The sequence below is a fragment of the Desmodus rotundus genome, chromosome 11 (genome assembly GCF_022682495.2).
Source record: "Desmodus rotundus isolate HL8 chromosome 11, HLdesRot8A.1, whole genome shotgun sequence".
NCBI lineage: Eukaryota > Metazoa > Chordata > Mammalia > Chiroptera > Phyllostomidae > Desmodus > Desmodus rotundus.
In genome coordinates this window covers 50,950,246-51,500,056 of record NC_071397.1, presented here as the reverse complement: position 1 = coordinate 51,500,056, position 549,811 = coordinate 50,950,246, and the positions used below count along the sequence as shown (strand labels likewise).

Sequence of the window (549,811 nt, the reverse complement as noted above, 5' to 3'; positions counted from 1 at the left end):
GGTGATATCCTAAGGTACCTGAAACTCTCAGTTGTGGTGCTAACAGTGTTGCCTTTTAGAGATAATTGAAATGGAAAATACCTCACTTTTATCCTGAAGTCTGTTAGCTTTGTCTTGAATGACCGAAACTGTAAAATTTATCACTGAGAACATTGTCAACTACTTGGATTGAAAACAAACTCAGCTATCTTCAAAATGGTGACCTCCAAGTAGAAAATTGGTATTCTCGTATTACCTTCTTAAGCCAGGATTGTTTTTTAAACCAGGCTTATTTTTAATGTGTCTCACATGTTTAAAACCCTTATCAAACTTAACTCTAAATTATGATGTATATAGTCTAAATATTGTCTCAACCAAGGAACTTTGGATAAAAGTAGCAAAAAATTTATTGCTTAATTCAACACGAGGAAGCAGGTGTTTCTGAACCCCAGCGGCTAATCCCATGTAGCAATAGCCCTTGAGCACTGTAGATCCCTTCACTTCTATTTCTGAAGAAAAGTCAAAACAACTGAAAACAACAGAAACCTACTCCCTTAAAATGTAGTTTAAAATGATTTTGAAAATATGTCAGAGTACCATTACTTTTATGTGTTATAATCAGAGATGTGCCAATGGATAATCTATTCACTTAGAGTAAAATAGCTAAGCATAAAATATATTGATTAAAAAGCCCAAACTCCGGAGCCAAACTAAGGTGCTTAAACCCCGGCTACATTACTTAGCAGCTGTGTGACTTTAGTAATACTTAATTTTTCCAGGCTTCATATTCTTCATCTGTAAAATGGTGGTAATAATATTACCTATTTAACACGGTTATTGGAAAGATCAAATGAGTTAATATAAAGTTCATAAAGGTGCTTTGATTAGTGCTAGATAAGTGTTTGGTCTCCTATCCTTTCTAAAAAGTAACACAGAACTTTATTTTTTTTTAAGATTTTTATTTATTTATTTACTTTCAGAGAGGGGAGAAGGGAGGGAGAAAGAGACGGAGAGAAACGTCAATGTGTGGTTGCCTTTTGTACTGCCTGCTGGGGACTTGGTCTGCAATCCAGGCATGTACCCTGACTGGGAATTGAACCGGTGACCCTTTGGTTCTCAGGTTGGCACTCAATCCATTGAGTCACACCAGCCAGTGCATAACATAGAACTTTAACCATCCTTTGGAGGAACTTGCATGACAGAAAGAATGGCTCATATCAGCACTAATTCTGTCAACACCTTGGCTGCATTCTCTGTGCAATTGGGCAATCATTTTTCTACTGGTCCTGTCATAAGTGGACCTGGAAGAAATTTAATGTTGCCTCCTTCAACACCCACAATAGTTTAGTGGATCCCTTGACGACCAAACTTTTTGGTCTGGCTCTCTTTTGGCTTAGACTAAATACTGTATTTGAGCAGTCACACTCTCAAACAAAAGTCCACATCTAGGAGTTTAGCTGTCCATCTCCAAATTTTCCTCTGCTGAGGTCTGTTTTTCCTCTCACATGACATTTTTGATCAGGACCTAAGATAGCTCGTAAGCTTGATCTTTCTAATATGTGGTCACATCTTTCCACAAAGAACAAACACGCATCTTTATGATGCTAACCCTGAAGCAATAGCATCTCTCCTTCTTGCCATTCACCTGTCAATGTACTCTGACCCTCCAGAGTTCCTGGGCAGGAGTAGGTCAGTCACTAGTCCTCTGGGCCCTCCTAACTCTGGGGCAGAGGTCAGGTTTTCTTATGCTCCTACTGAAGATCCAATTCTAATAATTGCAGAGAACTCAATTGACCCTTCCACAATTGTAATACATAAGTGTGTGCATGCATTTGTGTGTGTATGCAGAGGTACATCAGTATTTCATTCATTTGTTCCAATGAGTGATGAGCAAGGGATGATTGATGACACGTTTTCTCTTGAGGGGTGGCATCGTGACTCATACAGGTTCTAGCAAGTGTAGTGAGTGGCAAGTAAGCACCAAGTACTGAAACATTCTTTCTTGTTTAAATGCAACAAATACCAGGTTTGAACAGTTCTGAAGCTCACTAGTATGGAGGTACCACTGTAATTGAAAGCATTGAAGAGTGGCTAGAAGCAGACAGAACTTAGAGAGGATTTAACCATTAAAAGAAGATGCCCACTCACTGGTTGAGGTTCACATTTATACGACTTTTTTCTAAAAAAACACAAGTCACTCTGCTGTCTGTGTGATATAAAATATCCGAACCTAAACAGAAAGCCAGAATCTTTTGGTTTGAGAAATGAGAGGATGGAGTTGAAGAACACCAGAATGAAAATTTAGCAGTTCACCTGGTAAAGGAGAATTCATAGAAAAGGAGATGAAAACCAAGACTCAAAATATGAAGATGAATTTTCTTCAAATCCTTGGCTAATTTTTTATTATGCTTGAAGGAAATTCTGAAAACTCCCCTAAAAAGTAAAAACTGAAAGGAAAGGAAACCAAATAATGATTTTAGATGCTTCTCAAGGAAGAGAAGACAATTTGAAGTTTGAGTCCTTTTAAACTTGGGAGCTTGGTAAAATCCATAGATCTTCTACTCTTTTACCCTACCAAGCCTCTGCAAGTTCTAGGTGATTTAATTCCTTTCCAGAACAAAAATCATCACTTTTATGGGGAAAATAATACATTCCAGCTTTTCTACAATAAAACACAGTATCTGATATACAATACAAATTTCTAGACATGCAAAAACAAGAGAATGTGGCCAATAATCAGGACAAAAAAGATGAATAAGATGTGAAAATAGCATATAAAGATTTAAAACTTAATTTTCTAAATATGTTAGTGGATTAAGAAAAACATGTTTATAAAGAGTAAACAGATAAGAAATCTTAGTAAATGCTGGTTCTCAACCTAGCAGGTTCTCCAAGTAAATTGAAACCTGGCTCCCATATGTGGAAGGCAAGGAGAGATGAAAGAAGGAGGCAGATCATTCCAGATCACTCCAGATTGATGGCAGTTTTAATAAGTAAAGAAACTTAACCATGAATTGGTAAATGTTGGTGGCTATAACACAGGGAGATCTACACATCTACTTCCCAGAATTTTAAAGTTTATGTGGAATCCTTAACAGAATTCTGTCACATATACAGTCCAGATGCTCTCAACAACACATTACTCTCTGAAGGCTTCATCCGTGAACGGGCTCCTAGAGCAGAATGGTGAGTGGAACATATATCCCAAGGGCAGGGAAGGGAGTAAGAAGCCACTGATTGGCTGGGCCCAGCTCACAGATCAACTGGCAATCCTGTCCTTTTGGTGGACTCCTACAATAGTAGTGAAAGGAAATCTCTAAAAAACCAGACATTTTAGAATTGAAAAGTTCAGCTTTCGGATGATTAAAAGAAAAAAAATCACTGCATCACTGGCTTAACAGCAGATTAAATGAAGCAGAAGAAAGAGTCAATACCTAAATGACAGGTCAAGAAAAAATGGTCCATTCTGAAGAAGAGAAGGAAAACCAAGACTGGGAAAAAATTAACACAGCTTCAATGGCCTATGGGATAATATCAAGTGTTCTAACATATGTGTAATTTAAATTCCAGAAGAAGAGAAAACAGAATGGTAAAGAACTATATTTGAAGAAACGATGGCCTAAATTAAGTGCAAAACATCAGTTTACAGATCCAGGGTGCTCAGTATATTCTAAACAGAATAAACACAAAGAGAACCATACCATAGGACATCATAGTCCAAGTGTTGGAATGCAAACATAAGTTTAAATTTTGAAAGTCATCAGACAGATAAGACATATTCCATACAAAGGAACAGTGATATGAAAGGTAGCTGCCTTCTCTTAGGAAGTATTGGGGGACTGAAGAGAGTAGAATGACATCTTCAGTTATTGAAAAAAAATCCCAAATAATCATCAATCTAGGCTTTTATATTCACTGAAAATATTCTTCAAAAATTAGGGCAAAATAAAGTTATTTTCAGAAAAATGAAAGCTCAGAGTTTTAGTTATTATCAACATGTGTTTTCAAGAAGTACTAAAGGGTGTTCTGCATGCCAGACAGAAATAACACCTGATGGAAATTGGAGCTACTGTAAAAAATAAGAGTGCAAGAAATGGCAAAAAATGTACATAAACATAAAAGATTACTTTTCTCTTGTCTTTTTTTTTTACAAAGTAACTGACTGAGGATTATAGAACATTTATAACACAAGTAAAATATATGAAAACCATAGCAAAAATCTAGGAGGTAGTTAAGTGAAATTTTACTATTGCAAGATTCTTAATTTTACATGAATCAATACACTATTAAGTCTAAGTAGGCTGTGATAAATTAATTCCTAGGATGACCACAAAAATAATACAAACAATTATAGCTAAAGAATAAACATATGAATTATAATGAAATACTAAAATATATTTGATTAACCTTCTCCCCATCCCACCCTGGAAAAACAGCTGGGAAGGAGGAACTAAGAGTCAAAAAACAGGACAAATAAAAACGAAGTAGCAAACTGGTGGTCTTAAACCAACCATATCAATAATCACTTTAAATTTAAATGATCTAGCTCACCAATCAAAAGGCAGTGTTGATGACAGTAGAGATACACTTAAAAGGGTGAAACAGAGAGATGCAGTGATAGTAGATTCTGACTAATGTTCAATGGCAGCTACATATTGTAAAAACCATTTGGTATTGCTACACTGTGCATTCTAGAACTTTCACAGATTCATCAAGCTTAACTTTAGAATCACAAACAGGACTCACTGCCAATGATATACTTCATCTTCCCCATCCACTGGAGACTGAAGCAGCCATCAAGGTACTAAATTACCTCTTTTGTATGTTTACAGTCTGGAAGACATTGAAATAACTGAAGAATAATGAAACAATAGAACTGGGACCGATATACCCCTGGTTATTCGTTTCAAGTTATTACTTTCTTTTATGTCATCTAGCACAATATAGTGTGTATCTATTTTTAATGACACCCAAGGGATACGATTTCTCTTGGCAACTTAGAGCAATGTTTAGCAGGTTTCTCTGGAAAGTAATGTTTTTTATGTAGCATGTATCCTTGTGTTGCTGTTAGTGTTTATCTGAATAAATTCAGAATTTGTTGAACACCTGCTATGTTCATTACACTGAGGGAGGATAATTAAAGGCAAAAGCAATATTTAAAAACTGTCTCTATCTTTATTAAATTTAAATGTGTGGAGAGAGATGTATAAATATTCAAGTAGTTAGTTAAAAACACAAGGAATATGATGAATACTAATTAGTCAGCAAAGACAATAAATGCAACACAAGTTCCTAGGAAGTATAGATAACTCTGAGATGGGCTGATTGGGAAAAACTTCATAGAGAACATGAGACTTTCCCTGACCCTGAAATCATGGGTAAGCTTCAGATTGGTAGGGAAAAGGATAAGAGCTCATTCCAAGTGAAGAACATTGGGGAGCATCGCTACGCCATAGAAAATCTACACTTTGTGCTTGCAAACAAAGGGCTGACAAGTCTAACTAGAGGGAGCAGAGGATTTGCGTGGCCATGTACCAGTGACTGAGAGAGAAAAAGCAGGAGGGGCCAAGCCTATGGGGGCAGTGAACACAGGGTTGTTTCAGCTGTAATCAGGATACCCTGATGTGGTCGAAGAGAAAAAGTAGCATGGTGAGAATGTTATAAAAGTAATCTGGTTGTGAAGAGATCCCTGGATTGAAAGAGATGAGTTCTTTCACTTGGCCTTTAGTATAGACAGGGAAAGACTTGAGTAAAGCAGAGTTAAATGTGAGAAAAAAAATAAGTATATTTATTTTAGTTTACCTTTATAAAGCGGATAAAGAAATGTTAATGTTATTAGTCATGAAACTGTTTTAAGGAGAACATTACACATTGTATGTTCTGTGAATTGTATGAGTATCTGTGAATTTTCACTAAAAAAATTTATGTGACTTTAGTTGTGAATGTTATGTTGCATAATCATATAGTTATGTCTTCTAATAGTCTATAACTCAATTTGGATGAACAGCTCTGGGTTTTCAGGAGAAGGAGCTCAGAATTTAAAAGTCTCTATATTGACATGACTTTATTAGCTCTCCTTCGTTCTTGGGATAGAAGCTTTCTATAAAACTTAAATTTTTTATTAATGAAAATGAATTAATAATGCTTGCATAGAGGCTTTCATTCTGCATTTTATTTCAGCTTCAGGCTTATTTCAACCTTTTTTGTGATAAAGTAGAAGCACATTTTTATCTTTACTTATTTGATGTAAAATATGCCTGTAACTCGGGCACTAAAATACTTAGACGACCTGCATGAATCTAGAAACTTTATAGTACTGATTGGCAACATGTACACCACCAGATACGCCCAGGAGATGCAACTCCTGAAGACAAGTATCAAAAGTTCTTTTCTTCTACTTTTCTTTATAACAGTTTTATTATTATGAAATGCTAGGTAGGGATTGAGTTAGGGGCTGAATTGGGAGGGAATAGGGAAGATATTTTAACATCGAAAAAACTTTAGAGAAAAATTTATTCTTTTTAGGTTTTTCTGAAATATTAGCATCTGTACCCACGTTGCTGGTGGGCAGCATAGTCCGTGAAATTTCCTATGAACTCTACTCTGCCTTGCTTATGTCACCCTGGTATATCAAGGAAGCTACACTCATCAAAGAAGGTCCCAGGGGCGGGAGGGAGCAGAACTTCACAATCTGATGACATAATGACACTACACGTTCAGTCAGTTCAGGAAAAATTTGGTGATAATTAGGCTGGATAGGATTTGTTGTACTCTTATGATGAAAATGCTAGGAAACCATTGAATTCTGATTTAATTTTTAGCATTTATGTACTCTTTTGACTCACATGTGCCATTAGGATTTGTTGAATGTCAAGGTCATTTGATATTTGATATTATCCAGAATTCTACAAACCCAATACATTTTGGACACATTGTAGATGGTCAGAATTCCTGAATGTTAAAGGAACGAATCATTGTATGTTTCAAAGAACTTTTATATGCAGAACATCTAATGATTTTGAAGGCATAGCTTTTGAATTATTTTCCTGCTCTTAAGACCTAGCTTTACAAGAACCGTTAAAAGAAATCAGAAAAAAATTCTCTTGCAAAGGGTATCCTGCTTGCTAGAATGTGGACAAATACTTGGCCAGGCCAGTCTCACTATTAACAAATTCTGGGATAATTATTCTCTACTAATCTTTAAGGAATGTAGAGAGGAAATTTTTTTTTACTCTGTCTTCCATACTCTTCTTGTTTTGAGATTTCACATCAGTGAATTTTTAATTTCCATGAAATAGAAGCTTCCTCTTAGGAATATAAGGAATGAAAGTACAAGTATCACATGTTGGCTTTTATCTGCATTTCTCAATGGCTTAGAGATGTCTTACTTTGTCATGCCTCTCTTAACTCTATTTTCACTTGCATTTATGGGTGAGTGTGAAAATGAGAGCAATAGCAAGAGTGAGAGAGCAAGACAGAGAGAGAGAGAGAGAGAGAAAGAACTGGCAAGACTGAATTTCTGATCTTAGGAATGCTTTGCTTACGAATCCTTTCCTGACATATTTTGTCTATGTATTAGAACTAGAATTAACAAAAGGCATTCAAAATCATTATTATAAAATAGCTTCAAATACTCTATTCAGCATGAAATTTGCACAGGAACTAAAACTTAATCTGTATTCTCTTCAAAAGAGTGGAATAGTTTCAAGACTGACTGTAACAGAGCAAAATCATAAGATAGGGAGAAAAAAAGATTGGCCAAACTTCTCATCACATACATTTAAAAAAAAATCTTTGATCTAGGATTCCAGAAAAAATGTGACACAACTTTATATAATTTTATTGTGATTGCATTTAGATACATAATCAAATCCTATCCTGTTGTGGATAGTGAGATCTAAGTGTACATCTCATGCCTAAATGCATTCGGTACTATACAAGATTTCGGCCACTAAATGGTGGGGCTGTGGTCACTTTGCCACTCCGTGAGGATAATTGGAAAGTTAGGTTGCCACTGGGCCAAATGTTTAATGAAAGGCATGCTGGCTTTTATTCTTTCATTGTCCATTGGACCATACCTAGAATTGTTTGGGAGTTAAAATTATTCGCTTATTTTCCTAAAGGTGACACTTTTCCATCAAATGGTGTAAAAGTAGTTCTGATGTCTCCATGACTCTGTTTTATTCTATTCTTATTATAGGCTGGACCATTGTGGGTGCTTGTGGCTGATTCTCCTTTTGGAGTTTGTAGATGAGTGCAAAGTGGACCAGAATAGGAGGAGAGGTTAATGGTAAAAACAATAAAAAGTGATGTTTGCTTAATAATGATCAAAGCAGCAATACTTTACAAAAGCAACATGTTAGCAAGAGAAATTTGAAGGCTAGAATGGAAGCACTAATGTAGAAAACTTTGATATATTTATGGTTGTGCTTTTCCTTTTGTGTAGTGGAAATTTGTAATTGCAACCAAAGAACTTAACTAGCTACTTAGGTCCTATCCTCCACTGTGTAGTTTCAATCCCGGGCAGGAGAAAGTGGTGGTGGGAAAATGGAGACAACTGTATTCGAACATTAATAGAAAAATTATTTTAAAAATCCCGGGAGACTGAAAGTGATTTACTCAAAGGTGTGTGCACACAGAGAAAGACTTGTAGAGAGATGCAGAAAGCCTGTAAATGAGTTTCTAGGAAATATACTATGCACACACCATCTGGTCCCTATTCCCCTGAAAAAGTATACGATTTACCTGAGCATAGCAGGTGGGACTTCGATACCCAGGCGTGGGTGGCTGGCTAGAAGGGAAAATGTTCTAACTCCCATATATTCCATTCTGCTCTGAGTGAGGGATTATTCCAGTCATAAAAACAAAAGCAGTATACTGCTGGTGAGACAACTGGTTTAGATACATTAATTATGAAGGATGTTATTTATTTCTACTTTAAATTACTTTCAAATTTTAAATGTAATCTTATTTATTTATTAAAAAATGTATTTATTTATTTCACATATTCACTATGTTGTACACCTGTAACTAAGACAATATTGTATATCAAGTATAATTAAAAATAAATTTATTTTTTATAGTGATTACCACAATAGGTATGATAACAATCTCATCTGATTGGATCCTACTTAGTTTATATAAAACAGGTAAATTTTCAGTTTACAATTATAACATTTTAAAATGACATTTAGTATACATGCCCAGGTTTTAGTTTCATGGTCTTTCAAGGCCTTGGTTTTCTTTTTGAAATAGTTGTCTGTAGGTGGCAGCATTTCAAACCTTTATAATGTGCACAAAACTGCATGAACCAAGATGTTCTACAAAATACACAAAACGAGGTGTTCGAAACACATCTAGTGACCATCTGGGGGAAGCTTGGTAAGACTCCCTAACTTGCTAAGAAAAATCAAGAACTTGTTGAATTTTCAAGACATATTTAGCATTAGACGAAACCGTACTGGAAGAGAACTAACTGCCCACAAAATAAAATAAGGCTATGTTTTTTCCATAGCCGGGCTTTCCAAGGGCCATCAGTGTGATCTCCATCTATCACGCTATCTAGAGCTCCAGTGGAGATAAAATCCTCTCTAGCCATCCTTCTCAGAGTGCGTGAGAGCTAAGAGCTCTCTCTGCTCCAGCTTCTGTGTGGCTCCCTAACCAGTTTAGCAAAGGAGAGGAATTAGAGCCAATACCAAATTGGATGCCTATCATTACAACTAACATTTATTTATTGTTTATGTGCCAGTTTCAAAGTATTTACTTTATTTACATGTGCTTATAGGTTTATTCTTCACAATAACCCTAACAGGTAGGTATTGCTATTCTCCATTTTGCATATAAGGTACTAAGACACAGAGAGAGTAATTGATATGGTCCAAGGTAAGACAGCTTGAAAAGTGGCAGAACTGGGATTTGAACTCACCCATCGTGCTCCAGCAATTTTTCACTTCTCTACTGTGCTATACTGTATAGTCTTAGCTGGAGAGAAGGCCTGGAGCGAGTGAGATAAGTCCAGTCCAGGTATAGTGCAGCTTTATTGGGCTTAGGGAAGAAACATCACTTCCTTATGCCCAGGGCTCTTTAGGGTATTCTTCTGAAGGTTTTGAGTCTACTTTCTGCCTGGTACTTAAATTCAGTGCAGCAACATTTATTCAGTGCTTCTTATGATATAGAAATCATATAAGGTGCCAGGCACAGACAGCCAAGTAAGATACAGTAAGACTCTACACTAAATCTTAGAAAGTGGTTCTTTATTTTATAAACGTCCCCAGACAGCAAGTCCTTGATGATAGCCTTGAAGTAGCAGATGACACAGTGAGAATGCAAAGCTCCAACTGCATTCTTACTAGAGGACAACCCCGCTTTTTATTCATGTCTCAAGCCGTTCAGTGAAGTGCAACAGAAGATGTCCACATCAGATGAATTTGATTCACAGTGTCCTCCCTGGCTGTCATTGCAAGTGTACTGAATATTTTTCAAAGTCTATACCTTTAGCACTCGTGTGAAGGGATGCACAGTTGAAGAGAACATATATTAGTGTCATGGTTAACGATACAGTGAAGATAATTAGGTGTTCTTGAGTTCAAAAGTTCTATCAACATCTCTGACTATGGTGCCTTACTTAAAAACGGGGTCCTGAATTGGTGAAAAACTGTGTTGAGTGGTGCCTGAGCACCACCCCACTATACCTATATGCTCTGTGTTTGGGGGGAACTTTCTGTACATATGTGACTACCCCAAGAGAATTCACAGAAATTAACCGATAATGTGACTTCTATTGTGTTAGAGCAAGAAGTTCCAGCTATAGACATTACAACTGGCTGTCCTATATTCATTCTTTCCACCTCATTGAAAACAAAACTCTGAGTTTGTTTAGGTATATGATTGAATGTGAGCAGGTAAGGTGAAATTTCACTCATGCCTGCTAGCTCCAGGGGATAAATTATGATATGAAGTCCACAATCTTCTTTTTTTTTTTAAGATTTTATTTATTTATTTATTTAGAGAGAGGGGAAGGGAGGGAGAAAGTGAGGGAGAGGAACATCAATGTGTGGTTGCCTCTCACGTGGCCCCCCACTGGGGACCTGGCCTGCAACCCAGGCATGTGCCCTGACTGGGAATCAAACCGGTGACCCTTTGGTTTGCAGCCCGAGCTCAATCCACGGAGCTACACTAGCCAGGGCGAAGTCCATAATCTTCTTTCATGCTTTGGGAGATATGGTGTGAGGGCAAGAGGCTTGGAGGTGCTGCACTATGAGGGAAGTGCCAACCCAGAGCCCTGACCTACTTGAGCAGTTGAAGTAACCAACTGTGAAACTCCCACTTCAAAGGCTCTTAATACGTGAGATACTAAAATGGCCTTATGTACAAGTCACATTAGTTCACATATTTTGTTAGTAAAGCAGAACTTTTCCTAGATGACAAATTCCTGTGAAAAGGAAAAAATCATATTTATTCCTATTGGCAACAAAACAAAAGTATACAACTACTCCCTAATAGTAGAGCAATACACTAAATTAATCTTAAGTTTATTAGAATTTATAGTTGTTCTTTTGGAAAGTTAGTGTCAGTAACAGTGTTTGGATCTTCTAGGCACATGAGCCTATGATGAATGTATGTTAAATATTAAATTAAGATAAAACTAAAAATGGTTTAGTCAAGTTTTGCACTTTTTGTTTTAAGATATTAGAGGAGTTAGGGAGAAAGCTCTGAAGATACGAGCAAACGAGTTAGCCAATAGGAACTTGGGCATGGACACTATAAAACATCTCTATGGGAGAGGCACAGACTGCTGGATGAGTGATCATCTCATACTACTGAGTTATGTGCGGGACTCCAACCGGAGTCGATCAGAGTTATGCGGGAAATCAATGTCAGGATCATTCCCTGAAACTGTAAGTAAGGAAAGCTGAAAATATGAGTTATTTCTTGAGAAATGACTGGGGGAGTATACCAGCCCTTCAGGGAGGTTGGGTGTTTGATGAGAATGAATGTGCTCAAGACTAATGTTGCTGGAATAATTAACAAGAAACCAGAATCCCATTTACTGTCTTTCTTTAAACTTGAAATAATTTTTTTAAATAGCCCTTAGAACTTCTTCAATTATTATTTTTCCAGATGGTTGAGTATTTTAATGAATAATACTCCTTGAAAAAATGGTATAGAATTGGACTCTTTTTCATTCCAATAACCTTAGAGAAAAATTTTTGCTGGTCAGGGTTACATTTAACCTGTGGGTCAGAGATTAACTTCTGTGACCTCTTATTTCTGAAGCATGCAGCGTGAGTTTGCCAAGCACTGCACCAACCACTGGACTCCGTCTCCTGGACACTTAGAAAGGGGGTGAGGAAGTGAGACATTTGGCAATGTCAAGTCTTTGAAAACCTTTTGTGAAGTATTTTTTCATGAAGAGACAAGGGAATAATTAAAATCATCTTCTAAGTCTTGATATAGCTGTATAATTTAAGCAGAAGTTATGATTTTAAAAAGTGCTTTAATTGACTGGGGATTTGAAGAACCAATATATAGAATTTTGCTTGAAGTCAGTGTTGATTTAGAAGCCTTTCTTATCAGTTATAATTACAGAGAAAATTAATTTTTTATTTTTAATCTTTAGTTATAAAAATTTTCATAGGCTTTATCAGGCTAGTTCTATAATTTATAAGCTCATCATTCATGGGAATAAGTGGTTATTGCATTTTTGTTGCTGTGTCTTTTTTTGTGGTACATACTTTATCACTTTAATTAGAATTTTAACACTATAGTATTTAAGTCGATGTCAGATATTTGCACTATGTATCATTTTATGATCTGTTATATGAGATCAAGGCAATTTGAATAAAAAGCACTGTCCTATTGATTGATCTAAGTTTTTTTTTGTTTATATGGGAGTCATAAGAGCTTCTTATTGGCTGGGGTGGGGAGGAGTAGTGGGGGAGAAATAGAGGCAACTGTACTTGAACGACAATACAAAAAAGAAGTTAAAAAAAAAGGGCTTCTTATTGGATAAAGCCAAAGGTGTATAGACAATATAGTATTTCTCAACAGTGTCTTAATGAAATTTTCTGAAGGTGTGATTTTCATAGTATTGTGTGGAATTTGGGCTTAATAGATCACATGTTCCTCCCTTTCTCTTATACTTGAGTGACGGAGCGGGCCCTAAGAAGTCCATTATCTTGTCGAGAACCATACAGTGATAGTGGAATAGAAGAGAGCCCACATCTTCTGATCTCTGTCCAGAATGTATCATAATATCTTTAGACTGTATCATAATATCAATCTCAGCACCAAAGTTTCCTAATAATCTTCTGGGGGTCTGTTATTTTAAAAGTTACCTAAACTCTTGTTTTTCAAAGGCATTTGCATGATTACAGGTTCAATTAAATTAATGTACCACTACAGTAAATTTGCATTCATTCTTTTTGCATTAGAATAATCTCTTTAAAATTTCAAGATTACCGTATTTTTTGGACCATAAGACACACTTTTCCCCCCAAATTTAGGAGGAAAATGGGGGTGCATCTTATAGTCTGAATGTAGCTTACCTGGCTCGCTGTGGGGTGGGGGTGGGGGTGGAGCGTGTTTTTTTTTCCCCCTATTTTCCTCCTCTAAAAACGAGGTGCGTCTTATGGTCCGGTGCGTCCTATAGTCCGAAAAATATGGTATTTCTTGTTTGAGTGGTTTGGGATTTTCTAAATTATTGTGCAATCTATTTATTCTATTCATAGAATAGAATAAATATAACTTTCCTGGATTTCAGTGGGCTCATTATAAAATGAAGACATTGCTATAATTGATCGCTAAGGTCCAGCCCTAGAATTCTATTAATCTGCATACAATTTCCACTAACTGTTCTGATGAACTTTTCTTTTTTTTAATATATTTATTGATTATGCTATTACAGTTGTCCCATTTCCCCCCCTCCTCACTCCACTCCATCCTGCCCACCCCCTCCCTCCCACATTCCCCCCTATAGTTCATGTCCATGGGTCATACTTATAAGTTCTTTGGCTTCTACATTTCCTACACTATTCTCACCCTCCCCCTGTCTATTTTCCACCTATCATCTATGCTACTTATTCTCTGTACCTTTCCCCCCCCTCCGCCTCCCATTCCCCTACTGACAACCCTCCATGTGATCTCCATCTCTATGGTTCTGTTCCTGTTCTAGTTGTTTGCCTAGTTTGCTCTTTGTTTTAGGTGTGGTCGTTAATAACTGTGAGTTTGCTGTCATTTTTACTGTTCCTATTTTTGATTTTCTTTTACTTAGGTAACTCCCTTTAACATTTCATATAATAAGGGCTTGGTGATGATGCACTCCTTTAACTTGACCTTATCTGAGAAGCACTTTATCTGCCCTTCCATTCTAAATGATAGCTTTGCTGGATACAGTAATCTTGGATGTAGGCCCTTGCCTTTCATGACTTGGAATACTTCTTGCCAGTCCCTTCTTGCCTGGAAGGTCTCTTTGGAGAAATCAGCTGACAGTCTTATGGGAACCCCTTTGTAGGTAACTGTCTCCTTTTCTCTTGTTGCTTCTAAGATTCTCTCCTGTTTAATCTTAGGTAATGTAATTATGATGTGCCTTGGTGTGTTCCTCCTTGGGTCCAGCTTCTTTGGGACTCTCTGAGCTTCCTGGACTTCCTGGAAGTCTATTTCCTTTGCCAGATGAGGGAAGTTCTCCTTCATTATTTGTTCAAATAAGTTTTCCATTTTTTGTTCTTCCTCTTCTCCTTCTGGCACCCCTATAATTCGGATGTTGGAACTTTTCAAGATGTCCTGGAGGTTCCTAAGCCTCTCCTCATTTTTCCGAGTTCTTGTTTCTTCATTCTTTTCTGGTTGCATGTTTCTTTCTTCCTTCTGGTCCACACCGTTGATTTGAGTCCCAGTTTCCTTCGCATCACTATTGGTTCCCTGTACATTTTCCTTTGTTTCTCTTAGCATAGGCTTCACTTTTTCATCTGGTTTTCGAACAGATTCAACCAATTCTGTGAGCGTCTTAATAACCAGTGTTTTGAACTTTGCATCCGATAGGTTGGCTGTCTCTTCCTGGCTTAGTTGTATTTTTTCTGGAGCTTTGAAGTGTTCTGTCATTTGGGCCATTTTTTTTTTTTTTTTTTGTCTTGGCGCATCTGTTACTTTAAGGGGCGGAGCCTTAGGTGTTCCCTGGGGTGGGGTAACGCTGGTCGCTGAGCTGTGAAGCTGTATGTGGGGGAGGGGCCGAGAGGGAGCAATGGCGTCTGCTCCACTCTCCACCAGACCTCTCTCCTCCACTCTGCTACCCACAATCAAACTGGACCCCTCTGGTGCTGGTTCCTGAGTGGGTGGGCTTGTGCACGCCCTAGGCCCCTGTGGGTCTCTCCAACGACCTCTCCTGTGAGGCTGGGAGTCTCTCCCGCTGCCGCCCCAACCCCCACGGGCATTTTCAATCAGAGGTTTGAGGCTTTATTTCCCTGAGTTGGAGCCCTGGGTTGCTTGGTCTGCTTTGCTCCCCACCATTTGTCCAGTTTATCTATGCACGAATGTGGGGCTACGGGGTCTGCTACCCGCTGCTCTGCCTGCCCCTTTCTCCGCCACTCTGAATCCGGCCCTCTCGGTTTATCTGTGCGCGAATGTGGGGCCGCAGGGTCTGCCAGTGGTCAGACTGCCTGCCCTGTTGGTCCCACACTCTGCCAGTCTCGGTCCTGCCATGGCAACGCGAGTCCTCTCTGCCCCGGCTGCCCGTCTCCGCCCCTCCTACCAGTCTGGATGAATGTTTATTTTTCATTTCCTTGGTGTGGACTTCCTTGCCCTTTGATTTTCTGTCAGTTCTGGTTGTGCGAGGAGGCGCAGTGTGTCTACCTACGCCGCCGTCTTGGTTCTCTGATGAACTTTTCTTGGTATCAGTATTTCATTGTGTTTCTCTCATTGGAAAATAAAGGCTTTCTTTGTATATTTTAGGCACGAAGGGCTAGAAATATTTTTTAGCAAGTGGCCTCTTTATCCTTGAATTAAATTGGGTTTAAGATTGACCCTGAAGGTCAAACCTCTGTTGTCGTTTAGAATGCCCTGGAGTATGGGTCAGAAACGAGATTCCTGGACTAGCATCTGTCTTTCATGTTCTTTAATGCAAATTTCTTTCTTTTTTCTCTTATATTTTTTTTTATTGTTGTTCAAGCACAGTTGTCTCCATTTTCCCACCACCACTTTCCCCTGCCCCACCCACCCCTACCTCCCACCCTCAGTCCTACCTCCCTTTGACTTTGTCCATGGGTCCTTTATCCATGTTCCTTGATGACCCTTCCTCCCCTTCTTTCCCCTATTATCCCCTCTCCCCTCCCCTCTGGTTACGGTCAGTCTGTTCTTTATTTCAATGTTTCTGGTTGTTTTTTACTTGCTTGTTTGTTTTGTTAATGCAAGTTTCTTATTTCTCATTCTTTAAATTCTCAGGTGCCAGGGATGCAGAGCTATTCCTCATTCTACCTTCTCCCACCACCCATACCTGTTGTACTCATTGAACTAACACTCTGGATAAGCTATGGGCTTCTTCTCCAAAGACCCTAAGGCCTTAATGTCCTGTGTTGTTCTTGGGTACATCAGGTGTGGTCCAGTTACGAGCTGGTCAAAAGCTCAGATTGTGGTGGTGAGGCTGGGAATGCACTCACGAATATGAACATATCAATGCCAGGGTTTGAGGTGGCAGTGTGTGGTGCTGGAACTCCAGGTCCCGGCTCTTCTAGTATGTCATATTAGTGTAGTATGAGGGTAATTATGCTGATAATGTAAATGCCATTGGGGAAAACTAGAAATCTGTGCTCATAATGGAGACAAAAACAGGAAAATTTCCAATTTTACTTTTGCTATGAAAAAAAAATACTGATTACAGTATCTTTGTGATCTAATTTTAACTTAGGTTTATTTGTTGAGCAGTAAAATAACAATTATGTATGTGGTGAAATACATCACAGAAATTGTGTTCCAAGTTTTCCTGATTCCAGTGTTTAATTTTACTCAAGTACTCATCAGTGTTCATGTAATGTAGTCCTGGACTCGTGCAATGGGATTGTTGCTTCAGATCTTAAACAAAAAATAGATTGCATCCTGGCCAAGGTAATTTTGAGCTTAAAGGATCTGTGCGACTGCTAACGAATGCCCACTTGAGAAACACCAGGTGTATACAGGCAGATCTTCAGAAGCAATTTGGAACAGTGGGCTTTTGATCACACAGTAATTCTTTGAACACATTTTTAAAAATAAGATTTCTTATTTGTTCCTGCATGTTCATCTCAGAATAATAGAAATAGAGGAAAACTCAACATATGAAATAATTATTTACCTAACTTAACACCTCAGGTAGGTAAGTACCAGTAACATTTTTGGCATATACTTATATAATTCTTCTGTACCCACACTTTTTTCCCCAGATTCAAAATTGATCTAGTCTATTTCTTTTGTTTCTATTTTAAAATATTAACTTTTCTGGGTTTCAGTAAAAATGTTCATCAAAAATGAGAGTGTTACTATAATTGATCTCTGAGGTCTGGATCCAATAATTCTTTGAATATTGAATTTTCACTTATCTTTGGATAAAAACTCTTATACAACAATATAAAATTCTTTTGAAACCTCTGTTTCATAGTTAATGTTTTGTGAATATTTTTATGTCATTTGAATTTATTCAATAATATGATTTTAATGGCATTAATCTATTACATGATTACTTCAAGGTTTTTAACAATTTTTGAACATTAAGGATATTTTTTCTAATTTTTCTGTTGTATTTTATGCTCAATTATTGCCTTTGTAAATTAACCCTTATTCACACATACAGTGATTTGTGTATAATGAATTCCTAAGTGTATAACTTAGAGGTCAAAAGATTCCCCTAATTTAACTGTTTCATAAATATGGTAAAAATTACCTTCAGACATGATGTGTCAGCATGTATGCTCCTGAATTTTAGCTCAGCATATTATTATTTTAAAGTATTTATTATTCAAGTTTAATGATAACACATTGTTATGTTTACTCAATTTTCATATATTTATTAATCACCTCTATTCCTTTGCACATTTTTGCATGAACATTCATCTACTTTATTATTTCCTTCTGTATAATAAAATTTTGTCACAAATATTGCAAGTACATTTTCCTGAGTTTATTCCTTGACACTAGATGTGTGATCTTAGGCAAGATGTTTATATTGCCTGTGCCTCCGTTTGTTTAAATTAAAGTTGAACTGACCCAGTCCATCTCTTTAGTTAATGTATTCTGGATCTGAAAAATGGCTCATATTTGGGGACTGAATGGGACTATGACTTCTTATTAGAGTGACAACCCTCACCTTCCTACTGTTCTGGTCTCGAGTTTATTTTTCCTGGTGGTAGAGGTTAAGTAGCACCATTGTTGGCTGCAGGTCTGTCTGACCCCTAGAGGTATCACACTCTTTTAACAACTCCTGGCAAGTCAGAGCCCCTGGGTTGCCTCTCTGGCCTCGCCAGTTTTTCAGGTGATTTTGGTTCTTGGCATCTGGTGTTAAGTACCACCATCAGCACACTCATCCCCACTGATGTCAGCAAACTCAGCTCTGTGGTCACCTTTCCCGTAGTCAGCCCTGGCCTGCAAAGAAGGCTACCACAGAACTGAGTGGTGTAGTGCTCCTCTCTCGTGACCATACTGAATGGAACCTTAACTGGTGTCCTGTTCTTCCAGAGGAATATAATCTTCCGATGGGGATCCCAGCCTTAACAAATGTTTCCAGCATGCCCACTTCTATCAGTACCTTTATTCTTTACCACCTGTCAGGAAAGCCAAGCATTACCACCTCATTCAACATGGGCCATCAACTTTTCTCAGACCTCCAGGAGCTGCTCTGGCAATAAATGTACCCACCTCCTGAGGTTCCTGCCAGGTTTTTAAATCTTGTGCCCTGAGAAACTGACCCAATTCAATAAATCCTTATTCATCAAATCATATATTCCTGTCCCTTTGATGAAGTTGTCTCTGAATCCAATGCAGTTTCCCAACTCCTACTGGTACAAGGTAGCTATTTCTGCAGCTCCTGGGGCATTTAGTCTCGTTCTTCCTTTGTTGGGCCCAGTATATCACTGTGTAGGTTTTGCTGGGATTTAATCCACCTTAGTCATCAGGCTGGCAACCAGCAGAGGAATTGCAGTAGCTTCTGAGAGGGGTAGGCTTTGCATAGGAGAGGCCTCTGTAGCATCTTCCAGTGGGGGAATTTATGCATCAGGGTCCCATGGTTTTCCACCCAGGGCTCTGACCTTAGGACAACAGACCTTCCTTGACTGAGTAATCATCTGTAACTCTGTGACTTTAACTTTTAGATCTTTCATTCGCTGCTCAGCTGTGTCTTTTCTTCCACTTTGTAAGCTATTAAACTGGCCAATGGCTCTCACACTGAGCCTCTAATGGCTTTTTTAGTAGCACTCAGTTTCTTGTTATTCCTTTGTTGTTAGCAATACAATCGATCAGTAACCAGCCAACTCTGCCGTCTTTGTAGGTATTGTTCCCTTTTATCTTCCAAATGCTTTCCAGATCACCACTGATGACCTTAGCAAGTGGGCTGCCTTGTGCCAAGGACTATCCATGCCCCATACAACACTCAGAATGAGACCATCTTAGCCTGCTGGAGTGAACTCATCCCCCAAACCTATCTTATTGCCTCTTTTCTTGGATATAGTAGCTCCATTTGTATTAGTTCAGGTCCTCAAGAAGCAGGCACCAAGACAGAATCAGACATGTGTAATGGTTTCCTATGTGGCTTTAACAGATCACCCCAAATTCAATAGTGTACGACAGCAGCACACATTTATTCTCTTTAAGTCCTAGAGGCCAGAGATTCCAAACTCAGCTTCACTGGGCCAAAGTCAAGCTGTTAGCAGAACCTCATTCCCTCCAGAGGCTTTAGGGTAGAATCTGTTATTTGCCTTTTCTAGCTTCTGGGGGCTCTGGCATACCTTCACATTCCCATCTTCAAATGTCTCTTTCACTGCTAGTTTTCCCATTACCCTCTCCTCTGCTCATGTCAAATCTTGCTCGGCCTCTGTCTCAAAGTGCATTAATGATAGCAATTAGGGCAAACCTGGGTAGTCCAGGATAATCTCCTCATCCCTGTATCCTTAATTAATTACAGCTGAAAATACCGTTTTTTCCAAATAAGGTACATATACAGATTTTAGGGATTATGACCTGATATATGTATATATTAAAATATAGCCTCCCACAACATGTAAGAGATTTATTGGGGAAATAACTGTGAAGAAAAATGAGGCAGAAACTAGAGACGGTGAGGTTCTGACATCTCTGGAAGGGAGTGGGAGAGAAGGGACAATGTGTATGAAGTGTTTCAGACTGCAATGAAACTGCAGGCAAGTTGGCCCGGCTGATGGGAAGTCCTTGAGCCAAAGTACTCCACTGAGAACGTTTTGGTCTGCAGGAATGGGTCTGCACCTATAAATTCATTGCAAAGTCACTGGCTTGGGGAAGCAGCTATTGGAAGTGTGACCTGGACAAAAATATGATTGTGGAGCCAGAAGACTAATAGCCTGCATTCTCAGTCAGCTATGGTCCCTAAAGCAGGAGAGCTGAGCAATGCATTTCCATGGCCACCGCATCCAGCCATGTGCCCTTCCTTCAGAACTTGGCAATTTTCACATTTCTAAAGGTCCCTGACCAGCTAGGCCACCCAATTTGCCACTAACCAGTAATACATTTAGACTTGTACCAGTCTCTCCTTTTACAAAAAGTGGAAGAAATACCATTGCCTAAATTTCTGCTTGGAGGGAGGATTTCCTTTCACTGCTGTGTTTCACCCTAAGTGGGCTGTAATAAAGCAGTGGACTACTCTTGGCTGATGACATGACACCTTGTAGATTTAGCCCTAAAATCCTCGGCTTTTCCTCCTCTATAACTTATTATAACTTATTATAAGCACTGCTTATGAGTTCATATGTGTTGGTGAGGGAGAGGCCTCAAGGCAGGGAGTAGGGCCCAGGCAATCTGATTTACCAACACATGAGATTTACTTACGTTGTTTAGATCATCTTGAGCCTGACCTTGAGTGTACCATTTAATTTAAGAGTGGAATGCAGCTGCACACGTCCAACCTCATAATTTGACATACAGAAAAAAGCCTCATTCATGATGGACAGCTGTGATCACACAGTCACATGGTGTCTTAGCGTCAGCCAGTCTTAGTTCCAAGCTAAGACTTGGTTTTTCAAATGAAGGCTGGTTGTTGGGAAGTGATAGCCTCATCTTAGTTCCCAAATCCTAAAACCTGTGTTGTGATTCTTCTATTGAGCCCCCTGTTTGCTCAAGTCACTTCAAGTATCATGGACTCTGCTTGGTCATGATGTGTGAAGGGTAGGGCCACTCACACCGCGCCTTGTGCCCATGATGAGGTTTCTTTCATTCTGGAACCCACTGAAAACTGGCAGCTTTATATATTACCTTGCAAATGAAGTAGGGCAACACATTGAAACATGGTTTACATTCTTTCCAAAATTAAAAAAAAATCTACCAAGCACTATAGCCCTTTCTTCATGGCAGGAATGCTAAGTTTGGGCAATTTGTCTCATTTTAGAGAGGCTATCTTGACCTGTCATAGGCCACCACTCTTCTAGAAGCTTCATCTATGTAGCAAGTCTTTGAACTTTCAAAGGGTTTATCTCACCTCCATCTGGCACGCATGCACCTTTCAAAAAGCATCTTCTTTTACTACTTCCTGATCACCTGGTCCAATGAACGCATTGCCTTCAATGTAGTGAACCAGCATAACATTTTGTGGAATATCAAGGGAATCGAGGTCCCTCTAGTATATTACTGAAACTCAGAGCTGACATAGCCTTGAAGTGAAAGAGTGGAGGTTAATCACTTCTAATTTTCTCTGTTACCTGGTATAGAAAAGAAAAAGTCTGCTGGGTCAGTGATTGCATAAAAGATGCTAAGGGCTGTGATAATCTGTTCCAGTGCTGGTACCACGTTGGGAATAGCAGCTGCAGTTGATATCACAACCCGATTCATTTTAGCATAATATATATCAGGCTTTTGCACCAGCTAAATAGGGGAGTGACAAGAGGATATGATAGGCATTATCACCTCTGCATCTTTCATGTCTTCGATGGTGGACCTGATCTCTGCAACATGGAGGGATATTCTATTACTTTTGGTAATGGGGTAGAGAGTAAAGGGGCTTCTTACATAATAACCCTTGCACCATGGGTTACAGAACCATGTGCACACACCCCAGTTTTGGAGGGAGATAGCCAAAAAATGGGTCTGTAGTCCCAGTGGATCAACTGTGGGATAGGCTTGGTTCAAGACTCTATCTATCCCCTCACCTCTGCCAGCCCCTCTAACAGTCTGACCACAGTGGCATTTCAGCTCTTGGAGGGTGAGCACAAGTTCAGTGTAGTATCCGTTAACTTCTGAATGTCTAGTGTTTTGCTTTCCTCAGTGCACTGTCGTCCTGATGCATGGCCACATGTGCCTCTGGGGAAGGTCTGCAGGAAGGGTTTTAGTAAACATCTGTGGCCACATGAAGGGTCTTCTCTAGCCCCTAATCGAGGGTCTGGGAACTGGCTTAAGTTAAGGAGCCAGATAAGTGCTCTTGTATCCCCACAATGACTTATATCAAGTTTCTGCCACCAGACCTAGACTTTTTTCACTTTTTTTGTGTCAAGGACTATTTTAATGGCTGCCCATTTTTTCATTCCTCAGCATCTTCATACTCAATTAACCACCACCAGAGATCATTTTAAGTTAAAAGACTTTGATTACTGCTCCACCCCATTGAGTTATTAGGGTAATTGCACACAGCAAGTCTCTAATGATTACACAGTGCCACCTGGTCTCTATCCATCTGGAAATGAAGCCAGGAAGCCCAATTTTCTATGGTGTCTGCAACCATCATTTCTAGCCTTTAGGGACCAGCTACCATAGAGCTCTGTGTGTGTGTGTGTGTGTGTGTGTCTTCCCCAAACCAATGCGTTTGTTAATACCTCGGTGAAGGAGATGTCCTCTGGGCCCTCCCAAGAAGACTTGCTAGAGGTGGTCAAGCAGATTGCACATAGTAGTTATATTCCAATGTTATCTCCCTATATTCTTTTTTAAAATTTTTTATTGTTATTCAATTACAGTTGTCTGCATTTTCTCCCCATCCCTCCACCCCACCCCAGACAAACCCACCTCCCTCCCCCACCTCCACTCTCCCCCTTGATTTTGTCCATGTGTCCTTTATAGTAGTTCCTGAAAACACCTCTCCCCACTATCCTCTCCCCACTCCCCTCTGGCTATGTTAGATTGTTCTTAACTTCAATGTCTCTGGTTATATTTTGTTTGCTTTTTTCTTTTGTTGATTATGTTCCAGTTAAAGGTGAGATCACATGGTATTTGTCTCTCACAGCCTGGCTTATTTCACTTAGCATAATGCTCTCCAGTTCCATCCATGCTGTTGTAAAGGTATAAGCTCCTTCTTTCTCTCTGCTGTGTAGAATTCCGTTGTGTAAATGTACCATAGTTTTTGGTTGGGTACTTAGGTTGCTTCCAGTACTTGGCTATTGTAAATTGTGCTGCTATGAACATTGGGGTACATAGGTTCTTTTGAATTGGTGTTTCAGAGCTCTTAGGGTATAATCCCAGCAGTGGAATTGCTGGGTCAAAGGGCAGTTCCATTTTTAGTTTTCTGGGGAAATTCCATACTGTTTTCCACAGTGGCCTCACCAGTCTGCATTCCCACCAACAATGTACTAGGGTTCCCTTTTCTCTGCATCCTCTCCAACATTTGTCTGTTATCTCCCTATATTCTAATGTCATACCTTTTCCATGTGATGCCAGGGTCTGACATCTTATCCTCATTGTCTTTAGGTCACTGATGACCTCATACTTTAAATTTTATTCATCATTTCTAGTTGTTTTGTATTTGTTTTTTGTTTTTTTTTGGTTATCTTGTCTGCCAGGTTGCAAGAAGTGTGTTAATCTATGGTTTAAGATTAATGTTTAAATTAGTTAGAATGTCATCTACATTTATTCATTATTTTATATTTCTCTTGACTACAAAATCTTGTTACACTTTAATTATCAGTTAAATACTTCTCACCATATTATTAATATTGTTTAACATTTTTTAGTATAACCCTCTATTATCAACTCACAACTATGTTTTAATCTGTTTCTTTCATGTTTAATTGTTGTTCAAGTACAGTTTTCTGCCTTTTCTCCCCACCCCTCCTTACCACCCCTGCCCTCCCCACCTCCCTTCTCCATTTCCACTCCCCGTTCTTATTGTCCATATGTCCTTTATAATTGTTCCTGTCAACCCTTCACCCTTTCCCCCATTATCCCCTCCCTGCTCCCTTCTGATCACTGTCAGCCTGTCCTCAGTTTCAATGTCTTTGGCTATACTTCACTTGTTTGTTTGTTTTGTTGATTAAGTTCCTGTTAATGGTGAGATCATATGGTATTTGTCCCTCACTACCTGGCTTATTTCACTTAGCATAATGGTCTCCAGTTCCATCCATGCTGTCCCAAAAGGTAGGAGCTCCTTCTTTCTTTCTGCTGCATAGAATTCCATTGTGTGAATGTACCATAGTTTTTTGATCCACTCATTTGCTGATGGGCACTTGGGTTGCTTCCAGCACTTGGCTATTGTAAATTGTGCTGCTATGAACACTGGGGTGCACAGGTTCTTTTGGATTGGTGTTCCAGGGTTCTTAGGGTTTAATCACAGCAGTGGAATTGCTGGGTCAAAAAGCAGTTCCATTTTTAGTTTTTTGAGGAAATTCCATACTGTTTTCCATAGTGACTGCACCAGTCTGCATTCCCACCAACAGTGCGCTAGGGTTCTCTTGTCTCCACATCCTCTCCAACACTTGTGGTTTGTTGCTTTGTTTATGATGGTCATTCTCACCGGTGTGAAGTGGTATCTCATTGTGGTTTTAATTTGCATCTCTCTGATGGCTAGCAATACTGAGCGTTCTTTCATGTTTTTATGAATCTCTCTGATTATCCTCTGCATTCTAGTGAGTATCTTACTACTGTCTTTTTACTTATTAATTCTCAATTTAACTGTGTATACTACACAGTTTATCTGCTCCATTGCATTTCTCATTCTAATTGCTCTATTTTATATTTCCTACATCTTAAATAATTTACATTTTTACTACTGCTCATTCTTTCCTTTTACATTTTTCTGATTGAAGTGATATCTTTGTTTTTCTCACTGGAAATTTGCAATACATTTATTTTAATGTTTTTGTTAGATATTTTTATTAGATGGATTTCATCTGGTGTGAATTCCTGTACCAATTATTAATTTTGTTGGTTGCCTTTCCTAGCATTGGGACTTCTAATAGTATTTTGTTTTTGCTGTATTACAAATCACCACAAATTTAGTGGCTAAAAACAACATTGATTTACTATCTCACACTTTCCATGTTTCAGAAGCCTAGAGTCAGCTTAGATGAGTCCTGTGATGGAGGTCTCACAGGCTGCAATTGAAGTGTCGCCAGGACTGAGGCCTCATCGCCAGGACTGAGGCCTCATCGGAGGCTTGAAGTCTTCGCTCAGGTGAAGGGGTTGTGGGCATGATCCATTTCCTTGCAGGTGTGGAACTCAGGGTGGTTTGCCCCTTCGAGGCCTATGGGAGAAAAGATCTCTGACCTCTTCTCTGGTGCTCGCTTAATTAAGTTAGACCCATCTAGGTACGATAAGCTTACTTTTGATGATGTCAAAGTCAGTTGATTAGGGACCTTAATTACAGCTCCAAAAATCCCTTCACTTTTGCCATTTAATGTAGCAAAATCCCTGGAGTGCCATTCAGCACATTCACAGATTCTGCCTAGTCTCAAGGGGAGATGATTACACAGGGTGTGTACACCAGCAGGTGGAAATCCTGAGGGTCATCTTAGAATTCTGCCCATCACACGTTTTATAGATTAGTTGGCCGTGGGGATGCATTCATTTTCAGTGAGATGTTTTATCTGCTACTTGCTTTCTTTACCCCTCTCTCAGGAGTGGTTTTGCTGTCTCCCTTAGTCCCATGGTCCCCAATTCAGAACCAGGGTTTTTTGTTTGTTTGTTTGTTTTTAAATGCTGGTTTCCTACAATGCTGTTGAGGACACTGAATGTAGAGTCTGGCTGGCAGTGGGGAGAAATGTCACTGGCCTTGGGTCCTGGTCTAGATGCTCTTTTAAGTCTTCTGCTTCCCCAATGTAGACTATAAACCCAGGCAACATTCTATAAGAATATATTTATTATTTTTAAGTTTCATGTTAGGACTTGGAAAAAGCAAAATATAGATAGACTCTGACTTGGAGAAGTGAACACGGCACTGGTTTTATGGGCACCTGTTTGAATTTTCCTTTGTCCCCACTGTCAGCATTTGGCCAGAAACCTGGCTGTTTCACGGATCTAGTCCCCACAGATCATTTTGCATTTCTGTCCATCTCTAGTCCATCAAACATCTATCTGTTAAGTTCTCTGGTGTTCTAATTTTGTATTACTTTTCTGTCATTTGTTTATCTCCAAAATAGAGACATTTTTCAAGTATGAATTGATTATGCCATTTTCATCTAGAACTCCCCCTCAGTGTGGGTTTTTCCTTATAAAATATATGTAGTTTGTTATTGTTTCTGATTTCAAGTTAAGGGTTTTTGTGATTTAATGAGAGCACTTAACCCATTTACATTTATTGCTTTGCAAATAGAGTTAGTCTTTCTGTTATATTGGCCATGCCTGAGAGTCCTGTCAGTGGACGTGAAGTGACACTGAGAAAGTCCATTCATGACCAGAATCTGGCGAACAGATTCTGTCCCTCTGGATCCCTGGGTTCCAGCCATTAGAGATATTTGAATGTATAAAAATATCTCATCACAGTCTCTATTTCTAGAAGAAATTGATTGATCTAATAAAACAGAGTCATTACTTAATAAAACATCTGCATGAGATTTAAATTCAGACTAAGTCTTGGTTTTCCTCATGGGAGCTTGTCAACAGAGCAGCTCCTGCTTTTGGCTACAGTCCTTCCCCCGGAGACTTGGTGTACAGGAGGCAGTGGCTTATTTTAGATGTTTTCTCCAGTTTCTAAGAAGGGCTTCAAATGCCTATGTCTTGGACCTCATGAGTATAGATGATTTTTAAAAATAAACTTTTAACCTAAAGTAATTTTAATTTTACAGAAAAATTCAATATAGGATGATACAGAGAGTTCCTGTACTCCCCTCACCCAATTCCCCCTAAGGTCAACACCTTGTATAAAATATACTCCATTTATCAAAAGACTAATGGTACTTCATTTTAACTAATTCTAGACTTCATTCAGATTTTACCAACTTTTCACTGTCCTTTGTCTATTTCAGGATCCACTCCAGAATAACAGCTTGCATTTAGTCATGATAAATAGATATTTTTAAACTAAATAACACAGATTTAAAAACATTTGATTTGACAATTCTAGAGCAAAACTGTAGCTGTGTCTAGGCTATACGAGATTTGAAGCTAAGATTCATAGAGACTATTGATATTATCTTCTGTGAAGAGCCTTACTTTTAGGGCCAAAGATAGCATCACACGTAGGAAATATTTTTTATTGGTTGCCTTGACAATGTGGAGTCCAATGAAAGTGCAGAAAAGTAAAAGCATCAAGGCATTGGTGTCATGCTTAGTTGTGTCTTCTTATGGATAGATATTTGTCACCAATACAAAAAAGAAGTGTCAGGAATTCAGAACAGGTCACGCTGAATCAAAGGAGAGTCTCAAACTGGAGAGGCAACCATTTAACACCCCGGAGAGCGGGACTCTCTGAGTTGTTTCCCTGGGCCCCGGAAGGCTTCCTACCCAGTGGAGTTGAATGATCAATTGTTGAACATTTGAATAAGTCTTCAGGGAATGTAGTATGTGTTCATATTGGGGTGTGTAGCTACTAAGAAGGCAAACTATCTATAGAGGCCTGTAAGTAAGTGAAAGAAAATATTCTTTACAGAGATACAGTGTAATTATCAGGAAAATCTCACCTTTGTGTACTTTTGATAATTTTGTACTCTTACCCATAGCTAGGAGAGATGAAACTTTAAAATATTAAATGCCCTAATCTTGACTATATTATTGGCTATATTCAATTAAAAAATAATAATAATAATGTGTGCTGCCAGGTAGGTATATGAACTGATAAGAACAGATACTACACATGATCTTAGCCAAAAGGCCGAGAAGCGATAACCAGGTAGGTATATGAAATATTGGGAGGATCACTTTGTAAATTATAGGATTGTCCAGCCACTATGCTGTACACATGAAACTAATAAAAAATACTATTGAATGCAAAGTGTGATTGAAAAATAAAATAAAACAATAAAAGAATAAATGCTCTACTCTCAGCTGACCAAATGCTTGCAGGATTCAGAGGAATGCATAAAGTACCACTTCAGTCTTGAGTCAGATGCTCCAGCCCACACAGAGTCCAGTGGGGTTTAGGAGCAGCTTCTCTGCCCTATTCATCTCATTCTTCCAGCTCTTCAGGCTCAGCTCTGGAGCTGCCTCTTGAGGCTTTCCCTCTCAGAGCTACTAAGAAATTCAAAACCTCTGCTTCTTTTGACTTCTCTGCTTTCTTTCCACACCTCTCTGCTACTATGGGCCCCAGTTTCTCCTCAGCCTCTAGGGAATTATTATTCACTTCCACTGTTTCTATTTTAGATGGGGTTGGAATTGTGTGGGGGTGGCTGCATTATGGATTGTGTGGGAGGGGAAGCTGCAAAGCAATCAGACATATTACTCAGATATATTACAGTGCAGATGTCCTGTTATGCTCAGAGCATCCTGGTTTCTTTATCTAGCTTTACTTGCAGTGACAAATGTCTATTTTTCTTCTTGCTTAGGTATGTAACAGAAAGCCTGAAGGGAGTTGGTATTTTCAGGAATCAGGAAGAGAAGGTGGGGGAGTGCGACAAGGATGAGGAAAAAAACTGTTCTGCTTAACTTTTCATGTGCTTTTTAGTTCTTTAGTTTTGCCAACTGCTGCCAACCACTCGCTTTCTCTCTCTCTCTCTCTCTCCCCTGTATTATTTGGAAGCAGTTTATGGGCTTGTTTTTCTCCTCTGGTGCATTGGGAAGTCTACATTCTATTTTTATTGTACTAGTGGTTATTTTTTACTTCTAATATCAGATTTGAAGCTTTCTCTCTCTACTGGTCAGTGTCAAAATGAAAGAATTTTTATTGCATAGTTGAAATTCACACCGAAGCAGTTTTATTCCAGCAGTGTTAGCATTGTTATTCTTAATTATTCAGCTCTTAAGCTACCCAATGATGTTTCATTCATCTTCTCATTTAGTCTTTATTTTCCCATTATTTCCTAGCCTTTTTAACAAAAATTATCTAGAGCAAAATTACTTGTTGAATTAGGGTTACATATTTCTGGTTTATTCCTTGCCTAAGTTTATTGCAGCCAGTAAAGAACGGGTTATTTTACTGGAATGCCATTTATCTGAAGAGTTGGAAAAGTGTTGCTGAATCTTTATTGTTACATATATTTATAACAGATTCAGCAGAATTCTAGTTTTGAATGTATCCTCTGTGTCCACTGAGAGAGAAGGAGAGAGATTACTTAGAAAAAAGAAACTATGAAAAGAGTATATGGAAAATTTGGTATATTATATACTCTAGGAAGCAATTAGTATCAGATTAGTGTGGCGGATGAAACCAAGTGGCTATGCCATGGAGTTAAAAACATGTGCTCACGTGATCCGCCCAGTGGCTTTTGCAAGCCTGTCAGATAGAGGAGCATGGCTGTGCATTTACTAAGTCTGTGGGGGTTCATGTACTTTTCTTTGTAAATAAAATTTACCCTTTATAAATCATTGCTTTGTTTCCCCACTTTAATTATCAACCAACCACACTAAGCTGTATTGGTCCAGTCAAATCAAATTTGTGCCAAAATCATGCTTTATTAAATGATAATTTATAGACATATGCATTTGTTGCCTTCCATTTCCAACCAAAGTGAGTTCTCTTTTCACAAAAATATCCTCAAATGTTATTTTTTATATTTACTTGTCTTCTTTTACTTTACTTAAATATCCTCATTTACCTTTTACAACGTTTAAAAATTACATTTCTCTTCGGAACCTGAATCTGTGAAGCGCAATCGTTGAACAAAGTGAACGTACAGAGTATGAGAAGGAAATTGAGAACAATATGAAATCATCATAGATGGCTGTAGATGAAGGCATTGTCCCTAAGCTTCTCACAACGAACTTGACAACAAAGAAGATGATAGCTCTTTCTGACCACAACCACTAAACTGATACTAAGCAGTAGTTACCAATGTAAAGAAACTTTGAGTGTGCTTAAATGCTAATTTAAAAATATAGACTTTTGTTATTGTAGGGATGCAAATGAACCTAAATTTTGGTTTCTTTTATGTAAGAAACAATGAGTAATAACTTCATGAAATAATCATTCTTTCCATAAAATTTATAAAGAACTGTATTCAGTCTCTTTGTACATGTAAGGTTTTTTTTTTCTTTTTTTCCTATCCCCAAGTTCATACATTTCTCAGATTTTTCTTCAGTGAAGAAAAACTTTTCTTGGTTAGCTTTTAGCTTTTTAACTCTTTAGCTCTTTCACTCTTTGGCTTTTTAACTCTTTCAGTCATCTTATCTTGGAATTCCTATTACATATCAGTAGAATATTTCATATTTGTCATTTAGGTATCTTTATACATCTCTTAAACTTCTCCTCCTTTTATAGGTGATTTTCCTAACTTTTTGTCTTCTCCTTAATATATTTAGGTCTTTTTAAAGAACACTCTGCTATTTGGGGGGTTCCAATAAAATTCTTTCTATTACTTGTGAACAATGTCCTATTCAAAAAAGTAGTGAGCTAGCTTACTTGAACGACTGAAGAGCGACTGAAGATCAACTGAAATATAATTTTAAGGCAGAAGATTTGTAAAAATATAACCCCCCAATCTGATTGAAGACATTACAGAGCAGCTAGGTAGAGAAGTCTCGCAGGACTCAGGTGTGATCAGAAAAGAAGACTAGGGACATGTGAGTCAGATATTTGGTCCTGTTTTGTTCTTTTTTGCACCAGAAATTACAATAAGTACTGATAAATGAAGTCATCTCCCACTAGCCAGAATTTCTCACATTTTTGGATGCTATGACTTAGCCCGTGGGAATCTGGGAAGGGAGCACTTGATTTCTGTGATAGCATCAGCAATTTGCCTCTGTAGATGGTTGTGGGGCACACGGTGTGAAGAGGGCACAGAAGACAAGACATGATTACCTCTGACTTCCAGGAGCTTATAATAGTTGTGTCTGAAAAGTAGATTATTAATATTTGATGTGTGAAACATTGGATGAAGAGTAGAAACATATTTAATAACACATTCTTTATCTTTAAGGATTTTAGAGTCTAGGTATGTGGGGTGTCAAGTGGCCAATAAGAATGCTTGAATTCTCCTAGTAGCAGGCCTGAGACAGGATTTTAACAACTCATTTATATGTATTTTTAAATTTATAAATTTTCATCTTTAAGGAGTAGAAAGTTTAGTTTCACTGATATTCAATCCTCTAATTTTATACTTGAGGATAGATAATTTAAATATAAATTTTAATATTCTGTCAGATCTGGGTAGTGAGTGAGTGTGTGTGTGTGTGTGTGTGTGTGTGTGTAAAAGGTGGATGTATTGCTATCACATGTCACTTCTGCTAGAATAAACCTTTGGTAGATTTAGCCTGAGGAATATCACTGGCTATTATCATCTTCTTTTCATTAGTAGGGACCAAAATAGGAATGCATAATATTAGATTGTATCCTTGTGGAAAAGGACTAAAAGATGTTTTGAATCAGAGTAGGGAGATTTGCACCATTCTATTATAATCATTGCTTTTTCTGGTCTTTAAATAAAGATACATTTATTGCCCTCTGCCTTTAGTTGGCATCCCCTATGATGAGTTCACTTTGAACTGTAAAACAAAGAGATATTTAAAGTATAGATTATAAAGGGAATTTTAAAGTATAGATTCTAAGAGGGTTACCAGTATGATGAAAGAAATATTTCCATTCATCATTTAGATTTATATTTCACCCTTTGGGATTAAGAAAGAGAAAGGCACTCTTTTTGAACAAGGATCAGTGAAATAAATCTCAGTAATAAATGCAAAGTTTAGTTTTATAATTCCAAGTTATTTAATGCTGAAGTAATAAAAAGTAGTTCAAAGTCAATATTGACCAAACATGTAAAGCAATTTAAAACCATTAGTAACAGCAACAGCATCATGTGGATAGTGCCTGAAGTATTTAAGAGACCCTGGGGGGGCCAAGGAACAGGTAGATCAGGAAATCCATCAGGTATTTGTAGGAGATAACAACCCAATAGAAACTGTGCCCAAGGACTGGTCATTATGGGCTGCCTCAGTCGGATGGTTTCATCTAGTCAGTTTCAGCATCTTTACTTGTCACTACCTAAAGAAATCTCTTTAGCTTGAAACTTTTGAAAGGCACTGAGTCCCCAGTATGGCATACAGCATATAGAGTTCACCAAAAGTTAAAGGAAATTTCAAACACCATTGTATTCAAGGCTTAGCCAGAAAACCTTTCTCTTACTGATGTACCTATCCTGGCATGGGGCATAAAAATTCTGAAATCAAGGAAATGGAAGGAAGACTGAGAAGGCAGTATAGAGTAGGATATACAGTAGTACTAGAGGCCTAGGGTAAGCATGTGTGGGAAGGAGCCAAGGCTGACTTCCAGGAATAAACGTTTAGCAGAGAGCTGAGCCAGGGCAGTGTTGAAGATTGTGCCAAAACAGAAACCTGGAAAGCAGGTATGAGAGTAGGAGGCAGGCTCACGGAATCATCTGAGTTCATCGGGTAAGCTGCATCTCTTCCTGGCCTGGGACTGTTTGCGACAGTCTGGCAGGATGCGTGTCAGGGAAAGTGCTGATGAGTACCTGAGTACTGGAATGCTGCCGAGACCGCGCACACGGCTGAGTCCAATAGTATTTCTGAGGCAAGTCTTATCTTCTGATTTACCTTGCTCTCTGCCGGTGCCTCTACTTCAAAGGTCCATATGTTACACTTATCTGTTGCTACTGATATCTGCATGAACTGCTGAACTTTTTTTATTACAGAGTTTGCGGCTGGCTTTAGAATGGAAAAGTTTGAAGGGGGTGAAGAATAAGTGGAGCTCAAGAGAGAACATTCAGCATGTGGAATCCTGTGAGTGTCTTGTGGGAGAAATAGCATTCTGATTGAGTGAGGGCATAAAAACAGGGAGGCCCTGAAAGCTGGATGGAGTGAATGCCAAGGCAAGCTCTCTGTTCCTTAGTGTTTCTCGGGACACAGTGTTCAATAGTCCTTGGATTTACATTACAGAGTGTGTGAAAAAGTGTATCAAAGATGCATTATGGCCTAGAAATGTTTCCCATTGCTAGGATTTGCAAGTTTATGATTTCAATTTTATGAGATGTGTGGAGAGGGCTTTCCAAAGAGAGGGGAAAGCCTGCAGATGAGAAAGTGGGAGACATTAAAGGAACTGCAAATAGCTTTATCTGGTGCAAGTGGGAGGAGAAGGATGGTGAGAGATGAAGTGGGAGGCATAAGAAGGATGAGATCATGAAGAGCCTTTTTTGCCATCCTAGGGAATTTGGACTTTACCCTAATGACCATGGGGAGCCCTGAGAGATTTTAGGTGGTAAAGTGTCACGATCAGCCCTGACTAGTGCACTCAGTGGGTTGGGTGTTAGTCCGCAAAGCAAAAGGCTGCGGATCAATTCCTGGTTTGGGCACCTGCGTGGGTTGTGGGCTCAGCAGGGGATTTACAAGAGGCAACTGATCATTGTTTCTCTCTCACAGCCATGTTTCTTTCTCTCTTTCTCATCTCTTCCCCTTTCTCTAAAAAAATGTCTGTCACGATCAGACTTGTATCTAGAAGTCCTTCTGATAGTACTGTTGAAGGACTGATTGGAGGTAGGTAAAACTGGAGAGAGAAAAGCCATTTAAGAGACAGTTGAAGTAGTCAGGAGAGATATGGGTGTGATCTCAAGTGCGGTAGTCAGAGCAGAACTCGAGTGCGTGGAGTGGAGAGGTATTAGAAAGGTACAATCAGCTTTACAGCTGCTCTGCTTATTACCTCTTTTAAAATTTTTTCACATTAAAAATTTGGCTTTACTGAGGTATAAAATTATAAGATATTTGAAATGCACAGGGTGATGAATTGGTATACATATACATTGTGAAAATGTTCCTCCTGTCAACTGAATGAGTTAATTCGCACATCCACCATCTCACATGTGCACATGAAAACATTTAAGTTCCACTCCCTCAGCAAATTTCAATTACATAATACAGTGTTATCAATTATAGTCACCGTGTTATACATTATTAGATCCTCAGACCTCATTCATTTTATAACTGAAAGTTGTACCCTTTTACCAAACTCTCTCTCTTTCCTCTACTTCCCAGCCCCTGTTGACCACTTTTCTACTCTCTGTTTCTATGCGTTAGATGTTTTTTTGAAGAAGCCACACCACAAATAAGTGGTACCATGAATGAAATATTTGCCTTTCTCTGTCTGGTTTATTTCACCCAGCATAATACTCTACAGATTCACCCATGTTATTGCAAATGTCAGAGTTTCCTTATTTTTTAAGACTGAACTATATTCCATTTGGTATACATTTGGTACACATATTCAGTATATATGTATATATACATATATGTATACATACGTGTGTATATACATATATGTATACATGTGTATATACATACATATATACACACATGTGTGTGCACACATTACATCTTCTTTATTCATCTATTGACAGGCACTTACATTGTTCTTATACCTTGGCTGTTTTGAAGAATGCTGTAGAGAACACGGAAGTACAGATATCTCTTTAAGATAATTATTTTGTTTCCTTTGGTTATATACTCAGAAGTAGGCTTGCAGGGTCATATGGTAGTTCCTTTTATAACTTTGTGAGGAACCTCCATACTGTTTCCCGTAGTGGCTGTACCAACATTCCCACCAAGGACGCACATAGGTTTGTTCTCTTTTCTCCACTTCTTGACATTTGTTGTCTTTTGTCTTTCTGATAATAGACAACCTAATGGGTGTGAGGTGGTATCTCATTGTGGTTTTGATTGGCATTTCTCTGGTGACCAGTGATGCTGAACACCTATTCAGTACATTTTGGCCATTTGTATTCTTATTTCTTAACTATATGCTACTACTTAGGTTTCTGCAATGATGAAAATAAAAGGGGTATGGCTTTATCTGCTTTCTCCTCAATACGAATATCTTTGCTAGTGCCTTCTGCAAAAAGCTTCCTATAAAACAATGCCCTTTGTGACTGGATGGGTGGATTTTATATACTTGCCAGAATTTGGGTGAGAAGAACGTCTTTCAAACAGTGTTCAATAGACAGATTCCATTATTTAGATGATTTTCTTCTGGCAGTTGCTTTCTGTCTCATGCCATTAACTCCTACCTGGTAACTACCAGTGGGTTTCAAGCTTTTTGTCAGCAGTATCAAAGAGGTCATTTTGGCCGTCTGTTTCATGCTCAGTCATGCTAAAAAATATCCTCCTGCATCTGAGCTAGTATCTCTGATGACACTTCAACAAGAATATCAACAATTAGCAAATATTTAGGTTCATAAGGATCCCCTGGGGAGCCTGTTAAACAATGGGATTCCCACGCCATGCCTTCAGTTACTCTGATTCAATTTGTGTAGGATGAGACCCAGACTCTCCATTTTTAATAAGTACTTTAGGCAAGTCTGAAACAAATAATCAGATAATTATACACACACACACATAAACACCCCTTTTCTATAATTTAGTTGTCTATATTTTACCTGATTTCTGAAGTGGAACTTAAATTGATTACAATAAATTATAAAAAACATGATTCTGTATTACATTCATTTCAGTTTTTATAAGCTGTAATCACTTAAAAATAATAGTGTGAAGCTTGCTATGTGAATGCTAAGGTGTTCAGGGATGTTAAAGGTGGCCTTGCATGACATTTAGAAATTAGGATATCTTGGTGATAGGACGAGGGCAGTTGAGCCCCGCTGTGGGACTTACAGATCATGCACGTGTTAGAAGGGGAAGGGTATCCTGGGGAGTTGTTTCAGTAGTCAGGCAGCGTCAGCACCGCTTGGGAGGCTATTAGAAACGAAAATTCTCAGCTCCACTGTGACCTGCTGAATCAGGTATTTTCGGGGTGGGGTCCAGCAATCTGCATTTTAACATGCCCTTGGGTGGTTCTGATGTACATAAAAGTTGAGAATAATTGGTCTAGTGCATTTATGTCTTTCGAGGGAGATTGTACATTTGGGATTTTAGAGTTTAGTAGTTTCTCTTAAATTGTAGAGATGTTGCTTTTCTTGTTTCTCTGAATAAATTCACATCTTAGAGAGTATACTTAATTGGGATTCGGTTTACCCTAAAGTGACAACAAAACAAAACAAAATAGCAGCAGACTTTTTAAAAGGTAGAAATTGCTTTCTCTGTTCAAGCGCAAGCTAGGTAGAACAATGCAGGATTGCTTTGACCCTCCACAATACTAGAGACCCAGGCTCCTTTCATTCCATTGCTCAGCCTCACAGGCACTGCATCCTCCAGTTCCCTCATTCCCTCAGAAGGCTGCTCAGCCCTGAGCACGCCCACCCACATTCCCGTCAGCAGAAAGGAGAAAGGAGAGAATGCACGCTTGACAAGAGATGTGGGCACCCCTGCCACTGACATTCCACTGCCAAGACCAACCTACCAGCCAGTTTTAGCTTTGTGGAAGGTGGGATATGTACTCTTGGTGCTAAAAGATGATATGCCCCGCTAAAATTCAAGGGTTGTATTATTGAGGAAAAGGAAAAAATGATAAGTTGGGTACGGCATTGGAAGATGAATTGGTTGTTTTTATCACGATGGGAGGAGTATATACTTATTTGGGAGGTATGCATTTCTGATCTGTTCCTTTTTTAAAAACATTTACTTCCCTTACATATAGCTATTTATTCAGGTTTTCCACTTTTCCATTTCAGACTTTAAATCTAGTTTTTATTCATTCTCAATGAATTGGGGAAAATAGTAGTTAATTCTACTGAAGTTAAAATGATGAAGTGATTCTTATGTCTACCTATTGCTCTATCTCTCTAGTTCCATATCTTTCTGAATGTGTATAGAATGTTCCCATGACCAATTTTTCTTTTCTTAAACATCATTATTTGCCAGCATATGTTATGTATGTGAATACATAAGAAAATTATCATTTTATGATAATGCTTCTTTTGGTCCTCTTTTACAGAGATTATGAGTGATGCCATGTCAGAGAATGATTCCAGCAACTTAGGAGAAATATCAAATTTATATGATAATATCAGTGACTTATTTTAGACAGCTTTAAATAATTTGCTCCTCACTTTTTCCAACTTAATATTTCTTGACATTTGAACCAGACAATGGCTGAGCACAAATGTTTTATGTGCTCTTTAATGGTGGACACCTACTGTAAAGTGAATATTGAGAAGCCTATGAATCATTCTTTCCTCTAAAATATTTAGTTCTTTAAGCTGATTGCTATTAGCTGTTCATATTATTTTAATTAGAAGAAAACATGGCTGCTTAAAATCAGTGGAAGGTTCTATAAATAAAAGTATCCATCCTGCAGAGTCAAATTTTAATTAACCTTTTACCATGCCAACCTTTTCACTAGAATTTTCCAGGGCTTGCAGCCATTCATTTTGTTCAAAAGTCATATGGGCTATTTTTCATCTGTATGTAATACAGATCTATGAGAAAGTGCTCATAAAATACAAACACACTATTCATCAACTGTCAGTTAAATACCTTTATCTGAATGAAAAGACACTCAAATGGGATGTCACGGATGGGGGAGTAAACAAGATAGAGTAAACTATCTCTTCTTTTTCCCATTTGTCTACTTATTTGAGCCACAGTTTGTATCCTGACCTGCTTTGGGCATGTTCGATTTCTTAACAATAGACTACCTACTGGTGATTAAAGCAGCACCCGGCTGTAATGAGTGGGAGTCAGCCCATTTTTTTCCTTCTAGTGATTATCCACACGAAAGGTGTGTTCATAAGCTATTTGTTGGAAAATCCATATTCGACATAAATCAGCATTTTGCTGTGGATTGATTTTTGGGTGTTATGACTGTGTCTGTGAGAGAAATGCCAGATCAAAGCAGAGAATCTGGCTGGACCCGAGTTCACTTTAATCCCTGGTTACCAGAAAAATCAGTTTTCAGGAAAATGTTTCTAGTTGTTATGCAGTCAGTGAGAGCCGTCAAACACAGCCATAGCAACCACTGTCGGGACCTGACCTTAGTAAGCAGAGAGGCCTGGTATTAATTCAGTTTCTATGGTTATATTCAAAATTATGTGATTTTTTCTATTTAAAATTCACAACTCTCACACCTTGATGTGTTTATTACAGTAATCCAACATCAACTATATCAAATTTATGAAACCTTCTAAAATAACCAAGTGATAGAACTCTGTAGTTTGCAAATAACACCCTAGATCCACACTGGTGATTCAGGGAATCCAGCTTTAAGGGGGAAACACAAGCCTCCTAATGGCTGACCATTGAATGCTTGAAACTACTCATTGCTATGATCCTCCTCTACCTGGCTGTTTCTACTTATCTGACCACTGCGTTCTGCATTTTCACTATATTTTTTCCTGTAACTCAATTTTAATAGGAAAATGATTTGTAATCTGTATGTATGTTAGTATATAAATGTTAGTTATTGCTATCTGGCAGGACAGAATATTAGGCAATCAGGCAAATGGTTAAAGCCAATGGTTCAGAGAGTATAGAACTTCCTGGTAAGGACAATGTGAAGTGAGTGTTGGGTCAAAAGAGAAAGAAAAGGACAGGTGTGCATCTGGAGTGGGCGAACCATCGGGGTAAGGTGGTAGGCAGCTCTGACATGGCTGCCATACTTGGGCCCTCTCCTCTCCCTGTACAAACACTCCCCAACTCAACTCTACTCAAACTTGGGAGGCAGTCTCTGCAATGGCCCCCAGTGGTCCCCACCTCTTGGTATTCTCAACCCTCAGATAATCCCTCATCCTTGAATGGATTTAGTGACTTGCATTTGATGAATTAAATACAGCAAAACTAATTGGATATAACTTCTGTGATTTCATTACGAGAGACAATGACTTCCACCTTGCTGGCACTCTCTGTTGCTTTAAAGCCTTTTCACTCTCATAGAGCAAGTTCCAAAGTTGTGAGCTGCTCTCTAGACAGATCCACATAGCTGGGCTGGGAGTGAAGCTATGTCTGGGATCCAGATCTACAACAACTGTGAGATAATTGCTGTTGTTGCTTCAAGCCACCAAGTTTGGGATAACTTGTTACACAGTAATAGAAAAATGATGGGGTCAGGCTGTCAAACAGCTGCACAGAGGGCAGGGGAAAAGGATTGGAGTGTGGGAGGGAAGGATCTTCTCAGCACGTGGGCAGGGATCAGCATCTAGAAGCACAAATCAGGAAGAGTAGAAGGGAGAGTGAGGGAGAGAAAGAGAAACATAAAACATCATTTCACCCAAGGTTAATGTTTAAGCTGGAAAACAGACAAGAGCAACAGGAACGTTTAAAAACAGGGCAGAAGGTTGTATCACAGCACAACCAGAGAAAAGCTTGTCTCTCAGAGTGGAGCCTATTGCATGATCCCCTGCTCTCCCTCACAGGTCACTCCACACCCAGTAAATTACAATTAAAGAAGTAAATCCATAATGTTCACAGTACCTCTTAACAAAATCCTTGGTTAAAGTACTTGCAATATTTATGTGGTCTGTCCAGAAAAAGTCCAGCTATTGTTAATATAATGAGAACAGTTTGTGTGACATCAGTGTAACCTGGCAGCCGAGGAGAATGGACTGGAATGCACATACGTGAACAGTGACGACTTCACTGTACTGGTCAGTGGTGGAGGTAGACCCTGTTGAGTGAGCATGAGTGTTGTGTGGCCATGGTGTCCACAGTGACTGAGCAAGTAGAGCAATGAATTTTGCGTTAAGCTTGAACATTCCTCCACAGAAACTATTTGGATGATTCAGAAAAGGCCGCAGCTATGGGCAACTGGTGATTGGCAGCTTTATCAGGACAATGTGCTGTCTCATGCATCACGTTTCATATAGAGTTGTTTGGAGAAACATCAAATCACCCAGGTGACTCAGTCCCCCTACAGCCCAGATTTGGTGCCTTGGGAATTCTGGCTTTTCCCCAAATTAAAATCACCTTTGAAAGGGAAGAGATTTCAGACCATCAATGAGATTCAGGAAAATACAGTGGAGCAGCTGATGGTGACTGGGAGAACTGTGTGAGGTCCCAAGGTGCCTGCTTTGAAGGGGACTAAGGCATCATTGTCCTGTGTACAATGTTTCTTGTATCTTGTTCAATAAATGTCTCTATTTTTTATAGTGCATGGCTGGGTACTTTCTGGACAGGACACGAATGCCTTTCAAGATAAACAAAACTTAGATTTATGAATTGCAAATTATGTATCTTTCATCTCATGCCCTGTCATGACTTATATTTTATATTTGATTACCAAGTGGCCTTTTTCCTCTGATTCACGCAGATGCCATGGAATGATGTGAGTGGAGTGTGTGTGTGTATAATATAATCTGAGGGAAGTACACTTGATGTGCTATCTGAAACCACTTACTGTAGCCATATCTGTTGATATGCCTCTCACTCACAATGCTTGGTGTTTGCAGGATTTGTCACTGAGGGAAAAAAGCACATTTCTGCAGACATCTGTGGCTGGGCTGATAATAGCGCAGAACTTTCTGCAGTTGTCATCCAACTTGGGGTGCAGAGAATTGTCACAATTCCATCAGGGACTGCTGAGAGAACTGCTTCAGGAATGTTGTGAGTGATAATCCTAGATCTCAGATGTAAAAATTCCCCTTAGGTCTTTTGAACTGGAAGTTTTCCCAGGAAGACTTCCTTTAGCAGCTTGTGCTTACTGAATGGGGAGCGTCATTTCACCGACTGGCGGACTCTCAGCACATCCCACTTTTTGTGCTTTTTTCATATGTTCTAAAAGAGATTTGGTGGCAGTGTAGGTGGAAACACCACCTATAATCAGAATCGGTGTGCAGCTACTGATGTGTGCTTTCTGAAGAGAAACAGATGGCTGATGTGTCCCTGATGATGCACCATGGAGCCTACTCATGGCGTGGGGCTGAACCATACTTGGTGTCATGCTCTAAGTGTTAGCACTTGCCTCAATATTTACTGTAATTCTGCTCTGCTCACGAATCTCTATAGCCAAGAGGTAAGCTGTATTTTCTTCCCCATCCTGCTTGAGGGAGTTCACTGGCAGCCATGGACCCTTGTGCTCCACCCCAAGTGCGGGCTTCCACTGCGTTTGGGGCCACAAGTTGCCCCCAGGGTGAAAGTCATGGTCCTGAGTGGGCACCCTCTCACAACACGCCGCATTTACAACAATTCTCTGGACCTGCTCGTTTTAGAATTTGGCTTCCACGGGAAGGTGGGGAATGGGTAGTACTTTTAGGTATGTCATTACAGATCCAAACCCCAATTATAGGCATATGAAGACATGTTTATAAAACTTGAGTATCAATTTGTAATAAAAGGTGGTCCCCCCTTTTATTATCTTTTCAATATAATTTTATCACTTTTAACTTTCTATATTGGTTACCTTATAATTTTTAAAAATATGCTCAAAACTTTGTCTTAATTCATCATTTGTAGATAGTCCCTCTTTTTCCCTTATTATCATAAATTAGCTATTATTTAAGTTACCAAAAAACCCCCAAACAAACCTCAGTTTAATTGTCAAACTCTGGCCTGTGTAGAACTTTTTTCCATTCTGTACTTCTTTCCAACAGCTGCCTAAGAAAGGAAAGAAAATTTAGTGAATATTTACATGTCTGAAAATATCTTCATTCTACTCATCCTTGAATGAAAAAATTCTAGGTTGAAAATTATTTTCTCTCTGAAGCATCAGGTGCTGTTTTTGAAAAGCTTGTTGTAATTCTGATTCTCTTCTTTGGATGTGACCTTCTCCTTCTCCACTTCCTCCTCCTCCACCTCCTTCTCCTCCTTCTTCTTACACTTCTTCTTCTTCTTATTATTATCAATTTCTTTAAGATTGTCTATCATGGTATTCTGAAATATTATGGCAATATTCTTTCTTTTAATATTAAAAAATACTTGTGCTGGTATTTTGTTGAGTTCTTTCAATCCAGAAGTGTGCACTTTTTAGTTTTAGAAAAATCTCTTAAAAATATTTTTATCACCGTGACCTTTCTTCTTTATTCTTTATGAAATTCAAATTAATTGCTTATTTGAGCTCTTAGTTCGATGCTCTCAATTCTTAGCTTTTTCTCTCACACTTTTCATTTTCTTGTCATTTTATTTACTTACAAACTTGTTGAAACTTTTGTTTCAGCCATGTTATTTTCACTAGGAGTTCTTCTAAATATCCATTTTTATTGGTGCAAAAGCTTGTATCTATCTGATGTATTAATTTGCATTTTGGTTTTAATATTGTAATGCTTTTGCATTTCTTGCATTATCCTTCCTCTGAATTTCTCTTCTTGGTTTGCTTACTTGGCTTCTCTGTCAAATTCTGGAGGGTTTCTGCATATATTTCATAATCCTTGGTGACCACTCTTGTTTAACAAGGCTCTCAAATTTTTATTGGAAACTCTATGATCTTTAGTGTTTACAGTATGTAGTCCTCACTCTTGTGAAATCGGTTGTAATGATGGCCAGCCACGCAGGACACCAAATATCAATGCAGAGAGGTCTATCTCAGTAATCTTTTAGTTTCTACAGAAAAATATTCTTTCATTTTCTACCTAGGGCTTTACCATTGGTGTCCAGTAATCTACACAGAACAAGACAGGTTTTGGGAATCTGTCCATTATATAAAAAGTGGGACAATAATTACTCTTATTTTCAACTTTGTGCCTCCTCCTTGTTCTGCTTAATGTTCCCAGTAACTAAACCTCCAGTTTTGGGGCTGGTTTTGGGTACCTGACTACTTGTACTCAGTGTGTAGAAGTGGAGGAAGAAAATTGAGGGTGCTGAACACAGACTTTCATCTGATCCTACTTTCCATCTCCTTTTTCCACCCACACCACCACACACTCGTTTCCTTCTAACTTTCTACTCTCTTCTGTATCAACTGCTTCAAAATTCTGTGTTCTTCTGGGATACTAGAAAGGCTGATGATAAAAACCAGCTAAGTTTTTTAAATCAACATCCCCTTGTGCCTGCCACCAGCCCGAGAGTTTATCTACCAATATGTTTTTGCTGCTCTATCTGCTAACATTTTCCTGAGATCTCTTGTTTCTTGGTCTCAGAGGTGATAACTATGTCTTTAGTATGGTATTTTTAACTTGATGCTGTCTAACAGAAAGTAATCTGTAGATAGGGATACCATTTATTGAGCACTTAATATGTTCCAGACATTGTATTAATCACTTTGAGATTTTATTCAACATTCTTAACTTCCATCTCACACAGGAGGAAGCTGAGGGTCAGAGAGATAATAAAGGATAATATAATTACAAGATATCCAATACAAGCAAAATTTTATTCCAATGAGAATTAATTGCTTTACTTCAAAACATTTTGATCAACAATCAGAAAATAGACATTAGTAGGGGACCTTTCATAGCACCAGGTACTATCCTGAGCTCACGGAAAGGCTGTGTGTGTATCTCCCTATGGTAAGTTTACACATTAAACATTTCACAGCTGGTAAATGGCAGAAATGTCACTTCTAATAAATATTACAAATTTGGAAAGGAAAGGATAATTTATTATTATGGATTTTTTCCAAAGTTCAGAGGGCATATCTGAAAGATATATATCCTTTCCTATGTGACCTTGTCATAAAGATTACCTTTTAGGGTTGAATTGTAGTCTGAGTTAATTAGTGGGTGAAAAAATATGCTATAATATCACATAAAGACTATGGACCACATGATATTAATGAATAGGAGAAAAATATTTCATCAAGGAAATGATGCAACTGTCTTGGGATCTTACTCCCAGCAAATTCAGTTCTTTTTCTTCTCAAGCAAGAAGAATTTTTTGATCTCACTAAACAGAATGCTTAAACCTCATTCAGTTAATGACAGACAATACTCACACGGCTGTGTACATTTCAAGTCTTCAGGATCGCCGTAGGCTTACAAATATCTAGCTACCTTAGAAAAAGTTTGCTTTATCATTCATAAAAAATTCATCAACAATCTTCCGCCAAGAATAAAAGATTTTCCCCCTAAGGCAAAAGAATAATCAGCCTGATTCTTACTTCTTTACTTCTTCCTATTCTTGCAATCAAACATGATAGAACCAGTCTTGAGATGAAGTATTATTTTCAGGCACTTTTCCTACTAGGGTGAAAGTGGAGTTTCCTTCCCTCCTGTGTTTAAAAACCATCTTCCATTGGCCCTGAAGCTAGAAGCACTGGGATTTTTTACTATTCTTTTTTGATTTACTAATCTTCTGTGCACAACTTTTATTTTTGGGAGGAGGGAGAGGGTCTGTATTTATTTGTAAACTTTTATTCTGATATACTTTCAATCTTACAGAAATGTTTCAGGACTTGTACAAGGAGCTAGGGATACCCATGTAACCTATTCCCTGATTCAGACTGCACTAATATTAGTGACACTGATTTTGATCACTTGGGTAAAGTGATGTCCATCAGGTTTTACCAGGGTAAAGTCAATATTTTCCATTTGTAATTAATAGGTAACTCGTAAAGAGGTACTTTGAGACTATGTAAAATTTCCAGTTCATCAAACATTTGTCTACCAGATTTGACATCCACTCATGGTTTTCTACCTCCATCATTCCTTCTTCACTTACTGGTCAGCATTATGCCATAAAAATTACATTTTTTCCCCTCATTTGTTTCTGTATTCATCTATTTATTTATGTTGGTATGGAGTCACAGATTCCTATTACTATCAATATTTGTTTCCGTGGTTCAATTGTCCCAGACTTAGCCAGCGGGACTCTTTTTGAACAGACTGATGTGTTTGTTTGACGTGTCCCCTTATTCTTCATTTCTTCACTTTTGGTCACAACAAGAGATTCCAGGCTTATCTTGTGCGTTCTATGTGTAGCACTGACAAAAATAACTTAGCTTTTTTGTGTTTTTCTATGAAGTAACGTGTGTTTACCTGAAGTTGCACAGTTGCAGGACAGCTGGAACGGCCTGCTGCTGCCGAAGGGGGACCTGGCTGTGTGCTAACAGTGAGAGCTGACATTTCCTCTACTACTTATGCTTCTACATAATTTACAATATTTGTATTAATGTTAATTAACTCTTCAACTTTTTTAGGAAATTAATATTAAGATACATCTTTAGAATGGAAGGGTATACAAGCACATGTAGAGAGAGACACAGGTGTTGGGAAAAGCAATTAGGCATAAATAATCTTAAATGCTGTGCTCATTTTTCTGCAATATTGTAACTAGGGTCCTAAAGTCTATCTTCCAGGAAATAAGACAGTTTTTAAAATTTTTAAATCTAAATTAACAGTATACATTGATGCTGTTTCATACAGATTTGACTCATATGTGAAATCAATATCACAGCCTTGATGGTGAGGGGTTTGGACTAGGAAATAAAAATGTTCCTCAGGTGATTTGAACATGTAGCCAAGGTCAAAAACTCATGTCTTCCTATGGCCTTGGGGGTCCCACCTTCTAACATAAATTACTTTTCCTCAAAGAAATTATGGAGCTATTTTTTAAAAATAAAGGAAAAACATCATCCTCCATTCTGTTTAAATGAAGACTATTTTTTTTAAAGCTATTTAATAGTAGATTATTATAGAAACAGTCTAACTGTCCTGGAAGAGAAAAATACTATGCTTAAGCATTTAATTACTGAAGAATCACTAGGTGACCAAAATATGGTGTTTTGTCACATAACATTTTCTGGGAATTTTTACTTTTAAGATAAGGGTAGGTGAATAATGATGTCAGTGAATGTTCCCAAGAAGGTGAAAGCCATAACCTTCAGGTCGGATGTGTCTTCAACTCCGAGCAAAACAACACTCCTCTTCTGTACTTTCGCCCAAGTCTTTAGTAATCAATTTGACCTCTGGGAGAAGTTTTAGGAATGCTGACAAGCTGTTCACTGTTTTTTATTTTTTTGCCTACTTGACACCTCTTTCCCTTCATTGACCAAAGTTTTCTGAATGATTGCATAGCTCCCATCAACTGCAGAAGGCTGCCCTGGAAAACTCATGTGGAGAATGAAAATGCATTCCTCCTCAACTCTGGAGGTGGAGTGGTGAGACTGATTATTTTGAACATAAAAAGCACATTTTAGTAAAGCACAAGAAAATAAAGGAATAAGAGTGAACAATCCCATAAAAAGTATAAAAAGGTAGTTATGCTTACTGGTTGTGAATAAAATTGAAATAAATATATATAATTTGAATAACCTGAAAAGTTTAACATAAGTATATGTATATTTTTATGTTCGGAATGTTACCTGATGGGAAAATCCCAGGGAAAGCTCAGTACATCAGTTATGTATGTCTGTGCTAATGAAGTTAAGATTCCAGGGCTGTGTTGAGTGATAGGAGTGAGGACCAGAATCCACTGGTCTAAGTCCCTTCTCCAGTGTTTTGTTTCTGACTTCTTTGCTTAAGAGAGCGAGACTAATTGAGAATTACTCATTAAGCTTCCACTAAAAATCTACTTTCTAGCATTGGTTAAAATTTCCACAGACAAAAATGTATTAGAATACTTTCCATTTCAGAAATGGGTTGTCTGAATTCTTTTGGAAAGAACTAACTACTCTTCTTACTAATCATCTCTAGGCACTTTTCACATTTTCACTATAATAGCCAGCCAAGTAAATTTTCTAAAATAAATTCAATCACCAGGCTTTTATGTAAAAACAGAATATTTGAATAGTTATTTCTAAGTCCCTTTTCCTCATAAATGTACTCTATTACTCCTAGTATTGTCAGAAAGCAAATCCAATGAAAAAATGGGGAGATGTGTACAGAAGGTCATTGCTGAAAGGTTTACAAGCATTTTTCCTGATTTTCAGCATTTATCAGTTCTCTGCAAAAAGTTTAAAGTGAGTTCCTTTCCCTTGAGGGCACCAAACTTGCAGTCATGGTGGTACCCAGTGGTGGGGAAGGGAAGAGCAAAAGCATCTCCAATGACCAAGGCATTAGAAACCCCCCTTTAAGCAAATCCCCAACAAAGAGAAGCCAGAGGAGAGTTTCTTAAGTCTCTGATTTCAAAGTGGAGCTTTGGCCCTTGCAAGATAACTCTTTTTTTTTAATTTTAATTTTAATATTTTTGAGACAATTTCTTTTTTAATAGTCATCTGTATATTGTGTTGTATGTTCGCTATCCCAAGTCAGGTCTCTCTCCATCACTGTTCATTCCCTTTACCGTCTTCTACCTTCCCACCCCTTTTCCTCTGACAATCACCATGTTGTTGTCTATGTCTAAGAGGTTTTCTTTTTTTCTTTGCTTAATCCCTTCACCTTTTTCATCCAGCCCCACAATCCTCCTCCCCTCTGACAGCTGTCAGTCTGTTCTCACAATCTATGAATCTGTTTCTATTTTGGTTGTTAGGTTTTTTTTGTTCATTAAATTCCATATATAAGTGAAATCGTATGGTATTTGCCTTTCTCTGACTGATCTATTTCACTTAGCATAATGCTGTCCAGTCCATCCATGCTGTATGCTGTACCAAAAGGTATGATTTTCTCTTTCTTCTTCTTTCCTCCTTCCCCTCCTTCCTCCTCCTCCTCCCTTTTTTTTTTTTTTTACGGCCAAGTAGCAATTCATTGTGTAAATGTGCTACTGTATTTTTTTATCCATTCATCTACTGATGGCACTTGGACTGCTTCCGAATCTTGGCTGTTGTAAATAATGCTACAATGAACATAGGGGTGTATATATCCTATTGAATTAGTGTTTTCTTTTTACTTGGATATATTTCCAAAAGTGAACTCACTGGGTTATGAGGCAGTCACAAGGCCATTTTTAGTTTTTTGAGGAAACTCCATACTGTTTTCCATAGTGGCTGCCCCAGTCTGCATTCCCACCAACAGTGCAGAAGGGTTTCATTTTCTCTACATCTTCACCAGCACTTGTTGTTTGTTGATTTATTGATGATAGCCATTCTGACTGGTGTGAAGTGATATCTTTTTGTGGCTTTAATTTGCATTTCTCTGATGATTAGTGACATTGAGCATCTTGTCCTATGTCTACTGGCAAGGTAACTTCCACTGATTTCCCTTTAATGAAGCAGGTGAAAGGCCATTTGGCATCAGCAGGTTCCTTTTACTCCAGCTGCCTGTGAAGAGAGCAGTTGCCAGGCAACCAAGTCTCTTGCTCTCCTTGTGCCTACATCAGGCTAGGAAATTTGGAGGTTTTTAAAGCTGTTGTCTATTGCAGACAACTCACCCTGCAAAGCCTTTAGGTTTTTGGTACTATTTTTTAATTCCTTACAGTAAAACTACATTTTATTCTCTTTTGGGGAACAGGCTATTTAGGGAGTATATGACTATTTCCACAGGAAAATAGCAAGACCTTGATTTCAAAATCAGAAGTCATTTACATTTTAGTAGAAGAACAAATGAGCATCAGCTGCATTTTATATGTGCCTTCCTGTCAGCCTAATTTCTTTCTTTTCCCCTTCTTTCCCTTTTTACACCTCTATTTGTGTTTCTCTCTTTAAAATTTATTCTATCCCATTTAGGATGGGTGGCTCTCTTGTCACATTCCATTTTCCTTGCACTCACAGAGTTCTCAAAGATATTTTGGTCCTACATTAACATAGGACATTCTGTTACATACGTAGTGTTATGAAGATATTTAATTGAGTGGCATTCAATTTAAAAAGACATGAAAAGGGTATGCTTCCTTTTGTTTTTTATCTGTAAGGCCAGCAATGACTCATAAAATAAATGAGAGCAAATTGATCTCGCTTTGCTTTTATTATCAGTGCTTGACTCTGGTGCTGGTAATGAGCAAAGAAAGCCAGCTGAAGTTCTAGAAAGATGGACACATGAGACAGCAATGTATTTCAAACTTCGACACCTTCTGGTGGCCCCCCACGATGTCCCTGATATTCATCACTGTGAGGTAACAAGTAGTATATTGATTTTGATTTATTTGCTAAGAATTCATTAAGATATGGAAGTGGAACTATTCAACATTATTGCCTTAAAATCCACTGTTGCAGATAAATTCTTTTGTTAAAAGTGTTCACATGAAAAATGGGTTCAATTGTTAATACACTTACTGTTGTGATTTCGAAGGAGGTATGCAAGCAGTCACGTGTACTTTTGGAATTTATGAGCAAAAACTACTCTCCCTTTATGATGTGGTTGAAGATATTTGCTAGTAAAAACATAACAGAAGAGTTATAGCCTTTTTCATATGATAAAATCAGAGTACTGTACTATAGCAGACCGGGAAACAGAAGGAATGGATTTAATGAGTTTGATTTCTGGTTAGCTTTTTTACTTTGGACAGTTCCCTTAATCTTGGTCTCTAGTCTGTCTTCTGTAAAGTTGTGAGGTAGGAGGAGATGTATTTGGCCTTAAAATTTTATTATAGAATTTAGATATCACTAAATCCATGAGTCTGGTTTAGAAAAGGGATCATATGCCTTTTTTTTAGCTGATAAAGTGTTCAAGTGAAAAATGTATTTAAGCATACTTGTATTTGTTAATTGAGCTATTTTTTAACTCAGACATGCAAGTTCAAAATTTATATCTGTTTTTAACTCTATAGTTAGTGGTCAAAAGCACAATTTCTGGAGACTGCCTTATCACCTATGCTTTATCCACCTTCGTCACTTGCTAGTTGGGGAACTTGGGTACGGTCCTTAATGTCTCTGTGCTCAGTTTACTCATCTGCCAGTAGGGAATAATACAGTGCCCATAACTAGGGAAGGTGTGAGGATGAGGTGAGAAGATTCTTTCATGCCCTCAGCCAATGACTAGAGCATTAACACATTCCTGATATGTGTGAGCTTTTACCATCACTCTGGGTCACTAGCTATCTCAGGCCATTACCACTCCATGCTTTATTAGTGTAATAATATCCTCCTAGTTTAAAAGTCTCTTCTTTAAAAATCAATTTTATCCTTTTTTCCCAGCTCAGACTGCTTAAAACACAATTCTCATAACTTCCCGCTCCTGCTAAAATCTATAGCAACAGATTTCAATGAACCACATACCCAGTAGAATTGCATATAAATTAGCCTGGCATTTAAGATGCTCATTAATATAGTGGAGCAATTTATCTTCCAGCTTTATTCTACTGCTTCCTCATATATAAATGTACTGGCTGAATAGAACTCCCAAAAGTCCCTGAAAACAAGTGGTCTGCTCACCTGTGGTGATTAAGGTCAGAGGCTGTGATAACCTATGAGTATAACCCAGTATCAACCCAGGACCTGGCATACAGTGTACATGAAATATTTGTTGAAGTAAACTGTCTCTGATCATACTATTTTCCTCCCAGAAGTCCTCTCTTCTTATCTTTACCTATATAACATATATCTTTCAAGGTCTCATCCACATATCAGTTACCACCATTCATAACCTACCTACTCCCTCTCATGTGGCTATCTTGTAGCATTTATATTCTGTGATTATACTTATTTTTGTCCTTATCTGATGCCCTACTTTTTAAATGACGTTGAGAGTATAATACTATGTCTTATTCAATTTTACTTCCTACATTGCCTGGCATTTTGTTTTTTTTAAAGATATTATTTATTTGTGGATAGAGAGAAAGGGAGGGAGAAAGAGTAGGAGAGTAACTTCGATGTGTGGTTGCCTCTCATGCCCCCTACTGGGGACCTCGCCAGCAATCCAAGCTTGGGCCCTGACTAGGAATCGCACTGGTGACCCTTTGGTTCACAGGCTGGCACTCAGTCCACTAGCCACACCAGCCAGGGCATCCTACGTTGCCTAACATTTTGTTTTAACTATGTTAACTACCACTGGCTAGTTATTGATTGAATGAGTATGGCTAACAGAATAATATAATCCATTGTTTGGTCATCATTAAAAACAAACAAGCAAACCCTACCGTATTTCCACAGAAGCAAATCTCCATTCCTACCAGTATCCCATGTCTAATTACATCCTCTCTATTTCACGCGACTTTTGGAAGCTGCTGAAGTCACACCGACCTTCTCATTATTCCACGAACGTGCCCTATTTAGTCTGACCCCTTTCCCTTTACTGGTGCTTTCTTTGTCTGAGTGTAATCATGTCTGATTTTCAGCTATTTAAGCATTACTTCAGGTCCCATCTCAGTTCTCAAAATCTCAGTGGAGTACTCCATGGTGACTTTTGCAATGTTCTCTTTCACTGATGAAAAGAGAAATGAATGCACTTAATTTAGCACTTAATCATTCAATTTAATCATACAAACACTCCAGAACAATGAAACAGGAAGAGAATTTTAAAATGCTGTATGGAAATGTGAGAGGGATTATTTTCGTATTAACCTACTCTCTGAAATTCCTTTTTCTGTTCCTTCTTGGGTTACCCTTGTATTATTGTATCTATATGGATATTATTTTTGACTGCTTGTTTGTAAGATATTTAAACAATTGAACTTCCTGTAGCAAATTGTATGATTTTACACAAGTTAAGTGCTGACTATATTTTAATTTGATAGAAAAGTATGGCTTAAGTTTGTGTATAAATTTTTCATGTATTTGAACCCAATTAAATATTAGATCCTTGGGGACAGAGGTCAAATCTGAAGCTCCTTTTGGATTTCTCATATCGGCAAGCAGAATACTGGTCACACTAGATATTTTCAACACATGACCAATATTCATTTCGGATGGGACCGCCTGCCAGAATGGCCTGCTTTACTTTATATTTATTTCCTAATACACAACACTCTAACTTCATTCCATTTTTCCTGGTCTATTGGTTCTAAGTTACTGTCATACTTACAGTTTTTTCTTGGTCCGTTGCCTTTAATTTACTGTCACACTTCCTGGAATTCTTAGTAACTAAAGCAACTATAGCTCTATCTTTGAAGAAGACTTACACAGATACATCTTGGGGTAAGTACCCAGGGTGGGATAGGATTTGCTCTCTATACTACTTCATACTGTTTTTACCTTTTGATTAAGATGAAAATCAGATGTGGTATAAATATTTGTTGAGTGGCCTATATAAACAACAGTGTGCTAGACGCTTTATTTTATACCATCTAATTTTGTCTTCTTAAGGAGCCTAGGTAGCTGATGGAATAAGCTATTTTCATAGACATGAAAAATAAAGCTAAGAAAGAAGTAACTTACTCAAGTCTTTATTCCTAACGTACTCTCAAGTCTATCTGATTACAAGGTCCCTGCCCATGGTGGGGGCTATGGCAGTGGCTCTCCAATTTCAATGTGCAGAAGAGTCCCCTGAGTGCTCCTTGACATACATATTACTGGGATCAATTGTGAAGATTCTAATCTGTTAGGTTTGCAGTGGGGCCCAGTAATCTATATTTTAACAAAGACAAACATTAAAACTTCAATTGGAAAAATTTTTAAATAAGGAAGAGTTAAGATAATAATAGTACTAGCGATAACAACAACATTAACAACTATACAAAACATGGATCAATATCACCCCGTCCACTGGTGACTGCACAAACTTACCATTTGTCAGACACTGTTTTGTTAACATTTGTAATGTATTTTGTCAAATTCTCACAACCACCTTATGAAGTCTATGTTATTATCATTTCCCTTTTCTGTGAGGAGGGAAATAAGGTCAGAGAGGTCACACAGTTGTTAAGTGGCAGGAATAGTCTGACTCTGGAGTCCATCCCCAGAGCTCTGGGAAAGAGGCAGGCAAATGAAAGGAAAGCCAAGGCGACTGCTGGGATAGGGCCCAAAGAGAGCACAGCAAGAGCAGCTGATATCAGTGGCACAGAGGTAAAGTAGGACAGGGAATAAGAAGGGCTCCCAGGATTGGTAAAGCATAAGGTCATTGCTGACCTTAGCAAAATCACCTTGAATAAAAAGATGGTATAGTAGGGCAGATTTAGAGAGTTAAACAGTGAATGGAAGATATAAAGAATAGAGAGCTTAAATCCTCATTTTATAAGTCTCCATCAAAACGTAAGGGAAAAATGAAGTGTTGTTTTAGGCATCATGCAAATTTGGCAAGGATTTTTAAAAAAATATGGAATTGTCATGAAAATTTTGAGGGGAAGGAACAATGAAGAAAGAAGTGGATAAAGATGAGAAAAAGTAAAAATAATAAGACAGTCTTGAAGATTGTGTGTGTGTATACACACACACACAGACACATATATATGTTTTATATAAGAAAATATTTAGCCCAATGATGGATAAAGATATAGATACTTGGCTAGACAGGGGCATTTATGTGTAGGGAGATGCAAAGTTAAAGTAGCTCATGTGTTATGGATTCTATTTTTGTATGTTAGGAGGATTTAAAGTAGCTACTGTGAGAAAAGAGAAAAATAATTGACTAGAAATATATAAAGGAATCACCGTGGGGTTAAAAGCCCAGCTGAGGAGAAAGCCCACATATTGTAGCAGGTTCAGTACATATGGTTGTGTGGCTTTGTTCTGTGGAAGCAGAGAGGTAAACACCAGGGTTGGGTTCATCTTAGTTTACAGGTTTAGTAAAACACATGGTGTGGGGCAACAGTGAAATGCACTTGAGGGTGTTGACAGTGGTCTTGGTGAAAGGAGTCTGGGGCTGGAAGCTCAGGGAAGGCAATGAGGCTAGTAGAGGCTCATAGACATGGAGAAAAAGGGTGACTGAGGAGTTAGGTTTGAAAAAGACAGTAATGTAATAAATGGTGATAATAGTGAAAGAACTGGGAAAGTAGGCCATTGTGTGCTGAACACAGGAATGAGGGGGACTGAATGTATTTTAGCATACTTGGCAGCAACCTAAAGGAAATGTGACATTTTTAGCTCCTTTAATCCAATCTATTTTTCCTCTTTCTCTTTGGAAGTTCGAGGCTCTAATGTTTAAACGAGAGGTCTGACTTTGCCCTTGGGTTCTCTCTCAGATACTGTGAGCTTTGTGGTTACTTGGGTCATTATTCCCCCAGTCTTCATCACTATCAATTCTGCTATCTGTTACTCTATTAGTTAAATCAGAACAGAAAGGTACAGAAATTTATTCCTCTAATTTCTGCAATGATGATCTCAATGGTTAGGCCAGACATCAGGATCACCTGAGGAGCATGTTAAAAATTTAGATTTCTGGCCTTTTGGACAGACCTGCTTTATCAGAATCTCTGTTGGAAGTGGATTATAAAAAAAATCTGTGTTGTTACATAAGTTCCACAGGAGAGTCTGACTCACATGACTTTTAGCAGATGACAGTTTCAATAAGGCAGAGTTTATTAGATTTTTTCATCTTTATTTACCAATTCATACTCAGTATGTTTTTGCTGTTGACTTCTCTTTGCGGAGCAATAATGCTGCTGCTGGTGGGCTTTGAGACTGAGGCTGAGAGGCAAGAAAACAACAATTTCATCTGGAAATTGGTACATTTCCTAAGGTTCTCTGTTACAACCCCTCTTAAATACATGCCATATAAGCATCCATTGTTAACACTAACACCTAATGCATTTGCAAAAATAAAACCAAATGAGGGGGTGGGGTGGAGGGAAGGGGAGAAAATGCAGACAATTGTAACTGAATAAAAATAAATAAATAAATATTTTTTAAAAAGAAACATTTGGCAATTTTCCATCACAACAACATCTCACCTTCAGTTTATACCTGAAGGAATAAAATGTTTCCATGTAGTTTATGAATTCTAATAGTCTCTTAGAAAGTCATATACAATAAAGCAATGAAGCTGGAAAAAAAAACAAATGAGAGATCGACGTGGAAAACAATTATAGGGTTAAGACACTCGACAGAACAACTCCAAACAGTAGTAACGATTACAAGTAGGAGGATTGGGTAGGTGTAGAGAATGAGTGGGGAAGTAGGAATTTCAGTTCAGAAGGACACAGAGTTGTGTCGATGGCGACCACAGATGCACTGCTTTTCTTTCAGCCGATACCTGGTAGATGGCCACATGTCTGACACCTACTGCCACTATTTACATTTTGCTTTTTTGGCATTCCTGACATCAATTAATAATCAATGGTTTCTCTTGCCCTTGAACTCTTGTGTTGTTAGATCTCCTGCACTGAAATTTTTTAGTTTACAAATAGGAAGAAATCTTATTTTTTGTATCCTGACACCAAAAAGCAAGCAGAGCATATATTATTTTATTTAGTAGCTGCTGACAGGCTTCAAGGAACAAAGGTGCAGTGCTGATCTAAACTCTTCCCTCAGTGTCACAGAAGACAGGCGTCGGTATTCTGGAGTTATAAATCATATGACAGATGAACACACTCATGGATGAAAGAATTCATCACTTGGTAATACTCTGCATGGCGATATCCTAATCCATAAGTAATGAAAATATTTTAGAAGTATCTTTTTTTTGAGGAAATGTATCTTAGATATATTTTCTTCATACTAGCAAATTATGCCTTTATTATATCTTTATTAATGCTTTCAATTTAACCTAATACAGAGGCTCTCTCTGTCCCCCTCTCTCTTCTTTACCCCCCACCAACACTTTTCTCTGTTCCTCTATATATCTAAGCTCATCAGCATATTTGTTTTTTCACATTAGAAATCTTACCACAGAAATAAATTAGAGTAAGACTGGAAGTACTCAAAAGTACAACCTGATTAATATTTAAAATATGGAACATGCCTTTTTTGATGAAGAATAAATATCTGGCTATCAAAGATCATGTAGTTATCCTTCACTTAATAGGAATTCATGAATTCAGTTTCAACATGGACTGTATAACTCTCTCGCTGCAGAAGTGAATCACCATTGTCTTGTCCCCTCAGCTTCTAGTCCTAGGGCTCAGGCGCATGCCCTGCCTATGTCAGGCTCTTCTGAAAGGAAACAGCACACATGACCATTCCACTGCTTCTACAAATACCATCTTGATTGTTCCTACTCCCCAATGAAAAACATTTTCTTAGATTGGGACCAGAATAGGGAACATTTGTTTAATTTATTCACATAATAAATTCTGTCCAGTGTTAGATGATTTTTAAAAAATGAACCTACAGCCCCTGTCTTCTATAATTCACAGTCTACATGCCCTATTTATTTTGGACTCTGGCTAATGATACTCATGTGCTGCTGCCTCTGAGCTGTGACCTTGAATTTGTTCATACTTTAGGAATCATGCCAATCTCCATGAGAGAATGAATATTAATTTTTAAGGTAACAATAATCATCCTTAAAGAATGAGTTGAAGTTTACTAATGTGTAAGACCATTTCCATGGTGCCCATATCATCGCAGCGAGATATATCTGCCTTCAAAACATATTTCCAATGAGCATACCACAGATGTGAATAGACTCCACAGATGAAGGCAATTACTTCCCTGATGGATAGGGAAAACAATTCCTGAATGCCTTAGGAGTCACCACTTACTAGATATCCACTTTATGTTTATGGCATGACTTACCCTGGAATCATGCTTTACCAAACTCAGCTAAATCCAGATGGGTGAAGCTATAGTGAACTTGAAATCATGAAGAATAAACAGATCTTTTTGTTCTAAGATTCTAAGTTCAGTTTTTGTTACTACAACAAAAACTGGTAACACAGCAGTTAATGAGATACAGTGTTTAGTGGAGAAGAAAGACTTTGCTAAGATTGTCCTCAATTTAAATGTTAAGGGTCCAAGCACAAAATAAGTTTTTTTTTAACATGTTATAGCCGATTGGCATCACATTGTGTACCAGACCCTGACTCAAAGTGACCCCCATGACCCCAGAAATGTTATCTGTAAACCATACCTTCTTTCTTTCATATGTATCCCTATGCAAGCTAAACTCAATAAAAGCCCATTAAGAGAGAGACTTAACACCTTTATCCTCTGAGAGACTGGCCAGGCTTCCTCCCCAAGGAGATCATATCTTGGTAGAATTATTCTCATCCACGGCAGCCCAGGGGAGCTCTGCAGGCAGAGCCACCCCCAGTGGCCTCTCTAGGTGCAATTTACTCTGTAGGAATAGCCAGTATTTATCTTAAGCCATAGAATCAGAGACTGTTTAGATAGGTGTGGTCCTTGAGATGATCCAGTCCAACAACATCATTTTGTAAGCAAAGCAACTGGGGGCTACAGAAGCAAAACTACTTTCCTTAAGGCTCCCACTATAGTTTCAGAAGGATCAGGGATGGAGGTTAGATATACCGATTTCTAGATCACAATGCCTACAACATTGAAAAACATGTTTCCCCCATATAATTTTATGGAAAGAGTTGATTATAATGTTGTAAATTCCTGTGCTGATTTATCTTAAAGTTAAAAGGTAAATCTTGGAGGCTGGAAATTTTTTTTAATAAAGGGATTAATAAAGTATCTACCAAATATTCTTACATTTTCCTACCAATGTTGGTCATGTTATATTATCCATGTATAATTATATTTTTCACAGTTTATAATTATGTAATTATTTTTTAATTATTCAGTTGATGTATATGTTTTTTATACCTTTCCTTTTAGACTTCATTACAGCAAAGACAATGTATTCCCCAGTAACTAGCACAGTACTTGACCCATGGCAAGTACTCAGTACATTTTTGTAGGATTAATGAACAATCCTTCATCCCTCCAGACAAGTAGAATCATCATGCTTTGTCATATGGTGTCATGATATCCTACGCTAATTGATCTCTTGTTGCCAAATTGTCAACAGAATATGTTGCCTTCATGGAATCTGAAGGCAATGGATTAATAACTCACTTTCAGCAGATTTACATTACAGATCAGAAATTTAATATAATATTAATATACAGTATTAATAACACTAAAATATAAATAGATAAAATTACTACATTAAGTTATTTCAGACCCTGACCAGATAGCTCATCTGGCTAGAGCATCATCCTGATACACCAATGTTATGGGTTCGATCCCCAGTCAGGGCACATACAGGAATCTAAGTGGAACAAGTCATTCTATCTCTTTCTCTCCCTTCCTCCCTCTCTATAAAAAAAATCAATATATAAAAAATAAAAATTACTTTAAAAATAAAATTATTTCACTTAAGAAGGAAATAAGGTGCACAATGACTCAGGAAATGAAGATCTATTCAAGAGGAATTGATAAAAATTTCTAATAAAAGATTTCAAAATTCTTTGAATGACTAATGCTTAATATATGGAAAACTAAAAACCAGCAGTGCCTCTAGTTTACCTTGCTATGTAGAAGAAATACCTATTAGATTAGTGTGGTCCAACTCTTAAACAGTGCCTTGTTAGGTCAAATGAAAGATAAAGTTTTCAGGAGAATAATATAGGTCCCAAATATTTATTTTATCAACCATTTATGGACTCAGGTGAAAAAGATAAGAGGAAAGGGAACACCTATATGCAGCTCAATGCCTGCATTCATAGTTCTGATACGTGGGAGTCGCCAGCTTCCCAAATAATCTCTATTTTATTTGTTATTTGACCTGCTGCATTGTCTAAAAAATTACCCTGGACTGTATAATAATGGTGTGAGGCCCTCCAGCATCCAAAATTATCAAAATACGTAGCAAAACCCCAACCAAGCAGGACGCCTTATAATTAAGTAAAAACTATACATGTATACCTATGCTTGTCTAGTGGAGTTTCTGACAATGCCACCAACATAAAATGTCCTTTTATTTCACCCAGTTGCTAAACGATATGAGAAGTAAAACAGAAGAGTAAGTATGTGAGCCAAAATATCACCTTCATCACTGCTAGAGGCTAGGAGGCAGATTGTGGCTTTAGGTCCGTGAGCCAGATGTGCTAGCTGGACCCCAGAATGAGGAAGACTTCACTGATTTGCACAAAGCACTGGGCTTGGGGCAAGTCTCCGTTTATCGCGCGCTCACCAGAATTGGCTGCTGCATGACTTCCTGCACGAAAGAGCAAAGGAAGACGAATGTCCTCATAGCAGGAGGCTGGCTTCAAGAGAAAACAGGAGGGTGGAGGGTGTCTAGTTATTCTTTCTATGTTTCCCGTCAGAAAAATCATTCTTCTTCCTGGGAAGAAAGTGACTAACAACAAAAAGATGCCAGAAGTGCATTAACTGAGTTTCTAAACACAAAGAAAATGAAGAGTAGACAGAAGCTTGCTTAGCTATACATGTTGAAATATCTTTAGTGGCAATATACCATCACCCAAAAAGCAGGGACAAAAATTAGATCTTACAGCTTCTGCTTTCAGGAATAAAAAGACCTTTGTCAGAAGTGAACAGTAAGAAAAATTTCTGGCAAGGTATTTATTTTCGTGTGGACAATAGGAGGACTAGGGGTAGTTCTGTAAAAGAACATTAAACTATTGAAAATCAATTGAGGGTCACAAAAGAAGTGACTTAAGTCCCTTTTGAAAAGAAGAGGTATATTTAAAACCTGTTCTTCTAATTTAGAGTTGTTACTTTATTATAAAAGGCTTATGTGTTCATTGTAAAAAGTTTATAAAGTAGAAAACAGATGAAGGATAAGAAGAACTTTCCTATCCATGCTCCTTAGAAGCAATTTCTCTTCACGCGTTCACCTATTTCTTTATTTGTGTTTTTATAAGTATTTCACATTTAGATCGTGCAAACTATACAGTGTCATGATGTAAGACATGTACCTGTGTCTCAGTCTGGATGTGGAATTTACTAAGAAGGCCTAAATGAAGAAACCTTCACGACGGCACTCCATGGCGAAGCGCGGCGAGGGTTGAAGGATGAACGAGCAATTGCTGGCAGCAGAGGCCAGTAATGACGGGGCACTCAAGGCCCAAGGGGCAACAGAAAGACAGCGCTTTTCTAGAGCTCGGTGGGAACTGAACTGGCAAAGAATCTGTGCGATGCAGTCTGCAGCAGTCAGCCTTTCAGAGAGCAGATCAGAGAAGGGAATGGGACAGAATACATCTGGCAGGGTGAAGAGCAAACGGAAAACGATCAGCACACTAGTTACTAAAAATTGCTTTTAATGGAATTTTAGGGCCACATTACATTTCAATGTATGTATTTCATACTATGTATAACAACTACTGCCTTTTGATCAACTACTTAGACTCTGTCCAATGCTTTTGCCATTATAAATAACACCAAAATGTATACTTTTCATCATTTCTATAATTTCCTTAGAGAAAATTCATGGGAGTTGCATTGTTACATTAAAAAAAGTATAAATGTTCTTAGGCCTTTTAAAACTTGCTGACAAAGTTTTAAAGCTATGTACCTGAACACAAGTCTGGCTGCCTGCCTCAGTGAGAGCCCAACTGTGAGACAGGTGCTGGTGAGAAGGAATGTGGCTTATTCAAGAGCTCGCAGCCTGAGAAGATGGAGTACTCATATCCCAAAGCCCATCTTAACATCTCAGTGCAGGCAGAGGTTTTTATAAGAAGGAAGAGGGAGAGTAGAACAAAGGGATTAAGTGGAGGGGATTGAAGAGTTCTCTATCCACATACCGGAAAAGTCTATTCTGATAAGGATCTCAAAACTGGTCAAGCGATGGCTGGTGTGGCTCAGTGGATTGAGTGCCAGACTATGAACTGAAAGGTCACTGGTTCAATTCCCAGTCAGGGCACATGCATGGGTTGCAGGCCAGGTCCCCAGTTTCAGGTGTGCAAGAGGCAGCCAATCAATGTATCTCACACATCGATGTTTCTCTCCCTCTCTTTCTCCCTCCCTTCCCCTCAAATAAATAAATAGATACATAATTCTTATTTTGATGAGCATTTTCCCACAGAATCACATTTTCTGCAAAATCACATCTGCATATTTTTTCATAGAATATTTAAAACTGCATCTCTTTAATTTTATTACAAATGTTTTTCCATGTGCACTTTGAATTTTTAAAATTATGTCAGCATTGTGAGTTGATAATAGTGTGTTGTTCTTTGAGGCTGCTGCTGTGCCAGCATCATTGATTTAGTAATCCTGTCTCTCCAGTGCTGATTTGGGTTGCTTCCTTAATCATTTAGTACATTATTACATACAGTGGTGTCTATTTGCTGAGCTATCTGGGTTGTTTCATATTCAGTCAGTCTATTTTTTTTTTATTGTGACTGAAACAGGGCGGCTCTGTAGTGCTAACCTGTCCTGTGAAATATTTTGACAACAGAAAGCAAAAAATAGGCTCCATGTTCCCTAACATGAGGCGGCTCATCATCAGCGCCTTCTTTACCTGGCAGCTGTTGCTGGTCAGCCTTAACGATAACAATAATAATGTAACAATAACCGCACGAGGAAACAACAACAGCATCTATGGCGTGCCTACCATGGGCCAGGCATTCTAAAAAAGCTACCACAGCCTATCAGCCCAAACCTTAGCCACCATGCCTCTCTTCTAAGTTGGAAATGAAATTGCTTGGAGGCTTAAAATAGTCTTCACGAAATCTTGTTTATTTTACTTTCTAAATACGTATCAAATATCTCCACTTCTTTGTACTCTCCTTACCTATTCAAGTAGTCATCTCTTTTACTGCATAATGTAAGTTTTTCAATCCACATTTGGTTTGACCTCTTAGTAGCCTGCTGTTTAACACATCTATTAACATTTTTATTTAATTTCAATGACTACTTTCATTTCTAGAATCTCCATTTGGTTCCTTTTCAAATATATTGAGGGGTTTTTTTTTTTTTTGCTCATAAAAGTTTTATTCTTCATGATTCTCTTGCTGCCTTGATCTGAGTACTTTTAATGTACTTATTTTACAACCTCTTTCCAATCTATTTGATCTCTGTTCCTTCAATGTGAATGATCCTGTTATGACTTTCTTTGAGCCTGTGTCCAATGGGAATTTTTTTTCTAAAAGGCGTAGATATTCCTTGGATTTTTCAAGAGTCATTATGTTGCAGTTCCCGTGTTACCAGGACCCCACTGAGTCACAATCTGAGACTGTTTATACTAGTTTCACGCTCAAGGTGTCCGTATTTTGTGGATATTGTCAGTTTGGATGTGATCCCTATACAATATAAAGGCTTGGGCTCTGTTTTGTTGAGAACCAGTTCCTTCTACCTATGGCCCAGGCAAGGTGTCTGTCTGCAAACCAGTTTGGAGTTTTTGTAGTCTCTACATGAACTTAGTTTTCAAATCACTTATGTAAATACTCTGGGCGGGGTGGGGGGCAATTGAGGCATTGTGTGGTAAGACTCCATTTAGCTTTGTAAGAAACCTCCAAACTATCTTCCAAAGTGTCTGTAGCATTTTGAATTCCCACCAGCAAGGAATAAGAGATCCTGTTGCTCTACAGCAGGGGTCCCCAACCCCTTGGGCCATGGAAGTTACCAGCACAGCAGGAGATGAGCATGCAAAGCTTCACTTGTATTTACAGCTTCTCCCCATTGCTGTGCCTCCTGTCAGATAAGCAGCAGCTTTAGATTCTCATAGGAGCATGGACCCTACTGTGAACGGTGTAGCAAGGGATCTAGGTTGCTGCTCCTTAGAAGAATCGAATGCCTGAAGATTCGAGGTGGAGCTGAGGCAGTGATGCTAGTGCTGGGGAGCAGCTGCAAATAGGTTATCATGAGCAGAGAGGTTTGCAAAGATGATAATAAATCAATTACTTGACAACTCATATCAAAACTCTATCAGTGAGTGACAAGTGGCAATTAAGCTGCATCTGGTGGCAGGCTATAAAACCATCCCCCCCCATTCATGTAAAAATTGTCTTCCACAAAACTGGTCCCTGGGACCAAAAAGGTTGGGGACCACTGCTCTACAGCCTTGACAGGAATTGTTATTTCAAGTTCTTTGGATTTTATCCCTTCTAATATTATATAGTAGCTTCCCATTGTTTTATTTGCATTTCCTTAATGACATAAGACAGAGAGATTCTTTTCAAATACATATTTACCATCTGTATATCTTCTTTGGTGAGGTATCTGTTCATATATTTTGGCCTTTTTAAAATTGGGTTATTCAATATTTTCGTATTGTTGAGTTTTCTTTGTATATTTTGGTTGTAAGTTCTTTATATGATATGTGTTTTGCAAATATTTTCTCTGCGTCTGTGGCTTGTATTTTAATTCTTGTAACAATTTCTTTCACAGGACAGAATTTTTAAATTTTTAAAATTATTTTAATTGTGGTAAAATACATATGACATAAAATTTACCATTTCATCCATTTTTAAGTATACAGTTTAGTGATATTAAGTACATTTACATTGTTGCATGACTATCACCACCACCCATCTTCAAAACTCTTTCCATCTAATAAAACTGAATCTGCACGTATCAAACAGGACTTCCCATTCTCCCCTCCCCCACCCCCTGACAACCACCATTCTACTTTCCATCTCTATGACTTTGACTGCTCTACATACTTATGTAAGTGTGACTGGCTTCTTTCACTTAACATACTGTCTTTAAGATTTATCCATGCTGTAGGATGTGGCAGAATTTCTTTCTTTTTTGATGCTGAATAATACGCCATTGTATACATATACCACATTTTGTTTAATCATTCATGTGTGATGAATATTTGGGTTGCTTTCCTTTTTAGCTGTTGTGCATAATGCTGCTATGAATATGGATGTATAAATGTCTCTTTGAGTCCTTGTTTTGAATTGTTTTGGGTATGTACCTTGTAGCAGAATTTACCTATGATGTTATAATTATATTTTTAATTTTATGAGGAACCTTCATATGTTCTCCATAGAGGCTGCACATTTTGCATTCCCATCAATAGTGTACCGATGCTCCAATTTCTCCACATCCTCACTAACATTCGTTATTTTCTGATTTTGGTTTTGTCTTCTTTTGTTTTATATTCTTGATAGCAGCCACCTTAATGTGTGTGAGGTAGTATCTCATTGTGGACTTTGATTGTATTTTCCTAGTGATTAGCAATGTTGAGGGCCTCTTCATGTGCTTATTGGCCAAATGTATATCTTCTACAGAGAAATGTCTTTTCAAATCCTTGTGAATTTTAAAATAGGATTGTTTGTTTTTTTGTTATTGTATTGTAGGAATGTTTTTATACATAGTGGTTACTAATCCTTTATCAAATAAATAATTTACACATATTTTCTCCCATTACATGGGTTGCTTTTGCACTGTGTTTCTGTGTCCTCTAATGCACAGAAGTTTTCAATTTTATTAAAGTCCAATTATCAATTTTTTAATTTCATGGATCATACTTTTAAAGGTGTATTAAAAACTCATCACCACCGAACACAAGGTTGTGTTCATTTCTTCCTGTTTTCCTCAAGAAGTTTTATAATTTTGTATTTTCTGCTTAGATGTATGATATATTTTGAGTTAATTTTTGTGAAATTTCTGTGTCTAGGTTCACTGTTTTGCATATGAATATCCAAATATTACAGCACTATTTGTTGAAAGACTATTTTTTTCTCCATTAAATTACCTTAGTACCATTGTTGAAAATCAATTTACTGTGCTATAGATATATTTCTTATCTCTGTTACTTTGATCTAAGTGCTTATTCTTTAGCTAAGACCATATCTTGATTACTGTAGATTCATAGTAAATTTTGAAATAAGGAGATGCAAGTCTACAATTTTTTTCTGTTTCTTCAGTATTATGTTAGATATTCTAGGCCTTAGTCTTTCTATGTGAACTTTAGACTCAGTTTGTCTATGTCTACAAAACATTTGCTAGGACTTTGGGAGTATACTTAATCTACACATCAAGTTGGGAAGAATTGACATCTGGACAATATTGAAGCTTCCAATTTATGAATACAAAATATCTCTCCATCTATTATTACCTATGCAATAAGGAGGAAATTCTTGTCTAGCTCTAAGGTTTTCCTTTCCTTTCCTTCCCTTCCCTTCCCTTCCCTTCCCTTCCCTTCCCTTCCCTTCCCTTCCCTTTCTCCTCCCTCCCTCCCTCCCTCTCTCCCTCTCTTCCTTCCTTCCTTCCTTCCTTCCTTCCTTCCTTCCTTCCTTCTGTTTCTTTCTTCTAGAAAGCCAGTTCTAGGTCCCTTTCTAGGCCTGAGCTTAAGGCTTCAAGTCTGAAAGGGTAAGGCCAGTTTCCAACCTTCTAAACTACCTATGACTCAGTTGTCCCACTTGCTTGGTAGCCTGAGGCTTAATCAAAACTCTCTCCCACCACACACAATAGACACCTGGCACCAGCCTCCTGTGCCTGGGAACAGCCTGTCCTTTGCCTAACCTATTGTACTGGCTCACATCCTGGAACCCTGAGGCACCTGCCTGGAAGAACAAGAGACTAACCTCCCCCCCATCCCCTCACAAATCCTGCCATTTTTCTTTAAAAAACTCCATTCCCGTCTCCCTTTGCTGCTGCAGTCAACCTGACTCAGCCCCCATAAGCACGACATCAAATAAAGGCACTTGGATGAGATCATCTGGTTCTTCCTGCCTCTAATTCTCGCGCATTTCTAATAAAGTCTAATTCATATGCTGTGTAAAAATCCATGTCTTGAAGGTGTATATCTTATCCTGCCCAGTTTCTAAACCATGGTTTACCTTCAACTGGAACTTGATATATTTCTGAATGCTTCAGCAGACTAGATTTACTTTATTTGATTTAAAGTACTTTACAGAGAGAGAGGACCATGCAGTTCTGAACGAGAGGACAGAGGACCACGTGGTTCCAGAGGAAAGGAGAGAGGACCAGGAGGTTTTGAAGGAGAAAGGACTCTTGCTGGTGGACCATGAGAAGGTGCCACATGGCTTTGGATTAACTGGAGATTACAGCAGCCACACAGCTGATGGTGCCGAGAGCCTGAATCACGGACTTCTACTTCTTTTCCTGAGATACGGTACCACGGACTGGGCAGAGGGAGAGGGAAGGACTGTGCATCTGTGGGTATTCTAGAGGACTTTAGTATCTTAATGAAGACATTAAGTCATTACTCTTAAGTCTGTGTAACTTTTAAATAAATAATTTCTTTCCTTGTCACCAAAAAAAAAAGTACTTTACAGTACTTGTGAGCGTAAAAGCCCACAAGACCTATCTTGTGGGCCTTTAAAATGCTGATTTTTACCGCTTGGATCTCTGCTTTCTTCTCTACACTAATAATCTTTTAGGCTGAGTTTAAGCATGATAATCTCAGTGAGGTGGCTTTTGACTCCCTGACTAGGTTGAGGTTCCTCAGTTGTGCTCTCCATGGACCTTGTATCAATATACTCTAGTGCTTATAAACCAAACTAGAAAAGAGTATAAACCCTTTCTTTGCATTTATTAAACATTTTAAAAGGCACACAAACTCACCAACATTTCTTTTTAAAATCCTTTTTTATTCCTCCCATCCTCTGTCCACACCAACCCCAGTTTTAAAAAAAAATATGCCTCCTTTCTCAAAACCATGAAAAAACTCCTTTGAGTCCTAGTAACTATTACTTCTGTAACCAACACCTGGTCTTAGGTCTTCAGTATGTAAATGGTAAAGTAAATGAATTTACTTACCATTTCTTAAGCACTCCCCATTTCCTCCTCTGTCCATTCTCTCAATCGAAGAGCTAAAAAACATGTCTTGTAATATTCAACATCTGCATGGGGTTGGAGAGGACAAGAGCCTGCTTGCATGGGCATACTCACACTGCCTCCCAAGTAGTGACTCTCTGTCTGCTTGCTCCTTTGCCGTATTTCCAGTACCCAGAAAAATATCTGTAACAAAGCCAGCGTTCAATATTTGTTCAATAAATAAATAAATGACTCTTTATGTCAAAATTAAATGTTGGCATTTTCTCAAATATAAATTTCTTGGTTAAGACTTTTAAACATGACTTGTTTTATTATTCATTTAAAAATACATTACATGCATTATATGCAATTAACAAAAATTAGCAATATCTTGTAAGTTAGTTTTTCCCTCCATCATTATCAAGTTTTGGATATTTTATTACATCAATAAGAAAACACACTACCCACTTATTTTAATAACTACATATATAACAATTCTTTATTCCACTTTAACAATTTGTTATTTTTTGAAAGGTGGTGGTGATTTTCAATATTATAAACTGTGCTATTTTAAATAAACTTTATTTGCATCTTTCTACTTCTTTGAGAATTTGTGAGGATAAATTTGTAGATTTAAAATGCTGTGCTAAAAATTATGCACAGTTTAAATTGCAATACATTGACTGTTCTCCAGAAACTTTATATAACTTTGTCCTTCCACTAACAGTAACCTGAGCTACCTTTCCCTCACATTCTTGATAACTAGAGGTATCTTCTAATTTTATATCTTTGCCAATCTGATGGGAAAAAAAGGTATCTCTTTTTATTTTCATTTTTTTACACATCAAGGAAGTTGAATACTTTTTCATGCACTCAGCAGATATTTGTAATTTTTCTTTTTCTTTTTAAAGTACTTTAGTTTCTATTTGCTGTTCATCACTTTTCCACTAATTTTAAAGAATTTTTTAAAATTATGCATTACTTTTTCTCTTTCATATATGCTGAATATTGTAAACCCTTTATCATTTTAATTGTTCTTTAAATCTTTCATTCCATCAAAATGGCAAGTAAGAAAGCACAAGCACCCACAGGGAGAGGGCACATGTGCATGTTATGACTGGCAGTCCCAGCTGAGGCCCCACCACAATGCAAACATCAACAGGTCACAGGCGCGAGAAGCCTTCAGGTGGTTCTAGCCCCCGGCCATTAAGTCATCCTCAGCCACAGAGTCTTCCCAGCTGAGACTTCATACATTATGTGATAGAAACAAGCCATTCTGAAAGTCCCAAATCCAAATTCCTAATTCACAGGGCATGTGAGCATAAATAAAATTTGTTGTTTTACACTACTATGTTTGGGGTGGTTTATATACAGCAATAGTGACTGCAATAAGAGTTTTTATATTCTCACCCATATCTAAATTTCCAGTCTCATCGCCTGTCACTATCCTCCCTCTATGGAGCATGTCAGCCGGTCATACCTGTCCCCCAGCCATCTTACCTTCAAAGAAAATCCTCCTACTCAGATTCTCTTCAAAGCACACAGCACAGCACCATTTTCGGGACCTCCAACAGCTGAAGGAATTAAGAAAAGGCTCACTTTTCCTCACACTGAATTAATTAGATTATTCACCAGGGAATTTAGAATTAGGGTGGTAAGAGACTGAATTAATTAGCATTAGTATAGAAAATAAGAAATATATAGAAATATAGTTTAGTTATAAATAACAGAGGTTCCAAAACTTCTTTATTTGCCACAATTTTTGTATTCCAGATGTTTAGGTATTCCTTGGATTAAATAGCATATGTATAATTAAAATAACATAGCTCACTTGCACTAACTTAAGACATTTTTATTTTCTTGCTACTTTGTTGTAAAACAGTCAGGATTTAAGTTCATGAAGTTTTCTGATGACAGCCAACTATCTTATATTCTTCACAGAAAGGAGAGGAAAAAGCTAGTCTCATATGAATGAACAAGCAAAGTATATAAAATATGTAACGTAATAAAATATCCATGGAGAGCTAAACATCTAGGAAGAGAAAGACATGTATTAATATTAAATAGAAAGGAAAATTATATTTCAGGAAGCATAAAAATAAGCAAGATTCATAGTTAAGGGGAAATTAGGAGAGTAAGCATAAAGTGAAATAGAAACATAAAGAAAATTGTAAGTTAGGGTTGGTTTTCTGAAGCATCCAACTGTGAACTAGCTAGGTGACAATTTCTTTCCATTCTTCAGTGCAAAAAGGACACAATAAGAGATATGACTTTTCAGTTTCCTTAGAATATTTACCAGTTAAAAATGGAATATGTAAGGGAATTTATTCTATTTAAAAGAAAAACAGAATTTTGAATATGGCATCATGAAACTAGATTTGAAATATTAATAACCTGATTTACATTCTACCTCTCTGGAAAAATGTAAGCAACAAAATTTCCGTGAAGCTCCAGGGGTTTGAAATTAGCTTAGAAAGCTACTAGCACATGTCACAGTACCACAACATCTCTGAACACTGCTGGCACTGAGATGGGGAGAAGGCTGTCTGGTCTTAAAGGGACTAATGAAATGAAATTGGAGGAAATTAAGCAAAGGGAACTTTATCCTACCATGCAAAAACCTGCTCAACAGTGACAAAGAAACAGAGCCCCAAGGAAGTGCTAAAATCTTGATAACATGAATAATTTTAACCAGTCTGAATCTCACTGAATAATCTCTTTAAAAATCACACCAAAAAAATAATGCCTAAACTTAGTGAGAAAGGCACTACATAGTCAGTATTATTATTCTCTGATTTGTGGCATCCGTAATAGATTAGGTTCACATATGAGGTCTGTCCAGAAGGTATCTAGCCATGTGCTATGAAAAATAGAGACATTTATTGAAGAAGACGCAAGATACAAGAAACACCATACATAGGACAATAATACCTCAGTCCCCTTCAAAGTAGGAACCTTGGGACCTCACACAGTTCTCCCAATTGCCATCAGCTGCCCTGTTGTATTTTCCTGAATCTCACTGATAGTCTGAAATCTATTCTCTTTCAAAGGTGATTTAGTTTTGGGAAAAGCCAGAAGTTATAGGGCGCCAAATCTGGGCTCTAGAGGGGTTGAGTCACCTGGGTGATTGGATTCGCTAAAAAACTCTGCACAAGATATGAGTGGGCTTGTTGTCGGGATGAAGCTGCCAATTACCAGTTGCCCATAGCTGTGGCCTTCTGAATCATCTGAATAGTTTCCACAGAGGAATGTTCAAGCTTAATGCAAAATTTGATGCAGATTTGTTGCTTTAGTCACTCAGTCACTTTGAATGCGACAGCCACACAGTACACATGCTCACTCAATGGCATCTACTGCCCTCACTGACTAGTACAGTGAAGTCATCTTTGTTCATACATGCACATTCCAGTCCGCTCTTCTTGGCTGCCAGGTTATATTGATGTCATGCAAACTGTTCTCGTTACATTAACAATGGCTGGACTTTTTCTGGACAGACCTCATGTATTGTTTACTTACTACCATTGTACCTTGAAAATATGACTGTGTATCATTTGGGGAAAAATAGAAGAGAATCAATCATTTAAAAATTGTAGAGCTGAAAGACAACTACATGACCCAACTTTCTCATTTCAGATTAAATAACAAAATCCAAAGACAAAAACCAAAAAAAACTCCAAAAAGAAAAAAGAAATTAAAAAGCCTAATTCCTGAGAATAAGTGACTCACTGAAGGTCATATAACTAAATTGTGGTGAAGCCAAGACTAGGACTCATGTTTCTGGCTGAAAATCTAGTTCTCTTTTTAACTATACCCTTTTGGTTAATTAAGAGTTTCCATTAACTGCTTATAAACTGGATGCCAGACACAGTTTAGGCTTTTTTCTTCCTGAAGTTAGTCTACTTAATGCAGCGAGTTTCCATAGACTGAGCTTCTTAGCATGGCTTAGAATAGGGGCTGAAAATTCAAATGGGACCAGGCTGGTAATATAAATTAATAAAGCATATAGATGTTTCTATAGTAAATGAATATAAATAATGATCATTTCCACAAAGAAATATATGCATGTCATTTTGTGAAACATGTCACCATCATGATTATCTTTTACTCTATTTTTTATTAGATTCATGAAAACAAATATTTAAGGCAGAAACAGGACCGATATCTTTGATATCGCAGCAGAAGGCCAGTGCAGCAGAGTAGGGTAGGCAAAGCACAGCAACTGACAGACACAAGATCATGTAGTTGACCTTGGATGGTAAGGATGTTTATTTAATCTGATTTTATTTTATCCTGTGTATGGTATTCTGTACATAGGTAAGGTGTCCAGCTATTTCAGTGTGCCTGGGATGGAGGGAGTTCCTGGAACAAGACACTTTCATGTTAATCTAGACAAGTCCCAGGTAAATTGAGATGAGCGGGTCAAACTAGAGATGGAGGCCATCTGATGATTTTAAGCAAAGGGCATAACAGGGTACGGTTTAACTTTTATAGAGGCCACTGTGGTGAACTAAGAGGGTGAGAGTAGAAGCGGTAAGACTCGTTAGGGAGCCATTATTGCTGTACTCTAAGTGGAACGTAATGGCAATCTCTCCTAAAGTTCTAGTGATGATCCACAGTGAGATGTGGTCAGATTCAGAAAAATACCTTGAAAGATGTGTCAGAAGACTTATTGAGAGCTTATATATCAGGTATGATGAAAAGAGAAAGTTAAGAATGAGCAACCATGGATAATCATGGTGCCTTTTACTGAGATGGAGAAAGCTAGGACAAAACCAGTTCTGAGGAAGAAATCCAAGATTTTGGATTCAAACATGTATGCTTGAAACCTAATGTGTATTCAAGTGGGGATATTGAATTGGACTGGGTCATATGAGTGCAGAGTTCAGGGTAATGTCTGAGGCTATAGAGTTCGGAGAATCATCAGTATTTAGAGGGATATTTAAAGTCTATGGCAGAGTATGGTCAAAGGAGAGAAGAGACATGAGGAATGAGATAAAGGACATCAAATATAAATGAGAAATGAAGTGATAGGATGTAGATAAAATGGGGAGAACCCTTCAAAGAAGGTTGAAAAGGGTTAAGGAGTTAGGAAGAAAAACTTAAGTGTGGTATCAGGGAAACCAACAGAAGAAAGCATTACAAACAAAGATTATTAAATCGCTTCTCAAATGCTGATGAGGTGTCTAGTTAAGGTAACAACAGAGAACTGATTTTTTAATTTACCAACATGGAAGTTATCAGTGACTTTGACAAGAGCGGTTTCAGTGGAGTAGAGGGAATAATAAACCTAATTGAAGGGACTTTGAAAAGGGAATAAAAAGAGAAGGATAAGCAACTTATGTATCAACTAGATGAAACTTCCTTATGAAAGAGAAATGAGGCAATCGTTTGATGTCGGATGTGAAAACAATGGAGATTTTATAGAAGAAATATATTACTGCATGTTTTCATGCTAATAAGAATAAGCTGGGAGAGAGGAGAAACTGATAGTGCAGGAGAGTGCAGAGTCTTTCAGTATGCAAAAGAAGAAAATGGCATTCAGAACACAAGTGGGGAGCTGACCATAGATAAAAACCTGACATTTTATCTATTTTAGCATTAAGGAAAACAGAGGAGAGGTGGGTATGGTGCCGGTAGGTTGAGTAGAGGAAATTTATCTGTACCAGAAGAAAGAACAAAGCCACAGATATACACAGCAGGAGCCACTAGACCTTTTGGTGGGGAGTCCAAGAGCAGTGGAAGAACTAGGACGAATCAGAGAACGCACAGAAAGGGACAGCTGCTATTTGTTTCTTTTCATTTGTTGCCTGAACTTGTGATATTTCAAGAGAAACCTGAAATATGGGCTTTAATAGAAGGTCTCCCAAGTTTTAAATGTTGACAAATTATATCAAACAAAGCAAACCATAGCAATGACAACAGCACTATGTGGGATAAGCAATTACTTCTGACATCTAAATCTAAGCAAGGGGCCATGTTTGGGAGCTTGTGTTTTGGAGGCATAAAACCTGGTCTCACACCTGTAAGGGAAATCGGTATCTGTTCATTGTTTCAGAGGAGCTGGGAGTTGGGCAAAGAGCAGCATATACCAGCCCACACTCTTCCTTCCAAGCTCAGAGTGGACATTTGCTCTCCTAGTGAATCCCTGTTTGCCTGGGGACTTGCCTAGGCAGTCTGAGAGGGGTTTGCATGGAAGATGTGGGTAATCCACATATCCTGATGTTGGGAGCCGCCCTGCCTGGTTTCAGAAGCTGTAACCCTCATGGATAAGGCTGAGTCAGAGACCTTGGGACCATAAGCCATTAAGGAGACAAAGCTTATCTCCCTGGCAGGGGTGCTGCCTCTGCCCACTTTACTTTACCCTGCTTGGCCCTGACCTAACCAGTTAACCAATGACAGGTAAGATTCCTCAAGAGAGGGCTGACCTAGGACAGGCATGGTCATGAAAAAGGTCCACAGAGAAGGACTTGGGGGGCTATAGAAAAAGGGGGTGATGGGCCCTCGCCCCTTGGCTTTGACATGGCCTGAGTCCTCGTTCTGTCTGCAAGAAGTCTCCTAATCTCTAGGCTGCCTTACTTCCGCTGCCTGATTTAAGCCTGAAACAATGACAGAGGGCACTGCAGTCCTGTGCTGGGAAGGGCAGATTCCCCAGGGCAATCAGGCCTAAGAAAGAATGCATAAAATCCTGTGAAACCTGCTTTGCTAATACCCTCAATTTAAATGATAAGGGCCCAAGCCTGAAATGAGTTTGTTTCCCAAAGTCTTATAGTCCTTTAGCTATCTGACCCTGACTCAGAATAAGCCCTCAGAATTCTTTGTATGTTATCTATTGTTTGATCCCTACTGCCTGATAATTGTTTGATCCTTACTGCCTGACAATACTTTACCTGTATTCCTGTGCAAACTGAACCCAATAAAAGCCCATTGAGGAAAAGGCTCTTGGTCCTTCTCCTTTGAGGTCAGCCACCTTTCCTCCCCAAGCAGATCATGTCTTGATAGACTTATTCTCATCTGTGGTGGATGGGAGTTGGGGGGCGCTCTGTGGGCAGAGCTCCCCCCCACATCCTGACTATACTCACTAGGAGATTTCATTTTATTCATCAATGGGCAAATAAGAAAAACAAAGCAAACAAAAAATATTAAGTGATGAAAGAGAGAAGAAGAGGAACACTGAGAACTTGGAGGAAAATAATGTCCAAAACACCTATAACCTACAACCAAATAATTTTTAAAAAATCTGCTCATATTCTTAAAAAGCAGGAATAATTATGAAATGAGAATAATATTATAATAGTAGCAGATGCCAATATTTATTTGGTATAGGCTGTTCTCAGTGCTTAATAGGTAGGTATTAAGCTATTTAAAACTCACACCAACTCTGTAAAGTAATTACTATTGTTATCCTGTTTTTATAGACATAAACTGAGCACAGAGAGGCTAAGTTAATATTTCCTGGATACAAAGCCCTTAATATAAAATGATCTACCAAATGTATTACATTGTTTTAAATTACTTTAAAATATTTCAGCATGGAAAATGCTGGTTTTGAAGTTTTAATTCAGTGCACCCTGCGCAGGGTGGTTAACATGAGTGGGTGAATAATCAGAATTTGAAAGACCTTATTCAAAGTCTTCATTCAAAACTCCAAAGTCAGTAGCAACAAGCAACTCAATTCTATTTCTGGTTAGAATTAGATAGTTTACTAGTCAGTATAAAGTCACGTGAGAAATCACACTTTCACCCACGAATTTACTGATGTTTAAGATTGGTGGGCTGGCTGGAGATATTAATCAAGCACCAGTGTATTTGCACAAACAAGTTTTAAAATCAAGGAGCTCATTTCCTTTGGAGTAGTACCCAGAGAAGTAGATCCCTGCTGGCCCTGACACGAATCACCAAACAGAGGATTCTTTAGTTTGGCTGCGATTAAAACCTGACTGTATTCTGCCAGTAGAAAATTGTTACATCTGTTTCAACTGGGTCTTCTTGCAACATGCCAGGACAGGGAGCTGAGACTTCACCAAGCTTCCTATGAAAAGACTACATGACTGTTCTTAGGTCACTTGCTTTAGCCGGGGCAGATTGAGCAGGACGGAGACCAACCATACCTTCACCGACATCCTGCCTGATACTGGGGAGTGAGGTAGGGCCTTATTCCTCTTGGTCTTTAAGTATTTCGGGCCACCTGAAATAGTGCCAGTTGAAGACTCTAATAATTGTGAGAGACCAAATTGACTTAGTTCACAGCAAATAAATAAATTGAACAAAAGAGAAATCAACTTTCAGAATATTTTCTAGAGAAATATATTTTAAGCACAAACAAAACATAATGTTAGCTAGAGCAGATCATTTTATATTAATGAACAATACAGTTAGGGTTGAGGTATAATACTAACCTGTCCAATAATAACCTCCAAATTTTCTTCACAGCACATTGTGTCCTGGATGCTGGCAGCTGTGTGGAGCCCTTCAGGCTTGTGATTCCACTTCAGCTTCCCAACCATTCTGTGAGGATGGAGACTTTTGTTAGATCCCTTTTCGAAATGAGGAAGCCAAGTCTTAGAAAGGTGAAGTAACTTTCTTGGAGGAAACATCTATACCAAATGGCAGAGAGAGACTCAAAATCAAAATTTTCTCCCTCCAAATTCTAAACTATTAAGCACATATTTAGTGTGAGCTGAGCAACAGCACTTCTTCACGCATTCCTTTTACAAAGCATCTGTTGAGTGTCTACCAGGTCTCAGATTTTGAATCTGGTAGTGGAGATAAGACAAGTAGATAAGACAGACCCAATTCATGTGCTTAAGGAGCCCGTATTCTGACTCTACACTAGTAATTCCACCAGTAACTACCCATGGACAATCGAGGAGCTAACGAAATGTTCAAGGACAAAAACAGAGCTCTGAGAACACGAAACACAGAGCCCCAGCCCACAGTGGCAGAGGGTAGAAGGCTGTTGAGTAAAACCTCCTTCAGGAAGAGATTGGAGATTAAGTAAACTCATGTCCAAAAAAATACAGATGTGGAGAATCTAGGAGGTATCCTGTTGTATTGTTAAACAGAATGCTTAAGACAACTTAAATACTTTCCTATTAAACATAAATTAGCATGTGAAATTATTTACATGGACAGTGAATTCTTCACGCCACAAAAATATCATAGGGTCCGCCTATCCTATGCAGTACCTTATCAAGTGTTAGTTTACAGGTCATTAAATCCTTAAAAAGAGAGAACCAAAAAGCTGAAGCATTTCACAGCACCTGTTGTACAAACACCAACCAGAAATTTAAATAAAACAAATCTCAACTGTCCCCCAAAATGACTATCCCTTGTTGAATGGTTTTATTTTCATGTTAGCTGACAGGAAGTTGAAATGCTGAACACTTTATGTCAATTCCAAGTAAACTTTATCCATGTCAAATCATTCAGGGCCACCCAAAGAGATGTGTACTATCCCTCACCCGGTCTTACTGTTGGCGCATAAAAATTGATTCATAATGATGTAAATTCACTTGTCTGATCTCTCATGTTTAGTAAGTGGTACAACTGGAATTAAAGTCCTGGGGTTCAAACCCAGGGATTATGACTTGAGTCAAACATCAAGCTACATTGTGTAAGCTCTTACGTTGTGTGCTAATATATTTAGAAAGTATCCATATAGTTTAATACACTTATGATTTTATATACCTATGAAATACATATAGGTGGTTACAAAATTTTCTTATATAGAAAGTAGAAAATAAGAGGAAAACATGAGAAAGTCATCAAAAATTTCTGCTGAATGTTCTGGGAACAAAATATCTTATCGGTAAATTCTCTTGAACATTTTATGCATAGATAACTGGTATGCCACATCCCACACTCTATCTATAGTCTGCGGCGTAGGTGGGGTTGGCGCTCATCTTACAGCACAGAGCAAACACAGCTCTGAAACCCAAACTGGTAAAGAGAGTGCAAAGTAATAACTCATCTCATCTTACCTATGAATACAGATGTAAAAATTTCAAAAAGCATTTTAGGGAATATAGTTTAAATATCTAACGCATATATAGTATACCAGAAATGTATATATGTATATGTATACTATATAAATGTATATATAAATGTATACTATATATGCTTTATCCTAGATTAAAAAACAGTTAAACATTACCATATTAATTAATCAAGACATCAGTATCATATAATTACATTAGTAGTTGAAAAAAGAGAAAAAAATTATGTCCATAGACTTTAAAATGCATTCGCTCATTCATTCAGAATACATTAAGTCCCTACTATGGTAATTCCTATGTATTTGGGATACATTAGTGCATAAAGCAAAGATCCTTGCTATTTGGAGCTTACCTACTAGAGACAGAGATACACCCTAAAAGCTGAATCCAATAAATAATTAAATAATATTATATGATTTAGTTAATTTTCTTCTGTAAATATCATGGAAGAAAAGAGAAGAAAAAGGGGCAGGATAATGCAGACTGTTAGTGTTGGGTGGGACATAGAGCCAATTGTAACTTCAAATGAGGTGGTCTCAGTAGATGTCATTAAGAAGGTGACATTTCAGCAAAGACATGATAAAGGTGAAAATCAGCTCTGCAGTTATCCTGAGCATGCCCATTCTAGGCACAGGGAACGGCCAGTATCACAGCTCAAGGCAGGGGTTTACTTGGCTTAGCTCAGAAAGAGCAGAAGTGCTAGCGTGCCTAGAGTGGAGTTAGCTAAGGCAAGGGAACTGAAGATGAGGTCAGAGTGGTGCCTGGTCAGAGGGGGAAGAACATGGAAAGATATGTAAGACTTTGTAAAAACCTACCTTTTACCTTGGATAAAATGAGGGGCCGTCGTTGCTTTTTTGACCAGAGCAATCATTATCCGAAGCAAGATCTAAAGAATCCCCTGGCTTTTCTACTTTAAATTACAGGGTCCTGCAGAAGTAAGGCCTGCTTGAGTGTGGTTGGTAGGGTATGTGAATGTCTGGTATGGACAGCAATTTGAACATGTCACCTAAAATGTCATATGGTGTGCTTGAGTGTGATATTGTTATGTTACAGAATTCCACGCACATGATTTTGTAATGAAAGAGTTTGTAATAAAAAGTGGTGTTATTTGTGCCAGACCCTCTATCCTGCAGGGAGGCCCTGGCCGGGTAGCTCGGTTGTGTAGAGCATCATCTGGATGTGTCAAGGTTGTGGGTTAGATCCCCAGTCAGGGCACATATAAGAAGCAACCAATGAATGCATAAATAAGTGGGAAACAAATCGATGTTTCCCTCTCTGTCTCTCTCTGTGTGTCTCTGTCTCTGTCTCTCTCCCGCCTTTCCTCTTTCCCTCCTTCCTTCCTTCTATTTCTTTTTCTGTTTAAAATTAATTTAAAAATAAATAAAATATACTACAGGGGAGCACAGAGATCGGGTAAGGACCAAGCAAGTAATTTTCAACGGAAGTGAAAGTAGACATAATGAAAGTGGGTCAGATTCTGGGTCAACTTTAAGGGAAAACCTAAGGGGATGCTGTTGCAACGGGTGTAGGGTGAAAGAGACATAATGGAGTCGGGAATGCCTGAAAAGTTTTTGCATGAGAAACAGGAAGGGGAGACCTCTGGTAGCACAGGATCAGGGCAAGGAGGTGGGGGAGGATTGGAAGGCCAGTTTGAAATAAGGTAGATTTGAGAAGTCTCCTACACACTGAAGCAGACATGCCAAATAGGCAATTCTGAGTGCAGATGAAACTTGTGGGCTAGTGTTAAAAATGTGAAATTCATCTGCACGAGAATGGCACCTGAAGCCCTGAGAATGAGAGGGCCCGAGATTATCGAGGAGTGTGTGTGGATGGAGGAGTGAAGAGGCCTCTTATTCATTGAGACTTGGGACTTCCCACTCGAAGAAATAACGGCATACTGGACAAACCAGCAAAAAAAGATTAAGAAAGGAGAGTCAAAGAGGGGCTATGTAAAACAAGTAAGTTAACTGTGGTCTCTGACTTTGCTACCCTCACATTTTCCAGGCTTGTTTTTCTTGGTACTCTGTTTCACAGGATGTTACCAGGAAGTCAGAAATGTGCTGTGAAAGAACAGATCCTGCTCTCTGACACAGTTCTCTTACCTTTCAAGGTCCACTTCAAATGCCACCTCCCTCTGGGCATTCTTACCTGACTGTTCCTCTGCTCTGCCATAGCTATTCATAGACACCCAATTTATGGGTGCTTTTAACTTTCATGTTGTGTCAGAGTTATTTGAGGAAATGTCTTACCCTTCCTCTTACATTCTAGGTTCCCTGATGTCAGTGTCTGGGTACCACCCACCTACATTACAGCACTAATCCTAGCTCTCAGTACAAAATATATAGGGTTGTGTGAAAGCTAGAGATGAAAGACGCTAGTCATCTAATCCTATCTTGTTGTTATTTTCCATTCCAGAACAAATTCAACCCTGAAAGCAGTTGCAGGTGTCACTTAGATCTATGTAAATGTTTTAAAAAACATTATTATTAAGACTAGTTCAGGCATTGCAAATCTTATGCAATACCTTATTGATGGATTCTAATTGACTTTAAAAGCCTGCCATGATACATAGTGAATATATGTTTTCCAATACACAAAATATGATTTAGAACAGATTTTCTTTCCTTTGAAATTACCCAATAAAACATAGAAGTGAAGGTTTATAGAGATATAATGCAATAAGTATAAAATATTATAAATGTGTTATCTGAGATATAAGCTACCATCAGTTTTCTATTAGCAAGGGTATAAAGTAGTTTCATTTGTTTTAGAAAAATGTATTATATAAGAGACTGAAATCCCAAACACAGAAGGGAATGTGCATTAATTTCTTTAAAAATGATTTATGATTTAGGCTCTGGTGGGAATTTTTTTTCCACTTTATATCTCACTTGAAAACATTCACCTAATTTGATCCTGAAGAGTTATTTTTTTCTCCTAAAAAATACTGCAGTTAAATGAAATTTTCTATAAAAATTTTACATTTCCTTTGTCTTAGAGTTCAGAGTTTTAAAAAATAACATGGACCTTGAGTCTGTCTGTAATTGTGTTAAAGACATTGATGAATTACAGCTGAGGGACCTTCTTGCTAATAGTCTATGTGATGGGGAGATGGATTTAGTTCAAGTTGGTTTTGCATATGGACAGAAAACTGTTCTAAAGTGGTTCATAAAAAGAAATCTGATTTATCCATATAATTTCTTAAGAAAAGATTTTACTCTACAGGCTTTAATTGTATAATTTTTCTTTAAGAATGATCTAAACTTCTTTCCAATGGCATGATATTTAATATGTCATTATTAAGGAGAAAGTAGTGATCTTTTATATATGTAATAATAAAGAGAATATATTTGAAACCTGCAAACTTTCTTGAAAGTTTTAGGAAGCATATGTAACTTCATGCCTGTAAAAGAGCACATGAAACCTATGTAAGCCAATAATTAAAGTAAAATATTGGTGATTAAATGTACAATCTGATTTGTTTGTGGCAAATTAGGACAATGACATATTTGCAATGCTGATCTTGTTTAAAATATTAACATAGGGTTATTTCTACTTAGTAGGAATGATTGGGTATTGATTTATGAAAGATTCATAAGCAACCATTGTATGATAGTTTAATTTTAGCCAAATGGATAATTATTATAGAAGGCCTTACCGTACAAAAATTTCCCAATTATTCAGATATGTACTTGTGAAACAAGTTAAGCAATTAGATTCAATTGCTAATTTGGGGTTCTTGTAAAATGAAATAGATAACAAAACCTAAACTAGAACCTTAAGAAGTTGATTTGAATACTCTAATCTGTTTACAGTGATTTCAACCTCATGTGATCACATTCTACACTAATATTTCTATACTGAAACTGAGCTTTTCTAATCTTTCTCTGGAGTTTCAACACTGCAAAATACCATTTTTTTTTTCCATTACACTTAGTGAAAAAATATGCCATTCTTCATTAAAATCATGTTGAATTTTATGGTTTTGTTTGCTTGTACTACTTGTACTGCTTAGCACTTTGTGAAAACTAGTGTGGAATGAGCTACATAAATGGTATTATTCATCACAGCCTTTCATGAAGATGTAGCTCATGACGATGTCCACTCAAGCCCACATACAAGGACACAGTTTTTAATGGCCAAGTCATGAAAGGAATCATAGTATTGTGCAGTAAAGATAAAATTTCCACAAATGTTTGTGGTTTACAGTAGAAACTGCTATTGATGTGTATGCAATCAGAGCAATGTTCAGGTAAAACACTGCAGTGCTTTTTGATACATCAGTTTTAGCCTCACTGGAAATGTTTTTCTTTTCTAAATTAATCTTTTAAAATTATAGTTTACTACTTTCATACTTCCCTTTCTCCTCACTTTTGCTTATACATATTTAAAGAATTCTGCATTCTTGAATGTCACCTCATACCAACACATCACCTCAACCCTGCCAACCAAAATTCAGAATAAAAATTGCAGAGTAAATCATTACATTTTGCTGTGTTTCTAGATTATGAATTAAATGTGAAACTAAGTTTTCACCTGTACAAATCTGAATTACAACATGTTCATTAGACTCCAACTACTATCTGGCATAAGTCTGGTAGACTTACATAAGTGACAGAAAAAAACCCCCAAAAGTTAGTAGAAGATACTCAAAGATTAAAAAAATGTATCCAATATAATGAAATTTGTGATGAAATTTTGAATTTTTAAGCTTTGATTTTATTTAATGAATAGAGAGAAATCAGCAAGAAAACATAATTGACTTCATTTACATTCATTGCTACTGAGAAAATTATTTACAACCTTGTGACTGATTCTACAGAGAATAGCCAAAAGACTAAATGAGTATTCTGATTAAACTTTGAGCCTTACTGCAAATGTATTTATAAGAGTGTTAAGGGAGGCATTCATTATGCTGTTATTATATAAAACTTTAAATTGTATATAATTATAGTTGGATGACAGCTCTAGAATTTCCCTTTGTTTCATCCATCGTGTTAACTGATATTTCAGCTTCATGCTAATTTCTTAGTGCTTAAAAGACAGCTTGATGAATGTCATAGGTTAAAGGGGGAATATGCAACATCAGTTTGATTAATATTTTGAGCCAAAGGGAATTGATTTTAATCTCCTTCACTACAACAACCATACCAGTGCAAGATAATCTGCAGATTACCAAGAAGAGAATTGATGTACTACTTGTAGAGGCAGTTCCATCACAGAGATCAAGAGCTTGGATTCTGCAGTCTGGCTGGTCAAATTCTAATGCTGAAGACATTTGTTAGCACCCCTGTTCCCATGTAATTTTATTAGGGATTAAATCAATATTACCAACAAAGCACCTAAAGTTGCACCATCTTGGACCACAATGTTTTGCTGCTACAGACCCAACAAAATGACTATAATGAAAAATTTAAACAATTTTAAGCATGGGGTAAAGAATGTGGATGACCTAGAATTTATACCTTGCTGAGTGCAAATAACAGAACCTCAATAAATAAATTAGGAAAACATTAGAAAATCTGTTACATTCATAACTCATAAAGGTTAATTGGTCATACCAGAGCATGCTCAAATTCACATTAGAATGACTTATTTTATTATTGTCATTCTTACTGTTGATGCTTAATCAGGACAGTATATCTCACTATTGCTAACCTACTTCTAAGAAATTGTGATTCTTTAGAGTGAGTTTTCTATATTTGGTAAAAACAATGAAGATCTGGAGCAAAAAATATATGGCTTTAACATTTCTTTTAATAATAAAGAGATGGGATATCTCAACAGGTAAAATGGCTTACCTGAAGAAGGCAGGAGTGATATACGAGCGTATTCAATATGATCTCTCTCCCAAAAATCCTGTATTTCCCAAATGAATATTATAACAAATATAAAGGGAACAACAGACAAATTCTCTCTGCATTTCATACTAATCCAGTACTACCTTTAGTCTATCATGTTTCCCTCCATTGCTTGGAGATATATCTATCTATCTATCTATCTATCTATATATATATATAGATATATATATATATATGAATATATATGTGCATATATGCATGCATATTCTGAACTTAGATTATATTTTCTACTCTGTATTTTTACCTAAAATGGTATGCTAAACTGTCATTATTATTTTTTTTATCTTTTTATTTTCAGTCCCCATAGAGACCGTCAAAAATTGCCAGTGCTGACTATATTTCAAGTCATCACAGCGGGGTATTGGGAAATGTTTTCAATTAGCAATAATCGTGCCTCGGATAAACCTCATTGCCTATGATACTGCCACTGTGCAAAGCTAAAACTGTCATTATTTTTAATATTTAAAATTGTTGTACAGCAGGTTATCAATGTTTCATAATTTACCTCTTCGTCCTTATTTTTTAAATGTTCAGGATAGTTTCCCCCCAGTTTTGTTGAGAAATAATTGACATACACCATTATATAAGTTTAAGGAGTACAGTCTGATGATTGATTTACATATATTATGATGATTACCACAGTAGATTCAGCTAACATCTATCTGCTCATATAGCTACAATAAAAAGTAAGGAAAGAAACTAAAAAAGTATCTTTGTGATGAAAACTCAGGATTTACACTCTTAATGGCTTTCCTATGTATCATACAGCAGTGCTAGCTATAGTCATCATGCTGTACATCACATCCTTAATACTTTATGAAAGACCACAAGGAATTTTGTAGTAAACATGTAGGCTATATGCCTGTGGTAAGGTAAAAATCATGGACTGGACTAAGGGAAGGAAGACCAAAGTTCTGTTTCTGGCCATCTCTCTCACTCCAGAATTTTAGCAAAGTAATTTTGCCTCCCAATGCTATTTTTCTCACTTGTAAAATGAAGCAATTTGACTACCTGATCTCTTTCTAAAGTAATGATTTTAGCCTATTTACAAGATCCTGTTTTAAAATACACAGACTTGTGTTTCCAGGTTGTGACCTTTCTGGTTTGTCTGAGATGGTATACCTCTCTACATATTCATAGATTCATGGCTATTTTTAAATAGTATTTCATTTTTTAAATTTTAGAACAGTTAAGCTAAATTGGAGGAAAAACTCTTCTAACTATAGAATATCGATATCTACCACAAAGAACCTAATTGTGGAACAACCAACTTTCCTTATTTAGTTTACAGGTTACGTTTATGCATTCTGGAAAAACTGGAAAATACCAAAGAAAGATTTATGAAGTGAAAATTTAGATAAACCACCATGGAGAGATAACATTAAAATATTATTACACATTTTTAATACATTTTGTTTTGTTCCAAAATATTTCTAGGGAATTGTTAACACAGTCCTCTACTTCATATATAATTAGAGTAAATGTGAAATTTAATACTTAATAGAAAGTTAATTGTCCCTCTGTATCCATAAGTATTTCAGTATGGAATACATGCCTTTGGCTGTTATGAAAAAGGCACGTGACAGAGTGGCAGGTAAGGACTAATCCCGGCATTGTACAGATTACTTTGTCAATAATACCACAAACATTGTTCACAGTCCCTACTTTCAGGGTCTAGGCAATTAGCTAAACACTTCATGCTTAAGGAAAAGGGTTCTTTCTTTCTCAAGAAACTTAATTTTTGTCTATACAACGAATGAGAAGGTTGACAATATACCAATACTCACGTCTGAGGATTTTGTGTGCTTGTAAGTGGGCAGTCTTGGGTGAGGTGATAAGGTGCGGGGGAGGCAGGTGTAGTTAACAGATAGCACTTTGGACATAGCAGTGCGCCTCTCTCTAAGTTATGTTTAGCGAAAACCTTGCAAGGTACGATGTACTGTGAACAATGTCAGCAATCAGCACGAGTAGATTGATGACTTTCATGAATCATTTTGTTTTGTAGAGGCATCATGTGTTTTGGGGGTGCATGGATAAAAGTGGAAGCAGGTTCTGTTTTTCAATTGTACAATTCTAAATACAAACACCAAGTATCTTCTACTGATTTCCCAAAGGACTGATATGCATACTCCATGAACAAGTGAGTGGTGAGGCTTAAATTGTTAGAGAGAATTAACACAAAGGTAGACAGCCGCCGACAAACACAGGAGACATGGAGATTGTCTCATTTCCTGAACAGTGCAAATCTAAAAGCCCTTTCAAGTCTTCGCTCATTTCTGTGCCATGGAATGAGGGAGGAAAGAAGTGAAGGGACTTTCATTCTCGTCTCTTTTGACTAATTCTTGCTTCCAGATAAAGTCCTTCATTTATGCCCTGTGGGTTGACCCAAATGTAGAAACAGCTTCTACTGTGGAATCATAACACTTCAAAGAAAGTTACATGAAACAGCTTTTTCACTAAAGTTTTACTAAACAATCAGCTTGCTCGACTCACAATAACTCAAAATCACACAGCTCATTTCCCACCAGAAGGCTATTCCCATATAGCACCCTGACCTACTGCCAACTTCTTGCTCTCCTTCTGACCTTCCCATCACTTCTGCTAACTCTCCCCGCATGATTGTGTAGAGCAATATTTATCTCTAGTTTCTCTCTCAGGCTTGCAAATCTACATCCATAAAAATGCTCAGAGTACAAATTAATGATATCCATGCTCCTGTGAAAGTGCTTGTGTTTATATAACATAATCATTATTTTTCTGTTAGATGTATGCAGTATTTTCTATCTGTAAGCATTGTTGTAAAAAATAGCATGCATTGGCTTACACAATGCTAAAAATATAAACTACTGTTGGGATCGCTTCCTAAACATAAGAGCATTCAGATTTTCTGCGGAAGTGACAATTAGAGTGAGATTCTTGTCTTGAAGAATAGTTCTCTTGAAGAATAGCCTTGAAGGGTAGTTTGCAGGTTGCTATTTGAACTGCCTTTACATTCTGCTGGGGTTTCTTAGTCATTTTTTTTCCTGAGTGCCATGCCCACACTCTGGATTTTAATTCTTGTCAACTTGCATGGTGATGCTACTTATAAATGCCATGCTATAGTTTGTCTTTCTTAGAGACTGTCGATGTTAGTCTAATGAAATTCATTCCTTGTGTTGTTGATTCTTAGTTTTACAAACCACAATTTAGCATTAGAACAGCTGACCATTCACATTTGCACAACATGTGTTGTAATGTTTGTGACTAGATTTTGAATGATTTTTAAAAATCATCCTATGCATGGATATCATAGTTGTAGCCAATCTATGTGCTGGTAACATAAGGCCTCACCTATTTCCATACGTGAGGCATCACTGCAAATAATGATGATCTTTGAGCTGAGTAATGGCAGCCTAATTTTAGCAATAACCTTGAGTATATGTAAGGGATCTTTTGTTTTATCTTATTTTATTTTTTAAAGATTTATTTATTTTTAGAGAGGGGAAAAAGAGTAGGAAAGAGAGGAAGAGAAACACAAGTGTGTGGTTGCCTCTTGCATGCCCCTTACTGGGGACCTGGCCTACAACCTAGGCATGTGCCCTGATTAGGAATTGAACCAGTGACCCCTTGCTTCTCAGGCCGGCACTCAATTCACTGAGCCACACCAGCCAGGGCAGGATCTTTTAAAATGTCAGCTGAGAGCTGAGAGGTAGAGAGCTGGAAAGGACACTGCTCTCACCTTTACAACCAGAAAAAATCTAGACAAACTGCCAAGTAAGGAATTTTCAGAGCAAACAACTGACCCTAAAAATGGGGAGAAACGTGCACCCGAAGGAAAAACAGGACTTTGGTATTGGGTACTTGGCCAGATACTGCCCCAAATAGTATCAACCAGTAAGAAGTTGTAGCTAGCAAATTTCTAAATCAATTGCTAAAGACCAAACATAGGCTAGTGTGAAGCCTGCGAGGGCCACAGAGATAGAGGGTTTATACCCCATTATAAGCTTTTTCTCCATCAAAGCCAACAAATGCTCACAGGGAAGATTATGGAGAATCCTAGAGAGAGTCATCTGTGGTTATGCCTGGGCAAGGGGGCAGCGGTCACTGCCATAACTCTCCCCAGATCCACGTTTTCCCTCTCCCTTATGGAAAAAAAGCCCAGATATGCACGGGGAAGTGCAACAAAAAGTGTTGTGTTGAGGACTGATGAAAACCCTTTGCAGAAATAGAAAATCTCAGTAGCTCTACAAAGAAATAAACCATGGTTAAAACCATGGTTCAAAAAAATAAAATTTTAGGCTCAGATATTTCATTGGCAAATACTATTGAACATTTAAGAAGGAAATAATACCAATCCCACATATTCTGTTCCTGAAAACAGAGAGGAAGGAACACTTCAATACTCATTCTATAAGGCCAGCATTGCACTAATACCAAAACCTGAGACAGACAGTACACAAAGATAAAACTACAAACCAATATCCCTCATGAGCATAGACTTACATGTTGTATATATGTAAATAAAATCCTGCAAAATATATAAAATAAGAACAGTATATACCAATCCAATGGGATTCATCCAAGGAATAAAAATTTTGAAAAGTCAACATAATTCACTGTATTAAATGACAATACAGAAAAACATATTCAAATCAGTAGTTGCAGAAAAATATTCAACAAAATTCAATTTCACATTATGCTAGCAAACAAACAAAAAACAGTCAGCAAACTAGGAATAAAGGAAACTTCTTTATGTGGTAAAGGACATCTGCAGAAAACTTACAGCAAAGCTCATATTCAATGTTGAGAGTCTGAATGAGTTTTTCTTAAGATTGTGAACAAAGCAAGGGAATTATCTCTCACCAGTCCTATTTAATAATGTACTGGAAATCCTAACCAGTATAGTAAGACAAGAATAAGAGATAAAAGACATAAGGATTAGATGGGTCAAAATAATATGATCTTTATTTGCAGACAATAGAATTGTCCACTTAGAAAATCCCACAGACCCTATACAAGCTCCTAAATAAGTGAGTTTAGCAGGCTTGTTTTGCATACATGATCAATATGCGAAAGCAATCATTCCTCTATCCTAGCAATGAATGCTTAGAATTTGAAATTTAAAAATACCATTCATAATTTCTGAAAAATTAAATAGGTGTAAATTAAACAAAAATGTGCAGGTTCTGAATGCGAAAAACTACAAAGCTGATAAAATGAGTCAAAGAATATCTAAGAGAAGAGATATACCACATGTATTGATTAGAAGACTTCATATTGTTGAGATGTCAATTATCACCAACTCAGTTAATGCCATCCCAGCCAAAGCCCCAACAAGCTTATCTATTTAGACATCAATAAGATGATTATATGATTTATATATGGAAAAGCAAAGAAACTAGGATAACCAAACCAATTTGGAAAAAGGGTAGATAAGCTTAGATGTGCTATCTGATTTCAAGACTTACCATAGAGATGCAGTAATAATTCAGTAACACTTTGGGTATCAGCGAAAGGAGAAGTATATAGACCAGTAAAACCAAACAGAGAACACAGCAGTAGACCCACCCAGATATAGAACACTATATTAATCAATTCATTTTGAATAAGGTGTAAAAGCAAATCAATGGAGAAAGGATAGTCTTTTCAAATAATGGTGCTGGAATATTTGGACAATCATGTGCAGTAAAACCAAAAAAAAAAAAAAAAAAGAATAAACCTCAACAATCATCTCAAATCTTATTTAAAATTAATTAAACATGGATCATAATGTTGAATATAATATGCAGAACTATAAAACTTTTAGAAGAATACGAAAGAGAAAATCTGAGTCAACTTGCCTTTGGCAATGAGTTTCTAGGTATAATATCAGAAACATGATCTATAATAAGATATTGGTAAGTACTGTACTTTATTAAAATTAAACTTTTAACCTGCAAAAGACAAGGTTTAAGGAAATGAAAAAGACAAACCACAGATTAAGAAAAAATATTTGAAGTAATATCCAATAAAGGAGTTGTTTTTTGGAATAAATAACTTAAAATTCAATACAAAAAATTAAATAAGTGCACAATGAATGTGAAGAGATAATTCACCAAAGAAGTTATGGGAAATGGTGTACCATACCAATGGCAAATAAGCATGGAGGAAGATGTTCACCATGACTCATTAAGGAAATGCAAAAATTTTTTAAAATTTTTACTGTTATTCAATTACAGTTGTATGCCTTTTCTCCCCATCCCTCCACCCCACCCGGAAATGCAAATTAAAACAAGTGATGGCACTGCACATCTATCAGAATGGCAAAAACCGTAACCAAATGCTGACCGTGGTGCAGAACGATGAGAGGCCTTCTTGCCCACAAACTTAACATATGTACTATCTGACCCTTTATAGAAGAAGTCTGGAGACCTCTGGTGTATGGGAACATCATTGTACTTTTTTTGTCAGTCTTCCATAAGTCTAAAATAATTTCAGTACAAAATAATTTAAAATGCCCTTCGATTGAAATCACTAGTACATTTTTACTATTGTTTGAGAACTATTTGTGAAACACTTTGCTCTATGTTTCTCATGCATCACCCTAATTAGTCCTCCCAGCAACCCTTTATAGCTCATCTGATTATTTCCCACATTTTAGACCTAAAGAAAGTAAGGTTAGTTAAGTCAAGTAACTGGCTGAAAAGCACAGAATTTACATGGTTAAAAATGTGGAACTGGAATCTTAAACCAAAGTCAGCCTGAGACAAACGTCTAGTATCCCATTCTGTCATCCATATACGTGGGTGAGCCCCAGATATGCAGTGTCATCTTCATAAAAGGTTCAGAATTCATGTACTGAATGCATTCAGTACCTACCATGAGCCAGCTTTTCTACATGTGTGGGATCAACATGCCCAATGCAGTTTTCTGAGATCCATGGGATGGCAATTCTGTTTAGTCCCCTGACCTGGCCCTGACTCCCTCAAAGCTCTGATTAGTTTTACAATTATGTGTATGTCCCTTCCTGCGCTAGTTTCTTCTGTTACTTTTCCAGTTGCACAGATACACATTTTTTCAAAGAATACATTCATCCCTCCTTTCCCTTACCCTCGGAACACAGTGTTCTACTCCTCAGTGGCCTCTCTGTCCCTTGTTTGCTGCTGTCGTGTCAGCAGCAGTTGTCTTTGATTGTCTTTTCCTTTTTTGTTGAATAAATATCAGGCTTGAAGCTTATTTATAGTCCTTTTGTTGTGCTAAATTTTTGAAAGGTCAGGTTAACTTTTTTTTAGACCTTTAAAAATTTGTCTAAAACACCAGTTACCTTGAGTTTGGTGGTTATTTGTATTGCCAATTAATGGGAGTTTACTATGCTTCTTGTCCTAATTATTAAGTATAACACATAAGTTATAAACACACCCTTTAAAAACTAACCCTGGAAAAACAAATCTATTACATACTTACTCATATTGAGGAGGATTTCTGAAGAGAGTTTCCACTAGTTAAAACAAGAGAAGAAAACAGTCACTTTGGGCCCAGTGGATACTTTGTGATTGGGAAAGGGGAACTTTTCCTCTGGAGGCCTGTAATTCATTCTAGTGGAAATTTAACTCTGGTTAACAGTATATTTTCAATGTGAAGATAAATGACTGACAAAACATTAAGCCCCATTGAACAAAGTTAAGTATTCTTGCTATCTGAGCCCTGGTTTGACACAGGCAGAGAATGATTTTATTTGAGCCACACATAGAATTCATGACAGATTCACTTTCAAACACCGGATGTCTGATGGCACTGCTGTCTCTACACGATGCTTCGATTCCCTTTTAAGAGGATGCACAACCTGTCTGGGCTTGACAAGTAAAGCTAAGGTTTTAATCACTCCAAAGGTGTGCCATCACTGGAAAAGAACTGATGAAAGGTTTAAAAGAATTATTTGAAAGAATTATTTGAAGGGTGCCTTATTACTTTAGTATCATCACACACTTAAATAAAAAGCCAATAATTTTATTACCGTCAAGAAGCACTTTTTCATTTCTATAGCGACATCTCCATAGTAACACCAGTTTAATTGGAGATATAGACTACATGAGGAACACATTTCATTGCTTATTCTCCAGGCCATTCCTGCACCTGCTTAGGAGTGATATCACTACGCACACTGTGAAGAAACTCCGAGCGCATTTTATTGGGTGGAGGAGAAATAATTCTGATTCCAAAAGTGACTTTAAGTGTTACTACTACACAGTAACCCTAAATTTAGTATTTGCCTCCTCCTTAATGATGTTTATTCATAAATGATTGTCTCAAATTCCTTGGGCTGCCTTGTTTTCAGTGTCTCTCTAATTCTCAAAATCCGCTTTCTCCACTTTGAAGGTTATGATGTCTTTTACTGATATTTTTGTGACTTTTGAACAGTCATATGCTTTCTTTTTGTCCTCTAGTTTTGATTATTGCTTTGTTGTTTTTAAAGGTTGTTTTCCCACCTTTGTTGTGTGATCTTTGGTTCATATTATGTTGATTTCAATGTGAAACTCGGTATCTCTTCTTAAATTTTGCCAAACAAACCACTCATAGAAAGGCATTTGAGACGATGGATTTGACAAAGGTTTAGGAAGATGAAAGAACATGGCAGCAACACAGTTTCAATATCAAAGATATTTTTGGTTTTAAGTCTCTCGACTATTTTAGTAATGAATAACATTTTCCAGTTACATTACTTGAACTCTTTTCCTTTCCACTTCTCTACGTCCCACGTGACTCCCCTCTACTCCGAGCCCACTTGAATTCTGTCATCTACAGCCTTGTTCCAGCTGAGCCTCAGGTCCTTCTTCTCCCTACATGGTCACTTAACTTCTGTTTTTAAACAAAAGCATATTCCTTAGTGGGAAAAACTTTAATATTAACATTTTCTTAGAGTAATTGCCCAATCATGCTTGGATATCAGGACAGTTTCATCTAAGGCCAGAGTGATCATCAACATCTTGGGCTCAATCATCATAAAATCGGTGGCAGCCTGGCTCAAACTCTAGGTTATCTAATTATTATTTTGCCATTTCTGGTCTGTGTTGAATGGAGATAGTACTTTCCATAGCATGATTTTGAAAATTAAAAGGCAAATGCTTGATACATGCTAAGTTCCTTTCCATCCTTTCTTTAAACACCTCATGAACTCAAAATCTGATAATCAGAGATTTATCTCCTCTGAGCCAATGCCATCTGCTGTTGGCTTCCACAGCATTGATTACAGTCTTCCTGTCTACACGGGCACGCCTGATGGGCAATATTGCTACTTTTTCTTCCCATTCCCAATCTTGTTTTTACCACTCTCTCTGTCTCTTGCATTTGGTTTGGATTGAATAACTTACCTGCCTTATATTAAATTATTTATTTGCTGTTGTTTCTTTCTTAGCACTGCTATAATTTTACATTTTGTAGAAGCCCGAGGAGTTGGGCTACACAGCTAGAAGGGCCAGTAGTGTCAGTGGACAACTCTAGGACAGGTCAGAAGTACAAACCAAGCTGGTCTTGTGGGCATTGCTGAATGCAGCTTCCTACTGCCCTTGCTGCTTGTCTATCTAGCCTTATGCTTCTTGAGTTCATGCCTTCTTGTATCTCTACAGTAGTCTTTCTTGTCATAGCTTTCCTGATTATGTTATTGATTATATGTTGTCATGAGCTTCCTTTTTATTCACTCTTTTATGTGTACCTCATGGTGTCATAAAGTCGCCTAACAAAACACAGCCAAATTAGTATTACTGGAGCACAGTTTCAAAATCTGATAAAGCACGAGGAACTTGCTGGCAGGTATTTACTGGACATGTAGACTACTTAAGTAGCAGACACGACCAGAGTGGAAACTGGTTACATCGTTGGTGTAAGAAACACATGAAACCCAATGTTAGAAGCCATTGCTGTGGTTTTAGTGCCTTGTAGTGGAAGGGGAAGGCTTGAGTATGCTTGAGGTAACTTGTGTGAAAATTTACAACTGTGATAAACCAACTCTTAAACTTAACTTACAAATCTTATTTTTTAAAAAATTTATCTCCTGCTTAAATTAAAATACTCATTTTATTTTTTATTACTGCTCAATTAGCTTATAGATTTACCAAACTAAATCCCTCGATCTTAATACAACTTAGTTATTTGATTAATGAACATCTTTATTTCACACTAAAATCTTAAATCTAATATATCTAATTCTCTTAAAAATATTAAATACAGAATAAGATAGACCTATAATTCAATTGAAAGGGACTTCATAAACTCTCAAATATGTCTTAGAAACCTAAAAATCTATACACATAAATTTAATAAATTATATTTTTCTTGGCTGTAAATATCATTTTGAATAAAAATATGTATATTTTACATTAATATAAGTATAAGAAAACAAACTATCTTAAAATATTTAAAGTAAAAAAGAAAGTCTAATGCTGTAACAGTCGCGATTCAGCTGTTCTCAGTATGTTACACAGAAACACACAATACTGTGTAGGGAAAATCTTTGAAAGGCTCCAAAAAACAGGGCATGACTGGAATTATTGAATTTCGAGACAAACCACGAAGTCTGCCATCCAAGAACCTGAAAGTTCCTACATTCACAGGCATCTCTGCTGCCCCAACTTTGTCTCAACACTTACAAAACTGATGACTAGACTTCGGAATGCCAAGTTCGGCTGCCTCACTTTCCTTCTGCCCTTCTGTTTCCATGATGCCGCTTATCAGGCGGGTACAGTAGCAGATGGTGTCCTTTGTTTCACTTCCACCTTCCAAGTGCCCTGAGAGTATATCGAACTAGCAGAAATAATTTCGTATACAGAGTCCTGGCTGCCCAGGAGCCCGAGTGATGTGGTTTTTATGCCTTGGCCTTCAGAACAGGAGGCATGTGGAAAGATAGAGCACAGCCCAGTGAACCAGATCCATCAGCTCCACCATAGAGGCCCATCAGGTCTTTAAAGTTACACATTCGGGTTAGAGATTTTGACAATTGGTCCAGGATTCTGGGCCACGATATTCAGAAAAATTATCCTCAAATACACTTGTTTGTTACTTGGATCCATTCTGGTAGTTTGTCAACCAATTTGTCAACCAATCTGCTGTATCAACCAGGGACCCCAAATTCAAGCCTTTCAGCTAGGATTTAATGTAAGTTTTACAAGCAAGGCATTAAAAATTCCCAATCCAATTTTATCATAAACTCATAGTAATTCCTTTCTCAGCTTTTTGTCAACTGACTTAACATGTTTGAACTTTAACCTCTCATGTAGATTGCAAACAATCCTTTTGTTGTCTGATATAGAGAACATAATTTCATCAGTAGTGGAACTAAATTTCTGTTATAGTAAAACACTTTACAGCATAGTTTTGCTGAATAATTTTCCCTCTATTTTTGCTGAGATAATTATTCTCTTTAGGAATGTGAGATTTAACCCTTGATAATTTTTTCTATTAAGATAATAGACTTCCTGCAAATCCTCTTCATCTGGTTCACAGTGGGACACGCATGCTATCCTGGCAAACCGAGACTGGATTTTAAAGGCCTAATAGCATCCTTAGATTCTGGCCTAAGCAATAATTGCTCTCTTGGCAGTTGTATTTGATCTTTTATTAAAATAACTGATCACTTTCAGGTTTTTAAAAAATCATTCATTTATATATCTGTATATATATGTATGTGTATATATATATATATATATATATATATATATATATATATATATATAACTTATTTATTTGTGTACTCACATAGCTACTGAATTCTCAGTGCCTTCAGGACAAACCCGCACTCTGTAGCCCGCCACCCCCAGCACGGGTACTGTGCACATTGTAGGTGACTGCTTTTCAAACCATTTTAAAAACGATTCCATTTCCATTGACATAATCATCTCTTTCTTTCTTAGAAAGTTCTTTAAAATTTCAAAACAACCTAAATGTATGACTCAAAAACTAATTTAAAATAGTGGCAATTTTAGAAGAAAAACATTTTGATCCTTAAAGCTATTCATCTCTTATTTTCTGTAATATGAAGATGTGTGTTGAGACTGATTGCCTGCCACCATGAGCCTTTCTATGCCAGCAAGTCGGGAGACACACGAGACACACGTTTTTCAACAGCAAACCTGTTACATGCATTGTTTGCAATCCACTTAATGATACCAGATATTTATGTTGTACTTAGTACACATCAAGCATTATTTTAAATCCTTTGGATGTGCTATTTAATTAGTCTCACAGCACCCGTAGGAGGTTGGTACCTTTATTATCCCTACTTTATAGATGAGGAAACTGAGGCCCTGAGAAGTAAAGTCACTAGCACAGGTAACACAACTAGAAATGTTGGAACTAGGATTCAAATCCAGGCAGCCAACCCCAGAGTCCACATCATCATCTGTCAGGCAGTGCTGTCAATGTGTCTTTAACCCCACCTGAGATTCTTTAAACATATTTTCTAAAGGTATATGCCCCTCTGCACAGATATGCTCTGTGCTTAATAGGAAGTAAATTAAAGACACAAATTAAATTTACTATTTATTCAATAAATTTTGAATTTATTTGAATACTTTATTTACTTATTTACTGAACACCAAACCTGTAACAATATATATTATCCTTCAGGTTAGATATATTTTAATATGTATTAATATTTTGTTATCTATTTTTTATTTAAATAATTTATTAAATAGATCTAAGCATTTGCTTTCAGTTTTGTTTTTCTCCACCAAAGGACTTGAAGGGGAAGCAGACTGATTTTTATTCCGGGCACTTTCCTTGCTTAATGTAAGTTTTACAACCAAGACATTAAAAATTCCCAATCCAATTTTATCATAAACTCATAGTAATTCCTTTCTCAGCTTTTTATCAAGTTCGACTGGGCAGAACCTGGTGTCTAGTGACGGGTAGCCAGCAGAGTTGGGTATCATTCTTTTCCAAAGTATATGTATTTACATTTAGGTTTGAGATAATTGAATTGATCAGGGTAGGCTACTTCATATACTGATTTTTAATAAACTTTTTATTTTATAATGGATTTATATTTACATAGAAATTGCAAATATATTATTTAGAGTTCTCATGTACCTCACCCCTAGTTTTTCCTATTATTAACATCTTAAATCAGGTTTATTTGTCACAATTAAGAAACCATTATTGATACATTATTATAAAGTCCATACATTACTCATATTCCCTTAGTTTTTATCTAACGTCCTTTATCCAACCCAGGATCTCATCCATGATACCTTATTACATTTGGTCATTATGTCTCCTTGGGCTCCCCTGGGTTGTGAAAGTTTCTCTGATTTTTCTTCATTTTGATGACTTCCACAGTTTTGAGGAGTACTGGTCAGATATTTTGTAGAATGTCCCTCAGTTGGCATTCATCTGATGTTTTTCTCATGAATAGGTTGTGGTTATGGATTGGGAGGAAGAATATCACAGAGGTAAAGTACTGTTCTCACCACAACATATCAAGGTTACATACTATGAACATGACTTAAAACTGTTGCTGTTAATCAAGGTCATGGCTGAGGTAGTGTTGGGGTTTATCCACAGTAAAGTTACTCTTTTTTCCTGGGAAGTTGTGTGTAGCCACACCTAAGGATTTGGGAGTTATGTTCCACCTCCTTGATAGTGGGGTGTATTCATAAATTATTTGGAATTCTGCATAAGATTCCTGTCTACTCTCTCTCACTTATTTATTCTGTCATTTGTTTATATCATCACGGGTCATTTTATTCTTTTGGTTATAATCCAGTATTATTTTTGTTTATTTTCTTGTAGGGCAGTAAAACTGCCTGTCCTTGGGTTTGCTTTCTAGAACTGTTATGTTCCAATTTCGGACATCAGGGCCTCTTTCATTTGGCTGCCGTGTTCCTTTGACACACTCCCTCCTCGTGCATTTTTTTTTACATTTCTGTACTTTCTGGTACTACACGATGCTCCTCCAGGATCATTTTATACATTTCCCGCCCCAGTCCTAGAACTGGCGTCTTCTCCAAGGAGCTCTGTTTCTGCTGGCACTGCAAGGCCCGAACGCCAGGTGCACTCCTTGCTGCGGAGTGCAACTGCTCTTAGGCCATCTCAGATGACAGAGCAAGAAAGTACGTGCATAGTAACCCACATATATGCACGTATCTATAACACCTACATATATATTTACATTCATTTCCTAGGGTTGCATTAACAAAGTACCACCAATGAGATGACTTAAAACAAAGAAATTTATTGTTTCATTACTCTGGAGGCCAGAAGCTTGAGATAATCAGAGTGTCATCAGAATCATGCTTCCTCTGAAGGCTCTAGGGACGAAATTGTTCTATGCCTTTTTCCTAGGGTCTTGTAGCCTCAGGAATTCTTTGGCTTCTAGATGCACTATTTCAATCTTCCCCTTCTTATGGCATTCTGTTTGTGTGTCTACATGTCATCATCCCTCTCTGGGTGTCCCATCTCCTCTCTGTATCCATTCCCCACTTTTGTAAGGACACCCATTATATTGGATTAAGGGCCAATCCTGATGACCTCATTTTAAATTGATCACCTCTGTAATGACCTTATTTTCAAATAAGGTCACATTATGAAATAATGGTAATTAGGACTTTAATATATGTCTTTTGGGGGAAACAGTTCAATTTGCAATATCTGTCTGTATTTATGTAACGCTCAGCATGAGTTCACACTGACATCTCCTACTCTAATCTGTTACTGTGTGGATAATGAAATCCCCATCCTCTTGCTAGTCTGTAACTTCCCAATCCAATAATAAAAATGACTCCCATTGTGTAAATGAATCATAGCTGATTTATCCACTCATCAACTGACGGACAAGGGCTGCTTCCAAGTGAATACTACTCAGCCGTAAAAAGAAAAAAATTTTACTCTTTGGGTGGACCTGGAGAACATTATGGTAAGTGAAATAAGCAAGTCAGAGAACGACAAATACCATGTGATTTCACTCATATGTGCAATCCATGAGCAAACTGAACCAACAAGCAAAATAGAGACAGAGCTACAGAGCAGGCTGACAGCTCTGGGGAGGATTGAGGGGCAGAGGGATCGAGCAAAAAGGAAAAAGAACAAAAAGGAGACAAAGAACTCATGGGCATGGACAACAGTGCGATAATTGGGGGAGAAAGGGAGGGTGGAGGTACAAAAGGGTATAGGAGGGATGAATGGTAATGGAAATTTTTTTTAATTTTAAAAACTAACTCCTACCTTCCACCATCCATATTCTTACTTCTTCAATTACAGTATACAGATATAGTGGTTTCCGAATTATTAACCCTTAACCCATGAGAAACAACTTTATCAGCTAAAGTACTATGTTTAGGCTGCCATTTGTTTTCGGCTTAATCTTACAGATTCCACTTAGCTCCAGAGTTACTTAGGTTAACACCGTTCCCCCCACCCTCTTTAGAGAAGTTGTCTCATATGCTTGTAATACTTTTGGATTCTTTTGTGACAGTTTGTGCTCCATATCAGGATGCCCCAACTGCCTAAATTATTTTTTGAATTTGCATATATTAAGGCTCACTCTTAGCTGTTGTGAAGCTCTGTGAGTTTTGACAAGTGCATAGTGTCATGTATCCGTCATTATAGCATCATACAGAGTAGTTTCACTGCCCTGCAAGTCCCCGCTCCTTGTGTTTGTTTTCTAGAGCTGCCGTAACAAAATTCCACAGATTGGGTGTTTAATTAACAGAAATTTATTTTATTAGTTCTGGAAGCCAGTAGTCCATGATTTAGCTGTTAGCAAATTTGGTTCTTCCGAGGTCTCTCTCCCGGCTTGCAGATGGCCACACCCTCATGGCCTCACGTAGTCTTTCTTCTGTGCACAAGCATCTCTGGTGGCCCTTCCTCTTCTTATAAGGACACCAGTCACCCTGGATTAGAGGCCCCAGTCAAACTGTGTTATTTTGACTCAATCATCTCTTTATAGGCCTTATCTTCAATATAATTACATCCTGAGGTAATGGGGACTGAAACGTCAAGTATGGGTTTAGCAGATCACAATTTCACCCAACCAGTCCTTCTACTATTCAACCCTCCTCCCCTGATGCCCAAACCCTGCCAGTTTCTTGTTTGTTTACCATCCCTTTGGGCTTTTCCAAAGTGTCATGTAAGAGAAATCCGTATTAGAAGTCTTTCAGACTGTCTTTTTTCATTTAGCACTATGAATTAAATTTTCGTTAATGTAATTCTATTAACCAAATCAACCATCATCAGTTAAATTAATCAATTTAAGTAAGCTGATTAATTTAGTTAATTAATATATTTCTTTTTATGAATTTTAGATTCATCCATGTCTTCACACAGCTTGATATCTAATTATTTATGTTAGTGAATAGTATTTCATTTATGGCTGTAACATGGTTTGTTAACCCGTTCATGTCTTATTTTTGGCAATTATGAATAAATCTATAAAATTTGTGTGCAGATATGTTTGTGGACCTACGATTTTAAATCATTTTTACAAGTACCGTGGAACACAATTGCTGCATTGTATGTTAGTCAAAACTACATTTCACATTTAAGAATCTGCCAAACTTAGTCTTACAAAGTGGTTGCACCATTTTGTATTCCCACCAGCAATAAATGAAAGCTTCTGTTGCTCCTCCGTTTTCCCCAGTATCTGGTATTGTCAAGTTTTTGGATATTAAGCATTCTAACAGATGAGTAATGGTATCTCGTTGCTTTAATTTGCATTTCCTTACAGACGCAATATGTTGAGCAAGTTAAAACCACAAGGAAAGTTTCTGCTTCTCCACCTGAGACAGTTCCTGTCAGATATGAGAATATTAGCTATTCTAATGTATGTGGAGTGGTTCCTAACTACCAATGGCAAATATTAGTATATCTTCCCTGGTGAGGTATTTTCAAATCTTTAGCACATTTCTAAAATTGAGTTTCTTTTCCTAGTGCTGAGATTTAAGCATTCTTTCTATATTTTGGATAAAAGTCTTTTATTAAACATATGTTTCATAAACATTTTTTCCAGATTTGATTTGTTAATATTTTGTTATAGATTACAATGACGAATGCACATAAAAAATGAGATTCTTAGGATTATTGGACCAAAAATTTTTTTGAAAATGCTCATCTTCTAAGTTTGAAAAAATGCTGGTGGAAGCTATTAGAATTAGAGAATTATCAAAAATGTGATTTTACTTTATATCAATGTCTGGCAAACATATAATGAGGTTGGTATAATTTTTGTTATTTCTTAGTTTAGGAAGGTAACCATTCGCACTTAAGAAGGATATAACTAGTCCTGGCCAGGTTGCTCAGTGGTTGTAGCATCTACCTGTACACAAAAGTGTACAGGTTTGATCCGGTCAGGGCATATACTTAGGTTGCCGTTTCAATCCCCAGTCAGGATGCATATGGGAGGCAACAGATCGATGTCCCTCTCTCATATTGATGTTTGTCTCTCCTTCTCTCTCTAAAAATCAATAAACGTGTCCTTAGGTGAGGCTTCAATAAAAAAAGGATATAAGTAAATTACTTAGGCTCACATAACTGATAAGTGGTGGAGTTTTGTTTTAGGTCCAGTTTTTCATGCCTTAAAAGTTTATGTATTTCCCACCACAACAGACAGCCTTGCTAAGAATAGGGAAGGGGGAAAATTGTTTCATCAAAAACCACACAGCAAGTCAGTAGTGAAGTTTCAAAACTATATATAAAGATATCTGTACTATCTATGTAGATTAACATACATAGTCTAAGGCATGTAGTCAAGATTATATGTATGTGTGTGTGTGTGTGTGTACGTGTTGAAAATAAACTTCTTAAGCCATATGCTAGTGAGGAAGATTGGGGCTGGCACGTCCTCATTTACTGCGAGAAAATAATGCAGAGTCTGGACGACCCAATACGATACTTTTTTTAAAGCTATAAAAAATGGAATGTATACTGTGTGTTTCTTTAATATATAGTTCTCATTATATTTGTAAATTTAGTACTATGAGAACAACATGTGACATTCTTTTGATGAAGGAGAAAAGGGAAGGTAAAGAAAAACTGATCTTTCAGTGCTCTTGAGGTGGTTCATTTTTTATCAATTAATAATGCAAGATAACAGTGAAATATTCAACTGAGTTTTACCAAAGGAACTGTTCATTCTATAAATATCCCTATAAACTAAAATGTTTCATAATGTGTAAGATGTGCCTGTGAATTTATGAATATAAAATTGGCATAATTAAATTATATTTTAGTATCCCGAGATACTATGTTTATTGTGTGGTCAAAGCATATAAGCTAGCTGGGACTTTTAATATAACAATAAAACTATTCATAATATGAAAAAAGACACACTTTCAAGAATTCATTAAATTATGAATGCTTATATTTAGAAAAAATGAGCTTACATGTGAAAAAACTTGGCATATTTTTGATGGTATTAAACAGAGGATAAACATTTGAGGTAATTGATAATTTCATATTAATTGCCCTAAAATAACAGTTTTCTGAATATCAAAGTCAAATTATTGACTCAATCCAGTTTTTAAAATGTTGAACTTTAAAATATCAAAAATCGATCTGGTTGATGTAATGACACACAAATTCAGGAATTGTCCTTTTCCACCCAGTCCTCTCACATGTGCAAAGTGCCTTAATCAATAAGACAAGGTTCTGTCACTTCGGTAATTCTCTAGCAGTCAATGCCATGCTGGTGGCCATCCTTTGTTCCAGGTGGGCACCGGAATTATCAGAGGGGACACTTCGTAAATTATATGCATGTCTATTGACTGTGCTGTACACCCAAAACCAATACAAATAGTGTTGAATGCAAGCTGTAATAAAAATAAAATATTAATATAAACATTAAAGCAATAATAATTCTCCCAACAAGTAGCCTAAATCTTGAAGGATTACTTCAGGTGTTCAGAAAACCTGGAAGCCACAACTGTTGCTGTCGGAGCAAGGAGGGCTAAAGCCAGAGGGGTAAGGGATCAGCCAATGTCTGTGGCATCACATTGGGCTGTGGTTTGTGACAGCCTAAAGCCACAGGGTCACCATTTAAAAGTGTAAGTCCTTGAAAAGAAGTGGTGCCAAAGAGCAACTAAAAAGCCTGGAGTCACCCTGGCCAGGTGGCTCAGTTAGTTGGAGTGTCGTCCTGTACACCGAAAGATTGGGAGTTCGATTCTCAGTCAGGGCCCATACCGTGTGTTTGATCCCCAGTTGGGGTGTGTATGGGAGGCAACCAGTTGATGTTTCTTTCTCTTATCTATGTTTATATCTCTCTTTCTCTCTCTCCTCTCCATCTAAAATCAACAAACACATTAACAAAAAAGTCTGGGCTGGAATTCTGGGCTCCACCTTTCACCAGCTGGCTGACCTGGAGCAAGCTACTAGTATCTCTGTGCCTACTTCCCTCCTCTCTGAGTGGGAGTGGAAGTAGTTCCTATCCATGCTGCCGTTGTGAGGCTTCAATGATGTTGCCCTGTTTAGCTCCTAGCTGGCACTTGTGTAGTAGGAGTAGCCAAGAAGCGCCCTATTACAGGGCATACATTCATATATTTGTTGTTCACATCCTCTCCACATTGACTTTGCTGTATCTTTACCTGCTTCAAAAATGGAAGATGATGGTTCGCTCTGTGTGACATAAATTTGAAAACACGTTGTGCATTTTCCAAGTTAAAAAAAACTTTATAAAATTCCAATTGACCAATAAACCTTTATATTTAAATAAAATTTAGATTTGTTCCCCCACGTACCTTAATAATCTGCTAAGCTTGGAAAACATTGGGAAAGAGAGAGCTCCTAAGTAATGAAAAAACTGCGACCTCCTTAGATTTCATTTGCATTGTTAAAAGAAATTTCAAATCTCATATTTAATTGTGTTTTATCTTCTTTTATAAGATGAAGCATCAGAACTCAACAAGTTTCACTGTAAAACATGAGGAGTTGTTAAGAACTCTGTTCTCTGGCCAGCCCCTGAGGCCCTGAGTGTATCTCAGCCAGCAAAAACCATAAGGATGATCTGCACTAAAATTTTTTTCAGATTTAAGCAAGTAAGGAATCTGCTTTGGAGGTCATCCTGACAGTGTACATGTGTATGAGGCAGGGTGGCCAGTGAATCCAATTTGATTATAATTATCCTTTAAAATATTGGTGTATAAACCTTGATAGTTTTAGAGAAAGAATTCAGCAACTTTGCATAAGGACAGAAACCTTAAACTCCCCCAAGATTCAGAGTTACTAAAACCTGTTTAATGGACAGAGTAGTCTTTACCGAGGGATAGAAACAGGAAAGGCATCACCAGGTATTAGAAAATGGGTGGAATCAGCAGGCTGGTCTCTGCATGCGGCCAGTGGTCCTGAAGTAAACATTCGTCTGACAGCAAACCTAGTCATCATCTAGCCATCTTACAGCAAAGGAAGAAGAAACACGAACAAATCTGTGTCATACTTTTGGTAACCCCAAACTGGCCATGGTCCTTCAGAAGAAGGCAGCCACTGAGGGAGCCGTCCTCCTTTGAAACTTGAAGAATGACGGCACCCAAGACAGGCAGCTGCTGCTCTGAAACTGGGGCAGGAGTTCTGGTCTCAGTTACATGCTTTCAGCAGGGCTGGAGGAGCCTGCTGGCCTCGGTGATGAGTCAAGGTTTGTGTGTCCTAGATGTCACACAGGTGACTAGTGTCTACAAAGGCCAGGTTAGGAGCACACTAAACTTTTCATGTTTAGTTGTGCTATCTGCAAGCTTTATGGGGTTAATGCCATCTTGTAAGTCAACAACTTAAGTCACTACCTGTAAGAACAAGTAGGTCTGACAAATTAGGAATAAAAACACTTTGAGAATTCTGAGGATTATCATAGGATTTTGGTGACTCTGTGGAAATAGTCTTTATGCATTAAAAAGTGATGGTGTAGTAGGTAAATCCTACATTGGCAAGGAGTGAGAACCCTTATGCATACCGGATGGAGGAATTCTTTCCATTTGAACTAAGCAGCCTCAACCAGGGAGTGCATTTGTATTCCATTGTTGCTATAACAAACTATTGCAAAGTTATCATCTTAAAACAATACACATTTATTATCTTATAGTTCAAAAGAAAAACTTATCAAATTGTTGAAGATATATTCCATCTGGTAGCTTTAAAGAATAATCCATTTCCTTGCCTTTTCCAATTGTTACCAGCCACATCCATTCCTTGGTTTATGGTCCTGCATCACTGTCACCTCTGCCTCTGTCATCACATCCCTGTCTCCAATTCATCTGTCCTTGTATGCAAACTCTTTGAAGAAAAATGAAGCTCAGAGTAGGGGCATTAGGTTCAGGTAACCATGGGTTGAAATCCAAGCTATGCTATGTAATATTTGAAAATCATATCCTTACATGATTAAATCATTTTAATGGTTGATAAGAGTAGTTAGAGAAATGAAATGTAAAAGCGTGTAAAATTTATGATAAACATTAAAACAATTAAACTTAGATTGTTAACTTTTTAAGAGGTGGTTAAGAATAATAAAAAACACAAAAGTTATGAAAATGTAAAATATTCTAGCCCTGGCTGGTGTGGCTCAGTGGATTGAGCACGGCCTAAGAACAAAAGGGTCGCCGGTTAGATTCCCAGTCAGGGCACATGCCTGGGTTGCAGGACAGTTCCCCATAGAGGGTGCATGAGAGGCAACCACACATTGATGTTTCTCTCCCTCTCTTTCTCCTCCCCTTCCCCTCTCTCTAAAAATAAATAAATAAAATATTTTAAAAATAAAATAAATAAAAAAATTCTAGAAACAGAAAGTTAAAAATCAGTTCTTCCAAAAGAGAAAACATTTAAACAAGTAACGGAAGTAAGCTAACACATGTGAATTTTGTCAATAAATGTAATTAGGTTAAGCATTTTATGGAAGTTAAGACTGTCAGTTTGGGTATAAAAAATTATCTAAGACAGACACCTGAAACTACATGAATTGAATTGTTGAAAGGAAATGAATGGGCCTTATTTCTGAAATAAAAAGAGTAAGCTCCAGCCAGAAGTTTACTTTCAGACATATTAAGAAAGAGAAAATTAAGTGGGCTGAAACCTGTCATATATATTTAAATAAGAACATAATATTCATGTGTTCTTTCTGGTGAAGTAGCACAATATGTAACTCTAAGGCCAATGGTTTGGGGAGAAAATAGAAACACAAATGCACTACATACAATAACTGTCTTTGTTCCTGACAGATGAAGTGGAAAAATGCAGAAAATGAAAATTACATAATTAATAAAAATTAGTTATTGTTTTATGTGTAAAACTTTTTAACCTAAAAGAGACAGCAAACATATTTTCCCATTTCCACCAAAAATTAGGTTACACTGTAAATTCAGAACATCGCGAGCAGCAGAAATTATTCAGAGATAGATGTTTTCCTGACCAAAATGTTATAAAATTTGAAATTTACAATTACAATATTGTTCATTAGGTTTATTGGAGTAACACTGGTTGATAAAATTATATAGGTTTCAAGTGTACACTGTATAACACATCATCGGTATATTGCATTGAGTGCCCACCACCCAAAGTCAAGGGTTCTTTCATCAACATATAATTGACCCCCATTACGCTTTACTCCCTGACCCCCTTTCCTCTGGTAACCACCATACCATGAAAACTTAAAAGTAAACAAAACACCTAGCATTTGTTAGTTGAGACAACAACAAATCTTGGCAACAAAAAGGCCAAAGATCACTATTTACAGAGAGTGTTGGGGTTTCTTAAAGTGGTGAAAGAATCAACTTCATAGTCAAATGTTTTTATTGTAAACAGTGACTTAAAGTAAAAATTCATTTGTAACCAAATCAAACAATCACACATTTACATGGATGTCTGCACATACTTTCTTTAAATAGGAATCTAGACATGGAATTTTTAGATTAAATGTCATGTGATTTTATATGCATTTGATTTGTACTACAATTTTATTTTCCAGAATTGTTGAAAAAGTAAAAATAACAATTATTGTCTCTGTTACAATATAATGAAATTTGACTGAATAGACATCAATCCAATACATACAACCTCAAACTTTATGAGTATTTTATAATATCTAATATCAGCTCTATCATTGAACTTGCATTATGCAACACAGTCAGCAACGTGATTTCATCGTAGTAAACATGGACAAATAATTTTGAAGTCAGAGTCAGTCTTTATTATCAAGCATTTTGAGATAACTCACATAGGCCTGCAGGTTCCAGCTGCTCCTGTCCTTCCCTGACTGGTCTGTGGTGCAATGCACCCCATAGTTGGTTTGGACACGTGGCCCACTTTGGGACCCAGCTAGGCACTTGCCTTACTGCTTGACATGAGGGATTCTAAAGAAGCAGTCTATGGAACATGACCCCTAAAGTCCTAATGATACACCCTTTGTTCTCTGCCAAGCTGTTCTTGAAGGTGGAGAGCCAGTCCCTTCCTTCCCCTGCCCTTTCCCACTACTTTCCAAACTGGATCAGGGCTCATTTCCATAAGAAAACACATGCATCCTTGCACATTGTGGGGGTCTTTCAGTATTCTCTTCCTTTCTCTTAATTGCACCTCTATAGGAATGTTGTGTTTTAGATGTGTGTGTGCACACATGTGTATTTGTGTGTTACATGCATACTGGCACTTGCTCATTTTGGTTTGTTTTTCTTTTGCACAAGTTGGCTGAGCACCAGTCTCCACGAGAACTTCAGATGAGAAGCACTCATCAGCCTATGTCCCAAACTAAAAGGGAAATTCTTCTGCGGATGGGGACGATCAGGGTGGGATCAGAGTGGAGGCACAAGTCACATTCTGTATACACAGCTATCAATTGCATCCCACTTCCTTCCCCAATATTTGCCCTTTTTCCTTCAGTTTTATTTATATGCTCACTTCTGGTAGCTGAGGGATGACAAAGATAGCTTTTTGGTGTTTTTCATTGTTTTAGTCACATCTTGCAGTATATTATGGAGTTTAAGCCATTCATAATTTGGGATTATCTTCCACAAAGATGCAGGTGTTTCCAAGGGAAGGCATGATGACATAGAACTGGTAGTCGACAACTTTAGATATTGTGATGGAGTAACCCCATCTGTCATTTCATTACAGCTCTGACGATTGACAGTGTGGTACTGACAAAAATTATTCATGTGCAGAAAAATGGAATGGAATATGCATTTATGCAGTTCTGAATTATGTATATGCTAATGGAAGTATTACAAATAGATGCAGAAGGGATACCTTTATTGCATAAAGGATATGGAGGAAATTTATTTCCAGATGGACTGAAGAATTCAATGGGAGAAAAGTATGAAGGAAAAAGAACTTTGAATATAGGTACTTTCAAATAAATAATATTTAGCTATGAAAGTGAAATGTCTTTATTTCAGAGGATTAGATAAATGAATCTTAGAAACTTTACCCCAGAAAGATGACTTTTGCAATTACTCTTGGAGAAAGAACTCCAGCAAAAAGAGAAATGAATATTGGAGGGAATGGTTACGGGGTCATGTAGCTCAGCAAGTGTTACTATTGCCTTAACAAGCAACAGCAATAAACAAAAAGATAAAACAAGACTGTATAACAAGCTAGAATTAAATTTCCAGGTGATTCCAATATGACTTGAAATATAAGGGATATTGGTGACCAGAGAGGGCTGAGAAGAGCTTAAGGAAAATACATAGATATCAATACATTTAGGAAACTGATAGCTAAAAATAAACTTTGGGCTTTAATTAGACATAATTACACAGAAACAAAAATAGTATGCTTGCTTTTTAAATAAAATTCAAGATACCATCTTGTTAAAATTGCACTTTTTCCATTTACCACTATGAAAGAAAAAATGCTGCCAACCGAGTAGAAGGGCTGCCAATCAAGACATCACATTTTCTCATCAGTTAGAATTACAATTCATATGGGAGAGAGTCTTCTAGCCACTATCATTCTCTAAGAACATAGAGAGGAAAACCCAAAATAAAACTAACTAACATATTTGCAAACCTTCCTCACACTTTTAATGACTTTTTAACTTGGCATCACTGATATTTGTATTTTTCTGTGCAAAATAATCTTCTGTGATATAAAGAGTGGTAAGGCAATATATTTCAAGAATTTATAGAAGTGAGACTACTATGCATTGCCCATTGAGCAGGCCTACTTTAGACTTCTGCTGGTTAATGTTGTTAAGCATATCCAATTTACCATCTCCATCAACCTATTCCCATGCAATTTGGATTCTAAGGGTTAAAATAATTCTATTTTCCACTATTAACTATAGAATTTTCCTCCAAACTGCCGCCATCCATTCTGCTGGTTATGACACTGACGTTTTTGATATCCTAGCGTGCTCAGGGAATGACAACTATGTTACAACTGCTGCCTGGCTTACAGGGATCATACAACATGTAGACTACGCACTGAGGAAGACCAAAGTTTTGCCGCCCCAAACATGTCTTTTAGGGTATTGATCTTACACTGGTTCTTAAGAAACAAAAAACTCAGAAAGAACCTTGACCCTCCTTCTTTAGCTGCCTAATGGGATTCGGATAGAAAAACCTGCTTAAAGGAAGGTAGCATTACCTTTGCATCATAATATAAACTAAATGTGGCAGAAAGGGAGAAATCTAGCAAAGCCTGTTTCTTGGATTACCCTCGGTGTCCATTGTTGCTGGGTGGCCCACCAAGAACTTGAAATCCCAGACCCTTGCTTCCTTCTTTTTAGCTCCAGAATGGCACATAAGCCTCAATTTGTCCTTGTCCTCAGGTCTCACATTTTTGAGGCACTCACACATGTAATAAATTTTGGACATTTTCTCTTTTATTAATCTGTCTCATGTTAATTTGATTTAGCCCAGCCACAAGAATTTAGAAAGGTGGGAAGAAAGCTATTTTTTTTGCACCCTCCTCTAAGACCCATCCTGATTTTCAAGATATTTTATATAAAATACATGCATTTTATAAACCATGAAATACAACTTTTTACCAACTAACAATATTAACTTCCTTAATATAAAGTAGGAAAGCAGAAGTAAAAAACGATAAAGAAGATATCCTAATATATAACACTAAGCATTACACAGAAGAAAATCCCATTATAAGAGTAATTTCAATAGGTGTGAGTTTTACTAAAAAAAACCCCCTAAAGATAGAAACACATATTGGATTGAGGATAAGATTTTACAGTGTGTTGTTGTTTTAGTCAAGAGACCTTCAAGAAATAAAATTATAAGTATTCAATGGGGATTTAATACAGGGAATTGGTTAAATTGATATATGTGTTGGATGAGCAGCAGAGGAAAACAGAATAAGGGGTGATATCCAGAGACCAGAAGTTTGCTGACACTGTTGCACTGGAGCCCAACAGTCCACACCTGCCAATACACTGCCAACGTTGTCATATCCTGTTCAGGATGCAAAGGGCTGGCCTCAGGCCAGAGCTGGAACCCCGGCCTGCACTTCACTGGGGCTGCTCCAGATGCTGCCCTGTGTGGCTGTACTGCAGCCACTCCTGCTCTGTCACTGCTGGTGCTGCTGCCGCCTCTGAAGAATGGCTGCTAGGTGCAGGAAGCAGGATGAGATGTATCCCGTCTTCCAGTTGACAAATTCCTATCAGGGCTCCTATAAGCAGAACTCAACAGGAAAGCAGCTGGCAAGAGATCCTGGGAAATTTTATTTGCAGACATTCAGTCTCATTCAACACATAGCAGAATACAGAAGGGGTTTCAAACAAGCATGCAAATAATTGACTTGCATTAAAAATGGAAGGATATGGAAGTGTCATTTATTAATTTAGTAAACAAATATTTATGGAAGGATTCAGAGTGTCAGCTCCTCTTCCAGGTGTGGTGATACAGCAGGGAACGAAATAGACAAAATACCTGCTCAGTAAGTTTTTGACCTTTAAACTCAAGGAAGACTGGTAACAAACAGAGTGAGTAGAAAAATCCTATAGTATAGTGGAATGGGAAAAATGCTACGTGAAAATTAAAGTGGGGAGGACAGGAAGGAGATTGCAAATTGTTAAAGCATGAGCCTGGAAAGACCATGTTGAAAAGGGACATTTGAACAAAGATATGACGAGGAGAAGCAGGAAGTCTGAATGAAATTGGGAATATTTATTTTAGTAATACTCTAAGTAAGGATTAGGGTGTAAATGCAGTAGGAATAAAGAAGGGAACTACTTATTGGCAAAAGGACTCTTAGATCAAGCAGATACAGTCATTACATACATTATTTGCACAATACCAGTGCAGCCGAAAACATGTACAGCAATAATGGCTAGATATTCAGAAATAGGTATATCAAAATGATAGTTGAAATTGAGATATCTCACAGACAAAAACTCTTAGTAGAGATTTGGCTAAGAAAATAAGAAAGTATTAGTTCTATGTAAAAATGTATACACGAGAAACATAGATTCTCTTCATTCAATCATAGGCCACTCTACATATACAGCTGCAAAAAATGATGGGCTCTTTATACTACCTGGGGAATTAAATGTGTGTGTCTTTTGGAACTTGGGAAAATATTTTAAAGATGAGAGAATGATGGGAATAGACCGTGGTGGCAGAACTAACATTACATAACAATCTATAGAGTTTGAGGGCACAGGGGTGAGTACACGTTTCCTCTAAGCTTCCTGGTTCTAAGAGGAAGTCTGAGCAATGAGAGAGCTCCAATGGTGGAATTTGTGTGAGGTGCACACCAGAAGACAAGAGTTGAGTAGAGAGTCATAACTTGCTGGCCAGGCAGAATGTCCCATATTCGAAAACTAGGTGATGGGGCCTCAGGAATGGATCCTTGCAATTGGGTCCTGAGTGAACCCCTTAAATAAGTTATTCACAAACTCACAGCATTAACTATTAACCACACTCAAAGGCCATCAAGAACAGTCTACAATGGTACTCATTAAGGTAGATCTTTTTGCCTTTACCTCTCTCCTTCTATTTTCTTCCCTTCAGAGTCAGCAAAGTGATTTTAAGAGGACAAAGTAGAAGATACAAGACCCTTGATATAAAGTATAATAATACAAAATAAAACACATTTCTCAATGAAAGTAAACATAAGCAGAATTCACATAGAACTCAGTCAATAACATCTAAAATTTTTAATTATTTTAATTATAGATGCAAATATGATTTAATACATTAATTTGACTATCAAAAGGACAAAGACAGAAAAGAAATATCAATAATATTAAATTCAACTGAGAACATATTGCATTGTCTTTTTTTTTAAAGTGAAGCAATTGTTTTGACCGTTCTGGAATGAAATTATTTATCTACTCATCGATCTGTCTCTTTCTCTCTAACATATATAGCACATATATTTTACTTTAAATTTACTAGAAAAATATTTAACATTTTTAAATAAATACACAATAAAATACAATCACAAAGAAAAATGGATAAATTTAACTACATTAAAATAGAAAATTAAAAGGGCCATTATCAAAATTAAAAGACAAGTGGTACATTGTAGAAGTTATTTGCAACTGAGGTCACAAATGATAACTATCCAAGAAAAACAACTTCTGTAAAATAATATAAGGAAGACAAACCAACCTAAAGAAAGTAGGCAAAGGCTTTCAATGGTTAGTAAACATATGTGAAAGATTTCTAGATTTACTAATAATAAGAGCTTACAAAATAAACTACAATGAAATATATTTCTGTTGCTTTGGATAGGTAAGGACTGTATAACTAGCAGGTGCTGGTAAGGAGGAAGGAGAATGGGAATTCTCATTTGCTTATGACCAGAGTATAAATAAGACAAAGCAAAGCTTTAAGACTACTTTTGTAGTATCTGCCACATTTGAATATGTACATAAACTAGTGTCAAAAATTCCATTTTCAGGTATATTTTGTCATGAGAAAAGGCCAAAGATAAGGAACTGTACTTAAAAAAAAACCCTGCTTTGTTAAAGAATTTTAATGCAGGAAGGAGAATGCGTAGGAGTTGTGCTGGAAATGATGCCTAATTTTCTTAAACATCAAAATTAGAGGCTTTTAAAAAGGACTCTGAGTAAATTAAAGATCTGTACTTCCCTATTCCCTACATACTCACACATTGATTCAAGAATTTCTTGGTGATCCACAGAGTTGGAAGTATGTAAACAAACTTTCAAAGAGAAAACTTATTACATAGTTGAAAAGAGGTCAACCATATATACTCGTCAACAAACCAACTCAATATTTATTCAGGACACATATTTTAAGATGCTGATATTATAGATCTGTAAAGGGGTTAGAGGTAGATGTTTAAGATGATAAAACATTTATGTTAGCTGAGTATTTAACTAACTAGCTGACACGAACTTTTTTTGATTGTTGAGACTGATTTTGTTATCACATCACCAAATCATTATTTACAGAAAGACAAGAGCAATAGTTTTCAGTGCAGTATTATTTGTAATAGTAATAAGAAAAAAGATGGCAACAACCCCAAATACCCATGAGTAGGTAAATAGAGAAATAAATTTTGGAAAGATTTATTCAAAGGAATAATATACAGCATGCAGAATAAAATAGACCTGGAAAATAAAACTCAAAAGCCAAAGCTTGAGTGCTGAGTAGAAGTTATTTTTATTGCAAGGAAGGGCCCAATTCAACACAGCATATAAACTTTGATGAACGGGTTCAAGGGAAGAAAAATGTGGCAGGGCTTTTAAAGCTGAAAAATCTAAATCACTTCCGTCGCACGCTAGGAAAGCAGAGTCTCCGAGGGCAGCTGATGAGTGGCAGTATCTGCAATGGCTGGGGAGGGCTTCCACGGAATGTCTCACTTTGACCTTACCTCGGGAATTTGGCTGTCTGGGTACCTGTGTCGTGTAATTGAGTTTCTTGGTTTGGAGTTATGACACCCAATTATATTTTAATAAAGTAAGGGCTGCATCACTGTCAGCAAACTAGACAGCCAGGTCAGGCCAAGAATCAACACAGGCCAACCTCATAAAAACAATATTTAATGCAAAAAGCATTTTGCAGAACCATTAACCAGTGGGAGTCATTAATGTAAATTAAACAACGTGTAAAAATGCAGCATATTGTGTTATTTGAGCATATTTAAGAAGAATATTCTTGGGATGATTATAAGCTACTTGTAGATCATGCTTGCTTAATCCTCCTAAGCACTGAAATCAGAAAAGAAAAATCTAAGCATATTTGGCTAACTGAATTTATTTACTATTCCATCAAAACAAAAATAAATGAGGAGCTGCTTCTGTGTTATAGCAGTTAAGTGCCAGAACCACCAGGCAGAAGCTCTTTGTGTGATTTGTGGAGCCAGGGGTTGAAATTTCCGTCTAGCACAATGTTGTGCTTACATGCCCCACCCGCAGCTCGTGAATTGTCAATGTAGGAATGAAGGCCTATCCTCCTTCGCCCGTTTTCACATTCTGCTTTCGCTGCTGAAAAATGCAGACACAAAGCTCTATGTCAGAGCCAGACAGCCTTCTCCAGAGGAGCCATTGCCTTTCAGGGATTTCTGGGGAGAGCTCTACTCATCAGTATTTCTTTTTCACCAAGTGGCAACAATTCAAGGACCAGGGGAATCGTTCAAATATTTATAGGAGCTACCAGCCCTGCCAATGCCTAGGCTCTCATCAGACTTAAAGAAAGGCGGAGACCTTGTCCACAAAAGAAGGTACTTTCAAAAGACAAACAACATACACTCTCACATTTCTTTAATGCAAAAGCAAATCTTCATATTTCTTCTAAAGGTGTGGGTATCCATGCGACAATGATGTTTCTGTATCCCGAGAAATTATGTTGAAATTTATTCTTCAATTGTAAAAATTTTTCCACTCCAGGAAAAATGAACCCAGGGTTGACCAAGCTTCACATTACATCCCTGTCTCTAATTAGACTTTCCCGCTTGCAAGCTACTGGAACAGGGTCCTCAATCGGCTGCTGCAGCTGCTGGAGCCCCACTGGGTGGTCAGATCCCAAGGCGGTAATTTTCTCTGCCCTAATCCCAAGGCTGCAAACCGCTGGTGCAGCAATTCACAGGCAGAATGTTGCCCTTTGCTCTTTGGGAAGAACTATCTCTTTGCCGTCTAATAATGTAAGCTGCATTTTCCTGTGTTATCTTTTTTTGGATTTAGTCAGGACTGCCAAACATTTTCACATTCACAGCCAGACCTCAGGTGTTCTGCGACAAGTTCCTCAACGGACCAGTTCAGTTTACGCGACCTGCTTTCTTTTTTATTTTCATCTCCCTGACTTTTAATAACTCAACCCATTTCCTCCTCTCAACTGTGTTAACAGTGTTATGTAGAACAGGATTCAACACACTTCCCGACTGTTTGTCAGTAGGCTTTTAAACTGGGCATTTTAAAATTTTCTTTTGAGCCAGAGTTTTAATAGGATGCAATAAATATTCTTTCATCCTTGCTGTGTTCTATCAGTTAAGTAAAGCAGGAACTATACAGAATGTTTAGTAGTGATGTAATTACTACTTGTTGTCAGTAGCCAAACACCTGCTGCAAGCCACAAATTCCCCTAAAGTTATGTTAATTTGCTTAATAGATGTACGAAGGCACAAATACATTCAATAAATATCTGATCTTTGGTTATTTCTGACTATATTCGTACCCACACAAATTTGCTTAAAAAGTTTTCAAGCAATTAGGTCATTTTAGGCAAAATTACCGAACTGATATGACTGCATATTTTTACTGAATATATTGTCAAATTCATGACATTAAAACATAGTCTGTTTATCTTGTAATCGTGGTCCCTGTCATTCAAATAGCTTCCCGCCATCTGAGTCTGGGCCAGAGTCCTTGCAGCCCGCTAGCTATTCGGCCTTACCTCCAGGTTGACCCTGAGCAATGGAAAACTGATCGTTATACTTAATTCTAAATCCCACTTTTATTTCACCATCTCCTACTTCATTCATATTGTTTCCCTCCTAGTGCCATTGTTTCTGTATCTGCTTTATGGAGTTGAATATTTTCATGCCCTGATTCAGTCCTCACCGATCTCCTGCAGAGGATTTAGGAATTTTAAGCTTCATTTGGCCCTTTGAATTTTTTCACAAACCAAATCCTTTTGTTACTGTGGACAGATTTTCATACTTCTGATGCCCAGCTTCATCTTGATTTCTCCACTTAGCATTCTTTCCTCTTCCCCTTCATTCAGTAACTTCAATTACTTAATTCAGGTACAATATGTGGGGGACCAAAAAAACCCAGAATTTATTTATAAAAAATTGTATATTTATTCTTACATGTTTAAACTTAAATCGCCTTCAAAGTACTCTCCATTTGACCCAATACACCTATTGAAACATTGTTTCTATTGATTAAAATAGCTTTTGAACGAATCAGTTTTGATGTCTTTTAGTGGTTCTGCTGTTTTTTGTTTCACCTCTTCCGTATGGCAAGATGTTTCCCTTTGAGAACTTTTTTCATTGGTGGGGGGGAAACAGTTGCTTGGGGCAAGATCTGGTGAATAGGAAGGGTGGTGCTAGAGGGTCATGTGTTTTCTGGTCAAAAACTGCTCAACACTCAGCACAGTGTGGGCAGGTGCACTCAAATCACCCATCACGGCAAATGGGAAAATATGTTGAAAGAGTCTTCAAAAAAGAAAATTCACTGAAGCCTAATAATGCAGCCTCTCACAACAATGTCAGCTGGTACACTGATGTCAGTGGGTTCCTAGAACACTCGCCTAGAGGGGGAAACCTGTACTATAAGGGGCCTGCCCTCCAGAAGATAATTCATGTTTTTTGGGTTACCCCTTTTAATTATGACTCCTTCCTTATGTCCAACGTCATGTCAGACACATGTTAAAAAATGAAAAAGACAAATCTTAGCCTTCAGGAGTTAATACTCAAGTGAGAGAGATAGAAGTGACTGCACACACATGAGATTTCGACACAGAGCAATAAGAACCACGTGAGCAGAAGTCAGGAGGGCAGGCAGAGGGGCGGTGCAAGGTGGCAGTTAAGGACACTGGTTCTAGCAGCATTCCTGTACTGACCCCACCACTTAGAAATCATGTAACTTTGGTAAATGTCTCAGTTTCCTTACATTTTAAATGAAGATGCTACCACTTTCCTTACATTTTAAATTGAGATGCTGCCTATGGCCATACCTTGAATGAGCCCAATCTTGTCTAAATTGAGAGATCTACAGGCTTCCTTCCTGGGGTTATTATGAGAAGGAGGGAAATGACAGCGGATACTTAGCTAACTCCTGGCACATAGTGTGTAGTCAGTCAACACATGTTGTTGTTATTAAGATTATGACTATTATTAGTACCTACCCAACCTTGGTATGTAGAAAGAAGAGGGAATTTGGCACAACTGGCCGGTTGCTTTTTGGGTGATTGAGAAGGAGGTTTGAGCTGTGAGATTTGGTTTGGCTTCTGGATCTGCCACTAGAAAGCCATGGTTCTTCTACCTTTCGGAACTCGATGTTTTTTTGTATGTTACATACATTGATTTTAATAGTTCATTGTTTTTATTTTCCTCTAACCTTGGGTTATGTATAGACCCTTAAAGTATGTTCTTACAGATCTCAGTATTTAAAATTAATTTCATTATGTTACTAATGTTATTTAAATAAGTAGGTCCACAAAAATAAATAAGATATAAATTTTAATATTTTAAAACTGTCAATTAAAACCAAAACAAATATGTCTTGGTTTTGGATTGGATTGCTTTGATATGCCTTGATTTGTTTTGGTTTGATTATACAGAGTACGAATAGATAATGCTTTTATTCTAGCTTTCACTATTGCCTTAAACAGACTCTATGAGATTTTCTTCCTTAATCCTTGATGGCACATTGGAAAACTTTCTTTCTGTCACTCTGATACTAGAATGATACCATTTTCGGGCACTAGAAAGTCCAATGCAACTTTAATCAGATGGCCATAGATCATATCACAGTAACGGGACAGGTTGTGGTTATGTACCACACGATTGGGTGTACTGTGAAGACAAGAATATCACTTCTGTGATATTCCTGCCTGGCACACATAACCTGAATCTTATCACGAGGAGTCCTGAGAGAAAGCTAAATTGTAAAGTATTCTGTAGAATATGTCATCTATCATTTTCATAAGTGTCAAGGTCAGGAAAGTCAAGGAGAACTTCTCCCAGAGTGAAGGACAGGGTTTGGAGGCTGGGTGGGGGCAGGCAAAGGTGGGCAGGAGGGAATGGGGATATCTCTAATAATGTCGACAGTAAAAATAAAGAAAAAAAAGAGACACAACAGCTAAATGCAATGTGTGTTCCTGGATTACATCTATTTGCAAAGAGGGCAATATTGGGACAAATGGAAAAATTAAGTGGAGTCTGAGGATTTGATGCTAGCTATATTATCTATCAGTATTGATTTTTAATTTTGATTGCTATATTACAGTTATGAGGGGGGACCCCAAAAAACCTGGAATTATCTTATTGAGGTCGGGCCCCTTGTGGTACAGGCTTACCCCTCTAGGTGAGTGTTCTAGGAACCCATCCGTATTACTGAACCACCTGACTTTGTTGTGAGAGGCTGCATTCAGCTTCAGTGAAATTTTTTTGAGACTCTTTCAATGGATTTGCCCATTTCATGATGGGTGATTTGCGAGCACATCTGCCCACACGGTGCTGAGTGTTCAGCAGTTTTTGACCAAAACCAGCATAAGCCTTTAGCCCCACCCTCTTTATTCACCTGATCTTGCCCCAACCAACTTTTTTTGTTTGTTTGTTTGTTTTATTCCCCAGATTAAAAAAAAAGTCCTCAAAGGGAAACTTTTGCCATGTGAAAGAGGTGAAACAAAAAATGGCAGATGCACTGAAAGGCATCAAAATTGATGAGTTCAAAAACTGTTCTGAGCAGTGGAAAATTGTCTCCATAGGTGTATCAACTGGAGAGTACTTTGAAGGTGACTGGAGTTTAAACATGTAAGTGTAAATACACATTTTTTTTTGCCCTGGCTGGTGTGGCTCAGTGGACTGAGTGTTAGCCTGCAGACCAAAATGTTGTGGGTTTGATTCCTGGTCAGGGCACATGCCTTGATTGCGGGCCAGGTCCCCGGTTGGGGGCATGCAAGAGGCAACCGATCAATGTTTCTCTCATGCATCTATATCTCTCTCCCTCTTTCTTCCTCTCCCCTTTCTAAAAATAATAAAATATTTTTCAAAAAGGAATAAACACACAATTTTTTAATAAAATAAATTCCATTTTTTGGGTTCCTCCCTGTGTGTAAAAAAATTCCTTGTTTAGAGAAATTTCATGCTAAGGTATTTGAGGATGATGAGACATTACATCAGCAGCTTATTTTCAATGCTTGTACTTGCAATTTTGTTGTAATTTTAATATTATTTAAAAGTTACTTAAAATGTTCTTCAATGGACTTGAAAGGAAATACAGATATGTATATGTTTAAGGCAAAGCTAAATAAAAATTTCAGCCTATTATTTAATTCCATATTGATTAAATACATAGATATTAATTAAGTCAGTTGATGTTATTTAATGTTTAAGATTGATTAAATATTAATTGATGTTAATTGGATTAATTATTTTTGCATCCTGTCCAGTGCAATCCTGAACTGCAATACTGTAGACCTCTTGAGAAGGGAGTGTGCTCTGTTCTGTCTTTCCCTGCTTTGTGGCCTATTCCTAAACTCTGCTGCTCTCTTTCTTCTCAGTCCAGGATATAGAAAAGGTGTGTAGAAGAAAAAGACAAAATCCTACCTGCCTGCTACACACTGTACCACTCCCTGACCCTGATATCGTGTGCTCCAAAGAACTTCCAACTCCTCCTCCCATGGACAACACTCCTGCTGTAAGGCTCTTTCTGTACCATCCTAGCCCTAGCGGCTTCTGTGTGTGCATTTTGTGCAAGGGAGAACTCTCTACTTCACTCTGTCGAACTCTGCATTTTCAGGCTTTTCTCAGACATGCTGTCTATCCCCATCTGGCTATCAAGGACACGCTGACCCATCTCTAGCCTTGGGATTCATCCTAACTGGTGCCAAGCACCTATCACCCTCCTGAACTTTAAAGAAATCTCCGGTGCTCTGCTCTAATCTTAAGTAGAGTAGGCTTTTTGCAGTTCATCAAACATCTAACAGGAAATAAGAGGCCAGTCTTGCGCTCTGGAAGTATTGACCCCAAATACCACAACGGGGCACTCTTATTCCCCTTCTTCCTTGGGCTGGGAGCATGGGACAGAGTGGAAAATGCACACCAAGGCATTCTCTACTAGACATTTCCTTCAAACAATCTACTTTATCTTCTCAAAAATTCTCAGATGTGTGATGGGATCACTTAAAGGTTTTGTGGGTTTTGTCACCTTTTAGCAAGTCAACCTCAGATTAATTTAAATAGTTTCATATTATGATAAATGCTGTAATTTTTGCTGCAACCAAATTGAATAAGCAACAAGTACAAGTATGGTACTGATGATAAACAGAAATTCTTTGTTTTTTTCTCATTTATACTGTGTAGTAACTCATTTCTCCTATTTCCTTCCTTTATTCAAACTGTCAGGCACCTTGATGCATTGGTCATTGTGCAGAATAACGTGGCTCTCTTATTGGCTTAAAATTATAGTTTTTGACACTTACATGATTGTAAGCACATTGTAAATTAATATTTTCCAACTGCATGGCACTTACAAGGTGCTCATTCAGGTGGTTAAGAATATCCTTTTTAAAAAATTATCATTGAATTGCATACCTGCAATATGCAGATGAATCCTAATTTATAAAGCACTGACATGGAGCAAATCATGTTTTGCTCTCTTCCAAATATAGAATCACTATGATTCGAACAGCATAAAACATTCCCTCGCAATTAGTCTTTTATATGGTTGAGGACACTCTGGTGCTGTCAAAATCAAGTTCGACCTTTAAAAACATCTGACCTACTTGCTTTTTATAGAATGTCACCTTTTCTCAGTATTTTTTCTTTAAAAATGGTACAGAAAACTTGCCTGCAGACACAGGAGAGACATTTTTTTTATGTCTATCGGACATATTTAAATAAAGGGTATACAGTATGAACCCCACAATCATGTCAGAAACAGAATGACCAATTTATTTTAAATTTCCTGAAATATTTTTCTATGATGTGACAGCCATTAGGGTTCCTACTCCTCTGCGTGTATCTTTGTAACTCCCAAATTTGGAGAAGAAAGGGGGAAAAAGGGTAAAAACCGCCTTCGTGTCTCCTGACCATAGCTAATTTGCCAAATGTTGCTCCCAATTATTGCTTTAGCACCAGCCAAAGTTTACTGACCACATCAAAGTTTCAAGGACTATATTTTCCATTTTACTATATTCTTTTCATTCCTTTTTGATTCTAGAGAGGAGTCGGGGGATGGAGGAAAAGAGGAACAGAAACATCGACAGACTGCCGTCCACATGCGCCCCGACCTGGGACTGAACCCGGATCCCAGGCATGTTCTCCAACCAGGAATCGAACCACTAACCTCTTTGTTTGCAGGATGATGCCCAACCAAGTGAGTCACAGCAGCTGGGGCCCATTTTACAACATTCTTCACAGTTTCACATGTTGCTGTATATGTAGAAGTCTCTACATATGAGTAGCAGACTCATGATGCTCATTCAGATACATCATTCAGATAAATATTGAATATGGATCAGCTAGTTGCTGAGATTTTCTGTGAAATCTGGTTCAAGTATTTTGTAATAAATAAATAACAAGACTACTGTATGGCTTTAACTGAATTTGACTGTTTTTCTGAGCCCCACATGAAAGAGCTTTGTACAGAATAGATCATTTTAAAAACCTATTGAAAAACAATATGAAATCACAGTTTTCCCTCTGAGCAACATAACTCAGGGTGTAGCGGTTTCTGATCTTAATCTCTCGGGCCGCGCTCCCCGATACTCCTGCGGCATACTCGCAGCCCGCAGTCTTGTTTTTACAGTCAAGGGTTTGTCAGCATGCTGTTCAGGACACAGTAACATTGGTGCCTCTTATTCTCAAGGGTGCAAACACAGAGGAAAATAATTGTTTTCCAATAGGTTGATCTCAAGAATTTGCAAATATTCTAATAATAATGGCACCAGAAATGTTTCCAGAAAATGTCTTTTATTTTTGCTGTAGTGTATTTCCTGTTTTTCTAACTGAAAATTTAGTAATGGCTTTTATCTGAAACAGAGGCATAGGCTTTACTTGTATTTTTATCTACCTATTTCTTTTTAAAATTAAAGTGCATTTGTACTATTTTCTTTCTTACTTTAATCTTTTTTGTATTTTTTCCCATTACATTTAGTCCCCTTATACTCCCCACTCCCCAGCAATCACCACACTGTTGCCTATGTCCATGAATCTTTTTTCCTTTTTATTAAGTCCCTCCACCCCTTAAACCTCCCACACCCCTGACTAGCTGTCATCTGCTCTCCATCTATGAGTCTGTTTTGTTTTGCTTGTTAGTTCAGTTTGTGCATTAGAGTCCACTTATGAGTGAATCATATGGTATTTGTCTTTCTCTTACTGGCTTATTTCACTTAGCATAATGTTCTCCAGTTCCATCCACACCATTGCAAAGTGTAAATTTTCTTCTTTTTATGGTTGAGGAGTGTTCCACTGTGTTAGTGTCCCATAGTTGTTTTATCCACTCACCTACCGATGGACACTTGAATAGACACTTCTCCAAAGAGGACATGCAGATGCCGATAGACATATGAAAAGATGCTCAATGTCACTAATCACCAGAGAAAGGCAAATTAAAACCACAATGAAATACCATTTCACACCTGTCAAAATGGCTATTGTCTATAAATCAATAAATAGCAAGTGCTGGCAAGGATGCAGAGAAAGGAGAACCTTTTGCACTGTTGGTGGGAATGCAGATTGGTGTAGCCATTGTGGAAAGTAACAGGGAGATAGCTGAAAAAATTAAAAATGGATCTGCCTTTGACCCAGTGATCCCACATCTGGGACTATACCCGAAAACCCAAAACACTAATTTGGAAGAACATAAACATCCCTATATTCATTGCAGTGTTATTTACAATTGCCAAGATATGGAAGCAGCATTAGTACTATATTCAATGAGAAATTGTTTTCAAATAGTTGTTTATTAAGGTTACCATTTGGAAATTCACTTTTATCTATATTTGCACTAGAAGGTAATAACCAAGAAATGTTTAGCTACAACCGGCAATTAAAAAAATTATATAGTAGCTGGGCCAATAAAGCTCATTAGCTTCCAAAATAATGTTCATGCTAGTTATACAAAAGGTGGGAATTCTATTTGTTTCTTAAAATCCTCATTTTGATCAATAATAGGGCAGTTTTGTTACAGAACAGGTGGGGGTGGTTAACAATATATTTTTATAGGAAGGATGCCCCCTTTCTCTCTCTGGGGGTCCCTCCCACACCTACTAGGTTCGCATAGCCCGCTGCCAGAGGAAAGTGTCTCAATGCCAGAGGCTGGTGAAAAGTAAAGAAATTATTTATTTAAAAGTTACACAGACTCAGAGTAACAACTTAATGTCTTCATTAAAATACTAAAGTTCTCTAGAATACCCACAGATGCACAGTCCTTCCCTCTCCCTCTGCCCAGTCGGGGATACAGTATCTCAGGAAAAGGAGTAGCAGTCCGTGATTCAGGCTCCTGGCACCATCAGCTGTGTGGCTGCCACAATTTCCAGTTAATCCAAATCCATGTGGCACCTTCTCACAGCCCACCACCAAGAGTCCTTTCTCCCCTTTTCTTCCCAGCAAAGTCTCTCCTGCTGCCTAAGCTGTGTGTCAAAAAGGAGCACCCCAAAACTAAGTGGTTCTCTCTCTTCTCCCCAAAACCATATGGTCCTCTCCTATTCACTCCGCCAAAGCTGCGTGATCCTCTTTCTTCTCCCTCAAAACCACATGGTTCTCTCTCCTCTCCTTTAGAACAGCGTGATCCTTCTCTTCTGCTTCAGAACCCTGGCAGTCCTCTCTCTGGTATGGCTGCCGTGCCTGGGTTTAAATCCCAGCGCCAATCTTCCTCTGCAGCCCCATTTCTGACTCCTTCTACAATCAGTTCCAGCTTTCAATCAGTTGCCAGCATTCCCTATTCTTCCAGCTTTACTGGGCTGCCATAGTAAGTCTGGGCAGGTGTGGCCTCATGGCATGGAGCCAATCTTCTCCAAGCTCTTATGCAGGCTCTGTAACCAGGGGGAGTTGCCTTCCAGTTACATCTTGGGTGGAAGTCACTCCCATCTCCCTGGCTCAAAGCATGTCCACAGCTATTTAACATATCTATGAAACCAGTTAAAGGTTATAGATGTGTTAAATGACCATGCCAGGGGTTAGCTGCAAAGGTGTTGCTATGCAAAACAGCTCTTAATGGCCTTCTCCATGTGTCCCTTCCCCCAGCTCAGGCTTGTGCGGGTGAGGGCATCCTATATATATTTTTCTAATATTTCCTGGACACCTTGAGTTCTGGACCCCATTACAAATCCCTATTTGGGGCCCTCCTCTTGGCTGCACCCTGTTTCAGTTTTAAGAATGAACTGACTCATAAAATAAGGCATTGTTATTTTGTATTTTAAATCACCAAGTGTAATTCAGTTACTGATATTTTTTGGCTAATTTGAGCTTGCTTATTTTACATATAAAATCAATATTCACTATTATATTAATTACCCAAAGTAACTATCCAAGTATATATCATATACTATGTTTAAAGCTCTGTAAATAAAAAGGAAAAATGCATTCAATGAGAATTATGTAAGTGAAGGCATCATCTTTCAATCAATAGCTAAAAATAACTGAGTCACATAATACCACTAATCAAATCAAAGGAGAAAAACATTCTTAGCACCATTCTCATTTTCTCTTGGTAATTGGTTTTCTTTCTTCCCACTTTTGAAATTAGAAAAAAGACTTAACAGTGGAAGTAAAAAGGCACAAGGAGAAAATGAGAACATGACAGACCCACAAAATTAACACTGGTTCTCCTCAGATTTGTTAATGACAGACTTGCTCATAATGTCTGCAACTCCAGGAAGTCTCGTTCCCTGGCAAACAACTTTTGTCTTTGTATTAGTGACAAAATCAGGTGTATTTGACTCAGGTTTCTTCCTTGCCTTTTCCTATTTTTACAGGTCTGGAAGATTTGTGTTGGATGGCAAATGTTGAAATAAAAATGGTCTTTCCTTGGATTAGCCTTTTAAAAACTAGAGGATGTTTAAATGAGAGTAAAGCTGTATCTTTCCTTAACATCCTGCTGTTACTTCTTTTCAAGCAACCATGGACTAAGTACTTCATAATGGATGTCAGTAGATTCCTTTAGAGATGAATCGCCACCAAAGGAAAAGTTCTCAGCTCAGAGCAGTGGAGTGGAAATGTCTTTGTTCAAGGAATCTGGTCAGTTCCCTTGGCTCTAGTTTAAAGCTATTTCTCAATTACTGCTGAAAGCTAGCAGTCAAACTTTTACCTATGAATTGGCAGAGGAAATATCACAATTCTCTCAAATATTATAATTAAATTTTCTCCCTGTTTCACTTTTTTAATCTAATCCCTTATTATTATTATTACACTTACCGTGATACCTGATAAGTCATATACCTTTTTTTGGAGAAAATGTGATATAAAGAAATATAGGTGGAGTATATTCTCCCATTCAAAGATGAAACAGTGTTAATATTTTTGATATATATTTTGCAAGATTTATTTCTATGAAAACACACACTTGACAAATTTGATAATTTCTTTGAAATTTGGATGCATATTCTGGTTGCATAATTTATCATCATCAAACAGCACATTATTGATATTTTCATCTTAAACATGATATTTAATTGCTTCCATAATGTGCCTGATCAGTTTTGTTAGACCTTTTGCTTACTTCGTATATTTATTGTGAATAATATTGCAGGAAATATCATTTTAGCTGAATTTGTAGATATCTCAAATTATTAATATAAATAAAATTTCTAGAAATTAAATTGCTATGTTAAATGGCATACATTTAAATTTTGATGTATGCTGCATAGTTGTGTTTAAAAATGCAGAAATATAATTCATGATTTCAACAGTAGAATGAGATTATGTTTTTCCTAGCCCTCTTGTCTGTGGTATTCACTGCACAGATAGATTTTAAAACTATCTTTGACTATATAACAGATAAATTTTAATCTCATTTTAATTTTAATGTAGTTGATAATAAGGCTGAACATATCCCTAATATTAATTTCTATTCCCTCTTCTTGACACTTTTGATACTGCCCAATCATTGCATTTACTGTTTTTATTTTGATGTGTAAACACTTCTACATATTCACCATGTTTGTCTCATATGTTCATCAAACATTGTCTCCAGTTTAATTTTTGTGTATTAACTGTGTGAGTGGTGTTTCTGAGATATTTTCACTTCACTTCTTGTAGTCAACTATCACATTTTGTCTTTGTGTTTTCTGTTACTGCTTTATATTTAGTTCTTTTTCATATCAAGGCTACATTCATCTATATGTGAATTGGGAATCATTCCCATTTTTTTTTTGTTCCCTGAAACGTTTTGCTTAATGGGGGAATGATCTCTTCCAAACAAGATAAAATATTGGCCATTTGAACTGATTGATTATGATGATATTCATGGAATTCTACTCCTAACAGCTTTTTCAAAATTTCCCAATATTATTGGTAGGATTGGAATTCACCTATTTTCAGCAAATTTTCTTCTCCAGAAAATTATTTATTTTATTGAAAATTTGTAATTTATTGACATAGAATTGTGCCTAATATATCTTTTAACTTCATTTGTTTGATAATTTTATTTTTGTTTCTAAATTTGAGTTTTCTGTGTTCTCTTTTATAAATAAAATACAGTAGCTAGTGATTTGTTTGGTTTATAAAATTCTTCAAAAAATTTTATTACAATCAAACATGAGTTTCTTCATTTCTTATATTCTTTAGCATAGCTGCCTTGAATAACAGCATTTTAGATAACAGAAAACATCTTCTTTTCCGTCCTTTCGAGTTTTTAACATCTTCAAGCCATAGATGTGTAGTATGTACTCCATAATTGTTCATTGAATGGGCTATTGAAAACTGGAGGTCAGCCTTACTGGTGTGGCTCAGCTGGCTTGGCATCGTCTTGCAAAGCAAAAGGTCACCAGTTCAATCACTAGTCAGGGAACATGTCTGGGTTGCGGATTCAGTCCCTGTTCCAGGCATGTAAAAAAGGCAATGGATAAATGTTTTTCACATTGATGTTTCTCTCTCTCCCTCCCTTCCCTTCTCTCTAAGAATAAATAAATAAAATCTTTTGAAAAAAGAAAAGAAATCTAGAGGCTAGGGGAAGGAGGAGACCAAAACCAGAGTGATGTAGAAAGCATAGATTTCAGGAAAATGAACAAAGAGAGAAGGGAGCAAGTATTATATCCATAAGAATCCCTTCTTTACATCCTACATTAAACAACATTTAGCTTTAGAGCATACAGATACTCAGTTCTAATCTAGTGCCTAAGTCCTGGAAACGCAGGAAAGTATACCAGGATTATTTGTGCCAGGGGTTGTCTTATCTTTTTTGCACTGTGATCATTTTGTCTGGGGGCAAGATACCCACATTCCCTGTCCCCATCATATATATGTTTTCTTCCTTTCCTCCCCTCTAAGCATCTGATGTGAGGGAGTTTGGGGTTGCTTCAAACAATTCTATCACTTTGAAGAATAACAGTAAGGTCTCTGGGGATACTTTTCAGACAGAAATGATCAGTTTTAATCCAAAGCATGAAACATTTGAATAAAAGTTGATGTTTGAGTAAGTGTGTGAAGGAAAATTTGTAAATATTTTAGTATTTTTTAAACTTACTCTGAAGACATTAATCTCATTTCATATTCTTCACTGATCCACATAAATTTCCTCTGCACATAACAAGACCTTTATCAGAAACATTAGAAAATGTGGCTCTCTCTTTTCCCTTGGCCGTATGTTTTCTTATCTTCTAGGTTGTTAGCTCTGTGCAATGAGTAAGGGAGAAAAGAGAGGTGCATTTAATTAATGTCTTTGCTCAAAGCCATTCATCTGAAGTTTCTTACATCCGCTAAGTATGTTGGCAGCACTTTTTATGAGGACTGACAGCTATTTCTGAGGCAGCACAAATTTAAGCTGAGTGTATAGACAGGCTTTCCTGATGACACGGTTGATTTCTACGAGGGTTCTATTTCAAACAAGAGCATGATTTTGAGAAATGGTAGAAGTACTGTGGTACAGACTTATTTTACAAACTCTTTTAAAATCCCCTTTTATTAAGGCCTGTGCTTCAAAGCAAGTGACACTTAAGTTTACATGATAACACAGCTCTTCAAATATTGCAAAAACTTTTTGTGATTAATTCTTTATAGACCATTTTTTAGAGCAGCTTTAGGATCACAGCAAAATTGAGCATAATGTACAAAGATGTTCCATATGCCTGCTGCTACCACATGTGCATGGCCTCCCCCATTACCAACATCCCCCGCAGGCTGGCACATCTTTTACAACTGATGAACCTATAGTGGCACAACGTTATCACCCAGAGTCCACAGTTTATGTTAGTGTTCGCTTTTGGTGCTGTACATTTTGTGGGTTTGGACAAATTTACAATGACATAATTTTTAAAATCATGATTAATTTAACATACATTGTTGTTTACATACTGCATGCCAGATACTATAGTGGATGTTGAAGTTTCAAAATAAAATGTGGTTTTTGCCTCAGAGAAGAGGACCGTCCTAGTGGGGAGACTGATGTCAAACCTAACAAAATAAACTGTATATTTACATGTTGCAATGAGCATGTATGTGAAGAGCAATGAAAAGAGAACTAATGGAGGAGATTGTAATAGAGGGTTGTGTTCTTTTGTTTTGGAAGAAGAAAAATGTAAGCAATGGCTAGAATTAGTGAGATAGAAAACAACTGTGAAATGGGATAGGTGTTACCATTATGTGGAAAATTGAATGATGATTAGCATTCAATTTATAAAATGACTTTATACCTTCACAGTAAATAATCTACTTTCATCCAAACTCAGGCCATGGCCACTTAGAAAAGGAAAAAAGACCCCAGCAAAGTGAAATTCATCAAAAGTATGTGGGTATCCTGCAAGACACATCATAATTAAAATGGCAAATCTCCAAGACAAAGAGAGGATCTTAAAGGCAGCAAGGGAGAAAAAGGAAGTAACATACAAGGGAGCCCCAATAAGGTTAGCAACTGACTTCTCAATGGAAACGTTCCAAGCCAGAAGAGAATGGCAAAAAATATTCCAAGTAATGAGAAACAGAGGCCTGCAACCAAGGCTACTTTGCCCAGCAAGGCTCTCAATCAAGACAGAAGGCCAAATAAAGAGTTTCCCAGACAAAAGAAGTCTAAAAGAATACAGCTCCACCAAACCAGCTCTGCAAGAGTTGCTAAAGGGACTGCTTTAAGGAAAGGAAGGAAAAGAGAAAGAGAGAGGAACACAGGTAGGAAAAAAAGGCAATGAATAACTACCTATCGATAATAACCTTAAATGTAAATGGATTAAATGCTCCAATCAAAAGACATAGAATAGCTGAATGGATAAGAAAACATGACCCACACATATGCTGCCTACAAGAGACCCATCTCAGGACAAAAGACTTACACAGACTGAAAGTGAAGGGCTGGAAACAAATTTTCCAAGCAAACGGACAGGAAAAAAAGCAGGGGTAGCAATACTCATATCAGACAAAATAGACTTCCAAAGAAGGTCCATAAAGAGAGACCCAGAAGGTCACTTCATAATACTCAAAGGAAGAATCCACCAACAAGACATAAACATTGTAAATATATATGCACCCAACATAGGAGCACCCAAATACAGAAAGAAAATCTTGGAGGATTTCAAGAAAGATATTGACAGTAACACAATTATAGTAGGGGACTTTAATACCCCACTGTCAAAAATGGACAGGTCTTCCAAACAAAATATCAAGAAGGATATTGTGTCACTTAACAATACCCTAGAGGAAATGGACTTAACTGATATATATAGAGCTTTTCATCCCAAAGAAGCAAAATACACATTCTTTTCAAGTGTACATGGAACTTTTTCAAAGATAGATCACATGATAGGACACAAAGCAAGCCTCAACAAATTCAAGAAAATTGAAAACATATCAAGCATTTTCTCTGACCACAAGGGACTGAAACTAGAAACGAACCCCAAAGGAAAAAACCCACAACACTCAAAATCATGGAGACTGAATAGTATGCTATTAAACAGTGAATGGGTCAAGAACGAGATTAGGGAAGAAATAAAAAACTTTCTGGAAACAAATGAAAATGAACTCACAACAACCCAAAACCTATGGGACACAGCAAAGGCAGTCCTGAAAGGGAAGTTCATAGCAATACAGGCCTACATTAAAAAGATAGAAACATTTCAAACAAACAACCTAACCCTATGCCTACAAGAACTGGAGGAATAACAACAAAGACAGCCCAGAGCAAGCAGAAGGAAGGAAATAACCAAGATCAGAGCAGAGTTAAATGACATAGAGACTAAAAGTAGAATTCTAAGGATCAATGAATCCAGGAGCTGGTTCTTTGAAAAGATAAACAAAATCAACAAGCCTTTAAGTAGGCTCATCAAGACAAAAAGAGGGAGGATCCAAATCAACACAATTAAAAATGAAAGAGGAGAGATTACAACTGATGCCATAGAAATACAAAGGATTGTAAGAAATTACTATGAAGAACTGTATGCTAAGAAATTTGAAAACCTAGATGAAATGGACACATTTCTAGAAAAATATAATCTTCCAAAACTGAATGAAGAAGAAGCAGAAAACCTGAACAGACCAATAACAGCAAACGAAATTGAAACAGTCATTAAAAAACTCCCAACACACAAAAGCCCTGGACCAGATGGTTTCAGAGGAGAATTCTACAAAGCATTTAAGGAAGAGCTAACCCCTATCCTTCACAGACTATTTGAAAAAATCCAAACTGATGGAAGACTCCCAAACTCTTTTTATGAAGCCAGCATCATCCTAATCCCAAAACCAGATAAAGACACAGCAAAGAAAGAAAACTTCAGACTAATATCACTGATGAACATAGATGCAAAAATTCTCAACAAAATATTGGCAAACTGCATCCAGCAATACATTAAAAAGATCATGCACCATGACCAAGTGGGATTCATCCCAGGGATGCAAGGATGGTACAATATTTGCAAATCAATAAACATAATACATCACATCAATAACTGCAAAGACAAAAATCACATGATCATATCAATAGATGCAGAAAAAGCATTTGATAAGATACAGCACCCATTTCTGATAAAAACACTCAGCAAAGTGGGAATAAAGGAAGCATTCCTCAACATAATAAAGGCCATATATGAGAGACCTACAGCCAACATCACACTCAATGGACAAAAACTTAGAGCTTTCCCACTAAGATCAGGAACAAGACAAGGATGCCCTCTCTCACCACTCCTAGTCAACATAGTATTGGAAGTCCTAGCCACAGCAATCAGACAAGAAAAAGCAGTAAAAGGCATCCAAATTGGAAAGGAGGAAATGAAACTGTCACTGTTTGCAGATGACATGATAGTGTACATGGAAAATCCTATAGACTCCACCAAAAAACTACTCGACCTAATAAATGAATTTGGCAAAACAGCTGGATACAAAGTCAATACTCAGAAATCAAAGGCATTCCTGTACACCAACAATGGAACTGCAGAAACAGAAATCAGGAAGAAAATCCCATTTGACATAGAAACAAGATAAATAAAGTACCTAGGAATAAACCTAACCAAGGAGGTAAAAGACCTGTACTCAGAGAACTACACAACACTGAAGAAAGAAATTAAGGAAGACACAAACAAATGGAAGCATGCACCATGCTCATGCATTGGAAGAATTAGCATCATCAAAATGGCCATAATACCTAAAGCAATTTATAGATTCAATGCAATCCCTATTAGAGTACCCATGACATATTTCACAGATATAGAACAAACATTTCAGAAATTTATATGGAACCATAAACGACCCCGAATAGCTGCAGCAATTCTGAGAAAGAAGAACAAAGCAGGAGGGATCACAATACCTGATATCAAACTGTATTACAAGGCCACTGTAATCAAAACAGCCTGGTACTTGCATAAAAACAGGCACATAGACCAATGGAACAGAACAGAGAGCCCAGAAATAAACTCAAGTCTATATGATCAATTAATATTTGACAAAGGAGGCAGGATCATAAAATGGAGCAAAAACAGCCTCTTCAACAGATGGCGTTGGGAGATCTGGACAGCTACGTGAAAAAAATGAAACTCGATCACCAACTTATGCCATACACAAAAATAAACTCAAGATGGATAAAAGACTTAAATATAAGTTGTAACACCATAAAAGTCCTTGAGGAAAACATTGGCAGGAAAATCTCAGACATTCCACACAGCAACATCCTCACAGACACATCCCCTAAAGCAAGGGACATAAAGGAAAGAATAAACAAGTGGGACCTCATCAAAATAAAAAGCTTCTGCATGGCTAAAGAAAACAGCACCAAATTACAAAGAGAACCAACAGTATGGGAAAACATATTTGCTAATGACACCTCAGACAAGGGCCTGATCTCCAAAATATATGAGGAACTCATAGGACTCCACTCCAGGAAGACAAACAACCCAATTAAAAAATGGGCAAAGGACTTGAACAGACACTTCTCCAAGGAAGACATACAGAGGGCACAAAGACATATGAAAAGATGCTCAGCATCACTAGCCATCAGGGAGATGCAAATTAAAACCACAATGAGGTACCATCTCACACCAGTCAGAGTGGCCAACATAAACAAATCCACAAACAAATGTTGGAGAGGATGCAGAGAAAAGAGAACCCTAGTGCACTGTTGGTGGGAATGCAGACTGGTGAGGCCACTGTGGAAAACAGGATGGACTTTCCTCAGAAAACTAAAAATAGAACTGCCTTTTGATCCAGCAATTCCGCTGCTGGGATTATACCCTAAGAACCCTGAAACACCAATCCAAAAGAACCCATGCACCCCAATGTTCATAGCAGCACAATTTACAATAGCCAAGTACTGGAAGCAACCTAAGTGCCCATCAGCAAACGAGTGGATCCCAAAACTATGGTATATTTACACAATGGAATTCTACGCAGCAGAGAGAAAGAAGGAGCTTATACCCTTTGCAACAGCATGGATGGAACTGGAGAGCATTATGTTAAGTGAAACAAGCCAGGTGGTGAGGGACAAATACCATATGATCTCACCTTTAACTGGAACATAAGCAATAGAAGAAAAAAGCAAACAAAATATAACCAGAGAGATTGAAGTTAAGAACAATCTAACAATAGCCAGGGGGGATTGGGGTGGGGACAGTGGGAAGAGGGGATTATAGGAACTACTATAAAGGACACACGGACAAAATAAGGGGGAGGGTGGAGGTGGGGGAGGGAGGTGGATTCAGCTGGGGTGGGGTGGAGGGATGGGGAGAAAAGGCATACAACTGTACTTGAATAACAATAAACATTTTTTTAAAAAGTATGTGGGTATTATCTGTATTAACTGTTTTTATTTTCTGGTAGCTGATAAATATCCATATATGTCAAATACATTACTCTTGACTTATTAGGGAGTTTTTGTTTGTTTGTTTTGTTTTTCCAGAAGAGTAAAACTGCCTAAATATGGAATAAGGAGAACACTGACTTCTGTACATTTTAAACCTCACAAATAGGGCTTGTAGTCTTACTGCCATCATTTTTACAGGAAAGAAGGTTATAATAGAAGGGATCATCCAAAATTATTAGGATCTTGTTGAGAAGAGTCGACACATCAGGCTTTTGCAGGTCTCCTGGGGACCCTAGAACCATGGTTGACTCCTGAGAATGGGACCATAGGAAAGTTTATTTTTTATGTTAATGATTGATGCTTTTGCCATGTACACAGGAAGTAAATGGGCTGTGATATACCAGCATGTTCAGAGTGTTTTGCACAAACATCATGGCTGAAGATGTGCACTTGATATCATTGTTGGGGTCTTGAGTTTCAGTTGTCATGGCTCGTTACACAGCAGGATGTGTTTGTGACCAGCTCTTCATAAGAGTCTTGGACCTTGTGGCTCCAACAAGGTTTCCTTGAGTAGAGACATTTTGCACATGTCTCTCGGGTTTGACGTTAGAGAGAACGCAAGTCCTGTGTGGCTCTGGGTGGGGAAGAAAGCAGAAGTCTTAAACTGACCTCTCAGGACTCTGCTTAGTAAATATCTTCTCCTGCTGCTTTCGCTGCCCACTCTTAATCCCTAATCTTTTATCTCTAATGTCCTAGTCCCTACCTTTTGTTTCTCTGTAAGTTTTGTTGAAGTATAACAGACACATAGAAAAGTGCAAAAGTGGAGAACCAAGATGGCAGCGTAGGTAGACACACTGGGCCTCCTCGCACAACCAGAACTGACAGAAAATCGAACGGCAAGGGGGTCCAACACCAAGGAAATACAAAATAGACATTCATCCAGACGGGTAGGAGGGGCGGAGATGGGCACCGGGGTGGAGAGAACTCACGTGGCCATGGCGGGACCGAGACTGGCAGAGTGTGGGACGAACGGGGCAGGCAGTCCGAGCACTAGCAGACCCTGCAACCCTACATTTGTGCAGATAAACCTAGAGGGCCGGACTCAGAGTGGCGGAGACCGGGGCAGGCAGAACAGTGGGTAGCACCCCGGGGCCCCACATTCGCACACAGATAAACCGGGTGAACGGCGGGGAGTGAAGGAGACTGTGCAACCCAGGGCTCCAGCTCCGGGAAATAAAGCCTCAAACCTCTGATTGAAAACGCCCGTGGGGGTTGGGGCAGCAGCAGGAGAGACTCCCAGCCTCACAGGAGAGGTCCTTGGAGAGACCCACAGGGGCCTAGAGTGTGCACGGGCCCACCCACTCGGGAACCAGCACCAGAGGGGCCCAGTTTGATTGTGGGTATCAGAGTGAAAGATTGAGATCCGGAGGAGAGTGAAGTGGGCGCCATTGCTCCCTCTCGGCCCCTCCCCCACGTACAGCGTCACAGCACAGCGACCAGTGTTACCCTGCCTAGGTGAACACCTAAGGCTCTGCCCCTTAAAGTAAGAGAAGCTCCAAGACAAAAAAAAAAAAAAGGCCCAAATGACAGAACACTTCAAAGCTCCTGAAAAAATACAACTAAGCGACGAAGAGATAGCCAACCTATCGGATGCACAGTTCAAAACACTGGTTATCAATATGCTCACAGAATTGGTTGAATCTGTTTGAAAAGTAGATGAAAAAATGAAGCCTATGCAAATAGAAACAAAGGAAAATGTACAGGGAACCAATAGTGATGCGAAGGAAACTGGGACTCAAATCAACAGTGTGGACCAGAAGGAAGAAACAAACATCCAACGAGAAAAGAATGAAGAAACAAGAACTCGGAAAAATGAGGAGAGGCATAGGAACCTCCAGGACATCTCGAAACGTTCCAACATCCGTATTATAGGGGTGCCAGAAGGAGAAGAGGAAGAACAAAAAATTGAAAACTTATTTGAACAAATAATGAAGGAGAACTTCCCTCATCTGGCAAAGGGAATAGACTTCCAGGAAGTCCAGGAAGCTCAGAGAGTCCCAAAGAAGCTGGACCCAAGGAGGAACACACCAAGGCACGTCATAATTACATTACCCAAGATTAAACGCAAGGACCTACATCCAAGATTACTGTATCCAGCAAAGCTATCATTTAGAATGGAAGGGAAGATAAAGTGCTTCTCAGATAAGGTCAAGTTAAAGAAGTTCATCATCACCAAGCCCTTATTATATGAAATGTTAAAGGGAGTTACCTAAAAAAAAGAAGATCAAAAATAGGAACAGTAAAAATGACAGCAAACTCACAGTTATTAACGACCACACCTAAAACAAAAACAAGAGCAAACTAGGCAAACAACTAGAACAGGAACAGAACCATAGAGATGGAGATCACATGGAGGGGTGTCAATAGGGGAGTGGGAGGGGGAGAGGGGGGAAAGGTACATGGAATAAGTAGCATAGATGATAGGTGGAAAATAGACAGGGGGAGGGTAAGAATAGTGTAGGAAATGTAGAAGCCAAAGAACTTATAAGTATGACCCATGGACATGAACTACAGGGGGGAATGTGGGAGGGAGGGGGTGGGCAGGATGGATTGGAGTGGAGGGGGGAAATGGGACAACTGTAATAGCATAATCAATAAATATATATAAAAAAAGAAAAAAAGAAAAGTGTAAAAGTTATGAGTATACACTCAATTAATTTTCACAAAGTGAACACACCTTTTAACAAACCCCTATTTCAAGAAACATTATTACTGGAATTCCAGAAGCTCCCTTGAACCCCCTTCTACTCACCATTCCTCCCGAAGTTAAGCACTATCCTGACTTCTGCCATGATAGTTGAGTGTGTTTATAAGTGTTTTAGAAATAGATTGTTGTTGTATGTACTCTTTTAGTGTATGCTGCCTTTGACCAGTGTTGGGTTTATGAGATTCATTCATATTCTCATCACTCAAAGTATTCTGTTGTATAAATATATACCACAACCTATCCATTTTATTATAGATGGACATTTAGGTTTTTCCTTCTTTTTGGCAAATAGTACAGCTATGAACATTCTTATATATGCCACTTGGTAAACATTTCTTAGTACCTGGGAGGTACTGGTTCCAGGACCCCTGCAGAAACCCAAATCTACAATGCTCAAGTCTCTTATATATTGGGCTGGCCAAAAAGTCCATATGGATTTTTCTGTAAAGTAAAAGACACATTTTGCATTTTCATCAAGAACTTTATTGATTTGGATATTTTGAGTATGTTGGCTATCTCCTGCTATTGGCTACTTATAGGTAGAGGCCAGGGTCGCTGCTAAACATCTTCGAATGTGTAAGACGGCCCCACAGCAAAGAATTATTTGACCAAAATGTTAATAGTACCAAGAAACTTCGCAAACCACTTTTGACACATTCAATCAGTCACTGTACCTTCTCCATACACGGTGCAAATCATTTTTGCATTTGTGCTTTTGCCTTTCTTGAAATAATAAAGCATAATACGCCAAAAATGTTAGTCATTTTCTTCTATCTTCAATATTAAAATGGCTGCATGAAAATTCACCAGTTTTGATGTTTTCTTTTTTAAATGCACACTGATATGACAGCTGTCACAATATAACCTAACCAAATTGTTTCAAATGAAGTTAAAGACAACTAAGCAATTCTAGAGCCATCATACGGAAAACAAAACAAAATAAAACAAAAAACAATGCAAAAGACTTTTTGGCCAACCCAGTAAAATTGTATACTGTTTGCATACAACCTATGTTTGCATAGAGGCTACAACAGAATCCACCTCCAAGGCATTTCAAGCATGTGGGTTCAGCCTGGTGTTTGGTATGTGGCGAATTCAAGTCTGGCTTTTGAAAGTACCTGGGATTTTTGTTTTTCCTAATACTTTTGATTCATGGGTGATTGAGTTGGAAGTCTGATTGTATAACATGGAAGTAAAATTGCTGCATCATGAGGATTACATATGTTAAGCTTGAGATGATACTGACACGCAGTTATTACCAATTTACATTCTAACAAGCAGATTGAGTGTAATAGTTACTCTCCACATCCTCACAGCACTTGATATCGTCCGCTCACTTTTTCATCATTCTAGTAATTTTGGAAGCTGTGTACAGAAGCATGTATTATGAAGGATTTAAAAAGTTAACGGTAGATGTTTATTGCACGATGTATAGATATATCAAGATATCATCAAACATCATAAATATGCAGTTTTTAATTTGTTAATTATACCTCAAAAAAGATGGAAAAAATAAAAAGTTAAATGCAGTGTGCATAATTTTACCAATAAAAAATTATGCGTGCCAAATATAGCTTTCCTTAAAAAAAAAAAAAAGCTGATTTCTTACTTCCTTCAAGCTCCACTTCTGCCTAAGTAGAAAAAGAGATTAAGCCTGCTTATTCAAATTAACTTAGCCTCAACCATTTTAAGCATTTCAGGTCAATTCAAGGTTTAAATTTATTTCAGAAATTTCTGACGTCTCAAAATGTCTCCTCTCCCCATGACGGTGTCTGGGTAGAAGAATGTAGCCTCAGGGTAGCAGCAGACCTCCCTCCAGGTGTCTCCTCCAGCGGTGCTCTTCTTCTGTGGTCTCTGGTTGAGGTGTGGGTCCCCTTGCCTTGTTCGAACCTCCACCACTCTCATGGTTTCCTTCAGGATGAAGTGCCTCAGGCTGGTGTGACGGGTGGCCTATTCTTTCTGTGTGAGCCAAAGCTAGGGAGTTTCTTCTGTCCCTCCGTTACCTCCCTCACCCTCCCTCCTTCCCTGTCTCTCCTCTTTCTTTCTCTCTCTCTCCCTTCCTTCCCTCCCTCCTTCCTTCCTTCCTTCCTTCTTTTTTTCTTTATTTTTGCTGTCTTTCTTCCATATTCCATTTGCAATATATGACATTGTTTTTTAATGTTCACATTGTTCCATCAATATTTATTAAATAAATAACTTTTTTCTCTGACTCAGTAATTCCACACTGAATATTTATGACAGCGAAAAAAAATTTTCTACAAAGACACATTATAAGTGAAAAGCTGAAACAGCAGAAGAGTTAAACAAAGTGAATGGTAAATTCATTTTGGTACATTTTTATGTGCAATACTATGTGGCAAGTAAAAGTGATTTCTCCCATGAATATTTACAATTTGGTTAAATGTTCATAAAAAATTGGGTTAAAACAGTTGAACACAAACTCTGCACAACACTGTGCATACACTATATACATACGCAGCCTGAGTAATTTCCTTAGCTCGTCTTTTACATCTTTCAGTAGATCTTTTACAAACACATGCTGTTTGAGTCTCTAAATGCTGTATTCTTTTACTTTACAGTATCTTTTCCTTGTATGTTCCATGGCTACCTTCCTTCCTGTTGAATATTGTAAGATTTACTAAAACTCAGATTGTTAGAATGCAGAGTGAATGAACTGTCTTTTGTCTTGCTCCTATTTATAAGTGGTGGTTAAATCTTTTTCTCAGATTGACAAAGCACAGGTTTGTTTAATGCATTTTTTTCTAATTTATATTCCAAAACTTGCTAAGCTCTCACAGGTGCACCTCTGCTTTATTGCAGGTTTGTCTTCCTCCAACCTGTATCTCCTGGTTATCTGCCCCTCTCAGCAGTCGCTGGGCCCTGAAAAACTGTGCAATTTGATATGCACAGCTACCAGGGTTCTTCCTGCGACGCCTTCCACTGTAGTAATTTTGTCTTCTGATTTATATGAGACTTGAGTCTTTGAGTTAGAAGAGAGATCGAAGAGGTTGTAAGAAATATATTGCTAATAAGCTTAGGCATTTTTTTCAAAGAGGCAGAACTGGGGACAAGTGCAACCTTCCTTTATTATCAAGCCCTGTTTTTTGTTTTTTTAAATACATTGCAAATTTGGAGAGGAAATGGTAAGAGATTACTTAGGCTGCTAAGGAAGCTCTCATAAACTTGAGAGAATAGTGGGGTTTAGTAAGTGGAGGGCATTCCACGCAGAACAACTAAAAGTCTGATCAAGACCGTGACCCCAAAATGTACACAGTGTGTTCAGGGGAAGACTGTCATTTGGTAGAATGAGGCGGAGATGTGGGAGAGGGCACTTGTAAATAAGCGGCAAAAGAGGAATTTGAGGCCAGATTCTAGAATACAGTAAGTGTTTTGTCTCTTTTTGTTAGCTTTTTTCTCTTAATTGAAACTACATCATATTTTATTATTACCATGACTAGACAGGTTGAGTTTTGCACTTCTTTGCATTTCTAATGGTTGTTAGCTTGTCCTTCAATAGATACCAGATCCGAGGACTTTTCAACTCTACCACCTCAACCAGTTAGCTGAGCCCACGATCATGTCTCACTTAGATTGTTATCTTGGAACTCTTCTAACTGGTGTAACCAGATTTTATGTCTCACAGAAACAACGAGAAGATTTGAGGAGCCTGGGCCAGAAGTAAGCGGGGGCTAAGTAGTAGCGACCCTGTAAATGGGGCACATTCTACAGCAGGCTCTCAAATGATGTTTCATTCAACATCGTTTTGTTAAAACATTGATAATTAAAAAAATTACTCCTGGCCAGGCCCACTGTCAGTGTGCAGTTTGCATGGCCTCCCCATGTGTGCGTGGGTTTTCTTTGAGTATTCCTGGTTTCTCTCACATCTCTCACAAAGATGTGCGTGTGAGGTGAACTGGCGTGCCTGAAGGGCCCCAGTCTGACTGAGTGATTGTGTGTGTGTGTGAGAGTGCATAGCCCTGTGGTGGAAGAGCATCCTGCCCAGGATGGGTCCTGCCTTGTGCCCTGAGCTGCTAGGAGAGGCTCTGGCCACTCTCAACCCTAAACTGGAATAAACTATTTTTCTTCATCTTTTTCAAATGTATGTATAGCTCACATTTATTTAGATGTTTAATATTAGATGTGTTTTTGGTCTTAGAAGTTTGGTGATGTTTTTGTGACCGGAAATATGTGACCATAGAAACGTAACTCTTGTTTATATCAGTTAGCCTATGGTAAATTGGTTTCATTATATACATCATTTCACCCATTCCAAGAGCCGATGGGTGTCATTACGTGAGAATTTTATGTGGTTTCATTTCCCATCTCACTCTAGTGTCTTCAGTCTACTTGTTTTTCTCACTGATGTTACTGCCCAACGAGAAGAAATTGGTTGTACACACATCCCTAGTTCCACTTTTTTTTTTTTTAAAAAAAAAGGTAAGGCCTTTATGTGAATATTCTTTCAAAACGCTTCTGTGAAAATTTTCTCATAAATGGCATATGGAATTTTGGAAACAAAGCTAAATGACAGTGCAGAAGTTTTCATGATTCATTAGAAGTTCCTGATGAAAATAATATTAAGAAAAGACTATTTTATGAGTTATCCTCTGTCCAAAAGCTTCTCATCTGAGAGTTAGGAATGTATGCTTTACTGGAAATAATCTGACTTTTAGCTGTCAAAATTCTGGGTTATAGCACTGTTAATATTTTATTAGTTACCCATATTTTTCAGACTGTAAGATGCACTTCCCACCCCCACCCATAAATTTGGGAGGAAAATGGGGGTGTGTCTTATAGTTTGAATGTAGGTTACCTGGATTGCTGGGGGTAGAGGGGGCAGCAGTGGGGCGGGTCTTTTTTCCTATTTTCCTCCTCTAAAACCTAGGTACGTCTTATGGTCCAGTGTGTATTATAGTCCGAAAAATATGGTATATTTCACCAAAGGCAAACACAGACTCTTATGCTGTAATTTCATTTTCCTCTTCAAGAGATCATACGGCGAAGTTGTTGCGGAATTTCCTCGTCTGGCACTGTGGAGAGGACCTTAGGAAGGGCACTCATTGCCCATTCTAACTATCTGATATCTAAGGTGCCAACTTCCTCAGGCTTTCCAACAATTGGGTTAAATTAAACTTGTCTCTCTCTAGCCCTTTTAAATGCTATTTGGCTACAGGGGCACAAGAGCAAGTGATAGGAGAGCCTGCCCTATTTCTTCATCCCTATGAATCCAATCTAATTGCATGTGCCTGTGATGTTGCAGGTGCTTGGATATCTTTGTGAAGTAATTCTTTTATTTTTTCTGCTCACATAAGGTGACCAGTATGATAGTGTAACTGAATGAATGAGTAATTAGGCTTTTGATTTTCAATAAATGTTATATTAAAGCAGAACTCCCAGCTGACTAACCCTGAGATAGGAACACCTGTGCGGGTTTGGGCGCCAGCACTTTACCTGAGTGTGAAGCTTTATTTTAGGTGTAATTAGACTAATTACACTGCAGGTTTCCTAGAGGAGATAGACTTCTCTGCAGCATTCACATAAAAGCCTTTGTAATGTTGCATTTTCTGTTTATACATATCAATTTACTAGGAGATGGATGTAAATTTTAATACATTTGAGAAACATTTTCATGATGTATTTGAAATAACAAATGAAATATAGTTTCTCTTAGGTCTACAGAAAGTAGCCTTGGGTTTTTAACCCTTTAAGTATAAAAGTAATAATACACTCTTTTGTCAACTACCATGATAAAGGTATATGATAAAGGTAAAAAAACATTCAGTTGCATTTTATTTTGGATCAGAGTCTGTTACTTCAAATGAAAAACAAAAACCATGGCCAGTTGTAACATTCAATTATTTAAGTTGATTCGTAATGCGAAAGAAAATGGGAGGAAAGTATAATAAAAGTAGGTGTTCACTGTGGAAGTAATTTTCTTACTAATGTATATGATTCTGATATTGTTCTCCCAAAATTTGGAGCTGTTCCTCTTATATACAAAACATCTTTTATTAACAATGAAAATACATTGGTAATTTGTGTACTCTGTTCAAAATACTGGATTTATGTTTATGTACACACAAAATCTTAACTTGCAGATCACTTAGTGACCGATAAAACTCCTTGTGGTTAGAAGAGGTTTTTTTAAAGGCACTGGGTCTTAGTCAAACCTTGGCTGTAGGTGAGCCATTGTTACATGCTTGCACATGCAGTTGCTAAAGGCGAGCCTGTGGTAACTCACCTATCAGGAGTTATCCTGAGGGAAGTGTCAAAACAAATTGCTGACCCAGAGTCCTTTCTCCATTCATTTGAGTTTAGCACATTACAATGATTGTAATTTATTTGTGCCTGCTCTTTGGTGGATTTGCAGGTTATATTAATTAGTTTTGATAAAACCAAACCTCTCAAAGTTAAATAATGGTTTTAAAAAATCCTGGAAAGACATCATAGTTTGACTATATTACTAATAATAGAAATGCGAATAAACAATAAGAAAATGATGGAGCTCACACTTTTAAAACTAATAGTGGCTGTTTTTCAGCCACATTATGAGCTAAAGACTATAACATAATAATATTTGAGAGTTGATACAAATATTTAAAATGATAAAGAAGACTGTTTGAAATTTATACATGTAGTGTCATTGAGAATGAAAACTTGTCCTACCTTTATTTAACCTTGGGTGTTAGCTAATCATGGTATTACAAAGCCATCGTGAGTAGCAGGACGGTGAAAAACTGCACATTTGGAACACGATGACCATTTATTCAGTAGTACTTAGTGTCATATAATAATTCATTACTTTATAAAACTGAATACAATACAATAAATGCTTATGAAAATTTTGAGGTTTCTTAGTAGTGAAGGGCAAAATGCCATGGACCATTAAGGAAACATTTGTTCTTGCCCTGGTTAAAAAGCAAATAAACAAACAAAAAACAGAGTTGAAATACTATATTGAAATTAATATGAGGACAAACTGAAACATATTCCTTGTTCAAAAATTCTATTGGAACATACATGGCTAACACTGATTAAAAATAAAAAATCTATTAAATATATTTTAGGTAGTTGGGAATTTTGCTATATAGATGGATCAATTTTTAGGTTTTTCAACATTTAGACTATGGCACTCGCTCAATTATGTATATTTTTTTGAGTAACCAAAACAAGATGTCCCATAGGGGATATATTCCCAATATAAATAATTTGACTAAAAAAACTAACTATTTTTGTTTTATGGACAAAAAACCCTACTTTTTTTGGTGAACAAAGTATATACATATAACCACTGGTAAAACTGCTGATTTATTTAAAATTATAAACAAGGTTTCTGGTTGTGGTTAGAGAGATCTTCACAATTGAAATTCATTTATTATTTATAGACTTTGAAAATGAAATTGCAACATTTTCAAATATGAATGCAGTTTTGTAAAAACAAGACTTTGAAATAGCTGACTTCTTTGATTTTTTTAGCATAATAGATGTGACCATAGAAGTCTTTTTTAACCGCAGCAATTTTCTGATTGTCTTCTGGCAAGTGTTTAAAGGAGCTGACAACTTAAAAAAAGAGATATATTAAAAAAAGATAAATGTATCAAAATTATCTTTTTGGGGATAAGGAAGTATATCACTACCTGGAAGATACTTAAAAAATAAATAAACATAATCTGTCTCTCCAAGTTAAAGGTGACACTTGAACAATTAGTAAGAAAATAAATGCTCTTGCAAAGAACCTTATATTTTGACAAGATAATTTTGAAAATGGTTTCTTGGAAATATTCCCATCCTTATGTAGCTTTGTTAACAAAAAGCATCATATGCGTATTACCTATGCATATCTGGAAAGAGAATTTTCTAATCTCTTTAAAATCTCCCAAAGGAAAAGCTTTTGTTTTAAATATAAGTTTTTGGTTTTTTAAAATTATTTTATTGTTGTTCAATTACAGTTGTCTGCATTTTCTCCCCACCCCTCTACTCTACCCCAGCCACACCTCCACCCTCCCCCTTGGTTTTGTCTATGTGTCCTTTTTAAATCTAAGTTGTTAATATAACATTATGTTTGTTGTTTTGTAAGATCTGATTGATATCAGGTAAGGTAAAATTTACTAGCTCAATTTCATAATTATCTTTTCTTAAGGCCAAGATAGAGAAAAGGTATTATGATTTAGTAGAAGCCGCCAGTGAAATGTTTTTTTTCTATTTAGATTTATATATTTTTATAGAGTGTCTTTTCTAGGTTTCTGAGCAACCCAGTCAAGTATGTAATTGAACTGAATTTATAACCAGACCTGGAAATTAGTAAATCACAGAGTTTCATGCAGCTATTAATAAAAATAAGTTCTAAATATTATACACTGGGGTATATGTTCATTTTTGTTTTTTTGCCATTGAGTTAGTGCACGATGAAAATGATACCAAACCCAGATTCCACTGCCTGCTGCTACAAAGCCAATAATTGAGAGACAAGGGTTGGTGAAAGTATGTTTATTCGAGAACCAGGAACCTGAGAAGATGGTGGACTATTGCCTCAAAAACCATCTTAACAATTGGACGCAGGCAGAAGTTTTTAGAAGAAAAAAAAGAACAAATGAATCAGAAGGAAGAGATTTGAGAGTTCTTTGTTGACTCTGGGGACCACGTGCAAGGCAACAGTCTGTTCAGATACTGCTTCCCTTTGTCCATGTCTCTAAGGTACCAACTGTTAAGTGCCAGTGTTAAACACCATCTAGTTCCTGCGCCTGTGGGTCAAAGAGGAATCTTATATTTTCTTTATAGGAACACCTCCCCCCAAACCAAGAAATTTTTCCATCTGACTCAGTCTTATAACTGTCAGAAAACTAAACTTACCACCAGATTATTCAGATGAAGAGTTTTAAATGATTACACAGGTGAGAGCAGAGTTAAGGGAAAGAAAGAAAGATGGATGGATGGTGTGATAACCAGAGAAAATGGCACTGGAAAATTACCTCCATTTCAAGGGCTGAAGAAAAAGGGGGACGGTAACTTTGAAGAGCCTAGTGAGGCCTGAAACCGGGTGGGAGGTAACTGCTAATGTGAACTGTAATCACAGAGGGACACAGCTGTTGTTGGAAGCAGGGAAGAAATGCCTTGGCCACTTCCTGCTCCTATCACCCCTGTAATTCCCTGCCCCTGACTCCTCTGGGCCAAACCCAACCTTCAACCATGTGGTAAGCTGGACTGGGTGAGCAGTGTGTGGAGAACAGCCTGCTGAGGGGCCGTGTGGGCAGACAAGGGGAGGGGCAAAGATAGCACATCGTCCCTGTGCCAACGACTACAGTGTTTTTTCCACTTGGATTGCTCACCCAAATCCAATTTCCAGGTCAACTGTCTACCAGCTATTGCCGCATGATTTATTTATTTATTTATTTATTTATTTATTTATTTATTTATTTTGCTATCCTTTCACATAGAACATGACTAGAAGCAAATTCCATTTCCTTTTAATGAACCTGCCCATGAACTGGCTTTATATTTCTGGTCATGTCACGCTTGCTTTATAATTTCCTCTGACCTCTGTCCTAGTTCCATTATTCTAATCCCAGGCCCATATTCCCCTTCCACCTTAATGCTGGGATGCAATCTGTACTCTGAATCATTACACTTCTGGAAATTTAACGCCTCACTGTTTCCAATGCCACTCTCATTTTGTTCTTTGTATTACCCATTTCCTTGGGGGCTGACGTTCTGTCCTCGCGGCTGGAAGGTGGGAACCTGCTGGTGGCCTTCTGAGCAGCTGTTGTCCGTTTAGCCTGCACGGTCTCTGAAGAGATGCAGGTCCCTCCTGCTCTGCCCATCTCTGGGGCATTTCTGGGTGGGTCTTTCCCAAAGCGGACTGTTTTTACGGGCGCCCTCTTGTGGCTAGTGTTCAGTCTCTAGATACAGTGTTGTTCCCTTTGCTGACTAGTTTCGTCTGGACCTCTGTCCAAATCCATACTCCCTAGTGCCTGCTTCATTCATTCCCACGAGCTAATCTGGTTCTGGGTGTTAGATTTTCTCAGATGGAGGATTTAACTGGGTTGTACAAAGTTATGGAACTATTATGACAGACTATGAGAGATACTGACTTAACTCTAGTTTACTAAACCAGATGGTTTACCTTTCTAATCTAAAAAATGGCAACCTAAATATAAAAACATTAGATGATACAAAAAGATGAAGAAGCAAGCACAATCCACCTATATTTATAATGCTAATATCCATAAATAAAAGTTAATAATCTTTGGGGATATTTCTAACTACCTCAAATATAAGTAGACATATATAATATATTGCAATGGATACATCATTTAATGTGCATACATATATAGGTAATTGTTTATATCAATTAGTTTCACAAATCTTTTGAAAATATTAAATGCATATATACAGATACGTATGGGAATATACTATATACATAGCCATGTGGTACATAGTCTTGTATTCCATCTTTTTAACTTAATATTTTTTATGCATACAACAGAGTCCTTAATTTTGGAAAGTGTTATTTTATTGGCTATACAACATTTTATGTAAGAAGGCTGTATGATGCATTTGGTCACTCGGTTGAATGCTTATGTTGCTGCCAGCTTTTTTTATAACATGTCTTTGTTGAACATCAGATTTTTTTCCCTCCTTAGGACAGAGTCTTCACAGTGTAATTACTGAGTCAAAGACAATTAAAAGTACGAAGAGGCTCTGGATTCGTACAGCAGAGCTGCTCTCAGGACAAAACGGACTGGCTGGCTCCTCTACCAGCCTGGTTGGGCGTCTGTTCCGATGACCCTCTCCTGCCACACTCACTCTACAGTCAATATTTCCTCAACTTGTGAGGCCGAAATGTCCTCATTGTTTAAACGGTGCCGCTTTTGACTCCTCACAATCAGCACAGATTTTTGCAGACGCTACACTCATTGTTCTGTGTCACAGTCAGAACAAAATGGACACCTTACAGTCTCACGCTCGTTTTCCAAGGAGTGTGTTTCAAGTGTTACTTTGCTGACCGGAAGCCAGGGAGGTGCGGCCCAGCCCGAGCGAGGCCGGAAACGACAGAGCGCGCAGCCCGGAGGGACGGCGCCGCCCTGCCGGAGCCCGCGGGCCTGTGCCGGCGCCGCCCGGGAGGGGGCGCTAGGCCCCGGCTGCCCAGTGGGGACCGCGCGCTGCGCAGGCTGTAGCTGCGGGGAAGGGGGCTTGGGGCCTGTGGGCCCAGCGCAGAGCCGCTTACCTTTCGGCGTTAGGTGATAAAATGTCTGGAGGAACAGAAGAGTTTTAATTCCCTTGCATAGCCTTTTAAGAGCTAAGACGATCCCCACTTCCCATCCCCATTTGATAAATGGCATCCTGGTTGATTGAAATGTAAAGAAAATGAAGCACTATAAAGTTCTGAGCTACTTTTATTAATTTTGAGAACTGAACCATAAAATTCTTTAAAGTGTGCCACTGTAGGCACATAATGCTATCCTGTTTGGGGAATTAGCTCACTAAACCTATTTCTAATGCTGCCTGTAAAATAGTAAAGCCATTCTCCTCAGTTTGGTCCAGGAAGCTTTGCTTCTGTTTACCAGCCATTCCCTCAATGAGCACAAGAGGATCTTGAAGATACGTAAGTATGAATGCTATCTCACTTTATTAAAGACAATAAATCCTTCATGTGAGAGTTTACAGTACAAGTTGCAGAATCCCTGTGACAAATGAAGGCTAAGACAACAGTAGTAAATATTTATCTTAGTCAAAACAAAAGCTCAAAAATACTCTTCGCATGTTGTTAACTTCCCTCTTTCCCTGTCGGTAGCTTTCTACTACTTCTTTTCAAGTTCACACCAGGGAACAGTGCGAAACAAACGGAGGAGAGTTTCTGGCGTCTTCACTCCCTTAAAAAACAGAAGAAGAAAAAGAAAAGAAAGGGAAAAAAAGCTCAACTGAAAATAACTGAAAATAAGCTTAATTTAAATCAAGCTTATCGTTATGACTTTGATATTAAAAGTATGTTTTCTGAGCTGGAGACTGAAAACATGGATTTAACAAAAAGCTTTTTTCAACCATATTTTTTTCTTTTAGGAGAATTTTCTATTTTTCAGAGGTAAGTTAATAATTCCCCTGATTGGTATTTAAGTCTGAAATCTGTGTCATCTTGAAAAGAAACATTTTAGGGACAATATGTACATAATACTTAAATCCCTTTCATTTTTATGTCATGTGTAGCCTTTTATATCATTTATAGTCAATTATGTCCTTCTTGAATTCATAATTAGTGAAGGGAGCAGATGGCTGGGATTTATTATTAGAGTTATGTACCCATTAAATAGTTACTTATGTATTTCTGATGATTGCTTTCTGTAGAGGGATAACCGGAATATTTAAGGTGAATTTAAAAAAAATACAAAGTAAGTATATTTTCTCTGTTAGGTTAACTACCTATATACATCAGAATCACTTCACAGTTAAGTTTCAAGTTGTTATACGATAACTCTGTGGGATTTTTGTTTCAGATCTTTTTCACAGCTATTACAATACAGACATTTTCTAAGAGTCCTACAATACAACCAGCAATTTTATCCTTTTCCACTTTATTTTAAAATCCTTCCTCTATGTTTATTTTCAAAGGCATTTGACCTGATTCATAGTAATCTTACTGCCAAAGAAGATACATTTGGGCATGTGCCTCATTCCACTGTTGATAGAGACCGGCCACCTATATTCTATAGGGTAGATACATGGTTATTTGTTACATTATTCTTCCCACTTTTCTGCATTTTTCATAATTTTTTGGAACTACTTTTTTCAAATACAGTTGACATTCAACATTTTTATATTAATTTCAGGTATGCAGCATAATGGTTAGACACTTACATAATTTATGGAGAGACCCCCCAATAATCTGGTATCCACCTGGCCCCACTCACAGTTATTACAGTGTGAGGGACTACATTCCCTATCCTGTACTTCATATCACCACGGGGATCATTTTCTGATTCTGTTCTAATTCTCCCCCAGAAGACGCTGAGGATAACCAAGTGCCAGGGCTGCATCTCTGTCTCCTAGTGGTTTCTACACATTCCCAGCCTCTCCGTTACAGTCAGGTCATTCATTCTTACATTTGAACACTTACACACATGTTGGACACCTGCGTTTACCCAGCATGGTTACTTTCTCTTTGCGTACATTTTGGGATTACTTCCTGATAGCTGTTGGTAAAAAGAACATTAATTTTATGAGACATGAGATCGGGGGTGGGGGTAGTCAAGTGCAATGCTTTTGAAGACAACATTATTATACCTTTAACACCCAACTTTCAGTTGGCAGAATTGTTAGACTTAAAATATGGCTATGGAATTACAAAGGCTATATCCCTTGACATTCTTGGAATGAGTTCTACTCTTTCTACACACCCAGATTTTTGTTGGTGTTGTACCTCTACCTTTTCTCTGCTTAAAATGTTCTTTTAGAGAAAAATGTGGACCAGATCTGGTGACTGAGTTAGGCAAGAATTAAAATCACGGATTCAACTTTCCACCTTGCTCTGTGTTTTCATGTTAGTTAGTGTGTAATTGTTAGTCTTTGTTTAAAAGAAAATGGTATTTGTATCATGTAACAACATTTTCTTGAAAATTCCAAAAATTTCTGCTTTGACATTTAGAGAAATAAATATATAGATGCATAATTCTATAGTAGAATATTATGTTTTCTTGACTGGGAAACAAGATAGTCTTTGCAAATATTTTTCAAAAATATTACATCTTTCGTTGAGAGAAAAATATTTCTGGGTTACTTTCACACATACAATGAAAGCAATACAAAGAAAGGAGTGATGTTGTGTTTGCAATAAACTCTGGCTGGGCCTCATTGGTATTCGTAGTTGTAACAAGCCTAACATTTTTAGCACCGACTGTTTAATGAATCAGCTCTGAAAGCGCAGAGATACCTGGAAGACTTCCAAACTGGCCTCACTCCAGACTCATTACCTTCAAGGATTCCACTGCTTAAAAAACAACCAGAAGTTTAGGGGATGTGGATATAAGCAGGATTAAGACTCTGATGGGTGTGCCTGTGTGCCTTTTAGGTTCAGAATCTTAATTTTGGCCTAGAGCTTTTCTTTCACAGTCCTAGACATCTGGGGTGAACATACCATCCATCCAGGATTTGAACTGATCCAGGAAGCATGTTAAAATATTAGGTCAGGGTTCTCTCCCCACAGACTTCTGGGTGCACCCTTCTTCATAATGTATTCAACGAAGATATTCTTAGTGGAAGTATATCCATCTGTTCCTTTTCCCAGTTGGTCACTGTTTTCATATGAAATATACCCCTTTCAAAGATATGGCTTTTGCGTTTGATACTTAGGACTTGACCCATGAGTTTAAAAGATCCTTGGAAGGTGCTCAGGCATGAATAATGGGGGTGGCAGAGACTAACAGCAATGACTGGTGTCCAGATGAACTCATGAATTGGCAAAAAAACAAAAACAGTTGCTACTGATACTGTGCTGGCTCTGTAGAGGCAAAACCTTTTAGTTAAATGTTTTCGTATGTGAGAGTATTGCATGTGTATATAATATATATAAGTATATATATATTGTGTTACATATATGCATGTTACATATGCATATTATATACAAATAATATATAAATATAGCACATATATGTAGTAGCCTCTTTTATTCCAATCACCCTCCCCTCTCATTTACTGTAAGCAGAATATTGTATGCCTTGTCATGCGGTTTTGGACATTTCTAACTGGGCCTATTAACCACCCTCCATTAGATTCTGTGGTTTTTCTTTTTTGGTTTTCCATTTTTATGGTTCTTTTATGTATTTATATATTTATAGCTATATCTATACATATATATTATGTATACCATGTGCAATATGTAAATTACTGCAGATAAAAACTACATTTTTTATCTCTAGATGTCTCTCTTTAATTACATGGAAATTGATACTATCTTTTTCTCACATTAATTGCTTCCAGTCAACTACAACTATATACAGTAAATTAACCAACATGAAATTGGATTTTGTCTTTCCCTTTTAAATTTTGAAAAAATTGCTCTGGGATCTCATAAAAATTTTAATTTAGGAAAGACATTGTATTGTTAAAAATACCCTATATATTAATTATATTATTGATAATTTTTCCCCCAATATCTAAAAGATTAAATTCTTCTGAAATATTGTTGAATACTGGAGGGAAACTTCATAGCAGTCTCAGGAAAAACAAAGAAAAACATATTTCTAGTCACAAAAACACCATCAAAGTTAAAAGTAAAGACCCAAAACACTTAGAATATTAAACATTGAAATAAATGTGAGCATTACTACTTGTCAGTTCTTCATCCTCTGTTTGAGGCTACATTATAGGTGTTTGTATAAACACACAACAGGTGTTTATGATAAATCTGTGATTATTGTTTGAGAGCAGAGGTTTTCTAGTACATCATGGCTCTATATAGGTCAAGGTAAGGGTTATTGATTTTAGAAAATATGGATTTCTTGGAATATGTTCACTGTGAAAACCCAACAATAGTTTCTATTAGAAGCAGACTTCTAAAAATAGCTGACTGAACTGGGACTTGACTTTCTCCCTGGGAATTCTCGACTGGCTGACTTTCCGAGAATTCAGCAGAATTCATTTATGCCTTTCCTTCTTGCGCTAGACACCACTTCAGCAAATAACCTTAAGCATCCTCCAAAATTCAGATCAAAAGCAGGAACCAAAGCCTGCCTTCTCCATGAGCGATTCAGTTTCAGGACCTGTCTCTTTAGAAGATCGGTGTTTACTCAAGGGCTAATCACTATTAGTGATGATCAGTGGCACTCAGGGTACATATCACTAGTAAAATTTCTTTTTAAAAAACTAAATATAAATAAAATCCAAAGGATAACTGTATACTTTTATGTGCATGTGAGGATTTCTACAAACTAGTGTATAATGAGGACTTGTGTATCCACCACATAGCTTGAGGTGTTCCTCTCTGAGTCCTTGTTCCACTGCCTTCACCCCACATATGTGACCGCCATCTTCAATTTGGATTTATTATTTCCTTGTTTTTCTGTGTAATTTAATTTTATGTTTTTATCCCAAACAATCTGTTGTTTAGATTAATGATAGTTTGAAGCATTTTAATCCCATTGAATCATACTCTCTCTCCTCTAAGGGAGAGAGAGTATGATATATACTCTCCATATATATGTTTATATGTACACACAGAATTTTTTGCCACTCTAAATTATATGTATATGTATATATGTGTATGTATACATATACACATATACATACATGTATATATGTATCTATACATATATATGGAGAGAATGATATATACTCTCCATATATATGTGTGTGTATATATACACACACACACAGTTTTTTGCCACTCAGAATTATTTTCCTGAGACCCAATTGTGTTGCTGTATTTAGCTGCAATTCATTTATTTTCTCTGCTGTATCAGAATCCATTTGCAACCACTTGCAACAGTTATTTACAGATTCTACTGTAGATGAATGCGTAGCATTTGACAAGGTAATTTTTTGTGACCTCTTTCATACTCAGGACATTTTTTCATTTTCATTTCCACAAATACTAAGTTATTGAATTTTGAGCATTTTTAAATTGCTGTAGAATTGCCCATCTAATATTACACCGGCCCTGATTCTCTCTGTGCTGGGCATCCATCCATTCCAAGCGTACATGTTCCACACCTACTGTGCCCTGCTGGGTGCAGTGATGTGTAAGAAGACTGAGGCTAAGGAACAGGATGATAGTCAGGAATGAGTTTGAGCAATCTGTTAATGTTAACATTTACTTGCTTCCTTTTTCTTCTACTTTTATTTTCAACTTGCTTAGCCCTAGTTCAACTTCAGCATAAGGCAAAACCCTCTGAAGTAATACATTTAAAACAAACCTAGAGAATAAACAAAACTAACCTTCATGCAAAGACACACAATTTTAAAACTTATTACCAGAAGTCAGAGTTCTTTTATTCCAGAGGTCACTGAGGAAAGTGCCGCCTGTAAAATTCTCTTTCAGCATAGTTTCCATCATTTCCTGGAGGTAAAATTTTGGAAACAGGAAGTGTAACAAAAGTAGGTGTGGCTGCCTGCCCCTACAAAAGCCAATACTGGAGAGGCAGGTGCTGATGTAAAGGAAAGTGGTTTTTTTCAGGTATTGGCCAGGCTGGAAGATGGGGACCTCATGTCTCAAAGCCCATCTCCACATCTCAGTGGAGGCAGAGGTTTTTATAAGGAGGGAGGGGGGGACAGAACAAAAAGATCAAGGGAGAGGATTGAAAAGTTCTTTACATGTAGATGAGAACAGTCCATTCCAATATTAGGCAGGTGATGGTCCAGTGTGCATCATCCTGGTTTAGTCATCTTGGCTTCACGCTATCTTGGCTCCATGGGCGAAAGTCAGCAAATCTTCTGTAGCTGAGATGCCTGAAGGTCAGTGTCTGTATCTTTTGAAGTTAGTTCCTAGGATTTTCCCCATTGCTCTCCCTTCCCCCATCCCTCCCACTTCCACAGTCAATCCCCCACATTGTCCATGCCCATGAGTCCTCTATTTGTGTGCCTTTGTTTGCCCCTCCCCCCTTTCCCTCCCACTAACCCCCACCCCCACCCCCTATGGTCACTGTCAGTTTGTTCCTTACTTTCATGTCTCTGGTTCTATTTTGCTCATTTTTTCGTTTTGTTTTGTTGACTAAGTTCCATTTATAAGTGAGATCATATGGCATCTGTCTTTGACTGCCTGGCTTATTTCACTTAGTATAGTGCTCTCCAGTTCCATCCATGCTGTCATGAAGGGTAGGAGCTCCTTCTTTCTGGTGAGTAGTATTTCATTGTGTAAATGTACCACAGTCTTTTGATCCACTCAGTTACTGATGGACACTTAGGCTGTTTCCAGCACTTGGCTATTATAAGTAATGCTGCAATGAGCATTGGGGTGCATAGATTCTTTTGAACTGGTGATTCAGGATTCTTAAGGTATGCTCCCAGCAGTGGGATTGATGGATTGAAAAGCAGTTTCATTTTTAGTTTTTTTAGGAAATTCCATACTGGTTTCCACAGTGGCTGCACCAGTCTGCATTCCTACCAACAGTGCACTAGGGTTCCCTTTTCTCCACATCCTCTCCAACACTTGTTGTTTGTTGATTTGTTTATGATGACCATTCTGATTAGTATATCACTGTGGTTTTAATTTGCATCTCTCTAATAGCTAGTGATGCTGAGCATTTTTTCATGTGTCTATGGGCCCTCTGTATGTCCTCCTTGGAGAAGTGTCTGTTCCTACGATTTTTATGCAAACATGCTTTTCGTCTACAAACTACATATTAGAGTCAGCACTTACAGAAACAATGTCAAAAGAATGGTGAGTGGGTTACAATTTCCCACTACTAATAATTTTCCACTGTTAAGACAGAGTGACAGTGTAGAAATGAACACTATTCTTCCCCATCCAATATTTCAACATTTCCAGAAAGAAACTGAGGTGAAATCCCCATCAATAAAATGAAAGACACTGAAAATAGCAATTTCTGTTGCATTGCTAAGTTTAAACATGTATTGAACTTTAAATCTGGTCATAATGTGATTTTCATAAAAAGTTATCAACTAAGCTGATCTTGCATAAAAAAGTGTGAGCCGAAAGTGAAGCACCCGCTAATCTCATTCCATAACAATTGCTCATGTTAACTAAGAAAAAAAAATTGTTTATGCCATGAAAGAGTGAAATTTTATCTTTATGAAATATTCTGCTGTTTTCAGTTTCAGCAAATAGTATTTTTAAATAAATAAAATGTCTCGGTGATCACCTATTTGAACTCACTTAGTCTGTTGCCTTTTTCATATACAGACTCACAAAGCTTAGATGCTAACATAATTTACTGTAGAGTTTCCTGTGGGTTTATTTGCCTGGCTGGGAGTACCTGCATTTTGTTCTTTTTATCACTTGTATTTCATAGGGATAATTGCTATTGCCAACAAAAGGACAATGGGCAGCCTTTTCCTGCTCTGTTCTCAATGATTTTCTGAGAAAAGAGTTAAGTCCTTGGGATGATAGTACCTTATAAAATGTGTAAGAGCTTATTGTGAATCAGGGAAGTGCAGTGCTATCTTGGGGAGAAAGTGAAGGAGATTTATATGGGAGATTAGAAAAGGCGCCAAGTGGCTGAGTGGCTGTGCTAGTCTGCACTCCCACCAAGAGTGCATGAGGGTCCCCTTCTCTCCACATCCTCGCCAGCACTTGTTGTTTGTTGCCTTATTGATAATGGCCATTCTGTCAGGTGTGAGGTGAGATCCCACTGTGGTTTTACTTTGCATTTCTCTGATGATCAGTGGCATTGAGCATCTTTTCATATGTCTATTGGCCATTTGTATATCCTGCTGGGAGAAGTGTCGATTCAGGTCCTTTGCCTATTTTTTAATTGGGTTGTTTGTTTTCTTGCTTTTGAGTTGTATAAATTCGTTATAAATTTTGGACATTAACCCTTATTAGATGTATCATTGGTGAAAATATCCTCCCATTCCATGTATTGTCTCTTCATTTTGTTGACGGTTTCCTTTGCTGGGCAAAAACCTTTTAGTTTGATATAGTTCCATTTGTTTATCTTTTTTGTTTGTTTGTTTCCTTTGCCTGAGGACATATACCAGAAAAAAATATTGCTTTGAGCAATGTCCAAGATTTTAGTGCCTATGTTTTCTTCTAGGATTTTTATGGTTTTAAGTCTAACATTTAAGTCATTAATCCATTTTAAGTTTATTCCTATGTATAGTGTAAGAAGGTGGTCTAGTTTCATTTTTTTCATGTATCTGTTCAATTTTACCAGCACCATTTATTGAATAGACTATCGAGTTACTTTAAACAATTAAAAATGGAACTGCCTTATGATCCAGTGATTCCACTTCTGGGAATTTATCCAAAGAAATCTAAAACACTAATTCGAAAGAATATATGCAACCCTGTGTTCATTGCAGCATTATTTACAATGGCCAAGATTTGGAAGCAGCCTGAGTGCCACATGCTCTCACTCATACGTAGACTCTAATGAACAAAGTGAACTAAAAAGTAACATAGAGACAGGTTCATAGATAGAGAGTAAGCTGACAGGTGTCAGGGGAGGGGAGCTTTGGGAGGTGCTGCGGGTGGGGTGAAAGGATTGTGAAAAAAAGAAAAACACGAGCCCTGGCTGGTGTGGCTCAGTGAGTTGAGCTCCAGCCTGTGAACCAAAGGGTCATTGGTTTGATTTGCAGTCAGAGCACTTGTCTGGGTTGTGGGCCAGGTCCTTGGTAGGGGACGCGAGAGAGGCAACCATACGTTGACGTTTCTCTCCCTCGCTCCCTCCCTTCCCCTCTGACTAAAAATAAAATAAAGTAAAAAAAATCATTAAAAAATAAAAAATAAAAAAACCTCATGGACATGAACAACAATGTGGTGGTTGCCAAGGGAGGGTGGGTGAAGGGAGATGGAGAAGGGTATGGGGGGGACAAATGGTGGTGGAAGAAGATTTGACTTGGGGCAGTGAACACACAATACAGTGTATAGATGGTGTGTTTGGAATTGTGCACCTGACACCTTTGTGATCTTGTAAACCAGTGTCACTTCAATAAGTTCAATAAAAAAATAAAAAATAAAAGGGGCTGAGATTTTAACAACAACAACAACAGCAACAAAAAACCCAGAGGAAATAATTAACCTTACAGGAGGGATAACATGGCTCATATTTTAAGTCATCGCTGGGAATTTATGATTTTTTTTATTGGTTGATTTACTGCATTATGCTTGTCAGAAATAAATGCAATAAAGCTAAAATGAAAGTGCCTTACATTGCACACTGAGTAATTTAAATTCATATTTATGTGCTATTTATTTTTAAAAAGCACACACACAAGCTTGTGTTTTGGTGTGAAAGGCTGTGACATCCTGTCTAGGAATCTGTCATACTGTCCTCTTGTGGTCAGTATGGGTTTCAGTTCTGCGGATAGTCGTGTCTCTTATAAGAAAATGAACAAGGAAAGAGTCTAATTATTTTCAGGAGAACAGCAGTTTTCCTTCTCCACCCACTTTGATATCTAGCTATTAGGGCATTACTTTTGTTAAATTATAACCTTACGATAAAAAGCAAAAATAATTATTTTTCTTGTCCTGTGTCTGTGACACACTGGCAAGTTTCTCTTTCTTTGTCCATATAAATAGAATGCTCTATTGGGGAAGTATAGCCTTCAAAATGTAGCTAGTGTATCAATTTCTTATAAATGAAGGCTTTAAAATTAATGAGTATTCAGACTGTAGTAAAACCCATGTTTGTTAAGCTTGCACAGAAGTAGACAATAAGGCTTAGTCACCTTCTTCAGAGAGAGCTAATGGCGAAATGGGAGTAGGGCATTTGTTATGGTTGAAATGCCCCAGCAAGCCTGAGCAGGTGTGCAGGGGGACAATATGGTACAGACTGGACTGATAAGGTGGGTGGCTATGAGAATGCCCTGGCTCTGCAGCTGTGCCACTCTACTGGAGGGGCTACATTGACCTTGGGGTAATAACAACCTTTCCACTTCCACTTTCTCATCTGAACAATGCTGTAAGCTATACGTCACATATCTACTTTACAGGATTATTATAATCACTGAAAATATTATTGAAAGATTTATAAATTTTTAAAGTTATATTCATTCAAAAAATAGTAAAATTCTTTGTATTTATTTGATCTTTACAATGGTAGAAGTATGGTCCAGACGTTTTTTAGGTGGTAATGATGCTCAGAAGGTCTGTGACTTATCAAATGTCACATTTAATGGTTTTGTAATTTCACTCTAGAGTACTCCCTATGGCCTCTATTTTAAAGATGTTTAAAAATAGAGCTAATTTTTGGGGGTTTGGTATTTGCTGATGGTTATATATTAGGCAGAACTCTATTGTGGTTGTCAGTGATGGAAACCCAAAAGAGCTTAGAGGAAAAAAAATATCAAAGGAATGTAGAAATGTTTGCACAGCTGGGTATTCAGCCTTGACGATGGCATCAGCGATCCCCAACTCCTGGTATTTAAACCACTGTGTGCGCCCTCTCACTTCACGTCAGGTTTGGTCTGTGTGACCCATAGATGACAGCCGAAGCGATGGTGTGTGACTTCTCAGGATATATTCAAGAGGGTACTGCCGCTTCGACTTTGCTCTCCCTTGGGTTGCTCACTGCAAGGGAAGCGATCTGCCATGCCATGAGGATGCCCGAGTGGCTCTATGGAGACACCCATGTGAGGAGGAACTGAGGCCTCTAGCCTGCGGCCATGTGGGTGAATGAGCACCCTTGGAAAGAGCCCTGCAACCTCAGATAAGTGCTCAGATAACAGTCCCCCCACTGACATCTTGCCTGCAACCTCATGGGAGATCCCATGTCAGGCCACCCATCTCATCCTCTTCTGGATTCTTGACTCCCAGGACTGTGTGAGATCATACATGTTTGTCATTTTTAGCTGCCAAACTTATGATAGAGAAATACATTCCTAATAAAACAACTGACAAGTCCTATAGTAGAATTGGCTGAGGTTCATATGGATTCATACATTTTCAAAACTCTGATCCGAGCTACATCTCATTTTATCTCTTGACTCTATTTCTCCATGTTCTTTTATTCTCAGATTCTCTCCCACTGGGGTAAAATGGATGACCACTGAGAGAGTCAAATTCTCATTACATTTACAGCTTTTAATTTTAGATAAAAACCACATCATTTTTTTGTTACCCATTGGTAAATAAAATCATATATAGGATTGTAAATAATAGCACTATTTGGGACGCATATCCCCAGACCAATTTGGCTATCTCCTAATTAGTTAAAGAAATATTTTTATTATTGTATAGTTCTAATTATTTTCTAACTTTGATTATAGTTTCTTCTTTCACCCGTTAATTATTAAGAAATTTATTTAAAACAGGTGCCACAGTAGAGCATATGGAGGACAAACTAATTTTGAGTAAGGCACTGGGGAAACTCTCGAAAATACTATTTGTACTGGATGTCGAGGAATAAAGGCGTTCAGAAATGACTCAGTAGAAAGGTTATTTTGGCAAGAGCACTAATCCAGAGACTGGACGGCCTGTTGGGGAGGCTCCAGAGGGGCTCAGACAACGAGTTTGAAGCGGCATAGACCATGATCTCAACACTCCTGTGCATGGTTTACAAGATGTTTGTGCAAACACAGGGTTTCTGACAAGGAATCATTTATATGAGTTTCGGATATGAGTCTTATAGAAACCCTTTTATTTTGGTTTTAGCTTATACTGAAAATTTCCATAAAAGTCAGCCATGTTTTCTAATTCAAACTTCTTTATGTTGCAAAGAGAAATGAATTTATTTCAGCAGCTACACAGTTGCACCACCTCATTTGGAAACATTTGAAGCTGATATTCATCCTATTGACACAATTACTTTCTATGTGTTTAGGTTTCCAGTCTGCAGCAATTGGGGAGAACTTTGTCAGCGAAACTGTCAGCATTCCTCGAGACTGAGGTGATTAGAATGAATCCTTTCAAAGGTGTGCATTGAAGTTCAGAATGAAAAGGGGGGGGCAAGGATTTATATTTTTGTTGGAATTTTCATTCAAGCACATTATTTTGTGTCAGTGAAAATGTTTTAAAAAACATTTTCATTTTTGGTAGATTCCCTCATCTTTGGCTCCTGTCATTTTGAAAGGGTTTTTTGTTTGTTTTATTTTTTTTTCCAGCTCTGTCATGAAGCAGTTCTTAAGCAACAGTAAAGCTTTAGCTGAAGGTCACCTGTGTGTGTTTTTCCGAATCAGCCTGCCTATGGGCCATCCCTAGGCAGGGCGACATGGTGACACGTGCCTGCTTTCCACTGAGGCACACCTTTCTGCTCTCTGGTTCCGGGACTGAAAAGTCATATAATTTTCATTAGCACATGGGTAAGACGGGGCTAATAATTCGTCCTTCTACACACAGTTGTGAGAGCTAATCCTGCGGGTTGATGTGAGCAATCTAGCGGAGTTCTGACTCCTGGCAGAACTCCATTTCCTACCCATGGCTATGTCCTCTCTACATCTTCACACAAATCTTCCACTCAGCCTTACAGCGCCCTGGTCTAGTCTCAGTCACTGAGGCTTTTTCCATTCTTTGAAATGCCTTTTACATCCACCCCCACCCCTCCACCTTCTCACTCCCCGAGAGGTTGCAAATACCTATCTTTCCTGCAACTCTATTCTTTCTTTATGGCACTTGGCACTGTCGGCAATTTTTATTCATTGGGGTGATTATGGGTTTATTATCTCCATGAGGGTAGAAATCAGGTCTGTTTTTCTCTCCATTGTTTCATAAGTCTCTCCACTTTATCTGGCACTTAGGAGTCTCAGAAAAATACTTATTGAAGCTATAACTGAATGAAGTGGAGAAGCAGGGCTCTTAAATCCTAATACAAGACACTTCCACACCTGTGTGCAGATCCTCACAGCTGGACATTGAGAATACTGGGGTCAGATAAGCTGAGATCTGCTCTGCCAGTTAATTAGCCACGTGCTGTTTAGACAATTTAATCTCTTTGAAGCTTAGTTTCTATGTCTTAAAAATGGGACAATACAGTCACCATAGGGTTTTTTGTATTAGGGAGGGAGGGCAGTGTAAATGAAAGGACTGGCAAAGACTGACATGTGGTATGTGTGCCATAAATGATAGTGTTAAATATAGGCAATAATAATGTTGATAGTAGTAGTAATGACAATAATACTATACTTAAAAATAATCTAGATTGAATATAAGAGCTCTGTTCTTTGTTAAAGTTAAAGAAATTTTCTAACAATATCTAAAATTTAACATAAGGCAATGATATTTTTATATAATTTAAAAAAATGCAGCACAAGATTGTGCTTTGAAGAAAGTTACCGGTAGAAGCAGCAGTCAAAATGCTTTGGTAGCGGACAGAGTATGTTATCTTAAACATTTTGAGGGAAAGTGTGTTTGAGGAGCAGTCTGAGTTATTAGTTTTTGGTGAAAGACATGGGCATTAACTCCAGTTTGCTAACGGTAGTGCTGAGGAATGGCAAGTCAGATTGCAAACATCTGAGAACTGAAGACAGGGCATCTCATTTTCTCTACGACCCGGCTTTTTTGCAGGTTTATGAAGCTTCATGTGCTTAGAAAGGATTAATTTATGGGATACTTTTGTCTCTATATTGGGCAGCTCTTGGACAAGAAGGAGCCATTGATCGATCTTCTCCTTCTGCCAACTTCTACCATTATCTCTGTCAGGTGGACTGATGTGGCTGACAAAGAAGCCCTTTGAGAGGCTTGTGAATAAGACCATGAGAATTTTTAATAACAGAAAGACCTGCAGACTGGGAAAAATGTTAGCAGCAGAAGGCATAACTCAAAGTCCACGTGAGAAATACTTGGTTATGCTGGGACCTGGGGTTACCCATGCAAGAGGGAGAATACACGTGTAACTCGAGTTAGTTACTAACTTCCTAATGAGAAAAAATGTTCATTGCAGAAAATCTGCAGAACAGAGAGGCCTTTCATACAACTTGGTATGCAGCACACCTTATAATCTTCCAACTGAAGAGGAATCACTTTACAATTTATTGTATACATTAATTTGATTACACAGTGATATATTTGTTAGACAAATTACCACAAGTCTAATTAAAAGGCAAACTTAAAGCCACCTGACTACTGATTTACATTTCATTTATTTGATTCCGATGTATTTGTGGAGATAAATTAGATGTAATTTCCAGGTAATAAAACTTAAGTGGTATAAAATATTAAGGTTACTAAATCAAAAGTGAATGGATAAACTCAAGCACAGACTGGGTAGTGTAAGCCATTGAATGAGGTGCTGTGTAACAGTTCAAAAGCAATGTAGGGTACTTCATCTTTTTTGTTACTGACTTGTGAGGTCTACATACATTTCCAGTTATTGGCCTCAGTTTCTTCATCTGAAAACAAATTGTTTGGATTTACTTTCCAGGGTTGTTTTGTGAAAATTGATAAAGTAAGAAAGTGCTCTGCATTTCCAAGGAGAAGTAATGGCAGTTCCTAATGAGGTTGTGCACCCTAAGCCGTCCTGAAGCTCTTGTTTCCATATTCTAGAAAAATCCATGACTGTAGAATGTGTGTGCATCTGGGTTGTTTATCCTGTTGCCTGCATTTGAAGACAGTCTATAAACACATGAATTTTAATTTGCCATAATATCAATGAACATCTGGCATTATATATATTTATCTGGCATATATATGTATATATATAAATTAAAAGCTAATGATTAACTTAGTTAGAAAATAACCCTCTATTTATATAACTGAAAACTTGTTACTTTTCAGTTATTCCAAATTCAGTAATCTTTGAATTATGATATCACTTTTTTTGAAGTTAGAAAGACTGGCAGACGGACGGATATCTGTCAGTGCTGATATTGCTCCTTCATTCTAACTCATTAACGAGGTTTACTGCTTAATTTTTAAAAAAATGTCGTGGCACTGGTAGGTTTGAACTAATCTACCTGAACATGGGCAAATTTTTTAAATTTAAACTAGTTCGTCGGGGGGTGGACAGAAGTGGAGCGAGGAAGGGAACAGGGTGAGAAGATGAACAGTGACTGGAACAAGGAGCCATTCTGGGCAAGGGCCTTCTATTCGTAAGGAGGTAAGTGTACTCACAGTTGTTGATCTAGCTCCCTTCTTGTGTGTGTGTATGTGTGTGTGTGTGTGTACAAGTTAAGGCATTTAGAAGATGTTTCTTTTTCTCATCCTGGTCTTCCTGTGTTGCTGGGAATCCTAGACGTATAGCAAGCCACGTGCTTACCGATTTTGTCATCTGGTGTTTGGATAAATGTGACTTTCCATATCTCTTATAAAAGATGTCTTTTTATCCTCATTTCTCTGTCCCACCAGAACCTCCAGGCTAATTATATGCGTGAAAACAGATTCTCTCTCTGTCTGTGGTTAATTTTTTCTTTGCCTTTTTGTTTTTAGTAAATTATGCTCCTTGAGTTTCTCTTTAATCTGTTGTAACCACCCGCTTTCATAATATATTTATTCCTTCAAAAAGCTGGCACTTTTCTATTTTTTTACACATCAAGCTTTTATTTAATAGAATTACTTCCACTTATCATCACATTTTTATTATCACTCCTTGTTTTATTTCAATCATCATGCTTGTTCTTTCTTCTAGGATGAGACCTGGCTGGTACATGCATTAGCAAGTTCAGTAAATGTAGCGTAAGGTGGGAAGCTGAGATAAGCTGCACTGCGAGTGTCTTGGAGATCCTTTTTTTATTTGTTACACTTTCTAAAGTTAGATTAAAGTGTTTTCCTTTAGAAAACCTCTTCAGTAAAATCGTTCAGGAAGAATAGTTACACGGTTATCAACTTGAGCACTGAGCCCTGGGGCTCTAAATTCTCGGATACATATGCTAAAATATATTGAACAATCTCTGGGAAGAATAAGTAAGACCTAAGAATTGTATTTCTGTTCTTGCCATAATAGCCCTACAGCTGTGAGAAATCTCCAGGTTATAGTTTGTTTATCAATAAATTAAGATGCTAAGACTCAATCTCCAATGTCTGTTCTAGCTCTGAAAGAAAATATAAAATGGACTGATGTTCTGAATTTATCACTTTAATTTTTTAGTTCCTACAGATTTTTTGTAGTAAAGAACTAAATAAGATTGTAATTTTGCCCACACTTTCATATATAATATGAATATAAGACCTAATGCTGATTACTGACAAAAACATGGAAGGTGAATAAAGTAATTAGTTGTTTTGATTGAAATAACATGGTTTAAAAATAATTACATAAGGTATTATTCTTTCATCACAATTATATTCACATGGAAATTTTGGCTGAGCTGGGCTTGAATTAAAAGATGAATAATAATAGTCAATATATAATACATGAGGTATTTTAACTTCCTATAATCTACCTGAGAATTTAACTGATTTCTTAACTAATGAAAAAGAAAAAAAAATCCCTTTGACTTACAGCTTACATTTGACCTTGATCGTGGTATATGTTTTATAGCCTGCTGCTCCATTTTGTGCCTCCTCTTATTGGACATGGTATAAAAGCATAGAGGGGAATATGAACGAGCACAACACTAGAAATTAAGAGACCAGTACTTATGATGTCAAACATGGACTATGTAACCTTGAGAAAGTCACTTGACTTTTCTGAACTCTAACTTATTTGTAAAATGAAAGAATTGTACTAAATGGCTTATTCTTGGCTTTATGAAGCAGTCGGTGTCCATTTTAATGTGACCATTTGCTCTTTTATGTTACTTGTTAATTCTCCCCTTTGCTTGAATGCTTGTTCCCTGTGAGGGAGAATACTTTGTGAAATATATTTGACATCAAAGTGTGCTGTGTCAGTATTCTCCTCACATTCCGCTTGTAAGAAAATTTTTGTTTTTGACTCTAAATAAAAATGATCCCTGTTTTCTAAGTTATTTGTATTACTCAGTTATGTGCTCAGTTTAGTTTCATAGTAATTTGTGAATAATTTTGCACATTAGTAAATAAGAGTAAATGTTAATATTAGTTTAGAATCTATACATTCCCCTCAAAAGTCAACTTCTTCCAAATACTGGAACGAACTGTGTTTGTTTAACGTCAGATTTCCAAAGGCACGTTTACTAATGTTAATAACGAAAACTTCGATTTCATGATGTAATATAAAAACAATCCACATCCAATATGGTAGTGTTTAAAAGAGCTAGTTAGCTCTGATCCATTTGGTTTACCTAGAAACCTGTCTTTCATCTGCAGAAGTTAATGGTAATGATAATAAATATTTTACTATGCTAAATACTGTAAACACATTCTTATTTAGTTTTCATAGCCATCATATTAAGTAAGGGATAAATTTATAGATTTGTAAATTTACAGGTGAGGAGATTTAAGGAACTTGCATGAAATCAAGAAAAGAATTCATGCATTGTGGTGTTGCATGTTGAGAAGAATAACCTATTAGAATAGCTTAAGTGATTGGAATTAATCTTTTTGTAATGCAAATTAGTTTACTGGGGATTGGTCAGGAAATTATGTCAATATAAAATAGGTAAGTGAAGTTGGCTCCTGAGTAATTTTTTCTAGTGTATAAACATGTTTGAAGCATATGAAAACCGGCATTTATGCAGTTAAAGAGAAAATTTTAGTAATATGCAGAACTAGTGAATGGGCTAGTGGTTTCCAGAAGCACGAAGTTATTTCGTGAAGCTTCTGTGAGTGAGTGAAAAAGCTGTGAAGATATTTCTCTTACCTCAAGAAAAACAGAAAGAAAACAGACACTGAGAGAGAAATAAAAATGATGCAGCTTCTTGAAACCCATTTTCACTTTTAATCAAATGAGATTCTGTTGAAAGCAAATATATTCAAAGATCTATATCTCTAAGCAGGATCAACTAAGATGCTGGATATAAATTTCTGTGGATATTTAACTGTGCAAAGATGTTTTAAAGTTATTTTTTGTTGTTTTTATTGATGACAGAGAGAGCGAGCGAGCGAGAGAGAGTGAGCAAATGAATGCACTTACTCGTGCATTCAGTGGTTGGTTCTTGTATGTGACCTGACTGGTGATCGAACCGGCAACCTTGGTGTATCAGGACAATGCTCTATCCAACTGAGCTATGTGGCCAAGGCCTAACTATGCAAAGGTTTTTGTTACTGAATGTTATTACTTTTGCTACTTTTTCCCAATGGCTTTATTTATTAATTATTTATTTATGCACAGTGAAGAATACAACCACTGCAGCAGCAGCAGCAGCAACTTTCTCAGTCACAGTCTCTGTCACATTCATATTCATGGCCGCTGAGCTCAGCTGATAAATGTCATGTTCATGAGACTATTTCCTACCTCAGGGCTTCACACCGTTCTATGGCCACAGTCTGTACTTCAGATCCCTGGTGAAATTAGGAGAAAATATTATGTACATGAATTAGTGCATATTAGTTATCAGTAATAGCTATTTTAAAGAATGAATAATTTTAAGAGAGAAAGTCTACATTGTAAGAAACAGATCAAGTGAAATACTCTCTTTTTCCTATTAAAACAAATGTAGCAGAGCTTTAACAAATTTTATTTTTTTTATTTTTTTTTTAAAATATATTTATTGATTATGCTATTACAGTTGTCCCATTCCCCTCCCCCCCCACTCCACTCCATCCTAAATCACCATTATTGCCCTGGTCGGTGTGGCTCAGTGGATTGAGCCCCAGTCTGCAAACCAAAGGGTCGCCCATTCGCTTCCCAGTCAGGGCACGTGCCTGGGCTGTGGGCAGGGTCCCTTTTGCTCACCTCCTCCCAGCCCTGCACTCCATTCCCTCTGTATTTTTCCTTTCATGTATGAATTCCAGATTTCATTGTTTCTCTTATTAATGAATATACATTTGAAAATAGTTGCAATTATTGCATGCCTAATATTGACATCTGTGTTTGTCCTTGTTCAATCATTTATTTTTTATTTTTTTAACTTAGGGGTTTTATAATGTATTAGCGATGTGAGTTATAAAACCCTTATGTGCTGTTTGGTATTTGAATTGTTTACATTTTTGTCACTCATAATGAAGAAAACATAAAACCATTTTGGTCCAGATAGCTCTCTCCCAATTGTTAAATTATTTTCTTAGAACATATGATAAAAGTGTTTATTGCATAAATAAATATTAAACTATTTATGGTACCTGACATATTTTATATTGTTTATCATACTGGGTATTAGGTTTAGAACTCCAGCAGTATGTAAATATACTTTACCACAATTTGTCAGCATTCATTTGATATTTTTCTTTTCAAAACTGGTGAGAGGTACAAAACAATATTTCAATATTGCTTTTATTAGCTATATGCTGGATTTACTAACCTCTGGACATTTTCCTGTGGAAATTGTCTATTACCTATTCATGAGGAACATCCATTTTTATTTATTTATTTTTATTTTTTTATTATTGTTTATGCTGCTACAGTGGTCCCAGTTTTTCCCCTTTGCTCCTCCTCTGCCCAGCCTGCTCCCGCATCATCAGTCAATCTACACAACGTTTATTTCAAATTTTTAAGGGTACAATTAGACAGAATTATTTATCTCTTCTCTGTACTTCCCCTTCTCTCTGCTGAAGTCATTACGTTCCTTTTACCTGGCAGTCTTTCCCTTCACTTCCTAATACCTGTCCTGTTCAGTTCAAATGCAGTGTCCTTCCTTCGGCTTCTCACGGGCACCTCTCCCTGCTGCTGCTGTGATTTCTCCCCTGACTGCATGAGTTCTCTATCTTGCAATAAATCATGAAAGATATGAAGACAGAATTTGCATCTTACTCATCTATAATCTTCTAAAAACAAAGGACAGTTTCCGGAATCTAGTAGGCACTAAGTAACTGTTAGTTGAATGAATAAATCACTGTTCTGTGAGAGGGGAAAGTGATTGTCTTTCACACAATAATTCCACAATAGCAAGAAATTGCTTCATTATAAATGTATCACCAAAGAATTAAGTAAATTATACCCTCCCTAAGTTTCTGTTTCTTTGAACATTTGATTTCTTGGAGCATTATATCTCATACATGGGTGACTTGCTAGGTGACATTTTGCTTCCTTTTTTTTTTTTTTTTTGTCTGAAAATGAGCTGATTTCTGTTAGAGATTCTAAGGCAGTCTAAGGTGGTCTCACATTTGGTTTCCATTCTGCTCACTGACCCTTTGAGTCTTTCATTGGTCTGTCTCCTTCTGAGTCCCTGATGTCATATGAGCCCTGATCTCCAAAAAACCCAAGTCTGCTCTCATGAGCCTGCCTGGACTCTCTTCTTCCAGCCTTCTATGCTGTATTTGGGTACTTCGTTCCACATATATACATGTATTTGCTCTCTATGCCCTGTTCTAATCACTTATTGTTGTCCTAATCATTTGTCTGTTGCCTTAATCCATGAATATCACATAATGCTGTATTTAAAGATAAGCTTACCTATATCATCTAAAACTTGGGTTTACATCTTAGTACCTACCCTACTTCAGTTGGCAGCACTATTTTTGGGTCTTAGCTTCTCCCAGTTCACCCTCTCTTGCTGTACTTAAGAAGATAGTGTCTGGAAGAAATTTGAGCATGGAAGTGCTTAAAGTGGGAGGTGGGAAACAGGATCAAGGACTTTGCTTAAGAGAACTCATTGTCCGCGTGTGCTTTGTGCTGACTTCAGGGTTAGTGTATTCTTTTAACATTCACAAATTCCAAGATAGAATGTGAGCTTTTAATTTTTTTGGTCATTTCATATAATGCACCAGGGATAATTTTATCAGTCTAATGAGAGAATTGAATGTGCTCAGTTCTGGAGAGGACTTTTGATTTCCAGGATGTGAATACAGAGCCACTCTGATTTGTTGGGTCCAGTCCAGACAACAGCAGGCATCAAGGACTGCTCAGGTTGCATCAGAGCCAAAAACAACTGGCCTTTGAGCAGCATTTTTCAGAGTGTTACTTGGACAACTATTTTTATGGGATGCAAATTAGCACTTCAGGAACATAGAATGTCTACAATAAAATGGATTTGAGAAATGCTAGGTTAAATAAAAGTAAAAACACTTCTTTATTGGAGAATGTCTTAGGGACTTTAATATATGAAAGTGCAGCATGAACCTCTGAAAAGGAATATTTTGCAAAGCATTTTTCAAGTGTTTTTGACCATTGACCCAATTTTTATTCAATGAGTATCACAAAGAACGAGTGTTTAATACTAGCCGAATTTGGGACATAGATTTAAGGGACCCATTTGATGCAGTGTTCAGAGGCAGAGGAATCATTTGCAAACATGGTTATTAACTAAAATAAATAACATATGTCAACAAACTTAATGAATGTCCTAATAGTCATGCAAATGTTTTCTTCAGCTTCTAAGTTCATAATCTCTAAAAACAGTGTTTTTACTGAAGTAATTATAGTTTGCATAATTAAAATCTCAAGTTTTAGGTCTGGTGATAGCTTTTGTGCTAAATATTTCATATTATGGCACAATCTTCATAATATCCAGAGGGATGTTAAGACTTCAAGAATAATCTATTTGCTCTTTTATACATTAACTGTGTATTGTAGGGATTAATGTCCTTGCTAGCTTCTGGGAATTGAGTTTTATGGCAACATGAAGTTAGAGGTATCCTGAAGTTTTTAAGTTCTCTTTAAGAATACAATGGAGGGGGAGACGACAAGGACGGCAGAACTGAACTGAAGTTTTCCGTTTTCTCCAAACCAGTTGTACGCCCCAGGAGGTTTGTCAGACTGCTTGCAATGTGGTACAGTCTGAGTTACCATATCACCAGCTTACTGTAGGTGTGGTAATTCCCAAAACAGAGCCTGGTCTATATGGTATTTTTTGTTCCAGAGCCTCTGACTACTGACAGTAAATTACCTAAAATCCAGTGTTCTTCCTGTCTCTAGTATATATACCCAGTCATGTTCTGTAACTCTTCTCTGTGATAAAAAGGACTTTCTCTGACTATTCAACAACAGAGGAGTAATTTGGAGATATAAGGTTTTAATAAAAGCAATATATCTTTTGGATAAGATGGCTTAATAGAGACTGGAGTAACTTAAGAAAAAGAGGTTTAGGAAAATGTGTTGCTTTTAAAATAATAGCTAGGAGTAATTGAGTGCTGTGTCAGGTACTACTGCAAATCTTTCATGTGTATTAACTCATCTAATCTTCACAATGCCATAAGTAAGGTGTTGTTATTGTTCCTGTCTTCTAAGGGAGGCAAATGAGGTGATAAGAGTTGAAATAACCTTCCCGATGCCACGTGGCTAGCAGTGGGAATGCCAAAAGTTGGACGTGAGCAGTCTTCATCCAGACCCGACACATCAGGCCTCCAACCCACAGTGCCTCTCTCCATCTAAAGTAAAATACTATTTATTAAAACACAGTGGAATTGAACATGAGGATGGATAAGATGTATGATGCTAGTTTTCATTTTTAATGAATTAGTTTTACAAAGACATTTTGTGGCTTTGTTCACACTCTATATCTGCTTACAAATTTTCAATGACTTTGTATCACCCTGCAATATAAATCATTTCAAATCAGTCAGCCTAGTCAACATTTATCAGTTCGAGTGTCAAGCTCTCCACATTCTAATCTTTTCATTTTGAATGCCCTAATGCCTTATTTAACATTACTCCTCGTGATCGTACCACTAAAATCATCCAGGTTCATTCCATGGATCCTGCCTCTGTGACGTTGTTCATATCCCCATTGGAAGGTCTACCCACACATCCTCTCATCTTGTTTAATTGCATTCTTTCTTCAGGGACTATTTCAGAATTCACTTCTTCCACAGAAATACTCATCACCTTACCCGCTGCCTTTCCCTTTGAACCCTCTGAAAACTATTTGACATACAGAATATAGTTGTGTCCTAGTGGATGTGACCCTTGAACATAGTCTTAAAAAGGCTGAAAGTTCACTGGGCAAAGAAACTGCCTGGGAACTGGGTGGGTGTGGGGGCTATCACAGAAGAGCGAATGTGTCATAGCATTACAAAGGAGGAGCAAACAGGAGCTTAGAAATACTGGTAGAAGCCAAATTTAAAGAAATATATATATGACTTCCTACTAATCTAGTAAATAACCTTTAAAAAGCCATTGCTTTAGTCCAGGTAAAAAATGTTGGAGGCCCCATTGACTAAATGCAGCAATGACAGTAGATTGGAAGGAAGAGGACATATTTAGGAGACATTTCATGGGCAAGTGGATGTGCAGAAGAGGAACAGAAAGAATCAAGAATGATTTCTAAGCTCTTAGGCAACATAATTTGTAACAGTGCCAGTAAGTGAATACAAAACTAGTGGGGAACTACGTGTTGAAATCCCCTCATGGTGAGCTATCCAAGGCAAGGGGTCTACAGGATGTTAGATGACAGTAGGCACTTGGAAATTCAAGGTGTGCAGAGGTAGAAGTCCGTAATAGATACATGCACTGGGGATCTCAGTCTCTAGGTGACTGTTGTGCATAGCCCTGAATAAAAACAATCTGGAGAGTAAGAAGTGCACTATGAATTGAGGGTGCATGACGAGGCATCTTCCCAGCTGGGGGAAAGGCTGGATGAAGGCAGTTGGCTAGATTCTCCTGTCTACCTCACCACACAAAAATTGAAATCATTAATAGATCTAAGCGGCTCCAAGCCCATTACAATAATGCCCGATTGAGGAAGCAAACTCCTGTAGAACTGTTTACATATGTACACTGTCATTTTTTACTTGGTGTTTGTACTAAATGTATAATCTGTAAAATCTATGTATTTGGTTTTTACATTTTAACTCATATACAGGAAATCTAGATTTGCGTGTAGATGAAAATGGATCTTCTCGAGTGAATGATTTTGAATATAAGCATTATAAACAACCAGCACCAACTATTTTGCACATTGAAATTGAATTCTTTTATTTTAAATATTCACAGTACAGGAATTCATTAAGCCCGAATAGAACATCATTATTTACACTTCCAAGGAATTACTTGAGTGGTAAATCGGTGAAGTACTTACACTAAATATAGGAATATGATTGAAGAGATTTCTTCTTAAACATATAGACTCAAGTCCTTTACACATTTATTTCTGCCTTGGGATCTTAGCACAGATTGCTGAAGTACTATTACTTGTTGAACAAAATTTCACAAAATTATAACTATAACAATTATACCATATATTAATAAACCCCGAAAGACATCAATGGACAGGAATCTACATTGTGATGGCATTTTTATGGGAAGGAAATTTCAAATAACTCTATAAATTGTAATTTGTGGAAAACACAAGTTTCCCAAATAGCTGAATTTACAGACACCTATGACATTTTGCCTTTCTTCGTTTATTAAAATATTTGCTTAGCTGCCATAATTTTGTGTTATTTACAGGTTGAATCTCTGGAGGTACAACAAAAAATACAGTAGCAAACTCAGAGCCCAGATCAGTACTCGCTGAATGTCAGACACATCAACATCCCGGTTGGTAAAGTTGAACTGACCGCTCATCATCTGGACTCATGCTTTACTCCAGGATGTGGCAAGGCTCTGTTTCATGATTTTTCACTTGGGGTAGCAGTTACAGTCAACTTTTTGTACCATTATATTAACTTCACTGAGCCATTAAAATTGAACTTGAATGAAGCAAACTTCTGTAAATAAATAAACACATAAACAGGATCCCTGCTGGTTTAATAACATGGCAATGAAATTACCTTCCCAAAGTGTAAATGTTTATATTGGTGTTTGAAGTCACTGAGTGCTATGTCCTAGCCTTACCATAATATGATGAATGACTTATTTCATTGGGGTGGTGGTCATTGGTCCACAATATTACCTGTTTGGAATTAAGCCCTTTCAAAAGCACAAGTAATTTTCTGAAAAAGAACACAAAACAAACAGAGAAAGGAAGCTTCACTGAATAATTTCTGTTCCTAAAGACTACTGCAAATTGTCAGCGTGTAGAGGCTTGGTCTCTGCAGCCAAAATTCATATTTTCTATGTAATCATTTTTTTCTTAATTACCCAAGTTACTGAGAAAAAAGACTGGGATTACTTTTCCTTTTCCCCTCTACCTGTGACACTGATTGGCTGTCCACACTGTGTGGATGCTCTATGCTATTACCCGATTTATGGCAGACCTGGCCTCAAGTTACCCCCACTCTGGCAGTAGTATTGATTTTGGCAGTGTAAAAAAAAAGACATATCATTTTTGACTGTAGAAAAAGCTGCCAGAATATTGTGTTATAGTATAGAACTATTAAGATGATTTTCCCCACATCTTCATGCTTTATAATACGAAGTTGCTATGCAGTAATTTGTATCCTTTGCCAACAAATGATTTTATTTGTTGTATTTTATTGCCAACAAGCAACTGCAAGAAGAAAATTAAGGGGGTGGGGACAGCAAATTTACCACAATATGTTGCAGTATTAGAAAAAAGACAAAGCAACTTTGTCTATTGGCTCATCAGTACTAAGAATAACATTTTCACGTTATCAAAGTTTAAAAATGAGTTTTGAAAGGATGTGAATCATGCACATGGATTGCGACGTGCCTGTGTGTGAATTGGCAGTATAAATTCCCCCAGAGTTGCATGATTCACCAACAGCATGCATTTTTGCCCTAATATAACACCTTAATATTTAATTTCTAACACATTTTATTTCAAACATGCATTGGCTACTAAAATAAAATTTTAAAGAAAAGCTGATGTTTGATATAAAATAATCATGTTTTTTCAAGTGTGGAAAAATACTCTACAAAAAAATAAGTAGAAAAGTGATTTCTGATCAATGTGTGATTTTATCTATAAAAATCCGGATGATCAATCAGTGTGCTTACAATAACCTTATAGGTCTGCATCACAATAATAACACATACAGGAAGTTAACAGCATTAAACAACTATTAGCACAATGCAATTAAATCCTTATCGGAAATAACATGAACCTATAAACTGTACATTTGGCCTTTAGGTTTTAGGGTCTACTTAAATATGACAATACAATAGTGCAAAATCACATTACATTAATAAAACATACAATTACCATCCAAATAGTTTATGGATTTCTGACCCTTACGGTTCACAATATTGGCTAGAATTGGCACATTTTGTTTATTTTGTTTCACCACGTTCGCTTTTAGCTTCCTCCATTGAGCACATCATCTTATTCAAAGTTATACTTAAACTGCATAAAAAAGGTATGGGCATATACCTTGTATTCTTGAGGAAATGAAATAAGAGGAAGCATGTAACGTGCCCACTCATTTGCAAGACTCCATTGCAGCTTCCTTCTTTAGCAACCCTTTAATTAGAGCTCCTAAAGGAATTGAGTGGTAACTTCTTCCTCCCTCTCTGTGGCTCGCAGAACAGTGGCATAGCCACATGTTAGAGAGAAGGAGAAAAGAAAAAACATTCTAGAAGAATATATGGCAGGCATGCCCTGTGCCAGGATAATTAAACCAGAATGTCTAACCAAGCAATTAAAATTTATGAAGAGTTTCTCGGGTAATTCTTAATGTGAAGTCCACCACATCCCGTTGACAGAAACTTGTGGCTCAGAAAAGCTAGAGAACTATACAAGAGATTGTGCAGACCAGAATTTGGGTTCTGCTCCTTAGTTTACTGCTCCCTTTCTTGTTTCTTGTCAGCACTTTTCTCCTTTCTGCAGTTTGTGTACTTGAATCTACCTTTAGACTTGTCAGCTCTTTACTTTGGCCCTTACAAGCCTCTATGATACGTTTGTGTTGTGCGGTTTCAGAATAAACCATAATTATTTCAGTGAGGATGATTAAGCTCATTAATTTATTCAGAATAGTTTTGACCAACTGCATTTCCTCCAGCAAGCATTCCTTCTTTCTTTTGTCTTATATATGATATGAAAATGTTTTTACATTGTCATAATTACTTTACTAACCCTGACTCCTACCGACCAAACCTTTTCAAAGAAAATGAGAAAGGAACAAACAACCCCACATGAATGAAAATAATGTTTTTGAAGGTTGCCATTGTGGTGATAGTTCTAGAGATTAAAATTTCTAGTGAAGAGTAAAAAAGGTACTACTATTTTTCAATGCTTTTTTTCTATTTCCATTTCCAATGCCACCTAGCCTGTCAATCTTTAGGGCGAGAGCTCTTACTGATCTGAATGTAAAACATCGAAAAGCTGAAAGTTTCTCTTTGTAAATAAACTCCTGGTTTCAAGTGTGGTAGTCTTTGTCCTTTAATTTACTATTGTAAAGAAATATATAAAATACTTGAGAGAGGTCACCTGTGTTCTAAAAGTGTGAACTGGTCCTAGTTTTACAGAGCCGACCAGACATGCTCAGTTTGTTCGAGGGCTCTTAAAGAAGAAAATTAGTATGTGAAAGGCCTGCTCTAATTATTGTCTCTGGAGACACATATTCTACCCTACATGACAGTGAGCTTTCTTTTGGCAATCTCACCTTAGACAAGGATGGCATCTTCAGGATCGTCTCATCTAAGGGACTGAAGGTGGATAAGGAGGCCAATGTAAGATCTGGCTACACACTTGGATTGCTGGCATGTAGTTCTTGCATAATGAGTAGTACTGAGTTGCTAATTTACACTGTGTACCACTTCTGCCAAGCCTGCTCTTCTGTCTCCTACACCCTTACTGATCAAAATGGAATGCAGGCACGTGTATAAAGAGTCACTGTAGTTAACATACCTCTTTGCAAAAGTCACACTTAAAATTTTTCAGATAAATCTTATATTTGCTTTTCAGAAAGCTCTAATTTAACATACTTTACACACACACACACACACACACACACAACTAATTTAACCATTTGCTTGCCAGATAATTAAAAAAGCCCTCAACTTTTGAAGTTTTCTAATGTATCTGAAATAAACATTCCTAATTTCCTTAAAGCAAGAGAAGTAGGAACTAACAAAAATTGCTATGTTTAATATTATTTTTCCACACATAAATTTAAAAAAAATTTTAAGTTTGCTTTTTATGTTTTATTACAGTACAATTTAGAACTTGTACACATGAATAATTGAGATTATTCATGTCAAAAATTCTATTTATTATGCAATTAACAATTAGGGTAGACTTAATCACAGTCTGGCTAAGAGTTTTTTTTATTGCTGCACCACTAAACAAATGTATTCCTCTTTATTGAATTTATACATTATCATTTAAAAAGTAACTTTTAGCATTTTTTAAAAAACTTAGGAAAATATTAATAGATGGAGATTTCATTCTGTTTTCTAACTTACGTCATTAAGTGGCTTTGGGGCTAAGCTAGTGGACCAGTTGAAATGATGGATTAAGTCAAGTTGTTGAATATTTTTAGATCAATTTCCTTAGCAGAAAATGATCTCTGAGAATATTCCTGCTATTGCATTCTGTGATTTGAGCTACACAACTGACAATACACTAAGTTGACTGTTAATTTACTGATTGCTCATAACAGTGAGGAAAAAATTAGGGACTATTTTAAGAAAAGGTGTATATGTTTAGTGATGCTTATGCACCACTACTCACTGCCAGCTCCCAACCCTTTGCATTGCGTAGTAATTTAAAAAGACATAAATGCATGCTTCCACACTGTATTTACTTGTTTCCCTTCTCCTGAAGATTATTCCTTTGGGTTAAATTGGAAATGATTCTTATGAACTATCTGCTTACTTAACATTTTCAGAGTTTTAGAACTGAAATTGTGGAAATAAATTTGGACTCCTCACAGTGATTTTTATTATAATAAATGATTTGACTTAAACACATTATATAGTCACTTAAATATCATTTCATTTGTCCTCACCAAAAAAAAAGTCAGGAAGATGTTAACTCTATTTTATAGATGCAAAATCTGAGGCTAAGAGAAGTTGAGTAATTTAAACACAGTTAGTGGCAGAGCTAGGGTTTAATTCTAAATCTGTGGTCCTCAGACTCAGGCGCTGTATCTTGTTGTCACATCCCAATTGCAAATTACTTTTCAACCCACCAAACAAGGAGTTTGGGACATGGGAAAGAGATCTCTTAAACACACAGAGAAAAAGCAAATCACAGAAGCATGAAAGTTTATGGTTGTAAAGGATCCTAGTAATTGAATAGTCCAATCTTTCATGTTATAAAATACAAACATGAATTTAGAGCCTAAAAAGACAACGAGAGATATTCTTTCAAGGTATATAACCATTTCTATTCCTAATAATTTTTCCAGGACAAGTATTGCTCAAGCCTTTTATGCAGACTGGTGATCGACAGGGGTAGCCTCACATTAGTATTATCTGTGGAGCCTTTACAACTGTCCTCCTCTGAGTCCTATCTCAAACCAGTTGGATCAGATCTCTGGAGGTGGGGTATGGCATCAACAATTTTAAATCATCTCCAGGTGATTTCAGATGTGTAGCCAAGCTTGAGCTGTACTGCTATATATACACCATTTAAATTTAGAGGACGTAGAGACTATAAATAACCTGAGCCACATCAAGAGACTTGTCAGTACCATCCTTGTGCACAAAATTAGTAGGCATAGAGAATATCTAGGTTCTTGAATTAGAGAAATACTTTAGTGACATATTCAGAAAGATGCTACATAAACTGAAGACAGGTCATAGCTCATATCAATTGAGCAATTGAATACTTTCCGTTTAACTGGTGGCTAAGATGCAGACCTCAACCCTGACAGCAGATCAGAACTATTTGGGGAGATTTTTAAAATACAGATCTCGGCTCTGATCTCAGACCCAGAGAATGAGAAGCTGTGTATTATTAACATTCTTTCAGACGATTCTTATGCAGCTTATAAAGGAAGTCCCAAAGAGACGTGTGTTTGAGAACTGCTGGCTGCCAGTGGTTCACAAACTATACCATGGAACAGAAAAACTTAGGAAATGCATTAAAACCATGTTTGTTAGACCTGTTTGAAGGGTTCAAATTGCAGGAGCAGGGCCCAGAAATCAGTGTTGTTTGTAAACTCCTCTGGTAATTCTCGGTCAGGTGGCCTAGGAACCAGGTAGTTCTTTCCACAGCTAGGTTTAAATGATCAGTTTTATACTTTAAATCTCTCTTCAGAGAAATAAGAGGAAAATCTACTTGGAGTATTACCTCTAAAAATTGAGATGGTCATTGGAATTTCCTTTGCAAATACATGCATGTATTAGTTTAGATTTTAGATGAGAGAGGTAGTGCTGGAAGGAACCTTAAAAACAACAAAGTCTGGAGAGGTTCATTGGTTTTCTCAAAATTGTATTTTGTTGAACCAATAACCCAGCCTATTATTATTCATACATCTGGATATCAGGCTATCATTTATGTCTGTTAACTGTTCTACCTAATGCTTATGAATATGGATGCATTCAATATGAATTACTGAGAAGGAGAGCACTTTGGATAGTAGCAGAGCTTACCTATTTGCAAAATGCTACAAAATCTCTAGATAAGACACATCAAGAAAAAAGTCAGTGTAATTGACCGATGTTTGCAATACAAAAGAGTGCATTTAGGGAGAAAAGAAACTATTTTCTCTCTGTGCATAGTTGGGTAATAAATATATGCCCTTCACAGTGCCTGCATTTTATATTCACCTTAAATACTAATTGTCTTTCCTATTTGAAACAGTTGGTATGTTAACATTTGAATAAAGTGTTAACAGATACCAAGTCCTTTATAGTCTTTCCTGAAATGTTACTTCTTTGGGGGACTTAGAATGCAGTAAGACTGGAAGGACATAAAATGCCTTCCTTTGCATCCAGGCAGCAAACTGACCAATGAAAAAATGTAAAATATCATCTCTAACTGGTACCAATAAGTGGAACTATTATCACATTTAAAAAAATATTGTGCATGAATGCAATTTTTAAAATTCATTCAACAATATTTGTCGAGCTCTTCCTCTATGTGAAGCACTGAGCTTATTATCTTTCAGATCCTGAAATGTATTATATTTAATAGCTTGATTATAATTAATTTGTTAAGAAGCTCCCCTAAGTGAGATCAGTGTGCAAGGGGATTCAAAGATATATTCAAGAACAGAGTCATAATGTAAGGATCTAAACCTTGTTTGGTAATATTAATTCATACAAAGACACTTTCTAGGTGATTACCTTAAGACTCATGGACTCTAGTTTGAAAACAGGCAAACAAAAGGTTTCAATAGTATTGTTTCTTATTCTTTTCATATTTAACCCCCAAGTGGAGGCAAGACTTTAAAGGCTCAGCAAATAATTCCTAAATATTCTGTCACTTTACATCTGAGCTTTCTAAGCCCACACAACAGAAAACATTTCTGGACATTCTAGGATTATCAGGATTTTTGCAGTAAATATAAAAATTTCTAGTCGATATTAGTTTTTACCAGTTTCTACTTGATATTTTCAAAGTTATGGCTGTCATAAAATGTGATTGTCATGTCTCTTTTTAGGGCATACTACTGCTAGATATAGAGAATTCAGTATATATTCTTATTAGTAAGGCCTGTAATAATTAACATTTATATGTTCTTACTAGTAAGGCCTACAATAATTAATACTGAAATAATCAGAACAAAGAAGGTAATAGATTTTTGATATTTTGAAATAAAACTTTTTAAATGGTCCATTCCCTTTTTATATCCACAATTTATCCCCTGGCATAACTGTTTTTATAAGCATCAGCAGCAAGCCAGTTTTGTCACATCAACATCATTCACCATGAGAAATCATTAAACAGAATTTTGCAGTCTACAGGATTTATTAAGGGAGAGGCTGAAAACCACACACCATCTTAAGGGTTTCATTTTACTTACAATGTAGTGAAAGCCCATTTCCTTCTGCTAAAGCTCAACTTCTAAAATATTTAAACCAGAAAGAATGCTAACAAGTTCAGTGTTTTACTAACGGTGTACTTTTTTCAAAAGTCAACGTGCTTCCATGTAGCATGTATCACTCAAAAGGCCCTAATAACCAACTAGGCATTAACATTTTTAGGAATTGAGACATACTTCTATGATAAGATGAAAATACTCTGAAAAAGAACATAAGGATTAGGAAATACAGGCCTTTACATTCTGATCTTGGCTACGTCACTAGCCGTGGGGTATGCGGATGACTTTGTGTGTGTGCACACACATGTCTTGAGTAATTATCTCTGGATCTAGTTAACTCATAAGTAGAATAAAGACATTGGTTTGTAAACATGAATATAATCCCTTCCAGCCCTAAAATTTACAGATTATTGGATCTAGAACTGAAGGGTCCAGTTGACTCATTTATTTTGGCACCTCAAATTCAGAAAACTTATTCTTGGACTTGGCAATGAGTTTTCAATATATAGATGTGCCATTTATTTAATCACCTGGTATTATTGCCATAGCTTTGGTCATATGATCAGCATGTGATTATAATCATAGTCTAAGAATGAATCCAAATTGACAGTTAACAATAGAAACAATGTGGTCAGGTTTCTCAGGTCACTGAACTCATGAGCTTCCAACACAGCAAAGAGGGGTTGTTGTGGCTTTTCCGCTTTTGAAGAAAACAGGTACTTTCTAAACTTGTGGTAAATTCTCTTTCTGTTTCTATATTTTTTATAGGTCAAAAAGATAAAGTAAATGTAAATGAATGAATGTGACTGTTTGAACATGATAAAATAAATGTGGGAGGAGACCTTTATTTAAGAGGGTATCCACAGAGACATACTATTTCTTGAGTCAGTGTGGTTAGAAAAGATAATACAAGGGAAGCTACATTGGGTTAAATGAGTAAACAAAGTTTGCAGCTCAGAAACAGTTGGGGAAATTTGGTTTCTTAGTTTCATTAAATCAGCAGTGATGTATATAAACTCCATTGAGAGTAAGATATGCATAAACATAGACTCAGAGGAAGCTTTTCTGTATCTCTCTTACTTAATTGTAAGCTACTTCAAGGCAGTGATATGTCCTTGTTCATCTTTATCTCTGCTTAAGGCATTGCCTGACACAGCATGCCTGTTCAATCATGGGTAAAGAAATGATTTTGAATATCAAAACTATCCTCCACCCAAGACAGGAATCTCCCTCTGCTCAAAGTCTTCTAGGGCTCGAGAGGACACATTCCCTCATATGGCTGTCCTGTTAGAAACAGTTAGCACTTTCTTCTTACTGATTTGAAATCTGCCTCTCTTTTATTTGATGTAGAAGATTGTGGATTTGAGTTCTACTGATGTTGACATGTACAAGGACTATTAGAATAAGTCACAAATAGACCCAAATAGATCTTATCAGAACACTCTAATTATTTTGAGAGATTTTGCCCTGAATGACATAAAGTAATTACAGGTTCTTTTTGGGAAACTCCTGTCTCGAAGAACCCTCAGCATCCCATCATTTCTCGCCTGCTGTTCTTTGCCTATATCTAGCTCTTAACCTTAGGGAGGGGAAATGCAGTTCAGCAACTAAGTTCATGGGTGAATTCTCAAAAAAACTCAATATAATGACAAACATTTTGGTTCTGTAAAGCCCTGAAGGCTACAGTCAAACGTGTTACAATATGAGTAATTACTGAAGTGGAATATAAAACACCATCTCCAGTGAGTACCTATGGACTAGAACTGTCACTTCATTGAAATAAAAAAAAATTTTTCCATGATGTTTAATGCCATTCACTTATTCATTCAACACATATGAATTGAGAGCTTATAAGATCTCATTTTATTATGTTTTACATCTTATATTTAACTCCTTGATGATAACTTTATTTAGGTTCTTTTAAATAAAAGGACAGACTTTTCCAAATGCTATGTCTATTTATTTGTCTATATGGTAAAATAAAACTTTTAACAATTAGGGCTAGAGAAAATATTTTAAATTGATATGTGATTAAAAATTGTACATCTACGTGCCATTTATAAATGTGATTTAATGTATACATATCATTTTGTTATATGAAGAAATTATTTTTATTATAATAATAAGTGTTACCAGGATCAAAAATAGAAGTGTTTTTGATTTTCTTAAGTGTTATTAGGATTATATCCTAGGTACTAAAATTCCAACAAACTGGATATTTAAAATATTTTAATAATTTAACTTAAGATCATGAGAACAAATGGCTACACTTGCAAGTCAGCTTAATGAAAATAAATGGGAAATCTAATAGTTTCCTGAATAGAACAGTTCTACTCCACTATCTTTCTTATTTACATGACTATTTCTGCCTTCACAAACATGGCAAACAGGTAAAAATAGGTCAAATAGAGACAGTTACACACTTTGTTCAACTTTGATGTCAGAGAGGTTAGAATTCAATTATGAATACTTTTCATTTGTTACATTATGCAAACTTGGAACTAGAGATTACAATATTTAGTGAAAATGTTTCATATTTTAAGATGTATATCTTCATTTCCCAAGTAGATGGAACAGATGATCAATGTACAAACAGTAATTGTATCACAATCTTACATTAAGGACAACTACAAAAATGTGTACTATGTTTAAAAATGATAACAAAGAATAAATTATTTTTCAGTGCAAATAATTAGGTATATACAGGATAATTTAAGACCAAATGGAGTGATTGCTAATGCTGATCTCTTAAAAATCTTCAAGATATATGTTACCCGAGAGAGCGATCAAAATAATTATGACAGAAAAGCAGACTGTTGTCTCTCCTTTCATTCTCAGAACTTGAATGATATTTCATCAAAATAATTTGCCAGGTGTGCAAATGTTGGAAAACTAATTCCAAAACCATTTTTCTAAATTACCAACAGACTTATATTCTTGATGCCTTTTCACATGATCACAAGCCAAGCATGCATGTGATTCCCAAAATCGGGGAAGATTTACTGTGAAATCTTTCCTCCAGTTAAAGTAACTAAGGTATAACTTATTGTTTTTGTCAACTTCCTTCAGATACTTTGCTAGCTCACTGGGAGAGTTAAAATCTTCCACGTGAATGAACGAATCTGCTGGAATATAATTTTCATAGTTTTCCCTAGGTGGCCCCAGAACAACAGGTACAGAGCTGGCTAGGAGAGCATTGTACAGCTTTTCTGTTATGTAGTCTTTGTGGATTGAGTTTTCAAAGGACAGGTAAAATTTACAGGTAGATATGGTAGGAATCAAATTTTTATCATTCACATACTCTCCAAATGCTTGCCCATAAGTATGGATTTCAATGCTTTTGCTTAGCTCATTGTAGTACTTGACCCTGGCATGCTCAGGGTTCCAGTTACTTACAACCCAGCACACTAACTTCTCTTTGCTTGGCACTTCAAACACAAAGGGGTTTGTGCTCACCGTCAAGAAGCCATAAGGCACTTGGATATCTGAATCGCGGCGATAAGTCAGAGTGAGATTGAATAGGTGCTCAATGCCGCTCTTTTGGGGCGTGTGCGTTGGTGATTCCAAATTCATCCAAATCCATTTCTGGAAAGGTGGCCTACCCTGTTGAGGTAAATTAGTCAGATCCCAACTGATGTCTCGGTGGTGGATCAGAACTGCATGAGATTTGTTGTACAGAGAGCGGTCTGTTGTGAGATGGCATCCTTGGATGTTGAACATTGCTTGGCAGGAGGTAAGGTCAAAGGTCTGTCCAAACGGCCACACCCAAATCAGAATAGTAGTTTCATTAAAATAATCCGTTTTGGTAGAGAAGAAATTTTTCATTTTCAGCACTGAGCTGGTTGACTCCATTGGGCTGATGATCCAGCTGTTGGTGGGCTTGATGTAAATGAAAAGACATGCCATAAAGCAGCCCAGGATAATGCAGACAATTAGAAATGGGCGGAGAATTCCTTTGGATGCCGATGTCATAATTTTTTCTATGAAACAGAAAAAGAAAAATAGAGGGGTAGTTAGGGGTAGGGATGAAGAATTAATCAAAAATATAATTTGAGATATATAGGTAGTAAATCCTGAAATACACTTATTCACAAAATCAACAGAATTTTCTCCATTTAAGTGTTATCAAACCACTGAGAAAAATACAGCTTTCATTTTAGCCAACAAAACTGCTTTTAAAATGAATTTCCCCCTAAGTGCTACAAATGAGTCAGAATTTGTTATACAGTGACTGGCACACTTCTTTATTACAAAATCCTAAGCATGTAATTCTGTAACACAACAATATCACACTCAAGCACACCATATGACATTTTAAGTGAAATGTTCAAATTAAAACTGTAAATTATTGCACCCATATTGTTACCCTGCTAACCACACTCAAGCAGGCCTTACTTTGGCTGGACCCTGTATATATGCACCAGCGATCTTCAAGCCAAGTTAGATTTTTTTCAATGCTATCCTTACATTTTATACTTTAATTTGTTGAAGAAAACAGCACAATAAAAACCATCATCACCAAAGCTATGGCTAAAATTTTACTGGTTTGAAATCACACCAGGCCTGTAAACATTTTCCAGTTGATATAATATCTTGTTTGCAAGGGTATTTTTAAGATTCGAATATAACTTTGCAGTTCAGATGAAATTTAATAAAAATCCAGCCTCTAAAAGGAAAATGCTATGTGTTTATTTTCAGTATAAGATTGTAGTCACTGTTAAAAATGCAACAGAATAGTCATCTTGTAGAAAATGGTAACTCTTGATTTGATGTGTTTTTGTTTGCTTTGACTTCGTTTTTTTAGTAAGTGCACTAATGCAAAAACTGATTAAATTAAAACTGTTCATTGTTTAATTTAAATTTTTTTGTTTACATTTATTAAGTTCTACCTGTTATCTAATAGGATGTGATAATCAAATGCCCTATTGACATTAGAACAATATTCTCACTTAGGTGGTACTGGGTCACTAAAAATAATTTTTCCTAGCATTAAAATATTAGTATACAATAACAGTAAGTAGATTCTCAAACAATAATTAAATTTCAAGGAGAACAATATTCATCTTATGAATTTTAGCAGATTGTAGCTACAAAAATGAGTCAAGGTTTAAAATATTTTTAAAAATATTTTATTAATATTTTTAGTTAGGGGAAAGGAAGGAGAAAGAGAGGGAAAGAAACATCAATGTGTGGTTGCCTCTCACGTGCCCCTCTCTGGGGACCTGGCCTGCCACCCAGGCATGTGCCCTGACTGGGAATTCAACCAGCAACCTTTTGGCTCTCAGGCCAGTGCTCAATCCACTGAGCCACACCAGCCAGGGTTAATTTTTTTTTTTTAATGGAAGTATCATCAAGGTTTTTTCTTTGTCATTCATGCCTCCTTATGATTATAAACACAAAGATAAAATATGTAATATATTTGCAGAACTGTCTCAGTCAAATTCTTATGAACCCACTGAAACACATTATTTTCCTTGTAATGGGGTGCTAAGCTAAAGGTCCCCCAAAATGGGGAAGCTCCCCCACTAACCTGGCTTAGGGGAAGGGGAAGCAAGTGGAGCAGGGTCATTGAGAGCTACTCTGCATATCTAAAGAACTCGACCAAGGTTTTAGTAATGTTAAGTAGCTGTGCCTGCTGCGTTTAGAGCCAGGGAGATGGGTGTGACTCTAATTCATAAGGGTTTTACTGTGCCTGCAAGAGATGCTTGGAGGCAATTCCTACATGGTTCCTACATGGCTCCCACATCACAGTGCCACACCTGCCCAGAATAACAATAGCAGCCAAGAAGGGCAGGAGATATGGGGAAGGGCAGATGTAACTCAGTGTGGAAGGAGTTGAAAATGGAGTTACAGAGGAAGATCTATGCTGGGATTTAAACCCAAGTGCAGAGCAGCTGTTGCTTTTTTACCATGTGGCTTGTGAGGAAGAAGGCTGTCTTGGCTACATGGTTTGAAAGGATGCAGAAGGACCCCCACTGGTCCACCATGAGGAGCGGCCATACAGTTCTGGATTAAGAGCAGGTGCCTAGCTGAGCATGGAGGACTGGAAGAAGCCAGAATACAGATGGGAATCTGCCCAGCTAAGCTACAGACTTCTAGTTCTTTTCCTGAGAATCGGTACCCTTGACTGGCCTGGTTTGGCAAGGGGAGGCAAGACTGTGTGTTTATGGCTGTTTTTTTTTTTTTGCTTGTTTGTTTCTAAAGGAATTGGAATTTAATGGCAGAATTCTACCATATTCTAAACCTGTATAACTTTTGAATAATTAGTTCCTTTCCTTTTCATAAGACTCTGGCATTGGAAGTCATAGTTTTTTGGTGGCGGGCAATATAACCCAGAGAGGTAGAAACCAAAGTGGTTCTGCTACATTCTAACAAAATAATATGGTCTTTCAATTTCAGATTCATTAAAATGTTTTGAAGTCTTGATCAAACTAGTATAGAAACATTACAAGGAAATAACATTACAGAAAAAGGGAGAAATTGTTCTTTATTTAAATATCTAAATTTATGTGAACATTTAAAAATCCTATTTTTGTTATATAGTTTTTCTTAAAACCTATGATATTTTCTGTGTAGTAAAGCTTGATTTTGTGAGTCCAAAGATTCTGGACGTTTTATCCTGGACACAATGCTAGATGAGAATTATTGGAATCAAAGACTGAGACTTATTTTCAGAGTTGGCTTCAGAACTGTGAAGTCAATAACAAAAGAAAAACTGTGCATACTAACTATGCAGGAAGTATTAATGAACTCTTGAACAATAGAGAAAATCAAAATGGAATATGAAGGAAACCTCAACTATTTAGAACTAGATAACATTGATGGTACTACTTGTCCCATTTTGTAATATGTGGTTAAAATAGTACTTACAAGGGAATTTATAGGTTTGCACAGTTTTCAGAAAATTAACAAATAGGTCACTCAACAAGCTGGACAAAGAACAATGGTGCAAAGAATTGAGGTATGGATAAAAATCAATGAAATACAGAGCAGAAATTTGAGATAATTAATATCACATATAATTGTGCGAGGTGATGGATGTTAACTGAACTTACTGTGGTAATCATTTTACAACATACACATACATCAAATTATTTGTTGAACACTTTAAAATAATAACATATGTCAATTATAACTCAATAAAACTGGAAAAAACACTATGGTAAATATTAGGCAAGGATAGTCAAGAAGAGAAAATCAAATTAAACAGCAAAAAAAGAGAAATTTATTGACTTACCATAGAAACAAACTAGAAATGAGTATTTAAAATAATTTTATGGCGATAAATTTGAAAACCTAATGAGATAAATGATTGTATTTCTGCACAAATAGACAAATGACAATTTTAATCAGAAACTGTGATTAAGCAAATAACAGTTAAAGAAATGGAATTTATAAATGGTAACTAAAAGCAAACTCTAGACCTAATAGTTTTGCTTGGAGTGATATCACGAATTCAATGAATAGAGAATGCTATTGTTACTTAAAAATCATTCTAGAAAACAGAAAATAAGTAAAGAAGCTTAACTTATATGAAGTCAATTATTATCTTACCAAAAGAAGATATGAAAAACTAAAAAGGTTTTATTTCACTTATGAACACAAATGCAAAAATACAAAAATTTAGCAATAAAGGGTATTGAAAATTTGTAATGATGCAATTCAAGAACAGATTTATGGAAGTTTAGTTACATTTGACCCTACTTTATAAATTTAACTAGTCTGAGAACTGTTTTTTTCCAGACCCTGGAATCTACAGACTGAGAAAATTTAGTGGAAGGATCTCCTTTTTAAATGGAGTAACATTAACCTTTACTGAACATGATTGGACTTAGTAAAGGCTCTGTACGTTGCTTGAATGAATGGTGAGTCCCTAACTACATGCAAGGTAAAATGCGTGGTAACTAAATAAGACAAACTGAACCAAATATGAATGAATGAATATATGCTTAGTAGCTTTCTTGGTGCATTTAACATATATCTCTCTCTAGAACAACTACTATTAAAATTGATATACAGGTATTCCTATCACTAGATGAGCAAAATCTCCCATATTTGTCTTTCGGTAAATGTCTCAGAGGTGGCATCTATCTAATATATTTTAATTCCATTACCCTTTTTTAGCCAAATGAGAAAGAATTGGTGACCAGGCAGAAATAATATTCTGTCTACTGTGCACCTGGGCATTTTGTATTAGTTGAGGTGTTTTTTTGTTTTGTTTTGTTTTGTTTTTATGGTTACCTCTCTGCACACCTTCTCTACTCAAATTTTCACTATTGTCAGGGTCAATTACTAAACAGTAGGGGCAGTTACTTAGTAACCCCTGCTTTGTTCAGTAACTGTCAGAAAAGTTTGCCTCTTGTAGCTAAATTGACATCTGCTTCACAGAAACCTTTTCACCTATCCTCGTAACTAAAATTCAGTTGGATGCCCGGTACGTCTTTTTTCCCCCATCACCATTTATCCTCCCTATACCCTCTTCCACCTCCATGCACTCCCCTTGCCAGTGCAATCACCATGCTGTTATCTGTTTTCTTAAGTTCTTACTCTTTTGTTCTTTTTTGCTCAATCCCTCCACTGCCTCAGCCCCCAGCCCTCTGACCTGTGGTGAGAGCTGTTGGTCTGTTCTCTACCTAGGAGTCTGTCTCTACTTTGCTTATTAGTTCATTCTGTTCATTGGATTCCACATATGACTGAAATCATATGGCATTTGTCTTTCTCTGGCTGGCTTTTTTCACTTAGCATAATGCTCTCCAGGTCCATCCATGCTATCACAAAGTATAAAATTTTCCTTTTTTTAGCCAAAATAGTATTCCATTGTGTAAATGTACCATAGCTTTTTTAGCCACTTATGTACTGACGGACACTTGGGCTTCTTCTAAATCTTGGCAGCTATAAATATCACCACAGTGAAAATAGGGCTACATCTATTCTTTTGAATTAGTGATTTGGGTTTCTTTGGATAAATTCCCGGAGGTGGAATCACTGGGTCATAGAGCAATGCCATTTTTAATTTTTTGTAGTAACTTCATACACTTTTCCAGTCTCTGCACCAATCTGCATTCCTACCAACAGTGCACAAGAGGTCCCCTTTCTCCACATATTGCCAACGCTTATTTGTTGGTTTACTGATGATGGCCATTCTGACAGGTGTGAGGTGATACCTCATTGCGGTTTTAATTTGAATTTCTCTGATGATTAGTGACGTTGGGCATCTTATCATATGTCTATTGGCCCTCTGTATTTCTCTTTGGAAAAGTGCTTATTCAGGTTCTTTGCCCATTAAAAAAATTGGATTGTTTTTTGGGTGTTGAGGTTATAAATTCTTTATAAATTATGGATATTAACACTTTACAGATGTATCATTGGTGAATATGTTCTCCCATTCTGTGGTAGAACATATTGTTGATGGTTTCCTTTGTTGTGCAAAACCTTTTTATTTTGATGTAGTCCCATTTGTTTATTTTTTCTTTTGTTTCCCTTGCCCAAGTAGATATATCAGAAAAAACATTGCTATGAGAATTGTCCAGGATTTTGCTGAGTATGATTTTTTCTAGGATTTTTATGGTTTCAAGTCTAACATTTACGTCTTTAATCCATTTTGGCTTTATTCTTGTGTGTGGTGTAAGAAGGTGGTTAAGTTTCACTTTTTTTTCATGTATCCATCCAATTGTCCCCACACCATTATTGAAAGACTATCTTTAGCCCATTGTATGTGCTTGCTTCCTCTGTCAAATGTTAATTGACAATAAAGGCATCAGTTTATTTCTGGGTTCTCTATTTTGTTCTGTTGTTCTATATGTCTGTTTATATGCTAGTACCATGTTGTTCTGATTACTGTGGCCTTGTAGTATACTTTGATATTAGGTATTGTGAGTCCTACAACTTTATTCTTCTCAAGATCAATGTTGTAACTCAGGGACTTTTCTGGTTTCATATAAATTTTTGAAATATTTGTTTTAGCTCTGTGAAATATGCCATTGTTATCTTGATAGGGATTGGTTCACTCTGTAGATTTTCTTGAGTCGTATGAACATTTTAATGATGTTAATTCTTCCTATCCGTTAACATGGTACATGATTCCACTTATTTGTATCATGTTCAATTTCTTCAGAGTCTTAGAATTTTCTGAGTATAGATCTTTTACACTCTTTTTAAAAAATATTTTTATTTATTTTTAGACAGAGGGGAAGGGAGGGGGAAAAAGAGAGAAAGAAACATCAATATGTGGTTGTGGTTGCCTCTCACAGCCTCCTACTGGGTACCTGGCCTGCAACCCAGGCATGAGCGATGGCTTGGAATCAAACCAGCAACCCTTTGGTCCCCAAGCTGGCACTCAATCCACTGAGCCACACCAGCCTGGGTGGTTTTTTACATTCTTGGTTAAATTTATTTGTAGGTATTTTATTATTTTTGAAGCAATTGTAAGTGGGGTTGTTTTCTTAGTTCCTCTTTCTGGTAGTTCATTATTGGCATATAAAAAAGCAACTAATTGCTGGATATTTATTTTGTATCCTGCTACTTAACTGAATTCATTGATCAGTTCTAGTAGATTTTTGGTGGAATTTTTAGGGCTCTCTACATATAGCATCTTGCTGCAAATAATGAGAGTTTTACTTCTATCTTCCCAATTTGGATGCCTTTTATGTCTTCTTCTTGTCTGATTGCTGTGGCTAGGACTTTTAGTACTATGTTGAGTAAGAGAAGTGAAAGGAGACATCTCTGTCTTGTTCTCAATCTTAAGGGAATCACTTGTAGTTTTTGACCATGAGTATGATGCTGGCAATGAATTTGTCATATATGACCTTTATTACTTTGAGGTATGTACCCTCTATTTGCACATTGCTGAGAGTTTTTATCTTAAATGGATAAAAAGTGCTGGATTTTATCACATGCTTTTTCTGCATCTATTGATATGATCATGTGATTTTTATCCTTCATTTTGTTTATGTGATGCATTACATTTATTGATTGGCAGATACTGTACCAATCTTTCATACCCAGAATAAATCCTTCTTGATCATGGTGTATGATCTTTTTAATGCATTGCTATACCTGGGTTTGCTAATATTTTGAGGATTTTAGCATTTATGTTCATCATGGATATTGGCTTATAATTTTCTTTTTTTGTAATGTTTTTATCTGGTTTTTGAATTAGGATAATGCTAGCTTTTTCTTGTCTGGGAAACTTTATTTCTCCTTCATTATTAAATGATAGGCTTGCTCGATAAACCTTGTGACTTGGTTGTTGGTCCTTCCTTTTCATGACTTTGAATATTTCATGCCAGTCCCTTCTGGCCTGAAATGTTTCTGTTGAGAAATCAGCTGACAGTCTTATGGGAGCTACCTTGTAGGTACTAACTCCCTTTCTCTTGTGGCTTTTAAGATTTTCTTTGTTTTTAACCTTTGTTTTTTTAATTATGATGTGTCTTGCTGTGGCATCTTTGGGGCTATCTTGTTTGGGATTCTGCACTTTCTGGACTTGTGTGTCCTTTTTCTTAACCAGGTTAGGGAAACTTTTGGTCATTATTTATTCAAACATGTTCTTGATCCCTTGCTCTCTGTATTCTCCTTCTGTAGCTGTATGATGTGGATGTTGTTATGCTTCATTTTGTCCCAAAGCTTCCTTAAACTATCGTTTTTTAAGAATTCTTTTTTTTTCTTTTTATTGCTCTAACAGGGTGTTGTTGTTTTTTTTCTGCCTTGTTTTCTAAATCGCTAATTCAGTCCTCTGCTTTATCTAACCTGTTTTTCCTGCCGGTGTATTATTTATTTCAGATATTGCATTCTTTGTTTTTGACTGGTCCCTCTTTATGGTTTCTATGTCCTTTTTTATGCTGTTGAGCATCCTTATTATCATTACTTTGAACTCTGTATCTGTTAAATTCTTTGTCTTTATTTCATTTAGCTCTTCTCTGGGGATTTCTCTTGTTCTTTAATTTGGGGCCTATTTCTTTGTCTTCCCATTTTGACTGCCACTTTGTGTTTGTTTCTATGTATTAGGCAGATCTCCTATGACTCCCAGTCTTCATAGGGTTGCCTTATGCAGTGGTGCTGGCACCCTGATCACCTGAACTGGGTGCTCTAGCAATATCTCTCGTGTACGTTATGTGGAGTCTCCTGTTGTAATTGAGTCTTGATTGCTATTTGCCTGTTCATGCATGAGATCAGCCTTCAGTCTGGCTGATTGTGAGGCTCGACTCCCAATACAGAGTGCACAATGCTGTGCTAGTGCTGATCACACAAAGCAGACTTCACCTTAGCAGCATTTGGTGCCAGCTAAGATTTCCCTGTGGACATGTTGCTTGTGAAGCAGGTCACTGGGTGTTGGGTCTGAGCCTGTTCAGAGGGACTCTGGTGCAATCCTATGTCAGAGGCTGCCTATGACTGGCCCTGGATACCCTGTTTGGAGCTGTCACTGATCCACAGATTGTAGGTCCCTCTGCTGGGCCTGGGTGCATGTAGAAAGGACCAAGCTGTGTGTCAAGGCCAGCTTTTACTAGCTCCAGGTCCAGGGCATGTCAGCAAATGTCTCAAAGCACCCAGAGATCTGGCACCACCTCTAGGCTCCCAGTTGGGCTTACTGAAATAGCCTCCAGCTGTACTCCTCAGCAGGGCACAAGCTCCTCAGGGTAGGGCGAGAGGGAATCTAGTGGGTAGGGCTATTGTTTCCCTTCAGGCTGATGCTGCATGGAAAGGAGAGTTCTGCCCAAGAAGGATGGCTTCTGAAGTATGGGGAATGACTCAGCATGTGGTGGCTACCCTTCAGCACTCTCTCCAGAGGCATCAAATGGTTCTAGTTCACTTTCCTCATGTGGTTCTAGTTTGCTTTGTCCTCCCTCCTCCAGAGCCCCGGGTAAGTGGCTGTGAGAAAGATTTTGTGTGTTGGCCCTTTAAGAGGATACCCTCATCCCAGCCATCTCTCCCTGGCAGACAGAAACCCTGCTGCTTTTCACAGCCAGACATTATTTGGGTGCCTTTCCCAGGTCTGGTGCTCTGGGTTGGGGAGCCCTGCCTGGGGTTTAGACCCCACACCTCTTGGGGGAGCACCTCCCCGCCCCCGGCTGAGATTCCTTCCGGAACTTGAGCTGCCACTCTTTGGAGTCTGCCCAGCCCTCTCATGCCTCCATACTTCCTACCAGTCTCCATGGCTTCTTTGGTGAGTCCTTGGTTATAAGGCTTCTGTCCAGCTAATCTTCAATTGGCTATTCAGGGCAACCTTTCTATAATTTAGTTGTAATTCCAGTTTGGTGCTGGGAGGAGGTTAGCACAGCTGCCGACCCCGCCGCCACCATCTTGGATCCCAGCCGGTCTGGGGCGGCTCCTCTTAAAGCGCCCGCAGCCGTCCCTGCAGCACTTGCCCAGGATGAAAACTTTACCACATATAGACACATTGTGACTTTTTCCTACTTCAATAAATTGGTATTTGTAAAATGCTTCTGATAGTGCCTGGCCCATTGAGTACACGATGTGTTTGCAATTATGTTATTATTCCCTGGTCAAGGGAATTGTTCAAGAATCAGAGCTCTCATCATAGCTGAAACTCTCTTGAAATAATAGATCCCTTCTGATTTCTATGCAAATTGTTACCATTTCTAACCACACACACACAATCTCTTCTATATTCAAAACATAATTCATTATGAATAGTTATGAAAATTTCTGTTGAATATAAGGATCAGGGTCTTTCAGTTCTTCATGGAATCAGTGTTTTAATAAAAGGTTACTCCATAAGCATATTATACTGAAAGGATTCTGTAGCAGGTATTTGCTGGGTTTTACTGCCTGGCAATTGCTTTCTCTTCTGATAATAGCACCCCAATTTCCTATTAGAACACTGCCTTTCCTCTCTAGTGTGCAATCTTTGGGACGGCAGACAATGCTACTACCCCTCTCCTAATCAGGTGCTAAGCAGGGGAGCCAGGTCATTCAAACTCTCGTTCTCTGGGCCTTTGAACTTTGAATGGAAGGGTGAAAAGGAAATAATGTTGAAGCTAATTAATCACAGTGAGATTTGCTAAGAAGGCAATTTTGTAAACCCTGCTATCTGGGTCCGAAGAGCTACTCAGGACCCTGGCTTCCTGGCCTCGGTTTTTCAGGTATTCCTTCACTTCCACGAGCTACTCCATAAGCTGGCAAGCATTTCCATTTGGTTTACATTAGTTCTAATGACTTTATTGCTTAAAACAAACAAATAAAAAACCCCAATTAAGTAAAAGAATAATAATTTTAATAAAAAAATCTGATTATCTCTCCACTCCTTTTTTTCTTTCTGCAGGATATGAAGTGTATACTTTGAGTCTTTCAAAATATGCCCATAACTTGGATTAAAAATAAACTATATGTAAATTATCAAAGCAGCAAAAAACTATTTTCACTTTATGGTAAGCCACAGACTGCACTCAGAGCTCAGGTGTTTGTTGGTAGGTGGCACCTAACTGAACAGTTAGTGCTCTGTTTAGGCAGGCTCAGAACCCAGTTTGTTCTCTATGTCATCATTACGGTGTTTAGCGCATGGTATCAGTATGGGATTCTGCAAACTTCTGGACACTATGATTTAGATTTGTTGGTTTTATTTTTTTGGGGGGGTTGTTTGTTTTTATTATCATTTTGCTTTTACTTTTCCCTAAAATTTTTATGCTAAGATCCTTTAAGAATAAATACAGGGCCTGGCACAAATAACACCCTGTTTTTATTACAAAATCTTTTATTACAAAATCATAAGCATGTAATTCTGTAACATAACAATATCACACTCAAGCACACCATATGACATTTTAGGTGAAATGTTCAAAATAAAACTATGTTATTATCCTACCAACCACACTCAAGCAGGCATTACTTCTGCCGGACCCTGTATATTACACTATATTTTCTATACTATATACCAAGGTATATTCTGCCTCAAAGTATCATAAAATTTTATATAGTCATTGCTTCACTTTCAAAGATTCCCTTGACACCTCACATTCCACTGAACCTCTCTCCTGTGCATTCCTGCTCCAAGTTCCCACAGTTCTCCCATTAGATCCTAAACCAAATGCCCGCTGCCTTTGGGAGAGATAGCATTTACTCTTTGGCAAGAAGACACGGGTTGATCTCTGGAATGCTATCTGATTCGTGTTTGTGAACTGTTCACAAAAACCTTTGGATATATCCCTGGTACTTCCAGGGGCAAGCCTCTGTTTTACTTTCTCCAAACGCTGGAGAAGCTGCCACCAAGATATGCCAGTTTTAGTCGCCAATCCTTTGCCCGAATATTCCTTAGAACACACTCTGGCTTCATCTTTAAGGATATTATCTTTAAAGTTCTCAAAAATGTCTCTCTCTTTGTTTATTCCCACTTTCATTTTTGTCTCAGACATTTGTTTTCTTTGGTGTGCAAGCCGTCAACTGCCAGTTTTTCTGCTCAGTAAACTTCTTCATCTTGGGCAGTTCTGACATTCACTGTCTTTGAAATTCCCTTTTGAATTCAAGGATTAACCTTTTTTAGTTTGATCCTTTATCTGCTCTCTGCTCTCTTCTCTGCTCATAATCACTAGTTCTTAATCGTTGTCTTTATTCAAATTAGAAGCTCTATTTATGGCTTCAGTTGAGAAGGAACAATCAGATCTGACACTGAGCCCAAGAGTGACTTGGCCCATGTGCCGCCTGCCCATAGGGAATACGACAAAGAGAGCCAGGTGCTGCCTTTTTGGCAGTTTCCCAGAACACGCTTTCTGGCTTCTCTGAAGGCTAACATAACAGTCTTTCATAATTTGGCTGTCAGCTCCAGTGCTTTCTATGATTATTATCACGTTTTAGCCCATAGTACGCAGCCAGCGAAAGTCAATGAAAGCCTTTAAAAAAAAAAAAAAAAAAAAAAAAAAAACTCTGATTTTGGCCTGATATATTACTTTGCACCCCTGACTCTGAAGACAAGGCTTCCTTCCTCCCATATACAAAGTAACACAATTAACCCAGTGTATTCTCCTTGAAATGTCTGTCCTTCCAATTTTATACCTGACCCAGCACCAAATCCAGCCAATTTTGCCTCCTAACCATTCCTTAGATTAGTTGATTTGTCTCCATTTCCATAGTTTAAATGTCTATCATCTCTTGTATAGACCACTAACACTGCTTTTTAAGTCGTGTACCAGGCACTCACTTTTAACCCTTTCATTTCATTCACAGTGCAGAGGACCAGTGGTTCTCAAAGTGTGGTCCCCAGACTGACAGCATCATGAGCAGCATCAACAGGGATCTTGTTAGTAATGCAAATTCTCCCACCCAAACCCAGACAAATGGAATCAGAAACTCTGGGATAAGGCAATCCAGTTTAAAGGGTCCTTCCAGTGATTCTGACATGCACTAAAGTTGGAGAGTCCCAGAAGTAGAGTGATCTTTTCAAACCAGAGATCACATGTTATGCTTCTGTTCAGGGACCTTCAGTGAATTCCAGTTGCTTTCAAGATAAAGTCAAATAGTCTTAATGTGGTTTAAACACCCTGCATGTTGGAGACTGTGCCCCTGTCCCCAGCCTGAGTGCATGCCGAACTCCCTTTTGCATTCTCTGCATTGCCATGCTGGGACCTCCTGCACGGTCACCATACCAGCTCTTCCCTCTGTGTTCCCTGGAAAATCTATGTTGATTTGCCACTTTTTACTTTTCAGCTCTCAGCTCCACTGAGAATTGCTTATCCAGGGATTCCTGACAACCTCCGAACACTCCCACCCCACTAAACCAAAGCCCCCGGTACGCATCTCATAGTACGATGTGTCATTTTGCATAGCAGTTACCACAGTAGCAAGTTTACCTGTATTTGTGTGATTATTTAATTGATATTGCCACCTTTGTTTAACTGTAACTGGGCCTATATGGTATATATCAGGTATTCTTCCTCAGGATTTAATCCCTAGTGCCTAGTTAGGCTTGGCATACCCTTGTGATAAACAATTGATTTTTAGCAATCCAGCAGCTAACAATTATTGAGCATTCACTCAGTGTGCACCAGGCTAAGACTTTTATATAGATTTTATCATTTAATTTTTGGACAAAATTTTTTTCTGTTCATTTAACAAATAAATGTATATCACATTCTATGTCCCAAACATGGTTCTAAGTACTTAAATATTAATTAGTTAATTAATTTTATCACCTAAGAATCTGCTTAGAGAGAGAGAAAGAGAGAAAAGTATTGATGTGAGAGAGAAACAGATCGGTTGCCCCCCATATGCACCCCGACCGGGAATCCAACACCTTGACTTTCGGTGTATGGGATGATGCTGTGACCAAACTGAGCCACTTGGGCCGGGCGAATATCAGTTCCTTTTAGACCCCATATTGACCAGGTTAAATATATACAACAATTTTGTTCATTTTTACAAATGAGGAAACTGACGTACATATCACAAAGTGGTCAAACAAGATGTGGACACTGGCGGCTAGACTCCAAAACATGTTGCTTTAAAAATACATGTTGAGAATTGAGATTCCGGCTTACAATTCAAAGAAATCTATAAATTACAGGAATGAAAATTTCTTTTAAAATACCTATTCCTCTGGAGTCATTTACTGTCCACTAGAAGAAACTAGATTCACCAATACATCCTCCTTGCTCTTTTTCTGGAAACCAGTGGCAAAGAATGTTGGGTCCAGAATAGTAGCAGTTTTAGATAATTCTCCTCCTGTCCTCAAGAGAGTATGAGGGGGTGAATGAGAACAGAGAGAAGTCTGGCTTTGTTATATTCTTGGGGTGTTTATAATGCAAATAAAGAAATACTAAAGATTGTTGATACATTCACAATTGATAATCCAAAGACTCTTCGAGAGCTGTGCTCCTGCTTGTCACACTCTCTTTCAGATGAATTCCTTATAGGCTGCTTTGTTGAGTCAGCCTTAAAAATTAACTTCCTTCAAAGAGCCAGGTTGCCCAAAAGCAATAAAGGTAGAGAAAAGGGCTAATTTAATTAAAATTTCAGTCATACCTTACAGTGTGTTCACATAGTAATCAGTTAATATTTCTAAAGTATTTACAAGTTTTTATTCTAACAATTACTTAAAGCGGAAAAAAGAATGCCTTCTTTATAAATTTGATGTGCCAAATCCCCTGGATCTCACCAAACTACTACATAAAGTCATAGGCTTTTAATGAGCACATCACGATGGTTTGCTCTCCATTGGTCTTACTACTGGAAACTTCTCTTCTTTAAGGTGTTTCTCAGTCGTGTCTGTAAAAGGTGGTGGGAGTTTCGTTTGCACCCTGACCTGTCTGTCAGTGCAGCCCCATCCACTGTGTGTGCTTCGTCTTTGTCTACTACAAGGCTGAGAACCACTTGGTGCAGCCTCATCTCTGCTACTACACACCGAATGTGTGGGCCTTACATCCCAAAGCCAGCTCTCCCTGACTGCTACCCCTCAGGGTGCCAGAGTTTGGGGTTCACACTGCAGTTGGAAAACTGGCTGTTTGAATCAAACTTTGTCTCTCCAGCAGCTTTGACTGTGCTGAGACACTGCATCTCTCCCAGAATATTGCCCTTAATTTCTGGTTCTCTGTCAACAGCTGAGGGTTTAGTCCAGTTCGCAGGGCAAGAGAGTGAATCTGTGAGAAACAAAATACTTTCCTTGGCTCCTTCCTTCACCCTTTACAACATAAAATTCTTGCTCTTACAGTTATGAAAACAGAAACAAAACATCACACATACCAAAGGACATTGACAGATACTAAGAAGAAGGTCGCCAAAGTAAAAGAAAGAATATCTATCTCTAGAGGTAAATACTGCATTAGTTAGGGCATTGCCATGACAACAGTTTCTGATCAGACCGAATTTTGCAGGGTGATCATCTTTTGAACTCATGTGAAACTAATTAGCACCAGCTTTACGAGGATTAAATAAAAACACATCACTGTCATTAATGAGGAGCTTCTGAAACTTCAAGTTAAACCTACAATAAGAAAATAGGACAGCAAGAACAAAAGGAAGGACAAGCCTCAAAGAAGTCAATGGCCTAAGAAACAATATGATAAACCTGGCCAAAAAGATTGTAGGAAAGAAGCCAGTTTAATCAACTCGCAACTGAAAAATCTGCAAATGAACTGACTGATTAACATACTTAATAGAAGATGATATTGGAAAAAGGGCAGAAAGGAGGAATTTAGAAGTAAAAATTCCACAAGAGAGAAACACTTAATCTTAGAGATGCAAATATTCAAGTCCTCAGAGGGAGGGTTCCATTACATTACGTAATTACGCCGACCCCTTCTGCATCTTTCTCTGTAGCCTACATGACCCGAAACTACCGAGTAGTCGAGTGCTCAAAAGAAAGTGCCATATTTGGCAAACATGGTAAGAGACTAGATTAAAAGAGAACATGTTCGTTTCTTCCTCTCCCACCACAGTGGAAAAGGACAACTGTTTTCCCATTGAAGGCTGATCCCTCCTCATAATTCTGGAATTCTAAATAAGCAAAGTAACCTCATTCTAGTTATTATCTCTGGTTTTTCCTAAATCTTCAACTTCTATATCTCTAATGGTTACTTTTCATTGTAATTTAAACATAATCACAGTTATGATATCTTCTGTTGAAGGACCTTAACCGTTTCAAACATTGCCCCTATTTTTCCTCTCTTTACAAATAGCCATATCACCACATACCTGCCTCAGCCTCCAACTGGAAATCATTTATTATTCCTTCCACTCCCTTAACCCAATGTCTAGTCAATTACTGTATTTAGTCAATTAAAATGCAATGCTATAGTAATTATTAAGTCTCACTTTCTCCTTCCTATTGTCACTTCATTATAATGAACCACTAACTGTTACCACTGATACTGGTCTTGCTCTCCTCCAATTCATTGTAAACACTGTGACTTGAATGTTTTTTCCCCCCCATGTTTTAATCTTTCAAAAACAGTTTTATTATAAAAGTAATGTTGGGGAGTAAGGAGTTACGAGAGTGTAGCTTATGTGATGTGCTCTCGGGAGCCGTGCTTCATAAACCCATCCAAGTTTAGATTTAGAAAATATTGAGTCTCTTGGCCTGGGAGTCAAGCTGTCATGTTTACAAGGACATTAGACCAGGTCACTTTTTCCTTTCCTTTCACTCCCTAGAAGCATTTTCCTGGTAGTCAGGAGGGATCACAGGCTAGCTGACTTAAGTATAAAGCAGAGATGTTGTATAACATAAATGCTCCGCACTGTGTGAGGTGACATTGGGGACCCCTGTTATTCTGGAGCGGAGACAATGTGTAATGCAAAAAGGAGGGACTGTGGATATTAGCAGGATGTTTCGGACCTCTCCTAACTCTTCCCTGGTTGCAAATATTGGTAAAGTTTGATAGTGAAGTAATCTATGATTGATGGGAACCTTACCTATCTAGATTTAATAGCAACAATGTGTGCTATTTTGTTTTACACAATATTGAGAACAAATAGATACCTTATTCTCCTGCCTTTTTTTTTTTAACTTTAAGTTGTGAGCGTTTTGCTCATGTCACCAAGAAAAAAATTGATTTTTAATGGCAGGACAACCTTTCTCTATATGAATGTAGCATAATTTATTTACCATTTGTTATTTGTTGGTCATAAACAATATTTTCACTTTTGTTCTAATGTAAGTATTACAACAATATGCAATTGATACAATGAATCTATGATGGCACTGTCTCCCTAGGACTGATGTAGAGAAAGGGGAAAGTTAGATGAAAAAGCATGAGCAATTTCAAAGCTATATATGTATATATATATACATATATATATCATTAAAAAAGATGTAGGAACTCATATCTTTTTTTTAAAGGAAAGAACTCTGTCAGAATCTAGACATTCTGAGTATTATCTTTTAAGGCATATGTACTTCTCTGAATTTGATTGAGAATTATAACTAGGTTTTTATTTTATTCATTTTTGATAATAAATTTATATTTATTGGCTATTCATATTTATTTATAATTGGACTGACCAATTGTCTATTTTCCAAATTACCTTTACTGTTTAATTTGCTGAATTGAAGGAACTTTTTTATCAGTTATCCTTATGAATGATAATATCCTTTCAATCTTTCAAATTCATATTTGTTTCAAAGTTTTTGGTAAATTGTCCTTTGATTTTTGGGGGGCATTTTGGGTACACAAAAATTATTAAATTTTATATAGCCAAGTATGTATCTTTCCCCATTGCTTCCTTTTGTGTATACTTAGAAAGTATTTTAGAACTAAACATCAGTCAAGTCAATATGGTGTTCTAAGTTTTAATTATAATTGGTTTTATATGACTTTCAACTTCTTTGGCAATATTTACATACTTTATATATAGCAAAAAAACCCAATATATGTTTTCAAATACATAGCCAACTCTTCCCAACAGTATTTATTGTATAATCTTTCCTTTGAATATTGTTTAATGATGCTTTATTTCTCAAACAATTTCAGGTGTTATGAATTTATTTCAAGGAAATATATCTATTCCATTGATTTATGAGTTGGTTATAGTGATATGGCATATTTTACATTGCTTATATTAATTTATCCTTCCTAATTTTTTTCTTGAATTCTATATGGCCCGTTTATTCTTCCAAATAATACTGGAATTATTTTTGTCAAGTCCATACTTGAAAAAACAAATGGTTAGCTCTGGCTGGTGTAGCTCAGTGGATTGAGTGTGGGCCTGCAAACTAAAGGGTCGCTGGTTCGATTCCCAGTCAAGGCACATGCCTGGGTTGTGGGCCAGGTCCCCAGTTGGGAGTGCACAAGGGGTAAGCACACATTGATGTTTCTCTCCCTCTCTTTCTCCTTCCCTTCCCCTCTCTCCAAAAATAAATAAATAAAATCTTTAAAAAACCCCAAATGATTAGCATTTTGAAGAAATATTTTATTATGTCTATTTAAATATTTGAAAGCAATGACACATCAAAACTATTTGTCCTTCTCAATGAAAACATTTCTTTCTATTAACATTGTTCATACCCCAGAGTAAAGGTTGGTAGTATCTTATATTCCCTCATTTTCTTGATTATTTCTGAAATAAAGCATAACCAATGATTTTGCAATTTATACTTTATTGGGACACTCTATGGGACTATTAATTCTAAAAACTTCATGTTAGTTTTATTGAGTCTTTAAATAGAACTGCCTTATGATCCAGTAATCCCACTTCTGGGAATTTATCTGAGGAAACCCAAAACACTAGTTTGAAAGAACAGAAGCACCCCTATGTTCATTGCAGCCTTATTTACAATCACCAAGATATGGAAGCAGCCCCAGTGCTCATCAGTTGGTGAGTGGATAAAACAGCTATGGAACATTTACACAATGGAATTCTACTCAGCCATAAAAAAGAAAATTTTACCCTTTGTGACAGGGTAATCTATGGGTACACCTGGAGAACAGTATGCTAAGTGAAATAAGCCAGCCAGAGAAAGACAAATACCATATGATTCCACTCATATGTGGAATCTAATGAACAAACTGAACTAACAATCAAAAGAAAGACAGAGTCATAGATGGAGATCAGATGACAGCTCGTGGAAGGGGGTGGTGGTTAGCGAGTGGAGGGACTGAGCAAAAAAGGAAAAAGTACTCGTGGACATGGACAACAGTGTGGTGGTTGCAGGGGGGCAGGGATATTAGGGGGATAAATGGTAAAGGAAAAAATGTAATAAATGCAGTACATTTTTAAAAGATATATATGAATAGCTTTTATAAACAATGTATATATTTATACATTTTCAATAGGTAGATACATTTTTCATGGCTTGAAATTTTTGGAATAAGGTTAAAAATAAGAATGGTGGTTGCTGTCTTCGGCACATTTGTACTTGTGAGGTAGAGATACTGTTCTTATGTTAAGGAAGTTGCATTCTAGTCCATCTTTAAATCAATCACTGATTTTATTTTCTCACTTGTTTTCATTATGTCCTTTTTCTTCTAAAAGTATGATTTTTCTTATTAGGTCTTTAATGTATTAGTTTCTTATTTAAATCTTCCTTAAATTACTGACAAAATGTTAATCTTCTGTACAAATCGCTGCTGATTTTATTTGAGTACCTTTGCATACATCTCTAGAAGTGACTGTATTTTTCGCTCTGGGGCCTTCTATATTAAGTTTTGGTGTTAGGACTAGGCTAGCTACATAAAGAATTTGATGAAATAATACAAGCATTGCATTGTTCCTAACAGATTTTAAGTGCAAAATAAATGCTACATATTGTTATTAATACTTATTTAATGCAGCAGGTAGTACTATTGAGAAGCGCTTGCAGCGTGAAGTTTATCTTTCCTTGAGATTTTGAGACTAGTACACTCAGATTCCCCCTTTTTTTAGTTCTTTGGTAACACTTTCAATTACTTTTATTATGTATTTATTTTTTCTACTACTTGAGTTAATTTTGATCGTATGCATTTTCCCCAAATTGCCCATAGCACTATTTTCATATATATTAACATCTCACTGCATATATACCTTTAAAATACAACTGCAACAAAAATAATAACCTCTTCTGATTGTTTTTATGTCACTTTCCATGGGTCTAATTTTGTTTATCCTTAAAGAAATTACATGCATAATTACCTCCTGTTATGGACTGAATACTTCTGTTCCCCCAAAAGTCACATGTTGAGGCCTTAACTGGTTATAAGGGTGAGGCATGAACTGATAGGATTAGTGTCCTTATAAGAAAAGACACCAGAGAGCTCATGCACCTCCCCCTACCCCCACAAACCCACAAATAGGAGGTGACATGCCATTTGCAACCTGGAGAGAGAGGTTTCACCCAACACCAACCCTACCTGACACCTCAATCTTAAATTTCCCTTCCAGTCTCCAGAATTGTGAGAAAATAAATTTCTGTTGTTTAAGCCACATAGTGTGTCATATTTTATTATGGTAGCCCCAGTTGACTAATATGTTTCTTTATCAAATTGTTCTACATTTCCACACCTGTTATTACAAATGTCTGTCACAGTACTTTCTTTACTGTATTGCTCAATACATATATTTCTGCTTGAATAAAATAAAAAAAATGTCATATTCTCCTTTCTGAATGAAAAAGAAGTTACCCGTGTGTGTATGTTATTATGACTCATTACCTTTAGGTGCACTAAAAAAATCTTATTTCTGAGTGTGGAGAGCAGAGAAACACATCCTGAAGTGTGTTTCAGGTCATTGCCTTTGGTGCCTGAGCCCCAGAAGGTATTCTACGATATCACCTATTTGTCTTTTTCTAGCTTTAAAACTGTCTCCATGTAGTAGGTAGAAAGGTGACAACTGCTTCACTCACCATATGTTCATCTATGACTCTAAATCCTGCCATGTGCAATACATGCTAGGTGTGCCTTTAAAAATGTACAAAGGAAGACCATCTGCTGGCTTCTGGACACACGGCCCATGGTCCTGCCACTGAGAACCCTGCTCTGGACAGAGCACGCGTGGCTTCCACTGCAGGATCTACCTCTGGCTTTCTGTAACATTTTCAGGCAACATCCTTAGCCTCTCCATGTCTCAGTTATTCTAATAAAAAATGAGAAAAATAACTACATGATAGGTTTGTGCATGTAAAATGAATCGATACATATAAATTACTTAGAACAGGCTCTGACACATAGCAAGCACTCAGTAATTGTGAACTGTAATATTTGCTATACACACGTGTATATACATGGCTTAAGACTTAGATATTTTTTAATATCGAACATAAAATTGCCACATACAGCAGTAACAATAATAAACTTTGTACTTCCTTTGTGGGGCAGGGTTGCAGGGAACTTTACATGGTGCAACCTATGCACTTAACCACCGAGAGTCAAAAAGTAAGTGGTATTTTGCAGCATGAATGTGTCATTTCTTGTCATTGGCCACAATGCAAAAGGCAATTTGCTCCATTTTAATTTTTATTTTGTTTCATCTTTTAATTACTGGACAATTATTTTGTCATAAGCTGTATGCTCATTAGGCAAATCTGGCTCCATGAGATTAAGAAACTCACTTTCTCTTATGTGCTTTTGCCCCTCTTTAACCTTCAATTTCTAAAAACGTATTTTTCAGGTGTTCTCTTTTGGAGTAAGTGATTTTCATTTATTTTCATTGTACTTGTGTACTGAAAGTCCATTTTTTCATAAAGCTGGCAAACTGACATAAAGCTTTTCATATAACAAATGCTCATTAAATATTTCTACGTTTCTGTGTTTATGTGACACAATGTTATAAATGAGCATTACCACAAATACAGTTAAGCTTCATTAAAGAACTCATAAGAAAAAAAGTAGTAAAGTACAAATCCTGTTGAATAATACATTCTTTAAAAGATTTTTTAACTTAACAAGGCCTTTCCTCCTTTGTGCTCCCCTAGCTGCTGCACATCTTTCAGACATACTTGTGTTATAAGAAGATTATAGTTATTTTGCCTCTGTTCCTCCCCTGTTACACCCTACACTTCCTGGGGGCATCAACCAAATTTGTTTTAGCTTTCCATTCTAGCTACCTCGCAGTTTCTGGTATATGGGAGGAACAAGTATCTATGATTTGAGTAGATGATTAAGTTAATGGATGAATGAATGAATGAATGAATGAATGAATGAAAGTTCAAGCAAACATTCTGACCTCATGGGTGTTTTCTTCTTTCTTTGTATGGAGTGGAGAGGGACACATTTTCTATGGTGATATGCAATATATATGACAATACCCAAACTCCCAATATCTGGAAATCTCCAACCACAGTAAGGTCAATGGTTTGAGAGAGTGGGGTTTCTACTCCTTTTGGTATGAAGACTCAGAACCTTAGAAATCCCTAAACTAGGGAAAGTGCAAAGAATTTTTTGTTTGTTTGCTTACAGATGGTAATTATGTAAAATTTGAACACATATGAGATCCTTAAGGCAAAAATAATATAGTATTTTTACCATGTGATTTTATGAATTGCTAACAGTAGATGCTGATGTGAAGCAAACATAGATTAAGTTCAAAAGTCAATTCACATACAGTGATGAGAAGGGAGATTGCTGCTTTTTAACTGTTTATAATATTAAATGATTAACACGCTGATAGGGCTAGAAGACCATTAGTTATTCTACTGGTAACTTATATACCTTCCATTTATAATTCTGTTAAATATAAATCAAACAAAGAATTGAGATTCATTAGTAATTATTTCTAAAAATGATGGCATTATTCAAAGCTTGGAGTTAGAGTTCCTTAATTCATGATTGTCAGGTGGTTGACAATGGAAATATCCCCAAGTCTTACACTGACTAAAGATGAAGAGATTTTTGAGTGTTTGCATTGGTGATAACAGAAAATAATTAAGGCAATTTTTAGCTGTAAGATATCTTTGTAATACCTGACAGTCTCATTTTATAGCTTGATAGAATTACGAAATAGACACCTAAAGTTAAATTATCACTAATATCACATATTTAGTGATACAGTAGAAACTTCAAATCATATATTTTGGCCTCTGGTTCAAGATTCTTTCCATAGTACAGTATCTCTTCTCTTCAGGACATAGGGGAATATAGTTGTGATACTAAGAATTCAAAATGAAAAAAAGTCCAAATTCAACTCATCAGATGGATTAGGAAAAAATAACTCAAATGGAAAAATAAATTGAAAACAGAAAAGTCTTGCCTAGATATTGAATCACCCCAGTAGCTTGTCTTGGCCATGTTGGTACACATCCGTCCACTCCCTCCTTTTCCTTCATGGCACTGCCAGGGCATCCCGACACCTGCACCCACAGAAGTTGCCAGCAAGGGGAGCTGAGCAGAATGGCAGTGCAGGTGGACGTCAAACTTTGTTCTTCAGTCCGACACTCTTAGTCCTTTGAGGATGGGAGGGCCATTACCTCCACACAGTAAGCCAACAAAGCCTGTCTGTCAAGACTTCTTTCTGCTTTGGGGAAACACATGTCTGTGCAAATGTTTTTTGGTGGGTAGGATTCTAACAAAAGAGCACTAATAAAAGAGATAATTATTATTATTGAACACTTATTATACCAAATGGTACATTGTATGCTGAGGATTTTATTATACAGTGTCCATAGATGGGAATAATTTTAATCCTTATGTTAGAGGATTGTTTCGAGAGTTAAATGAGCTAAATCAACGTGTTGTAGAAACTGCCTGGCACATAGACATATCTTTCTTGATAAAAAATAGCTGTTATAACAGCTTTCTCGTTTAATCTCAATGATCCTGTGCAAAGGTTGAGAGTTCATTAATTTGTCAAGTGGTCAGAGCTAATACTGGGGACTTCGAGACCAGAACTCAGAACCATGCTCTTCACCTTTGTTTAGCTTCTGCATCTTTCAGGAACTGCTGTGGGGTGAGAAGTGGGAGTGCAGACAGAGACTAAGGTGTGTCTCCTGTTCCTTATACAGTAGCTGAGCAAGAAGTAGCATATCATCCACACCTTGGTTTATGACTGATCTGCAATAACAGCACTGACCCTAGAAGGCTGGTTTGGAAGAAATGTAAGGTAACATAACAGAGCAATAGTTTGGAACTATGCACACATTTTCCATTTTGCATTTTCTCAGCGTATGACCTTTATTCTAACTGGCTTATCTACTTAAATTATCAGGAGGGTGGGGTGGGGAAGTTAGGACTGATTTGAGAATGAAAAAGAGAAAATGAAATTTCAGCTTCAGACATGTAGTACAAGATTCAAACTCAAATATTATTTTGAGAGAGGATTTTTCAGGTGTCGATATTCCCTTTTTAACATATCAAGATCTAAGACTAAAGGAAGCTCTCTGGGTTTTGGCCTAAGTTAAGGCTGGGCGATGTCAGATAGTTGAGGGTAACAGTAAACACAGAGGGGAGCAAGGAGTCCTCTAAAAACCCATGGGAGTTGTCCAAGGCAACTTGGTGAGGGCAATCAGAAACCTGAAATCTTATTTTAAGGATTTTATTTATTTATTTTTAGAGAGAGGGAAAGGGTGGGAGAAAGGGAGAGAAACATCATTGTATGGTTGCTTCTCCTGCTCCTCCTACTGGGGACCTGGCCCACAGCCCAGGCATGGGCCCTGACTGGGAATCGATCTGGCGGCCCTTCGGTTCTCCGGCCAGCACTCAACCACTGAGCTACAAACCAGCCAGGGCTAGACACCTGAAATCTTGAGAATCAGCTTCCCTGAGCTGCTCTTGGTTTACATACGGTATGGGCGGGAAGCTTGCCAGTGGGGAAGGCCATGACGCGGCCCTGCGGGTTTGACTCTGGGATGGGATTGAGCTTGCCTGCAGCCAGTCCCTTTAAAGGTCATAGCACCAAAGGACCTGAGGGGAACCCACAGCAGCCAGGCAGCTCCACTGAGTGTCCTTACTGGAAAGTCACAGATCATAGTTATCCTGGCCTTAAACTTAAACCAGCAGGGAGAGGCAGAAGCAGGTAGACAAGAAGCTTGACCCTGAGTTTGGATGTTGGACAGGAAGATGCTTTTCCTTCTTCTTTTGGGCTTTATCTGATGTTTTGACAAAGCAGGTGAACGGAGAGAATATTTAAAAGAATACAAAATAGAAAATGACCAAAAGGGTCGGTTTCAGTCAAGGGCTAGCAAACTGTATGCCTGGTGGTCAAATCTAGCCATTGCTTGTACTGGACAACAGGCACGCCCTTTACGCATTGTCTGTGGCCGATTTTGTGCTGCAGCGACAGAATTAGAAGCTGTACCAGAGACTGTATGGCCCACAGAGGCTAAGATGTTTACTACCTGGTCCTTTACAGAAAAAGTTTGTGACCCCTGCTTTAAAACGAGTAGGTTGAACTTATTTTAAAATGTAATGTGCATCTATTTATGTATACATTTTTATTGATATTTGATGGCTCATGTGGAAAACCAGAATAATTTTAAGCAACAAACTCTACATTGTCTTTTTACTGCTAATTAAATCTACACCAAATTAGTGTCCATGATGTCTCTGCACAGGTAATTGTTACTACTAGCCACATAGTAGTTACAATATTTGATGACTAATGATTCTTCTCTGCTTCTCTTGAAGTGACTATATTTCTTATATATATTTCTTAGCACACAATGTAGTATTAGGGTTGTACTTCGATGAGATAGAAGGTGGGAGTGGGGCAGAGAGGATATAAAAATATGGTACCTTGCCTTACGCAGTGAAGGCAGAGCTGAGCTCCTAGCCGGGGAGGTGATAGGGCCTGGCCTCCCAGAGGCATGCTTTCTTTCTCTTTGATGAGCTCCAACATTTATCTCCTAAACTACAGCCTCAAGGAAGTGGGAGTCAAAAGGGCATTCCTTTAGCATTAAAGAGTCCCTGAAAGAATCTTGGTTCCTTATTGAGACATTTTTTTCAGTTCCACTTCAAGAGAGAAGTCCTGTAATCTGGCTAGCTCCTAATTGTTCAGGCAAAGGCATGATTGCCATGGCAACACAATTAGAGCACAGCAAGGTTTAGCGTAAGAGCAAGATGCATTTTGGGGTCAACTATGCCTTTGAAGTAGATGCACATTTTCGACCCTTACTTAAAAACTAAAAAAAAAGAAAAGAGAAAAGATAAAACATATATATGAAATGGCTTACCTTTAATTTCAAGGAGCTGTTGTTGGGGATGTTTTCTAGATAATTTGTAGAGGACTTCAGATGTGGGCCAGAGAGAAGTTCTTTGGTTTCCTATTAATCACAGATTACTTTCTTTAAATTCTTCTTCTTTATTTATTTCCATCTCCTTAAACCTCTCTAACTTAGTCACCCTTTCTGTGTTCACCTTATTACTACTTTTTTCTGGGTTCCAAATAAAAGCATTATGGTGAAAGGTGAAAATAGGATTATAATGTGCACGGATATCTTGTTATTGGGGTAGTGGTCAACCTCTTTTTTTGGGGGGGCCCTCGTGTCTGTCTATTGCTTGCCAGGAGAAACACTCTGATAAAAGCTATATTGTTTAACCTCTGTGTCCAAGTAATTCTATATTTAACTAGTAAAAGATAACTTCTATTTCAGTAGCCTTCTCCAGTGAAGATTTTTTTAGTTATAATTTACATCTTTTTTCGTGACATTTGCCACCATTTAAATTGGTTCTGTTTCCACGTAACTGGAAAACATCTGGTCAACCTTTTAACAGAGCTTTTTATATTCTTAAAAACAGTTACCAAAAAATCCTCAGCTATCTTGTCTTTAGTAGTAGTCTCAGTTTCTTCAACATGTTTAAAAAACAAATGTGCTTATCTTTAAATACAAAGCTGTAATTGTTAAGACATTAATTAGAGTTGTTTCATGGAGTGGTGAAAAGTTGGCATTTATCCAATCACATCTTTTTTACTTCAATCCCTAACATGTTGCTTGTGCATCTTTAAGGGGAGGTGGCAGGTAGGGGTCTGTGACTTCAAAAGCAGGTGAGAGAATTATTTGGCCATAGGATTCCATGTTTCCTGTCTCAGTCAGTGAGGAAAAACCCTCCTTTTAGAAGTCCTAATAAATACTTCTTTGGTTTCTCTTAGTCTTGATTCAAAGAATAAAATTTCATATCCCTCTTTAGAAAAACTAAACAACAATCAATGCAAAACAAATTATTAGCTACTTTGTTATGCAGTTTCTTAAAAGAAATTTTAATGACAGCAACGTGCCAATCACATTTATTTAAAAACTTAAAACTCTGAACAATGCTCTAAGATAATAGTGGATCTTATAAAATAGTATTAGAGAAAATGAAAGAAAATCTGTAACATTCTTTTAAATGTTCATAATACATGCTAAATTATCATACTGTAAATATAAAAGACTGGGTGTTCCATTTTGCCAAATTCACACCTTTACAAGACTGATGTAAGAAAATTTTATCTCTTAAAATATTCATCATTTTTTTTGTTTTTATTGAGTCAATTTTAAATGAAGCAAGATCATGGTCAAGGAAACCATGAGTGAACACAAAGACTCTGAGGTAAAGACATGCTTAGGTCCCACTGCCCACCAGGGAAGGGGAAAGGTCCTGGTGTTTCATCAATGAGTAGATTCATCAACTCATTTAATATGATTTGTTTTCAACTTCATGTTGACCAACTGTTTGTTATCAACTATTCAAGTTGCTCTTAATAGAGCTGGTAAAGAAGATACAGAAGTTTTCTCAAGCAGCTAACTTGTTAGTGGAGGATGGCAGGTAATAAATAAAGACAAGTAAACAAGACAGTATCAATTAAGGCAAATTGAAGAAAATGAAGTACAGTACAAGAAAGTGACAAGTGTCTATGTAAATTATATGATAGAGAGGTATCTAAAGGGACACGTGAAAGACAAATGGGAGCCCACCCTCATGGCTGTGGAGAAAAAGCCAGGGACTAAAGGAAGTAGAAAAGCCACTGCGCCTGAACAGAATGCCGTGTGCCTTGTGGAGCTGTTTGTGTATTACTGTCTACAACAAATGCATTTCCTGCCCCGCTCTACCAGTCCAAATTCAAACCTCCCACTTTCTGTTTCTTCTCCCAAATTCATAAAGCCATCCATTTTTACTCTAGCCCTTTACAATTTTCCCATTAATAACATTTTTAGTATTTCAGTGATACTGGGGAGATTTCACACCTAAATGCATATTATGTAAATGTTTGTACATAGCTTTCTTATGTTTTGTGTGTATACAGTTATCTCTTCAAGAATGAGAATTGTATCTCTATATATTTATTTTGTCTTTAATAGTGATAATCCTTTTGGACAAATGGTATTGACAAAAAAAGAAATTTGAAATCTGTTGAAGATCTACCAAGACTTGACATTGGACTCTGGAATTATGGTTTACTCATTAGATTTTCTACCTCTAAATCAGTTTTTGTAAAAAGAACAGAGGAATGCCTCTGGGGATGACGATCAGCACCGCACACAACAGTGACGTGACAGCAGTATGTTAGATAAACGTAAAGTAGCTAGCACTGCTCGGCTAGGGCACATTTGCCAATGAGTTCTAGAAACTGAGTGCTTGAAACATGCTTCTTAGCTAGGTGTCCGTTCCCAGCCATAAACTTTCAATGATTGTCCCCTTTACTTTTCAATAACAAGCTCCCTTTCTTGTCTTGACTTTTGGCAGCATCTCTACACACTGGTGCTGCGGGGCAGAAACCCACGCTGTTCATACCCAATCTTTAAGAAAGGGGGCAAAAAATTGCTTCTCAGCATGTTGGCTAAGGTCAAGTGTATTTCTTTAAAAAAGGGGCAAAAGATAATGGTGGTTACATGGTTAATAAGCTTAACATGTCTCAGTGATGTAGCATTGTTTGCAAATACAGAAACAAAATAATCACCTAAAATTGTATTCAAACTCATAAACAATCACAAACAAGCATTTTGGGCAGGAATAAAATACATATAAAAATGCACATGGTGATCAACGGCAGTTCCAAAGAGAAATGTTAAAGGAAAGCTTTCATTCTAGTTAGCTCACACTGAGGATTTGTGGAAGTATTTTCTACCTTCAGAACTGTCAAATGATAGTCAACCAAAAATGTTCTTAAATATTAGAAAAATTATTCTCTTAGGTGTCATTGTATAGGATCTCAGGATGGTGGTCCATGTCACTTGCCTAATTTTAGGATTGGGATAAATGAGGGAAAACCAAGAATGGCATTCCTTGAGTTGATGGGAGCCCATGAATAAGGTAGAGGGATTCAAAATCGTGCTGTGTGGACTCTCCTTAAAGCTGCTATTTAAATTGTTTTAAGTATTTAAGGTTAAAAATATCTCTATTTTGTTTTATCTGGTGTCAGAAAAATAAGGGTCATACATCAGAGATAAAGTCACCTTGGGATGTGGGAAATGGCAACAAGAACAAGATGTTTGGAAACCCTCAGTGGGTGGTTTAAAAGAATCCGGATGGCAAAAGGAAGAAGACTGTGTCTCAGCAACTCTCGTGCCCACCTCCCCATGCTCTGAGCCCCACTCTACCTCTGCTGCAGTGAGGTGACCATCTCCAACCAGGCTTCCACCACTCTGGCACATGCAATCCAACAGTGCCTGTTTGGGTCATGTACCAACCTCTGAGTGCCCTGAGAATTCTCTGACACACTGTGTATGGCATTCTCAGGACCCTGCAAAGCATTCAGAAGTGCTAGCCAGTTAATATCTAAGGAGTTAACCTTGTCCAAATGGGGGTGGGAACTGATAGAAAAATGCTTTTGTCTTTCATCCCCTAGGCAAGCAGCTCTGACACATCTCACAAGGCTCCTCAGAATGTGCCAGGAGCTTCAGTGCCCACCACCTGATTGGTGGCCCACTTGATAATGCATCCTGGAATAAGCTTGTTTACCTTTCCGTTTTTACCTGCTCTGTTCTGTGCCCCTGTCCCTTAAAATCAGAAGCTCCTCAGAATTACTGGTAGTCAAGTCTTTGTTTCAGGTTCTGCCTTCAGGACTGAAACTAACGTAGTAAGTATTTAAGAGAAGAAAGGAAAAAAGTAAACTACGGATTGTCCCCAAAACAGTAGACTGTTAATAGATTTATGTCCTCAATCAAGGCTGTGAGTAACTTAGAGAAAGTGAGTTTTATAAAAAACTGGGATTTTTTGTTTTTGTTTTTTAGTTTCTACTTGACTCAAAGCACGATCCCCAAATGGCTCATTCTCCAGGGTTTCAAATGTGTTGTCTGAATGAAGAGCTAGAGAAATCCATGTCCTTCTAATCCCAGGACAGTTGCTCTTTGTCATTATTACCCACTTTATGGACTTATATTAACTTACAGCAGAAAGCATAGGAAAACCATTATCTTCAACCTCTAAGGCAATGATTCCATGTGACAGTAATAATATTTTCTTATTTCATTTCTATTCAACAGTATGTATGTACGTGTGTATATGAAATAGATTTTATTTTAGTGGAACGGATTTTAACTGCCTATTCTTTGTTTTAAAGGACAGTTTAAGTTTGATGTAATGTAGTTTGTGACTCTAATGTATTAATGTGAGTTGTTTTGTGTTTATGGTTAGTATAAATCCTTTCTGTTAACATTAAACCTTATTTATAACTTATTTTAAACTTCAGACAAAGACAATCTTGGTTTTCTACATCTATCAAGTAAAACATTTAACTCTCATGAATCACAATATTAATTTGACCTACTGTGTAAATCGTAAAGTACTTATACTCAATTCCCATGAAATTTAGCATTTCCATGATACTAGGTGGAAACTCAATTTTCTTGCATTATTTAGCATCATTAACTTATAAACAGAGAGAGCTTAAAATGGCGAAGAGAGTTTGAGCTTCTTGAGATGTCGTCTATGCACATACACTTCCTCCTCGGATCAAAGCTGTTATCCTAGTTCTTTGAAATATTATATCTGTAATTTCAGCAGACATTTCAAAACACATCAGAATGGAAGTATTTTTCAGTATCTAATTTAGCTGGAACTATTTAGATGAGTCCTATTTGTTTTCAAAGTTGGTTTTATTTCATTAAGTTAGAATTACTTGTTTTCTAATTATATCTGGAAATAAATAGCCTTTTCACAGACTAATACAAAAATCACTCACTCAACTTTATTTCAGATTTATTTGGCTGACAGAAAGAAAGTAATCTCTCAGTCACCATTATCAGAAGGAATTCTCTTTCTCAACATAATTTTAAAATGTTGATTCGAATTTCCCCAAATGAGTCAAAATCAAACAATTTTAAAGGGCCAAGGAAAAAAACTGGTAAACACTGCATTAAAAGAGATTTGAGTACTATTCCATTGTATAGGGTGGGGCAAAAGTAGGTGTATACTTGTGAGTACACAAAATACAGTTTATTTTTACAATTATTAATTATTGTATCATTTTCCATAGGAACAACTAATCTTGCCCCACCCTATATAAATATACCACGTCTTACTCAGACATAAAAGTTATGAAATATTGTCATTTGTGATGACAACACAAATGCATTTTGAGAATGTTGTGCTACATTCTTAGATGAAAGGACAGATGAAAAAGGACAAAAATCTATGTGATTTCACTCCTGTGTGGAATATAAAACAAAAAAGTAATAATAGCTTTAAAAATATTTTAAAAGACTTGAACATGAGAGAGAAAAAGTTTGGTGACAATGCCTACTCAATTTAGAATAGTTCTTCAATTAAAAAATCCAAACTAAGTTTAAAATTATCGTGTACCTCTGCAATAAAATCAAACTTCTTCCTGAGAGACAAGAGTCTACTTTGAACTTTTAACAGGAAAATGAAACAAAATCCAAGCAACAACCAAACCAAACCAGACACACACTCACACATACACACTTAGGTGGCATTTATCAAGTACTTCCTATGTGTTCATAACTATGCTGAGTGCTTTTCATTTACATTATTTCATTGTAAATAACCCTCTTCTCCGGGATAATGGCATTATTTTACGATACATAAGTGAGGGTGGAGTTAAAATGCAACTAAAACCATCAGAACAGCTCAACTTGAAGTTAGAATCAACATGGGCAACTATCTGGTGATACCACACCACCAGTTATTTCAGTGCATGTATCACGGTAGTGGACGCCCCGGGGCACCACTCAGCTCCCTCCTGTAGGTCTTTGACACTCATTTCCCCAGTTGCTGGTCCTGTTGGCGTCTGGCAGCTCACAATCGAGTCCCTCTAGAGTTGAATGCCTCTCCCAAATTTGTCCCTAGAATCACTGTTTTCTTAAGGTGACAGTACTAAGGCCCGGCCCTCTTGCCTCATGTGGGCCCTCTCTGAAGGGCGATCCCATACCCAGAGCTCCTTGTGATCGTTTGAGAGCCCTGATGTGGCTTCATGACAGATCCCTTTCTTCCTCTGTGTAATCAAGCTTCCCTCCTTCCTTATAGGTGCCTTTGGTGCCTTTCATGGCCAAGGAAAGAATCAGCGAGTTCAAAGATTTGTCAGTAAAAACTTCTCAAACTGAACCACAAAGAGAAATACTAATGAAAAAAAATAACGTAAATTGTAGTAAAGTCTAGGACAACTACTAAAATTGAAAATGAAGTGTGTTTCCTTGTGGGTATAGCAAGGCCCAGCCGACTCTCCAGCAGCGATGTCAAGGGTTTCCCACCCCACCCCCACCCCCACCCAGTGAGCATATCAAAAGGCGCCCTTGTCCTTGTGCACTGTCACAATTTTTGCCAAAGGTTTTAATAAGCAAATAACCATGAGCCTATTCTGGTGGGTCTTGAGGGCGTTTGTATTTTATCTGGAGACTTCTTTAAGCTGTTGGGTGTACCTGTCTAAGAAACCATCAGCAGATCATGATCCTACAGAATGATATCAGGCCTTTTTTTTTTAGATAGAACTTGTTTCTAAATACAATGCTCTGAATGATAGAATAATGCCAAGTAACTCAGTCCGGGAAAAAAAAGTCTTTAAACACTCTACCTTTGCAAAGATTTGTGAATCAACTGTTGTAAGTTTAAGCAGAAGCACTGGTTGACTTGTTGAACATGGGAATAGTTTTTTATTGCCTTCAAAGAAAACACTGACTGACTGAAAAAGTTTCATCCTGGATTTTTAGCATATTTTACCTGAGGTGTAGTGGACAGAACCACATTCTTTGAAAGATAAAGGCATTGTTTCCTCACAGAAATTGCCAGTTATTTTGGCACCAAATAAAAGATTCAGTCAGTAGAACACTGTTATTTCAATCTGGCTCAGCCACTCTTCTGCTGTGTCAGCGAGGGAGCGTGCCCGCCCCAGGAATGCAACAGTGCCAGCACTTTGTGGGTTTCTCCACTTGCTGTGTGACCTCATCGTTTAGCCTGGGGACCGAGTGTTACTGAGAATACACAGATTTATTACAAAAGAGATTTAATGAGAAATGTAACACATTCTGCAGACAACATAAAAAATCAAAACATTAATGGCATAATCTTTAGATACTGCTTGCACCTGGGATTCTGTTTAATGTCCAGTATTAAGAAAAGCTCGGAGAATCTAGTGATTTTGTGGATCAGTTTTATGATTAAAAAATTGACAAACTGAATTAAAAGATACAGCCTTTCAACAGTTGGAATGTATAAAAAGAATCGAATGGGCATTCTAGAACTGAACATATCCTGTCTGAAATTAAAAACTAACCTCATGTGTTTAAGGGTGCACTCTATTCGGAGCAACGTTTGGTGTAAGAAACTAAAAAAATCCACTAGCACAATGTGGTTTTTAGTTTACAGAAAATGTGAATTCATAATATAGCATTCAGCTAGATGTGTGAAGTTGTCTCTAGGTATCATAAATACCTGTGTGGTCCTTGAGAAGTCATGTCTACATTTAGGCAGTAACCAATAGAAAATACTGAAACTATTTTCTATACCTTCCAAATAAGTTAAATCCAATCAGCCTCTGTATATATTTATATATATTCATACCCATATCTATATCTATCTATAGCTATGTAGCTATAGCTATAAAGACTATTCGTTGGGCTTGGTCTTTCTTGAGACAATCATTGTTTCTACTCTGGTGTTACATAATTAAACGAGTCCAATTTAATCAATTTTCCCTACAGACGTTTCCCAGTGATTTTTAATTTGTCTTTCGACAATCATAATTTAGGAACAGAATGCCCTTTCTTTCTGTTCCTCTCTCTGTCGTGCGCATGCCCGCACACATGCAGAAACACTGATGATCATCGTCACCTCATCATGCCGGTTCTTCCTACCACATCATGTAAACAGTACATAATCGCAGACAAAGTCCAAATGTGATCATTATTTGCCATGGAAAAGGATATCTGTAATGCATGTGTATTTATCTTATTAATGGATCTCCACATTTTCATTTTCTCATGTTATCAACAAAGCACATTTCCATAAACAGTTAAGAGCAAACAATCTAGGATAGTAAAATTTAAAAAAAATAGCCGTACACATTATTAGGTTTTCTTTCCCACATTTGTGATTGATTTGGGATGATTCAGTGAGTCACCAAGTCAGATAAGTTTTTATTACACTTTATATGAATAATCTAATAAATAATACCTCAAAAATTTATACTATTTTATGGCTTTTTGAAAGCTTTTATATACACTGTTCCAATTACAGTGACCAATTATTTCACTGGATTGACTCAAGTGACTGTTAACTAAACCAGGTAAACAAAACCTTTCTTATTTAACTAGAAACATAGTTAGTAATGGAAATGAAAGCGACTTATTCTGCAAACCCAGACACCATAACTGTGTATCTTTCATCAGAACAAATAACTAGTTGCTGCAAGGACTGGGCAGTCCAAAGTTCCGTTGACAGTTCCTTGCCCACAACTCTTCACAGGGACATGATCCATCACTGGCACAAATTTTAGCATTCTCCAGTTGAATTCTGTGTGCCAAAAACTAAATTAGTGGTTTCCACAGCATTTAGGCTTTTTTAAAATTTTACATTGGGAACATGGTATGGCAGTATTTTTAAGGATCAGTCAGAAAGCCTGTAAGGACAAAGAGCTAAATCGATCTTTTATTTTTACATATCTAAGAAGTGTCCCAAAGGTTCTTCTGCCATTTTCTAATTTTCTCTATGTTCAGCCTAATTTATTTTTATTTTTTTAAATTAATACAAATTTAAACCAATGAAAAAATATATCCAACAAATTATCAGTGAATATAAAACAGAACAATAAAATGTAACAAAAAGTACCTATGTCTAACTTTGCCACTAAGAAAGCATGAATAGTGTGGTACAATTCATCAAGACAATTAATTACTTCTAAATCCAAAATAATAAATGTGTCCCAAATCCTATTGATACAAGACTCATTTGTGAAGCTGTAATTCTTGATTCAACAGGTCATTCACTCAACAAATAATGGCATCTTATTACATCCTAAATTCAAGTACTATGCTAGGAACTGAGGTGATAGAAAGATGAATGGAACTTGGTTGCTGATTCCCATAGAAGATAGTTTAAAGCACAAATGGTAATTTGAAATATGATGGGTAGACTTTATATGAGTGAAGGAAAACAAATCAAAAAAGATTTAGTGAGTGTAATCAGCTGACTCCTGTTTTGAAAGACATTTCTAAAAATTATACATTTTAAAATCATCTTACGGACATATAGGTCTATCAATTCATTTGGTGTTATAGAACCCATATTAATAACTTACACTCTAATTTTCCTTGTCTTACTCCATTCTCTGATATTTGGAAGGGAGTTCTAGAAAAGAGTTGCTTTTAATTGTTTTTTTCCCCTGTTTGGCTCAACCTCATGGTTAGTACATCATCAGTTAGAGTCTAAAGTCAGGGACAGAGCAGATATTCTATGAGCAAGTTCTTAACAATAAATTTAATAAATCATGCCAAAGTTCTGAGTATTTAAGTTATAGTTGGCTGATAAAGGATAAAGGAGAGAAGAGTGTGGAGTTTAGTCTTTAATGGTGCAGAATGAAGTCATGGACAGTTAGGGTGATCAGCCAGCAGCAGAGATGGTTAGAGATTTTTTTAATGTTTCCCCAGAATATTTGATCATTAAAAGAATAGAGCAAGTTCCTTGCGTGAGGGCTAGTTAATGAGTATTTGATACTAGTGTCAAAAAAGGAGTGACTAAAGAAGTAGAGACCAATCTCTTTTGTGCTGTTGCAAATGGTTTCCACATGAGAAATAATAAATTCCCTTGTCAGGTCATACATTCAAATAAATTCAAATTTAATATCTATAACACAGGAAGTTTAACTTATATTGAAAAGTATTTACTGGTTCAAGATTAGAGACTATAACACCACCTGTTATCAACTATACAGCAAGGCTACTGCAATAAAAAGAGTCTGGTACTGGCAATGGAACAGAATAGAGAGCCCAGAAATAAACCCATGTATCTACGGTCAATTAATATTTGACAAAGGGCACAGGAACATAGGATGGAGTGAAAATAGCCTCTTCAATAAATAGTATTGGGGGATCTGGATAAGTACATGCAAAAAAATTAAACTAGACCACCAACTTACACCATACACCAGAATAAACTCAAGATAGATAAAAGATTTAAATATAAATCATGACAACATGAAAATCCTAGAGGAAAACATAGTAAAATTTCAGATATCTCACACAGCAATATTTTTGCCAATATACCTCCTAGGGTACGGGAAATAAAGAAAAAAATAAACAAATGGGACTACATCAAATTATAAAGCTTCTGCATGGCCAAAGAAACCATCATCAAAATGAAAAGGGAACCAACTCTATAGGAAAACATAGTTGCCAATGATACGTCGGACAAGGGTTTGATCTCCAAAATATATAAATATCTCATTTGACTCAACACTAGAAAGACGAACAATCAAATTAAAAAATGGGCAAAGGACCTAAACAGACACTTTTAGGAGGACAAATAGATGGCTCATAGACATATGAAAGGATGCTCAACACCACTAGCTAATAGAGAGATGCAAATTAAAACCACAATGAGATACCACTTCACACAGGTCAGAATGGCCATCATTAGTAAATCAAAAACAGTAAGTGCTGGTGAGGATGTGGAGAAAAGGGAACCCTGATGCACTGTTGGGAATGCAGACTGGTGCAACCACTATGGAAAACAGTATGGAATTTCCTTAAAACACCAAAAATGTAGCTGCCTTTTGACCAAGTGATTCTACTGCTGGAATTATATCCTAAGAATCCTGAAACACCAATTCAAAAGAAATTATGCACCCCTATGTTCATAGCAGTGTTCTTTACAATAGCCAAGTGCTGGAAACAGCCTAAGTGCCCATCAGTAAGAGAGTGGGTCAAAAAACTGTGGTACACCTATACAATGCAATAACATCCAGCATAAAGAAGGAACTCCTACCCTTTACAACAGCATGGATGGAACTGGAGAGCATTATGCTGAGTGAAATAAGCCAGGTGGTGAAAAACAAATACCATGTGATCTCACCAATAAAAAGAACCTAATGAACAAAACAAACAAAAAAGCAAAATAGAACCAGAGGTATGGATACGTGGAACAGCCTGACAGGGACCAGAGGGGAGGGGAGAAGGGGGATAATGGTGAAAGAAGGGGAAGGGACTAGTGAAAGAACATGTGTAAATGACCCATGGACATGGACTACAGGATGGGGATTGACTGTGGGATAAAGGGGTGGGCTGGGTGGAGGACAGCAAAGGAAGACAAATTGGGACAACTGTAAGAGAACAACAGTAAAATATTTAATAAAAATGATTGTACATCTACATAGTAGAGAAAACCCTACTCTCCAGCATTAGTTTATGAGGATGACTAAAGGCCATTAAGCTTTAACATTGGAAAATCCATTTTGGATATAAATCAGCAAGAGTGTCATCTTTTCTGTCTCTTTTTCTCTCTGTCTTTCTTTCTCTTTTTGTCCCTCCTTCTCTCCCTCCTTCCCTTCTTTCTTTCCTTTCTTCATTTCTTTATTTCAAAATATGACACATGGAATATAAAATTAGGGCAAAAAGCATTGTGAAAATTATGGTAAACACTATTTTTTTTCAGAAAAGCAGATTGCTAAAGTACTATTTAAAAGTCATTATTATTAAGGCCATATATAATTACCTTTTCTAATAATGTTTGGTATATTAGTGATACCTAGAGACTGGGTTATGTAATTAATATAAATGAAATTTCTTACATAGAAAGAAAAATAGCAGTGAAAATTGTATTTGCTATATATACATTCCTTTCATTTGCATCGTATTATGAGTAAACATATTTCTTTAATAAGGTTTTCTTTAAAAGAAAAACAGTAGTAAATGTGGAGACAAGTTATCATTGGATTATCAAAAGTGAAAGATGCAAGGCAGTGTTAGTCTTTATTATATGTGATTGATATCAATTATAATTGCAAGACTAAGTGGTTCTCAGTAAGAAGTAGATTCATTTCTTGTTTCAGAAAATATGTATTTAAAATCACCAAGACATGGAAGCAGCCCAAGTATCCATCAGTAGATGAGCGGATAAAACAACTATGGTACATTTACACAGTGGAATATTATTTGGCCACAAAAAAGAAGAAAGTTTTACCTTTTGTGACAGTATGGATGGATCTGGAGAACATTATGCTAAGTGAAATAAGCCAGTCAGAGAAAGACAAATACCGTATGATTCCACTCATACATGGAATCTAACGAAGAAACTGAATTAGCAAGCAAAATAGAGACAGACTCATAGAGAGCAGGATGACAGCTAGGAGGTAGTAGGGGTGGAGAGGTTGAGTGAAAAGGAAGAAGGACTCAAGAACATGGACAATGGTGGGGTGATTGTGGGGGAAGTGTGTGTAAGAAAGCTAAATGGTAATGGGAAAATACAATAAAAATAAAAATAAATAAAAATTATAAACATAAATAGGTTATATAATATTTTGAAATGATTAGTTGAATTAGCTTTACAGTACTCATTGGCATGTCTCAGGTTTAAAGTTTTAAATACGTCCCTGGCTCTCTCTCTAAACTTCTCATGTATATGGGGTCTCTGACTCCCAAGTATGTGGGGTTTCCATACATGTGTATGCAATTACATTTAGTCCGTCTTCTCTTGTTAATCTGGCGCATGGCTATTTGATTAATAGACCAGCCAGAACAACATAGGAAGGTGGAGGGAAGTTTTTTCTTCCTTCACACCAATGTAAACACTTTTAAATTTAGGAATGCGATTCACTGTGATTCAGTGTACATTTCTCAAGTAGTTTCATTACATAATTTCTTACAAGAGAAAAACCCAAAAAGAAATTCATCAGAATAATGGAAAATTATGAAAAGACCGAAGTGTCTTACACTTTGCCTTATTTAGTATTTATTTAACAGATTTTAAGGAGCTGAAGGCCCTCCTCTGTGATATTTTCAGTGATTTTGGTAACAGACTTCTGAGGTAAAACAGATAGAATTGTCACACTCATTTATCATGGAGGTGAAAGGTATTGATTATGTTATATAGGATCGAAAAGTTAGTGGTAAATACAAGTAGCCAGGTCTGTAGTCTAGCTACCTAGTCATGATTTCATAACATCTTTATCCAGGACTAGATTCATTAACTCAGTTACTTTGGGGACAAGGTGTAGGCAGAATCTTTGCCTTTTAATTCTCCCCTTTTCTCTAACAACAAACCAATTCAACTTTAATGAGAACTGAGGGGAAAAATAACCATTTAAATAAACATTTCCTGCTCATAATTTTATTTACTGGTAACATACTTCAGTTCTGCAGAGATAGGCAGTCAAATTTGCACATTCAAGATCCAAATCTCAGTGTACAGTAAAAAGGGGATATTTCAGAAGAACTAGAATTATGGTGAGATGAAATACAGAGATAAAGTGCTTTAAAAATAAAAAAAGAAACAAGAATGTTCCCGAGGCCCCATAGGAGAACAACGAGCTAGTAACAGCATAACTGGAAGGAGGTCATTGTGACAGACGTGCTGGCTCATTGATTCTATTTGTAAGTATTGGTGAGTTTAGAAGTTTAGTATTTGTAAGTTTAAAGCAAAATTACCAGTTCTAGACCAGGGTAAAAATTTAAAATCTTGCCAACAACATGACATACTCCTTTTGTGAAGAGAAATACATCAGTCTTATCAAGTATGAGAAGTATGCTTTCAACAGCAGCAAAGTAATTATTTCCCTCCATGAAATTAGCTCTCCTTACTGAAACCACAAAACCTTAAATTAAAAAGCTGAAAGAGGGGTTGGTTTTATAGTTTCCAAAGGCATACAGCTGGATAAAAAATGGAATCAGAAACAGGGGGCAATCCTAGACCAGAAAAAGGTAGAGAGCACCTAACAAAGGCATGTTAAAAACAAAACTAAAGATTAATTGCTTTAACGAGCAAATATTTAGTGTTACATAAAAAACAACATTTTTTTGTGTAAGTTTGCTAGGGCTGCAAAACATAACGCCAGAGACCTGGTGGCTTAAACAACAGAAATTTATTTTCTCACAGTTCTTCTACAAGCTGGAAGTCCAGGATCAAGTTGTTGGGAGGATTAGGTTCTTTTGAGGCCTCTCTCCTGGGCTGCAGAGAGCCAGCTTCTTGCTGTTTCTTTACATCCTCATCCCTTTGTGGGTGTCCCTGGTGTCTCTCCCTCTTCTTATAAGGACACTAGTCATATTGGATTAGGCTTCCAACCTAATGGTCTCATAATAACTGAATAACCTCTTTTAAAGACCTTATTTTGAAATTATGTTATATCTGAGGTGCTGGGGGTTGAGACTCTAACATAGGAATTTATGAAGGACACAGTTCAGCTTATCACACTTCTCCCCACGAAAGACAAGAAAGACCTTTTACAATAAATCATTTGACACTGTCTTTTTTTTTTTTAAGTTTGTAACTCCCTATCAGTAACTCTTGAGATTTAAAAGAAATCTAGAAATAAGTTTTTAAAATTTTTATAAGCTTTCTAAGAGCTTTCAGAAAAGGCAGGTGTTATAAGAAAGGGAACCTCAACAGCTGTACAATTGAGAAATACTTTGCTCTGCTGATTAGGGGCCATTTTATATGCAATAGAGAGAATGATTTTGTGACATAGAGGAAAACGTATAGGAATGTGAAGAAAGTGTGAGTAAGTACTAGAACTATCAATGCCTCCTCAGCATTGACTTGACCGGTCCGTATGGCATAGCAGGCAAGCACTTTGGAGGACTAATCCCGCCCAGGAGAGAATTTCCATGAGGTCCAATCCAATGCCAACCCATCTTCCAGTCTGTATGTGCAGGATTCGTGTCCAGATATAGTGGCTCTTTCAGAAGTAGGCATGTGATAATTTGGTCCAAGCAGAATAAAGTCTGTACTTTTTTAAAGATCTAATTAGTTATATTAAGTGATTCATGAATCAGGCAGCATCCCAACTAGTGACTAGAAGGGCGCTTCCAGAGTGTTTGACACTGGGAAGGAAGTTCTCTTTTTGTCTGGGTAGTACGGTGCATGGAAACACTGCTGTCATGGTAGCCATTTGCAACCATGAATAAAACAAGTGTAACAATGAAACTGTGCAAGAAGAAAGGACTGAGAGAATTATAAAGAAATTGAGTTGGACTTGATTAGAATGTACCCAAAGCCCCACCTCTTGACTCTTAAATTATGTAAGTTAATAAAATTCTTTTCCTTTTAAAAAGAGTTTAAGATATGCATTGTGGTTTATAATCGAAACCATCTTTACTAATATACTTTATAATTTCCAAATAACAATGTAAATATTGTTTGTCTTTTTACTACTGTTGTAATTAAAAAAGTCCCTATACTTTTTAAAATTAAACCTTGGCCAGTTACTTGTGGCTATATAGACAATTAAGGGAGCCAGAACTGAAAACTCAAAACTAGCAGCGGAGCACCATTTGGGAAAATTATTTCACTCCTCTATGTCCTTGTATTTCTTTCACTTTGGCTAATATCCAACTCCAAGAAGCAGGATGGATAGTATTACAGTGATTAACTACAAAGTACTTTGAGTTCTTATTTAGAGAGTAATATAAAGTACATCATTAGTATCTGGAAGCAAATATTGTGTCAAGCAAGATTAACCATTGGATCAAAAGTGTGGGGGTTGGGAGCGAGTGTCCCCAGAATGTGCGACCACGGCCTGCGGAGTAAAGCCTGACAAACTCAGGAAGAACCTGCTCCAGGAAGGATGCCTCGCACAATGTCGTAAGCATTTTACTTTAGAGTCCAAGGAAGGGCCTGCTGGCCGTACCCGCCCCTTGTTCCCAGTGTCCTACGGACATCTAAGATCCTCTTTCCCCCTTTTCTCTTTTGTCCAAAATGACGCATGTACCCAATTTTACCTCGCTGTCTTTGTAGTTTTTATGCTTATGCGAATTTCCTGTGTGCATGTATTAACATTTGATTTTCTTCTGTTAATCTGCTTTATGTTGTTTGAATTATTTAACTAGTAAGAAGAATGAAAGGAGTAAGGGGAAAGCTTTCCTGGCCCAACAAAAGCATCTGTGCCACTTTCTCCCATTACTCACTCTGAAATCCACGCATGAAATAAGGTTAATGAGGTAGAAACATAGTCTGATAATTAAATCCAGAAAAAAAAAGATAAATGTAGTAGCTCCCCCTCCAGGAAAATTACGAATTCAATCATTTCATTTCCAGATTGAGATAGCTGCTGGACATTAATAACAAAAGAAATGTTTCTGAAAGGGGCAGGAAATTAAATCTATGGAACATAGAAATAAAGATATTCTTAAGAAAATAATAGCAGTGATTCTAGCATTCATAATGGAAGACTCTAAAGAAAATGAAAAAGTGAGATTTGAGACGTGGCCATAAATGAGAGACTTCAGGAGGTAAGCAGCATTTCTCACATTCTCATTTAACAAGTTATTATTTCTCTCTCGTCTGAGTGCAGACCTTTGCAGAGATCTAAGATATAATGGTCATTATCAGGATACAGACAGCTTTCCAGTGGAAACATATGCCTTTGTATTTTTTTTAGCTTAATTCAGTCTGACATCACTGACTTTTTTAAAACTATATTTCTCAATTTCATTCCTAGGCAGAAAATTGGAAAGTATTCATAACTTTCTCACATTATCTACTTATAGAGAATCCCACACATTTATAAAAAAAGTGATGCTAAGCCAGTTTTTTATAGTAGCCCCAGAATGTAGATAAATGCAAGGTGTCAATCAAAGTCCTTTTGTGGTTTTAAGAAGATGGCAGGGAGGAATGAAGCAGCGCCCTCTAAGAGAGAGGGTGCAAAGCACGCCCCAGATTAATTGAGAAGAATTAAGTCTCAGATGGTCTGATTTACTGCTTTTCAAAAATTTTTACTAGTATTTATAGAATTTGGATTCTTATCCTACCAATCACCTACAACACATATGATTGACATACACCATTGTGTAAGTTTTAGGTGTATAATAATTTGATATATATGTACTAAAAATTATTACCAAGTAGCAGTTAGTTAACATATCAATCACTTTACATAGTTACAATGTATTTTGTAGTGAGGACTTTAAAGATCTACTCTCTTAGTAACTTTCAAATATACGATACAGTTAAATGTAGGTGCTCTAGTTTGATATCCATTTAATAAATGGAGAAAAATGATGGGCTTGATTTAAGGCACTCATTGTTTATTAATGTGAAGAATTCATAACTTCGCTATCATACTTAAAGTTGCCAAGTCCATTTAGTGCTGTTCTAACCAGATTCCTACAGTGTTCACGGGAGGTAGCCAGATGCAGTTGGCCTGTCCTCTGTGAGGTAAGCAAAGCTCAGCTTTCACTGAAACGTACATGTGGGATAAAACACTTTTCATATTACGTTCTTCTCTTCGGGCATGTTGCTTTGCAACATTCTTCTGAAAGGCAACAATTCTCCAGTTACAACTCTATCCGCTGAATGGAAAGTAATATTAAATTATCTGTGCTTGGCAGAATATCGATAGGCAAAGTCACACAGCAGATCGTAGTTGAAAAAACAATACCCAGTGACTCAGGTTGCTATCATCCTAAGTAGAAAGGCACACAGTCATGTCCTAATGGAATCCTCTCATCTTAAATGGCAATGGCTAGAGAGCACATTGCTTCAGGATGTTTTATGAAAATATAATCATCCAGAATTATTCACTCCACTCCATTGATTAATTTATCTTAGAAATGCTCAACAGCTGCTAAGTACCAGGAGCTAGGCCTCTGAAGGGGACCAAAAGTTTTGCTTTTTGGGATTGATTTTAAGCTAGTTATTAAGGAACAAGACTGAGAAAAAAAAACAAACCTTTGACCCTCCACCTTTTCCTGCCTAAGAGATTCAGGGAAAGACCTGCTCCAGAAAGGAAGTCTTAGAATGTTCCCCTTAGCACCCTCATTTGCATTGAGTATGGTGGATGGGAGGTCAGGCAGGGGCCTGTTGACTAGATTGCTCAGCCCTCTCATTGTTTCTGGGTTGCCTAGCAAATATTTGCATGCCAAGTATGGTCCACTCTTCCTCAATGATCTGTAGATGGTCTACTTCTTTTGAAACTTCAGGCACCTACCTGCCTTTTTTCCTTAGTCAAAAATGACATATACGAGATATAACCCCATTTTACCTCACTGTCTTGAAATTCTCATGCTTATGTGAATGCCCCATGCATGTGTATTAAAATTTGATTTTTACTTGAAGTCTATCTCTGTTAATTTACTAGCCCAGCTAGAGGAACTTCAAAGGTAGGATGAAAAGTATTACTATTATATATTTTTTAGCCTCCACATGTCCAAAGATGAATAAAATAGACAGCCCCAGCCCTCCTAAGGTCTTTGGGCAAGTGAGAGAGACAAAGTGTAAAATAAGCACTTACAAGTCTATGCGAGAGTCCCATGCGGGGTGACAGAGTGCTGTAGAAGACAAGGTGGACACCAGAAGCCTGTGGGGAGGACATTCCTGTGTAAATCAAGCTCACTATTTAAATCAGAACCTCAGGGGTCAGATCTGGGTTGAACTTAGGGAGGTGGGTGTCACCAGCATATACAGGATGGAATAGTTAAAACCTGACAGAGGAGAGATGACCCAGAGGAGGGCCCATGTCCAAAGGACAGAATCCTGGGTAGCACCACACTTTACTACACTAACTCCTTTCTTGTGGCTTCTCAAAACGTAATACTGACCTCACCTAAGTAAAGATGAGAGCAGGGTCAATGACACTAAATATATCTCTAATATATTTGGTTGGGTGTTTTTTTTTTTTTGGCAGGCTCTGGCATTAAGTGGACCTGTGAATAACTTTCTGAATCCTCAATTTAATCACTCTAATTCATTGCTTGTATTTCTTCAGGTTTGCCATTGTTTTCTACCACAAATTATGGAGCTTGAGAGATGCTTTTATGACATGAAGCAGGCTGTAGTGATTAAAAACAGTTTCAAAGCTCATAGTATGTCTCCTTTCTGTAACTCCTTTTATATTGGATGGTTGCTCCTTTAGGGAAAAATAATAAATTCCTTAGATCCAAAATATCCTAGCTGGAACTCAAAGATCCGGAGAGATGAGGATGGTGACTCTGTATATGACAAAATTCTGCTCAGAGTTTTGTATAACAGGTCTCCTGAGAATTTGGGGGAGTTTCATTCTGCACAACTTTGGCAAGTGAACCAGCATAGGGATGTGCTCTGAGGCCATTTACATTGTCCTGAATCAAGTAGGAAGGCAAGACTGATGTTTTTAAGGAAGGCTGGTCTTCTTCAAGCATTTGATCTGATAACAGACAAACAATTTCATTTCATTTTAGGCAACAACAACAAGAAAGGTAAGCATAATTTCTCCTGTTCTCTGATACATTTTCTTTTCTCTGTGTTAAAATGTTATTATCTCTTTCAGACATTGTAATATATTTTGGGGAAAAAAGCCCCAATTTCTATTATACATACTCTACAATGGCCTGTCCCATGGAATGAGGCCTATATTGAAGTAGGATTTACTCTAAGGATAATTCACTACCAAGTGTTCCAAAGCATTTAAACCTCAAGGAAGCAAAGCTCTCATCACTTGCTCTTAAAATCTAAATTCAACATCTATTTTGCCTTCAAATGACTTCAGGTTAAAACATTTTCTTTCTGTTACTGCATCTGTGGACTTTGGAAATCATATATCCAAAATATCGGTTAGCCCTGTATTTGTTACCTGCAAATCTCCATTACGGAACCACCCTTTCCCCTGCGTAGCATTGCTAACAAAGATAATTAGAAAGCTGATAATGGTGGCATAGCTCAAATATCAAGATAAATTAAGTACCTTGCTATTATAAAACTTTAAAATCCCAAAGAGGAACAAAGTGGGAGTTGTTACAATACTATCTTGCCACTTACCCGCAATCCTAGGGAAGTGCCCAGGCTTTTTGTTATGATCATTGCATCAGGCCAGCTCCCAAACCTCAGGCACAGAAAGGTTTTAACTGCTCCCAGAACTGGGGTAGCCTGGAAAAAGATAGGCATTCTTCCTATTGGGTGCTGCCCATGGAATGCAGGTGGATTTTCAGTGACACGCGGACCAGGTACTAACGCTAAGCTTTTGGGCTGGCATCCCTTCCAGTCCATCCTGCACACAGCTGGCTGCCAGCATCACTCTCCTAAAGCACAGCTCTAGTTCTGTCTTTCCCCATCTCCAAACCCCCCATGCTTCATCCAGTCTGATGATCAGGGCCCATGCCAGGCATCCAAAGCGCTCCATTCTGTCTACTGCCTAACTGCCCACTGCTGTCTCACACACACTGTGGAGCCGGGGTGAGAGGAAGTGCGCTTTTCAGTAGGAGCCTCACACCTCCTGCGCTAGCTGTTCTCTTTCCTCACACGGCTCTCTCTCCTGGGAGTGTTGAGCCCACCCCCTCCCACCTCTGCCCTCCATTTCCACATCCCAACAGTCCAGGCCCATCCAAAACGCCCCTTCTCCCCAATGACTTCCTGATCCCTGATGGCTTCTTCTCCTGAACTCTCATGGTGCTTTACTTGGAAGCCTCAAATTTACAGCATTTTCTTTCCTATATTGTGGTTATTACTGGATATGTCTTAGAAGAATCAAGTTCCAGGGGGACCTTTGCTCTGGAAATATAATTATTTAAAATTCTGGTAAAGAAAGGTTAATTTTTTTTGTAATTCATAAATTTATTTTTTATAATAGATGTACTTTATTTTTTAATATATTTTATTGATTATGCTATTACAGTTGTCACATTTCCCATCCTTTATTCCCCTGTGCGCTGCCCCCACTCTCACCTGCCTCCCACCACCCCCCTTAGTTCACGTCCATGGGTCATACATATAAGTTCTTTGGCTTCTACATTTCCTATACTATTCCTAACCTCCCCCTGTCTATTTTCTGCCTACCATTTATGCTACTTATTCCCTGTACCTTTTCCCCATAAGAAAGGTTCACTTTTGATGGAACTTGCAGGTGTGTCTGTTTTTTCCTAGCAATGTCCATACTTAAATAGCTTTATTCTTGGCTCTGATGAGTGTGAATAATTGAATTTTGTTTGATGCTGATAATATGGATCTGATCTAAGGCAACTGAATTTCTGCAAATTAGTTAAATGAGAGTAATTTTTCCAGAAGGGATATACTGAGAAAAAACTTCTTTTTTAAGTATATTTTATTGATTATGCTATTACAATTGTCCTAATTTTCCCCCCTTTAGCCCCCTCTGCCCTACACCTCCCAACCTTCCAGCATTCCTCCTCCTTAGTTCATGTCCCTGGGTTATACATATAAGTTCTTCGCGTTCTCTGTTTCCTATACCATTCTTAACCTCTCCCTGTCTATTTTATGCCTACATATTATGCTTCTTATTCCCTGTACCTTCCCCCCCATTCCCCCCTTCTCCCTCCCCACTGAAAACCCTCCTTATGATGTCCATTTCTCTGATTCTTTTCCTGTTCTAGTTGTTTGCTTAGTTTTTGTTTTCATTGTTTTTCTTTTTCTTTTTTAAGTTCATTTGTTGACAGTTGTGAATTTGTTGTCATTTTACTGTTCATATTTTTGACCTTATTTTTCTCAGATAAGTCCCTTTAACATTTCATATAATAATGGTGTGGTGATGATGAACTCCTTTAACTTGACCTTATCGAGGAAACACTTCATCTTCCCTTTATCCAAGATTACTCTATCCAGCAAAGCTATCATTCAGAATGGAAGGGCAGAAAAAACTTCTTTTGGACATTAAAATATTGGCTCATTTTGGGTTATGAGACATGGGAGGGAATAAATTTTAAGTCAATATTTCTATTCTATTCTATTTTGGTTTCCAATACAGACGTTTTGGTCTGTTGTAAACTCAGTTGCATATCATTTAAGTTAGTAATCATGTTCTTCATTAAAACAAATGAACTCTGGTGATGGTAGAAAAATTAAACTCAATTTAGCAAAAATATATAGAGGACACTGTGTAAAATGATAGTAGGGAATTATATAATGAGAGTGGTCTATTTGCTTAAGTAGTTCAAAATCAAACAGTACAAGTTTTAAGCCATAGTCTTTTACAAGCGGTAGGAGAACATTTCGTCAGGATTTGTGCACATGTATCCAGTCAGGAAAGATGTTGGATTTGTTTAAATTTCCTTTTACTTATGCCACCATAAGAGTCATTATTTAATTTTTATCTTAATGTTGTGTCAACCCTATTACAAAATATATACCTACATCAATATGTATCTTGGGCAATATTAAATTGTTAGACCTTGAACTTCCCCAAGGGCCCCCCAGGCTCTGGAGTATTTCACTGTTCTCAGAGGGTCAAGGAAGCATTCAAGCACCCAGGAGCAACAGCCTTCAGGTCACGTTCCCAGAGCGTGCCATGTAGTTTTTATTAAAAGCAGAACAATAAAATTTGCAAAAGTCAGTGGTGAGAGTTTGTTTTTGATGTGCTGAGCATTCACACATTTTCCACCTCCGCGATGGGACCTGATTGAATATTTATTCATGCTTTGCTTGTTTACTTTTTGGTGGTGGTTGTTGACTGTCTTCTATCCTCCGAACTCTCCAGAGATCTCTGGAGCTCTTAGCATAAAGCCACTTTAGAGACAGAGGGCCCGAGTGATCTCTGTAGCCCTCATGGCTCATTCTCGAGGAAGAATCTGAGACCTAGAAGGGTAAACTAATTAATTGTCCAATGTCATTTAGTAAGTTACTGTCACTAGAACCTACAGTTTCACATTTTTAGTGTAGTGACCGATTAGTCTGCTATGGTAAGCAGTTAGAATTCTAGCAATCAGTTTTGTGAGATTTTTGTTAAGTTAAAAATGGTTTTTATTGAAGGACTGGCCTTCAGTTAATTGTACATGTACTGCCTTGCTTCAATACCTTTCTCCCAACACAAATGTTTCTTTTGAAGGCTTCTCTTTGTAGTTGTCTCTAAAACTAACTTTCCCTTTGGGGCTCTTTATCCACTTTCAGTGATTCTTTTACCTTTATCTCTAATGTAAAACCATATAAAATGTACTTTTTCCCCCGAAAATATTAGCTATAGTTCAGCTCATGAATACCTCTCATCCAGCATGGTTGTGATATCTTCAAAGGATTCCTGCAGATTAGTGATTCAAGTCTGCATCCACCAGGGCTAGCCATCAAATGACGCTCCAGTGGGCACTTTGTGTGAGACCACTGTTTGACCACCCCCGGGGTCTTCGCCATTTCAATTAAAAAGGAAGGATGGAGAACAAGGAAATCTTCACTCTGGGCACAAATGTTCCTATTACTTTTGGATATACAAGGAAGGCTTACTTCTATCTTTAGGTTTAAAATCTATAATTATATACTTCCTGAAATTTTGTTTTTTCCAGAAAATGCACCAATACCTTTCATATCTCTATATCCCACAGTTGCTTATCCTTTTATTTTGCTTTAGTGTAAAGATGAGGATAATAGGTTCATATAAAGCTGGCAGAAAAGACTGTGCTGCTCTGGTATTAGATAAGAAATTAAAAAAGGGAGAGTGGCATTACCTCCCATGTGAGAGGTAATTGTTACTCTTTGGCCTGTGAATTCTTTGCTCTCTATTTAATTTCTGGAAGAGAGGCATTTGCTTGTATGGTATTTTATATTTCATTATGAAATAATAAGAGAGGTAAAGCAAGCTTGATTAAATTACAGCTATCCAAAGATAGAGGATTTTTCTGTTCCAAATTTAGTATGGTACAGTAAGGCTTTCAATGAACAGCAATAAAACCATGGATGGAGCAGGCCCATGAGTGTATTTAGCTGGCTTCTGAATGCATATTTTGAAATAAATTTAAAATTCATTTTACCATTTTATAATGAAACAAAACTTTCACCAAGTAGTAATGTTGTTTTATGGTAACATGGAAAAGAACGAGAAGATACATAAAATAGATATTTAGAGATATTCCTTTGGCATCTTTCTGTGACAGTGGCACTACAAAATTAATTTATTTTTCTTTAAATATGCAGTTCCAAAGGAGAAAAAATAATGGATATTTTCATATGTATGATGCAACAAAAGAACTTTTACTCATCAAATTAGCCTATTCTTAGAAAATACTGTATAGGTATTTATTTATTTATTTATTTATTTAGTTAGTTAGTTAGTTAGTTAGTTAGTTAGTTGGGGGATGATTCTATTTTAGTGTGCTATAGCTTAGCCATTAAGTATAGACATTTAAACTGAATTATAAAGACATGACCCTTCATGTTTTCATTTGCAGTTTAACAATTTATCTTTTTTATGTTTAAGTTAGAGCCACATTTCTTTTTAGGTTTGGTGTGTAAAAGGTAACCAGCATCATTAATAAATCATTTGCAGTGTTGATTGCACACTAAATAATAAAGTAGATTAAAAGGCTATTGAGCTTTCTACAAACCAGTAGAGTGATAGGATGCAAATCAGAAAATAAATTGGAATTGTCTTAGAAATTATGATTTATTTAAAATGTATTTTGAACCGATGTAAGAAGTACCATGTTATGCACTTAGAGGAGGGTGCAGAACTGCATGGTCTACATCATCCCCTGCACTGGGAAGCTCACATCTAATGAAATAAGACAACATTTCTCTTCTGTGCAAACTCTGGCTGCTTTCCATCTCACTTTGATTAAAAGTCCAATCTTACTGTGACCTTGAAGCCTGTAAGTCTTAATAGAATAGTCCTCCCAGCATCCTGTCCTTGCTGCCTCTCTAATGTGCTTTCAAGACAAGCTTTCTCACTGTTGCTTGCCACAGGGCCTTTGCACATCTGCCTAAAGGCCTTCTTTACACATTCACAAGGGCAGCTCCTTTATGTCATTTAAATATTCACTCCAGACATTCTCCAGTTAGATCTTTTCTGACTATAATGTCTAAAATTAAAACCCATTCACACACTTCATATTTTCCTATGTTTATCTTCTTTAGTATTTATTATTATCTAACATACTCTATATTGTACTTATTTACTTTTTATATTGTCCATTTTCAAATAGATTACAAAATTATTTATGGTAGGAAATTTTGTTTTCTACATGCTCTACTATGTCCTACTGAAACATTGCCTGCCTCAAAATAGGTGTTCAGTAAATATCTGCTTAAGGGATGAATGGGTAAGGAGGCAAAAGGATGTATTCACTAATAGCTATGACATAATGAAGAAATTACAAAAGGTGTAAGCAGAGAATGGATACAGTCATTAAGTTATATGAGTCTACAGTTCTGTCTTTTGGAATGGAGCAAGTGGAAGTCTTTCAATCTCTCTTGTATTTTCTGTGAATGGGCTTATGTGGTTAATAAACTACCTCCTCCTTCCCAATAATACTGATGATAGAGTGCTGTTATTTCTTTAGATTGCTTTCTATTTTGAATAGGAAATAGAAATATATCTATTCTTTTCTGAAAGTAATTATGAAAATTCATCTTCAATTGTTATGAATAATTTCACTTTAAAATATGCAGTGTTTGATAATAGATCTCAAATACGAAATTAATTTCTTCTTTTCCTTTTCTAATCAGCCTGCTTCCATTTGGTGTTTTAGTAGCTGAAATAACAGAGATCCATTGTGGTTTTAGTCAAATTAGAAAGCAGATTTCCTCCTTTATTGTGCCTCCATAAAAATCTATTTAGCATAAAATAAGAATGCTGTAACATTTCCAGACAATATTTGATTATGTACAGACTTGAATGTTTCCAATTCTAACCAGTTATTGGAGGGTGCATCTAATGATATCACTTCTAATTCAGCAATCACGTTTTCCAGTTCTTGCAATCTGACATATCACACTTTTCTCCTCTCAGCAGAAAAAGATATAATAGCCCTGACTGGCACTGATCAACCAATTTTCCTAAATGAATAACTGCACTGGAAGCTGCAAACAAATACCATCATTCGTTCAACTAACTGAAAAAAAAGTCACTGAAGAAGAAGATTAGGAACCTAACTTCCCACAGAGTACAGATGAAGCGACGAGGAGGTTTCCATTGTGTGTGTGAGCAGCTGAAGGCCCCATGTTGTGAAAAGATGTCCAGGCCACAGTGCTGAAGGAGAGAGGGGTAACAGGGGTTGTGATCCGGGGAGGAAGCAGCACTGACTAAGAGGTACGGATCACTGTTTATCTGAGAAGCCTCACCTCTTCGCTCACCGAGTCTGGCCTTATCTATCTCCAAGCGGCAAAAGCCAAACAAATGGGGTTGGAGAGGAATGGGGAGGGGGCATCTGCTAACAATATTTCATTGATGTCTTTTCACTGTCCTGTGTCATATGGTTTCTTCTTAGCTTCTAATAGGACAATCATGGTTCCCACTTACCTTCTTTGTTCAGAAAGACAAACAACTTGGCTCTCTCCTGTCTGAAATTTCAATCATTCACTAGGTTCGTATCTTTATAACTTAAAATAATCTTGTTGAACAAATACTGCTGGTGTAACTGCTTCTAATTAGCCTGTGCTCAGCACTGACATATACTGAGGTTATGGTGTGCCTGACGATGGGAAGCTGGAGCATGGGAACTGCTGTACTAAAAAGCAAGAAAAAGGAAAGGAAGAAAGGGAGGGAGAAGGGAGGGGGACGGAAAGAAGGAAGGAAGGAAGGAGGGAAGGAAGGACAGAAGGAAGGAAGGAGCTTTTGAGAAATGATCACCTTGTCTAACCATTAGCTTTTATCTCATTGGTGCCCTTATCATCCTTAACTAAAATGCTTAGTTTTCCAAGCACCCTGTTCCCAAGCCGCTGTCTCATTGCTTCTGCTCATTTCCTCTCTCTCTGGAAATGCCACATTTTAGGAAACAGTTCCTAACCCTCCAGACCTTTCCTGACCACTCTGTGCTGGATGCCACAAAGCCCCCTTCCCCACTCTTTCTATCTTAATGATTGAAATACATTCAGCAAGGGTTAGTTTGCATGTGTGCATTCTTTCTTTGGGCAAGACACCAGTGCAGGCAAGGAACCACGACTGTGAAGTTGTTCGTCCAGCACCTAGCACAGTGCCTGGCGTACAATATATGCTTAATGAGTGCTTACTGAATGAATGCCTGTGAAGGAATCCTCAGCTTCTCTAATTTCTTCTCCTATTTTATCAGTGAAATAGTAGCATAAGTAGCCTTTGTGCTCCTTGACACCGAGCTGAGAAGTTTCCCTCAGTGTATCATTTTATCCTCATAACAAACTTGAGGTAAACGGCATTGATGCCTGCATCTTCCAGGTGGGAAACTCAGGTTTGGGGAGGCTAAGTAACTTTTCCAAGGTCATACAATTACAAACAAACAAAAAAGCCACCACACACAGAGAATTAGGTGTGGAGACAATATAGTAAGGACAGAGTGTATAGAGTTAAAGTGGTTTTGACATCATTTCTACCTGTGACATTGACTAGTTATGGAAAGGCCCTACATTTCACTAAGATTCAATTTCTCTCTTGTGGAAATGCAGGCAAAATACCTGTTTTGTCAATATCACAGGGCTTTTGTGAAGGTCATATGATATAAACAATGACAAAATATTTTTTAAAAAATCATATGTTGTATGATTTTAAGTTTATCATTATGATAAAAACTTGGTAATCCTACATATTCTCCCCCTAGCTATGCTTTATCTTGGGTAAAAAAAAATTAAGAGGAAAGTAATAATAATATTGAGAAGCCAGTATTAGCACAGTTACCAAGATGGAGGATGCTAATGAGAAAATACTATTCCCTTTACATAGTCTGTGTGTATATTTTAATGAGATTTTCAGGATGCATAAACAAAATGATGTACCATAGTCCTTCTGGTAGCTATTCTTTTCTGTAAAATTTTCTGAATAATCTGCAATATTTACCGCTAATAGACCTGAATACAGAGAAAATAAACTACTTGGGGCAGGGAGAGCTGGACAAAGACAAAAGAGAGTAAAAGGACAAACAGCCTCTGATCTAAGATCAGATTCATTTAGCCATTCTACATTCGTTAGTGGTGAACCTCGAAGTAGCTGCTAATCCAAGTCCGCCTTGATTCAGGTCATTTTCCTCCTTCTAGACCTTCTGGGGTTCAGTCTTTTGTTCACTTTCGGCAAAATCCCTACAGAACATTCAAGCCCCTCTGAAAATCCACCCTTCCTTCCCTTCACACCGCACTGCTCTGCAACTTGCCTTCCTCTCTTCTGACGCAAACCCCCTGCTTCTCCTCGATGCCTTCTGGAGCCCTCTGTGTTCTTGCCTTAATTTTCTGGCTCTCACAAGAGGCTCTTCATTCCTCTATACTTCATCAGTCTTGGAGACTTTTCTCCTCAGTCCTCCTTTACTTTTCATCCTCTACCTTTGGGTAAAATATTTGTGTATGTTTGATGCTCTGGCTATTCAGGTAAATTATATTTTTTTCTTTTACTACCTATTGTACTTTTCTGCTTCCTGTGTGTCTCCAATGACTCCGGAGTTCTTTGACATCTGATTCTCAGTTTTCCTCTGTTAAACTAATCCTGCCCTAATTGAGGGGACCACAGCAATGCAGTGTCCATATAGATAAGACATCCAACATTATGGCCCCTGGTTACTTAACCTGTCACCTCCAATGACCTCTATCTGCACCCTCCTTCAACATTCATCCTCATGGCCAATTACCACAACCCACGTCTTTACATCCGAAATCTTATATGAAATATCCTTCAACGTCTAATACTGCCAAATTCCACTCTTCTTTGCTTCTGCTGAATGTGCTATTGAACTCATTCGAGCTGTAAACCTTCTAAATCCTTTGCCCTCCTCCTATATTTATTCCCATTGTCTTACTTAGACTTTATCTCACCAAAACTCTCAACTCCTTTAAACCTTGACCTTGGGTTAATCTGTTTTCTCACTTCCTGCATTCAAATAATCATATAACAAAATGACATGGTGTCATTATAAATTCATTGTTCCTAACTCAGCTGGGTCCTCGACAGCCTGAGAGAAAGTCCCTAGTCAGTCATCTGTTCCTCAGAGTGATTCTTTCCTAATCCTTAGAACTTTCCTAAAGCCCCTATTATTTAAACTTCTTTTCATCTCAGCAGAAAAAAAAATTGCTTTCCACTTTTTAAAAAGAATATAAAATCTGCAGAGGGGAAATCCGTCAATATTCCTGATTTGAACTTACCACATTATCTGCAGGTATTTCATCATTATCATTTTCCTTTAGTCACTGAGAAAGATCAATACCCCAGATCCAATCCCTTCCTGCTTCTTCAAGATGTAAATCACCTGACGATCCCTTTGCCTACATATTCAGGGGTTTTCCTCTTCACTGGACCTCTCCCTCCTTAAATATCCAAAAAAGGAAGAACAAAATAATATTCTCTACCTATGTCTCTCATATTCACTATCTTGTCACTCTCTTTTCTACCAAAGGAAATAATTGCTAACATTTTTTCTCTCCACACTGCACCTCCAACCAAATCTTTTATCCAGTTTTATCTTGCTGTTTCCCTGAAATTGTGGTGGCCATAATCACAAATTGATTTACTTCTAAATCCAACCATAGTTTTATACATATATCCCTATCCTGTTGTGTGGATAATTACTCCCTTTCTTGATCTCTTCTCTGCACTTAGGTTCTGTGACCCTGCTCACTTATGCCTTCCCATTTGTAGAGTACTTTACTCTGCACATTGCACATCCTGAGTATCGTCTCTGAGTGCCTCCAACCAACCATTTCCATCATTTTACCACCTATTTAGTAGTAGTAGTATCTGTCTGGAGCTTTTTTTTTCTTTTCTTTCTTTCTGGAAGCCCATGGTTCTTTATCCAACTATACCCTGAGAATCTCTATCTTGACTTTCTACAGGTATCTCAAACTCAGCATACATAAAGAGAGATTCTCCATTCTCCTCTAATTTCTGATGCTCCCTTTTATGTTCCTCATCTTTGTTCCTCGTCCTGGGCTCCAACATCCACAAAGCAACAAAGCCACACACTTGATGAACTCTTGAATTCTAATCATTAACATTCAGCTAACCTTCAAATCCTGTCATTCATCTCTAATATATTTTTTAATGTTTCTATGTCTTTCCAGCATGACTATAACAACTTTTGCTAAGTTTTTTTTTTGTTTTGGTTACTGAAAAAGTTCCCTAAATTTGCTTTTCACTGATCCTTCACATTGCTACCCAAATGGTCATTAAAAAGGAAAGTTTGAAATAGTGCCAAACTTCTCATCAAGACATAAAAGATCCTTCATAATGTGGATGCTGTTTGCTTCTGCAGTCTTGCTCCTACTGCTTTCAAGATATTTCTGGCAGATCTCATTTCTACAGGACTTACCAGAACTTTCATGTGCTGATTGGATGAAATGTAGAGGAGGCTGGTAAGCAAAATTTCTGAAACGTATTTGCTCACGGAACGTTTTCTTTTTCCATAGAATAATTTTCTAAAAATCTCTTAGAACTAGTAGTTTTCAAGTTTTGGGAAAATGATCCACTAGACTATCTTGTGTCAGGATTTCATCATCAGGATATTGTTCAAGTATAAAAACCAGTAAGAAAAAGCACTATTTCAGAAGAAACTGATCATTAAATCATCACTTTCATGTTGTGTTATAAATAACCCATCACAGACAGTGACTTTGGGATAATTTGAGAAATATTTTAAATTACAATCAAAGAAATAAAAACAAACCTCTGGATGTCTAGATTTATCAAAAAGAGTTATTTACAAAAACTCTTTTTTAGTATCCAGAAATTGAAGTGTTTAGTTTTAATTATTACCTAATTCTAAGGTAAACACAGGGCATAAAACATTTCATATATCATTCAAATTTAACTGCCTTTCTATAAAAATTTTAGTTACATAATACATGAAATATCTTAGATATTTGAACAGTAAAATAGATATTCTCATTGGTAAAAACAGCTTAGAAGCAAAAGTCTTATTTGTAGCACATACAATATTAATTTCTAATACCTGGACAATTAAAAAAAAACCCACGGAGATTGAATTGAGATTTGCATTTTCTGCACTGAAGGCAATCCATGACTGGTTGATGAATTTTTCTGAAAGGATGACCTCTGCTTTAATCGTGTCTAATTATTGTGACACTTTGTCTGTGAACTTTTACGTGAACACATCGAACTAAGTTTAAGTATTTCTGAAAGAGAAACGTCTACTTTAAACAGATAGCACACGCTGCACAAAGGATAGGCATTCTTGAATTATAGAATTCATTCGTAAATGCTTAAAAATGTCTCTGTGTTACAGTGACGAATGATATAAGAGGTTGACAGAGAGGAAATGAAAGGATGCCTTATTATGAAGCCAACCCAGTCCTGCCTGCCGCTCCCGTAGCTTTTGCATTGCTGACAGACTTTACACTGATATAATTTTAACCTGTTAATTGTGTCCTCAACCTTGTTGCAAACCATCTGTGCTAATAGTTTTTGCTCTCTTTTTCTACATTAGATAGTGCCATTTTCAAATATCTCTTTCCTTGTAAAATTAAAGTGTTAAAAAAATACATGAGTGCTTGGGCTCTGTTACCCAAAATATTCCCTCACATATCTTTCTTTGGAAGCTACTCTTTTTCGTTGTCAGCATTCTGATCTATTTTTATAATGCAATAAAGGAAAAGGAAAGTGCATAAAAGAAAGAGTAAAGAATAAAAAATCAAATAGGACTCCCCTTTTGCTAAGATTATCCTGCTTCTTCTTCTAAGACCTTAAGCATCCCTTTCCTTCTCTACAAAGTCACTTTCCCCAAAGAAATAGTCAAGCCGAGTTCTGAAAGTATTGAAAAACTATTGTTGCCTTATTTTTTTTAATCAAGAGAGGGCAGGACTAATTCAGAACTGATCAGGTCAGTAGCTTATCATTAAAAGAGACTGTAAGAATGGTAACATATGGAGACTATATATCAACACAAGAAACTGAGAGAACAGCCCAGAAGTTCAACAGATGCATAGCGCCACACACTCTTTATTTGTCTTTTAGTTGTCCCTGGGATGCTGTATAGATCTCCTTAAATTATAGCTCTAGGTAGCCCTTTATATTAAACCTCTTCAATCAAATTATAATTTCAGGATAGTGTGACATTTACAAAAGTATTGCAAACATAATACAGAGAATTTTTGTATACTCCAAATACAATTTCCCCTATTGTTAACGTCTTACACTACTATGGTTCATATGTGACAACTTCTGAACCAATACTGATGCGTTATTGTTCACTGAACTTCATACCTTATTAAGTTTCCTTAGTTTTTACCCAATGCACTTTTTCTGCTTCCAGATCCCATCCAGGTTACCATATTACATTTAGGTACCATGTCTGTTCCCTTAAGCAATTCTTTGCTGTGGTAATTTCCTCAGACTTTTCTTACTTTGAATGACCTTGAAAGTATTGAGGAGTACTGGACAAATATTTTGTAGAACATCCTTCAATTTAGATTGTTGATATTATTCTCCTGATTATACTGAGTTTATGGGATTTGTAGAGGAAGACCAAAGAGAGGAAGTGCCATTCTTATCACATCATACCAAAGATACATGCTATCACCACGACCGATTATTGATGTTTCCTGATTGAGGTAGTGCTTATTAGGTTTCAAAATGGTAAAGTTCCTACTTTTCTCCATCTCAATATCAGGAGAAAGTTACTACCTGCAGCTCACACTTAAGGAGCTGGGAGTTAGGCTCCCTCTCTTTGAGGATGGGTTCTTTATATAAGTTATTTGGAATTCTTCTGTACAGATCTTTTTTTCTCTCATTTATTTAGTCACTTATTCATAAAAGTATGCATTCGTAGATATTCATTTAATACATTAGGTTATACTGTGACACTAAAGTATTTACTTTGCTGATAAAATTTTCCATTATACGCTACTTAAATTAGCCATTGGGAACTCCTTGAGTTTGTTCCTTTGTTGCTTTGATGGGTCCCCATTCTTTTTTTTTTTTAACACTTCCTTTTATTCTGGCAAATGAGATCCTTCTGTGTATCCCTGCCCCAGCTGTGGAGAGAGCCTTGTTTCCTTTTTTTGCAGAATAATATTAGGATGTCTTTACATTTTGAATGAAACAGGTATTGATTGGATCTACAGCAATGTAAAGGAATCTAGGATTGATTTTTGCTAAGGAATACAATTAGTCAAAAAGAAAAAAAAAATGTCTCTTTACAAATTATCTGTTCGATAACTACCAGGAAATAGAGGGGGAGAGGTTAAGAATGGTATAGGAAACAGAGAATTCAAAGAACTTATATGTACAACCCATGGACAGGCACTAAGGGCAGGGAGTGCTGGAGGGTTAGGGGGTACAGGGTGGAGGGGAAAGAAAAGGGGGAAAATTGGGAAAATTGTAATAGCATAATCAATAAAGTATACTTTAAAAAAGAAACAAAAAAGAATATGTTAAGATCGTTGTACTCTTTCAGATGAAACATATGTGAAAAAATTTAGGACATGAGAAAGAGGAGAATGAAACCATGCAAATCTTTGAGGAAAAGATTCGTGCCTCATGGTTTCTATCTCTACAGTGCCTCCCAATATGCCTTTAATTAATGTGCTTCATAAATATTTGCTGATCAATTTAGGATTAACATAAATCTAAATTTAAAAATATATTTTTTATTTATTCATTTCTACAGAGAGGTAAAGGAAGGGAGAAAGTGAGGGAGAGAAACATCGACCAGGTGCTTTTCGCATTCCCCCAACTGGGGGCCTGGCCTGCAACCCAGGCATGTGCCCTGACCAACAGTTGAACCAGCAACCTTTCGGGTCACAGGCTGGCATTCAATCCAATGAGTCACACCAGCCAGGGCTATATTTTTGTTTGATGCATGTGGAAAACAAGAAAAGGTAAATGCCAAAGATTTATAAACTCTAAGTTTCTATGTGTCCATAACCTACTCTATTTTTCAGTGTGTAGTCTGTATGCTGTAGAGAACAAGTTTGATTCATAAGTTATATTAAGTTGATTATTTGTGATCTGTGAGACTAGCTTTTGGTATGAGAGTACCATCAAGTTATTTTTTTCTCTTATTACTTTAAAACGCTGAATGTCTCCAAGCTCTTACACATATGACTTGGCCACACTTAAGTGATTCTTTATTTTCTTTGGAATAAAATTTGTTCTCCTGAATATTAAAAGCATTGAAAAAACTTGCAAATGTTGTGAAAAATATTCCTAAGTACGACATCAATCTGTCAGCACGGGCAGACCTCTTAATGGATAATTCATATGCAAAAGAATTTCCAATTTTAGATACAGTAAATGTTTATCACAATTGAAATATAAAGATAAAATATAATAAAACATAATACAATTATCAAAGATGATGCTATTTATATCTGACTCTAGGATAAATAGGTTCTAATTAATTTCATTTCCTAGTAAAATTAAACATAAACTTTTGATTATATCCATTAATATTCACCACAAGCATAAAGAGGCTCTGTTCCGTAGTTCTGAATACTGAGATCCAACCGCTGGTGCTTCATCAGATATTAAGTCAACGTATCATGCTCAAAACTGAAAGGTTAAATGATTCAACTCACTCAACTATTAGCAAGTCAAGGGTAAATGGCTTTCTAATTTACTTTTCAGTGATATTTTTCTCTGAAATGATTTTTTCATGATCTAAAACAGCACATGGATTGTGATTTTTAAATATGCCCAGCAATATTGCTTCAATATATTTCTCAGCCAACCAGGAGAAAAAGGAGATTCTCAAGTATTGGAAAAAGTCAGTCTACAAGTGACCAGGTCTTTGCATGGTTTTCTTTTGGTCTTGTTAAGAGATCCTGTTATCTTTGTTATCCTGCTATCTCCTGTCACTTCTCTAGCAATGAGTAAGTGGTTTGGGCTGCGTTAGATACTGAATATATCTTTGAGATATGGTAATTGAGGGAATGACTTGAAACTATAGACATGGCGGCGGTGTTGGCCTTGTGAAGAAATGTTTGTTACCTCTCCCTAATTTCAAAAGTGTCTTTCTTTTCAACAACCAGTATACTCTAGAAGAGAAAGGCAGAGTTTTAACATTTGCTATGCATACCTTTAAAGAGTATGCTTCATGTCCATAATCTTATTATATTTCCAATGTTCATTATTAGCTTTTTGGATTTTGTACTATGGTCGGGATTAATTAGATTGGCTGCCACTGGTCTCTGGCCTAAAGCTAGCTTAAATATTGGCACTAAGGTACCACCACTGACATTTGCTTATTAACACTGTTCCCCGGGGTACAATAACTGGTGTTAATTCACTTCTAATTTCAGTAGAATATTGTCTGAGGTTACGATATTTTTCAAAAGAATAATAAGCATTAGCTAAACAAATAAGAAATCTGTTAATTTTTACATTATATTCATAACATATTATAATATGTTAAAAATTTTCTCTACCAGCACAAATTTTGGGTGAATGAAATGTTCCTCATGTATATGAATTATATATGCTAACAGTCCATTACACTATACACATCTGAGCCTTGATGTAACTATCAGCCAGAGAAAACCATCAGCCAGAATACTGACAGTAAGAGTTTCTCCTTGATATTGTCGGCCATTTATTAGTTCTCATTAATAAAGTCATCTGATGAGGTAATTTTGCCAATAACTTGTTCTGTTTTCTTTCCAAACAACATATTAGTTCTTAACTTGGCCACTGATTTTATAAAATCCTCAGCAACTGTGTGATGTCTCTTTTTGAAAACGCCGTGAAATTTGAATGTATGCTGTGGCTGTTTGACACGGTTCCATGGAAGACAGCGCACTGGGGACTAGGGACGGACGACTTCAGTTGCCCTACAAAATGGAATTTAAATTATCTATCAAAATTAATTTAAATTTTCTTGAAACAAATTAATCAGTACTACTAAAAATTTAAGATGTATATACTACAAGTTAGAAATGGAATAGTGTAATATTTACAGACATGGGCTTTGGAATCACTTGTACTGGTTATAATTCTAGCTTTCTCTGGACTTTTGTCAAATTATTCGCCTGTATTAATCCTCAATTGCCTACTTGGCTGTTGTAATAATAATATATATATGTAATAATAATATATAGCATATAATAACACACTATATATTTTGTACAATATATAAAAATTCACTTAACATTGTGATTATCACATAGTTGGCATTTAATCATTGGTGGCTACCTTTGGGAACTGGAAGAAAAATATTTGGAGAGGGACACTGAAAGTTTTGTACAAGGATGAAAGCATTGCTTCCAATCTCTAAATATTAGATATAAGGTAAATGTTCTTAAATAAGTAATTGGTTAAAAAATTATGATTCAAACAAAGAATAAAATGCTATCAAGTTCTTAACACTACTGACTCATAGGTGTTGATATAAAAAACATCCGAGAAGTAGTAAGACAAAATAAATTTACAAAACTCTATCTATGGTATGATCCCATGAAAGAAAGCTATTGGCCTTATATATGCAGAGAAAAGATTTAAAATCTACACACCAAAACATTAACCTTGTTCTTTTTATCTCTTGGTATTAACTGTGTTTTTATAATGAGCATATGTTAATTTTATAATCAGAAAATATTTTACTTTAAAGGTGCATTTTTCTTTCTCTCTGTTCATACCTCTTGATTTTTCACATTTAATTCTCTTCAAAGGTCTTGTGTCTAATATTTTTAACTTTGTCAACCTCATATTTTGTGGGATTCTGTATTTGGAAATCATGAAAAAGGATGTAAACATCCTTAAACACACATCTTTAGATATACATGCCTGAAATCATTTTAAAAATAACTCCTATGTAGTTGAATTATTAAGTTTCTAGAGTGAAAAAAATGAAACAAAGTGGAATTATCATAATCTAACATCATACCTAGAGCTTTATAAATAAATATCTCTTCAAAGATCGAAAAACAAGATTTATATTTTTACTTGAGAGACTTACTAATTTTGCAAATAATTTCTAACAGGTTATAAACTGTACAAGCATATAAAACCAGGAAAAACCAAAACAATTTTAGGTCAATCTAGGAATTAATACTTTGTAATCCCTCCTGTAGAGTTGTACAACTAATATTTAACAGTTGTTGAAATGTATTACATGCGAAGCACTATGTCCAATCTATGAACCACATAACCTCATTCTGTTAACTGCCTGGGGAGACGGGAGGTAGTTTTATCTTCATTTCCTAGATAAGAATGTGCAGCCTAGAGTGGTTAAATGATTTTTCCCAAGGTTCCTTAACCAGCAATTTGTCTAAATCCCACTAGTCTGCAATCACCATTTATTAACTGAATTGTAAGATACACTTGTATTTTTTTGAATCAACTACTCTCAAGTATTTGCAATGATTTCATTACTGTTTGCCTTTTCTGAGTTTTATTTCATTCTGTACTCTTCTGCTGGCTGCTTTCAGAGTTATATAAGCAAATCACCATAGAAGTGAAGATAATATTTAGAGCAAACTATTGGCTTCTGAATATGGGGAAAATTTCTAAGAGTTCTTCTCTCTAGGGCACTTTTTTGGATAGTGGTATTTAAAGTTTTTAACTGTGACCCATAGTAAGAAACACACTTTACATCCTTACCCAGCATATATACATACACACAAACATGTAACACATATAAATGAATCATACTGTCCATAAAATGCAAAAATAATACAAAATGCACCGAACTAAACAGAATAATATACTTTTTGCATTTTTGTCTAGCATTTTGAGAATAAGTGTTGTATGCAGGTCTTTGTTTATGGTGATTATGTTTCATTGAGATATTTAAGAGAACTTATAGCAGCTAACACATGCTTCTTTTGGCTTAGCACAACTTCTATTAAAGTATCTCAAAACACCTTAAAAATATTCCTCATATCAAAAATTTGTGTCTATCACCAAAAGGAGAACATAAACAAAATACACGAGCAAGCATAAATGGCTAATAAAAAGTGCCAAGGAGAGCTTGACAGACTCCCAAACTGTCCCCCTACCCCTTCACTACAAATCCAAGGACAATTTTCAGCGTTTTTGTAGAGATATTAAGACATGCTTCCATATTATATATTTTCTATAGTCTACTTCATCTTTATCATCTGAACCAAGGTTCTGCTGTGGAACGCGTACCTATGCGTAACAACTAGACTGCAACACGCCGCCAAAGCCAGAGGGCACATTCTCTTTGGGGCAGAAGAACCAACATTCTGCTCATTTCAGAAGCAGCTTATAAAGGCTTGTAGGGAAAGGAACAGAAGATATGTAAGTTCTTACAATCTTTGTTTTGTGCTCAATTGCCCTAAATGATGTTGATATTAAAAAATAGGTTTAATGGATAGGGATGAAATTGTTATCCCAAATAATTTGTTATTGATTTGTGCCGAAAAGAAATTACACAGAAAACAAAAGTCTTTCATATTTGTTCCAACATTGTGATGCAAATGTAGTCAGTTCTCCCATCTCTCCCTGCAACTACTGATCTGTTTCCTGTCTCTATGGTTTGTCTTTTCTAACATTTCATACATATGGAATTACACAATACGTAGTCATTTGAGTCTGCAGCTTTCACTTAACAAAATGCACTTAAGATGCATCCATGAGGCCCTCAGCCGCCCCCTGTTGTGGTAGCCACTCGTCTTCATCACCCGAGCCTGGAGACCATGCCACAGGAAGAGTGACCTCTATTCCCGCTTTCACAATGGAGAGCTCTGGGAAGACTTTCAGCTCTGAGGAAGAAGAAGGTAACTATTGGAAATATCTGGCTATGACCTACAAGCAAAGGGCAGAGAATACACAAGAAGAGCTCTGAGAATTCCAGGAGGGAAGCTGAGACTATGAAGCTGAATTGGAGACACAGCTCCAACAAATTGAAACCAGGGACAGGGACCTCCTGTCAGAAAATAACCACCTTCGCATGGAGCTAGAAACCATCAAGGAGAAGTTTGAGATGCAGCATTCCGAAGACTACCAGCAGATCTCTGCCTCAGACGATGACCCAGCCCAGAAAAAAGCAATTAAAGATTAGCTGCAGAAATATATCTGACAGCTGGAGCAAGTAAATGATGTATTGGAAAGAGTGAAGTGGGCCACAGTTATGTCTCTGGAAGACTGTGAGCAGGGCTTGAATCAAGCCATCAAAAAAAATGTGTTCCTGGAGAGTAAGCTTGATGAGAAAGAATCTCCTATAAGCTGTTCAGAGACTGAAGGATAAAGCCAGAGATCTGGGGCAGGAATTGGCTGTGCGGCAAAAGCAGGAGAAACCCAGAATCCTCACGCCCAGCTCATTGGAAGCTGAAAGAACAGACACAGCTGTGTCTCCTTGACATCCACTGGCTCCTTGACATCCACTCCCACGGCTCACCAGGGGCCCAGCTCTAGCTGAACCACACCAGGGACATTCAGACGTGGGATGGATGACTTCATGGGAGGGACCCCCCCTCATGCCTGCAGCCCGGATATCAGCCCTCAACACCGTGGGAGACCTGCTGCAGAAAGTAGGGGCACTGGAGTCCCACTGGAACTTTGTGTATGAGCAGTCCCCAAACTGAACAAGTGGTCCCACCTTCAGGGTGGAGAGCAACAACAGAGATGGTGGTAACAGATGGCCAAGCAGCACCTGCATGCCTCTGGGGGATATAGGGAGAGAAAATTGAGACACAGTGACACTGCACCTGACTCTTGATATCCGCATATAGCTGGGGCCCAATGATAGTCACTCTGTAACAGCTGTAATGTCCACTTAATTTGGTTTGCTCTGTCTGAACGTTGGGAAAATGCTTGGAGTTTGGGAAGCCGCCTTCAAATCTGTCCTCACCATCGCTGCCATCGGCCCAGGATGTAGTCAAGATGTTGCTTTAGGAAATCCACAGAAGGGAAACTACTGGTGTCTGTGAAGGAGCTGTTACCTTTCTCCTCTTCACACTAGGTTTTTGTTTTTTAAGTTAGTTTGAGAAATATGGGCATGCAGTCCCACTAGCCAATGACTGAGGCCATTGCCTGTGGCCCCTGGTGGTTGACCCTGTGAAATGTTGTCTCTTAATCCCCAGCCTCCTTGACAGTGTCTGTACAGAAGGACAGAGAAAAACTGGACCCTCTGGAAAGGGCTCTGAGGTGTGGGTGCTGAGGCTACGCCATCATTTTGAACTGACCCAAGTCCTGATTGACCTTGAGAGGCGTTGTGAATGTCTGAAGACAACTCACAAGGGGGATCTGAATCCACCCCAGGCTCACCTCAGCCCCATTCAGCTGGAGCTTTCTTCTAGAACAGTCTCCCAACATTGTATGGCGCAGCCAGGACCCTTGCAAAGAATTCACGTCTGGGAGCAGAGAGCAGACTAGGCATGTGCTTATTAAAACTGGTGTAGTATACCTCTCACACTTTTCCATCCGCCTCTCACTGAAGCTTTTAAAGGTGTGTTTGAGTTTCAGAGTACATTTTATGTAAGAGGAAAATATGTGTCATTTTTTAGGTCTGTCCTGACTATTCGTTGTCCTGAGCCCCATCCTTGGCATGGGGGTGACCTCCAGTTCATGACACTCGAGGTCATTGGGATGGAGTGGCCTTGGAAATACAACCTTTAAGAACAGGATTTCATTCAAGGCCATAGTGAAATAATCAGGGTGACCTTCAAATAAAATTAAAGCACCAGGATTGTTGTTGGAAGCTTCCTTGTCAAAGAAGAAGTGAACATAAGACTTCCAGCCTGGACAGTGTATATACTTTGCTCTGCTTATTGTGAACTTCTGTCTCATGCTTTCAGTCACAAGTAAAAAGAAGACATGAATTCAAGAGCATGTGTGTAGTTTAACGACCTTCCTTTTGTTACTGTTATTTTTTCTAGAATAACAGCAAAAATATCCTAGATTTGAAAATAGATGTTTTCAAGTGCTACTGAAATTCTACAGAGAATTAAACTTCAGTGTCTGGTTCATTATCCTAGAAACATTCTAACTTGTATTGGTAAAAGATGTACTTCTATTTTTTTAAAGAACAATAAAATCAACAGACTCTAAAAAAATGTATCCATGATATTGCATGAGTTAATAATGGTTTCCTTTTTAAAGCTGAATAGTATTCCATTGTGCAGATATGCTAGTTTGTTCATGCATTCACTATTTGAAGAATACTTTTGTAATTATAGATAAAAATGCTATAAATATTTACATATAGGTTTCTGTGTAAAGTTTTAGATTCATGTTGGTAAAACCTAAGAGAGGGACTGCTTGATCATAAGGTAAGTATATATTTAATTTTATAAATAAAACTGGCACACAGTTTTCCAAAGTGGCAATGTCATTTGTAATTTCCATCAGCAATGAAGGACAGTCCCTGTGACTGTACATGCTTGCTAGCATTTGATATTGTCAGATTTAAATGTACGTATGTATCCGTTTTAATAGGCATCTCATTGTGATTTTAATTTTGCATCTTTCTTAACTAAGGGTGGTAAAAATACCCCCATATACTTATTGGCCATCTATACATCTTTTTCTTTTTTTGGTGAAGTTCAGATCTTTTACCTATTTCTCAGATGGGGTGTTTATTTTCTTACTATTAAGTTTCAACAGTTCTTAATGTATTCTAGATATAAATCCTTTATCAGCTATATGACTTATAAGTCTGAAACTTGTATTTTCATTATTTTACAATGTCTTTCACATAGCCATTTAAAAAATTTTTTTCTTTCCTTCCTTCCTTCTTTCCTTCCTTCCTTCCATCCTTCCTTCTTTCCTTCCTTCCTTTGTAATGGGGAAGGGTGTTAATTCCCTTATAGTACAAAAGAACATGCACACTGAATCAAATTATAAAAAAATTCAATATCTCTCACAGCTTGGAGATTTTATCCATAATTTCTTGTATATTTTATCACTAATTTCTCAAAAATATGTTGTTCTATAAAATTTCACTTTAGTCAGATGCGTGGGACTTGACAATATTTTCCTCATTGAAAATTTAAAGTTATATACTTCATTGGTGTGCTCTAATACCAGCCTACAAAAGTCATTAGGTAGCAGAATTATAACATTAGATCAAGAGTCCTTTGGAAGATAGTTGTACAATACAATAGCTACTAGACACATGGGGCTGTAGAGTATGTGAAATGTGGCTAGTATAAATTAAATGACATTTAATTTTAATTAATTTAAATTTAAAAACTGATACTGTTTTGTTATGAAAAAATTTTAAGTCCGTGGAACAACTTGGTTTTGTGAATTACTCTTTTCAGCTATAAATTTTATGAACTCTAAATACAGATCAAATATATCCAATAAAAATTCAGTATCCAAATGATCTAAACTGAGGTGTGATATAAGTACACACTGGATTTCAAAGACTTAGGATGCAAAAAAAAAGTTAAATGTCTCAGTAATAGTTTTTACATTGATCATATGTTAAAATGACTGTAATTTGATAATATAAGGTGAAATAAAATTTATTATAAAAACCCATTATACCTGTTGTGTTTTTTCTTTATAAATGTGACCACAAGCAAAATTAAAATTACACAAGTGGCTCATGTTATATTTCTATTAGATAACAATGCTTTACAACCATATATTGTGTGTTAAATTATATTTTGTGTCAAAAGGCATTCATTCAGTGTTCTAAAAAGGCATGCTAATGACTGTCTGTTCACCACAACTTCAACCCGCACAGCAGAACCAGGCACACCTTATTCTTCTGCCTTTGCAGAGAAGGATCAAGTCTCACTGCATTTCAAGTCCCTTGGGATATACTTTTTATCCTCAGAGAGGGTTTCTAGCAAAGAAAAGGGCTGAGAGAATGGAGAGTAATGCTTGAAGTGGGTGTTGTAGGTCTGGTAGATCAGGTGTTGTTCAGGAACAGCATCTTCAGAGGCCCTAAATGTACTATACATTTTGGGAACACTAGTGACTAATAAGGGCTCCAGTCATGGCTTACTTTCTTCTGAGCAAAAAGGGATTGGGCTGCCTCCTTTTCTTCCCACTGTTGTGAGTTAGTCCTTAGTGCTTAGTACTTCTTAACTCAAAAACAAAGCATAGTATCTCAGCCTTTCACTTCTCTCCTTACTTTTAAGCAATGTGAAGTTAATAGTAAAAGTTTTCACTACTGAACCAAAAAATCTTTTCTTCCTTTTCTTCAGTTTCTTAAATAAATTGTGTGCATATATATATATATATATACATATATATATATATATGATGGGGGACCCAAGAAGCACTGGAATTTATTTATAAAAAATTGTGTATTTATTCTTGCATGTTTAAACTTCAGTCCCCTTCAAAGTACTCTCCATTTGATGCAATATACCTATCAAGACGTTTTTTCCACTGCTGAAAACAGTTTTTTAACTCAATGATTTTGATGCCTTTTAGTGCTTCTGCCATTTTTGTTTTACCTCTTCCACATTGGCAAAAATGTTTCCCTTTGAGAACTTTTTTCATCTGGGGAAACAAAAAAAAGTCGCCTGGGGCAAGATCAGGTGAATAGGGAATGTAGAGCACAGGGGTCCTGTGGTTTTTGTTCCAAAACTGCTGAACATTTAGTGCTGTGTTGGCAAGTGTGCTTGTAAATCACCCATCATGGAATCAGCAAATGCACTGACGGAGTCTTTAAAAAAATTCACTGAAGCCAAATGCAACCTCTCACCATACCACCAGCTGGTATACTGATACAGATGGGTTCCTAGAAAACTTAACTAGCAGGGGAAGCCTGTACTACAAGGGACCCACCATCCAGAAGATAATTCTGTGCTTTTTGGGGCTCCCCTTTGCATATCTATATATGAATGATTTAGTGCTAAAGGTATTATCTTGCCAAAACTAAAACAGTTTTTCAAAAAGATAACTAACAGGAAAAGTTGAACAGACATTAAAATAATAAACATTATATTTTAAGACATTTCAGTAAATTTTAATACTTCAGCATAAAATTCTGCATATCCGATATTTTTAAAAAAATTATAGAAAAGTAAGAGTGGTATAAAATCTTAAGGGCATTATGTATATTTATAAAAATCTAACTAAACATAATGGGTATATTATTCTACCATGATAGACGGTTACATTAAGCTTTAACTTTGATACAATATTAAATCTAAATTTGCAGAACACCTCTTCACATACGATAACGTTCTAAAACTATTCTATATCTTGGATGAATTGTACCTTACCCTTTTCTAAAACAATCTAAGTTATCTACAAGTTCTAATTAAACACATTCCTTTCACAATCAAGCTAGCTTGGGAATGTAAACATATATACTTACAATATAGAGAACATATCATGGAAAGCACATAGACAGTTGTTAAGTTATTCCACTGTATTTCAAATTCTTGAGTTAGTATATTCTTAACCTGTTGGGAAAGAGAGGAAAATTATGTTGGTTAAATGTGCTGAGTGTACTATACATGTAACTAAATAACCAAAAGAAAGCTAAAATAAATCACTCATTTTACAACCCTAGACATTTCTAGATATACTTTTGTGTCTTTGTTTACATTAATTTATGATTTCTTTTAATTTCAGAAGAATGCTATTGATTTAAATTGAATACTATTTTTAAAATTGAATGTTGCAATTGAAACTCTAAGGAAATAAGTATATCTTGTTGAGTGAATATATTTCATGGTCTCTATTTTTTTTTGTTTTTTACTTACAGAATAAATTGAGCCCATAACTCAAAAAACAAAAATAAAATATAAACAAGTTTATGAACCATCCTGATGTGTATAATTATCTGAACGCTTAATAAAACAAAGGCCAAATAATCGAAGATCTGTTCGAACATCTTTAACTGGGTCGATGAGTGTCAGCTGCCATGGTCTGAATGCTCGCGCTCCCCACGATTCATATGTTGCCTCCTAACATCCAAGATGATTGGGAGGTGGGGCCTTTGAGAGGAAAATAATTTAATTTTTCCCTTAATTTAGTACTCCTCTTACTTACACTTCAATTGTATTTAAACACAGTTAATGATAATCAAAACATAGAGAATAGATGGGGCATCTGTCTTATCTTTAAAGCAGAATGCTACCTTATCTTTTCTCAAAGGTATAAAACACAGTAGATGAATAAGATGTCTATATTTTGTATCAACTGTTGAATGTTTTCTGGTGTGTATAATCTTCATTTAGTCATCACAGCAATACCATAAGGTGGGTTTTATTATCCCCACTTTACAGGGTTCTGATTATGTAGACATCTACTCCATATAAGAAGCTAGAAGTTGTTATAAGCTGGGGAGCTGAGGTTAATTCAGCCCTAACCCAAGTGTCTACTCAGAAAAGCCTTCACTTGCACACAGCCTCCTGGACACCATTTAGATAATGGTGGACACCATAAGATAATGCTGCCTGGATATCTACTTTCAATACTATGAGAGCCCCTAATTTGAAAAAAAAATTAAACATTTTATAAGGTAGATCAAGTTTCTCTTTTGAAACTGTATGTATCTTGTGCTTGACGTTTTTAAGTGAATAAAACTACGAACACAATTATTGCATATAACATATATAAAGTGTTGGTTGTATATCTTGAAATTAAAGATTGATATATTTAATATTATTAAATATAGAAAAGGGGCATTCACACCTATCTCAACTGGTTACAGACTATATTATATTTAAGCATCTGTTAATTTTTTGAGAATAATACTCTCTCAGGATCAAATGCTATTTGTGCTGTGTTTTTACACTACAATATCTATTTGATGCCTTTGAAATGTTTTTTTTCTGGAAAGTCAGAAAACTCAACATTTAGAATCATATCTAAAATGACAACAAATAATTGGGACCAGGAAGTGGCCTGAGTCCTGTTACCTATTTGGCAACTTAGATTTGTGTGTGTGTTTGATTTTCTGACTTCCCAGCAAAAAACATTTCAAAAGCATCAAGTCAGATGTTGTACTGTAAAAACAGCAAGAACAGCATTTGATTTCTCACACCCTTGTCTTTCCTGCTAGAGAAGGGAAAACATCTGGCTGACGGGCCAGAGATGGGCACAAGGCACTCAGTTTCTGTCATCCATGTTGATGGATGGTTTAAAGCGAGTCAGTCCTGAGAAACGGGGGATTCTAAATTCCTTTAGTTCTGTCTTACCTATAAAGTCTAAACCTGGTGGATTAGTCTATTATTTGGATGTTTTGTCAAGATCTGGAGGCTTAGTAACGCAAGCATAAAACACCAAGCTGATTCACTGACTGATCTACTTTTTGTGTTGATGTTATTCAGCAAGCCACAAATGACTAAGTTTTCATGGAACCTAAAAAAAAAGTTTCAAATCATGCAGAAAGCAATAGGAAGAGAGCCTTCTTCATGTATACTTTTGAGATATAACAGAAAGAGTGGAGAGAAAGATCACATTGGAAGAGGAGAGTGGCTGCCACGGCTCTTGTTTTCTCCTTTTAGCTTCTTGAGGTCAAACATCTGGTGGGAGTAGCTTTAGAAATTCTTAGTTAAGTTAGGATTTTGCTTATATGCTATTGGGAAGGGCTACTATACTGAGTAATCTCATGTTAACACATGGTGACTGGGTAGTGTCACAAGGTTCCCTTGGTTAAAATAAGGCCAATTGGCAATCTCAAATCTCCCCTGGTTATTATGTGGCATGGATAATGGGCTGAGGAAAACAGGGCCTACTGGAAGCAAAATGGCTCAGCTACAGAGGTTCATGGGGTTTTTCAGTTTTAACTTGGTGTCAGATGAGGGAGGTAGCAACGTATGTAACAGTGAGGACTCTGATGGACCTGAATGCCAAGATCCAGGGGAGACTGAATTAGAGGGACCGTTAGGCAGAGAGAGAGGAGAAAGAACTGTGAGAGACGTCAGCAGCAGAGCAGCCCACAACAGGACTAGACAGTCTCCTTGAACAGAGGCAGACAGGGGAGATAGGCTTCGTGAAGGAACCCATGTTTGATCTGAAGATAAGGGCTCAGCCTTATCTTTAGGATCAAGCATTGCAAGGAAAGGGGACATGAGGTACAAAAGCCCAGGACAGGAACAAGCATGGCATATTCAAGGAGGGGATGAAATCAAATCACATAGTGACCCAGGGCATGGTGAGGGGGGTGGCAGAGAGTGAGGCAGGCAGGTAGACAGTGGCCAGGTCATGTTGGGCTTCATCGGTCTTTGTAAGGAGGTCAGACTTTATTCATTATACAATGGGGACAGGAGGGTTTGACTAAGTAACTGATCAAAATTTAAAGGATCCCTTCAAATATTCTGTGGGTTATAGAGAGAGGCAAGCTGGGAAGTGGCAGCCAGTCTAACGACCGTTGCAGTCATAGGGCTGGGAGATGATGGTGAGTGTAAGTTTGGCAGCAATGACAATGGAGAGAAATGTTTGGATTTGTGATATATTTGAATAAAGTATACAATTATTTTCATTAATTTCACAAACGAATGCATTTTTGATCCAACACGTAGGATAGGTAATTTTTTCCTTTAGCAAAGAGTTCATTAAAAATATAAATTACATATTTGTTTATATAGACTGTTTTAGTTAATTTGAGTAAAATTCACTAAAGGGAAATATATGGAGAAATACTTATATTTTATAATTGTTTTTAATTATTGTTGATTAAAGATAGTATAACTGATTACAAAAATACTATATGATATTTAGAAATAAAAAATAAAGGAATAGAAAAATGGAGCATTACTTGTCAACAAGAAAATTTTACAGGACTCTAAATGATGTTAGAAATATCTCAGATACATCAAAAATTGGATTCCATTAATAAGAGTAAGTTCCTTAATCAATTCACCAGACATGATTAAAGGACATTGAATTTCGAACAACTAAAGACAATTGCTTCGTGCAGTTTATAGTGAGAAATGAGATTTACTGCCGGAGGAGGTCACCAAGCCAACTCCTGTGGCTATACTCTAAACAGAAATTTATCACTTCAGAATTACTGCACTTGGCCCTTAAGCCTTCTTTAATTCAACATACATCTCCCTAAATGAGTTCCATATAACAGCTGCTAGATGGTATGGCTAAAAGGGCAACTGAAACACTCTTCTGCCCTTGGAGGGTTCATAGCTCAGAGGAGGAAGAGAAGAAAGGGGAATGAGGAAATGTGCGCAAAATGTCTGGCCAGGGGCACAATTATAGCAGTATTAATTTTTGTGGCTGAAGCTTAATAGATAACAGGTTGTGTAAAGAGAATGTTGAGTTACAACTAGGCAGTACAATATGAGCAAAGAGGAGGAGAACGGACATAAAATAGTCTGGGACGGAAAGCTAACCTGGCTTTAGTGGAGCAAAGAGATAAGTAAAGTGTGCCTGCTGCCTGCTCAGGAAGCGGCGGAGGTAAGAGGGGCTGCCCGTGGGAGGGCCCTTTGGTCATGCTGGGAGCTTAAACATCATTAACACTGTTAATAATACCACCTAATGATAATAACGTGTTCACTATATACCAGCCACAATTTTAAGATTTCACATAAATGTTTTCATTCAATCCCATCAACAAGCGTGTAAGGTATTATTTTAGAGTATGAAGTACTGACAGCTTAAGCAATCTGTCCTAGGTCACCCAGCTTGTTCATGGTGTAACTAACGTGGAGCCCAGACAGACTGATGCCAGAGTTTCATTCTTGGTCCCACAAGTCTGCCTCATGCGATCAATGTAGAATGATTCAGATGTAAGAAACTCTTCTCAATATTTTTTTCTCACAGTACAAAGTGTTGATTTACTCTTTATATTAGGTAAAAATGGGAATAAGAATCCTGAACCTAAAAACACAAAACCAAGTGAGGAAGAAAGAGGAGAGGAAGAGAAATTAATGAATGTTTCTTAAGCATTTTACTGTGGGACAGATTCTAGTCTAGGTGGTTTAATGGTCGTCTTCCTTGGTCCCTCTCTCTGCAGAAGCTGGAATAAAAGAGTGGCTGAGGGAGAAGTGTGTGATTCGTGCTTGTTTCTGTGGCTCCTTGGTTATTGTCATCGTCTGTATTGGGCCTTCTTCATTCCCTCCTGTGCAGCCAGATTTGGTGATGTTTCCTGACCCTCATTCCTCACGGGTATAAGAGACAGATCTTTGTGAACTCAGAGAACAGTGCTGGGGCTGATGAAGTGAGATGTCCCTCATGGAGACTCTTCTGCTTGTTGAGTTGCTGTAGGAGACAGGGAATCAGTAGCTCTTAGGACCATTCGCAAACATTAATATCTCGTGGACTTGAAATATACTTATGTTTGGTATAGAGGTTATTGTTATCCATAGAAATACTTTTCAGCACACACTTTTTGAGGTAGGGAAGATTGCTTTGTTGTCTTAAAACCTGCAGAACCCTTCAGGGAAAATTATTGAGCTTCTTCTAACTGGGACCTGAAACAGTACTGAAAACCTCACTGTGCATTCTTCCTAGAGCATCTGTTTTACCGAAAAATTTGGGAAAAAGAAATTTATTCCAAAGTAGAGATATATCATAAATAAAATGCAGAATGTCCTTACATTTTTAAAGATTGATTTATTTAACCAAAACTTATTGACTCCCTACTATGATAGGCACTGTTCTGGTTATTGGAAATATCTTGGCCTGCTTAGTGAGAAAAGAACATAGTATGTTTTAACATGTGAATGGAGAGTTTTTACAATTTTATTGAGAAATAATTGACATACCTCACTGTACAAGTTTAGTGCATACATCAATATGGTTCGATTTACATAAAATGAAGTGAATACTATAATAGACTTAGCTAATATCCATCCTCTCATATAGGTACAATAAGAAGAAAAAGAAAAAAGAAAAAAATGTTTCCTTGTGATCTACCCTCTTAATGTTCATATATATCATCCAGCACTGTTAACTATATTCATCCTGTTACACATCACTTCTCTGTGAGGGTTTTTTTTTTTTTTTTTTTGGAAGAGTATGAGAATAGCTGGCTTTAATTCTTCTTTAAATGTTTAGTGAAGTTCAGCAGTAAAGCCATCTGGTCCTGGGCTTTTCTTCACTGGGAGAACTTCAGATTACTGATTCAATTGCCTTCCTAGTAATTGGTTTATTTGAATTTTCTACTCGTATGAGACACCTTTTTATGGAATTCCATTTATGAGTATTTTTGCCTTCAGAAGCTGGAGAAAATCCATCATGATCGTTTGGGTTTAGACATGGGATTAGTAAACTGTGCCCTAAAGAGCCAGATGACAAATATTTAAGTATCACTGGCCAAGAGGTTAAGTCATATTGGGAACCACCCTGCCTGGTTTCAGACACTGTAACCCCCATGGCTAAGGCTGAGTGAGAGACCTTGGGACCACAAGCCATTAAGGAGACAAAGCTTATCTCCCTGGCAGAAGTGCCACCTCTGCCCACTTCACCTTGCTTGGCCCTGAGCTTGGACAGTTAGCCAACGACGGGTAAGAATCCTCAAGGGAGGATCAACCTAAGACAGGCTCTGGTCACCAGGGATAAGCTCGCAGGGAAGGACTCGGGGGGCTGTGGAAAAAGGGGGTGATGGACCCTCACCCCTTGGCTTTGACATAGCCTGAGTCCTCATTCTGTCTGCAAGAAGTGTCCTAATCTCTTGGCTGCCTTACTTCCTCTGCCTGATTTAAGCCTGAAACAACGCTGGAGGAGGGTGCGGCCCTGTGTTGGAAAGGGCGGGTTCCCCAGAGGATCAGGCCTGAAAAAGAATGCATAAAATCCTATGAAACCTGCTTTGCTAATACCCGCAATTTAAATGAGAAGGATACAAGTCTGAAATGAACTTGTTTCCCCAAAGTTTTATGGTCCTTTAGCTACCTGACCCTGACTCTAAATAAACCCTCAGAGTTTGCTGAATGTTATTTATTTGATTATTACAGCCTGACAATGATTGATGAGCTTTCCATATACACCCTGTATTCCTATGCAAATTAAGGCAATAAAAGCCTGTCAAGGCAAGGGTCGGGCGCTCTCCCCTTGAGAGAGTGGCCATGCTGTCCCTTTTCCTCCACAGGACTCGGGAGTTCAGGTGAATTTGTCTGTCTCAGCCACAACGCCGAGGACACTGCTTGCCGGTGACCGCTTCAAAGTCAAAGGTGTTCTTCAGGTACTCATCTATTGTACAGTTTGAGTCACAACTCCTCAACTCCAGTGTTGTAGTGTTAAGGCAGACACAAACAAATCCCGTGTTTGTGTTCCAGTAAACCCTTGTTTGCAAGTCCTAGCAGCAGGTCAGACTTAGTGCACGGACCACAGTTTGCCACTCTGTGGTTCGGACTGTATGAATCTCTCTTTTTTTTTTTATTTCACTGAAATATGGGTTTAAAAATGGTTTAATTTTGTTTCTGTCTTTAAACTGAATCAATAAAGTTTAAGCACTTCACCCCCTCATTTCTCTAGCTTTGAGGGGGTGTGGGTATAATTAATTCAATGAACAATATGTCCTGATTTGTGAGAGACAAGCCACTTCTAGCCCAGGGGCTTCTGAGAGACAGGATGAGCACTGGGCTGAGGTCCAGTGGCTGTTCCCAAGAAGCAAGTGTGCTTCATGCTTGTTCAGCTGATATTTTGATTTCTGATCCTACTTGTTAAAACCCTCCCTGGATGAAGAATCTGAAAGTGAAAGATAGAAAGTAAAGTCACGGTCAAGACTATGTGACACTTGAAGCTCCCCTCAATCATACTCGTCCAGAGCGAGATGTCTGACTGGGATCGAAGATGGGCAACGGGCCAGGGACAGATGGTTGATGACACTATTTCTTTTCTTGTTTGTCTATGACAATAACAACTAAAAATATTGGACACTTTTCCTTATAAACAGATTCATGAACTACATTTTTCAAGAGGTGCTGATAAATAAGTGTGTGGGGTAGGGTCCAGAATTTCCAAATATAACAAGCCTTCCTCTCTCTCCCAGTGGAAGCTGTTGCAGGTGTTTGGGGAGAATGCTGTAAAATACCATGAGGTAAGTTCCAGAATGTTCAAAACAGCTGAATAAAAGCAACTATAGAAACTCATATGATTAAATAAATAACTATTAGAATATTTTTGGGTGTAATGTAATTGCATAAAAATAAATGTTTTACTATAAGTTTTATTTATAAAACTTAAGCTATAGCTTTATAATTCAGACCAAAGTCTCTTGGAAAATCAATAATCAAAATAATGAAATTTAGCATATTTTTTATGATCAACAAAGAAGAAATGCTAATATAAACGTAAACAGATATTTTATGCCATGATAACTTACTTTAAAATCATGTATTTACTCTTTTGTAAAGTTGCATTTAAACTGATGAAAGATTTTAAAAATCAGTACTGCTTATTAAATGCTAATCCTCAAATAAATAATGTTCTGGGAAAAGAAAAAGAATCTAATCCAACTTTAGCTGTAGATGTTGCATTAAATGCAATGGATTGAGCTGTGTATTGATAGCATGTGATTTAATATGAACCAAGTTATTTTAAAAAATGAAATACACTTTATAATTCAGAAGGTAGGGTGATTTGTAACAAAGCTGTACACTGAGCCATCGCATGCAGGGAAAAGCATTTTGTGTTAAAATGCATTCATCTCCCTTGGAGCCCTTTTAAAACTTGAATTTCAGGATTTTCGTGGCCTAAGTAAAGGTAGCACATTCTTCAGCCCTCGCCCCGTCCAGGGGTGAGTGCTCCACAACAATGACTAGAGATCGACTCCGCTCAACAGCACGGAAGAACCCAGATTACCTGATTTCAGCTTTACAAGGACTCTCTAAACTTGTTCCTAGTCTTCTCATTTACACTTAGGAAGTATTTTTGGAAGAAAAGAAATCCATGCCTACGACAACCATTTACCCGTGTGCAGTTTTCTGCAGTGAAAATTTTGCATGAACATCCTTCATATTCTTCATATGTGTTTTATATATAGACAATGTCTGAGAACTGTGCAGATATAAATCCACATTAACATGGGAAAATTAAAATGAAATATAAAGCCATTATGTATATAATTTCATCTAAAGAAAATATTTAAGTATTTACCATAAAAGTGAAAACACTACTAAAGGAAAGGTAAATAAGATAAACAACCTAAGTTTCTTCATTTTGCAGCTGGTCCAGTCTGGTGCATGGGTAGGGATGTAGACCCTCAGCCTTGGGTTTGCCGGAAGTGAGGAGCTGGGAGCTCTGGACAGAAAGCAGGGACCAGGAAAGCTCTAATCCCAACCACTTTGTTAGGATCCACACATTTGTGTTACAAAGTCCTTTAACGATGCAAATGCAACCTACAACTATTCCAATTTTTTTATACATTGACTTAGTCCTTCTAACCACCTAGTTGAGATTAGCACTCCCACTCCCCCCTCATTTTGGTGGATTGAATTATGTTCCTAAATGATCTGCTGAAATTTTAACTACCCAGTGTCTATGAATGGGTCTGCATTTGGAAATGTCTTTGCAGGTGTAATGACGTTAAGATGAGGTCACACTGGATGAGGATGGGTCCTAAACCTAGTGACCGGTGTTTTTGTAAGGAGAGAAAAATTTGGAGACACAGAGACACACAGGAAGAATGCCCTATGAAACCAGACACAGAGACTGGAGTCAAACCGGTACAAACCAGCAAACATCAAGAATTGCTGGCAACCACCATAAGCTCAAATTATTCTCTCAAAAATATATAACTTCCAGAATTTTTGAGAAAATACATTTATGGTATTTTAAGTTACCTGGTTTGTCATAATCTGTTACAGTTGCCTTACAAAATTAATCCAACCCTTAAAGGTTTAATTTGTATTTGGGTGAGGGGGATAAATGAGGTAATGGTGGAATTCTGTAGTGATGGCTTCTTGAATAACAAGAAGGCATAAGAGTTCTGTTCACACAGGAGATGGAAATTGAGGGAAGTATCTGAAAAAACACATATATATGGTTCCTGACTGAATATAAAATTGTCTTAGATAATGCTTTACTTATTATAATATAAATGATAACATTTCTGAAATGTTTCCTGGGCTCCTCCCCTAGACCCATTCAAGCATGTAGGCCATTCTTTGTTCACTGCCTCAGCTGCTGCCACAGGGTTGAAAGCAGGCAGCCTCTGTGTCTCCTCCTGGCTGTTACTTTCCAAAAGCCCAGGGCCTTAGGGGAGCAGGAGGGAATCTAGATCCTGCCTGCTATTCTCTGAGCCTCGTTCATTTTGTTCTAGTGACTCTGGTATTTCTCAGGTCCTCAGAGTGCATTCTCATCTCAGTACAGGGTGGGGTAAACAGAGGTTTACAGTCGTGAGTATGCAAAACAGTTTATTCTTGTACTATTGTTTATTAATTATTGTATTATTTTTCATATGAACATCTGTAAATGTGTTTACCCCACCCTGTGTGTAATGTATGTTGGCCTTGGTGGCATGTCCCACATTCTCGTGTATGTGGATGTGTGGGAGGGATAAAAGCTTAAACTATTCTCTCTGGTGTAACGTGAAGACGTTCTCCCTTCAAATTTCGTGTACTGAAGTAATACACATTCAATTTTTATGTGCTATTTGATGTAGTATTAAACCCAACTACATCTATATTAGATTTATGGTCCTGGACTTCAAAATCAGTGAGTTATACGTAATTATAAGTCAACTTACAAATTTAAGGCTGATAGCATACAAATCTAAGTAAAATATGACTATTATAGCTAAGTGTTTCTGAAAAGCAGACTTATGGTCTATTTGGTATAGTTTTGAGAGAAAAGAATTTATAAATCTTCCAACTTATTAGCATCATCAAAACTTTTATATACTAAAACTTAGGAGTCATAAGATCTGTATTTTAATTCTGGCTCTACCACTGAATACCCATAGGGAAATTTCTTAATTCCTCTCTCCCTTAATTAATTTACTTGTAAATGCTGGAATGCTTATGCATATATTCCTCTGAAAGACTATTATATACATTAAGATAAGGTGAGTTAACTTCCTGGTACAACTGAATAGGTCCAAATCACGGAAAACAACATTGTTATTAGCTTCTGCCTTTCATTGCAGCTGTGTTGGCAAAGCCCCGTCCCTCCACATGGAAAGCTCTCTGAAGGCAGAGTTGGTTTCCTATTTATCATGTGCTTCACCACACAGAGCACATGCTCCCTGTCTACCCATACTTGAGGCTGAATGAATATAAATAGTTGTTGAGTTGAAAGGATGAAATGTGGCAAAGAACTGCTGTTACTATTTTTATTCATTTCCCATTTTAGAGCTGCTAAAATTTTTTTAAATTCTCTTTTTGTGGATCCTTATGTACTTACTATCTTTGAATCATTTTTATTCTTACCTCAGGAAGAATCATGATTATATGTTCGTATAATATAGACATGAAGAAAGGCATATTCCAATCCAGATTTTTGTTACAGAGATCTTTTCTGTGGCATTTCTTAATTCATAATACAACTTAATTTATTAGCTCTTCTATGCATTTTATTTATATATAAAGAAATTTATTTATTTATTTATTTATAAAATAAATATCTATTTATTTATATATTTACATATTTATTTATAAATATATTAAATGTACCTATATATTTAACATGTTGCTATTAATAATAATTAATATTTATAATTATACATATAGATATATATATGTATGAAGCCAAGATTAGCATATCCTTCCCATTTATCTGGGAAACACCCCGTTCGATCCCCACGGCACTAGATGCTGTTGTCAAACACAGCAGCCACCTCCTCTCATCTAGACAGAGACATCTCAAGCTCTCCCAACTGCATCAGTCGCATAGGAAAGATAAATGACAGCATAGAAGAATCCACAAAAGAAAAAAAAATTCAAGGGATTAAAATAAACAAAACTTATGAAACAAAGTGACTTTGCTGATTCGTTCATCAAATTAATAAATATTTGGGAAGTACATGAATGTGCAAGAACTGTACTGGGTGCTTGGTGATACACTGCTTAGCAAACAAGTATGGTCTCCAATTACATTAATCATACGACTTCATGAATAATGGTAAATAACAAGTGGGACAGAGCCCCAGAGAGAAGGTATCGTATGCAATGTTGTAGGGGTAAAATGGGGAATCAAACCTGTGTCTCCTGAGTAACAGAGGAATGAGAGCTAAAAAATAAACAAAAATCATGTGGGGGGAGGAGGAGTAAAGAAAAACATTCCAGAAGGAGAAAAGGACATGTGCAAAGGGCCCAGAGAGAGTTGTAGCATGACCCATTCAAGTGTTTGAGAGAAGCCAGGTGAGGCTGGAGCACACAGAGCTAGGAGAAGATATAGCACAAAAATTTGGAGGGGAAATAGAAATCTACCATTGTAATGTTCTCATACTATATGTAGGTGGCATAACATTACTTGAAGATAGACCTTAACAAGTTAAAAGTTATGTAGTATAAATCCTAATTCTAGAAGCACAAATCAGGACAACAATTTCTTCTTTCCTTCTGGTGTGTTTTGAGAGGCAAAAGAACAAAAGCTGCTCTAAAAGTGGGCTATTTGGGACTGTAAGTATTTGTTAATACCCACTACAAAAGATGTAGGAGGAGAAAAGAAATGTCATCCTCTTAATTAACTTAATGTATATATTAAACTTTAGAATCCTACATGGCTCTTTCATTGAGCTACTGTCAAATCAGTCTGTTGACTTAAGTTGAAATAAAATTGAAGAAATCAGCTAACTGACATTAACATTTAACTGATGAAGTAATCAACTAAGATTAGTAGTTTGAAAAATCTAAAGGTTTAAAATGTGTTTTAATTTCCATTATATTCACTTACACATTCATATTACAAGAATATCCCAATCTTTATAATATTTGACCTATTAATTTTCCTTTCAAAATATAATGAATGAAATATTAAAATCTTAAAAAATTAAAATTATACATGACTTGAGTTTTCATATTTACCAAACTTGATTCTGCAAGAAAGAATATTTAAATATTTGTTTTTCAGAAAAGCACGATACTTTTCTGAAACACAGAATTTCCATCATTTTCCTCTGGATGATAAACATGAAATGGTAAAAAAGTTAATATTTGAGGATTCTGTGCATTCTCAGCTTTTCATCAAACCCTGGACAATGACTTTGTTACTGGTGTATCCAAGGAATACATTCAATCTCAGTTGTTTTCCCACTATTTAAAAATTTCAATCGTTAGTTTCAAACTTGGCTCTTGACACAACCAACTTCCTGTTTTGTTTTTGATTTATATGATGTAGGAGCTTTCTGCTAGTAGTTGAATCTTCTTAGTAAGGTATGTGTATATGCATATATATATATAAATAATCTAAAGAGTAAAATCTGTCTATTGTGTATATTTTATACAGTTACAATATTTGATATAAATTCAAGAGCAAGTTTTTAATGGTAAAGATAGTTTTCTTATTAAAAAATAACGGGTTATGTCAGTGACTGTTTTTAAATGACCTTATTTTTGATCCCCAATGTTCAAAAGTACAAAGAGGCTCTTTTAGAAATGTTCTTTGGGAGATATCTGTGAAGTACTAGGTGAGAGGAATTATGATCCTATCCCTTTGACAAAGAAGTGTTATGTCAGAAGGCTAATTTTAGTTTCTTCCAAGAGCCTTCTAATTAAACAAAAATCTGACTCCTAGCTAGATAGCAATAAACCAGGCTTCTTTCAGAAATTCATGTCAACAACTCTTTCTTTCATCATGCCCTTTTCCTTCCTCCCAGGAAATGACTCATTTCAAATTCTATGTCTTTGGTCTTTTTAAATTGATTTGAGAGAGAGAGGAGAGGGGAGAGAGAGAGAAGGTGACATCTATTTGTTGTTCCACTTATTTATGCATTTTTTGGTTGATTCTTGCATCTGTCCTGATCTGGGATCGAACCCACAACCTTGGCATAGAATGGCACGGGGACCATGCTGTAAGGAATTGAGGTACTCAGCCAGGGCCTATGTTTTGGGTTTTAACAAACCAAAGAAAACAGTTATCATTGCATTTTATGTAAACTGCAGAGCTAATGGCCCATGTGCATCTGCTGGCAGGCTACATTCTCAGGGTTGGGAACCATGTGAATATTGTTTCGTGTGATATAAATTTTATGTGAAAAACCAGCCACTTCAAATATTCACTGAGATAAGTTTTCAGAGCTAAAAGAAACTCTAATAACCATCTGGGCAAATGGTCTGCAATGTTTTAACCAGTAAAGGTTCTTTCATTATATTAACTACAGATGCTAAATTTTGAAGGATTTAAAAACAGGAGGCAAGCTGCAATGTGAACTGTAATTTTGTAATACTGAAAATCATATGGAGTTTCAATTTAGTTCGAAGAGCTCTGTCACTACCTTTGGGAGCCCAGGTTGGGAATGAATGAGTCTCATTCCCTTGCTCTACAGATATCAGGAGCTGTCCCAGGGTATGCATGAGGCAAAGGCTGTACAGCCAGGGAGAGGTAGCACTGGAGAGAGAACAATATAAAGGGGGTATAGATTTAAGAAAGTACCATCTCTGACCCGTCATTAGCACTTCTTTCTCAGCATGCCCCCTTTAATGCGTGTGGTTCCCATTGTCCTTTCTTACTTCAACTTTCCTAGCTCTGCTCTCATAGACTACAAAGGTTTTAATAGCTGGATATTGATGATGCTCGACCCATTTCTCTAACCCAACTTCACTCTTGATATTCAGACCTTTATTTCCTATTTCCTACTGAATACTCCAAACTCACAGACCTTTAGGTTTTCACTTGACCTGTACGTTTGTCAGTAATACCATTCTCCCTCTATTCAATGCTCCTTCAGCAAACAATGCAAATCTCATCTTCCTGTGAAACATGTCCTAATTCCCATCCTCCCACCACGTCCAGGTAGAAATCATGTGTTGTTTTCTGTGCCTGCTTATGTTTCAAGTTATAGAATTTGTCTTCCCTTCTGATTGATTGTCCATGTGTGTCTCTCCACGAGAATGAAAGAATCCTAAGGGTAGGAAGAGTACCGGGTTCCTTTTTGTAACTTCAGTGTCTACATAGCACTGGCCTCAATGTGCCTACAAAATAAAGTTTTATCAGTGGTATTAAATTTGATTTGTTCAAAATACTAAAAGTATTTGTTATCCAGTTTTTTCCTCATATTTAGAGTAACTATAAATTTTACTTAGCTATCTTTGTGTATTTCTTACATCAAAATATTTTAATTAAAATAAATAGTGGAAGGAGGGGAAGGGTCAAGTCAAGGAACATGTATATAAAGGACCATGGACAAGGATTATGGGGGAGGGAGGATTGAGTGTGGGAGGGGAGTGGGCAGGGCAGGGGAGAGCAATGGAGGAAAAATGGGAAAAAATGTAATTGAACAACGATAGAAAAATTTGAAGAAGAAAAAGCTTCAGTCTATCTTTTAATTTTTAAAAAAAACTTCTGACATTACAGAATTAAACTGAAATGTATTAACATTCCACTTTTACATTTTCATAACCAACAGAAAAAACATATAGTGCAAAATGATGGCTTCAGAAAATCACTAATGAATTAGTGAACTTTGTTAGAGAGAAAAATATGATTCATTTATAAAAAATTATTGCAAAGACACTATAAAAATAACTATGTTAATACAATGTGGAAGTTATATATTAAGCTTGCAACAAACTGCATATGTCAAAACATTATATATGACTAATTTTCAGCATACTCTTCCCCACTATTTTTGAAAGATCCCAACAATTGAGTATGGGGAGAGAAAACTGCTGTCCTTCAGTGTATTCGACAACAACATCCCTGTAAGACAATCTCCTAGATGTTGTAGAAAATAATAAGAGTAAGACGTAGCTTAATAAGTAGAGTGAATTCAGCGAATTTCTTACATGTTTGCAACCAGATGTTAATATACTCGATGCTCAAGGATGTAGAAACAGAGAGAAAGTGTTGTGTAATGGCTGTGAGTTTGGGATTTGCAGTCAGTTGGGTTCGAATCCTTTGCCAATTACAGTATGTGACCCTGGGCAAGTTACTTAACCTCTCTGTAAATCCCTACTTTCTCATTAAAAATACAGCTAATAATAGAACCCATTTTATAAAGTCATTACAATAATTAAATAAAATAATGCATAGGAAATATTTTGTGCCATACTTCAGTGAGTAGTAACAATAAATGAAATAACTACTATAATTTCTATAATTGTGGAGTGACTGTTATTGGAATTATGGTCATAGGAATTTATGCATAGAAGGGACCTTGGTGATAACTTAAAAACAAATGCCTTATTTTACAGCTGAAGAAACTGAAGTTTAGAACAACTATGAGCCTTGCTCACGTGGTAACGGTGACACTGGGACAGCCTCTAGGTGTCTGGAATTGCAGGCTCATTATACTCTGCACTAAAATGACAATTAAATTTTATTTTCTATATCATTGATCTGCTGTCAATCATACTGACTTTTACTTCTAGAATTATTTTCTTTGGATCATTTATTTGCATGAAGACTCAGAAAAATTAATAATCATGATATGTGGGCAGATGTCTGGAAATTGTTTTAAATTCTTAATTTCACATTGTGTTGTTCATCCTCATCCTTCTCATAATACCCCCCTTCCAGAACACACTATCACTTGCCAGACAAATAGAACAAACCCTACTGCTCCCGGAGCCATGTCCACACAAACCCTCACTAAAGGATACTGTTCTAATACCGCCTGCTCCTCAAGAACAATCCCTCCCACCTGCAGTTTCCTGCTGTAGACACGTCAGCTGTCAGATCTGGGCCACTTGCTCCACTTCTAGAAACTCCTCTGCTACATTTTGGATTTCTTTTTTAGTTTCAACTTGTTCATAAAATGCAGAATTAGATTTCAATGAATTATCCTATATGCATTAGCTACTTTAATTGATCAAGATTGTTTTAATGTCATTTTTGGTCAATTAATTTTAGGAAGTGCTCATATTATTTTAGTCTGGGCAGTAATATTAAATGTATGTACTGAATTTAGTGAGCAGAGTAATAGCTATCTGATACGCCTCTAATTACATTACATGCAGTTCAATTTTTCTATTTAGATTACTGTATCCTTAGCAAAGCAATGAATAATTGAGATCCTGAGAGAAAAATGGTTTAAAGAATCCCTGGGATCTATTACATATATTCTGTTGTAAATCAAGTTGCATATGTACTTCTGAATCTAGCTTTTCACTAAATGTTTTATAATAATTTTTACCATGTATTTATAATTTCAATGCTGTCTTAATATTACATATTATGGACTGTCATAATTAACTTTTCTTGTTTTATGTGACATTTAGGTTGATTCCAATGATTTGCTATGATACAAAAAACATTTTAATAAGCATATTTAAATAAATGTACTTTTATACTTTAATTTCTTTGAAATACTTTCATAGAACTGTAATTATAGGACAAAGACTATAAACATTTAAAGCATATATTATTTCTATTAAAAATAATAAGTGCCCCTCACACATCAGCTATCAAAAAAGTAAAATATTTTTCATTGTCATATATTTAATTATTAATAAGGTTAAATATTTTTCATTAGCAATTATTTCTAAATTAATAAATTAATAATTTATTCATGAACTATGTCAAATTGAGTTATTTTTATTTTTTCTTTAATTGATTTTTACGTTTTAATTATTGTTTAAATGTGCTTTACAAATTTGTTCTAGTATTTACTCATCGTTCCCAAAGTTATCTTACCAAAAGTTGTTTATTTAGATGAATTTAGAGTTTATTTTTAAATTTCCTAAAGGTATCCTATTGGGATTTTGATGATTAAAATTAAATTAAATATATAGACAAATTTGAAAGTAAATATTTTTTTCCAATCTTCCTATTCAGAAATCAGTTTATTTTATATTGGTTAATATTTGCACTAAGGTATGCAAAATATTATAGGTCTCATTCATTTGTTGTTGAGGTGAATCTTAGCCATCACATTTCACATTTGGTTATGTACATAGGATCATTTTATCACTATAATTCCTAATTGGTCATTATTTGTGTACAAAAACTCTTTGGCATTTAACTTGCTTATCTCTAGACAGTTTATTTGCCTCAAAAATTTTATTTCTTTTTTTCCTCAAGTTAATTTTCTTAGGTTCTTGATAAATGGGTGCTGCGTTCCTCAACCCATGGATAAAATTTTCAGACTCATTTACCTTTCCAATGATGTGAATAATAGCATGGGAGCAAATTTACATGGCATATAATTCACATTCATAGAAAATGTGTCTACGATTATATTTTTACAAAGTATAGCTTTCGTCATATCCTCATTAATAACCCACTGAAGTCTGAAGTGCATACCTAACATTGCTTAAACTGATTTTTTTAGTCTAATATTTATTTTCAATGTAGTCACATGTTAATCAATGTGGTAGGAACAGTATGAGAATAACTTTCTATGTCACCAGTGATTTTTCAATTATCATATTAGATAATTACTTCATTCACAATAATCATTTGTTGAATTTCACTGAGTACTCTTCAGGCTATATCCTATTTTTAGAACTTCACAGTGCGGTTTTCTTCATCTTCTTTATTGAGCTCTATCTCTTTGGCTATCTCATCCATTTTTCCACATTTTTTCATTATATCTCTGATTGATCTTCAGGCTACTATCATAGCTCATCTTTTACCCATTGCTTAAATATTGATAGTTCCTTGAGAGCTAATTTGTTTGTCATCATTCCTTCCTTCCTTTGTTTTCTTATTCTTTCCCTTAGGCAATCCAAGCTATTATTTATAGCCTCAACTGTGACCTGTACAGTTGACTGCCAAGTTTATATATTAAACACCATCTCTTTCCAGAGCTGCCCTTCTAATTACCTACTTGTCACTTCTGCCTAGATGTTTGACCGGAATATTTGATCAGTCCAAAATGGTATTTGTTATGTTTTCCTCAAAACCACCTTTGTTGAAATTCTTTATTTGGGGTAATGATATCAGTTGATAACAATGATGTTTTATGATAATAATAGTGATATAATAATCATAGGAAGAAGAAGGAGGAGTGGAAAAGGATTTATTCAACACTTTCTATACTCCAGGCACCATTTTAATATCATCTAATGTATTAATCCATTAATCCTTATAGCAATCCTATGAGGTAAAAATAATTATTATACTCATTTACAAGGAAGAAAAGTGAGGCACAAAGAGTTTGAGCAAATAACCCAAGGTCACACTGTTAAAATGAAAAGTGGTGAAAGCAGTATTATGGCTTCACCACAAAGTCCATTTTTTAAAAAAAACCACAATTCTCTGCTTCTGAGCTAAAAACAGAGTCATCCCTGAGTCATTCCATCTCCTCATATCCCTAAATAACTTACCCAGGCCTGACAATTTGCTCTCTCATACATCCTTAGCTAATCTCTTCCCACCACCTCCACTCTCCCATTTGTTTTATCAAGCAACCACCAGTTCTTAAAGAGTGACCAAGAGTTACCATCTCCAGTATCTATTGCTTGCATGATGCCTTTGCTATAGTCAGACATACTTCCATTATTCTTATGTTTAAAATCTTTCAATGACTTTTTGTTCCCTACAGGATAAAATTCAAACTCCTCAGCAATGTACACAAGATGTTTTATATTCTTAAATTGTCTTATGTTTCCAGACATTTCCCACTTACTTCTTAACCTTACACCAAACATATGCTCCCTTTCATACTAAACTACTGTCCTTTCCTAAACAGATACATACGTGTGTATATGTATGTATATGTGTGCACACACACATATATACATACATAGATATAACCACTGCCTAATGAATTTATATATATTTATTATTTTCTCCATCGGAGTAGGATTTCCTCAATGGAAAAATTGTGCCTTATTCGTCTACTTTGTTTGTTCCATGTTAATAATATACAATATACCACACATGGCAGCTATTCAATAAGTTTTGGCTGGAAACAGAAATGAATGAAGGAGGCAGTGAGGAAAGACAGAAATTAAAAGCTTTCATGTAACCATATTTTATGGTTCATGATTTTCATCAATTTGGTTTAGTATTTCTAGCATTGAGAGAGGAAAATTTTATAAGTGCAGGAATCGGGCAAGATTCTGGAAGAAGAACAACATACTCAAGTGCCTTGAATATTTATGGAATAGAATGAAAAAAATCTTTCCAATGTCTGAAAGTAATTCCATTCTTATGTAGATCTGGAAAGAAAGTTTATGTACTTATACTTGTACCAGTTGTACAATGAATGATTTTCTCATATTCTCTCAGCTTACTAATTACTGGGGCTTGCTCTCCATTTGAAGAAGCTAGCCTATAGATCCCATTCTTTTAAGAGGTTAATGGATTCCAAATTCACCGTCATGTTTGGGATGTGTTAAATTGGGCAACTGGTGGCCTCTTTTCCCTGTGATTTAGAGTGGTAATAGGCATAGATGACGATAGATGATAACAGAGCTGTCAAGCATTGAAGTGATAGTATCAGACCTGAGGTTCAATAGGACTCACGTCAGGGAGTAAGAGGTATAGAAGCAATTAGTGTACTTGTTAGAATTGTTATGCCTATTTTAAAATAACTTTGAGGATAATTCTCCCTAGATTTAGCTTTTTATTTGAATTTCTATCCTACTAACTTATTGAATATGCATTTTAATGTGAACCACACTAAATTACATTCAGGAAATATATGAGGGCATAAAAATTCTAATTAGAAAGAAAAAAACTAAAAGTTAGCCAAATTAATTACTTTCTTAATTATTTTCTTACTGTAAGATATTTCATGGACTAAACAAAATTATCACTCAAAAGTCAAGGCTATATAAACCAAAATAATGCAATAGTGGCCCAAGTCATTTAGCTGTACAGGTGAAATGACAGCATCTAAATCATAGATCAGCTAGGATGAAAAATATAAAATTTTTGGACTAGAACAGTTCTTGATAAATGTATCCTACTTTTCTTCAATGTCTACATTTGATAAATGGCCAGACTTGGCCATGACTTTGCCTCGATATTTATCTTACAGTCGGTGGCCATTATCTTGTGATAACAATCTATCATTCTGTTATCTTGCAGCTCATAATTGTTAAGTCTTCTCACTGAAGATTTACCCTGAACTTTGTAATTTATGACAGAAAGAGGGCTAAACTTTCGACTAAAGTATTTTAGGCATATGGCTTATAACTAAAATTTAAAAATATGAGGGGGACCCCCCAAAATGAATTTATTTGATAAAAATTATGTATTTATTTTTGCATCTTTAAACTTCAGTCACCCTCAAAGTACTCCCCATTTGATGCAATACACCCATCCAGATGTTTTTCCACTGCTCAAAACGGTTTTTGATCTTGTCATTTTGATGCCTGTTAGCGCTTATGCCATTTTTTTGTTTCGTCTTTTCCACAATGCCAAAACATTTTCCTTTGAGGACTTTTTTCATCTGGGGAAATAAAAAACAAGTTGCTTTGGGCGAGGTCTGGTGAATAGGGAGGGTGGGGCAAGGAGGTCGTGCTGTTTTTGGTCACACTGCTGAACACTCAGTGCAGTGTGGGCAGGTGTGCTCCTAAACCACCCGTCATGGAATGGGCAAGCACATTAAAATAATCTTTAAAAAAATTCATTGAAGCCAAATGCAGCCTCTCATAACAATTCCAGCGAGTACACTGATACAGATGGGTTCCTAGAACACTATGCTAGTGGGGGAAGCTTGTACTACAAGGTGCCCGCCTTCTAGAAGATAATTTTGGTTTTGGGGGGGTCCCCCTTGTAATAGACCTATAACAGTTTTGTGGATATTCATTACATACATATACTCTAAGGGGAAATGTTGCAGAAAACAAAGCAAATACCTAACATTTAAAAAAAATTCAAAATTCCTTCAACTGCATATAAATTCTGGAAAAAATTCACAGACTTGCAGCTCAAAGAGACACAACAGTATTTTTTCTTATTAGCATACTAATCACATCCCAATGAATTAGATGGAGTAGCAACATTGCCAGTTCCTCAGAGAACTGAGCAAGTTGCCAGACCTTGTAACCACTGGCATTCTCCTCACTAAATACACTTTTTCTTCTCCAAGTGTTGTTGCTCTTGTGGCTATCAAAGTCTCCCCAGAGCACCCTAGAAATGACGGAACTGCAGGGAAAACCCTCTAAGAGAACATTGTTTGTTTGAATAGTTCATCTTAAAACACTTAAACTGAACAAGTAGACAATGAGTTACACTATTTTACAGATAAAGAAACTAAGGCTTAGGAGATTTTTCTGTCACCCAAGTCTACTTAGAAAGAAAGGAAAAACATTGATGTGGCACTAAAAACTTTTCCAGAAACACCGAATCCAGTGTTTTAATAATCATTATTCTTAGAAGTCACATGGAACACCTGCTAAAAATAAAGTTTTCTTGATCCCGACTCCAAATCTGTGTTGCGGCTAAGGAACCTACATTTTTATAGTGTAGGGGAGTCTGTCTGGGGGATTCTACTGTCATCGATCTAAGGATTTATTTTGAGGAACATTGTTTTATACCACATTAAGATAATCTTCCTCATTGTTTTGGCTGCACACTAGATTTCTTAATAGTGGTGTTACCTGGCCATTCAGCTTTAGAGATCTGTAATGTGGACTGAGGTGGGGAGGGGATGGAGTGGTGTGTGTGTGTGTGTGTGCGTGCGTGCGTGCAAGTGCACGTGTGCATGTGTGTGTGTTGCCATGAAAGTTAAAGAGGAAGAATGGCTTGGCTATGTAGTTAGTATTCAGCACGAGCAAGATCAGCTTTACATGGTTATGTTTTTCTTCCACAGATTGTAAAAAGTGTGGGCACGGGGAGCTTTATCATAGCTGCACGGTTAATATTCAGCATGAGGAAAGTCAGCTTTATATCTCCATCTGTTTTTTCTTTTGCAGATTGTAAAAAGGGTAGGAGCAGCGAGCTTTATTATAGCTATATAGTTAATAGTCAGCATAAAGGATAAAAAATGCTTTGGGAAGGACCTTGGTCACAAATGAGTCAAAAGTGTCATAGAGAATAGATCAAATTGATTCAGGATCCAGCCATTTTTATATATTAGAGCTACTTTTACATGTGTATTTTTTTGGAATGTGGGTAAATGTGTGCGCTGAGAACCAAAGGAAAATTACGTCAGAGTGGAAGCCTGCAACTGTAGGAAACGGGAACGTTCTGCAAAAAGCTCCTTGTTCTCACGATGCCGCCAGCCCTGTCGCATTCTCATTGCTGACAGTGCCATGCATTCTCGTGCTAGTTCCATCTTATTTGGGCATGGCCAATGTGGTAAGATCGATCCTCAACACCACATTCCACACGACCCTGTACTGTGCTCTCTGTGACCTCCATTCAGGTCTCATGCTGAGCAGACGGGCTGTCCATGCGGCAGTAGTCAGCTCCCAGATAACCTGTTTCCCAAGGTCCAATGCCGTGACAATCACATTAACAGTGAGATGTAGGATAGTTCCCTGTTGTGGACAGCCGGTATGGACACGTAACTTCTCCACTAGTAGTTAACCGGAGCCAATGGAAATATGAGTTCAACTTATATGCCAGTATTTCTGGATCCCTCACCCCCAATCTCCTGTGCATTTTGCAGCAATTGTGCCATTATACATTATAAATGGATCTAGATATATGGCAACCCTGAGCTGGTAACAAAGAGTTTGCTGGTTCAAACGATCAAGTCATACTACCGTCTCATTTTGAGGCTTTTCCAATGAGTTTAAATAACAGGAAAACTTAATTTTTGGTCTAATTATATAGATTATTTCCCCCATAAGTTACTTGCCAGCCTAAATATATAGTAACGTTTTGACTCTCCACAGTGTTGTCCGGGATACTTTGGAACACCTGCCTTGTAGACAGAGTACTGATGGCATCTGCAGAATCCTTCCCCACATTCCCTCTCCAAAGGGGGAACTGTTGCCCCCCACTGTATCTGCTGAGTGGATTTATGACATTTTCCATCTACAACACTGTAACGCTTCTTTGCCTTTACTTGTCTCACACAGCAGTGGGGCATTTAAGTCATGAATCATCTACTTGATGCCCCAGATAGTGATCAAACGTACATATTTCTCATGCTCCATAAATCCACAAATTCTGGATTTATTTACCATAAAGCAATCCTAACCCAGGAATATCCTGCTAAGAGCATTCCATAGATAAGATCCCTTTTTCTCACAAATTGCATTAGCTCATTTACCAAGAGGTCTCCAGTTTTCAACTTTTTCCAAAGAGATTATATTGAATTACCTGTTCCCTTTTCCTCCCAACAGCATCCTCATTTCTGCTCCTTCACAATAGTAGTGAATGGTTCATAGGCCAGCTGCTTTATCTCCTTCCTCCTCAGTATTAAAAGAGATAATTTAACTGAAGTCACTTTGAATACTATCATATAACACTATTACAACTGTGGCACACTTATCAATTGAAAGTGTTAAATTACTTCAGTCACTCCATGGGAAAGATAAAAATCAACCTGATGTCCAGCATATAGATCACATAAGGCAGAGTAATATCTCCATAGTTGCTTAGTTTTATGTAACTCATAAGTGGCATTGGTTCAGTTTTTCTTTAGTGTCCTGGAAAGAACTATTCTGAAAGAGTGCTTCTAATGAAACAAGGGAGACTAAGTGTTTTCTGAGTTTGCTGGTGATTATACATAATTAGATCATCAGCATCTGAGAGGAGAGGATTACAATATAAATAACAGTAACCTTGTAGAGTAGCTAGACACCATTAGAATGAAAAAGTGGAACACAGAGTATAGGTAAGCAGCCACATAGCACAAGAGAAGATCTCAGCATCATAATGTAAGCCCATTTCACAAAATGAAATAAGAAAAAAAGAATAATATATAAAAGCATCAAATGGATATTCCATGAGCCTTGGCATAAACTTAAGGTTGTAAGAAATAGGTAAATCTAAGCAGATGAGATGCAGACGCTTCTTCGGTCAATGCCACTATAAAATAAAGAGCAACTCAAAGAGTGAAATACGTTGTAAAACCAGATCCATTAGAAACCAGAACGTTAAACATATCTGGATAAGAACAGATTTTATGATCTCTAAGATAATAATATATTCTATGGTTATTATCTCCAGAGAATAGAGTTTAAGAAGTGTCATGAGACCTTTAAAGAAAAATAGATGATAAATTCATTCCTAACAGAAAATGTGATTAAATACTAGCATGGTCTACTAAAATACGTTGTAGAATCTGTTTCAATCTATTATAAAATATTCATGTACCATAATAGGTAAAATCTAAAATGAAACAGAAGAAGCTATTATGTCCTCTCTATATCTGTAATGCAATGATAACAGCCCATGGGATTACTAGTGAACTTCAAGTTTAATGTTCATTAGATCTATACATTTTATATCTAATTGTTAATTGGCTGTTTGTGGCTTTTTATAACCCTTTTGCAAAAGCAAATCAAAAGAAAGCAAAATAACACAATTATTTTTAAACTCTGTTTTAAAGTCAAGTCTTAATAAAAGGTCTCTTTTATTCACTGATTTCCATGATTTCGGTGCAATGGATGTCCAGCTAACAATGTCTCTGTAGGTGCTGAGTGTGCTGCAAGTTCCCAATAACCTTTAATAGGAGGAAAATGGTACGGGGTTACTTAATACTTAATTCATTACTTTAAATATTATATTAATATGTGAATGAAGTTAGAAGCACTTGACAATTCAACATAATCTTTGTGTATTTAATGGCTCTGTGTTTTATGGTGTATAATTACATTTAAATTAGGATATAAATGTTATTGCTGAAATATTTGTTGGTACTTGAAATGATTTTAACTAGGTGCTCATATTCTTTGAAATATTCTGGGATTAGATAATTATTGAATTAAATAGTTTTCCCAAAGGAAGGCTCATTATAAGTGAGTTTCTACCTGTTCGATTTAACACTAAACAAAGAGTTTTAATTCACATCAGAACCATTCCTTGTGTTTTAATAACTAAGAGCTAAATGACGTTTTGTTAAGACTCTGCTTTCACAAAGGGAGATATACTAATACAGAAATTATACTATTGTTCTATGCAAACAATAGACAACATATTTTTATGTCTCTCTTTTAGTATTAAAGTTATAAAAGTATTAAAGTTCAGCTTGTGAATACGGAGCTACAGACTCTAAAATTAGTACTGAGATACCATTCAGAATATTCACCTCAATTAGCCTATTCTAACCACGCTCCATGCTGGAGAATATTTTAGCAACTTCATTTTAGGAGCTGTTTTGAGAGAGCGGATCTGACTCAAAAAAAAATCCAATCTCATTGCTTTACCTTCATATTTTGCAAAAAAAAATAAAATAAAATAACATTTTTCCATCGAACATTTTGTGGGGCATCCTGGAAAATCATTCCGCAAACTAAATTCAGAACAAAAGCTAGAAATTAGTTGTCTTCCATGGTAATGCCGTCAGAAATAGGCCTCAGATGATATTTTAAATTCTTTTTTAACCCAAAGATTCTGTCATTTTCATTTGATTTTTTTCTGATTCAGGATTCGGTCACATTCCACTATATCAGAGTTGTTTCTCTTCTTCAAACACTTGTAGGCTAGGTGGTTATTACTCCTCTGCAGCATCTACATGGTCCAGTGTCAGATCTTTGCTCCAAAGTGGGATGCTATGAGCCTGCTAGTACACTTGCACGTGCAAGTGTACCTGTGTGCCGGTATGCAACCTGTGCATGTGTGCAACTGTGCGTGGGGGGGTGCTAAGTAGGTAGTTATTAACCATGAGGGAGAAAACTGGCTAAACCTGATTAAGTTGGGAAACTACAGTTTCACAGAAACACCACGGGACTGCTGCTTTGCCATGCCAAGAGGATTAATGTCCTTCCGTTCCTCTGAGTAGAAAGGCAGGACCAGCTTTGCAATCATCCCGGGGAACAACTGGCCTATTTGCCTGTGTTACTGGTGGGGGAGGAATAAACAGAAAGGGGGAAATTCCTTTACTGGGCACATGTGCAATAGAAGCTGAGATGGCTCGGGGGGAATTCCTTCTACTAAGTGCTTGCACAGTACAGGCCAGATGAGGAGGAAAAACTATGAGGTAAGTGCAGTAGGAGCCAAAATGGCAATCATAAAGGAGAGGAGTCTAGCCTGGGAAAATCTGAGGTAAAGACAAGATAGGATAAGGGCACAAAACCCTGGAAGAGCCAGAAAAGGAATAGGATAAGGGGAGGCAGGAGCATAGCCCCAGGAAGATCCAGGAAAGGGATAGGATAGTTTGAAAGAAAGCCTGCTCTCACCAAAGCCCAAGGAAACATAATGAAAGCTTAACCAAGGCCCAAGAGCACTCACACACTCTTTCTTCAGCAGCTGCACCAGCCAATGGTGAAAGTGAGCGCCCATTGGGGCTGGATAGGAACAGAGACTAAGATAGACTACTAGAGCCCCAGATATCCAGTAACGTCACCGCACCTCTGGATCCTAGCCCGACTCCTGGGCTTGGGAGGCCCAAGTGTGGGCCTGTGGCCCCAGAGGCTGGACTTCTTTTGCAGAAAGACAGAGCTAAACTACCTGGCCATGGATGAGATATGGGGTTTGGTGTATTTGAGGGCAGTCCTTTGTTTTTGCTCCAATAAATATTGCCGCTATACCTCAAATCTTCGTATTTGTGTATGCATGAAATGCATTTCCTGAGAGACCGTGGAAAAATCCCATTTTCTTCTGCAACACAGGTGGTGGGCCTAGCATTATTCTTGGGCTTCCTATGTTTGGAGTCACTTCAGATGGATATGGAAAATGAATCTAGGGAAATCTGGCACAAAGAAGGCATTGGAATATTTAGGGAGGATTGCCGGCACCTGGTCCTATCTACTAAGTACATAACATCTTACACCATATTTAGCAGAAAGCACATTCTCCTACGGAGTGACAAACACTCTCCAGGCCTTTTTCTTCTTAGGTATCAACCTCCATTGTCCTCTATACACATCTGACTTTATATCAAAGTTCTTCAAGCATCAATGATTTTCATACCATTTTTATTTTAAAAAACCACCATATGTAGCAATATATTTTTAAAATCTCATATTTTGTGTTCTCTTAACAAATCTAACATCTATTTTAACATTTTTCTGTAAATGCAACTGCCCCTCCTCCTATTACTCTAAGTGAAATATAAGACTGTTTAGTATATCATTGGTCACAATATGAATGAGCAAACAATTTTGTAGTTGTGTAATTATTTTATTATTTTTCGTCTATGTTCAAAACTCAGTTTGGAAGTTCACAAAAGTCTACTGAGCAAGGGTGGTCAATACAACTAGTATCATGGCCATGAACCAGGCAAAGCATTCGAGATGTAAAATAACGTGGAGAGTTAACACTTTGCCAGGTTCTTCATTTGTCTCCTCCAAGTAACAACACTGCCAAAATGCCAAACACACATCACCAAAGGGTGCTACTGCCGGGCCTCACTACATTAAACAGTTATAAATTCATTACTTAGTACTTCAAACATTCATGGATATTTTCTTACATGGAATTATTACGCATTTAACTTTTAATTCAGTTTTAAAAGTTCCACTGCATTACGTCTTCAAAGAGATTTTCAAGTGTTCAATTACTTCTTCTAACTGTGGCTCTTTTCTGTTTCTTGGAAAAAAGCCAGGTTCCCAGTCTTTGCACTTTCACTCTTACTCTCTTCGTCCACTTGTTCCAGGGGTTGTGAAAAGAGGTTTTCTTTCATGACTGCCTCAACAGTGAGGGTTCCTTTCTAGCTTTAAAAAATTCAAGCCTAAAAAAAAATTTAAACTGGCATCTTTATAATGCTGTCGCTTTTGCTCAGCGAGGAATCAAACCCTCTGAACAATGAATGCTTGTCTAAAGCCACTATTCAGTGAAGGTACTGCCTTCTGGGGACCGGGAAAAGTTTCTACCTACTAACAAACGGGAGTAGCATAACAGAAGAGAACTGAACCCAGTGCAAAGTGCCTCCCATTTCCAGCACTGAAACAAGGAGATCAGTTACAGCCCCTCTACTATTGACCCATTATAAAAAGGAATGCCGAAGAATATCAAACAAGATCAAGCAGCAGTCCAGATGAGATCATGTGAATTCTTTGTACATGTCTCTGCATTAGGGATTTTAAAAACGTTTGGAAAGGTTGAGGCTTCTCCATATCTGTGAATTAATACTTGGTGATGGAGGTTAGTGAGGGTCTGAGAGACAAAAAGAATAAATCTTGAGAAAATTGTCTAGTCTATATAAATAGGCTTAACAGTTACTTCAAAATGTTACATCATTTAGGTCTCACCACTTTCAATGGCCTCTGAAAGGAATGTGAACCTCAGAACATTGTCTGTCATCCACTCCTGATATTTATTGGCCGTACTCATTCTACAAAGCACCTAAACCAATTAGAAAATATTAAAAATGCTTTGCTTTATTTTTCTTATTTGAAAATTGAGCCACCATGGCTACTGGTTTCTGTTTTGATGAGAAAATGTTTCAATTTCTTCATCCTATTCTTGATGCTATTGGTGAGAAAGAGGTAAAAACAGGGCATGGAGAAGTTGATGGGCTTAGGGTGCCTTCACTTTGTGGGCTATCTTGTCTATTCTCCCACATTTTCTCCTTCCCATGTCAGTGCTGTGCTGCTGGGGTTTCAGTGGCAGCTACAGAGACTTTATGTTGACTTACAAAGGAAGTAGAATCAAAGGAATGCGCGGGAGAAAGGTGGCAGCAGACATGTGTAATGCAGAGGGCAGATATGGAAAGAGGAGACCCAGGCAGTTTTAGAATGAATGGGGACCTGAGATTCCTTCTGGTGCCGACTAGTCAAGACCACAGTGTTAGCAAGTGATAAAGTCAGGACCAGAATGTCAGGCTCTTTTCTATTTAGAGCATAAGCAGATCAGATTTCTTGGACATGTCTTGAACAGACTCTCAGCGCATGTTTCTATAAATATGAACTAAAAGAAGCTACTTTTTAGTAAGTTCTAGTCCTTGAAAAGCAGACTATTATATGATTGCCTCATATATGACTACCTGAAATATATTCATAGAACCAAGGAGAAGGTGAAACTTCTACTTCAGATATTTCTTATACTTTTTCTTATGTTCATTTATTCTATTTATAGTAGTTTGCTTTCTTTCCCCCCTCCCCTAAACCGTTCCTCTTTTATGGTCCAATGGCATGCACTCTGATTATAACTTTCTCACAGGCAGCATGAAATGTAAGGGAAGGCAGGCTTTGCAAGTCCTCCTTGGAAGCCCTGGCACCTCTGCTTTGTCCAGGGTTGTATTATCGATCTTGATGTCTCACATTCAGTTTTCCCCAACAGCTGCTTCCTCTTTGTCTATTGCTTTTTTCCCTGTGTGTACATCAATTTTCTGTGGCAGAAACTGTAGTAAAGAATTCTCCCAATTTAACATTTTAATGCAAGAGGTTTTAACCCATCCTGATGGGCTGACAGAGAACAATTCAGAGCTTTTCAAGTATGTTTATAAAATCAAAAAATGTCAATTTTGTCCATTGTGACTGTTGATAATGTTGAGTTTTTTATATGTGAGTGGCAATGTAAGTGCTTTAACAATTCAGTTTTAATTTTTCCTGCTGTTTCTGTGTGATTCAGGGCATGTGTGTAGAACATGTGGTTTATTGGGACTTTCTCTTCTCCTTCTGTCTTCCACACATAATCAAGAAGTATGTATATTGTGACTGTGAGATAATTATTGTATTAGATTGTTAACTGGGAGAGTTAGGTTTTTAGACATTTTTTGTATTATTCACTATATTGCATTACATGCCTTTTGTTTAAAATGCTGATAGTGTGCGTTTCATTTATTATTTTTTATTAGATTGTAAATCCTGCCAGAGTAGAAGGAACTTTTTCTTTAAATCTTTGTAGCCCAAAGATCCAGGAGAGTGCTTGGATCATAACAGTTATTCAAAAATTGTTGACTGAATACATGAATGAGTTAATGAATGAATTCCAGAGAGCACATCTCATATTGTACACTAGCATATGGACTTGGGCTTGGGTTATAGTGTCCAGTAAACTGTAACTAGCTGCTAGACCATATGATCCATAAAGGCCAAGATTCATATCTGTCTCACACTTGTTTTAACTCCAGCACTGAGCACAATACCCAGTTCAGAGGAAGGGCACAGTAAAGAAGAGTTGATTGGCTAAATGAATGGATGAGTTTTTCCCTTCTTGCTCCCAAATAAGGACAAGACTTATAGGCCAGGAAGGCCTTGACAGCTGTGATCACTTGGTGAAGCAGACCCTGAGACAGTCAAAGAGTTAGTCTTCTAGCTACCTCACACCTCACAGCAACATTATATTGTGATACCTTATGATATCCTGTATTTGATATAGCCTTAAATACACCTAAAAATTAGAAATAAACCTGGTTAGTCTGATGAATCAATTCTATAACTCATATCATATTATATTCACAATACAGCTTCACAATTTCCTTAGAACCATAATTTACCATTACAGATAAATATATATGCATAATTTATGCTTCTTGTGTAGCCAGTTAAATGTTGGATAGCTTTCCAAGAGAATCTTGCAAAATTGACGGTAAATATGCAACAAGTAATATTTTGGCTAGTGCTGAAGTGATTATTTATGTAAATATGTCTGTTAAATTTATTTTCCTCAATTTAAATGGTGCAGAATTTTCTTTTTTCTTTCTTTTTTAATTAGAGAATAGAAAAATTTCTTTTTCCATTTAGTGTAGTCATAGCTCCAGTAGTATTTCCAATGTAATAGTTTTGAAGTTCCAGAAATAAAACTATAACTGAAATTAACAAGTGGTTTGGAGAAAATGCATTGCTTTAATACGTCTGAGACACGGAGAACCAAGATGGCGGCGTAGGTAGACACACTGCGCCTCCTCGCACAACCAGAACTGACAGAAAATCGAATGGCATGGAAGTCCGACACCAAGGAATTAAAAAAGAAACATTCATCCAGACCGGTAGGAGGGGCAGAGATGGGCACCTGGGCGGAGAGGACTTGCGTGGCCGTGGCGGGACCCAGACTGGCGGAGTGTGGGACAAACAGGGCAGGCAGTCTGACCACTAGCAGGCCCTGCGGCCCCACATTCGTGCACAGAGAAACCGAGAGGGCCAGACTCAGAATGGCAGAGAATGGGGTAGGCAGAGTGGCAGGTAGCACCCCATAGCCCCACATTCGCACACAGATAAACCGGGACGAATGGCGGGGAGCAAAGCAGACCACGTAACCCAGGGCTCCAGTGCTGGGAAATAAAGCCTCAGACCTCTGATTGAAAACGCCCATGGGGGTTGGGGCAGCAGCAGGAGAGACTCCCAGCCTCACAGGAGAGGTCGTTGGAGAGACCTACGGGGGCCTAGGGCATGCACAAGCCCACCCACTCGGGAACCAGCACCAGAGGGGCCCAATTTGATTGTGAGTAGCAGAGGGAGTGACTGAAATCCGGTGGAGAGTGGAGCGGGCACCATTGCTCCCTCTCGGCCCCTCCCCCACATACAGCCTCACAGCACAGCGACCAGCGTTACCCTGACCCTGGGAACACCTAAGGCTCCGCCCCTTAAAGTAACAGACGCACCAAGACAAAAAAAAAAAAAAAATTGGCCCAAATGACAGAACACTTCAAAGCTCCTGAAAAAATACAACTAAGCGAGGAAGAGATAGCCAACCTCTCGGATGCGCAGTTCAAAACACTGGTTATCAAGATGCTCACAGAATTGGTTGAATTTGTTCGAAAACCAGATGAAAAAATGAAGCCTATGCTAAGAGAAACAAAGGAAAATGTACAGGGAACCAATAGTGATGCGAAGGAAACTGGGACTCAAATCAATGATGTGGACCAGAAGGAAGAAAGAGACATCCAACCAGAAAAGAATGAAGAAACAAGAACTCGGAAAAATGAGGAGAGGCTTAGGAACCTCCAGGACATCTTGAAACACTCTAACATCCGAATTATAGGGGTGCCAGAAGGAGAAGAGGAAGAACAAAAAATTGAAAACTTATTTGAACAAATAATGAAGGAGAACTTCCCCAGTCTGGCAAAGGAAATAGACTTCCAGGAAGTCCAGGAATCTCAGAGTCCCAAAGAAGTTGGACCCAAGGTGGAACACACCAAGGCACATAATAATTACATTACCCAAGATGAAACAGAAGGAGAGAATCTTAGAAGCAGCAAGAGAAAGGGACACAGTTACCTACAAAGGGGTTCCCATAAGACTGTCAACTGATTTCTCAAAAGAAACCTTACAGGCAAGAAGGGGCTGGAAAGAAGTATTCCAAGTCATGAAAGGCAAGGGCCTGCATCCAAGATTACTATATCCAGCAAAGCTATCATTTAGAATGGAAGGGCAGATAAAGTGCTTCTCAGATAAGGTCAAGTTCAAGGAGTTCATCATCACCAAGCCCTTATTATATGAAATGTTAAAGGGACTTATCTAAGAAAAAGAAGATTAAAAAATATGAACAGTAAAAATGACAGCAAACTCACAGTTATTAACAACCACACCTAAAACAAAAACAAAAGAAAAATAAGCAAACAACTAGAACAGAAACAGAACCACAGAAATGGAGATCACATGGAGGGTTATCAATAGGGGATTTGGAGGGGGTGAGAGGGGGGAAAGGTACAGAGAATAAATAGAATAAGTGATAGGTGGAAAATAGACAGGGGGAGGGTAAGAATAGTGTAGGAAATGTAGAAGGCAAAGAACTTATAAGTATGACCCATGGACATGAACTATAGGGGGGGAATGTGGGAGGGAGGAGGTGGGCAGGATGGAGTTGAGTGAAGGGGCGGAAATGGGACAACTGTAATAGCATAATCAATAAATATATCAAAAAAAAAAGATTGAGCAAAAAGGAAAAAGGACTCATGGACATGGACAACAGTGTAGTGATTGTGGGGGGAGTGGGGTATAAGGAGACTAAATAGTAATGGAAAAAATACAATTAAATATTTAAAGCAAGATTATAATTAGAAAAAAATACTTCTGAAACACATAACTTCTCTAAAGTCTTGGATAATCATAAATTATCTCCTTTAATGAGATAAATTACTTTCATGGAAATGTAAACTTCTGAATCATTTTGATATCTTTCAGATCCATGTAAAAATTATTCTTCCATGGCCCGAGAAAAGGCCTTTCCAATTAATCTCATTTGGTTCTTGGTTTCAAACGAATTTAAGATTGCTTCACTCTTGGTAAATTTTCAGTGGCTGTTGGGCTTTAAGGTGTGCATGTTGGGGTAGCGATTGAGTAAAGACACAAGATTATTTTCATAGTTTTAATTTTTATCTTATTAAATATTAACCTGTTCTCTAATTTTCCTCCTGTATCCCCCTCTGCACACTACCTTAATCAACAAAAGTTGACAAGTATAAGAAGTCTAATCAAAGAAAAAACTGTGCATTTAATATATGATACCAACTTGCAAATTTTTAATTAACTAATTTTACTTTACTGTTTATAAAAGAACTCCAAGCAAGTCGGGTAACAGTTTCTGGATTATCAAGAATTAATTTTTTAAAAATCCTTTAATACTATTAAATAAGCTAAAAATGTAAAAGAGACATGACAGCTATGTATCCACTTATCATCTGTAAATGAATTAAAAGACATTTCCAATCAGTTTATTACTAGGGACTAATATAAAACAATTCTCTTCACAATGACAATGCACTTAGGGAGTATCCCTTATGCTACTTAAATTTGGTGTGGTTTGCAGACTATTTGCTCCCAAGAACCACTGAGATAAACTGAGGCAGAGGAAATTGGCATGTAAATACTTTTATAGCAATTTAACATAAAGATATTCAAGTGTGTGCCTTTCTGTTTTACAAAATTACCTGTTGGTGATGGATTGGAAGGTAAAAGTCTTCCTCTTCAGGCAGCTGGAGAAGCTCTGGCTTATTTAGGTAATGAAGAGCAAAGCTGCTCATGACTAGTACACGAAACCACAAATATGAACATGGGTTACATTTTTATTGAGAGAAATGGTGGTACACGAAGCATTGGTTCTGCTAGGAATACAAAGTGATGTTTTGATATTTTTAAAATATTACATTTTATCTCAGAGGAGGTTGAGTTAAACCCTGGGATGGCTCCATGGGCATGTGACCTGGCCAGTCACACAGGGCCCAGTCGCCAGAGGGCCCCACCCTCGGTTTAATGCTCTGCTCTTGCTGCCTTGAAATTTCTTAATAACTTTATCTCTGAACTTCTGTTTTGTAGGTGAAATCCGATGTGGCCACGGAGCATGTATATGAGCAGAGGAGGCACATCCAGTATGCATGGCCACCATTCCTTGCTGCCCTGTTTGCATATAGCCTTCCTGATGTCCCCTGAGCACAGAATTGTGGTGGAGACACAATTCAGAATGAGGTGGAGTTCAACACAACTCAGGGAAAGTGAGTTCAAGGTCAAGGTATTCCTTCTCTGAAGGAGTAAGGGGAAGGGTGGCACTGACCACACCAAGAGGTAATGTCTTCCACTTGAACCAGAACTTGCTTTGAATGTAGACAGAGGCAATGTTATTCTAGGAAACACAAACAACCAAGGAATCCTATCCTATTCCTTCTTATTCCTGTCATTTCTCTGTATTAGCTAACCATTTACGCTGAAAATCATGATATAGAAAGAAAGGTCCAGATAGGGCAACCCGTGGCTCCTTTCCTTTTCAGTTCTTACTTATTTTTAAGTAAACTGAAAGTAGAGTGTTGGTGGAATGTGTACATATCGAGAAATGAAATAAAAACACAAGATAGTTTTGTGCAGAATTTTCATTGTTGTAATAAGAATGGAATACACATTCCTGTATAAGCTATGAAATGTAAATTATAATTTTTGGTGATTTTGCATGTGTATTAAATTTTCTAATACTTGCATTTAAGACTGTCATTACACACTGTAAAGATGAATAGTAAAACTCATGCTCATAATTTAAAATTTTACTTTTTTACTTAAAGCAACATTGAATAGCAAATAATAAACACCATGACATGTCAAGAGAGAGACAGCAGAAGGAAGAAAAGGATTTTACATTTAATATTTTTAAAGAAACATTTTTCCTGCTTTTGACAAGGGTCACCACTCTTTCATTCTGCACTGGATCCCACAAATTAATGTAGCTGACCCTGGTTAAATAGGATGTGTGATGCCTGCATTAAATGGTTCCATTTGCTGTTATCCAGCCTGCATGGAAAATATAAATTTAGGGATGATAACTTCAACAATATTAAACAGGTTTCCTTACCACAAGAATTTCTTAAAACCTTTAACAGATCAATGTACGCTATGAAGAATTAGGGAAGGCACAGAGTATGCTGAACATTTTCCCTTGTTTGAGCCCAGAGCTGTTTGCTCAGTATTTCTGGAGAAAAACCTTCCTTTGGAAATACTGGGCAATTAGCTCCATAAGTTACTTAGCTTCTTCGAATGCTGGTTTCTCCTGCAAATAGAATGCCTAACTTAATGTTTGTTACAAAGATTTAATCTTTAGCATGTGCTAAGCATCTAGTGCATACTTAATTTCACTAGTGCACTTAATTTTGGATTATTTCCAAATTCATCAAGTATATATGGAAGAGCTGTTCTATGGGAGCAATATAATTAGTTTTCTACCATGAATCCTTTTCTATAAATTTTGGGAGCTCTTGTTGTTCTCCATGAAGTAAAAAAAAAGAAAACATAGAAAACTTTATAGGAGTAGAAACTGTTATTCATAATGGCCTAGCATATATTACATGCTCAGTAAAAATAGCAAAAATGAACTAATAAAATAATCATAAACCAAAATAAAAAGTATCTCAAGTATAACTAGTATCACATCTGGGATTCTTTTGTTAGTCAGATTACTTTATTTCTTACTTTCCTCATTCTTAAAACAAAGATCACGTCTGCCTTGCAGGATTATTACATGGAATAAATGAAATGTAGCATTTTCAGACAGTGCCTGGCGCAAAACTGTTCAGTCCATGTTTACTATGCCAATATGCTGAGAATTCCACCTCTTTACCAAGGGTTTACTCTAATCCAAGTCTCTGGGACTCTTTCCTGTAACTAAAAAGAGAGCTGCTCCAAGAATGCATATACCAAGTAAAATAATAAAAACAGATGTAACAGATTAGAAAATTAAGTCAAAACTCTTTTCTACTGTCTTTCTGGCTCCAGAACTTGAAAGAGTTGGGACCAATAGTTGGGTAGATCACCATTTATTTCCACCTATCACAAATGGACAAGTATTATGATCGCCCCTTGTTCAATTCTATCTCCGATAGTTTCTATTGGATATTGATTTTGAAACCGAATGGCCTCATATGAGACATAGAAGTAAGAATAAGTTTTTTGCTGACTTGATAGGACTAAAACATAATTATTTTATTAGACCTAGATACATAAATTATAAATAAATGTTTCATTATTCAATTTGAATACTGAGTATTATCAGTAAGTAGCATTTGGTGCATTGATGATTGGCATTCCAGAAACTGAATGTTACCAGGTGTGCAATTCTTAGATAAAGGCTATAGAATAGCAGCCTGGAAATCAGGAATTTCAGAGGACATCTCTGAGAACACCACACCCTTGTGAAGAAGAGACTATTTTATGAGACTTTTCCTGTCCTCCTCTACTTCCTCTTCATTACTCTCCAACTTATACCAGTCAGAGTCTTACTTTAAGAATCCCTTTTATAATGCCTCCTTGACTTTTCATAATTATAACTAGTATATATATAAAAGCTAATCTGTGTTAGGCACTGTTCCAAGAACTTTGCATGTATTAACTCGTGAAGAAGATACTTTCATTATCATGTCCATCTTATAGGAAAAGAAACTAAAACACAGTAAGATTAAATAATTTGCTGAAGGTGGCCCTAGGAGGAGGTAGCAGAATCAGGGTTCAATCACAGGCAGTTCGACTTCAGGGTCCCTGCTCCTCATCACTGGGCTTTACTGCTCCTGTCCCAGAAAACCGGGCCCTGGATGGGCTCCAATTGTGCTCAGTTAGTTTCCCTTCTTATTTCCCATACTTAGGCACTTAGGAGGTTTTCAAAAATTTTGCTAAATGAGTAGATATATGCAAAAAAGAATCTTCAGTGCGGATCTTTTCATTTGAGATTCAGTTCCGTGGGAATATGCACTTCTTCATTAGAGTGTAGCAAAACTATTGCAGGAATCCTAAGTCATTATAACGATACGAACTCACTATCCATTATCCATCCTCTCTTCTAGCCTCCATCTTCCTGAATGGAGGGAACTACCATTCAACTCTCTCCCCAAATAGTAAACCTTGGAGTAGCTTTTATCTTATTCCCATTCCTCGTTCCTCTTAGTCGGTCCTTTTTAGATATATTATATAGCACAACTTTCTTCTCAAACTACCAACACTTCCACAGAAAGCTTTTTTTTTTTCTTAAACAATTGATAGCAGCCATTTAATAGCTTCCAAGATTACTGTCACATTTTTGCCAGATTTATCCTTCTAAAACTCTGATCATTCAATTGTAGAAAGAATAATGCTTCCCACAAAGATGTCTATATGCTAATTCCTGAAACCTGTGAATATGTTACCTCATTGGCAAAAGAGACTTTGCAGGTCATAATTAAGTTAAGGACCTAAAGTTGGAGTGGTATCCTAATACTCTGGTGGGCCTGATGTGTTCATGTGGTTCCCTAAAAATAGAGAAATTTTCCTGGTTGTGGTCAGAAGAAGGCATCACTACAAAAAAAATAGAGAAATGTGACATCGTTTGTTCTGAAGAAGGAGGAAGGAAACCGTGAATGAAGGAGTGCAGTGGTCTCTGGAAGATGGAAGGGCAAGAAAACACACTCTCCCATAATGGTCCAGAGGGAGGTCACAGGCCTGCTGGCCCCTTGATTTTAGCTCATCGACCCCTGTGTTGGACTTCTGCATTAGGGAACTGTAAGATAATAAGTTGTTTAAGCCTAACTTTCTGGTAGCTTTTTACAGCAGCAATGGGAATCATATGTCTTCTATAGATCACCTACAACAATAATTCCTTATATGTTTAGGGCTTTCTTTCTTAATGCTTAGTGTCTGGCTTGGGTCCCCTTGTATTTTCTCACCTCGTACCTACAGTAGTTTTCTATTGTAGTTCTTGTCCTAATTTCATACTGGTGTGAGGATGGCAGAAAGGGCTCCTGTCCAGCTGTGAGAAATACATTTTTGTTCTGATATTAAAATCATAAAATCTATATTTAGTGAATGTAATGAATTATCTCAGGCAATAAACAAAATTTGGGGTTTAAGAGTATGATGAGTGATTTGGGAAAAACAGTTCTCAGCAAAGATACCTGTTAGTAGTCTCAAGAAGGAAGAAAACAGTATGTGATTGCAATTCAGTAAATGAAAATTGTACTAATATTACCATACTGTAGAAAAAAATACCTTGCAACTAAACGTGCTCCAAGAAGCAGAGGCAGGTACACAGTGGGAAGGGAATACGGCTCAACATTGTTGACCTCCTCACTTGCATTCCCCTTCTAAAGTCCTGAGAGCGGCTGGAAAGGCTCATATTTTATAATAAAATTTGCATAAGTGAGGTATTTTCACTGCAATCAGTTAAGAGTACTGTTCTTACCACTTCTCCATCACACGTTACTTTCTGTTGGGTGACATTGGAGGGACATGTTGTATTTGTAATTTTCTATTCTTAAACAGGTTTCCCAAGTTGTATAAGCTTCAGGTCATGCAAAACCTGAAGTGGATCCTTATCCACTTAAAGAAAAGTGAAGACCACATAGAGTTTGGATTTTCCATTAAAGTACAGAAAAGAAACAAGTATCCTGTTTGGGGGGCTAGGTTTTGTAGTCAGTAGAAGAGGAAAAGCGTTATTAAGGAGATGTTCTTTCTGATGTTATTAAACTCAAAATGCATGCCTAATTCTCCCTCATTATGATTTATTATCAAACTTGGTATTTTATGTGGCATGCCCTTAGAAGAAGGACACAATGATCTGATGATGATACTTTCCAGGTTGACACTAAATGGTATTTCTCATTGCAAAATAATCTTTGAGAATTTTAGAACAGGTGCATATATACGATAGGCGAAGCATTTATGTTCATTAATCACTTGCCACCATGCCGGATGCATGCGGGTGCAGCAGTGGAGAAAATGGATTCTCCTCTGTCATAGAACTTGTATATTTATAATGAAGGAGTGGCACAAAATAAAAGTAAATAAGTGAATGATATCGTTGTCTGTAGTGCTGGGGTGAAAGTCTACTTTAGGTGGGATGATAAAGGCAATCCTCTATGAAGCAGTAACATTTAAGCGGAAATTTAAAAGAAAAGGTATCTCTGGATGAGAGATTTAAGGCAAAGGGAAAAAGCCATAGAGTCAAGTTACAAGGAGTCACAGATCAGTGTTTGCCAAATTGTGACTTGTAACCAATTTGTGGGTTTTGAAATCAATTCAGTGAGCTGCAGCCATTGTTTTTAGATTCTTGACAAGCTGGAGAGAATGCTACCACCCTGCCTTCTTTGTAATCAGAAAAGAATAAAATATAAAAATTTGAGTGCATTGCCCTTATTAAGGATATCGTTTTCACAAAACAACAGTTTGGTGCCTGTGGGTGTACACGAGTGTCTGTATCCATGCATGCATGCACATATGAATCAGGGTATAAGATGCAAGCTCCTTCCCATGAGCCCCAGTAACCTTTTGACAGACACTACTGGGGAGCTTATCCAGGGATCTGAATAGTATTCCACGTATAATAAGACACTGATACTGACAGAATGCTTTAAGTCATATACGTACATACAAAGAAAAAATGTGAGCTGCTCACAAGCTGGATCTATTGATCCACTCTCATTTCTTCAGTGAGATTAGAGTTAAGTGTTGGGAAAGCTGAAAAATGAGACCTCAGGTCATGGTGCATTTTATAACTGGGTAGCTTCTTAGACGTTCAACTAACAGCCCTCTTCCTGGAGGTGCCCATCCTACTTTAAGTTCTCTTGGGCAAATCACACAGAAAATACCCCCTTAGAAAGGACAGATCACAACAGAAGATACCTCCTCTGAGGTGCAGCGGCATGGCGGTAACCTCACCAGTGTGACCCGTTACACTGTTAGGCGGGGAGATTTCAGGCTGGGTTTCAGCTCCCCCTTTTCCCATAGTCGAGTACATTTTTCCCTGAAGGAACTACACAACCCCCACAGGATCCCTGGGCATTCCCTGAATCTCCTCTGCTTTGTGCCTCACCAGTCAAATTCCATCAGTATTTGCTCTCTGGGATGGTAATTGCTTGCGTGTTAGTACCTGGGATTTTTAGGCACTATCAGACCTTAATATACTGTCTGGTTCACAATTATGCTAAAAAGTGAAGCAAGTAATTGAAGAACTAACTATCTAGGAATCTACAAAGTGAGTATATTACATGGTGATGTCAGAAGCGTATAAGTTACACATGAACAACCTAACACAAAAGACAGCTGGAACAGCATCTAAAAGTCAGGCCAATCGTTTTCTGGCATTCTGAAAAGTCCTCCTAGTCTCACTTGCTTCAACTTACTATTCTTGATTTCTGTGTTCCTTTACCTAATTCTCACTTTTCTTTCCTGCAATTTGACAGTTGGCGATTGCTGAGCCCCTGCTTTGACATTTCCACTGGTCTCTTTGTTCCAGCATAATTTGCCTTTACTCTCCAATTCCCACCTCTTCATTTGCTCCCTGATTATGATGGTTGATTGAGAGTTTTGGCCAATATCATCCTGCTGAAGGCTCCATCTGCCATATGTCTAACTGCCTGAGCCCTGACATCTCCACTTCAATGAGCCTGGCCCATTTTACCCCTTTCATGTCACCCAGATTAGCTTGACTTCCTATATTGAGCCTTCATTTATCAAATGATATTAGCCACCTGGCATACCAAGCGTTTTGAAGTATTCAGATGACAAGTAAAACCTATAAGGCTGTACATATCAGTAGTCAATGTTAAAATAAATGGTAAATTACTTATGCTAAGATTGTCATTATTTAATTAAAATGATTAATTTGGCCCTGGCTGATGTAGTTCAGTGGATTGAGTGAATCAAAGGGTCGCCAGTTTGATTCCCAGTCAGGACACATGGCTTATGGGCCAGGTACCCAGTGGGGGGTGCGCAAGCGGCAACCACACATTGATGTTTCTCTCCCTCTCTTTCTCCTTCCCTTCCCTTCTCTCTAAAAATAAATAAATAAAATCTTTAAAAAATGATTAAATTGTACAGTACTTTCATACTGAAAATAAGAGAAGCATTAAAATTCATGTGACTCATTAATATGGTAATTAGGATAATTTTAAAAACTATTTCTAAATAAAATTTTTATCATGAAGATTTAGCACAGATTGTGGTTCTAAAAATGTGATTTTAGCTGTGGTTAAGAGAGGAAAAGAAACTGAAAAAACTACTAAACAAGATTCCACTGCCTAATCCAAGAGTTTCAGTTATGTAACACTTAGGTGCTATTTGAGATATTTTGTCAATACAAATATCAAAAAATATAAGAAGAAACTATGTCACATATTGGATTCAGCAGCACTATTGGAAAATAAAGTTTACTTACATGTTTGGTTTTTACTTTAGTTTATCAAGCATGATTGAGCTTTTTAAGAGATACGGATTTCTGGAATATCTCCATTCAAATCTGAGTAACTATAAATGCAAATGGGCCTGTAAATATGTTCTGCCTGTGCAAAAAAAAAAGTTAAATAACTGAATTCAGAAAATTCAATAAGGACTCAGTTAAGTTTAAAGTCAACTATTTGGGTCACGCTGCCTTAACTTGGTCTTTGCTCATGAAATCGTCCCTTCAATTTAGAAGGAAATTGTAGGTAATGGAAAAATCACCAAGAATAAAGGCTTTTGTTTGTGCCCATACACATTTATTCTCTTTTAACGTAGACATGTGCAGAAAGTATGTAAGTTATAATGTCTCTGATAGTTTTGTTCCTCTCTCTTTCCCATATCCACCCACCCACAGAGAAATATAAATAGAATTAGTTATTGCTTTTATAAAAAACCTCAAACATTACTTCTGAAGGGTTCATTTTGAGCCTAAGTGACATTAAGGCAGACAAAATCAAATTGAGCCAAAGACAAGATTTATTTCAAGGTGGTTAACACCTGAACCTGTATAGACTGGTAACTTTTGATCAGCTGTACAGATAGCAGTAGGAATGCTGGAGTTTTTTTCTTTTTCTTTTTTTTTTATGATACTGATATCCTTATTGTTTCTGTCATTTAAAAATGTGTTTGCAGCTTCTTTACCTTATACTTTAAAAAAATCTCTTGGATATAAGAGTCAACCGTTAGAACAGGAAACTTAGAAACTTGATTTGACTTGAGCCCTGCGAAATTATAAAAAAAACATGGTGGGAGCATTCTTTCAAAACAGTAAGTTATATGCATGAGATTACAGTGTTTAGTTGTGATAAAAATCAGTGGTTCTCACATTTGGGGATTTTTATGGACCAGAAAATGTTCAAATAAAATAATATTAGTATTATCTTTCTTGTAAGAATAATTAAACAAAACAGCCAACCATATAAAATAAACTTCCTATCTATTGTTATAATTTTTAAAAAGCAATGTCATTTGACACCAAACAATTATGAGTTATATTCCTAAAATCCTATGAATGAATCAAATTTAGGTTTATGAAAACTATTTTAAAAATGTACTTTATTTTGCCACAACCATAAACATTTAGTCAAGAACCACAAAGGCCCAAACTGATGTCTGATAACCACTGTTATAAAATCTTCTACAGTGCTGAATGCATATTTAATTTGCACAAAAGGAGCTTAATAAATTAAGCCTAATTATTAATGTTTTAAGCTCTATTTCCTTATGTGTAAAATGGACATAATAATAGGACCTATGTCATTGAAATGTAGTAAGAATTCAATGGGTTAACATACCTAAAATCTTTAAAACTAAGTCTGTCACACAGGGTTAAGTGCTCAGTAAATGTTAGCTATTGTTCTTATTGTCAAAGAAATTTGATTCATCTCTAAAATATTCATCTCTCAAACCCACATTAAATAACTCAAAAGGAAAAAAGAATCATAAACAGATACTGAACTTTAGTTTATGATATACACGCTGAAGTGTACAGGTGAAGGATACTGATGTCTGCAATTTGCCTTTGCATCAAAAAAAAAAGACGAATTGACAGAGTGATAGATGGATATCCAAGCACAAAGCAAATGTGATATAGTGATAGTTGTAGAAGGGGTATACATAATATTCTTTCAAATTGCCATGTTTTACATTTTCATAATAAAATGAAAAAAATTAAAGGGTACAAAAATTTAAAGAAACAATCTTAAAATGTTTAGCACCTGTTAGTTAAAATAAGCAACCAAATGCAGACATCGTCCCTAACATCTATCTGGAAGTTCCACACTTATATTAAAATCAGGGTTTCTGCTGCTTGCCTCTAGCTCCAAAACTAGTAGTTGTGATGGTGCCCCTACCCATGCAACCATGTCTGCCCTCTCACTTCGACCACGTAGGAGACCCTGTGAGAGTCCCTGGTGTGTAGGCACGATTTCCCATCTACTTCTGACACACTTGGCCACCCCGAACCTCCTGGAATGGCAGGTGAGCATGGGAGGACTATGGAAATGACTGAGGGTTCTAAGTCAGTCTCCAGTCTAGAGTCAAGTTCTAGAAAAGCACCACTGGTGCAATTTGATGATAATGTCCTGGAGAAATGGTGCATTGATTGCAAAAACATGAAAGACAATAAAAATGTGCTGACTTCATAACTTGTCACTAAACAACTGGCATAGTACAGTTTATTTTTGTTTTAAACATTATTTTTTATTTTAAATATATGATGTCTGTCCGGAAAACGTCCAACCATTGTTAATATGAGAACAGCTTGCACAACTTTGATGTAACCTGGCAGCCAAGGAGAGTGGACTGGAATGCTCATATGTGAATAATGACACCTTCACTGTACTAGTCAGTGGGGGCAACAGACTCTACTGAGTGAACATGTGTACTGTGTGGCTGTTGCATTCAAAATGACTGAGTGAGTACAGCAACGATGTTGCATCAAATTTTGCACTAAGCTTGAATGTTCCTCTGTGGAAACTATTCAAATGATTCAGAAGGCCAAAGCTATGGGCAACTGACGATCGGCAGCTTCATCACAACAATGCACTCGCTCATGCATCACGTCTCTTGCAGAGATGCAGTGAAACATCAAATCACCCAGATGACGGAGCACCCCCTACAGCCCAGATTTGGTGCCCTGCAATGCCTGGCTTTTTCCAAAACTAAAATAACCATTGAAAGGGAAGAGATTTCAGACCATCAATGAGATTCAGGAAAATATGACGGGGTAGCTGATGGTGACTGGGAGAATGGTGTGAGGTCCCAAGGTGCCTACTTTGAATGGGCCTGAGGCGTCATTGTCCTGTGTACAATGTTTCTTATATCGTGTATCTTCTTCAATAAATGTCTCTATTTTTCATACTGCATGGTTGGATACCTTTTGGAAAGACTGTGGTGTATATTATTTATATGACAGAGTCTGTTTTAAAGATTGTGTGTGTGTGTGTATATGTATATGTTTATATATTGCACTCTTAATGGCTCTGTGGAACTATAAAATGTTTTTTATAAGATGTTGCTATTTTTCCAGGTTTTTTTGTCTTTATAATCTCAACCAAAACAGAGCTACAGTTCTGTATTTTTGTTTGTTTTAACTGTTTGAAACATGTTATTGGCCATTAAAACCTGAATAATAACTCAGTGTGAACCCAGAGCCAGTTGTGGTGGAAATCATTGTAATGTCACCAGGAAAGAATTGTGATTCTATTTTAGAAATAGAGAAAAAATGCTTCAGATGTTTCAAATGCAATATTAAAAAGATAAATGTTAATCAGTTAAATATTTGGCTTTTTGTAGGAAATTTCTAGATGTTTTAGTGATGTGTCTTCTGGATGCCAATTAGTTTATTCCTTTTAACTATATAGTTTCTTCCAGGTTTTCCAGAAGGAAATTATGTTGTCTGCAGACAATGATAGTTTTGTCACTTCTTTTACAGTATTTATACATTTTTCTTTCTCTTTCCCACTGACTGTGATATGAAATACAACTAACTGCACAGTCATTTCCTCCCTACGCATGGATAACTACGTAAAGATCAAGTTCAGGCAAAAATAATTCTGCTTTAATCACTTTGATGTTTTCAGTAAACCTTTCTTTTTCTGCATTATCCATATAATAATTGCCATGCTTTTCCTTATTTCTACAGAAACATAGTATCAAAGACAATACCCTTCTTCAGTAATATTTTTACACAATATGGCTAGGCTATGCCAGAGGAGACTCCTTAGGATTAACACAAGTTAGAAGTTATGACTATAAATGTGTTTATGTGTTAAATGTGATTGTTTACTTGCCCTGAATTGAGTTTCAAAACCACATAGATCAGAGAAATTTGGAGACAGAGATGCCTTTAGAAATGTGATTTATGAAGGAGAAAATTAACGATTTGGACATTGAAAAGATGCACCTCTCAAGGCCATCTCAGAGCCAAGGAAGTAGCAGAATCACTTGGTTCAGTACTTTTTCTCCCACCCCACACTGCAAATACCTCTGCAGCATTTCCATTATTTTACTATGCAGAAAGATGACTTTAGAAGGAAACCCATAAGAAAAATCATTTATCTTAATTTGGATAGATGTCTGTTTATATTCAGTGACTAGTGATGAGATCATATTTAATTTTGAAATATTTATACAAGGCTTATGCAGTTTACATGTAAATTTCAAATAAGATATTCAACTTAGCACAATAGGGAAGAACTGAGAGTGATGGAGAACCCTTTACCCTGGTTTTCATGGTTTGAGAACACTAAGAATTCATACATCAAATATTTATTTTATGTCAGGCACATGGATGGCTGCTTCACGATACACATTAACCCTGCCCTCAAGAAGTTGGCTATTACATGAGTAAATTTACTGGTGTGTAAATAATATTAGAAAAGTTGTGTTTTGCAAGACTGATCCGGGAAGTAATAACTGGTGAGGCATACGCATATTACATTAGCAGGCATACTGGGCAAGTGTGGGGAAGAAGCAAAATGACCAAAGGGTTAAGCCATTGATGGTGGGGTGTGAGCAGTGATTACAGGCAAAGAATAAACAGTTCAAAACCTGAGAATTCTGGTGGATCAATTCTCTTCCTTTTCCACAGCATGCCCCCCCCCACCTTTTATGCATTAACAAAAAAAAAATGGTAAAGTTCAAGAACAGAGAAGCTGCTGTGACATCAACCTCAACAAAGCTGACCTCCTTCCAGTGTCTTTGAATGTCACTGCCAAGCCAAAATGAGGGAATCATCATGCATTGCTCCTTTACCTTCAGCTCCACATTGCATATTCAAGTTTCAATAACACTATTGAGCACTTAAATAATATTGGATGTCTGTATGTCCAGAAACATGCCATGGTTTCACACTGCTGAGCCTTTTCACTTGTGGAATACCAGCTGCTAGGCAATGCTTTATTTAGACCGCATGACTGCACTAGTGAGTCGATGGATAAATAAATGCATTTATTGCTGTCCTTCTTGGTTGTAATTTTTCAGTCTCAAATAGTATCTGTTTTGTTCTCCTAAATGGACCTTAAATAGAGGGAACATTTAAATAGCTATGTATCCACACCATGTTAGACACTTGAATAACAAGGTCGAATCACTTATAATCTCTGCTTAACACAATAGTAGACAATGTTCAGAACAACTTAGAAATTTAGAATATTTCATTTCAGTTCGTAGTACACAGAATGATGTATTAGTGAATGGTACCCAGCAAGCATGTAATGGGGACCTGATAAATATTTAGAACTAACAAGAAAAAAAAGCAGGAAAACAAGAAAGCAAGCAAGCAAGAAATAGGAATTTGGATTTAGAAGTGCAAGGGATGATCTCACCTATTTTTAATCTTAGAAACCCTTATATAGATGATATTTTGTAAGAAAACTCAATATGTAAAGAATGTATTATCCATTCCGTTAGGTCTACACATACTTATTGATTGCTTGCTGCACGGTTTAACTCTGTTGGGTGATAGAGATGTAGCAAAGAACAAGGGCTGTCCTTTTGGAGCTTTACTTCTAGCAGTGAAGATAAAAAGAAATTCTGAAATGGTGAAAGTCAGGGTGTCAAACTCATTTTCACCAGGGGCCACATCAGCCTTGTACTTGCCTTCAAAGGGCCCAATGTAATTTTAGGACTGTATAAATGTAACTACTCCTTAACAGTTAAGCGAGAGCTTGGGGCTGTTGCCGGGTAGAAACAAGGTGCAGGGCCAGATAAAACAAGGTGGAGGGCTGGATTCTGCCCACCCGCCTGGTGTTTGCCACCTGTGGACTAAGTAAATAAATAAATAAGGTGATGGATGTGTTAATTAACTATATGGTTTGCATGCTTTCATAACTTATATAAAATCACCACAATGTACAGTTTAAATGTCTTACAAATTTATTTGTCAATAATACCACAAAAAAAGGTGAACCCCCCCAAACATCTCCTGAGAACCTACTATGCCTATTGCTTACTTAGTGATAGGGATGCTACATGGAAAACGAAGCACTTGTCCTGAAGATTGTATAATATAGAGGGAGAGACAGACACACTGACATAATTTTAGAATAATACATTAAGTGCTAAGGCAGATGTATTAAAAGATTGTGGTAAGGATCAATTAACCCAGACCGATGGTTTGGGCAAGGCTTCCTGGAAGAGGTTACACCTCAGTTTTTAGTTAATTAACCAGGCCAGAAAGTTTGGTCCATATACAAAGAAGAAGTAAAAGTTAAAGAGACACATTTTCATTTAGATGGGTGCAAAGAAGGTCTTTCGAGTCAGAATTACTAAAGCTTAAAATATGAACTGAGAACCAGTGGGGAATGGATTTGGGACACAAGAAACAGATAAGGAAAGGTGTTGTGGTTATTTCAAGCTGTTCCAATACTGTCCTGAGGTCAATTAAAACCAGTGATGGATGTTGGAGGGTAGACTGGACCTAGTGAAATTTGAAATTTAAATAGATTGCCAGCAGCTGGTAGGGAACATCCTGAAAATATCTTCCCCCAGCTACTACCCTGGAAGAAAAGTGCTTCTCTAGAAATGACAAACCTCTTGTGAATTCTTTAAACATCTTTTGACTATGGTAGAACAGTTTTAAAGAGACTTACCTAATATGTCCCTTAGAGTCTCCAACATTTTTCTTTTATTTATAAATTTATATAGTTATAAGTAATATATAACTTGTAAAGTTATACATTAACTTTATAGCTTAGGTACACAATGGCAAAGAGGGAAAATAAAACCATGGTTAGTGGTCTGCCTTATTAGCCAGACATTCTGCTGACAGAGGCCTGAGATGTCCTTCAACTTCTACTATTATGCATGTATAAATTCCAAGATAGCAGTGAATTCACCTGACCAAGATATGACAGGGGTCCTCTCTGATAAATATTTGTAGTCTCTTTGCATCTTTCCTCTGAAAACCTTTACTCCTCTTCTGATTTGATTTTATAATAGAAAATTAAATGGAGAGCCAAACCTTTTCAAAAATCCTACAATTATACATTCTGCATTTTATCAGAGCATGTCCGCTGTCATCTCACACATCTTACTTGCAGTCCGTGCACCTTTGGGCAAGTCACGGAAGCACTGCTCTCAGTTCAAGGCAGCACATACCCATGGTGAGGATGGAGGTCTCCGGGGTATGGTCTTGAGTGTCCGTGTTAGACCCCAATTAGCTCGAGTCTCTGGAAACTCCTGGTATCTTCAAAATAATAGCACAGCTTAAAGTCTTGGTTGGTCAACATTGGCATAAACCCATTATTAAGCTATTTTCTCACTCATCTCACTTGTCACTGGAGTAATTCTTTGAAGAACCGGAACCTCTGCCATTCCATATTTTAAACTCAGCCTATGTAGCTAATGGTAACATGATATAGTTTGTACATTCTCTGGAAAGAGGATTCAGACGTTTTTTGTCATCATTTAATAATGGATTATTTTCACAGTAAGACTAACGATTGAGCATTTGCAGAGTTTTATTCAGATAGAGGTAAAGATACATTAGGGGTTAATCTTTAAAGTACGACTTTGTTGTCTCTATTCTCCTTTTTCCAGCGTTTGCTGTTTACAGGGAGTTGGCCAATTTCCAGGCCAGGTAATTAACTTTGACTCACACTTTTTTTAAACCCTGCTGCTTCAATTGAGTGAGGATTCATTTTCTTTATAACGATTTTTATTCTACCTATGGACTGCTATACCCCATTTTAGGTGGCTCTGTCTCACCAGGAAAAAAAAAAAGTCCTATTCAATAGAAGTTTACTAACTACTTAGCACTTTAATTACAAATCAGGAAGAGTTCTGCCCGAGATGGAGGCTTAGGAATAAATGTTTCACTTCCTTGCACAACCAAAAGAAGGATAACCATAATCTAAAAACAATAAAAAACCAGAAGTGCCAGAAAATCAAACTGCATAGAACTCCAACCACCAAGGAGTTAAAGAAACATTCACCCAGACTGGTAGGAGGGGCAGAGATGGCAGAAGGGCAGCAGAGCAGAGAGGACAAGGCATCCATCAGACAAGTGGGAGAGGTAAGGCAAGGCTCGCTGAACAGGAAACTAAAGACTCAAAGCTAGCTCTAAAATACTGCAGGGGTTGCCACAGCGGGAGAAATTCCCAATCTCATAGGAGAGTCTCACAGGAAAGTGGAGACAGAGAAGGGCAAGTGAGTAGCATTGTTCCCTCTCTGATCCCTCCCCCGCAGACAGCGCCACAACGCAGCAAAGAGGGTTGCTTCTCAAACTAATTGCAGTGAAGCACCAGTTGTATTTTTAAATGTTCTATCTTTCAGGAATCAATAGTTTTCTAAAATGTAATTACAAATAAATTAGACAAAAAGAAATGAAAATGAAAAAAATATAAGCCCACATTTCTATTATTAGATTTAAGAGACATGAATCACTTTCAACTTCCTGTAATGTTTTCTAAATGTTTCCTCTCAGTTTCTACTTTTATCACGCTCCTATAAGAAACACTTTGAAACCAACCTGGGCCTGCAAAACTGCCTTTGTCTTGATGAAACCAATGACTTCCATTACTCCACTTCCCACCATGACCCAGTGACGTATCTCAGACCCACTTCACCCATTGCATTGCAGGCTTCGCAACCGGTAGTTAAATTTTGGGAGAACTACCCTAGAGCAATGTTCAATTTTCCAAAAAATGTTAATTAATATAACTAATCCTTTGATGTACACTTGATATACTGGAGTCAAAATTATACTTTCTTACAAGTTATTATGATACAAATTTTCTGGAGCACCATCCGTTAGAAAAGTAGTATGCCGTTGGTGGGGACAGATAATCTTTTAACAGTCTAAGCTGCTACACTGTTACATTCTTGGGAGGCAGCTACCCCACTTCTGCTGCAGGTTAGCTGCCTCTGTGTATGGTTTCCGGTCACGGCTCCAGCACACTCTCCCTGCAGCGAGCCATGCACTCTCTCTGAATGACTACATTCTTACCTACTTATCACCCCGAAAAGCTTGTTCCAGTAACAGGCTTTATAATGAAGATCAAATGAAATAATGTGTATCAACATTTTGGAATGTTATTTGCAGAAATTAGTTAACATGTTTGCTAACGTATGTACAAGTATTCAAATGCCAAGGAATTAAAAATAAGTTAAATAATCATTACTGCACTGTGTGTAACTTATGAGATATCACTGACACGCACTTTACTGTTACATGTTATAAAACCCCAGTATACTGTCACCGTTGTTGGTTTTTAGACAATTAATTACCTTTGAGAGCAATTAAAACCTTAAAAAATCGTTTATATTTACCTTCATTTGTACCTTTATGGGAGTTCTTTAAGTCTATGTGTAGATCCATGTTTCTTTCTGGTGTCTTATTCCTGCCACATGAAGAACGTTCTTCATAAGTCTTGTGGTGGACTGTGCTGCTCGGTGGTCTGTCGTTTCCATGTAATATGTGCAGGCGAGTCTGTGCGTGTGCATGGGCTTCATTTGCTCAGCTGTCTTGTTTGGAGTTCTTGACTTTTTGGATATGTAATTTGATGACTTTCATTATTTTAAAAATACTCAGAATAAGGGGGATAAATGATAATGAGAAAAAATACAAAAAAATAATAAAGATGCTCAGAAAAATAACTAGCTCAGTTCCTGTTTTTGTAAGAAAGTTTCTCCTATCTCTTCAAATATTTCTCCTGCTTTGTTCTCTCTCTTCTTTTAGAATTCCAATTACATGTATAATAGACTATTTGATACTGCCCCCAAACTTTCAGATATTCTGTTCTGATTTTCTCTTTTTGTTTTCCTTTTATTCTTTTTATCTTTTTTTTCCAGGTTGGCTAATATCTAATGACCTGTCTTCAAGTTAACAGATTCGTTTCTCAAAGATATTGAGTCTACTAATCAGCACATTGAAGGAATTGGTTATAACATTTCCTTTTATTTCTAGCATCTTCTTTTGGAACTTTCCTATAGTTTCTATTTTTCTGTTGAAATTCTCCATCTGTTTGTGCATGTTCTTCACCTCTTCCACTGGGTCCTTTACCATATTTGTAATAGTCATAGTCAAGTCCCTGTCTGATCATTCCGACCCTGGGTCATTTCTGAGTTTGGTTTTCTCCATTGTTTTGATTCTTAACAATGAATTGTGTTTTTCCCTCCCAGTTTTGTATAGCTTGTTATTTTTTACCAAAGGCCAAAAATTAAGTATAAAACAATTGAGATTTGTGAAAATTATTTCTGCCTGGGAATAGATGACATGCCTTCTCTACTTAAAGGCTATAAGTTTGGGGCATTGAGTTAGAAGTAGAGCGTCCATTCCGACGACTTCAAATTCCTATAGAATTTGGAATTCTTGTGCTTAGAAGGGGCACCGGGGCACAACGAGAGTGGGATTTTATGTTACCTATAGTGATGGCCATTCCTTGACTTTGCACCTACATTACCGAGGGAAGCTCTCTCCAGTCTGTCACCCTGCTTCCAGTACTTTTCATAGGCATCTGATGCAGGGCCACATAAAAGCATTAGTGAGTTCAAACTTCCCTGTGTCAGGAGTTATAGGGAGTCTCTACTATAATTTTAACCCACATTCAGCCTTTAATAATTTGTTAAAAATTTTAGCTGATTTCTTTTTCAGCCATTGTGTGGCAGCCAGGTGTTCTTTGTTTTCAGCCACACATGACACCATCGCCTTGACCCATTTCCCCATTAGACCCATGGGATTTACCTGTGGGTAGCAATTCTGGGTATCTTTTGACCCAGGAACTCAGTTTTCTGATGGGTTCAATAAAAAGTATAATTTCCTAATTCACCTGGCTTTTTCTTATTGTTAGGGTGGGATATATACATTCTTTCCAGTTTTAGGTGAATCAAGAATCTTTCTGTTCATGAGTTTCAATAATTGGTGGAACATATTATACCACACTAACCTAATAATAATTGAATACAAAATTTACTTTCTATGTATATGCTTCATTTTATCATGGAAAGTACTAGTCCTGGTGTTAGTATTAGATTCCTATTAGTGCTGTGCTCATCTTATGCTACTACCTGCATTGCTGTTTCACATTCTGAGAAGTCCAAAAATTCCCCAGTTTTCATGAAAGAGGGAATGTCACTTGCTAAATATGTAACTGGAAACATACACCCATTTCACTGCTACAAAATGAAATGAAAGTATGGAGAAAACATACTGATTGAGTGAGAATTTACAGTGCCATTCAGTGTTTTAGGGATTTCTACATACTATCTGACATATTTGCAACAATCATGCAAAATCTTTACATGATGGGAAAAAGAGTCTTAATGATATTTTACTTTGGTCTCTAAGCTACTAGAGTCAGATGGAAATAACGAACCCAGTTATGTCTAATCAGAGATCTGTGCTTTTCTTCTATAAAAATAATGCAGTGTTTCCAGGGAGCCCTACTATGACATAGGTCAGCGATTTTCAACCTTTTTCATCTCATGGCACACATAAACTAATCGCCAACATTCTGCAACACACTAGAAAATATATTTTTTGCCAATCTGACAAAAAATAAGTATAATTTTGATTCATTCATACTGGATGGCTGTTGTTTTGTTGGTTGTTGTCAATTTTTTACTTGACAATCTAAGGGAAAAAAGGTCAGTGCCCCTGACTAAATAGGTATTATATGATTCAAAAATTCCTGCAGCACACTGGTTGAAAGTCGCTGATGTAGGGAAATATCTGTCTTTGTCGTCTATAGCGTGCTGCTTTGCCCCATCTTCCCTCTACATTATTGTCCAATATCTTCATCTTTTCCTGTGTCTTGCAAACTTGCCACTGTCATGCTCCAAAGACACCTGTCATTTTCTGACCTTCCACTCCTGTCATAAAACCTTATATGTCTAATATCTGATTCACTCCCACCTTTTTATCCTCTTAAATAACACATATATTTTATCGGTTCTAACTTATTCCTTTGTTAATGTTGCTATTAGAGTAACAAGGCAATGTAGGGACAAAATGGTTACCGGAGATCTGTCTACTATGAAAAAATATATAAAAATTCAGTTATTCAAAATTCAAGAATTTAGAATTCCCAGATTTCCAAAATGTCTCTGGAATAAAACCAGAAACACATAGCCCTTGAATTGAAGGTGCAGCCAGCCCATGAACCTCCAGCAGACACAGAACAAGCGCCAGAGAGCCCGTCGTTTCATCTGCTCCCTCAAGTTCACCGCACAGAAAGAAAGGAAGCTCTCCCTTAGAGAAAGACTTGTCGTTTATGGTGGTGTTTTCAGAACACAAGTGAGCAACAGAAGCCTGAAGAAATTGGAAAATTAGAGAACAACGAAGGAATAGAAGTGTACCACACTTGGGGGTGGCAACACCGGTTCTCACAGCAATAATGACCAGCGCACAGTGGGGACTGAAGCTGCAGAGACAGGCTGCACGAGTCGCAATTATTTGAACATTAGAGGAAAAAACAGGAGGGCAAAGAAATAAAGTAAGAACATTTATGCAGAACAGCTAAAGGTTAAAGTGAAGTATGCCTGTCTTCAGTCTGCCTCTTTGATAACGGAGAATCAGAGACAGAGAAACGTCTAACTTAGGGTTAGAAGCCCGTTCTCGATAATCTAAATATGTGACTCCCAGGCTTTGATGATTAAACAAAGCCCAGCATTTAATTTTATGACCCACCCCTCAATTTCTAAAAGTATATGTTATATAAATTTTTGAAGTTTTACTATAAATGTGACATAGTTTTAAACGTTTCAGGATGTCACAAAACTAAGAAGGAGCTTCAGAATTTGGATACTTACATGGCTATAACTAAAAAAGACCATTGAAAACTCTTAAAGGTTATTCCAGCTCATGTATTTTATGCATCTTCCACTCAGTTATTCATTGTAGGACACTGTTTTCTAAAATATCTCATGGTAAGTTCAATGTTAATGAACACTGTTACCTTCCATTCATATCTACAAATATTTATTGAATACCTTTCATGCAGTAGTTAGGGAGCTAGGCAGTAGGAGTATGAACTTCAATAAGCAACTAAATTCAGAGTAATCCAGTAGGGAAATGCATATAAATATACCGAACCAATGTGATATTTTAAGGTCATAACATGCTACAGATAAACTTGCATATTATACCAATACAGAGAAAAGGTTAGCCTAGGGTATAGGAGATGCCTATCAGAGGAGATGACAGCTATGCTCAGTCGTGAACAGTCTACAAATAAGCAAAATAAAATAGCAATGAAGCTTTTACTTAGAATATTTGGATGAGTGTAGGTAGCCTCCAAACTGTAAAGTGTTAGAGAAATATAAGTATTAAAGCCAAGGGAAACATGCATATTTCCATCCCATTTTTGTTTAATGATTTTTATTTACAGTCTGCTAAATTACATAAAACAAGCATTTCTTATATCCTATGGTTTAGGCTCAAATTTTAACTTCCTGACATAAAAATTCTCAATTCTTTATCTTTACTATAACCAATTTAGTCAGAAGTAACTAAGAGTCTAGTGATGTACATTAAATACAATACATTTGCTTCAAAAGTTTCCTTTTTGGTTTCTGTTTTAGTGAGAGATTCATCAATCTCAGTTCTCACATGTTTAAAGCATTCCATCATTAGGAAGTAGCAAGGATGAACATATATCATATCATAGATAAGGAGCCTACCAAAACAAGCATTTATTGAACTACTTTGTCATTGTTGAAAAACAATTTCCCAGGGGTCTCTCACATTTCTGCACATCTTATAACAGAAGCACTGGCTACTTTTGTTCTAAACTATTTTAAAAAGATATTTGTAAAGCAAACAGCCTTGGAAGATAGAAATAACAACTTCTTGCAAAGCAAGGGGAAGCAGGCTTACCATCCATTATAAAAGACTGACATTCCTTAAATTCAGGGTTCCTTTCTTATAATGCTTAGGTATAATCTGGTCTGCTCTGTGTTGCCTGTGGAAACTGGGAATCAGTGCAAAATGTTGATACTCTTGCTACTGTTATTGCTGTGAATAATGGTCTTTCATTCGTAATCCAGGAGTCTTAATATCTTCTGCCAGCATCCATGAATCTGTGGCGGGCTTCATGTCAGCTTAAAAGCAAAGTAACATCTCAGACCCTTCCTAGTGTTTCGTAATGTTGATGATTAGGATTATGGGATGCTGGCAGAAACGTGGCTTTCTTTCTGGAAAAGGAAGAATGAGGACCACACAGGTCCATTAATGGAGTTGAGGGAAGTTTATGAGAACCAGTAACAAATTATATAGTCAAATGGGCAATAAATACATAAGCCTCCACATTTTTGCTTGTTAATTAAGAGGAATTGAGGAGGTTACTACAGGCTAAGTAACAAGAAACAGATAAAATACAACACCAAAATGTTGTTCTGATGCTAACTCTCTTCTAGGTGCAAATCTGATGGTGAGCCTCTGATCTTCAGCATGGATCTTAATAAGATTTGTACGGGGTAGGCAGAAGCTTGCTCCCCATTTCAGACAGCAGTTAGAGATGTGCACATACATTGAGTGTAAAAGGAAGAATCGCATGACTCTAAACCAAGCTAATCATTAAAAGTTTGACCAGTTCACATGGGAAAGACAGAGGCAATGGGACATATCAGTTGTTAAAGAATAATGACGGATTTACTTACAGCCAAACCTTTCCTTCACTCCATCATGCCAAACTTACACCCATTTGGAAGTGACGCTAAAAACTCTGAGCTTCTATAGTGGATTCTGGCTGCTATGAAAGAGCACTGGCTGTCTTGGGCAGCTTTTCCTGAGATAGAAAACCTTCTGTGGGAAACCATAGGTGAGATCTTGGCTAGCATCTGAGCTCTTACTACCCTGGATTGATTTTAGAATTCTGATTAAGTTGACTGACTAAAGAATTAGAAAGAGACCCAAAGAAACCTAGATAAATTCTTAAGGTCACCACCAAGATGCAAGAAAACTCCCCCATCCCTGATGCTGAAACCACTGGGAACTTAAAAGATGTTATCTAGACAATGGGACAGCAAATGGCCAAAATTAAGGTGAATGACTTAAAGGTCACTACTGTGTGAGCCAAGACCGATTCAGTCAAAGGTCACAAATCGCATGGCCCTAGCAAAACAAAACAAAACAAACAAACAAACAATGTGGTTATGCTTTTCGAGTCTAGGGATTCCTGAGGCTGACATAGGTAGAATCGGCCAGGAGGGCCTTGCTCCCTGAGACAGTGTTGGGTGGGCTAAAAATCCTTGAAGTTCGTTTGGTTTTTCCATGAGCCATCGCCACATTACTTGAAACTGAAAGTACATACGGAGCCTCTCTCTTTCCTCGCTGTCTGATTCCTCTCTGCCCCTTTACCCTAACCTACAATTTAAAGAGAAACATGATTAGAGACCAAGGTTTCCCTATCTCCAACAGGGATCAAAGGACATACACACCCGCATAAGTATGCTGGAGAATTTCAGGGAGGAGAAGGAATCAAAGTGCTATGAATATGTTGAATGTAGATGCCCCAGTTGTTCTCTTACCTGGATTTATAAAACCCAGATTGAGCTAATGGGGTTTAGGTAGAATTCACAGTGGGAAAACAAAGTAACATGATCTTGTGGATGGACAACTTTGGGCCAGTTCACTGTATTATTTTTGTTGTTTCTACATCTGATTGTATAGTAGGAATTAATGTGTTACGTGCTTTTATTTCATCACCCACTAAGTGCCTGAGAAGATTATCATAACTGGGAAAGGCCACATGTAGGGAAATGCTAATAGAACATGTAGATCACTTTCTAGTCTCCCTGTTTCTTCCCACGTGGTCCAACAGAAGCAGTATAAAATCCTGGGAGGAGAAAAGGAAACTACAGCTCTGATTACAGACTTGATGAAAACATAGGTAGCAAGAGATGCAGTATTTTAATACAACAGCTTAATAAAACCAGTGAAAAAGACTGAGGACTGGAAGCTTAGAACGGATTATCACCAACAGCTGATGTAACTGCATCCCTTGCCAGACTCACATTTGCTCTTCTATCTAAGATGGTGTCAATGCCTTATTTTCTATCCGACTGGCTCCTGAGGACAAACGCCAACTCCCATTCCATCACCACCAATATACATTTGTAGTAATTCCCCAAGTTACTACACCTTATCTCCAGGGGTAGCTAATTCCTCTGCAATTTGCCATCAGGCAGGTGGGTAGTATAAGTGACTCTACCCTCTATTGTACAAAGTTTTAATTATATCATGATATTCTGTCAATGACGAAGTCAAAATCTTCCATTAGCCATGGCTTGACTGTGGTGTTATCGTACTTCCACCAGTCAAGGTGGTTGATAAACCCTGAAAAATCAGGGCTTTGCTTGCCAAATAATTTGGGGGGGGACTATGTGGGCAGATTTGCAGTATCCAATGCTCTCTGGCAGTCAAAGAAAAACTGCTGTCTATTCAACTCAGAACAACAACAACAACAACAAAATGCCCAGTACCTTCTAGGAATCTTTGGGTACCAGAGACAATATGTGCCCTCCTTGAACATTCTACTTACATGTTCATTTTAGCTAATCCAAAAATCAGCAACCTTTGACTGAGGCCCTAGCCAATGCACACTGTTTGAAGCTGCCCAGTAAGGTGTAGCGTGCTCTCTGCATCTGGGGCCCCACATCCTTAATAGACCTGTGAGACAGAAGTCTCTGCGACTAAACTCTTGAAAAGGGAGAGAACCTTCACTGCCAGCTTTCCTTCGGGGTTATGGAATGGTCACCTCTCTAACACAGAGGGTATACTCCTACCAAGTACACATCTTTGAGAAACAATTATTAGCTTGCTACTGAGCTCTTGTCAAAATTCCTTACCCATGGAGATTTTATGGCTGCCTGGCCTACCATTTTCATTTTGGGGTGGGTCAACTCAGACTCAGTGACTAACAATGTGTGAGAAAGGGTTCTACAGACTCACTTATCAAATAGAAATGCTATATAGTCAAGCCCTTGCTTGGCTCCTGTGGCATCTCAGTTTCACGAGAATAAAATGGTTCTCCCAAACACTTGCAAGGGTCTTAAATTTAATTCTCTGTTGAATCTGCTGTTCCCTGCCAGACAGCTCTGACTATGACTTGACCTATAGTCCCCTTAATCTAAGCAAGCAATGTTATCAGAAGTAGCAAGGGATGTCCCCAGCTTCTGCATTTCCCATGTGAAATACCTATCAACACCTCTTCCTATCTTTCCTACTCCCATTTCTGTAACCTTTGCTTGCCATTCAGTGGGGCAGATAAATGCTACCAGGCTGCTGATATGGACAAATAAGACAAGTGAGATTGACTGCCCTCATGCACCTCTCCAAAACAAAGACTAGAATCAATTATTCATGCCTAACTCATAAGTCTTAAATAATAAACCAATTATTCAAGGCCCTGCCTAGGTCTTGTAAGTCAGCAGGGATGGGCTATTGAAATAGTTGTCTCCTATAGATCAAGGCAGTGAAGCCATCATTATCATTAGCATTATCATTAACAGCCCTACGTCCCTTGGTATCATATAGTCATACCTACTCAACAAATACTTGTTATCAGAGTAAATGGAATACAGTGATTTAAAATTACCTGTTTAAATTGAAATATATTTAAGTAAAGCAGTTTATAAACTTTTAATTGTTGAAGATATTACAAATACTGTTTGCTGCCTCCATTTACTCCATCTTCTGTATATTATCTTGGAATGTAGGAATGTACCTTAAAAATTTAGGTTTCTTAAAAGACAAAATTGATATTTGAAACTTATTTTAAAACTGCAAAATAAATTATATTTCCTTTAAAAATCACCCTATAACCTATAACAACTTAATAATTATTAGTTTCATTAGTGTGGGACATTCTGTATCAGTTCATAATAATAGATCCCTGCTGTGTCAAAAAAATTTTCTCAGTTAAAATTAATATGGAAAGCAATGTAAACATATTCTACTTTAAAGAAAAAGATTATTTCTGTGCCCAAACTTAGTCATGCCATACCATTTTGGCAAGGCACACTAAGGGTAAGTGCAGTCTTTTCTATTTCTCTCCAGATGTTCAGTAACACGGTGGCTGCCCTGGATTAATGCCGGCTGGTGTCCCATCACTCCTTTCCGTTTGTTCTTGTCATTGTGTCTGCAGTTATACTGTAAGCTGCTTGAGGTCAGGACTGTATCATATTCATCTTGGCGTCTGTAGTCACCACTTCAGATCGTGCGGGGTGGGAGGCCCTCAATAAGTGGAACCTGAATTACCCTCCAAAGAAATGAGGTTATGGGAGCCTTAAACATGTATTTCTCCTTTCAGTTAAGCCTGCATCTTAACTGGTTTAAAAAGGGTCATTTCCTAAGACAAGGTTTCTTCTTCCGCTTTTGAAGCAGCCACACAGCATTCTGAGATCACAGAGCCCCCTAACTTCCATCAACAGACACTTAAACAATGCAGTGTTCTTCTATATAGATATCAATGTATATTATCATGTTACTCTCTAATGAGAGATGACACTGATGAACCCTCATGGCCAAGAATATATTTGAAAGTTTATTTTTTACCCATTGATGATGAGGTTCCCCATTGATTTAGTCATTCAGTTTCACTATCTGCCTAGCCATCAGGGAAGAGAATGCTGAAAGTGCCAAGATTTTTAATTGTGGAGTTGGAAATTGTGGAAGAAATTTATCTTCCCTGCAACCTGATCTATTCACAGACTACGGCCACACACACACACACACACACACCAACCATGGACACACAAACTCTCTTTTTGGTGACAAAAAAGATTAAATATACATAGACATGAAACTATAAGAAACAGTTTATTTTACTGTTTTGATTACAGAAGCCAAAATTTATTTTTGAATCAACTATTAAAAGTTAAAATGGAAGTGTCCATGGCATACAGTTACTATGAAAGAAACTGACACCACATCTGTGAAGAATATATCATAAAAACTAAGCAAAACTATTTATGGTGAACCAATGACAGTTAAATTTGTAAAATATTCTCCAAGCTTTAACCTGAAGATGAGAAAGAGTGAAAAACTTTTTACTTTCAACTATGAAGGTTACAGGACCAGGCATTCCCTGAGGAAGGCACAGATTTTTATTTTATTTCATTTTCCTTTAATACTGAAATTGATCACTCACTTATTATCTTCTCAAAATAAAATAAGTGGTAAAACTGATATTTATTGTATGCAAAGACACACAGCATGGAGTCAGAAGACCTGGATTTTAATTCTGTTTCTATTAAATGCTTAAGAACCTGGAGCAGCCACTGTGGAAACAGTATGGAATTTCCTCAAAAATCAAAAATGGAACTGCCTTTTGACCCAGCAATTCCACTGCTGGGATTATACCTCAAGAATCCTGAAACACCAATTCAAAGAACTTATGCACCTCAATGTTCATAGCAGCATTACTTACAATAGCCAAGTACTGAAGCCTAAGTGCCCATCAGTAGATGAATGGATCAAAAAACTGTGGTATATTTACACAATGGAATACTATACAGCAGAAAGAAAGAAGGAACTCCTACCCTTCGAGACAGCATGGATGGAACTGGAGACCATTATTCTAAGTGAAATAAGCCAGGCAGTCAAAGACAAATACCATATGATCTCACCTATAAGTGGAACTTAATCAACAAAACAGCAGAAGAATAAAAAAGAACCAGAGACATGGAAATAAAGAACAAACTGACAGTGACCAGAGGGGAAGTGGGAGAAGGATAATGGGGTAAAGAAGGAGAAAGACCAAGTCAAGGAACATGTACAAAGTACCCATGGTCAAGGACAATGGGGTGGGGACTGTTTTTGGAGGAAGGGGTTGGACAGGGGAGAGCAATGGGGTGAGGGAAATGGGGACAACTGTAACTGAACAACAATTATTTTAGAAAAGTAAAAAAAAAATTTTAAAAAGAACCTTAAGTAAATAATTAGCAATATGAAGGAAACGGAATGCCCTCTATATCTTCTAATCAATGCCTAAATTCTGTGATTTCTTCTATTAAGAATGCAAAGGATTTCATTTGTAGCTAAAGAAATAAAAATGATTTTCACACCACCCTACGTAAAATCATAAAAGCTAAATGTTTCTTTCCTGTGGGAATTTTAATTATACATGACATTTGATCTTAAGAAAGTGATAGCATTTTTATAAAACTTTGCTTGAATCATCATGCTAGTTTTGAAACATTCATTTTGTTTGTCTGCTCTTTGAGAATGTTTTGGTAATATTCCTTCCATTATAGAATAAAGATAGAAAACAAAGTCATGTATAAACATTTATGTAATAATAAAATGTTTACTAGTACAATTTGCAGATAATTTGGAAGTCATAAAATTTGAAACATTTTAAAATATACAAACTTCTAAATTTATAAATAAAGATAATACAATAATCAATAAAAATTGAATAATACATCAACAAGTATAAATAGGAAAATATGAGGGTGATACATTCAGCTATGAAAATATTAGAGATCCCTCCACCGAATCTTCTTGCCTTCATAAGACAATGAACTGCTTAGCTCTTTATCTAATATAGTAATTTCGGGTATATGTGAGTTTGTGTGTTTTCCTTCCTTTAAGATTTTGATCTTAAATGTGTCAAGAATTTTATTTAGGTCAATTAGTTTACATAAAATACTTTGCCTATAAACCCTCGGTTTTACTGAATAAGATGAATGCATCACTTTAATTTTAAAATTGTATTTTTATTGCTGTAAATAAAAAAAGACATTTCTTAAAATTCAAGTTGGAAAACAGCTGTTATCCCAAATACCAAAATAATGGAACTTGTATTTAATTATTTTTACTGGAATAAAGAATTTAAGCAAGTATTCAAGGTTTTTATCCTTTCTATTTCTCTCCACTTGCCTGATTTCCTGTACTCGGCCCACCCTCTTCATCACACACAAGCTAAAAAATGACTGCACAGGAGACATTCAACCAATAGCAGTCTATTGGTGAAATCATCTATAGCATTCCCACAATTTTAGACTACTCCTTACCAAATTCACTTCTGATTCTCATCGTTGGAGTTCTTAAATCTTAGAAAGCATTACCTATATTAAGCGCCCAAAGACCATTTAAACTTTTTTGTAGCACTGAAGCAGTTGCGTGTGTTTGAACAGATGAAATAAAAACACTCAGGGAAAAAGCTGTGAGTGCCCAGAAGGAAAAACTATACCAGCTGCTAGTCTGCCTTGGTTTAGGAGCCACCCTATATTTTTCCAGTGTTAATAATCAAGAGAATTAAATAAAAATGTGGCCATTTTGTTAAACTTAGGAGACTACAGTTCTAAATTTTTGGTTAAAGGTTTTGGCTGCTATAAAAATGTTATTTTGAATATATTTAAATTGTAAGAATAAAAGAATTTTTTCATTTAATTGGAATGATTTTCCACAAATAGGGTAAGTTTCCACAAATAGGGTAATTGTAAATTTAAAGCACTAGCATTTATTGGTGAAAATGTATATATTCCTGTCCAGGAAACATCATAAGTGAGTGAAGTTGAAATAAATGCTTTAAAGTTTACCATATCGATAAATATAATAAGTGCTTTAAAGTTTACCATATTGCAAAGGGTTTCACAAACCTTCTCTTGTATTTATCAGTTAAGTCACATAAAATGATTCAGACTAAAAAATATTACTCTTCAGCGTTGTAATAAACATTTAATTTAGACCTATCCCATCCTCTAGGTGGCATATAGTTATGATCATTGGAACCTACAACCTATAGTCCAAGATATGCCATTCAAGTATCGGTATGCCTTGTCTCCGCAGGTGTTACATGCGGCTGCTCTGCAGACCCTGGATAATGACAGAGACATTAAAGGTAGGCAGATCTTGAGTTCCAGCTCACCAAGCGTTCTTAACAAAAATCCCTGCCATAATTTATGGCAGATTAGTTATTTACATTCTGATAGAGAATTCTCAGACTATTTTAACATTACATGTACACATACTTATAGCCTTACAAAAGAAAAGAGACATTTCTGACATTGTTTAGAATATGACATATAATTACATGAGCATATATTGTCTTGAACTCATCATTTGCACAATTATGGGCAATAACTGATCAAAGTCAGCATTGGTCCTTGCTTTCCCTTTTCAATCTGGGCATATCCTTTCCAATACATATTCACTATTGGTGGACATATTACACATAGTGAGCATTCCACTATTGTCCAAAGGATACAAGCTTTTAGGGGGAAAAATTAAATGATCTTTTGATTCATCTCGTAATTTGCCTATTATCTAACCACCTGATATGACCAAAGTGACTATGTGCAGTAATTGTAGGGCTAAATACTTGGCTTTGAATATTCTTCTTAGTTAAGTATGAAATTTTACCAGTTAAAATTTCTGAATGTAGAAAACCAACAATAAAGTCATTACTCATAGCCCCTCCTGACTTCTTATGCAGTTATCCACATTTCTAAAACCATCACTACACAGAGAGAGAGAGAGAGAGAGAGAGAGAGAGAGAGAGAGAGAGAGAGAGAGAGAAAGAGGGAAAGGCTAAATACAGTTCCAGTTAAAACAAAATTTTTTTTTTAAAATCTTGACATTGGAGAAGGCAAGATTTGAAGGCAATCTTTACTAGACAAATTCTCTAGTTAACTGATCAATTTCCCCTCTCCGTTTCTTACATAGGCAAAGACCTGCTCTCTGAAGGTGAGGAAGCATGTATATCTCTTCATCATCTGGGACAGCAAAAATGACAATCTCCATTTCCTTACAAGTTTTTAAAATAATAATACTATTACCAGGAAATTTATATTCACACACTACATACTCAAATGGGGCACCTTCTAAAGTTTCTGACATATGTTTCTGAAACAATTATTTGTATTGCTTAGAAAGCCCTATGACCAAGGGTTCTATAAAGTAAAATATGCTGAAATTAATACAATTTTATCACATCTTTAAGAAACTAAATCAAAAATTGCATGAGGATAGTTTTATTTTTAAGATTCCAAAAAAAAAAAAAAAAGATTTCCATACATGGGGAAACAGGAATATAAATTTTAGTATTTAAATTATCTCTCCCTTAAATAGTATTTAAATTATGCTCACTCGTTCTTTCAACTCCCTTGCTGATATTCATTCACCTAACACAACTCCCTTCTTTCTCTCAAGCCAATTAGAAATACTAAAACGTTAAACATGGTTTCAAAAGAAAGGGCTCCTGCCAGAAGAAAACTTCTACAGAAAGAGGGGATGCTGAGATACTACAGTAGCAAGCACCGGATAGTGCAGGAGTTTTTTAGGTGGTTTTCTGATCCTAATGTATGCTTCTGTTAGCCACTAAATGGAGAGGAAAATAGGGGCTTTGGCTTATTGCAAATCAAAGATTTCAAAGGGTGAGATTGTTGCTACTCTATTCTCCTTCAAGAAAAAGCTTCTTAAGAGCTTCCGAGCTTTTGATAGTGTTGTTGCTAAAGGAGATTCATCACCCAGTCAGGTGCATGGTTCTCAATCTGGAACGAAGACCGATTCCGGAAAAACAGGTAAATTGGGGAGTTCCTTGTTCCTAGCTAAGAAGCCTCCAAATGAACACAACGAATCTAATTGATGTCAATGGCTTACTCTTTAAAAGACAACAAAAAGTTTAGTCGCAAAACGTTTATTTTTGTCTTTTCTCGTGCTTTACCATACCCTGAACAGCCCAGGTGCTGAGAAGCACACAAAGTAACTGTGCACAAGCCAAGATCACCGCGTGTCTGTCAGTTTCCTGAGGCGACTGTCAGAAAAGCTGGAGAGGCGCCTCGGTGTCGAGGGACTGAGGTCAGAATTCCCTGGGAGGACCATCTGCTTTGCGAAGGAACACCGCGGGACAGCGGGGGCCGAAGAGCCAGGCTTTGGAAAAGGAGGGAAGGTGGGTCAGGGGCGGACTTCGTGGTCAAGGCTTTGTCAGTGCGAGACCGGTAAAGAGGAGCGGGCGCGGGCGTTCGCCGGCTGGCAGAAGCGGGAAATCAGAAGGGGGAAATGCGGGGTCAGTTAGGAGAGAGGGGACCGTTTGCGGCAATGGGAGGGAGGGTCGGGACCGCACACCACTGCTGCGAGTTTGGGAGCTGGAAGTGAGGCGAGACCCCGAGCTGCCCGGGAGGGAGAGGGGTTCAGGTGGCCAGCAGGTGGAGTTGGAACCAGACAGCCCCTCGGGGACTACGGAGCAGCGCCTTCCCGAGACCCCTGCCCAAAGGTTGAGGAATCACAGCACGTGTGTGCGGTGCCTCCTAACGCCAGGACGCTGTCTCTGCTCCCAGCCGGGCGCCCGCCCCGCTGCGCCCCGCAGGCTACTCACCGGTCCTGGGAGGAGAGCACCAGGCAGGCGCGCGAAGGCTGCGCGGCGGAGGCGGCGGCAGGGCCGGTCGGCGCGCGGCTCCCCTAGGCGCGGGACTGGAGCCGGGGGGCGCGGAATTGGCGAGCGCGGCCGTGGGGACGCAGGGAGCTGCGGGCTGGGAGAGCCGCCGAAGCCGAGCTGCCGCGCCGCGCGCGCTCTCTGCCCATCTCCGGCTCCGCTAAAGCGGCCGTGCCGCCGGAGGGGGAGGGAGGCGAGGGGGAGGGGAGGAGGCAGGCGGCTCGGAGGGAGGGAGAGAGAGTGGGAAGTAGGGGAGATGATCACCCAGGGTGAAGAGGAGGGAGGGAGGGAGGGAGGGAGGCGCGCACGAACCCATCAAAGGTACCCACCAGAAGAGCTCGGGAAGGAAAAATCCAAGAGGAGATGGGTGTCTTCCCCTCCCCCACCTCCCCTCCCTTTCTCCCACTTCTTCCCCCTTCGCGCCCTTTCCAGGGGCTCCTCCTTTCCAGGCTCAGGCTTGGGGGTTACCCAGCTCCGCAGCAGCGGGGGCTTCCGCGCGCTGGTACGGCTGCGGAGCCCGGGAGGCGGCCGCGACAGCTCTGGGCGCCACGGGCCCGAGGCACCTGTACGCGGTCACGCAGCCGGCCGCTCCTTCGCGGCGGCTCCCAGGCGGGGATCTGCGGGCCCTGGCTCTCCTCTCCCCTTTCTGGGCAGATTATGATCATGACTGTGTATCTGTGACATCTGTGTCGCCCCCCTATTGTTGTCTGCTCCCCTGGACGCTCTTCTGAAGGCGCCGGCAGGGAGCTCAATGTAGGCCACTGTCGCCAGCCCCTGGGAGCTGTTGCCCGGGCAGAGGTGACAGTGTTTGTCTGCCGCCGGCTCGACCATCTAACGAGGTAAAAACAAACAAATAGAGGGAGAGAGAAAGGGAAAGAGGAAATGTTCTATGATTCGACTGCCTAGGACCACGGTTCAGGGTAATCTATTGTTGCACCCACTGACACCAGAAACAGACGTTCGGAGACTTTCAGGACGTTTACAGAGATGTTACTTTAATGGCCAACTCTTTTAACCTGCGCAGGGGCGGACTCTCGATGTGTCCCGGAGACACGGTGCTCAGAAGAGCTGCAGATGAGAGCCGCGCCGCGCGCTCACAGGCTAGCCCTTTTATATGCGCGCGCGAAGCAAGCAAGCAAGTTACAAAAGCAGATGTGGCAGTTAGCAATTGGCTATTATTTCTTGGCACACTCAGGGTTGGTTACCAGGACAGGGGAGATGTTCACAAGAATAAAATGTTCTCCTAAGCTGCTGTTACAACATTCCCCACTCCTGTTGTGAGACTGAATCAAATCCTTGATTCAAACTCTTCATCTTCAAGGGGAAGGATGGTATAAGGTTGGGATAGAACCATCAACTTAACTGTGGCTATGCGCTCCTTAATAAATGCTAAGAGCCTATTAAGGAATATAGGTCCTAGGGTTAGAGCTAATAGAAGTATCAGTAGGGGTCCTGCTATTGCCGATAATAGGGTGGTCAGCCAGGGTGAGGTCTTAAACAAAGACTCATACCAATTGGAACTTTCATCTCCTCTCTCTCTCTCTTTTAGCCTCTTCGTGAGGGTCCTAATATTCTCTCTGATTATACCTGAATGGTTGGCATAAAGACAGCAGTCCTCTCCAAGTGCTGCACAGAGTCCTCCCTGTTGGAGGAAGAGCAGGTCAAGCCCTCTCCTATTTTGAAGGGCGACTTCTGCTAAAGAATCTACCTGCTTTTCAAGGTAGGAGACTTGATCCTGTAGGAGAGATACGTCTTTAGAAAAGTCTTGAGAGAGTTTTCTCAGGCTTAAATCCCCATGTACTAGCGCTCCTGCCCCCATAGCCGCCGACCCTACTACCCCTATTGTTGCTATTATTGGAACGAGTAAGGGCACCCTCTTCACTCGCCTGGGCTCTTGCCCGGTGCTCCTTAGCAGGAAATCAGGATCTCCTCCATACAGATACACTTGGGGAATTATGAAAGCACTAACACACAGTTCAGGTCTATTAGTGGGGACAAGGCACTTGAAAACACCCTCGGTACAAACGAACCACACCCCCTCAGGAGCTTTGATTATCTGACCTGGAGAGAGTGGCACGGTTTCCCCTGTCAAGCAGTAGTCACTAAAGTTTGACCCCTGCAAGGTGAAGTGGGCTAATAAGTAGCAAGTTCCTTTCCCATGGAACTCTGCAAGAGTTATCGACCCTTCAAGAAAGCATTCGTTTATCTGGTCTCGCTCTTGGCCGGTCTGCTGTTCTGTGAGGTTTACTAGGGTCGGAGCTAAGTCTCCCCCCCAGGCGGAATTAACTCCTACTCCTACGTGGAAAGGGGGCCTAGGGCTTAGACACAGCCAGCAGGATTGAGTGAGGTTTGGCTGGGTACTATTGAAGAAAGGGAAGATCTTCTCCAGGAGCTCTAGAGCGTAGACCCCTTGGGGGCGGGGTCTGTCTAGGGATATACCAACTTCCCGGAGTGGGGGTCGCAGTTCCTCCTTCGCAAGGCTCTCCGGTGCCGGCCTCCCCTCTACCCCTGCCCTACTTGTGGGGTAGCTGCTTTGTGTGGGGGCTTCACTCTGCTCCTCCTTAGGAGGGAGGGGAGGAGCTCCGGAAGGAGTGGGCACGACGGCAAGGGGGGGGTGGCCGAGGGGGCAGTAGGCCTCCTCCTCCCCCCCTCCCACGTAACAGAGGTCGGCCCTTAGTTGGCAACCTCCTCACTGTGAAGAAAGTCCCTGGGTCTGTTCCGGATACATAGAGCCTAACCCCCCACGTGCGGCCTTTAACCCACTCAGGGTCCCCTGGGTCTGTGACCGTTACCGTGGTTGGATTGCAGTTGTCCTTTGAGCAGTTCTCATTCCATTCTGACCCATGCTCCTTACTTGGGTGGCGGTGAAGGATGATATGCTTGTCCAGTCCTGCTCCTGGGGCCCAGCCTGATGCCAAAGTCTCACAACCCCATTGCCTACAATAGAAATCCCTGTAGGTCCCACAAGGGTAAACTTTTTTCTGAGGTGGTTCTGGGCATCCATAATGGGCAGCATACCTGAGAGCGTAGTTCTTGACCGCGTTATCACATGGAGAGAATGGGACTGAGGGGCGCTGCCAATTAGATAAGGAGTTTACAACTGCTACCGCCGCGGGAGACTCACAGAACTGATCATCGAAGAATTTAGAGAAGTCAGCTTTTAAGGTTATTGGAGTATTTCCTCCCCAAGTATAGTTGGAGGCAATTACTGTACCATCAACAGTTCTGATTAGCACCCACTCTTGTAGTTCTAACCCACCTCCTGTTGTCCACAGGGGAAGGACCAGCCCTACTGTCGCAAGAAGGTAAGCTTTAAGGGCTGGTCCGGATCCTTTCTGACGCTCCATCTCTCAGTTTCACCTGGATCCTCTGCGGGCTTTACGTGGGAGAGGTGAATCCAGTACGGCTTTTCAGCCACCCTGACTGCAGTGGGGGTGCTGAGCAGCACCTGGAAAGGTCCCTGCCACCGCGGCTCCAGGTTCCCTCGGCGGTGGTTAAGGACCCATACCCACTGCCCAGGGTCCGGTGGCGGGGGCCTCTGGGCGTTGCCTCCCGATGCAGCTGCTTTCTGTTCCCTTAATTCTCTCACCTCTCTTCGGATCTGCTGCAGCGCCTGTAGGGGCTTGAGGAAGTTATGGTTAGCAACCTCTACCTCTTCCCTGGTAAGCTGGGGAACAAGGGGAACTGGTTGCCCAAACATGAGCTCATAGGGGGTCCATCCATTCGTATAAGGGGTACATCTAACCCTGAACAGGGCGAAAGGGAGTAGCTCTACCCAGTTTTCGCCGGTCTCCTCTCGTAACTTAATTAAAGTTTCTTTTAGAGTCCTATTCATCCTTTCCACCTGGCCTGAACTCTGAGGTCTGTAGATACAATGCAGTTTCCAATCTATGCCTAATCTGATAGCTAGTTCTTGAGAAATCTTAGAGATGAACGCTGGCCCGTTGTCTGATCCTATGGCTACTGGAATCCCATACCTAGGAATTATTTCCCTTAATAGGATCTTGCAGACTATGGAGGCTGTCTCTCCTCTAGTGGGGAAGGCCTCTGCCCACCCAGTAAAAGTGTCAACCAGCACAAGCAGATACTTAAATCCTGACTTTCCTGGGGTCATCTCAGTGAAATCTATTTCCCATAGTTCTCCTGGGGTTTTTCCCCTATACCTAACTAGTGGGGGCAGCTTCCTATTCTGGGCATTGACTTTTGCGCAGGCCTGACACCTAGAGACCGTAGATTGAACTATGTCCCTGACCTGGGGCCCTAGGTAATACTTCTTGATAAGCTGTTCTAACTTATTCTGTCCTAGGTGCGAACTAGCATGGATCCCCTTCACTATCTCTCTCATGACTCCCTGGGGTAGGTAGAGTCTAGTATCAGGAAGTTCTATCCACCCTTGCTTATTCTTTTCTCCCCCTAACTGTCTTCCTTCTAGTTCCTCTTCTGGGGTATAGCTAGGATCTGGGGGTAGTGCAGGCTGAGGCAAAAGGGAAAGGAGCGCATCAGGGCTTCCTTCTGCGGCCTGCTTTGCAGCTGTGTCTGCAAAATGATTTCCTCGGATGATTGGGGACTCTCCCTTCTGGTGTCCCTTGCAGTGGATGATGGCCACCTTGGAGGGAAGCCAAATAGCGTCCAGCAGGGCTAGGATCTCTGCCCTGTTCTTGATATCCTTGCCTCCAGCTGTTAAGAGTCCCCTCTCCTTATAGATAGCACCATGGACGTGGGCAGTGGCAAACGCATAACGGCTGTCTGTGTAAATGTTGGCTGCTTTTCCCTCGGCCAACTGGAGGGCCTTTGTTAGCCCTATCAGTTCCGCTTTCTGTGCAGATGTCCCTTTGGGTAGTGCCCCTTGCCACAGGACCTTATCTTCTGTGGTCACTGCTGCCCCTGCATACCTCTGTCCGTCCTTGATGTAACTGCTTCCATCAGTATACAAGGTCAGATCTGCTTTTTCATAGGCCTGGTCCCGGAGGTCTGGCCGGGCGCCAGTGATTGTGTCCAGTACATGTCTACAGTCATGGACCACAGTGGGGTCCGGTAGGGGTAGCAGAGTAGCCGGGTTTAGGGCTGCCGTCTTCAGAAACTGTACTGCTGGGGGGTTCAGCAGCTGTGCTTGGTACTGCGCCAGCCGCGCATTAGACAGCCACCTGTCGGGGGGAGCTCGCAGCACTTGTTCTATATAGTGCTCCCCAATAACTTGGATGTCCTGGCCCAGAGTTAGCTTGTTGGCCTCTTTGACTAAGGTAGAGGTGGCTGCAAGTGCTCTTAGGCATGCTGGCCAGCCTGATGCTACGGGGTCCAGCTTCTTGGACAGATATGCTACTGGCCGCTTCCAGGGTCCAAGTTCCTGGCTGAGGACCCCTAGTGCTACCCCACCCTTCTCAGCGACAAACAGCTGGAAGGGTTTGGCCATATCTGGTAAGGCCAGCGCTGGGGCAGCTACCAAGGCCTCCTTGAGGGCCTGGAAGGCCCTTCTTTCTTTGTCTGTCCAAGTGAACTGCTCTTCTTTACCCCGGGTGAGCTCGTGCAGTGGCCTGGCCAGCTCTGCAAATCCTAGTATCCAGAGCCTACAATATCCTACAGCTCCCAGGAACTCCCTCACTTGCCTCTTGTTAGTAGGTTCTGGAATCTGCAATACAGTCTGGATCCTCTGGCTGGATAATGTCCTTTGTCCCCCTTGTAAATTATATCCCAGATAACTTACAACTTGGGTGACAATCTGGGCCTTCTTGGCGGAGACTCGGTACCCCATCCGCTGGAGGTCCTGGAGGAGGTCCAGGGTGGCCTTCTTACACTCCTCCTCGTCGGCAGCAGCTATAAGGATGTCGTCCACGTACTGGAGCAGCACAATGGACGGATGGGTCGAGCGGAAGGCCTGCAAGTCCTTACTCAGGGCCTCGTTAAAAATGGTGGGGGAGTTCTTAAACCCCTGAGGTAACCTGGTCCATGTGAACTGCCCCACCAACCCCTCTTCTGGATCATTCCACTCGAAGGCAAAAATCTCTTGGCTCCGGGGAGCCAAGGGAATGCAAAAGAAAGCATCCTTCAAGTCCAGTACTGAGTAGTGAGTATGAGTTGGAGGCAACGAACTCAGCAGGGTGTATGGGTTTGGCACCGTGGGGTGAATAGTTTCTACACGGGCGTTCACCTCTCGCAAGTCCTGCACTGGGCGATAGTCCTGGGTCCCAGGCTTCTGGACTGGGAGCAAGGGGGTGTTCCAGGCAGACTGGCACTTGCGGAGAATGCCTGCCTCTAGCAGCCGCTTCAAGTGCCGGGCTATGCCCTGCTTGGCCCGTGCAGGTATGGGGTACTGCCTCACTCGCACCGGGCTAGCGGTGCTCAGCAGCTGCACTATGACTGGCGGCTGGTGAGCGGCCAGTCCTGGTTCGTTGGACTCAGCCCACACCCCGGGCACCTTTGCCCGCAGCTCCTCTGGCACCCCAGTGACCTCATCCTTACCTTCCTGGAGGGCCGCTAGAAGATACTCTTCAGATAGAGGCACAGTTACTTCCAGGCTGACTTTCTCGTCTCCCTCGGGAGCATCACTGTTCCCCTGCCTGAAGGTGATGGAAGCTTGGAGTTTCTGCAGCAGGTCTCGGCCCAGCAGGGGGTAGGGACAATCTGGAATGACTAGGAACGAGTGGGTTATGGTGCCACGCCCCAAATTGGTGATTCTGGCGGTTGTCCACGGGTAAGCTTCGGCCTTGCCCGTTGCCCCTACGATCTTAGTGGTTGCCTTTTGAATTTGCCCCTGAGGCTTCCTCAAAACAGAAAAGGTGGCTCCCGTGTCGATTAGGAAGTCTGTTGGCTTGCCTTCGACTGTTAAGGTGACCATGGGCTCCTGGGAGCCAACTGGGATGGAGCCCTGGCCCCGTCAGTCAGAAGTCTGGAGCAGGACCTCAGGGATCCAATTTTGCTTCTCATTTCCAGTCCGCCTCTTTGGACAATCTCTCCTCCAGTGTCCATGCTCCTTACAGTAGGCACACTGATCCTTGCCTAGCCGCCCTCCTTGCGGTCCCTTTCCCCTGCCTCGTTGGTGCTGTCTCCCTCTCCCTGATTCTGGGAGCTTCTGGGTTGCAAGGAGGATCTTGGCGACTTCCTTCACTCTCCCTATCTCGGGGTCATCCCTATTCACATATACTTTCTGAGCTATTTCAAGCAACTTACTTCTATTTTCTCCCTCAAATCCTTCTATTTTCTGGAGCTTCCTCCTGATATCTGAGGCTGCCTGAGTCACAAAGGCTATATTCACTATCCTTCTATTTTCTGGAGCCTCAGGGTCTAAGGGGGTATAAACCCTATATGCCTCCATTAGCCTTTCGAGGAAGGCGGCTGGCGATTCCTCTCTACCCTGGATTACCTCACTGACTTTACTGAAATTAGTTGGCTTCCTAGCTGCTGCCTTCAAACCCCTGAGCAGAGCCCGGCGATACTGAAGGAGGGCCTCCCTTCCCCCATTGCTATTGGGGTCCCAATTCGGGGGCTGAGAAGGGAGAATGTCTTCTATTTCCCTTCTGCCAGCTGCGGTCTCACCCTCCTCTCCCATAACCGCCTTTCCGGCTTCTCTAATGATCCTGTCTCTTTCCTCGGAGGTGAACAGGGTCTGCAAAATCTGCTGACAATCATCCCATGTGGGTTGATGGGTCCTAAAAATAGTCTCAAGAAGGGAAATTAATCCCTGGGGTCTCTCAGAAAATGGGGAATTCTGGTGCTTCCAATTATACAAATCGCTGGTGGAGAATGGGACATAAATCAACCTGGGTGGTGCCCTGGGCGGCGCATCTGGGCCCGGCTGCGCTTCTCGCAGCGGTAAAATGGCGACCTCACTCCCCGGCGGGACAATGGCGGCCTTTCCCGCCGCTGCCGAGGGCACCGCCCTTTCTTCTCCACCATACTGCGCCCCTCCCCTCGTATGTGGCGGGCTCAGAGTCCCGCCACCATCTCGGCGGGACGAATCTGGCTCCATCCTTCGGTTATAGGGTGGAGGGGCTACTACAGGGTCTAGGGGGTCCTCCGGCTGCCCTGGCAACACGGGGTAAAGTCTAGGTGCAGCGGGAGGCTGTTTCACTGACGGGTCTCTGCTTGGCGCTCGCCTCTCGCAGCCTCTCTGATTAACCCCGGCCGCCAGGCAGAGTGTCCTCCTCCCTCCCCCATTTCCCCGCAAGCATTTCCGTATATAGCCTGGGCGCTCGGTGGCTATATCTACCCAAACATCAATATACAGAAACTGGTCCGGGTGGGGAACCCGGTATACTGTTGCCCGCACGGCAAACAGAACGGGCAGATCAAAAGTGCCCTCACTTGGCCACCCAACATCAAAGGCCGGCCACTCTAGCTGACTCAGTGTTCGGAGGAACTCGGGGTCCGGCAGCGGCCCGCCGTAGCCCCTTGCCCTCCTCTGGAAGTCAGAGAAATTCTTCAACAGGCAGTCGAGGGGGCTGCCTGGCGCGGACTCCCGTTGACCCATTCTCTCGGAGTCTCCTGTAATGATACCAGCAAACACGAACAAAGCCCAGACAATATTCAGAAACGGAAAGACCAATTTCAGGCAAAACTGGTCGTCTCGCACTCTTCAACATTCAAACCAAAAGCGGCCGCACTCAGACTCAGACACACCGCTGCGCTACGCTGCGCTTCGCTGCGAGCCCTGACGTGACCGGTCACAACCTGAACAGAACAGAAACCAGGCCCACGCGCGGCGTGGTCACAACCTGAACAGAACAGAAACCAGGCCCACGCGCGGCGTGGTCACAACCTGAACAGAACAGAAACCAGGCCCACGGGCGGCGTCCCGGCCGGGGTGGCCTGGGTGGGGTACAGCGGCGTCCCGCCTACCACCTCAGGCAATACTTCGCTCCGGAGCACAGACAGACAGAGGATCCAGCCAGATACTTACCAGGCTCGAGCCCGCGTCCTCCCCTCAGTTTCCGAACCAGACCTCCACCTAGGGAGAATCCCGCTGGGGCCTCCAAATGTTGCACCCACTGACACCAGAAACAGACGTTCGGAGACTTTCAGGACGTTTACAGAGATGTTACTTTAATGGCCAACTCTTTTAACCTGCGCAGGGGCGGACTCTCGATGTGTCCCGGAGACACGGTGCTCAGAAGAGCTGCAGATGAGAGCCGCGCCGCGCGCTCACAGGCTAGCCCTTTTATATGCGCGCGCGAAGCAAGCAAGCAAGTTACAAAAGCAGATGTGGCAGTTAGCAATTGGCTATTATTTCTTGGCACACTCAGGGTTGGTTACCAGGACAGGGGAGATGTTCACAAGAATAAAATGTTCTCCTAAGCTGCTGTTACAACATCTATTACCTTCTGTCTTGGTTCTTCTCTTCTTTTGCCCAACATCCTAGAAAACCAGGACAGGATTTAACACGTTTAATCAAATATTCCTCAATCCTGTAATTGCAGAGCTTTTCATTTTCACGCCAGTTCTTCTAGAGTTGTTCTGGCTTTCCTATTGTGGATTTTTTTTTTCTTTTAGACTATGAATCAGTCCTGTTTATTGGCAAACTACAGAGACTCCATAAAAATAGATACTGTATTTAGCGCCTATACACTCACAAGATAGAGTCGGGGTGAATCCACACTTTCAGTACATGTGAGAACAATCGCAGCATTATTGACTGATTTTCCTGAAAGATTTTTGTTTCGAAATCTTCACTTGGTAGTTGAGGTAGGCAGGGAGCAGAAAGGTTATTTGTGTAAAAGATATGACTCTCTCTCTAGGGCAGAGAATAGTAAACTCTCCTCAAATAACATAACTTGAAGGGATCAAGTTACTCCCCGTGAGCACCCTAGAGGGAAAGAGTTTCTGATTTGTTGTGTGTTTTTATTTTAGTAGCCTTTCTGTTACTTAAGAGTCACTTTTTAAAAGTCAAAAGGACCCTAACCTTTAGAATAAATAAATTAGGCATTTTATTTCAATTAAGTATGCCTTATAAAACAAATGCACATACATTAAAGTAGGTGCACTATTGAGAATGGTGCAGCATGGAGAAGCATTTTTAATACAATAAAGCATGCCCAAATGTTGATAAAATGCCACTAGCTCTTCCCATGTACGTTCACATGAGAAAAAATATTAATAATAAAGTATTACTTGATGGTCTATGTATTTTCAACTTGCTAGAATCTTTCTTGGTAGAAATACTTGTTTTCACATCTACCTAATAATCTGAATGAGAGAAGCACTTCCTCATTAAGGGAACAGATACCAAATTCTTCTAATACACCTCAACTTTAAATGGTATGTGTTATCATCTCCAGATATTCAACACTGCACCATGCAAATTCACCACATGTTATGCTTTCGCAGAAGACCATAGGGAGAAAATGGTTGGTGAAGACCTACAGTCATTTGACCCTAAGTCTTCTCAGCTGTGACTATATTATAGCTGGGAGCAGTAAATGTCTTTTTCTAATACTGGTGGCTCCTTGTGCAAGGAGTGGTTACCAAGAACTAAATCTTCATTTTCTCATCCTTGTTTAGGAAATTCCTCATTTCTCCTTTACTAATGTGATTTGCCTTTGAGAATTTGTGCTGTTTTCCTCCTATGTTTGATTTTGAAACTGTATTAGCAATATTTGTATAGTCTCATTTTATCATTATAAAAAGGTAGAGAAACAATGCTAACTAAAATGCCTTAAAGCCAAGAGAAAGGATGACATTTAGAGCACAGAAAGACAAGTTCTAACTCCTGCTCCCCAGCCACATGGCCCACCAGAGACAAAAGTCAGCGGGGTGATAAAGATGGAAGGGCATTCTAGTTCTCTTGCTGGAGGAATTGGATTTCAATTTAGAGTCTCAGGCGGGGTGACAACTTTTCTGTAACCTGTACCACAGCATTTTCTCCCTTTCATATTCTTTCTCCTACATCTTTCTTGGTGTCGTACTGTGTTAAGCATTACAACAATGGAAGCCAAATAAATACAATAAAAAGCTTCATTACACTGACCCTTTGAATTAGTTGAAAAGTTCTCACATTGAAATTTTCTGAAATCAGAAAGTTTGAAACTATTTTTAAACAAATATTGCACAGGTGCCAGAGAATGGTTAGCAAAAGAAATATCATTCCTCTGTTTATTGAACACATTACATAATTGCCCACTGGGGTCAGGCACTATGTCAGGTTCAGGAGATACCACAGTGAAAATTGGTAAATGTGCCCTTGTGAAGCTTAGAGTCTAATGAGCCAGCAAGCGCTTTATCACTAAGAAAGATGTTATGATGATGGTGGTGATACAGTTGAAGCCCAAAGAAGAAATATTTATTAATTAAAGACATTAACAAGGTTATGAGAAAAATAGTACAGATTATTAGCCAGTTCTTATATGACTTCTTAAAGAAAAGAGAAAGTGAGTTTAGGATAAAGAGTAGCATTTTTTGTAAAAGGAAACAATGGAAATTTTTTAGGCCAGTGAAAATTTTGATGAGATTTCACTTTTAAAAATTGACATCTGTTTGTATCAGTAGGAAAAATAGGAAGTAATAAATGTCTTTGAGGTTGTAGAGACTTCTGAAAATTTATGTATGGACTATATAATACATACAATTAGTACTGCTGAATATATGAACAGAGTCTGGAATGAAGGTGATGACAAAAACAACTTTCCCTTTCTCCTTCCCTTTCGCCAACCAACAAGGAGAATTAAAAAAATAAACAAACCCTGCAAATTCTCTTTTTAGTAAAATCAGGAGATAGATAACCCTCAGCTTTCAAAATGTGTATACGAGATACCCAAACTGCTGGGATCACCAGAAGTCGCAGAAGAAAAAGTAAGAAGAGCAGAGAGTGGGCCCAATGGTATATAATCTTAGAAAGTTTTAAGGTAAATACAATTCTTGAAAGTGAGAGTTTCACTGTGAAATGTAAAGGCCTTGGTTACAGCAATTCAGGAACTGAATCTGGGCTGTAGCAGCAAAGGAGGAGAGGATGAAGCCTGGTAAGTGTAGAGGACTCAGTTGTGACTAATCTCACAACTCCCCACCCCCCCCCACCCAAAAAACCCATGTGTCCTGCAGCTGAATTGCTTGTCTTGATTTGCAAACCACATACATCTTATTTTCACCAATCAGTGCGGGCACTGAAGTGAGTAGAGCTGGTGAGGAAAGCCCTCTTGGGTTTGTCCTGTTGGAAGTGATGGTGGACTACACAAAGATTAAACAGAGAAGTGATGATTGCAAAACACAGTCTATCTCTGTAATAGCAGAGACAACCAAAACTTTGTAAATCCCAGATGACTATTTTCCCTTCGCCTTTCCCCAGGAGCCTAAGTGAGAAAAATCTAGCTTGGGTAATTATGAGTAATAAAAAAAAGAACAGCCACATTATTAATACAAAGATAATATAGGGAAAGACAGAAGAGCAGCAAAATGTACCAATTGTTAAAGAACACATGCCATAACATGTTGCCAAGGAGAAGCTGAAAAATGTGTCCTAACATTCTGCTGTGAATTTTCATAAGTACACAATGAAGTAATTGCTCCTATGAATGATAACTGCAAGGCACGAATGTAAGAACTTGGGAGTGCTTGATAAAACAGTAGGAGCTGATGACCCAAAGCTGGCAAAACTCAAGAAAGAAGTGGAAGAAAGATAAAATCCATTCTAAATTAAGAATAACTATGGAGAAATTACAAGGTAAAATACACACTGAGGTAAACATGGTAAGGGAAAGAGAGCAGAAATGAGGAAAGCTAGCAAAATGGAAAATGGAAATAAAGAGATAAACAGGATTAGAACATAAAAGGTGGAGAAGAAAGGCAAAGTTAATCTAACATACATAGAGAAACTAAAGAAGAAAAATAATGGAAAAGAGTAGGTATTTAAACATATTTAATATTAAAAAGGAAATATTCTTGGAATGAAAGAAGACTTGAAATTTAATTTTTAAAGGACACAATTTCTAGGGAAAATTGCCACAGAATCATCAATACCAAGAAATGTTCTATTAATGATCAGCACCAAGATGTATCCTAATACAGTAAGTGGAATTTAAATATAATAAAGAAGTTTGCAGGTATGCAGACAAGAATAATCAGTAAATTAAAAGGGAAAATACTGAGATTTGCTTCAGAATTCTTTAATAAACCATTCATTGCAGAATAATCATTTAATATTAGTGAATAAAGCCCAAATGATACCAGGGAGCTATATGTTATTTTTGTTTTTGTTGTTGCCTTTCTTTTATTCTTTGTCTTCACATAGTTGGGTTTTTTAGTACATTTTATTGATTATGTTACTACAGATATCTCATTTTTTTCTCCCCTTTTTCTTCCTTTGCCCTGTACCCCTCTTCCATATAGCATTTCCCCCTGCTTAGTTCATGTCCATGGGTCGTACATATAAGTTCTTTGGCTTCTCCATTCCCTACATTACTCTTAAGCTCCCCCCTGTCTATTTTGTACCTACCAATTATACTTCTTATTCCCTGTATCTTTTCCCCTATTTTCTTCTCTCCCCCACCCCACTGATAACCCTTGACATGCGTGATCTCCATTTCTGTGATTCGGTTCCCGTTTTCAGTGTTTGCTTTGTTTTTGTTCTTGTTTTAGATTTTTTTTTTAGGGTCAGTTGTTGATAGCTGTGAATTTATTGCCATTTTACTATTCATATTTTTTATCTTCTTTTTCTTACATAAGTCCCTTTAACTTTTTTATATAATAAGGGCTTGGTGAATGATTAACTCCTTTAACTAGACTTTATCTGGGAAGCACTTGATCTGCCCTTCCATTCTAAATGATAGCTTTGCTGGATACAGTAATCTTGGATGTAGGTCCTTGCTTTTCATGATTTGGAATACTTGTTTCCAGCCCCTTCCTGCCTATAAGATTTCTTTTGAAAAATCAACTGACAGTCTTATGGGAATTCCTTTGTAGATAACTGTCTCCTTTTCTCTTGCTTCTTTTAAGATTCTCTCTTTATCTTTAACCTTGGGTAATTTAATTATGTTATATCTTGGTATGTTGCCTGTTGGGTCCAACTTCTTTGGGATTCTCTGTGTTTCCTAGACTTGTATGTCTATTTCCTTCACCAGATTGGGGAATTTTTCACATTATTTTTTCAGAGAACTTTTCAATTTCTTGCTCTTCATCTTCTCCTTCTGGCACATCTGTGATTTGGGTAGTGGAATGTTTAAAGTTGTCCCAGAGGCCCCTAAGTCTCTACTTGTGTTTTTGAATTCTTGTTTCTTCATTCTGTTCTGGTTGAATGTTTATTTCTTCCTTTTGGTCTACTTACACCTCCATCTTGGCTGGAAGCCATTTTTTTTTTTTTTTTCTATTTAGCCAAAGTCTTTTAAGTTTACGAAGTGTAAACAGTTTTGAATCTTCAGGAACTAATGGAATATTATTCTCAAGAACCCATCTTCAGGAAATCACCAGAATAGAGAATGGAATTTAGCTTTCTAAGAGATAAAGGGAAGGGATATATTGGATCAAGGGCTGATTGTAAGCATGGAATATATGCTGTGTAACTGTTCATCTGAAATGTGAGGTTATGAGAATTAGAGCAAAATAATTAGATATAAGTCTCATAGACCCTGAATATATAAAATTTATATATCTAAACAAAATTTGGGCCAGGCAGTGAAAGACAAATACCATATGATCTCACCTTTAACAGGAACCTAATAACAAAACAAACAAACAAGCAAAATATAACCAAAGACACTGAAAATGAGAACAGGCTGACAGTGACCAGAGGGGAGAGGGGAGGGAATTTCAGGGGAAAAGGGTGAAGGGTTTTTAGGAACAACTATAAAGGACACATGGACAATAATGGGGGGGAGGGAGCTTGCAAATGGGAGGGAGGTGGGGAGGGCTGGGGGTTAGGCTGGGGTGGGGGGAAAAGGCAGAGAACTGTACTTGAACAACAATAAATTAATGAAAAAAAGAACCAAAATTATATTAATAGTAATTGTAATTATGTAAAGCATAGTAAGTATATGTGAAATCACTTTAAAAAAATAAAATAAATTTGGCTGAGAAGGGCTAAAGAAGATAAGCTATAAAATCATTGATTATATAATAGTCAATATTCAAAGAAAATCAAAGGCATAAGTAAGTAGTCTAACATGCTTAACGACACAATGGTAAACTGTAACAAGATACTATCTAATAATTATGTAGTAAAATAGGAATACAGAAAAAATGAGAAACTAATTTTTATCATTACTTATTTTAACTAACTGATTCAGTCTATAAAAAGAGAAATAAAGTTAATGCATCGAGGAATAATTATAATAATAACAAAAATAAAATAAAAATCTTTATAAATTTTAAGAAAACACAGAGTGAAGGAAGTTTACAAAGTTACAAAAAACATGAAAGAATATGGCAGAAACAAGATTAAACATATTCTGCCCTGGCTGGTGTGGCTCAATAGATTGAATGCTGGCCTGCGAATCAAAGGGTCGCTGGTTCAATTCCTAGTCAAGGCCCATAGCTAAGTTGCGGTTGAAGTCTCCAGGATGGGACGCTCAGGAAGGAACCACACACTGATGTTTCTCTCCCTCTCTTCCTCCCTCTCTTCCTCTAAAAATAAATACATTTCTTTAAAAAATAAACATATTCTTCATATCAATAAATGTGAATAAGATTCTCACTTTATATTAAAATAGAAATTTTTAGATAGAATCATGAAACAAAATAGAATTCTGTGTTTTATATTCACAACAAGAAACCTCAGAATGTTTGAAAACTAAAAGTATAGACAAAAATAAAGCAAGCAGATGCACATAAAAAGTAAGCAAGAATTGAAACTGAACCAGAGACAAGGTGTCATACAAATAAAAAACATGTTAAACAAGAAGAAGAATGGTATGTGGAGTTACAGTAGTAATCACCTTCCTATTCCTACAAAACAATTATGAATATCTATGTACCAAATGGTATAGCACTAAGATAACTGTATCAGAAATTATAATGTATACAAGAAGATAACATGATGCTCACTATTAGTAAAAGTTTTTATACTTTTAATTTATAAGAGTCCACATGTACAGACAACAAATAAGCATATTTAAGATTAAATATCATATTCTCTTTTTTAGACCAGCGTGACTTAGGATCATCAATGAAAAATCCTAGTTAAAATATTAACAAAAAACCCTAGCAATATATTAAAAAACACAATATTTTCACCAAGTGGATTTTTAAAGAATGTAAACATCTTTCTATGCTAAAAAATCTATTAACACACTTTATCACTTCCCTCATTTGTAAAATAGCAATAATATATCAGTACCCACTTTATGGGATTTTTTTGCAATGGTTTAAAGAATTAGTGCTTATAAAATCATTAGAAAAAGAGTGCCTGGAATATATAGCTAGTCCTTCATATATGTTATCTGTTGTGTTTATCAGTTTTCATAAGATATTAAAAATGACTGCTGTGATAGTAACATAAATCTTATTTTCATTTTTTTCAATAAAGTAACTTCTTGTGTTGGTTTATTAATGCTGTGTTCTCATTTTTTTGTTCCTTTTCAGTGTTTTCAATTATTTTTCAGGTCCTCTATTCTCTTTGTATTATTAAAATCCTGAGAAGCATTAAATCAACTTTCAAATTCAGAGTGTAGTACAAACTATCCACTTAAAAAATTTTCAAATTTTAATAGTAATATGTGAGTTCTCTGTCTCTCTTTCTCTCTCTCTCAGTAGCCTTTAGTTCTTAGAGCAGCTTTAGGTTTGCAGCAAAATAGAGCAGAAGGCACAGAGAGTTCCCAAATACCCGCTGTCTTCCCTCCACACGCAATCTCCCCCACCATCTATCTACATTCTGCACTAGAGTGATGAACATATAGAAACACATCATTATCACCCAAAGGCTATAGTTTACATTAGGATTTACTCTTGGTGTTGTAGGTTCTGTGGGTTTTGACAAATATATAATGATGTATGTCCACCGTTAGAATCACATACAGAATAGTTTCACTGCCCTAAAGGTTCTCTGTGCTCCACCAATTCATTTGCCCTCTACCTTAACCCCTCACAACCTTTCTCTCCATAGTTTTGCCTTTTCCAGAATGTCATACAGTTGAATTGTATAGTAAGTACCCTTTTCAGATTGGCTTCTTTCACTTAGCAATATGCAATTAAGATTCTTTCATGTCTTTTCATGGCTCCCCCCCCGCCACTGAATTCTTCTTTTCAAAATATTAAGATTATTAAAAGCTTTGTTTTTGCTAGTTTTGGGCCAGGATATATTATTGTATCAATCCATATCAAATTTTCTGAGTTTTTGTTTTATAGGTGATAACATGTTTAGAATATATTTGCTAAGATATAAAAACTCATTTTTGTAGATAAGTGTAACTTTACTCTCATAAAATATATTTTCTTGCACTATCATACTTTGTTATTGCTATTTATTATGCTTATTTCTTTTTTCTATTTTTCTCTTGTTAAATTACTCGACTTTTGTCTCATTTTTATTGTTTTGACATTTGTTTTCCTTTCCATTTTATATTTCTTTCATTCCTATATTCATTTGCATTGTAGAAACCATCCTCAAATTTTTGACATCAATATCTTACATTTAATTGTCATATCAAACATAAAAATTGATTATAGGCAATATTGTACTCCTGAAAAAGAGAAGAAATACAACTCTCTTAACTACATCTACATCCCCTGTTAATCCATCCTGCTTCTTGGTGCATCGCACTCTATCATGCTGTTCTGTCTTGGACTTTAGTTCTAAATGGTTACTTAATATTTTTCATCATTATCAAATTTAAGTAACCTTTATTCATTTCTTGTTTTCAAGTCTTATTGAAATTGCATATAGTAGCTGCACCAGTCTTCAGCCACTGTGGAAAACAGTATGGAATTCCCTCAAAAGACTAAAAATGGAACTGCCTTTTGACCTGGCAATTCCACTGCTGGGATTAAACCCTGGAATCCTGAAATGCCAATTCAAAAGACCCTATGCACCCCAATGTTCATAGCATCATTATTTACCATAGCCAAGTGCTGGAAACAGCCTAAGTGCCCATCAGTAAATGAGTGGATCAAAAAACTGTGGTACACTTGTACAGTGGAATACTATGCAGCAGAAAGAAAGAAGGAACTCCTACCCTCCAAGACAGGGTGGATGGATCTGGAGAGGATTATGCTAAGTGAAATAAGCCAGCTGGTTTAAGACAAATACCACATGATCTCACCTATGAGTGGGACCTAATCAACAAAACAAACTAGTGAGCAAAGTAGAACCAGAGACATGGAAATAAAGAACAAACTGACAGTGACCAGAAAGGAGGTGGAGTGAGATAATGGGGGAAAGAAGGGCAAGGGTTAAGTCAAAGAACATGTATAAAGGACCCATAGACAAAGACAATGGGGTGGGGGGAGAGAAGATTGAATGTGGAAGGAGAGGTGGGTAGAGCTGGGAAGAGTAATGGGGGAAAAATGGGGACAACTAATTGAACAACAATTAAAAAATTTAAAAGAAAGAAAAATTTTATATAATAAAGTTGTGTATATTATATATAATAATAGTATGTAAATAACTAATAATTATAGTTTTATATAGTTCATATATTATATATTTATATTAATATAAATATACAATGTATGCATAATATATTAAATATTTATATTTAAATTATATTATATAGCATGTACTATATTATTATATAAAGTGTATTATGCTATATACATAATTTAATGAGCCTTATATATCTGAAAGGATATTTATTTTATCTTTATTCTTGAATTATGGAAAAAGAAGTTATTGAAATTTATAGTTGTAACTTTGTTGTTATAATTTCTCAGAATGTGAATGACATTTATCTAATGATTTTTTTCTTTCCAGTATTGCTTCTAGGAAGTCTAAATGTTATCTAATCTTTCTTTAAGCAACTCTCTTTTCTCTCTGTCACTTTTATGAATTTATTTATTTCTATTTGACCTTCTCAGAAATGTCACTTTAATGTTTTATACTATTTGACACGTGGCAGGCTTTTGCCATTTCAAAATTATTAATTCTTTGGAACTAGGAAATTATTACCAATAATTTTTAACATTAATTTTTTAAACACTAATTCCAAGTGTTTGAATTAGTGGGTTGTTGTATATAATTTGGATAGGTTCTTACTTACTATAGTTTTTTATTGTATATACTGATTGGCGTATTTATTTGAGTAGTATCTTTAAAACTGATTAATAAAATCTGAGGTTTCCAAAAACGTAATTGGGAGTCCTGACACCATTTTCCTTGGGCCATTCTCAAAGTGAACACGCAGCCGTAGGTGCAAATATGGGAGTAGAAGACAGGCAAGAAAGGCAGAGCCCAAATCTACCAAAGTCAAAAGTAGACAGTGCAATAGCAATCGCAATGACCAATTCAAATGGCGTCTCCTTAAATCTTACTGCGTCCCTAAAGGTAGAACTAATGGCTCTTTTCCTTGTGTTCTCATAGCACTTTGTTCACATCTCTGTCTTACCACTTGCTAAACACTGCCTTAACGGGAGTTGCAGCCCTGGTCCTTCTGAGTCTCACCCTCTATAAATCAACCTGATGTCTTCCCCCTGCAGAGTCTCCAGCAACTAAGCAGATGCATCTAAACAAGGCTCAAGGCAGCAGAGATTATAGTTTGACTCCGATAGGATTAGAAGTGTTCCTTCCCCTGTAATAAGAGGGAACACAATATGTAGAACAGAAATAGGAGGTTGATTTATAGAAATATGAGATAGTGTTATCTACATCAATTTAAAAAAAACGTGGTAGAGACATTACTTGCCATGTTAGCTAGCTATTGGTACATAACGAATTACCCTATATTTTAGAGGCATAAAACAACATCTATTATTTCATAGTTCTCTGAGTCATTCATCCTGTGGTACAGAAGTGTCATAGGGCTGCAATCAAGGTATCAGCTGAGGCTGCAGTCATTGGTGGCAGAATTTTCTTCCATTTTGACTCTAATGGCTTTGGCAGATCTCAGGTCCTTGCTGGATGTTGGCTGTAGACATCGGTTTCTTGCCACATGAGCATCTCCATAATATTACTCAAAGCACAGCAGCGTACATCCTCCCGAGTGAATGATTCAATGGACAGCAAGAGGCAGAGTGGCAAGATGGAACTTAAACAGTCTTTTTGTAACCTAATCTCTGAACTAACATCCTATTATTTTTCCTATATTCTATTGTCAGAAGCAAGTCACTAGGTCCAGGCAACATTTATATAAAGGCATAAACACTGGGAGATGGATCAGTAGTAAAGGGAGAAGAGGAAGTGTTTGTGATGTTGGAGGAGAATGGAAAAGTTTGAAACAGTGCTCTACAAAGGAGAGTGGAAGTATCAGTAAGCTTTTTCCTCCACTACACTACCTATTTGGATTTGGATGAATGAATGCAATCTCAGCGTCATTGAGTCATACCAGCTTACTGAACTTAGAAATGCCTCCGAGAAGGATAGCTGGGCGTGCTTGGGTGATTTTAACACAGAAAATACCCAAGCACTGGCAGATTTCATTTCTTTGAGTTCAATTTCGACTAAGGAATAAACCCTTTCTGCTTTTTGCTGACTTTTCCTCAGGAAGCATGGACTAGAAAGAGAAGCTTAAAATAAGGAAAGATAATTTTTAAAAACTGTTGGAATTAGACAAGGAAAACATGGTGAACCATTTACTATCATTTCACCTGGCCAAATTTGCCAGTGGTTTCTTAACAGTTTTTTGAAGACATCTTTATAAAAGACTTTTTTACTGCTTCTCTAGGTACAGAAAGTATAAGTTCTTTTGTTCTTTGCAGTGAAAATACCCAGCTACATAATTGAACATATGATGAAGTACAAAATGAAGTAAACAGACTTAATGAATAAGCAAGTCAGTGAGGAGCTTTTGAAAGTAGAATAGGAATATAACAAACTACGCCAACCTTTTTTTTCAAAAGAGGTCAGAATTGATCTCCCAAATCACACATTTTGGGGTAACAACATTTGTCAACCATCCCAAGTGACTTCACTAATTGGAGAAGAGGATGGAGAGGCACTGCATTATTTGAAAAGAGTTGAAGTGACAGATTTTGAAGATATTAATAAGGTTACAGAATAGATTTTTATTTTGATGAAAATCCTTACTTTGAACATAAAGTTCTCTCCATTCAGAATTTTATCTGAATGAGAGTAGTGATCCATCTCCAAACTCCACTGAAATCAAATGGAAATCTGGAAAGGATTTGAGGAAACCTTCAAGTCCAATGCAGAATAAAGTCAGCAGAAAGGGGCAGTAGGAAGAGGAACCAGAGAGCTTCTTCACCTTATTGACTGACCATTCTGATGTAGGTGAAGATGAGTTAGGAGAAGTCATCGAAGATGATATTTGGCCAAATCCATTACGGTACTATTTGGTTCCTGACTTGGGTAATGAAAAAGGGAAGGAGAAGATGATGATGATGATGATAAATAGTGTTGGAAAATATTGATGAAGAAGGGGATGAGGATAGAGGTGAATAAAGTGAAGATGATGATTAGGAGGAGGAAGGATAAGATAACTAAGGGGACACTGATGAATTTTAATCTTTCTTTTAATTGTCTTTCATCCCTGGAAGCAAGTTTCAGGCTTTTTTCCCCTCTTGTGTTCAGTTGACTCATTTTTGAAGTTTCTTTTACCTTTACACAAAGACTCTCATCTTATTCTGAGGAGATAATGAGCAGGAGAATAAACTGGGAGAAAAATCTCTGTCCCTCTCTATTCTAAATTCATTGTTATCTTCTCCTGACTCAACAAAAACTTTATGGAACCATCACCACCATGCTCTGCGGGGCGGGGGTGGGGGATGAGAAAAACCTGCTCCCTTGCTGTTTTCTTACACTCTGATCTTTCCTTGGAGAGGCATGCACGCAATACGAAACTACAATGGGAAATTTCAAAGGACACTGTGCTCCAGGAAAGAGACTCTCTCAACCCTCTTATTCTAACTTTTTATAGGACATGAAAAAAGCCTTACAAATATCTAGTGAAGGGTGGAAAAGTAGTCAGATTAGTTGCCAGATGTTCAAGGGAAGGTTTCATCCAAAGACTTGTAACACTGTTCAAAAGAGTTGTTTATGCAGCAATAACAACATCTGGAAGCCTTGTGGGTGACGGATACCTTTGCAGTGCTTTCCACTAAAGTAAAGGGAAGTTATTTCATTTTATCGACCTACTTAACATGGTATCTATTGCTTCCCCATTTTGAAATGTGCACGCATTAACACATGTATACACGTCTCTCACCTTCTGTTCTGCAAACACCAGAATTTTCTTAGTGTTTTTTATCCCTACATTATTAATACCTATAAATACCTTTTCTTCTGAAGTGATTAGCGTCTTGCTTGGCTTAATTTCAGTTTGAAGGAAATGGATAGACAGATAGATAGATAGGACTTTTAAAGTTATAGTGCAGATTCCAAAGACATTTATTTCCACAAGTTGTACAGCTTTTTTTTTCTTTTCAGAATAACTACTCGATGTTAATGATATGGCTACTTGATGTAGTCTCGATTCTTGAACAGGAATAAAACTTAATCTAAGTTAAAAATATCAGGATTGTCACTGGCATAATGTCACTGCCCACGAACTGCAATTTTTTTGTGATAAAATATATAACCTAAAACTTTCCACTTTAACCATTTTAACTGTACAATTCAGTGGTATTAATGACATCCCCAATGTTGTACAATCATCATCGCTATCTATTATGTTTTTCATCGACTCAAATAGAAACTCTGTAATCATTAAACAGTAACTATGGTAACCCCCCCATTCTTTCCACTCCACAGCTTCTGGTCACCTCTAACTTATTTTCTGTTTCCATAAAGTTACCTGTAATACACATTTCATGTAAGTGGAATCACACAGTATTTGTCCCTTTTTTGTCTGGTCTGTTTCATTCAGCACAATGTTTTCAAGTTTCATCCATGTTGTATTATATACAAGAGCTTCATTCCTTTTTATGGATAAATAACATTTCATTATATATATTGTATGTAACACAATTAATTGCAATTTTTGAAAACAAAATCATTTGGATTTGTGCAATGGGGAAATTCTGTTGGTGTAAAAGTTACTGATAAATATTAAAAATGTACTGAGAATGTTTTCTCTCCTTTTTAAAGCCTAGGGTAGAAATTATAGACTAACAAAGTCCAGATTTTGAAATACCATTTCTGGACTTTCCGGTTGCATGGGCTTTTCAGGTATAGTTGCTCTTGAAACATAATACATTGCAACTCAGATTACATAGAACAAGGAAAGTTATATACCTCCTCCCTAAGTTGAAGCTTTCTATGATATGACAAATATTTGCAGAGTATACATAACTCTTACCCCTGACAACACCACAAAACCTTCTACTCAAGATGGATCATAAAATTTGAAAAAGATCTATCATTGTAGATAGCTCAGTGTATCACCTAAACTGAGAACTGAAAAGAATACACTTTTAAGATTGATAGTGGGTTGTGCTGTCGGCAGCATCAGTTGTTTATTATTATAAGTTTGTTACTGAGAATGTATTTTATTCTAAAAATACAGTTCTGGCCAGGTGATTGAAGCTTGGAATATATTTTCCAATGACAAAATGTTTGAAAAACTAGTTAGGCTCCCTATTAATCCCACTAATCAGTATGTAGCTGAATCTAAAAACTCCAAATTTTGTGTCACCAAAACTGCTGTTCAAGTTTCTTTTTTCTACATGTATTCTTATTAGTGATTTCAGAAACAACTCTCTCTCCATTTATTTCTTCTAAAACTCCAGTAGTAATCTTCCACCAGCACTCATATCTTATTCCTGGAAGGAAGTGATCCTGTTACCTGGAATTGGGAGGAAAACAGGATTTCAGTGGCAGGTTCGAAACAGAAACATTGACTAAAGTTGGATATTTGTTCAGTTTATTCAATGAAATGGTTTATATGTATTCTATAGTGCTAAAAGGTATATAAAATATAAAGAAAAATGAGACATAGTCTCTGATCTGAAGTTTAAGGAGCACAGATGAGGTCAAGATGTCTGTGATAAAGCTTGTTCTGGAAAGCACCATATAGAATTGTTATATAAGAATATATAAATGGAGGTAATGAGTATCTCTATTTGAGGAATCATGGAATGTTCACAGAGCAAGTGATAGTACAGTTGGACAAACCATGGATGATCCAGGGATTTTTGAAAGTCAGAGTCGGAAGCCTGGCAGGAAGGCTGCTTTAGTAGTTATGTACATAGAAGGTTCTGAAATACAGAGCAGACTTTCAATTCTCAACTTGGAAGATGTCAGAGCACCAAAGGTGGAAATTAGAAAGGGAGAGCATCCTCTGGATGCATGCTGTCTTTTCAATGTTTGTTACTGTGACAGTCCTGTGCACATGATTGTTTTGAGAAAGTAAAGCCAGATTGGGAGTGACAGAAATGTTTGTCTCTATCTGAACATGAGTCTCAATGAATTAAAAATTGTGAGTGAACAGTTGGATAAATCTCTACTTTAACAAGCCTTCCCCTCCTTTTCATCAAAAACTACTAAGTAATTCACACTTGTTACTTTCTGAAAAATTTAAAAATACTAATAGAAAAAAACAGAGAAATAATTCTGAATCAAAGTCTTAGTAAAATATGTCAAATAAAAACAGGCATTTAGTCTTCTTTCATTAAATAAGAGAAATATCCACATAAAAATAAAACTATAAAAATAATTTATTAGCTTTGAAGCTGAGAGAAAGTACAAATATTACTCTATAAACTTGGAATGAAATCTGTTGTTTACATGATAGGTGAGACTTTTTAGAAATACGTATCCAGGTATCAAAGGCAGGAGGTTTCGGGAAAAGAAAATAAAAGCCTAGAGAAGCACTACAAGTAATCCTAATTTGGAAAGATGACGGCTAGAAGGAAAAGCTGATGATGGGAGAAGTGGAGATTGCGTAAGTGCTGAGTAGGCTAAACTAACAGACGCCAAAATTTCAGTCCCTTTAAAAAAAATCTCTTCCTTCTCATCTAATAGAGTTAGGCTGTGATTCAGGCTGAGAGCTGACCTTTCTCTATGCACACATCCAGGGAAGATTGATGGCTACTCAGCCATCTTACAATGTAGATGCCAAGGTCACCAGAGGCATGACCATCAGCCAGAAATGAGGGTGAAAAATGAGGAGGATTGCTCATGAGAGGTTTATGTGGGCCAATCTTAGAAGTGATGCACATCACTTCTCCTGATAAATCATTTATTGGAACAATCATGTGTCCATATCCAATTGCAAGGGAGGCTCAGAACTGCAGTCTAGCTGTGTGCTCAGTGTATATATTGCGTGTGTGTTTGTTGGTGGACAGCTAGCTATTTGCCACAGAGATTACTCTGCTGATACTTCATGTACTATTTACTAATTAAGTATTGCCATACTAGAGAAAATCTCGGGGTGAACTAATATTTTTATTGAGGCAAAAATCACCCCAAATGTCATGATCCAGAATACACACACTGTTAACATTTGTATGTTTATATTAATGCCCTTTTAGATCTATCCATCTATCAATGTAATATTACTCCCTGAATTTTTTCAAAGATTTTAGTTGTCAACAGTGGAGTAAAATCATATTATTTTAAGTGAAAATCAATTTATTTTAAAATATCAGATAGCTCACAGACTCATTGAGAGTACTGGAATAACTGGTTTTAAAGTTATGTTTTTATGCTATGTTTGTTTCTTACTAGTTATTTTAACAATTATTTTAATCATATATGTAGATAGCCATCTACTGAACAATGTTATAAGTTCCAATAACTTTTCAGTTTACTTTTATATGCTTTCCGGTTAGGCAATTACATCTGCAATAATGATATTTATTTTTTCCTAATATTTATATCTTACTTCATTTCTTTGCTTCTTACATTGACTAGTTTACCAAAATAATATTAAATAATACATGCTTATTTAGAAAGTATTCATCTCTCTAAATAGAGATAAATACTTGATGATATTTGTAGTCATAAAATTAAATTTAAGTAGATGTTTGATAAAAGGATATTATAATTGTGTCTAAATATTTTGCTTTCCCTGTTTACTTACACAGGTATCTTTATGGTGCGTGCAAGAGAAAATCAGGGGTTCTTAGACGCCAGCCTGAAACCATAATTAGACTCCCAAGGCTCTGAGTCAGTTTGGATTGTCTAGGCTCGGTGTACGTGACCATTTGAAAGAATTTTCAGTAGCAGTAGAAATTTTACCTATAAGTATGTGTTTTATGTTTTAAGTATGGTATGTGGGATACTGTGATGTATTTTGAATCAAAACTTTTACTGTCTCTACTTAGGGTAAATACAAGTTCCTGTTTGCATTGACTTTGTCCTAAGTATGCAAGGTAAACTAAATCAAACATGATTTTAAGGTTTCCATTCTGTGTATAGATTGTATTAATATAAATCTTTAAAACTATTTTAAAGGTTACTAGACATAGAAGTTTTAGAAATATAGATAAAAGTAAATAAAAATTATTTCCATCATACAATAATAACATTTCAAAGCTTTACCTCCAGATATATGTGTATATACATCTAGAATATATTACATTTACTGTTGTATAATGTATTATTTTTATTTGATCTAAAAACATCTTTCCATATCATTAAATTTCTTTGAACCACGATTTTTAACAAGTATAGAGTGATCTGTTTTGTGCTTTTTTTTTAAAGAATTTTTTAAAAGATTTTATTTATTTATTTAATTTTAGAGAGAGGAGAAGGGAAGGAGAAAGAGAGGGAGAGAAATATCAGTGTGTGGTTGCCTCTCACATGTCCCCCACCGGGGACTTGGCCCACAACCCAAGCATGTGCCCTGACTGGAAATTGAACCAGTGACTCCCCGGTTCGCAGGCCCACGCTCAATCCACTGAGCTATACCAGCCAGGGCTGTTTTGTGCTTTTTATCATAACTCATGTAACAATATATTTCCTCAAGATATTTGTGTTTATAAATAACAATGTGGAGAAAGTCCTTGCAGCTGAGTCACTGTGTAAGTTCTGTTATTATCTTATGACATTCCTAGAATTGCAATTTCATATAAAATTATTTCATGAAATTGTTCATATCAAAATTTTATTCAAAAATAATATTGCACAGAATATACTTCTTTGATAGAATACAATTAAATTGGAAGTTATTAACAAATGAGTAAATAAAAACACCTATATTTTTGAAAATTAGGAAGTTAAACATAAAGGTACCTAGGTTCAAGCTAAAATGTAAAAACCATAGAAGACTTTATATCTTTCCTTTCTAAAATAAGGTTATAAAATAAATAAATACAGCCCTGGCTGGTGTGGCTCAATGGATTGAGTGCCGGTGTGAACCAAAAGGTTGCCGGTTTGATTCCCAGTAAGGGCACGTGCCTGGGTTGCAGGGCAGGTCCTCAATGGGGGATGTGTGAGAGGCAACCACACCTTGATGTTTCTCTCCTGCTCCCTCTCCTTCCCTTCCTCTCTCTCTGAAAATAAATAAATAAAATCTTTAAAAAAATAAATACACACATATATAAGTAAATAAATAAAAGTTAATAAAAACTTATGGTATGATTTCAATTTCATGTGATTATTAGAAAAGCCATGACATATATAAACATAATTTTGGAAAAATTTAGAAAGTCAGAGGTTCCATAAAGAAAGATATATATTGCAACACTAAATCTAACTTTTTGTTGAGCAGCTAATATGGCTGGTTTCATTGACCTTGGAGAAATATATTCCAGGAATCTAAGCCGGTACCAAATCATGTGTCTCAGCTGTATGGGGCCACTGTGAGCTGTCCCCATGATCTGGAAATTTTACTAAAGCAATACTCTATTGCTAGAACAAAACGTAGATAGATGATAGATAGATAACGTTTTATGAGTATATTCTTGAATTGGGGATATGAAACCAATTTCACTTACACTGATTTTTAATTGTAGTGGCTATATCTAACAACCTTGGAAAAAGAGATTAGACCTTTAGGACTCTAAAGGCCCAATTTGGTGAATGTCTGCAGAAGCACTAAGGCTGGTGTTTTCAGGACTTGAAAAACTGGTAAATCAAGGTAGTTCTTTTACGATCTGATTTCATAGACCTGGAAAAATATTAATTCAGTTGTAGCAGCAATCTTAATTTTTATTGTATTTTCCCTATGCTTTTCCTCCTAAGAGGTTAAAATTATTAGCCTGATTACGCTGATAGTTTCACAGGTGTATGGATATATTCAAGCCCATCAAATTGCATGCATTAAATATGTGCAGTTTTTGTCTAACAATTATACCTCAATATAGCTGTTAATAAAAAGTACTATTTATATAATATATATCCACAATGTAAGAAAAGCAATCCATTGAAAACTAGCTATTCATTTCATTTGTTCTCATTTATTCATGGATTCATTTGTTGTTCTGTCATTAATTATTGTGCATTCTGTGTTACTGGAGGTACCAATATGAGGAAATCATTGTATTTTGGAAGAGACATATGTATTTAGAATAATACGACATGCTACCATATTTTGTTGTGCATAATGCACACTCTTTTGCCCCGATTTTTGAGGGAAAAAATAAGGGTGCACATTATACATGGGTAGTACTAATTCCATTATCTATATAAATGTTTTTATTTCTTTTTAAAATTTCTTGTACTTTGTATCTGTTCTTGTGTTTTGTAATTATTTGTTACATAAAATTTCTTGTACCATTATATGTTCAAAAATAAATGCTAAAATTCCTTTCTAATACAAAAAGCTATCTAAATATAAACAAATGAAATTGAATTAAAAATTAAAACAAAAGATTGTTTCCTAAAAGTTTGGGCCAAAAACATGTGTGCACATTATACATGGCAAAATACGGTATGTTTGGGTACTATGTTTGGGAGGCAGTAGTACTCTTAGTAGCTTTGCTTCTCAAATCATCCTGTATGACTTTAAAGTGTTCCCCATGTATCACCAGCCAAGTGGCCTTGGACAAGTATCCAACTCTTCTGCACAGTTTTCTCATTGTTAAGTGAGGTTGATAACAACGCCTACATAATAGGATTGTTTTGAGGAGTAAATAAGGTAACACCTCTCTGTAATAGTGAATGACCCATAATTATGCATTTATGTTAGCTATTGTTATTGCTACTCTTGTTATTAAAGAGTGGTTGTGCTAAAATGTCAAAGAAGAAGAAGTGACCTATGCACAATGGGAAAGGAAGGAGATCATAATCAAGTAGAGAAGAAAGAGAAAGGAAAGGAACCCCAAGTGGAAGATAGAGGGAAAAGAATACAAAGCAGTGAGGTGTGAAATAGCAGAGCAGGTTCAGAGAACAGTGACCTTTCATATTGTAATTGATGTGAAATGATGACAAATTTGGACTTTATCTTGGAAACTTTTAGTCTTTTAAGAAAAGAAGTAACATGGTTTGATCTGGATGTGGGGTGTTTTGGGAGAGAGAAAGGGAGAAGATTTTTAATGAGATACGGAAGCAGACCTGAGTGAAGGCAAGTGGGATTAGGGTCAGAGACTTAGTCAAGTTGTCCAGGTTACAGACTGAAGACAATCTAAAACTAGAACATTGAAGAGTAGACTGAAGGACATGTTCACAAATTCTTTAAAACGTATATATGATGAGAGGGTGACATTTAAAGCTGACTGTCAGATTTCTAGTTTGTACAATTGTCTACACACGATGCTATTAGCTGAGGTAGGGGATGTAAAAAATTTTTTAAAAATATTTACTTAGATCTTAATTTGTACCAGGCTCTGCTCTAAATATTTTTTGTGTTAATTTATTTAATACTCACAACAGTGCTACCGGGTAATAATATTTCCATTTTTCAGATAAGGAAACTTTAGGAGATGGAGAAGAAGTAACTTGCCCAAGGTCACATAGCTACTGACTGGTAGAGTGGGATTCCAAACGTGGTTGATTGTTGAACAGCCCGTGCCTTTCAGTTGTATGGCCTCAGTACTCAAAAGAGGAGTGGCTTTGAGGAGAAATTTGGAGGTATGAATATGAATAAGACCTGCCTTTAGAAAATTAAGAGTTTTGTATTTTTTTCTGCAGCATTTGCAATGCTAACACAACATAATTTTAGTTCCTCATTTTAATTGCTAATCAACTTCATTGTGTCTTTATTACAATTATCATTACTTTCAACCAATGAACTAGTAACTCCATCAAAATAATGTGGGCTTAATTTTGAATAATTTATTGTTTATCATTATATGAGTGTTAGTAATCCTTTTCATTGTAAATGTGCATATTTTCTATTATACTGAGCTCTGTTGTATCTCCTTATGGATGGAGACCTTTTTATATTTCTCAGATGTGCAGCTAACTAGACATTTGTTTATGATGTGAATCTAGGTGATGGGAATGAAATATAATCCTAAACCTGTGTATCAAGAAACCAATAAGGATCCTCTCAAAATTCCATGTTGACTTATTATTACAGATCTGTGTTAACTGGATGCTTTTATCTATATTAATAAATCCTTAAATATGATAATAAACAAATCTCTTTCTACACATATACTAAAGCATAAAATGTTAGGATGTCATTTACTTAATGAATGGTCATGTGTATTATAAAATAGACTGAGGGGCTAGGCAAATTTATGGATGTCATAAGAATTCCTCCTTTCTTGTTTATGTAGCTCCCACCAGGTTTAATTCACATTTTCTACTCATGGTACACAAATCTAGAACATCAACAACATGCATATAATCCTTGGAATTAATGAGGTTCTTAGAGGACATGAGAGGGCAAAAAAGCATATAAATATCTATTATTGATTTCAAGTTTAATAAATAAAATGTTTATTATCAAATTGTTCTTTTAAAGTAGGACAGATGAAATAAAAGTACAAGTTTGAATTGGCTTGGTACCAAACCAAATAGTAAATGTGGTACATTCATTCCTCAGTGCTCTACTTTGAATCAGGAGATTCGGAGTCTTACACAGCCTCTTAGCTTTCTCTTTCGTTCTCCCCAGAAGTTATTTAAAATGTTCTTCTCTCAAGTCTCCTGTGAAATCAGGGCGCTGCTCATAATCAGAGATGAATTTGCCTCATCAGTGTCAGAGAAAATGAAAATTATGGTTTTCATTTCAAAAGTGAGGGAACTACCTCACTTTTCTTTCATCTCACAAGCTCACAAAGTGCCTTTTCTCCTACGGCCATTCTCCGAGTTACCCTTTTCCTCCTTCTCCTCCAGGAACTTGCTCCATCAGTAGCTCCTTTCTCATCTGTCTCCACTGTTTCGCTTCCTGGTGACCCATTCCCAACATCTGAACTTATGTGAGTCTTCCTGTCTATATTAGTTTCCTACAATTACTACATCATAAATGGAATGGGTTAAAAAGCAGAAATGCATTGTCTCACAGTTCTGGAGGCCAGAAGTTCTCAATCAAGGTACCCATGGAGCCGTGCTCCTCTGACACGTATAGGGACATCCTTCCTTGCCTCTTCCCTAGCTTCTGGTGGTTAGCCCGCAGTTTTGGAGTTCTTTGGCTTGCAGCTGCACAAATCCAATAAATATCTACCCTTGTGGTCACATCATATTCTCCTTATGTGTATTTGTTTTCACATGGTCACATTCTTATGACACTGGTCATATTAGATCAGAGATCCATCCCACTGCATCGTTTTTATCTTTTTTTTCTTTTTCTTTTTTAAAAATGTTTATTGTTATTCAATTACAGTTGTCTGCATTTTCTCCCCCTCCTATTGTTTATATCTTAACTAATTATACCTGTAATGACCCTATTTCTAAATAAGGCCATATTCTGAGGTACTGGGGTTAGAACTTCCAATATATATATTTTTGGAGATGACACAGTTCAATCCACAACAACTAAATTAAACTTTAAAATATTCTTTTATTCAGACTTATTGTTTCAGATACCATTTTTTATGTTTTTATCCCTTTACAATAAAATTTTTGAAGGTTTTGCCCAAAATTTCTGCCTTTATTTTCTCAGCAATCCATTCACTCTTCATCACACTCTTAAAGGAAAAGTGTTTTTCTTGGTGTGTATGTGTGTGTGTCCTGGTTATGCAAAAATAAATACTCACCCTGACAGTTCTATTTCTCATTCATTGCCAAATGGAAAACTAGTCTGCCTGGTTTTGTAATGTGCCAAATTATCCCCCCAGTCATGAATATTTAAACTACAGTACTGACAAACAATTCTATCTAGGAATGTTCTCTCAGACAAAAACGTCATCTTATTTCTAAAAGCCCCACATCAATCCTTCTTCACCTCTCAGGAAATTATCATTGTGAAAATGAAGCACCAACAGTAACCTTCTGATTTTATCACCCAAAGCACACTTACTGGCATCAGGGCCCATATCCTCTTTCTCCTCAGTTTTAACCGTGAGAGTCATATCTACTTCTATTAAAGGTCAAAGCTTTCTTTTAACCCTGGTTTCCTATTCTTCTCAGTTTACAGGGACTTCTTTTTGCAGTTTTTATTTCTGTTTCCTTCATCATACTGCCCTGTTTAGAGGTCTCAACAACATGTAAATGCTTATTATATCTTCTGCCTTTGTTTTCAATTCTACTGTATCTCTTCCTCTTTTACATCAAATTCCAATTTTGGTTTAGTTTTACAACAAAACTTTTTGAAAAAAATTATTTTCATTTACAGTCTGAATTTTTTACCTTCATTAGGCTTTTAAGTTTAAAATATAATTTAAAATCTTTTAAACACACAATATAGTTGACCCTTAAACAGCATGGTGTAAGGGAAATCTACCCCTGCCCCATGCAGTCAAAGCTTAACTACTAAAACTCAGCTCCACTGTTGACCAGAATCCTTACTGATAACATAAACAGCTAAAACATATTTTGTATGTTGTACTTATTATTTATTTATTTCATTATTTTATTCCTAGAATATAATAAGATAGAGAAAACATTAAGAAAATCATCAAGGAAGAGAAAATAATTTGCAGTATTTCCTGAAAGAGATTCACATGTAAGTAGACCCATGCGTTGAAACCTGTTGGGCTCAATGGTCAACCATACTTAGGGTTACTATTTTATGGTGAGATACACATAGTGCATGTGACATATTTATATTTTAAAGAACAACAATAAAAAGTAATACTTAAATAGCCACAAATTTAATAATAAAACATTAATAATTTTAAAGCAACTTGGATGCTTTTCCCTAATCCCTATTTTACTTTTCCCTGAATTTTTGTTGACCAATTTGTTGCTTTTTTTCTATTTCTGTAGTTACTTTTCTTTTGTAAATATAACAAAAACAGAGAAGTTCATTATGCAAATGTACAGGTTTAGTAATTATAGAGCTAGCGCCCATGAAGCACCTCCAAAGTCCAAAATTGAACATTCTAAGCCCTCAGAAGCCAACAAAAACTTTATTAGTATGGTATGAATTAATTAATAGGATTTAATTTTAGACAGCTTTAAGTTTGCAGTAAACTTAAGCATAATGTATAGAGAGCTCCTGTAGCCCTACAGTCGCCCCACTACACCACAACCTTCCCCACCACGAACAATCTGCACAGTGTACTTTTGTTGCAATCGTCAAGTTCCTGGAGCTAAAACTGGCAAGAACTCGAGGGCTTCCCTTTGACTGGGTCTCCCTAAAGTTTTTAACTCTCAGATTTGCGCACTGCTGAGCCTCCAGCGGTTTGTCAATCACAGTTCAGGTTTCCCTACCCCAGCACTAGTTCTGGCAGAAGTTTCTGCTTGTGGATTTCTGCTCCAGTAAGTTGTCTCTATTTCCCCATCTATCTCTCTAGTTTGTAGGGCAGTAGTTTGCTCTGTGACCTTACTTCTTTGATGGATCTAAGAAAAGTTGTTGACTTTACTACAGTTCATCTCTTTACTGGTTAAGATGGAGTAGCATTCCTAAATTGCTTATATTCTAGACTAGAGCATATAAAGTTTCCCTAGATAATTTTTCATAGTTAATATTCATTTATGTTTGCTCAGTATTTATCCTTTTTATTTTTTGGTATGTTTCCTCTATCTTTATGTTTCCATTTGAAATCACTTTTCTTCTGCTTAAATTATTCTCTTTGGGTATCTAACCTTTTGGCGTGTCTGGGCCACACTGGAAGAAGAAGAGTTGTCTTGAACCACACATTAAATACACAAATACTAACAAAAATTGATGAGCAAAAAAAAGGTTTTAAATGAATTTACAATTTTGTCTTGGGCTGCATTCATAGCCATCTTGGGCTGCAAGCGGCCTGTGGGCTGAGAGTTGGACACCCCTGCTAGTGTTTCTGTTAGTATAGAACACTGGGCATAGAGTTTCTGATTTCGTCGGAAAACATTTTTATTTCATTTTGACTTTGAAGGATATTTTAACTAGATATGGAGTCAAAGTTGACCATTCTTTTCTTCATTGTAATGATATAATTGTTTTAAATAGCTTCTCCTGTTTCTGTTGAGAATTCAGAATTCTGTCTGTTTTGTTAATTTTAGTTTAAATATGATATATATTTTCTTTTTCTTTGCCTACTATTAAGATTTTCTCTTTGTTTTGATTTTCAGCAGTTTTACTATAGTGTGCCTGAGTGTGATGTTTGTATTTATCTTACTAGGTTTGTAAAGCTTTATAAATTGGTGGGTTAAAATTCTATCATAGTTTGTGAAAATTCTCAGCCATTGTATCTTTATGCACATTTCCACTACCCCATTTGCTTTTTCTTCTCTTTCTGAGTCTCCAGTTATACGTATATTAGAAATTATATTTTTTGTAATACCTTTTGTGAAAGTCACAAAATATTTGTGATGTGTAATAGGTACTTTAGTAACTAATATATATTTTACTTGCATTGTCAGCAGAATATAGTTTGTATAATTATGATTCTCTGGTATATGTTGTCAATTTAGTGTTTGAAATTTAAACATAATTTTATATGTGATATATATATATGCATATATACTAAAATTATGTATTCAGCAATCACATGGTGTAGAGTTCTGTATATTTCCATTACAGGAAGTGTGTTAGTTGTTTGAGTCTCTGATAGCATACTGAATGTTTCCATTGCTCAATTTATTTATCATTGAGAGGGGGGTATTATAATCATTTTGATTTCTGATTTATAATTTTATTTGAAATTCAGTAAATTTCACATATATTTTTTAAGTCTATGCTACCTGGACAGTACAAGTTTAAAACAATAATTTGTTTTTAGATTTTATTTATTTATTTTTAGAGAGAAGGGAAGGGAGGGAGAAAGAGAGGAAGGCAAACATCATGTGTGAGGGAAACATCGACTGGTTGCCTTCTGCAAGCACCCTGACTGGGCACAGTGCCCACAGCCCAGGCATGTGCCCTCATTGGGAATGGAACCGGCGACCTTTCAGTGTGTGGGAAGGTGCCCAACCAACTGAGCCATGCCAGCCAGGGCTTGCCCCATTTATTTTGAAGGCACCTTGACTTCTGGTACAACAAGATGTCTCATCCTAAAACAGAACCCTTTCTGCCATAGACCAGAAAGTAGACCATGCTTCAAGAAACTCTTATTCCTTTTGGTTTTTCTCAGATTTTTTCTTTTCCCATTATTCACATTTTACTTACTTGACTTATTTTACCTTTTCTTTCCAAGACATATGTCTATTTTCAACATAAAAGCATTATGTATATAACATATATGACTGATTTGGGTAGAGAGAATTCTGGTATTATTTAACATTATGAAACTTAGTGATAAATAAGGGCATATGACCAAAATTTTAATTTATTAAATAAAATGTCTGACTTTTAACCAAATTGTGAACTTCAAGTTGGCAAGCTTCCAGATGTTAAAGTTAAGAAGGTAAAGATTACACAGATCATAAACCTAGTGGTAAGATTTTGCATCAGTAGATTTTGCGTTATGGCAGAAAAAGATTAAGGATGTATATATAGACAGCTAGTATTTATTATAATTATTTTTCTGACTGCCCTTAAGTTCACTGTCTCATTTTGTATTTTGAGGAACTAAAACAAATCAAAAAATCAGGTGATTAATTATTTTTTGATAATCTACTATCTTGCCTTTTTATTAACATGGCATCCAACCTATTAATATTTTGGTAGCAATATCAGCCATTCTATCTAAATATTTTTGTTAACATTTCACAGATAGACATATTTTTTTCATTTTTAGATTACAAAAACAATGAGTATCTGCTTCAAATTTTAGATTCAAGATTAGGAAATTTCAAAAAAAATATTAAAATGCTTTGTTTTGAATTATTTATATATTTAAAAAATCCCCCCTTGACTATGAAATATTGGATTCATTTTTCAAAGTTCTCCTCTGTCATATATAAACACAATGAGATCTAATCCTTTTACAGCACTTCCCTGTATGTACATTCGCTTTATACACGGCCATACATTAAGTTTGCATTAATGTATTATGGATGCATGTTTGTCTGCATAAAACTAAGTGACTCTGCCTTAACATTTTGATTTTCTTTACAAAATTAAGACATGATATAGGGACTAGTCATTATTTGCATTCAGTTAATAGGAAGTAATAGGCTCATAATTTGTTCTGAGCCTATTGTTCTTCCTCTGGTCACAACAAAAATGAACTTTTCAAAATAATCATTTAAATGGCATTAGTTTTTCTTTATATGTCAGAATTACTTAAAGAATTTATAAGTAAGAGAATCTTAAGTATGGATTCTTGTCTTCTTGAAACATTTTTCTATTTTATTCTCTAAATGTCTGGACAATTATCATTGTAGAGTATCAAAGGAGCATAATAGAAGGAGAAATGTATGTTTAACATATTTAGAAACTGTCACATGAGGGGTCCCAGTATTAAAAAAAAACATTTTTTAATGACAAAGAATTTACAATTATAAAATCAGCATCTTACATGAATGCAAAAGCCCAACTTAAAGGTGACATTACTTCTTACTTTCCCTCCCTTTATACTTCAAAATATTCCTTGTACTTTTCTTCTTTTAGTATATGTCATTATTTTCTACATAACAGCCCATACCGGAGATTTAAAAAAGACATTTGATTTGTCTACCTCCTTTACTAACTATATCGAGTAGATCACTAAATACTGTTGATTTCTAAGGCTCTTCATCTTTCTTCTGTATGTGAACTCATATAAAGTTAAAATTCCTATTTTTCTAGATGATAACTACTGTATCAATAATAGTTACAACTGTAGCTTTGCTTGTTAATATCCATCCTGCTTACTTTTCTCTGATTTATCTTTCTAAAATAAATGTCATTCTTATATTACCCCTGCTTAAAATACTGCAATGACCCTCAAGGCTTTGTAATGAGGCAATAATTTATGCATTTGCTCAGCTTTCCTTTTTAATGTTATTTTTCTCTTTTTTTACCCTCACCACCAAAGTATTCACTCCAACTATACTAAATAACTCATAGTTTCTCACATACATCACCGCTTGACTGAAATGACTTGCCCCAAATATTCTACCACTAACTAACTCCTACAAATCTTTCAAGGCAGCTCATGTGCTGATAGGAAGTTTAGATAAGAAATATCACTAAATTCCCCCAAAATGCTGTATGGAGGCTTGCTTCAGTCACTGAAGATAAAATGGGAAAGACAATAGATACAGCCAGTGTCCAGTGGTAGGAGACAGAAAGAAAGAGGAACAGATAAAAGTGAAATAATCACACATTTTGATTGATAGTTCCAGAAACTAAGGGAACACTGAGAGAAGGAGTGACAGTGAATGTGCAGACGGGAGGTGTGCTTTGGAGAGGGTGGTCAGGAGAGGCGGCATTTCAGCTGGTATCTAAAAGATAAGAAGGCAGTCAAACAGGAGAATCAAAATGTTCTAGGGAGAGAGGGGAGCATCATGGACATAAACTTTGAGTTCTGCTGTAATTTGACAGTCTGCTTCCTCCACGCAACTATGAATTTCTGAAAAGCATGGTCCATATATTTTCCCTTTAGATTGTCAGTCCCCAGTATATTGGATATTCTTAGAAGGTGCCATCATTTAAATTACTAATTTATTTTTGAAAGCCTTGTCTATACCATTTGTTATTATTTCTTATATTTTTCCCTCCAACTCATCACATATTCCGCAGCTTCTGCTAGAGAATATTTTTTGACCGGCATTTCACTTACTGTTTTGCTCCAGCATTTGATGGTGTGCAGAAAGAACCCCTATTTCAGCTCTGTGACTTTTTTCTCTGATTCACATTTAAGATTCTTACAACTTACACCCATACTTTCAAATTACTTAGTTTCATTTGAATAAGTGTGTAGCATTCTAAAGAACATTCTCAAAATCTTTTTTGGATGCATAGAATCTCATACATGACATTTTGTTTTAAAAGACTTTAGGAAAATGGTTAATAAAATGATAAAGTATACTCAGTAGGAATTTTTTGGCTTGCCTATATTTTCATCAAAAATATTCTATTTCATTTTAAATTTGACCTCAGCTTTTACAATGTTTACTTTAGTGACTTCAAAAACAAGAAACACAGAATAAAGGCAAGAGCAACAAAATTCTGAAAACTGAAAAGCAGCAGACAGATGAGAGGTAACAGGTCTCACTCACAAACTTCCCCAGAAGGCTCTCTTTTATCTCTCCATATCTCTCCTTTTATCTCTCGTCAGCAAAGCTTTTCCTGAAAGCCTTTCTCTAATAATGACTATATTTGTTTTTCCTATACACTTAGGTGTGTGCTTACTCTTTAAGTTTTCTTTTTTTTAAAGATTTTATTTATTTATTTTTAGAGAGAGGGGAAGGGAAGGAGGAAGAGAGGGAGAGAAACATCACTGTGTAGTTGCCTCTCACGCACCCACTACTGGGGACCTGGCCTGCGACCCAGGCATGTGCAATAGAACCAGTGACACTTTGGTTCGAAGGCCGATACTCAATCTACTGAGCCACACCAGCCAGGGCTTAAGTTTTCAAACCTAGATATTCACACCTAGATGGTAAAATCTACATGGGAAAATGAAAATGATGAACACAAAAGTCATTCTAGAGAATGACAGTAATGTGATTTGGTAGAGACACAGAAATTGAAGGGACCAATAGTGTTCTTTCTTTTAACCTTAGTGGTAAATGGTGCCATGATATTAGGTAATTTTTTAAATAAATAAATATATATATATATGTACATACATATATATACACACATATACATATGTGTGTGCTTTAGTCCTTTCAAACTGCTATAACGAAAGTACCATAAACTAGGTGACTTAAACAACAAACGTTTATTTCTCACAGTTCTAGGAGCTAGAAAATGCAAGTTCAAGATGCCAGCAGATTGTCTGGTGAGAGCTCACTTTCTGATCCAGAAGGCTGTTTTCTCATTAAATCTTCATACGGTAGAGAGTCCAGAGAGCCCTGTGAGGCCTCTGTAGAGGGCACCACCCCATTTATGATGGCCCCATCTTCATGCCTTAATCACTTCCCCAGGCCCTATCCCCTAATACCACCTCATTGAGGGTTAGAATTTCAACATGAGTTTTAGGATGACACATTCAATTCATAACAATAATGGATTACACAAAATTTTTTCAAAAGAATTTAGTATTGTCAAATATGGAGAAATAGGCTTATTTGTACAAGCCTGATGGAGTATTATATAACATTGGACAAAAGGGACATTGGACGAAGGGGCTGCAACTGGACAAGGTGGGCACTGGCCACTGAGAACATGCTTTGAGGTGCATACATTGGACAGACTTCACCTATGTGCGCAAGGAGATGCGCAGAAGGCTGTTGGCTGCAGATTTTTTTGAAATAGTAAAATCTGATCTCTAAATAATCATCAATAAGAGAATGAATTTAAAAATCATAGATATGTTATTATGTAAATGTTAAATCAACTAGATTACACGTCCAGTTGCAAAACGAAAGTTGTAGAAACATGTGTCCACATGATACCATTTATGTAGACAAACACATAGTTAACTAATGTCAATGACTTAGAGAGGATATGTATGTATTCCAAGAATTAAAAACACTGACAGAACAAACTCCAAACTCGTGATAGTGATTGTCTCTGGAGAGGAAATAAGAAGTATGTGACCAAGAATAAGAACATAGGGGAAGTAAACATTATCTGTAGAGTTTGCTTCTTTTATATTTAAAAAAAATGGAGTAAACACTCCAAGATATTAACTTTTGGTACATCTTGGAGATTTACATTTGAAGTTTGCTATATGTATTTCAAGAGATATCCAAAACAAGTGAAGAAATTAAGGAGGATTGGATTGGGGGGAAATTGAATTTATAATGAGACAAATGTGATTTCAAGTTAGGGTGGAGATTGTGAAATTACAGACTGATTTGAATTCATCTCCAGAATTGCTAGTTGTGATATTAGTCATTTTTTATTGCTAAGACTCTTTTTAATCTGCATGTCGAGTAAAGATATAATCATATTGTGGATGTGTTTTTTTTTTAAGGTTGAAGAAAAGAAAATGGTCAAAGATTTAAGTGAATTCTAGACTCTAAGTTTTAAGGTTTGTGGTTATTTATTGTTCAACAAAAAACATTGATTGCAATATGTATGAAGTAAAATGCAAGTTATGCCAGTCACATATATAATGATCTAGCCTGTAACTACCAGGCATATAGGAGGCTATCCTCAGAGAACAATTAAAATTGATTCTTTCTTCTCAAATGGCTCAAAGTACCTAGGGTGACTCAACACAATAGTCCTTTGTTGAAAGTCATCCATTATTTTCTGTGACATTGTATACTTTGATGACACAATGCATCAGGATACCCACTATTGGTATCCCTCTTAAAACAATAGTCCCATCTGTGGTCCCTTTTACTCCCACACAGGCAAAGCAGTGTGCAACGTTTAAAAACTGGCTAACCAGCCTCAGTCTCTGCAATGTGCTCATTCAGGGCTACGGGAGGCCCACAGGTGGATACACTACTGTGATAATGTTGGACTGTGCTTCTCTCAGATGAACTGGAAAGTTGTCTGACTCATTGGAACACAGAGAGCTGTTCACTGATATCCTGTCTGTACTATTAGCTCATGCTCCAGAACCAGCCTATGTTTTGGCCTGCAGTGTACAATAACTGTGTTTCAGATGCAAGTTCATGCTGTCACTTGGTTGAACAAAGTATAACAATAGAACAAATGCAGCCTATTATATCTCCTTGTAGTCAGCACACTATGTTTATGACAATAATTAGTGGATTGTATTTTTAGCAACAGAAGTGATGACATAAATATAAAATCCAGAAGGCCGATTAGATTACTCACAGTTTAGGGAGCTGTTTATAGTAAATCAAGAAGACAACCCATAGCAGCACTACTGAACCACCAACTGAAGTAATGTATTTTATACAAAAGACTAATGTTAGCATATCTACCATAGTGATGTGGATGTAATTATAATACCATCTCACCTAACCATATGCTACAGTGTGGATCCATACAAATAGGCTTTACTGAATTTAATTGAACAAAAATTCTTTATGTGATACACATGAATCTATTATGTCTCTTTAGTAAACTGCAGCCTCGGAAGAGATGGTGATGGAGGTCACTTACTGCTTTCTTTTCTGAAATTTCAAATTCTGGAATATCATCTAGGGATGTTTTTCTTTTTTGGGGGGGGATGTTTTTCTTATGGAGTAAATGAAATGGCTACTTCCTTTCAGATAATAAAGCACAGTAATTCCATATGGTTCACTGAAACAAACATACAGTAATTTTGTTACAGTTGACTGAAACAAACACACATTAGAGACTATGTAATAAGACAAAAATTATTCTAGAGCAGAGATTTTCAAACTATTCTCCTCAGAGTCCTGAGAACTGTTTGTCAATGGTCAGAGTGGGCAGCTTTAACCATAGCGGGGCCAGGTTAAAAACAGGGCTTCATTGTCCAACGATACCAAGCTACACAAAAAGTATTTCAAGTATAATTAATCCACTACCCATTGCCCTAAAAAAGTATGAATAAAATGTGATACATATTTATGGAAATTAGAAAAACTGTTGCAAAGGTACATATAAAGGAAAAACACAAAAGAATGAGCATATTTTTCAAAAACAAAATGTAAGGAGGTAATAGGCAGAATTTACAGAATATTTATTAGATGATAACACTGATCTAATAATTTCTACATATTAACTCATTTCTTTATATCCTCACAAATCCTATAATCCTAGCAGTCCTATAATGATGATGATAATCCTACACTTTTACACATTTTACATATGAAGAACGCAAGGTCAAGTTCAACTGATGTGACAGTGGACAGAAAGTACTATGGCCAGGACTGGCTCTGGAGTCTGTGTTCTTAACTATTATATCACAAGCACAGGGCTGAGTAGTGGAGGGAGGGCATCGCCTGACTTATACTGTCATATATCACAGAGCTAAACTAGCACAGTATTGTTTCAGAAATACAGCAATGATGTGACTAAGGAGAACAAAAAAAATGATACCTATGTGGGCATTTAGTATATGAAAGATTGAATTTCAAATAGTAAAGAAAGTAAAATCAAGCTCTGAATGGAATAAGGATGGACAGTTATTTGGAAATATATTTTTATTTCAATAGCTACCTCATTCTATGTAAAAATTGTTAGACTAAGATCTAAATATTTTAAAACATAAAGATGAAAATGAAAAGGAATATTTTTCAAATTTAGGGCTAGGGAAAACTTCCTAAACGAGATGTAAAACTCAGAACACATAAGGTAAAGGTTGAAAGAATTCAGTACACAAAACTTAAAAATATTAGTAGACATCATAAAGGACAGCACATGTGACCAATGCATACCTGTGTAAAAGTTCGACCTCTCCAGTAATTCCCGAAACACAGATTAAGATCATCATAAACATAAGTTGGATAATATTCAGTAGTGAAGAGTCTATGGGCAAATAAGACACTCACACATTGCTGAAAGGAATGGCAAATTATTCAGATTTTTGGAGAGTGATTTGGTGAAACAATCAGTATTTAAAGTGCTTATATCTTTTGATTAGATAATTTTACTTTAGGAACTGCTTCTATAAAATACTAGGGCAGGCTTATTAGATTCAAACAAGTATAAGAAAGGTTGATAAAATACTGTTCATAGAATTAAAAAATCAAAACTACTTAAATACCCATTAATGCCTATAAAATAGTATGACTCTATTAAAAGGAATAGAATAATAATATATATTCTTACATGGAAATATCTCCAAGCTATATGGTTAAGTGAAAAAAAAAACCAATTGCAAAAAAGGATATTTAATTACATTTTTGTAAAAGTAAAAGTATGTATATTTATGTAAAATTAAAAAAAGCATATTTTTAATCATTTTAGAGTATGTTCAAGATACCAGGCTCCTTGCCCTTAAGTCCTTTTATATAGGTAGTTGACTTCTATTGAACAAAGATATGTTCTTACATCATCTTATCTTACATCATTTTACATTGAATCCACAGTCTCTGTTTAAATTCCATCAGTTTCTCCCAAAATATCTTTTATAGCCATTTTTCATGGTCCAGGACTCAATCCAGGATTACTCATTGCATTCACTAACCATATTTCTTCAGTTTCATTTAATCAGGAAAAAAATTAGTTCTTATTTTTTTGTGCTTATTGACCTTAACATTTTTTTAAATGTACAGGCCAATTATTTTATACACTCTTCCTCACTTTGAGTTCGTCTGATATTTCTCTCATTTGATTCAGGTTATTAATTTTGGGCAAGAATACCACCAACCTTATTTTGGATTCTTGGTGTTTCACACCAAGACGCCCATATTGTTGGTTTGTACCAATATTGGTGATTTTAATTTTGATCACTGGTTTTTCATCTATCAAAATGTTCTATGGCTTCTTTAGAGGTAACCAGGTCATACTCTGTGGGAGTTGTTAAGGGAGGGACTGGGACTTACGTATACCTTTGCGAGCTCTGGTTCTAAAAGTCATACTGTACATATACATGTGTAGTGCCTACCTACCAGGGAACACAGCACTAGTCAGGTGCTAATAGTGAATTTTTTTCTGTCATTGGTGTATAGCTGTGGTTCAGTTTGAATTTGACAACCACTGCAAGAAATAAGGAAACTAAGTGCTGTCCTAAATAGTTTGAGATGCTAACTCTTTTAGGCCACCCATTTTCTAACCAATACACAAAGTGAATTATTCAGGCAACATTTCCATGACACATAAAAATATTATATTTAATGTGATTAATCTACTTGTAGGTAATAGCCTCTCACTTACTGGATTTGTCCCACTGCAGATGGTTATAAACGAGCAAAAATAATTTGTTGTTTCTAAAATATGCCTTAAAGGCTTTAATGTCCTAAAACTCTGATTAATACTTACTTACCTTATGTCAAAATTAAAGAGCAATATTGTCAAGCCAGTGGGACCAAAATGGACAACCAAACAATAGCAATAAATAAGGCATTTGGTATTTTTGTGGACAAAAACCTAGCTGATTAATTATCTTTTGACACTATGTTGATGTATCCATAAATAGTACCCATAGGTACTCTAAGTCTTTTTAGGACAAGGGTTCTTTTATGTGTTTGGACCTTGTTGAGAAAAAAAAAAAGGTTGACATTGTCAGTGCAAAAGTAGTCCACATTAGAGTCTTATAACCAAGGATTTACAGAAGAAGCCACATCACGGGAGAGGGTCAAGATGGCAGCAAAGGGAAATAACGTGGGAAAGAAGGGAAAGGGACGTAAATGAACATGAATGAGGGACCCATGGATGGAGCCAAGGGGGTGGGATTGAGGGTGGAGGTGGGCGTGGGTGGGGCAGGGGAGAGTTGTGGTGGGAAAATGGAGACAACTGTATTTGAACATCAACTTTAAAAAAAGGTGGCAGCTTAGGTAAACACAGCTTGCCTCTCACACAACCACGACAAAATTATAACTAAACAATAGAAAGGTCATCATTCAGAACCATCAGAGGTAGCGCCAAATGAAAGTCCTACAACTATGGAATTAAAGTAGAAACTACACTGAGACTGGTAGGAGGGGTAGAGACGTGGAATGAGCTGGTCCCACACCTACATGTGGCAGGAAAAAATTAGGAGGAATATCTCAGAAACAAAGGACCCCAGCCCTAGACCAGGCCCCCCAGTCCAGGGTTCCAGTGCCAGAAAGAGCAGTCTCCATAACTTCTGGCTAAAAAATCCAGCAGGACTGAGTGTGTGGAATGATGTGGATCCTGGCCCTCGGGATCTGTGTGTTGTGGCTGAGACGAGACAAATTCACAGGGACTACTGAGTCCTGTGGAGGAAAAGGGATGGCAGGGCCACTCTCTCAAGAGGAGAGCTCCTCGACCCTTGCCTTGACAGGTTTGTATTGCTCTTCTGGGCATGTTACACTGAGAATGATCCTCATTTACTATGCACAGGTTCACTTTAGGTGGTTATAGAAAACAAAGGAGAGGATGTTGCTAATTACATCAAAAAGGAAGGATATTTGCAAATGTAAAGGGAAAAGTGGTTGAACTGGTTACACTCATCCTTGGAAGGTTTAACATAGATTTTAGGAAGTTACTTTAAAGATATGCAGTAAACATTTGCTGCCTCAATTCAGGGTGAGGGAGTTTTAGCAAAAGCAAGTCTTAAAGCAGCCTCGGTACAATGCAGGCCTGATTCCCCACAGGAGAACCTATCTGTGGGCGTGGGTCCTGTGTGCCAGACCTCGCTCCCCACTGGCCTTTCTGAGTGGGATTTGGGCCCACACCACGTAGAACGGTCTCCTATAGCGGAACACAGAAACTGCTGGACTTCTAGGCGGTACCCTTATAAGGACCACACACTGACTTGGACTCAACTCCTTCTGAGCTCCAGTGCATGGGCAGCAGCTTGAAAGACATCAGACACATAAGGAGAGGAACTGAATTGTCCAGCATCAGAGTGAGAGCTGAGGGGCAGCTTTCTCCCAGACAGTATGACAGAGGCCACTGTTCCTTTTCTGAGCCTTCCCTTTATAGAGAGAACAGGCAGGTGCCATATCTGAAACTCCATCAACCTGGCTCACACTGTTTGCCCCACCCTCCTGATTCCTTGAGGCCCTTCCCCACGCAGCTTTCAGGTCCACCCAAGCTGATTCCAGTGGCTTTTCCATATAAATAGCTTCTTTTGGTCTTCTTTAAGAAGAAGATCAAAAGTATGAACAATAAAATGAACCCCAGTAAACCCTCTATATAAACATTTAAGGTTCTGGTGGGTAAGTGTGGAGATCTACTCATTTTGTGGTCACTCAGGACGAGCCGCACATGTAAGTTCCCTTGCTTATTAAAACTGCTACCTGCCAGTCTAGACTGATCTTCTTTCCTTGGTCTCTCCTTGACCTCTGTGTATGGGAGTCACTTTCCCATTTTACCCCAGGGAACTCTTACATTTGTAAAGCAACAGACACTTAAGATAGATAAATGCTTGTCCAGTTCTCTAAAAATGAACAGGTGTCAAAATGAATAAAAATCAAAGAGCTTATTGTTCATTATTTCAATATTTAATTCTTATGCCTTTAATAATGTATTTTTTCTTTTTCTTGAAACCCTTTTGATTAATAGAATCTTGCTCATTTTGTCAGTCCTTGTGAAATAAATATTTTGTCTGTTATTCAAAGTAAGATAGAACTCTCTGATTTAGTATATAATAGGCATAGTTCTTTTCTAGAATAATGTGAAAAATTCTGAAATCCTTCTCTGATACCTTTTTATAAGGAACATAGTTATGACAACAGAGAATAAAGAAATATCTTGAAAGTCTAATTTAATATTTTTTTCAAATAACAGGTTATCTAAACTGGAGAGGGAATAAAGGAAAAAACAAAAGAATTTTTCATGTATAGAAGAAATTTCCTAAACAAAATTGATAGCTTCTATTATTTTGTATAAACTGTCTACACTATCACCATTATTGTCAATGTCAAATATACATATGTAAATAAGTATATGTTATATATTTGTATGCCTATATAAATATACATATTTAAATTTAAATTTTATTTTACTAATAGAAACCATATTAATGTTATTGGGTACATTGTAATAGTCTAGAACTAAGAATTATCTTTGCCAACTGAAACTTTAAAAAAGGCAATTTGTTAAATGCAAAGATAACATTACAAAGCACCAAATTCCTGTTAGGCACTGGATAAATCATTTCATATGATGATTTTTTCAGTCTATTTTCAGAGCAACCATAAAAGTTATTTCCTTTAGCTGCATTTTACAGATGAGAAAACCTAAAGCTCTGAGAGTAATCACCTGGTTCATATTTAACATCTGTGGATCTAGCTGCATCTGTGACCACCACTCATGCTATCATATCATTCACGACCCAGAGAGTAACACCTCTCTGGGAACTGTACAAATTACAAATCCCAAAACAATTTACCCAAAAACTTTAATCCCCAAAGGAAGGATATAATACAAAATTCCTGATCTGGATTGAGCCTATGGGAATTTACTCCTATTACTCCCACTCCAATTCGACCCCCCTTATTATTTGTCACTGTGCCTTGTCTTATTACTCAACCACATATATGGATTAAACATATGCAACATGAAGAAAAATGCTGGTTGCCTCTGAGATAACACCACCACTAAGAGAACATAGATCCAGCCAATTTGCCAAGATTTTTGATGGAAATCAGTCATCAGTGACTGTATTCTGAGCACATAGATATGCAAAGATTAAACTATAATTTTTCCAGTTTTGAAACAAGGAGCAGGCACAATGATTTAAGGGTATCTATAGTCTTTGGAGGAAGAAATGGAGAAAGATTTTTTGTTTACTATATATTTTATATCTACCTAGTAATTAAAGAATTTAATGATGTCTGCTTATAGTTTGACTTCAAAAGTAAGGTTTATAGAGTTTATCATGACCAAATATTTGTATTTAAAAAAATTGAACAGCCTAGAAGGGCCTATAACTTGGCATTTTATATAGATGCAAGGGAATTATGAGGATAATCAAACCTATAATGAGAACTAGATATAATTAACTTCAGATGGTCATTTATGATGCAAACCATAAATACTTATTGATTCCATGAATTAATTGTAGATACTTGAGAATACAAATTTGATGCCCTTTGTATAGAAATTATAGAATACAACAACACTTCAATAGAAGCATAATTCTATAAATTTTAGGTCATAAGAGAATATATTTGGAACTAAGTAAGAATGTGATAAAAATTTGGTGAGGATTAAATATATTCAATAATTCATTTGCACAATATCTTTTACCTTAAATCTGTAGGTCTCTCATGACTGTATGTTCATCCAGTGTTCAAAATGTGGCTAGGATTGAATGAATCACTCATTTTTACTACCTATGCTTTGATTCTTTTTTCTAAATTTTATTAACTACCACTCACAGCAGGCAAAGTCAAATTCTTATAAATTGGGAATTTTACAACTTTATGAACAATCCTTAACACAGTGCACAAAATATATTCATTTCTATTAACCTAAAATTTTATTTTTCTAATGCAATACAAAATATTTATGGAAAAAACATAGAGTGACAGATAAATCATGAGGTACAACGAACGTAAGAGCAAGCCTTGAACCTGAGGGGAATGTGGTTTATCAAGCCAAAGTTATTCAAGTTGATTATTACACATAAGTGAAATCCGTGAGAGAGTGGTGCAGACGCAGCCTCAGAGTGCTATCAAAACACCTACAGGAACTCGGTAAGCTTTTTGGGATAACTTCTGTAAAGTAGTCACAATGTGTCTGGCCAAATTAATTTGAAGTTCTTTATCTTTTTCTTATTCCCTTAAATTTAGTTAAATTTTGTTCAACGCACATTTATAGCGAATCTGTAATGATTGTTGCCTGGTCCTAGATGCTAGAGACTACAAAAGGAGGAGACTGTTTTTCCAGTCCTCAGGTTTGTCTATTATAGACTCACCACTTAACATAACTATATAGGCTACGCATCTTATTAAATATATTACTGAGCTCAGTGAATTTCATCACCAGCCTCTAGCTAGAGATAAATATAGTAAAAAATAATAAACTTATTTTATAAAATTCCATGTATGAACCACAAGGCAATCTTAATATTTGTTTATTGATTGGTCCTTTATTACACCAAAGGACGTGCTCAGGAAGATTGGGAAGAAAAAGAATAAAAGCTAAATTATCCATAGTGAAAGTGTTTTAGTGGGCAGCCAACCATAAACATGATTTTGAAGTATAGAAATAATGTATTTTATGCAAAGCAGCATCTTTTATTCCTTGAGAACTGAGGATATTCTAATCTGCTTCATGATTGAAGTTTTGTCTATAAAGCTCCAAATAATAGTTGAAAACAGAAGGCAATCATGCAGTTATTTCTGAAGATATATATTTTAACATTGTGAAAAGCAGCAATTTAGACAGCTGGTAAAATTTTAAAAACTCTGAGATTATAACTGGAAGCAACTTTAGATATCTTTTAGTCTACCAGACAACTTTGCAACCTACATAGATTAACCCAAATTTTCAAGATCCCATTATTAGATAGTGATAAATTTGAGCTACAACTCAAACACTGACTCACTATTCATCGTTTTTAAATTTAAAGTTACTTATTTTACTATTACAAACCCATTTCTTAATTTAAAACATTTTCTTATTTTATTTTTTAAATTCTATTTTATTTATTTTATTGGTTATGCGATTCCACTTATCCAACATTTCCCCCCCTTGTCCCCTGCACTCAGCACACCACACTCCCTCAGGCAATCATCACACCTTGTTCCTGTCCGTGCATCAGGCGTAGGTTCTTTGGCTGCTCCATTTCCTATACTGTACTTTATATCCCCACAGCTATTCTGCAACTGCCGATTTGTACTTCTTTTCCCCTCACCTCTTCACGCACTCTCCCACACCCCCTTTTCATCTGGCAATCATCAAGATGCTCTCCATATCCATGATTCTGTCTCTGTTCTTCTTGTTTGCATAGTTTATGTTTTAGATTCAATTGTTGAGAGATATGTATTTTTTGCCATTGTATTGTTCATAGCTTTGATTTTCTTCTTTTTCTTAAATAACCCTTTTAACATTTCACATAATAATAGTTTGGTGATGATGAACTCCTTTAGTTTTTATCATGTCTGGGAAGCTCTTTATCTGCCCTCCAAATCTAAACGATATTCTTGCCGAGTAGAGCAATCTTGGCTAGAGATCCCTGCTTCTCATGACTGAATATTTCTTGACAATCTCTTCTAGCCTGCAAAGTTTCTTTGAGGAATCAGCTGATAGTCTTATGGGAACTCCCCTGTAGGCAACTAACTGCTTTTCTCTTGCTGCTTTTAAGATATTCTCTTTATTTCTAACCATTTTAATTATGATGTGTTGTGGAATAGGCCTCCTTGCACCCATCTTGTTTGGGGCTCTCTGTGCTTCCTGGATTTTCATGTTGATTTCCTTCAGCAAGTTAGGGAGCTTTCCTTCATTATTTTTTCAAGCAAATTTCCAATTTCTTGCTTTTTCTGTTCTCCTTCTGGCACCCCTGTAATGTGAATGTTGATGTGCTTGAAATTGTCCCAGGGGCTCCTTACACCATCCTCATTTTTTTGGATCCTTTTTTTCTTCTTGTTGTTATGACTGTTTTTGCCTCCTTATGCTCCAAATCTCTGATGTGATTCTCAGCTTCATCCACTCTACTGTTGTTTCCCTGTAAATTGTTCTTTATTTCAATTCATGTATCCTTCATTTCTGACTATATCTTTTTTGTGCTATTGAGGTCTTCACTAAGTTCCATGAGCATCCTTATAACTGGTGTTTTGAGCTCTGTATCTGACAGATTGCTTATCTCCATTTCATTTAACTCTTTTTCTCGAGTTTCAATCTGTTCTTTAATTTGGGCCATATTTCTTTGTCTCCTCATTTTGGCAGCCTCCCTGTGTTTGTTTCTGTGTATTAGGTAGAGCTGCCTTGACTCCGTGTCTTGGCAGTGTGGTCTAATGTAGTAGGTTTCCTGCAGGGTCCAGAGGCACAGCCTCCCCTATCACTCAAGCTGGATACTCAAGGTGCACCATTTGTGTGGGCTGAGTACATACTCCTCTTGTAGTTGACCTTGGTTGCTGTTGTCAGATCAATGGGAGAGATTACGCAGGTCAGTCAGCTGCAAGGACTGCCTATGACCACTGACCACAAACCTCCATCCTCTGGCCAGCTGTGCAGGGTGGGGTGGTGGGGCTCTGGTGTGGTCTGTAGCTGTCCACTGAGTGTGCTGGCCTTGGGGTTTTCTGGGTGGTGCAGGCCAAGGTCATCCCCCATCAGTATTTTACCCAGGGCCACGCTGCCTGTGCTATAAAGCAATCTGAGATGGCTGCTAATTGTGCTGGGCTTGGAGATTCCCAGGCAAAGCCAAGCTGTTAATCTAGGCTGGGTGTTGCTAGTGCCAGGCAAGGAGCTCACTAAGGGCAGCTGTTGCTTATTTAAGAGGATTTAGGAAGTTGTGAAGCATGAGCCAAGACTAGCCATTTATATGGAAAAGCAGCTTGAGTGGTCCCGTAAGTTGGGTGAAGTGGAGTCTCTGGGAGTCTCCGAGGAGGGTCAAACAATGTTAGCCAGGTTGATGGAATCTCAGATATGGCACCAGCTTGCTGGCTCTGTGGGGGGAGGATTTAGAAAAGGGACAGTGGCCTCTGCTCACCTAGATGCCACACACTTCAGTTTCTGCTTGTGTGTCAATTGGTGACTTTCAAGTTGCTAGCCTGGTGCTGGAGCTCAGAGGGAGTGAGTCTGAGTAGGTGAGTCTGTGTGTGGGTTCTTTAAGAGGAACTGCTTGGGGTTCCAGAAGTTTCTTTCACTGACTCAGTCCCCACTGATTTATGCAGCCAGAATTTGTAGGGACTTATCTTCCTGGCACTAGAACCCTGTGCTGGGGGGCCTGGTGTGGGGCTAGGAGTCCTCCCGAACTCACTTTTTAATTTTCACCTGTATGTATTCTAACATAGAGACCCCACCCACCTGTGGGAAACATGCTCAAATTCTTGGAAGGAAAGTCATTAACCTTAATAAGATATTCTTTTAATAGACATCAGTAGATATTAAATGGGTAGTTTTGTCTTTAAATCTCTTGTCTACTTTAATTCTAAATGTATTGCGTGTGAGGAACCTAATATGAAATAGAAATTTTTTGTTTCTTACAACGTAATGAATGTGTCAGTCATGGGTATAGGAATAAGAACACAAAATTTCCCCCAAATTGCTCGCTTTCTCCCTAAACTTCAAGCCTCATAGAGCTTGCTGCTTTATGTTTTTCTTGATAAACCAGCAAAAAAATTATGGCTAATTTTTTCTTCCTTTTCAAATGGGAATGGTAGGACCAATGATATTCTCCTTGATTTATTCAATATTAAAACTATATATTTTTTCTTTGTAGTCCTGGTTGCTAATCTGAAATCCAAGAAGAATGTGTTATTTAACTATGGTACTGCAGAATTCAGGTCAATGAGAGGAAGAATGTAGGTTTCCCACCAGCAAGAAAAATTTCACTTCCACGCTCGACAAGCCAATGAGTCACCCACAGATGACCTATGATGGGCAAATACCAATAGGAAGGGAGGTTTCTGCATCACATTTTAGGTTTACAGTCTTGTCCTTAGCTTTATAATTTATTCTCTGGTATATAGTTTGGTCACCAGTGAATAAATATTCCACTGATTTCCATTTTCTTTTCTTTCTTTCTTTACTTTTTATAACCAATTTCTCCTTTCTCTTTCCTTCCTTCCTTCCTCCCTCCCTCCCACCCTCCCTTCTTCCCTTCTTTCGTTCTCTCTGCTTTTTCAGTGCATTATTATTTTTTCTGTACATAACAAAATGTTAACCTTTTTTAAGTGTACAGTTCTCTAACAGCACATTCACATCATGGCACAGTTATATCCAGTACCTTTTCACATTCTCCAACCTATTACATGTTGGGAACCGCCCTGCCTGGTTTCAGAAGCTGTAACCACCCATGGCTAAGGCTGAGTGAGAGACCTTGGGACCCTCAGCTACTGAGGAGACGAAGCTTATCTCCTTGGCAAGACCACCACCTCTGCCCACTTAGCTTCACCCTCCCTGGCCCCCAGCGCATGAACAGTTAGCCAATGATGGCTAAGATTCCTCAAGGGAGGGATGACCTAAGACAGGCATGATCATGAGGGGGCCCTCAGGGAAGGACTCAGGGGGCTATAGAAAATGGAGGTGATGGACCCTCGCCCCTCAGCTTTGACATTCTCAGTCCTCATTCTGTCTGCACGAAGTCTCCTAATCTCTTGGCTGCCTTACTTCCTCTGCTCGACCTAAGCCTGAAACAATGCTGGAGGTGGGTGCAGCCCTGTACTGGGAAGGGTGGGTTCCCCGGGGAGATCAGGCTTAAGAAAGAATGCATAACATCCTGTGAAACCTGCTTTGATAATACCCACAATTTAAATGGTAAGGGTCCAAGCTTGAAATGAGCTTGTTTCCCCAAAGTCGTATGGCCCTGTAGCTATCTGACCCTGACTCTAAGTAAGCCCTCATAGTTCTTTGAATGTTATCTATTGTTTGATCATTACTACCTGACAATGACTGATGGGCTTAATCTGAGAATGTGGGTCTTTGGAGCTTACTGATTATAGCAATGCTTTCTGTACTTTGACACATTTGCAAATTATTTTCCCAGGGTTGTGTGAGAGACCAGAAAGTAGCAAGCTTTGTGGGATCTATAGCAGTCCTAACTAAAAGCAAGGGGGGAAATATAGGAGACCGTTCCGCATGGAATGGTCCCAGCTCCCACTCGGAAAGGCCAGTGGAAAGCAAGTACAGTACACAGGACCCACGCCCACAGACATTCCCCGTGGGGAATCAGGCCTGCATTGTACCTAGGCCTCTTTGAGACTTGCTTTTTGCTAAAACTCCCTCACCCTGAATTGAGGCAGCAAAAGTTTACTGAGTATCTTTAAAGTAACTTCCTAAAATCTATGCTAAACCTTCCAAGGCGGAGTGTAACCAGTTCAACCACTTTTCCCTTTACATTTGCAAATATCCTTCCTTTTTGATGTAATTAGCAACATCCTCTCCTTTGTTTTCTGTAACCACCTAAAGCAGACCTGTGCATAGTAAATGAGGACCATACTCAATGTAATGTGGATGACAGAAAAGCAATAAAAATCTGTCAAGGCAAAGGTCAGGGCACTGTCCCCTTGAAACAGTGGCCATGCCTTCCCTTTTCCTCAACAGGACTCGGTAGTCTGTGTGAATTTGTCTCGTCTCAGCCACATCTCGGACTCTGCAGGCCAGTGTCCGCATCAATTAAACACTAGTTCCTCATTCTCTTCTCCCAGACCTGGCAACAGTCATTCTGCTATTGCTCTCAGACTTCGTAATTCTTAAGTTTTGCTATTTAGTTGGTGCTAAATATCATTTCATTGTTATATTGTGTTTTATTTGTTTATGTGATTGAGCAGTATTTCATAAATGAATTGACAATTTGTTTTAAATTTTGTGAAAGACTTTAAAATATATGTCAGATTTATTGAAAAGTGATTTATGTACAATACAATTCACCTGTTCAAAATGTATAGTTCAATTTTTGTGAGTATATTAGGGTTGTGCAATCATTATTACAATCAGTTTTAGACATGTTGACTATCCTAAAAATAATGTACTAGCAAGAAATTTCCACAGTCCCTCTCACCCTCCCAACCCTTAGCAATCACTTATCTAAACTCTAGAGTCTCTATTAAGTTTTCTATTCCAGACATTGTATATAAATACTATTATAAGTATGTATTTTTATGTGATTGGCTTCTTTCACATACCATATTTTTTTGAAGAATAATATTCTAGTATGGGTATATTTTTTACTCATTTTTTACCAATTTTCAATACCTGTTATTAAGTCTTTAAAATTATATCCATTAATATCTCATTGTGTTTCTTGATTTGGAATGTTACAATTACTAATGATATTGAATTTTGGATAAAAGTATTTTATTTGTTAGGTGATAGCAGCAAAAGTAAGGTAGTAGGAAATAAGAGAGACAGGAAGAAATCTAATGAAGGATACACCATCAGACATATAAACACTGTGTGCAACTGGACTTACATTAATTAGTAATAAAGATTTTTTTGTGATATTTGACACCACAAAGTAGATGACATCATCATCATCATCACATGAATGTAGCCATTTTATAGAGATTTATGGAACCTAAACAATTAATGGGGTTTTTCTGTTGTTGTTTTTCATGTTCAACCATCTCAGTCTTCTTTCTGGGATCCTTTTCTTTCTTCCTAAATTGCAATCTTTAAAATTTCCTTTATTTAAGTATCTTGGCAATAACAATCAATACTTATTCATCTAAAATTTCTTTACTTCATCCTTGTCCTTGATAGATATTTTTACTGAGTACATCCCGTATTTTTCGGACTATAAGACGCACCTTTCCCCAAAAAAATTTGGGAGGAAAATGGGGGTGCATCTTATAGTCCTAATGTAGCTTACATTTACATTAGTGAAATATTATGTTATTTATGTTATTAAATATTTTACCACATTTTTGCTTCACAATTTTTTTCCCTATTTTCCTCCTCTAAAACCTAGGTATGTCTTATGGTCTGAAAAATATGGTAATTTTAAGTACTCAGTTACTTCTCACAGGAGTTAAAAAATATTTTACTATATTCTTCCTTCCATTCTTGCTTTTTCAAGTCTGTTATCAATGTAATTAGCTACTTCATGGGTGATCTATCTTTTCTTTATTGCTATTTTTATGATCATTTCTACCTTTCTGTTTCCTTGACTTGGTCATTTCAAAAAAGAAAAACATTATTAATAACATTACTATTACTAATGAACACCTACTATTTACTATGTACCAGGTCCTAAACTAACAGATGTACTTTTTTTGTACATTTTGTAAATTGTACTTCTTTTGTACATTTTGTCAATTGTTAATTTTTACAACATTACTATGAATTACTCACAATAGGCCCATTCTACAAGTGAAGAAGTGAGTCACAAAGTGGTAAACACTGAAGACCGTGCTGCCAGAAAGTGGTAGAACTAGCATGGGACCTGAGTCTGTCTGATTCCATAAGCTGCACTCAGCAAATTTGTTGTCTTCAGGTGAATTTTTAACCCTGCTCTCTCAAATACTCTCTCTGATCTTAAGCATCCTCAGATGCTTAAAATTAGGTAGGTATTTCTGATAATTTATGTGTGTTTCAATTAATACTTTCTGCTAAGATAAAGTAAGAGTGGCTTTAAACACCGTACTCTTAGAAAAAGACTCAAAAGGAGATGTCAGAGGATCATGTTGTAGAAAGTTTACCAACAGAATTTTACAACTGTTTTAGCAATTTCTTTTTTTTTAAGTGGAAAATTTATTTCTAAAAGCTATTACCATATATTTGCAAAGTCATATGATTTTATTATGATATTTTTGTACTTTTCAGAGACTCAAATGAAAACATTCTTATTTTTAAATTTTTATTTTAGCATGCTGTGGCTTTAAACATTCTATTCATTGTCACAATATTTTGTGGTACCATTAAAAATTATTTGTGTGACTTAGTATTGAATTTGATTCATTTTATTTTTAATATAATTTACAGATATTTATTATTTATATATAACACACAAATTATTGCTATTAACCTTTAGGATATCACTAGAGTATATTAAATAAGATAGTGGTGACTACTAATTCTGTGTTTAAATTATTTTTGAGAAGAATTTTTCTAACAATAGAAACCTTATTTGATTAATTCAAAAAATAATGAAGTAAAGTGTAAGATAATGCACTTCATTCTTTACACAAATGAGTAATGTGAAATTTTCCCTACCTAATAAAAATGAAGACTATATTCATCTCAGCACAGTAAAATGTTTAAATTTACAGTTAGAACACTCGTCTCCCTAAAGCATGATTAGCCAAAGACTAGTTATTCTATTTGTTTGAGTTATTTATATGTTTCCTTCACAACTGCTATGTTTAGGCTATGTCTAGATTTCAAACATACTACATGATTACATTGTTTTAACCCATCTATCTTCTTAGCCTTCAAATCTTGAAATTCAATGAAGTCATATTCTAGGAGCTTTGAACTAATATAATTTACTCTGGAAAAATCCATTATTGGTGTCACTAAATATTCAATGGTTACATTTAATTAAATTATTACAATAGTCACAAATTCATACCTGGGTATCTATTTTACCTGAAATGTCTATAGCGACTGGGCATTTATTATCATGAGTTCTCTTCACCAAATACTGATGCACTAAAAACTCTCCTGAATGTCTCCAGATTCTGTGTCTATTATCTACACTCACTGACATCCTTAGACAACCCTTCATTGTCTCTTGACTGAACTATTGCCACAGCTTCCTAAAGACTCCTCCCTGCAGAAGTCTTTCTGCTGCAACCTACCTACAATGCAGAACCCTAAAATATCTTCATAACAGTCCTGTATATGAAGACCTTTAGTGGGTTCCTGTTGACTCCTTATTAAGGTTATAATCATATTGCTTTTCGATTTCACCTCAACATAACTCCCCATGGAAGTCTAGACCTCTTTAAGTATTCTTCGGAAGTATTCCTCTGAAGTATTCAGCAGTGAAAACAAATTATACATTCCCCATCTCCAGGATATATCACGACTCTAGCAAAAACTTGTCTTTTAATATTATGCCTATTTTGGGTTATTTCATCCTCTACTTGATCAATTTTATATATCCTTCAAGAGCCAGCTCAAAGTTTGCTTTCTTAGGATAGCTTTCTGGACACCTACAGATAGTTTGCCACGCTCTTCTCTATGTCTCCAAAGCATTCGGCACAAAGATTCATCATAAAATGTGTCATATGTCATTGAAATTATACACCTACATACCTGCTTATTCTACAAGCTGTGGGTTCTTTGAGGTAGGCATCATGCCATATTTATTTTTGTATCCTTTGTACCAAATAGTTTAATAAATAAATAATGAGGAATGATCAGAGATTCGTGGTACCAGTGTTTGTTATAGTAGGTACTGCGAACCTTCACGGCTCATCCTGACTGCCTCTGGATACATCTTCACCACTGAAACCCTATGATTTAGAGAAGCGCCAAAGGCGAAGGGTGGCTTACATGCCTCCTCTGCTGTGTGATCTCATGACATACTCACCCTCTACGATGACTGCACATTTTTAACTTTATCGACTTTAAAAATGTTTTTGTATATTTTCCCTTCTAGACTATAAACTTGGTCAGAACAGGTATAATCTTTACCTAGTTCATCAGTGTATCTCTAGGAGTTTGCACGGTGCCTGATAATCACTGTCACAGAATTCACTTATTAATCAGTTAATAATAAGTTGATAGATACTAGACTCAGAGTCATAAGTATGGTTTCCAGTTCTATCTCACTCATTTCCTAGCTGTTATGTTGCCACTTCCAGACTTTCCAAAATTCTGTGACTTCATATGTAAAGTGAGGCAAAAATATAAGCTTATATTACAAGGTCTGAAATAATCAGGGGAGAAAATATTTATCAACAACTAAGAAACTGCAAAAGATGAATAAATATGAAGTATTTTTAGCTTTACAAAGAAAAACATTGCAATACAGGAGAGTTTAGCACAAATTAGCCTGGTGCTTTTTTGTATTATAATCCTAAATTATTCTTCTCTTTACAGTGGAACCTCTTTTTAAACATTGTTATATATTTTTTCCATTACCATTTAGTCCTCTTACACCCCTTTCCCCCTACAATCACCACTCTGTTGTCCATGTCCACGAGTCCTTTCTCCTTTTTGCTCAGTCCCTCCATGCCATACCCCCACCTCAGAGCTGTCAGCCTGCTCTCTGAGTCTGTCTCTATTTTGCTTGTTAGTTCAGTTTGTTCATTAGATTCCACATATGAGTGAAATCATATGGCATTTGTTCTTCTCTGACTGGCTTATCTCACTTAGTATAAAGTTTAGGTACTTTAGGAGTGATAACTAATCATTCCTCTCTCTCCAATATGATTTCTAGATATATTGAGGTAACTGCAAAAAAATCAGGTTGTTATCAACTAAATGTTTGTGTCACCCCAAAATTTACATGTGAAAATCCTAACGCCCAATGTGCATTAAGAGGTGAGGGTCTTTGGGAGGTGATTTCTGCATCATGGCGGAGCCTTTATGAATGGCACTAGCAGGCTCTCATCAGACATCTGATCTGCCTGCAACTTGATCGTGGACTTCCCAGCCTCCAAACCTGTGTAAAGCCACCTAATCTATGGTATTTTTGTTATACAAACATGAATGCACTAAAACAGAGCTAGATTAAGACATCACTCCTTCCTAAGAGTGAAGAGAAAGTTCTTCACATAGCAAAACATGAGAAATGGAAAATAAGGACTTCTCATACTACTGCCAAGCTCTTTGCTCTCGTAATTAGACATCCTGTTCCCGTTTTCAGTAGCTTTCATACCTAATATGAGTGAGCACCACTGATCCTTTGAATATTTTCTAGGACCAATTGTTAAATAGTTCAGATTTTTGACACAAAAGGATCTGATACTGTTAAGGAAAAACATATTAATCAAAGTAAATACAAGTTCCCACTGTAGCACGAGTTGGAAATTCATCCTTATTCTAATTTCCAGTTTTAATAATGCCCAGCCATATAGTTTATTAAGAAATGTCTGTGACCTCTCCCAAATTCATATGTTGAAGTCCTAGTGTACAAAGTGATGGTATTTGGAGGAAGGGCTTTTGGAAGGTGCTTAGATGAGGCCATGGGAGTGGAGCTGTCATAATGAGATTCACGCTCTTGTAAAAAAAGGTACCAGAGAACTTCCTTATCCGCATTCTCTGCCATGTGAGAATACAATGAGAAGGTGGCCATCCACAAGCCGGGAAGAGAGCCCTCACTAGAACCTAACCATGCTGCCATCCTGACCTTGGACTTTCAGTCCCCCAAAGTATTAAAAAATAAATTTCTGTTCTCTTTGGAGAAGTGTCTATTCAGATGCTTTGCTCATTTTTCAATTGGGTTGCTTGTTTTGTTCTTTATGGCCAATAGACATATGAAAACATGCTTCACATCATTAATCATCAGAGAAATGCAAATAAAAACCACAATGAAATATCATCTCACACCCATCAGAATGACTACCATCAACAAATCAACAAGTGCTGGTGAGGATGTGGAGAAAGGGGAACCCTTTTGCACTGTTGGTAGGAATGTAGACTGGTGCAGCCGCTCTGGAAAGTAGTAGGGAGATACCTCAAAAAAATAAAAAAAGACCTGCTTTTTGACCCAGCAATCCCACTTCTGGGAATATATCTGAAGGAACCCAAAACACTAATTTGAAAGAACATAAGCACCCCTGTGTTCATTGCAACATTATTGACAATTGACAAAATATGGAAACAGCCCCAGTGTCCATCAGTTGGTGAGTGGATAAAACAACTATGGGACATTTACACAATGGAATTCTACTCAGCCATAAAAAGAAGAAAATTTTATCCTTTGAGGCAGTATGGATGGACCTGGAGAACATTATGCTAAGTGTAATAAGCCAGTCAGAGAAAGACGTATACCATGTGATTTCAGTCATATGTGGAATCTAATGAACACACTGAACTAACAAGCAAAATAGAGACAGACTCATAGATAGAGAGCAGGATGATGGCTAAGGGGTGGAAGTTAGGGGATGGAGAGATTGAACACAAAGGAGAAAGGACTCCTGGACATGGACAGCACTGGTGATTGTGGGGGGGGGGCGGTACAAGAGGATGAAATGGTAAAGGAAAATACAATTTAAAAAAGTTTAAATAAATAAATAAATAAATTTCTGTGTTTAATCCTCTCGGTCTATAGTATTTTGCTATGATAGCCTGAGCAGAATGATACATGAGCCCGTATAGTTCTCCAGACCCTTTATAAAGATTTTCCGAAAACCACACTTACCTTATTATTAAAGTGATGTTCTATAAAATGGTCTAAGTGTAAAAGTCACAATGCCCTCTCATGACCAAATATCTAGGCAGAAATGAAAATCCAACCATATTACCCCTTTTACTCTTATCAATGTCCACGATACAGAAACCTAACAGTATTCAAACCGAAAGGAAGGTAGTAAGTAGCACAGTTGCTTTCTAACCAACATCTACTTCCTCGTCTTAGGTAAGGCTCTCACTCAGGTTCTCACGTAGGTCAAACGCAGATGCTACCCAACAATCTATGCCGACAATCTCACACGGCTCACTTCTCCATAAAGCATGCCCCTCTCTCATAAAGCAGGCCCTGCCTATAGCAAAGTTCATAAATGTTGATCTTAGCTCCTTAGAAAAGTTATGACAGGGAAGATGATATTCCCAGACTCTAATTAAAATAAAAGCAGAACATCAAAAAACAAGGTAGACAGGGAAAAACAGACTTTTATCCTCATCACAATGCTACTGAGTCTGTCCCAGGTTTATAGAACACACACTCTGTGAGATTAAATCAATTGAGAGAATGTACGGCTGCGTATTCGTGTTAGTTGCCTATTGTTGCTATAATAAATTCCCAAAAATTTCATGCCTTAAAATAATACAAACTTATTCTCTTGTAGTTCTGGGAGTCAAAGTCTAAAATGAGTTAGCAGGACTGCATTCTTTCTGGGGCTGTAAGGAAAAACCTGTTTGGGCCTTTTCCAGCTTTTAGGGACACCCATGGCTGCGTCACTCTAACCTCTGATTTTCTGTTTTATAAGAATCCTTGTGATTACTTAGGCCCACTCAGATGAATCCAGAAAAACTTGACCACTGTAAGATGCTTTACTTAATCACATCAGAAAAGTGCATTTTGCTACATAAAGTAATATGTTCTGAGGTTTCGGGGATTAGGGCATGTCTCTTTGGGGAGCCACGGTTCTGCCTACCATAATGTTCAGCATTTGAGCGATAAAAAAGGCTGCTACCACATAATCATTTCTTTTTAAGTGGTACTGGAAACATACTCACTTCCCAAAGAACCTGGAATTTTGCCCTCTGACATCCATTCTCTTGAAGTCTTACTTGATGCTCATACCCAAATCCGTTTGCTAATTTCTATTCTTCCTTAAACACTGTGTCTCTGATGTCGGCAGATGTTAAACTGGGCCACAGAAACACAGGCTGCCTTTCCCTCAGGAGTGCGACTCACCGGCAGAGGTTTCACCCTTGCTTTCTCCAAATTCCCAATGCCCTGCTGTGGTTTCTGCTTCAACTAGCGATATAGGCGCTTTCCAGGTTGGTCCTCCATCATTTGTACATTTGTATCACTTCAGAGATAGTCATCAGCATTTTCCTGAGCCAAAGTTGCAGTTGATTGAAGTGTGGGCTCCTATGGGTCTAGTGAGGACGAACATCCCTGCCAAGTGTTTTTCACTAGATACTTTCTATTCACTCATTATCTTGAACATTTTCCAGGTCTTAAATAACTTTGTTACTTCAGGTACAGTGCTATGCCCAGGTATTTCTACTATATTCTTTTCTGCAGACATGGACTGTGATTCTAGTGAACGTTTCTGATTTTAGTCTTCAATTACTTTCAAGAAGATTCAAAACTGAAACATTTACATGGGTTAGCCAGTTTCTCAGCTTTCCCAGACTTTTTTCCCCCTCAAAAGTATTGCATTAGATTATACCTTGTGAAGTCTGTGGTAGTAATAAATATGAAGGTAATGAATTCTAATTCTCTCCAAAATTTAACTTCATTGAAATAAGTCTTGTTCACCTTCACCTCCTTGAGATGAATAATGTTACCTAGAAGGGGTTTCTTATGATATCAATATTGCAAGAAATCAATAGAAGTTCAGCAGATTGTATTGAAATATTTGTATAGCAGATGTAAACCAGTTTTCTTTCTGGGTTTTCAGATGTTCTTTTCAGTGGTTACCTCACATAATATACCATTTTAAGAAACCATCAGATTAAATCATTACTGAAATATATTAATCATGATCCTCTGTGACAAAATGATTAATGTAGGACTGTTACATCAAAATTATTGGTTTAACTGCTAGATAGGCTGTCATAATCATAGCAAGGTGTTGGGAAATATTATTGACTGTAAGGAATCTTAGGAAAGGAATATAAAAGGATAAATGCAGTTATATTACTGATAAAGAGAAACAACATTAAAAGTGTATTTCAAATTTTGAGTCTTCATTCCATTACACTAGTTTATAAAAATAAATAGAACTATCTTACCAATGTCCCCCATTTATGATTCTGTATAAATGATGCAAAGATTCATAAGTAAAAACAAAGATAAGTAAATATATCTTTCAGGTAAACCTAAGTAAATCTGTATGGGAACTTTTTGTTTTATATATATTCTCATATACATTTCAATCATCATGAACATAATTGTATTAATTTTAATAGCTCAAGCTTTAAACTTCAAAGGCATTCTAGTCCCTATGACTCTGGAAGCTCAAGCATTAATCAACCACCTGCAACGACAAACAAATAGCAATGATAGAAATACATGTTGAAATGCATTTAAAAGGCATAGATTGTGTAAAAGCAAGCTATGCATCTCCAAGAAAAATATATGTAACATAGAAAGAATAGTGGCTGCCATGTGAAGCTGTGTGTTTCCTAGACTCTGGGAAATGGGAAAAGTGGCCTGGAGGTTTTTTTCCTTTTGAAATGGAAAAATAAGCCATACATGTCCTTACATACATAAGCCATACATACATCTTGATCCAAGATAAAGGAAAATATATGTTACAAAGACTCGTATAAGATTGTTTACAGATTTATTTATAATAATCCCAACCTGGAAAGAACTCATTTTAGGAGAATGCATAAGCACACTGTGGGTAATTCATCCTATGAAATACTACTGTTCAGGAGAAACAGACAAACAAACAAACAAACAAACTGAAACATACAACAGCATGGATGGATATCAAAACAGTTCATTGAGAAAAAGAAGCCAGAAACAAAAATGCATATACTGTTTGATTCCACTAATTTCCCAAGAACAGACAACAGTAATCTATGAAGGCATAAATCAAAGCAGGGTAGTATCTAACTTGGATGTAAGATAAAAAGAATTACAAGGCAAGGGACCCAGTGGAACTTATGTGTGTGACAGACTTGTTATATTGAGTGGACCAATGGTGACATGTATACATTTGCCAAAATTCCTGAGCTATGCACTTAAGTTTTGTCTGTTTTACTTATATACACTATGCTTCAATAAAGCTCTGTGATCATCAAAATTAGATGATAAAGGATGTAAAAGAGAACAGTAGCCATAATGCAATAAAAAGAAATTATTAAACACATTAGGCAGGTAAGACTCAAAAAAATAAAGTATAGAGTAGAACAAACTTGAAATCATGGAAACCGCACTCCCCTCAAAGACTAGCTGAATATTAAAGCAAACAACTCTCGCCAGACTTGATGCAATAAATTCTAGGCCAGACCAATTAAAAAAGATTTAGTGAACTGGATTATTATAATGAAAAACTGCCCTAAAATGTACCCCCAAAAGATAGAAATGAAAAATACACAAATCATAGGAAGACAATCCTAGGGAGAATAGAATGGAGGGATAATCAGGAGTTCCAGAAGCTGACAATGAGAGGATGGAGGCAACTACTATTAAAACATATAATATATAATTTTTTCAGTTCCGTGGAAAGCTACAAGTCCCCAGGTAGGAAGTCTGCCATATATCTGCCAGCAGGATATAAAAAGCCCATACCTAGACCTATGATGTGAAGTTGACGTTTATCACTTGAAAAAAGGAAGATGGTGACAAAATAGTAAATGTACCTTAGCAGCAGCATTTAACAAAAATAGATAACAGATAATATTAAATCAGTATCTCAGAAACTATCAACCAAGAATTCAATACTCTCTTCTGTTTAACAGTGAGGATAAAATAGAGATATTTTCAAACATACAAAACCTTAAAGTTTACCTTCCACAGGTAAACTTCATCTTGATCCAGAGGGAATACATAAAAAAGTAGCAATGCTTAATAACACTACCACTACTAACGAATACTGTTCCTTGGTAAATCTAATTTAGCAAGACCACATTATTTATAACATCAAAATGTAAAAGAATTGTCTATCAATGGAATAATGAGTAAGTTAATTATTGAATATTTACATTATAGAATACTATACAGTGATGATAAATCAATGATATGGAATAGTATATATAAAAATGGATGAATCTCACAAATAAAAACTGAAAGTTACAGAAGCACATATATTAAAATACATTTATGTAAAACTTAAAATTGTCCATAAAAATAATATATACTATTAGAGATAAAAACCTATGCAAATAAAATCATTAATTCTGAAAATACTTATTGTGCCAGACACAGTTCTAGGTGTTTAGTAGTGTACTAATAAGACTGATTCCATGTTCACATACAGCTAATCTTCCCTGGGAATTACAGACACAAGACTGATGAGCATCACATTTGGGGCTGTGAACATTTTCATTGTGAAAGAAGAAGGATATAAAATGAGATTCAGTTTTATTGTTAATATCTTATTTATTAATCTGAGCAAAGGTATGCCACTGTCCAATACGGTTTTAAAAGTAGAAGTCTTTTTTAATTGAAATTCAGCTTTCTACCTGACAATAAATTATGCAAAGTCTCCTGGACACAGAAGAATTTATTAGGGTGTATGTTAGACTGCTGTAATAAAAAATACCAGTAACCTTTTAGTTTTTACATGGTAAGGTAAGAAACCATAAAAAACGATACTAGGAAAATGCATTCTGGGTGTGTTTTTAAAGATTCCAAAAGGAAATGAGAACATAAATATTGTCATTTTTTCTTCTTGAACATTTGCATAAATTTTATAAAAATGATTCTATCCTAAAAATTGAAAACACATTTTCATGGCAAGACATACATTCTATTTTATATTTATATAATGTCATTATTTAGGGAATATAAAGTGTATAAATACTGATGCATTTATTCCCACATCATTTTGAGAATGAGGAAAATATTTGTGATATCAAAAGTGAGATCAAGCTGTAGGGGAATGGAACTTAAGCAGGTTCTGTTTCTAAAGTCAGAGTTTTTCATTCTATTGCCATGACTATTTTACTCTATGGTGTTAATAAATCTTTTTAAGAAAAAAAGTTAAAGTCATCAGAAATATAATAAAGAAGTTGAAAACATAAGAATAAATAAGGTACAATAAATATGATGAGGTTAATTTGGACAAGAACCAAATATAACACTTATAAATTTAAAAAAAAAAGCCAGTAAAATAAAATTTTAAAAAATGGGTTGAAAAGGAAATTACATACATTCAAAGAATGAATTAATGAATCGGGATATAAATCAGAAAAAATCAAATGAGAGATAGGCAATATAAAAGAAAAATTAAAAGACATGTAGAGTAAAGTAAGTTCTATATACACCAATGGAACTTTCAGAAAAGAGAATAGTAAGCATATGGGAGATGTGATAAGTGAACAGAGGTTGGCTATGAACATCACACAACTGATTATTCTAAACTGATTATTTGAAATCCCCAGATTTAGGCAGCTCAAGATGCCCCAAACAACAGTAAATTTTTACTAATAATTTATCTGAACATAGAATTCTAGTAAGACAGCTATTTTGTTTCTTATTTTAAGTTTTTCATTGATTTTTAAATTTTTATTGCAACCAACATATCTGTGCTTCTTTATAATGTCTTTTTGTTGGTTAACTCTTAAGAGTTTTTTTCCCTCTGTTGTGCTGCCATTTTGTTAATGCACATGTAGTTGTGAATTTCTTTCTATACGTTCTGATTAACAGTTATTTTTCTTTAAAAATTTATCATAATTATTTCACTGGAAATAATTTCACTGGATTTGCATTTTATTATTACTACTGAGAAATCTGTTGCCATCTCAATACTTCTCACTTCATCAGTGATACAGCATTTTTCCTCTGGCTGTTTTCAGGATCATGTCATTGTTTCCAGTTTTCTGTAATTTCACTATAATTTTTAAAAAATAGTTTTAAATTTAATTATACTTAACATTTTTTATTTTATTAGTTCAAAACACTTGATAGTGTGTGATTTAACATACTCAGGAAGCTTTACTAGGTTTTCGGTTTTATATGTTTTAAGAATTCCAAAAAATAAATGACATAGAGACTAAAAGCACAATTCTAAGGATAAATAAATCCAGGAGCTGGTTCTTTGAAAAGATAAACAAAATTGACAAGCCTTTAAGCAGACTCATCAAGAATAATAGAGAGAGGGCCCAAATAAACACAATCAGAAATAAAAGAGGAGAGATTACAACTGATATCATACAAATACAAAGGATTGTAAGAAATTACTATGAAGAACTATATGTCAAGAAATTTGAAAACTTAGGTGAAATGGACAAATTTCTAGAAAAATATAATCTTCCAAAACTCAATGAAGAAGAAGCAGAAAGCCTGAAGAGACCAATAACACCTGATGAAATTGAAGCACTAATCAAAAAGCTCCCGACACACAAAAGCTCTGGACCTGTCAGTTTCACAGGGAATTTTACAAAGCATTTAAAGATGAGCTAATCCCTATCCTTCACAGACTATTTCAAAAAATCCAAGAAGATGGAAGACTCCCAAACTCTTTTTATGAAGCCAGCATCATCCTAATTCCAAAACCAGATAAAGACACAATGAAGAAAGAAAACTTCAGGCCAATATTGGCAATAAACATAGATGCTAAAATCCTCAACAAAATATTGGCAAAACACATCCAGCAATACATTAAAAAGATCATACACCATGACCAAGTGGGATTCATCCCAGAGATGCAAGGATGGTACAATATTCACAAATCAATAAACATAATACATCACATAAACAAAAGGAAAGAGAAAAATCACATGATCATATCAATAGATGTGGAAAAGCATTTGATAAGGTACAGCACCCATTTCTGATAAAAACACTTGGCAAAGTGGGAATAGAGGGAGCATTCCTCAACATAATAAAAGCCATATGTGAGAAACCTACAGCCAACATCAAACTCAATGGACAAAAACTTAGAGCTTTCCCACTAAGATCAGGAACAAGGAAGTCCGCTTTCACCACTCCTATTCAACATGGTATTGGAAGTTGTACCCACAGCCTTCAGACAAGAAAAAGAAATAAAAGGCATCCAAATTGGAAAGGAAGAAGCAAAACTGTATTTGTTGGCAGTACAAATGATAGTACACAGAAAATCCTATAGACTCCACCAAAAAACTAAGAGACCTAATAAGTGAATTTGGCAAAACAATGGGATCCAAAGTCAATATTCAGAAATCAAAGGCATTTTTGTATACCAACAATGAAATATCAGAAACAGAAATCAGGAAAAAAAATCCATTTGATATAGCAAAAAGAAAAATGAAGTACTTAGGAATAAACCTAACCAAGGATGTAGAAGACCTATACTCAGAAAACTACACAATAGTCAAGAAAGAAATTAAGGAAGACACAAACAAATGGAAGCATGTACCACGCTCATGGATTGGAAGAATTAACATCATCAAAATGACCATACTACCCAAAGCAATTTACAGATTCAAAGCAATCCTTATTAAAGTATCAATGACATATTTCACAGATATAGAACAAACATTTCAAAAATTTATTTGGAACCATAAACGACCCCCAAAAGCCTCAGCAATTTTGAGAAAGAAAAACAAAGTAGGAGAGATCACAATACCTGATATCAAACTATATTATGAGGCCACTGTAATCAAAACAGCCTGGTACTGGTGTAAGAACAGATGCATAGACCAATGGAACAGAACAGAAAGCCCAGAAATAAACCCAAGTCTCTGGTCAATTAATATTGACAAAGTGGACAGAAGGATAAAATGGAGTAAAAATAGCCTCTTCAACAAATGGTGTTGGGAGAGCTGAACAGCTACATGCAAAAAAATGAAACTTGATCACCAACGTACACCATACACAAAAATAAATTCAAGGTGGACGAAAGACTTAAATATAAGTCATGATACCGTAAAAGTCCTAGAGGAAAACATCGGCAGGAAAATCTCAGACATTCTACACAGCAATATTTTCACTGATATGTCCCCTAGAGCAAGGGACATAAAGGAAAGAATAAACAAATGGGATCTCATCAAAATAAAAAGCTTCTGCATAGCTAAAGAAGAAAATATTAAAATGAAAAGAGAACCAACTGTATGGGAAAACATATTTGCCAATGATACCTCAGACAAGGGTTTGATTTCCAAAACATATAAAGAACTCACAGGACTCCACTCTAAGAAGATAAACCACCCAATTAAAAAATGGGCAAAAGATCTGAACAGACACTTCTCCAAGGAGGACATACAGACGGCCCAGAGACATATGAAAAGATGCTCGGCATCACTAGCCATCAGAGATGCAAATTAAAACCACAATGAGATGCCACTTCACACAGGTGAGAATGACCATCATTAACAAAGCAAGGAACAACAAGTGTTGGAGAGGGTGTGGAGAAAAAGGAACCCTAGTGCACTGTTGGTGGGAATGTAGACGGGTGCAGCCACTGTAGAAAACAGTATAGTATTTCCTCAGAAAACTAAAAATGGAACTGCCTTTTGACCCAGTAATTCCACTGCTGGGATAATACCCTAAGAACCCTGAAACACCAACCCAAAAGAACCAATGTTGGGAACTGCCCTGCCTGGTTTCAGAGGCTGTAACCCCCCATGGTTAAGGCTGAGTCAGAGTTGGGACCATAAGCCACTAAGGCCTATCTCCCTGACAGAAGTGCCACCTCTGCCCACTTCACCCTGCTTGGCCCTGAGATGGACCGGTTAGCCAATGACGGGTAAGAATCCTCAAGGGAGGATCAACCTAAGACAGGCTCTGGTCACCAGGGATAAGCTCGCAGGGAAGGACTCGGGGGCTGTGGAAAAAGGGGGTGATGGACCCTTGCCCCTCGGCTTTGAAATAGCCTGAGTCCTCATTCTGTTTGCCAGAAGTCCCCTAATCTCTTGGCTGCTTTACTTCCCTTGCCTGATTTAAGCCTGAAGCAATAACAGAGGGTGGTGCAGTCCTGTGCTGGGAGGGGTGGATTCCCTGGGGAATCAGGCTTAAGAAAAATAGGTACATTCCTATGAAACCTACTTAATTTGTACCCTCAGCTTAAAAGATAAGGGTCCAGACCTAAGCTGAGTCTGATGCTTAAAGTTTTATGGCCCACACCCTTACTGGCTGACAATGATTGATGAGCTTTATCTGCATTCCTATGCGAATGAACCTAATAAAAGCCCAGGGAGGGAAAGGCTTTGGGCCCTTCTCCTTTGAGAGATGGGCCACCTCTCCTCCCCAAGCAGATCATGTCTTGGTAGACTTATTCTTCATCTCTGGCAGACTGGGGGGCTGCGTTAAAGCTCCCCGACAAACCGATGCACCCCAATGTTCATAACAGCACAATTTACAATTGCCAAATGCTGGAAGCAACCTAAGTGCCCATCAGTAAATGAATGGATGAAAAACTGTGGTACATTTACACAATGGAATACTATACAGCAGAAAGAAGGAGCTCATACCCTTTGAGACAGCATGGATGGAACTGGAGAGCATTATCCTTTGAGACAGCATGGATGGAACTGGAGAGCATTATGCTAAGTGAAATAAGCCAGGCAGTGAGGGACACATACCAGATGTCACATTTAAGTGGAACCTAATCAACAAAAGAAGCAAACAAGCAAAATATAACCGGAAACATTGAAATTAAGAACAAACTGACAGTAACCAGAGGGAAGGTGGGAAGGGATAATGGGGGGGAGAGGGGAAGGGTTTTTAGGAAGAACTATAACGGACAAATGGATAAAACCAAGGGAGGCATGGAAGTAGGGGAGGAAGGTGGGGATGGCTGCAGTGAGTGGGGAGTGGTGGGGGTAAATGCAGACACCTGCTATTGAAAAACAATAAAAGAATTTTTAAAAAGGATTAAAAAAAAGAATTCCAAAAAATATTGTTTAGTAGGTTGAATCATATCCCTTCAAAATCCATGTCCACTTGGAATCTCAGAATGTGAGGAGCATTAGAAATAGTGTCATTGCAAATACAATTAGTTAAGGAGTTCAGATGAAAACATCCAGAATTTAATGCAGATACTGAATTACTGGTGTTCTTGTAAGAAAGGGAGAGGACACAGAGAGACACAGAAAAGTAGGCCATGTGAAGATGAAGCTGGAAGACACTGGCGTTCGGGCTGCCTGTCACTACAAAACCCAATAAGCAATGTCAGGGATTGAATCTTTATGGGTGCTTCATTCAGACGGCTGGCGATCTGAGAAGAGGGTGGGTTCATACCCTAACAGACCATCTTCCCTTTTCTTTCCAGGACAAGGTTTTTATAGCAGGGAATAAACAAGATGCAATGAGGGGTTTTGAAATGCAGGGAGGGTCAGATAGAAGAAACTGCAACATTCCTGTCCTCAGTAGTTCAGCCATTCCCAGGGTCAGGTGGTTGTTTGCCCCTCCCTGAAACACAATGGCCTGGATGCCTCCACTTGTCCCCAGGCAGTAATCTTTAGCAGTGCCCCAGGAGCTTTGTTGTTTTCCCAGGAGCCAGGGTGGGCCTTATCTGTAGTTTTTGAAACAAAAGCTTTGACATGAACATTACTTGCTAGGCTTATAACTATTTACCTTAAACGAAAATCTTCCAACTCTTAAGTCTCCTATCAAAGAGAGAGGCAGAAATTGGAGTTATGCTCTGGCCAGTAAACATGGGAAAAAACCAGAAGCTACAAGATACAAGGAAGGATCCTCTGCTGCAGTATTGGAGGAAGTATGGCCGGCTGATACCTTGGCTTTGGACTTATAGCCTCCAGAATCGGGAGGGAATAAGTTTCTCATACTTGAAGTCACCAGGTTTGTGGTGGTGATTGTTTGGTGGCCTAGGTGGCTAAGAAAGAACCAGGAGCCAAAAAAAGGTTCAATTAAGGGCTTTTATTCGAGGGGAGACACTGCGATCGGCAAGCTCAGTCCAAGAAGACTTCAGCAGCAAGGGCAAGGGGAGAAAGAGTGTGTGGCAGACCCTTGAGCAGGGTGAGTCACCCTGCTGATCTGCCCAGGTGTCCTGAGTATGGGTGTTGCAAGACAATGTCCTTCATCAGGGATGGCTGAATTGGCGACAGAAAGTCTGGGAGATTTATGGGCCTTGCCTTTGAGAAAAACTCCAGGGAGAGGGGAGGGGCAGTGAGGATTCAACCTGTTTCACGCAGGATGCTCTAGGCTATGCTTCAGTTGCTTCTGATAATAGGGAATCTCATGGTCTGGTACTTAGCCAGTGACTCATATCTTCTTTGTTCCAGGCAGTGGCTTAGGTCCTCCAAGTCCCAGTACATTCTAACAGTAATTAATTGCATGGTAATTAATGGATATTCCAATTATAGTTCTTTAAATATTATTAATCCTACAGTGATGAATTTTAATGATGCTTTTAAGTGTTTTCATTCTATTATGCCAATATTTTAATGCCTAAACTTTTCTGTCATCTTATGTCTCTTACTGCATTATTATCCTTCGGATAAACCTTCCAGTTTATCCGTCCTCTATTTAACCATGTTTGACCAACCCTCTCTTCATTTTTTTAAAAATTCAAGTATTGTTTATGGATGTTTCATTTTTATAAATATCTGTCCATATTGCTTATGGGTGAATTCTTTATTTCTTTAAACTTTTCATTCATAGATGCTCTGTAGTCCGTAATTAAAATTCTTCAGTGTTTGGATATCTAATTCTGTTATCAATTAATCTTTTCTATTCTGACCTTTGGTCATAGCAACTTGCTTTATCATGTGCTTAGTTTGTTTTGATTATTAGCCCTTTTCTTGATCTTAATCTGCTGGAGATCAATGTGCTTAGATAGAAGTAAGTTCCCCTGAGAAGAATATTTCCCTCTGGTGATTCACAAGGATCCCTTTTGTCTGGTGTGACTTTTCAGGATCCCTTTCAGGATCTTTGTTTAGTGCCAAAGCTTCAGGAGCACGTCCCCAAAGTTAGCATTTATCGGGGCCCAGTATGAAGATGACACTGCTGCTGTCTCGTCTGCGCTCTTCTCAGCCAGGCACCTCCTGCTTGTCAAAGTAGTCTGAAAGCACGAGTTATAAATATATCACATGCACCTTAACAGAGATTGTTATGCACCCTTAAATGGCTAGTAATCCTCACTAGCTCAGTTGTTGTTGTGTATAACTACATAACCAAGTGTAGGATTGGCCCTAGGAATATATGAAATGTTTTACATTAGAAAACCTTGAATATGATTTACTGTGTTAATAGAACAAATAAACAAAAACAGATGTGATGGAGTACAAAGAGTAAGGAATATTATTTGGTAAAATGCAATACTTGTGCATTGTGAAATATCTTAGTTAACTAAGACTAATTTTTTAAATCACCTAATGGTAATTACTCCAAACTTATAGAAAATTTTACCTCAATTGTTAGAACACTAGGTGCATTTCATCAATGCATTTCATTTAACAATAGATGTGAGTCAGTGGAGGAGACAGAATTCTAAGATAATTCACATAACCCTCAGTCTTACATAATCCCCTCTCCTTGGATTGTGGTGGAACCCATGATTATGTTAACTTATGTAGCAAATAGGAGAATATCCTTCGTGGAGCTGACCTAACCAGGAGGCTCCTATAAAAATAGAGTTTCCACTTATAGGTTGCAGAAAAGGAAATAGTAGTGATGTACTCGGATGGGCCTTAACAAAGTCACACATCCGTGTTGTGAACTGCCTGCAGTGGCCACATGGCAAGGAGCTGCAGGTGACCTCTAAAAGCTGAGGCAAAAGCTTTTGCACCAGCTGGTACAAAACTAGGGACCTCATTCTTACAATCACAAAGGAAGGAATGCTGCCAGAACTGGTCAGCTTGGAAGTCCACCCCTAGCCCACAACTTGATGTCAACCTGGAAAGAAGCTGAGCAGAGAGTCCAGTCGTGTGCTCAGACATAAGACCTGCAGAAACTGTGATATAATAAATTTGTGCTGTGTTAAGCCACAGATTTTGTGATAATTAGTTATACAGCAATATATAATTAATAAAGCCAGAAATTGTTTAAGTATATCTGCTGTCCCAACATAGTCTATTTCTTGCTGTTATTGAGGTCCTAGCCTTGGGCTCTTAAATATAACTTTCTGTGATGACAGAAATGTTTTGTCCTGGGTGGTAATACATAATAGCCAGTATCCACATGTGACCATGGAACACTTAAAATGTCACTACAGAAACTGAGAAAACTAGTAGCTAATTTTATTTAAATTTAACTTACAAATTTAAATAGCTGTACATTGCTGGTGGCTACTATAGTAGATAGTACAATTCTAGCCAGAGCAATAAGTAAATAAAAATAAGTCTAACTCATAATTCTTATAAAGTAACACATTCTCATAACAATAGGATTGCTTACATGGACAATCAGGAAGAACCAAAATGCAAACTCTCACAAGTCCTCAGAGAGTTGTACGATTCGATATGTGTAAGATAGAATTCAAAGAATTTCAAAATATCAATGGTGTTTCTTTTAGGCAGTAAAAACCATAGAAAAATAAGTTCTTAAAAAACAATAAAAGTGGCAAATAAAATTATAATCTATAATTAAACCTAATTAAATATAACAGGTATCTTTTCAATAGAATATTGTAAAAAGTTTTTAAAGAACCTAATATTAAGACTAAATAAATGGTGGAACACATTCTCTCATGAATAAGAAGCCTAAATACCATAAATATGTCAGATCTCCCAAAATTAGTCCATAAATTCACCATAGTTCAATCAGAACCCAGAAAAGTTTTAGTAGATATTAACAAGTGATAATTTTACCAATAACTATTATGTTATAAAAATGACAATATGGTGTTAGTACAAGGGTAAATACCTCAATGGGAGAAAGAAAATCACCCACAGATTAAAAGTTTCTGTATCATAGAGGTGGCTTTAAAAGTAAGTGGAAAAATATTGACAGCTTAATAAATGAATAATTGATTATCCATGTTGAAAAGCAGAAAAGTATACCCCTAACTCATACACCATACCATAAATAATTTTGTGTTTAACTCTTAAATGTTAGAAGTAAATTTAAAATATAAATAAATAAATAAACAAAAACCAGAAACACTATTACTTCATGGCATGGAGGAATCTCTTAGACAAGCCACACAGAGTACAAGTCCTACAAGAACAGATGGATAAATGAGACATTAAAATTGAAACCTTCTGCACGCCCAAAGATGCTATGACTAAGTCAGTGAATCAATCACAGTGAATGTGACAGAGTGAATGAACAAAACTTACAAATATTTACATGGATAACCAAAAATACTGAGTTTAGAAAAGCGCTCTGCAAAAATGAAACATGTAGATAAATTTTAAAGACCATAATCAATATTTTATAGAATCACACAACTTTAACAAAGGTATAAGAACATAGATAGTAAACATGAACCAACTTTCGTGCCTGCCATTGATCACGGGGAGAAATGAATGGAATAAAGGGGGTTCAAAAGCATCTGTAATGTTTTATTTCTTTAACAAAGAAGTATATAAACACATATGGCAAAGTTATTCATTTGGTAAACCCGTATGCTCGAAACCAGTGGTAATAGGAAAACGTCAGCGTGCTGCCGTGTCCCAGCGATCTCCCTAGTCAACGTCATATGTTTCCTTGTTTCCTCCAGTTGTGACATTGATCGACTGCTTGGGACCTCTAGTCTAGTGCTCTTTATTTTTATCGCCTTCTCAATTTTCACAGGTAAATCGGTTCTCCCAGACTATGTTTGATCATTGTACTCCTTTCCCGTAATCTGCACCAGTTCTTCTTCAACTAATGCTAAAACATTTATGAGTTGTCAAGTAATTTTTCTGCCTTCAGCCATTTCTGTTACAATTCAGGCTACATGTGGCTCCAAGAATGATTTTTCTTAGATAACATTTCTACCTCCAGTCATTTGAAGGAATTTTTGGTACCTTACTTTGCCTGTGGTCTTGCATTCAAAGCCAATTGTTTAGTCTATGTTTTTATACATCTCAAATTTAAATGAAATAGGTACTTTGCCTTTTATTTTCGGACAATTTTTCTCACATGGATTTCTCTGCCATTTTTTTTCTGCCAAATTGTGCTTATTACTCCTTAAAGTACTAATCAAAAAGAATTTTACTCTAATTTAGCCTGTTTTATGTTTCACCTTACTCAATGCATATTTCTTTATCAGTCACCTAATAAGCATTAGCAATGGAGCCATAGTATCCATCAGAAAGACATAATCCTTGCCTTTAATAAGAAACATACTGTTATTGCATCTGAAGTACTTGCTTCCTGTTAACAGTACACTGCTGTCTCGTGTGTGTCTATCTCGGCTCCCAGATCAGAGTGCTAGTGCTTTGAGATTATAAGCAGGTTTTTCTACCCTTTCCTCTAACTCCGCATCCTGCTATCTACTTTTTGGAAGTAGATATGATTAGCAAATAATTGCTGACTGACTTCAGCAAATCTAATTTACCTCCTTATGTGTGCCGCAGTACATGTGTCCTGGAAATATGTGCTGGGAAATTAGTCTACTGAACTATGACCTGTGTTCAACCTCAAAATATCTGAAACTGCTTCTGGGCATCTAACTGCCTAGAATTTATTACATTTGTATGCTTGAAAGAGGTAATTTTAAAAATTCAATACGCCATCTTGTCCCACGTATGTCCCTGGTCAATATTATATCTTTCCTTGATTCCTCCAATTATGATATTCATTGACTGCCTGGGATCTCTGGTTTAGTACTAATTAATTTACTCATTTTCCCCTTCATTCTCATATGTAAATTAACTGGTTCCAAAACACCCACTTCATGTGGGAGAATATACCTTACATGGACTGGATGGATCTATAAATCTTGTTCTCAAGAATATCTGTCTTTTAGTCTACATCTTAGAATGCCATCATCATTAAAGTCTGTTCGATCTCTTGGGTTTTGCCCAACATGCATCCTGAATAGTCACCAAGCTCCTCTGTTTGTGCTCAGAAAAAAATGCTAACATGGCCTCAGGAAACAAAAATGTCTTTGCTTCCCTGTTAAATTTGATTCATTATCTTCAGAGCCCATTTCATTTCACTATTGACTAACCGTAGAAAAAAAGAGAGACAAACCACACTTGCTCAGCAGGGCCTAAATGTTTTCAAACTCATTGCACAAAGTGGAGGACACAGAGAGGAGCTGCAGCTCTGGGCAGCAGCTGCAGAGCCGGCATCTGGGCTCCACGATTATCACCTCGTGTGAACCACACCAGAGAAAGAGCAGAATCCTGAATGCTGCGAGCCTCAGACTCCTCCATCTGTTTGTCAGACTGCACTGTGTCTACGGGGCTTGCAATTTGTGACATCTGGCAGCTTTTCTCATGCTTGGTATACATGTGCGAGGAGAAAAAGAAAAAGACAATCAATAGAAAAGCCATTCCTGGCCAGCAGCTGGAAGATATTTGTGATTAAATTGCTGTATATTTAAAGTCTTAAAATTATGTCTGTGTGACTGAAGGGCAAGAACTTGAAGGTGAAATGTTTGCAAATAAATGGATCTGTTCATTACTTCTATGGTATATAAATGTGCCAAGTTGTTGTTACTATCATATTTTAAGGCACTCACATATACAGTTTATTAAATATATTGATTAACATGCGTGTACATCACACACTTTTACAAATAGGTTAAGGGAAGTATGCATGAAATTCCTGTGAAGATATTCTGTAAAAACGTCCCCATAATCTAGTAGGTATCCAGGTAAAACTTCAGTAGTTTCTGTCAATTTAAATCCTTTTTTGAAGAAACCACTTATTTTTTATTATTTTTAGACCAATCTGCAATTGACCTTACAATGTGTTAGTGCTGATGAAACCTTAACACCAAATTTAGCTGGAAGAAGTTATTTTTTTCAGATTTTAAATGTAAACAAATAGGGGCCATCAAAAATCTTTCACAATTATCAAAGGATAAGGGAGAACCAACTTGCACTGAATATGTGGTTAAAATAATAGCAATTTTTCATAGACACTTCAAGAATTAGAGTTTAAGAGTCTCTGTGGACTAAGGCTCTGCTAGCTTCCTTGTTTGCCCTTGGATGCCTCTTCCTCTTGGTGAGTTTCACACTGGATTTGCACAGGCGTGCAAGAGGAAAATCATTCTGCTGAGGAAAATCATTTTGCTTGGGAAAATTGGCATAGCTGTTTTCATACCGGAGTATTGAAAGTGACATCGATAGTATAGGAACCTTGGCTCTGATAGAGCAGCCAAGAGAAGGTCAAAAACCACAAAGACTCTGACATAGAGAAATATTGAAGCAGAGAATAATAACAAAGTGCCAGTTATTGAGATGTTTTTAAACTGAAAGGGAGGCACTCAAACAAGATGCTTGGACATTACCCGGTAATGTTTAAAAAAGAATATTGTAAAATTTATAATATGCAAATTTTATGTTTTGATCATTGCTATTTATTTATCATTTTAACATTTATTCTCTTCATGTTAGTTGACTTGGCCTTTTTAAAGTTACTATTCCGTTTTTTTTCCTTTTCTTAAACTTGTAACACATAGCATGTTGGTTATTTTCTTTATAATAAGAGATACCAAATAAAGTTAGAGTATGCCTGGAATACTCTACCACTGTCTTCGACTCTGCATCGAGTTGGATGGGCAGCAACAGACGGTCTTCAGGACTCTAGATGTTCACTGGGAGAAATGCTGATGGTACCAGACTCATTGCCTAGCTTATGTTCTGAGGGGCACTCTTTCAGGGTCCCCAGATCTGCTTTTCTAACTCAGTAGGACATGTCAATCACTGAATTCCTTTTTATCTTGTGTCACCAAACCTGGCATATCTGCCAGTGCACACCCTCAAATAGACTGAAAGAGCTCCCTGAGAACCACTTTTCCTCATCTGAAGACAACTGAGGTTTGGAAAAAGCAGGAGCAATGGACTATTTTGTTGGGCTTCGTTTGTTTGCTTGTTTGTTTCATTTTCTCCTGTTCCACCCCTAGGCAGTACTGGAGTGGTGTGGTGGCAGCTCTACAAGGACGACAGTGGCAGCCAGGCAGTAGTCTACAATCTGGGAGAGGAAAATCCCCTCTGATGAAGGCACTGTCATTTTACACGAATGCAGCAAATACCTACTGTTTCTTTCCTCCCACTCTTTTGTCTTGAATGCACACACAGTTTGGGGAAGTGCCTGGAAGAGCAGAAAGTTAGGTTTCTGACCAGAGAGCAAGATGGGGAGGCTGCAGGGAGGTGGGAAGTGTTGGGGGCAGATCACAGAGAGGAGGGAGATCGACAGCAATCTCATAATTGGGTCTCAACTGCTGGGCTCACCTCCAAACTGCACAGGCATAGACCTCTCACCTTTAACTGCATACCATGATGGTTTTGAGGACTGAGCTAAGGGTAAATGTTTACCCATTCAAGGGCTGGCCACTGGGTGACACAAATGTGAGGCTGATCCAAATAGCTCAGTAAATGCTTTGAAACTGAACAGGCAATGCAATTAGAATCCACAGAAAGCAAGTTGAAGCTTGTGGCCTGAACCTAATCTGGTAAATTGCCTAGTAAAAAAAATTAAAAATCAATATCCTGCTTAGGATTTAAATAAGACGAGTATCATAACATAATATTAGAAGTGTCCACCATTTAATTCCAATTTAGTCTGCAAAGAACCAGGAAAATTTAAATCATAAAGGTAAATACATGACAAGATGACTCCGATGTTGGGATTATCAAAGGGCCATATATTAGCTTTTATAGATGTGCTCCACCCAGCTAATAAATGACAGAACCAGGACCTGACCTCAGTTCATGTCGGTATACAGTATATCAATTATCTTCAATATTCCCAGTTCAAAAGTGCAGATTCAGTATGAAAAGTTGAGCATGGAGCTAATGCTTACACTCCACGTCTGCTAGAGTAAGGCCGCGTAACTAAGGGAAATGCATTTGTCCTAGTCACATAGGCTCTGCTATAAGTACTTTTTAAAAATAATTTTATAATTTCTTTTGTTATATGTACTTTTTGATACAGAGGTTCTGTATTGTTCTCTCAGTTATTGGGACTTTGCAAACAAAGAGAATTGACATAGATTTACAGATTAATCAAGTAGGGTATACAAATTTATTTGAAATTACATTTTGTTTAATAGGAATGGTTGCCTGTGTCTTTCCTTAAAGCAGGGGCTGGCAAACTATCGCACGTGGACCAGATCTGGCTAGCGTTTAATTTTTAGGCAGTCTGAGAGCTAATAGTTTTTTCCATATTTAAAGAATTGTTAGAAGAGGAATAAAAAGAAAGAAGAAAATGAGCAAGTGGAAAAAGAATAGAGAAGCCACCACAAAGACTGTCTGTGACCCAGAAACTATAAAGTATTTTATGTTTGGCACTTTACAGAAAACATTTGCCAACCCCTGGCCTAAAACAAAAAAAGAAAAGGGAAAAAAAACCCACCTTAAGAAGGATCATTATTCCTTTGTTTTTTATTTCTTTCCAGTATCTTCAGTTTGTGTCACAATGGAAAACTTAATAAGAATATGACCTACAGTGAACATTCTAACAATGTGGTATATTAATAGGTGAATGAAATTGTTGCCTATCTCCCTAACCATAATAAAAATAAATTAGCTCCTTGGTTACCTCCTGTGGTAGATAATCAATCACCACATTATTACCACCCACTCACAGCTGCCCCCCACTCATAGGAAAAGTATAATTACATGCCCAATGATGCAGGGGTTTGCCATGGGATTTGTTTTCAGAAAAGGAACATGAACACATGTAACAGATGCCACATCTTATCAGAAGCTGTTAGACGTATTGGCGGGAATGCAGTTGGGTACAGCTACTGTGAAAAGCAGCATGGAGTTACCTCAAAATATTAAAATGGAACTTCCTTATGACCCAGCAATTCTGCTTCTGGGAATTTATCTGAAGAAACTTGGAACACTAATTCAAAAAAATATATGCACCCTTATATTCATTGCAGTGTTATTTACAACAGCCAAGATTTGCAAGCAGCCCAAGTGTCCATCAGTAGATTAGTGGATAAAAATGCAGTGTTACATTTACACAATGGGATACTACTCTGCCGTAAAAAAGAAAGAAATCTGACCTTTTTTAACAGCACTGATGGACTGAAGAGTATTATGCTATGTGAAATAAGCCCGCCAGAGAAAGACAAATACCATATGATTTCCTTATATGTGGAATCTGATGAACAAAATAAACTAACAAACAAAATAGAAATAGACTCATAGTTGTTAGAGGGGAGGGGGTTGAAAAAGGTAAAGGGATAAAGAAAAATAAAACCTTATAGACAGACAACAGTATGGGCACTACCAGAGGGAAATAAGGGTGGGGAGAGGCAGGAAAGGGTGAAAGGGGGATAAATAGTGATAGAAGAAGACATGACTTGGGGTGGTGAACACACAACACAATATACAGATGATGTCATAGAATTATACACCTTAAAGAGATATAAATTTATTAACCAATGCAACCTCAATAAATTCAATTAAAAAGTATTGCAAGTTTTGACCGGTTACCTTGAACTTCTGCCTCCTGCCATCACAACAGAATGTTGTAGTAGCAGTTGATCTTCCAGCCTGGCCCCTGGAAGAAGGAACACGAGGGACAAAACCAAGCACCGTAAGACTCAGTGGTGGCCAACCAAACCCAGCAAAGCCCAGACAAGCTGAAGCCACCCTTCAGCATTTGTGTAAGATGAGTGAGAACTAAATGGTATTATAAGCCTTTGAGATTTTAGGATTGTCTTGTGTTGAAGGGATACTTGCTTGAAATACTTCTATAAAACAAGAGTCAGAAGGCTCAAATGGAATGGTACTTAGTATATATGGATCATTGAAAATCATAATGAATTCTCAAGTACATGTTTTTTTTTTTAACCTTAATAAGGAAAACATGAAACTTACATTTACAGGACAATTTTTATATTTTCATTCATTCTATGTTGTGTAGAATTGTGATACTTCCTAACCTAGTGCCCTTTTGTGCTCACCAAGAATCATTTTTCCTCACCAGTGGTGGATACATGTTGCTACTAGAGTAAAAGGCACCTTATGCTTCAGAAAACTAATGTATTACTGTGACAACTTTGTTCTCTATTAAAAATGAATCAGCCTTAAATCAGAATCTCTTTACTTTGGAAATTAGTCTCTCATCCTCAATATTAATTTGACTTTGTAGAACTATGACTAGAAATTGAATGGCACAAAACTAATGAGAAAGAAATTAATTCAGAAAAGATTTATAATTTATAGTGAACAACACTAGGTATAAAATGTGCTCAGTTCAATAAAGATGAATGTGAAATCCAAAATAAAACTGTAATCAAAGATAGTTTATTCTAAAAAAATAAAAATATATGGAAGAAAACTGGTTTTAAAAAATTAAAACCTCCAATAATTGTTTATGTAGCTTATTTGAAATCACAAAATTAAAAAAAATAGTTAAGTATGCAATTTAGGGGTCCAGATTAGGCCATGTATGAGGCGGGCTACTCAAAAAACTGAATTATCTTCTGGAGGGCGGGCCCCTTGCAGTACAGGCTTCTCTTGCTAGGTTAGTGCTCTAGAAACCCACCTGTATCAGTGTACTAGCTGGCGTCATTGTGATAGGCTGAGTTCGGCTTCAGTGAATTTTTTTTTTAAGACTCTTTCAATGTGTTTGCCCATTTCATGATGGATCATTTAGGAGTGCACCTGCTCATACAGCACGGAGTGTTCAGCAGTTTTTGACCAAAAACGGTAGGACTTCTATGTCCCACCCTCCATATTCATCTGATCTCTCCTGAATGACATTTCTTTGTTTTCCCAGATGAAAAAACTCTTCAAAGAGAAACATTTTGCCAATATGGTAGAGGTGCAACAAAAAAATGGCAGAAGCACTAAAAGGCATCAAAATTGATGAGTTCAAAAACTGTTTTGAGCAGTGAAAAAAAACATCTCGATAGGTGCATTGCATCAAATGGAAGTACTTTGAAGGTAACTGAAGTTTAAACATTTAAGAATAAATACACACTTTTTAAAAAGTAAATTCCAGTTTTGTGGGGCTTCTCCCTCATATCTGTCCCCCTGACCTCCACCAATATCCAGACTAATAATAAGATTCGATAGTTGTCATGTGTCCATTACACAAATGTATCACATGCCTCATTACTCACGATGAGCTTTTCTGAGTAGTCAGTTCACAGCTTTGGACATGAGGAGATTACTCATGGGGCACACAGCTTTCAGGTGGGAGTGGTGCCTGACAGCAGCCAGGGAGAGAGGAGGCTGGGACCTTCGGAAGAGTAAGGGGAACAATATAAACAAACTTAGAATTTTTAGGAATTTATCTTGGCACAAACCTTCAAAGACATAATCCCCTTAGTTGGTGAAGTGCTGTTATAACTTTCTGAGTATATATGTGTTGTGTTCTGAGCTTGGCACACTGTCCCAGCAGGACACTGGACTGAGAAAACCTCTCATAACAGCTCTCTGGCACTGAGCCTGGGGTGCCTCTTGGGAAAGAAATCACTCTTAAATGGAGAGCAGAAAGCCACATACATTATTTCCAAGAATCTAACCTATTGTTAAGGGGACAGTAGGGAGAAGATGAGTGGGCGCTGATCACTTGCCCTTTTCTGGGAATACTCTTTGCCATCAGAAGCAAGTAAGAGTTGATACATCAAAAGTTGCATGTGATAGCAATGACCACATTTTACAATACATGAACCAAAGAATTGGATAAAGCTGGTCTGGAGGGAGCATGAGGGAGAAAAAAAGAGGGGCAGCCCAGTAGAGCAAAGGCCAGGATTAGAGTAGGAATCCCAAGGAGACCGGTCCTTCTCCAGAATCTGTAATACCCATTATAATAAGAAATTATATACATATTTTTTGTAGTTAGGAAATCCAGAATCAATTTTGGTTGCAAAAGTAATACCGTGAGAGGGCAATGTGAAATGTACACATTTTCTGACACTAAGGTTTCCCTCTACTTTCATTCAATTATTTCTCCAATAAATGCGAGGGAAAGATTTAGTACTTTCCTAGCATTGAAATGAGCACTGGTGATACAGGGGCACGCAAATAAATACAGTGTTTACTTTTATGGTATTCCCAATCTAGGGAGGGAGACAAGCATTTAAGAAATAATTATACCAATGAATAAAAGATAATTACAAATTATAAAGTACTTATTTGCTAAAGTCACAGGTATTGGGAACACATCTAATAAGAAACTGGATTAAAGTGATGCTTTATTGAATATGTGATGTGATGTTAAATTGGGATTTGACTTATGAGTAGAAAATGTAGAGATAGAAGTATCATAAGTAAAGAGAACAGCTTGAGCAAAGGTTTTAAAGTGGGCGTGAGTGAGGTACTTGGACTTTGGAAGGCCAGTGTGCCTGGAACGGCACGATCAGGGGTCAGAGCAGTGTGAGATCCAGTTGGATAGTCAATAATACTGTATTTCTTATATGAAAGTTGAGGATCTTAAAAGTCCTCATCACAAGAAAAAAGATTTTATTATATGTGGTGATGGATGTTACATTGTACACCTGAAACCAATAAAATGTTGTATGTCAATTATATCTTAATAAAAAAGAGAGAAAGAGAAATGCAGTTAGGGGTCATGTTCTGCAGAATAAGAATAACCAAATGAAAATTCTATTTTAATTTCAATACTAAATTGCAAACAGGTTTTAAGCCTGGTTCACTGAATACTGAATGAGCTGTATTTCTGTGACATAAAGGAGTCCTGATATGTAATCCGGAGTGGGTAAAGCAGTATAGATCATCCTGAGCAGGAGACAGTGGAGAATGGAGAGCAAACAAGGATACCACACCAGATGGTTCAGGCAACGGCTGCCCCAAGAACCTCTGGGCACATGTTTATTATGATCATTGGTGGTACTGGACATGCGGTGCAGTGACTGTGGTTTCTGGGTCCTCTTGGTATCACTTAGGCAGCAGTCAGTAGTTTCCATGGCCCAGCAGGGAGTCCTGAGTTACAAAAGATGTCACTGCTTCATGGTCACTGTGAGACAGCCTCACTGTGACGACACCAGAGCTGCTGGGGGAACTCGGGGAGCATCAGTATTCCGCAGAACGTGCGCATGTGGTACAGAGGAATGCTATTTTGTGGTTTGTAACAAGAGCCACTTTTTCTTACAAGAAAAGAGGGAATGATGATATAATGGAATATCCTTGAATTACCACAAATGTATTAGAAATTCTTACACAAGTAAATTTAACTACTCATTGTAATAAATTATTTCTAACATGTTACTTATCACAAAATACCTGGGCGCTTGGGATGGTGTTGTTAAAGCCATTGTTACGGAGAACTGATTCTCCATCATTTATACGTGACTCTCAATGCCTCGCAAAGGGTCTGCCATATAAAAGGCTTAACAAATTTTAAGTAGATTCATTAGGACTCTTTTGGATGCAAATCATCGGAAAATGAACTCGAACTGACAAGCGAATAGGAAAATTGGTTGGTTTCCATAACCAGCTCCTCAAATGATATCATTAATTTTCTCTCTCCCCCTCCACCCACCCTCATCTCTTATTAGTTCTTTTTCCATGTAGTGGCATGATAGCCAGAGGGTTCTGATTTTCCCACATACTCATCGCTGAGTGTTTCTAAGCCTGAGAAATGGAGAACAGGCGGACCTTGGTCATTTGCCCCCCACAAGTCGAAGCCTGGCTGATGATCAGGACTAAACAGAATTTCCATGGAGTGAGTGTAGGTTTCATAACACATCTACACAAACATGAGATATTATCCTGACATTGAAATAAATAAAATTCCTTTGTGTTTTATCCTGAATTCATGAAGTTTAATATCCTGGGTTCACAGTGAGTGAAGAGTTTTTGTTTTTTTTTAAGAAATTGTCTTCATTAATAATACTTCTGCATAAAGAAGGAAATAGTAAAAGCACTGAGCTATGCATCAGTAACATCAAATGTATAATCTATTAAATACATAGTACATTTTAATTCCTGTAAAATTTATAATCTATGATTTGAATTTCAAGAAGATCATAAGGTTTTAATATTAGAGATTTAGTCAAGAGTGAGAAGTCATTTCTCAAACAATTAAAAGAGAAGTACTGCTTTTGCGTCTCGGCCACCAACACGTCATCCAGACTGAGGAAGACCCGGAAACTTAGGGGCCACGTGAGCCACGGCCAAGGCCGTAGCGGCAAGCACAGGAAGCACCCAGGAGGCAGAGGTAATGCTGGTGTCTTGCATCATCACAGGATCAACTTTGACAAATATCCCCCAGGGTACTTTGGGAGAGTTGGTATGAGGCACGACCACTTAAAAGAGGAACCAGAGCTTCTGCCCCGCTGTCAACCTGGATAAACTGTGGACCCTGGTCAGTGAGCAGACACGGGTAAACGCCGCCAAAAACAAGACCGGAGCCGCTCCCATCATTGATGCGGTGCAATCGGGCTACTACAAATTTCTGGGGAAGGGAAAGCTCCCAAAGCAGCCTGTCATTGTGAAGGCCCAATTCTCCTGCAGAAGGGCTGAGGAGGTGATTAAGAGTGTTGGTGAGGCTTGTGTGCGGGCAGCTTGAAGCCACACGGAGGGGAACTCATTAAATGCTCACAAGTGCTTTTGCCTTCTGGTCTGAGTATAGCTTCTTTCTCGACCTGTGTGTCAGAAACCTGCAGGTTCTAGGAGTTAAAGGTATGAGGGCCTGGGCTCCTCCGCCAACTCCCCTGAGAAAGAAAGTGTGCAAAAGAGAGACCACGCTTAGAGGCCTTGGGCTGTTACCTGACTTGAACTTCTCATTTATAAAGTGAAAATGATAGCTGTTGGTGTGTGTAGATAAATATAAAATAGTTGAAAAGGCCAAGAAAAAAAGAAGTACTGAGAGAACACGATTACTTTACCTCCTTTATTAATGCATTTGATTTTCCTTATTCTTCATAAAACATAGTAAAAATGGAAAAGAAAAAAGGTTGTAGCCATATACTAAATACACTATAGTAGAGTAATTGCAGATCAGTCTTGCTCTTACTAGCGCCCCATGGCCTTCTCAAACAGTATGAACTTCAGCCATTTTATTAGCATTAAAGTTTCACATGTAAATGACCATCAAGAATTTGATCTCAGATAAAGAAATCCAATCTGCAAGATTATATTTATAAGATCTATCTCTATATTTATAGTATAACTTTTTCCATGAAATGACTAAGTTTGTTGTACTATTATTGTTCTTTCTCCAAGGTGAGTTTTGATTCTAAATTGTGTGCCTCATATATCAATACAGGAACAGTCATTAGTACCCTTCAAGCAACTGGCAGAGTAAATGGGATCAGAGAAAAATCCATTAGCTTCCTTAGTAATTATTACTAATCTAGTATTTTAATGATAAAATAAAACTTTCTTTTTACACTATCAATATTTTTTCTAATCTCTAGGATCTCAAACATGAAATAGCTTATCTAAACTTCTTTCTCTACTATTGATTGATTGACCACTTGCTATGCCAGAGTTATTTTGAGAACTTTAATGGAAAAAATATTACATGCTATGTCAATCATTATAGTTATGAGTATGACCTATAGATTTCTAGAATTCCTGAGTGACCTCAATCTTTAAAAGGTGCTAACCTCATCCTTAACAACTGACAAACTCTTACATGCTAAATTTTGCATTCAGAATTACAGGTGCCCTTGCTTCTCTGTTTGAGCCATAGATGGTTTTAATTTTCATTGAATTTTGGTGTGTGCTAGAACTTCTACACATGCAAAGACACAGTCTGGGTGCTTTGCACCACCTGAGCAACTCACCTGCATCTCTCACATTCAGCACACACCAAGTCAGGAGGGTAGATGAGAAAATTCTTTCAGTTTCATCCACCATGCTGTCTCTCCCCTCCTCTGCCCCAGTCCTATGTCACTGTTAGCTTTCCAATTTCTAAAACTCCCCATGTTGTAGAGCAGCTACTACTTGTTTAACCAGATCTCAAGTTTTGTCTACACATTCTTAGACAGTTCTCCAATTACCAAATGTAAAGGACCTTAATTCTTCTTACTACTAGCTATTATATTGTTGTTTTCTTTCTCTAATACTTTGTTCTGCAGAAATTAATTTTATTCCTCCCTTTTCAATCCGTTTTCCAAGTCTTTATTTTCAGTCTTCCAAGTTTTTCATTCACTCTAGGACATTTTAAGTTTTGGCATATAATGAACTGATGAGTTAAATTACAGAATATGTATCAACTGCATACACAAGAACTCATGGGGTGAATTGGATTTTAGCTATATTGCCAAGTAAGATCCACAAATGTGAGTCCTTCTGAGCACCTTCCTTAGCTGGACAACTAGATAGTCAAACCTAAGCCTTCTGTCAGGGATGTGAAGGTTCTGAGATTGATGGGAATATTTGAATGTTGATGGTACATTACATTTGATGAGTTTAAGGCTAAATCAATCTGAATCATATGTGATATTAGAAATCTCAACACTATTTTAGCATTTCATTATGATGGGAGTCATTATATAGCAGGTAGCATGCAAGTCGGGCATGAATGCCTGTATCAGCAGAGGCTTACATCTTCCTGATGTCTTTTGCCCTGAAGATGATTCACAGATTCCTGAAATGTTTGGTCCAGGCCAGGCTCACTTACCAGTCTAAGAAACACCGAACACTCATTGTTTGGCTTCTATATGCCTTTTAAAATTGTAATTAGTTGCTTAATTTCTCTTGAAAAAAAGGCTTCATTCTAATTAATTAAAAAATACATAGAGATAAGGAAGGAATTATTCTTAACTCAGAAACAAAGACAATAGTCTGGATAAAATTCACAAAGAAAAAACAGCTCTTCTGCCCTTGTGCCTCCAGGTATTTTCCACATTTTCCGTCTTAAATCACTTTCAGGGAGAAGACACATTCCTGGTTTGGTCCGAACGCCAAATACTGATGGAGCTATGATTGAAAGTGGCTGGTGTTACTGTGCACAAATTGCAGTACCAAGTGTTCTTCCGTTGCTCATTCTTCATCCGGGCAGTGAGCAGACCTAGGTGAGGTCTACCATCAGCAAGAACCATGAACCTTAGCCCTCCCCTCTTATTATACTTCCATCCCATCCTCTTTCAGGGAGGTAGGCTTTCAGAAAATATCTATGCATATTAGTCATCTATATTTTTTTCCCCACAAGTAAGCCTGAGCCCAATAGGTCTAAGATTTAAATACAGATTGGGGCAAAAATAAGTTTACAGTTGTTCATATGGAAAATAATACAACAATCAGTAAATAATAATACGATAATAAACACTGTGTTTCATGTACTCACAATTGTAATCTTATTTATTTCCTACCCTCCATTGGTAAAAAGTAAATAGAAAGCTTTCTTTGACCCTTATCTCTGAGCCACCTACACCCCCAATCTTGACTTCAGGGTAGAAGTATGCATCACAGTTTCCAAAACTTTTTTAATGTGATGTTTCAATTCCTATTCAGCAACTCTTTTCTGTAAAAACATCCTTGCATTGGGGATGAGGGCTAGAGGGGAGGTAGGGTGGTGGCTAAAGGTGACTAGCTGAGTAAGATTCAAGCATTACTTAAGTTTGGAGCCATAAAGCCATCTTTGCCATAAAAAATATGCTTACAGATAACAAGCAGTGATGATGAAAGCTAATTCCAAGTACAAGTCAAGCATTCCGTGAGAAGGCAACTACATACCAATGAAGCAACAGAATCTGATTTCAGGTGCTTCGGAACTATGGAGAGAAAAATGAGATTTGAAAGAATTATGAAAAATGTGGTGACTAAGCCATCTTGAAATAACAATTTCCTAAAAGATACAAGTTATAATATTATTAAATATATTTTAACAAAATGTAAACATTGCCAAACGCTTCTAAGATAAGATTAATTTTAACGATAATAACAAAGTTAATGAAGAGTATTGCCTGAAATTATCTTAAACAGAAATAGATTGAAACAGCATGTCCCTTGGGTCCTTGCAGTTTTAATCTACGCTCCTATAATTTATCTACCTGATGATGAACCTTGGCAACTGAAATTTCTTTCTGTCGTTAGATTACGCTTGATTTGTATGTAAAATACAGCTCTTGCTAATGCAAGAATGTGGATTGATGAATTATAGAAAGGCCTTTACTATGAGTCAACACAACATTTCTCTCCACCTGTTGAATGCCCATTTTTTCTATATAAAATAGGGCATTTTTTGATATATTGCAAAAGTGTTGATTTTATATGAAAAATAATATCATTTATGCCCCAAACCAGGTGCTAACATCAATGAACACTTGGAGAGTTGATATTTGATAAACAGATTCTTGAAGAGAAAGGAAATTGAAGAAAAAGTAACTTGAAACACTGAGCAATATGGAAGATAAAACCTATCCTCAAACTTCAGGGATTTTGGGTTCAAATGTAATGAGTTTATCAAAACCAAAAAAACCCCCCCAAAATCAAACAGAACATTCAGAGGAAAGACATTACTTATTTCAGCTTATCTTGATCATATGGTGCTTTTTAACTTGCCCCAGGTTACCATGCTGCGCGTAGGTGTGCTGGTATAACATATGCCTGCCAGGCTACATGGTGTGTATTTTCTTTTGGTTTTTGACTCCTACAGTGATCCTCTCAGTGAGGACCTAGAAAATATCCAGCCTGGCAGACTGTCTCAATTTGTAGGAATAATAAATGTCAACAGAGAAATGCTAACATTGCTTGAACACTTACTATACACAAAGAAATTCATATAAATTATGTTATTGTATCCTCATCTCCATTCTCTAATTTTGGTACGTTCATCTCACACAAAAAACCTGAGGTTTTCTGCTCTGTGATGTTTCATGGTCCCTCTTGGGCCACGTGTGGTGACTATTGAGACCAGCATTTGGATCTACATGTCTGGCTCCAAACCTTTGTTCTTAAGTCTCATGGCTACTGCTCCCCACCCTCACCCCCCACCTCCTCACACACCACTTTTGTTGCATTGTCATAAAATGTTTTCCTAACAATCAGAATCCAATGCAGAGCCCCTATTGACTCATTTTTTTTCTGAATATCTTTCTGTTGGCACTTGAAGGGAAGAGTTTGTAAAGGTTAGGAAAAGACTTTAAATAGGCAGTTTTTCTTTTCTTCAGTAACTAATGCAATGAAATTTAAAATGACCTCTTTCCTTATCTCCAGAGATCCCAGAGTTCCAACAGTAGTAATTTCTCTAATATTAGCTTCCTTAACTTATGAAATGTGTCTGAATGTGTCTGAATTCATTTATATTTCCTCTTAATAAACATATTAAAGCATCCTGACTGAATCTCTGGCCAAATTAATTTGCCTCTTTTCATTGACTAAAAAACAGTTGAGGATTTTACTTTGCTTAATTATTTCTAGGTTTCTCTCAAAATCCACAACAAAATAATGACTATTGATTGCCCTTCATGCTTCTCTTTTCAGGTCACAGCTTTATGTTTTCCCACATGTGAAACTTTACCAGAGGAGGCCTTTCCCGGAATTTAACATCTATGCCTGTCTGCAACCATTTCAAGTTTCCACTCTGTCCGACTCCTTTGCAGAATCTATAAATCTTAGTAACTATTTTGATAAAGTTATTAAGTTCTATGACTTTTTCAATGCATCTATTGCCTAATTTTCATTGCCAAATGGATGAGTATGGCCACAAAATAAAGGAAGAAGTGAAGGCTACATAGTGAAATAAAGCAAATATACAGGGAGCCAACAGTGACAGGAAGGGCGGCAGGGCTCAGATTAATGATTTGAAACAGAAGGAGGAAATAAACATTCATCCAGAACAGAATGAAGAAACAAGAATTCAAAAAAATGAGGAAAGGTTTTGGAATCTCCAGGACAGCTTTAAATGTTCCAACATCTGAATCATAAGGGTGCCAGAAGGAGAAAAGAAAGAGCAAGGAATTGAAAACTTATTTGAATAAATAATGAAGAAAACTTCCCCAATCTGGCATAGGAACTAGACATGCAAGTCCAGGAAGCTCAGAGAGTTCCGAAGAAGTTGGATCCAAGGAAAAACACACTAACAAACATCACAATTACATCAGAGTGGGTCTTAATGGATTTTTCACCCTGGATCACTGAAGCTTATGGGAGATGAAAAATTACAATAAGGACCTAGACACGTGTTGTTCTTTTCTATCCACTTCTTTTTGTGATGAACCAAACAAACATGTCTTCTGCTGCTTCTTGCTATGATGGAAAAGAACCTGCTTATGAAAGAGAGGGCTACTTTTCCCTTCACCTCCTGTGATTGGCAGATAACCTTGGTAGTTAGAAGAAGGAACTCATACCTCCGGTTATAAATGGCATCTTTTGACATACATTTTATCAATAAAACAAAAGTGATGTTTTGATTTCCCAATTCTTCATTCATTTATTTGATGAACCAATTTGTTCAGAACACAGATATGGAAGACAACTGGTATGTAAAGCAGTGGGCAAAAGTAGATGTACAGTTGTATGTGAAACAGTTTGTTCTTGTACTATTATTTATTGATTAATCATTGTATTATCTGTATTAGTTGTCTTTTTCCATACTGACAATTATAAACCTACTTTTGCTCACTCCTGTACTTGTGACTTTGAACTTCTTTTTAAAATATATTTGATTGTTTATGCTATCATAGTTGTCCCAATTTTCTCCCCTCTACTCCTCTCCACCTAGCCCACCCCCTACTTCCATAATCAGTTCCCTCACTATTGTCCATGTCCACGGTTCCTTCTTATATGTTCTTTGACTAATCCCTCTGACTTTGAATTTCTCAATCTGGTGTATAAGCTGAATATTGGAGGCATAGAGAAAGTGTGAAATTGGGAGCTCATAAAAACATATGGAAACTGAAGTTTCTCCAGAGCCCGGGCGGGAGACTTTAGGCTTTGGTGATACCTTTCTAAAGGAAGGACATGTGAGATTTTGATCCCAGTGAGACTGCCGAACATGGCCGTTTTGTCTCCATCTGGATTTGTCCACCTGTAGCCCTCAACAAAGACACGGCTTTGACAAAGTTCAGGCAGTTTGGCTGTGCCCGGCCCTCAGGACACTAGTTCCTATAGCCTGACATTGGGGCACAGCTTTTCCCCAAGCAAGAGAGAGCTGCCCAGGCCCCAGCAGCGTAAAAGAGATCATCTTTTCGACTTAGTAAAAGCTGACTTTGAGACAAAAAGAGTCTCAGACGAAAATTCTTTTCTGTTTTACTATGTGACTTAGGCAAGTCTGCAAGAAATTTATTAGTGTCAGATGTTAGCAGGCACTATAGATTAGCTGTCCCAAATCCTTTCCTTGTTCGATTTTTTTCTGAACTGTCTTCAGGGTCTGATTCATGTTTTTGTCCACAGCCTCAAGTGTCACTTGCCACCATGAGACATCAAGTTGGTTTTGAATTTGTTAACATATGAAAGCTCTGAGCACTTCAGAAATCGAATCTAGAGCTTTAGTCATAGAGGAAGTGTAGATTTTATTAATAAACAAATGTAAAGAAATGGGGCCTTTTTGGATGAAGATAACTTCAGCTGCACCTAATATTAAAAGCCCCTCTGGCTAAGACTATATTACATATTTATTAAGTAATCTCAAAGAAGGGGAAGAGGGGAAAGGTAGAACCTAAGTAACTTTGGTAATAAGTACCCTGTAAGGCTGGAGGCAGAAATATCAACACTGCAATGTTGTTGGTTAAGTTGATGCACGTGATAGTGTGGTTAGCACCCTAACACTGCTCTTTAAGTACACTGGAGTTGGAAAATTAAGTAACTGGATGCAGTCCGTTTTCTCACTGTTAGAGTGGTAGGTGATGGATAAGCAAGGAGATCCATTTGATAATGGATTAGTGTTGGAGACATCAGTGTGAACTCATGTTTAGCTTAATATCAATAAGGATGATTTCATATTGATATGTGTATATACACTGATTAGTACACAGACACCTGTTACCGCTCTCAGCTGAGAGGGTCTAAGGAGGCAGGTAATTAAGTGTAAAGTGGCATTCTAGGTGGGATCATGGAACAGAAAAGGGACATTAGATAAAACCCAAGGACGTCTGAATAAACTATGGTACTGTACTAATTATAATAAATGTACTATACTAATGTAAGATGTTAATGGAAAAAACAGTATAGGATATGCAGTAACTCTCCATATTTTACCTTAGATTTTTATTAAATGTAAAACTTCTAAAATCTAAAGTCTATTTTTAAAAAAATATGGGAGTAAGTTGTAAGGACATAGCAAATCAACTTGAAGGGGCATCCAATGGTCAAATTTGGGACAATTTGAATGACAACCATGGAGTAATTCATTGTAGCTCACAAAATAGAATGACTATCTGTGAACAGCTGCTGATGTAAATGAGCAATTGAATAAATGAATACAAAGACAATACAAAGGCAGCTCTTCCTTACAGTAAAATTCTTACTTAGAAGGAGTGATAGAAATAGAAAATCATCACTGTGCAATCACCACAGTAATAATTGCAGCAGGCAAGAAGCATTGACGGGTGCTGAAATTGTGGGTGAAAATATGAGAAATAAGACATTTTGCACAGTCTCAGTGTATTCCCTGCAGTGTGATAAGAGCTGGCACACATCGCCTTAATCAAATGATCAGCGTTACCTTCACCAGTACTGACACACATTGGTATCATCAACCTTCTGGTATCTTATTCTGAGAAAAGCGTGGTATTAATTTGGTGATATTCATGCCAAAAGTTCATAACCAAAATCTAATCATGATAAAATATCAGAGAAACCTAAATTTAGGAGCAGTCTATAAATAACATCTCAGTATTCTTCAAAAGTGTCGGAGTCATGAAAGGCAAAGAATGATGGGAATTGCTCCCGATTTGAGGGCACTAAGGACACGGATGTATCAGGTGAATGCAATTGTCATAACAGATTGGTCGTTTGGTTACATATGATTAAATTCTACAGATCAGTGGTGTTTCAGACTGAATGTATCTGTCCTAAATTACATATGTTGAAGTCCTAGCCTCCAGAGTGGCTAAATTCAGAGTGAGGAAGTAATTAATTAAATGAGGTTATGAGAATTGGGCCTTGACCCAATAGGATTCATGAATTTATAATAGAAACCAGAGAGTTCCCTCTCTGTGCCTCTCCTCTTCCACGCCCGAGAGCACAGGCACTCAGGAAAGAACACGTGAGCACGCAGTGAGAGACCCCAGACCTCTTAAACCAGAAGGGAGAGCCCTCCAGGCACCCAGCACCGGGACTCTGGACCTCCCCACCTCCAGAACGCAAGAAAATGAATGTCTGTGTTTTAACCCTCCAACCTGTGGTATTTTGTTATGACAGCTCAAGCAGACCAATACAAATGGTAAATAGTATTGTATCTATGTTATTTCCTGTTTTGCTAATTGTATTATAATTGTATAACATGTTAACATTTGGGGAAGCTGGGAGAAAATTATACAAGATCAAAATGTATGGCTTTTGCAACTTTTCTGGTATTCCTGAAATTATTTAAAAATAAAAAGTTTTTTAAAAGATTTAAAATTATAGCCAAGCAATAACATTAGCTAAATCTAAATACTATTCTGGTGAATTTTTATATTTTTGTGTTTATTTTAAATGTTTGATCCCGCCCATGAAACTCCCCTTGACGCACCCACCTCGAGTGATGAGGCAAGGGGCTGAAAACCAAGGCATTAGTCACAGGCCTGTATGGAGAAAGGCTAGGTTCTCACAGCCCCGGTCCAGCAACCCCAGCACTGCTGGCCTGGTTGCGACACAGGCAGGGAATGGAGGTAAATTCTCCGAAGAAATTGAAATTCCTTAGAGCAAAAATCCGTAATGTGGAAAATGCTCCCCCATGCATGCCCCCGACGACCTTACACTGACGATCACAGCTCAGTCAGAACCGTAGGCGTCCGGAGCAGCAATCTGCAGGTGCCCCGCCCTCCCCCTTGTGTGCAAGGCTGTGTTAAGAAAATGATGCTGACGTATTATTAAAAGTGAAGTGAGAGTCAGGGTGATTTGGAGTCCTTGATCAACATACATACCACATCTTAACAAGGTGAATTAAAAAATTAAAAAATTTTTAATTTAAAAAATTTAAAAAATTAAAAATATTTAATTTTTTTCTTTTCTTTCTTTTTTTGGTGACAAATTATATCTTACATGTTTCCTGTTCAAAACTTCATGATTGGTGTCTGAGTTTTGGGTTATTGTTTTAAGGAAACACGATTGGTTGAAAAATATGGTCATACTTACTCTCAGTCAGTTATTCGCAGTTACAGTAAGCTATTAAAACAATGAACAATTTTTGATCCTTTTGGATATCTCTGTATCTCACTTTCTCCACTTATAATATGATGATAACGATACTTTGGGCTCAGACCATTTCATGAAATGATCCGTGAAAAGTGCATATCACTGTGCTGACACATACTAGGCATTCAGTAAATGTCAGGCATTAATATTGTTGTTTGTTATTAATTTATTTATTAATTATTCGATTAATTATCCCATTATTTCCTAACCTATTATGTTTGCCAATTTAGATGCTGGAAATGCACCCTGTAACTTGAAGTGATAAATGACAAGGATGACTGTCTTAATTTTTCATTTTAGTTTTTTTTTTTTTTAGGAATACTATGTTATCTTTTATGTTTTAATCATATCTTGGAAAATGAGGACAGTCATTACTAATATTAACAATTAGTAGTAATAAATAATGCTGTTTTGATATAAATATACTATGGGGTAATAGAATCCATTCTTAAAGTAAAATAAAATTGTCAGCAAACCTAAGCTCAATCAATTTATGGACTCCCTTGTTTTATTGTATTATCTTTCTCCTATATAAGTCAGTCCTCTCTTTTCTCAGAGAGCTTCATGCGTTATCGTTTCTGATAAATGAAATACATCATTCTGACGGACTTGAATGTTACCACTCGACAGTTCTACTATTATCCAAATACAGCTCTTTTCCTTAAAGATTTCTCCAAATATTTCTGTTGACAACATATACAAGTGCAATTTTAGCTGCAATCTTTTCACTGTTCTTAGTAAATGGATAATACCTTCTTTGCAGGTAGCTAAAGGTGGCTAAAACTTAGCAGAGAGTAATATTTGTGCTTTATATAAATTAGGTCCTTGTGGGAATATTGAACTTATTTATACATGATCTTAAGGAGACATCTGAAGGCACCAGGAAAAGAAAATCATTTAAAAATATTCATTTGTTTCCAAGGGTCACTTCCAAACCCGTGTGTTTTAACCAGTGAGTTTTGCTCCCTTTCCATCCCGGAAGGTTTGCCCGTCTGGGGAACTGCGGCACTAGCACAGAGCGACGAGGGGGTCTGCGTGTGTGTGTTCATTTCCACAAAACCGAACACCAATGTTAGTACTAACATTTGATTTAAAAGTGACCAGAATACACAAATAAAAATCAGTTGAATGAAATATAATTATACAACACATATACATATATTATAAATCAAATGCAAAATACAAATATGATTATATAAAATATGATGCACAAATATATAAATATAAAATATAGTGTAAATCAAATACAGAAAATTATAACTATATTATAAAACATTGATTATAATACAAATTAACAAATATATATAATTCCAAAATAATATCTTATTATAAATTTGTAGCATATAAATTCCCAGAATAAGTGTTATAAAATGAAAAAGTAATTTAACAGATGTAGATTGATAATAAAATATTATTTTTAAGCAAGTGGATTTTAAAAAATAGTGCATTAAGTTTGCTATGGTTGAGTTGAAGCATCTTTTTGAGCATTTTTCCCCAGCTGAACGAGAAGACCATGGTTCTATGTCACAATGTTGCTAAATTTAGTGTGAGCACACTGCAGGACAAGACATTGAGCTCAGCAATCTTACAGCTCCTGCTTCTTAAGTAGCTAGTAACATAGGCATGAGCCATCAGATCCATTCATTCATGGCACATGTGCAACAGGGGGGAAATTTCACTTACAACCACCATTAAATTTTAGGAGAGGATCTCTGATAGCCTCAAGCTGGGCTTTGCTGAGCACTGTCTTGGGCTTTAGCAAATAAGTTTGAAGGTGAAAGCTGATGCAACACTAAATGGCTTTGCATAGTAACTGGGGTGAAGGCAATTGAGAATTAAGGAAACAGGAATCCATGAATCTAACCCTTATGGACAGAAGACAGAATAGAGCAACGCCTATTTGTGATGACTGTGGGAAAGAAAGAAGACAGGAAAACAGGTATGTGGGCTTATGCTTGAAAGGAGTTTTCTTTGGTCTGTGCTCAGAGCAAACAGGAGTGACTAGAGTCAAGAAACATGATATATGAAGTAGCTGAGCCAGTTCTAAGCATACAGCATTAAAGTTGAATTGTGTTGATACAGTTTTATGTCCCTGTCAGTGGAGTGTCTAATTTGTGCATTTTTCTGTTGGATACAGTATCATGGAAAGCTCTTTGCAAATGAAATTACTTAGAATTTTATCTCAATTTTGGAAGCACTATTTTCTCTAACTTTTTAAATGAAGTTTGAGCTCTGAAGGTAAAATCTCCTCAGTCTTTGGAATCTGATTTGACTTAGTATTTGGGTGCTACCCTGACCTAAACTACTTAATTTCAAGTTTGGAAATAACAATTGTTATGTGACCAGCTTCTTAAGTCTCAGGAAATATGATATGATATAACTCATATGAACACTCCCTTAGGTATAAAGCATGACTAAAATGAAAGGACATCAATTGTTATATTGATGGTTGCTCAAAGTGGTGGTGTTTCTAATTGTGTCATTCTCATCATTTATTCATTGTTGTTATTATTATTATTTGACATTTTTACAAGATTTCCAAGTTCATCTTTTATATTCCCTACCCCATTGTTATAAAATTTTTACAACAAACATTTTTTCCAGTAAACATAATTTTCCAAGAGTAAGCATATATATAAATATGGTAAATCACTTTGTGACAGAAACACACTAGTAGATGGTTTTTAAAAAGAAACTGAGGCTCTTCCTCTTCGGTCTTCCTACCTACACATTGCCTACTGGGGAGAAGGGCCTGCTCCTGAGAGGTGATGGCATCTCTACAAGGCCTCTCCTTGGAAAGCTGGCCCTGTGTGAGTGTGAGGTGTTGGAGCCTGTGCGGGGTTAGAAAGGCACCCAGTAGACAGAGTAGGCTGAGGTCTAATTTGGAAGCCTGACAGTGGGGGAGGTTTGCTGGAGGCAAGTGCAGCGATTTAAGCATCTGCATATAAGGGTGCTAAATCATGATGTCAAACCAGAGCAGGGTAAAGAGGGCATTTCTTATAGGTGGATCACCTGGAATGAGTTGTTGGAACCTAAAAAGGTTGAGGAACATGTCCACTGGGGGTGAGGCTGGGGCAGGTAGCAGAAGTGACAAGCACAGGGATATGTTGAAGCCCTGTACAGTACATTTTTTGAAAGGGAGGATATGCATAGAAGGAGCTTGCTTTTTCAGGTTAGTATCCTAAATTATAGCAATAAAAGGAGAGATCTTTTCTTGTTTTTAAGTGTGCATTATTTGTGGAGTAAATCATATTGTTTGTTTATCTAGGATATTTTGCCTCTACCTTTAAATATACACTTAAATAAATACTTATCAATCACCCACCATGTTTTGGGCACTTTATATGAAATTTTTTTAATCATCACGACAGCCATTTTTTATATTTCTCAACCTTTCTTTTCTTTTTTAAATATATTTATTGATTATGCTATTACAGTTGTCCCATTTCCCCCCCTTCACTCAACTCCATCCTGCCCACCCTCTCCCTCCCACATTCCCCCCCCTATACTTCATGTCCATGGGTCATACTTATAAGTTCTTTGGCTTCTACATTTCCTACACTATTCTTACCCTCCCCCTGGCTATTTTCTACCTATCATTTATGCTACTTATTCTCTGTACCTTTCTCACCTCTCTCCCCCTCCCACTCCCCTGTTGATAACCCTCCATGTGATCTCCATTTCTGTGGTTCTGTTCCTGTTCTAGTTGTTTGCTTAGTTTGCTTTTGTTTTTGTTTCAGGTGTGGTTGTTAATATCAGTTTGCTGTCATTTTTACTGTTCATATTTTTTTCTTCTTTTTCTTAGATAAGTCCCTTTAACATTTCATACAATAATGGCTTGGTGATGATGAACTCCTTGAACTTGACCTTATCTGAGAAGCACTTTATCTGCCCTTCCATTCTAAATGATAGCTTTGCTGGATACTGTAATGTTGGATGTAGGCCCTTGCCTTTCATGACTTTGAATACTTCTCGCCAGTCCCTTCGAAGAAAATAAAGGTTGAGAACCAAGATGGTGGCGTAGGTAGACACACTGCGCCTCCTCACACAACCAGAACTGACAGAAAATCAAACAGCAAGGAAGTCCGACACCAAGGAGATAAAAAATAAACATTCATCTAGACCGGTAGGAAGGGCGGAGACGGGCACTGGGGTGGAGAGGACTCGTGTGGCTGTGGCAGGACTGAGACTGGCAGAGTGTGGGACGAACAGGGCAGGCAGTCTGACCACTAGCAGACCCTGCGACCCCACATTCGTGCATAGATAAACCGGGAGAAAGGGTGGGGAGAGAAGCAGACCCACAACCCAGGGCTCCAGCGCAGGGGAAATAAAGCCTCAGACCTCTGATTGAAAGCACAAGTGAGGGTTGGGGCGGCAGCAGGAGAGATTCCCAGCCTCACAGGAGAGGTCATTGGAGAGACCCACAGGGGCCTAGAGTGTGCACAAGCTCACCCACTCGGGAACCAGCAGCAGAGGGGCCCAGTTTGATTGTGGGTAGCAGAGGGAGTGATTGAAATCCAGTGGAGAGTGGAGCAAGTGCCATTGCTCCCTCTTGGCCCCTCCCCCACCTACAGTGTCACAGCACAGCGACCAGCATTACCCCGCCCAGGTGAACACCTAAGGCTCTACCCCTTTAAGTAACAGATGTGCCAAAACAAACAAACAAAAAAAATGGCCCAAATGACAGAACACTTCAAAGCTCCAGAAATAATTCAACTAAGCAGTGAACAGATAGCCAACCTATCAGATGCAGAGTTCAAAACACTGGTAATTAGGACGCTCACAGAATTGGTTGAATTTGGTCGAAAACTAGATGAAAAAATGAAGGCTATGCTAAGAGAGACAAAGGAAAATGTACAGGGAACCAATGGTGATGCGAAGGAAACTGGGACTCAAATCAATGGTGTGGACCAGAAGGAAGAAAGAAACATCCAACCAGAAAAGAATGAAGAAACAAGAATTCGGAAAAATGAGGAGAGGCTTAGGAACCTCCAGGACATCTTGAAACGTTCCAACATCCATATTATAGGAGTGCCAGAAGGAGAAGAGGAAGAACAAAAAATTGAAAACTTATTTGAACAAATAATGAAGGAGAACTTCCCTCATCTGGCAAAGGAAATAGACTTCCAGGAAGTCCAGGAAGCTCAGAGAGTCCCAAAGAAGCTGGACCCAAGGAGGAACACACCAAGGCACATCATAATTACATTACCCAAGATTAAAGATAAGGAGAGAATCTTAGAAGCAGCAAGAGAAAAGGACACAGTTACCTACAAAGGAGTTCCCATAAGACTGTCAGCCGATTTCTCAAAAGAGACCTTACAACAGCCATTTTTAAAAAAAACAATCTTATTTCACAAATGGCAAAGGCAATGAGATTAAGACATGGCTGTATTCTTAGAGACCCATAAGGAAAGCAGATACATAGAGTTTAGTACCATATTTTCAAAGTATATTGGATCAATTTCCATGATGTCATATAGAAAACATCTCCAACTCTGCAATGGTTTTCAAATATATTTCTTTAAGTCATACAAGTTTTTCTTCAAAAGAAGTATTTGGGTAAGCACCATAAGTAAATCAGTAGAAGATGGACTCTGGTTGAAGTCCAGAGGTTCTCAATCCTAGTCAGGATTAGATCTGACTGGGAAGTTGTGAAATGCCTGTATGCTATCAGAACAGACCTTCTGGCATGGAGCTCAGGCATCTATACATCTTAAACATTCCCCAGATGATTTTACTATATAGCCAGCAATGAGCTGCATTGTAGTAGCTGATGAGAGAACACTATTGAAAGGGTCAGGCCAGTTTCCCAACCCGCTGGACTGGTCACGACTCAGTTATCCTGACTCAATTGGTAGCCCACACCTTAATCGAAACTCTCTTCCACCTCCCACAATTATACCTGGAGCCAGCCATAATGGCTGGTGGTCAGACTGACCCTTTGTACCTGGGAACAGCCTGGCCCTTTACCTAACCCATTGTCCTGGCTCACGTCCTGAAACCCCTGAGGCACCCGCCCAGAACAACTCCTCCCCTAGCCCACCACAGACCCTGCGCTTTTTCTTTTAAAAACCCCACTTCTACCTTCCCCCAGTGCTGAAGTCAGGTCCACTCAGGCCCTCAGCACAGCATCAAATAAAGGCACTTGGATCAGATCACCTGGTTCCTCTGGCCTCTATCTCTCACGCATTTCTAACAACTACAAGTATGAAGAAAGATTGAGGGAGTGACACAAAAGGATGGGAAAGCAAGTGACTAGGGAAATAATCGGAGACATGGAGGTCAATTTTAGTGAAGTTCTGAAACAAAGGTCTAGTTTATGATACCTATATATTTTCTATGTAATCCGTAAAGATCTTCGGTATAATACAACTTCATAACATCCCAAAATCACAGATTTTAAGAATGTGTTTTTAGAACCTGGAAGTTAAGGACATCTTTGAATGTGTAACAATGCAGAGAAAAAGCAAGATCAACAAATTAATTGAACTCCTCTTCTGGTACTAAATGATTCTAACAAAATTGTTAGGTAAATTTTCGTGGAATACTATCTACTTTCTGTTTAAACCTCTAAAGGCTTACTAGAGTTCTCAGCTGTGTCGAATAAATTATTGGTCAAATGTTTCCTAAAGAGCAGTTAGATAAAAGAGGATAAGTAATGAGTAAAGAGCCTGGCTTTTATAACAAATAATCATAGTAAATTAGATACAAATACTTAACAACAATAGTTGTATTATGGAAATTTTAGAAGATAATCTTGAGAATCTATTTTTGAAAGTCTAAGAAATGCTATTTAGAAGGATCAATAAAAAGGACTATACTTGTTTTTTCTTAATTAGTTTGTTTTATTCAACTTTAATTTTGACTTGGTTACATACATTAATAATTTTCCTAAGTCATAATTTAGTAAAGAATTAAAAGCATCAATGTCAGAATAAAATAAATTTGGGTTTGAATTGTGAATTGTAGCTTCACCATATTGAAGTTGTATACCTTTAAAATAGTATTTGATATTTCTGAGCCCAATTTTCTAATGTGTAAACTTCTGTTAAACTTAGTACCAACTCACAGGATTGTTGCTGAGACTGAATTAGTTGACACATGTAAAGTGCCTACAATAGTGCCTAAAACATAGTTACCTTCAATAATTGTTACTCTATTCTTACTGTACTTACGTAACCTGCCTATAGTGTAATTTGGTGGAGATCAAGGGACTCTATGTGGTAGAATGTTCTAACAAAGGCAACAATGTAAAGCCAGTTGATAGGAATCAGGGTTCTCTATTCAGTGATCCTGTAAGTTCTAGGGACAGATTTTATTCCATAGATCTTTTAATTCAATTGAACTTTTAGAGCATTATAAAAATTAATGACTATTATTGGTACAAGATTGGAAAGCAGCTTAGAAATTGTAAGTTTTGGGGAAGTTGGTCCCTAGTATTTAACACAGCAAACATCCGAAATGTCTTCGGGGCACTGAGCTCCTATGAACCCTTCTCACCAAATTCATAGTACTCTCATTGCTGAGTCTTATGGGAGACACTAAAAAATTTATATTGCCGTTGAAATTTTACTTTAAAAAATTTAAGCTACTTCTAATGTTGATTTAGCATGTTGTCACTGTAAGTTAGTTTTATTTGTATACATTTAGTGCTGCGTGTACTAGGAGTTTAAAAACAGAGAACAAAACAGATGGGTCTTTTCCCTCATGGGCTTATAGTTAATAGGTAAAATAAGTATTAAAAAAAACACTGGCTGACAAAAATAACTACGGCTACCTGTCTTAGCCAGACTATTGTTTTTCTTTTCCCTTTTGTCAGTTGAAGAGATAAAAGTCCCATTGAGGACCTTTATGAAAATAACATACTCAAACCCATCTGAAAATCTGACGCAAAGGATTCTGATCAACGACATTCCACAAAGGAACTTGTGATTAAAAGTCTCAGAGATCTGAAAATGTAACCACTGTCCTGTCTACAGCTCCGTGCCCATTTAAGCGCTGTGGTATAGATTCACTCTACTCAGGGAAAGAACAGCCAGTCAATTTCCATACATAGGTGCTATATGGGTGCCATCGATACGTATGTGCTATATACCTGCATTTTGATGAGACCTATCAATTACTCAATTAAGCAAGAAAGATTCTCAAGGGTATTAGAGAGAGTGGGGGTAGGGTGGGGTGAAGAGATGAGAAACCAAATAGTTCCTCTGTTAGAAAAATTTAGGAAACAGATTGCTCCCTAAATTCGGTTTGAAAGTTGAATGTCAAGATGGTATAAAAATAAAAATTATACAGGACAAAGTTAATCAGTCAAGGAAGACACTCAAGGCTACTGCAATAAGGTAGGGAGGCCAGAGCTCAGCCTGAACTCAGCTCTGCTGAAATAAGGGTGGGAGAGACTTTAAGAGTTGAGGTGAGGGACCAGAGGCCATCTACATTTGCTAGTCGGCCTTACTCAGAGGAAAAGGAAATGTTTTCATGTGTGCATAACAGGAGGTAGTTTACCCACACGGGACAAGGTGCCTGCTGCGGTTAGTTCCTCCAGAAACTGGGAGGAGAACGCTTGATGACTAGGTTTGTAAAGTGTGAGCCCCAGTTCCTTGAGAAAGACAGTCCTGGGTTGTAAAACTGGCATGAGGCTTTTAAAAAGATATATATCTCAAAAGGGTTTAGAAAGAATTTGCAGTGACAGGTTTTCTAAAGTAAATGCTCCAAAATAAGCGAGGTGAGGAGCCTAGAGGCACAAAGAAGGCTGCCTAAAATTTGTTTAAACTGAGAGGAACAGTAAGGCCCTCTTGGAGGGCAATGAAAAAGCAGAACTTTTAATAGCAAAAGAATTTCCCTTTGATGAGAGTCTGCAAGGAAACTCTTTTAAATACTGATGGTAGAAATTTTGTGAAGTCAGAGAATCGTGATTGTAGTTTAGAACTTAATCAGATCATTCTTAAAGCATTTGAAACTACCAGAACTTTACAATGTTTCACCTCAAAGACCAATTTTTTTCTCATAAACACAAAAGGGACATCTAAAGTATCCCATTTTAATGAAAGGAATTCTAAAACAAAGTCTTGCTTAAAAACCCTCTTTTAAATTCTGATGAGCATCTGAATTTAAAATAATATACTATTTTATATCATAGTTCATCATTATGCAAATTAGGTATCAAAATTGAGATCTACAAGACCCTTTGTAAACATTTCCAAAATGATTTTTATCCCTATTGTGCAATAGAATCACATTTGAAACTTTTACTTTATTTATTTATAATTTATATTTTATTTGATTCAATATATCCAAGCATAATCATTTCAACATGCAATCAATGTAAATATATTAACCAGTTATTTTATATTCTTTTTAAAAATTTTCAATTACAATTGACATACATTTATTGGGGTGATTATGTCTCACGTTATAAAAATGTCTAACCACTAGATGTGCACCTGAACCAACCATATTGTATGCCAACGGTAGCGTTTGGATCTTCAATATGAGAATCATGAAAACTGAAAGCAATTGTATTTTAAAATGCTCAGCTGTGCTTTGCAAACCAGTATCTCCTGGGTGCTTCTTAGAAATACGGAATCTTGGGCTTTGCCGCCTCTGCTGAATTGGAATCTGCATTTTGACAAGAGCTTGGTTGTTAATATGCACAAGAAGTCAGAGAAGCACTGCTGTATAGAAGACATCACTACGCAACCGGGGTGACAGCCACTCACCCAGTTCGGGCGAACTCGCCTCCAGCAATGTCAAAGCAGCCGCTCCACAGACAGGGCACCTAAGTGTTCAGCTTTGCTTTCTATATAAGGCATATCTTGGGAGAAAACAATTTTTTTTAAGATTTTATTTTATTTATTTCCAGACAGAGGAGAAGGGATGGTGAAAGAGAGGGAGAGAAACATCAGTACGTGCTTGCCTCTTGCACGCCCCCCACTGGGGACCTGGCCCACAACCCAGGCTTGTGCCCTGACTGGGCACCGAATTGGTAACGATTTGGTTTGCAAGCCTGTGCTCAATCCACTGACCCACACCGGCTAGGGCAGATCTTGGGAGAAAAATTTTAGCACAGTATATTGAACCTGTAAAAACCAAGAGAAAAATACAGAAAAATATGGTGGAATATTTGCATTACTATCTGGCACAATTTTGAAATTCAAGAATCTAAATTAAGGCTTTGCTTGGAGAGAGGGAGCTGAAAGGAACAATTCACTGAACCAGGACCAGAGTCCCCGGTAACTAATGCTAACCTTGGCCCGGGGCCGGCTACCTCTTTTAATTTCTCAAAGTCTACACTCAGATGATAAGGACTATTTGGCCTCTCTTAACAGATACTTAAACATAAATTTATAAGCATAAAGCGACTTGTGCTCCTCTGGGGAAAAACTTTATTAGATTAGTAGTAGGTAAAATAACATTTATTAGTTCACCATATTTCTCTTAGGCAAATGACAACTTTGTGTTTAGTCTCTTCCTGTTTTTGTGTGTGAGTGTGTCTGTGGGTGTGTGCAAATATTTCTGAAACTTAGTAATTTTAGAATGAAAACTAAAAGGGAAGACAAATTTTGCCTAATAATAATTATCTCAATATTGTATTTACCTTTCTGTGCTCTTGTTTTTAACATCCCAATGGAAATATTATGTTATTTCTCTGACTATATATGTCAACAGAAGCAATTTTAAAAGAAACTAACAAGAAAATTTAAAAAATTCGAGCAACAGAACAACAATGAAAAGAATTCAAAGAACAAAGATTTATTTTGTTTTTCATTCGGAAATGTAGGGAGCTGCGAAGAGTGATGTTCCCAATCTTGCAGTGAAAAGAAGTCAAACAAGTACCAAATTCATAATTTTTCTTGAATCCACTGAGTGCTGACATTGCACAGCAGCCAACTGGCCCTAAATCTAAGGAGAGTCAGGCAGGGAGAGAAAAGATTGGAGCAGTGTCTTTCTTGGGGAAGATATAGCCAGGCAGTCAGCGGTAGTGAGACAGGATAGTGAGAAGCTAGGAAAATTCATTGGCAAGTGGAACAGGGAAACTGAGACAGATAGCTGAACACAATGGCTGAGCAATTTACAGCCAGGTACAGAAGGTCACCTCCCTAGAGCTAATCACACTAGGCCTCAGTTGTGTTTCATCTCCGGGCCCAGAAGAGCAGCAAAACCAGGTGGGTGAAGCCAGAACCAACTGCAATGACTAAAGACCCCCTGCCCTGTCAGTGACCAATCAGAGGAGACCATGACCCCGAAAGGGGACACCTGGAGAACTGATGAATAGTTTATGGAAACCCTCCCCTGAGACCTCCCCTAAGATTCCAGCCTGCAAGAAAGAGAGAAAACTTCAAGACAAAGGACCCAGGGTAAATGCTCTCCCTGTGGGTAATAGCCTGTGCCATTCCCTTCTAATCCCCCCAACTTCTTTCTGTATAGGCACTGGTCTCCTAAACTCTCAGGCAACAGGCATCTGGCAGCTTGTCCCAGGCTATACCCTGAATCTGTCCACAAAGCCTTCTTTTCTCTGACTTCCCAGTGAGCCAAGGAAGCCCAGCCTAGTCTCTCCTGTTGCTTCTTCAATGCTAAGCCCTTCCTTGCTTCAGTGTCCCTAACTTTAAAAAGCATACCTTCATAGTCACCTGGACTAGTGTTGTGAAACCTTTCCTACATGAAGTCAAGAACCCACATACTAAGCTTGCCCTAGGCAGACCCACTCTGGGCCAGGGCTCTGGCCGGTCTGCTAGGAGGTCAGCTAGGGATGGTGCTTGGCACACTGACAGGAATGCTGGTGGGAGAGGTGAGCCCCTGGAGACTACAAATATGAGGGGTGTGCTCATCTTCTGGCAGGTTTCTTGTCCACAAACTCCACCAGACACACAAACAGGAAGCATTTTCAGAAAGTCTCCCTCGTGCTGCAGAACAGGAAGAGGGGGCGACAGAAGTTGGGGTTGAGGGGCAAGGAGAACGCTGCTGAGATACCCCATCTCCCTTACTGAGCAGTAATCTGTTGAGAGGACAACAAACACTGTTGTCATTAGGGCGCTGGTGGAAATTCCTTGCAGGTGAGCAAAACGAAGGGGGAAAAGCTCTATCCCTGAGAGAGGGTAAGCATAGATAGGTATCTTTCTAAAACTGAGGCTTTATCAGAACACGGAATATGCCCACCCGAGCCTCCCAAGCTAATGGGCATGAAATAAAAAGAATCTTCAGGGGTGGGAGGAGGGACCAATAGGCAAAGTTCAGAGGATTTTTAGGGTAGTGAAAAGACTCTGTATGATACTATAATGACCCATACAGGCTTGTCCAAGCCCATAGAATGTATAACATCAAGAGTATACCCTAAAGTGAACTTTGGACTTTGGGAGATTATGATTTTTCAGTGTAGGTTCATCCTTGGAAACAAATGATGCCATTTGTAGGGGCAAGTGTAGGGACAAGAGGTATGTGGGAAATCTCTACATTCCTCTCAGTTTTGCTGTGAACTTAAAACTGCTCTAAGAATGTAAAGTCTTAAAATAGAAAAAGAATCTTGCTAGAGACAGGCCATCTGTGACATATAGTACAAAGAAAAGACATAAAGGTAACAGTGGAACAGACATTCAGAAAAAAAAATAAAGTCAAAAATAAAAAAAAAACAACAACAAAACTAAAACCTCTGGAAAATTAGTCCCTACTCTAAACACAAGGTTATTATTCCAAAGAATTTGAAGCCTGTGTTCCATGAGGGTAACCATAGCAACAAAAGACCCACAAACTTAGCCCAACTCTTACTTAGAGTAAATCAAATCAGTTCCCTGAAGTCCTCAATGAAAGGGAAGTATGCCCATTTCCAGGTATAGAGCTACTCACTTCAGTCTATTATACAACACAAGACCAGCTTTCAACAACAAAAAGTTACGAAGCATGTGAAAAGGCAAGCTACAGAAACATCCTTTCAAGAGACAAAGCATTCGTGACACTATGTTGGAAGTATAAGACACGAATTTGAAAGTAATTATGGTTAATACAGGTTTTTACTGAAAAGGTCGGCAGCATGTGTGATTAAATGGGGAAACTCGACAGAGAGATGGAAATGGTAAAAAACATCCAATCAAAAGGGTAGAAATGACCAACACAGTAGCAGAGATGAATGCCTTTTAAGGGATCATCAGTAGATGCAATGCAGTGTAAGAAAGAATTGACGAGCAAGATAAATCAATAGAAAATACACAAACTGAAACAGATACTTAAACATAAATTTATAAGCATAAAGCGACTTGTGCTGAAACACACACAAAATCTGGGTTTGTAGTGGTTATAAATTTTTTTTCTATCTTGGTTACAAAGGCAGGAGGGGATGGCACCCTTAGAATAAAGTCATTTGGAGAGAATTCATCGCTGATGGTTGACTCTCAGGGGTGTACTCACTGAAATGAGTAGTCATTGATTAATTAGAAATATTTAAAACTAGTTCTAATGTCTACTTATTACCATGGCTTTTGAACAATAAGAGGACATTTTTATAAATTTTCCATTCTGCATATGATTCTAATTACTGATTTGGCCTGAGATTAAATAAAATCCAAATATACCTAGAACTATTAAGTAACATTTTTTTAACTTTGGCATGGCTAGTCTTCAGGTTCTAGCTGCTGAAAAGTTTAGTGTTTTGGAAATATTAAGATAAACCAAAGCAGACTTCCATTGTAATAGCAGATTTTAAATTTTTATATTTGGGGTTATTCAGCTTCAGCATGAGAAGATAAATTCTCTAACATTTTAATCAAATATTGTTGAGGATTCCTCTCCTCACTGCTGTATATCACTAACTCAGGCAAAACCCCCTCAATTTCTATAGTATTATTCCAAAGTTACACAGTAATTTCTATTGTAGACATTAAAAATTAAACGTGAGAAGAAACAGAAAATGCATTTGATGCGTTACTGTAATGTACCTTAGTGTGTGACATTTTAATTTTGAAAATATTGTAGGAGTGAGTTGTGGGAGAATAAAAATCATCTATTGAATAAATAACTCATCTCAAGATAGTGTCTGTTTATGCGATTACTTTTGTCAGAAACTGTGTAATTGACAATAATCTGCTTGCTAATCTAATTAAACTATGAACAAATGGTGCAAGAAATTGTGAAGAATTCTGGGTAGAGCCTTGGGCTCTTCTTGATGAATGTTACTGAGGGTACTAAGCACATTTTTCTGAGTCATTATTTTATGCATTGGATGGTGAAGAGAGAATCAAAAAATCATTTTTTTTCAGTAGTTACATGTTTAAACTCCCAAACAGCCTACCCATGAATTACAAGGAAGTATTTAAGCTGTAATCAAATGGGAAAAAAATAAAAGCAGGAGGAGGAATCAGGTAGCTGGCAAACCAACAATGATTCTCTAACTATGTCCTCACTGCATGTGTCCCTTGCCTTCTGACCTTATGGGCCTCCAGATGTTTCTACCTGTCTCCACCTGCAGGCTCATCCCAGTCTTCTGTCTCAGATCAAGGGAGCCCTGCCTCAGAATAATTCTGCCTCAGAAGCCAGTTGCCGCAGAAGCCAGTTAGCTTGGCATCCAGCCTAATTTTTCTTTTCTACATGCTTAAAACGATCACATTTTAAAGCCAAACATCACTACGTGTCTGACAAGCAGGAGTGTATCTTGGAGACTACAGAACAAGCTGTTTTAAATCAAAGTTGTTTCAGAAAATCTTGGGTTCTTGATTATTGTATTAATTATTTTTACTCAAATATATGTAGACATGACCCTCTCTTTCTAACCCTTTTCACCCTCACCTTATCCATGTATAGTTTCTGCCATTTATTCAATAAATACACACAGACAGAGGTCATAGTTTTTATCCACCACCGTTCTAGGTGCAGTGGTGGACTTCCTTATACCGAACAAACTCCTTCCTCCATTTTATTTTTTTAGAATTGCTAAATGTGTAGGCCTCTTGCAGCAGTTTATATATGCTTCTATGAAGACATTTCTATTTAATTATTTGTTTGCTGTCATGTAGATGTAAACCACACAGGAATAAAAATCTTGTCTACCATTTACTTTAGCTTGTGCCCTCCATAGCCTCTGATATAAATTAGAGTGCAATAAATATTTGTATAAGAAATTCTTTAATAGCTAGATCAATTTCATATTCATCCTTGTTTCCCCAAATTCTGGTATACAAAATTCTCAATAAGCATTTAATGAATAATTAATTAATGCACCTGACCCTCTTATTTTTAAACCAAGAATCTTTGGACTATTTTTTAAACTTTAGTTCTGACAATCTATTGAGTTTCTGCCACTTTGCTCCATAACTTTAAAATTGTTCCTGATTCACTGGCTTACCAGACCTGCCTATTGCCTACCTGAACTTTGTGTCTCTGATCATTACTCCCTCTTTTATCAACCTGCAGTTCCTCTCCTAACTATTCTGCATTGCATACCTAACCTTTCTGTTTGGCCTCACCTAACTGCGGGCCAAGTCCCAGCACAATTGCCTCTGTCCATCATGTTTGCTCTCAAACCTCCTGGTTCAGGGGCGTATTCTGCCCTGAATTTTGCTACTGGGGCCCATGTTTACATGAGGAAACAAGATAGCATTTCCTAACTTGTGACTGTTGCATTTGGTTTGTCCTATATTTTGATTGTACTCAGTATTTTCCCCCAAATCCCTTTACTTCATTTGTTTCATTTAGAACGTTTGTCTTTCCCATGGAAATAGAAGGTCTGTTCATGGAAGCCCGATTTTGCTATATCTTTATCTTTTTCTCTTCCCTCACTATGATCTTAGATCCAGCTTAGTGTATTATTTATAATAGTTGCACAATATATATGCAAAATCAAAACCAAGTAATAAAATATACTAATAAAATAAAATAGGAAAAAAGTGGAAGATGATTAAGTATTTATTATGTAAGTTAACTGCTTTCAAATCCATGAATTACTTACAAATCCACATTGTTAGCATCTAGTATGTTGTCAAAGTTGGGATAGGAAATTATTTAGCATTTAAAGAGATAACTAGCATTTAAAGAGGCAAGAAGTGAGAGGGGTAGACTAATGTGAGACAATGGAGAAAGCCACTTGAATTCTTCAGTTTAAGGTGTGTGTTTCAGGATACATAAACGTGAACATTTTCGTATGCCTTAAATGATTTTGGGTTGTATTCCCTACTTCATTCAAAAGCTAGCGTTCCCTTTTGTGTTGCGGGGAAAGGAGAAGGAAACATACTAGTTGTCACTATTTTAAATGATTTCATTAAATAAAAAGTGTATTAAAGAAATTGTTTGATACCCTAAAGCAAAGGCAATACCAACTGTATGAAATGTCAAAATATTTATCCCTGCAGCTTCCTGCAGGTTATAAGGCTACTTAGTCCAATAAAGTAAATTCAAAATTTCCAAGTCCCATACATACATGTGTGAAAATGCCCAGATAAGTGCAAGTGAGGGAGGTATTGATCACAAACATGTGAAAGAGCCTTATGAGATAATAGTGTGCTATGACTGTCAACAGAGTAAAATTTGGTATAAATATTATATTTGCAAAAGTTAAAATCACATATCTTGTAGAAGAAATATACCAGGCAATGTCTGTCTTAGGTACAGCAAAACTTTGTTTCACTAGATAATATTCTTTTTATTGATATTAAAGACTAATAGGAATTTCTATCTGATTCCATTTTATCAGCATTGCTATAGGATTTATAAGGAAGATGCTTTTGAAGGTTTGACAAATAATTTGACATTAATTTTCAATGAAATTTTTGAAAAATATCATGGACTGGAGACAAGACATCTTGAGGCAGACCATGAAATATTTCTTTACTAAAAAAATCACTGGATGAGGTGCCTATTCCTGGCCACAGCCCTGGGTGGAGCCTGCCCACAGGCTTGCCACGGGGTGCAGACAGCTGCAGCCACAGCTCCCCAAATTAAGAAATTTGCCATCTACCGATGGGATCCAGGAAAAACTGGAGAAAGCCTCATATACAAACTTATGATATTAATTTGAATAAGTGTGGTCCTATAGTACTGAATGCTTCAATGAAGATTAAGAATGAAATGGATTCTACCTTGACCTTCCGAAGATCATACAGAGAAGGTGTCTATGGCTCTTGTGCAATGAACATCAATGAAGCAACACTTGAGCTTGCACCCAAAGAAGTGACACCAACCACAAAAAGGTCTCAAAATCTACCCTCTTCCACATGTGTATGTGATCAAAGATCTTGCTCCTGATTTGAGCAACTTCTGTGCTCAGCACAAATCCACTGAGCCTTATTTGAAGAAGAAGGATGAATCCCAGGAAGGCAAACAGCATTATGTGCAATACACAGGAAATCGGGAGGAGCTGGATGGGTTGTAGGAGTGCATCCTCAGTGTCTGCTGCAGCAGCAGCTTGCTGCAGCTACTGGGGGAATGAGGACAAGTATTTGGGACCTGTGGTTCTCATGCAGGCCCATCACTGGGTGAGTGGCTCCAGAGATGACGCCACAGAGAAGCACCTAGCCAGGCAGCAGGGCTCCTTCTGTCTGGATCGCTGCCACACCATCATGAACTGTAGGAGCACCCACTCCCAGGGGCTGAATCCAGGGAAAGCTGTTGCTGAAATCAAGAAATTGATGGCAACCTGCCAGGAAAAGAAAGTGTCAGCTTAATTGTTCTGATACTAAATGTGGTTTGTAATCAGCTCAGCTGAACATATTTATATCTAATTTAAGTTCCTTCAAGGTCTTGATATTCCATGAATATAGCATGTATAATAAGAACTTTAAAAATAAATAAATGGTATTTTACTTTATTAACAAAAAAACACTGGATTCAGAAATCAGCTAAATTGGATTCCTTAAATGCAGGAATCTACCAACTGTTTTCAAAGAGAATTATAGAAACTAAAGAGACTAGTATGTGTGTGGGTGTCTTTCTATATGTGGGTGTAATTGGAAAACACTTTAAAAAACTTGCATGAGTGATTTTTTAAAATTGTAACTCCTTTCAATTATTACTAAAAGCTAGACATACACAAAGAAAAGTAAATCATTAGGAGTGAAGATCTGGACGCCAATTTTTTGACATTAAATAAAAATCAGCTCAATTTCATATACATAATGTAATTGTGTTTTAATTATTCTGGTCATTTATCAATCAACCTTTCATAAACTAAAAAGTAATAAAATAAAATATGAATTTTTGTGGCAATATAAATTCTTGGTAAGAGTTATGAGTGATTTACGTGCTACACCCAAGAGTTTTGAGGGCATGGCACATGTTTCCTAGTGTACCAAGCCATAGAAATTTTCCTGTGGTTTTGCACTTGGAAGAAAACTTGATGATAACATGCTTTTAAGGAGTGGAATATATTCAAAAGAAGAATCAAGAAACGAATTGTCATTGAGTCACGCACACTAAAGCTATAGCAAAGGGTGTTAAGGAGGTAGGAAAGTGAGAAAAATATTTTTGTAATCTATCGTTAGTCACAATGCTATCAGGTCAGTGAATGGGATTGAGTTGTAAAGAAATAGTCAAACTGAAAGAGGGCATGGAGTTGAAAAAAAGGAGTAATATTAATGGACAAAACCATTCCATGAGGGGAACAAATGCATCAGGGAATCAAAATTCGTGCAGGTTCTTCTGAATGCGGGAAGTCATATCACACAATTTTCCTTAACTGATCAGTAATTTTATTCAAGCATCCACAATAATTTTTCCTTAATTTAGTCAACCAATTTATTATGCAACCCTATTGCACAATAGGCACGCAGACACAACATTATTTAAACTATTATAAAGGTTCGCACAAATGTGGACATATTGTATCATTGAAAATTAAAGGAAATACTTTCTCTGGCTAGATTACATGGGGGAAATGGAAGTAGATTATTGTTCTGTGAGCCTGTGATACTTCCAGTGTCTAAACTAAGCTACAGGAGAAAGCTGAACGTTTTTAAAGATGTTAATTCTTACCACCTCCACTGGGCATCTAACAGGTACCTGGGGTGACTTGTCTTGGCATTAATAAAAATGACAAGTAGAAAGAGAAAATAAATTGGCATGCCCAGCTCTCTAAAGACATAAAAGATAAAACTGATTTAAAACAAATTTAATGGCATTTGTCTCCAGTTCATGGAGTACTGATGTCCAAAGGATCACAGTTTTAGAAAACTTTGTAACCTCTGTTGAGGAAGAGTGATTTGTGTAAAGCTGTCTTTATTATTTCTTGAATATAAATATGCCAAATCAAATTGTTTGGAAATTCCTTTCCCTCTTGATCTTTTGAATAAAAAAAAGTCTAATGAATTATTAGTATAAACAGATAAATTTGACTCTACCTTTTGAAATAAACTGCTTTCTTTCTTTTTCCTTAAACATAAAGACCAGATATTTACAAGCCTTTTTAAAAATAATTTAAAAAAAAATTTTCAGGTGGTTGGAAGAAATGCTTCTTACTTATAGACTCACTTATAAATGTAGGAGGATAATAGCTATAATCTTTACAATCTCTCATTTCAAAGACCTTACAAATATGTAAGCCTCATTTATTTTTTGTTTTTCTGTCCTTTTTGTAAAAATACCCCCAGGCACAAGTCCAATTGAACAGCAGTAATTCAAAGTAGTTTTTTTTAAAGAAGCACAGCAGCAAAAATCAAACCCTAACAAACCCAGTAATATAGCATAAAATAACAATTATGACTTTACTAGCCCAGGAGGACATGCTGTTAAAATAACAATAGCAAAATTTGCTTAGTTGGACAAATAGCACTTTAAGAGGCCATGTAACACTCTGACCAATAAGGAGCAGAACTATTTTAAGAACATATTGTCTTTAACACCTTCTCCTGGGTTATCTCTGACTCTGTGGCCACTCTAAATAACCCTGTTACAATAACATTGAATTTCAAATGTTCTGAATCTTCCAAGAGTTTTACATATGTCTGTCTGCCTGAAAGAACATACAAATCTGAAGACACAAGGCACTAGTTATATTGGAAACCCTGGTTTATCCTTAGCCACCGTCTCTCCTCTTTTTCTGCAGGGTATAGTCTGAAACAGCTGCTTGTATAAATTAGCATAGCATTACCGCAGATTCAATTTCTCTTTATAATCAAAACTATGATATGATTGAAAGACCAATTGGTAGGGCCTGGTCTCTATGAGTGTTTGGCCCCACAGTGTAGCACACACTCTAGATGGAATCTTGCTTTCCCTTGTGGCTACATAACACAAGGCCAAAATGTATGCAAAATTTAGTGCTCTTTGTTTCGTGTTGGCAGTTTTAAAACATTTCATTGTCATCTTCAATCTCTCTGTTTTTTTCCAGCCTGTATCAACAGTGAAGAGAAGTGGTGCAAGTCAGGGAGAGCAGGAGGCCCCCGAAGCCTAGACAGGGAGATGGACAGAAGGAGTAATGCAGCATCAAGGTGGTGCTAGCAGGAGCCCCGCTGCGCTGAGAGGTGACCATGGCAACAAGGGAACTGAGATGATGAGAGAACAAGCATGCTCCAAAACATGAGCTCCTTCATCCTTTATCAGAGCACTTGATTGCTTTCAGAGCCGAGATGGCCAAGTTCTTCATTGTGCTTTCTTTCTCTAGGAGGCATGTCCAGGCTTTGGCAGGATCACAGTCATAGCACACTCAGAAAGCAGGTAACAAAGTGCGGTGCTCTGGAAGATAGTCTGGCTGGACTTCTTTTCTTGGATACTTTTTAAATATTCAAAATTACCATCAATATGAACATATCTGGCACGTAAGGGGTGCACCAGTGCATCCAAAGCAGTGCCACTGGGAAGAGCAGGTGTCTGTCACCATCTGCATGAGCTGGTTTGCTGGCACCATTTGAAGCAATCCTGCACAGCTGTTTCAGAGAATGGCAGATCCATTCCTTATTAATTACTTAGTCATCCTAACTGCCTCACTGGTTATACCTATTCTCCGAAGTACTCTGGAGAGGCAAATGAGAAATCTGGCATGCTTTCCACTGAGAGAAAATGCAGCTCGGCAACGCTGATGTGGTTAAGACTAATTTCTTTTTAAAATAAGGAGAGTGCTTAGCATAGAGACGAATTTTTTTATATGTCTTAAGTGCTGGCAATTGTTTAGAAGTGAGTGATGCACACACATGATGCACACAATACACGCCTATTCCCTTGAAAGTACTATAGGGACTACATGATCAAGTAAAATAATTATGTATTTAAATCATGCTGGGGCTTCTGACTTCATTTTTTTCATACAGGAGATGGAGACAATAGATTCTGAACTCTCTATCACCACTGAATGTCACTTATTTTTGGCTACGAGGAATAATAATTTCCCCTATGGAGATCATTGATGCAATGATGGTTTTATTGTTTGGTTGGTTGATACAAAGAGGTCCTTTCTAGGTTGGCAAATAACATCACAGGTATATTGATGTTACAAGGAACACTTTTAAGGTAGAAATACTGGAACGACAACTGAACTGCTAGACATGTGTTATTTGGGGGATGAACTTGTTCATTATCTTATGTTTTCTAAAAATTGATTCCTATTAACAAGTTACTATCTCTCTTCCCTGCACTCTTTGTGAAATGATACCTACACCTGACTTCGAGATTGCAGAAAGATGATAAACATTATTAACTTAAGATGCCTACTTTTATTTTCTCCATTATCTATATCATATTTCTAATGTATTTTTATATTATGTACTTTTCCATTACCCATGATATTTCTGGAGATAAAGTTTTTAACAGAAACTAAATGAGACAATTGGAAAAAATGAAGTCTAAGGAATTTTGCATTCTTCAGAAGTTTCTGCTTCTGAGGTTGGATACCTGATATGAATTATACAACCTTAATCACCTTTTAGAGAAGAGTTTTCGTTCCTACCAAAAAGCTGTGACCTATGAGTGCTATCCAAAACTTCCATCTGACTTCTGTTCTGGTTGCAAACATAATTATATATTGAGCACTACTAGGTATTTATGTAATGTCTTCTATGCAACTCAAGAGATATTCCCATTCTGCATCTCTGTTATTGCCTATGAAGTGATAACAGCTATATTTTTCTATATTACAAGTGGAGAAATGGAGTCAAAACTGGCAAAACGATTTACCTGTCATCACAGTGAAAGTCTGTGGTGCACCTTGTTGTGATCCCACACTCTTCTGTTCAGCAACTCCTTTGTTAAGAGAGCAGAGGGAGAAAGGAGGGGGAGGGAAGCAGGAAGAGGAGAGTTGCAAAATGTACACTGATCGCATGATGCCCCGATAGGCCTTCTGGAATGCTTCCATCACAATCCGCCCTGATTCAAGGATTGATCCTGGCTAAAGTGACAAAAGGAAGTACTTTTGAAGACGGTACACAATTTACTTTTATGGACTCACATGCTAGGACTTCAAAAATCAAGCCTTTGCTTCTACCTTTAAAAGATTTTTTTGGAAACTCATTATACTGATTTTCTCCAAAGAAAGGAATTCAGAGAGAATTTCCATTTTCTATTGCTTTAGGTGACCTTTTAAATCTTCAACCCTGTGAATGTGTTATCTATTTAAAGAAGTCATTAGAAGTTAATTATTTAAAGTTATGTATGGCTATGGAATCTTTCAAGTTCCCATAAAATCAAGCTCTGTTGTGAATCAAGTCTTAAACTCCAGGATCTTGGTTCCTTTAGTTCATTTGGCTGTTAGCTTCTATTGTCTAAGCTTCAATTTCCCCGAAGGATACACACAGAGGAAAGTTTAAAGAACGGTACCTAAAGCTTATAGGGCAGTTGGTGTTGTCTATAAAACTCCACCCCACTGTGGAACTCTACCTGTTCTTGAACCCTGTCAGTCCTCCAGTCCCTTTCAGCCCTCACCCTGCAACTTAGGGGAAGGGGCCTTTAAAGTAAGGCTCTGAGGGACACTCACCACAGGTAATAGACAAACTGTGAGTGCTGCTCTCAGAAGAATGTGAAGATCCAGGCAAAAGGGGATTTTTTTAGCAAGGATAAAAGAAAAAAACCATGCAGGAGCAAGGTACGAAAGTGAATGAGGAGAAAGGAAGGACACCAAGGAAGGAGGAAAGTTCTGGATGCCCATTCAAGGCAAATTCAGCAGTCCTTGAAAAGTGACCTGCAGGCAACAGTAGAGAGGACCTTCTGGCCCATTCCCTCTGCTCAGAGCACTCTCCTCACCAGGAGTGAGGCTGGCTCGTGTCAGGAAGCACTGCTGTTGGCGGGTTGGCGGGGTTATGCTTGTATTTTATTAACACGATTTTTTAAAATTAAGGATTACCATAAAGGAGAGGAATTTATGCTTTTAATCTAATAGGTGAAATATCAGTCAGAAGCTTAGAGAGATGATTATTTATGAGTTAATTTTTTAACTTCAGGCTGGGTTTTTACTGTTTATTTGACTTTAATTTCTTTTTTAAATTAAATTTATTGGGTTGACATTGGTTAACAAGATCATATAGGTTTCAAGGGTACGCTTCTATGATACATGATCTGTATATTGCATTGCGTGCTCACCACCCACAATCAAGTCATCTTTCGTCACCATATATCTGCCTCTAACCAGAGCTTCTCTTGATATTTATTGGTGAGAGCCACAACTGCATTAAGAGAAAGCATACACTTCTGCTCTTGATATATATTTTTGTTTTGCTTTGTTTTGTTTTGCAAACTCTTTTATAAATGCATTTCCCTCATGTTTACTGCCTGAAGAACCATCTGCCAAGGTGTAAACAGATTCACATTGAACATTGACAGAAGCATGGTGTGACAACAGAAAATTAATAGTTGTTTTGTTTTTATTGTTATTGCAATTGATCGTATGAACCTATTCAATTTTTTTGTTTATCTCCAAGTTTGTTCACGTTGTTAACACCTTTGTTTTTTTTCCTTTTAATTATAAAAATGAATGAAATCTATAATAAGCATTTGCGTGAAACACGCTTAATAGAGCAAGGGTATATCGGAACATTATTATTTGCCTCTCCTCCTCCACACCATAAAAATATGTTTTGGTACATTTTTATGTTTCAATCACAGAATTCTCCATGTAAAGAGCACAGTGCACACAATGAACATTAGAATCAGAAATAGATGATTACCAATGAAACTCTACCACATACAAAATATTGTTCAAATTGTCCTTTAGAACTCATTGAACATTACCTCTCCCTCTCTTTTCCCCTAGATTGGAAGTTGATACATTTTAATTTGATGAATCATGTAAATTAACCCATCTATTTTTCTTGAGAACACATTCAATAACAAATGTACCATAGCAATTAGAACTACAAATAAAGATTTAAAAAAAACCCAATACATCCAGACAATGAAATATTATGCAGCACTCAAACAAAATGAGCTATCAAGCCATGAAAAGACATGGAAGAAACAAATGCATATTTGTAAGTGAAAGGAGCCAATTCGGAAAGACTACATACGATATCATTCCAACCACATGACATTCTAGAAAAGGCAAAACCATGGAAACAGTAAAAATATCAGATCACACATAGGATTTTTAGGGTAGTGAAACACCAAGAGTGGAACCAAATCGAAACTATGGACTTTGGGTGATAATGATTTCTTAATGTAGAGTCATAGACAGTGACAAACGCACCCATCCCGGTGTGGGATGTTAGCAGAGGACGAAGTTGTGCAAGTGTGAGGGTAGGAGCTAGATAGAAACTCTGTACTTTCCACTTAATTTTGTTGTGAACCTGAAATTGCTCAAAGAATTAAAGTTATTAAAAATGTAAAAAGTAACAAGATCACAAAGACCACCATGCTCTTTCTTGAAAATGTAGGTCAAATCTTATTCCACCTAATATTATTATAAATTTTTCAATCCCAGTAAAGTGAACAAATACTAACATATTTATAAACTTAAAATCTATGATAAAAGTAAAGTTTAAAATTCTAGAAAAGACTTTGTATTTTACAGTAACGTTTAATTTGTAGCTGCATTACTGGGGTGGCATAACCAAAGACCGCACTCTGCTTTGGTGCAGTTGTGAATTACCTAAGATTATTATGGGCCACAGGAAAACATGGCAAAATAAGTGAACACTACCCTTTGAGAGGAGAAATCACTAAGTCTATAGTATAAATTTGTAGTGAATGAAGCAGATGAAACTAATAGTTGAAGAAATTTTCACACATTTTTATTTAGACATTCTTAGAGCACACTAAAATTTTATTTCTACCACCTTCCCTCTTACTTTAATGTCATTTCTTGACCCTATCATTTTAGTAAAAGCCGACAAGGGCAGGACAACATGGAATGTGGGACAAGGTACAGGGAATAGAAGCATAAATGGCAGGTACAAAATAGACAGGGGGAGGTTAAGAATAGTATAGGAGATGGAGAAGCCAAAGAACTTATATGTACGACCCATGGACATAAACTAAGAGGGGAGAGTGCTGGTGGGAGGGGAGGGTGGAAGGTGGAGGGGGGTAAAAGGAAGGGAAAAAATGGGACAACTGTAATAGCATAATAAATACAATATATTTTTCAAAAATCATCTACTCTCAATGCCTAAAAACATTGGCAAGATGGTCATTTTTTCCAGTGTTAATGATATTACTTGATAGAAGCTATTCAAAAGATGCTGATTATTAGCTCTATTTATCAGTACATGAATTCAATAATTATTCAAATTCTTCCACCTCTTAAAATAATGAAAGTTTTCTTTTAAAACTCTCAAGCAACTTCTGATTAAAAATGGCTGTGTAAGAACACATTTAGTCCTCTATTTCCATGAACACTACTACCAAGAAAAAGGAGATAAACTTTGTCTTCAATAAAACAAGAAGTTAGTTATCACTGCAGAACAAATTATGAAAGCCCAGTGTAAAATATGGTAATTTTCAACTGAGGGTAGGAAGGACACAAAGAGTCAACATACCTGCATTGTCATTTAAGTCTATCCGAGAGGCAACGGAGCAAAGCGATCTGTGACCTGGTGACCTGGTGATGACTGAGTGGTGAATGTTGTGGTGGCAGCATAGACAAGACTGCCCGAGACCACAAGAACGGGAAGTGAACATCAATCCAGGCCAGATCTGTGAACTGAAATCCATATGAATATTTCGAATGAAGAAAACTGAAGTGATATGCTCCCAGGTAAAAGGAAATAGATTCAGTAAGATAATAATCTTATTCATTCAGTAAGATAATAATCTTATTCGTGTCCAGCTTGAACCAGGATTTCCTCTAGTTCCTTCTCAATTCCCCTACTGGCCTTCAGTAAACAATTGTATAAATTCCCTGACAGGCCATTTAACGGCCTTGGCCTTAAACTGCATCCAGCAAAGGACAGTCTTAAACAAATACTGAAGAACACAGGTCACAAGAAGGTTTACACAGAGCAGTGGGTCAAGAAGTTTTAAATATGGTTCTACTTTTTCAAAGACTTTATGGTTTATATAATCTCTCACAAAAAAAGGACAAATAGTTGATAAATAAAAGTTTAAAGAAAGGGTTATGAGGAAAAGGTAATGTCTCTAGAAGAGTGAAAATTCTCCATAATTTATGCTTATAATAAATATAATAAATAAATAAAGGCCAAATGAACACTGAGCAAAAAAGGCATGTGGTAAATGCAGAATATTCATCCACAAAGTAAACTGTGCATCTGAAAAGTCAAAACTGCTTTCTGAATATGTTTTTAAAAATGCAATGTGATTGGCATAGTAATTACACTGGGTTGGTGGAATGTATAGAGAATGTGCTTTCACAAAATGGCACAATTCATGAAACATTAAATTTAAAGCTAAAGTGTATTAAGAGATGCAAAATATGTAAATTTTCCACAGTCAAAAGACATTCTGAAATTAACAATGTATTTTCTAAGGGTATTAACCAAAACCATCTGTCCAGACTAATTCATTACTAAACTCACACTGTAAATTTTTAATATAATAATACCAGTTAATAGACATAATAGGTATCTTTGTAAAATATATAGTTGTCATTATATTTTCAAATAAAATTAAAATAAAATTGATATATATATATATATATTTTATCAAAGCAACATCAGTTAACTAGTTAATTACATACCTGAGAGTTTCAAAATGAAATTCACATTTTATAAGATTGAACTTTAATGAGACTCTGCATACTGAATAATAAAGTACATAAATTTTTTTCTCAAGATAGTCTGCCTTAAATACTAAATATAATAACTCATTAAAGGTAAAAGTACAACAAATGGTGTTATTTTTATTTAATTAAAGAAAGACATAATTTTAGTGTCAAAAATTATATTCAAATTTATTTAGAAATTTGATCTTTAATTGTAAAAGAAGAGATGGGCAAAGAGGAGTATTTGTTTTTCTTAACATATTATGTATTTTTTAATTTTTTCTTCTATTTTTTATAATATCTTTGTCTATGGTATTAGCTGAAGTTTTGTCATATACAGTCTTTATTGAGATTTTTTAATACCCACTTTATTGAGAGTTTTTACCATAAAAGGGGGTTGAATTTTGTTGAATGTTTTTTTGCATGTATTAAGATGATCATATAATTTAGTTTTTATCCTTTATTTTGGATGTGACCTATCACATTAATGTGAGGCCATACTCACGTCCTGGGATAAATCCCACTTGATCATGGGGTGTAATATTTTTAATGTATTCTTAAATCCAGCGTGCTCACATTTTGTTGAGAGTTTTTGCATCTGTGTTCCTGTGTTCAGCAAGGATATTGGCCAGTGATTTTCTTTTTTTGTAATATCTTTGTCAAATGACAAAGACAAATGTCAAAGACAAACAATGAAACAAATGTCAAATGGCCAGGATGGTTCAACATCCATAAATCAATGAACTGTAGGGGGAACTCAACAAAAAGTGTGTTCTGCTAAGTGGTTACTGCCTTTATTCTCAAGGACAATGTCAAGCCAATAAGAGAATGCAGGTGGCTGAACCAAAATTAAGCTCAAAGCCTCCACGTCTATTTTTGAAGAGTGTATCAATATGTTGGCCTAAGATTGCTATTAAGAGGAAGAAAAAAAGCATCATGTCAGGAATCATCAGGGTAGAAAGTTTAGTTTTCAAAATAGGTCCTTATGATTTTCCTACCCCTTCCACCTGATTAAAACTCAGAGAGTGGCTAGGAGGAGACAATTTTTTTCTTGAAAAACCCACATTTAGTGACCAAACTGCCTGACAAAGGTTCATGGACCAGGAAGAGGTTAAGAAGGTTGAATAATCTTTCTGAGCTGATTTTTTTAAAACAGTTTGTTCTAAAACTCAACAATACCAAATGCCTGTGTATTGCAAGGAGCATGAAGTTTCTACCTATTACTTTGACATGGCTGAGTAGCATTTGCGATAAATGGTACATAATTATCAGAATGAAAATTGTTTGAAAAGCTGAAAACATGACACAGGATAGTTTCAGGGTGTTATATAAGAGGGCCAAAGGCGGCCCCCATACACTGGCCCCTATAGCAGGCTAAGACTCTTATGAAAACCCACTAGCACCAAATTCAAATTCTTAAATATCCAATTGCTTTGGATATAGTTCAAATAAACATATTTTAACTTATTTATAGCCTCTTTTACATATTCTATAAAAGCACACTCAACATCTCCTAAGCAGAAATACAACAATCCCTGCAGCCTCTCCCCACTCTCTTTCCCTCCTCATCCTCCTCCCCTCTCCCTTCACCCCCATCCCATGTTCTAGGCAGGTTGCAGCCACTGGGTTCTTTTATATCAACACAACAAAACACCAAAAAGGAAATTGAGAGAAGGTCAGGCATGTGCCTTCCTGACTCCCATAACCATGTATCTGTGCTAAGTGGAAAATAAATGACGAGCAGCCAAGAAAAATAAAAAGAAAAACAAAGACCTGTTGGGATTACTTTTGTATGTTAATTTACTGCACCATAGGGTGCGATGATATTTGCTCAAATATTATCCTGGGTGTTTCTGAGTGCTTTTTGGATAAGGTTAACATTTTAATTGATAGAGTAAATCAGATTGTCCTCCCTAATATGCATTGGCCTCATTCAGTCATGTTGAAGTCTTGAACAGAACAAAAAGACCAACTGGAACATAATCAACAGAAGAAAGAAGCAAACAAAATATAACCAGAGACATTGAAGTTAAGAACAATCTAACAATAGCCAGCGGGGAGTGGGGAAGGGACAGTGAGGAGAGGGGATTACAGGAACTACTATAAAGGATACATGGACAAAATCAAGGGGGAGGGGGAGGTGGGGGAGGGAGGTGGGTTCGGCTGGGGTGGGTTGGAGGGATGGGGAGAAAAGGCACACAACTGTAATTGAATAACAATAAAAATTAAAAAAAAAGACCAAGCCGTCCTCCATAAAGAGAAAAATCTCCAGCAGACACCTTCGGACTGGACCGGAACTCTGCCACTGGCCTTGGGTCTTGAGCCTGCCGGCCTACAGAAAAGATTTGCACTTGCCAGCCTCCCTACTTTGTGAGCGAATTCCTTATAATAAATGTTTATATTTATTAAATCTCTTTATATTCTATATATATATATATATCTTTTTATATATGGGGCCTGACACAAATAAAGCCCCTTTTTTATTACAAAAGCTTTAATTACAAAATCACAAGCATGCAATTCTGTAAAATAATAATGTCACACTCAAGCACACTATATGACATTTTAGGGGAAATGTTCAAAGTGGAACTATAAGTTATTACACCCATATTATTACCCTACCAACCATTCGCAAGCAGGCGATACTTCTGCTGGACCCTGTATATTTAAAATATATGTTTTACATCCATTTAAATATATTCATATGCGTGTATGTGTGTTTTTATGAACAGAGTTGCGAGAGAGAGGAAGTTTCTTATAGCACATCTTCTAGAGGTGGTGCTTCAAGTCCACAACCCAGAAGGAAAGAGGGCCAGAGAATTTTCAGGGGAGAAGGGAGCAGGAGATGGAGCTTACATAGGTCCAGGTGATGTTGGCCCACAGTGAGATTCTCTGCTTCAGAGAACTCCAAAGGGCAGCAGCCGTTTTGGGTCTGTATTAGTTGAGGCTCTTCAGAGAAACAGAACCAACAGGATGTGCATGTGTGTGTGATGTGTGTGCACAAGAAATGTTCTTGTATTTAGTCATTAGACGTATAGAACCCCATGGCAGAACTTAGGATTAATTTTAAAATATTTAGATTTATACTCTATTGCTACTTTGCGGTAGCAGGACAGAAATCTCTTTTACATCTGAATCATGGACATTTTGAATATTTCATAAGCTCAGCACAGAGAATCCTTATGCAGGGAGTTGAGCCAAGTCTTCATGACCTGGAGCAGGAAGGAAGGTCAAGTGGCCTGAGTTCAGTTTAACTCTGGTGTTGCCAGGGTTTGTTAGTTGTGTCACTGTGTTGGACTGCTAGGGCTGCCATAACAAAATAACAGGGACTGTGGCTTAAACCATAGATATTTATTTGTCTCACAGGTCTAGAGGCTGGAAGGCCAAGAACAAAGTTTGGCAGGGGTGGTTTCTCCTGAGGCCTTTGTCCTTGACCTGGTGTTGGCCACCTTCTTGCCCTGTCTTCACATGACATTTTCTCCTCTTTTGCACATCTCTGGTGTCTTCTCCTAAGGACGGTGGTTTTAGTGGATTGCAGCCCCACCTTATGAGGTCATTTGTCGCGGATCCTGGCCTGCAGGATCCGGTGTTGTGGCTGCAACATACAAATACACATGGACTACAGAAATCCTGTGGAGAAAAAGGGATGGCATGGCCACTCTCTAAGTGAGAGAGGGTGAGAGGGCTAGAGAGAGCCCAAGAGAGGGCCAACCCCTGCCTGGACAGGCTTTTATTGCTTTTCTGGACACATTACATCGAGGATGGTCCTCATTTACTATGCACAGGTTCACCACAGGTGATTACCTTCTAAGGACAACAAAGGACAGAACACTGCTAATTACTTCAAAGAGAAGGATGTTACAGCTCAAGGGGGAACTGCTCACACTCCATACTTGGGTGGTTTAGCACAGACTTTAGGAAGTTAAAGATACTCAGTAAACATTTGCTGCCTCAATTCAGGGTGAGGGAGTTTTAGCAAGAGCAAGTCTCATAGCAGCCTATGTACAATGCAGGCCTGATTTCCTACTGGAGAACCTGTCCATGGACATGGGTCCTGTCCGCCAACCTCGCTCCCCACTGCCTTTTCCGAGTGGGGGCTGAGCCACATTTCCCACGTGTGGAACAGTTCCCCACAGTCATTAGTGTTCCTTACCTCCTTCAAGGCCCAGTCTCCAAATACAATCACACTAGGGATTAGCACTTCAACAGATATGTTTTAAGGAGGCACAATTCAGTCCATAACAATGACTCGAGGCAAATAATTCATGTGTTAGTGTCTTTTTCCTTATGTGTGAAATGAAGATGTTAATAATTACCTTGCAGAGTTATTCTGATTATTAAATGAGATACTAGGTGTCAGGTTTCCAATATAATACTCATGCTCAGTGAATACTATATATATGATGACTGTTATTCTAACAGTAAATTTCTCGCATCTACCCCTGACTTGCCATCTCCCATTGGTTGTTTCGTGGCTATTGAAGAAGCAAGAGTGGGAGTGGCACTAATCAACAATTTATCATGGAATTACACTAAAAAATAGTGTTATTCCTGGTTAGGAATTAACCTCCAAGATCAACTTGATTGTGGGTTATATCCCACTTCTGTGATTGTCCACAAGGATTTTATAATCATGTCACATCTAGTTTTGCTCTGGACTCTGGAGAGATGGGAATGTTACTCAGGGCATAATTTGCACATGAATGTAATGAGGATAGACCGAAAAGAAGACAGAATCGTTTGATGTAGTTGATTTGAGCTTAAAACATATTAGTGATGTCAGCCTTAACATACAGATAGACTAATCAAGGAACATTGAGGTTAACTGAGTTGCATTAACTTACACAAATTTATGACAATTATATAACTAACACTTGCCTTTTTAAAAGTCCCACCCAATATATTTTTTAGTTCATTTTGTTTGCCTTACTTGTTAAGTGACTTTGGGTCTCTAAGATGGTTTGTTTTTCATTAAAATTGTGGTAGTAATACTATTTAATCCATATGTTTTTATGGGTGTGAGATGGTGTTTTTCCTTGTGCAGTGCTCTGCAGAGTGCTCAACACACTAACTATCAATAACATTAATTTTTATTGTAACTTCTAACCGTATGATCAGGCTATTCTTGGTCAGTTGCTTTCTCTAGAGGTAGAATTGTTCACATTTAATTCCTTGAGGTAATTAACTGCTCTGTGCATGTTTTCCTCAGCTTTACTTTCACACGGCCTATTTTATCCACATGGTGTGAGGTTATAATACACATGACTGGTTTCATCCACCTATTCCTTCAGTCACCTGTGTCATCACTGGTCCTGGGTACCTTTTCTGTGGCAGAAACACTTTTCTGTGGCAGTATTCAGTCAAGTTCTTATGATTTTTAAAGGTACAGATCAAGTTTACTTTCTCACCAGTCCCTTTCTCAACTAGTGCTGTACATGTTATTTCTCTTTTTTTTGTATTAATTCTAGTCTGATTCTATTTTAGTCCACTTCAGTTGGACACTTAGACAAATCACCCATCCCATATTCTCAAATAGAAAGAAATACTCAACAAGACTTTAAACATATGTACTTAAAAGACTATCAGCTGGGGGTGAGGGTGAAGGGTAGAATGACATTATAGCTGGTGGGAATAACATTTATAAAGACCCAAGAAGCACTTTGAGTAAGAAAGATCAGAGCCTGTATGGGCAACTGCAAGTACTTTAATAAAAGTGAAGTAAAGTTCCGAAGAGAGAAATAACAAACGTTGAGATGGGTTAGGTACGGGCCATACACATATCTGTAAGGCATGCTAAATGCCAGCATTGAGAGCTGCCAAAGGGGTTTAAAGTAGGGGGATGACACTTTTAGATTTAAATTCTATTGATATTGCCCTGATTGCTATGTGGAGGGTGAATTGAAGAGGTAAATTTTAAGGCAGTTACACTTGTTAGGGAGACTGTGACATTAATCAAAGCTTGGAATGCTTTTCCTGTCCAGATCTGGTGCTTCTTGTCATTCAGAGCTTAGCTTAAATGTTACCTACTCAGATAGGGTGCCTCAGTTGTTACCAAACTAAAGGGGTCTGCTTGCTGGTGTGCATTATAGCCCAATAAGATGGGAATAGGAGTTTGCAGTAAAGAAAGTAAAAGTTTATTTAAGAAAATGGTATCAAGCCCTGAGTCACAGGTAAGCTCACATTCCAAAACCGGGATCCCTGAGGGCTTCTAGGGGAAGGGTTATATAGGGGACCAGAAGAGTTAGAGTGCTGATCATGGTTAGGGTCAGAAATGCTCTCTGCTGATTGGTGGGCACTAGGGTAGGAGGCAGTTGATCATTGCATCTGGTCCTGGTGTTGGCCGTGGAGTCTCTGGTCTCACAAGGATGTGGTTGGTGGGGTCTTTTTGCTTTTCTGGACCTGGATCTAAAACACACCTGAAGCCTAGATGTTATCTCTAGTGTGACCAAAACTCTGTCTCTATAGTCAACAGGCCTGAAGTGTTATTCCTAAGATTATTTGATGCTGACCAGAACCTCATTGTCCCGAGGGCTTAATGATTAAAGGAGTGGGTGTGCAAAGAAGGAGCGAGGGAGGTTGGGGAGCTGGACAAGGCCAGTCTGAATAAAGGAAAGAGAGGAAAAAAGGTCACAGTGAAGAAATGAAACTTCTACACGGTTACATTATAAAGTCCCCACATTTCCAACTCCTCTTTAATATCAACTAGCATGATTTTCTACATAGTACATATCAATGCCTGGTAATTTCCAATTTATTTGTTTATTGTCTATCTTCTTCTACTTGAACGTAGACTTAATGAGACCAAGAGCCATATCTCTGAAGTTCTCTGCTGTATAAACAGGAAGTAGCACATGGCAGTCACCAATATCTGAGTGTGGAAAGAATGAACCAGAGCACACTGAGTGTGGCAGTGCAAGGGCGGGGGAGATGGAAGGCCATTAGGAATTAAGTATTAATGGTCAGACTCTAAATCTTTCCTCCAGCTCCAGAGATGTTTGATAAAAGGTTGCCTTTTAGTCAAGTTTCTGACAATATTAACTGAAGAAATGTATTCTGTGGAGATAAAAGTGAATCTTGTTGAGTTAGCTGTGTATTAATTATGCATTCAAGGGTGCCCCTACACATGCTGTGACAGGTGGAGAAGAGTGCTTACTATATATCATTTAATTAATGGCCCACAGCTGAAATTAAAAAATGGGACAGAGGTATGCATACCCCCTGGTGCTGACTGACACATGAAACATTTAAACTCAGGGATCCCAAACCATGAAGCTTTGCTACAACGATGTAGCCCACACTCTTGTCAATTTATGTTCCCAGCGATCAATGTCCCATGTAGCGATGGGACAATGAACACCCTCCGGTTGGTTGAAGCCTCTGTGATGCTGGGTTTATTGCTAAGTTGGACTGACAGCCCAAACCTGCAACTCCACTGTGGTGTCCTTGCAAATAAGAACAGATGAAAGAGGTATGACATAAAATGTAACTTACTTTAAAGTGTATGTGTCCTTCGTAATATGTGCATTTCTTATCACTGACCACACAGCCGTCACCCTGGCCCCAGTGCTCACATTTTGCACGTGGGTTAGGCCCCCCTCCCTGCACTCTTCAGTCTGTTCTCAGCGAGGCAGGCAGGTTATGACACCCTCAGCTTGAAACACTGTTGTGGCTTATCTCAGATTAAAATCCGAAAAGTTTTTTACCATGACCTACAAGATCTTACTTCCTATTTATCTTACTCCCTACCCCCTCTTCATTCTTCTTTCTGCTACTTCTTCAAATACTAGGCACGTATTAGTATTGTTCTAGAGTCTGGGATTTATAGGAATAAAAGAGATATAAATTCCTATTTTCATAGATCTTACCTTTTATAAGGGTGGATGAATGGATGGAACAATGACCCATGTTAATAGGTAGATTGGATTTAAATTCATGAAAGTGTAGATAGGGTTACACAGAGAGGAGGAAAACACACAAAGAGTTACAGAGCAGTGATGCTGGCACATGTGTTTGGGAACGGAAACACTCCTCTTAGATCCCGGAATAATGAAGCCGTGGGAGACTGACTCAGAAAGTTAGAGTGCAATTATATTAATTAAGTGGGATAAACTTGTTTGTTAGGGATTGACATGTTTATAAGTTTATTATTGAACATATAATTATTGAGCACTAACTTTGCCCATAAATCTCTTAAGTATCATAAATAAAATTGTTAGGAAACAGACATAATCCCTACATTCACTGAGTTTATGGATACAGTAAATTGTTGTTAGCAATTAGAATAGTAAGTGGAAAAAATGTAACTGATACGAGGTTACTCATAGAACTGTGTTACCTAACTGCAGCTTTCATCTATCATTTGTAACTTTTTTCTTTTAAAAAAAATTTTATTGTTATTCAGTTACAGTTGTCTGCATTTTCTCCCCATCCCTCCACCCTACCCCAGCCAAACTCACCTCCCTCCCCTGCCTCCACCCTCATCAGAGAGATGCAAATTAAAACCATAATGAGGTACCACCTCTCACGGGTCAGAGTGGCCAACATAAACAAATCCACAAACAAGTGTTGGAGAGGATGCGGAAAAATGGGAACTCTAGTACATTGTTGGTGGGAATGCAGACTGGTGCGGCCACTATGGAAAACAGTATGGAATTTCCTCAGAAAACTAAAAATGGAACTGCCCTTTGACCCAGCAATTCTGCTGCTGGGATTATACCCTAAGAACTCTGAAACATCAATCCAAAAGAACCTGTGCACCCCAATGTTCATAGCAACATAATTACAATAGCCAAGTACTGGGAGCAACTTAAGTGCCCATCAGCAAATGAGTGGATCAGAAAACTATGGTACATTTACACAATGGAATATAATTTATAATTTTAAACAACATGAAAGCAACAGAATAAATGAAATAAATTTAGAATATATCAAAATTGTTGCATCCCTTATAGTTTACAATTTCTTTTCGTTTGTTTACTCATTCAATATACATGTTTTGAGTGCCTGTTCCATGCTGCACTGAAAGACAGTTCCTCCAACTCATCTTCAAACAAAAAACCGACAACCAGAACACTGGCGAAAAGACTGTGAAATGCTATGGGAGAAACCATGCAGAATAGTCACCCAACCAAGTTGGGAGGACAGGAAATGTTCAGGAAGGAACTAAGCTGAGTCTTGAAGGATGAAATATGACCATGTGCAGGTAGAGTTTCTGTCTTAAAAATATATAACCAATGGCATATAGTTGAAAATAGTGGTACTTATGATAAAAGATAAAATCTGAGTGTACAAATGAGATTTATACCGACTGGAGAATTGATAGTTCATGAGGCAATGGCATTTGAGGTAAAAATTAAAGGACGGATAGTATTTGACACAGAGAGATATGGGAAAGGGGTACATGTAAGAGAGTGGAAGGACACTCAAACAGTTTTACCAAAGAAACAAATGTAAATAAAAGCAGAATGTATTGCAAACAGGGCATATCAGGTATTGTGGGCAAAAACCAAATAGTTTATAGCGATTTTTTAAAAGTATTTTTTATTGAATATGCTATTACAGTTTTCCCATTTTTCCCATTTATCCCCCCTCCACCCTGCACCCCCAACCCTCCAGCATTCCCCCTGCTTAGTTCATGCCATGGGTTGTACATATAAGTTCTTTGAGTTCTGTTTCCTATACCATTTTTTTAAATCTCTCCCCACCTATTTAATGCCTACTAATTATGATTCTTCTTCGCTGTACCTTTCCCCCCCTATTCCTCCGTTACCCCTCCCCACTGAAATCCCTCCGTGTGATGTCCATTTCTGTGGTTCTGTTCCTGTTCTAGTTGTTTGCTTAGTTTGTTTTTGTTTTTGTTTTAGGTGTGGTTGTTAATAACTGTGAGTTTGCTGTCATTTTACTGTTCATATTTTTTATCTTCTTTTTTTTAGATAAATCCCTTTAACATTTCATATAATAAGGGCTTGGTGATGATGAACTCCTTTAACTTGACCTTATCTGGGAGGCACTTTATCTGCTCTTCCATTCTAAATGATAGCTTTGCTGGATAGAGCAATCTTGGATGTAGGTCCTTGCCTTTCATGACTTTGAATACTTCTTTCCAGACCCTTCTTGCCTGTAAGGTCTCTTTTGAGAAATCAGCTGACAGTCTTATGGGAACTCCTTTGTAGGTAACTCTCTCCCTTCCTCTTGCTGCTTTTAGAATTCTCTCTTCATCTTTAATCTTGGGTAACTTAATGATGATGTGCCTTGGTGTGTTCCTCTTTGGGTCCAACTTCTTTGGGACTCTCTGGGCTTCCTGGACTTCCTGGATGCCTATTTCCTTTGCCAGATTAGGGAAGTTTTCCTTCATTATTTGTTCAAATAAGTTTTTTATTTCTTGCTGTTGTTCTTCTCCTTCTGGCACCCCTATAATTCAAATATTGGAACATTTCAGGTTGTCTCAGAGGTTCGTAAGTCTCTCTTCACTTTTTTGAATTCTTGTTTTTTCATTCTGTTCAGGTTGGAGGTTTATTTCCTCCTTCTGTTCCCAATCATTGCTTTGAGTCCTGGTTTCCTTCCTGGCACTGTTGGTTTCTTGAATATTTTGCTTGATTTCATTTTGGGTATCTTTCATTTGTTTTTTTCATTTTCGACCAAGCCCAGTCAGATCTGTGAGCATTTTCATTTCCAGAGCTTTAAATTCGCCATCAGATCAGTTGACTATCTCCTCATCACTTAGTTATCTTTCTCAGATTTTGCTCTGTTTTTCATTTGGGCCCTATTCCTTTGTCTTGGCACACCTGTTAAGTTGTAAGGGGGTGGGGTCTTAGGTATTCACCAGGGCAGGGCAACCCTCTTTGCTGCTCTGTGGCGATGCCTGTGGTGGAGGAGCCAGAGAGGGAACAGTGCAGCTCGCCTGTTCAGCTCTAGCACACTTTTCAGCAGACTCTCTGGTGAGACTGGGATTTTCTCCTGCTGCAGCAACCGCTGTAGTCCGTAGTCCGCTCTAAGTCTCAGCTTCGCCTTCAGCCAGCCCCTCCCACACAGTCTGCTGCCTCACCAAGGTTTTTCTGAGTCCGCCCCAAGTTGATGGCAATTTTTGAGAAAATATATACATATATATATACACTTAAGAATAAAAATTGGATACAAAAGTGAATGTTTATTTAAAACAAAAGGTAAAATCCCACCAATTTACCAGAAGCTTATAGGTTCATGAATTTTCTTATAAGATCCCCTTGGACGATTTATCAGAAATAGTTGCATAGAAATGCCTCCTGATTGCATCCTGATTGCCAGGTCCTCACTCAGAACTCTATACAACTCCCAGCAACTTCCATCATTCAAGGGGCCTGTGCAAGTAAGGGGCCCCAGCATGCTGAATTCATCGGGGCCAAAGTAAGTCAAGGTGTATGTAGGAAGGTAAGGTTATACTTGCAGAGGAGAGGACAGGCAGGAGATGTGGAGGAAATGGGTTGTTAAAGACAAAACTAAAATGGGATAAAATGAGGGCAATCACAGGATGCCTGAAAAGCCTTCTAAGTTCTAGCTTTGCTCATTGAAAGAGCCTACAAGGACTTTGGAGAAGTAATTCTTGTACTTCAGGATTTATTTCTTTATAATAGAAAGCACACAGAATATGATTTGCAGAGATACACAGTTTTCCTGGAGTCAGAGTGTGATATACATTTATATAGAAATTGATTTGACCTCCACCTCAATCTAAGGTGTGCTACAGTTGACTTATGATAGGGTTTTGAGGTCTGCCTTCAGTGCTCATAAAAATATATATTTTAATTTTCATGCCCCTAAAAATCCAAAGGTACTCAGCCAAAGGAATTTGATGGATTTTTTCTTATTTTCTTTAAAAGCGATTTTATTTTAATGACATACTTAAAAAAATAATGGGATAGGACAGGGAATTTCACGATATGCTAGTTTGATGGATATGATTATCTTCGTTATTAAGCTCCCACACATAAGGACAAATAAAAACAGAGTAACTAAATAAAGATGACAAATTGGTGGGCATAATTTTCTTATTAGGAATAAGAATACAATGGCACACTTGGAGAATGAAAAATTAAAACTAACACTAAGCAAGCTTTATTTTACCTCTTCCCTCTCCTGTTGGATTTTCCCATTTGCTCTATAGAAAGCAAATGTTATAAGCCCTAAGGGATGATACCCAAAATGCTTTTGTAGCTTGGAAATTATCCTTCCAGGTGACCTTTAGCTGAAACTGTATTATAGTAAAGTTGGTTTCTGCCAGGTGAGGATTGTTAGACACGAGTGTTCTGTGTGCACATTCTCTGTAAGTCCAGGATTCTTCTATGTAAGACAAGTGGGGTGTTTTGACAAATACAGTGACATGGTTTCTTGTTCCCGGAGTCAGCATCTGTTTTGCACCAACTTGTTGCATAGCAAACGTATATCTTCTTCTTCTACCTCAGTTCCCCTCAGGCACCACAGCTTACCCGGCGTTCTCAAAGGTCCCCATCACTCCTGTGTGGGGCTCCCCTAGCCCCTGACTCTGCTTGGATTCCCTCTCTCCTTTTTTTTTAAAACTAGGAAATGCAATAACTTTATTGAAAGAAAATACAATTAAATTCGTTGTTTGCCTTGATTCTTAGAGTGGTGTCCTCATACCCCCTCTACCTGAATGAATAGGAGAATTTGTTAAAATGCAGAGTGTGTGACCACTGACTCCAGAATGGGGTTTAGAATCTGTACTTTCCACAAGCTTCTCAGAGGGTTTTAATGAGCCTCAAATTTGTAGGGCTTTGTTCATGACTAAAATGCAAAGCTGACAGTCAGAAGACTTCCATCATCTCACCCCACCAGTATTCAGCAAAAGTGTATATCAATTTGAGTGTGTATGCTTCATATTTCTTATCAGGGATCAGCTTATGAAATGACCATTCTGAATTTTCTAACATTCGTATTATATATGCTAAACTAAGCCCTGGAATTCTCTTCCTTCCCCATTTCCCTTCCTATACTCTAACTCCCTAGTCCAGCAGTTCTCAGAGTATAGTCCTTGGGCCAGGACTTTGGTTGGAAATGCAAATTGTTGAACCCCACAGCAGTCCTACTGAGCCAGAAAGCCTGGGAGCATGGCACAGTCCCCCAGAGGATTCTGATGCACGCTCGAACTGGAGAACCGCTGTTTTCACCGCAGTGCCTGCTGATAGGAAATAATGGAATCTGCCACACTGAGTGTTAGGGATATTTGTATTTCAATAGGAAATCCTGGTAAAAAAGTAAGTGCTACAAAAATAAAATACTAATAAAAGAATTTATGTTATTATAGCTACTGGAAGGAAAGTACTTTGATCAGAACGTTGGTTAAGGATGACATCAAGCAACCAGATACTTTATACTTAACCTACCCATGAAGAAGGTATGCTGTTTCTAACACTTCTTGTGTAGATTCATTAGAACATTCCTACCCTATATCATCCTTCCTAGTTCTCTTCTCTATAAGGTAACAACTGACGTTTGAACTAATCCATGCTGATGTACAATTATTTTACTAACTGTCAGTAGCTTAGTATTTCACTGAGGGCTTCCAGAGAAGACTCCATCCCATGTGTTGGAAAAATACAGGTGACATGGTAGATTGATGACATAGAAATCTTGCTCTGTCTCCTCGTGACTCTATAATCTTTTCTTCAAAGCTCAGTTTAGATTTGTATCTAGAATATTTACTTAAAAAAAACTGAAAAGAATCTCATTGCAGTGTTACCTTATTTGAAAGACCGATAAGAAGCAACAAACCTACTCTGGATTTTAGAGGAATGCATATTTCTGCTCAAAGTAAGGAACCTCGATAAGAACCAAAGCTGTTCATCCACGAAACTCAAGAAGCATAACGCAGGTATTAAGAGCACATGGCTTGGAAGCAAAGGGACCTAGGTTCATATCTTGCAACAATTCTTAATTCTTTGACCTTGACCAAGTTAGTAAGTGCTTTAAACCTCAGTTGTCTAAAAAAAAATTACAATAATGTCTTCTTCATAAAGCTTCCGTGAAGATGAAGAAGGGATAATTGTAAAGTACTTAGCACAGTTCCAGCACAAAAGAGAACCTAGTAAATGGTAGCTATCAAATTCATATTTTCAAGCAGAGAACCAGAGGCCGATTCACCCCCTTGCAGAGCTGTGCAGAGGGTGGAATGAAAGATGTGTTAATGACCGTTGCAAATCTATACATCCTAGACCACAGAAAACCGTATATTCTGTGACTCCTTCATTTAGATAAAAAGCATTTATGGGATATAGTTAAACAGAAAAAAAAAAGCCTTCCTCAAAGACTTGAAGATGCATTTGGCTGGCTTATTTTTTCAGAGATCCATAAAACAAATCCTGAATTCTCTTCAGTGATTCTTTCCCTACTAAGAAACACTTACGCAATTAAAGTACACTTTCTTTGAAGATATATTCATCTCTTACAGCAAAACTCAGGCTTGGGCACACATCCATGTTCACACACCTGTATCCCGGTCAGTCAGGTAGACGCTCATGAAGTTCAGAGTTCAGTCTAGGTTGGCCTCAAGTGCTACTTGGTCTCTGAAAGAGAATGGCCTTTTTCTTTTTCCAGTCAGAGTCCATATAGTTTGCAGGGATATAGCTTTTACTTTGCCTGGGTTAGTGATGAATAAAATTTTTTATCAATCTGACAAGTTATTTCCTGCCATTGCAGAGGCAAAAGTAGGTTGACAGTTGTTCATATGGAAAGTAATACAATAATTAATGAATAATAGTAAAAGAGTAAACTCCAGTTTACATACTCATAACTATAAACCTACTTTTGCCCACCCCTGTATTCAAGGTGTTTAACATTGCAGGGTTTTACTTTGTATATTCCTTGGCTAAGTTTATAAAGCATCCAGGGAAAATTACCAAAGTTCTAAAAACTCTTAAAGAAGAGATTTTTATTTTCTGGTGTCTTAAAAAAATATTTTAAATGAACAATGAACAGGCAAGTTCTTTTCAAAAATTGGGGAAAACACTTTCCTTTTAGTTAATAAATAAAAAAATATATTTTCCAAATGAATACAACTTTAAGATTTTAATCAAATTTTAAACTATTTCATTGTCTTTGGTTATGAATTACTTATTTTGCTGTTATTGGTCCTGCAGACGTTTTGGCAAAACTAGTGTTAGAATAAAAGCAGAAATGCAACTTCAAAAAGTAAACCCTTTATATTTATCACTCATTACAATCCTTGACTTCATTGTCAGCCAAATAGTTGCACTATAAATAATGCATTTATTTTACTATTGACTGCATTTGCCTTCACACTGGGTAAGGGCCTTTTGGAGACCTAGAATGCCAATAGAATGGATTCCAGCAGGGAATTTATGGAGTTGATGGTCCTGGGTCTGCAGCAACAGTCTTACAAATAACTCAGGCAGAGGCTTGTGGACATTCAGTCAATGTCAGTGACTTTGGAGGCAACAGTTTTATGAGAATCAATGATCTTAACTCAGGCTCGGGTTTCTGGTTTGGAAGCTACACAGCTTTATTTATTATCAACCCACTCTGGTAAGGAAAACGGAGCTGCTCCATGTCTGTTTTATGTAATTGTGTATCAGTATTATAAAGCCCTGCCAGCTTCCATTGCATAAATTCCAAGGGTAAATGGAGCCAAGGGGAAAAAAACCGTGAACTTAAGACCAGAAATCCAGGGTAGAAATCCGCTTTTTATCACTTATTAGCTGGATGATTATAGATAATCTAATAGGATTAGTAGCTATAATTTGTATTGTGCTTACATTATAGTGATAACTGTTCTAAAAGTTTTATATACAATATTTTTATAATATGCGTACTTTCATTTTTCCAGTTTATAGGGGTGGGAACGAAAGCACATTGAATTTAAGTAATATTTCCAAAATCACACAGGTTAAGGGGAAGATTCTAACCACGGCAGTATGGCTCCAGGCTCCATATTCTTAACAATTACACACGCTGCCTCAGTTTCCTCATTTATACATTACAGAAAGAAAGTAACATCTTTAATACCAACAGCCAAAGATTGCTGTTGGTCAAACATAATGATGTGATGAGTTACTTTTATATAATCTTCAACATAAAAATAACATATAGAATAGAGTAAAAGCCAATAAACCACTGTTTGTACCAGACATCCCACCATCTCTGTAAGATTTATAACATCAGTCCCATTTACAATAAAATGAAATTCAGAGAGGTAAAGCAATTTGCTGAATTCCCAGAGTTAGGGATTGGTAGGGCTGAGATTCAGCTTCAAAATCCAATCTATTCTGATGCTACCATATTGACTTTGATAATCATAAATAATATTTCCACCTTTTAGAAGTTAATACTCTTATTCATTGAAAGTACATATGGTTCTGAAAAAAATAGTAAAACTTCTAAAGTATATAACATAGGTGGTTAAAAGAAATGGAAAGATCATTTCTCTCCACTGGAATGCCTGAAATTTCTTTAGGAATAGCAGAGTGAGTGTTTATTTTAGAACATTATAACATATATGCCTTAATTTTAACTGAAAGCTCAAATTGATTTTTCGGCAATCACTGAAAAGAATAAAATGTATACATAAGATGTCCTCTCCATAAAGCGGGCAATTGATTTCTGTAATTGCAAACATTGGTTGGATAACAAAATCTTTATTGGCTACGTTAAGTCATCTTGAAAGAGTCTACCTTGTCAGTGCCCCATGTAGGAAAGAGTGACCCCTTGGTAATTGCAAATGTGTATGTAGGTGGAGACCCCAGTATAGGCAGAGAAGAAAATCCAAGCTTGCTACAGAATCCAAATCCAATTTAGAGATTTAAAACAGCTGAAATCTGGTTCTTCATGGGGGCCGTGGTTTTAAACCATGTTGAAAGGGTCAGGGGTAATGGATGCTTGATGTGCGTATGTACTGCACCGATTATATTTCTATAAGGCCAGTTGGAGTCATGAGCGTAGTTTAACACAGCAGGGCTTGTTTAACAGCACCCAAACCTACCTGACTAAAAGGTACTCAAACCAAGTATTAAATCAGAGGACCATTTTAAAATCACAGATATTTAGGGGCAAAGGCCCTGGGAAACTGCTCCAGCTATTTTATTTTTACCAGATTAATTATAACAAAACAGGACTTGGGCTGAATTAGAGATAATAGGATAAGATCAACCCGGGTAAGAAAAGTCAATATTTCAACTGTGTAAGTTACAAAGACATGGGAGTACCTAGTAATTAAGTCCAAGGACATCAGGGTTGGGTATGTGAAAGTGAATTTAAAATGACATTAGAACCAAGACTAAAATAATCCAGAATCTGCCATTCGTCTCTGTAGGGCTCCTTATAGAAAGGTATGCCCAGAAAAAGCAAAATTACCATTTTACTATGAGTAGACTTTTGCCTTGAATCCTCTTTAAATCTCTAATGGGCTAGCCAGAGACAACGAAGGTGATTCCTAAGCTAGGGAAGTCCAAATCACCCCAAACCAAAGCAGGTTCAGTTTACATCCTCCCCAAATCGCAAACTCAATTTCAAACTCTGGTTTGAAATACAGCCAAATCATAGGCACCTGTCTAAAGAGCATGAAGAAAAATCAAACTTCCCCTACTGTCGATGGTGGGGCTGTCCTAGGTTCCCCCTTTCAAGTGTCTTCTGAAAGGTCTCCTTCAGCTGTATGACAGAAGAGTGCCTTTTGTAAAAGGCCACCTTCACCTATAATGCTCTTTAAATGTCTTCCCTTTGAACTGCAGCTCATTGCAATATCTTAAACCTGAAAAGGCTGGATGGAAACTCTCTTGCCTTGGGATGAAGCTCAGCTGGGTGGTAGAAGTAAGGAACAGAGAAGAACCTTGAATTTTTCCTGATGATCCTATGTATTTTTTATGAACCTTAGACCATTAATACTAAAGCTCATAGTCAACAAAGAGTTTCAGAATCCCCTTAGGAGGAGGTGATCATAGATTGTCAGAGAAGCCCTACCCACAACTTCTCCAATTTTTGCCACTACAATTCTTCCTTAGACCGATGAATTGGGAACTTTATTCTCTCAAGGCCTGTTTAGTTTTATTTTTAGAGATTTTGAAGTAGTTCAGGAAAATACATTAAGTTTATTCAACATTCCCATTAAGCACAAAACACAAAAGCCATCCTTAGTCTGATTTGGCAATTGTTTGTTATCTAATTACGTTGCAAAACAAGATTTTTCCATGTGTACCAGGTAACATCAATGCCATTAAAACTGCCATTACAGATGCCGTTACACCAGTCATGTGAATACAGCAGCAGTGAGTTACTGCCCTCTGAAAGGTAACAGCAGACAGCCCTCCGCAGGCAATGTCTTGCTCCCACAGAAAAAATGAAGTCCTCAGTTAAAAATTCCTCCCTTAATTTTTCTCAGAAAAGTCGAAGCTAGAAAAGCACCCCTTCCCCTTTGCTTCTGATTCAACTTCGTAGGAGCCAGATGCGTTTTCTGGGCATCAGTGGCCTGGATCATCTGTCAGGGAAGGAGGCGGGGCCCCTTCTGCATTTCCCAAACTGTGCTCGACCACCAGATTATCACTGCACCCAGCATTTCCAGAGATCTGCATGGTCAGTAAAGCCAAGAAAACTTCCAAGAACCAATTCTACATCAATAACATCTGGAAATCCTAAGCATTGTGAAGCCATTACAGCAGTTTAAGCTCAAGACAATGACTTCACTCTGCAATGCTATTTCTTAATCAAAGGTAGCGTCTCCACGAACCTTTAAATATAGATTTATGTTGATTTTCTAGCCATAACCCATAACAAAAACACTAGCATTATAGATAAAAGCAAGTAGAAAGAAAGGAAAACAAAATCATAAAGAAGAAACTTATGTTTTTTTTTGTTTTGTTCTCCAGTTTGTATTAATTGATGCCAGCGGTCAGCAAGTTGCAATTTGCAAACTTAAATTTCAATCATTGATAACAATATGCTTACCATTTTCTGGAGAAAACAAGCACCATTTGTGAAATGACTCTCTCAGAGATTAGAAACTGAAACACTCCTGGCTTTTTGCATGTTGAAACAGTTGCAAAACAGCCCTCTAGACATGTTCTCCTTATCTTCTTAATTTCCCCACCCCTGTTTTGTATTATTGAACCAACCTCTTAGTTTCCATTTCTTCCACCCTCCACACTCAGCAATTTGAGTGAGGTTTTCTCTGTGAAGACACTGAGCATGGCCCCGGTGTCCGACCATTTTGGATGTTCACAGCATGACCTGGAACAGATTCTGAAAATTATTTCTCAACTTTATTTCTATCAGCTAGTAAAAGGACATAATAATAGCACCTTACTTCACACATTGATAGTAAGAATGGAATGAGGAAATGTAAGGAACAACTTAGCACAGTGCCTGACACAACTTAGATGCTTGGCAGGTTTTTTATAGGCCGAATAAACGTTCTGACCTTGAGGGTTCCTTGATGTTCTCTCCTGTGCTGCTTCATCTTCAGCAAGGGATCCTGGGGCAGGGAGGAACAATGTGGATGACAAACCCTGAAAAAAAGATGGGCTGAATTTAGGAATTATGAAGACACCAGTGTGTAGGTAGCACCATGAAGCAGCATCCACATGCACTGTGCCATAGGTCTCTGTATTTTGCAGCATTTACTGGATATCCACACAATTCCACATAGAAACCAGGGTCTGGAATTTGGTCACATACTCTCCTAGTAATGTTCACGTACTTTGCTTACCCTAATAATACTGGAAGTTATTTAAACTCGAGGTTTTAGCATCTTACCTTCTTTTATAGTTTGTACCTTCAATATTTCATATAATACAGGACATATTTTTTACTTTCTTACTGGTTAACTAATGATGAAATGAGATGATTGTGGTGTATTTTTCAGAACTATGAAGATAGATATAAAATTTTGTGGAGAGAAGGCAGACAAAAGAAGATACAATAGTAGAAATGAATTCAGTAGAAAACTTAAATGTAATTATGGATACAATAATTTTAACATTATAACACTTTTTCGTACTTTCAACCTACTTTGTGGTTTTTGTTTAGATACTGTTTTAATATCATAATTTTATCTAAGTTAAAACTACAAGAAACGATTGGACTTAAAATGTTTATGGACATACTGAATCAAAAAGATAACCAAGGGCATTTGCAATGTCTATAGGCAAGACAAACTCAGAAATCCAGAGTCATTTAGGGGCTAGACCAGCTGGGCTTTTATAAACCTGATTTAAGGCAATGTTTATGAAATCTGCATCTATTAGATTACGTGTGCTTGCCAGGCAAACTACGTCTTGATGATGCAAATATATTGTAATATTTAACAATTCAGAGTTCTTTTGCTGGTGACTGTGACTTTGAGTTTTATGAATGATATTGATTTCTTACTGTGTAAATTTTTATTTTAATATTGTCTCTCTGTCACTAATCACAAAGAAGGGAAAAGTCAGAGTTTATGTAGTATAGCTGGAGCCCAAAACTTCAATTTTGTTTTAGTTAAGTGGTTTCTTTTATAAAGTTTTTTTGTTCACCTTTAGTGACTTCCTCTCCCTCAGCAGAGGGCTGGTAACACACTATTTCCATATCCCCTTCGGCAAAGAGCACACTGCTCTGCCCCCATGCTCGTGGGTCCCCTGCCTGGGGGAGAAGTCCACAAGTGTTAAGTAAGTTCTGCACGCAGCCCTGGAGAGCTGCCTGAATCACAGCCTGATGTCTTCAAAAATCAGTGAAGAAGATAGAGGGAATTAGACTTATAAAAATTCGACTTACCTATTTTGATAATTGTGCATATATATTTATTAATGAGAGCAAACATATAATTATTAATAGGTTTTAAAAATAAAATTTACTCTAATAAAATCTACTTGTTGACTGTAAGAGTAATTTAATATGGTGTCTTAGTGTTTAAATGCATTTTTCCTGCCATTGTTATTTATTCTCTATATTATTAAAATATTGCTTTTACTTCATAGTAAGCTATATTTGTTTAACTATTATAAAACATAAAGTTTTTACTAAACATTATCATAAAGTATTAATTAGAGCAGTCATAATGAAAACTGACCTTTACTAAGCACTTTTTATTTGCCAACCATTGAGCTAAGAACTTCATAGTATATTTTTTATTTATTCATGTATAAAATACATAATACAACTGAATACAATGATAAAAATGGGTGGGCAAATATGGTGCACAGAGCTGGCAGAAAGGCCTTTGGAGAACTAAATATGAACCAATGTACGGCAAGATAGGGAGTGATTTATCTGATCATCCTAGAAGAAAGCCAATGCATTGCAACATCAAATAAAGTTAAATATGTGCTCTTCCTTGCCACGGGCTGGAGAGTTTGGTAGATGTGTGTTTCCACTGGAAAGTGACTCCTGGCTTCCATGAGGGGTGGGTGGAGGGGGGGTTAGGATAGGCTGTTTCCATCACAGATCAAGTAATGAAAAATAGGATAAAATATTTCAAAAAGGAGAAACACTTTTGCACCATAGGTAGAGCTAAAATGATTTTTCACCTATAATCTCTGATGCTCTGCACACACAGGCTCTGTAAAGCTGAGAAGCTGTCGAACATCAAGCGCCCACCAGGAAAATGAGTAAGTGTCCATGGTGACAGATGAGGTGAGTGCATCTCGCAAACTGATGTCACCCAGGAATCCTGAATATTTATATGCAATCTCAACATTTAATGTTTAATATGTATATGTAACTTATACATTGATAATTACATTTCTTAATATTGTATTATCATAAGAGTTCTAGCACCATATTCCAAACTTTTCCAGGAGTGCGGACAAAGGTACACCTCCTAGCACGATCCCATAAAAAGATTCCATCATGTGGACTCATAAAAATTGCCAAGGTGAAGGCACTATATATGCAATATAAACATATTTTGAGAAGATATTGGGTTGGCCAAAAAGTCCATTTAGTTTTTTCCATAAAATACACATTCTTCATTTTCACCAATAACTTTATTGATTTGGATATTTTGATTGTGTCAGCTCTCCCCCACATGGCATAACACTGATCGTTCTCAGTTAATGTCTCTATTTGATTGCTATCAACTTCCACTGGTCTACCCGAGTGTAGAGCGTCTTCCAGAGAGAAATCTCCAGCAGAAAACTTCACAAACCGCTGTTGACACATTTGATCAGTCACAGCACCTTCTCCAAACGCTACACAGATCTCTTTTTTTTATTTTTGCTTTTCAGCAGATTTTATCTTTCTTGAAATCACAAAGCATAATATGCCAACAATAGTGCATATTTTTCCATCTTCAATATTAAAATGGCTGCACAAAAATTCACCAATTTTGGTAAGTTTTTTTTTAAATGCACACTGATAGGACGACAGCTGTCACAAATCAATGTAACAAAATTGGTTCGAATGACGTTAAAGACAACTAAGTACTACTAGAACCATGGCGTGGGAAAAACGTAGCAGACTTTTTGGCCAATCCAACAGTTTCAAACTACAAATAACCAGACCATCACACCCGTACGTGGAGGTGACCCTTTCTACAAAGGTTCACACTGACTGTCTGCAAATGTTTTAAAATACTGGGAAAATTTTTTAATAAAATAAAAATTATGGAAATCTATGTTTAGGACTGTCAGTATTCAATTTGTAAAAGAAAAACACTGTGTGATAGGAAATACATAGTTTTTTCCTCTTAGTGTTTCTAAAGCAACGCAACGCACCCAGACCTGGATGTGCGTAGGAAGTCGATGACTACGCTCTGGAACACAAGCACAGGCAAAGTTTTGCAGCGCGCTTAGGTATTACCTGACACTAGAACGTCAAACCTCAGGGAAAATGTTGTGTAGTTGATGGGTCAGGTTGACCTGTACAGAATCAATCTTAACAGAGTCAGAGATCAGATCACAACACAGTCTAACAAAAATTGTTTCGAATGAAGTTAAAAACAACTAAGGCTACTAGAGCCAGCTTACGGAAAAAACCAAAGGAACTTTTTGGTCAACCCAATACTTGAATATAATGTATTCCTAGATAACCCAATTGACATTTTTTTTTTTAAATAACTCTTAAACACTTGAGGATAAAGACAAAACAAATCTTTCCAGTTCCATTATTGCAGCTTTTAGTTTAGATGCTCCTTACAATGATCACTTTGATGTCTTCTGAGATGTGTTTATTGTCCTTACATTAATGCAGCCATGGAGACAGAAAAATCTGAATTTGTTATTTCATTAACCTCAATTGGACTCTAATAATCATATAAATTATGAAATATTCTAAGCACGTAATAATGGTTTTCTAATGTTATCTGAAATAAAATAGTTGAAATGCACAATAAAATGTGCTGCTTTTATGAGAACAGCTATAAAATCACATCTTTGGCAATAAAAATAAGACAAGTATAAAAATATTTTAAGGGGGGATTAGCCTATGTCACAATATAAAAAGTGGTTTAAACGAGAAAGCTAATCCAGAGATTTTCACTTTTGATGAGTTGGTATAGATACATTCTTTCCTATTCATCCCACAGCTAAAATCCCTTGACGTTATATATAATGCAGACTTACGAAGATTCTGAAAGATGCAGAGAAGGCAGCAAACACTCTAGGGACCCTGTAATTCAGGAACGACAGCGGTGAATCCTTGGGCTTTCTTTTTGCTTCGTTTATGCGACATTTGGCTCTGGAGAAGCCAGCAACCCAGAAACAACAAGCACAGACCAAACAAACCCTTCCACACACCCCCCTCAAAAATATCACTCTCTGTAGCCAAAGGACCAGGAAAAAAACTGCCTAGGAAGACAGAAATTGTTAAACAATAACCATTCTTGTCTAGAAAAACATCACAGAAAAAATCATGGCCCCACTCTCATCCCGCCCGACAAAGGCTAAGTCCGAAACCTTCATGTCCACTCTCAGCAGAGTATGATAAGGCACCCCTGCCCCACAATCACCCTGCCAGTGTGATGTCAGAAAGGCCGAGTGGGGAGCCCAGAGTTTTTTCCCCACACATCAGTAAGAGGCCCTTTGCCACTCCCCTGAGTAATGCAGACCGTACAGGAAGCCTGGACTCCCCCCCCAATAAAATGAGGTGTCTGTTGGTTTGCAAACTGTCTCTGTCCCTGGAGGGCAAGACAAGACAAAGATGCAGACCACTCCAGATTGTAGGTGGCTGTTTTAAAAGGAAGGGAACTTATTTCTGAGATTTGTCTGGGAGGCTACAAGATTAGTTTCCTGCCCTTTTCCCATGGACCCAATCTGCTGTGTCTACTGAAGGGTCAGTTACTAAGGCTCCTACATGAGCTAAAGCATCAGCTTACTGTTTGCCAGGGGACCTGGTCAGTACTTACGAGCCTGGATGTGGAAAACAGTGAGGACTGCCTCAGGCATTTGTAGGCAAACCCTGAATGTCTTCCCATGTATCCTGACCCCACAAGAGTAACTCACAATCCCCTCACCTTCCCAATGTCCAAGCCATAGGATTATTCCATTTGAACAACCCAACTGGCAATGCAGAGTTACCACCCAGGGCTCGCAAGCAGCCAAACCTCTCCAAGTTCAGCCCATTGGTTGCTGCAGTTCATTTCTGTTTTCATCCAGATGGTGTCAGTGTTGGGCTGAATAGTTACCATCGCCCACAAGGGCAGGTTGCCCAGATTCCCAACTGTACACCAGGCCACAGCAGAAATTTCCCCATTCCCTGTCTGCAGGTCACTGGAGATGACACAGGGTGACACTGGGGCATTTGGAGGATATACACACTCCACAGTGCCTCGTAAGCGCCCACAGTGGTCAGGGCGCTCTTCTGCTGCAAAGGGCACACCACTTGGTCAGAGTGGCAGGTTGAGCCCTGTCAGAGATGGGTCAGTGGAACAAATTCTCAACGCACCCTTGATAGAAGTTCTTCCATGGCGTGCCGTCCTCTCGTGAGAGCATCTGCCTGAAGGAGTGCTGTGTACAGTGTGGAGTCGGGGCTCCCTAGAGATAGATCAGGTTCCTGAAGCCTCCCAGAGCTGGGACCAAAATCCTAGGGTGAAATATGTCAGTCAGGTAACGCTGCACGATTCCACGTGTATGAGGCATCTAAGGTAGTCAAACTCACAGATACAGAATGTTAAATGGAGGTTGCCAGTTGGCTAGGGGAGGAGGAAATGGAGAGTTGTGGTTTCATGTGTTTAGTTCAAATCACACACACAAAAAATTTGAGAGATCTTCTGTAAAAGATTTTTGTTATAGTTAATATTGTATGTGGCCTTTAAAAATTTGTCAAGAAGGTAGATCTCATGATATGTGTTTTTATAACTTAATAAAAAAATTAAATGGCCATACAAAATATCCTTCTAGATCAGCGATTTTCAACCTTTCTCATCTCATGGCTCACCACATAAACTAATTACTAAAATTCTGCAGCACACCAAAAAATATATTTTTTCCAAATCTGACTAATAAAATAAGTATAATTTTGATTCATTCACACCAGACCGCTATTTTTGTGTTTGCTTTTTTTTTTTTTAATTTGACAATCTAAGGGAAGAGGTCAGTGCCCCTAACTAAATAGTCAGGTATTGCGTGTTTTAAAAATTCTTGCAGCACACCCCAGTTGAAAATAGCTGTTCTAGATCAGTGCTGCTCAAACTGTGTTTAACAAACTGGTGCTAAAAATAAACTTTGTTCTACTTTTGCAACAAAGTGAAGAGCTTGGACACCTTCCGCTGTGTCACTAAACATTGCATTTAGACATCTGACAGTTCCTTAAGAAGACCTGCAGGGAAGAAAGCAAATACACCCAATAACATTTTGGATAAAGTTTCTTATTTCTTGGAGTGGGTAACAGAGAGTGTGGGAACTGGCTACTTTTTAGTAGTGCTGTGACTTTTATTCCTTTTGAGCCATTTTAACAAGAAATGGTCAAATACAGAAATTAAACCAGAGAAGAAGGATGACTACCCCACCCTCCTCACTTTTCCCCCACAGGACCAGGGAAGCTCTGTCTCTGGGGGACACTTGCTGAGACACAGGCAGTAGCGGTACTTTCCGAATAGCTCAAAAACAACATGAAAATCAAGAGAAGGTATCTTTGGTTTTTTCTTTTTTTTTTTTTGTCTGATATCCAAAGACAATCTTGTCAACTCTGGTTGCTGACATCAAATAAACATCCTATTCCCATCCATTTCCTGTATTCTGCTGGGTGCAAACTAAGGCCAAGCCTCGCCTTGCATCTAATGACCAAGTTAATGCATTAACTAGAAACCCCATAGGATGCAGAATTGAGTGTACTTTTTTGAAAAAAAAAATTAGCTGACAGATAATATAACTGGGCATTTTTTAAGTTGCTAGACATGGAGTTGCTAGCAGTATTGAGGCCTTTCCAAATTGTGAAATAATGTCTTTGACACCTTCAAATATTCTAGAACAAAACCTAATGTATAAGCTATGATAATTTTACAACTCAGGTGTTTCCTTTATATTAGCTGAGGCAACCTTAGGAGTGCTGTGAACATCATATATTTTCTATGTGCTCCTGCTGAATGGAGATAGTTTGGTGTCATGGAAACAGCGTGGACATAGGAACAGGAAAATTGTGTTCTAGGCCTAGATCTGATAGAACTGGCTGTGTGATGTGAGTAAATAATTAGTTGATTTTATACTTTGATATCCTCTAACAAAATTTAGGGATGGAGTAAGAACACACTAAATTATCTCTAAAAGGATTCTACTTATCTTTCTTTGTGACCTCATAAGTAGCATTAAACGTTTCCAGATGCACACAGTCATTTCCTGACTGATATCTAATCTCCAAATTTTACATTATTACAAAAACAAAATTCAACTGGGTAAATTTTAAAGATCGTATTGGCTTTATTCAACAATTCATGAATCAGGCAGCATCCTGTTTAGCAGACAGAAGAGACAGAGCTCTGAGGAGCTGTAGGAAATGAAAGCCCTTGCAGGCAGAGCTCTTGGGACCAGGAAGTCACTTTAGGCAAAAGGGCGAGTTGGTTCTGTCAGTGTCACTTTCCTTTGGGGGCTGGCAGGGGTCTATCAGGCAGATGACCTAACTAATGCAGATCAGGGGATTCCTGAGGGTCTGGTGTAGGATTCCGTTTTGGGGAGAGCCAGCGCTGTAATTAAGTTAGGTCCTGGTTTGGCGACAGATGGCTTAGCATAAGCAAATCCACTTGGGGCCCGTTGTCTTGTTTTCAACATCTACTAAACGCTCCAGGTAAATCTTCCTAAAAGATTTCTTTGATCATTTCAATTGCTATTATTAAATTAAAACAAGAAAAAATAAACAAAAGCTCTCTACCATGCACTAAACAAAAGTTAAAATCCAGACATTCCGTTTGGCTTCACAAAATCCCGGAGACAGCACCCTAGCCTGACAGCTCCCTGCCATTCACTAGGCATGGAAGCTCTGCTCCTGCGATTTGATTTATAACACTCCTTCCGCCTGGAATGACATCCCTTTCCTCTTCTTTTCCCAGTTTTTCTGCCAAAAATAGCTCACATTTATTGCATGCTCACTTACACCAGCAAATATACTAAAGCTTTTCCTGTATAATCTCATTTTTATTTCTCACAACAACCCTCTCAAAATAGGCTCATTTTACCAAATGGTGAGACACAAAGAGGTTAAATACATTCTCCAAGATCAAGCAGATAATATAGTGGTGAAATGGGGAAAGGAAAAATATCCATATTATAAATGGAATGACTATGAAAACTTCCATGAGAGAGCCCTGGGTCGCGTGGTTCAGTTGGCTGGATCATCATCCCATGAATCCAAAAGTCACAGGTTCAGTCCTGGTTCAGGGCACATACCTGGGTTGCTGGTTTAAACCTGGTCAGGTCTGGACAGGAGGGAAGGAGACGATGCTTCTCTCTCACATTAATGTTTCTCTCCCTCTCTTTCTCTGTCCCCCTTCCACTCTTTCTAAAGTCAATTAAACGTATCCTTGAGTGAGGATTAAAAAAATATATGAAAAAAAACTTAAATAAGAGCAAAGAAAAGTTAGCAGGTTGGTTTTTTAAGGTTATAGTAATAATGTGCTTCAAAATGATTTGAATTTAAAATTTTAAATTGTCCTGTTTCATTTTCTTTTCTTTTTCTTAATTTAATAGCAGAACTTAAGTTTGGCAAAAATCAAAATTGTAATGGAAGAGGACACCATCTGAAAAATTACTTTGCAATTTGAATGCAAAGCTTAAAATAATATGATCATTTCATTTACTTTTTGGGTTGTAAAAATAATAAGGCACATTTTAAAAGGACTAAAGATATTCAATACATCATTGATTTTCTTAAAGTTCAGAAATCTTGGTATTTAAACATTTAAAACATAAAACCATAAGTTAAGTTGAATATAATAAATTTCCCCACCCCAACACAAAGCCTGACTAACTGCAGGGTAAGTTTGGTATTATTAAACTTTATCCATATTAGTGTACACATTCAACAAATTCACTAGGGTAGGCTTTCAAAAGATTTAAAAGGCTTTTTTTTGTTGTTATTGTTGAACAAATGCTTTATATTCACCATTAGGAAAAAGGTTAAGCCTGCTGTGTCAATCAGCGTAATTGATGAGAACTTCAGTTGGTCCTGGGGTGTGTTAATTTCCTGAGGTGAACCTATTGAGAGAACTACTTAGAGAACTTTTTGACTTAATCTAAGATCCAGTTTCCATACTTTCATTCAGACTAAATGCTCCAAATGCTCCACGCTTAGCCCCTTCCAAGTCAAGACAATCTTTGGCTCCCTCTTCCTGCAGTTACCTTCATCTGCCTCCCAAAGACATGAGGACAAGACTTGTCTTGATTGTTGCAAGGAGTGACATTAAGACCAGCAGCTTGAAAAGTTACTATTCTGTATGAGAAAGAACATCCAAGGTTGTGTGGATGGTTCCACGTGGGGCTTGAGGGTGGGTTAGGCTTACGCCCCTGTTTACTTGTGTGCAGGTGCATCCACACAACAGTGTAGCTAATATACAGGGTCTGGCACAAATAACGCCCCTGTGCTTACATAAAACTATTTTATTACACAATCATAAGCATGCAATTCTGTAACATAACAATATCACACTCAAGCACACCATATGACACTTTAGGTGAAATGTTCAAATTGCTGTCCACCTCGTGCATGACATTCACGTACTCTAGCAACCACGCTCAATGGTGTTAACTTGTGCTGGACCCTGTATGTGTGTGTGTGTGTGTGTGTATACATGTAACAATGTGCAGCCCTACAAATTACTTTTTTTCCATCCAACAAACCAGGCTCAAAGAGGTTAAATACATCATCCAAGGTTGTATAGTACATCCAGTATTTAAATCCAAATTCAAAAACTGTGTTCGTTTTTTTGCATTACACTATCTCATGAAAGGTGAACTAGGCAGCAGTTTAGGGGGCATGTGCTAAGGAATTCAAGCATTTGTTAGAGGACAAGGGAGGGGCTGGACTAGGCTCTTGAACATACATTAGAGTGATAGTCAGCCTTGTCTCCTGCTGAAGTGACTGAAAAATTAGTGAAGTCCCTAAATATTTTTAGGGCATTCTCTCTCTCTCTCTCTCTTTCTCTGTGATGGAGAAAATAAAAAGCAAAATTTAGATCTTGGAGCCTCAATCTTTTTTGGTTTTGCAGTTGATTGACAGGTTTCCTCCCAGCTACCTGCTCCCTCCCTGCACAAGGCTGGTGAGGTTCTAACACTTTAGCCAACTTGTTCATCAAGATTCGCCTCTACAGGACTTTGATATTAATTGAACTTCAAAAACCCACCTTCTTTCTTTTAAAATACTTTATTTATTAATTTATTTTTAGAAGGGAGGGAGAAAGAGAGGGAGAGAAACATCAATGTGTGGTTGCCTCTCTCACACCTCTACTGGGGACCTGCCCCCACAACCCAGGCATGTGCCCTGACTGGGAATCAAATTAGTAACCGTTTGGTTCACAGAATGGCACTCAAACAGCTGAGCCACACCAGCCAGGGCCAAAAACCCACTTTCTGATTACATTCTGAACCTTTTCATCTCTCCCAGTACCTATCTCCCAGTACCTATCTTCAGTGGACCACTTTTCTTTTGAATATATGTTTCTCTAAAAGACTCCATTACCTAGATATACAGGGGTGAGCAAAAGTAGGTTTACAACTGTGAGCTCGTGAAACAGAGTTTATTCTTGCATTATTATTTATTAATTATTGTATTATTTCCATACAAACATTTGTAAACCTACTTTTGCCCACCACTGTATAGTTCTTCCAATCTAAAATACACAAAACACACACCATAATCTTTGTCTTTGTGTCTATCTCCTCTTTGATTCTCAAAAACCGTAGCCCTCAAAGAGTCTTTGAATTTAACTTTATCCTACTGTTTAGTAAACTACAGATCCAATTGACCATAGTTAGGCTAATTTAATGGGACTTTGCCTCCTAACTGTCTCTCACCTCATCAGCTTTTCTCCTTTGCCCTGAGACCAGACTCTTGTCCTCTCTGGCTTTGTCTAAAGGAGTCACCATCTCCAAGAGCACTGTTACAAAGTGGTTCTGATAACAATGTCCTTTCCAAGCTAAATAAATGTAAAATAAATAAGAATTTTACTTGTTAATTTTACTTTTTTAAGATGTGAAAATCAAAGCTGAAATATACAAATGTCTTGGCTATAGTCACACCGAATGCCAATCTTTTCTTATGATAACCTCTTTCTATTAACCCAGGCTACGTCCATCAAAACTGCTCTTTATATGTAGGCTGAAATTCAAGTTCCTTTAAAATGCGGTTCTGATGTGAAAATCTCAACTTTTATTCCCACACGATTCATGGTTGTTTTCAAAATGACTTGTCCTTTCCCTCAAGGAGCAGAGCTTCATAAGTTCACAGATACTCCACAGATTGTCCTTAGAGAGGTCAAGAGTGTCCTGTCACTCATAATGAGAATTCTTCTCGGTGGGACTGGAAGTCTCCATGAGCAGGATTCAAGGGGGAGCCCCAGAACTCTGCAACCCCTGAACATTCACAGCTTTGTTACCAGTAGTTTTTCTTTAGAATCTCAGGAATGATACAGTATGCTCTTTATTCTTTTTCACATCATTACTATAGAAACCCTATTTTCTCATACCTCAGAACTTTGATTCTCTTACATGCTATACATTGCCTTCTCTGACCTCAACTTCCATCCCTGTCCTGCTGAAGAGAGACAGTTTTCCCTCCCTTTTCCCTAAATCTCAGAATCTCTTGTCACTAATCCATCACCACCCTCCTTATTGCAGGCAGCTACCAGTACCTAGGATCACTATTCCTCCTTCTTTGATGTTAGGGCTGGGTTCACTGATGTTCTCTGCAACACCGCCATCGTAGCTCTTTGAGATTTCAAAATCCATGCAGATCCTTCCAATATTCAGATCTCTCAGCAACTTGACTTCCTCCATGCGCCCACGGCCTCACATTCCCAGGAATACACTCTAGTGCTTAGGACCCCTCCATAATCTCAACACCTTACCTCCCACTTCCTCTGGTTTTGGCTCACTTCCAGGACTCCAACTCCAACAATCCCCCCAAAAATAAGGACGTATCTGATTTTATGACTTCTTATCCAGATTAAATTTCCTAGTCACTTATGATTATTGTTCTGCTCCCTTTCATATACCCTCCACTGCCTTGCCCTCCATGCAAATGAATATGTCTGGAGAAAAACACACAATCATGCTGTCTGGACATTCTTTATAGTCGTGATCATTAACCTCAAGTGGTTTCTTAATGCTGCCCAGTGATCATATTTCACTTGCTACGACCATTCACGCTTCCAGTCCGCCAGAGTACTGTTTCATAGCTTCTCTTCGCAGACTTCCCCAATCTCCTCTCTCATCTTCATTCTCAGCTGATGATGTACTTGCTGTTTCAGAACCAGCCACTTAATTCGCAGTATGTGGTGCAAAATGAAAATGCATGCCCTCTTATTTAAAAAGCGGGAAAAGTGGTATTAAAGTTACTAAAATATAAATATTTTTTTCACTCATGTTCTATCTCAAAATGTCATGGTACTTAGTTTTTAATCTTGCTCTAAGTAAACAAAAATTGAAGGTTTAAGTTACTAGCATGAATTTACCATTCATCTTTATATTGTGCGATGTTAATTTTAAATGCAAATATCAGAGAGAATTTAACTTTGTAAAGAGTTACCAAAATCATGACATTCACATTCTGTGTCATATATATATATATATATATATATATATATATATATATATACACATTCTGTGTGTGTAGTTCTTAATAGAACAGATGAACTGTTGCACAAAATTAACTGAACGATTTCTTTCCCACCTCTATCTAAACTCTCTGCCCCTGCTAACTGGTAAAGAAGAACCGAAAGGAAAAGGAACTATGGGTTGCCCTGTTTTTTACGCCATCATTTTCAGTGTAAGTAGCCAGCTAATAAAGGGGAGTAACAGGAATAAGAAAAGACAGAAAGAGCAGCATTCCTTCATCATTTATGTTTCTTGAAATACTATTGCTTTTTCCTATGTTGGTGACACATTTTTGTACAAATGAAGCATGGCTTCTCGAGGCTGTCAGTGCCCAGTCTTCTTCATAGGCCAGCTTACCTTGGACTTGCTTTGAGTCTCGCTGAACTCCCATGGGTCATGGATCCACTGGAGTCCTGTGTTCAGAGGGCACCACAAATGTTACATGTGAACAGGGGGCAGGAAGAGTAGCTTCACATATTGCCTGCACGCCCACTGCTCACACTCATACTCCTTTGTCCCACTGGACTTCATAGAACAAAAGTTCAAGACAACATTTTAAAGAATTCCAAAACATCAACAAGGAAGATTTAAAATGAGCAGGGCCTTTCTGAGCACAGGGTCCTATGAAGGTGCATAGGTTCCACACCCAGAAAGCTGGCCCTGTCCTACTTCATGGGAAATAAGAGAGAACTTTCATGATCTCCTATCACTACACTGTCACACCAATTGGCCTCTGTGCCCGTGTCCTGAACTTCCCACCTACTTTAGTGAACAGTCCATGATCCTGTTCGAATTCAACCCTCCCATATCGATGCTGAATCTCTCCCGTATCTACTGTTCATAATATGGTGTATTGCTTCTTTTTTCTCTCTTACAATCTCTCTCCTACATCATTCTCATCAGTACACGTATGGTCAGTTTTCCCACATAGGAAAACAAAATCTTCTATTGACCCTGTCACACAATCAAGTTACCAGGCCATTTATCTCCTCCTCTTTAAAGCAAAACTCCTACAAACAATTGTTTTTTTCTTGTGCCCGATATCTCTTCTAATATTCTTTTAAATTCACTCCAATCAAGCCACCTGTGATGACTAAAGGCATGGTTTTGCTAATTCGCAGTCACTTTATGATCAAATCCTCATCTTATTTTACCTATTGCAGTGCTTGACAAAGTTGACCTCTCATATTTGAAACCCTCTTTTTACTTGGCTTCTGTGATGGTTAATTTTATGTGTCAATTTGGCTAGGCTGTGGTGCCTAGATTTTTGGTCAAGCACCAATCTGGATATCGTTGTGAAGATATTTTTTAGATGAGATTAACATTGAAATCTCATTTAAAGTAAACAAGTAAAGTAGAATACCTTCCATAATGGTTGGGTTTCATTTGATCATTTAAACGCCTTAGAGAAAAAAGAATGAAATCCCCTGAAGAAGAGGGAATTGTGCCTTTGGACTCAAGCTGCTATTCCCTGGGCCTCCAGCCTGTGGGGCTACCTGTGGGTTTTGACTAGCCAGCCTCCATACAGTGTAAGCTCATGCTTATCTATCTATCTATCATCTATCTATCTATCTAAACCTATCTATCTATCTATCTATCATCTATCTATCTATCTATCATCATCATCTATTATCTATCTATCTCTCTATTATCTATCATCTATCATCTATCTATCTATCTATCATCTATCTATCTATTATCTATCTATCTATATCCTATTGGTTGTGCTCCTCTGGAAACTCTTAATAGAGCTTCCAAAATACCCAAAAGTCATCCATCTAGTTCTGTTCTTACCTCTCAAATCATTTCAGCTGAGTCTCTTTTGTGACTTCTGCCCCATTTTCCCCAGCCTGTGCACTCTGGAGTACTGGAAGGGTTGTCCTGGGCATTATCCCCGCTGTTTTCATTCACTCACTCTCTTGGTGATCTCATCCCAATGTACAGCATTGAATATCCTCCAAATACTGGTCTCTCAATTTGTTTCTCCAGCAAAGTCTCCTTTGGGCTTCGGACTCATATATTCAACTGTTTATATTGCATCCCTACTTGGATGTAAAAAGGGTACCTCGAATTTGATGGCTAAGGATGGGTTCCTGATAAGTGACCTCCCCTCAAAAAATACTCTATTCCCCTTTTTGTCCCAGTTCAGTGAGAGCTCTGTTATTTTATTCATTCAGGCCAAAACTTCAGGGTTATCCATAGCTCCTTTCTTTCTCTAACACTTCACATTATAAATATAGCCAGATCCCAATCATTTCTTATCATTTTCACTTTAACCTTCCTGGATTATACCACCACCTTCTCTCATATTGTTGTAAAGCCCTGAGAATTGGTCCTTGTTCTTATTATCTTCCACCTACCAACTCACCTTGCCCTCATCCCCCCTTCTGTCTGATTTCAACAACTCAGATCACATCATTTTTCAGCCTTAAACCCTCGTATCTTACCCAGAGTAAGCTTCAAAGACTTTAAAAGGTCCTACATCATATGAGACCTTGTTACTCACGTAAATTCACCCCCACTCCCAGTTATTCTGTTTTTCTCCTTTTCTTCAAACTCTTGTTATTTTCTCTCTTCAGGGCTTTTATACTTATTCTCCTCCCTGACTAAAATGCTCTCCCCTCAGACATTTGTCTGACTCACTGACTCCTCTCCTTCAAGTCTTTATTCAAATATTCCTTCTTTGTGAGTCCTTTTAACCACCTCATCCAAATTGCAACTCTTCCCCAAACTGGACACTGTGCTTATCCTCCCATGGCTTATTATTCTCATCGGCACTTATTACTGGCTAACATAAAACGTGTTGGATGTCTTATTACTTATTAATCTTTTTTACTATCTTTTTTCCTAGACTTTAAATTCTGTGAGAGCAGAAGATTTCATTTGTTTTGTTCATTGCTCTTTCCATAGGATCTAGAGTCTGGGTAAGGAAATCCCTCTGACATTTCAAAGGTACATGATCCTAGGTGTAGAAGAACAATGCACAGGACGCAGTTAAGGTGAACATTGACCTTTGTTAAGGAAGCTCTCGGCCTGGGACAAGACTGACCGCTGTGACCTGCCCAGGTAGGAATTTATGGTCAGACTCTCCTGTGTGGTTATTTCCACTTACTGAGCTTGTTGGGTCTACTATTTTGCCCCCTTTTCATTCATAATATGAATAAATGTTCTTTCTTTAATGCTTTACCTTCTCTTTGCGTTTCCATCTGTTGAAACATCATGCAGATTCAGAGTAAAACTGACATGTGACTCGGCAGTCAGTTGGCTTAATTGACAAGAGGAGTGAGACTCTCTCCCTTTTAATTTCAGCAAGGAAATATGCACTTCTTTCTACTGTACTGAAAAACTGGTATTTTATTAATTATTTTTTATATTGACATCTCCATTGAAATATAATAGAGAATAAGGTCTATTCATCATTGTATCCCAAAAGCCTAAAACACCATCTGTTACATTGTAGGCACTATGGCACTTGCAACTGGTCAGGAAGGACCACAGAGATGTAAAGGCCATCTAAAAATGGAAAAGATGTTTTGCTTTGTTTTATTGTTGTTCTATTACATTTGTAATAGAACAACAATAAAATTGTAAATTTGTAAAATTTGTTCTAAATTGTAAATTTTCCCTCATTGCTCTCATCTGACCTGCTCCCCATGCCCCTGCTCCCACAGTTAATCCTGACCCTGTTGTCCATGCCCATGGGTCATTTATACCTGTTTGTTGATCAGATCCTTCCCCTTCTTTCCCCCCTCATCCCCCTCCCCCTCCCTTCTGGTCAGGGTCAGTCTGTTGGTCCTTGTTTCCTTGCCTCTGGTCTATTTTGCTCATTTGTTTTGTTCGTTAGGTTCCTCTTACAGGTGAGATCATATGGTATTTGCCTTTTATCACCTGGCTTATTTCACTTAGCATAACACTCTCCAGTTCCATCCATGCTGTCACAAAAGGCAGGAATTTCTTCTTTTTTCCTGCTGCATAGTATTCCATTGTGTAAATGTACCACAGTTTTTTGATCCCCTCATTTACTGATGGGCACTTAGGCTGTTTCCAGCACTTGATTATTGTAAATAACACTTTTATGAACATAGGGGTGCATAGATTTTTTTGAATTGGTAACCCAGCAATTCCACTGCTGGAATTATACCCTAAGAATCTTGTTTTGCTTTTTAATGTGGGATCTCATTCAGGGTGAGTGGTATCAATAGGAGTTATATGAATTTGTCAGGAAATTTGGGACATGAAAGTATTATTGTTATCTCTTTAGAGTGAAGCAATCATATAATTTTTCATCCAAACTAGGAAGCATTGAAAGTGAAAGGAGTCAATTTACAATTAAACTGGGACTATTTTTTGGCAACACTGGACTAATGCACAGTGATTCCACTAAAGGGAAGCAGAATATGGCACCCAGAATGTCTCTGGCATAAAGATTATTGTGAGCTGATTATTTTTGAGAAACTGCAAACCCAGGAGATGCTCTGAAAACACTATAAAGGTACCTTTTTGTAAAAGAAAGAAACAAAAGTTACATTTATAAAAGAAATCTCCTTTGTAAGGGTGTTGCCCTCTCTGTGCCAGGAAGAGAAAGATGATTAAATCATCAGATACCCTTATCAAGGGAGAAGGCACAACTTAAATCTCAATAACAACCTTACCCTTATTTGTCATGCTTTTCCTGGCAACCTCCCAAAACTGGCCTCCCTCACCCCAAACATCTTTCTTATGTCTTTAGCTGAAGATGGTATTTAAGGAAGTCACTGTTTCACTGGGTATATCCTATATATACATGAAGCATACATGCTAATAAACTACTGTTCGTTTTTCTCGTTAGTCTTTATTACAGGGGTTTCAACCAAGAACTTGGAAGAGTAAAGGGAAAGTTATTTTTTCCTCCTCTATTCTACTCACAGTGGAGGTAAGAGATCAGGAGGTAAACACTTTAAAAGCAACCAGAAAAAAATGTTATCTTTATTTGAAGTGAATTATAAATGTTTTATAAAATGTGATTAATGTTAACACGAACATATATTTTAAAAGTTTAGTCCATTTCTGGATCAAGTTTCCAGACCATTAAAAAGATAGTGGCAAAATAAAAAATAAAAGTAACAGACAGCAACTATCAGTATATGAGGGCTTTTAATGTATTTATGAAAAATAGAAACAATTTTAAAAAGAGTTAATAGGGAAGAAAAACAGAGTGAAAAAAGCTTTATTCTGGAGTACGACAGCAGGAAAAGGGAGATGGCCCTTGCTCATGTTTTCAAGTAATATGCAGCATTGGCTTTAAAAGTAGGGATGGAAAGAGGGATTAAAGGAGTCTGTAAATTACATTGTCACACTCTCTCTTACTGATGTGTATGAGGCAGAAGGTAGCCTGCTGTTACCTTCATGAAAAAAATCCGTAACAAACAAATATTCAGACAAAGGATGTTCTCTTAAGAGTTTGACCCACTCACATGGGGAGGGCTGAGGATATTAGTATTTGTGTTGATGCCCAGAGTAAATCTCTACTCATTTATATACGTAGGAGACTGCACCTGTATTACTCACTTCAAAGGCAAGTTTGTCTCAACATGACCCATTCATGTTCATAAGCTCACAATATGACCTCCCAACACTTTTCATAACATCAAACAAGTTCCCTGCCAGCTATCCAATTACCAGGCATTTGAGGAACACCAGTAGCATGAGTTGGAAAGTCCAAATAAATCAACAACAAAAAAATTGACCCTGGATGAAACTGTAATTCAGAGAACAGAAGAAAATCTTTTAAAAGATCTAATTTGCATAATGAGATAACACATTTTAAACTATACTTTGAGGTGCAGAGAAATTGTGACTTCTTTATTTTCCATAACTGAGATAATATTCTTCAAATGTTTTCCACTCATTGGGAAGGGAAAATATCTGCTGAGTAATAAAAACTTAGATTTTATTGTGTTAATAGCCTCTCTCTAGTTTAAAACTAGAATTTTCAAGTTCATGCTAAGTCTGTTCCAGCTTCATCTTTTCTCCTTTCCAGTCTCTTACATGGTATCTGAGAATTTTGCAGAACATGACGAGGAGGTGTGTTCTTACTAACTTGTGGGGTCATCTGTTCTCTCTGGGCTTTCCCTGCACTGTGAAATGGTGGAGGCCCCAATGCACTCAATTGTACCTCACGTACCCAGGCTCCTCTGAACTCATGACCGGGGAGCTTGTGGTCTGTTCTCTCTGCTGTCAAGTACTGTGGCCCCATCTGGTGATTTTCGTGTGGTGGTCATTGGAATATTTCAGAAAGCAGTCCTTGAATCTGTCCCCTTTTTACTTTTTGTTTTGAAATAATTTCAGACTTACTGAAAAGTTGCAAAAATTGTACAAAGTTCCCACAACCTTCACTCAGATTCCCCAAATATCAATATTTTACTGTATTTGCTATATATCATTTCCTCTCTGAGGCAGGAGTACAATTACTTTTCTTTATTATTTTATAATAGGTTGTAATCATCATTCTCACTTATCCAAAATACTTGGTGTGCTTTTGCTAAACTCAAAGATATTCTCCTGTATAACTAATAAATTAATTATGGTTAATATAATACCATAATTTAATGTAATAACATTATTAAAAGTTCATCTAATGTCCCATAAATGTCCTTTATAAAAACAACAACTGTGGTTCAACATCACACATCACATTAACATATCAAGTCTTTTTAGTATCCTTTAATATGGAGCAATTTCTCAGTCTCTTTGCCTTCTGTGACATTGATATTTGAAAGATACAGAGCATTTATCTCAGTGTCTCACAACTTGGGTTTGTCTGATGTTTCCACATGATTGTATTCATGTTACATATTTTGGGCAGGAACACCATGAATTTTACTACTTTTTGATTTCTATAGCAAGTAGCTACATGGTAGTTTTGTTCCTGGAAAGAAAACTATTTGGCTTCCTAGCCAACATCAGTTGCAACCTTCTCTATTTTTCACCAGGCACGAAGGAATTCAGGGAAACTTCCGTGCTGTATATCATGAGTCTCCACAGAGTAGAATTCGGGCTCTTCCACTGTCTACACAGAGAAAGCACCTGATTTGATCCTGAAGGAGACTTTCTCATATTTGGAAAATAAAGATAAAGATTCTCCCCTTCTTCACTTTCTCTTCAACCGAACATTCTGCCTCAGATAGAAATGAAAGAAAGAGTTGCATCCACAAAACAAAAATAAAATGTCATGATCAAAAAAGAGAACATGAAAGAATTCTTAGAAACTGAAAACATAACTGCTGAATATATATATTATACAGATAAAATATATATACACAAAATAAAAGGGGAGTTCAAAGGCAAAGTCTAACTAATATTCCAGAAGCTAGAACAAGATGGAACATATGAAGATAATAAAAACACTGTAAAGGACAAATCCAATTGGTCATGAAGAGCCAAAAGAAAGAACAGAAAATTCTATTAACTATTCAGAGTATCAGTGAAATGTGAGGGCAATGTAAAGATATTCTCAGACATGAAATAAATTAGTTAATGTTTTTAAACCATATCTAAAAATGTTACTTGACTATCTACAAATTTTTACAAGTCACAGCCCTAGTAAATTGCCAGGGTCAAAATCAGAGACCCCGGAACAACAAGGAGGGCCCAAAGGTAGAAGACGCTCCTGTTGGACCAATTTTGGGGAAGTAGTGTCAATAACAGTTGCACGAATTTTAGGAAAGTTTCTGAGCTGTGACAACCCAGTGCCTGCATCCTGGTGCAGACGGTAGAAACACCTGCCTCTGCAGAAGACTTCCTGTGCCTCACTCTACCCTCTGGTGTGGCAGCCTGTGTAAAGGAACGTGTGTCTTCCCTCAACAGCAACAAAAAAAACACCGAAGGTGAACAGAAGCTTCTGGCAAAAAGACATTTTAAAAATTGTATAAAAAGTCATTTTCAAATATAGAGTAAATACAGGATAGCACATCCAGCTAATAATGAAACCTTTAGCTACATGAAGTCGTTTTTCATGGGCATAGGATTTCTGACATTGTCTCAAAGCTTTCACAGAGAAAGTTGTTTGGTATGGCAGCACTAAGCTAGGAAACAAAAACAGTTGGAAATAAACTCAGGTATAATTTTTAAAACTACTTTTTTGTTCTGGAGATTAGGATTATTGATAGGAAGGGGCTGATTTTTACTTAGAAAATGTTAACATTGTACAGTGCTTGCTTTTATGCACTATTTTGTCTACCTAAATTTATACTTGAAATGGTAAATTTAGGTTGTTTTCAAACTTCCATCCACTTAGCTACAATTGTTTCTCTTTAGAAGAGTTGATTGTGGTAGATTATTTAAAAAAAAAAAAAACCCGGACCAACAGAGGCAACTAACAGGGTTGAAAACCATCAAAAACTTAATTGGGCCTATATTCAGGTGCTCTCTGTTAGAACTTTAAATTAGTATTTTCAAACTTGGCTACACATGCAATCACCTCGCAAATGCTTACACCTGAATCCAATATCTAGTTAATTCTTTTTAATTACCCAGGAAATAGAATTTTAAAAATAGTCCCAGCTGGCTAACGTGCGAAGCCAATTCCTGGGGCATCCACCAGTGTTGCCTGTGACAAAGAGCCTGCACTAAGGTAGTAGCGGTTTGATGTTTCAATAACTGGATGCTTCTGGTCTTCATCTATGAATCAGTTGATTTCTTGGATAAAAATCATCTAACGATTCTTTTGCTATTCAAATTGCTACCTTTACAATGCCTTGTCTGAAGCTTTTACTTTGTAGTTCTAGAGCTTTGAAAATGGTTGCTTTAGCGATAGAAAATTGCCAAGTAATAAAAGAAAAAAAAAAGAGTACAGTATTCCAGTCCTATAAATTTCTAAACTACACTCTTTCAGAATAAGTTCCTCTGGTCCAGCTTGTCATAAAGGATTTAGAAATATCACGGCAACTGTTAGTTTGCATGTTATTCCTTCCTAACTGATCATTTTCTAGACTTGTGCTGTTATGGACTTGTATCCCCGCCAAATTCATGTGTTGAGGTCCTAATCCCCAGTACCTCATTATGTAATTGTATTGCCGACACTTGGAAAAGGTAAAATGAGGTCATTAGGGTAGGCTCTGATCCAGTATGACTCGTCTCCTTACAAGAAGAGATTAGGACACAGACTCCCTGAAGACACAGGGATATGACCAACTGCCAAGCCAACAAGAGAGGCCTCAGATCAAACCACCCCTGCTGACACCTTCATCTCAGACTTCTAACAGTGAGACCTGTGAGAAAATAAACATCTGTTTAAGACACTGCGTCCTTGGTACTTTGCTATGGCAGCCCTAGCAAACTGAGTGGTTCTCAACATCGGCTGCTCAACAGAGTCACCTGTAGGTAGAATATAAATAAAATAATGCTAGTATCAATGAAATCATAATGGGAGGAAAAGGAATGTAGGGTGGGTGAGCACTGGCTATTTTAGAAAGGTTTCCATGTGATTTTTAAATCACCGAGACAGGCTTATATTTAACTGACTTCTTTCTTAATAGTCTGCTGTAAAGTTGCCTAGTGAGAGAATAATGGAAAACTGATAAACAACATCATAAGTTCTTTACAATCTATTCAGGCTCTGTTTGTTATTTTGGCAAGAATGTTCCTTAAATTATTTAGTATCTATTCCTAATGTCATAGAAAACAAAAATGAACGGATTTACATTTTTGTTATCCAATATTGAAATAAATTTCTTCTTGTGTGGCTTCTGCAGAGAGCCATTACGCATTCCATTGTAATATTTTTTCTTGAGACAAATCTTCATATGTTTCTATTTTCTCAATGTCATGTCATAGTCCCATAGAAAACATAAATGCCAAGATTTTAAACCATTTCATGGTTATTTTGAGGATTAATGCCAATTGCTAATATAAAGCTTCTAAAATTCTTTGGTTTGATTCCTTCAGAGAGAATGTGCTATGTCAAATGTAAAGAGAGAAAAAAGGTTTCCTGAGACAGGACAGAATACAAATAAGAAAGCTGAAGCTGCAAGTAACTATGGCAGGAACGAAGTGTGCAGAAATGCCATTTAAAGTGTAGTTCTTTCTAGACTATTTCCAAACAAGTTCTGCTGCTTGCTGCGATAAAGATAGGAAAGGCCCGTGCCACATATTATGATTGTCTGCATGGGGGCGGGTCTCCCCAGAACGGACCACTGTAACTTGCAGTAAAAAATCCCCTGGAGATCTCTGCTTGCTCCTGCTAGTCAGTCTGACATGAAACGAGACACAGGGTTTAAGACCAGACAATCAAATACTAGCGTAGATGGTCTGGATTCAAATCCTAGTTTTTCTTCCTCTTGGTTTTGTGACCTTGAGCAACTTATTATTATTATTTTAATCTCTGTGTGGCTTATGTGGCCTCAGAGATTTGTGTATGTGTGTACTAATTAATCCAAGACAATAGTAGACATGCAATGTTAGTTTTATCAGGCATCATCTATCACAGCTGTGTAAAAATCCTGCACTCTCTTCCACCTTCCCAGATATCACTTTGGTACTTGGCCTATATGTTTCTTTCCTATTCCACTTATTTTTCTCTTCTCACTGTGCTTTGTACTGGTAATATTAGAAACTTATGTTTTATTTGTTTGCTACTCTGCATCAAACACAGAGCAGTTTGGTTTCATCTTAGCCTTCACTAGAAGTTACCCCATTAGTATTGTGATATCTTGACAAAGTGAAGCTCCTGCTCCTGTCAATCACAATTATCTTACTTGTCATCCATCCCCTCATCTTAGAAGAAGGTAACTATGAGATGGTTGGTGGTGAAGGTAAAGAAGAAAAATTGGAAAAGGTAGTGTCAAATGTCTGAAAGCAACAAAGCAAATATTCTGCATTTACTAAAGAAACTGTTCCTCTTTACCAGCTTGGCCCACTCAGCCAGTTAACCCTTATAATCCCCCAGTTCTTCCCACTGGATCATCACTTGATTCATCCATCATCTCGTGAACCAGCCACACTGAGACCCCACCCTCGGCTATGAACAGGGTCAGCTGGTTAATTGTTATGAATTATAATCCCTTGCAATATTTTGCTTCTTTGACTCTTGTTTTTTCTATACTTTTGTATGTTAAAATTCCTGACTTCTAATTATCTTTTTAAAATAAATCTATAACATATTTAACACTGGAGCACATTGCATGTGGAACATGATGTTATATAACAATCTTTGTTTTACATGTAACTGTTACAATGTTTCTTTTATTCCACAGAGAATTGTAATATCTATGTCTCCTCTAGATCCTACAATACTAGCAAGCACATAAGAGGCTCATATTAAGTTTGTTTTTATAAGTAATTATTCATTTAAAATGAAACATAGGTAAAAGTCTTTGGTGTCATTACTTGGTATTTCTTTTAATAAGACAGTATAGAGTTATTTTTTACTTGACACCATCATCCTTAAGAGATCTGGCTCTATATGGATTTGGTCATAGCCACGAGTAGAGATGGAGTTAATCCCTTAGAGATGAAAGCTCTAGGCCTACTCCAAAATTGTGAGAAAGATGATGTATTGTCTTTGAGTCACTAGTTTTATTTTATGGATATTAATATAGTCCTAGAATATACAGTAGTATTAATTTGGTTGCCTACAAATTACATGTGCAAAGAAATATTTCTTGTTTTGCTTGATCTCACTAACTGATAAAATGTAACAAGAACATGTTCTTTACATAGTTAGTAATTTCATGTTTGATTTATAAATTTATTTTTGTTCAGTAGCCTGCTTGTCTTGAGTTGAATATTAAGGGTAAGGCATGCATAAAAATCTGACTGTGTAGATGAAAGAGTAGCCCAGCTACTGTGAGCTTCACTGGGTGATTCATTACTTACTTTACATTTATAAAGCTGGGAGGCATTTCATAATGTGTGACTTCTTAAAAGTAATAAAGTATTATGATGTGGAAAGAAAGTAAAATTTTCATTTTGGGGAGATAAATTAATGTTCCCTGATCACAACCACAATTATTACACTGGCTTCTTCAATGTATTAATTGGAATTTTCTGTTCTAATTTTTACTGGTAATGCAAATATCCATGTTCTCCAACACAAGTGGTTGGGAAATCAGGAGTCCATAAAAAGTACCCTCTGTCCCAATAGATATACTTTCCCACATCTGAAACTGTAAGAATGAGTTTAATGAATAAGGAAAAAGTTGGCTCCTAATAATGGGCTATATTAAAAAAATAGAATATTTCTTATTAAATTTAATTAAATCCTAAGGCTACAGTTACACATGTGTTTACCTCTGCAGGGTTTTCCCATAAATAGTGTCTGCTGAAATGGAACTCCCAAACTTGTTAATAGGATAGAATTAAAAAGATCATCACAACAGAGTTATCTTAAGCATAGTGGCCATTAGATTTTCCCAGGATTCGGCTGCCACCTTTTAAGTTAATCAGGGTTATTGACTGGAAAGATTGAAACACATTTATAATAGAGTTTTATTCTTATTAATAACTTTTCCTAATATCTTTGGATAACAATAGAATTAAAATTTTATATTTCTCTAGTTATCATAACTTGTAGACCAAACCCATGTAGAGCAAAGGAAAGGAATTAAAATTACCTATGGACTTGCATACAGCACAATTCAGCCTGAGAGGATACTATGTATAAACATAGCTCGTGCAAAATCAGTGCAATTGTCTCCAGAGTCTACACCAGAGCAAAGAGTCAAGCAGGAATTGCATGGAAGGGAGAAGAGTGAAGCAGGGTTCCAGTGGTAGCCAACTATAGATAATAGGGGATGGGACTCCTCTCCAGGAAAAGGGGAACCCAATTGAGAGTGCAAGTACTGGCAAGGTCGAGATCTGGAGCATTAGAGCACTGGCTACGAGGAAGTTGAAAACACAAGTCTTAGAAATTTCTTGGCATGAGAGGTGCTAGCAATAATAAGAGCAGAAGGAAGTACTTTAGCAGGGGGCGATAATCCTGGGAAGGTCAATGTTAAGATGAAGGAGGGCAGTGTGAAAATATTTCACAAAAACAAACAAAAAAAATCATTGATTGAAGACACTGCTCCAAAATGCTAAGGGGAAAAATAATTTTGTATTAATATACTGGGTAAGATATCCAAACCTCTTTGTTCATTTAATCTCAAACTATCTCCTGTCTATTGTGGATCCAGGGAACTCCAATACTGAGACAATGAACCTAAGAAAGAACTCAACTTTTATGTAAAGTTGTAAGAAGAAACTAGGAAATAAGAAACAAATCTTTTTAACAATAATTTTTAAAATCCTTTTTGTAAAACACTTTTTAAAAGAATTTTTGAAACATAAAAGGAAAATTACAATGTAGTATTCTAATAAGACTTAATTATAATTGCAGATTAAGGAGCATCAGAAACTAGAAACTCAAAGTCTCAGAAAAAAATGAATGAATGTTGGACAGATGAGAATTAAAATTTGAGCACAAAATTATCAAAATAAAAGATAGTCTTTTCAGATAAGAAAACTGGCTTTCAAGACATACAAAGAAATATAAGGAGGGGAACCCAAGAAACCCAGAATTATCTTTTGGAGGGCAGCTCCATTGTAGTACAGGCTTTCCCACCAGATGAGTGTTCTAGGCACCCATCTGTAACAGTGTACCAACTGGTGGTGTTGTGAGAGGTTGCATTTGGCCTCAGTGAATTTTATTTGAAGACTCTTTCAATGTGTTTGTCCATTTTATGATGGGTGATTTGCAAGAACACCACACTGCACTGAATGTTCAGTAGATTTTGACCAAAAACAACTTGACACCCCCTCCCAATTCCTCACCCTTTCTATTTACTCGATCTTGCCCCAGGTGACATTTTTGTTTGTTTGTTTCTCAGGATGAAAAAAGCCCTCAAAGAGAAATGTTTTGCTGATGTGGAAGAGGTAAAACAAAAAATGGCAGAAGCACTAAAGGCATCAAAATCAATGAATTCAAAAACTGCTTTGAGCAGTGGAAAAAACGTCTCAATAAGCGTATCACATCAAATGGAGAGTAATTTGAAGGTGACTGAAGTTTAAACATGTAGGAATAAATATTTTTTGAATAAATTCTGATTTGGGGGGGTTCCTCCTCATATAGGAAAGACCACAAATATACAGGAAATGACACAAAAATCCCCCTTTTTATTATAAAATATTTTATTACAAAATAATAAGCGTAATTCTGTAACTCAACAATATCACACTCAAACACATCATATGACACTTTAGGTGAAATGTTCAGATTAAAACTATAAATTATTACACCCATATTATTACCCTATCAACCACTCTCAAGAAGGTGCTACTTCTGCTGGACCCTGTAATAAGTATCAGAGAGGAGAGAAGTCAAAATAGACAAGAAATTCAAGTGAAATTAAAAAAAGACATGAAGTAGAAGACAAAGTGATAGAGAAGATTAGTAGAAAACCAAAACAGAAATAATGTTTAAAACTATACAATTCAAGAATACCTCCTCAAAGTAATATATGACCTGAAGTTACATATTTCCCAAATACTTGTGACAATTAAGCTGAATGGTCAATTCCAACATATATATGAAAAAACCATAATGTTTTAAAAATTAAGAAGCAAAAAGTTCTCCAACTCTTCAAGCAAAAGTTCCTATGTACTTCCAAAAAAAGTCATGCCAACATCTGATTTCTTGACAACAACATTACATTGAAAGCAAGAGAACAATGAAGTAAAAACTTAAAAGAATTTTGTATTGAACCAAGTTGTCCTTCAAATATAAAAGCTATAGAAAAAATTAAACTGAAGAACTCAGGGAACATGGGACTACTGAGACCTTTCTGAGGAGTCTAGTAGAAAACAAGCTTCACCCAACTAAGAAATAACATCAGCAAAAAACTGACTGAGTTTAATATTGTTGATTTAAGACTATGAGAATGTAGGATAAAAATGAAAAAATATTATGCAAATGTAATGTCCTCTTATAAAGTTAAAAAAGAAGCAGGACAAAAATGCATAAGAGAAGAGAAGAAAGTAAAAACAGAAAATCTTACTTATTGCCTGCCATATAGACAATAGGTGTAAGTCAAAGAATATTTTTGGAAGCTGACAAACCAAGTGTCCACATCTAAACATAGAAAGTGAGTACTAAATATTAACATAGAATGCCAGTAGAACAGAAACATAAGCCTTTGCATATGCACAAAGTAATTTAATATTTTTTAAAAAAGGAATAGACCACATAGTGGAAAACACAATTAGTAGAAAATGAGATAATGTGACAGAGCTGAAAGCAAATATCCAATACAAAGCCAGTCAAGTTTCCTTCCCTCATCATCAATCCCCACTTCACCTCTCACCTCCCCACCACCACCCTTTCCTTCTGGTAATCATCATACTGTTACCTGTCTATGAGGGGTTCTTCTTTTGTTTTGTTCTTTTGCTTAATCCAAAAGGTGAAAATCCACCTTTTTCACCCAGCCCCTCATCACTGCCCACTGACAGCTGTCAGTCTGTTTTCTGTATCTATGAGTTTGTTAGTTTATTTTGTTCATTTGATTCCACATATAAGTGAAATCACTTAGCAGAATACTCTCCAGGTTCATCCATGCTGTCACAAAGGATAAGATTTCCTTCTTTCTTTCTTTTTTTTTTACAGTGGAGTAATATTCTTTGTGTAAATGTACCACAGCTTTTTTATCCACTCATCTACTGATGGGCACTTGGGCTGCTTCCAAATCTTGGCTATTGTAAAAAATGCTGCAATGAACATAGGGGTGTATATATCTTTTGAATTAGTGTTTCGGATTTCTTTGGATATATACCCAGAAGTGAATCACTGGATTAAAACACAGTTCTATTTTTAATTTTTTGAGGCATCTCCACACTTCTTTGCACAGTGGCTGCACCAGTCTGCACTCCCTTCAGCAGTGCAGGAGAGTTCCCTTTTCTCCACATCCTTGCCAACACATTTGTGGATTTCTTGATGGTAGCCAATCTGACAGATGTGAGGTGGTGTCTCATAGTGGTTTTAATTTGCATTTCTCTGATAATTAGTGATGTTGAACATCTTTTCATATGTCTATTGGCCATCTGTATGTTCTCTTTTGAGAAGTGTCTATTCAGGTCCTTTGAACTTTTTTTAATTGAATTGTTTGTTTTTCTGGTGTTGAGTTATATGTGTTTTTTATAAATTTTAGGTATTAATCCCTTATCAGATGTATCATTGGCAAATTCATTCTCATTGATGGTTTTCTTTGCTATGCAAAAAAATTTAGTTTGATATTGTTCCATTTTTAAACTTTTTTTCTTTTATTTCTCTTGCCCAAGGACATATATCAGAAAAAAATTACTAAGAAAAATGTCCAAGATTATATTATCTATGTTTTCTTCTAGGAGTTTTATGGTTTTGAGTCTTACATTTAAGTCTTTAATTGAATTTGAGTTTATGCTTGTAAATGGTGTAAGAAGGTAGGCTAGGTTTATTTTTTTACATGCATCGGTTCAGGTTTTGCAACATCTTTTATTAAATACACTGTCTTTACCCCATTGTATGTTCTTACCTCCTTTCCCAAACACTACCTGACTTTATAAGCCTGGATTAATTCCTGAGCTTTCTATTCTGTTGTTATATGTCTGTTTTTATGCCAGTATCATGCTGTTTTGGTTAGTATGGACTTGTGTAGTTTGATATCAGATAGTGTGACTTCTCCAACTTCGTTCTTCTTTCTCAAGATTGCTGTGACTATGAGGTCTTTTGTGGTTTCATATAAATTGTTGGATTTTTTTGTTCTAGCTCTGTGAAAGACATAATTGTTATTTTGATAGTAATTGAGTTGAATCTATAGATTACTTTGGGTAGTATGGACATTAAAATGATGTAAATTCTTCCTATCTATGAACACAGTATATGCTTTCATTTACTTGTATCTTCTTCAATTTCTTTCTTCAGTGTCTTGTAATTTTCTGAGTACAATTCTTTTACATCCTTGGTTAAATTTATTCCTAATACCTGAATGTTTTATGCTCCAGCAATTAATTATTAAAATATTGAAACATACTCTTTAAACATTAAGATACTCAAAATATTTGTGCTCTTTAAAAATGTACAGAAATTTAATAATTTTGCTAACTTGCATTTTTTTGTTGGTTTAGCTAGGAAAATACAGCAAAATTCAGAAGTATAAAAAAGTCCTAATTATATAATTTTCCATGTTAGAAAAGAGGAAAAATCAGGACTTTCGGACAAGATAGAAGTGTAGGTAGACACACTGCTCCTCCACGCACAACCAAAAGAAGGACAACAACAATTTAAAAACAAAAAACAACCAGAACTGACAGAAAATTGAACTGTATGGAAGTTCAACAACCAAGGAGATAAAGAAGAAACATTCATCCAGACCAGTGGGAGGGGCAGAGACGGGCAGCTGGGGCAGAGAGGACTCATGGTGAGTTGGCAGCTGGCAGACCAGGGTGGGCAAGGCTGCAGCTGGCCGGCAAAGCAGCAGTTGATGGACCTGGCAAGGCTGTTGGTGGAACAGGTGGTCCCACATTCGAGTGTAGATAAACGGGGAGGAACAACTGGGGAGTGAGACAGACAGTGCAACCCAGGACTCCAGTGCAGGGAAATAAAGCCTCAAACCACTGACTGAAAACACACGTGGGGGTTGAGGCTGCAGTGGGAGAAACTCCCAGCTTCACAGGAGAGGTCGTTGGAGAGTCCCACAGGGGCCTAGAGCATGCACAAACCCACCCACTCAGGAATCAGCACCAGAGGGGCCCAATTTGATTGTGGGTAGCAGGGAAAGTGACTGAAAGCCAGCAGAGAACAGAGCAAGTAACATTGCACCCTCTAGGACCCTCCCCCACATACAGCGTCACAACATAGCCAGTGGGTTGCCCCGCCCTGGTGAACACCTAAGGCTCCACCCCTTTACATAGCAGGCTCACCAAGACAAAAAAATGGCCCAAATGAAAGAACGGATCAAAGCTCCAGAAAAAAATGCAATTAAGTGATGAAGACAACCTATCAGAAGCACAGTTCAAAACACTGGTAATCAGGATGCTCACAGAATTGGCTGAAAATGGTCACAAATTAGATGAAAAAATGAAGGCTATCCTAAGAGAAATAAAGGAAAATGTACAGGGAACCAATAGTGATGGGAAGGAAACTGGGACTCAAATCAATGGTGTGGGCCAAAAAGAAGTAGGAAACATCCAACCAGAAAAGAATGAAGAAACAAGAATTCAGAAAAATGAGGAGAGGCTTAGGAACCTCCAGGACATCTTAAAACATTCCAACATCCAAATTATAGGAGTACCAGAAGGAGAAGAGGAAGAACAAAAAATTTGAAAACTTATGTGAACAAATAATGAAGGAGAACTTTCCCAATCTGGCAAAGGAAATAGACTTCCAGGAAGTCCAGGAAGCTCAGAGAGTCCCAAAGAACTTGACCCAAGGAGGAACACACTGAGGCACATCATAACTACATTACCCAAGATTAAACAGAAGGAGAGAATGTTAGAAGTCAGAGAAAAGGAGACAATTACCTACAAAGGAGTTCCCATAAGACTGTCAGCTGATTTCTCCAAAGAGACCTTACAGGCAAGAAGGGGCTGGCAAGAAGTATTCCAAGTCATGAAAGGCAAGGACCTACATCCAAGATTGCTCTATCCAGCAAAGCTATCATTTAGAACGGAAGGGCAGAGAAAGTGCTTCTCAGATAAGGTCAAGTTCAAGGAGTTCATCATCACCAAGCCCTTATTATATGAAATGTTAAAGTGGTTTATCTAAGAAAAAGAAGATAAAAAATATGAACAGTAAAAATGACAGCAAACTCACAGTTATTAACAACCACACCTAAAACAAAAACAAAAACAAAAACAAACTAAGCAAACAACTGGAATAGGAACAGAACCACAGAAATGGAGATCACATGGAGGGTTATAAGTAGGGGAGTGGGAGGGAGAGAGAGGGGGAAAAGGTACAGAGAATAAGTAGCATAAATGATAGATAGAAAATAAACAGGGGGAGGGTAAGAATAGTATAAGAAATGTAGAAGCCAAAGAACTTATATGTATGACCCATGGACATGAACTGAAGGGGGGGAATGTGGGTGGGAGGGGGTGTGCAAGGCAGAAGGGAATAAAGAGGGGGAAATGGGACAACTGTAATAGCATAATCAATAAAATATATATATATATAAATGGGAAAAATCATTTCCATAGATATTAAACATACCTGACACCTATTCAGTAATGTTAATTAATAACTTTCACATTAGGAAACAGTAAAAGTCATAAACATTGAAAATAATAAGAGTAAATGTTCTCCATTTGGAGATGACATTATAATACAATTGGATATTAAATTCTGCAAAAGATTTTAAAAATATGTTATAAGCGAAATATATTTAGTTACAGAGCAATCCAATGTTATTTTTTGTATACAAAGGTGGAAAATGGTATGTGCATATTTATTTATTTCTGCAAAATGACAACAGAAAGCATAAACCAAGAAATAACCCAAATAAATGAATATGAAGAAAAGGGGAAAAAAGGGCAGGAGTAGAAGTAAAAGTGAGAATTTCTGAGTAAAGCCTTTTAAAGAATTGCTTTGGTTTTCAAACTATAGAATTTTTACATATTTAAAAAAGAAACAACCCCATTAAATCCTAAAATTAAAAACAAATGGAAGAAAGTAACCTAATTGAACATTAAATTGATATGATAATCACCGAGAAAAAAATTATTTTAAATTACTCATACCCATTATGTAGACTATACATACTTAATGGAATATATTTCAAAACAAAAAGAAATAGAAAAAAATAATCACGATTTTTATTGTTAAAATTATATTGATATTATAATTTTTGAAAATGTTTAACATGTGTAATAGAGCTAACCGTAACTGTGTGAGAACATATGCATATTAATGTCATTAAAAATACCATTTTTATGTAAGAGAAAAATAAAATAGAAAGCCAGCAGAGGTATAAATGCTAATAGGAAACAAAACTATGGTTATTAATATGAACTTATGATTTTAAATACATATTTGCTTCTCTGCTAAAAGGCCTAGAAACAATAACACACCAACAAGCAGAAGCAGCACCAGACACTGGTTTCCGAACAAAATTCAAAGTAAACCTGGGATGTTTGGCTGTGGCCGAAAACAGGAAAAAGGTTGGTCATTAAAGGTGAAGGAAGGAGCACTGTACCTCGGTTTTAAAGTAGAACTGTCGTTCCACCCCAGTTGAAGACAGAAAGCTCTTTTTTACCACAGAAGGTGTAGAAAGAAAAGAAAGAGAAAGCATATTTGAAATATATTAACAATTATTGATACAAATTTATGAATATACCTTCACTGCATTATACTTTTGATTTCTCTGGTTGTAATATTTTATAATAAAAAGGGAAATTTGTAACTTTTTTAAAATGGAAAATTTTTGCAGCTGCAAAGATGGTACATTCTTTGTCATTTCAATCTTTACTCACTAAATACGTGTAAAAATAAGGCCCTTACCAAGCATTAGGGAAGCTAGAATTGGACAGGGTCCAGCATTCAAAATGCAGTCAAAGACATGACAGGTGCATTAAAACAAACGGACTCTATTATACGAAACTATAAAATGAAATGTTTTTAGGTTGTGCCTTGAAGAAATATTGTCTTATTTTCTGTAATGGGAATATTAAGAATAGTGCCATCACATAGTATATTTTATTACAATTCTAAATGAATGAACCAGACATGAATGAGTAAACTAGTCGGTCATAAAAACACTGAGACCCTGTGCCCCAAAGTCTCACCACTTCTCTGCCCTTAAGGAGTGGTTTATTTTTTACATAGCCCTGGAAAGTTGTTTAAATTAGTAAAACATTTTTTATACTTAAACAGTAAAAGCCACGCAGGACATTTTTATCTCATTGTACACAGAAGGACAACTTCAGACTATTGTAGGGATTGAGCAAAAAAAGAGAGAGAGAGAGAAACTCATGGACGTGGACGACTGTGTGGTGCTGGCCCTAGGGCCCCAGAGGTGGGGCAAAGTGGGGGAGGGGATGGGGGAGATAAATGGTGATGGACAGAGATTTGACTGGGGAAGGTGAACACAGAGTACAGTGTACAGGTGATGTGCTGTGGAATAGTGAACCTGAAACCTGTATAATTTTGTTAACCAGTGTCACCATTGTAAATTCAATAAAAAGGAAAAAAGAAATAAATTTCCTGACAGTGGTCTCAGACTGAAGTGCAATAGTTAAAAATAGTGCAGACAACTTTAAAATTTTAAATAGTGTAAGGCTGGCATGTAAAGACTAAGGAGTAGCCCTGATGGGTGTGATTCAGTTGGTTCCTTGTCTTCCTGCAAAACAAAAGGTCACCCATTCGATTCCCAGTCAGGGCATACTTGCGGGTTACGTCTCCGACTGGGGCAGGCGTGAGAGGCAACTAATCGATGTTCGTCTCACACATCAATGTTTCTCTTCCTCTCTCCCTCCCTTACCTTCTCTCTAAAAATAAGTAAATAAAATATTTACAGACTAAGTAGTAAATTCAAATGCAAGCCTTTGTTTATGCAGAAATCTTTTCAGTATACTCATCTCAGAAAACTTCCTATTTCATCAAAAGTCATGTTTACATACACATTTTAATGCAAATACAGTGACATCAATTTTTGAGTGGGGCTTTAAATTAATTTTACTTTTTTCAATGTAATGGTTCCTTTCCTACCTTGCTTATAATAATGTAGTTTCTAGGTATGGGTAAATGCAAAGGTGTTATAGAAATTGTCATAATTCGTTCACTAAATGAAAGACACATTGGAGGATTATTGCTGTATGTTTTTAATTGTCTTGTTCATCAAGAACTACTAAAATTGTATGCTACCTTAAATTCTGTTAGCTTCAAAAATTTGTTTTTAATAACCACAGCTATGTTATTTTCAACTCAGTTATTCTGGGAACTCAAGCCATGTAATAATTACTTGACTCTGAGTAATTATTTTATATGTTTGTGTGTAATTTGCTTGTATCCACACTCTAAAACTCTGATAAGTTTATGAAACTATTTCTTGACTAAAGAAGGAAATGCAGAACATACAAATATATATTGGATTGGCCGAAAAGTTTCTTTTTCTTTTTTCTGTGGCTCTAGTAGCACTTAGTTGTCTTTAACTTCATTTGAAAAATTTTGTTAGATTGTATTGTGACAGCTGTCATATCAGTGTGCATTTAAAAAAAATCAAAATTAGTGAATTTTTTGTGCATCCACTTTAATATTGAAGATGGAAGAAAATACACAACATTTTTAGTGTATCATGATTGAATATTTTAAGAAAGGTAAAAACACAACTGAAATGCAAAAAGTTTTGTGCAGTGCATGGAGAAGGTGCTGTGACTGATTGAACATGTCAAAAGTAATTTGCGAAGTTCCTTGGTACCATTGACATTTTGGCCAAGTAATTCTTTACTGTGGGGCTCTCTTACACATTGGAAGATGTTTAGCAGCACCCCTGGCCTCTACCCACCAGAAGTCAATAGCAGGAGATAGCCGACATAGTCAAAATATCCAAATCAATAAAGTCATTGGTGAAAATGAAAAATATGTCTTTTATTTTATGGGAAAAAAGCATGCAGACTTTTTGGCCAATCCAATATTATGCACTTATTGCTGCCCTGTGCTAGGGTTTGTAAAAAATGCAAAAAGAGACTTTACTCTTTATCCTCTCTTAGAGGTTACTGTCTGCCTACAGTTAAGTTGCCAGTGCCCTTTAGCCAAGAACTGAAATTCCAAAGGCCGTGTTGACCCGATGTGGCTTCTGATAGTGCTTACTTTATGCTGCAAGGAAACACTACAAATCAGAGCATTTTATTTGAAGGGATAATTTATCAGCACCCTGAATATCAGGAAGCTCTTGCTGAAATTTATGTTGCTGAAATCAGTTTCGTAGTAATTATAGGAGCCAATATTTATTGAGTTTTTATTTATCTGCTAGCACTGTGCTAAGCATGTTACATGTATCAGCTCATTTAAGTCTCACAATCCATAGGGAATTGGGCTCCAAGTCACACAGCTGGTAAGTGATAGAACTGACAGGAAAGCCAAGAGGTGTGACTGCAGAGACTTCGCTCAGGAACACTCTGCTGCAGTCCCTTGATTTATTTCTGAGAGGCAAAACAATATCATTTCTATCTTCTTCTGTGCCTAGCATAGAACTATTCAAATAGTAGGGAATCAACATGTATTCATTGATTAATCAACATCACATAGGTCTTCATTCATGCTACGTTACTCCTTTGCCTTTGTTAAGGCCAAACTGTCTTCCAGAGTGGCTGTACCATTTTGCATTGCCACCAGCAATGAATGAGAGTTCTTGTTGCTACTCATCCTTGCCAGCATTTGGTGGTGTCATTGTTCTGGATTTTGGATATTCTATTAGGTATGTAGTGGTATCTCATTTGTTTGAATTTGCATTTCCTTGATAATATATGGTGTGAGTCTTTTTTTTATATGCTTACTTGCCATCTGTATCTTTTTTGTGAGGTGTCTCTTAAGAACTCTGGCCTGTTTTTAAATTGGATTGTTACTTATTATTGACTTTTAAGAGTTCTTTGTATATTTTGGATAATAGTCCTTTGTCAGATGCCTCTTTTGCATATGTTTTCTTCCAGTCTCTGGCCTGTCTTTTTATTCTCTTGACAGTGTCTCTCTCAGAGTGAAGGATTTAGTTTTAATGAAGTCCATTTTATCAATTCTTTCTTTCCTGGATTGTAGCATTGGTGTTATATCTAAAAGGTTATTCCAAACCCAGGATCATATAGATTTTCTATGTATTAATTTAGGAGTTTTATAGTTTTGCATTACATTTAGTTCTGTGATACATTTTGGGTTAATATTCATGAAGGAGGCTAAAGTCTGTATCTCGGGTTATTTATTTATTTATTTTTTGCATGTGAATAGCCAGTTATTCCAGCATTATTTGTTAAAAAAACTCTCTTTGCTCCATTGTATTGCCTTTACTCCCTTATTGAAAATAGGTGACTGCATGTATTTATGTGAGTCTATTTCTAGGCTCTGTATTCTGTCCCATGAATCTATGTGTCTGTGTTTTCTCCAATACCACACAGTGTGGATTACTATAGCTTTATAGTAAGTTTTGAAATCAGTTAGAATCAATGGAATTCTATGTAGCAGAGAGAAAGAAGGAGCTTATACCCTTTTCAACAGCATGGATGGAACTGGAGAGCATTATGTTAAGTGAAATAAGCCAGACGATGAGGGACAAATACCATATGATCTCACCTTTAACTGGAACATAATAAATAGAAGAAAAAAGGAAACAAAATATGACCAGAGACATTGAAGTTAAGAACAATCTAACAATGGGCAGGGGGGAGTGGGGAGGGGACAGTGGGAAGAGGGGATTACAGGAACTACTATAAAGGACACATGGACCAAATCAAGGGGGAGGGTGGAGGTGGGGGAGGGAGGTGGGTTCAGCTGGGGTGGGGTGGAGGGATGGGGAGAAAAGTCACACAACTGTAATTGAATAACAATAAAAAATTTAAAAATAAAGAAATCAGTTAATGCCAATCTTCCAAGTGTTCTTCAATGTTACAGTGGCCATTCTGGGTCTGTTGTCTCTCTAAGAACTTGACAATCAGTTTGTCAATGTCCACAAAATATCTTGTTGGGATTTTGATTAAGATTGCATTAAATCTATAAAACAAGTTTTGAAGAGCTGACATCTTGACAATATTGAGTCTTTTTTTATCTATGGACATGGAATATTGCTACATTTAATTATTTTTTATTTCTTTTATCATAGCTTTATATTTTTCTCATAGATTATGTACATATTTTGTTAAATTTATACTTATGTATTTCATTTTATTGCAATGAGTAAAAGTGGTATCATGTTTAATTATGAATTACACTTATAAATTGTTGGTTTAGAGGAAAATAATTGAATTTTGTATATTAACTTCATATCTCATAACTGTGCTATAATCCTTCAGTTCCAGGAGTTCTTTTATTGTTGTTGACTCTTTTCTGATTTTGTGTAGAGATGATCATGTCACCTGTACACAAAAACCATGTTACTTTTTCTATTCCCAATCTGTATACTTTTTACTTAGCTTTCTTATCTTATTGCATTAGCTAGGACTTCCACTACATTGTTGAAAAGCATTGATGAGAAGAGACATCCTTAGCTTATTCCTGATATTAGCTGGAAAGCTTTGAGTGTTTCATTAAATATGATGCTAGCTGCAGGTTTTTTGTGGATATTCTTTATCAAGTTGAGGAAGATGCCCTGTATTTCTAGCTTACTGAAAGTTTTTATCATAAGTATGTGTTGAGTTTGTAAATGCTTTTCCTGCATTTATTGATGATTATGTGATTTTTCTTCATCATATTAACTATACTTAAAAAATTCAGTGGTTGCGATACAGTTTGTAATATACATTTACAGTTAATTCAAGTATACTTTTAAGTAATACCATGCTACTTCATGGGTAGTATAGTAACTTATAATAACAAAATAATATTAATTTCTTTATCTCACCATTTTTATTATTGCTGTCATTTCACTCCTCTATGAGGATATAAATATATATATGTCAACATAAGAACCTTCAAACCTGTAAGAATTTTTTTGAGTCTTTTTGAGCCAAACTGAGGGTAATTGCTGGAAAGAAAAACCTCAATGGACTGAGAAAATGCTCCAGAAAATGGAAGTTTTGCACCTTATTTTAAACATTACAATCAAAAGAGAAGATATAAGTAGATTACATGAAAGCCACTGGTGATAGATAAGGGAGGCAGGAGAAAGCAAAGCAGGCAAACTTTTAGGAATGGATAAAAAGTGAAATGATAGACACATGCTTCTTGCACAGAGATTGGTACAGGATAGTTAACAGATAACAGTTAATGATTATCACAATAGTAATATCAAAGAGGGGGTCTGTGGTCTCCCTCTAGTGTGATGCCTGTGCTGTAAGGGGTCCAGAAAAAGGATATTACTTTGACATTCCGAAGGTACGTTACTGCAGATGCATACAGACAATAGACAGGCTTAATTAAGGGAAAGATTGACTTCAGTCAGGGAAGATTCCAGCATAGGACATGACTACCTGCCATAAAGTGCTTTGTTAATAAGTTTTAATTTCAAACCATCCTCTGTGGTTACTTTGGGTTCTGAGTTTGTAAGGCTGCCGTGTAGGCCCTCTGTGAGATTGTCAGGTTTGTATGTGGCCCATTTTTGCCCTCACATATGTACATACAGGGAAAAAGCCCAGCCATTGCTAATATAATGAGAACAGTTTGTGTGACATGGATGTAACCTGGCAGTCAAGGACAGTGGACTGTAATGCACATGTGTGAACAGTGATGACTTCACTGTACTGGTCAGAGAGGGTGGTAGACCTGGTTGAGTGAGCACGTGTACTATGTGGAATCACATTCAAAATGCCTGAGCAAGTAGAGCAACAAATCTGCATCAAATTTTGCATTAAGCTTGAACATTCCTCCATGGAAACTGTTCAGATAATTCAGAAGGACACAGTTATGGGCAATTGGTGATTGGCAGCTTTATCACGACAATGTGCCCATTAATGTATCACATCCTACGCAGAATGTTTTGGTGAAATATCAAATTACCAAGGTGACTCAACCCCACTACAGCCCAGATTTGGCACACTGCAACTTCTGGCTTTTCCCCAAACTAAAATCACCTTTGAAAGAGAATAGATTTCAGACCATAGGTGAGATTAAGGAAAATATGATGGGGCAGCTGATGGTAATTGGGAGAACTGTGTGAGGTCCCAAGGTGCCTACTTTGAAGGCGACTGAGGCATCATTGTTTTACATACAACGTTTCTTGTATCTTGTATCTTCTTCAATAAATGTCTTTATTTTTCATATTACATGGCTGGATACCTTCTGGACAGGCCTGGTATATTTGAATAGATTGTTACTACTTTTTTCATTTCACTGATCTTTTAAAAAAATTATTATTGTTGTTCAAGTGCAGTTGCCTCCATTTTCCCCAAACACTCTTCCCTGCCCCACCCACCCCCACCTCCCACCCTCAATCCTTACCCCCTTTGGTTTTGTCCAGGATGTTGTTACTATTTTTATTTTGAACAAATTGTTATCAGATCAATTAAAAATAAGAAAAATAAAAGGTTTTATTTTCATTTTCACTAATTCTTTCTTCAATGCTCTTCCTTCCATACTCTATGTAGATTCAAGTTTCTGACCTATGTTATTATCCTTTTCTCTAAAGAACATCTTCCAATATCTCTTGCAAGGCAGTTCCACTGGCAACAAGTTCCCTCAGTTTTTTTTTTCTGAGAAAATCTTTATTTTTCCTTCACTTTTAAAACATAACTTTTTAGGCTGCAAAATTCTAGATTAGTAATTTTTATATCTTTTAACACTTTCAACACTTTTTCTATTCAACAGTCATCTTTTTTTGCAGTTTTTGAGAAGTCTGAAATAATTCTTTTTTTTCTCTCTCTCTCTCTATAAATAAAGGGTTTCCTCTCTCCCCCTCTGGCTTCTTTCAGAATTTTTTCTGTATGTTTGATTTTCTGTAATTCGAAAATGATATGCCGAGGTTTACTATTTTTAGCCTTTATTCTCTTGGTTTCTGTCAGCTACCTGGGTCTGTGGTTTGGTGCCCTGATATTTATTTGGGAAAATTCTCAGTCATTATTACTCAAATATTTTTTTCTGCTTCTTTCTCTCTTATCCCTCTGGTATTCCTATTAAACATATGTTATATCTTTTACAGTTTTCCCACTGTTACTTGGGTATTTTCTATACCTGTTTTTCAGTTTGGGAGGCTTCTAGACATTCGCTAGCTCAGAGATTCTCTTCCTAACCATGTTTAGTTTGCTGATTGACCCATCAAAGGACACCTTCATTGCTATTACAGTGTTTTTGATCTCTAGAATTTCATTTTGGTTCTCTGTTAGAATTGCTATATTGTCCATCTAATCTTGCACACTGTCTTCTTTATCTATTAGAGCTCTCAGTATTTTAATCATAGTGTTTTAAATTCCAAGTATGATAACTGCAACACTCGTGACATACCTGAGTCTTATTCTATGCTTACTCTGCTTCTTCAAACTGGTTTTTTTTTTTTCATCCTCTTATGGTACGTTTAAGTTTTTTTAATAGCTGGACATGATGAATTGGATAAAAGAAATTGCTATGAATATGACTTCAGTAATGTGATGGTGAGGTGTGGAGAGGGCAAGCATTCCATAGTCCTGTTACATCTCGGTCCTTTACGGAGTCTCTGCCTCCGGGCTGTGCACTTCACAAATGCTTGCCGGTGTCCTCTGTGTAGGTGAGACCGATGGCCAGCGTGGGCTGGAGGTGTGTATTTCCCTTCTCCATGGAAGGCTGGACACGCTGGCATTGAGTATTCTCTTTCCTCCACATAGAAGGCCAGAGCAAGCTGTACTTGAATATTTTTCTTCCTGAGGCCACATAGGCTGCTAATACCCAGCTGCTTAAGCTCTGGTTAACTAATTTCTGCTGAGGGCAGCCTTATTAAGAAGAACAGACTGCTGTGCTGTATTTAAAAATCGCTGTTTCCCCTCTGGCTGAGGGAAGCGCAAGGGGCTTTTTCTCCAGTGTTCACTGTGAGAATCTGGGCAAGGTCCAGGAGCTAAAACACAAAACGCAGACACCTCCCTAGGACTGGTCACCATAGAGACTTCATCTCTCAGACGTCCACTCTGAGCTTGCAGCAAGCCAGAGTTACAGCTTTCTGTCTCACACTGGTTTTCACAAAGATTTCTGTGTATGGATTTTTTGCTCTGGTAAGTTGTGATTTTCTGTGTTAGTCTATCAGTCTCTCCAATTTTAGGGGCAGTGGTTTGTCCTATGATCTCACTTCTTTCATGGGCCTGGGAAGAGTTGTTGCGTTAACAGTTTGTCCAGTTTTTTCATTTGTTATTCACAAACAATGGTAACTTCGAAACTTTTTGCCTGCCATATTTGAAGCTAGAAGTTACCAAATCCTGCCTTTTAAAAATAGGTAATATTTTGTTCACTGCAGATCTCCCTTGCATTGGTTTTAATTTTAAAAATATTACACTAACATATTTACTATAATTTAATTTTTGAGAATCTACCCTCGAATTTTGTACCCAAAGTGAGTGCTTAGCTCATGCCCCCCCTGTTACTGGCCTTGAGGAACACGTGAAGACATCTTCCACCTGAGATGGTTCTTTTGATTCTGCCAGGTGTCTGTGCACATGTGCACTCTCTTCCTGAGGAATTGAGGTGTTATTTCGATGTATGGGGTTAGGTAAAAATACCCTGAGCTGTAGTCACAGGAAAACCTACCTACTTGTAGTTCCTCCTTGTTCCTAGAGCACAATCTCCCAAGTCCCTCTGTGGTCCAGAGCCTTTGCTCCCAGCCCTGTGGGAGGAAACTCCATTTTGTCTTTTAGACTCCTGGTCTCCTCTCTTTTCCAGATCCTTGCTGGAAACTTATTGAATACCTCATAAACTTGTCTTTTCCTCCAGATTTAATACTTGTCCTCAATGAAAGGTCTGGTCTGAATGACCTAATCAGACATCAATGGTAATGGAAGTCCTGGATTTTTTTAAAGAACTTAAATTATTTGCCTTTAGAAACCATGGCTATTTGAATACCCCTAATAATCATGTAACTCCACCATTCTTTTGCTCTGCAGACAGGTAATAGATAAGATTATTTTATGTATTAAGAAAGAGATTTGCCCCAAGAAAAGTGTTTAGAGGTTATTTAATTCCATCTTTGATTTCAATACATCAGGGAGTTCAAAAACCACATCATCCATCATTGTGGAATATTTGCTCATGAAAGATATTCTACTTTTGTAATGACCTTATTGCTTACATAAAGAGTTCTTACAAATCATGTATCACTTTCTTTCTTTACATGGTGAGTAAATAAGGCATTTCAGTAGTCCTTAAATCTTTGAAACAATACTTTGACAATATAAGGAAAGCTATAACACTTCTCAACAATATTTACCTATGCTCAAAGATTTGCATATATAAATATAATGAGTTTTTTGCATCTCAGGTATACATAAATATAATAATACTATACAGGCAGAATTATTTTAACATTATTTGGTTCTCAGTGACTAGTGCAGGTTTGATATTAGTGATACCAAACAAATACCCCTGTGTTTTTTGGCCAACTCTACCATTGCCTGAAATGTTCCATTTGTTCTGTTGGTCATATGGGTGAGAATATGATAATAATTAGAAAAAGATGCAATAGAATCAGAACTTTGGAAGGAAACTGTGAAAGAACTTATGTTAAGCAGTAAATAGAATTACAGAAGAAGAAAGGGGGGAGGGGAGAGGTGGCCATACCTGGGCAGACAGTATGTGCTGGTAACAGATTCAGGAAATGAGCATTCTGAAACAGTTGTAATGAACACTGAATAAAGACCGCACTTGTTGTGTTGATAGGACTCCACGGACCAGCAGTGAGAGGTGTGCAGCACAGAGGTAAGGAAATTTCCTAAAGGAGCATTAAAGCGAACATGCCAGACAACACCACTCTGAAGGCATGGGAACTGGAAGCTGCCGGTGGAAGGGAGAAAGCCAGCACAGTCTGAAGGAGATTATAGAGACGTGACCCAAAGGAAGAAAAAAAGGGCAGGGCAGGGGGTCTTTTCTTTGGAGCTCTCATTTTGGATTAAAGCCTATGTGTTAAAAGTAATTTGCACGTGCAAAGGGGGTCCCAAAATATACAAAACAGGAAAGGCTGCATCTCCCCTGTTTCCTATGATCCTTTCCTGTTCTCAGAGCACACAGTCAGTCAGGAATGTGACTCACACCACGTGAGAAGTTACACCATTGGGATGGGGTGAGAGGCATTGACCTTTCAACATAACCAGTATTGGCGACTTCAGTTCAGTTTTGCATTGCTCTTTTTAAAACTACGTGGATACACATTCATTAAAAGCTGGGAAATTCTATTCCCAGGAAGTTCATGTGTATTTGGTGTAACAACCACCCTGAGCCTAAAGGATTAAAGTAATTCAAAGTATATTAATCCCTCCTGAGCTGCACAAAGCTTTGTTTGATTTATTCCAGAACCACCAGAGGTTTCTTGATGCTGCAGAATCTACAATGGTAGTTGAATTTAGTGACTCACCTTTTTCTGTGTGTCCAGACTTTATAGGATGTTGAAATTAAAAGATTACCATCAATATTTGCTATTCATGCTGTAATTCTAAAGAACAATCATTTAAATCAGAGTTTAGTAATTCCATTTGGAGTAATTCTACTTTACCCACCCCTCTGCCTCCCTGCAGCCCTCTATCCCTTACACCACATGGCTTCAAATGAAAAGGGAGAAATAACTCAGAGTGGAAATAAATCTCAACAGGTATAATAAGAAATGTAAAAAAAAAAGAATCATTTTATGAACATCAAAGCTGTACGTCCTTAACAGAGGTGTAAAAAAGGCCTTTTTTTAAAGAAATGAAAACTGATAGTCTTGGTACATAAGATTTGATAAGGTAGTAACTCAAAATGGGAAGTGGGAAGACTTTCTGTACATATGTCCCTATAGCAGAAACAAAAAATGCATTTGTTCCAGTACTGCCTGCAAGTTTTGCTTTCTGAGCCTGTGGCTATTTTCTTACTAGTTTAACTTTCTAGAAACACAAGAGACTACTCATATTGGCAATTTCTAATTTCTCTTGAATTGCTATGTATTATGCAAAAACTAACATATACTTCTGTTTATGCCCTGAGCAAAGATAATATTGTTGATAGATCAAGTGGTTAGCCACCTTTTAACTGGGGCCTTTAGGTTAGAGAGCTTTAATGAAATTTCAGAAAATGGTATGACTTAGCCAAATACTGTTTTTTAACATACTGTATTTTTAACATAAAATACTGTTTTTAAAGGTTTTTTAAAAATTATTTGGGTATAGCAAGGCCAACAGATCAGGAGACAACCTCCACAGAAAATATAGTTTGTTATAATCTCAGATCCCAAGAAAGTGAGAACACCTCACACCACAGGGACCCCATCTGTTCACCCGGGGTCAATTGCAAATCAGAGGGGTAGATGGGAACTTTAGGCAAGAGCCTTCATTGTGGTTCCCATAGGAAAGAACAGGTGAGAATAAAATGTAGTTTTTTAGCCTATCTAATCTTTTTTATAAACACAACATGTCCATTGTTATTTGGTTATTGCTTGATATCATTTTAGAGTGTCTTATATATTTCCTTCAAACAATAGGCTGGATATTGATCGATATGGAGATTTTTCAGATTAGCAGTCAACATACTGGATTATAAGTAGAAACAGTCTTACTTATCTTGTAAAATCAGCACAAACTCTTTAAAAATTTAATTGAACTGAAAAAAACATTAAAAAAGCAAGATAAATTCAGAAGACTAATGAAAACTTTTTATTTAATAAGGAACTATGAGATTAAATGCATTAAGTTTGCCCTATATATGAGTGGAGGAAGAAAAAATAAAGAATATAACAATTAAAAAAAAACAAGGATGTATATAGTATTAGTCTGCTCAGGCTATCATAACAAAAATCCCTAACTAGTTTAAATAGCAAATTTATTTTCTCATGGTTCTGGGGGCTAGAATGAGACCAATGTGCTGTCAGGGTTGATTTCTCTCTTCCTGACTTGTGGATGATTGCCTTTTCTCTTTGTCCTTACACAGCCTTTCTTCCATGAGTGTATGGAGAGAGAGGGAGCTCTGACGTCTCTTCCTATAAGGACCACAGTCTTATAGGAGCAGGGCATCACTCTCATGACCTCATTTAACCTTAGTTACCTCCTCAAAGGCCCTATTTCCAAATACAATCCCTTTAGTGTAGTAGAGCTTCAGCATATGGATTCGGGGAGTGAATAATTCAGTCCATAACATATGTCGATGCATTTTTAGATGGACTACTTTTTTTATGGCTAAGACACTGAAACCAACATTTCACTGCAGCAGGAAAATCCAAGAGTAGAAATCAATAAAGAACTGATATACATGTCCCTAAATGAGATTTAAAAGAATATGTTAAATAATTGTAAAGAGAGAAATGTTTTGCTTCAGGTCAGGAATTTTTAGCATTAGTCCTTGCCATTTGAAATGCCAAACCATAGACTTTGAAGAGATGAATTATCACTTAGGAAGATAAGAAAAAAGTGTAAAAATAATCATGTACCTAGACTTGCTACTCTTAGGCGTCCAAAGCCAGAACATGTTTAGGTTTGGACTTCAGTGGGGTTACCATCTTGTCGATGAGAATGGTTTGAAATATCTTTATTCATAAAGTTGTTAATTGGGACAACTGTAATAGAATAACAATTAAAAAGGGGGAAAAAGAAATTGTAAACTAATTTAAAACAAAAGCAAATGTATGGTAAAATAGTAGACAATTTGTGATGCTTAGAAAAGTTGAAAGGTAAAATATCAATGTGGGGGGGTGGTTACCTTGGAGGAAGTTTGATGGCGATAACAAAACTTGCCTAAGACAAACTATAAGAAGAGAGGGAATGGGGCAGGTGGGGAAACAGCTATCTAGTTTTTTTCTGCTTGAAGCTGACCTCTTTTAGGGATGTAGCAAACAGTGAAGTTGGATAGGTAAAGTAAGAGACTAATTCTATGTTCTAGGCTGCTCAAATTTCCAGGAAACTGTTCAGAATGTCTTTGGATCATCAGTGCATCAAAGGGGAGATGAAGAAAACCATTCAGGATTCATTCACCAACTCCCAGGCACATCTACAGCTGGCAAGTATGACTTTTCAGACTTCTCACTGAGTGCCTGTTGTGCCCTGCCCTTCCCCACATTTTTAAATAATAGTCCTTTGATGTAGGTGGTATTGTAACTTAGACTCATAGATATTGAAGATAATGTCCTATCCTCAGTCTAATCTAATCTGCAAACCACCTGCTGGGCCCCATCCAGAGCTCTCTCACTTAAAGATCCTGGACTGCTTTCCATCTTGCCCGGCTCTTTATCTTTGTCACCTTCTGCAAAAACATGAAATACAAGTCAGTTCAGAAGAAGACTTAAATGATGACATATTGTTCTGTAAAGGGAACTTGAGAACATCTAGATTGGCTTTTTTTTTTTTTTTTTAAGATAAATGAGTTAACTCAATCTGAGAGATGTAGGAGCCTATCCAAAGTCATATAGCTTGATGGCGGGGACAAAGCAGAGATTAGAATGCAATTCTCTACATTCCTAATCCAGCCTTTCTTTTTAATTAATGTTTTAACCAGTGTGGCCCGGCTAGAGTGGTAGGTACCCACTGCATGGTTTTGCAAGTGCATGAGCTGCTGTAAATGAAACCCCTTGATATTTCGTTTCAGACCTGAAAAGTTGCTCAAATAAGGGAAGGAAGTAGTTAATAAATTTACCCAACTTCAACCGAATCTGATAGAGAACGACAAACCAATTCCTTGTCATAGTCACAGTTTGTAAATGGCAAACTTCACTGTATATTGTATATTGTATATAGGAGCAGTATCGTGGAATAGTAACTGGGCACATTTTACAATGGTGCTATTCAGTCCATAAAATCAGTCATTATTTCTGCATCCTAACAATTTGTCTCATCCTCCTAAATTAGTTTGCAGATTAAGCAGTTAGCATTTCTACGTCCCTGCAGAGAACACATTTTGTGAACTATGTTTTAGGGACAGAACATCAAGATTCAGATAGAGATAGATCTAGACTGAATTCTGTTTACAAATGAGTGACATTTGAGGGTTATGTATGATAGTAACAGATTCCAGTAAAATCTAAGAAAATTATCTTCTCTAACCACTCTTAAGTACATAAACCTTTCACTTGAACTCTAATAGTTTGATGTAAAGGCTTTAGTCCTTTACAGGCATAGGCTTTGGTCATTAGCAACATTAACCAAATTTATCTCCCCTTCCACAAATATAGACAATTTAAGATAGAATAAGAATATAACACTGTTATTATAATTTTTAGTAAAAATCTATACATGAAGTGAAATTCTGGTTCTCCCTTGGGTAAGCCATTCTCTGTATCTAGCCTACCATTGGCTTACTCACCTAAATGGAAACTAGTTTATTTAGATAGAAGTGCTTTTAATCATTGACTTTCTGCCTGAGCTAAACATTGAAGCTAAAAGTTGAAGGCATAATACTGACTTTCTGTCACATATTTAAAAAGTTGCTGATGAGTTAAATGAAAAGAGTATAATGAAACTTAGTCTCCTCAAAAAAAGTAAGTGGAAAAAATAATGTACTCAAAAGTTATTTCTGCTTCCATATATTGAAACTTAGAAGGCATGCACCTCCAATTTTGCAAAATTTTGCTGAATATAATTTTTACTGAGGTTAAGATAGATGGCATACAGCAAAGTTAGTAGGAAAATGTGTAAAACTTAGGAACTCTGGCAGATTCATATGAGAAAAAAAGGAAGCTTAAATTGGGTATGAGCTTCAGAAAGCATCCTATACCATTCCTCCATTTTTATAAGCCAAAGGGAGTTGGACTAAAGAAAAATATGCCCTGACTGACATGAGGATAAACTAAGTTTGATAGATTCATTGTTTTTATATATATCCTCCATGACATTGAAACTGAAAACTCTTCTGAACTTCACTCATTTATATGTGACATCTAATTTAGATAAATTCAGAAACTAATTAGCTTGTTTGTAAATAATACTCTTTAATACTCTTTACAAGATGTGTTTATAAGATGTGTTATATCCAGTTGATTGTTGGTATTGTTGAATTCAACTATGTTCTTTCTGATTTTCTACATACTGGGTCTCTCCATTTCTGATAGGGGAGTGCTGGAGTCCCCAGCTATAAAATTTGGTTCATCTATTTGTCCATGGAGTCCTATCAGATTTTGCCTCACATAGTTTGACCCTCTTTTAGGCACACACACAATGAGAATTATGTCTTCTAGGAGAATTGGCCCCTTTATTATTATGTAATGTCCCTCTTTATCTCTAATACGTTCCTTGTTCTAACGTGTGCTCTTAAAAACAACATAGCTACCCCCCATTTTCTTTTGATTGGTTTTACAGTGGTATACCTTTCTCCACTCATTTAGCTTTCTTCTATATGTGTTTTTATAATTAAAGCATAGGTAACATAGTTGGGTGTTATGTTTTTATCCATTCTGACAATCTTTGTCCTTTAATTGGTGCACTGGACCATTGACAAAGTGATTATTGATGCACTTGTATTAACATCTACCATTTGTGTCAGCATTTCCTATATGTTGCCTTGGATTTTTGTTTCTACTTTTATTTTCAAATCTCTTTTGTCCTTTGTGGTTTTAATTGAAGATTTTATATTATTCCATTTTCTCTCCTCTCATATTAGTTGTACTTTTTAAAACATTTTTTAATGGCTGTGCTAGAATTGGCTATATACTTTTACAACTAATTTAAGTCTGGTTTTAAATAGCACTGTACCACTTCACAGGTAGTAAGAGTACCTTCATAGGTAGTGTGAATATAATACAATAATCATAATTCCTCAGGTTGTCCCTTGTATCATTTCTATATTTATTTTGCTAATATGTAATCATGTATACATATTGACATGTGTTCAAATGCATTGTTGCTATTATTTGGAACAAATTGTTATCTGTTAGATAAATCTGGAAATCTTAAAGCTTTTATTTTATCTTTACTTATCCCTTCTCTGATACTCTTCCTTCCTTCCTTTAGGTAAGTCCAAGTTTCTGACCTATGTAATTTTCTTCACTCTGAAGAACATCTTTAACCATTTCTTCAAGGCTGGCTAACAGGTCACAAATTCCCTCACTTTTGTATGAAAAAGTCTTTACTTATCTTTTACTTTTGAAGAATAATTTCACGGGTTATAGAATTCCAGTTTGGTGAATCTCTTTCTCTCAACATTTAAATATTTTATGCACTCTCATCTTCTTTGTATACTTTCTGAGAAGTCAGATATAATTCATATAATTATTGCTCTACAGTCAGCTGTTCTCTACCTCTGGCCTCTTTCAGGATTTTTTCTTTATTTTAATTTTCTGTAATTTTTAAATGATGTGCCAAAGTGAAAGTTTTTTTTTTTTTAAAGCATTTACTTTGCTTGATGTTCTCTAAGCTTTCTGGGTCTGTGGTTTAATGTCTGAGCAAATTTGGGGTAATTCTCAGTCATTATTGTTTCAAATATTGCCTCTGCTCCTTTCATTGTTTTCCTTTTGTTATTGCTATTATCCAGATGTTATACTTTTTAGAAATGTTGCACAGTTCTTGATATTTTGTTGTGGTTTTATTTTTCCAGTCTTTTTGCTCTTTGCTTTTCAGTTTCTAGAGTAATATTCACACATTCCCAAGCTCAGCAATTCTTTCCTCAGCGTGTCCACTCTACTAATAAGCTCATCAAAGGTATTTTTTATTTCTGTTACAGTGTTTTGGTATATGGCATTATTTTGGGGGTGAAGGAGGATCTTTCTTCAAATTTCCATCTCTCTTCTTATATTACATGCTATTTACTTTATCCATTAGAACCCTTAGCATATTAATCACAGTGGTTTTAAATTCCTGGTCTGATCATTTAAAAATTCCTATCATTTTGAGGTCTGGTTCTGATGTTTTCTGCTCTGTTTCTTTGAACTACATGTTTAGCATTTTAGTGTGTCTTTGGTCTTTTGGTTTGTTTGGTATACATAGGATGGGGCAAAGGTAAGTTTTATATATTTACAGTTGTAAATATATAAAACAGAGTTTATTCTTGTATTAGTTATTAATTATTGTATTATTTTCCATAAGAACAACCTACTTCTGCCACCCACTGTATGTATATGGATATAATGTACTAGAGAAAAGAAACTGCTGTACATTGGTCTTTAGTAATGTGGCAGTAAGTTGCGGAGGGAGAGGAAGCTCTTTGTAATCCTATAGTTATGTCTCAGTACAGATACAGGCCTCATAACAATGTTCTGGTCAACCATGGACCACAAACACGGCAGTGGTCCCATAAGACTATAATGGAGCTGAAAAAGTCTCACCACCCAGTGACATCGGAGCTGTCATAATGCCATAAGTGCCATGCATTACTCATGTGTTCGTGATGATGCTGGTATAAACAAACCTACTCCACTGCCAGTCCTATAAAAATTTAGCACACACAGTTATATGCAGTACATAATACTCGATAATGACAACAAACGACTATGTTATTGGTTTATGTATTTACTACTATATTTATCATTATTTTAGAATGTGTCTAATTATTAAAAAATTTGCTGTAAAATAGTATGTTGTGTTACACCTCGCACATCCTTTGCCTACCCTGTCTATTGATTGTATCATTTTCTCTTGTGCTTGATTGAATCTCATATTGTTTTATAAATTCAGCATAGCCTAAGCATACAGTGTGCATAAAGTCTATGGAAGTGTACAGTAATGTCCTAGGCCTTCACATTACTCACCACTCACTCACTCACCCAGATAAACTTTCAGCCTGCCAGCTCTATTTATGGTAAGTGCCCTATACAGATGTACAGGATATGAGGTCTGTCCAGAAGGTATCTAGCCATGTAATATGAAAAATAGAGACATTTATTGAAGAAGATAGTCCCCTTTACAGTAGGCGCCTTGGGACCTCACACAGTTCTCCCAAGGGCAGCTGCCCTATCATATTTTCCTGAATTTCATTGACTGAAATTTCTTCCCTTTCAAAGGTGATTTTTTAAAATGTATTTATTGACTATGCTATTACAGTTGTCCCATTTCCCCCCCTTCACTCCACTCCATCCTGCATACCCCCTCCCTCCCACATTCCTCCCTTACAGTTCATGTCCCTGGGTCATATTTATAAGTTCTTTGGCTTCTACATTTCCTATACTATTCTTACCCTCCCCCTGTCTATTTTCTACCTACCATTTATGCTACTTTTTCTCTGTACCTTTCCCCCCTCACTCCCCCTCCCACTCCCTTGCTGATAACCCTGCATGTGATCTCCATTTCTGTGGTTCTGTTCCTGTTCTAGTTGTTGGCTTAGTTTGCTTTTGTTTTAGATGCGGTTGTTAATCACTGTGAATTTGCTGTCATTTTTACTGTTCATATTTTTTATCTTCTTTTTCTTAGATAAATCCCTTTAACATTTCATATAATAAGGGCTTGGTGATGATGAACTCCTTTAACTTGACCTTATCTGAGAAGCACTTTCTCTGCCCTTCCATTCTAAATGATAGCTTTGCTGGATAAAGCAATCTTGGATGTAGGTCCTTGCCTTTCATGACTTGGAATACTTCTTGCCAGCCTCGTCTTGCCTGTAAGGTCTCTTTGGAGAAATCAGCTGACAGTCTTATGGGAACTCCTTTGTAGGTAACTGTGTCCTTTTCTCTTGCTGCTTCTAAGATTCTCTCCTTCTCTTTAATCTTACATAATGTAATTATGATGTGCCTTGTTGTGTTCCTCCTTGGGTTGAGCTTCTTTGGGACTCTCTGAGCTTCCTGGACTTCCTGGAAGTCTATTTCCTTTGCCAAATTAGGGAAGTTCTCCTTCATGATTTGTTCAAATAAATTTGCAATTTTCAAAGGTGATTTTAATTTTTGGAAAAGCCAGAAGTTGCAGGGTGCTAATTCTGGGCTGTAGGGGGACTAAGTCACCTGGGTGATTTGAGGTTTCACCAAAAAAATTGCACAAGATGTGAGGCATGAGTGGGCAAGGTGTCGTGATGAGGCTACCAATCACCAGTTCCCCATAAATGCAGCCTTCTGAATCATCTGAATAGTTTCTGCAGAGGAATGTTCAAGCTTAGTGCAAAATTTGATGCAGATTCATTGCTCTGCTTACTCAGTCATTTTGAATGCAATGACCACACAGCACACATGCTCACTCAATGGAGTCTACCACCCCCACTGACTAGTACAGTGAAGTCATCATTGTTCACGCATGCACTTTCCAGCCCACTCTCCTTGGCTGCCAGGTTACATCTATGTTGTGCAGTCCGTTCTCATTATGTTAACAATGGCTGGACTTTTTCCAGACAGATCTCGTATTTTTATACCTTATATAGTGCCTTTTATACTGTACTTTTTCTACATTTATATATGTTTAGATACATGTGCACATACTATTGTGTTATAATTGCTTATAGTATTCAGTACAGTAACATACTGTATAGGTTTATAGCCTAGGAGCTATAACCTAGGTGTGTAGTAGGCTCTTCGGTATAGTTTTGTGTAAGTACATCATACAATGTTTGCAGAATAAAATCGCCTAACAACACATTTCTCCGAACGTATTTTCATACTTCAGCAGCGCATGACTGTATGTTCATCTGCCGATGCCTCTGGACTGTGAGCTTCACATATGCTTCTCATCGCTACACATCCTCGGGGTTGGGGGGGGCAGGATAGCTTAAGTGAGCTGGACTTGGGCATTTCCTTTTCACCAAGTTGAAGATGAGAGCCAGCTGGTGTTGGGTATTTCTACACCTTCCCAAACTCAATTAGGCTTCAATAATACCCCAGCAGCTTCAGCTCTGTTTAACTAGTTTCCCTGAGGGCAGATTTTGCTGAGAACACAATGCTCTATGCAGGGGTGTCCAACCTTTTGGTGTCACTGGGCCACAGTGGAAGTAGAAGAGTTGTCTTGGGCCATGCATTAAATACATTATGACATGAAATCATAAAAAAAATCTCATAATATTTTGAGTAAAGTTATGATTTTGTGTTGGGTCACATTCATAGCCATCCTGGGCCACACATGGCCTGCAGGCTACATATTGGACACCTCTGGTTCATTTCAAAATAGTTCCTTTCCCCCTCTTCCTGCCAGAAGCCTGATGGTGAGAGGACCTGGTCACAGTCCTGCAGGTACATCTTACCAAATTTGGGGGGCTCCCTGTGACTGAGTTCCCTGGAGTTTTTAAGTAGCAGAGTTGTCCACAACAGGCCTCCAGTCATTCACCAATTAGAGTTCAGGTTTTCCTACCCCTGCACTAGTTCTTGTGGAAGGTTTAGACTGTGGCCTTCTGCTCAGGTAAGTTGTTGATTCTCTGTATTTTGCTGTGAGTCTCTCCAGTGTGGGGCAGTGATTTGTCCTGTGACCTTACCTTTCTGAGGGATCTAAGTAGAGTTGCTTTTTTGGTTTGTTCAGCTTCTTACTTCTTAGAACAGAGTGGCAGCATCCAAACTTCTTACATGCTGGACAGGAAACTGGATGTTGTGTTAATAACGTTTTGATAATTTCTGATATTCAAGGAACCCTTGCCACCTACAGATCAAGGAATTTAAAACCTTTTTTTGTTAGATTTTTAAAAACTGTTTTCCCATTTATTCCTAAGAAGTACAAAATATCTGTATTTTTAATCTACCTCTTGTCTTTCTTGGATCTCTCAACTTCTCTTGGACAATGTGCATCCATTTTCCTTTTCCTAATATTCAGAAGAAGCCTCTCAAATTTTTCCGCAAAATGATGATTCATTATTTTGCCCTGGCTGGTGTGACTAAGTTGGTTGGAGCATTGTCCTATAAACTGAAAGGTCATGGGCTTAATCCTTTTCAGGGCACATGCTTGGGTTGTGGGTTTGATCCCCAGTCGGGGACGTATGAAAGGCAACCAGTCCATGTTTCTCTCTCTCCCTTCCCTTCCCTCTCTTTAAAATCAGTAAGTTTGTCCTTGGGTGAGGATTAAAAAAATTATGATTCATTTTTATCAAATTTTAATAAATTTAATCTTGCTGTTTATTTGTTTTTGATACATTCAGTTACAGGTCTTCTGTTAATGTCAGCTATTTTTCATCTCATATATAGTTTTATCTAACTTTTTCTTTCCTTCTATAGTGTTTTTTACATTTTTCTTTCAGATTGCAAACCATCTTGTGCCTAAAATTTATTGTGTTTTATGTAGTAAATCTTCTAAAAAGTTTTCTTTTCTCTTCTAGTTTTTCTTCTTGTACACAGCAGAATTCTTAAATGGCATCCATATTATTTTTTAATATGTCTTTGAGTGAATGCAAATTATTCAAGACTATTACTTGCCCCTCAGTCTCACCTAATAATAAAATGGACTTTTTTGTTCTACACTGTTTACATCCCTATTTGACTGGGTACTGCTATGTTATTTATTTTATATTTATTTATTTATTTTTTAGTATTCAACCTAAGAAAGATAGTGTAGGTGTGGATACCACCAACCATTTAGCAGGATTAAGGAAAAGAAGAGGAAGCTGAAAGTAGAAAAAGTCTTTAATAGGTTACAGTCACTGCAGAAAATGTGCTTTTAAAATGAATTTGTTTAGGCTGATTTCTCTTCTAAAGAAATAATTGCTGAGCTGAATATCTTTCATAAAACATCTGACTGAAAAATTGGCAGAATACACATTTCTGATGTAGGGAGAGAATCAGTATAATTCAGGCAAATTCTTTATCCTCATTGAAGCAGGCACATAGTGAGAAATTGTGTCAGATTGAATTTTTGCTGGGTTTGCTGTATGCATGCTGAATATACCTAACTGATATTGGCTTTATGTAATAAAGGTTGCTTAAAGCAAAGTTACCCTCATCTCTCTTATGGTAAACTTTCATAGCTACCCTCATTTTTCCAAACTTAGGTGCAGTTTTTCTCCAACTTTGAAAAATGTTCCACACACGGGAAAAGCCTTAGGAAACTTTAGGAATCTGTGGGGAACAGTTCCACGTGTGGGAAATGTGGCCCAGCCCCCACTTGGAAAAGCCAGTGGAGAGCGAGTTTCGGCAGGCAGGACCCACGTCCATGGATAGGTTCTCCCGTGGGGAATCAGGCCTGCATTGTACAGAGGCTGCTATGAGACTTGCTCTTGCTAAAACTCCCTCAACCTGAATTGAGGCAGCAAATGTTTACTGAGTATCTTTAACTTCCTAAAATCTGAGCTAGACCTCCCAAGTATGGAGTATAACTGGTTCGACCACTTTTCCCTTTACATTTGCAAATATCCTTCTTTGATATATTTAGCAACATCCTCTCCTTTGTTGTCTGTAAAAGATAACCACCCAAAACAAACCTATGCATAGTAAATGAGGACCATCCTTGATGTAAGGTGCCTAGAGAAACAATAAAAGCCTGTCCAGGCGGGGGTCTGGTGGGGGGGCCCTCTCTCTGACTTAGAGAGTGGCCGTGCAGTCCTTTTCTCTCCACAGGACTCGGTAGTCCGTGTATATTTGTCTATTGCCGCCACAACACAAGATCCTGCTGGCCAGGATCTGCATCAGGAATCTATGCTGATGAAAAGATTTATGCCTCAAGACTTTGATGTGACCGCTGGTGAGAGTTTCCAATTTCATTAGAATGCGGTTGATTTGGAGATGCCAGTTTGTGTTTCCAATAATTGAGACTTTATCTCAAATCACAGTCCCTTCTAAACTTTGATAAGGGGAAATTACAATTTCCTACAGTTATTTCTCTCAAAAAATGTAACTTTTTAAAAAATGGAGCCGTGATTTTATTATTGGTGTCTTGATAAAAACTATTTCCTTTGCATTAAATGTAGCAGTCATTTCTTGAAAGTTATGGTATTTGGTTGATGATATGTGGTATTTGGTTTGACTTTTAACAATTTTTAAAAAGTCAAGGTTTCAGAGAATGGGGATTTTTAATTGTAAAAACATAACATTCAATTTATCATCTTAACCATTTTAAGGACTATAGTTTAAGCATTAAGTATATTTACATGGTTATGCAAGAGATTTCTAGAACTTTTCCTCCAGATAAACTGAAACATTTTACTTCCTAAAACACAAATTCTTCCTTCTCTCTCCCCCAGCTGTTGACAATTATCTTTTTTACCTGTTTACACTTTCTTTTCATGATTTCGATTAATTTTAGATACTTTATAAGTAGAGTCATACAGTATTTGGGTTTTTTTTTTTGAGACCAGCTTATTTTGCTTAGCATAATGACCTTGAGTTTATTCCATTTTGTAGCATGAAACAGGATTTCATTCCATTTTGATGATGCATAATATTCCATTATACATATATACCATATTTTAAATCTACTCACCTATTGATTATATTTGGGTTGCTTTTACCTACCTATTGGTTATTGTAATAATGCTGCAGTGAATAAGAGGGTGCAAATATCTCAGAGATACTGATTAGAATTCTTTTGGATACATACCCAGAAATAGGATTGGTAGATTATATGGCAATTCTATGCTGAGTATTTTGAGGAGCCTCCATACTATTTTCCATAATAGCTGTATCATTTTACATTTCCACCAACAGTGTACAAGGTTCCAATTTATCCACATCCTTGTCAAAACTCATTTTCTACTTTTTTAGTAGTGGTCATTCATAGTGGTTTTGAGATGCTATTTGTTTGTGCTTTTGATTTGTTTTCTCGTGTTAGTGATGTTGAGAATATTTTCAGATTCTTGATAGCCATTTGCATATATTCTTTGAAGAATTGTTTATGTCCTCTGCTCATTTTAATCAGATTATGGGTTTTGGTTGTTGATTTATAGAAGGTCCTTCTGTCTTTTGGATGAATGAGGACATATTAGATGTTTTAAGTCCAAAAAGTTTTGTTACAGAGTATTAAATGGCTTCAGTCATTGGTAGAACTGAAGAAATATATTTTAGGTTGAGTTTTCAAAATGACTTCATTGAAGAACAGTGTTACAAGAGGAGCTAATGCCTCTTCTGTGATTAAGAAAATTAGAAACCTGGGGCTATAAATGCCATATCTAAATCCATGCTGGGACATATTACCACACCAAGACCAAAAACTTGAGATAAAAAGACCATTCTCATAAATTTCCTATGATCACAAAGTCACTGATACAACTGCAGCTTCTAGAAACACCTGCAAAAAGTCACTAGGAAAATTACTGCCCTACACAGTTCTTAATAATATGCATAGAGCAAGTGACCACACATTGATATCTCGGAGAAACAAAAGAAACAACAAAAACTGCCCCACATCACGTTAACTATGCAAAGGTCAGGAGAATGTGTTTGACTGCAGAATCAAAATTATATCCCGGTCTGTAGCTATATGAGTTTCTGGAAAATGCAGAGTTCTGGCCCCTGAAATATGGGGAAACACTCCATAGAGGTGTTAAAATGGCTATTGGGCTCCAATCCATCATATCTGCCTCCAATTAAAATACAGGTTTCCCCACTATCCCAAAGTAGGCTGCTCTTATGAAATACTTCATTAGCTGAGATGGCATAAAGCAAAGAAGCAATTATCATTCATTTATTTAAAAATTTTTAAGCATTCTCCCACCCAATAACTTGCCAAATCACACCAAATAAAACCTATAGTAACACTAACTTATAGCAAAAAAAGAACTATGTAAATACAGTGAGCATGGTGGTGGTGCTTGTCACTCAGGGAGCACGCTGCCTCTATAATGGCATGTTATAAAACCAACATGGAGCGCTATTTTCACTTTCTGACTTGTTTTTTAAACTAAATATGCTCTTTGGATAATACTTTTTTTTGGATAGCAAAAATAGGTACTAATGTCGGTCTTTCATAAAAGCCAAGCAGCATAATGAAAATTTTCAGAGTGGGAGATAACTGTAATGGACTTTGCTTCTTTTCGTTTTCCATTTATTTTGTTCAGAGTAAGAGGGGGATAAGTTAGAAGCCTTTAACAAAGTCACTTCAGTCTGACTTTTCTAAAATTCAAATCTAATTACATTTTCCACTGATCAGAATATTAAGACATGCTAGTAGAAAATATGAATTATTTATTATAATTATGTTTGTTTATTTTTCTTTATTTGCCACTTCAGAATGATGTACCTATATTTGTTAAGCCTCCACTTAAATCCTTTTGGAAGTAACAGAAGGATGAATTTGTGACCCTATATTAATGGTTTAGCATATAAGCATATGCCAACTGCAGGTAACTATGCTTTTATTCATGAGCCATGAGAAAGAAGTTTTAACCCATATTACAGGTGTTAATCTGTGTAACATATACTGATAAAAGTAAGAATTATTTGTAGTATAAAATAAAGAAGGAGCTGGAGTTGGAAGAAGCTGGCTCCTAGGAATATTGAACTGTTCAAAAAGAATAAGAGCTGTTCATAGCCAGAGGGGAGTGGGGAGGGGATAGTGGGGAGAGGGGTTTTCAGGAACTACTTTAAAGGACACATAGACAAGATCAAGGGGGAGGATAGAGGTGGGTTTGGCTGGGGTGGGGAGAAAATGCAGACAACTGTAATTGAACAACAATAAAAAGAAAAAAAATGAAAATAAATAAATAAAAATAAAAGTCTATTTTGTCTGATTAAAAAAAAAAGAATAAGAGCTGTTCTATTACTGAACCAAGAGCTAGAATAACCTGGCTAGTAATTGTCCATAAATCAAATATGTACAAAAGCATTTTTTGTTTGAACATAATATGTAGAAATTTGTTATAAAAGTGGTCTTTCTCAAGTGAAGATATAATTAAATTTATGTGCATTTCTTAAAAATCAAAAGGCTACATATACATTTAGTGAAAATATCCCTCCATCTTAATCCTAAAGTTTCCTCTCTTTGTCCCAGGTAACTTAATGGTCAAATTTAAAGATAAAAGTATTGATAGAGTACACTTGTGCATCAGGTTTTACTTTCAGTAAAATGGAGACTTAAAAAGTGCTATAATCCTTGGTTAGAACTTAGTTATAGAGAGATTCTTCTAAAGTAGCTCATGACAGAACTACTGGAGTTACTGTTATATTCTGATTATAAATCTGATTTGGAATGCTATTACAGATAAAAATCTAAGATAAAGTAATTTTCAAGAGGAATTTTAATGCATTTCAATATTCCCTTATGAACCATATAAATACAATATATTGCATAAACAGTATGTTATAATTTTCTTCCTGGGGAACTCAGGTAACTCAGTGAAGATTATTCATTCATTGGTTCAACATTAATTATTTACCAAATGCCTACTATGTGCATTCATTGGTGAAACAGAATAAGCAATAATCTTTCCTCCTGTGCTTATATTTTAGTGGATGGAGATTGATGATAAACAAAATAAACAAGCATAATAACAAAATAATATTTCAGATATTAATAAATGTTATGGAGAAAAATGAAGCAATGAATAAGAAATAGAACAGCCTCATTAAAAAGTTGTAAGCTAGGCAAAGACCCAAAGTTGGTGAACTGTATTGTTGTTTGCAGGTAAAATATATTGTTTTTAGGAAGGATATTCAAGACTAGAGCAGAAACCTGTGCAACCCACAGGTCAAAGCTCTCCCAGAGTGTTCAACGAATAGTGAAGGAGGCCAGGAGGGAGATGGGGTCACAGAGGAAATGGAAGGCAAATCAAGTTGAGCCTTATCTGGTTATTCTTTTAAGCTATCAAATCATTAAAAAAACCAGTATCATGATCTGGGAAATGATAAGGGACAATTGGAACAGAGGGACAAATTCAGAGGCCACTGTAATAATCTTAGTAAGAAGTGGTTATGGCTTGGGGTATGGTGCCAGTGCAGGGAAGTGATAAGAAGAACAAAAATGGCAAAGACCATGCTTTTAAATATGCAAGAGGGGATCAAAATGCACAGACTTATAGCTAGAAATATGGATATTTTATCTATAGTAAGAGTAGAGAAGGTAGACTACATATAGGTAGGTGATGTGAGTACTTATAGATGTTCTATTATTTTTTAAATTACTTTATTGTTCAGTTACAGTTGTCCACATTTTCTCCCTCTTTTTTTAATAGTTTATTTTTACTGTATTTTTCCATTGCCATTGATCCCCCATACCCTCTTTACCTCCACCCATTCCCCATCATTACCACCATATTGTTGTCCCTGTCCATGAGTTCTTTTTCTTCCCCCGTCCCTATGGTAATAGAGTCACCAACTATTAGTGAGGAAACTGAATGGATCAGGCAAGTGTCATATGACTAACATGCAACTCTATAGATTCTTTACTGAAGATTAATAGAAATGCATCTAAACTGCAAGGAGTCAACATGATAGTGTGTTATTCTATGGCCATATTTAGTTCCATGTGGGTAGCATCCCAGGAGGTAGAAAGTTGGATTTAAGCAGGTTTAGGGGTTTGTCAAAGTCAGTAGAAAATACAGAAGAGTGGCAAGAGAGTTGAAAGTATATGTAAGGGAATAATATTATTGATGGAATATGCAATCAAAGTGGGGTAGCAGGTAATAATGGCAAAGTGTGGTGGGATATGGTAAGATGGTCACATCAACAGATTGTAGGTCCTGATAGGTGTGAAGGAACTGGTGGTGCTGCAATAGTAAAGGGGGTGAGCTGAAGATAAGAAGTAACCGTTAGAAAGTGGTATGCATGAACCTGAGATTATGAAAGGGATGTGTTTGCTATAATGACAAGATCCTGGGCATGAGTATGGATGTAAAAAGGTGATATTGGGTGAAGGAAATGATTAGAGGAGGAGGATCTGAGAGAACCTGAGAGAAAGGGGGATAAAAGAATTCTATATGTACATGATGAAGTTACTAAGAAATATAGCGAGAAGAGTATTAGAAGAAATGACCATAAAGAGTAACTTAAATCTTTGAAGAATAGGAGTCACATATATGTTCAGTGACTGAAATTGTGATTCAAAGATGAATGATTTTAAGGAGGGAAATAGGAAAATGGCCTGCAAGAATAATGCAAGAGAAAGATCCCAAAAATGTTACTGGGGGTGAGAAAGAAAAGCATTACCATTGAGCACCTACTAGGCAAGTTTTGGGCAACTCTATTTTTTAAATTTATTTCATTGATTATGATATTACAGTTGTCCCATTTCCTCCCTTCACTCCCCTCCACCCTGCATACCCCCTCCTACCCACTCCCCACCTTCAGTTCATGTCCATGGGTCATACTTATAAGTTCTTTGGTTTCTACATTTCCTATACTATTCTTACCCTCCCCCTGTCTATTTTCTACCTACCATTTATGCTACTTATTCTCTGTACCTTTCCCCTCTCTCTCCCCCTCCCACTCCCCTGTTTATAACCCTCCATATGATCTCCATTTCTGTGATTCTGTTCCTGTTCTAGTTGTTTGCTTAGTTTGTTTTTGTTTTTGTTTTAGGTGCAGTTGTTAATCACTGTGAGTTTGCTGTCATTTTTACTGTTCATATTTTTTATCTTCTTTTCCTTAGATAAATCCCTTTAACGTTTCATATAATAAGGGCTTGGTGATGATGAACTCCTTTAACTTGATCTTATCTGAGAAGCACTTTCTCTGCCCTTCCATTCTAAAAGAAAGTGTTGCTGGATAGAGCAATCTTGGATGTAGGTCCTTGCCTTTCATGACTTGGAATACTTCTTGCCAGCCCCTTCTTGCCTGTAAGGTCTCTTTTGAGAAATCAGCTGACAGTCTTATGGGAACTCCTTTGTACGTAATTGTCTCCTTTTCTCTGACTGCTTCTAACATTCTCTCCTTCTGTTTAATCTTACATAATGTAATTATGATGTGCCTCAGTGTGTTCCTCCTTGGGTCGAGCTTCTTTGGGACTCTCTGAGCTTCCTGGACTTCCTGGAAGTCTATTTCCTTTGCCAGATTAGGGAAGTTCTCCATTATTTGTTCCAATAAGCTTTCAACTTTTTGTTCTTCCTCTTCTCCTTCTGGTACCCCTATAATTTGGATGTTGGAATGTTTTAAGATGTCCTGGAGGTCCCTAAGTCTCTCCTCGTTTTTTTGAATTCTTGTTTCTTCATTCTTTTCTGACTGAATGTTTCTTTCTTCCTTCAGGTCCACACCATTGATTTGAGTTCCAGTTTCCTTCCCATCACTATTAGTTCCCTGTACATTTTCCTTTTGGTTCACTTAGCATAGCCTTCATTTTTTCATCTAATTTGTGACCATATTCAGCCAAATCTGTGAGCATCCTGATAACTAGTTTTTTGAAATGTACTTCTGATAGGTTGTCTACCCCTTCATCACTTAATTGCATTTTTTTCTGGAGCTTTGATCTGTTCTTTCATTTGGGCCATTTTTTTTTTTTTGTCTTGCTAAGCCTGCTACATAAAGGGGTGGAGCCTTAGGTGTTCACCAGGGTGGGGCAACCCAAGTTACTGTGCTATGACGCTGTATGTGGGGGAGGGTCCTAGAGGGAGCAGTGGCCCTTGCTCTGCTCTCTGCTGGCTTTCAGTCAGTCCCTCCGCTACCCACAATCAAATTGGGCCCCTCTGGTGCTGATTCCCGAGTGAGTGGGTTTGTGCATGCTCTAGGCCCCTGTGGGTCTCTCCAACGAACTCTACTGTGAGGCTGGGAGTTTCTCCCACTGCAGCCTCAACCCCCACAGGTGTTTTCAGTTAGAGGTTTGAGGCTTTATTTCCCCGTGCTGGAGCCCTGGGTTGTGGGTCTGTCGCCGGGTCTGCCAGCTGCTGACTTGCCACGAATCCTCTCTGCCCAACTGCCCGTCTCTGCTCCTCCTACCGGTCTGGATGAATGTGTCTTCTTTATCTCCTTGGTTGTCGGACTTCCATACAGTTCGTTTTTCTTTCAATTCTGGTTGTTTTTTGTTTTTAAATTGTTGTCATTCTTTTGGTTGTGTGAGGAGGCACAGTGTGTCTACCTATGCCTCCATCTTGACTAGAAGTCGTTTTGGGTGACTTTTATTTTACTTTTATGAAAATGGACATACCTGTGGACACTGGCTACCTCTACACTAATGATCTTATTGAAGATAATTCTCCATATATTTTTTCCTCAGCTCATATGGTTAAAGAAATGGGCTGGGAAGAACTATATACTGGTGGAGTTTTAATGCTTAGGAGAGTTCTAATTCATGTCCTTCAAATCAATTTTATAAGTAAGTTCTGAACTACCTGGTTATTATCTAAAATTTAACATGTAGGGAATTATATTAACGGTTCCTCCTTAGGAATGGCTTTCTTCCCATTTCATGCCAAGATTATAACATAACTTAATTAGGGAACTTTATTACCATCAGCAAGTTTGTGTGCTGGAAACCAGCTATTTAAATCACAGATTTCTCATTTAGCCTTTGCATGGTCCTGGAGATAAGAAAACTTGCATTGCTACCATATTTCTCCCAAGCTGTCTTTAGAGATGGGATTTTTCTCCCTTGGGGGAATTTTAGACTATGGTTCTGTTAATTATCAGGAAAGGGAATATTATATATCAACCATCAATCTTCACAAAACATATCCATAAGTTAAAGGAGATCTGAGTTCATAAGAAGATCTGTTTTCAAGTGCTTTATACTTTTTATACTCTTAAAAATCTCACAGCTATAATAAGACATCTGTGTTCAAAATAAGTGAGTTTAATTTCTTTTATAGTGGTTAATTTTTATGTAGCAGGAGTAAAAATACTCTTTTTTTTTAGGGTTAACATATAACAAAAAATCCATATCATCAAAAAACAGGTTGATGAAACTCCTCAATTACATTGTCTATGGAGTTTTTCAATTCATTTTCCTCAAGAGAAGGGTGTGAATATTTTCATCACTTTAGTGACCATAATAATTTTTTTAAAAAAATATTTGTTTCATAATCGAAAAGGATGCTAATTTTTTTTGCAGGTGTGTAATTCAAATTTCTAGGGCTACTTTAAAATTCCTTTTAAAACACCATGTATTCATTGTTATGAGTATGTTTTCAACTTTAGCACATATATCAAGTATGTGCTAAAAATAATACAACATATCAACCTTGAGAATGGACACTAGAAATGTAAGCAAATTCTCATCAAAAGTAGCAATTTAGTGTTATAAAGGTCCATTTTACCCCTTTATTTATTTAGAGGTAAAATAAGGCAAGTAAAATGCATAGACTCTCTAGCAGTTCAAGTTCTGGGATATTCAATTACTTGGTGGCAGCCGATCATTAGATTAGATACATCCCAGAACATCACAGAAGATGAAAAGTTTCCTCCAGAGACAAAGGTGCTTTAGAGCAATTTCACTTCTAATTATGTTTCCTGTAAGATTTTGTTTGTGTTTGATTTGGAATAGAATGTAATCTGCTAGAGAGAGAAAGAAATCAAAAGATTAACATCACCTTATTATCTAGTACGAAATGGGCCTGGGCTCAGACTGATGTGATGAAAACTGTTTATGGAAATTTTTGCTCTCTGTTATTTAAAGGGGAGGTTGCCACTGGATACATAATATGAGTAGATGTATTAATGTACTATGGTATACTAGCACAAGATCAGCAGCTATTGACTATAATAAAAATGTATAGCTTTACTATTATATACCTAAAGAACATTCTGATGTTTGATCATTTTTGGACCATGACCTTCATAAATTCTTTATGATACGTGAAATGTAAGGGCCTACACAGATGTGCCAAGTTCAACTGGATTAGAAATGGAAAGATGTCTCAATTATTCATTTCATCCTTAGCACTAGAGAACAATAAACTTATAAAGGCATTTTTCCACATACAATGAAACTAATTCAGGTTGTATCCTTGTTAAGTTAGCTGTAGACATTGGAATGTTGAAAAATATATTCTATTTTTATGTGCCCATTAATTATAGATTTATGTGGAAAAGTGTTTGAAAATAAGAAATGGTATTATCTTGCATGTATTATCAAGGTTTATGTTTTTAAATAGAAAGTGGGCTTATTGCTCTGAAGAAATGTTTAAAAATCAGGAAAATAGACAAATGCAATTTGTGGTACTCAATGATATGCAGCCTCAATCTTGTTTCCCACCATCTCTTTAACAAGCAGTCAGTGAGAAAGTTTTTCTCTTGCCCTTGAAGACAATCTCAGTCTTTGATTAGCCTCAGCGTTTTAAATCTCACTTTAAGATAGTGAAACTTCCTCTAGTGGTATTGAATTATTAACAGAATCTCTATTAAGAAATTAGAGGGGTCAATCTATAGTAATCAAAGTGCATACACTATGTTATATGTGTGTGTGTGTGTGTTGCTGCATTAGAAATATCTCCAAAATGTTAGTGCTAGCAGAGCAATTATTTCTTTCTTTCTCTCAGAATTGTGGAGTAGCTCTAGTTCTGTCGAACTCTCCTGGGCTCAGCTGATCCAATCTGAACACAAAGCTTAAGATAATTTCAGGTCTTTCTCATTCATCTTCATTCTTCAGCCAGCTACTACTCAGTATATTTTCTTTGGTAATAGCAGAAGTACAAGAGATAAAAACAAAGCACCTTATTTAAAGCCTCTGCTCTTATGTTTACTAACATATAATTGGCCGCAGAAACTCACGTGGTCCAGCTTTATATCAGTGAGATGAGGAATTACACTTCCCACAATGGAGTGGGAGATAACACAAGGGAATAAAAAGAACAAAGACGTGTTAGAAAACAACGCAATCTTACCACAATGCCAGACCTGACTTAACAGCAATCTTTCCCTCGTCTGCCAGCCTAGGCTCATAGTAAGGGTTAATTTGCAGCTGAGATGGTAGGTATGGTCATTTCTCCCTCCCACTCTAATAACCATACTAACTGATTCATAGGTAGAGAATAGGGACACGATATAAAGGAAGACAGTTAAGGAAAGAGGTCAATTAAATTTCTTACATGAATGGCTATTGGTATAAGATGATTTCTTTTTTTTTCTCCCCACCATTCCCCCAGACCCCAGCCAAACCCACCTCCGTCCCTTGCTTCCATCCTCCCCCTTGGTTTTGTCCATGTGTCCTTTATAGTAGTTTCTGAAAACCCTTCTCCCCTCTGTCCCCTCTCCCCTCCCTTCTGAGTATTGTTGGATTTTTCTTAATTTCAATGTCTCTGGTCATATTTTGTTTGCGTTTTTCTTTTGTTGATTATGTTCCAGTAAAAGGTGAGATCATATGGTATTTGTCCCTCACCTCCTGGCTTATTTCACTTAGCATAATGCTCTCCAGTTCCGTCCATGCTGTTGCAAAGGGCATAAGCTCCTTCTTTCTCTCTGCTGTGTAGAATTCCATTGTGTAAATGTACCATCGTTTTTTTGATCCACTTATTTGCTGATGGGCATTTAGGTTGCTTCCAGCACTTGGCTATTGTAAAGTGTGCTGCTATGAACATTGGGGTGCATAGGTTCTTTTGGATTGGTGTTTCAGGGCTCTTAGGGTATAATCCCAGCAGCGGAATTGCTGGGTCAAAAGGCAGTTCCATTTTTAATTTTCTGAGGAAATTCCATACTGTTTTCCACAGTGGCTGCACCAGTCTGCATTCCCACCAACAGTGCATTAGGGTTCCTTTTCTCCACAACCTCTCCAACACTTGTTTGTTGATTTGTTTATGATGGTATAAGATGATTTCTTGCTGTGTGTGCACTGATGCTTAAACCGAGGTAGTACTGTGGGATCTGTCCTTGGTACTGAACACATTCTCCGGATGGTACCTTTCAGCTGAAACTTACAGGACATAGGCTGTACTTTTCCTTCAACTGATAGCCTCCTCTTTAGATCCTTTCCTCCCACTCCTGGTAGCCCACTCCTTATACTAGGGTTTTGACACACATTCCAGGAATTTCTCTCAGATAGGACTTCAAAAGTTCTAGGCTCACTATACCACCTGTGTGGTTTCCAGCTGTCCCAATTGGAAGCACTCATGGATAATTTACCCTACCAGTGAATGGTAGTCCAATTATCCTTTAGAAGCAGTCACATCCCTGCTGCCCTCCTGCCCAAGCAGCTTTCCAAACAATCTCTGTGGTCTGCTTACTGTTCTTTCTAAACTACTGTGGATCTATCCCAACCTTTTAGTAAGAAGCCTTAAAACTTTTGTCTCTGTGTAATTAACATGAAAGAAGTAGTCTCTCTCTCCCATCCTTTTCCAAGAGATAAGGGAGAGTGATGAGAATCATAGATAGCAGGTTGTTTTTTCAAAAAGCCTATTGACAAGTCACTTATTATTTTTATTTTCTAGTACATTTTATATCTAATCAGGGCTCCCTGGATGAGGGGATCAAGAATGATAAAATCGATTCTCAACCTGTTTCAACCACCTTCTTAGAAACAAATGATTTGATCTGACACTTCACTTAAATATACAGCACATATTACATTTGGCAACTTGGCAAAGACTCAGTGTTAATATCCCATTATATGTGAATGGCAGTAAAGTCAGTATAGGAGGTCAAGGATGGTCTCATGCTTTATTTTAATAGTTCTGGTTTCCAAGTTAACTTGAGAGTAATTTCTGGAAGAACTTAGAGTAAACATATAAAACTTATTCAGAATTTCTGTTCTGTATTCATCAAAACTTTGCTGCATCAATCTAAAATACACCATTTTTATAGTTCAACCAGTTATGTTAGTTTTGATGAAAATAAAATCTTTAACTCTTAAGATCATTTTGATCAGTTTTGATTTTATGACTTGATTTTCTAAAAATAAGATAAAGGATAATAGAATAACAGTAAAAATGATTAAAATAAATAAATAAAAAGATAAAGGATAAATGGTATTGTGTCCACTTTCAGTGATAACACAAAGAATAAACTAACCTGAAGTTCTCTGATATTTATTCCCTCATGTAATTATGTTTCTTCATATACGTATGAGTATTTTATTAGTTCCGAAATACATATGAGTATTTTCTAAGTTCCCTAATATTCTAGACTAATTTTAAACACTTGGTTCCTTTACCTTAGGTCCCTGTACTTTTTCCACTGCATTCACATTTTACTCTAATTAATTAAAAAGTGTTTTTTTTTATCCTCACCCAAGGACATTCTTATTGATTTTAGAGAGCGGGAAAAGGAGGGAAAGATAGAGGGAGAGAAATATCAATTAGTTGCCTCTCACATGTGCCCCCACTGGAGACTGAACCCACAACCCAGGCATGTGCCATGGCCAAGAATTGTACCCATCAGCTTTTGGTTTACAGGATGACACCAACCAACTAAGTCACACTGTCCAGGGCTATTGTAAGTAACTGTTTAATGTTGGCTTCTCCACTGTCCTGGGACCTCTGTAAGAGGAGAGAGCTTGTCTGTATTTTTTTTTAAGGCTCCCCTGCATTAGGGGTAGCAGCAGGTTTTAGCTCAATGTACATTTTCGGTGAATGAATGAATTAGTGTGTACAGTTTCTGAAAGCAGGTGGTTGTATTTTTTATTGAACAGAAGTAGACACTTGAATAAAATGATAATCTTAGTGAAACCTAGCAGGGTTACGAGTCAAATTATTAATCCAGCTTTTGACTCCAAACATACTGTCAAAACTGCCACTGTTACAAGACCAGTTTGTTGAATTGCATTTTCCTCTTGCACCCAGGGAAGGGGAGCACCTGATACACTTTGTTTCTCAGAGCCAGACCCCAGCCATGTTGACCTTCAACATCTCACTGCTGCTCAACTATTGGATGACAATTATAAATCATGATGACATATGACCTAGGAAATACAATACAGAGTCACAGAAACATGGCATGTATCCTCATTTATTATCCAGAAAAAATTAAGAGAGACATTTTGTAAGAATGCACCGTAGTTTAATAATGTCAATGAATGTGATTAAAGGTAAAGTTTCCCCTTAGTGAGCAGTTACTTTTCTCATGTCTGTTATTCTTATCTTGATGAATGAAATGATCCAATGCACTTCTGGTAGCTGCAGATGCACCATGTTCAGCAATATACTGGCCTCTGTTTATTTCTGCTTGTATTTCACACAACATTGTTAAAACCCAAACTTTTTGGTTTACATTCAAACAATGGAATAAGATGGATATCTTTACAAAACATAACAATGATTCTGATTTCTCTATGCTATGTTAATTTTGTTGTTGTTGACACTATTACAGATGTCCTCCCCACCCCCCCCCCACCCCCCCGCAGCCCCTGCCCTGGTCTTGCTCCAGCTTTCACCACATTGCTTTCTGTGCCCATGAGCTTTGCATATATGCAACCAATCTTTAAGAGACTTAAAAATCCTGTGAAAATGTAAACATAACAATATCCTTTCTACTATGGGTCTCTTTGGTTTCATATTTATTTTGCTCTCTAAGCCACTCTTAAATATGCTATTTTTTAAATAGGTAAATGGATAAGGGATATTTTTTTAAATAACAAAAATACAAAGATTGTGAAATAGTATAATGTTAAATCTCACTATTATGCAGGTGAAGATAAAAGAGATACTTTATCAAATAACATTTTTTTTAATTTTAGTAAGAATATCAAGAAATGGTAAGGCACTAATGTGAAACTTTTAAGCAATGGCTCCTTCCTGGCATGACTTAAATGAATTTTAGCTATTTCAAGATTAGTCCTGACTCTTTACTTTCTTATTTTCATGCCTAAAAACTAAAGCACTATAGTTTCAATCTAATGGTTTTAATAGTATTTTTTCCTCACCATAAAACTTTGCCCTTATGCAGATGATGTATTATAGAACTGTACACCTGAAACCTATATAATTTTATTAACCAATGTCACCCCAATAAATTCAATAAGAAAGAAAAAACTTTGCCCTACATCAAGGATAAAGGTATTTACTAAGCTAACCCAGTTATTCCATATATCCACATGTGCTTGAAAAAAGTCCAACCAACCAAACACCAACAACAAAGAACTACATTTTCACTTGCAGTGTTTGCTTTAATTATACAAGACTCTAATAATTGTACCCAGAAATATGTTTCCAGTTACTCACCAAGAATAAGTTCATAGCTTGTAAATGGAAGGGTTTGGATGAGGTGAAATTGAGTAAGATAGAACTATGACATTTTGCTAGAGGATGTGCCCTAAATCAAAAACTGATTTTATTTTTGCTCAGAAGGGGTCCATTCTTGGTTTTGGCTTCTTTAAATCTTCCCCTCAGATTTAGCTGGTCTTTCAGTCTCCCATTGATTCTGCAATATTTTTCTACTAAATCCCTTTTCTTTATGGCAGCCAAAGTCAGCTTTGTGCTTCCATAGGGGTATTATGCAAGATTTGTAGAAGATCAAGCGGAATTTCAAAATCAAGTGATCTTACAAAGTCATACAGTTAGTGAGCACAAAGTCAAACTGGAATTCTAGTCTCAAACCACTGCCTCATTTTGATAAAGATTTAATCCTCTATTGTTCAATTAAGAGTAGAACCCTTAGGTGATTTCTAATTTTAATACTACATGATTTTTCTCAGTGTAGATTTTCTTAATAGGTGAGTTAAAATCAACTAGAATAAAGCCTATTATGCCTATGTAATTATCTTCTATTAAGCACTGATTTGAGTATTTGTGATAAGCCCAACCTATTTCTAATATATATCTAAGTATTTATATATCTCTACATCTGTATCTATATCTATATCCATATATAATATCTGTGGGTTTTTTGTAAAACATACTTTAGGTACATTATTTAAAAAGTATTATTTCTCTTTAATTTTGTTCTATTCCTAGAAGCAAAACTACATTTTATACTTTGCAAACAAGCCAAATGTTACATAATTCCATTGTAGACCATCACCATCATATGATAGAATCTACGAAGTGATTTTATAAAGACATCTCTCTGCTTGAATCCACTTGGTTGCTACATACTAAAAAATGCTTTTATCTTTCCTTTTAAACTTTGCAGGTCAAATCTTCTCTCTGCACCATAATTTTGTGGTAAAAACATACCACTTACACCCACAAAATAGCATACCTTAGGCTGCTTTGAATTCACGATTGGATTGAAGATGCTGTGCTCTAAGAAATAAATTTGTATATACTGTTATTAAGATTTGGGTTTGGAATAATTTGCTGACTCATCTAAGATGGGGTTCTTTTATTGAATTTTCAAATGGTTCAGGTGAAAGTGTTGGGATTTATGAAATAAATGCTTTCAGAGTGACAGAGTTCTACATAGATTCTTATGTACAGAAAGAACATACATATTTTCCAGAGGAACAAACAATCATTTCAAAGTGATTTTTTTTTCAAAATTGGAAATTTCAAAGTTCAGGACACAACATAATTTGCCAGAGCCCTTGAAATGGTGGTTGGTTTTAAAAATGTTGAAATGGTAATGTACATTGACCTAAATATAGTAATGGCATCAAAGGAAAAAAATCACATTTGAATGTGGTAAATCAATAAGTAGAAGAGGTATTTAGATTATAAAATTTATTATTTTGCATAAGACAGCATTTACTGGCATCATCATCCAAACATTGGTGAATAACTTCTTTTTTTTGCATGGGAACCATGTGACCAAGTTATTATATCTAATGTGTTTTATAAAATATCCTGTGGTAGAAGATTCATAATTCAGTTTGTATGTTTCTGGAAGTAGAGGTCACAGTGCAAAGATGGCCGAGTTTATCCATTAACAGTGTGATGAACAACCCCCCACACACATGCACATGCACACTCACTCAAAATTCAAATAGGAAAAAACCCATACAATTCTTCACTATTTGTTTTTAAATCACATAAAACAAAGAAGAAAGCAGGCAATTGTATGTAATTAATATCATATAGTTATGGGAGGATGACATAAATACATGAGATTAAATAAGCAGGACCATTGAATATCAACACAAAGCATGAATCAGTAACAAAAGAGGAGATTGAATTTAAAAATGATCATTAAGCTGACATTCAGGAAGCAAAAGGATGAAATACCAGGTCCTACATGATGGGTAAGTTTCTATAGAGGGCCTGGTAGTTGCTAACCAGGGTGGTTATGGGATCTAGAGGAGTGACTATTGAGCCTCGTTCCTGCACTGCCAACAACTAACTGTCATCTCTGACAGGTCATTTTACCTGTATAAACCTAAAGTTCCTCATCGAGAAAAGGAGACAATGTAAGTAGATGTTCTCTTAAATTTCTTTAATCCCAAATTACAGTAATTATTCTATTTCTAGGCCGTGTGCTGTCTTTGCTTATCTATTACTTCTAGAATGAAATTTCTCTTATTTTCGCTATTGAAATCCTACTGATTATGAAGGAGCTGTGTGCCTAAACATGTCATTGTAAGGGAATTTGTCTTAAAGGATATCCAAAAAGAAGCTAAATAACCAATAAAATGAAAGAAAATGGGTAAATTTTGGATAATCAACTCTGTAATATTATGAAATCATTAAACTGAAAATTGTAAATCAATTATTAAGAAAAATTTATATACAATATATTAAAAAGAAGAAAAAGTTGAACATACATCCAATTGTAACTATAAATAGTATAAATACATAAACAGAGATCAGAATAAAAGACGATTTTAAGCATTAGAATTATAGGTGATTTTTATACCTCTTAATTTTAATTAATGTGGTTCTAATATTATTTATACATAATGCTAGAGATGATGATAATGAATAAATCTGATCCACATTTTAAGACCTAGCTTAGATGCCTCCTCCTGAATAAAAATAAATGCTCTCAGTTATTTCTATTGCACACTCTAAGTTTAATAGCACTTATTAATTTAAACTTTATTATGTTGTGTTTTTCTATATCAAGATCCCCTAATAGATTGTAAACTTTTTGAGGAAAAGAATATATTGTCAACCTCTGTATTTCTTCTTGCATCTAACTCTGTCCCTTATAGGTAGTACATGCTCAATATCATTAATTCAATTATTTTGGTAAAATTGAATATATCATAGAATAAAGTAGAGCTGAAATTGATAGATTAATTAATGTGCTTAGTATATACATTGAGGGCCAGGTCCTGTTTGAGAAGCTGGGGATACAAGAGCAAAATTAATAAAAATTTATATAAAATTATGTAAAACACAATCTTGCACTATGTCACATCTAGCAATGGGACAACTATGGCTGGATAGTAAGAAATGGAGTAGTGTATTAGCTTTGAAGAGATAGGCAGAGTCAGAGCATAGCATGCCTTGGAGGTCTTGGTGAGGAATCTGGACTTTTATTCTAAATAGCATGGGAAGCCACTGGAAGATTTTGAGCAAGGAGGTGACATGAACTTACTGAAATTTTAAAAAATCACTTTGCTGTTTAGAGCTATGCTTAAAGGGGACATTGGGAAAAGGAAGGCCATTTGAAAGGTCATGAAGGAATTTTAATTGAATATGGTGGCATAAATTCTGATGACAATATATTAGAAATGTTAGTAAATTAGATCTCTTTTAATTTCAGGTTATAAACACTGCCAATCTTGGTTGCTCAGAACTTTCATATTCATACTAGGTACTAAAATATTCCGGCTACTGTGTCTGTTTGTTAAATTAATCTTGACAATTTATTAAAATCTCAACTAAATCCTTATATCAAAGAAGGTAATGTATCTCGAATTGGCTTGTTTCTCCATTTTTTTCTTTTTTTCCAAATAAGACATGTATTCACCACTTTTAATTTTCAATTTACTAATTCTTAGGGAAATGATATATAGTACACTAATTGTTTGGTCTAATTTGCAAATGAGAATATGAATCAAAGAATTTAATTCACCAAACAGCACAAAAAGGGTGGGCAGAAAGAAGTGGAATGGATCAACATTTCCTTCCCATTTACAATTTGTACTGTGCAGTATGTAAGACAGTCATCTGCTTGCCATCTCATTTCAACTGCACACAAGCCCTATGAGGTAATAACTACCCTGATTTGCAGATGAAAAATCACCACACAGATATTTACTGATATTTTTGTTAGTCAGCTATTAAATTTTTGAGTGAGGATTAAAACTCGTTTAATTTTTAAGTTCTAGCCTGTTGTCAGAGCTACTTACTACAGATGCCTTACCCAGATTTGTATTTATTTTTTAATTTAATAGCTTAGGAGTCAGTCTTTTGAATCTTTCACAAACAAAAACCAACTTCTTGGTGAGGGCTCAAGAAGTGATTCTTTGGTTTTCTGTGAATGTGTAGGGTTCCAGTCCTTCAGCACTCAGGCCCAAACCATTCCAAACCATGGAGGCAGAAATGAAATGTAAATGTAATTTGTTACTTATATATGCATGTTTGTGTGACTTGTGTGTTTGTGTCTGTAGAGAGATGTACTAGTTTCATTCTACATTGTTAATTATTGAACTTTTAAACCATAGTTTAATTGATGATTTTTTTATATTGTTTATTTTAGCTGCTGGTATGTTGGTATGTAGAACAAATTGTTTCTCAGCTCTCCTGTGTTTGAATCATCAAAAACTACACACAATGGCTATTAGTAACATTGGTAATGAAGTCTACAAATTTATTGTACCTTTTTGAGGTTTTAGATTAGGTATCCTCTTAGGATCTGTCAGGATTAAAGAACACGTAGAAGTTCATGCTCAGACTCATTTATTACAAACTGTATTGGAAAGTATACAGGTTAGAGAAATCTATTTGGTAAATACACCTTAATTCTCCATCACTGAGCTACATTGATTATTTTTCTTTCACATTTTTGTCATTGACTGTTTCCTAAAAACTTATGTACTGACAATATCCTGTTAATTTTCCAATTTTCCAACAGGTACAGAATCAAATTAGAAGACCCATAAAACTCCCCAAGCTAAAGTTGTTTATTTGTAATACATGAAATGAACTTCTGATGTCTCCGTAAATCCAGTGTACGTGCAGGCTGCCTTTCAATGACTTTTGAAGTGAGCGTAGGCTTGTTCTTATGATACAATATGGTTGTTAATAGGGTGATAAGGTTTCAAGAAACACAGGCTAATGAATCAAATTAAATATCATTAGGGTTGTCTTCTATGAAAGAATTTTATGTAAAACTAATAAAGTGCTATCTCCATTAAAATATTGTCAATTTATTTAAAATGAAAAATCTTTTCTTCCTTAAAAAATCTAATGACCCAGAAATATATAAAATCACATTGCTCAATAGTACCTGGCATTTTTATTCTCTTAATGTGAAGAAGTGTCTGTGATGTTTTCCTCTTGGAATTGTTCAAGTAAAAACCACTTGTGTAATTGAGTTTTACATAACTATTACTATATTATTCTCTGTGACCAAATCTGGCCAATGAGGTCCATAATTTATAAAACCAATCTTGATAAGATAAATTTCTTGATAAGAAATTTATGTAGCTAAAATCTTTTAGTTCAATGTCCATTTTTTTTTCAAAATTTCACAGTATCTCATGGTGGTTTTTAATTGATGACAAATATATCATTTAAGATGACTTCTTCCTTTCCATGTATATCTGAAACTTGATGCCCAAAGTTTATTCAAAGACAGTTATGGCATCATCTCTAGATTTTTTAGAAATTCACATTCTCAGACCCATTGAATCAGAACTTTCATATTTATGAGTTCCCCAAGTGATTTACATGCACATTAAAGATTGTGAAGCACTCTCCTTCTTTTGGTATTTTTTCTATTACCATGTATCCCTCTTCAACCCCGTCCCCCCACCACCACCACTCTGTTGTTCATGTCCATGAGTCCTTTTTCCTTTTTGCTAGATCCGTTCACCCCCTAACCTCCCACCCAAAACTATTGGCCTGCTCAATATCTATGAGTCTGTCTCTATTTTGCCTGTTAGTTCAGTTTGTTCACTAGATTCCACATGAGTGAAATATCATGTGGTATTTACCTTTGTCTGACTGGTTTATTTTACTTAGCACAATGTTCTCCAGGTCTATCCGTGCTGCCCCAAAGAAACGCTACCTTAATATATCCCTTTCTACTAACTCCAAAAAATACATATCTTTCAGCTACTCTAATCCTTTGTCCATTACCACATACTGATTTTCTATTACCTGCTTCCCAGTGACTACAGAGAGAGCCTACTATGTTTTTGCTATAGTGCAGTGTCCTGGATGTTGTGCCATATGTCCCCTTTAATAATTTTGGGGGCCTTTCTGAGAATTTTACCAGTTACATATATTCAAATTTAAAAAGTTCCATCTGAAGGCTTTCTCCTGTCTTCTTGGAAAATAAGTATTACCTTTCGATATTGAGCTTCATACATATATTTGCCAGGTGCTTTAACTGAGTGAGGTAAATGGAACACTATGGGATATATCGCCCTTATCGCCCTCACTCCTGTGACCATGGTCACACAAAGAGTAAATGATGGACTGGCATCGCAGCTCATGCTGTATGAGTCCGGAGACGTTCATCTTAGTCACAAGGTCAGGACACATTGGAAATCCATGTTTAGAAATGCCTTTTATGATTCTGAAATCACAAGTATTTATTTTTTATGTATTTTCCTTATGACATTATAAAATATTTTCTAACCTTAAGTTTCTTTTTATATGTTTCTATGTTTTTTGTTTATATGTTTCTATATGTTTTTTTCTAACCTTAAGTTTTTACATGTTTTCCTTCTGGTATGTACTTATAGCTTTTTCTTTCTTCTATGATTATTAATTACATACCTCATATAGAGTATGCCATATTTTCTTAGGCTATTTCAATATTCTCTACACCAAATTATGGTACCATTTCTTTGGCCTTAATGCAAGAAATATGTTTACTTATTCATTTCCTCAGCAAATAACTAAGAATATTTTTGTGTGTGTGTGTCAAGCACTTGCTAGGCACTGGAGTTGTAATAATGGGAAGAGAATTGGGGCCTGTGCAATCAGATAGGTTCCAGCATATTTAAGGAAAAAGACATGAATCAAATCACTATTGTACAACTAATCAGAGATTCATAGACCAGATATGAAGGCTGTGATAGCATACAGAAGGCGACTGAGCAGGATTTTAATAAGCAAAAATTGGAGGGGAGATACACAATGTTGGGAAACATCTTTGGCAAAGATTCTGTGGGGGAAAGAAGGATAGAATAAAATAGGGCCTGAGAGAAGGTTTGGTAATGGCTCAATACTTTAACCCAGTCAAAGTGCCAAGATCTACTTCCACACTTCTAAACAGGGTTGGGCACTGTTACAGGTTCAGTTGTGCCCCTCTCCCAAAGATATGTTGGAGTCTTAACCTCCAGTACTTGAGAATGTGACCTTATTTGGAAGTAGTCACTGCAGAGATGATTAGTTAAGGTAAATGGTGCCATCCTGGAGTACAGTGGGCTCTTAACCCACTATGACTGTTGTCCTTACAAAACAACAGTTATGTGAACACACAGACACAGGGAGAATGCCATGGGATGATAAAGTCAGGAAATGGAGTTGGGCAGCTGCAAGCCAAAGATGGTCAGCAAACCATCAGAAGCTAGGAAGAGGCAAGGAAGGATTTCCCCACAGGTTTCAGAAGGGGCATGGCCCTACCAACATCATAATTTCAGACTTCTAGCTCCAGAACTGTGGAACAGTAATTTTGTTTTAAACGCCCTAGGAAACTAATACAGTTCCTTCAACTACAACCTAGCAACCTGCTTCTATTAGTGTTTTCTATTAAAGTGTTACCAAACATAAATACCAGAATAAAGTCTAATGTATGAAAAAGCTTTAGAATTTACCATCAAATGGGGAAAGGATATTTCCTTTCCTGAAAATGAGAAATTAAAAGCAGAAAATGATTAATCAGAGCAATAGTGTAAAATTTGGGAGTAGTATTTTTGTTTCCTTGTTTGTGTGTGCATATATGTTCCAGAACCGTACAAATAACTTCACTCAATGTAGTTAGCACAACAAATTTTATTGCATAATGGACATTGCTTGCAAGACTTTTTAATTATCAAGCAAAACCCAGTAATTACAAAATCAATCATTGAAAAACAGTATAATCAGGAAAGAGAAAATAAAGGAACCAACCACCAAAATCCTTTTTAATTGTTCTCATTCAAAACTGCATGTACTTTTTAAAAATTTAATCTCTATGCTGTTTTTTTCACATTACTATTTAGTCCCCTTACACCCCTTTTCCCCCAGCAATCATCACATGCATGCATTTTTCAAAATATTGTTCATGTTTCTGAGAAAATAGTTACAAAATATATCAAATACATCTAGCTCAAGTTCCACTCTTTGCATAATATGTCTGGTATATTTTGGAACATAAGATCATAGAAAGAGATACTGTATTTTGCTGTGTATAATGAACACCCATGTTTTTTCCCCAAACTTTCAGGACAAAAAATCTTTCATTTTAATTTTATAATTCAATTTTTTATTTATTTAGAAACAAAACCAATTATCATATTCCAGGGTTATTTTGCATATGGATATTATCATTGCTTTCTAGAGTTACACTTTTAAAGCATAAGCATAAGTAAAAAAATTAAAAACATATAGGTACAGAATTAGTGATACTGATGTATAATGTGCATCCTTATTTTCCCTCAAAAATTTGGGGAAAAATAGTGCACATTATACATGGCAAAATATGGGTAATTTCTTGCCACCAAAGGTTTAGTTCCTTTATTCAAGACAAAAATAACAAAATTAGAGGGTGGGTAGTTTGTAAGTGAATATCATTGCCTTCCGATGGCAAGTGCCCACATTATTTATACAATTTTACAGGATTATACACACATCTGCCCGCTTTCTTCTTTTCTGTATTAAGCACAGGGATCTTAACAATGAAGTGATTCACATCAATATTGTCATAATGTTTTCTAAAAAGCTATGTCATAACTTTTGGTAATGAAAATAACAATGATATATTATTCAATCATTTTTTGAAAGCATAAATTATAGATTCCAGTTTTCTTTCATCCCTTGAAAACTTAAAACAAGAAAATTTCATATTTTTAGATAATCAAAATTAAATTATTTATAGAAACAAATTACAAAATAGAAGTGACTATACCACCTTGCATTTAAAATTATAGTCCTAATGTTCTAGACTACATGCCTATATTTTTGAGCGGTTTTTACAAATAACTTTAAAAAGATAAATGTATCATTCATTCACTACCAAACACTGAAGATAGATTTTATTTTATCACACTTTTTTTGGTATATGAAGTTAAGTATTTCTTTTAAAATTTATTTTAAAGGGGAATATATTTTGTTAATTGACATTTAGCTAGCAGGTGCATGCAATTATACCAGATTTCCCTCTAAGATACTTGTAGACAGAAAAAAATTGTACATCACTGAAAATTAACTTAACCCTACATCTTACTGGAAATCTGCTCTATTCTTATGTCGATGGGGCCACATTAAAAACCAAACAATAAAACAACAAACAAAAACACTACTAGGCTTCAGTTTATATAATCTGGGTCCCACTCATGAAATGGACATAACCTGTTAACTTTGTTGTCTCTCTGCTACACATTGGAGAATACTAAGTTTAGTCATATTAAAAGCATTCCAACAATGACTGAAATTAAGGAAATATGTTCAGGGAGCACAGGGAAAACCAAGCCAGGTGTAAGAACAGGGTAGGATCATCTAGAACTTTTCTGACAGCATGTGAACATCAATGCTTATATCTGGCTTTTTCTGGCATGTGAGTTGCACTCCCCAGCTTTTCTCTTTCCAATATTTTATGCAAAACAAGTCATGGTGCAAACACATGGTAGAGCTTCACTATATTAAACTAAAAGTTCATAGAAGAAATGTATTTCAAACAGAATAATGTAGATAAAATTTCTCTTCCAGGGAGAGATAATTTTTCTTATTTTTATTAAAAATTGTATACATTTAAGGTATACAATGTAATTTGAAATATGTGTATAGTGAAATGATTACTACAATAAAGCAAATTAGCATATCTCCTCAAAAAGTTACCATGTGACTATGTGAAGTGCACCTGAAATCTACTCATAACGTATTTCCAAGTTCAAACAGTGTTAAGTACTCACATGTGTACATTATATCACTAGACTTACTCATTTTACATGACTAGAAATTAGTACCCTTTGGCCAGCATCTTCCTATATGCCCTATACCACTAGTCTCTGGTAAAAACTGTCCTCCTCTGTATTTCTATGAGTTTGACTTTTTTTTTTTTTTAGATTTAATGTGTGAGACTGTACAGTATGTCTTTCTCTCTCTGGCTTATTTCCCTTAGCATAATGTCCTCCAGATTAATCCATGTCATTGCAAATGAGAGGATTTCCTTTTTTTTCTTCATGGCTAAATAATATTCCATTTTTTCTTTATCCATTCATCAGTGAACAGACACTTAGGCTATTTCCTTATCAGCTATTGTGAATAATGCTGCAGTGAGCATGAGACTGCAGATAACTCTTTGGAGTAATATTCTGTTTCTTTTGGAAAAATACCCAAGAATAGGGCTGCTGGATCACATGATAGTTCTCTTTTTAATTTTTCAGGAACTTCTATACTGTTTTCCATAGTGGCTGTACTAATTAATATCTACCAACAATGAACAAGTATTTTGATCACTATAGCTTCAAAATAAAGCTTTTACATTTTGAAATGGGGTAGTGTGATGTGCAGGTTTGTGTTTTATGGTTTTTTCCCCTCAAGAATATTTTGGTTATATGTGTTTCTTTGAGATTTCATAAAAATTTTAAGGTTATGTATTCAATTTCTGTAAAAAAAAGTCGTTGGAATTTTAATAGGAATTGCATTGAATCTGTGGATCACTTTGAGTAATCAGGACATTAAACAATATTAAATCTTCTAATCCATGAACACAAAATATCTTACCACTTATTTGTCTTTAATTTTTTTAATTAATATGTTCTAGCTTTTAATGTCCTAGGAACAGATCTTTCTTCTTAAAGTATGTATTTTATTGTTTATTATTATAATACATGGTGGGTAATTCATATGTGTTTGTAATTAAATTAAGTTTCTTGTTGATTGTATATTTGGGTCTTGTTCTTTTTTTAATTCATTCTGACAATCTCTGTCTTTTAATAGGTGCATTTAGACTCTTGACAGAGTGATTATTGATGTAGTTAAATTAATATCTACCATACTTGTTACTGTTTTTATTTGTTGTCCTTATCTTTTTGTTCCTATTCTGTTTTCCATTCTTTGTGCCATTAGTGGTTTTAATTGAGCCTTTGATATAATTCTTTTTTTTCTCCTCTTTTAGCGTATAAGTTACATTTTTCTAAATGTTTTTTAGCAATTGTCCCAAAGTTTGCAATACACACTTACAGGTAATCCAAGTCTGTTTTCAAATAACAATATATTATTCACAGTGTGAATTCCTTATAAAAACAAAATAATTCCAATTTCTTCCTCCTGTTCCTGTATCATTGCTGGTATTCCGTTTGCTCATATATAAGTATACTTAAGTGTGTGTGTGTATAAGATCTAAGACATTGTTGCTATTACAATTTTGACTAAACTGTTATCTGTTAGATCAATTACAGTAAGAATAATAAAATTATTTTATCTTATGCCTTCTTTGATGCTCTTCCTTACTTTACATAGATCCAAGTTTCTGATCTATATTCTCCCTCTTTTCTCTAAAGAACCTCTTTTGACATTTCTGGCAAGGCAGGTTTACTAGCATCAAGTTTCCTCACTTTTTAAACAAAAAGTTTTTTTGTTACTTTGAAGAATAATTTTGCAAGGTACAGAATTCTAGGTTGATGGGTTTTTTTTCTTTAGGTATTTTATTTCACATTATTTTTTGCCTGCTTTCTGAGCAGAAGATAGTTATAATTCCTATATTTATTTCCCTTTATTAAGGTGTTTTCTTCCCCTTTGGCTTCTTTCAGGATTTTTTCCTTTACCCTTGATTTTCTATAGTTTGACAATGATATGCTTAGGTTTAGTATTTTGGGCATTGTTTTGTGTTCATTTTAGCTTCCTGCATATGTGGTTTGTTGTCTGATGTTAATTTGAGGAAATTCTCAGTCATTATTGTTTCAAATATTCTTCTGTCCCTTTCTCTCTTTCTTCTCCTTGTTATTCCCACTATGCATATGGTATACCTTTGTACTTGTCCCACAGTTCTTGTACATTCTGTCTGGGGTTTTTTCTCTTGTTTTTCAGTTTTTGAGAAATTAATTGATATATTCTCTAGTTCAGGGATTGTTTTCTCAGTTGTGTCTGGACTACTAATAAGCTTATCAAAGACATACTTTCATGTTTTATATTGATAGCATTTTTGTGAGGGTCTTTCTGAGGAATTTTATCTCTCTGCTTACATTGGCCATCTGTTCTTGCATTCTGTCTGCTCTGTCCATTAGTAGCCTTATCATGTTATGCATAGACATTTTAAATACCCCGTCTGCTAATTTCAGCATCCCTGCCACATCTGATTCTGATTATTGCTCTGTCTCTTCAAAGTGTGTTTTTGCCTTTTAGCATTCCTTTTAATTTTTTTGATAGCCAGACATGATATATTTGGTAAAAGGAACTCCTGTAACATGGTGGTGAGATATGGGAAAAGCTGAAGCATTCTGTAATCCTATGATTAAGTCTCAATCTCTTAGTGAGCCTATGTCTCTGAACTGTGAGTTTCACAAGTACTTCTCAGGCTTTTTCTCCACCCTTGGGTGGAACAGAATGTCTAGAGCTAGGGCTGGAATTGGGTATTTCCTAGTTCTCAGGTTATTTAGGCTCTGATAAAACTTCAACAGATTAGGCTGTTAACCAATTTCCTCTGAGCTCAGACCTTGTTAATAAAAACAGAGTGTTCTGGTGTATTCCAAAATTAGTTGCTTTTCCACTACTCGTACAAGAAGCATGTGTGGATTTTTCTCCATCATTTACTGTGGGAGCCTGGCTGGGTTCTTGTAGGTAAATCTACTGACCTAGGTCCTTAGGACTGAGTGCACCTGGAGACGTTGACTTTCAGCATTGACAGCACAGAGTCTTCTGCAATGCATCCATTACTGTTTTGATTTTCCTGCACCCAGGCACTGATTTCCATGATGGTTTCTGCTCGAGTTTTGTGACTCCTCATATGTGCCTATCTGTCTCTCAAATCTCAGATACAACAATTTGCCCTGTGTCCTCCAGTCTCTTACAGATCCAAGAGAAGTTGTTGACTTTTCAATCTGTTCAGGTTTTCACTCAAGGTTGGGAGGAAGTAGAAGGTGCCAAACTTTTTACATACAGAACTGAAAACCAAAAGTCTCCTGAAAATTTAATTTACTATTTATTGGTTATGTTCATTTTTAGTTTTATAAACTATTTGTGAATAGGGTGACTCTATTTTCCTTATTTGTTTCTAAGAGTTTTTAAGAAGTATGGGTCTCAATTCTTTCATAAACATATGAACAGTTTTTCTCCAATACATTGTTAATTTTTCACCATTAGTTTTACTGTACCAACATGTTTAATTTTTTATTCTTTAAACTTTATAATCATCCATATATATTTTCTGACCCTGGAACAAATTCCTAAAAGGATACTGTTCTTTGAAGGTTTTTATTGCTGACACTATTAGCGATACCCTCCATTTCTCCTTCTTTGCCCCTCCCCACCCAGCCCCGCTGCAGCCTTCACCGCAGTGTTGATGTCCACAGGCGAGGCATAGATGCATGTGTGTCCTTTGGCTACTCCCCACCACCACCCTCCCTTCAGAGATCTGTCAGTCTGTTCCATGTACCTATGCCTCTGGTTTTATTTTGTTCTCCAGTTTATTTTGTTCACTAGATTCTACATACGAGTGAGATCATATGGACTTTGTCTCTGACTGGCTTATTTTCCTTTGCATAATAATCTCCAATAGCCACATAGTATTCCACTGTGTGAATATACCACAGCTTTTTTACCCACTCATCTACTGGTGGGCACTTGGGCTGTTTCCAGCACTTGGCTATTGTAAACAACATTGTTATGAACATAGGGGTGCATATATTCTTTCTGATTGGCATTTCGGGATTCATGGGATATAGTCCCAGAAGTGGGATCTCTGGGTCTATCAGAAATACCATTTTTATTTTTGTTGTTGTTGTTTGTTTGTTTCTTTGTTTGTTTTGAGGAAACTCCATAGTGCTTTCCACAGTGGCTGCACCAGTCTCCATTCCCACCAACAGTGCACTAGGGTTCCCTTTTCTTGACATCCTTGCCAGCACTTGTTGTTTGTTGATTTATTGATGGTAGCCACTCTGGCTTACACTTTATTTTTATGGTCAACTTCTAGAAACATTAAAAGAAAAAAACCTGTAATGTGTGTGACGGTCTAAGGTATTTATATGCTTTTCCTTTTAACCTTTGAAACTTTTTTTGTACCACATCCTCCTGCCCAGCTCTGTCCTTCTCCCTGAAGAAGATTAGTGTTTGTTACAGAAGGAATCAAAGACAAAGATTCAGCTTTTGACATTTATAAATATTACTCGGAAGCAAGTCAATAACCTTGAGAGCTAGGATATTGTCATGAGAAAGACTGTCAAATTTCTTTCTCTTTCTCTCTAGCAAATCAGCGGCTCTCTGTCTGTTTAGCACATCAACAGCCAGAATGTGTGGGGTAAGCCATAGAGGTCCAAACAGAACAAGCCAACAGGGAGCCAGTTTTATCAGACCCTAGGGAAGTGAGAGGAGGAATGGATTAGAAACACAGGTCATACAGAGGACAACAGAAGGGTGAACTAAGTTACTTCTTCTGGGTGCTTTTCTAGAAAGTGGCATTGACATCCCGATGGGACACAGTAGTTAGGGCACTACTCGTTTAGAACCCTGAGCAGCCTAGAATCAAAGACCTGGCAACAGACTCACCAAGTCACTGTGATGGTGCTGCACTGTCAAGCAGAGGGAAGCAATTGATTTTCTTTCTTCAGAGGAACCTGTGTTTTTCCTATTACAGAACCGGATGCAAATAAAATGCTTGCTGATGTCCCTTTCATAGTACAAGGAACATATATAGGAGACCATTCATACTAAGATCAATGGCAGCCACACCTAGATCTCCAATTAGTTCACAGACAAATTCTTAGGTAGACAGGCTTCTCGGGGACTGTCACTAGGACGGTTTCTAGATCCAAGTGTAGAACAAAGGTTAACTGCCACAGACTTAGCAGCAGAGGTGAGGGACACCTAAAGATAAGCAGACAGAGGATTAACCTCACAAGCAGCAGATGCCAGCCAGTGCACCGCCCAGGACAGGCAGGGCACCAGGGGCCTTGTCCTCCCTCACACACTCGGCCCCTCTAACCCACACCTAGATGCTTGTCTTATGGTGAGAATCAATGAAGTGGAGAAGTTACCTGACAAAGTAGATTTAACAGTGTGATCAGTCCAGGTTTTACACTGGATAGGCAATTTAGTTAATTATTTTTCTTACCAACCAGTGGGTGGTTTCTCATGAAAGAGACCAGAGTAGCCAGTAACAAATTAAGGAATAGATATAATTTTCTTTTATCTAAGTTATAAGAAGTTAATATGCAACCCAACTGAGTTTCTTTCTAAAACTCAAATTATTAGGAAACCATCTGACTACAGAAAGAAATTTTGAGAAAAAAATAGTTAAGAAAGTATTTTGTGTGTATTTCTAGAGACAAAGCAGAAATTCAGATGAAATTCTTTCAATTTCACTTTAGCTTAGTTGTGTGGAAGAAAATAAGTGGTGAATCCACATTTTTGTTTTATCAAACTCTCCTTATAAAACAGTCAGACATAGAAAAAAAGAGAAGGTATTCTACAACTCAGCTGCTATGAATCCTTAGGAGTCTTGGTTGCTCTTAGAGGAAATTCTCAAAGGCAAACCACTAAAAGCCATGGTGAGAAAAAATATATGTATTCCTATCATATAGAACACATATATTTAGAACTAGATTTCCTCTCACATTAATATTTCTTTGTAACTTCGGTCTTCCAATGAAGATTTTTTTTCAATTTGTGGATAGAAAATATAACATGACAATGTATTTTAACACATAGAATCTAAGTTGTATGTAATTGCTTTGCATGTATATAGGAATCTTTATTGAATCAAACAACTTGAAGTGCTTGTGATATTACCATCATTTATTTTTTCTTGTTCTTATCCTTAAATGTCAAAAAATCAGTATTTAATTTTTTTACCAATGGATTGTAAAAAAAATAAATAGAAAGATTGGAATCAGAAAAACAGTCTATGAGTATATGGCCTGTGATCTTTGGTTCTTTGGTTTACCTCTTATAACTCCGTGAAGAAAAAGTGGTGCTTACAAAATTTCTTTCTATTAAATAATATGGGCCCATATCTTAGCTTTAAACATTTAATGGATAATGCAAATAGTCTCATCAGTTTATTTTAAGATTGTACTTCTGAGCATTCTGCCATCTTTCCTGGCCATTCTGTGTGATCCAGAAGGTGAGATTCTCTCGTCTCCGCCAACATAATTTCACATTCGGACTCAAAACGCATAGAGGCAATAATGTGAGGGTTTAACTAACTCCAGTTGTTCCAGGATTATTTTTATGGACTAGAAGTGATAGCTTTCCTTTCCCCCCCCAATTTAATGATAGTAATTTTATATCCTTTGCTTTATTCTAGGAAGTTGTAAAGATTAGCAGTTTATTGCAGACCGGAGCAGCTTTTTAGGGCCTGTAGAAACAGTAGTTGGGCTTGTAAGCTCTTAGCAACAACAATAGCCTTGTGAATGAAGATTTATTGATTGAAAGGACGATTCACCAGGCTTCTCATGTAAAAGACTCTCAACAGCTAGGACAGAAGAGTCTCAAAGGTCAATAGTTACCATATTATGCTCCAGACTATAACTTAAATGACTTCTCATTTTTATTTTTTCAGTTTTCTCTAATTTTCCCTTTTACTATTAAAGAGATGACAGTAAAAAGAGGAATGCTGAAAATAAAAAGGAGCCTATATAATATTAGTAATCTTTTTCAAATAAGACAGAATTAAAATAAATTTAAAATTTGTGTTCACTACTTGTCCAATTCAAATACAGGAACCAAATTTTCTGTCTTTAAGTTGTTTCTATAATCTACTGTGTTGGGTTTACATCCAGGAAGTACTGATTTTCTTACCTAGTTGTTCTAAAGCATAAATTCAAGAGATTGCATTCATCTCAAGCTCATCTATTAGTAATTTATTCAGTAAAGTAATATAAATTCTAAATTACTACTCTAAGAAGATAAAGTAGTATTCATTTAAAGTAATAAAATGACACTATTAGACATGTAGTCATAAATAAAGTTAAATAGTTAATAAAGTATTGCTCAGATTAATTGCTCTTAAGCAGTTACAATTTTCATACCATATGCATGCCATTCACACACAAATTTGATCAGAATCCAAATGTTCATTTATTAACTAACTTACATTCTTTTTAAAAAAGATTTTATTTATTTATTTTAGAGAGAGGGAATGGGAGGGAGAGAGGGAGAGAAACATTAATGTGTGGTTGCCTCTTGTATGCCCCCTACTGGTGACCTGGCCCCACAACCCAGGCATGTGCTCTGACTGAACAGGGACCCTTAGGTTCGAAGGCTGGCATTCCATCCACTGAGCCGCAGTAGCAAGAACTAACTTACATCCTTAAAAAAGATGCTAACCACTATATCTTAAAGTGCAGTACCCCTACTGTAAAAAGAAAATTTAACCAGTTTATTTTACATTTTGAAATTTCAGACTGGTTAGTTACATTGTTTTAATTACCATTAAAAGGCCACTTGTACTACTTTTTTCCCACAAACTTATTACTTATCAGTATAACTTTATTATATTATTAAAATGGAAAAAGTATAAATGAATTGATAAACATTTGTTTTTTAAGAGATGCAGTTTTATTGTAACATGGTAGAGCTCTTTTAGTTTTACCTTTTTTGCATTAAAAATTTTTTTTAATTGAATTTGTTGAAGTGACATTGGTTAATAAAATTATATAGGTTTCAGGTGTACGATTCTATATTACATTTTTTGTATATTGTATTGTGTGTTCACCACCCCAAGTCAGGTCTCCTTCCAACTCCACTTCTCCTCTCTTCACCCTCTTCTATGTCCCACAACTCCTCTTACCCTTTGGTAATCACCATGCTGCTTTCTGTGTCTATGAAGGTTTTCTTTTTTGGGGGGGGGGGTCTGGCTTAATCCTTTCACCTTTTTCACCCAGTCCCCAACCCCTCTCCCATGTGACAGCTATCAGTCTTTTATCTATCTCTATGAGTCTGTTTCTAGTGTGTTTGTTAGTTTATTTTGTTCATTAGATTCCACATATAGGTGAAATCATATGGTATTTGTCTTTTTCTGACTTCCTTATTTTGCCTAGCATAATATTCTCTAGGTCCATTGATGCTGTCACAAAGGATAAGGTTTCCTTATTTTTTATGGCCAAGTAGCATTCCATTGTATCAATGTACCACAGCTTTTTTATCCACCCATCTACTGATGAACACTTGAGCTGCTTCCAAATCTTGGCTATTGTAGATAATACTGCAATGGACATAGGGATGTATATATTCTTTCAGATTCATGTTTCAGATTTTTTCAGATATG

General features: G+C 37.2%; 1 protein-coding gene, 1 non-coding gene and 5 pseudogenes across 8 annotated transcripts; 4 read left to right on the top strand and 3 right to left on the bottom strand.

Annotated features, from left to right (window-relative positions):
• Positions 1–28,015: 28,015 nt before the first annotated feature.
• Positions 28,016–28,195, bottom strand: LOC128779578 (U2 spliceosomal RNA; annotated as a pseudogene).
• Positions 28,196–82,644: 54,449 nt separating this feature from the next.
• Positions 82,645–82,785, bottom strand: LOC112297453 (U4 spliceosomal RNA). Its single transcript, XR_002974027.1, has one exon. It is a non-coding gene; the product is annotated as a U4 spliceosomal RNA (small nuclear RNA).
• An 87,170-nt stretch (positions 82,786–169,955) lies between these two features.
• Positions 169,956–440,652, bottom strand: FUT9 (fucosyltransferase 9). Of its 7 annotated transcripts, XM_024551733.3 has the most exons (7): positions 440,450–440,652; positions 407,976–408,013; positions 401,447–401,565; positions 399,810–399,876; positions 251,743–251,830; positions 207,337–207,426; positions 169,956–181,801 (listed from the first exon to the last, which is right to left on the bottom strand). In XM_024551733.3, exon 7 carries the CDS (start codon positions 181,791–181,793, stop codon positions 180,714–180,716), a length of 1,080 nt encoding a protein of 359 aa, XP_024407501.2. In that variant the 5' UTR covers positions 181,794–181,801; positions 207,337–207,426; positions 251,743–251,830; positions 399,810–399,876; positions 401,447–401,565; positions 407,976–408,013; positions 440,450–440,652; the 3' UTR covers positions 169,956–180,713. The 7 variants fall into 7 exon arrangements, with proteins under 7 accessions (XP_024407501.2, XP_045044542.2, XP_053770045.1 ...); XM_045188607.2 differs by lacking the exon at positions 207,337–207,426; XM_053914070.1 differs by lacking the exon at positions 207,337–207,426 and having other exon boundaries at positions 399,810–401,565.
• LOC112296962 (nuclear distribution protein nudE homolog 1-like) lies at positions 246,087–247,379 on the top strand (annotated as a pseudogene).
• On the top strand, positions 339,101–339,808 carry LOC112297206 (protein SET-like; annotated as a pseudogene).
• On the top strand, positions 403,188–407,102 carry LOC112297205 (large ribosomal subunit protein uL15 pseudogene; annotated as a pseudogene).
• LOC112296965 (succinate dehydrogenase [ubiquinone] iron-sulfur subunit, mitochondrial pseudogene) lies at positions 431,365–440,456 on the top strand (annotated as a pseudogene).
• Positions 440,653–549,811: the final 109,159 nt, after the last annotated feature.

Excerpts from the sequence above, each read along its gene's own strand:
- FUT9 (XM_053914070.1), bottom strand. The coding sequence starts at position 181,793 with ATGACATCGGCATCCAAAGGAATTCTCCGCCCATTTCTAATTGTCTGC.